Consider the following 576716-nt stretch of genomic DNA (forward strand, 5'->3'; position numbering starts at 1 on the left):
TCTGTCCTCATGGACCCTGGTTTATTAACTCTCTGTCCTTCTCGGACGGCTGCAACTAAAATTTTGGCCTGCTTCTTTTGACTTTCCTCATCTCTGCGTACATACACCTTCTGAGCCTCTCTCAACAACTCGTCCAACCTTTTGTCCTGCCAGTCTTCTAACTTCTCCAATTTCTTTCTTATGTCCACCCACGATTTAGCCACAAACTGTGTTTTCAGCAGGGTTTGACCCACGGCTGTATCAGGGTCAATTCCAGAATACAACTGCAAATTTTTCCTTAATCTTTCTAACCAGTCAGTTGGAGTTTCATCCTTTTTCTGATACTCATTGAAGGCCTTATTTATATTTTGACCTCTGGGAACCGCTTCTCGTATCCCCTGAATTATTATGTCTCTTAAATCACTCATATTTTGTCTATCTCCTGCAACTTGATGGTTCCAATTTGGTCTCTGTAGGGGCCATTTCACATCCCCCTGGGGCCCATGTTGATGTCTTTGGTCTCAGTATTTCATCCCTGATCTCCTAATCATATCCCTTTCCTCAGATGTGAAGAGTATCCTTAAGATAGCCTGAATTTCATCCCAAGTGTAAACACTAGGGCCTAAAAATTGATCTAGTCTTTCGGAGACCCCTAGAGGGTCCTCGAGTAAACCTCCCATTTCCTTCTTAAATTCTCGGACATCCCCAGAATTTAAGGGTACCGATACAAATCCCACTCCACCCTGTTTTCCCCCCATGGCAACTTCTCTTAGGGGCAATAAGTGTGTCGTTTCTTGGTCTCTCCGAGTCCTACTCCGAGTTTTCATCCCCTCTGTTTCTACTGGAGCAGAAGGGGTTGGGTGAGTGGGTAATTGTGGATATATTCGGAGTGGGGATGGAGGGGGTGATGGAGTCGGGGATGGTGGGGGATTTGGAGCTGGGACATACGGGGGTGGGGAGGGTTGGTTATTTGGGTCCCACTGTTCACATGGGGGCCCCTTCGTTTTTTTCTTTTCGATTAAAGTAAAAATATAACTTCTAGCCGAGGATATTATCCAGAGGCTGGCATATTCACTTTCTTCTAAACTAAAAGGTTCTTTTTGGTTCACATATACATTCAGAGCTTGACATACCCAATCCTCAAGTGACCCAAAAACTGGCCAACACAATTTATCAGCCCTTATCTGTTTCCCCCCCCATATTTCCATACAATAATGTATCATCTTTTCCTTATTTTTTTCTTTACAAGATGGCCAATCATTCCAATATTTAATCATTGATCCCAAGGGACTATCTACCGGTATATCAGGTAAATGGCTCTCCTCCTTTTTGAGGGTACTTCTCCATGAGTCCCCTCCCGGGCCAGAAACTTTACTCTTTTTCTGTCCCATCGTCCTGAGGTGCCTTCTTTCTCTCAATACCTTTCGTTTCCCTCCTTCGGTGGCCAAGTCCCTCGCGGGAGATTGGAACCGCACCTAGAAGAGGTCCGCACTCGCTTCGCAGAGTTTTCTGCGTCTCACACACTCTCACACTCAAGGAATCCCGTCCCCAACCAGCGGTTTATACTTACGTATCTCTGCCGTCTGGATCTTCGTGCACGATTTTACAGGGTGTTAGGAGAGCTCATTTTTTCTTTCCTTGCTTGCTACGCTCAGGTAATTTAGGTCCGTGAAGGTCAGAGCGAGTCTGGAGCGGGACCTGCCAATCCAGGACCATCCAAAGATGGGGGCGCCCTCCCGAGTTGGGGTCACACACCAGCTTAACTCTGATCATGTCGGGGTCACCAAAATTGTTATAAACTAACAGAGCCAATTCTATATAAAATTGATATATTTATTGAGAATAGCAAGCAAGCAGCGCTGGGCGGCCGGGGAGTCCACGCTCCACCAACGGCTCGCGCTTTCTGTTATAGTTACATTCCCTTTATACAGTTCATGCACCCCTTTCTTGTAAATTTCGGTCTTGTCTTGCTTCTTCTTTCTTCACAGGTTTGTAGATTCGGTCAATCTTCTCAAAAAGGCAAGTGTCTGTGGAATGTCTTTTGTTGTGGAGGAATGCAGTCGTGGTAGAGTTAATCCCCTTATCTGGTCCATGGTCTTTTCCCCCCTTATCTAGTCAATCACGATGTGTGTCTTCCCCCCTTCCCGACTGGTATGTAAGCTTTATTGTCTTCTTTTTAATTCAACACGAATTACACAATGTCAGGGAACAATTTGGTTCCCTGTCTATTACATATGCATTACCAGAAAACATAGGAACCATCTGGAACAATGAGTCACATCTTCCACAGATAACTCACTGCTCTGCAAGATGTGTGAGCAATGATCCAAAAAGTATAGCGCTCTGCATACCACAAAACTTCCCTTGGATTACATTAAAAATATAGATCTTTAGTACAAACCCCTCAAAGCCTCAAAAATGACAGCATAGTATAGGAGATATGAAGAGCATTGTATGTGTATCAGATGAATATATTAAGGGGAATTTATTAGATAGAAATCTTCAGATAATCCTGGAAAGCCATTTTGTCCAGTATTCTGAGATGGAGATTAGCTAGGTATCAGATTTCCATCACCAGTAATCAATAAGAATTTTGCTTTCACTGGGATTCTGATTCTTTCCTTTTCCCCATTAGGTATCCTATCATCCTCTTGTATAAGATCATTTTTAGACATGATATTCATATAGAGTATTCCAACACTTTTCATCCTTCAAGAGAAAGCTCTCTGGTGATGGATCTTATCCTTGTAGGTTTTTTTACTTACTTTTAATAACATACTGAGGTGCTTTTTTTATTTTATTTTGAGGTAACCTTTTCCTACCAGATTTTTCCTGTTGCTTATAATGCTGGCTATTGTTGTAGTCATATGTTTGAGCTACAGCCTAGCCTTGGTGATACTGCTCAATTTAGGGTTAAACATGATGCATTGTCCTTTAAGGAGGACCAGTACTCCATAGCTTCACTATGCAAGCCTGATTACTTTGTATAAACTATGCATGCTTTGCTAAGGACTATGTCCTTGAAGAGGGAACTAAAGACTGACAAAAGGAAACATCCTGCCCCAGAAGGTGCCAAAGGCCAAATGACTGCCAAAGAAGCATGAACTAAGGGAAAGGTAAAGGTGGCAGGTGGAGATGGCAACCTCCAACTCAATTCAAGGCTGGAAGAACTTGGCCCCACACACTTGCAAGCGGCATGTGTACTAATTTACATAGCAAGTGAGGCTAATTTAAATATAACTGGCCAGTGGTAGATGAGATGGTGACTACTAACCAATGAATGTAAATTTAGGCGGGTTTTTACTAATCATGTGACAGAATAAATACATTGCAGTTCATTGATATGGTGTGCCAGCTTTGTGGAGTTACCACCTGGCACCCATCTCTGCGCAGACATGAAATAAACAAATATCTCAGCTCTGTGTGTAAGATTGGCTTATTGCATTCCGGGTACTGAACCCCACTTGTGGGACAACATTGTGGTTGATATAGGGTAATCACAGGCCTTTTTCCCATTCCAAATATTGGGTTCGTCAAGATTCTTCTGGTAAACATCACAAACTAATCTTCATAAAAGCCCAAATTTCCATACAATCTTGAAAGGTAAATATAAATTCAAAATTATTTTTTTCTGTATCAGACTGTTTCCTGAACTGTTTTCCTCACATTGATGAGATGAATGTAAAAGAATCTATCACATCTCTTTTCATAAGTAAATGGTGTGTTCTAACCTTTAAATTAATTCTTTTTTTTCATTGTGATTATGTAGATTACAATGAGAAAGCTGTTTGAAGAGGCTTACAAAAGATCTTTTAGCTTCCTCTTGATTTTTAATATTTTTTTGAAATTTATTACTGAACTGCTTTCCAGATGAAGGTTTTCAGCTTTGAACTTTTAAGCACCGTTAGAACAATTTACAGTTCTATTCATTTTCTGTGTGCTTCAGATAAGAGCCCTGGAGAAGGGACATATTCAATTCCCTCAGCAGGGCATCAGTAAATGATAATAGCCTCTCCTAATCTCAAGATCTCAGAACTATTCTCTTCTGGTACTTTTAACACAGTACAATACAACACAATTTTCAGAGTCCTCATATATCACTTCCAGCTGACCTCTCACCCAGGATGCATAGCAACCTTCAAGTAGCAAGATAATTTCTATTACAATCTGTCTCTTTCTCTTTTTTCTTTTTTCCCCTTCTTTTTATTAAATTGCACACTTTAGTTGTTATTCAGCAGAACATCTCTATAAAGAAAACTGTTTTCACAGCATGTTATATTTTTTTGGTTTCCTTGACATGCTCTCTGAAAATTAACATACACACATATATAAAACTTGTGTGTAAGTAAGAGTATGAAAGTATATAGTATATGTGTAACGTAGAATCCCGGCAGTCATTTTGAAAATTCTATTTGTAACAGACTACAAATGTTATTGTATATTATGGTACACCAGATTATAGCAAAATAAACATAAATTTACAGTTATTTTTTCATGATATTTTATTTTTACTTGCTAAAGACACTATAAGCAATATCAATAATATTTTACTAAGTTATTTCTAAATTTTTAAAAATGAAATTGCCATTTATGACACTTTTGAATCTTTCATTCTTAGCAAAACAGCATGTACCCTTCACATCTATCCATAGTAAAGTTGTCTATAAAAGAGTCAGGTACATTTTGACATAGTAGATCATTCTTGAAGAAAGAGTAACATTCAGTAGTGTGCTGGGTTGACCCTGGCTGGATGCCAGGTGCTCACCAAAGCCACTCTATCACTCCCCCTCCTCAGGTGGACAGGGGAGATAAAATATAATGAAAGGCTCATGGGTCAAGATAAGGTAAGTTTAATAAAACAACAGCAAAGGTTGCATGCGAAAGCAAAGGAAAACAAAAGGTTTTCTCTACTTCCCATCAGCAGGTGATGTCTGGCCACTTCCCGGAAAGCAAGGTTTCAGTACACGTAGCAGTTGCTCCAGAAGACAAATGTAAAATAATGAATGCCCCCACCTTTCATCTCCCTTTATTTAGCTTTTATTGCTGAGCAGACGTCATATGGTATGGAATATCCATTTGGTCAGTTTGGGTCAGCTGTCCTGTCCCCTCCCAAGATCTTGCCCACCCCCAGCCTGCTGGTGAGGGGGGGGGGGGGGGAATGTTGGAGAGACAGCCTTGATGCTGTGCAAGCACTGCTCAGCAGTAGCCAAAACACTGGTGTGCTATCAACACCTTTCTAGCTACCAATACAGAGCACAGCACTACGAGGGCTGCTATGGAGAAAATTAACTCCATGTCAGCCAGACCCAATACAATCTCCGCCCCTTATTCCATAACATTTGCATCATGCTTAGGTCCCACATAATTTAATACACACATATATATCTTCTAGCCAATCCATTGTATTTAATTCTTATTACTGAAATCCCTTCTTACCAAAACTTAAAACTTAAACTACATACTTAAACTATCTTTATACCAAACATACCAAGTGTCGTGGTTTCAGCCCGGCCGGTAACAAAGGACCACGCAGCCGCTCGCTCACTCCTCCGCCCCCTTCCGGTGGGATGGGGAGGAGACGGAGGAGAGAAAAGGAAAAGAAACTGGAACCTCGAGGGTTGAGATAAAGGCAGTTTACTGGGACAAACACAAAAGAGATTACAACAACAACAACGGCACTAATGAAAAAAAGTATACAAAAAGAGTGATGCACAGTGCAACTGCTCACCACCCGGGACCCGACGCTCCGCCACTTCCCCCACCGAAAAAACAGAGAGCACCCCCCGGCCCGCTCCCCATTTATATACTGGGCAGGATGTCACATGGTATGGAATAGCTCCTTGGCTAGTTCAGGTCAGCTGCCCCGGCTATGCCCCCACCTCCCAGGTTCCTGTAAAAATTAACTCTATCCCAGCTGAACCCAGGACATTATCCACCCCTTATTCTATACCATCTACATCATGCCCAGATCTTACTTTTTTTTATTTTTTTCCAATCAACCACTACAACTTTCCTTGTCTTATATATAAGTATATGGACTCCACCCCCTGACCTCGCACACACACACACGGTGTTCCTTTAGCCTATGGGCTATCCCTCTAATGTGTCCATCAATTTTGGGGCTCTATCTGTTGTAACAGTTCTTCAGGATAAGAGAGAGATGGTGTGAGATGTTGGGTTGTTGTACGCTGCCTCTGGAACTTGTGGCTAGTACATTTGGTGCAACTCATGCCCCTGGTCTGCAGGTCAAAGATGTTGATCTTGAGGAAATTGGTGGGTGCCAGTTCAAGTTCTATCGCTGTTGTACTTGGCTCAGTTTCAAAAGTCCATCCTGTAGTCATTTGGATAATTCTCACAATAATACCCTTGATATGGCATATAGACACTATAGATACAATGACATGCATTGGCAGGTTATTTAGCAGTTAAATATCATACAGCCCAATTCACTGGCTATTCTCTCCCAAAATCAAATCTCCCTGAGGTACACATCGAACCTCCCCATCCTTCTGCATCACCCACCAGGTGTACCCAGGTCCTTGAGCAAAAACAACCCCTTGAATGGGTTTGCTTCTGCTTGAGGGAGGACTAACCCAGACTGTCTTTCCTAACATACTCCTCATGCGCACTACAGGGACTTTATCCCCTTCTACAGTATGTGGATCTCTTGGTTGGGCGGGGCCAGCCCGATTGGCGGATCCTCTAGTATTAACTAACCAGGTGGCTTTTGTTAAATGTGTATCCCAATGCTTGAAAGTTCCACCCCCCATCGCTCTCAATGTAGTTTTCAGCAGTCCATTGTACCGTTCAATTTTTCCGGAGGCTGGTGCGTGATAAGGGATGTGATACACCCACTCAATGCCATGTTCTTTGGCCCAGGTGTCTACGAGGTTGTTTCGGAAGTGAGTCCCGTTGTCCGACTCGATTCTTTCTGGGGTGCCGTGTTGCCATAAAATTTTCTCTTCAAGGCCCAGGATAGTGTTCTGGGCAGTGGCATGGGACACAGGGTATGTTTCCAGCCACCCAGTGGTTGCTTCCACCATTGTAAGCACATGGCACTTGCCTTGGCGTGTTCGTGGGAGTGTGATATAGTCAATCTGCCAGGCCTCCCACTGTTTATATTTCAGCCATCGTCCTCCATGCGACAGGGGATTTTGCCGCTTGGCTTGCTTAATTGCAGCACATGTTTCACATTCATGGATGACCTGTGAGATAGTGTCCATGGTCAAGTCCACCCCTCGATCTCGAGCCCATCTATATGTTGCATCTCTTCCCTGATGGCCTGAGGTATCGTGGGCCCACTGAGCCATAAATAGCTCACCTCTACGTTGCCAGTCCAGGTCCACCTGAGACACTTCAATCTTGGCGGCCTGATCTGCCTGGTGGTTGTTTTGATGTTCTTCAGTGGCTCGACTCTTGGGTACATGAGCATCTACGTGACGTACTTTTACCACTAGCTTCTCTATCCGAACAGCGATATCTTGCCACAGTGCGGCAGCCCAGATGGGTTTACCTCTGCGCTGCCAGTTGCCCTTCTTCCATTGCTGTAGCCACCCCCATAGGGCATTTGCCACCATCCACGAGTCAGTATAGAGATAGAGCACTGGCCACTTTTCTCTTTCAGCAATGTCTAACGCTAGCTGGATGGCTTTCACTTCTGCAAACTGACTCGATTCACCTTCTCCTTCAGCAGTTTCTGCGACTAGTCGTGTAGGACTCCATACAGCAGCCTTCCACCTTCGATGTTTTCCCACAATGCGACAGGACCCATCAGTGAACAGGGCATATTGCCTCTCATTTTCTGGCAGTTTATTATACAGCGGGGCTTCTTCGGCCCGTGTCACCTCTTTCTCTGGCGACATTCCAAAATCTTTGCCTTCTGGCCAGTCCGTGATCACTTCTAACATTCCTGGGCGACCGGGGTTTCCTATGCGAGCTCGCTGTGTGATCAGTGCGATCCACTTACTCCACGTGGCGTCAGTCGCGTGATGCGTAGAGGAAACTTTCCCTTTGAACATCCAGCCCAGCACTGGCAGTCGAGGTGCTAAGAAGAGCTGTGTTTCAGTACCAACCACTTCTGAGGCGGCTCGAACTCCTTCATATGCTGCCAAGATCTCTTTTTCAGTTGGAGTATAGCGAGCCTCGGATCCTCGATATCCCCGACTCCAAAACCCCAGAGGTCGGCCACGGGTCTCCCCAGGTGCTTTCTGCCAAAGGCTCCAGGTAGGGCCATTCTCCCCAGCTGCAGTGTAGAGCATATTTTTAATATCTTGTCCTGTCCGGACTGGCCCAAGAGCTACTGCGTGAACAATCTCCTGCTTAATCTGTTCAAAGGCTTGTCGTTGCTCAGGCCCCCATTTAAAATCGTTCTTCTTCCGAGTAACTTGGTAGAGAGGGCTTACAATTTGACTGTAATTTGGAATATGCATTCTCCAAAAACCCACAACACCTAAGAAAGCCTGTGTTTCCTTTTTATTAGTCGGTGAGGACATAGCTGCTATTTTGTTGATGACGTCCACAGGGATCTGACGACGCCCATCTTGCCATTTTACTCCTAAGAACTGGATCTCCTGCGCAGGTCCCTTGACCTTACTTTCTTTTATGGCAAAACCAGCCTTCAAAAGGATTTGGATTATTTTCTTCCCTTTCTCAAAAACTTCTTCTGCCGTGTTGCCCCATACGATGATGTCATCAATATATTGCAGGTGCTCTGGAGCTTCACCTTTTTCTAGTGCAGCCTGGATCAGTCCATGACAAATGGTGGGGCTGTGTTTCCACCCCTGGGGCAGTCGATTCCAGGTGTACTGGACGCCCCTCCAAGTGAAAGCAAACTGAGGCCTGCACTCCGCTGCCAAGGGAATGGAGAAAAATGCATTAGCAATGTCAATTGTGACATACCACTTAGCTGCCTTTGATTCCAGTTCATATTGAAGCTCTAACATATCTGGCACAGCAGCGCTTAGCGGTGGCGTGACTTCATTCAGCCCACGATAATCTACTGTTAGTCGCCATTCCCCATTGGATTTCTGCACGGGCCATATGGGACTATTAAAGGGTGAGTGAGTCTTGCTGATCACTCCTTGGCTCTCCAGTTGGCAAATCAGCTTATGGATTGGGATCAGGGAGTCTCGGTTGGTGCGATATTGTCGCCGGTGCACCGTCGTGGTAGCAATTGGCACCTGTTGTTCTTCAACCTTCAGCAACCCCACAACCGAAGGGTCTTGGGAGAGACCCGGCAGGGTAGACAGCTGTTCAATCTCCTCCGTCTCCAATGCAGCTATACCAAAGGCCCAACGGTACCCTTTTGGGTCCTTGAAATACCCCCTCCTGAGATAATCTATACCAAGGATGCACGGGGCCTCTGGGCCAGTCGCAATGGGGTGTTTATGCCACTCATTCCCGGTTAGTCTCATTTCAGCTTCCAATACGGTTAGTTCTTGGGATCCCCCTGTCACACCAGAGATACAGATGGGTTCTGCCCCTTTATAACTAGATGGCATTAGGGTACATTGTGCACCAGTGTCCACTAGAGCCTTATATTCCTGTGGGTCTGATGTGCCAGGCCATCGAATCCACACTGTCCAGTAGACTCGGTTGTCCCTCTCCTCCACCTGGCTGGAGGCAGGGCCCCTCTAATCCTGGTTAGAACATCCGTTACTCACTTTCTGCACACGTAAATCGGAAGTCCCTTCAAGGGGATCAGAAATGAGATCAGCCCATCTACTGCGTCTGGGGGACTGCTCACGGGAAACTGGAGCAGCAGTTTTCCAAGAATTCTCTTTTCTGGTTGCTTTTTCTCGCAACTCCTGTACCCGTGCATCCAAGACTGAAGTGGGTTTTCCATCCCACTTCCTCATGTCCTCTCCATGGTCACGCAGGTAAAACCACAGGTTAGCCCGTCGAGTGTACTTTCTCTCTCCTCTCTCTTGGGCAGAGGAACGCTTACTCCCAATAACTGCGATGCGGGCCTGTACAGGTGAGGAGGAGGACAGATCCACTTTGAATTGCTGGAACTCTCGGGACAACTCCTCCACAGCTGAGACACAGGCCCGTAGGGAGGAAGAGAGACTCCCTTCGTATTGCCGGAGTTGGACAGCCAATTCATCCACCGTTTGTCCATAGCCTTCTCTCCAGGACATTACTGCCAATGAGTTGGCATAGGTTGGTGGTGCACTTCGTAGAAACTTCCGCCACATGGGTTGTGTGCATTGGACTTCATCTGGATCTGTGGGTGACTGCGCATTTTCTGGATCATTGTAAATCACCTCCAGCACGGCTAATTCTCTCAGGTACTGAATACCTCTCTCCATGGTGGTCCACTTGCCTTGGTGACATGTAACTTCATCCCTGAAGGGGTATCTTTCCTTTACACCTAACAAAAGTCGCCTCCAGAGGCTGAGGACTTGTGTTTTTCTCCCAATCGCCTTGTCGATGCCCCCTTCCCTAGACAGAGATCCCAGCTGCTTGGCTTCCTTACCCTCTAATTCCACACTACTAGCCCCGCTATCCCAGCATCGGAGCAGCCAGGTAACAATGTGCTCACCTGGGTGGCGGCTAAAATCTTTTCGCATGTCACGCAACTCACTCATGGATAGAGATCGGGTAATTATTTCAGGTTCTGCCTCTACCTCCTGTTCTCGCGATGACCCTGGTTCATCTTCATCTCTCGCTAAGCGAACTGATTTCTTTGTGTGTTTCTTTTTCTGTACAGGGGCGACTGATACTGGCACAGGCTGGTTCTCTGGTTCAGCTGCAGTGTCTGTCACCGGGGTAGGGGTAGTCATGGTACCTGTTGTCGTGGTAGGGGCAGCCATGGTGCTTGTTGTCGGGGTAGGGGCAGCCACGGTGTCTGTTGTCAGGGTTTGGGTAGCCACGGTACATGTTGTCCTGTTTTGCATCTTTTCCCCCTTTTCCCCCCGAGGGTGCTGCATAATATCAAGCAGTGTTTGGTAGATATTGGCCAGAGCCCAGCACAGTGCAGCGAGTTGTATGTCTTTGGAATAGCCACAGCATTTTTCTTTCAAATATTCTGTCACTTCATAAGGATTCTGTAGTTGTTCGGGAGTGAACTTCCAAGTCACTGGCGGTGAGAAGTTCTCTAGATACTTGCCCATATGCTCCCACATGCCGTGCCACCCATGAGTATCCAGCTTTGGGGGAGATCTCTGAGTGGTACTCTTAAAGAGCGTTTTTGTAGCCCTAAACAAGACCTGAAACATATTCAGGAGGCATAGCACTAACAGCACACTGGCTTGCGCATCCCAAGGATATTCAAAATTCTCAAAAGCTGTTGTAATTAGTCGGAAGGAGAAGAGGGAGGTGAACGGACGGGGGGAGGTATCCCCCCCTAATTTCCCCATGGATTGGGTGTAATTACCAATAAAATCCGACAGAAGGCGCCCAAAGTATGGAAATGATATCACTGCCTCATACAGATACCAGCTTAACCTCATGACCAGTGATGTAATCATTTCATAAGTCGACATTGCCCAGTACAGCAAAATGATAATCCCAATCACTCTCCCAGAGATGAGATACGCAACTACAGGCAATACATAGAGCATATAAGAGCTTACAAAACGCCACCATGTAAACAAATGAAACAACATTGTGACTAACATCTATATATCTAAGAAATGCGTTTGGCAAATTTGTTTCAACACGCTCTGGCCAGATCTGTCGTTATCTCAACCCTTCTGCCCCACGTTGGGCGCCAAAAAGGACTGTCGTGGTTTCAGCCCAGCCGGTAACAAAGGACCACGCAGCCGCTCGCTCACTCCTCCGCCCCCCTCCGGTGGGATGGGGAGGAGACGGAGGAGAGAAAAGGAAAAGAAACTGGAACCTCGAGGGTTGAGATAAAGGCAGTTTACTGGGACAAACACAAAAGAGATTACAACAACAACAACGGCACTAATGAAAAAAAGTATACAAAAAGAGTGATGCACAGTGCAACTGCTCACCACCCGGGACCCGACGCTCCGCCACTTCCCCCACCGAAAAAACAGAGAGCACCTCCCGGCCCGCTCCCCATTTATATACTGGGCAGGATGTCACATGGTATGGAATAGCTCCTTGGCTAGTTCAGGTCAGCTGCCCCGGCTATGCCCCCACCTCCCAGGTTCCTGTAAAAATTAACTCTATCCCAGCTGAACCCAGGACACCAAGTTATACATTCTCATTAACTACTATCCCCTGTCCTTTAACAGATAGATATTACTCTCCCATTCCATGGCCTTCTTCCACTGCTCCAGACGTTCACAAACAGGCTATGACTTGGGCCCCATCTGTCAAGATGGGTGGTCAGGACAGTAGAATCAGCATGTTTGATTTTTGGGCACCAACACCGGCCTGGTTTGGGTCATCATTGCACTCGTCTGCATCCTTGCGAAACTCACTCTTCATCGGTTCAAGTCATTCCTGCTACATTACTTCCTACAACATACAACTCACATCACAGATTATTTTTCGAAGGGTTGAGATAACGACAGATCTGGCCAGAGCATGTTGAAACAAATTTGTCAAATGCATTTCTTACATTAGTTAAATAGCTGCTAGTCACAATGTTGGTTCATTTGTTCACATGGTGGCATTGTATAAGTTCCTATATGCTCTATGTACTGCCTGCGGTTACATTTATCACCTCTGGGAGAGGGATCAGGATAATCATTTTGCTATACAGCTGTCTACCCTGCCTGGTCTCTCCCAAGACCCTTCGGCTGTGGGGTTGCTGAAGGTTGAAGAACAACAGGTGCCAATTGCTACCACAACAGTGCACCGGCAGCAATATCGCACCAACTGAGACTCCCTGATCCCCATCCATAAGCTGATTTGCCAATTGGAGAGCCAAGGAGTGATCAGCAAGACTCACTCACCCTTTAATAGTCCCATATGGCCAGTGCAGAAATCCAATGGGGAATGAAGACTAACAGTAGATTATCGTGGGCTGAATGAAGTCACGCCACCGCTGAGCGCTGCTGTGCCAGATATGTTAGAGCTTCAATATGAACTGGAATCAAAGGCAGCTAAGTGGTATGCCACAATTGACATTGCTAATGCATTTTTCTCCATTCCTTTGGCAGCGGAGTGCAGGCCTCGGTTTGCTTTCACTTGGAGGGGCGTCCAGTACACCTGGAATCGACTGCCCCAGGGGTGGAAACACAGCCCCACCATTTGCCATGGACTGATCCAGGCTGCACTAGAAAAAGGTGAAGCTCCAGAGCACCTGCAATATATTGATGACATCATCGCATGGGGCAACAGGGCAGAAGAAGTTTTTGAGAAAGGGAAGAAAATAATGCAAATCCTTTTGAAGGCTGGTTTTGCCATAAAAGAAAGTAAGGTCAAGGGACCTGCGCAGGAGATCCAGTTCTTAGGAATAAAATGGCAAGATGGACATCATCAGATCCCAATACACGTGATCAACAAAATAGCAGCTATGTCTCCACTGACTAATAAAAAGGAAACACAGGCTTTCTTAGGTGGTGTGGGCTTTTGGAGAATGCATATTCCAAATTACAGTCTGATTGTAAGCCCTCTCCATCAAGTTACTTGGAAGAAGAATGATTTTAAATGGGGGCCTGAACAACGACAAGCCTTTGAACAAATTATGCGGGAGATTGTTCATGCAAGTAGCTCTTGGGCCAGTCCGGAGAGGACAAGATATTAAAAATGTGCTCTATACTGCAGCTGGGGAGAATGGCCCTACCTGGAGCCTTTGGCAGAAAGCACCTGGGGAGACCCGAGGCCAAACTCTGGGATTTTGGAATCGGGGATATCAAGGATCCGAGGCTCGCTATACTCCAACTGAAAAAGAGATCTTGGCAGCATATGAAGGAGTTTGAGCCACCTCAGAAGTGGTTGGTACTGAAACACAGCTCCTCTTAGCACCCCGACTGCCAGTGCTGGGCTGGATGTTCAAAGGGAAAGTCTCCTCTACACATCACGCGACTGACGTCACGTGGAGTAAGTGGGCCGCACTTATCACACAACGAGCTTGCATAGGAAACCCCAGTCGCCCATGAATTGTGGAAGTGATCATGGACTGGCCAGAAGGCAAAGATTTTGGAATGTCGCCAGAGGAGGAGGTGACACGGGCTGAAGAGGCCCCGCTGTATAATAAACTGCCAGAAAATGAGAGGCAATATGCCCTGTTCACTGATGGGTCCTGTCGCATTGTGGGAAAACATCGGAGGTGGAAGGCTGCTGTATGGAGTCCTACACGACTAGTCGCAGAAACTGCTGAAGGAGAAGGTGAATCGAGTCAGTTTGCAGAGGTGAAAGCCATCCAGCTAGCGTTAGACATTGCTGAAAGATAAAAGTGGCCAGTGCTCTATCTCTATACTGACTCATGGATGGTGGCAAATGCCCTATGGGGGTGGCTACAGCAGTGGAAGAAGGGCAATTGGCAGCGCAGAGGTAAACCCATCTGGGCTGCCGCACTGTGGCAAGATATTGCTGTTCAGATAGAGAAGCTAATTGGAAAAGAACGTCACGTAGATGCTCATGTACCCAAGAGTCGGGCCACTGAAGAACATCAAAACAACCAGCAGGCAGATCAGGCCGCCAAGATTGAAGTGTCTCAGGTGGACCTGGACTGGCAACGTAGGGGTGAGCTATTTATGGCTCAGTGGGACCACGATACCTCAGGCCATCAGGGAAGAGATGCAACATATAGATGGGCTCGAGATCGAGGGGTGGACTTGACCATGGACACTATCGCGCAGGTCATCCATGAATGTGAAACATGTGCTGCAATTAAGCAAGCCAAGCAGCAAAAACCCCTGTCGCATGGAGGGCGATGGCTGAAATATAAACAGTGGGAGGCCTGGCAGACTATATCACACTACCACAAACCCGCCAAGGCAAGTGCCATGTGCTTACAATGGTGGAAGCAACCACTGGATGGCTGGAAACATACCCTGTGTCCCATGCCACTGCCCAGAACACTATCCTGAGTCTTAAAGAGAAAATTTTATGGCAACACGGCATCCCAGAAAGAATCGAGTCGGACAATGGGACTCACTTCTGAAACAACCTCATAGACACCTGGGCCAAAGAACATGGCATTGAGTGGGTATATCACATCCCTTATCACGCACCAGCCTCTGGAAAAATCGAACGGTACAATGGACTGCTGAAAACTACATTGAGAGCAATGGGGGGGGTGGAACTTTCAAGCATTGGGATACACATTTAACAAAAGCCACCTGGTTAGTTAATACTAGAGGATCTGCCAATTGGGCTGGCCCCACCCAACCAAGACTTCCACATACTGTAGAACGAGATAGAGTCCCTGTAGTGCGCATGAGGAGCATGTTAGGAAAGACAGTCTGGGTTAGTCCTCCCTCAAGCAGAGGCAAACCCATTCAAGGGGTTGTTTTTACTCAGGGACCTGGGTACACCTGGTGGGTGATGCAGAAGGATGGGGAAGTTCGATGTGTACCTCAGGGAGATTTGATTTTGGGAGAGAATAGCCAGTGAATTGGACTGTATGATATTTAACTGCTAAATAACTTGCCAATGCATGTCATTGTATCTATAGTGTCTATATGCCATATCAAGGGTATTACTGTAAGAATTACCCAAATGACTGCAGGATGGACTTTTGAAACTGAGCCAAGTACAACAGCGATAGCACTTGAACTGGCGCCCAGCGATTTCCTCAAGATCAACATCTTTGACCTGCAGACCAATGGTGTGGATTGCACCAAATGTACCAGCTGCAAGCTCCAGAGGCAGCATGCAACAACCTAACACCACACACCATCTCTCTCTTATCCTGAAGAACTGTTACAACAGAGGGAGCCCCAGAGTCATGGACTAAATAAAATTGATGGACACATTAGAGGGATAGCCCATCGACTAAGGGCATACTATTTGTGTGTGTGTGTGGTAGGAGGTTGTCCATATACTTATATATAAGACAAGGAAAGTGGTAGTGGTTGATTGGAAAATGTAGGATCTGGGCATGATGTAGATGGTATAGAATAAGGGGTGGATAATGTCCTGGGTTCAGCTGGGATAGAGTTAATTTTTACAGGAACCTGGGAGGTGGGGGGCATAGCCGGGGCAGCTGACCTGAACTAGCCAAGGAGCTATTCCATACCATGTGACATCATGCTCAGTATATAAATGGGGAGCGGGCTGGGGGCAGTGGTCTCAACTTTCGGTGGGGGAAGTGGCGGAGCGTTGGGTTCCGGGTGGTGAGCAGTTGCACTGTGCATCACTCTTTTTGTATACTCTTTCATTAGTACCGTTGTTGTTGTTGTAACATTTTTGTGTGTGTGTGTGTGTGTTGTCCCTTTAAACTGCCCTTATCTCAACCCTCGAGGTTCCAGGTTTTGGGTTTTTTTCCTTTCTCTCCTCCGTCTCCTCCCTATCCCACCAGAGGGGGGTGGGAGGAGTGAGCGAGCGGCTGCGTGGTCCTTTGTTACCGGCTGGGCTGAAACCACGACAATAGTAAAAAAACAGTCTTTCAGATCAATAATCAAAATGTTTCAATCTACAGGTTTCATTACCGGGGAGGGCAATCCAGGTTGTAAGGCTCCCATATCATGCATTACTGCATAGATCGCACGTAGATCATGCAACAAACGCCATTTCCCATTTTTCTTTGGGATGGTAAAAAATGGGGTATTCCATGGGCTAGTAGAGGGAACTATATGTCCTGCCTCTAGCTGCTCTTGTACTAACTCTTGGATCTTGGGACAGCTTTTCTGCATTGAGCGGCCATTGGTCAACCCATACTGGTGTTTCAGTTTTCCACCTCAGTTTTAGTACTGGCTGTCCTTCAATGGCCGCAATTAAAAACCCTGAGTTGTCAGCCTTGCACCCAGTTGACTCAAGATATCCCGCCCAATCAATGCGATGGGAACGTTCAAAACATATGGTCGTGTTTTCACCTCAGAGCCATCAGAAAAACAGAAATTTAAATGGTCTTTGCTCACACTAGTGGATTGCATCCCACCAATTCCATAAATCCCTTCAGTGGTGTGTATTAGCTGCCATTCATTAGGCCATTTACTTCTGGGAATTACGGTAACATCTGCTCCCGTATCAATGATCATTTTTAAAACAATGGTTTCGTTTTTTGGTCCCATAATTCTCACTGTCTCCTCTGGTTTTGACTTTTGAATATTTAAGGCCAATAGCACTGCAGCTGAACCAAAGGATCCAAAACCTGTATCTCCTCACAGAGTTCACCAGATTTTGGTACTCAGGATTCAAACGGAACTAACTGCATTATGTGTGCACCTTTCGCAATATTCATGGGTGGCGTTATTGTTTGGACCATGATCATGATCACACCAGTGTAATCAGCATCAATTACTCCTGGTAAGACAAAAATCCCCTCTTGAGATGTTGACGATCGCCCCAACAATATCGCACATAATCCATGACCAAGAGGTCCTTTCATGTTTGATGGAATGCAACGCACCTTTGTGTCCAACAAAGTTACTTCTACTGCAGTTGCCACGTCCACTCTGGCACTTCCTGCTGTGGCGGAGGGGATGCTGTCCAGACACCCTGTATTTGTGTCGTTAGCGCGCGGAGATCTCACGCTCAGTTGGAAGTTTCCCAAAACTCTGCCAGTGCCATGATACTTCGATTTACATTCTTTAGCCATGTGGCCTCTTTTCCTACATCGATCACATGGTGTTTCACCAGACACTTTACCATAAACTTTACATTGCACCTTAAAATGCCCTGGCTTTCCACAATTAAAACATTTATTTTCTCCTGGCCTTTCCCTGCTTTTGTTTTGTAGCAGAGGTTGCACTGCTGCAGCAAATGCAGAAGCAAAAAGAGCAGTTTTCCCTTGTTTACCCATACGGTCGCAAGCTTCTAACATCTCACTAACAGTAACGCCTCGAGGTAACATGCACAATACTCGCTTTGTTTTCGCATTTGCATTTTCAAATGCCAACTGATCAAGCAACTTAACCTTCATGTTACTATCAAGATCTGCGTGAGATTGCAATGTGGTATGCAGTCTGTCTATAAACTGAGCAAACGGTTCAGATTCTCCCTGTTGAATATTAACATAGGAAGGAGAAACTTTTCCTTGCTCGGGTATGCTTTGGAAAGCTTTAAACGCCAATTCCTGTGATTGCATTAAAACTTGAATATCAAATTGAGCTTGCCAAGTGGCATTTGAAAATGGTCCAGAGCCCATCAGCGTTTGAGCAGTACATTGTGATAAGGGATCATTTTGTTGACGTCCCCTATTTTCTGCCTCTGCATCATCGCAGAGTTCCTGCCACCTATGGAAAAAAATATAACCGTTGTGACGGCGACAACAAGGTTTTAGCAAGCATTCATGAATCATGTGGAGTTAAAGTTGACCCAAAAAATATATGAGACAAAACTGCCTGCGTAAAAGGAGATTTTAAACCATACTGAGCAATTGCAACCTTTGCTTCTTTTATGATTTTCCAATCAAATGGAACCCATTGATTAGGTCCACCCCCAGCCCCAGCAATAACCAGAAACACTGTGGGAGCTGTTATGATTTCTCCCTCAATTAAGGCATCGCGAATAATTCCCCACCATCTATTCCGGGGGTCTGTTGTTTCTGGAAAGTTGGGGATCGGTTCCCTGGGAGGTGGAGAAGGCAGAGGTATAGGTGCAGGACAAGGAGGGGGCAGAGGTAAAAAAGGGTTTGAAGGAGGAGGAGGAGGAAGGGGGGGGGGGAAGAGGAGGAGGGGGTGCATCAAAGGATACGGCTGGCGGTTTTTCTCGCTTCACAGCAGCCTCCAACTGTGCCAGCTTTTCTATTACTGACTGCAACTGCTGCAAAGTGAGCTCCAGCCCCTCTTCATGCTCTTCAGGTGACCCAGGCATAGATGGAGGCAATGGAGGGTATATGCTAGATATAATTTGTTCATGTTGAACAGTGGTATCTGGGGGCTGTTTTCTCGCAGGTGGATTTTTACTCGCTTCCTGATTCTGTAGGGTTTCCTTTAAGTGTATGGTTAGGGAGGCTTGGGAACTGTCAGATGGCTGATTAATATCAGCAGTTCCAGGGAGTGGAGCAGAAGTCAAGGGCACAGGAGCAGGCGTACAAGCTCCAGGGAAGCCAAAAGTCTCTCTCGCTGCATTATGTTTTTCTCCCCGCTTTTCCCTTTTGCTTGTGGTTGGAGAGAGAGCAGCAAAAGCAGATACAGCCGCTTTATGATCTGCTTTCATTTCTTGCAGAGTTGTCTTAATTTCCATAAAGTTGCAAGACCTTTAGCTTCTTTAGACCCATCACTAATTTCATCCCATAGGGAGGTTCCGATAGCTTCCCAGGTACTAAGCTCAAAAGCTGTACCCACACTAATTAAAAGGTTTCTGTCCTTGCTCCATTGTAGAAGCCACTTTAAACAAGCTTTATCATATTTTTTGCCTCTCTCTGAGAGTATATGTTGGAGTAGCTTAACTACCGCTTCTTCTTCTTTGGAAAGCATAGACCCCATCTCCTCCCCCGACCGCTCACTTCCTTTACGGGCAAGTCCTCACCTCTATGGGTGAAAAGACGACAGCGCTGTCTTATCTGCCTCTATGGGCACACCAGCCGGGGCAGCCGGTCTTTCGGTCAGGATCCTCCCGTCTTCCTCTTATCCTGCCGTTTGTTCTCCAAATGTAGCACAGAATTTTGGGGTCCCTGTTCGGGTGCCAATTGCGGGAGCATAATCATGGACTCAATGACAGACCAATATGATCATAGTTGAAGACCCTTTACTAGAGCATCAGACATCATTTTATACATTGGTTACATCTGTACATGCGTTTAGCTATTTTACTATTGGTTACACACATTATTCACGCGCTGTCCACGCGCCTAGTTACACTTAATGATTGGTTATATCAACACTGTACATGCGCATAGACATAGGACAAGTATTGGTTATACTAACTAAAACATGTGAAACTTGTATCAGTCCAATTAGTCAAGATAAACTGCTGAATTGAGGTTCTTTGTGCCAAGTTCCCTTTATCGTGGAATGTGCACCTATGTTCTTCTAATTGGCATCTTTCTTTTTTTGTCTTCTTGTTTATTCTGTTCAAGGCCTTCTAAAGGCATCTGGAATGCTCTTGTGACCATTAGCTAAATATGTGTCCACACCTTGGCATGTTCGTGGCAGTGGTCTGATGAAGTCAATTTTACAGGCCTCACCATATCAAAAACCCAGCCACCGCCCTCTGTTCTAGGGAGACTTTACTCTGGTGGCTCACTTGATTGCAGCACATGTTTCACATTCATGAGTGACCTGTGTGATGGCCTCCATGGTCAGGTCCACCCCTTGATCATGAGTCCATCTATATGTTGCATCTCTCCCTAGATGTCCCAATGTTTCATGGGCCCACTAAGCTATGAATAGCTCACCCTTACACTCCCAGTCCAGGTCCACCTGAGCTACTTCTATTTTGGCAGCCTTGTCTACCTGTTCATTGTTTTGATGTTCTTCAGTTGGCATGGCTTTTGGGCATGTGGGCATCTATGTGACGTACCTTTAGAGCCATGTGTTCTACCCAGGCAGCAATGTCCTGCCACAATGCAGCTGCCCAGATGGGTTTACCCCTGCGCTGCCAATTGGTCTTCTTTCACTGCTGTAGCCACCCCCATAGGGCATTAGCCACCATCCAGGAGTCAGTACAGAGGTAGAGTACCGGCCACTTTTCTCATTCAGCAATGTCTAGGGCTAGTTGGATGGCTTTCACTTCTGCAAAATGACTTGACCCACCTTCTCCTTCAGTGGCCTCAATGACTTGTCGTGTGGGACTCCACACAGCAGCTTTCCACTTCTGATGGTTTCCTACCACACGTCAGGATCCATCAGTAAACAAAGCATAACGCCTTTCGTCTTCTGATAACTCATTATATGGTGGTGCCTCTTGGGCACAAGCCACCTCCTCAGGCGATGCTCCAAAATGTCTACCTTCTGGCCAGTCCATGATCTCTTCCAGGATTCCTCGGCTGTTGGGTTTCCACAGTCGAGCTCGTTGTGTGGTCAACACTACCCACTTACTCCATGTAGCGCTGGTTGCATGATGTGTAGAGGGGATGTTTCCTTTGACCATCCAGTGTCAATCGTGGTGCCAGGAGGAGATATGCTTCTGTACCAACAACTTCTGAAGTGGCTTGAACCCCCTCATATGCTGCTAGTATCTCTTTTTCAGTCGGGGTGTAGTGGGCTTCTGATCCTTGGTACCCTGGGCTCCAAAACCCTAATGGTCGACCTCGGGTTTCTCCTGGTGTTTTCCGCCAGAGGCTCCAGGTGAGACCATGCTCCCCAGCTGCAGTGTAGAGTATATTTTCTACATCTGGTCCTGTCCAGACAGGCCCAAGAGCTACTGCACGAGCTATTTCCTGTCTGATATGCTCAAAGGCTTGTTGTTGTTCAGGGCCGCATTCAAAATAGTTCTTCTTTCGGGTCACTCGCTAGAGAGGGCTCACAAGCTGACTATAACCTGGAATATGCATTCTCCAGAACCCCACAAGGCCTAGGAAAGCTCGTGTTTCCTTCTTGTTAGCTGGTGGAGACATAGCTGCTATCTTGTTGACTACATCCATAGGGACATGATGACGTCCATCCGTCCATTTTATTCCCAAGAACTGAATCTCCTGTGTAGGTCCCTTGACCTTGCTTTTCTTTATGGCAAAACCAACTTTCAGAAGAAACAGAATTACTCTTTTTCCCTTCTCAAACACTTCTGCCTCGTTGCCCCACACGATGATGTCATCTATGTATTGTAAATGTTCAGGGGCATCACCCTGTTCCAGTGCTGGTTGGATTAGTCTGTGACAAATGGTAGGGCTGTGCTTCCACCCCTGGGGCAGCCAATTCCAGGTGTATTGGACACCCCTCTATCTGAAAGCAAACTGTGGCCTGCACTCTGCTGCCAAAGGAATGAAGAAAAATGCATTGGCAATGTCAATTGTAGCATACCACGTGGCTGTCTTTGATGCCAGTTCATATTGGGGCTCTAAAACATATCTGGTACAGCAGCACTCAGTGGTGGCATCACTTCGTTCAGGTCACAATGGTCTACTGTTAACCTCCACCCTCCCTCAGACTTTTGCACTGACCATATGGGACTATTAAAAGGTGAATGAGTCTTGCTGATCACTCCTTGGCTCTCCAATCGATGAATCAACTTGTGGATGGGACTCAGGGAGTCTCGCTTTGTGCAATATTGCTGCTGGTGCACCATCCTGGTAGCAATTGGCACCTGCTGTTCTTCAACTCACAGCAATCCCACAACAAAGGGATCTTCTGAGAGGCCAGGCAGGGTAGATAGCTGTTTGATCTTCTCTGTGTTCATGGTGGCTACACCAAAAGCCCATCGGTACCCCTTTGGGACCTTGAAGTACCCTCTCCTGAGGTAGTCTATGCCAAGGATACAAAGGGCCTCTGGGCCGGTCACAATGGGGCTCTTTTCCCACTTGTCCTCTGTTAAGATCACCTCAGCCTCCAATATGGACAATTCTTGGCATCCCCCTGTCACTCCAGAGATCCAGATGGGTTCTGTGCCCCTGTGCCCTGATGGCACCAGCACACACTGTGCACCAGTGTCTACCAAAGCCTTATACTTCTGTGGGTCTGGTGTGCCAGGCCATTGAATCCACACAGTCCAGTATATCTGGTCATCCCTTTCCTCCTCCTGACCAAAGGCAGGGACACTCTATTCCTGTTCCTGGTAGGAGTATTCACTGTCTGACCCTTGCAGTACCAGACCAGAAGTGCCCTCACCAGAATCAAGGGAGGTGATTTTAGTTCTTCTATACCTGGAAGATTGCTGAGTGCCGCCTTGTGTCTCTACAGCAACTGTGCTGACAGCCTTCTTGGGTGGCACCTTCTTAACAGCTGCCTTCCCTGTCAGTTCACGTACCCAGGCATCGACAAGGCAATTGGAAAAGGGACACAAGCCTTCAGCCTCTGGAGGCGAGTCCCGTCAAGCGTGAAGGAAAGGTACCCCTTCAAGGAAGATACTATATGTCAATCAGGCAAGTGGACCACCATGGAGAGAGGTATACAGTACCTGAGGGAATTAGCCATATTAGAGGTGATTTACTAAAACATGGACAACGCACAATTACCCAAAGATCCAGATGAAGTCCAATGCACACGACCCATGTGGCAGAAGTTTGTACAGAGCTGTCCCGATCCAATGTCGGGGAAGGTTTCGATATGATCCCAAGAGCAAGATTAAGACACAAACGAGGTCAAATGCCGTATACCCAAAAGAGCTTTTATTATCAAAAGTATCAAAAGTAGAAAATAGAAAAGTATCAAAAGTAGAAAATAGTAGTGATAGGATAGAATGGAAGAAAAGGCAGAAATCAAGTAAGCAGTCGGGATAGAGTTGCAAGGATAGTCACCACCATGGATCCAGCAGCATCCCGTTGGTCCTCAGTCTTCAATTCTTCAGTGGTGGGTGCACACCACAGCTTGTCTCCACGGTGTTTTATAGGGCATATTTCAATGAGGTATGCACATACGTATTGTTCATGCACTGTTCACACACTGCAGGTTTCGTCTATCATGCGAGCTTCGCGTGATCAACACCAGAAACAAGTATCTTATCTTAAAGACTACAGTTACCATGAGAATGGTAGCCTCCACATTCTTACATGCTTGTCAGCTTCAGCCTGTTTCCTCTCCTGAATGCCTCAGTGGCCTAGTAATTGTCCTTATGGATGGAGGAATGATCTGCTTAGACAGGCCAATTCAGAGACAAAGGGCTCTAGATAAGCAGTCCACAATTCTTGAGAAGAATGGTTTGAGAAGTGTCTCACACCTAACAATCTTTGAGACAAAAAACTCAAGATAACAATTCAGTCTCTCACAGGAGCACACCATTGTCCTATGCCAGCTCTCTGGCAATAATGACCTGGAAAGACAAAGAGGCACCAATGGTGGATGAAGTGGCTCACCAACTCTGGCAATATGAAGAAAATCTCTCTTCCTCCTTACAAGCCTGCATTTTGGCTGTGGAGAAGCTGTCCCAGGATTTTCATCAATTCAAAGAGGATATGTACAACTCCCCACCTGTATGGCCCAATGTCTCAATTATTAGGAATGAGCATTCCTCCGCCCAAGAGAGAGAATATAGAAGGTACACACCACGAGGTGCCCTGTGGTTTTACCTGTGTGACCACGGAGAGGACATGAGGAAATGGGATGGAAAACCTAACTCAACACTAGAGGCATGGGTACATGAGTTGCAAGGAAAAACCACCACAAAAGGGGATCCTTCCAGGAAAAATGCCACTCCAGTTTCCAAACAGAGTAGAAGGGCTGATCTTATTTCTGACCCTCTTGAAGGGACTTCTAAGTCCATTTTACAAGAAGTGGGTAATGGAGACTCTGACCAGAATTAGAGGGTCCCTACCTCCAGCCAGGTGGAGGAAAGGGATAATGGGGTCTATTGGACTGTGTGGATTCGATGGCCTGGCTTGTTAGATCCACAGGAGTACAAGGCTTTAGTAGACACCGGTGCACAATATACCCTAATGCCACCAAGTTATAAAGGGGCAGAACCCATTTGTATTTCTGGTGTGACAGGGCGATCTCAAGAGTTAACTGTATTGGAAGCTGAAGTAAGCCTAACTGGGAACAAATGGCAGAAACACCCCATTGTGACTGGTCCAGAGGCTCAGTGCATCCTTGGCACAGACTACCTCAGGAGAGGGTATTTTAAGGACCCAAAGGGGTATCAGTGGGCTTTTGGCATAGCTGCCTTGGAGACGGAGGGAATTAAACAACTGTCTACCCTGCCTGGTCTCTCTCAGGACCTTTCAGCTCTGAGGTTGCTGAGTGTTGAAGAACAACAAGTGCTAATTGCTACCACAACAGTGCACCAGTGGCAATATCACACCAACCGAGACTCCCTGATTCCCATCCACAAGTTGATTTGTCGAATGGAGAGCCAAGGAGTGGTCAGCAAGACTCGCTCACCCTTTAATAGTCCCATATGGCCAGTGCGGAAATCTAATGGGGAGTGGAGACTAACAGTAGACTATCGTGGGCTGAATGAAGTCACGCCGCCCATGAGCGCTGCCGTTTCAGATATGCTAGAACTTCAATACGAACTGGAATCAAAGGCAGCCAAGCGGTATGCCACAATTGACATTGCTAATGCATTTTTCTCCATTCCTTTGGCAGCGGAGTGCAGGCCACAGTTTGCTTTCACTTGGAGGGGCGTCCAGTTTGTGGACACATATTTAGCTAATGGTCCCAAGAGCATTCCAGATGCCTTTAGAAGACCTTGAACAGAATAAACAAGAAGACAAAAAAAGAAAGATGCCAATTAGAAGAACACAGGTGCGCATTCCACGATAAAGGGAACTTGGCACAAAGAACCTCAATTCGGCAGTTTATCTCAACCAATTAGACTGAGACAAGCTTCGCATATTTAAATTGATATAACCAATTATATCTTATGCTTATGTGCGTGTACAGAGTTGATATAACCAATCATATTTTATACTTGTGCACGTATACAGTGACTTTGTAGTATATGTGACTATAAATATGCGTGTTTTAGCAATAAAGGCTCATCTGTCGTCTGCTTTCAACTTTACAGGCGTCTGTCTACTTCAATCTCCTCAAATGGTGACGCCGATGTGATTGCGGGCCAAGAAAACGCTGGAATTGCTGGAAGTGAGTCCGGAGGAGACTCTAGCCGAACGATCGTCTAGCCAGCCGGACTGAGCGGACAACCTTCTCCCAGGAGATCAATCACCCTGCTCGTTTGGAAGTAAGGTGAGTGGCTAGAAGGATTAAGATGGGTGCCCAAATGTCTGTGGAAGAAGGGGCAATTGTATGAATGCTTTCGCATATCCTCTCCATGAGAGGGATTAAGTATGATTTAAATACTTTACGTATCATGCTGAAGTGGCTTAAGGACCACGGTGCCCCCACTTCGAATGTAGAAGTCTTTGAGGTTAAAAATTGGGAAGAAATGTGAAAAGTAATTTGGGACTTTGTATCGCGTGGGGACGTGAAGGCTCAGAAAATCTCCGCTACATGGAGATCAGTGCTGGAAACGTTGAAAGCCCTTAAGGCAGAAAAAGAGGTGGCTGCTGCTGCAAAAATTTCAATTGAAGAAGCCCCGGAAAAAAAGAAAAGTGTGTGTGGCGAGGTGGTAAATAATTCGGACAGTGATGAGGAATTAAACACCGAGGGAGATGTCATTAATGGAGGCAACGATCAACCTTTAAGTAATCTGCCTCTCGAGCAGGGACCTATCCCCTCTGCACCTCCCTATGAGCCAGATACATCCCCAGGAGAAGCTATAAAATACAATGGAAGGACATAAATGATAAAATGTTAACTGAAGGTCTAAATCCTGTGGCTTTTCCAGTTACAGTCAGGCAGGATGCCCTAAACGTGTGGCAACCTTTCAACTGGGATTTAATAAAAGAAGTACGGAAAACAGTAATGGCTAATGGACTGTCTGCTCTGTTTAGTCAGGCATTATTGGAGAATATATTTTCCGGTCAAATTTTAATGGGCTTTGACTGTACACAATTGGCTACAATGATTTTAACCCCGACTCAGCGTCTATTATGGAAGGTGAAATGGGCAGAATTATGTGATTTAGCGGCACTAAGAAATTTCGACCGCCCAGAAGGAGATCCGCGGTATATGATCACTGCTGCACAAATGATGGGGACTGGTGACTTTGCAGATGTTAATAGGCAAGCAAGGCTACCGGTGGAAGCATTACAAGAATCAGCTTCCTTAGCTCTGAAGGCAATGGTAACCTTGCCTGAAGCTGGAAAGCAAGAACAATCATTTACAAGTATAAGGCAGGGTAATACAGAACCTTATATGTCCTTTATTGATCGTCTGCGAGATGCTATTGAAAAGCAAATAGATAATGCTGATGCCAAAGAAGCATTGATAATAAAACTGGCCATGGAAAATGCAAATGCAGACTGTAAAAAAATACTACAATTGATGCCAGGAAGAGTGACGCTAGTAGATATGATAGAGGCCTGTAACAAATTTGGGTCTTTGGAGCATAAAACTACATTAATGGCCAATGCTTTTGCTGTAGCCATGCTGAAACCAGGACAGATACAAAAATGTTAAGAAATGCTATAAATGTGGACAACCGGGACATTTGTAATTTCAGTGTAAAGAGGGGTGAAACAAAGTGGAAGTTGGGCCTAAAATATGCCCTCGTTGTCATAAAGGGAGATATTATGCTGTCCTGGTTTCAGCTGGGATAAGAGTTAACTGTCTTCCTAGTAGCTGGTACAGTGCTGTGTTTTGAGTTCAGCATGTGAAGAATGTTGATAACACTGATGTTTTCAGTTGTTGCTCAGTAGTGTTTAGACTAAAGTCAAGGATTTTTCAGCTTCTCATGCCCAGCCAGCGAGAAAGCTGGAGGGGCACAGGACAGAGCCAGGGCAGCTGACCCAAACTGGCCAACAGGGTATTCCATACCATGTGACGTCCCATCTAGTTTAGGAACTGGGAAGTGGGGGGCAGGGAATCACCGCTCGGGGACTAGCTGGGTGTCGGTCGGCGGGTGGTGAGCAATTGCCCTGCACATCATTTGTACATTCCAATCCTTTTATTACTACTGTTGTCATTTTATTAGTGTTATCATTATCATTATTAGTTTCTTCTTTTCTGTTCTATTAAACTGTTCTTATCTCAACCTGCGGGTTTTACTTTTTTTTCCCGATTTTCTCCCCCATCCAGTGGGATGGGGGGGAGTGAGCGAGCGGCTGCATGGTGCTTAGTTGCTGGCTGGGCTTAAACCACGACATATGCTAACCAATGTAGATCTCTTTTCACAAAAAAGGGTGTAGCTCTGCCACCTCGAGGTACCCCATCGCCGGGAAACTACAAGAAGAGTGTGAGGAGCGGTGCGATGACCCTAACAGCTCTGAAAGGATGCCAGAACGGTGCCAAGAAGGATGTCTGGCAGAATTGCCAGCTCGAACACCTGGAAGTGCTGGAGTGGATGTCTCAACAATAGAAACCATTCTACTATGGAACTCTCAGTTACACAGTGTGCCAGTAAACGCACAACGACCATTAGGTAATGGGCTTAGTGCCCTGTTGTTGGGACGGTCTAGTATAACATTACAAGGAATTTTTGTGCTTCCCAGGGTCATTGATGCGGACTACACAGGTTGCATTTATGCTATGCTTTGGACACCGTCTCCACCAGTATCAATACAGGAAGGAAGCAGAATTGCACAGCTAGTCCCTTTTAAAGCAAATGTACCATGTAAGGTTAATCAACAGCGTGGCAATGCAGGGTTTGGATCTACAGGATTAGAAGCTCAAATTATGTGGTCAATGGAGATCAATAAAACAAAACCTAGTACATCAGTAGAGTTACAAAATGCAAAGAACAGGCCAGAAAAAATAAAATTACAAGCATTAGTGGATACTGGAGTGGATGTAATGGTTCTGTCATGGGAGGACTGGCCTGTCACTTGGGAGCTTTCTGAGATGGATTCAAAACTGTTTGGTGTGGGAGGATTATCAAAAACTCAACAAAGCAAATATATGATTCAATTGATTTGTCAAAATTCAGTTTCTTATATCAAACCTTATGTAACCAATATCCCTATGAACCTGATAGATAGGGATGCATTAAGTCAAATGGGATGTGTGCTTAGTACAGGAGACAATTTTGTGGCGCGGCCATTGACGGGCGACCATGCCTAAAGCTGAAATGGAAAACAGAGGAACCGGTTTGGGTAGATCAATGGCCACTGACTGAATCTAAGGTCACCATCTTGAAACAGTTAGTACAGGAGCAATTGGAACAAGGGCACTTGGTGAATACCACGAGCCCTTGGAATACACCAGTTTTTGTCATTCCAAAAAAATCTGGGAAATGGAGACTGTTGCATGATTTAAGGAAAATAAATGAAGTAATGGAAAATATGGGAGCCCTTCAATTAGGGTTACCCACGCCTACTATGATTCCACAAGTGTGATGGGTTGACCCTGGCTGAACACCAGGTGCCCACCAAAGCCGTTCTATCACTCCCCCATCCTCAGCTGGATAGGGGAGAGAAAATATAACAAAAGGCTTGCGGGTCAAGATAAGGACAGGAGAGATCATTCACTATTACCGTCACGGGCAAAACAGACTCAGTTTGCAAAATTAACTCAATTTATTACAAATCAACCAGAGCAAGGTAATGAGAAATAAAATGAAATCTCAGAACACCTTCCCACCACCCCTCCCTTCTTCCCGGGCACAACTACCCTCCCGGATTTCACCACCAAGCCCCCCCAGCGGCACAGGGGGACAGGGATGGGGTTTATGGTCATCACACGTTATTTTCTGCCACTTCACCTCCTCAGGACGAGGGCTGATCACACTCTTCCCCTGCTCCAGCGTGGGGTCCCACCCACGGGAGACAGTCCTCCACAAACTCCTCCAACGTGGGCCATTCCCACGGGCCGCAGTTCTTCACGAACTGCTCCAGCATGGGTCCATTCCACGGTGTGCAGTCCTTCAGGAGCACACTGCTCCAGCGCGGGTCCCCCACGGGGTCACAAGTCCTGCCAGAAAGCCTGCTCCGTGGGCTCCTCTCTCCACAGATCCGCAGGTCCTGCCAGGAGCCTGCTCCAGCGCGGGGTTCCCACGGGGTCACAGCCTCCTTCGGGAACCCACCTGCTCCGGCGTGGGGTCCTCCACGGGCTACGGGTGGATATCTGCTCCACCGTGGACCTCCCTGGACTGCAGGGGGACAGCCTGCCTCACCAGGGTCTTCACCACGGGCTGCAGGGGAATCTTCGCTCCGGCGCCTGGAGCATCTCCTCCCCCTCCTTCTTCACTGACCTTGGTGTCCGCAGGCTTGTTTCTCTTACATGTTCTCACTCCTCACTCCGGCGGCAGTTTCTCCCCGTCCCAACTTTTTTTTCCTTCTTAAAAATGTTATCACAGAGGCGTTACCACTGTCACTGATTGGCTCGGCCTTGGCCAGCGGCGGGTCCGTCTTAGAGCCGGCTAGTATGGGCTCGCTCTCTCTCGAACACAGGGGAAGCTTGCAGCAGCTTCTTACAGAAGCCACCCCTGTAAACCCCCCCCCCCCCCCCGCTACCAAAACCTTGCCAAACAAAACCAATACATTAAGGATGGAACATATTGATTATTGATTTAAAGGAATGTTTCTTTACAATATATTTAGACCTGAAAGATGCAGAAAAATTTGCCTTTTCTATCCCCACCATAAACAAACAGGAACCCATGGAATGTTATCATTGGGTAGTTCTGCCACAAGGAATGAAAAATTCTCCAACCATATGCCAGTCCTATGTATCCCAAGCTCTAAAAGGGTTTAGACAACAAAATTCAGACTTGATTATTTATCACTATATGGATGATATCTTGATAGCAGGGAAAAGAGAGTTATCCGAAAAGCTCAAAGAATTGACTACACAATTGTCTGATTTTGGTTTAAAAATAGCACCAGAAAAAGTACAAAAAATGCAACCATGGAAATATTTAGGCTGGAAGATTCTAGAAAAAACTATAGTTCCACAAAAACTGGAAATTACAGACAAGATTGAAACATTGAATGATGTGCAAAAATTACTGGGGACAATCAATTGGGTTCGAACACTGTTGGGAATAGATAATGAGCTTCTGACCCCTTTATTTGAAATGTTACAAGGTGACACTACCTTAACGGCACCTCGACAATTGACCCCTCAAGGTAAACAAGCATTGCAACAGATAGCAGGTATGATATCCCAGAGTCAGGCTTTTAGGATTAAAGAAAATCTTGACATTAATCTTAGCATTTTAAACCGAGAAAAACAACCCCTCGGGATCATATATCAATGGGAGGGGAGTCACAAAGACTTGTCAATAATAGAATGGATCTTTTTAGCTCACCAGGCCCGAAAAGCCATATTTTCTCGAATTGAAATGATTTCAGAATTAATTATAAAGGGGAGATGTCAGATTATTGAGATTTGTGGACAAGAACCACACACAATTGTTGTTCCTTTGACTCAAGGATATTTACAATGGTGTCTACAGAATAGCCTAACTTTACAAATTGCTTTTGCAGATTTCAAAGGAAGGATAGATATTCACCTTCCTGCACACAAAATGTTTACCTTGCTACATAATATACAACTAGAAGAAAAAGAATTGTGTGCAGAGTTACCTACTGATGGTCCTACAATATTTACGGATGGCAGTGGAAAAACAGGAAAGGCAGTAGTAGTTTGGAAAGAAGGTCAGGTATGGAAAAATCACATTGTCACATGTGAAGTCTCCCCCCAAGTGGTGGAACTTCAAGCTGTAATAGAAGTATTTAAAAAGTGGCAGGATGTTGAGGTCAATATTATTGCTGATTCTTTATATGTGGTAGGTGTAGTACAACGCTTGAGACGGGCTTATTTGAAAGAAATTGATAACGTCACACTGTTTGAAAAATTTAAGATGTTGCTATTTCTCTTAAACCAACGGACAAAGTGTTATTATATAATGCATGTGCGAAGTCACACCAGTTTGCCTGGATGGATCACAGAAGGGAATAAATGAGCTGATTTACTAGCTAATCCTGTATGGACTGGGCCACCCCCCAATAAACTTCTACAGGCACGTGGAGCTCATAGTTTTTTCCACCAACCAGCAAAAGTATTAGCCAAACAGTTTCAAATTTCTATAGCAGATGCCAAAGCCATCATTCAATCCTGTGCCGAGTGCCAGAAATTATCTGGGCACGGAGATGGCGCTGTAAATCCTAGGGGTCTGCAATCCTTGCAATTGTGGCAGACTGATGTGACTCATGTACCAGTTTTTGGAAAATTGTGTTATGTTCATGTTTCTGTTGATACGTATTCCTTGATGATATGGGCCACAGCACTTGCGGGCGAAACAAGTCGACATCTACAAACACACTTACGACAAGCATTTGCAGTAATGGGTGTCCCAGCCCAGATAAAAACAGATAATAGACCATGTTTTATAGCACAAGGGACTCAGGAATTATTTCAGCAATGGGGAGTTACTCATATTACCGGCATTCCTCATTCTCCCACAGGTCAAGCTATAATCGAATGTACTCATAAAGTATTAAAAGATTTTTTGGAAAAACAAAAACCGGGGGAATTGGGGGAACCTCCTTCAAATAGACTCATGAAAGCAATATATGTGATGAATTTTTTGACTCTGCGTGGAGAGTCAGTTGTTCCCCCTGTAGTTCGGCATTTTCAAACAATGAATAGTAGGATTCAAAATATTGATAATGGGTGGAAAGTCTGGGTTAAAAATATTGAGCGTCAGCAATGGGAGGGACCTTTTAAAGTAATAACATGGGGCCGAGGTTATGCTTGTGTCATTACAGAAAATGGGCCAAAGTGGATTCCAACTAAATGGATGAAACCTTATGCTGAGATTGATATGGAACATGCTGACTGTAGTAAGCAGCATGACAGTGAAACCGGTGAATGATCCACATTGTTTAACGCCGTGGGACAGTAAGAATGTTTGGGTGACACTGGCTAAAGCTATTAATCAAACCTCTTTTTGTGTGTCATTGGCATTAACTGAACAGTCTTTTATTCTTATATATTTTATTAGGTATAATGTTGCTTTTGCCGTGTTTAATTAACTGTGTTCATAGTTTGGGCAATACAGCAGGTGTTAATTGTCGAAAAACAAAAAAGGGGGAATTGTGGACACATATTTATCTAACAGTTGCAAGAGCATTCCAGAAGCCTTTAGAAGACCTTGAACAGAATAAACAAGAAGACAAAAAAAAGAAAGATGCCAATTAGAAAAGCACAGGTGTACATTCCACGATAAAGGGAACTTGGCACAAACAACCTCAATTCGGCAGTTTATCTTGACCAAATAGACTGAGACAAATTTCGCAAGTTTTATTTGGTATAAACAATTATGTCCTATGTTTATGCATGTGTACAGTGTTGATATAACCAATCATATTCTATGCTTCTGCGCGTGTACAGTGACTTTGCAGAATATGTGACTGTAAGTATGTCTGTGTTTTAGCAATAAAGGGTCGTCTGTCGTCTGATTTCAACTTTACAGGCGTCCGTCTACTTCAATCTCCTCATAGTACACCTGGAATCGACTGCCCCAGGGGTGGAAACACAGCCCCACCATTTGCCATGGACTGATCCAGGCTCAGTTAGAAAAAGGTGAAGCTCCAGAACACCTGCAATACATTGATGACATCATCGTATGGGGCAACAGGGCAGAAGAAGTCTTTGAGAAAGGGAAGAAAATAATCCAAATCCTTCTGAAAGCTGGTTTTGCCATAAAAGAAAGTAAGGTCAAGGGACCTGCGCAGGAGATCCAGTTCTTAGGAGTAAAATGGCAAGATGGACATCATCAGATTCTAATGGATGTGATCAACAAAATAGCAGCTATGTCTCCACTGACTAATAAAAAGGAAACACAGGCTTTCTTAGGTGGTGTGGGCTTTTGGAGAATGCATATTCCAAATTACAGTCTGACTGTAAGCCCTCTCTATCAAGTGACCCGGAAGAAGAATGATTTTAAATGGGGGCCTGAACAACGACAAGCCTTTGAACAAATTATGCGGAAGATTGTTCATGCAGTAACCTTGAACCAGTCCAGGGAGGACAAGATGTTAAAAATGTGATCTACACTGCAGCTGGGGAGAATGGCCCTACCTGGAGCCTTTGGAAGAAAACACCTGGGGAGACCCGAGGCCGACCTCTGGGGTTTTGGAGTTGGGGATATCGAGGATCCGAGGCTCGCTATACTCCAACTGAAAAAGAGATCTTGGCAGCATATGAAGGAGTTTGAGCCACCTGAGAAGTGGCTGGTACTGAAACACAGCTCCTCTTAGCACCCCGACTGCCAGCGCTGGGCTGGATGTTCAAAGGGAGGGTCTCCTCTACACATTACGCGACTGATGCCACGTGGAGTAAGTGGGCCACACTGATCACACAACGAGCTTGCATAGGAAACCCCAGTCGCCCATGAATTGTGGAAGTGATCATGGACTGGCCAGAAGGCAAAGATTTTGGAATGTCGCCAGAGGAGGAGGTGACACATGCTGAAGAGGCCCCGCTGTATAATAAATTGCCAGAAAATGAGAGGCAATATGCCCTGTTCACTGATGGGTCCTGTCGCATTGTGGGAAAACATCGGAGGTGGAAGGCTGCTGTATGGAGTCCTACACGACTAGTCGCAGAAACTGCTGAAGGAGAAGGTGAATCGAGTCAGTTTGCAGAGGTGAAAGCCATCCAGCTAGCGTTAGACATTGCTGAAAGAAAAAAGTGGCCAGTGCTCTATCTCTATACTGACTCATGGATGGTGGCAAATGCCCTATGGGGGTGGCTACAGCAATGGAAGAAGGGCAATTGGCAGCGCAGAGGTAAACCCATCTGGGCTGCTGCACTGTGGCAAGATATTGCTGTTCAGATAGAGAATCTGGTTGTAAAAATACGTCACGTAGATGCTCATGTACCCAAGAGTCGGGCCACTGAAGAACATCAAAACAACCAGCAGGCAGATCAAGCTGCCAAGATTGAAGTGTCTCAGGTGGACCTGGACTGGCAACATAGGGGTGAGCTACTTATGGCTCGGAGGGCCCATGATACCTCAGGCCATCAGGGAAGAGATGCAACATATAGATGGGCTCGAGATCGAGGGGTGGACTTGACCATGGACACTATCGCACAGGTCATCCATGAATGTGAAACGTGCTGCAATTAAGCAAGCCAAGTGGTTGAAGCCCCTGTGGTATTGAGGGCGATGGCTGAAATATAAATATGGGGAAGCCTGGCAGATTGACTATGTCACACTACCACAAACCCACCAAGGCAAGTGCCATGTGCTTACAATGGTGGAAGCAACCACTGGATGGCTGGAAACATCCCGTGTCCCATGCCAATGCCCAGAACACTATCCTGGGCCTTGAAAAGCAGGTCTTGTGGTGACATGGCACCCCAGAAAGAATCGAGTCAGACTTCCGAAACAACCTCGTAGACACCTGGGCCAAAGAACATGGCACTGACTGGGCATATCACATCCCCTATCATGCACCGACTTCCGGAAAAATTGAACGATACAATGGACTGCTGAAAACTACATTGAGAGCAATGAGGGGGTGGAACTTTCAACCATTGGGATACACATTTAACAAAAGCCACCTGGTTAATTAATACTAGAGGATCTGCCAATTGGGCTGGCCCCACCCAACCAAGACTTCCACATGCTGTAGAACGAGATAGAGTCCCTGTAGCGTGCATGAAGAGCATGTTAGGGAAGACAGTCTGGGTTAGTCCTGCCCCGGGCAGAGACAAACACATCCAAGGGATTGCTTTTGCTCAAGGACCTGGGTATACTTGGTGGGTGATGTAGAAGGATGGGGAAGTCCAATGTGTACCTCAGGGAGATTTGATTTTGGGAGAGAATAGCCAGTGAATTAGGCTGTATGATGTTAAACTGCTAAATAACTTGCCAATGCATGTCATTTTATCTATAGTGTCTATATGCCATATCAAGGGTATTACTGTAAGAATTACCCAAATGACTGCAGGATGGACTTTTAAAACTGAGCCAAGTGCAACAGTGATAGAACTTGAACTGGCACCCAGTGATTTCCTCAAGATCAACATCTTTGACCTGCAGACCAATGGTGTGGATTGCACCAAATGTACCAGCTGCAAGCTCCAGAGGCAGCATGCAACAACCTAACACCACACACCATCTCTCCTATCCTGAAGGACTGTTACAACAGAGGGAGCCCCAGAGTCATGGTCTAAATAAAATTGATGGACACATTAGAGGGATAGCCCATCGACTAAGGGCATACTATTTGTGTGTGTGTGTGGTAGGAGGTTGTCCATATACTTATATATAAGACAAGGAAAGTGGTAGTGGTTGATTGGAAAATGTAGGATCTGGGCATGATGTAGATGGTATAGAATAAGGGGTGGATAATGTCCTGGGTTCAGCTGGGATAGAGTTAATTTTTACAGGAACCTGGGAGGTGGGGGGCATAGCTGGGGCAGCTGACCTGAACTAGCCAAGGAGCTATTCCATACCATGTGACATCATGCTCAGTATATAAATGGGGAACAGGCCAGGGGGATTCTCTAGACTTTTGGTGGGGGAAGTGGCGGAGCGTCGGGTTCCGGGTGGTGAGCAGTTGCACTGTGCATCACTCATTTTGTATATTCTTTTATTAGTACCGTTGTTGTTGTAACTTCTGTTTTTGTGTTGTCCCAGTAAACTGCCCTTATCTCAGCCGTCGAGGTTCCGGTGGTTTGGTTTTTTTCTCCCCTCTGATTCTCCTCCCCATCCCACCGGAGAGGGGCGGGAGGAGTGAGCAAGCAGCTGTGTGGTCCTTTGTTACTGGCTGTGCTGAAACCACAACAACACAGCAGTTGTCCATCAACATGTTCAAAACTTTACATATACCCCTCTCTTTCTTTGGCATCTAATCCAATACAGCCCATTTTTTTATAGTTATTTTACCAATACATTATAACTGATTGTTTGAGAGTCCCCAAATTTGTTAGATGTAGCCTTGGCTAAGGTTGATAGCTGTAAATTCAGTTCTGGAGTACTCTGTTGGTATTTTCTTGGGTATCATACATAGTCACCTCTATGGAATTTCAGGGCATGATGCAGTACTGTTCCAACTCCACCACGTGATCTCATGGGCTAGTTGGAGGGTATAGTTGCATATGGTGACCAACTACAAACAACATGAGTATAACCTCTTCCCCCATATAATCTGAAACTCCAGCTATAATTGTTGCATTGTTCCCATGTGAGCTCAAGGACTCACGATACTGATGTCTGTCATTTTTGCCACAACATTATCATCTAGATCTTCACCATCCACGCCTGCCACTGTCATCACTGCCAGTAGAAGCAATGGAATGGCTCATTTCTTCATTGTCCTAAAAGAAAGCACAAACTAGGCCTCAGTCTTAAAACTGGGTCACAGGGTTAGAAGTCCAGGATTATCCACTGGGCACTGATGTGGTGAGTCTTTCTGCTCCCATGAGATGGTCTCAGAGGACTAATGTAATCAACCTGCCACATGCTCCAAAGAGCTTTACCTTGTCTGATATGCTGGGCTGGAGCTTGGTTTGGGTGATTAGCCTTAAGCCTTATTCAGCATTGCGGGCAAGCTGTGAGGATTGCTTCACAGGTTTTCATAGACACTGGCCAACCCCGAGATCAATATTCATAATAGAGATCTGCTTTCCCTGAGCGGCCTCGTTTGATATGCAACCATTCTGCTAGTCTATGCCAATCTTCCTTCTCACTGGTGACCATCCTGATTTGGGCCAGGTGGTCCACCTGTTGATTCCATTTCACAGCTGGCGTTCCATCCCAAGCATGTCCCTTCACCCATCCCACCTTTAAAGGTCGGGATCTCCCTATTGCCAGGAGACGTTGCCAGTCCTCTGTCCTCTACACTTTCGCATGACCTACTTTCCATTTACTAGATTCCCACTGACATATCCACTCTGTAGCACCCTTAAAGGTTGCGTAAGAGTCAGCATAGACGATGGTAGTGTAGGGTTTGGCATCTGGAAGATCTCGCGATGTTACGGAAAGACGGAGGGTTAGTCACAGCCCTATGACGTATCTGTAACCCTGCCTACCCTTATATAAAAGGAATCAACTGCACAATAAAAGGCGGAAGTTGGCGCTCACACTCTGTTATCTGTCTCTTTCCCTGGTCTGGGTCGACCAGCGATCTAATCGCGGCACCTTGATATGTAGCGAACGCTACATAGTGGTGACCCTGACGTGATCGGTCGCACAGGCGACGATGGAACTTGCGCAGGTGATTAAGGTATTGAAGGTGTTAGCTAATGAGGTGGGTGCCCGCGGAACGATTAGGAAGGGCCCCACGGGCAAATGCATCCAATGGATGTTGCGCCGGGGAGGTATTGGTTCTCCTAGAGAAGTTTTAAACCCACCAAAATGGGGAGAGATTCGGGAGTCTTTGCTCCAATCTGCGGTGAGCGCAGAGCTGCAGAACGATTACAAACTTGGGGAAAAGTGGAGAGGGTGGTTACGGAAGGACAGAAAGCTGGGGCGTGCTGGTTGGCAGCGCGAGCTGCTTTGTTTGCGGATGAGGCACCGCCTCAGGAACAGCGGGAGACGGTGCCCCCGGGGATAGTAAGTCAGACTCAGACGGAGTCGGCGGTCGTGGACGCGGGAGGTGCAGCGGAGACGGAGGTTTTTCCTATTGAAACGGCACCAGCGGGGCCGGATATGCCCACCCCTCGGAAGTTTCCCTGGGAAGAATTATGGCAGGTGGTTTGGAAGGGCTTAGAGGAATGCCTCTTGGACTGGGTTCCAGGCAGGGATGTTAAGGGACATTTATACTGTAAGTTGAGAGAGTGGGAGGAACGGCCACCCGCGGAGGGAACAATTAGGAGGCTGCGGGGGTTGGAGACGGTGGCAGAGGAGGAAACACCCCCCTGTGAGGGAAATCAGGCGCCCTTGCTGGGAGAGTGGATTGAGCCTCCTGGGATTGAGCCTCCTGTGCCTGCTGAGCCTAAGTCTACTGCACCTTTGCCGGAACGGGTTAAACCCTCGTCTGGGTCCTTACGGAAGTGGTGCGAGGTGCCAGCGCAGGGCAATTCCGATTGTTCTGAGGAGGAGAAGGGGGATGGTGCAATACGGAGGCCATCGAAACCTACACCACAGATTTGGACAGAGGAGGGACCGAACATTTTGCAGAGAGTACAGGGTCTGTTGTGGAGGCTTGAGGGGGTCATACAGAATGCGGAGTGTGCAGTGCCGCTAAGGCCCCCCACACAGGGGGCCGGGGATGGCCAGGAAGGGGGCACCCAAGAGGGCACTGTAGACATTCGTCTGATCACCCCGTGGGACTCGGCACAGGGTCCACCATACCCTGGGCCACAGAGCACTGACACCAATATGAGGATGCTGCAAATGGCGTTTATTCAACTGCGTCACGCCCTTACATACTGTCTGTCGGTCATCCCGCCTCCTTTAACCCTTCTCTTTCCGTACATCGCGAGATCTTCCGAGCGCCAATCCCTACAAGTCCCCCCTCACTATGGCGGATGACCGACGGTACAAACTGGCGTTACAGCTATAAGCGATCCCACCACCTCATGGTAATTCGTGTACTGGTGGGTACCCGCACTCTGTATAAAGAGTTTCCGCACGCAAACAGTCAGTGCTGGTATCCCACAACAAACCATAATAACCACCACCAAAAGGATTCCAAATAGGGTCAACGTTTTTCAGTCAATCAAAGACAGGAGCCATTGCCAGGTCGACGAGAGGAGATTGTCAAGCCACTGTCACCTGCCTCCTGTAATTGATTGGCTTTGTCTAAAAGCATATCATAGTCCCCTGCTTATGGGGTACACACAGCGGTTGCTGTAAAGTGGATCTGCGGTGTTCAAAACATCGGTCACACCATTTTGATGTTCGGCTGGTGCGTCTCCAGAGTTGTTGTCCACAGCGGTCATACTTGACAAGCACCCACGGGTCACAGCGACCACAGTGCAGGTACTCAGATGATCTTCTGAACGGCATCCTGCAAAATAACTCACAACAAATCGTTATTGACTGAGGTCTGGTTTCAACCACCGTGACGGCACCCAGCGCACACGTGAGTCTGGGTGCTCTGATGATTGTACTGCAGCATACCCTCTTCCCTGTGTCACCAAGCGCCTCCCACCTTCCCACTTTCCTGTTTCTGGGTCTTTCTTGTTGGGTCTCAACTAGTGCTGCTTGTAATCTGTTTGTCCAAGCTTCTTTCTAAATCAAGAAAAAGGTGTGAGTCAAAATCATACTGCAAAACTGTCGCGAATCCCAGGGAGTCAGTGAACCTGAAAAAACCACATCTAACAGAGAGCCTGTCATGGGATGTCCTAAGCCGTAATCATCCACGGTCTTCTTCACTTGTTGCAAAAGCTTGCTATCTAACGGAGACCACTCCACCCCTACACCACCTGGACCAGCTCGGACTGGGCAAACTAAAGGGGGTCCTTCAAAGCGTATGCCGTCCATAACGCATTCCCTTGCTACAATTTTCCAGTCTGGCAACGTGACCTTCGGTGAATCGGGAACTCCTTTCTGTTCCCCAGCTGCTTGTAGCAGCTGCCGCTGTTGCTTCACCTGCTCCTGCATCTCCTCTACTACTCGCTGCAACATCTGCAGCGGATCTGTAGCTGGGTCGGGCGCAGGTATTAAAGGCATAGGCGTTGCCTTTTCACTGGCTGCTGCCGACTGCGCCTTACAGCCGGAGATAGCCTTTTGTTTTATCGCTGCGTGCGGCGGACGACAGTGGTTTCCGCCCACCAGTTGCCACGCCTCCTCTAACCGTTGAGCCGACCCCTCGATTGAGTCCGGACCACTCTCTTCCTCTTCCGCTACGCGCGTAAGAGGGAGTGTCCTGACTTTCCTTCCTCCTTCCTTTGGCCGTGCTCCGCCTCTCCCGACCTCCGGAGAGACATCCGGGGAGAAAGCGGATGTCGGCGCCATCTTAGGGTGCGCTTGTGGCGCGGTTCGCAAAACACGTCCCGGCACCCAATCCTCCGGATCATACAGGGGAACCGCTCCCTCCTCTACCTGCTCCTTTTCTGATCCCTTCATCACAGCCCTCTCCGCCTCCTCTAGTCTCTGCCTCTCCTTCTCCCGTCTCCTTTGCTCAGCCACGGGTTCCTCTGCCTCCTGAATTAACTGTCGCTCTTTCTCCCGCTCCTCCTCTCTCGCCCGTTCACGCTCCCGTTCAAACTCCTCCCAAGGGTATCCCGGTGGTTCGGCCGGTGCCGACGGCTGCACTGGGAGCACCAGAGGCGTCTGCTCCGCTACCTCCGTCAGCCCTTCTGTCCGCGCCTCCCCATCCGCCTGCACGCCCCGCTCCGCCTGCGCGTGCATCAATCTCTTTGCTTCCTTCCATGTTAAGCCCTCCTCCCGCACTTTCCTGAAAATCGCCCTAATCCGCCCCCACGTCTTTAACTCCGGACCATGCTGCGTCGCCATAGCCCGTTCCGCTAAAGCCGCGGTGCATTTCGGCCAGCACTCAGGACAATATGTCCCCCGGGCGCTCTATCGCTTCCTCTTTCAGGAGCCGCTCTAGGCAAGCTTTCGCTTCTTTTTGTCCCATAGGGATTTTTACCTCTCTAGAGCACGAGTCCAACACCTTCAGGACTCCTTCCATGCCTGGCCAGGCCTTCGATTACGCCCCGCGTAATCCGCCGATGTCCAATCACGTCGGGGTCACCACTTGTAGACATTCGTCTGATCACCCCGTGGGACTCGGCACAGGGTCCACCATACCCTGGGCCACAGAGCACTGACACCAATATGAGGATGCTGCAAATGGCGTTTATTCAACTGCGTCACGCCCTTACATACTGTCGGTCATCCCGCCTCCTTTAACCCTTCTCTTTCCGTACATCGCGAGATCTTCCGAGCGCCAATCCCTACAGGCACAGACTGGTGACTGATTGCCAAAGAATGTTGCCTTTCAGGGGTGCAGTTTCAGCCGGTCGTTCTTCCTATTCGGGCGGCGGCGCGGGGAGGGTATGAGTGGACACCTTTTGATGTAAAGACCGTTCGGGAACTCGCGAGTACTGTGCAGGCACATGGAGTGAATTCCGCGAAGGCACTCACTTTGTTTGAATGTCTGCTTTCAACGCCTGTTGTGCCCTTTGATGTGATGCAGCTGATGAGAGGGGTACTGCCCCCATCATCGCTGTTGTTGTTTAAGGAAGAATGGCGAGCTCGGGGCCTTAAGGTCGTGACTGATGCTCAGGATCCTGGTCACCACCTAGTGGGAGTGACCATAGAACGACTCATGGGGGAGGGGCAGTTTGCGACACCTCAGGCGCAGGCACAGGCGCAGGCACAGGGCATGCGCGGACATGACTTTGCGGCAGTCACGACTACCGCCTTGGCTGCATTTAAACGTGTCGCAGCTATGGACAGAGCAGATCCCCCTTGGGTGAAGATCCGCCAGGTGATTGCCGAGAGGTTAACAGCCTTTTTAGATCGTCTTCAGGTTGCCGTACAGGCTGCAGACCTTCCGGAGACGGCTAAGGAAGCGGTTGTGGTTGAGTGTGCTAAGGCTCAAGCCAACCCACAGACCGCAGCGCTTCTCTCTCATTTGCCAGCGGGCTCATCGCTGGGCGAAATGATACGTCACGTACTGGAAAGGGAGCAACAACAAGAATCGCGTCCAATGGCGGCGCCTTTGAAGCAAGTTTTGCAAGGGGGTACAGGCGCCTGTCACCGATGTGGGGGTAGGGGCCATCTAGCGAGGAATTGCGCAACCAGACCCAGAGAGTCAGCTCAGGAGGTGGGGGCGGGCAACCTCCGTTGTTGGAGATGTGGTAAGCCCGGACACAGAGCTCAAGACTGCCGTGTACCCGGGGCCCAGCGGGGGGCTCCGTGGTATGCAAAACAATGAGAACCGATGTCGGGAAACGAGGTGGGGGGAGGGATGGGGTCCGGGCTCTCCCCTTTAAATTTTGTACAGGACCCAGCGACAGCAACTCAGGATCAACTGGTGCTTCCGTGGAACTGACCGCCGAGAAGGAGGAACAGGTTCAGGGCAATGTAACAACTGTTCCAGCAGTTCCTCCTGTTGCCCAAATAGCATTGACCATGGAAGATTGTGAGCGGTTTGCCCTCTCTATCCCAGAAAGGAACCATCAAGCGCCCATGCAACGGTATCAGTGGAAAATGCTCCCCCAAGGCATGAAAAATTCGCCAACTCTCTGTCAGACCGCTGTGTCTGCTTTACAGGGTGCATTAGCAGAGTTTACGGGGACAATAGCGAGACATGAGGTCCATCCCTGTGGGGAGATCTTGCATGCCTTACCCATTCTTCCAGCACAGCAGGTGGCGAAACACCCTAATAACGAGTGCACAATTTTTACTGACGCATCCTCCAAGACCAGCAAAGCCGTTTGTGTTTGGAAAGAAGATGGGGCATGTCACCAGGTAGACTATACTGAACCAAGTCGCTCAGTACAGTTTTTGGGGGCCACGGCAGTGACCATGGCATTGTTACGTTGGCCGACAGAGCCCTTAAATGTGGTCATGGATTCACTGTATGTATATAAGCTTTTGGTTGCAGGGGAATGGGCACTAGCTTCTACAGAGATAGCCAGTATGCTGCTGAACGCCTTACAGTTACGTAGTGCACCCGTTTTCCCTATTCATGTTACCAGTCACTCTGGTCTCCCTGGACCATTAGCTGAAGGGAACAGCCACGCTGACCAGGCAGCACAAGCATTGTTGGCTGTTGTTAGTGATGATAACATTATGCCAGCAAGGGCACGCGTGATAACGTTACACCGCCTTTTGCATTGCGGTCCACGAGGCCTGGTGACACTAACGGGTATTTCTCATGCTGAAGCCAAAGAAATTGTCGCAGCTTGCCCTCATTGTGCCCAAGGTCCCCTTTGGGAAGCTGGGGTCAACCCTCGTGGTTTGCGGCCAAATCAGATCTGGCAAACATATATTACAGAATATGCTCCTTTTAAGCCACAGCACCATTTACATGTTACAGTAGACATTTATAGTAGATGTATTTTTGCTACACTGCACACTAAATGGAATAGTTTGGCAGTTTGGCGTGTTTCCATAGCTCAACTAGGTATTCTGCAACAGACTAAGACAGGCAATGGTGCAGTTTATACTAAGGAAAAGGTGGAACAATTTTGTGCAACCTGGGGTATTAACCTTATACATGGCATCCCTAATAATAGCAACAGCCAGGCCATTGTAGAACGAGCACATCGACCCTTAAAGACCTTGCTCGATCGGCTTAGGGAGAGGGAGCAGGAGGAGCCCTCCTGGTTACAGGATAATGTACCTGTTCTCCGTATACAGCATCATCTGTTAACTGCATTAACTTCATTAAATCAGACAGTTCGAAGGGACCTGGAGCAGACGATGGCGCAGCGACATTTTACGAGCATGGAAGAGAAAGGTCCCTAACCATTGGTCCGCATGCGTGACTTTCAGACACACCAATGGGAAGGGCCATTTGAGCTGCATTGTCTCGGGCGAGGGTATGCCTGTGTACAGATGCCTGAAGGGCTACTGAAATGGGTCCATAGTCGTATGGTTCGTCCTGCCCTAACCTCGTAGTGTTTGAGTGTTTTTCTTTATAGATCGCTGTCATCCTATCCTGGCTTGTGACACCTTGGGTATCCGCTACAATCTCTGGCAGTGGATGCAGGACCAGTCGGGGAGACCGATGCGTGTCCGGACGACATCCCTCTCGGAGCCCATCAATGCGTGCCTTTAAGGGATCTGGCTGTCAGGGACGGAGTTGCAGAGTTGCTTACAGCCGGGAATCTGGATGCCCCAGACAATAAGCCTTGGCTTTCCATTCACCATTTGTGTGGATTACATTTATGTGTGTTTAAGATATAGTGTTTAAACTTAGTTGTAGAAATATGCTTATGTTTATAGTACTTTACACAGTTAGTTCTTTGTGTGAAGCTGTTTATAACAATAGAAACTAGTTAGTCATAGGGAGGGGGAGATGTAGGGTTTGGCGTCTGGAAAATCTCGCTATGTTACGGAAAGACGGAGGGTTAGTCACAGCCCTATGACGTATCCGTAACCCTGCCTACCCTTATATAAAAGGAATCAACTGCGCAATAAAAGGCGGAAGTTGGCGCTCACACTGTGTGTGTTATCTGTCTCTTTCCCTGGTCCGGGTCGACCAGTGATCTAATCGCGGCACCTTGATATGTAGCGAACGCTACAGGTAGCACCATTCTCTATGGCCAGTAATAAAGCCCGTAGTTCTCCTATTTGTGCACTACCTTCACCCTCTTCCTCAACTGTCTTCCCAGTACCAATCTCCAATGCCACTGCTTTATATTGCCATTTTGATCCCACTCGACAGGCAGATGCATCAGTGAACCACACTCCCTGCACATCTGAGCCTGCCACAAATTCAGGTGCCTCCTCAGTCGGAGAAGGTTTATATGGTTGACCCAACAAGGTTGGGTCAGGGTTTACAGATTCCTGTAGTTTGAAAACCTTAGTCGGACCCTCCTTTAGTGGGAGCAATTGGCTTATCCCTTCTAGGTATGCATACCATTTCCTAATGTGGCCTTTTGGGCTACACCCTCTGGAGGAGGTGACACACTGAGGACTGAATTTAAGAGAGGGAAAGGACCCTGTACTATAACATCCTGTGAGGTATGCAGCTTTTCAGCCTCTTTAACTGCTCTAGTGAGGGAAAGAATCCCTTTCTCCCAATCTGAATATCATCGCTCAGTCTCTTTAAATGCAGTGGAAGAGAATAATAACGGTCTAGCTGGTCCCTGTGGCCCCTTTTGAAACATGCCACAGTACGAGGCATGTTCAGCAAATCCCCATTCCACCATTAATGGATCTTGTGGGTGCAACAGGCCTAGTGTCTGATAAGCCTTAAGCTCATCTTTCAGAGTGTTAAGGGCTTCCGTATGTTGCAAAGTCCAATCCCATTTCCTATTCTTTCGGAGCAAGTCATAGAGAGGGCAGGCAATCACTGAAAACCCTGGTATATGTTTTTTCCAGTAGCCCAAAGTACCTAACATCTGTTGTAATTCAGTTTTATTGCCCGGAGTCTGTCCCTTTTCAATAGCTGATAGAGTGTCGTCAGGTACCACAACTGCTCCAGCTATCCACCATGCCCCCAGGAATTTAATTTCTTGTCCAGGACCTTGACATTTAGAAAATGGACTGTCTAGCCCATTCTTGACTAACAGATTCCAGATGGCCTCAGCCACTTGCCCTACCTGTTCCATGTTATCCCCACCGACTAGAATATCATCTATATATTTGTTACCAATATTTGATAGAAATTAGAATTTTACATAAGTTAGGTTTGGTTAAAAGGGAAAAGACTGTAGAATATAGGAGTTTGAAGCTCGCAATAGTTATAGAAACCTAGGAACATACAAAATGTGCTGTAAGCAATCATAAAAAGAATAAGTATTGTCTTAGATCGGTTAACCATAGAAATTTAGATAGATTTGTTAGATTGTAGTGTTTTGTTTTAATGAACAAAGAGAGAGATCGTTATGGACCTTAGCTTTGTGGTTTAGAAACCCTACTTTGATCAAAAGACCAGTTAGTGGAATAGGTAAGATTAACCAATGAATGTTATAGTATAAGAATATCGATAAGGTGATGTAACTGGGGGCCAATCACTAGAAACGTTAAATTTAAGAATTAACATAGAATGTACTTTTATGTAAATCTAATACATGATGGCAAAATCGTACTGCGCAGAATCGTATAAGAGAGGTCAACTATCGGACAAAGTGAGGATGACTATGGAAGACCACCAGAGGGCTTATGAAGACCACCAGAGACTTCACTACGCCTGCGTAAAAGGACATTTACATATGCTAATGATCTTTCGGACAATTGATGATTATGCATGATATTTCCCAGGAATCTAGTGAATATGTATGACAAGTGTATATTTAACCTGCATGATTAAATCAGACAGGTGCACACATTAGGTGGAGTGATCCCCTGTGTGCCCAGCGCTGCAATAAAGGAGTGCCTGCTTCTTAACTTCTCATTGCTGTTAAGGAGTTTTATTCCGGTTTTCGGTAACATATTGATATATGTGAATGCCTGATGGTACTTCCACAGCATCAAGGAGCTTGGCTAAAGCCTTGTGAGCAATAGTGGGGGAATGTGTATATAAGGCTCCTTATCAGCAGACCATTGGCAGGTATTCACCATGCAGGTTGGGCAGCCTGAAACCCAAACCGCAGCTCCTAGTTTTTAGCCCTTCCAGTTCCTCTCGCAGTGCCGCGAAAGGGTCCTGTTTCTCTTCCCGAGGGGGCAGGGTTGCTGCCGCTTCCCTTTGGTCTCCAGCTTTCCCCTCCAGCAATTCCACTCCCGGATGTTGTCAGTGGACTGGACTGCCCGTGCAGCACGGCTCGGGTTGCCCCCACTGCCAGTGCCTTCTGCCAGAGATCGTCCCTTCCGGGATCGTAGTTCCGACCCGACGGCCCCAGAGTTCGAGACCGCTCAGGGCGGGGTTTACAACCGGCGGTAGGCGGACCTTCCTGCTGCCCTCCGTTAACTCCGACAGTCCCTTTACCCGGATAGTAACAGATTCTCCTCTCTCCTTGGGGTTCACACCCCCAGCCCAGTGAGCTACTCGGGACGTTATCGACTGATCACCTGACGGTCCAGCACTCAGAAACACTCCCGGTCCCCAGTAACCTCTCGCTTCATCATCACTCAACAGTATCCGATCCTCCCCCGTTAGAGAAACTCTCCACAAATACTCAGTTTCGGTTTCACCCGGCTTGCGCGAAAACTTAGCTTGTAACTCGCTGAGTTCCGGTCCCGACCAAGGGGTTGTGCAAATGGTGTTTTGGGGGCTCCAACCGTGCGGATCCGTGTGCCTTTCTGTTTTAATAAGGGGTTGTACGTCCCTTTCCTCCAATTCCACCTTCAGACAACCTATTTCCCCTTGCCTTTTAGCAGAATCACTCTTTCGGTTCTGTGCTTGAATCAAGCAGGCGCCCAGGAGGGCACACACACTGCCTTTGCCATCTCGAGTACTTCCGCGGCACAGTTATACTGTCTCCACGACCACTGCTGGGTTGGACCACTTCTCCTTCACCCATTCCAGACCTGGGGGAGAAGGGCTGCAGCTGTGCCTCTGTAATAATTCCTCTATTAACACCATCCTGCCAACTACGCCAATTTAAAATGTTATAGATGCACGCATAACCAAATCCAACAGGTGCTAAAACTCAGATTTATTCTTCAGCAAAAGTTAGTTAGAAGTCCAGTAACATTTTATGAAACCACAGGCTCAATGATGTAAAGAGAATTAATACTACACGGCTGACTTAAGAATCCCCAAGATTTAAAGCGATGGCTCAAAACACATGTATCACTCACCTAAAACCTGAGGGCTCTCTCTCTCGAGGAGTTACCTCGAGCGGTGACCCCAACCCAAGGGGGACTCCCCGACTGCAGACCCGCTGCTCCAAGGAGGACTGCCAACATGTCCTCTGGTGGGACCTCGTTTATACCCCTGTCAAATCTGACCTGTGGTCATTTAATCCCTATTGGCCAAGAAGGTCACCTCAGTGTACCTGGCGCATCTCGATTGGCCAGTTCAAATTTCAACCTGCGGCCTCTAGGGTTTAGGGGTTTTTTTCCTTCCCCTTCTCCCTTCCTGGAGAAATTTCATTTCCTGCTGGCAGGATGGCGAAGGGGGGGGGGGGGGGGGGGGAAGTGTACTGCCACAAACTATATCTATCTCACCCCACTAAATTCAATTATTTTCCCCTTACAGTTTCTCTTTTAAATAACTGGTCAATGTCAGCCTTATGATTGATTTCTTTAATGATTTTGTATGTAAGACTTTCATGTCAGCAGCAGGAAAAAAAACTGGGACAGAACCAATCTGTATATGTAGCACTAGCACTTGATATTAATATTCAGATTAGTGGAACAGATAGGGTCAGCTTCCCTTTTTCTGATGGAGTTAATTCTGAGAGTGGTAGCTCTTGTTCCTGGCATACTATAATCATTTGTTGTTCCTTTTAAAATACACTTCCATTCAGACATATTTGTCTGCATTTTATTGGTAAAGTGAGCACAAAGAGGAATTAAGATGTACTTGGTTTACTCATCTCTTCAATTCCACAGAGGTTAGCCAAACTGAGCAGCTATACAGCTCAAGTCCAGCCTCAGCAAGTCAGAAGGTGAGGAAAGACGCATTGTGTCTGAACATTTTCAGGTGCAGTTGTGATCTCTTGTAAAAAGCTTCCAATACAAATATACAGGCAGCTCAAATACGTTGGCAATCCAAAAGGTGCTTTACTCATAGACAATCTGTCAATTCTGTTCTTTTACAATCATAGAATCATTTAGGTTGGAAAAGACCTTTAAGATCATCAACTCCAACCATTAACCTAAAACTGCCAAGTCCACCACATCTACACATCTTTTAAATACCTCCAGGGATGGTGACTCAACCACTTCCCCAGGCAGTCTGTTCCAATGCTTGATAACCCTTTCGGTGAAGAAATTTTTCCTAATATCCAATCTAAACCTCCCCTGACACAACTTGAGGCTTCCAGCGGCGGGTCCATCTTAGAGCTGGCTGGCATTAACTCTGTCGGACATAGGGGAAGCTTCTAGCAGCTTCTCACAGAAGCCACCCCTGTAACCCCCCTGCTACCAAAACCTTGCCCCACAAACCCAATACAAGCTCTTAAAAAGTGACCAGCATTCATGGACCCCAATACCTTCAAAAGCAGATTTCCAGAGGACCTTAGTAACTAGCTCCTTCAGCAGCCCGAAGTCTGCTCTCCCCACCTCGCAACAACTTCACCAACTGACACCCACCTCGCAAGAACCTCCTTTTAGGTAGTTGTAGAGAGTGATGTCTCCCCTCAACCTCCTTTCCTCCAGACTAAACAACCCCAGTTTCCTCAGCCACTCCTCATAAGACTTGTTGCCATGGATGGAGCGATTTAGATCACTTAAAGAATCACTGTCAAAGATAGTAGAAAAAGTGATTTTTTTAATGTGAATTTGTAGAAGTGCAGCTTAATAAAGTTTGATGGCAAGGTTCACTCTGTTACTTAATATATGGGAGAAACATACAAAGGAAAATTGAGTTAGTATCGATTCAGAGACTGCAGATGGAAAAGGGTAAGGGACACCCTCCCGTTGTGTCACGAGGTTCAGAGTGGACTCCCTTGCTTTCTAAACTTCTGATGGAGCTTAGGTGCAGCTAGATCCAAACTTAGTCTCAGACTTGGACAACGGTTTATGCCTAATAGAAGGGATACAAAGGGTAAGGAAAATCTCCCATTACATTACTATGCCAATTTGTCAGGGAATGAGTGATTATGGATGCTATATGACTTTGAGGTAGCAGCAATTAACACTATTACGGTAAATCACAAGATTAGGTTATATGATTTTTAACAATACTTAATCATCAGCCAATTATCAGTGTGATTTAATGAAGTTTGCTATCAGCACTACAAAGTTTCTTAAATCAAATCACACACACAAACAAGCACACACACGCAGAGATATAGAGGTTAACCTATAATAGAGATTTTTCTCTCTTGGCCAATTAAAGTATATTATTGGTACCAAATGATCTTAAAAAAAACCTCATGAAATCTAATTACTCACTATTGTCCTTCATCAGCATTTGTCAGCAGATGATCCTTGACCCCTTCTTCATTGGCATCTATCGGCAGAAGATCTTGGAAATCCTCACAAAACTACCCTTAAAAATCCTTGCAAAATCTACCCTGAGAGGCATCCCAACTCAGGGGGAGATACTGGGTCACAGCCTGCTGCGTTCCCAGAGAGCTCAAAAGGTCTCAGGATCACTATTTATAGGGTTGCGAGATGATTGACTTTGGTCAATGTATTACCATTCTGGCCATAATTCTTGTTAGGTAATTATAGCACTGGCCAAGGTGGGCCATGATCCAAGCAGCAGGAGTTTCAGGTACAGTTAGGGAGTGCCTAATCATCCTAACCCACTGTACCGTAGCCAGGATAAGAAAGTACCAGATTGTGCCAACTCACTGCACAAGAACACAACATTGGCTGGTCCTGACATCGCAATGTGGCCCAAGGGGGAGCTGCACCACCACACTTGTTCTCTAGACCCTTCACCAGCTTCATTGCCCTTCTTTGGACACACTCAAGCACCTCAATGTCTTTCTTGTAGTGAGGGACCCAAGACTGAACACAGTATTCAAGGTGCGGCCTCACCAGTGCCAAGTACAAAGGGATGATCACTTCCTTAGCCCTGCTGGCCACGCTATTTCTGATACAAGCCAGTATGCTATTGGCCTTCTTGGCCACCTGAGCACACTGTCAGCTCATATTCAGCCAGCTGTTGACCAACACCCCCAGGTCTTTTTCTGTCGGGCAGCTTTCCAATGACTCTTCCCTAAACCTGTAGCGTTGCATGGGGTTGTTGTGACCCAAGTGCAGGACCCGGCACTTGGCCTTGTTGAACCTCATACAATTGGCCTTGGCCCATCGATCCAGCCTGTCCAGATGCCTCTGAAGAGCCTTTCTACCCTCAAGCAGATCAACACCCCCACCCAACTTGGTGTCCTCTGCAAAATTCCTGAGGGTGAACTCGATCCCCTCATCCAGATCATTGATAAAGATATCAAACAGAACTGGCCCCAATACTGAGCCCTGGGGAACACCACTTGTGACCGGCCACCAACTGGATTTAACTCCATTCACCACAACTCTTTGGGCCCAGCCATCCAGCCAGTTTTTACCCAGTGAAGAGTATGCCTGTCCAAGCCATGAGCAGCCAGTTTCTCCAAGCAAATGCTGTGGGAAACAGTGTCAAAGGCTTTACTAAAGTCCAGGTAAACAACATCCACAGCCTTTCCCTCATCCACTAAGCAGGTCACCTTGTCATAGAAGGAGATCAGGTTGGTCAAGCAGGACCTGCCTTTCATGAACCCATGCTGACTGGGCCTGATCATCTGGCTGTCCCGTACGTGCCACGTGATGGCACTCAAGATGATCTGTTCCATAACCTTCCCCAGCAACGAGGTCAGACTGACAGGCTTGTAGTTCCCTGGATTCTCCTTCCGGCCCTTCTTGCAGATCAGCGTCACATTTGCTAACTTCCAGTCAACTGGGACCTCCCTGGTTAGCCAGGACTGCTGATAAATGATTGAAAGTGGCTTGGTGAGCACTTCTGCTAGCTCCCTCAGTACCCTTGTGTGGATCCCATCCGGCCCCATCGACTTGTGTGTGTCTAAGCAGTGTAGCAGGTCGCTAACCATTTCCCCTTGGATTATGGGGGCTTCATTCTGCTCCCCATCCCTGTCTTTGAGCTCAGGGGGCTGGGTACCCCAAGAACAACTGGTCTTTCTATTCAAAACTGAGGCAAAGAAGGCATTAAGTACCTCAGCCGTTTCCTCATCCTTTGTCACTATGTTTCTCCCTGCATCCAATAAAGGATGGAGATTCTCCTTAGCCCTCCTTCTGTTGTGAATGCATTTATAGAAACATTTCTGTTGTCTTTTACTGCAGTAGACAGATTAAGTTCTAGTTGGGCTTTGGCCCTTCTAATTTTCTCCCTGCATAACCGCACAACATCTTTGTAGTCCTCTTGAGTTGCCTGCCCCTTCTTCTATGATGATATTGTGGTTTGGGAAACCTTCCTCTTAAAACCCCAACAACTAATTGGAAGATACTTTATCTTCCATCAAATCCCTCAATAAGGCCTCAAGCTCCTGACAAATTTCCAGCTATAAAGATTTTGTGGCTGTTTCCCATCCCTGTATTCCTTTTAATGCTCCTTCCTTCCTAATCTTCAGACTCAGAAGAAAACCAAAAGAAACGAGTACATACCATACAACTCTGACAGCAGGGCCAATTCCCCAACAAATTGATTTGTTTGGTACTAGCTACCCTTATTCTGTGTCTTCAGACAGAAAGCCTTTCAGGGCACAGTCTGTCTCTTTTCTGTGTTTAAAGGACACAGAAGGCCCAACCCTTGCTGGGAACGCTGAACAATATTTGGATTCTAACAGATGCTTTGATCTCCCTCCATTATCAGGCCATCCCTACAAGACATCAGGCTCAGACTGCTGAGGATCTTCTACATTTGTCATCAGACATTAAATCTATATACAAATGAATGTACATTTCTTCCTTTAAAAAGACTCCTTGTCCTCCTTCTCTCTGTATGTCGGCTTAAGCACAATGAATCCATCCCTTACATTATCTGAATCTGTGCTCACAATTTACTGCACACAGGCCCCTGTCGTTGCATGCAGCCTAATATGAGCTGGCCTGATAGTCAGAAACCAAACCTCTCAATACTGTCATGGTTTAACCCCAGCCAGCAACTAAGCACCACATAGCCTCTCGCTCACTTCTCCCCTACCCAGATGTATGGGGGAGAGAATCAGGAAAAAAAGTAAAACTCGTGGGTTGAGTTTTACTCATTGCAGCTTTGGGCTGCAGTTCCTGTTTGTTCACAAAGGAGAACCTGACTATTCCTTCATTTACCATCTTTTTAAAAAACAAAATCTATGACATTAAAACTTTCTATTATTATCATAGCAAACACAGACATTATCTTGTCTATGACCAAAAAAACCCATCAGCACTTGGCATTTACAGACATTGTAGTTTCAGCCCAAATGATAAAAACCTGTACTAGTTAAGGATATTAAATAATGAATTAATAGATTTATACATATAATCAACCGTTTACAGCTTTCTGAAAGATATACTGAATTTGCTTTATGCATGATAACAAAGTTGGTTTTGAAATGAAATTCATCCAAAAGGTATTTCAAAAATTACATAAATGACATTTGAGAACTCTTAAGACTAAGTCTTTGACATGAAAGCATTTAGTATTGTAGTCAAGGACTGATGCACAAATAAATAATGAATAAACAATGGAAAAACAGTTCTGTGTGTGTCAGTAAACACAATATATGCTTAAAAATGCTCCTTTGCTTCCCTGTCAATATTTGCATATCCTATGCCAGTTAATTTCATAATATGGGTGAGACCATCAAAGACCTCACCTCTTCCAAAGGGTCCTCTTCCATCAACTCTGCTCACCTTTCTACTCCCAGCTGCAGTCTCCTGTCTTATTCTTACCTGGCTCTGATGCTTGTCTGATGCTTTTGTGAGTTGTTTCAAGTTACAAAGTAACAAGGAGTTTTGAAATAGGAAAGTTCCTAAACAATTCATAGATGATTGTGTAGCCAGGTTATATTCCAGTAATCTCACTTGTTGGTCAAGGATTCATTCAAAAGTCACATATAGCTCCTAATACAAAACTGCAGACTTTGCAGGCTCATAAAAGGCAAATATAGATGTCAGAAAAGTGTTCTATGAACTGTTCTTAGCAAGTAATGCCATCAAATGGCCACCTACAGAATATTCATGAGGGTAATGGTCTTTTTTAAAGATCTTTTCTTAAGAAATATCCAAAGCAATTGGTGGATATCTTAACATGTTATCTCAGATTGAAGAATATATTCTGAACAAGATAAAAATCAGCTACTATACACAAGTTTCACAGGATCCTCCACAGTGACACCTTCTGAAAACATCTAGCTTTCAACACAGCCAAAGATACTGACTTATGCTAATGCCAACTAAAATCATAAGCTTGTATCTACAAGGGATCTTAACATTACAGTGTAGGAAGATGTTGATTCATCTATACTAGGAAGGATGGAGAGTTTCTGCTACTCCTATGATGATTAAAAATTACGTCAAAAACTTCTAACTCTCATAGTTAATTTATCATCTGGTAAAAGTCACTAGAATAATTTCTCTCATTTTACATTTAAAAAGGAAAAGTTCATACCATGTAAGGTTTGAATAATATACATTCAAATAGTTTAAATAGTTTCAATAGTTAGCCCCCTGGTTGGATATCTCATGTCTTCTTGTTCAGAAACTTGTCAGAATAGTGGCATATATGGATAACTTAGTTTGAATTTTCAGACAGAGCATGATTATTCAGACAGAATTACACCTATGTGGTTGGTTCATACAACATTTTCCACCTAAAGAACAAAAGTTGCATCATATATAGAATATCATTGCCAATATTCCACAGTAAGTTGAGATTTCATCTTACTATTTGATTTTAATCAGCTTATGCAGCAATTTTATACTAGTTTTCTTTTTTAGTAGTTACTCTAAACTAATTATTTTATTAAACTCAAACTGCTTCAGCCTGCTACAAGTTTAAGGTTTAAATCTGAAAAAAACAAAACATGAAAAACCACGTAGTTCACTATGACTTTAATAGCACATTCACAGTTCTATTTCACAAAATAACAACCAAAACAAAACCCATTTTCCCATGTTGGGCTCCTTTTGTGGCAATAAGATTTACTTACATATATTATGAGACCTAAAACCTATTTGTATTGGGTCTGACTGAAATGGAGTTAATTTTCCCCATAGCAACCCTGTCATGGTTTTGGCTGGGATAGAGTTAATTTTCTTTCTAGTAGCTGGTATAGTGTTGTTTTGGATTTAATATGAGAAGAATGTTGATAACACACTGATGTTTTCAGTTGTTGCTAAGTAGTGTTTAGACTAAAGTCAAGGATTTTTCAGCTTCTCATGCCCAGTCAGCAAGAAGGCTGGAGGGGCACAAGAAGCTGGGAGGCGACACAGCCAGGACAGCTGACCCAAACTGGCCAAAGGGGTATTCCATACCATGTGATGTCATGCTCAACATATAAAGCGGGGGGAAGAAGAAGGAAGGGGGGGACATGCAAAAGGAACTAGGCCTTAAGCCTTATTGTTTTAAGACTATTCATATTAGACATATAACTAATGATTAGAAATTGGTTTAGATATGATTAATAGAATGCAGATGCTTATAAAACAATATCTATGAGCTGCTTAATTGTTCTATGAGACTCCCTCTTCATGGCTGGCTTAAAATCCAGTCAAGCTGAATCAACAGAGGAAGGATCATACATCTTAGACCTAAAACATGGGAGTAAGTGATTAACTTTAGAACAAGATAAATTAATGAAATAACCTGAGTAGTTTCTTTAGAAATTCATAGGTACCTTTGAAGTGTAAGAAGATAAGTGATGATGGTGACGGGAGACCTTCTGCCTATGACCACCAATCTCAGAAGAACCAAGACATGAGAATGGAGAATGGATGAGATAAGATGATGAATGATAACGATATGAGAACAGAAAATCGACTGGAAAATTACAGCGACTTTGGATTGGGACAATGGGTGGCAAAAGGGTATAAAAGGTTTGGAAACTTTTGGAAGTGCGCCATTCACTGTGGTGGTGTCCCAGCTCTGAGTTGTTAATAAAGCAAACCTAGAGAAACTCATGACTGAAAATCCTTTAACAGGACATTTGGAGTTATGGCATTTTGTCTTCCCAAGTAACCATTACATGTGTGTAGGGTTCAATTATATGGAACTTAGTTATTGGGCCTGAAAGCTCATGGTCGCAAGAGCATTCCAGATGCCTTTAGAAGGCCTTGAACAGAATAAACAAGAAGACAGAAAAAGAAAGATCCCAATTAGAAAAACACAGGTGCGCATTCCACGGTAAAGGGAACTTGGCACAAACAACCTCAATTCGGCAGCTTATCTTGACCAATTAGACTGAGACAAGTTTTGCATGCTCTAGTTAACATAGCCAATTATGTCCTGTGTTTATGCGCATGTACAGAGTATAAACAACTATATCTTATGTTTATACGCATGTACAGTGTCAATATAACCAATCACATTTTATGCTTGTGCGCGTGGACACTAAATGCTTGCATGCAGCAGCCAATCAAAGCTTCTTAGGAACTTGGAGAATTGTATAAGAATAATCAGCTAGGCTCAATAAACTGGCGACTTTGATCATCATATTGGTGTCCTGTCGTCCGTCCCCACATGGAATTTCTCTACACACGTGATGGAACCCTTCTTTCCTGGAGATGGCTGAACACCTGCCTGCCAATGGGAAGTAGTGAATGAATTCCTTGTTTTGTTTTGCTTGCGCACACGGCTTTTACTTTACCTATTAAACTGTCTTTATCTCAACCCATGAGTTTTCTCAGTTTTACCCTTCTGATTCTCTGCCCTATTCTATCGGCAGGGAGTGAGCGAGTAGCTGTGTGGTGCTTAGTTGCCAGCTGGGGTTAAAACATGACAAGCCCTCATAGTTCTGTACTCTGTATTGGTAGCTAGAAAGGTGTTGATAACACACCAGTGTTTTGGCTACTGCTGAGCAGTGCTGGCACAGCATCAAGGCTGTGTCTCCAACATTTTCCCCCCCTCACCGGCAGGCTGGGGGTGGGCAAGATCTTGGGAGGGGACATAGCCAGGACAGCTGACCCAAACTGACTAAAGCGATATTCCATACCATATGACGTCCGCTCAGCAATAAAAGCTAAGTAAAGGGAGGAGGAAGTGGGGGCATTTGTTATTTACATTTGTCTTCCAGAGCAACCACTAGGTGTACTGAAGCCCTGCTTCCCAGGAAGTGGCCAGACATCACCTGCTGATGGGAAATAGAGAATAAAATCTTTTGCTTTCCTTTGCTTTCACATGCAACCTTTGCTTTTGCTTTATTAAACTGTCTTTATCTCAACCCACAAGCCTTTTCTTACATTTTCTCTCCCCTGTCCAGTTGAGGAGGGGGTGTGATAGAGCGGCTTAGTGGGCACCTTGTACCCAGCCAGGGTCAACCTACCACAGTCCTTTTTGGCACCCAACGTGGGGCATGACAACGGCAGTTTGCATTAGGCGTGCCATGGCAATAGTAGTTATTAAGTGGCAAGCTCCTATGTGGGTCATGGAGTTTGTTGGCTGCACTGCTTATCTCTTTATTTTGCTGAGCTTGAGAACATGCTAATACAAACAATGGCTATGTGCTTTGCCCTGGCACTGATGGCCTTGCTGCACTGGGGGGAGCTATCTTGTGGAGGAGATGAGGGAATACATCTCCTTCTCCCTACCTGGAATTGATGTGGATGGTTTTATTATGCAGGCTCCAGAGGTCCTTGTTAACCCTTATGTGAGCTGTTCCATACTAATAATACTGTTGGCATATTATGGGTTTTGTGGAATCTGGTCTCATCCTGGTATGAGAGAAGACAACTTTTGGGTGAGGCAATACTGAAATATGCCCTAAGGTGGCCGGTCCCTGCATGGCAGGGTATGTGGAAGGATTTGGGCAGGTTCCTAGGATGGTTATCACCTCCTATAACCTGGGACTTTACAACCAAACAGGCAAGCAACCCTGGCAAACTTATGCGCCACCTGATAGAGGGGTGCCTTGCCTATCCCAATGAAAACCAGCAGCTTCTCGCACTGTACTGGGGCCTGGCCTGTGCCTATCTGTCATGGTTTAATCGCAGCCAGCAACTAAGCACCACGCAGCTGCTCACTCACTCCCCCCGCACCCAGTGGGATGGGGGACAAAATCGGGAAAAGAAGCAAAACACGTGGGTTGAGATAAGAACGGTTTAATAGAACAGAAAAGAAGAAACTAATAATGATAATGATAACACTAATAAAATGACAACAGTAGTAATAAAAGGATTGGAATGTACAAATGATGCACAGCGCAATTGCACACCACCCGCCGACCAACACCCAGCTAGTCCCCAAGCGGCAATTCCCTGCCCCCACTTCCCAGTTCCTATACTAGATGGGACGTCACATGGTATGGAATACACCGTTAGCCACTTTGGGTCAGGTGCCCTGGCTGTGTCCTGTGCCAACTTCTTGTGCCCCTCCAGCTTTCTCGCTGGCTGGGCATGAGAAGCTGAAAAATCCTTGACTTTAGTCTAAACACTACTGAGCAACAACTGAAAACATCAGTGTTATCAACATTCTTTGCATACTGAACTCAAAACATAGCACTGTACCAGCTACTAGGAAGACAGTTAACTCTGTCCCAGCTGAAACCAGGACACCCCCCCTCATCGGCAGGCTGGGGGTGGGCAAGATCTTGGGAGGGGACAGGACAGCTGACCCAAACTGACCAAAGCAATATTCCATACCATATGACGTCTGCTCAGCAATAAAAGCTAAGTAAAGGGAGATGGAAGGGGGGGCATTTGTTATTTATGTTTGTCTTCTGAAGCAACCACTAGGTGTACTGAAGCCCTGCTTCCCAGGAAGTGGCCAGACATCACCTGTTGATGGGAAATAGAGAATAAAATCTTTTGTTTTCCTTTGCTTTCACATGCAACCTTTGCTTTTGCTTTATCAAACTGTCCTTATCTCAACCCACAAGCCTTTTCTTATATTTTCTCTCCCCTGTCCAGTTGAGGAGGGGAAGTGATAGAGTGGCTTTGGTGGGCACCTGGCATCCAGCCAGGGTCAACCCACCACAAGAGTGTCTAAATTAGCAAACCTTCTTTCTATCTGTAAGCTACCTTTTACTCATTTTACAGATGGGGAAAATATAGTGAAAGGAGGAGAAAGGACTTGGGGTTGATTATTTCTTAGCATTTTTTTATGTTCTCTAGCATAGGTGGCTTGATTTATTTTATGTCACAATGACCGTTTTTGCTGTGTAAATGGAAGAACAAGTTTTATCTTTGTGAATAACCTATCACAAATAGTATTTACACTGAAGGAAGAATTACAGAAATTAGGCATTCCCCTTTTAAAATTATGACTTCAGTAAACAGAGTAACAGGGAGTGTGCACTTACAATGCTGGTAAGCTAACTTTGGTGCTAAATTGAGTAAAGTTACATGTACAGATAGGGTCATGAATGGGTGGGACTGAAATAGATTTCCAGAGAGCTTAGCTCCCTTCTTGTTTCCTTGTAAACTGTATTTATCTGAGTTACACTGCAAACATTTTGGGGATCTCTGGACAGAAGTTAAATCCCATGATATGTGGTCTAACTAAAATAAAAAATTTGAATTTTTGTTAAATAAAGATGGTTCGCTTGAATTGCAGCCATTTAAACAAAATAATCAAAAAACACCCAGATACAGAAGGGACTAGATATGTGGCATTTTTAGCATCTACAGCTATTGTAACCCAGAACTTAATGGACTTTTTTGAATTAATCTTCTTGAGTTGTTCCCCTTGAGTAAAGACACCCCTACAGAATTTCAGAGTTCTAGTATTGAGGTACAGGCTTTTAAATAGGAGAAACTGTGTTTTAATAGCTTTTAAACTGTAACATTCATGTCTATAAGAAGCTTAGCTTATTCTGAAATAGAAAGTAGTTATAATAGAAATAAGCATAAAACTTAGTACCCAATAGGACCCTAATATATTTAGATTTAATCTCTGAAGTCTTAATTTTATTTCTTTCTCATTTGTTCAGCAATTACATAAAGTTCTATTACTAGTATTCTATTTAGATGACCAGTATCTAATATAATTCTTTTTACTTAGACAGACAGAGTCAGTGTTTATGTTTCTGGGATTTCTTCTCTATTTCTTACTCTCCCATGTGTGGATGAATGCATTATTCCCATTGAAAGCTACCAGTGTTGGTTGGGTAAACTAGAGAGTAAATTTTCTGTTGTAAAATTCTCTTACTCAATGAGAATCTTTTTATGTCTTTCTATGAGATATGGGCCAACCCCAACCATATACAGCACTTGGGGCATATTTTGACCTAAGCTGCATGCATATGGGTCTCAATAACATAAATAGGAGCCAGATGCTTTCCTGTTAAAGCATTTCAGATCACTTTCAAATGCTCTATTAAACTTACCACATTCATAGGCTTGGCTTTATTGCTGGGAGATGAGAAAGATCATCCTTTAGTAAATGACTGATAAGAACTAGAACTTCAAAAGTAGGTTTATAGATTCAGAAAAATATACTTTCTGTTCTTTTGTATGACTCCTTAAACTAAACAGCTTTTCATGAAAAGCCCCTTCACTCAATCTGTTCAGCAGTAAAATGCCAAAGTCAAAATGAAAAAGAATTGACTCCTGCTAAAGCAGATGGGCTGCATATTTCAAGTCTATTGTACCTTTTGCTGACCACCATAGAACAAATTTAAAAGCTCTTTGAGAGCAATGAAACAGGCAGTATAGGAGAGTTCTGGGGCAGGAATCATACTCAGAAGCGCTATGTTCTGATTCTGAATATTGCACAGAACTCCTGCGCATTTTTTGAGATATCATATAGCTCAACACTTTCAAAAATGCCCACCAATTTATAGATCATTTGAGGGCGCCGGTTTTTTTATTTTCAAAAGGACTGAGCATCTACAGTTACCACTCAAACAAAGCAATGTGATAGAGGCTCAGCATCATGTTCTCACTATAAATATTTCAAGTGAATTTTCTGAAAAATGAGCCATTCACAGCTATTTGGGACAGTTTTGAAAATACAGTCTTTCTGTGCCTTATTCTTTAACAAAATAAAATTGAAAAGTCTTCCTCACCTCAGCTCACAAATCTTTGAAAAGCATTTAGTTCTACTCCAACGGGAAGTGCCACATAAATGTGGATTACTCTAGATTATAAAGACAGAAATCTCTTCCACATAATGTAGACACATGAATTATTATCAAGTAAAACAAACACTAGTTGAGTTACCTCTAAAGTTTTCAGAGTGAAAGTAAGGAACACAGAACAGGAAAAGTGACAACATTGTCAAAATATAAATATGTATACCTGCAGCCAGAGTGACAGTCTAACCTTTTCTCACAAATCTGTAGAACAGGCTGACAAAGGGTACAATTCTTGTCATATGATATACAGGTATGATTTATGGATATGGTGTTTAAAATTAAGCACTCATATAATAAATATATCTTTCAGTCTTAGCAGGTTGAATCACTGTATCCCTGTTCCAGGCTTTTTTACTCATTTCTATTTACACACAATACATGTTAAATACATGGGAAAGAATCATAGATTGGTGTTTTTAATACAGCTTAATTCAGCTCTAGATACCAACAAAAAATGACTGTACACAAACTAGAGCTGTGCCAAGCCTCTGTCACATGACAGTATCAAATTTCTAAAGACGAATAATCAAGAATCTTGAAAACAGAAAGTTCAGTAAAATTTCAGTACTCTGTTTATGTTTGTCAGAGTTTATAAATAATGATGGATTAATTCTTCTTGCTTTCAAAGTGGAGTAGCAGCAAGAATGATTAATAACTTTCTTTCAAGCCTAACACTGATTTTCTGATAACACACTTTAAAGTGTCACCTTGCAGCTGCTCAACCCTTTCTCATTGGAGAAAATGCTGTAGGTGTTACACAGACTAACCAAATCCTCTGTCAGTCTGTAATCTAAACATGTCTCAAATTATTCCGATAGGTTCAATAGTTGTATGCCATAGCTTGAAAAAAGTGTTGCTGCTGTTGCTACCATGTTAGCATTTCAGCTCATAGTAGTTTCTCTGTGCTAGATATTATCTTACATGCTGTCTCAGTAATGTTATAGCACAATAGCTGCTGGTACCACTCAAATGAAGTATGAAATCAAGCCCTTGCCCTCATCTGAATAGTGAAAATATTTACAGCACTATTCTTAAAAGTAGGGTTATTACCTTTGTGTCTTTGCCAAGGTTAAAAGAAAAAAGAAAAGAAAATCTGTTGAAGTAACCCTACAATTTTATCCCACTATTCGCTGAGCTGCTGCATGGTATGAAACAACTACCGTGTGCCTCTCAAAGGAGCGGGGGGCTGAGCAGGGAGGACTGCATTTCACAGTGGGTGAGTTGATTCAAGTAAATTACAGAGATTACAATGCATTTGGGGAGGATTTCAGTTCTGGGAGTTAAAAAGCAGAGCATACTTGAGCTTACATATTCCCCAGAGAATTTAAAACCTACTGCTTATCACATATTAAAACCCATCCAATTTTTACAGATTTCAAACCAAGTTTAATGTTTTTAAGAATTTTATTAAAATATCCTTCTAAAGTATTTTGTAACAAATTTCTAATTTTACAAGTGGCATTTGCAAACAGGATTTAACTTTTATGATGTAAGTCTGAGAGATAATTTGGTTTCAGTATTTTTTCTTGACATTAAATTTTATGTTTATGTTTTCATTTTGTTCATTCTTTTACTCCAAGCACTTGTCGGGGTTTCAGCCCAGCCGGTAACAAAGGACCACGCAGCCGCTCGCTCACTCCTCCGCCCCCCTCCGGTGGGATGGGGAGGAGACGGAGGAGAGAAAAAGAAAAAGAAACTGGAACCTCGAGGGTTGAGATAAAGGCAGTTTACTGGGACAAACACAAAGAAATTACAACAACAACAACAACGGTACTAATGAAAGAGTATACAAAAAGAGTGATGCACAGTGCAACTGCTCACCACCCGGAACCCGACGCTCCGCCACTTCCCCCACCGAAAGCCGAAACCACCACCACCCCCCCCCCGGTCCGGCATGATGTCACATGGTATGGAATAGCTCCTTGGCTAGTTCAGGTCAGCTGCCCCGGCTATGCCCCCACCTCCCAGGTTCCTGTAAAAATTAACTCTATCCCAGCAGAACCCAGGACATTACCCACCCCTTATTCTATACCATCTACATCATGCCCAGATCCTACATTTTCCAATCAACCACTACCACTTTCCTTGTCTTATATATAAGTATATGGACTCCCCCCCCACCCCGCACACACACATGCAAATGGTGTTCCTTTAGCCTATGGCCTATCCCTCTAATGTGTCCATCGATTTTGGGGCTCCATCTGTTGTAACAGTTCTTCAGGATAAGAGAGATGGTGTGAGATGTTGGGTTGTATGCTGCCTCTGGAACTTGTGGCTAGTACATTTGGTGCAACTCATGCCCTTGGTCTGTAGGTCGAAGATGTTGATCTTGAGGAAATTGCTGGGTGCCAGTTCAAGTTCTATCACTGTTGTACTTGGCTCAGTTTCAAAAGTCCATCCTGCAGTCATTTGGGTAATTCTTACAGTAATGTTATAAGTTGCGACGAAAATTTGTACACCATCCCGTGGATAATCCAATCAAGGTTTATTGAAGCAAGCAATCAAGCAGGCAAAACAGCGCTGGGTGGCCGGGGAGTCTCCGCTCCACCAACGGCACACACCTGATGCGGTAACGTGTCTCATAGTTAAACAGTTAAGTGTTACATATGTATGGGATTTCCCGGTACGCCTATACATATTCATGACCTATTCCTGCTTCGCATTAAAATTAATTCCAAGAGGTATTTCAATTAGTTCCAAGAGGTATTACAATTAATTCCAAGAGGTATTACAATTAGTTCCAAGGGGTATTTCAATTAGTTCCAAGAGGACACTCCCTCAAGTTTATCTATCCAAGCCACGGAATCAGCCTTGGCCAGTTTCTAGGACCAGTTCCTTATTTTCTCAGAAAACTGCTCTTGAGGAGTTATATGATAAGGTAATCAAGACAGGCACATCCTGCTTACTTAGCTCAATATCTAGTTTTTGCACCGGTTACTGCAGTTATTACGGTTAAAACCAGCTTAATTACTAAGTTTGTAGAGATCAATATATTTTAACAATCAACAGGTTTGATTAACAAATTGGTCATGCAAAGTTTATTACAGTAATTCCCCCTTTTTGTTTTTATTATTTTGTTCATCAAACCGGACAAGAGTTTCTCGAGCTAGGGAGAGAAGGGTAGTTTCTTTAACAATTTCGTCTTCTTCTAGGTGCTTATAGTGTCTTCTTATCAACATTAGTTGTACAGCTTCTAATCGATTTCTTATCAATTCAATAATTTTATTCAATATACAAGGTCCAAAAGTTAATATCAACATTAATACAGCTATTGGTCCTATTATGGCTGACAGCAAAGTAGTTAACCAAGGGGATTTAGTAAACCGGGACTCATACCAGTTCTGTTGGGCTTCTCTTTCTCTTCTCCGGTTTTCTAATCCCTCTCGTAATTTTGTCATGGTATCTCTAACTATTCCTGTGTGATCAGCATAAAAGCAACATTCCTCTCCTAGGGCTGCACAGAGCCCTCCTTGCTGTAGGAATAGGAGATCCGTTCCTCTCTGGTTTTGTAGCACTACTTCTGATGGTGAGGTTAAAGATTTTTCTAATGCTGTTATTGATTGTTCTATTCTTTCTAAATCCTCATCTACAGCAGCCCTTAAAGAACTAAATCCTTGTTTCTGTTGGATGAGTGAGGCAATTCCCATCCCTGCTCCTATTGTCCCAATACCTAGCAGTGTGGCTATTGTAATTGCAGTTATGGGTTCTCTTTTTACTCTTTTTTGTGTTTCAATATCCCAATAATCATAAATTACACTTTCTTGGTGATATAATATTCTCGGGATAATAGTGACTTGTATACAATATTCTTGAGAGGCATCAAACACACTTAGAGATACACACGGAGTAAGTCCCGTTCTTGAACATATCCATCGAGCTCCTTCCTGGGGAATAATCCACTTTTTGACAGTTTTTTTGATGTTGGTATTAATGGAGCCACACAGTGTTTGTTTTGCCTTAGGTACTGTACCTATACAAGCCCCTATTCCAGTCACATGTTGCATGGTTATTCTCTCCAAGAGCATTGGGAGGGGACAGTCTTTGTACTTAACTTATATGTGTTGTTGACCCCAATTGCCTCATAAAAAGGTGGATTTACATCATAACAAAGCCAACAACTCCCTGTTAAATTTGGTTTGGTATCATTTAAAGTTCCATAAGTCGCTAACAGTACCTCCCACAGAGGGTTTGACTGGCTCTTCTCCTTTTTAATCTTTTTAGTAGAATTATCTATTTCCATACCTGTGTTATTAATTGGAGGTGAAGTTTTAGGTCTTTTAATTGAAGGCAAAGGTTTAGGTCTTTTAATTACTGAATTGGGGCCCACAGCTTGTGTCTGTCCTATTTCTTCCTTCTTAATAAAGATAAGACCTCCCCTATCAATACCAGGTTCCCAATATCTTGCTCCCCAGGTTTTTCCTGTTAACCAAGCAGGATCTTTTGGGTTGGTTACATTAATAAAAATATATGGGCAATTTCCACTCCATGGTCCTGTTTGGCTTCCATCCCAACCATGTGAAGCAGGTGTACATCCATGAGGTCCCCATCCTACGGATAGGAATTTATCTGGACCTCCCCCAGGAGTCCAATCAGAAGCTATAGTTTCGCAACCCCAATAAGAACAATAGTAAGAGTTGGGATAGTTGCAATACCCCTTTCCAGGGTTAGAACTAGGACAAAAATAAAAGCCTGAGTTATGTAGACATGGGTCTCTGGGTACGAGTCGACATAAAGATTGATTAAAACTTGGGGCCCCGGTGGCAATTACTTGCTCTAATATCATTTGATCCTCCCACCTATAGAGTGTCCATTTATAAGGTTGGTGGGGGTTCCCTTTACCTTGGGTTATCCCTATCAGCATTAGTAACAGTCTTATCATCCAAATGCTCAATCTTAAGTTCAAGAAAAGTGGTGTACCCCTACCCTTGCAACAGGTATTCCGAGGGTGTTGATAATCATTTTGGTTTTTGTTTTTATCCCTGGTGAGAGATGGGAGACTTCGGGGAAGCTCTGAGGACATTTTGTTTGGGAGTAATAAGTCAAGAGGCTCCGTGAGCCTTCTCTGGAGGTGGTTCATCAACCTTAATCCCCACAGCAGTATGTCCCTGCCTTCTTCTCTGCCTACTCTGTTGCTTAGAGCAGCGAGGTGTACCATCTTCTCGGCAGCAGTCGTATTCTTCAGGGGAACCTCCTTTATATTTGATTTGCTTTGACTTATATGTGTCCCAGGTTTTATCCTTTACTTCCCAAGCTCACCACCCCACTCTGACCACTGTTCGTCTGCAAGATAGTTGCACTATTTCAGCCTTCGTTGAACACGGCTCGTTTGCATAAAGACAACACCTCTCAGGGTTTATGCCTTTAGAAAAAATATCCCACCACTCTTTGGAGTCCTTTATAATTTTCCCGGTTGATATTTCCACACGTAATATTTGCTCAGTTAACTCCAGTTTGTAATTATAACATTTGTAGCAAATACCACTAGGGGAATACCCATAGGAGCAATGTGTCCACCACTTTTCTCTACAGAGTTTACACCTGTAACATACAAAGGGGATAACATATACAGTGAGGATCTTTACAAAAGATAGTCTCACTCATCCACTTTTCTTCGGAACTTAACTTTCAAGCTGTCAGGGTCTCTGGTCGCCTCCCAGTGAGAACTCTGAATTGGTTCTTTGAGTCTGCTTGCATGAGTCCATCCTCTTTCGGCAGTCCGGACTGCAGTATCTGTAGTAAGCAGAACAATAAACGGTCCCTCCCAACAGGGAGTTAGAGATGATTCTTTCCAGGTTTTGATCAATACCTTGTCTCCAGGCATAATTTTGTGTATTGCAATATCTAATGGTGGCCTCTGTACTGTCAGTCCCTTCTTTATTAGTTCTTGCCGTCTCTTCATGAGTTCAATGATATACTCCTGTAAGAATTTTTCTTCTATCTTTGGGTGTTCAATTGGCATTTCTAGGTCATAGGGCATCCCATATAACATTTCAAAAGGAGAGATCCCAGTGTCTGCTCTGGGTTGCGTCCTTACATTTAATAGTGCTAATGGTAAGCATTTTATCCAGTTCATTTTAGTTTCAATGATTAATTTAGTCAAATGTTTTTTAATTTCGCCATTCATTCTTTCTACTTTTCCTGAACTCTGTGGATGCCATGGGGTATGATATTCCCATTTAGTCCCTAAAGGATCCAAGGCTTCCTTGATAACCTTGGAGGTAAAATGGGGTCCCTGATTGGAATCAATTACTGCTATGTTTCCATATCATGGTACGATGTTTTCCAGTAGTACCTTAACTATGGTTTTTGCAGTGGCTTGGGCCACCGGAAAGGCTTCCACAAAGTGGGTTAAATGGTCCACTAGTACTAGGAGATATTTGTATCTGCCTACTTTGGGAAGTTCGGTGAAATCGATTTGTATTCTTTCAAATGGTCTTTTAGCCAGTTCACGCCCTCCTAGTACTCTTTCCCTGAGTTGGTGTTTATTTATCTTTTGGCACGTTAGGCATTCCCCAACGATTTTTTTGGCTATATTGTATATTCCTATACACATATATTTAGTTCCGAATTGGTCTACTAATGCCTGTATTCCCCAATGAGTTTGCCTGTGAAACTCTCTCATTATTCTCCATGCCGCCCCCTTTGGAATTACCTCTCTTCCATCAGGGAGAAAACATTTCCCTTCTTTTTCAATAACTCCTGCTTGTTTAAGTTTCTCCTTTTCTTGAGTGGTAAAACTCATGATACTATTGGCTTTTATTTGAGTCTGTGTTGGTTCTCCTTCCCTTACGACTAGTAAGGTGGCTTTCTTTGCTTCTTCATCAGCCAAATTATTTCCCTTTATTTGTTTATTGATACCCCTCTGATGGCCTTTTACATGTACTACTGCAATTTGTTTAGGTCCTCTTAGAGCTTTTAGAGTTTGTTTTATCAAGGCCTCATGTACTAGGCCTTTTCCTTGAGAGTTCACTAACCCTCGTTCTTCCCAAATTTTGCCAAATGTATGAACTACCCCGAATGCATATTTGGAATCTGTAAATACTGCCCCTTGTTCATTTTTTAATAACTGTAAAGCTCTTAGTACTGCATATAATTCACAAGCTTGGGCTGACCATGTTGCATCGAGGGGGCCGGATTCTTTTACCTCTAGGGTAGTCCCATCTATTATTGCATACCCTGACCTTCGCTTCCCATTTACCATTCGTGATGACCCGTCTACAAATAATTTTAACCCATTCGGTAATTCCTCTTCTTCTAAATCTTCTCTAATTTTGGTTTGGTGTTCTATTAATTGTATGCAATCATGAATTAAGTTTTTGCTTGGTTCCCCGTATAAAAACTGAGCTGGATTTTGCAAGCTAGTTGTTTCAAGTTCCAACTTGGGGGAATGTATTAGGATACTCTTGTATTTCAACAGCCTGGCGTCAGTGATCCATTTGTCTGCCTTCTGCTGTAATACACCCCGTATGTTATGAGGCGTATATACTTTCAATTTTCCTCTGAGAGTTACTTTTCCAGCTTCCTCAACTAAAAGGGCCGTGGCTACTATAGCTTGTAGGCAAGTAGGCCATCCCCTACTAACTGGATCTAATAATTTGGAAAAATAGCCTACGGGTTTCTTTCTTCTGGCCCATTCTTGGGTTAATACCCCAAAGGCTGTTCCTCCTTCTGAATTCACAAACAAATAAAACGGTCGTTTAATATTGGGTAAACTTAACACCGGAGCATTTACAAGGTCAGCTTTGAGGCTTTCTAGACTCTGTTCATCCTTCTGAGTCCATTTTATTAATCCTACTCCTACTAATTTCTGATACAAAAACTTTACTTTGTTGCTGTAATTTTCAATCCATTGTCTACAGTACCCTAAAAGTCCTAACAACTGCCTTATCTGTCTCTTGCTTGTTGGCACCTGGAGGGATAAGATACCATTCACTTGTTCAGGATCTAATCTCTTAGTTCCCTTACTCAGCCAGTGTCCTAAGTATTTTACTTCCTCTTCAGTAAACTGTAATTTAGACTTTGAAACCTTTAACCCTTTTAGCCTTAAAAAGTTCAATAATCTAATGCTCTCAGTTCTAACAGTCTCTTGATCTTCCCCAGCTAACAACAGATCATCTACATACTGCACTAAAGTTACCTCTGGGGTTGATTCAAAAGTTTCTAATACTTGTTCCAGAGCTTGCCCAAACAAATTTGGTGATTCTGTAAATCCTTGTGGAAGTACAGTCCACCTTAATTGTTGTTTCCGGTGGGTTTCTGGATCTTCCCATTCAAAGGCAAAATAATTTCTACATTCTTCCTTCAAGGGGCAAGCCCAGAAGGCATCCTTCAAGTCTATAACACTGTACCACTTCAATTCCGGGGAAAGTTGGCTCAGCAACGTATACGGATTGGCTACTACTGGAAACCTGGTAACAGTTCTTTTATTTACTTCCCTTAAATCTTGAACTAAGCGATAGGAGCCATCTGACTTCTTTATGGGCAGGATGGGGGTATTGTGTGGTGACATGCAGGGTTCTAATAATCCCTGCTGTAACAGCCTTTCGATTACTGGCTGTAATCCATGTCTACCTTCTTGTGACATGGGATATTGTTTGACTCTAATTGGAATTTCTGGGTTTTTAATAGTGACTTCAAATGGAGCAATATCTAATCGTCCTACTGACTCCAGAGTGTACCACACTTTGGGGTTAATTTTAGCTTCATCTTCCGTTGTCAAAACACACAATTTTACCGCTATTTCTTTCTTTTTATTTCCAAATTAATTCCCAATTCAATCATTAAATCTCTTCCTAGTAAATTATATTCTGCTTCAGGTACCAACAAAAAGGATCCTATTCCAATTCGAGATGGAGCTTCTATTTTTACTCCCTTTATTAGTGGTACCTGAAACGGTTCCCCTTTTGCTCCTATTACTTGTAATTTCTCCGAGGACAGTGTGCATCCTTGGGGTACTAACTGGACAGTAGATCTCTCTGCCCCAGAGTCCACAAGGAACTCTACTTCTTGATGTTGGGGACCTAATTTCAATTTTATCAAGGGCTCTGTTTTCTTAGAGGTCCCCAGCAAATAGAGCCCCTGACCCCCCTAATCTTCTTTAAACATCTGTTCATCCTGCATATGCTTTCTGCAATTCCTCCTTATGTGTCCTTTCCTTTGACAGTAAAAACACTCAATCTGTTTCGAATCCTTTAGGTCACCTCTGTTTCTCTGAGGTCTTTCTTTTGGCCCTGGGGCTATTCCTTTCTGTCCTTCTCGGACAGCTGCCACCAAAATCCTTGCCTGCTTTTTCTGAGTCTCCTCCTCCCTTCTCACATACACTTTTTGAGCTTCTCTCAACAGCTCATCTAATCCTCGCTCCTGCCAGTCTTCCAATTTTTCTAGTTTCTTTCTAATGTCCACCAATGATTTTGCCACAAACTGAGTTTTTAACAGGGCTTGCCCCACTGGAGTGGCAGGATCCAGCCTGGAATAGAGCTGCAGATTCTTTCTCAATCTCTCTAACCATTCAGTGGGGGTCTCATCTTTCTTCTGGTGTTCACTAAATGCTTTGTTAATATTCTGTCCTCGAGGAACAGATCCCTTAATGCCTTGAACAATTATAACCCGCAGATCTGTCATATGAGTTCTATGTTCTGCATTCTGGTTATCCCAGTTTGGCCGCTGTAGTGGCCATTTAATATCTGCACCTGGACTGTGTTGGTGCTGCTGATCCCAAACTCTCATTCCTGCTCTTCGAATCATTTCCCTTTCCTCTATTGTGAATAGTATACTTAAAATGGCCTGCAACTCTTCCCAGGTATATATATTAGGACCCAAAAACTGGTCCAACCTTTCGGATACTCCCAAGGGGTCCTCTAAAAGGTTCCCCATCTCCTTCTTGAATTCCCTTACATCTCCGGAATTTAAAGGTACTGACACAAATCCCATGCCAGGCTGTGGACCCCCTACAGCTATTTGTCTCAAGGGGTATAATTTTTCTTCTGACTGCTTTTTCCTTCTGGTCTGACTCCTCGTTATTCTCCTGTTCTCTTCAGGGGAACTTGGAGGGTCTAAGTCTGGGTCTGGGGCGGTCGGGGAAGAGGAGGAAGGGGGGGTTGGGTCAAGTGCGAGTGTAGGAGGAACATAAGGGGGAGGAGGTGTGGGAAGTTCTTCGGGGCTTTTAGTGTGGTTTTTTATGGTTCTTTTCACTTAGAGCAAATACATGGATTCGGATATCTAATTTTATCCATAAATTAGCATATTCACTCTCTTCTAAACTCAAGGGTTCCTTAGAATTTACATATATGTTTAAGGCTTGACATATCCAATCCTCAAATGTCCCAAAAACAGGCCAAAACACCTGATCTCTTCTAATTTGTTTACCACCACACACCTGTATGCAATAATATATAATTTTCTCTCTGCTTTTGCCCTGTCTGGGCGCCCAGTCATCCCAATGGGCAATCATTACCCCTAAAGGACTATCTGGTGGTATCATAGGGAGACTGACCTAAGGATTCCCTATGGAGTCATCCCTCTTCCCAGGCGAACTACACCCCAGGGAACCCACCATGGAGTCAGAAGGCTTGCTTTTCTTCTGCCCCATCTTCCGAAGTGCCTCTCTCACACACAAACACACTCGCGCCCCTCGTTCGTGGCTCACGCCCTCGCGGGCAATGAGAACCGCACTACAAGAGGGTCCGCACTTACTTCGCTCCTCTCGGGAGCGTCTCATGTATGCGCACTTCAGGAAACCCACCCCGACCGAACGGGAAACGCTTTCAATACTCACTTAACCTGGAGTCTTTGTCCGGATCTACGTGCACGAAAATTATGGGGTACTGCAGTGTTCTTTTGCCTGCTTGGCAAATTTAGGGTTCGGAGGTAAGGGTCTTAGAAAGGATATTGTCCACTCCGGGGCCATCCAAAGATGGGGCGCCTCCCCAGACTTTAGATTCCAAACCAATTAACCTTATCTGAGTCATGGCACCAAATTGTTATAAGTTGCAATGAAAATTTGTACACCATCCCGTGGATAATCCAATCAAGGTTTATTGAAGCAAGCAATCAAGCAGGCAAAACAGCGCTGGGTGGCCGGGGAGTCTCCGCTCCACCAACGGCACACACCTGATGCGGTAACGTGTCTCATAGTTAAACAGTTAAGTGTTACATATGTATGGGATTTCCCGGTACACCTATACATATTCATGACCTATTCCTGCTTCGCATTAAAATTAATTCCAAGAGGTATTTCAATTAGTTCCAAGAGGTATTACAATTAATTCCAAGAGGTATTACAATTAGTTCCAAGAGGACACTCCCTCAAGTTTATCTATCCAAGCCACGGAATCAGCCTTGGCCGGTTTCTGGGACCAGTTCCTTATTTTCTCAGAAAACTGCTCTTGAGGAGTTATATGATAAGGTAATCAAGACTCGCACATCCTGCCTACTTAGCTCAATATCTAGATTCTACAATTGTTGCTGTGCTTATTGTCTAATAAGTTAGTGTGGTTAAAAGTTTGTAGAGATCAATATATTTTAACAATCAACAGGTTTGATTAACAAATTGGTCATTCAAAGTTTATTACAGTAATACCCTTGATATGGCATATAGACACTATAGATACAATGACATGCATTAGCAAGTTATTTAGCAGTTAAACATCATACAGCCCAATTCACTGGCTATTCTCTCCCAAAATCAAATCTCCCTGAGGTACACATCGAACCTCCCCATCCTTCTGCATCACCCACCAGGTGTACCCAGGTCCTTGAGCAAAAACAACCCCTTGAATGGGTTTGCCTCTGCTTGAGGGAGGACTAACCCAGACTGTCTTTCCTAACATACTCCTCATGCGCACTACAGGGACTTTATCCCCTTCTACAGTGTGTGGAAATCTTGGTTGGGCGGGGCCAGCCCGATTGGCGGATCCTCTAGTATTAACCAGGTGGCTTTTGTTAATGTGTATCCCAATGTTTGAAAGTTCCACCCCCCATCGCTGTCAATGTAGTTTTCAGCAATCCATTGTATCGTTCGATTTTTCTGGAGGCTGGTGCGTGATAAGGGATGTGATATACCCACTCAATGCCATGTTCTTTGGCCCAGGTGTCTATGAGGTTGTTTCGGAAGTGAGTCCCGTTGTCCGACTCGATTCTTTCTGGGGTGCCGTGTTGCCATAAAATTTTCTCTTCAAGGCCCAGGATAGTGTTCTGGGCAGTGGCATGGGACACAGGGTATGTTTCCAGCCATCCAGTGGTTGCTTCCACCATTGTAAGCACATGGCACTTGCCTTGGCGTGTTCGTGGGAGTGTGATATAGTCAATCTGCCAGGCCTCCCACTGTTTATATTTCAGCCATCGCCCTCCATGTGACAGGGGTTTTGCTGCTTGGCTTGCTTAATTGCAGCACATGTTTCACATTCATGGATGACCTGTGCAATAGTGTCCATGGTCAAGTCCACCCCTCGATCTCGAGCCCACCTATATGTTGCATCTCTTCCCTGATGGCCTGAGGTATCATGGGCCCACAGAGCCATAAATAGCTCACCCCTCTACGTTGCCAGTCCAGGTCCACCTGAGATACTTCAAACTTGGCGGCCTGATCTGCCTGCTGGTTGTTTTGATGTTCTTCAGTGGCCCGACTCTTGGGTACATGAGCATCTACGTGACGTACTTTTACCACTAGCTTCTCTATCTGAACAGCGATATCTTGCCACAGTGCGGCAGCCCAGATGGGTTTACCTCTGCGCTGCCAATTGCCCTTCTTCCATTGCTGTAGCCACCCCCACAGGGCATTTGCCACCATCCATGGGTCAGTATAGAGATAGAGCACTGGCAACTTTTATCTTTCAGCAATGTCTAACGCTAGCTGGATGGCTTTCACCTCTGCAAACTGACTCGATTCACCTTCTCCTTCAGCAGTTTCTGCGACTAGTCGTGTAGGACTCCATACAGCAGCCTTCCACCTCCGATGCTTTCCCACAATGCGACAGGACCCATCAGTAAACAGGGCATATTGCCTCTCATTTTCTGGCATTTTATTATACAGCGGGGCTTCTTCAGCATGTGTCACCTCCTCCTCTGGTGACATTCCAAAATCTTTGCCTTCTGGCCAGTCCATTATCACTTCTAACATTCCTGGGCAACTGGGGTTTCCTATGCGAGCTCGTTGTGTGATCAGTGTGGCCCACTTACTCCACGTGGCATCAGTCGCGTGATGTGTAGAGGAAACTTTCCCTTTGAACATCCAGCCCAGCACTGGCAGTCAGGGTGCTAAGAGGAGCTGTGTTTCAGTACCAACCACTTCTGAGGCGGCTCGAACTCCTTCATATGCTGCCAAGATCTCTTTTTCAGTTGGAGTATAGCGAGCCTCGGATCCTCGAAACCAAAACCCCAGGAGTCGGCCTCGGGTCTCCCCAGGTGCTTCCTGCCAGAGGGTCCAGGTAGGGCCATTCTCCCCAGCTTCAGTGTAGAGCACATTCTTAATATCTTGTCCTGTCCGGACAGGCCCAAGGGCTACTTGCATGAACAATCTCCCGCTTAATTTGTTCAAAGGCTTGTCATTGTTCAGGGCCCCATTTAAAAATATTCTTCTTCTGAGTAACTTGGTAGAGAGGGCTTACAATCAGACTGTAATTTGGAGTATGCATTCTCCAAAAACCCACAACACCTAAGAAAGCCTGTGTTTCCTTTTTATTAGTCGGTGAGGACATAGCTGCTATTTTGTTGATCATGTCCGCAGGGATCTGACAATGCCCATCTTGCCATTTTACTCCTAAGAACTGGATCTCCTGCGCAGGTCCCTTGACCTTACTTTCTTTTATGGCAAAACCAGCCTTCAAAAGGATTTGGATTATTTTCTTCCCTTCTTCTGCCGTGTTGCCCCATACGATGATGTCATCAATATATTGCAGGTGCTCTGGAGCTTCACCTTTTTCTAGTGCAGCCTGGATCAGTCCATGACAAATGGTGGGGCTGTGTTTCCACCCCTGGGGCAGTCGATTGCAGGTGTACTGGACGCCCCTCCAAGTGAAAGCAAACTGAGGCCTGCACTCCGCTGCCAAAGGAATGGAGAAAAATGCATTAGCAATGTCAATTGTGACATACCACTTAGCTGCCTTTGATTCCAGTTCATATTGAAGCTCTAACATATCTGGCACAGCAGCGCTCAGTGGTGGCGTGACTTCATTCAGCCCACGATAATCTACTGTTAGTCGCCATTCCCCATCAGATTTCCGCACGGGCCATATGGGACTATTAAAGGGTGAGTGAGTCTTGCTGATCACTCCTTGGCTCTCCAATTGGCAAATCAGCTTATGGATGGGGATCAGGGAGTCTCGGTTGGTGCGATATTGTCGCTGGTGCACCGTCGTGGTAGCAATTGGCACCTGTTGTTCTTCAACCTTCAGCAACCCCACAACCGAAGGGTCTTGGGAGAGACCAGGCAGGGTAGACAGCTGTTCAATCTCCTCTGTCTCGCCTCTGGGCCAGTCGCAATGGGGTGTTTATGCCACTCATTCCCAGTTAGACTCATTTCAGCTTCCAATACAGTCAGCTCTTGGGATCCCCCTGTCACACCAGAGATACAAATGGGTTCTGCCCCTTTATAACTAGATGGCATTAGGGTACATTGTGCACCAGTGTCCACTAGAGCCTTATATTCCTGTGGGTCTGATGTGCCAGGCCATCGAATCCACACTGTCCAGTAGACTCGGTTGTCCCTCTCCTCCCCCTGGCTGGAGGCAGGGCCCCTCTAATCCTGGTTAGAATATCCCTTACTCACTTTCTGCACAGTGAATCAGAAGTCCCTTCAAGGGGATCAGAAATGAGATCAGCCCATCTACTGCGTTTTGGGTAATGCTCACGGGAAACTGGAGCAGCAGTTTTCCAAGAAGAATCCTCTTTTCTGGTTGCTTTTTCTCACAACTCCTGTACCCGTGCATCCAAGACTGAGGTAGGTTTTCCATCCCACTTCCTCATGTCCTCTCCATGGTCACGCAGATAAAACCACAGGTTAGCCCGTCGTGTGTACTTTCTCCCTCCTCTCTCTTGGGCAGAGGAACGTTTACTCCCAATAACTGTGATGCGGGCCTGTACAGGTGAGGAGGAGGACAGATGCACTTTGAATTGCTGGAACTCTCGGGACAACTCCTCTACAACTGAGACACAGGCCCGTAGGGAGGAAGAGAGACTTCCTTCGTATTGCCGGAATTGGACAGCCAATTCATCCACCATTTGTCCATAGCCTTCTTTGTAGGACATTACTGCCAATGAGTTGGCATAGGTTGGTGGTGCACTTCCTAGAAACTTCCGCCACATGGGTTGTGTGCATTGGACTTCATCTGGATCTGTGGGTGACTGCGCATTTTCTGGATCATTATAAATCACCTCCAGCACGGCTAATTCCCTCAGGCACTGGATACCTCTCTCCATGGTGGTCCACTTGCCTTGGTGACATGTAACATCATCCCTGAAGGGGTATCTTTCCTTTACACCTAACAGAAGTCGCCTCCAGAGGCTGAGGACTTGTGTTTTTCTCCCAATCGCCTTGTCGATGCCCCCTTCCCTAGACAGACATCCCAACTGCTTGGCTTCCTTACCCTCTAATTCCACACTACTAGCCCCACTATCCCAGCATCGGAGCAGCCAAGTAACAATGTGCTCACTTGGGTGGCGGCTAAAATCTTTTCGCATGTCACGCAACTCACTCATGGATAGGGATCAGGTAACTATTTCAGGTTCTGCCTCTTCCTCCTGTTCTCACGATGACCCTGGATCATCTTCATCCCTCAATAAGCGAACTGATTTCTTTGTGTGTTTCTTTTTCTGTACAGGGGCGACTGATACTGGCACAGGTTGGTTCTCTGGTTTAGCTGCAGTATCTGTCACCGGGGTAGGGGCAGCCACGGTACCTGTTGTCATGGTAGGGGTAGACACGGTGCCTGTTGTCAGGGTTGGTGTAGCCACGGGGCCTGTTGTCCTGTTTTCCATCTTTTCCCCCTTTTCCCCCTGAGGGTGCTGCATAGTATCAAGCAGTGTTTGGTAGATACTGGCCAGGGCCCAGCACAGTGTAGCGAGTTGTGTGTCTCTGGAATAGCCACAGCATTTTTCTTTCAAATATTCTGTCACTTCATAAGGGTTCTGTAGTTGTTCGGGAGTGAACTTCCAAGCCACTGGAGGTGAGAAGTTCTCTAGATACCTGCCCACATGCCATGCCACCCATGAGTATCCAGCTTTGGGGGAGATCTCCGGGTGGTCCTCTTAAAGAGCCTTTTTGTAGCCCTAAAGAAGACCTGAAACATATTCAGGAGGCATAGCACTAACAGCACACTGGCTTGTGCATCCCAAGGATATTCAAAATTCTCAAAAGCTTTTGTAATTAGTCAGAAGGAGAAAAGGGAGGTGAACGGATGGGGGGAAGTATCCCCCCCCAACTTCCCCATGGATTGGGTGTAATTACCAATAAAATCTGACAGAAGTTGCCCAAAGTATGGAAATGATATCACTGCCTCATACAGATACCAGCTTAACCTCATGACCAGTGATGTAATCATTTCATAAGTCGACATTGCCCAGTACAGCAAAATGATAATCCCAATCACTCTCCCAGAGATGAGATACGCAACTACAGGCAATACATAGAGCATATAAGAGCTTACAAAACGCCACCATGTAAACAAATGAAACAACATTGTGACTAACATCTATTTATCTAATATAAGAAATGCGTTTGGCAAATTTGTTTCAACACGCTCTGGCGAGATCTGTCGTTATCTCAAACCTTCGTGCCCCACGTTGGGTGCCAAAAAGAACTGTCGTGATTCCAGTCTAGCCAGTAACAAAGGACCACGCAGCCGCTTGCTCACTCCTGCCTCCCCCCTCGGGTGGGATGGGGAGGAGACGGAGGAGAGAAAAGAAAAAAACCTGGAACCTCGAGGGTTGAGATAAAGGCAGTTTACTGGGACAACACAAAGAAAATTACAAGAACAGCAACGGTACTAATGAAAGAATATACCAAAAAAGTGATGCACAGTGCAACTGCTCACCACCCGGGACCCGACGCTCCGCCACTTCCCCCACCGAAAGTCGAAAGCCCCCCCGCCCGCTCCCCATTTATATACTGAGCATGATGTCACATGGTATGGAATAGCTCCTTGGCTAGTTCAGGTCAGCTGCCCCGGCTATGCCCCCACCTCCCAGGTTCCTGTAAAAATTAACTCTATCCCAGCTGAACCCAGGACAGCACTTTAAATTGCTTCATTGCTTTTAGGAGCATCACAGGCTATTCCATGGCTGACAACATGAAGATTTTTAAGACCATATTTCACAGCATGGAAACACAACTATTTGATATTCTGATACCAGGACTCAAGCTTGCTTGGCAAGGTTGAGTCCAGAGCAACCCAAATAACTACTCACACATAACCAAGAGTTGTATATATGGCTGCCATAGTTCTCGCTACATTTTTCTGACCTTGCAGTCCCATAACATTAGAAATGATACTGTCATCACTGTTGCGGAGGATCCACATGGGAAATCACGCACAGACCAATGTGATCAAGTGAAGTCCATTTGCTACAACTTTTAGCACAGTTATATACCTTATGCGCTTGTGCACGCGCCTTGTACAATACTCTAATTGGTCCAATACCCCGGTTCACGTGACACTATCTTATCCTCTATTGGCTGTGCAAGCTTCTTCACGAGGTGTCCAGCAGTTCCTTATCTCATTCTTCAGCATCCAGGAGTTGCTTGTCAGGCTCTTCTTATCTTCCTTTTTCCCAGCGTACAAGGGCACAGCATCCTTTTCTGCTCCAGCACTTTGTAAACTTATGCTTCATTCCCACCTAATGGCTGGATTGCTCACTTGCCCTCGCCCAGCCAAGAAATCCTCAACACATCATGGGTAACCACACATTTGGTAAATGCAGAGAAATACAAAAACTCCATCAACTTTGCCTGGACACTATTTTGAAGAGGAAAAATTAAGCCAGGCCCTGGAAGAGTAGGCATGCAGTCTTATACTCTGTAGAGTGGATCTTGTTTTTGAGTTTTGTGCCAACTCCTGTATTTTTTATAGATCAAGATGACCCTCAGTTTTTACTGAAAAACAATGGTCTTGTTCTTGAAGCACAGGATAGAAATGAGAGGTTGCGTGTCTGTCTCCAGCTTTGCAAGAGGTGCCAATTGTGACCCAGGATACGTCACGTACACTCTGTAAACCTGAGGTTTCTTTTACCTACAAAAATGGGCTAATAAAACACATCTCTTTCTAGATGTGTAAAATGCTCTGAGCTCCAGGGATACAAGCTAGCTATTATTATTTCATGTTGTCTTTCAGCAAGACAGATCCCAAAATATCTGGCAAGCCATGTAGTTTAAATTCACTTCCTCCAAGTGGAAATTACTTCTTAGAATATATGGACTAGACTATACCAGAATAACATCCAGATCTGCGATCAGACATGCTGGACTCCTTGTTCCCTGCCAGCCCTCAGCTCTATCCCACAACCACCAGGACAAGATATACTTTAAACTACAAACTGAAGCCATGTGGTGACTTCTGGTAGATAAGACAGATTTTACAAAATGGAATTTGTTGGGATAATTGGGACTGTTTTTGCAAGAAATGCTAAGAGGGGAGATTCTCAAATGCCTGAGGCTTCATTTTGCAATGACACAGATACGTCTGTGATTCAATTATTGCAACTTTTGAAAATGCTTTCTTACACCATCATCCCAATTATAGTACATCTTCTAAAGCTTTCTTAAGAAAATAATGATAAGCTTAATCCATTAACATAAATTAAATACCACAAGGTAATTTTCTGTGAGAAAATCTGAAGGTTCTGAGCATAAATCTAATTGCTAAAATAAACAGTTGTGAAGTAAAATAAATAGTTTATTTAAAAAAAATAACTGTACTTCATGAAAGTGGGTGTTTAGAGTCCCAATTGCTGTTTTATTTTATATTAGCAATTCGTCATGGTTTAACTGCAGCCAGCAACTAAGCACCATGCAGCTGCTCACTCACTCCCCCCCACCCAGTGGGATGGGGGAGAAAATCGGGAAAAGAAGTAAAACTCGTGGGTTGAGATAAGAACGGTTTACTAGAACAGAAAAGAAGAAACTAATAATGATAATGATAACACTAATAAAATGACAACAGTAGTAATAAAAGGATTGGAATATACAAATGATGCGCAGGGCAATTGCACACCACCCGCCGACCGACACCCAGCTAGTCCCCGAGCGGCAATTCCCTGCCCCCCACTTCCCAGTTCCTAAACTAGATGGGACGTCACATGGTATGGAATACCCCGCTGGCCAGTTTGGGTCAGGTGCCCTGGCTGTGTCCTGTGCCAACTTCTTGTGCCCCTCCAGCTTTCTCGCTGGCTGGGCATGAGAAGCTGAATAATCCTTGACTATAGTCTAAACAATACTGAGCAACAACTGAAAACATCAGTGTTATCAACATTCTTCACATACTGAACTCAAAACATAGCACTGTACCCCTAATAGTCTTACTGCTAACCTTAACTTTTAGACCATGCATTTTTAATAAATTGATCGCTATTGTTAAAAGGCGCTTAGAAGCTGCACATTTAATGCTGCTATGAAAGCAATATGAACAAATCGGGGACAGAGGAATTACTCCTATCCTTGGGCGGGCAAAAGAAGTATTGGATCAATTTAATGAACAAAATCAGGATAAAATAGGAAAGGGGGGATTGTAATGAACGAGTTAACTTTGTTCATGAAATCGGGAAGGGGGAAGAGACATATTGAGATTTAGCAGATACCTTGTGTAAGTAACAAGGCCTGCTTAAATGATGCGTAAAAGTCAGGGGAAGAGGGCAATGGCTATAACTTACTAGCTAAGGAGGGAAAAGAACAACGGCTATAACTTACTAGATAAGGAAGGAAAAGAACAACAGCTATAATTTACCAGATAAGGGGATTAACTCTACCAAAACTGTACTTCTCCACATCAAAAGACATTCTACATCAAAAGACACTCATCCTTGAGAAGATCGACCGAATCTGCCTAGTAACAGACCTGCACGAATGAAGAAAGAAGAAACAGGACAAGGCGGAGACTTGCAAGAAAGGGGTACATGAAATGTATATAAGGAATGTAACTATAACCTAAAGTTGTGAGCTTTTGGCGGAGCACTGTCTCCCCGGCCGCCCAGCGCTGTTTTGCTCTCTTATCTCTTGCTAATAAATTCGATCTTTTTATTCACTACAAATTGGCTCCTCCAATTTGTCACGAGCGTCTATAACATTTTAGACTGCACTCAAGCTGACAGGTATGTTAGCTGCCGCCCACTCAGGCGAAATGTGGAAAAAAGTACATTTATTGTCCTTGACTGATAGCTAAAACGGAGTGAGACATCATCCAAATACAAAACCTGGGGAATGATTTGGCCTCGTCTGTGAACAAGGCCACTCTGGTTTCCCCAATTAGGAAAGAGAAGTGTGAAATGTGTTCATCTGATTCGTGTCAATATAAACAATGCTAGGGCCGCATAATAAAATGTGACCCTCGCTGTATATGTAATCTTTAACCATTTTGTTGGTCCTCGTATAACCGCAGGCCAGGAGGAGACAGATGATATGTATATAGTTCTTTTTTGCCAGCCCAAAACCGGTTTTGTTGTTAACTGCACAGTGTTAAACAAGAGATCCTAGGGGAGAACTGAGGCATTTAAATGTATATTTAGCCTCAGAGATTGCAGTACTTAGGGTCTTGATGGGCCATTTGTTGTATGCATTTGTTGAGGGGGAGGTGTCTGTTGTGAACTTGTTTGGGTTCTGGTGATCGCAGCTGGTATTGTGCAAGGTGTCGGCTGTTACACAGGATGTCTGCTGTCTGGCCCGAGCAGTGGGGATCCTGGTCAGAGATACATTGTATAGAAGACCCTCAGCCAATGACGAGAGTTCAAGAAGTTTCTAGGAGAACTACTGCACCCACACAACCAGGAGGTGGAGAGTCTTTTGGAAGGACACGCCTAGTATGAATATGTAACTAATGTTAGATTATAAAAGAAGCTGGGTTGTTTTTCACAGCACGCGTCTTGGTAGAGCAGAAGCTCCTGGCATGCCCAGCGCTGTTTGCTTGCCTTTATTAATTTAATAAATTGTTAACTTTGATTGGAATCCTGTTTGAGACTAAATTCATTTATCACAAGTTTGGCAGAAATTTTTGAAGCATAAGTTCTGCTAACATATAATACTGACTCCAGCTTCCCTTGCTGTTTCTCAGTGATGCTGAGTTCTGCAATGTGAGCTATTTATTGGGCAGATGAAGGATGATGACTGAGTGCCCTTTTAGTATCCAAAGGCTAAATTGTTTGTAGATCACTAGCTGAGATTTTGGATACTTGCTGTGTCTTTGTGAGAGACTGAAAGAGTTAATGTCTCAAATACTGTGGAGGGGCAAGTTCTGCCTAACTATGAACTCTACGTAACAATGAACCCTGCATAGCAAGGAACCACAGGTGAAAAGCAGCCGATCAGCAATGGGACATCAGCAACAGAATGGGGAGGGTGTGCTGGACGCTGGGCAGCTCAGTGTTCTGATATGCTGTTCTGATATGCTGAGCAGGGCAGCTCACCATGCATGGCCAAAGATCAAACAATGGTCACATCTGCAGGGAAGGGGAAGTTACTCCCCAAACGACCCCCAAGCCCACCGACCCATTTCCCAAAGGTTCTGAAAGCACAAACTGCTCATGACACCTAATTAGCCTAATGAGTTCGAGTGCCCGCCCAAAGGAGGGGCAAGGGGATTATAAAAGGGCACAAACTGAAGCCCCACATGTGCGCCCACTGGAACTGGACCCCTCGGCTGACTGGACCAATGCTGGACCCAGGACTGGTGAAATCTTTCTCTTTTCTCTTCCTTTTTCTCTCTCTGTCTCACTCTCTCTCTTTCCTTTTTCATAATCCCTACACCTCATCCCTTTAAGACATAAAACCATTGACCAAGTCTGGGACTAGGAGTGGATCCAGCCACCCCTAAGCTCCTCTCTGAGAGGGAGTCTAGAAAGCAAGGGGGTCCACTCTGAACCTCGTGACTCAACGGGAGGGCTTTCCTTCTTCCCTGAATTGATGTATATGGTTACCATGGGTTACACAGTTTACTGAGGTAGTTTCATGCCAATTCCTGTTGAGAGAAACCATGCCAACTACTGTCAACACCTTCCAAGTTCAGTTTGCTTCTGCCATGAATAAAATGTTTAACTGATCATTTGGTGTTGTTTCACCTTAATTTAGTCTGAGAGAATTCTGAATTCACCATGACCCCTCCCTGGTCTGTCCAGCCTGGGTCGTGACAGTCTTGTACAAGTATCTATGAAAGGGAAGGTGAGGACGAAGGTGTGTAAATGTATTAAAAGTATCTAAAGAGCAGAGGGATAGTGGAAACATACACATACTGTGATACAAGCAAGCAGGCAGTGTGATAGCTGGAAAGTCAGTTTTGGAATTGTGAGAAAAAAATTGCTTGATGTAGTTTGATCTTACCACGCTCAAAAAAATGAAACTTATAAATTCTGTTTAAAAAACAAACAAACAACCCCCCCCCCCAGTAACACTGGGAGAAGTGTTGACGTGCGGAAAACAGACTCCACAATCAGTGAGATTATAAAGTAGGTATGTTCATTCAGCGCTGGGCAGCACCGGGGGTAGTCCCACCAAAGTCATGCGCGCCTGACTCGGCAGTTCGCTTTAAATTTATACAGTCAAGTGTTACATATACATAGAGTTTCGCAATATGCCTATACATAGGCATGACCTATCCCTGCTTCATATTCAAATTAGCTCCAGGAAGTCATTTCCATAGTCTCCTCTCAACTGCGCTTGCGCAGTGCCTCCTTATGGTGGTCGTCTGGTGGTCATGAAGATGAAGGCTGTATGTCTTCTTCGCAGTGAACTCTTAACCTTCTGTCCCTGCACAGACTCAGTCGCTCTTTGGCATTTATCCAAATCACAAGGCCGGTCTTGGCTGGTTCTTGGGGTCGACTGCTGCTCCTTATTAGGGACTATCTCCTGTCCCAGCCAGCCTCAACAATGCAAACGTTAAGCATCACTTCTCATCCCCTTGGGCCATGTCTACCTCTATTGAAATTTCTTTAACTTCATTATAACCTAGATAATTATTAAACAATTCCTATCTACATCCATATATCTACTATATCTACTAAGGTTCCTTTGGTTCCCCGTCTCAGTCCCCCCTTTTCTAGAAAATAGTAAGTTCTTCTACTATATCCAACTCTAGTATTTTTAATGCATTGTTTCCTTATCTAGCATTCTCTCAAAATATTTGTTGGACTCGAGTTTTCGTCGCAACTGATTCTTTTTCCATTCACTGTAAGAGTCTCCTGTACTCTTAAAGCACCAAAAGCCACATTGAACCACTATGCAAAGGACCACAAACAAGGGAATGATGATTATTACAGTGACAAACAATTGTTTCAACCATGCCAAATTTGGCAACCAGGAGGTTAATTTTTCCCATATCTCAGTGAATCCCCATGAAATGTCATCTTGTGACATTAAATGTAAAAGTTGGGTTTGTTTCCAAATTTGAGAGAGATCTGTTTCTATTCATCTCTTTTGGTTAACATAGGTGCAGCAGCATTCATTAATTACAGTTGCACAGGTCCCCTTGCTGAGCAAAGAGCATATCTAGACCTAGTCGATTCTGGAGCACCATTTTTCCTAGGGAAGTGGTTTCTTCCTGGAGGGTCTTTATAGCATTGATTGTGGCATTATTAATAATTTCCATAGTGGCAGAAAGATTTACCAGAGCTTTCTCTAACTCACTAACTCCCAATGATGGAATGAGCCATCGTACAAAACTATGAAAGCTAGTTGGTCTTTCCGCTAGGGGATTGCTGGTGTGGTTTTGCCTTATTACTACTTTCATATAAGTCCGTAAAAAGTTTTGGGAATCATGGTCAGTCAAATTTTTAATGATAATGGTATTAGGGGCTATGGTTCCTACGGGACATTGGCCAGTCCAACCTAGAGGCAGCACTTTATATCCTGTCTGTCCACAAATACAATACCATCCTAATCCTACTGGAGTAGGCCATCCCCTGGGTCTAGTAGAATTATGCCCCCTGGTTCTTGCAACCCGGGTTTGATTGGAGTTCTACATGTTTGCGCCACCATACTTAATATATTCAGTACAATTGGGGTAACTCTCAACAAACAACTTGACTGATCCACATTTAGGGTCCGTGTTATTACCTCCAGAATTCTTAGTTGTATTCTTTAGATGGCACCTTTGAACACACGGAACCCTTTGGGTTTCGTTCCACAATTCGCTCAAATCTGTTTGCCATTGAAGGTTCTCAGGGGGTATTTCAGGGTACTTTGTGAGGGACATGTTATTAAAAGCTGCTGCTATCACAGAGGTGTTAGAAAAGACTGTAGCAATTACAGGGTAGCCCCGTCCGAGACCCTTAGGAAAATGTGAACATATCCAGCAATCAGTTTGATTTACTATTTTTGCAATACTCTCGTGGAGTTGAACAAACATGTTCCCATCCCATGTTACGCTCCTTGTCCCCATGGTTGCCCATATTACCACATAAAAACTAAGTGTCCATCGGGTTTTGTGGTGACTTTCCATGGAGTTTTGGGTGTCTTTTTCACTCTGGTGTGATGAATCCAAGCGGTCTGTTCCATGATTCTGATTGCAGTAAAGGAAGTGAGTAGTAATTGGAATGGTCCTTCCCACTGTGGCTCCAGGGTTTTTTCTGTAAGAGACTTTACATATACATAATCCCCAGCTTGTATATTATGTACAGGTCCATCTAAACTTCTCCCTCGAGTCCCAGCCACATGCTTCCTGATTTATTGAACTGCTTACTCAATGCTACCATGTAAGAGGTCACAATTTCGTCCCCAGCTTGCACAGACACCCCTTTCTGCATTTCATAGTGACGTGCGGAAAACAGACTCCACAATCGGTGAGATTGTAAAGTAGGTATGTTCATTCAGTGCTGGGCGGCATGGGGGGTAGTCCCACCAAAGTCATGCACGCCCGACTCGGCAGTTCACCTCAAGTTTATACAGTCAGGTATTACATATTTACAATATGCCTATACATATGCATGACCTATCCCCGCTCCATATTAAAATTAGCTCCGAGGGGTCATTTCCATAGTTCCCTCCCAACTGCGCCTGCGCAGGGCCTCTTTATGGTGGTCGCAGAGATGAAGATAGCTGAGTCCTCTTCGTCACCGCTAGTAACCTCTTTCCTTGTGCAGGCTCAGTGATTTCTTGGTATTCACCCAAGCCCCAAGACCAGTCTTAGCTGGCTCTTGGGGCCTGCTCCTGCTTCTTATCAAGGACTGTCTTTACCTCATTGGCTGGTTCTTGGCACTAGCTCTTCTTATCAAGGACTGTCTCTACCTCAGCTAATTTCAACAATGTAAGCACTAAACATCATCTTTCACCCCCCTTTATTATGTCTACTGAGATTCTTTGACTCCCCTTGTCTCAATAGGGTTGTCCATACAACATTTCAAAGGGGCTCAGTCCTTCCCTTGCCCTTGGTCTTGTTCGTATACGCAGAAGGGCTAAAGGGAGAGGCTGAGGCCATGTCAGATTTGCTTCTTGTCCCAGTTTCACAATTTGCTGTTTGGTTAAGTGGTTCATTTTTTCCACTTGACCACTCGACTGCGGGTGATATGGAGTATGAAGCTGCCAATCTATACCCAAATGGCGGCTAATTTGTTGTACTATTCTTGAGACAAAATGTGGTCCTCTGTCAGAGGACATGGTTGCTGGAACCCCCAAACGTGGTATTATTTCTTGCACTAGAATTTTAGTTACCTCCCGAGCTTTAGCTGTTCTTGTTGGGAATGCTTCTGGCCAACCTGAAAAGGTATCAGTTAATAACAATAGATATCGATACCACCCTTTTCTTGGAAGTTCTGTGAAATCAATTTGCCATTGCTGTCCAGGCCCATTGCCTTTTCCAATCTGGCCCATTTCCAGCTTGGGGGTATTCTTAGGATTAGTCTGGAGGCAAAGATCACACTGTTGTGTCACCTGTCTCACCGTGGTGTATAAATTTCTAGCCACAATTTCTCTTATCAAATGTTTATACAGAGCCTCTGTCCCCAATGTCTTTTCCTATGCTCCTCCCTTATCAAATGCCATAATAAGCAAGAGGGAACGATTAGCTTTCCCTGCGGGGTATGAGCCCACCCCTCTTCATTATATGACCCTTCTAAATCTGTAATGAGCTTCTGATCTTCCCTGGTATATACTGGATTCCCTTTTAGGGAGATTTGTCTATCAGGAATTAAGGCCCCTTCTGTTTTTACCTTTGTTTTGGCCACTTGTTTTGCCTCTCTGTCCGCCAGCTCATTCCCTTTTTCCAAATCTGAGCTCACTTTCTGGTGTGTCTTACTATGCATAATTGCTACTTTCTTAGGGAGCTGGACAGCTTCCAGTAACTTCAGAATTTCTTCTGCGTGTTTGATGTTTTTCCCCTGGGAATTCAATAGTCCTCTCTCCTTCCAAATTGCTCCATGTGCGTGTACAACTCCAAAGGCATATTTTGACTCTGTATAATTGTTCACAACTTTGCCCTGGGCCAATTCCAGGGCGCGCGTTAGAGCAATTATTTCTGCCTTCTGTGCGGAGGTGTTCATGGGCAAAGCCCCTGATTCTATTACCTCTTGGCTGGTGGTGACGGCGTATCCCGCATGTCGATTACCGTTCAGGACGTAACTGCTTCCGTCTGTGAACCAAGTTTCCCCATTTTCCATGGGGCTGTCTTTCAGGTCTGGGCGACTGGCGTATGTTGCTTCGATGGTTTCCAAACAGTCATGATGTACTGGTTCTCCTGTGTTCCCGCTGAGAAAAGAAGCTGGGTTGACAATGTTAGTGACTACAATCTCCACGTCATCCTGCTCTAGCAATATAGCTTGAAATCTCAGGAATCTTTGTGGAGAGAGCCAATGTCCACCCTTTGCTTCCAGTACTGCTGATACTGTGTGAGACACCAGAACAGTCATTTTCTGGCCCAGAGTAAACTTTCGGGCTTCCTGTATATTCAGTATCACAGCAGCAACCGCCCGCAGGCATCCAGGCCAACCTTTTGCAGTCGTGTCTAACTGCTTGGAGAGGTAGGCAACTGCCCGTCAATATGGACCCAGGTTTTGTGCTAATATTCCCAGGGCAATGCCCTGCTTCTCGTGGGAGTAAAGAAGAAACGGCCTACTCACATCTGGGAGTCCTAAGGCTGGGGCTGTCATCTAAGCCTTTTTCAGTAGCTCAAAGGCTCGTTCAGTCTCCTTATTCCACTCAAGGTGTTTCTGCTCAGTGGCTGTCAGCGCATACAGTGGTTTAACAAGCAATCCATAATTATAGATCCACAATCGGCACCACCCCATCATTCCCAGAAAAGTCTGCAACTCTTTTACTGTCTGAGGTCTCTGACTGGCATATTGCCGCTTTACGGGCCTGTCCCAAAGTTCTTTGTCCCGCACTAATTTCATAGCCCAAATAATTCACTTTATGCTGCATTACTTGGGCTTTCTTCTTGGATACCTGGTACCCCTGGAGTCCCAGGAAATACAACAGAATCACCGTCCATGTCATACAATCTTTCTCTGGTTTGGTGGCGATCAGGATATCATCCACATACTGCAACAGCTTTCTCTCCTCAGACGGGGCTTCCCAGGATTTTAAGTCTTTGGCAAGCTGATTGCCAAAAATGGTAGGACTATTCTTAAATCCTTGTGGCAACACCGTCCAAGTGAGCTGGGTCTTTCGACCACTCTTGGAGTTTTTCCATTCAAATGCAACTATTTTTTGGCTGGCCTTGTGGAGAGGGACAAAAGAAAGCATCCTTCAAATCTAAAACAGTAAACCAAGTCAATTCAGGTGTTAATACGGTCAACAGGGTATATGGGTTTGCCACTACCGGATGAAGATCTTCAGTTATCTTATTCACTGCCCATAAGTCTTGGACCACCTGATATGACCCATCAGGCTTCCAAACAGGTAATATATAGGGGTATTGAATTCAGACTCACACTCTTTTAATAATCCCAACTGCAAAAATTTTTTCTATCACCGGCCGGATTCCTTCTCTGTCTTCCTTCTTTAGGGGATATTGTTTAATTCTTACTGGCTTTTGGCCTTCCTTGATCCTAACTTCAACAGGTGGAGCACTTTTCGCTCTTCCAGGTGCATCGGTAGCCCATACCCCTGGGTACACTTGGTTTAAGATGTCCTTGTTAATGCTTCCTTCTAGGGGGAGACTGGTTAAGGTTAGGCTCAATATTTGAATATATTGCTGATCTTTTACCTCCAGAGTAATTTCTCCCTTTTCAAATACAATTTTTGCTCCCAATTGTTCCAACAAGTCCCTTCCCAAAAGTGCCTTTGGGGAGTTGGGCATATATAAAAATTTATGAATGCCCCACTGTTTTCCTAATTTATATTTTAAAGGTTTACAAAAATATGCCTTTTCACTTTGGCCAGTCGCTCCTTTTACTATGACATAATCATCTCCCAGGGGCATCAAAGCTTGGTTCAGAACCGAGTATGTTGCCCCCGTATCTACCAAGAATTCTATTTCTTGTTGTGTTTTCCCTAGCTTAATTATAACCAGTGGGTCCGCTAGGGTAGATTCCCCAGGTTCCCGTCAGTCTCCCTTCCCATGGGCTACCGTTCTTCCTGTTTGAGCCCTCTGATCCTCCTTCTTGCTCCTTGGGCATTCCTTTTTCCAATGACCAAATTTCTTACACAAAGCGCATTGATCCTTGCCCAGTCAGGGCAAGTCTCGTCTAGGCCCTCTTCCTCTTTCTTCCTGCATAACAGCCATTAATTTCCTTTGCCCCTGCCTATATCCTTCTTCTCTGTTACTAAATACTCTCCGTGCTTCATCCAATAATATTTCTAAATTCCTACCCTCTGTAGGGCATAATTTTTGAAGTTTGCGTCTTATATCCCCTGTAGATTGACCCAAAAACAGAGAGACCAATTGTTGTAGTCCTACCTCTGACCCAGGATCCAGCGGTGTGCTGTGGCGCATTACATCCCTCAGTCGATCCAGGAATTCGGATGGAGACTCGGAAGCACTCTGTTTAACTACATATAAAGCTAATCATTTTATAGTTTTGGGGATTGCCCTCTCCATTCCTTTTGTAATCCAATCCTGATACCCCTGCAATCTTTCCATATGTGCAGATCTATTAACATCCCACTTTGGGTCTTGGAGAGGGAAATATTCCTTAATGTCCCCTCCTGTAATCTTATAATGATCTTCAGCTAGGTTCCCTGCTGTTTTTAAAATCAGCTGTTTCTCTGTCTCGGTCATATATTCCAATAATAACTGTATATCCTTCCAATCAGGGTTATGCTGTTTTACAGTAAATTGGAAATGCTTAGTTACACTTAGCAGATCACTCCTATAATCTTTTGCAACCTTTTTCCATTCCCCTAGGTCAGCAGTAGAAAAGGGTACTTTGATTAACATCGTCCCACCATTCGGCCTCACCGCCTCTCGGAGAGGTGCTTGTAAAGCTGTTGAGGTAGTTTTCTTCCTAGTACGGGAAGATACAGGACTGCTCAGGGAGGGTCAGAGTTCTATCCGAGTCTGCATCCTGTTCCTGTGGTCAAGGGGGAGGCTTAAACAAATCAGTTAGATCTTGTTCTGGCGCCTGATGAATTTTATTTGTCTTTGTACATCTTTGTCCAATACTACATGCTGAACAACACCGCCTCAGTTTACCTCTAAGCTTCTTGCTGTTCTCTCACTCAACTGCGAGCACTATGGAGTCCTGTGGGGATACCATTCCACAGTCCCTTTGCCTCTCCCTATGGTTTCGGAGGGTGAAAAACATGTCTGCATATGAAACCTCATCCCATTTTCCTTCTCTCCTGAAAAACAACATTAGTTGTAATAGAGTATTATAATCTAGTGACCCATTAAGTGGCCACTTAGCATCACTTTCTAACTTATACAACGGCCACCATTGATTGCAATACTTAATAAGGTTCTTTTTATTTTCCGTACCTCCGGTCCCAACAATATCTTTCCAGTGGGCAATTACACAACCCAGAGGACTCTTCCTCAATATTCCCCCTTGATTGTTTCCCTTTTTATAACTTCTCCTTTTAATAAGCTTCTATGCAAATCATTTCTTACACTTTATAGTCTTCTCCCAGTTTTCCTCCCACACGTCCCGAATTTCTGGAAATAAATTTTCCTTTCCACACACCAATTTCACTATTTCGGCTACCTTTCCAACCACAAACAATCTCAACTGTGTACGTAGCCCGTCCCCTCTTATCCGAGGGAGTCCAAAACCCACACTCAGGGCATTCAATATCCCCCCCCCCCCCCCCAATCTATTTGCAACTCTGTTTACACCACACACATTCCAGGACATATGAGGGCATGCACTCATTTCCTGGATGTAAAAGACACCATTCAAATACCCACATTTATGCGATGCACCATACAGGGACTTTCTTATACCAACACCACAAAATGATTAAGATAATCAAACTCAAACTTACAATTACAGCGCTAACATATAAATTCAAGTTCCAAATCATCAGTGAGTCACACTTCGTTTGTCTCCGGCCATAACCCTTGTGGAGTTACGAAACTGTGGATCAGAACTCCATACACACTCCGCAGCTGAGCTGCATCTCTTTTACTCAAATATTCAATCCACAGTTTTAGACATTTACCCATTAACAAGCATATATACACATATAAATCTCAACATAACGTTTCCACATACTCACACAAAATCTTTAACATTAAAATTCCAAACATTCACATCATACAATCATCGCTCCAGTTGACAACCTTTCAGCAGCTGCAAAAATGTACCAAGCGCAATTGCGAGGGGGTCCGCTTACCCCAAAAATGTACCAAGCACAATTGCTAGGGGGTGCGCTTACCCTTTGTGATGAGTTAACCCTGGCTGAACACCAGGTGCCCACCAAAGCCATTCTATCACTCCCCCATCCTCAGCTGGATAGGGGAGAGAAAATATAACAAAAGGCTCGCGGGTCGAGATAAGGACAGGAGAGATCATTCACTATTACCGTCACGGGCAAAACAGACTCAATTTTGCAAAATTAACTCAATTTATTACAAATCAACCAGAGCAAGGTAATGAGAAGTAAAATGAAAATCTCAGAACACCTTCCCACCACCCCTCCCTTCTTCCCGGGCACAACTACCCTCCCGGATTTCACCACCAAGCCCCCCCAGCGGCACAGGGGGACAGGGATGGGGTTTATGGTCATCACACGTTATTTTCTGCCGCTTCACCTCCTCAGGACGAGGGCTGATCACACTCTTCCCCTGCTCCAGCGTGGGGTCCCACCCACGGGAGACAGTTCTCCACGAACTCCTCCAACGTGGGCCATTCCCACGGGCTGCAGTTCTTCACGAACTGCTCCAGCATGGGTCCATTCCACGGTGTGCAGTCCTTCAGGAGCACACTGCTCCAGCGCGGGTCCCCCACGGGGTCACAAGTCCTGCCAGAAAGCCTGCTCCGTGGGCTCCTCTCTCCACAGATCCGCAGGTCCTGCCAGGAGCCTGCTCCAGCGCGGGGTTCCCACGGGGTCACAGCCTCCTTCGGGAACCCACCTGCTCCGGCGTGGGGTCCTCCACGGGCTACAGGTGGATATCTGCTCCACCGTGGACCTCCCTGGACTGCAGGGGGACAGCCTGCCTCACCAGGGTCTTCACCACGGGCTGCAGGGGAATCTTCGCTCCGGCGCCTGGAGCATCTCCTCCCCCTCCTTCTTCACTGACCTTGGTGTCCGCAGGCTTGTTTCTCTTACATGTTCTCACTCCTCACTCCGGCGGCAGTTTCTCTCCGTCCCAACTTTTTTTCCTTCTTAAAAATGTTATCACAGAGGCGTTACCACTATCACTGATTGGCTCGGCCTTGGCCGGCGGCGGGTCCGTCTCAGAGCCGGCTAATATGGGCTCGCTCTCTCTCAAACACAGGGGAAGCTTCCAGCAGTTTCTTACGGAAGCCACCCCTGTAACCCCCCCCCCCCCCCGCTACCAAAACCTTGCCAAACAAAACCAATACACCCTTCTCCTGCCTCTTATACACCAGTCATCGACAGGTCCGTCCTGGCTCCCGATACTGGGATGCAGCAGTCACCCTGGATTTGTTCGATCTACCCCCAAGATCGCTGGCGGCCGCTGTATCGGTCAGCAAATCCCCCCTTGTTACCATACAGGGTACCCTCCTTCCATACGGGGAATATGCTGCACGCCAGACGTCTCTGCGCAATTTACCTGCTGCCCTGGCCCATACTTTTACAGGCTCCCTTTGTGAAACATACCGTTTGGTCTGTGGCTTCAGGAGGTTGTTTTCTGCTCCGGCGGTGAGAGGCTGGCAGCGGAGTCTCCTCTGAGGAAAGTGCTCGGGGCTGGCTCGCCAAACTGACGTGCGGAAACAGACTCCACAATCGGTGAGATCGTAAAGTAGGTATGTTCATTCAGCGCTGGGCAGCACCGGGGATAGTCCCACCAAAGTCGTGGGCCCCTGACTCGGCAGTTCGCTTTAAATTTATACAGTCAAGTGTTACATATACATAGAGTTTCGCAATATGCCTATACATAGGCATGACCTATCCCTGCTTCATATTCAAATTAGCTCCAGGAAGTCATTTCCATAGTCTCCTCTCAACTGCGCTTGCGCAGTGCCTCCTTATGGTGGTCGTCTGGTGGTCATGAAGATGAAGGCTGTATGTCTTCTTCGCAGTGAACTCTTAACCTTCTGTCCCTGCGCAGACTCAGTCGCTCCTTGGCATTTATCCAAATCACAAGGCCGGTCTTGGCTGGTTCTTGGGGTCGACTGCTGCTCCTTATCAGGGACTATCTCCTGCCCCAGCGAGCCTCAACAATGCAAACATTAAACATCACTTCTCATCCCCTTGGGCCATGTCTACCTCTACTGAAATTTCTTTATCTTCACTATAAGCTAGATAATTATTAAACAGTTCCTATCTACATCCATATATCTACTATATCTACTAAGGTTCCTTTGGCTCCCCGTCTCAGTAAGACTTGTGGTCTAAAGGAATAGTGTTTGTATTCATTCACCAAAACAGGGGGAAAATTCTAAATAATATAACATGAACTTCAATTGTACTTCTTAAATTTGTAAATGCATACTAGAGCTACCTTTACAAGCACATTGAAATGAAGAAGAAAAGGCAGTACAATCCCTCACAAAAAGTCTGAACACTGCATTACGCAGATCACTGCATGATAAAAGTACTACTGGTGTAAATTGAGATTGTCTGAGGCAGTATATACTGTTAATAACAGATGGGGTGAAAATGGAAACACAAAAGTTAAGGTGTTCTGTCCTACTGGAGATTTAATCTCCAAGAAACCACATGAAATTGGCAAATTCCCCACAGAATTGCATTCTGGCCAACCTGTAATGGTCAAGTTACCTCAAATTGGAGTTGTAACCCTGATACTGACCAACCTGAGGGGGTTGTATGCATTGGAAGCAAAAGATAGTTCTGATTGCATACATTGATAAGTAGTAGATGGGTTATATCAGATTTCTAACCAATTTATTGTCGAGCGCGTATACGTTCGAGCAGCTCTCTTCTCTTTAAATTATAGGACTGTTCCAGTAGAAGAAGGATAAGGGACAACCGGGAAGACACGGGATGGAGACTTCACAGATGTCGATCCAAAGTGTGAACTGTACCTTAGAGGAATTGACAAGCTACACAGACCTGGAGCATGGATCAGGAGTTTTGATCTTTTGATTTTCGTATGTTTGTTTTGGTAGGGAAAATTGTTTGTAAATCTAAGTTTTAATAGTGCTATACTATGGCTGTAATTGTAAGGTTTTTTGTAATAATTGTTGTTAGTACTATAATAACCATAGGCATCAGTAGACAATCTAGGATATGGAATAGACCACCTCGGGCTTTTGAGCAACACATTGATGGTTCCCCAATTGTGAATCATACTGAACAAGACAGTGTGATCTATAAGATGATACAAGGTTTTGCTTGCATGCTTGATTTTTCTCATGTGACTGTTTGCCTTTACCACATACCCCCACTCAGGGGATCCCCATAACAGCTCTCCCCATGGATATGGGTAAGAATTTAGATTGGCTCTGGAATCAAAATAAGTCTATCATTTGGGGTGAATTTGAATGGAAGTGGCCATTTAACAATACATTAAATTGAACTTCTGTTTGGAGCCTAAATTATTCCTATGCCCCACTTTGTCGGGACAATAAGACTTTAGGATGTAGGGGCAAACAGCCCCAATCCTCCCAACAGCCATGTTCCAAACACCCTTGGGCAGATACACGGTATGGGAATGAGCCATATTGGGGGAAACGCTTAGTCCTGAGGTATGTGGAACCGGTAAACACCCAGTGGTGCTCTGAGTTTCCTTCAACATCCGGTAATTCATGTATGTGGTTCAATGTGATGGAAGGACCACCTGCTAATTGTTTATGGTCTCAAGCCCATGAGGAGAGAAAAGATGACAGGAAGGAGTGTTATCCCTGGTGGTCTTGACAAAGGTTCTCAACACAACCCAATGTGAAAAAACTACCCCTGTGGAATTGTACAAATATTATAAATTGTACCAGTGGTGGGGATCTAGAAAATGGTTTTGGTTAATTCCTTCATTGCAGCATTTAATCAGTGCTGCCTGCTTGTGTCAAAATTACACCAGGCCATATCCCCCAGCAATGGGATGTAATACTAGCATAAGCTATAAAGACTTAAAATATTCTGAGAAATCCTCCTGTCGCATTCCTCGAACCATGGGTAATTGTGACGACTCACCTATATATGCTCAGATGGGACTATTACAGATATGTTAAGACCTATACATCTTGGTCTGCGGTGTACTTTGGGAGTATCATCATTATGTCCTTCTAAGTACTCTGAGAAATTTATCTCTCAAGGACTGTGCCATCCCTGCACCAAACGAAGTACAGACAACACCGATTGGACTGTATCCCAGAAATTAGCGGTATGGGCCGAAGGATTCTTTGGGCTAGGAATAGGTCACCTTAAAACTAGAATTTTGCTGTCCAATTTAACTGCACAAGTAGAAGCTTTGGCAGACCTCACTAAAGACAATTTTGAATTGCTCAATACACAAGTACAAACTGCCTCGAAAGTTGCACTTCAAAATCGACTTGCACTGGATATGATATTACTCAAAGAACAAGGGGTGTGTGGATACTTGAAAGCAAACCATGAACAAGAAGAATGTTGCGTCACAATTCCTAATGTGTTACTACCTCTTCGGGAAAACCTCCAGAAGATGAAGATAGTCAAAGTTACTCATGAACTGCAGGACCAAATGAAGGACACCTGGTTGGGAAATATTTTTGGTAGGATAGGATTGGTATTTTCTGGATGGATTGTTAACTTGTTACAAACACTGATTGTTATTATAATTTCTATTATTATAGTATGCATTGCCATTAGTTGTGTAAAAAGAATGATTGTAAAATCTATCTCTGAGGTAAGGGCTCACCCAGAAACTGAGGAATACCTAACTCTACTAAAACACACAGATGAAACTTATACCAATACACCGGTCAATGATGACATGCATGTGGTTGAATTACAACTCAGGTCACGGGGTGGATTGTCTGGCTCATAGTTCAGAAACGAGTTTCACCATGTCTAGTGCACACAGGTGACTCACGGGGGTGGGGTGGGGGTGTGTGTGGGGGGGGGTGGGGGGGGTGTTACAAAAGTGACCCAGCCTTGGATTGCCTTGAGGCCCTGTCTCTGTCTCTCTGCAGAGAGGACTCACGGGGAGCTGTGCAGACAGCTTAGCCCTGGGTTGTCTGATAAACCCTAAACTAAACAGGGCAGTGGCTGCACCATTCAAAGAACCAAAACCTGAACTGAGCCTTGAAATCCCTTAACAAATAGTACGCCCTGAGTCTCAATCCAACCACTATTCAGTTGCCTGAGGAAGCAAGGTAAAAAAAAAGCTGGAGGGTTTCAGCTTCAGTTTCAAAGGACAACCTTGTGTATTCAAACAATCACAGACCAACAAAGGAAAGATAAGGGGAAACTCCACTCAGATATACATAATCCATTTACGCATATATCATAATCCACTCAGACATAGTCATACACACCATTCCACAAGTCAGGGGATAAAAACTCTAAGATTCAGGTTGGAAATGGGGGAGTCACTTCTCCAACTATACAGTTGGCTTGCGAAGGAAACCCTTCCCCCCCATTGATTGGGACGCCAGGTCGAGGTAGCTTCCCTGGGATTGAGACCCCTTACCTGGAGGGGTAAGTGAATATTGTTTATGCTTTAAGTTTGTAAACGGGTGTGTGCTTGTGGTTGTCTGTGAATCACTTGTGGTTGTAATAGTGTGCTACTCTTGCCTTAAAAAATTGTAATAGTGCATTCCTCCATTGTCTCTGTGAAACCTGCAATAGTGGCGTGTTAAGTCTGTAAGTGAAGTTCAAATAAATCATTTGCTTGAACCTTGCAGTTAAGTCCTTTTCCATTACACTAGTACAATATAAAGATAATGATTTCAGATTTTCATATAACATTTCATCATGCAGTTTATAGAATGAACATCAACTCAATATGAGTAAGCTCATTTCTGAAGACGAAAGAGGAAAACCAAAAATAGTTAATCATATATGCATCTCTAATTAACTCTCAGGATATATATGAACACATTTGAAGAACTTTAGGCAAAATAAATTACAAAATGTAAGAGGGTAAAAAGGCTTGCTTTAATAAAAAAAACAAGGTTTGATTTTTTCTTATGAAGCTTTTCAATATTCTTTAAATGGGACACAATGTGTGCCGATGAAAACTGTATTTTTACTTCTTTAAGGATATAAGTCAAGCAGAATGCAGTATTTCCTTGTGATTTCTTCTCCAAAGTCAGAATTTTTTGTATGTTTGATAACTTATGATAAATAACAAGTGTCTCCAACTTAACAATTATGATTTTTCTGTTTTCTCATGTCTTGGGAAATATTTTGAATAAAAAAAAAGTTTTAAAATTAAAGGTGGCATTTGGATGTATTTGCTGGCATTCTGTAGTAAGCCTGCTGTGAATTAATCATCATCTGTTCCAGAGTTACATCTTTCCTTAGGAATGATCACCAAAGCCTGTTACTGCCTACTGTAATTTGTAAGTCCATTTTCTATCATTGATTTATAAAGCTTATGTGTCACAGCTAGCCTTAGAAAGGAAAATGGTGGCTGATACGCACTGCTTCAGTTGGGACATCTCTGCTGAAGCTTACCTCAGAGTTTTTACAATAACTTGCAACTCTAAGGAACAGTAGTATGAAGTCGTTGTTATTACTGTATACTTTACTATGCAGTGTGTGAGTTACTCATTCCTTTTTATGATGATCAAATATTTTTAGGTGAAGATATAAAGAAAAAGTAAAGTTTGGTTACTATGTGTTTCAGCCAGTTCCTACCTTGATTTGTTTTGCTGCTGAGTGAACTCTTCATCTTTGTAGAATATACAGGTCATTTAGCTGAAGCCACACAGAGCTCAGAAACTGTTTCACAGGAAATTTTTAATTTGACCCGAATGTATTGCAACTTGTTTTTACATCTACCCTTATGCCATGGTTTCAGCTGGGATAAAGTTAATTTCCTTCCTAGTAGCTGGTACAGTGCTGTATTTTGGATTTAGTATGAGAATAACGTTGATAACACACTGATGTTTCAGTTGTTGCTAAGTAGCGCTTATCCCAAGTTAAGGATTTTTTTCAGTTTCCCATGCTCTGCCAGCGAGGAGGTGCACAAGAAGCTGGGAGGGAGCATAGCCAGGACAGCTGACCCGAACTAGCCAAAAGGATATTCCATACCATAGAACGTCATGCTCAGTATATAAACTGGGGAGAGTTGGCTAGGAGGGGCAGATCGCTACTCGGGCATTGGTCAGCAGGTGGTGAGCAATTGCATTGTGTATCGCTTGTCTTTTCTTGGGTTTTATTTCTCTCTCTCTTCGGTATCTTCCTTTTCATTACTATTATTATTATTATTATATTTTATTTTAGTTATTAAACCTTTCTTATCTCAACCCACGAGTTTTACTTTTTTTCGATTCTCCTCCCCCTCCCACTGGAGGAGTGAGCAAGCAGCTGCGTGGTGCCTAGTTGCTGACTGGGGTTAAACCAGAACACCTTAAAAAAGTTAATTTGGAAAAAATGTTCTGAACAGAGATTTTCAAAACCAAAATTCACTCTGTAACATTAAAGACAGCTGAAATAAACTGACCAACTTGTCAAATTCATTCTGCAAATTGCCAGAAATCAGGCCAAGAATACCAGACCTTCCAAACACCTTTCTAATGGAAAAGGGAACTATAGCTATTATCACACTTCACAGCAGCTGGTATCCTTAGAATACTGATTTGAGACAGGATTCACAGGTTTCAAAGCTACTTTGCCACAGAGCTTTCATCCTTTAGCACAAGCCTTCCACCTGGGCTATGGGGAGGTATGGAGCACAGGCCCAACCATTACTACTGTTGCAAAACTAGAGAGAATCTATTATTCTGCAAAAATATAGAGAAGCAAAGTCTACAGCTAGATGGTATCCTCATGATAAAAACCCCTTTTGGTCATAGAAGCAGCATGGACTTTGATAGCTAAAGCAATAACCCAGGATGTGAAGTAACATCAAGTGGATAAAGCTCTAAGTATGTGTTTGAGAGGGAGATATCATTCCTCTGTGGAATTATGTTTATAGGGATTGGTGATTCCCTGTTACATAATAATGCCTAATATGTTAAAAGGAACTATAAATCTCATTTATTTTGAGATTTTAAAAAATTTAGTGGAATGGTGAGAAATGTTTTATACTTCGCTCCGGCGCCTGGAGCATCTCCTCCCCCTCCTTCTTCACTGACCTTGGTGTCCGCAGGCTTGTTTCTCTTACATGTTCTCACTCCTCACTCCGGCGGCAGTTTCTCTCCGTCCCAACTTTTTTTCCTTCTTAAAAAATGTTATCACAGAGGCGTTACCACTATCACTGATTGGCTCGGCCTTGGCCGGCGGCGGGTCCGTCTTAGAGCCAGCTAGTATGGGCTCGCTCTCTCTCGAACACAGGGGAAGCTTCCAGCAGCTTCTTACAGAAGCCACCCCTGTAACCCCCCCCCCGCTACCAAAACCTTGCCAAACAAAACCAATACATTCCACCCCTCGCCTCTGTGCATCACATTTTTAAGAACTATCATTAAAATCCACATTCATCACACAAAGTCTTCACTCACATCACAAAAATAATTCCCCACACCAAAATCAAAATAATATCATCACAAAACTGACAAAAGTGGACAATTTACACACACAATCCACCCCTCATCCCTTCACCACAATTACAACAATAAAGATTCCCCACTTATCAAGCAGCTCTTAACTCTCTAGCTGCGTTCAGTCCATGTTTTGCCCGTTACCTCTCTCAGTCACTATCCTTATCTCAAATTCCTCACATTGCCCGCATTCTCCACCAAAAAAGACTGTGATGGGTTAACCCTGGCTGAACACCAGGTGCCCACCAAAGCCGTTCTATCACTCCCCCATCCTCAGCTGGATAGGGGAGAGAAAATATAACAAAAGGCTCGCGGGTCGAGATAAGGACAGGAGAGATCATTCACTATTACCGTCACGGGCAAAACAGACTCAATTTGCAAAATTAACTCAATTTATTACAAATCAACCAGAGCATGGTAATGAGAAGTAAAATGAAATCTCAGAACACCTTCCCACCACCCCTCCGTTCTTCCCGGGCACAACTACCCTCCCGGATTTCACCACCAAGCCCCCCCAGCGGCACAGGGGGACAGGGATGGGGTTTATGGTCATCACACATTATTTTCTGCCGCTTCACCTCCTCAGGACGAGGGCTGATCACACTCTTCCCCTGCTCCAGCGTGGGGTCCCACCCACGGGAGACAGTCCTCCACGAACTCCTCCAACGTGGGCCATTCCCACGGGCTGCAGTTCTTCACGAACTGCTCCAGCATGGGTCCATTCCACGGTGTGCAGTCCTTCAGGAGCACACTGCTCCAGCGCGGGTCCCCCACGGGGTCACAAGTCCTGCCAGAAAGCCTGCTCCGTGGGCTCCTCTCTCCACAGATCCGCAGGTCCTGCCAGGAACCTGCTCCAGCGCGGGGTTCCCACGGGGTCACAGCCTCCTTCGGGAACCCACCTGCTCCGGCGTGGGGTCCTCCACGGGCTACAGGTGGATATCTGCTCCACCGTGGACCTCCCTGGACTGCAGGGGGACAGCCTGCCTCACCAGGGTCTTCACCACGGGCTGCAGGGGAATCTTCGCTCCGGCGCCTGGAGCATCTCCTCCCCCTCCTTCTTCACTGACCTTGGTGTCCGCAGGCTTGTTTCTCTTACATGTTCTCACTCCTCACTCCGGCGGCAGTTTCTCTCCGTCCCAACTTTTTTTCCTTCTTAAAAAATGTTATCACAGAGGCGTTACCACTATCACTGATTGGCTCGGCCTTGGCCGGCGGCGGGTCCGTCTTAGAGCCAGCTAGTATGGGCTCGCTCTCTCTCGAACACAGGGGAAGCTTCCAGCAGCTTCTTACAGAAGCCACCCCTGTAACCCCCCCCCCCGCTACCAAAACCTTGCCAAACAAAACCAATACAAGCTAGATGGTATCCTCATGATAAAAACCCCTTTTGGTCATAGAAGCAGCATGGACTTTGATAGCTAAAGCAATAACCCAGGATGTGAAGTAACATCAAGTGGATAAAGCTCTAAGTATGTGTTTGAGAGGGAGATATCATTCCTCTGTGGAATTATGTTTATAGGGATTGGTGATTCCCTGTTACATAATAATGCCTAATATGTTAAAAGGAACTATAAATCTCATTTATTTTGAGATTTTAAAAAATTTAGTGGAATGGTGAGAAATGTTTTATACTATCTTTGTGTCAGTAGCAAATTATGAAGTCTTGCTGAACATATCAAAGTTATAAGCCAAGCCAAGCAGAAATGCCCAAACCAGTCTTAAAGGAAGAACTGTCTCCTTGGAGCAAGGCAGGCATAGACTTGATTGAAAGGCTCTTCAAAGGATCATGCACAGATTTTAAACAATCATTCTTAAGAAGAAATTAGAGTAGCAAAATAGCAGAACCATTTTTGCTAGATACCCCATATCCTGTATCTAACAAAAAGCTCCTGGACTTGCATTTAAACAACCTGTACTAATTTCAATCCACATGACTTTCAGTTCAATTTAAGCAGATGTATTAAAGCTACTGATGGCTACTGAAAACAACTTTAAAATGATAAATAAACTACTCCTTAATGATGAAGAGTCAGACCCTTATCCATCCTTAGCATTGTTAAATCAAGGACAGCACTGATAAAATCTGGTTTGTCACCTTTCAGTTTAAATGAAGGCTAAGAAATAGAAAGTTTACTATGATCAAAGCAGGGTTCAAAAGGAGAAGTATGCAAAATCCCAACACAATATGAGATCATGAGGCTACCATCGCTGAATGAACAAAAGATCATGCTTCTGGGGCAGAAATTAAAATGGTCACAAAGAGTGGTGTTCCTTGTGTGGTCTCACATGTCCCTGATGTGACTTGTCATCCCAGATGACATACATCTATATGTGAAGAAGAGGAAAGTAAGACACAGGGTACCTATAATTTGGCCTGGAAGAAATTAAAATTATGCAACAATCACACCTAAGGCAGGCAGGCAGGACATAACCAGACCAAATGAGCTCTCCGCTGCAATGAAATTTCAAAGGAAATTGGCCAGATAACTATCTAACTTGAAAAGGTGTAAATCTTCTGCTTGGATTTAGTTCTGTTAATAGAAGGAGATAGGGGACCATATTTCCATTCTCTAATAGAATTCATAGTAAACTTGGTTAGCCACATGGTAAGGAATATATTGCCATAATGAAGAAGTAAAGCAGCAGGTAAAGGGGAGGTTCTAAGCGCTGGTACCGCATGGCTCATGCAAGTCCTTCCCCTTGGATGTGCTGCATCATGTGATGCCACACTACATGCTTTTGCAAACAGAACTATCCAGGCACAGCAAGGTTTCTGCTGAGAGACAGCAATGCCACCATCAGATTTCTTAAGAAAACTGTGTACCTGTGGCTCATCAAGAGTTTAGTAAACATTTTCTAAAATAACACATTAAGCCTTCTGCTTCCACTAATGAGATTTCATCCCTTCTTCAGGTCACTTACAATTCAGTTATGTCAAGAAAAATAAGGCGGAAATGTAGCAAGAAGTAAGAAATCTGTTTTAATGATGAATGCTACTGCTTAATGACAAAAACTTTTCTAAATTGATGAAAACAGAGGTCAGGAGACATCATTGGATTTCACATCCTATTTCTGATGTCAAAAGAAGAGATTGGAATTTATTCTGAAAAGTAACATTGTTGATATAATCAGTTATATTTACCTAAAATTGACACTTTCAATGTTTCAGAAATTGAGACAAGAAACAAAGAATTTGTTAGGAGTTGCTGGTATTTGGAAGCTTTAGTCACATTGTACCTTTCGCCCTGAATGTGAGGCCTTCGATCCTTTACAATATCTTCTTCTGAACTGATAAGATTTTTTAAAAACAGCTCTTATTATAATAAATGTAACTAAGATCATGGCAAATATTTTTAAGGAAAGATGCAATTAGCAATCAGAAAAAAAAGTCCCTCTCAGAAACAAATTTTTAAATTAATTCTAAAAAAGCAGGTCTTAACAGATGTGCAGTGACATATTCTAGTTTAAGCTGTCCTTTTTATCAAAAGGCCAGAGTCAGACAGGATATCCGGAGTTAGGGCATAGTAGATGTACTATGCTACTTGTGGTAATGAGAAAAAGTAATATCCACTGGGTACACTTGGAGATGGCAAATATGACTACTTTGGATTAGGATTTTTGGAATCTTTTAGAGACTTAAAATAAGATATTACAAAAATGCCTTAAAAAGATGACACCTGAGACTCATTGTTTTTAAAGGATAAAAGCATCTGATTTACCTGAAACAATTACAAAAGGTGCTTAAATACCTTAGAATCGCACCCTGTTCTCACTGTAGTGATTGTTCAAGGTTTGTATCAGTAGCATTTATAGTCTTCATTTCTGATCTGATCACACATCCTCAAATCAAACATGTTTGTAGGGTTTAGGGATTAATCCGTGCGGGGCCCGGACGACGGAACACCAATGTGATGATTAAAGTCGCCAGTTTATTGAGCTTAGCTAATCATTTTTATACAATTCTCTAAGTTGTTGAGAGACTTTGATTGGCTACTACATGCAAGCACTTGGTGTCCACACGCACAAGCATAAGCAGTGATTGGTTACATCGGTACTGTCCACGCGCACAAGCATAAGCGGTGATTGGTTACATCGGTACTGTCCACGCGCACAAACATAAGACATAATTGGTTGTGCTAATTAGAGCATACAAGACTTGTCTTAGTCCAATTGGTCAAGATAAGCCCCTGAATTGAGGTTGTTTGTGCCAAGTTCCCTTTATCGTGGAATGCGCACCTGTGTTTTCCTAATTGGGATCTTTCTTCTTCTATCTTCTTATTTATTCTGTTCAAGGCCTTCTAAAGGCGCCTGGAACAGACTTGTGACCATGAGCTATTTTCAGGCCCAATAACTAAGTTCCATATAACTGAACCCTACATCTCCCCCTCTCTCACTTTTTTTTTTTTTTTTTTTTTTTTTTTGATAGCATATTGCTGTCTTGTTCCGCAAACTTAGCCCAGCAATCAGTAGGTGTCAGTTTTATGTGGGTGTCCCTACGGAGGCAACTATGGTTTTGCTGCACACCAGCCTGATGCTCTTCGGAAAATCCCGGTATTTATACATTTTCAGAGGAATGGATTTTAGCACACGTGGCCAGCGGGTGCCAAAATCCACCTCAATTGAAAACCTATGACGCATGCACTCGCTGGCCAGGCGCACTGCACAAGTCATAGTTATCTTATCAATTCGTTCATGGGCTTTGTGATGCGGCCGTAATGCACTGAGAATTTTAATCTGTTATGTTAGCTAAGATGACCTACGCATTAGTTTTTGGCTGAGGTGGAATTCGTATTGCCGCACCATCTATGATGCTTCAGGTGATGATGGTCGCATAAATCAAACGGAAGTCCATCAGGGGCTTGCACCTGTGAAAACATAAGCATAATCTCGCCCCGAGGTTATTAATGAAAAATGGACCTTCCCATCGCCCTATTTCTAGATTCTTAACTAAGTCTATGACCTTATTTCTAATTTCAGTAATTTTTTTTTTTTTTTTTTTTTTTTTTTTTTATGAACGACTACATATCAGGTATCTGAAAACTACTTCCACACTCGGCTTCTGTGAGTAATGTTTCGCTGCGGACTGATTAACATTAAACTATATATATATATTTACTTATTCTCTACAGCACTTATTCTAAACTGCTTAGCCTCTATACAATTAGTTATAGGTTAGTAGGTTAGTTGATTATGATTAGTTGAATGTCTGTTACAGTGGTTAAAAAAAAATTTTTTTTTTTTTTTTTTTTTTAAGATTTACTCTCTTTTCTACCCACTCGCACTAAAATACATATTCAAAAACGATATCATACTCCATGTTTTTTACATGCATTCTTAATCTCCACATTGACTGCCGGTCTCCGTTGTGATTTGTCTAGTCGGTCTATCTAGGGCTTCAGAACCTGCTGACGTCTCCGCTGCCTCTTGCTCTTCTGAGTTGTCTGTGGCATCTGGTCGCTCAATCCACGGCTTGACCCATTTCGCCGGTATCCAATGGGGTTGTTCGTTACCTGTGGAAACACAAGCATACCCTCTTCCCCATGTAAATAATTTGCAAGGTCCTTGCCACTGCTGTAAAACCGGATCGAATACTGAAACTTGCGGCTGATTTTTATCAACTGAACCCTACACATGTTCTAAGCCTTTCTGTAAAAGAAAGGCAGTCAGATACTATCATCTTTTTGGTAATCCAATACATGCTGTGACCATAATAATCTCTCACATATTACTCACTTTGCATGCTTTATTGTTTACTACATAATTGGCCGGCTTGGTGGATGAGGGGAGAGCAGTGGGTGTTTGTTTAAATTTCAGTAAGGCTTTTGACACTGTCTCCCAAAACATCTTTATAGACTGTTAAAGAGTTTTCAAACGTGGGTTTCTCTAGGTTTGCTTTATTAACAACTCAAGAGTTGGGCCACCACTGCAGTGAATGGCGAAGGATAACTCAAAAATGCCTGCTATATATACAATTTTACAAAACATTATGCAACTGATGTCTTGTCAAAAGAAGTTCTTGGTATTCTTGGTGTTTTTCCACGAACTCTCAGTTCTCTATTCTCCAGTGGTTTCAAAAGTCCAATACATTTTCCTGTCCCAACTGATTCTTATTGTCTCGTCTCAGTTCTTCTGAAGTTAGTGGTCATAGGCAGAAGGTCTCCAGTCACCACAGTCACTTATCTTCTTATACATCAAAGATCACCTTTGAATTTCTGAGAATCACTCAGATTGTTTTATTAATTCATCTTACTCTAAAGTTAATCACTTATCTATTCTTATGTCTTAGGTCTAAGATGTATGATCCTTTTTCTGTTGATTCAGCTTGACTGGGTTTTAAGCCAGCCATGGTGAGGGCTACACAAGGGACAAATAAGCAGCTTATGCATATTGTTTTATAAGCACCTGCATTCTATTAATCACATCTAAAACAATCTCTAATCAATAGTTATATGTCTGATATGAATAGTCTTAGAAACAATGAGGCTTAAGGCCTAGTTCCCTTTACACAGACAAACTGATGAAGTGGAGACAAGACAAGTGGACAGAGAGACGGACTGAAAACTGTCTGAACTGCCAGGCTCAAAGGGATGTCATCAGTGACACAAAGTCCAGCTGAAAGCAAGTCACTTGACCCTAGGGATCAGTACTGGGATTAATACTGGAGTGAGTACACTGAAGGGCCACAAAGACAATTAAGGGATTGGAGTGTCTGAATACAAGGAGAGGCCAAGAGAGCTGGGACCGTTCAGCCTGGAGAAGAGAAAGCTCAAGGGGATCTTGTCAACATGTAATAAATACCTGAGGCGGGGGGGGGGGGGCAGGAGAGACTAAAGAAGATGGAGCTGGACAAGAGGCAACAGGAAGAAATTGAAATACAGGAAATACCATTTAAACAGAAGAAAAAACTTTTTTTACTGTGTTACGGATGCACGACTAACCAAATCCAACAGGTGTTAAAGCTCAGACTTATTCTTCAGCAAAAGTTAGTTAGAAGTCCGGTAACATTTTATAAAACCACAGGCTCAATGATGTAAAGAGAATTAATACTACACGGCTGACTTAAGAATCCCCAAGATTTAAAGAGATGGCTCAAAACACACGTATCGCTCACCTAAAAGCTGAGGGCTCTCTCCCTCGAGGAGTTACCTCGGGTGGTGCCCCAACCCAAAGAGGAGTCCCCAACTGCAGACCCGCTGCTCCAAGGAGGACTGCCAACGTGTCCTCTGGCGGGACCCCGTTTATACCCCTGTCGAATCTGACCTGTGGTCATTTAATTCTATTGGCTAGGAGGGTCACCTCAGTGTACCTGGTGCATCTCGATTGGCTAGTTCAAATTTCAACCTGCAGCCTCCAGGGTTTCCTTCCCCTTCTCCCTTCCTGGAGAAGTTTTGTTTCCTGCTGGCAGGATGGGGGGGTGGGGGGGAATGTACTGCCACATACTGTGAGGGTGATTGAATACCAAAACAGGTTGCCCAGAGAAGTTGTGGAGTTTCCATTCTTGGCAATATTCAAAACCTGAATGGACAGAGTCCTGGGCGGCCTGCTCTAGCTGACTCTGCTCTGAGCAGGGAGGTTGGACTAGACAATTTTTAGAGGTTCCTTCCTCACCTATTCAATGATTCTATGATTTAATTCAGGTCATAAATTCCTCTAAACAGGCATCTTACTGTCTTGTAGTATTAATAAAGTATAATGTGACAAACTACAGAAAATTCCAGTGACTGATTCAATTACATTCTGAACTGATCTAGAAGCCTTCTGTCATTTCCCTAGTGGGACACTTGGAAAAGGAGAGTCTTCTACTTTCTCTGATATGCTTTTTTCAAAAGCTGAAGAATTATTACCACCTGCAAAACATTAACTGAATAAACAACACCCAATAATTTAAAACATCTGCTTTTTGTGAGCAAATCTGAAAAAACAAGCTAAAAGCTTTCTAATAAAAATGCTGTATATGAGCATAATCTTGAAACAGTCTGACAAGTTGCCCAATTCTTTAATGGCTGGTGCCTTTTAAAACTACTCCCTGTTGTGCAGCTGTTTGCTGAAGTTCCTAAAGTCTGTTTTGCCTTGTCAGCATTATTCTCCTTGCTCACAGTTCAAAGACATGCCATGCAGAGCACAGCATTTTTTACATTAATAATTATCACTGCTTCATTATTTTATCTTGCCCTGAATGTCAGACATTTCTCAGAAAATGTATCACAGAAACACATGGGCCTGCCTTTCTCTCATTGATAGTCTGCATGCCTAACATGGCACATTTCCTTTTTGACATGTTGGGTATTTGGTGGTATGGAAAAAGCAGCTTCTAGCATTCATAAAATCACTTCCCTTATCATCTAGAAAAGTCAGGACCAGTGCAGCCTTCTCCCATAAGCAATTACCATCTGCAAGCAGAGCTATAGACTGGAGCAATACAACTACCTGAAGGGGGGTTGTAATGAGGTGGGTGCTAGTCTCTTCTGTCAGGTGGCTGGAGATAGGACGAGAGGAAATGGCCTCAAGTTGAGGCAAGGGAGATTTAGGTTAGATATTAGGGAAATTTTTTTTACTGAGAGGGTTGTCAAACATGGGAATAGGCTGACCAGGGAAGTGGTTGAGTCACCATCCCTGGAAGTATTCAAAAAGTGCATAGACGGGGTACTTCAGGACATGGTTTAGTGGGCATGGATGATGGTTGGACTCGATGATCTTGAAGGTCTTTTCCAACCTAAATGATTCTATGATTCTAATGAACAATCATTTTGCCCCTTTATTGAGATGCAACAAGAGAAGAGGTTGAAAAGACCATTCATTCCTTCCACTCTAGCCCCTAGTAGGTGACAAGTTCAGCACACCTGAATTACTATGTAACCTCAGTCTTACACTGAGGCTATGCTTGATTGCCACCATTTTTTTTTTTCTGAAAAGCAGACATCCCTATTCACTTGCATAGCAGAACTCTTAAAGCTTTATTATATTTCTATTAGGGCATTTCTGCTTTTGACAGATGACATGTTGTCTTGCTCATATGCATGAAGAAGAAAACTTTTTTCAACTTATTTTGGCCCTGATACAATCTTCTGGGCAGTTTTTCACTGATATCTGCTTCTTCTCTAGAAAATATGAGCTATTGTCTTCTTTCCCCATCTCTAAGACTCTTTAGGGCCCACAGCCCTATCTACTATTTCCCATTTTTACTGCGATATTGACTTCAGTATTCCATCAACTACTTTCTCCTGAAATATCCTTGACAATTGTAAGCAACGCTCTAAACCAGTGTTCACTAGACTGCCTACAAAACCATGATACTTCAGTTTGTGGTTTGTTTATCATGCTAACCAACAGTATCTCAATGTTCCCTTGTACTTGTCTGATGGTAACTATCTAATGTCACTTGTTCTATATTGTTAGATTTTTGTCAATCATCTTTTGGGGAATGAATTTGTGCAATGCCTAGCACAGTGGACTCCTGGTCCACAAGTGAGGCTTATTGGCATTAAAGTAATGCTATTATTACTTTCTAAGATAATGTAATTAGGTAATAATAGTTATAATTATTAATGTCAATACATTTCCTTAAGATATTTATCTTAGAATCATAGAATCATTTAGGTTGGAAAAGACCTTCAAGATCATCGAGTCCAACCATCATCCATGCCCACTAAACCATGTCCTGAAGTACCCTGTCCACTCAGTTTTTTAATATCTCCAGGGATGGTGACTCAACCACTTCCCTGGGCAGCCCATTCCAATGTTTGACAACCCTCTCAGTAAAAAAAATTTCCCTAATATCTAACCTAAATCTCCCTTGCCTCAACTTGAGGCCATTTCCTCTCGTCCTATCTCCAGCCACCTGACAGAAGAGACCAGCACCCACCTCACTACAACCCCCTTTCAGGTAGTTGTAGAGAGCGATAAGGTCTCCCCTCAGCCTCCTCTTTTCTAGACTAAACAACCCCACTTCCCTCAGCCGCTCCTCATAAGACTTGTGCTCCAGGCCCCTCACCAACTTGGTTGCCCTCTGCTGAACACGCTCCAGCAACTCAATGTCTTTCCTGTAGTGAGGGGCTCAAAACTGAACACAGTACTCAAGGTGCAGCCTCACCAGTGCTGAGTACAGGGGGACAATCACCTCCCTGTTCCTGCTGGCCACACTATTTCTGATACAGGCTAGGATGCGATTGGACTTCTGGGCCACCTGGGCACACTGCTGGCTCATATTCAGCTGACTGTCAAACAGCACCTCCAGGTCTTTCTCTGCCAGGCAGCTTTCCAGCCACTCTTCCTCAAGCCTGTAGACCTGCATGGGGTTGCCTTGACCGAAGTGAAGGACCCGGCGCTTGGCCTTATTGAACTTCATACGATTGGCCTCAGCCCATCGATCCAGCCTGTCCAGATCTCTTTGTAGAGCCTCTCTACCCTCAAGCAGATCGACCCTGCCTCCCAACTTGGTGTCGTTTGCAAACTTGCTGAGGGTGCACTCAATCCCCTCATCCAAATCATCAATAAAGATATTAAACAGAACAGGGCCCAACACCGAGCCCTGGGGAACACCACTTGTGACCGCCGCCAACTGGATTTCACCCCATTCACCACAACCCTCTGGGCTCAGCCATCCAGCCAGTTTTTCACCCAGTGAAGAGTGCACTTATCCAGGCCACGAGATGCCAGTTTCTCAAGGAGTATGCCATGAGAGACAGTGTCAAAGGCCTTGCTGAAGTCCAGGTAGATAACATCCACAGCCTTTCCCTCATCCACTAGGCAGGTCACCTGGTCATAGAAGGCGATCAGGTTGGTCAAGCAGGACCTGCCTTTCGTAAACCCATGCTGACTGGGCCTGATCCCCTTCTTATCCTGGACTTGCCATGTGAGTGCTCTCAAGACAAACCGTTCCATAATCTTCCCTGGTACTGAGGTCAGGCTGACAGGCTTGTAGTTCCCTGGATCCTCCCTCTGACCCTTCTTATAAATGGGAGTCACGTTGGCAAGCCTCCAGTCCTATGGGACCTCCCCTGTTGACCAGGAACGCTGATAGATGATGGAGAGTGGCTTGGCAAGGACCTCTGCCAATTCCCTCAGTACTCTTGGATGGATCCCATTGGGTCCCATAGATTTCTGAGTGTCCAGATGGCATAGCACGTCCCTAACTAATTCCTCCTGGATTAAGGGGTGTATGTTATGCTCTTCATCCTTACCTTCCAGCTCAAGGGGTGGAGTACCCTGAGGATAACTGGACTCACCATTAAAGACTGAGGCAAAGAAGGTATTAAGTACCTCGGCCTTTTCCTCATCTCTGGTTGCTACGTTCCCTTCTGTATCCATTAAGGGAAAGATATGCTCCTTGGGATTCTTTTTACTGTTAACATATTTGTAAAAACATTTTTTGTTGTCCCTTACGATAGTGGCCAGATTTAGTTCTAGCTGAGCTTTTGCCTTTCTAATTTTCTCTCTGTATGATCTAACAAGATCCCTATACTCCTCCCAAGTTGCCTGCCCTTTCCTCCAGAGATGATAAACTGTCCTTTTTTTCTTGAGTCCTAGCAAAAGCTCCCCATTCAGCCAGGCCGGTCATTTTCCTTGGCGGTTCGACTTGCAGCACATGGGAATAACCTGGTCCTGAGCCATTAAGATTTCCTTCTTAAAGAATGTCCATCCCTCCTGGACCCCTTTGCCCTTCAGGACCATCTCCCAAGGGACTCTCTCAACCAGTGCCTTGAAGAGGCCAAAGTTAGCCCTCCGGAAGTCCAGAATGGTGGTTTTGCTGACCCCCTTCCTTGCCTCACCAAGAATCGAGAATTCTATCATTTCATGGTCGGTAAGCCCAAGACAGCCTCCGACCATCACACCTCCCACCAGTCCTTCCCTGTTCGTTAACAGCAGGTCTAGCAAGGCTCCTCCCCTGGTTGGCTCACCCACCAGCTGTGTCAAGAAGTTATCTTCCACACACTCCAGGAACCTCCTAGACTGCTTACTCACTGCTGTGTTGTATTTCCAGCAGATGTCTGGAAAGTTAAAGTCCCCCACGAGGACAAGGGTACATGATTCCGAGACTACTGCCAGCTGCTTGTAGAATGATTCATCCGTCTCTTCAACCTGGTCGGGCAGTCTATAACAGACTCCCAGGACAATATCTGCCTTATTGGCTTTCCCTCTCATCCTCACCCATAAGCACTCCACCTTGTCATCACAGTCGTGTAGCTCTGTACAGTCAAAACATTCCCTAACATAGAGAGCCACCCCACCACCTCTTCTACCTCGCCTATCCCTTCTGAAGAGCTTGTAGCCATCCATTGCAGCACTCCAGTCATGTCAGTCATCCCACCATGTTTCCATGATGGCGACTAAGTCATATCTATCCTGCTGCACAATGGCTTCCAGCTCCTCCTGTTTATTGCCCGTGCTGCATGCGTTGGCATAGATACATTTGAGCTGGGTTATCGAATCCACCCCTGACATCGGCATGCTGCCCCCAGGCTCATCTCTGGTGCACCTAGTTTTATCCCTTACCCCCTTCAAACCTAGTTTAAAGCCCTTTCTATGAGCCCCACCATCTCATGAGCGAGGATTCTCTTACCCCTTTGAGATAGCTGGATACCATCTGTCACTAGCAAGCCCGGTGCTGTGTAAACCTCCCCATGATCAAAAAACCCAAAATTCCACCGATGGCACCAGCCTCTGAGCCATGTATTAACCAGGTGTGTTTTCCTGTTCCTTTCAGTGTATTTCCCTGCCACTGAAGGGATTGAGGAAAACACTACCTGTGCTCCCGATCTTTCTACTAATTGTCCCAGTGCCCTGAAATCCCTTTTGATTGCCTTTGGATTCCTCTCTGCAATCTCATCACTGCCAACCTGCACAACCAGCAATGGGTAATAATCAGAGGTCCAAACCAGACCAGGGAGTTTCCTGGTAATGTCTTTTACCTGGGCCCCAGGGAGGCAGCAGACTTCCCTGTGGGATGGGTCAGGTCTGCATATTAGGCCCTCTGTCCCCCTCAAAAGGGAGTCGCCTACAACAATTACCCTCCTTTTTCTTTTTTCAGAGGATGTGAGGATGTGTAGGGCTGCCCGACTGGGCCTAGGCACCTCCCTAGATAAGCCTTCATCTACACCCTGATCTTCACAGGCCTGGTCCTCAAGTTCCAGAGCCCCATACCTGTTGTGTAGGGGCAACTGGGAAGGTGAGGGAGACAGGGAGGGGATTCTCCTGCCTCCCCAAGCAGGGACCTGTATCCATTCCCCTCCATCTCTTAGGTCCCCTCCTGCCTGGCTGCAGGAGGGCAGGGGATCCTCCGCTTCTTGCGGAGCCTCCATCTGCTGCCTCTGCCTCAGGGATGGTAGGATGTGGGTCCACCAATCTATCTCCCTCTCACACTCCCTGATACTCCTCAACCTTTCCGCTTCCTCCTTCAGCTCTGCCACCAGGCTGAGCAGATCATCCACCTGGTCACACCTCACACAAGAGGTGTCCCCACTGCCCTCCGTCATTTGTGATAGACTCAGGCATTCCCTGCAGCCAGAGACCTAGACAGCTGCATGTTTACATGGGACCTCTATCTGGGTTGTAATGAACGGGTTAACTTTGTTCATGAAATCGCACATGGGGGTAGAGACATTCTCCACAATTACCCCTAAAAGTCTTACTGCTAATCTTGACCTTTGGTCCGTGTATTTTAGATAAAAGTTGTAGCCCTTGTTCAAAGCAGAATAGAATCAATTCGGCTAATGGTGTTAAAACATATTCTTCCAGCTTAAAGGTGGGTTCACCATCCCACTTCCTCATGTCCTCCCCTTGGTCACGCAGGAAGAACCAGAGTGTACCACGTGGCATACGCCTTGGGCTCCCTTTCCCTCTGACTGGGGCAGGGGAGAACTGATTTCTTGGAGCATCCCTAACAGCCAAGGCACTGTCCTGTAGGGATGAGGAGACACAGAGATTTTCCTCAAAGTTTTGGAGCCAAGACGACACTTTCTCCACAGTTGGTGTTTCCATATCTGGACAATACATTGCTGCCAAGCTGTTAGAATACGACGCTGGGGCACCTTGAATCACCTTTCGCCACATGGCCCGTGTGCACAGGACATCCTCTGGGTCTTTGGAAACTTCCTCGTCATCTAGATCACTGTAGATGACTTCCACCACTGCTAACTCTCTCAGGTACTGAATGCCTTCATCTGCAGTAGTCCACTTTTCTGATGAATTTACAAGATCTTCCTTGAATGGATATCTTGCCTTCACACTTGAGAGGAGCCGGCTCCAGAGACTGCAAATTGCTGCCTCTTTCCCAATTCCTCTTTCAATTCCCTGGTTTCTAGCGAGGGATCCCAGCTGTTGCGCTTCCTTGCCTTCCAGTAGCTGACTATCAGCCCCGTTATCCCAGCATCGGAGCAGCCAGGCAGCAATCCGCTCACCTGGCTGGCGGCTGTAATCTTTCCGCAAGTCCCGAAGTTCTGAGGACGTCAGGGACCGGGTAGTTTCTGCTTCTTGTTTAAGTTCCCTCACTCCTTCCTCCAATTTCCTTATCGAAGGACCAGCTTCTAAATCAAGCCTTTCCTCTTCTTCTTCTTCCCTCACTAATCGATGGTATGGACCCGTTGATCTCCTTGTCCACTGTTTCCGTTTCACTACTGGGGCAATTACTGTAGTTGTTGTTTGGGTCCCTATCTCGAGCATCGTGTCCTTAGATGCAGTCTGGGTCCCTGCCTCAACCATGGTCCTCTGAGAGTATTGAACTGTGGCTCGGTAGGCATAGGCCAGGCCCCAGTACAGTGCGAGAAGCTGCTGGTTTTCATTGGGATAGGCAAGGCACCCTTCTATCAGGTGACGTGTCAGTTTGCCAGGGTTACTTGCCTGTTCGGATGTAAAATCCCAGATTATGGGAGGTGATAACCGTCCTAGGAATCTGCCCAAATCCTTCCATATACCCTGCCACCCAGGGACTGGTCGCTTGAGGGCACATTTCAATATTGCCTCACCTAAAACTTGCCTCCTCTTATACCAGGAAGAGACCAGGTTCCACAATACCCATAATATGCCACCAGTATTAATTATTAGTATTGAACAGCTCACGTAAGGGTGAACAAGGACCTCGGGAGCCTGCATAATAAAACCATTCACATCAATGCCTGGTAGGGAGAGGGAGATGTGTTCCCTCATCTCCTCCACAAGATAGCTCCCACAACACAGCAAAGCCATCACTGCCAGGACAAAGCACATAGACACTATTTGTATTAGCACGTTCCCACGTTCCTTCATTCTCCACACAAGATAGCTCCCACAGCACAACAAAGCCATCAGTGCCAGGACAAAGCACACAGCCATTATTTGCATTAACATGTTCCCAAACTCAGCAAGCTAGAGATAAGCAAGCAGCTAACAAGCTCTGTGACCTGCACAGGAGCTTGCCACTTAATAACTAGCTATAGAACGCTTAATGCAAAACTGCCGTTGTCGTGCCCTACATTGGGCGCCAAAAAGGACTGTGGTGGGTTGACCCTGGCTGGATGCCAGGTGCCCACCAAAGCCGCTCTATCACTCCCCCTCCTCAGCTGGACGGGGGAGAGAAAAATATAACGAAAGGCTCGTGGGTCAAGATAAGGGCAGTTTAATAAAATGATAGCAAAGGTTGCGCGCGAAAGCAAAGAAAAAACAAATGATGTTACTCTCTACTTCCCATCAGCAGGCGATGTCTGGCCACTTCCTGGGAAGCAGGGCTCCAGTACGCGTAGTGCTTGCTCCGGAAGACAAAAATGCCCCCCCCCCCCTCCGTCTCCCTTCACTTAGCTTTTATATCTGAGCTGACGTCATATGGTATGGAATATCTGTTTGGTTAGTTTAGGTCAGCTGTCCTGGTTATGTCCCGTCCCAAGATCTTGCCCTGCCCCAGCCTGCCATTGAGGGGAGGGCAAAAATGTTGGAGAGACAGCCTTGATGCTGTGCCAGCACTGCTCAGCAGTAGCCAAAACACTGGTGTGTTATCAACACCTTTCTAGCTACAGAGCTGCAGAGCACAGTGCTATGAGGGCTGCTATAGGGAGTACTAACTCCATCTCAGCCAGACCCAATACACAGAATCAACAACCCCTGGTAACACAAAAAGTCCTGACAATGTTATAGATGATCTTCCTAACAACAGCGCTTGTGTTTTGGGGGGCAATGTTCCCAAAATATTTGTCGACAGCAAGTGAACTGAACAGTCAAGTAAGGTTACTGTGTGGGCGGTTGCCAGGTCCAATCCGGCACTCCCGGCTGTTGCTGGACGGAGACTTGAGGCACTGCTGCTTCCCTCCGTGGGGGTTGAGACGTCAGCTGCGGTATTTGTGTCTGCACGCGTCGCTGCCCCATGCTCCGTGATTGGTTTCCCTGTATCGGTTTTCCCTGGAAATCATACTTAGACCAACATTGATTAGCATAATGATGCCCTTTTCGGCATCTAGGGCAAACCCCAGGGGCTTGGTGTCTGGCTCCCGTATTTATAGACAGGCAGTTCTTTTTTAAATGCCCTGGTTTACCACAGCCGTAGCAATTCCCCAAATGTGACGGACCGCGCATGGCTGCAAAGGCAGCAGCCATGACCTCAAATTTATGATCCACAGTACCAATTCTATTACAAGCCTCTACCATTTCAACCAATGTAGGGTTCGGATTCGGGAGAGACTTTAACAACTTTTTACAATCCACATTAGCATTCTCGACAGCTAATTATAACAACAAAATTTCCCGTGCCTCCGTATTATCTATTTGGCGCTCCAAAGCTTGTTTCAGTCTATCGATAAATTGCATATAGGGCTCTCGGGGTTCCTGGGTACTAGTAGTAGTAAAAGCCTTTTGCGGCTTCTGTGAGTCGGGAACCTTAAAAAAGGCCTTTTTTGTTTCTTCACGAGTTGCCTTAAGGGCTTCCCGTGGAATTTGAGCCTGATCCACAGGATTGGTGTGTTGACCTGTACCTGTGAGGTGTTCTATAGTCAGCGCGGCTATAGCCGCATTGCCGTGACCTATGAAAGTTAAGAGGAGTGTTTGGAGTCCCCCCCTCCAATGTGTCTCCCACAAAGTATATTGTGTTGGTGTCAATAACAATTGCGCTAAGGATTTTAAATCATGCAGAGTCATAACATAGGTATCAAAAACAGAGGATAATAAGCTTGCAAAATACGGGGAGGAAAGTCCATGTTCAGTGACAGTACGGCGCAACTCCTTAATCACTGGAAAAGATAGAGCTTCCCACTGCGCCCCCCAACCTTGATAAATCACGGGGGCTACTATCGTTTTAGCAATTTCCAGCTGTCCTTCCTTTAAGGCTTGGCGCCTTATGTTAGCCCACACGTCATGTGGGTCAGGGGGGTAGAGGTCTGTCTCCTTTTCAGGGTCCACTGGTCCCGGATCAAAGGGATCCTCTTCTGGGGGGCACCCCGTGGCACACACCTCTAGCAGCGCAATGGATTTTTGACCCTCCAATGATAACGGAGGTATCGCAGGAGAGTCTTCCTTTTTCTCTGCTTTGTCTTTGTGACTTTTTTCCTGGGCTTTTAAAGTCTCAAAAATACCTCTCCACCACGGAAGCATGCGCTGTGCTTCTACATTCCCCGATGTGGCAGAGTCCCACAACTTCACCCCCACATCATCTCAAAGTTCCTGCGTAAAAATAGTAGATGCAGTTACAGTGGGTATTTTCACTTGTACCCATTTAAGCATCACTTTAAGATCATGCCCAGAAATATTCTTTCCATGCTTTTGAAGAAGAGCTTTCATAAGCTCATATACGTCTCTCTCAGGGGAAGATGCTTGATTCCCCATGTTTCCCACAGCTCACTTCTCTACCCTGGAGGGATTTCAGGCCGGCCAGCTCCTGCTTCCTTTGAGCAGCTCATTCAACGTTCTGTGGGACTCGCAGCATGCCACGCAGATAGGTGGTTCCTGAACCCTGGAATCACATCGGGGTCACCAATTTGTCGCGATTGAGAGACGGGACACAGCTTGATGCAAGCAAAATGTCGATTTTATTATGATTCTTCACATACATTTATACTAGTTCAAGCTAGTGTGTTCTAAGCTGATTGGTTTAAATTCTACATTAGGCATTCACAGATACATTAAGCATTCACAGATTGGCTAATGCTAAAGGTATTTTTCTAAACACTTACTTCTTCTATCTACAGCAATCTATCTTGAGCAAGGACAACAGTTCCTCCTTTACAGGGTGGTTGTTTTACAGCCTCACCAGCCCACAAGGGCAATATTTCTTCTTTTTCAAGGTAATTGTTTTACAGCCTCACCAGCCCACAATCCTTGTATAAACATAGAGACAGCACTCTCCGTCTCTTTAAAGTTCTTATCTTACCCTTCCCAGGGCCTATGGCCAACAAGTTCCAGCACACCGCCCTCTATCAATTTAGCAGTGCTGGAGGTTTTCTGAGACCAACCAAATCCTGTCCAACACTAAACAAGATCGGATACTATACTGACCCGTTTAGTGACTGGTTAGAATCATTGGGGTTTGGGCCTTGGATACGGCAAATATTAAAGTGGTTGATTTTCTTGGTGGCTCCTATATTCATACTCTTAGCTATTATCCCATGTATGATTCGATGCTCGTGAATGATGATGACTAGATCTGTTAATGCTCTCTAAAAAAAGTAGAGAATCTCTCTCCACAAGAAAAGTTAGCTAAAGCCAAAATTAGAGGTAAGGTCATGGTCTTAGTTAAGAATCTAGAAACAGGGCAATGGGAAGGTCCATTTTCATTAATAACCTGGGGGCGAGATTATGCTTGTGTTTCCACAGATACAGGCCCACAATGGACTCCCATTCGATTTGTACGACCATCATCATCTGGAACATCTTAGATGGTGCGGCAATATGAATACCACCTCAGCCAAAAACTAACGTGTAGGTCACCTCAGCTAACATAACAGGTCAAGATTCTCTGTGCATTGCAACCGCATCACAAAGCCCATGAACCAATAGACAGGATGGCTATGACTCGTGCAGCACGCCTGGCCAGCGAGCACATGCATCATAGCTTGCAACTGAGGCGGATTTTGGCACCCACTGGCCACGTGTGCTAAAACCCGTTCCTCTGCAAATGTATAAATACCGGGATTTTCCGAAGAGCATCAGGCTGGTGTACGGTAAGGCCATCATTGCCTCCGTGGGGACGCCCACGTAAAGCTGGCACCTACTGATTGCTGGGCTGAGTTTGCAGAGCAAGACAGCACAAGAATGTACAAGATGGTCCATCCTTGTATGTTGCAATGTGTTTAAAAATTAATTGATCAAGTAAGGCTGTGTTAATTGACAAGAAAACAAAAAAGGGGGAGATGTAGGGTTCAATTATATGGAACTTAGTTACTGGACCTGAAAGTAGCTCATGGTTGCAAGAGCATTCCAGACGCCTTTAGAAGGCCTTAAACAGAATAAACAAGAAGACAGAAAAAGAAAGATCCCAATTAGAAAAACAGAGGTGCGCATTCCACAATAAAGGGAACTTGGCACAAACAACCTCAATTCGGCAGCTTATCTTGACCGATTAGACTGAGACAAGTTTTGCATGCTTTAGTTAACATAGCCAATTATGTCCTGTGTTTATGCACGTGTACAGAGTGAGTATAACTAACTGTATCTTATCTTTATACGCATGTACAGTGTCGATATAACCAATCATATTTTATGCTTGTGCGCGTGGACACCAAATGCTTGCATGCAGCAGCCAATCAAAGCTTCTAAGCAACTTAGAGAATTGTATAAGAATGGTCAGCTAGGCTCAATAAACTGGTGACTTTAATCACCATATTGGTGTCCTGTCATCCGGGTCCCACATGGAATAACCCTACACCCCAGCCCCGGAAGGATGAGGAGAAAATATAAAGGCAGGCTCGTGGGTCAAGACAAGGACTGGGAGGGATCACTCACCACTTATGGTCACGGGCAAAAGACAGGCTCAACTTGGAGAAGAAACAAAATCAATTTAATTTACTACCAATCAAATAAAACAAGGATACTGGGAAGTAAAACCAAACCTTAGAACAACTTCCCCCCAGCCATCCCTTCTTCCTGCCTCAACTCCACTCCCGGTTCTTTCCACCTCCTCCCCCCGGCGGTGCAGGGGAACAGAGAATGGGAGCTGGGGTCAGTTCCTCACACATTGTCTCACCTGCTTCTTCCTCCTCAGGGGGAGTACTCCTCACTCGTCCCCTGCTCCAGTGTGGGGTACCTCCCGCAGGAGACATACCTTCATGAACTTTTCCAATGTGGGTCCTTTTCGCGGGCTGCAGTTCCTCACAAACTTCTCCAGCGTGGGTCCCTTACACAAGGTGCAGTCCTTCAGTCACATGCTGCTGCAGCGCAGGCTTTCCCATGGAGTCACAGCCATTTGGGGGGGCCTCCACTCCCCCGCTCCCCTCCGTGGGCTGGGGGGGACAGCCTGCCATCTCACCACGGGCTGCGGGGGCATCCCCCGCTCCTCCTCCTTCACTGACCTCAGTATCCGCAGAGGGGTTCCTCTCATTCCAATCCCCCGACTCACTGGGGGTTCCCCTTCTGAAATGTGTTCTCCCAGAGGTGCTACCACCATCGCTGATGGGCTCAGCCTGGGCCAGAATCCGAAATAGTGAGATTGGTGTGTGGAAGGGAAAATTTAGTTCCAGAAATTTGAGACATGTTGGAGGAAAATTGAGAGAAGACTATAAAGAAGTATAAGAAACAATTTGCATGGAAGCTTATTAAAAGGAGAAGCCAGAATCAAGCTTAAGAATCATTAGGAGAAGTTATAAAATGGGAAACAATCAAGGGGGAATATTGAGGAAGAGTCCTCTGGGTTGTGTAATTGCCCACTGGAAAGATATTGTTGGGACCGGAGGTACGGAAAATAAAAAGAACCTTATTAAGTATTGCAATCAATGGTGGCCGTTGTATAAGTTAGAAAGTGATGCTAAGTGGCCACTTAATGGGTCACTAGATTATAATACTCTATTACAACTAATGCTGGTTTTAAGGAGAGAAGGAAAATGGGATGAGGTTTCGTATGCAGACTTATTTTTCACCTTCCGAAATCATCCGGAGAGTCAAAGGGACTGTGGAATGGTATCCCCACAGGACCCCATGGTGCTTGCACTTGAGCGAGAGAACAACAAGGAGCTTAGAGGTAAACTGAGGCGGTGTTGTTCAGCATGTAGTATTGGACAAAGATGTACAAAGACAAATAAAATTCATCAGGTACCAGAACAAGATCTAACTGATTTGTTTAAGCCTCCCCCTTGACCACAGGAACAGGATGCAGACTCGGATAGAACTCTGACCCTCCCTGAGCAGTCCTGTATCTTCCCGTACTAGGAAGAAAACTACCTCAACAGCTTTACAAGCACCTCTCCGAGAGGTGGTGAGGCCGGATGGTGGGATGATGTTAATCAAAGTACCCTTTTCTACTGCTGACCTAGGGGAATGGAAAAAGGTTGCAAAAGATTATAGGAGAGATCCGATAACTGTAGCTAAGCATTTCCAATTTATTGTAAACCAGCATAACCCTGATTGGAAGGATATACAGTTATTATTGGAATATATGACTGAGACAGAGAAACAGCTGATTTTAAAAACAGCAGGGAACCTAGCTGAAGATCATTATAAGATTACAGGAGGGGACATTAAGGAATATTTCCCTCTCCAAGACCCAAAGTGGGATGTTAATAGATCTGCACATATGGAAAGATTGCAGGGGTATCAGAAGTGGATTAAAAAAGAATGGAGATAGCGATCCCCAAAACTATAAATTGGTCAGCTTTATATGCAGTTAAACAGAGTCCTTCCGAGTCTCCATCTGAATTCCTGGTTCGACTGAGGGATGTGATGCACCCCAGCACACTGCTGGATCCTGGGTCAGAGGTAGGAGTGCAACAATTAGTTTCCCTGGTTTGGGGTCAATCTACAGGGGATATAAGGCGCAAAATTCAAAAATTACGCCCTACAGAGGGTAGGAATTTAGAAATATTATTGGATGAAGCATGGAGAGTATTTAGTAACAGAGAAGAAGGATATAGGCAGGGGCAAAGGAAATTAATGGCTGTTATGCAGGAAGAAAGAGGAAGAGGTCCTAGACGAGACTTGCCCTGACTGGGCAAGGATCAACGTGCTTTGTGTAGGAAATTCGGTCATTGGAAAAAGGAATGCCCAAGGAACAAGGAGGATCAGAGGGTTCAAACAGGAAGAACGGTAGCCCATGTGAAGGAAGATTGACGGGAACCTGGGGAATCTACCCTAGCGGATCCACTGGTTATAATTAAGCTAGGGAAAACACAAGAAGAGGTAGAATTTTTGGTAGATACGGGGGTGACATACTCGGTTCTGAACCAAGCTTTGATGCCCCTGGGAGATGATTATGTCATAGTAAAAGGAGCGACTGGCCAAAGTGAAAAGGCATATTTTTGTAAACCTTTAAAATATAAATTAGGAAAACAGTGGGGCATTCATAAATTTTTATATATGCCCAACTCCCCAAAGGCACTTTTGGGAAGGGATTTGTTGGAACAATTGGGAGCAAAAATTGTATTTGAAAAGGGAGAAATTACTCTGGAGGTAAAAGATCAGCAATATATTCAAATATTGAGCCTAACCTTAACCAGTCTCCCCCCAGAAGGAAGCATTAACAAGGACATGTTAAACCAAGTGTACCCGGGTGTATGGGCTACCGATGCACCTGGAAGAGCGAAAAGTGCTCCACCTGTTGAAGTTAGGATCATGGAAGGCCAAAAGCCAGTAAGAATTAAACAATATCCCCTAAAGAAGGAAGACAGAGAAGGAATCCAGCCGGTGATAGAAAGAATTTTGCAGTTGCAATTATTAAAAGAGTGTGAGTCTGAATTCAATACCCCTATATTACCTGTTCGGAAGCCCGATGGGTCATATGGGGTGGTCCAAGACTTACAGGCAGTTGTCGCGTCCCAAAGTTGGAGCGACTCAGGTTCGTGGATTTCCTTTGTCAGAATTAAGGTGAAACGACACCAGGGGAGTTCAAACAACAACCAACATTTATTCAACCTAGCTAACTTTGTCCAAGTACACATGAATTTTTTAATGTGAACCTTGCAACATGCCATTAAGCCGCTTTTTGAGAAGAGGAGGGAAGTATAGAAAAAGAAATGGAAGAAGTTACATGAAATGTATCAGAAGGAGAGCCCTCCCATTGAGTCACGAGGTTCAGAGCAGACCCCCTTGCTTTCTGGACTCCTTCTCAAAGAGGAGCTCAGGGGAGGCTAGATCCACTCCTAGTCTCAGACTTGATCAACGGTTTATGTTTCAAAGGATGAGGTGTAGGGACTGTGGAAAAAAGAAAAGGAAAAGAGGGAGAGAGAGAATGAGAGAAAGAAAGAGAGAAAAGAAGGGTTTCACCAGTCCTGGGTCCAGCATTGGTCCAGCCAGCGTAAAGATCCAGTTCCAGAGGGCGCGCGCTGAGGACTCGTTCTCCCTTCTTTTATAGTGTGTTCGATGGTCTTGACATGTGCAGTCCCATTCCCAGGGTTCTCTGGAATCGGTCAGTGAGCTTTTTTGGGGGGGGGGGGTGTTCATTGCAAAGTTGCCTCTCTTTTCCTGCTGGCATGACCGCTTAAGATAGAAGCACAGTCCCATCCTCCATGGGGCCTCCTCCTCCAGGTGCTGCTGTGCTCCTTCTCCTGGTCACTTAAGATAAGGACTTGCAGCTTTGGAGAAGCGCAGTCCCACCCTCCGTGGGGCCCTCTCCTCTGGCCACATTGTCCTGTTCACAAAACTCCAGCATTATTACAGAGGCCGTGTTCTTCAACAAAGTTCTTCAACGAATGTTTGAGACATTGACTATAATTTGTCAGACCATCACAGCGGTGAATAAGAAAACTGAAGATCTTTACCCGGTAGTGGCGAACCCATATACCCTGTTAACCGTATTAACACCTGAATTGACATGGTTTACTGTTTTAGATTTGAAGGATGCTTTCTTTTACCTCCATCTCCATGAAGCCAGCCAAAAATTATTTGCATTTGAATGGGAAAACCCCAAGAGTGGATGAAAGACCCAGCTCACTTGGACGGTGTTGCCACAAGGATTTAAGAATAGTCCTACCATTTTTAGCAATCAGCTTGCGAAAGACTTGGAATCCTGGGAAACCCCGTCTGAGGAGGGGAAGCTGTTGCAGTATGTGGATGATATCCTGATCGCCACCAAACCAGAGAAAGATTGTATGACATGGACGGTGAGTCTGTTGAATTTCCTGGGACTCCAGGGGTACCAGGTATCCAAGAAGAAAGCCCAAGTAATGCAGCATAAAGTGAATTATTTGGGCTATGAAATTAGTGCAGGACAAAGAACTCTGGGACAGGCCCGTAAAGAGGCAAAATGTCAAACTCGGAGACCTCAGACAGTAAAAGAGTTATAGACTTTCCTGGGAATGACGGGGTGGTGCCGATTGTGGATCTATAATTATGGATTGCTTGTTAAACCACTGTATGCGCTGACAGCCACTGAGCAGAAACACCTTGAGTGGAATAAGGAGACCGAACGAGCCTTTGAGCTACTGAAAAAGGCTTTGATGTCAGCCCCGGCCTTAGGACTCCCAGATGTGAGTAAGCCTTTTCTTCTTTACTCCCATGAGAAGCAGGGCATTGCCCTGGGAATATTAGCACAAAAACCTGGGTCCATATCAACGGGAAGTTGCCTACCTCTCCAAGCAGTTAGACACAACTGCAAAAGGTTGGCCTGGATGACTGCGGGCGGTTGCAGCTGTGATACTGTATATACAGGAAGCCTGAAATTTACTCTGGGCCAGAAGATGACTGTTTTGGTGTCTCACACAGTATCAGCAGTACTGGAAGCAAAAGGTGGACATTGGCTCTCTCCACAAAGATTCCTGAGATATCAAGCTATATTTGTAGAGCAGGATGATGTGGAGATTGTAGTCACTAACATTGTCAACCCAGCTTCTTTTCTCAGTGGGAACAGAGGAGAACCGGTACATCATGACTGTTTGGAAACCATCGAAGCAACATACACCAGTCGCCCAGACCTGAAAGACAGCCCCATGGAAAACGGGGAAACTTGGTTCACAGACGGAAGCAGTTACGTCCTAAATGGTAATTGACATGCAGGATATGCCATCACCACCAGCCATGAGTCCATTCCAAGTACTACTCACCTCCTTACTGCAATCAGAATCAAGGAACAGAACGCTTGGATTCATCACATCAGAGTGAAAAAGACACCCAAAACTCCATGGAAAGTCACCACAAAACCTGATGGACATTTATTTTTTACGCGGTAATATGGGGAGTTGTGGGATCTCTGTGTAAGGCGTGGCATGAAATCCTGTTTGTCAGATATAAGCAGGAGCTAGCAAAGGATATTAATGTATCAAGCTATTGGATGTGTACCTTAATACCCAGACAAGGAGAAACCTTCCCATTTATTGGTGTCCCCCTCAGAACAAACAGCACTAAAACAGTATTGAATAGAACTGCCAACTATACTTGTTTATATGGAAATGGTTCCAGAACTATAGTGAAGTATAAACTTGATCTGGATAGCAGAGAACCACATGATAATGATTGATACAATTGGTCTTGGAGATTAAAAGACATGGAAAGAGGCAGAGGGGGAGACCCCGTAATGATGCGCCCCCATTATGCCAACACTTCCAGTTTTCTTGGGACACTGAATGGAACTTGCTTTCGATGTAATGAATCACACTCTACAGGGATAGCTAATACAGGATGGGGAAATCTAACAGGGAGTTATCTTCCTCCTCCTCGGGAGCCGTCCAATTGTAATCTCCCTGACGGATGTTGGTACCTTTGTGCAAACGGGAAGGCACATAAGAGTTTACCTATCAATTGGTGGGGAGAATGCACAGAGGGAATAATAATCCCACAAACACTCCCTATCTTATGAAAATTACAGGGAATATTCTGATCCCCATGGCACCACACGAAGACTAAAAGAACATCTAACCCTCTTATAGAATGAGGCACCACATTCCACAGTGTGGTACGATGGCTTTTCCCAATGCTTGGAGTATCTGAATTGGAACAAGCAATAGTCAGTGTATCAGCGGTGGTTGAGATTTTAGCAAATACTACTGCTGACACTCTAGGAAAATTACAAGCGGAAATTGATTCCTTGGCAAAGATAATGATACAAAATCACCTTGCATTAGATATGTTAACCACAAAGGAAGGGGGTGTGTGCGTACTTATAAATCAAAGCTGTTGTGCTTATTTAAATGAAAGAAAGCAAGTAGAGACAGATATTGGAAAGATTTGGGAAATTTCTAAGGAGTTATATCTTATCACTATGGATGACACATCATGGGGATTTTCTGAGATATGGGAAAAACTAACTTCCTGGTTGACAAATTTAACATGGCTAAAACAACTGTTTGTGACAGCAATAGTAATAATTTTTCTGCTCATAATCCTTTGTACAACAATTCGATGCAGCTTATGGTGTTTCCAAAGCACAGGGGATTCCTACAGTGAATGGAAAAAGAATCAGTTGCGACAAAAACTTGAGTCCAACAAATATTTTGAGAGAATGCTAGATAGGGAAACAATGCATTAGAAATACTAGAGTTGGATATAGTAAAAGAATTTACTATTTTCTAGAAAAGGGGGGACTGAAACGGGGAGCAAAAGGAACCTTAGTAGATATAGTAGATATATGGATGTAGATAGGAACTGTTTAATAATTATCTAGGTTATAGTGAAGTTAAAGAAATTTCAATAGAGGTAGACATGGCCCAAGGGGATGAGAAGTGATGCTTAACGTTTGCATTGTTGAGGCTGGCTGGGGCAGGAGATAGTCCCTGATAAGGAGCAGCAGTCGACCCCAGAAACCAGCCAAGACCGGCCTTGTGACTTCTTGGAACTAATTTTAATATGAAGCGGGGATAGATCATGCCTATGTATAGGCACATTGCGAAACTCCATGTATATGTAACACTTGACTGTATAAATTTGAAGCGAACTGCTGAGTCAGGCGCGCACAACTTTGGTGGGACTACCCCCCCATGCTTCCTGGCGCTGAATAAACATACCTACTTTACAATCTCACTGATTTTGGATTCTGTTTTCCGCACGTCAGTATTAGATATAGTAAAAGAATTTACTATTTTCTAGAAAAGGGGGGACTGAGAGAAGGGGAGTCAAAAGAATCTCAGTAGATATAGTAGATATAGGGGATGAAAGATGATGTTTGATGCTTACATTGTTGAAATTAGCTGAGGCAGAGACAGTTCCTGATAAGAAGCAGGAGCAGGCCCCAAGAACCAGCCAAGACTGGCCTTACGGCTTGGCTGAATACCAAGAAACCACTGAGCCTGTGCAAGAAAAGAGGTTACTAGCGGTGATGAAGAGGAGTCATGTACCTTCATCTCTGCAACCACCAGACGACCACTATAAAGAGGCACTGCACAAGCACAATTGAGAGGAGACTGGAAATGACCTCTCGGAGCTAATTTTAATATGAAGCGGGACAGGCTATGCATATGTATAGGCATATTGCAAAACCTGATGTATATGTAACACTTGATTGTATAAATTCAAGGCAAACTGCCCTTAAGGCGGGCACAACTTTGGTGGGATGACCCCTGTGTTGCCCAGCGCTGAATGAACATACCTACTTTACAATTTCACTGATTGTGGAGTTTGTTTCCGCATGTCAAATCTTACTGGATTCCAGAGTAGTAATGATGTACTTAAGAAAAGATGTACTTGAGAAGTGATGTACTTAAGGAGTGATTAACTTAAGTAGGCCACAAAGATCTTGTGAAATAATATATCCTTTGTATATACAAGGCATGCCTTGCTAATGACTGGGCCCCTGAAGGAGAACTAAAAGACTGATAAGAAGGGAACATCCTACCCCAGGAGGCACTGACCAAAAGTTGAAAAATTGCTAATAGGCATGAATTCAGCAAAGATCTTTGATAACTGGAGGAAAGGTAAAGACGGCAGGGGGAGATCAGACCACTGACTCAATTCAAGACTAAAAGACTTACCCCACCCCCAACTCTCCTTGAGCATGCGCTGTAGAAGAAAAGAACACTGTACCTTTAATTCGAAGCGAGGAAACTTTAACCCAATAAAAACTGTACTAGATAAGCGACTCCCAGTAATAGCTTTGGGGAAGAACTTTGGAAATCGAATATGTATGACTGAACTGTATAAATTGCTTGCCCGTTAAGGTATGACGGGTGCTAGCTTTGTGGATTACCACCTAGCCCCCATCTCTGCACAGACATGAATTGGAATAAAATAACTCTGCTCTGTGTGTATATTGGCATTTCGCGCACCGGGTAAACGACCCCACTTGTGGGACAACAGTAAGACGTACCAACTCTGCTAGTAGTCATTCTCTATGGGCTTTTTATCAATATGCAAAATTAAAAAAAAAATTCTGATAAATGGGGTATTTCTGAAGTCAGCAACTGATTTTTGTAATAGACTGTGTTGCCGAAAAACTCGGAATAAAGAACTTATCGACACCAATTTAGTGTAGATAAGCAGACACTTCTTTATTGACAGCCGGGTGCGCGGGTGAGTCCTCTCACGAACCACGCACACCAAACTCCAAAATCATACACCTTATATTGAACTTACTCATTCATATTCATTAGATTTCCAAGAAGTCATTAGCCTACATTAGCATATGTTAATGTCCTTTACACATGCCCATTGAAGGTCTCTGGTGGTCCTCTGGAGTCCTCTGGTGGTCTTTCATAGTCTTCCTCACTTGTCCGCTTCTTGACCTCCTTCAGGTGATTCTGCGCAGTCTGGTCCTTGGTAAATAACTAACTACATGTCGTGGTTTAACTCCAGCCAGCAACTAAGTACCACGCAGCTGCTCACTCACTTCCCCCATCCAGTGGGATGGGGGAGGAAATCGGGAAAAAAGGTAAAACTTCTGGGTTGAGATAAGAACGGTTTAATAGAGCAGAAAAGAAGAAACTATAATGATAATGATAACACTAATAAAATGACAACAATAGTAATGAAAGGATTGGAATGTACAAATGATGCACAGGGCAGTAGCTCACCACCCGCTGACCGACACCCCGCCAGTCCCCGAGCAGTGATTCCCTGCCCCCCCCCAGTTCCCAGTTCCTAAACTAGATGGGACGTCACATGGTATGGAATACGCCGTTGGCCAGTTTGGGTCAGGTGCCTTGGTTGTGTCCTGTGCCAACTTCTTGTACCCTGGCTGGCCATGAGAAGCTGAAAAATCCTTGACTATAGTCTAAACACTACTGAGCAACAACTGAAAACATCAGTGTTATCAACATTCTTCGCATGCTGAACTCAAAACATAGCACTGTACCAGCTACTAGGAAGACAGTTAGCTCTATCCCAGCTGAAACCAGGACACTATATCAGTTTCCATTAATTTGAAATTCTGACATCTTCTCCATTCTTCTAGTTTGCTATAGTATACTCCCACTGACAAACACTATATCACTAGTTTGCTATAATATACTCCTGCTGACAAACACTATATCACTAGTTTGCTATAATATACTCCTACTGACAAACACTATGTCAAAATCATCTTAAATCTCAAGCTTGTCATCTAAGTTCTAAATGTTCCTACTAAATGATTTTGACCAATTCCTCCGGCCTTGGTAACAGGTTATACAGAGAGTTTCACAGCAGCTGTCGGTTGTTAATTAAATGTGCAAAATGCAATAAAAATACCTTTGCTAAACTATTTCTTACCATTTCATATTCTTAATAAACATGACTTATCCTAACTACTATCAAATCAATAATAAATCAAAGCTACTAACCAATCAATAACAAATCAATAACATAATCAATAACCAATCAGTAACATTTTCCCCCCTTTGAAAGTGTTGAAAATTATTTCAATACTTTCACATTAACTGCATAATATTTCTCTACTACTATTTTGAAGGTCAATATTTGTTTCAACATATTGTGGTGGTGGACTATATTCTGGTGGAATAGTTGGAACCTCTCTCATGATCATGCGATTGACTGCAATTCTATTAGTAAACTGTCTCTTTAGACAAACATATGTCAGCATGATCATCAAAAAGACAATTAGTAACAGAAACAAAGTTTTAATTATAGATTTTAACCATGAACTCAGATTCCACCCTAACCCGCTAAAAATTTTTCCCAGCCAATCTTCTGACATATCCTCTCGAATGGTCTCGGTTTCTTCTTCAACTTTACTCAATAGCTCCAAATCATGTTCTATGTCTTGAGTAACATTAGGAATATGAATACAACAATGGTCCAATCTATCCTTGAGGTATCCACACACTCCATGTTCTTTAAGTAAGAGTAGGTCTAAGGCCATTCTATTTTGAAGAGTCATCCTGGAAGTTGCTTGCAGCTGAATATTTAATTCCTTAAACCCTTTCTTTGTAATGTTTGCCAATTTTTCTACCTGACCTGTTAAATGATAAAGCCATTCTCTATTTCTATATGAAGCTATTGGGTTCAAAAGGGATTCAAGAGCCCAGCCAATTTTTATTCCTGTTGATGGTTCGTTCCATATCTCGTCATCTGTCTCAGATCTCTTAGTCCGTTTTAGCCTTAAATTCTCCAAGGGCCCTTTAAATGGTGATTTCTTCCAAATCGGACACAATGTTGGCATGCCTAAAATAATTTGTTTTACCGTACCATCTAATGATAACTGAGTAGTCCAGGTTCCATCACTTAATGCCCAAACCAAATGTCCTGGACTCTGAATGGTAGTTTTTCTACAACTGAAAAAGGTTCCTCTTTTAGGTATGAATGTTTCAGTTAATTTGAGATCATTTTTAAGTCCCCTACACAAGCAGCCATATTTCAAGGCCGCAGCTAAAGAGGGAATTCTTTCTATTGCTCGGTCTGTAGTACTACAATCGTAAATTTTCTCACATTTCCACCAAGGTACTATTTTCTCTTTTATTCCCAATGTGCTCTTTCTGTCATTTACAGATGGCCAGACTGTAAAAACTGATCCGTCCCAAACAATACACCAAGAAGTTTTGGCCATATATTGAAATTGAGACATTATGGCCATAGACCATATTGAATCCCAACTAACTGCGCTTTCTGGGATAGTCTGATTAGTCTCATTACATTTCCATTCCATAATGCTCCGACTCCCGTTAGTTTTGACTTGTACATCATACGAGCACCAACCCCTAGGACTACCCACAGCAAACATATCTCCTATAGGGGAGGCCGGTGTGAATTGATGATTCAATAATTTCCGACAATCTTCTTCTCTGCCCATCCATTTCCATTGTTTTCTGATGACCTTTACCTGCTCGGACCATTGTGTCACTGGCACTTGTTTACAATGAGTGGTTCTGTTTTTATGTTCCAGGGTGGTTAAATTCATAGTTAGAATTCCCCAAGGGATAGATTCCCCTACTGCTCTTGGTATTGGTAAACAAGCAGTGATCTGAGTAACATTTTGTAAGTGGGCAAATCCTTTAATCAATCCTAACATCAAATTTTCCTCAGCCGATTTTTTTGGAATGCCAATCAATTGTTCTGTTTCTACTTGTCTTTTGTTCCTATTCATCAGTTCCGTCCAGGTTCCCTCCAACATCATCTGCCAAACCAATATAAAAAGAACAATCACAAACTGATATGAAAAATTAGACATGTTTCAGAGTCAGTTTCAAAGTCTTTGGGTCACGGGTAATAATTTTCCATGAAGCGGGTGCCTTTTTCACTCGAGTGTAGTGTATCCAAGCGTCTGATTCGGCAATCTTAATCGCCGTGAAGGTGGTTAACAGTACCTGGAAGGGTCCTTTCCAGCGTTCTTGCAAGGGTTCAGAAGCCCATGTTTTCACGTAGACATAGTCTCCTGGTTGGAAGTCATGGACCGGAACTTCCAAGGATAATGGTCTATTCCACACCACAATCCTCCGAATTACAGCCAAAGTTTTTCCTAGGGAAAGCAAATAGTTATACACATCTTGTTTTCCTTTTACATACATGTTTGGGTTTGGTTCTGGGGACTCATAAGGTTTCCCATACAACAATTCATAAGGACTGACTGAGGTTCCACTCTTTGGCTGTACTCTAATTCGTAATAATGCCAATGGAAGTGCTTGAGGCCATTTTAAATTAGTCTCCTGACAAATTTTACTTATTTGCCTTTTTAAGGTTTGGTTCATTCTTTCTACTTTCCCACTGGATTGTGGTCTCCATGGGGTATGCAAATCCCATGTGATACCCAGAATTTTACTAACATTTTGAATTACCCCTGCAACAAAGTGTGGACCTCTGTCAGAAGAAATTCCAATAGGAACTCCAAACCTTGGAATTATTTCTCATAGTAACCACTTTACTACTTCCTTTGCTTGTGTGGAATGACAGGGAAGAGCTTCTGGCCATCCTGTGAAAGTATCAACCCCCACCAGGATGTACCGATACCCATTTTGTCTAGGTAGTTCTGAAAAATCTACTTGCCAATAATCTCCAGGCTCTGTACCAGATTTTATTCGACCCATTTGAACCTTTTTCCTGATCACTGGATTATTTTTTAAACATACTTCACATTTCGCAGTTATCATTTTTACCATTCCTAACATTTTGAGCGATACTACTTGTTTTTGTAAAGAGGCTACTAAGGCTTCTGCTCCCCAGTGACATTCCTGATGTTTCGTTTGAATTATTTCTCTCATCAGAATGGGTGGAAGTACCACCTGTCCTTTAGGTGTTACCCACCATCCAGCTTGGTTTTTCTTAGCATTTAATAATGGGCCTAACTTGTCATCCTCCTCTGAATATCTTGGTTCCTCCCTAGGAAGGGTTACTGTTTTGGAGGGAATTAGTGCCATTTGTAATGCTCGTTCCTTTGCTACCTTTCTTGCCGCTCTATCGGCAAAATTATTTCCAGCAATTTCCTTTGTGTTTCCAATTTGGTGTGCTTTACAGTGCATGATTGCTACCTGATCTGGTTTTTGAACTGCCTGTAATAATTGTAAAATTTCATCTTGATGTTTGATATTTGATCCCTGAGAGGACAACAATCCTCTTTCTTTCCACAATGCTCCATGGACATGTACCACCCCAAAGGCATACTTTGAGTCTGTCCAGATATTTACTTTCTTCTTTTCACTTAGTTCCAAAGCTCGAATCAAAGCAATAAGTTCTGCTTTCTGAGCTGAGGTATTACTTGCCAATGCTTTTGCTTCTATAACTGTGGTGTCTGTTGTTACCGCATATCCAGCGTATTGGATTCCTTGTTCCACGAAGCTGCTACCATCAGTATACAATTCCCAGTCCGGTCGCTCCAATGGTACATCCTTCAAGTCTTCACGACTGGAATAAACGTACTCAATAGCAGCCAAGCAATCATGTTCCAATTGTCCTTCTTCCTGTATAGAACTTAAGAACACTGCTGGATTTACCAGGTTAGTTGTTTTAAAAATTACATCATCTTGTTGAGTTAGTATTACCTGGTATTTCATCATTCTGCTCGGAGATAGCCAGTGTCCCCCCTTTTGTTCTAGAACAGTTTTCACCATGTGTGGGACATAGACTGTTATGGTGTTTCCCAAGGTTAATTTCTGAGTTTCTTTTATGACCATTACTGTTGCAGCCACTGCTTGAAGGCAATTTGGCCACCATTTACTCACTGTGTCCAACTGTTTGGAGAAGTATCCAACTGGTCGTTTCCAGCTTCCCATCTTCTGGGTTAACACACCAAGTGCCAAGCGTTGTCTTTCATGGACGAACAGCTGAAAATCCTTAGTTAAATCAGGAAGGCCTAAAGCAGGTGCAGACATTAAAGCACGTTTTAACTCCGTAAAGGCCCTTCGCCATTTTGGACCCCACACAAAAGGAGAGTTCTTTTGGGCTTCATACAACAGTTTAGCTATTAGACCGTAGTTCATGATCCAAAGATGGCACCACCCCTCCATTCCCAAGAATGCTCAGGTATACTACAAATGGTCTCTTTGCGATCTTTTCCCAATTGTCGCTGACCTTTTGAGATCTCAAAGCCCAGATATATCACAGTCTGACATGCTATTTGGGCTTTCTTCCTGGATACCTTGTACCCACTTAGTCCTAGAAAATTTAAGAGATCAATGGTTACCTGTATGCAGGTAAATCTTTCTTCTGTAGCAATCAGGATGTCATCCACATATTGTAAAAGTAAATGTTCAGGCCTTGGTTTGTCCTGTTTCCAGATTTCAAGCTCTTTTGCCAGCTGATTTCCAAAAATTGTCGGGCTATTTTTAAATCCTTGGGGTAATCTTGTCCATGTCAATTGCATCTTTCGTCCAGTTTGTGGATTTTCCCATTCAAAAGCAAACAGCTTCCTGCTTTCTTTCTCCAAGGGTATGCAAAAGAAAGCATCTTTCAAATCAAGCACTGTAAACCACTGATGAGTCTCCTTTAACGCTGTTAGCAATGTATAAGGATTTGCTACCACAGGATATATGTCCTTGACTATCCGATTCACTGCTCTCAAATCTTGCACCAACCTATATTCACCTGAGGGTTTTTTGACTGGTAAAATAGGAGTATTATATTCTGATTCACATTCCTCCAAAATTTTATACTCTAAAAATTTGTCAATCAATTTTTTCAGCTCCTGCCTAACTTCTGGTTTAATTGGATATTGTTTAATTTTTACCGTTCCTGCACATTCCTTTAAATCTATTTTTACAGGTGCTGCTAATTTTGATTTACCAGGAATATCTGTTTCCCACACTGTAGGAATTACTGCAGAGTCCACCTCCGGTGGAATTTCCTGCTCCTCCACCTGCTCTTGTATCATCAGGATTTCTCCTGTTTTTGACTCAGGTACTTTCAAAAAGAGTTCTCCTTCCTCAAAAACAATCTGTGCATTTAATTTGGATAACAAATCCCTTCCTAACAAGGGTATCGGGCATTCTGGTACATACAAAAATTCATGTGTAATTATTTTATTTCCAAATTTCAAATCTAGAGGTTGCAGGAATGGCCTATTTTCCTCTTTCCCTGTTGCTCCTACTATGCTTACTGTTTTTGCTCCAATTTTTCCTTTACAAGTATTTAATACCAAGAATGTCGCTCCTGTATCCACTAGAAATTTAACTTCTTTTTCTCCCAGCTTAATTATAACCAGAGGCTCAGCTGGGTTCCCCTCCGGTCCCCTTCATTCATCCAAAACCATCATTCTGGCTACCTCCTTCCGAATATTTCCTCCTGAACATTGCTCATTTTTAGGACAATCTCTTTTCCAATGTCCTTCCTCCCTACACAAAGCACACTGATTCACTCCTAAGGGGGTGTTAAAACTTCGATTGCTAAAATTCCTAAATCCTTCCCGTCCACTGACACCTCGTCCTCTTCCTCTACCTCGTCCTCTGTCTGCCGTTCCTGTCATTACGGCCAGTAATCTATTTTCTCTGGTTCTCCTTTCCTCTTTTTCCCTGTTATTATATACTTTCCATGCTGCCTCCAGCATTTTATTCAAACTCCTTGAATCCTCTCCCTCCAGCTTCTGAAGTTTCTTTCTTATGTCCGGTGCCGACTGTCCCATGAAAATCAAAGCCAACTGTACCTGGGCTGCCTCTTTATCTACTCTTAAATCAGTATATTTTCTGGCAGCTTCCTTCAGCCTCTCCAGGAACGCTGAGGGAGATTCATTCTTATCTTGTCTCACTTCATATATTTTAGACCAATTCAGAGATTTAGGCATAGCATGTTTAACTTCATATAAAATCCATTTCTGATACTGACTCAGCCTTTCTCTATGTTCCACGTTATTTGGATCCCACTGCGGATCCCCAGACGGAAAATTCTGCTCTAATGTTCCACCTGTTGTCCCACTCAGTACAGCCACTTCTGCCTGTGCTTTGCCAGTCTTTAGTACCATCTGCTTTTCTGTATCATCTAACAAATTATCCAAGATCACCTGTAAATCACTCCAGTCCGGATTTTGCGTTCTGATTATAGTATCCACCACTCTACCTACTCTCTCAGGATCTTCTCTGTATACTCCAGCTGCCTGCTTCCAAGCCATCAAGTCCATAACCGAAAAGGGCACTTTTACATATACCAGCCCGTCATTCCCAACTCCCTGCCGCAAGGGAGCTATTGTCTGTGCCTGCTGTCGGGTCCTCCAAGAAATGGGAGTATGAATTACAACTTCAGATGGTCCTTCCCCCACATCCTCTATTCCACTGCTTTGTGGTTCTTCTATCTGTTCCCTATGCTCTTGATCCCAATTCCTCCCTCTACTAGGGGGGGATATATCCAACTCTGGCCCTTCATTTTCTCTGGGGACAGTTATTTCCTTTAAACACTCTTTTCCAGTATCACACGTCAAACAACATTTCTTCTCTTTCTTATTATCAGACGTTATAACCATCACCAAATTGTCTCTATTAATTAGCTTACATTCTTCCTGCCAGTCCCGTCTCTGTCTTAGATAAAAAAATAAATCCACATATGGTATTTCACTCCATTTCTCTTCCCTTCTACAAAACAACATTAACTGCAGAATGGTATTATAATTCAGTGTCCCATTCATGGGCCACCTTTCCTGATCCTCTAATGTATACAGAGGCCACCAATGATTACAATATTCAATCATTTGATTTTTCCGCAAATCATCCTGAAAATCTCTCCAATGTGCTAATAAACATCCTAACGCAGAAGTTTTTGGTATCTTTCCATCAGTGGACAGATTTCCCATACTCTTACTCTTAAATAATTTGGCCAATGCCATTATGTTTATACCCTATACCAAGTAGCTATTATATATATCAAATATCAAAAATCAATAATCAATTATCAAATGTCCAATACCAAACTAAATATCAAATGCCAAATATCAAATACAAAATTTCAAATACCAAATGTATACATCAAATACCAGATATCAAACAAATACAAATTACAATTGTTGCCAGGTAATGGAGTCCACCTGCTCGACTAGGGCACGGACAAAGCCGACTTCCCTAGGCAAGAGTCATAACCAATATCCCCTGGCAAATTATTAACCAACAAAATGTATTCACACTTTATAACTTCCAGCCTCAGTCAGAGCTGTACCATACAATATATAATTACTCAAACCCGACACTTCATTCTTCCAAACTCCACACTCGGTTCGTGCACGTCTCACACTTACAGCACTCACACTCACACCTTTCCACAAAAATACACATATATTCTTAAAGATTCCTTAAAATTGGGACTCAAACCCAAAGTTTCCAAAATGCTTTTGAAGCTGGGACTCTAACCCAGAATCCTCAAAAGTTGTGGGACTCTAACCCACTCCCAAATTGTCCAACCCTGCAATAGCTTTCGCTTATGTCTTACGGGCAGACACCTAGGCTTCCACTTCCTTCAGGATCCTTTAGTCCAACCCTGCGCAGCTTTCGCCGCGTCTGACAGGCAGACGATACGGTGGGACTCTAACCCACCGGTGGGACTCTAACCCACTTTAGTGGGACTCTAACCCACTATCCCTAATATTTCAAAGAAAAGAAGTGTCTTACCAAAATCCAGGGGACGTTGCAAAGAGCCTTATGGATTGGGGATCGATGGGTATCCCCGAGAAATCCTCGGTGCCGGCTGGAACCGATCAGGTCCCCGACTCCTCCGGTCTCTCTCAGCGAGGTCCCATCTGGGTCGCCAGAAACTGTTGCCGAAAAACTCGGAATAAAGAACTTATCGACACCAATTTAGTGTAGATAAGCAGACACTTCTTTATTGACGGCCGGGTGCGCGGGTGAGTCCTCTCACGAACCACGCACACCAAACTCCAAACATACACCTTATATTGAACTTACTCATTCATATTCATTAGATTTCCAAGAAGTCATTAGCCTACATTAGCATATGTTAATGTCCTTTACACATGCCCATTGAAGGTCTCTGGTGGTCCTCTGGAGTCCTCTGGTGGTCTTTCATAGTCTTCATCACTTGTCAGCTTCTTGACCTCCTTCAGGTGATTCTGCGCAGTCTGGTCCTTGGTAAATAACTAACTATATCAGTTTCCATTAATTTGAAATTCTGACATCTTCTCCATTCTTCTAGTTTGCTATAGTATACTCCCACTGACAAACACTATATCACTAGTTTGCTATAATATACTCCTGCTGACAAACACTATATCACTAGTTTGCTATAATATACTCCTACTGACAAACACTATGTCAAAATCATCTTAAATCTCAAGCTTGTCATCTAAGTTCTAAATGTTCCTACTAAATGATTTTGACCAATTCCTCCGGCCTTGGTAACAGGTTATACAGAGAGTTTCACAGCAGCTGTCGGTTGTTAATTAAATGTGCAAAATGCAATAAAAATACCTTTGCTAAACTATTTCTTACCATTTCATATTCTTAATAAACATGACTTATCCTAACTACTATCAAATCAATAATAAATCAAAGCTACTAACCAATCAATAACAAATCAATAACATAATCAATAACCAATCAGTAACAACTGTACAGGTAAGATTTTCAAGTATTTTCCCAGCATTCAGACTTAATTATCCAGTAGAGACAATGAAGAAGCAAATAGCAGACCTCACACGTGGACTAAGGTTGACTTCTCGTTGTAGTACACAATAAGTACATAAGAGGAAACCAAATAGAAGTGTTGTTATCCCACGTCTCCTGAGAATATATAATGAGAAACTACCCTGTTGAAAGCAGCAATATCTGCTGCTACAACAGGTGATGGCAACCTTATTTTGCTGGTTGTCTTAAACGTCTTGCGAAGTGATCACAAATCAACACGAAACTGCATGCATTATGAACAGGATTTCCTATCCTCCTCCTCATCCCTACATATTTTGTCACGTGTGTTTTTAATAATTCATATGGTCAAAGTCATGGTCAGTTGCTGCTACGTTACCAGATGCATCCCTTTGCTCTCTTCAAAGTTGGGTCACTTATTTCAAATCCCAAGACATACCTTTCATTCCTAACCTTGCTGTGTGAAGCAAAAGGTGATGGAGGAGCGAATAGGCTGCTAACAGAAGGTGAAGATCAGCAACAGCTTTCAGGGCTGACACCTTCCTTGTGGGAGAAATAGCCAGACGTTTGCAATTTCGGAAACAGGCTCTGCCAAGGACGGGGAGCTGTTCGGTCTCTGGCAAAGCATGGATCTGCAGCGCGCTTGTGCCGGTGAATGGGCTGCAAAGGGAAAGTGAAGACTAGCACAGCTTTCAGGGCTGGCACCTTGCTTGTGCAAGAACTAGGTGGACGTTTGCAATGTCGGAAACAGGCTCTGCTGAGAACGACATCGATGAGATGTTCTGTCTCTGTGAAAGCACAGATCCCCATTGCTGTTGTGCTGGTGAATACACTGCAAAGGGCAGGTGAAGACCAGCAACAGCTTTCAGGCCTGGCACCTTCCATGTGGGAGATCTAGCCAGATGTTTGCAATTTCGGAAACAGGCTGTGCAGTCAAGAAAAATTGATGAGATGTTCCATCTCTGGGAAAGCACAGATCCCCAGTGCTATTGTGCCTGAGAATAGGCTGCAAAGGGCAGGTGAAGGCCAGCAATAGCTTTCAGGATGGCACCTTCCTTGTCTGAGAAGTCGCCAGATGTTTGCAATTTCGAAAAAAAGGCTCTGCTGAGAACAACACTGATGAGATGTTCCGTCTCTGGGAAAGCTCAGATCTCTCTGTTTTCCCTCTGTCCCCTCTTTTCCCTATTTTTCCCTATTTTGTCTCACCTGTTGCTTTTCCCTCTTCCCCCACCTGTGTCTTTTCCCTCTTTTTACTTTCCTACTGTTTTTTCTGCAGTTCGCTTGCTTCTCTCTTTTTCCTCACATATATCTTTTTCCTCTTTTCCCTCCATGTCTTTCTCTGCTTTCCCCTTGCATGTCTCTTTCCCCTTCTCTCTCTTTTTCCTCTATTTCCTTTTTCCTCTTTTTTCCTTGTGTCTCTTCCCTCTCCTGTCTCTTTTCACGCCTTTCCTTGTTTTCCCTTGCCTCTCTCTTTTCCCTAGTGTGTCTCTTTCTCCTCGCCTGTCTCTTTACCTTTGCCTGTGTCTTTTCCCTCTTTTCCCTGTCTGTCTCTTTTTCCTCCATTTCCTTGTATGTTTCTTCCCCCTCCTGTCTCTTTTTGTTTTTACCTCTTTCCCCTTGCCTCACTTTTCCCCTGCCTCTGTCTTTTCCCCTCCCTGTCTCATTTCCCTCTTTCCCGTGTTTTCCCTCACTTGTCTCTTTTAACTCTTTTCCCTTGCATGTCTCTTTTTTCCACTTTTCACTCCTTTTCCTTGTGTATCTCTTTTGCCTGGCATGTCTCTTTTCCTTAATGTGTCTCTTTTCCCTCACCCGTCTCTTTCCCCTCTTTTTCCCTATTTTCCCTTGCCTCTTTTCCCTATTTCCCCTTGCCTCTTTTCCCTATTTCCCCTCTTTTCCCTTGTGTGTGTTTTTCCACTTTTTCCTCGCATGTCTCTTTTCCTTCGCCTGTGTCTTTTCCCTCTTTTCACTCTTTTCCCTTCTCTGTCTCTTTTTCCTTGCGTGTCTCTTTCCCCGCTTTTCCCTCACCTCTTTTACATATTTTCCAACTTTTCCCTCACCTTTCTCTTTTCCCTATTTTCCCTTGCCTCTTTTACCTCATTTCCCTCACCTGTCTCTCTTTCCTCCCCTTGTTACAGAGGCACGCACAACCAAATCCAACAGGTGTTAAAGCTCAGATTTATTATTCAGTAAAAAGTTAGTTAGAACTCCAGTAACATTTTTTAAACCACACACTCAGTGATGTAAAGGGAATTAGTACTACACGGCCAACTTAAGAATTCTTAAGATTTAAAAGTGATGACTCAAAATGCGCATATCGCTCACCTAAAAGATGAGGGCTCTCTCCCTTGAGGATTTACCTAGGGTGGTGCCCCGACCCAGGGGGCAGTCCCCGACTGCAGAACAGCTGCTCCGAGGAGGACTGATTCAAAATGTCCTCTGGCAGGACCCTGTTTATACCCTTGTCAAATCTGACCTGTGGTCATTTAATCCCTATCAGCCAAGAAGGTCACCTCTGTGTACCTGGCATGTCTCGATTAGCCAGTTCAAATTTCAACCTGCGGCCTCTAGGGTTTAGGGTTTTTTTCTCTTCTTCCTGCCTGGAGACGTTTTGTTTCCTGCTGGGGGGGAATGTACTGCCACACAATCCACCCTGTGACCACAGTCATGATTCGACTGGTTTCTTTGGAGGGGTGGTACAGTCACCTCTTGCCTCCAAAGTTAAAAGGGAGCGCAGTCTAATGAATTCGACGCTCATTGTGGGTCATCATTTCATTCTGGTCTAGAATTAAAATAGAATATGTGACACAGGAATATCCAGCGCATGAACAGGTTTAAGGGAGTATACTTAACCATTAGTACAGGCGTCACTACCAAGCATTTCATAGAACTCATTGCAATACAGATTACAGTAATCATAATTACAAGCATCATTAAAGATTAAAGAAGGCTGGTCACCCACTCCATGAAAGAAAATCCAAACATATCAAAACCTTTTCCCGAGTCAGTTAGTCCCTGGTGCAGAAGCAATTGCCTCTAGGTCTCTTGCCATTTTCTTTTTTTGATTTAATACTGAAAATACATTGACACATTTAGAGTGAACACAGCAGTCATCCATCAACAGGTTCAAACTTCACATGCACCCTTCTCTTTCCCAGTTTTGATAGTCATTTTACAGGTATGTTATAACTGATTGTTCAAGAATCCCCAAATTATCAGATGTAACATTGGCTAAGGTTGATAGTTGTAAACTCATTTCTGGAGTGCTCTGTCAGTGTTTCCTTGGGTACCCCTATGAAATTTCAGGGCATGATGTAGTACTGTTCCAACTCCACCATGTGATCTCATGGGCTAGTTGCAGGGTATAATCACATCTGGTGACCAACTACAAACAACATGCGTATAACTTCCTCCCCCATACAATCTGAAACTCCAACTATAATTGTTACATTGCTCCCATGTGAGCTCAAGGGCTCGCGATATATTGATGTCCATCATTTTTGCCACAACGTTATTATCCAGATCTTCACCATTCACAACTGCCACCATTATCATTGCCAGTAGAAGCACTGGAATGGCTCGTTTCTTCATTGTCCTGTAAGAAAGCACAAACTAGGACTCGGTCTTAAACCGGGTCACACGGTTAGAAGTCCAGGATTATCCACCAGGCACTGATGAGGTGAGTCTTTCCGCTCCCATCTAAGGCTTCCCAGGCATACAAGCCTCTGGGTTTTGCTAAGGTCATAGGAACAATACCAATGGAGGGCAGTTTCACCATGACAGGTTGGCCCACGTATGTCCCCAGTGGGAACTGGAGTCTCTGATCATCTGGTATAGAGTCATTGTACCTTAATGGTCCCGTAGGACAAAATGCTCGAATTTTTGGACTTCCATAATTTCCCCATAGGTTATTAACAGTAAAACTGCCTGTGGTAATCATGTGTCCCAGTTGTGGCATGAGACATCAGCATGTTTTTTAATCAAGCCATTGGTTCGCTCAACTATACCATTGGCTTGGGGGTAATATGGGGTGTGAAACACTCATTTGATGCCTTCCCCTCGCGCCCAGTCCTGTACCACTGTGGCTGTGAAATGCGACCCATTATCACTTTGAATACATTCAGGAATAGATATAATACCAAACCATTCTCGCAAAACCTGGACTGTCTGGTCTCCAATAGCTGTGCCAACAGCCATTGCCATAGACAATCCTGATACTACCTCCACCAAAATATATTTCCTCCCATGAGATGGTCTCAGAGGACTAATGTAATCAACCTGCCACATGCTCCAAAGAGCCTTGCCTTGTCTGATATGCTGGGCTGTATTGGTTTTGTGTGGCAAGGTTTTGGTAGGGGGAGGGGGGGGGGGGTGGTTACAGGGGTGGCTTCTGTAAGAAGCTGCTGCAAGCTTCCCCTGTGTTCGAGAGAGAGAAAGCCCATACCAGCCAGCTCTAAGACAAACCCACCGCTGGCCAAGGCCGAGCCAATCAGTGATAGTGGTAACGCCTCTGTGATAACATTTTTAAGAAGGAAAAAAAGTTGGGACAGCGAGAAACAGCTGCCAGAGTGAGGAGTGAGAACATGTAAGAGAAACAAGCCTGCGGACACCAAGGTCAGTGAAGAAGGAGGGGGAGGAGATGCTCCAGGCGCCGGAGCAGAGATTTCCCTGCAGCCCGTGGTGAAGACCCTGGTGAGGCAGGCTGTCCCCCTGCAGTCCAGGGAGGTCCACGGTGGAGCAGATCTCCACCTGCAGCCCATGGAGGACCCCATGCCGGAGCAGGTGGGTTCCCAAAGGAGGCTGTGACCCCGTGGGAAACCCGCGCTGGAGTAGGCTCCTGGCAGGACCTGCGGATCTGTGGAAAGAGGAGCCCATGGAGCAGGTTTTCTGACAGGACTTGTGACCCTGTGGGGGACTCACGCTGGAGCAGTGTGCTCCTGAAGGACTGCACACCATGGAATGGACCCATGCTGGAGCAGTTCGTGAAGAACTGCAGCCCGTGGGAATGGCCCACGTTGGAGGAGTTCGTGGAGGACTGTCTCCCGTGGGTGGGACAGTTGTGCCCGGGAAGAAGGGAGGGGTGGTGGGAAGGTGTTCTGAGATTTCGTTTTATTTCTCATTGCCTTACTCTGGTTGATTTGTAATAAATTGAGTTAATTTTCCCCAAACTGAGTCTGTTTTGCCCATGACGGTAATTGGTGAATGATCTCTCCTGTCCTTATCTCGACCCGCAAGCTTTTTGTTATATTTTTCTCTCCCCTGTCCAGCTGAGGAGGGGGAGTGATAGAACAGGTTTGGTGGGCACCTGGCATCCAGCCAGGGTTAACCCATCATACATAGACACTGGCCAACCCCGAGATCAACATTCATAATAGAGATCTGCTTTCCCTGAGTGGCCTCGTTTGATATGCAACCATTCTGCTAGTCTATCCCAATCTTCCTTCTCACTGGTGACCATCCTGATTTGGGCCAGGTGGTCCACCTATTGATTTCATTTCACAGCTGGGGTTTCATCCCGAGCATGTCCCTTCACCCATCCCACCTTTAAAGGTCGGGATCTCCCTATTGCCAGGAGACGTTGCCAGTCCTTGTCCTCCACCCTTTCGCATGACCTACTTCCCACTTATTAGATTCCCACTGACATATCCACCCTTAAAGGTTGCGTAAGAGTCAGCATAGACGATGGTAGCACCGTTCTCTGTGGCCAGTAATAAAGCCCGTAATTCTCTTACTTGTGCACTACCTTCACCCTCTTCCTCAACTGTCTTCCCAGTACCAATCTCCAACGCCACTGCTTTATATTGCCATTTTGATCCCACTCGATGGGCAGATGCATCAGTGAACCACACTCCCTGCACATCTGAGCCTGCCACAAATTCAGGTGCCTCCTCAGTCGGAGAAGGTTTATATGGTTGACCCAACAAGGCTGGGTCAGGGTTTACAGATTGCTGTAGTTTGAAAACCTTAGTCAGACCTTCCTTTAGTGGGAGCAATTGGCTTATCCCTTCTAGGTATGCATACCATTTCCTAACTGTGGCCTTTTGGGCTACTCCCTCCAGAGGAGGTGACCCATTGAGGATTGAATTTGAGAGGGAAAGGACCCTGTGCTATAACATCTTGTGATGTGTGCAGCTTTTCAGCCTCCTTAACTGCTCTAGTGAGGGAAAGGACCCCCTTTTCCCAATCTGAATATTGTAGCTCAGTCTCCTTAAATGAAGTGGAAGAGATTAATAAAGGCCTAGCTGGTCCTTGTGGTCCCTTTTGAAACATGCCACAGTACGAGGCATGTGCGGCAAATCCCCATTCCATCCTTAATGGATCTTGTGGGTGCAACAGGCCTAGTGTCTGATAAGCCTTAAGCTCATCTTTCAGAGTGTTAAGGGCTTCCGTATGTTGCAAAGTCCAATCCCATTTCCTATTCTTTCGAAGCAAGTCATAGAGAGGGCAGGCAATCACTGAAAACCCTGGTATATGTTTTTTCCAGTAGCCCAAAGTACCTAACATCTGTTGTAATTCAGTTTTATTGCCCGGAGTCTGTCCCTTTTCAATAGCTGATAGAGTGTCGTCGGGTACCGCAACTGCTCCAGCTATCCACCATGCCCCCAGGAACTTAATTTCTTGTCCGGGAACTTGACATTTAGAAGATGGAACGTCTAGCATGGGCTAGCATTGACTAGCAGATTCCAGATGGCCTCAGCCACTTGCCCTACCTGTTCCATGTTATCCCCATGTCGTGGTTTCAGCCCGGCCGGTAACAAAGGACCACGCAGCCGCTCGCTCACTCCTCCGCCCCCCTCCGGTGGGATGGGAAGGAGACGGAGGAGAGAAAAGAAAAAGAAACTGGAACCTCGAGGGTTGAGATAAAGGCAGTTTACTGGGACAAACACAAAGAGATTACAACAACAACAACAACGGCACTAATGAAAAAAAAAGTATACAAAAAGAGTGATGCACAGTGCAACAGCTCACCACCCGGGACCCAACGCTCCGCCACTTCCCCCACCGAAAACAGAGACCACCCCCCGGCCCGCTCCCCATTTATATACTGGGCAGGATGTCACATGGTATGGAATAGCTCCTTGGCTAGTTCAGGTCAGCTGCCCCGGCTATGCCCCCACCTCCCAGGTTCCTGTAAAAATTAACTCTATCCCAGCTGAACCCAGGACACCCCACTGACTAGGATATCATCTATATAGTGATATATGTGAACACCTGATGGCAATTCCACAGCATCAAGGAGCTTGGCCTAAAGCATTGTGAGCAATAGTGGGGGAACACCTATATCCCTGGGGAAGTTGATTAAAGGTGTATTGTGTCCTCTCCCAAGTGAAGGCAAACTGGTGTTTGTCCTCTTCCATTAGGGAAACCATAAAAAACATATCCTTGACATCTAAAGCAGCCATCCATGGGTGGGCCACAGCCTGTATTGCTGTTACTATTGAGGTAATACTTGGGACGGCAGAAGTCAATGGTGGGGTATTACTGGTCAATCTCCTATAATCAATTGTTAGTCGCCACCTCTGTATTGGGTCTGGCTGAGATGGAGTTAACACTCCCCATAGCAGCCCTCATAGTGCTGTGCTCTGTATTGGTAGCTAGAAAGGTGTTGATAGCACACCACTGTTTTGGCTACTGCTGAGCAGTGCTGGCACAGCATCAAGGCTGTCTCTCCAACATTTTCGCCCCCCTCAATGGCAGGCTGGGGCAGGGCAAGATCTTGGGAGGGGACATAACCAGGACAGCTGACCTAAACTAACCAAAAAGATATTCCATACCATATGGCATCAGCTCAGATATAAAAGCTAAGTAAAGGGAGACAGAAGGGGGGCATTTTCGTCTTCCAGAGCAACCACTACGAGTACTGAAGCCCTGCTTCCCGAGAAGTGGCTAGACATCGCCTGCTGATGGGAAGTAGAGAATAACATCATATGTTTTTCCTCCCATCTGGTTTACGAACTGGCCAAACAGGAGAATTATAAGGGGAATGTGTGCAACATGATCTGTCTCTTCTCAAGGTTGTTAATTACTTCCAAAATGCCCCATTTGGCAGTGGCTGGCAGCAGGTATTGAGAGACAGGGGTTAATTTGATTGCGGTAGTGCAGGAGCAACCTGCAAGGTTCTCACATGAATAGCCTCTGCCTCCCTGCCCCCGAAACTCCACACCCTACCATTGGGTAGGTCCCATTGTCTGCCTGCCAGCACATCAAATCCCAGTATATTTCCCTCATAGGGGCTTAAAGCCACTTCCACAGCTGTCATTCTCTTTTCCCCAGGTAGCCAGAGTTGAGTTCAAGCTATGGGACATTTTTCTGCTGCTCCTGTCACTCCTCTAATGTTTATAGCCTTTCTCAATGGTTTAATGCCTACTTCATTAGCTTGTCGTTTAGAACACTAATTTGGGCTCCTGTATCAATTAAGAATTCTAAACTTATCCATCTTGGACCCACAGGAATGTGTATATAAGGCTCTTTATCAGCAGACCATTGGCAGGTATTAATCATGCAGATTGGGCGGCCTGAACCCCAAACCGCAGCTCCTAGTTTTTAGCCCTTCCAGTTCCTCTCGCAGTGCCGCGAAAGGGTCCCGTTTCTCTTCCCGAGGGGGCGGGGTTGCTGGCGCTTCCCTTTGGTCTCTAGCTTTCCCCTCCAGCAATTCCACTCCTGGATGTCGTCAGCGGACTGCCCGTGCAGCACGGCTCGCTCGGGGTGCCCCCAGTGCCGGTGCCTTCTGTCAGAGATCGTCCCTTCCGGGATCATAGTTCCGACCCGACGGCCCCCAAGTTCGAGACCGCTCGGGGCGGGGTTTACAACCGGCTGGGCGGACCTTCCTGCTGCCCTGCGTGCCACTGCTCGGCTCCGCCCATCCCATCTCGCGCCCGTGAACTACTATGCTGTACAGTACTTCCGCCCAAGTCATCACTTGCGCTGCCGGGTTCTGGGGGTTCTGCTGATTGTGCTCAATGACCCCCGAATGCTTCCTCTGAGGGACTGGACGTGTATCTTTAAAGCATCCGGCAACCCTCTAACAAGGGGTCTGAGGTGGCGGGGATCGACCGGTGCAGTCATCGGTACCCCTTGCTGCCCTCTATCGTACAATTTGTTACAAGCATTCATTATATTGGTTTAATAGTTGCTGGTCACAATGTCGATTTATGTGTTCTTAGAGTTGTGGCACTCGTTTTTAGAATTCAGTTATGTATCACCTCACTTGCTGTATGTAGTCCCTGTGCTGCTGCTTATCATCCGTGGGAGGTGGGTTAAGGTTTTCGCTTTGTTGTATTGTGTAATACTGGCTTATGGTATGATAAAATTATTGTTCGTGGGACTAATCCGGTATTTGCACTCAGCATTGTCGTCACCTCTATACTTCGGGAGCCATCTGTGGGAAACTATTAATAATTACACCCTTTACCTTTCCTTCTCAGAGACCCAATCTATGGGCGAGACACCTTTCTTCCCCTTTCCCTTCTCCTTCAGTCCCGTTACCATGGTGTTTGAGAATTTTGAAAAATTTGAATACCCTTGGTATGTTGAGACCAGCATGGTCCTATTGCTAGGAATTAGCATGCTCCTGAATGTGGTTCAGCTCTCGTTTAAGGTTAAACAAATATTTAAGAAGATCACCCAGAGATCTGCCCTGAGGCTGGATAATTATGAGTGGCAGGGTGTGTGGGGTAGTATGGGCAAGTACCCAGAACAGTGGGCACCTCTGGTGTTTTGGAAATTCACCCCTGAACAAGTGGAGAATCCAGAAGAACTAGTAAAATATTTGGAAAAAGTATACTGTCACACTGGCAACTCTAGAGAGACACAAATCACTGCAATGTGCTGGGGCCTGGCCCATGCCTATCAAGCCCTGTTCAACACTATTCAGCTCTAGTAGACACCAGTGCACAGTATACTCTAATGCCACCAAGCTATAAAGGAGCAGAACCCATCTGTATTTCTGGTGTGACAGGGGGATCCCAAGAGTTAACTGTATTGGATCCTGAAGTAAGCCTAACTGGGAGCAAATGGCAGAAACACCCCCCTGTGACTGGTCCAGAGTCTCCATGTATCCTTGGCATAGACTACCTCAGGAGAGGGTATTTTAAGGACCCAAAGGGCTATCAATGGGCTTTTGGTATAGCTGTGAGATGGGTTAACCCTGGCTGAACACCAGGTGCCCACCAAAGCCGTTCTATCACTCCCCATCCTCAGCTGGATAGGGGAGAGAAAATATAACAAAAGGCTCGCGGGTCGAGATAAGGACAGGAGAGATCATTCACTATTACCGTCACGAGCAAAACAGACTCAATTTGCAAAATTAACTCAATTTATTACAAATCAACCAGAGCAAGGTAATGAGAAGTAAAATGAAATCTCAGAACACCTTCCCACCACCCCTCCGTTCTTCCCGGGCACAACTACCCTCCCGGATTTCACCACCAAGCCCCCCCAGCGGCACAGGGGGACAGGGATGGGGTTTATGGTCATCACACGTTATTTTCTGTCGCTTCACCTCCTCAGGACGAGGGCTGATCACACTCTTCCCCTGCTCCAGCGTGGGGTCCCACCCACGGGAGACAGTCCTCCACGAACTCCTCCAACGTGGGCCATTCCCACGGGCTGCAGTTCTTCACGAACTGCTCCAGCATGGGTCCATTCCACGGTGTGCAGTCCTTCAGGAGCACACTGCTCCAGCGCGGGTCCCCCACGGGGTCACAAGTCCTGCCAGAAAACCTGCTCCGTGGGCTCCTCTCTCCACAGATCCGCAGGTCCTGCCAGGAGCCTACTCCAGCGCGGCGTTCCCACGGGGTCACAGCCTCCTTCGGGAACCCACCTGCTCCGGCGTGGGGTCCTCCACGGGCTACAGGTGGATATCTGCTCCACCGTGGACCTCCCTGGACTGCAGGGGGACAGCCTGCCTCACCAGGGTCTTCACCACGGGCTGCAGGGGAATCTCCGCTCCGGCGCCTGGAGCATCTCCTCCCCCTCCTTCTTCACTGACCTTGGTGTCCGCAGGCTTGTTTCTCTTACATGTTCTCACTCCTCACTCCGGCGGCAGTTTCTCTCCGTCCCCACTTTTTTTTCCTTCTTAAAAATGTTATCACAGAGGCGTTACCACTATCACTGATTGGCTCGGCCTTGGCCGGCGGCGGGTCCGTCTCAGAGCTGGCTAATATGGGCTCGCTCTCTCTCTCGAACACAGGGGAAGCTTCCAGCAGTTTCTTACGGAAGCCACCCCTGTAACCCCCCCCCCCCCCCCCCCCCCGCTACCAAAACCTTGCCAAACAAAACCAATACAGGTATAGCTGCCTTGGAGATGGAGGGAATTAAACAGCTGTCTCTACCCTGCCTGTCTCTTTCAAGACCCTTCGGTTGTGGGGTTGCTGAGGGTTGAAAAACAACAAGTGCCAATTGCTACCACAACGGTGCACTGGCAGCAATATCGCACCAACCAAGACTCTCTGATTCCCATCCACAAGTTGATTCGCCAACTGGAGACCCAAGGAGTGATCAGCAAAACTCGCTCACCCTTTAGTAGTCCCATTTCGCCAGTGCGAAAGTCTAATGGGGAGTGGAGACTAGCAGTTGACTATCATAGCCTGAATTAAATCACGCTGCTGCTCAGTGCTGCCATTCCAGATATGCTCGAACTTCAATATGAACTAGAGTCAAAGGCAGCCAAGTGGTATGCCACAATTCACATTGCTAATGCATTTTTCTCAATCCTTCTGGCAGCAGAGTGCCACCACGATTTCCTTTTACTTGGAGGTGTGTCCAGTACACCTGGAACCGACTGCCCCAGGGGTGGAAACACAGCCCCACCATTTGCCATGGACTAATCCAGACTGCACTGGAGAAGGTTGAAGCTCTGGAACACCTGCAATACATCGATGACATAATCGTATGGGTCAGCACAGCAGAAGAAGTCTTTGAGAAAGGGAAGAAAATAATCCAAAACCTTCTGAAAGCCAGTTTTGCCATAAAAGAAAGGTCAAGGGACCTGCACAGGTGTCGTGGTTTCAGCCCAGCCGGTAACAAAGGACCACGCAGCTGCTCGCTCACTCCTCTGCCCCCCTCCGGTGGGATGGGGAGGAGACGGAGGAGAGAAAAGAAAAAAAGAAACTGGAACCTCGAGGGTTGAGATAAAGGCAGTTTACTGGGACAAACACAAAGAAATTACAAGAACAACAACAACGGCACTAATGAAAAAGTATACAAAAAGAGTGATGCACAGTGCAACTGCTCACCACCCGGGACCTGACGCTCCGCCACTTCCCCCACCGAAAAACAGGGACCACCCCCTGGCTCGCTCCCCATTTATATACTGAGCATGATGTCACATGGTATGGAATAGCTCCTTGGCTAGTCCAGGTCAGCTGCCCCGGCTATGCCCCCACCTCCCAGGTTCCTGTAAAACTTAACTCTATCCCAGCTGAACCCAGGACATTATCCACCCCTTATTCTATACCATCTACATCATGGCCAGATCCTACATTCTTTCAATCAACCACTACTACTTTCCTTGTCTCATATATAAGTATATGGACTCCCCGACCGCCCCGACCTCGCACACACACACACATGGTGTTCCTTTAGGCTATGGGCTATCCCTCTAATGTGTCCATCGATTTTGGGGCTCCCTCTGTTGTAACAGTTCTTCAGGATAAGAGAGAGATGGTGTGAGATGTTGGGTCGTTGTATGTTGTCTATGGAACTTGTGGCTAGTACATTTGGTGCAACTCATGCCCTTGGTCTGCAGGTCGAAGATGTTGATCTTGAGGAAATTGCTGGGTGCCAGTTCAAGTTCTATCGCTGTTGTACTTGGCTCAGTTTCAAAAGTCCATCCTGTAGTCATTTGGATAATTCTCACAATAATACCCTTGATATGGCATATAGACACTATAGATACAATGACATGCATTGGCAGGTTATTTAGCATATTTAAATATCATACAGCCCAATTCACTGGCTATTCTCTCCCAAAATCAAATCTCCCTGAGGTACACATCGAACTTCCCCATTCTTCTGCATCACCCACCAGGTGTACCCAGGTCCTTGAGCAAAAACAACCCCTTGAATGGGTTTGCCTCTGCTTGAGGGAGGACTAACCCAGACTGTCTTTCCTAACATACTCCTCATGCGCACTACAGGGACTTTATCCCCTTCTACAGTATGTGGAACTCTTGGTTGGGCGGGGCCAGCCCGATTGGCAGATCCTCTAGTATTAACTAACCAGGTGGCTTTTGTTAAATGTGTATCCCAATGCTTGAAAGTTCCACCCCCCATTGCTCTCAATGTAGTTTTCAGCAGTCCATTGTATCGTTCAATTTTTCCAGAGGCCGGTGCATGATAAGGGATGCGATATACCCACTCAATGCCATGTTCTTTGGCCCAGGGGTCTACGAGGTTGTTTCGGAAGTGAGTCCCATTGTCCGACTCGATTCTTTCTGGGGTGCCATGTTGCCATAAAATTTTCTCTTCAAGGCCCAGGATAGTGTTCTGGGCAGTGGCATGGGACACAGGGTATGTTTCCAGCCATCCAGTGGTTGCTTCCACCATTGTAAGCACATGGCACTTGCCTTGGCGTGTTCGTGGGAGTGTGATATAGTCAATCTGCCAGGCCTCCCACTGTTTATATTTCAGCCATTGCCCTCCATGCGACAGGGGGTTTTGCTGCTTGGCTTGCTTAATTGCAGCACATGTTTCACATTCATGGATGACCTGCGCGATAGCGTCCATGGTCAAGTCCATCCCTCGATCTCGAGCCCACCTATATGTTGCATCTCTTCCCTGATGGCCTGAGGTATCGTGGGCCCACTGAGCCATAAATAGCTCACCCCTCTACGTTGCCAGTCCAGGTCCACCTGAGCCACTTCAATCTTGGCGGCCAGATCCGCCTGCTGGTTGTTTTGATGTTCTTCAGTGGCTCGACTCTTGGGTACATGAGCGTCTACGTGACGTACTTTTACCACTAGCTTCTCTATCCGAACAGCGATATCTTGCCACAGTGCGGCAGCCCAGTGTCGGAGCGGCGGAGGAATGCACGTAAGTCGACCCAATATGAGTGATAGAAGTGATTCAACTTTATTTGCGCAGCTAGCTCATATTTATACAGTTTGCGATAATTATGCCTACTAGTCCTAATATGATTGGTACATTGCTAATGTTTTATTCATTACTAAAACACACCCACTTGTGGCTGGCAGCTATGCGTGTTCAGTAACTTTCTCATGAGAACTTCTTCAAAAGTTACTTGTGAAGTTATGCCAAGGTCACACTGTTTTTACCTTTCTCCCGATAACGGCAAGACCAGCTGTTGTTTTTCTCCTGCTATCAGTAAGGCCAGCTATTCTCGGCCAAGGCCTAATCTTGTTGCTCAAACTGACATTCTTTCACACAGAACTCTGCTCGCACAACTTTTCCACAGGCTCATGTCCCTTTTCAGCAAGCCAGCTCCCAACAGCCCAGATGGGTTTACCTCTGCGCTGCCAGTTGCTCTGCTTCCATTGCTGTAGCCACCCCCACAAGGCATTTGCCACCATCCATGAGTCAGTATAGAGATAGAGCACTGGACACTTCTCTCTTTCAGCAATGTTTAATGCTAACTGGATGACTTTCACTTCTGCAAACTGACTCGATTCACCTTCCCCTTCAGCAGTTTCTGCGACTTGTCGTGTAGGACTCCATACAGCAGCCTTCCACATCCGATGCTTTCCCACAATGCGACAGGATCCATCAGTGAACAGGGCATATTGCCTCTCATTTTCTGACAGTTTATTATACAGCGGGGGCTCTTCAGCATGCGTCACCTCCTCCTCTGGAGACATTCCAAAATCTTTGCCTTCTGGCCAGTCCATGATCACTTCTAACATTCCTGGGCGACTGGGGTTTCCTATGCGAGCCCGCTGTGTGATCAGTGCAATTCACTTACTCCACATGGCATCAGTCGCATGATGTGTAGAGGAAACTTTCCCTTTCAACATCCAGCCCAGCACTGGCAGTCGGGGTGCTAAGAGGAGCTGTGTCTCAGTACCAACCACTTCTGAGGCGGCTCAAACTCCTTCATATGCTGCCAAGATCTCTTTTTCAGTTGGAGTATAGCGAGCCTCGAATCCTCTGTATCCCCGACTCCAAAACCCCAGGGGTCGGCCTCAGGTCTCCCCAGGTGCTTTCTGCCAGAGGCTCCAGGTAGGGCCATTCTCCACAGCTGCAATATAAAGCACATTTTTACCACCTTGTCCTGACCAGACAAGCCCAAGGGCTACTGCATGAACAATCTCCCATTTAATTTGTTCAAAGGCTTGTCGTTGTTCAGGGCCCCATTTAAAATCATTCTTCTTCCGGGTCACTTGATGGAGAGGGCTTACAATTTGACTGTAATTTGGAATATGCATTCTCCGAAAACCCACAACACCTAAGAAGGCCTGTGTTTCCTTTTTATTAGTCAGTGGGGACATAGCTGCTATTTTGTTGATCACATCCATTGGGATCTCACGAAGTACATCTTGCCATTTTATTACTAAAAACTGAATTTCCTGTTGTCCTGGGTTCAGCTGGGATAGAGTTAAGTTTTACAGGAACCTGGGAGGTGGGGGCATAGCCGGGGCAGCTGACCTGAACTAGACAAGGAGCTATTCCATACCATGTGACATCATGCTCAGTATATAAATGGGGAGGGGGCCAGGGGGTGGTCTCTGTTTTCCGGTGGGGGAACTGGCGGAGCATCGGGTCCCGGGTGGTGAGCAGTTGCACTGTGCATCACTCTTTTTGTATATTCTTTCATTAGTGCCGTTGTTGTTGTTGTAATTTCTTTGTGTTGTCCCAGTAAACTGCCTTTATCTCAGCCCTCGAGGTTCCAGTTTCTTTTTCTTTTCTCTCCTCCGTCTCCTCCCCATCCCACCGGAGGGGGGCAGAGGAGTGAGCGAGCGGCTGCGTGGTCCTTTGTTACCGGCCTGGCTGAAACCACGACAGTCCTTTTTGGCGCCCAAAGTGGGGCATGAAGGGTTGAGATAATGACAGATCTGGCCACAGCGTGTTGAAACAAATTTGTCAAACGCATTTCTTAGATAAATAGATGTTAGTCACAATGTTGTTTCATTTGTTTACATGGTAGCGTTTTGTAAGCTCTTATCTGCTCTATGTATTGCCTGTAGTTGTGTATCTCATCTCTGGGAGAGTGATTGGGATTATCATTTTGCTGTACTGGGCAATGTCGACTTGTGAAATGATTACATCACTGGTCATGAGGTTAAGCTGGTATCTGTATGAGGCAGTGATATCATTTCCATACTTTGGGCACCTTCTGTTGGATTTTATTGGTAATTACACCCCATCCATGGGGAAGTTAGGGGGGATACTTCCCCCCTGTCCGTTCGCCTCCCTTTTCTGCTTCCGACTAAGTACAACAGCTTTCGAGAATTTTGAATATCCTTGGGATGCGCAAGCCAGTGTGCTGTTAGTGCTATGCCTCCTGACTATGTTTCAGGTCTTCTTTAGGGCTACAAAAAGGCTCTTTAAGAGTACCACCCAGAGATCTGCCCCGAAGCTGGATATTCATGGGTGGCTCGGCATGTGGGATCATATGGGCAGGTATCTAGAGAACTTCTCACCTCCAGTGGCTTGGAAGTTCACTCCCAAACAACTACAGAACCCTCATGAAGTGGTAGTGTATTGGGTCTGGCTGAGATGGAGTTAATACTCCCCATAGCAGCCCTCATAGCACTGTGCTCTGCATCGGTAGCTAGAAAGGTGTTGATAGCACACCACTGTTTTGGCTACTGCTGAGCAGTGCTGGCACAGCATCAAGGCTGTCTCTCCAACATTTTTGCCCTCCCCTCAATGGCAGGCTGTGGCAGCGCAAGATCTTGGGAGGGGACATAACCAGGACAGCTGACCTAAACTAACCAAACAGATGTTCCATACCATATGACGTCAGCTCAGGTATAAAAGCTAAGTAAAGGGAGACGGAAGGGGGGCATTTTGTCTTCCGGAGCAACCACTACACGTACTGAAGCCCTGCTTCCCGAGAAGTGGCTAGACATCACCTGCTGATGGGAAGTAGAGAATAACATCATTTGGTTTTCCTTGCTTTCGCGTGCAACCTTTGCTATCACTCTATTAAACTGTCCTTATCTTGACCCACAAACCTTTTGTTATATTTTCTCTCCCCCGTCCAGCTGAGGTGGGGGGGCAGTGATAGAGCTGCTTTGGTGGGCACCTGGCATCCAACCAGGGTCAACCCACCACACCCAGCTTCGTTGGAACCAGAGGATCAGCTAGGGAAACTTTAATAGATTCCTCCAGTCCCGTTCAGTCCAACCCAATCTTGGTCATGACCCTAACGGCTTCCCCTGTTCCTCTTTCCTGGCTATTTGAAAGGCATGGACATTCCTTTCTCCAATGGCCCTCCTGCTTACAATATGCGCACTGATTAGATCCTAAAGGGGTATCGCACCAATTCCCCCTTAAATTTCCACAGCTGCCTCCTCAGCCCCTAAATCCACTTGGTGAATTTCCTCCACCTCTTCCTCTACCTCTCCTTTGTCTTTCTGCCAAAGTGGCTAACAAGGAAGCCTGTAGCTTTGTGGGGGGTTTTGTTGTTTTTCTTTTTAACCAGATATATTCCATTTTGATGTTTAGAATCCACCAAACCACACTTATTTCTAATCTCCCAGTCATTTCTTAAGGTGAAAAACAAATCCACATATGGAAGTTCATCCCATTTTTCTGTCCTTTGACAAAATAACATCAATTGCAAAATGGTATTATATTTTAAAGATCCTTTTTCAGGCCACTTCTCGCTATCTTCCAAATGATATTGTGGCCACCACTGATTACAATATCTTTTCAATTTATCTTTTGTCATGGGATCCCCACCAAATTTATTCCAATGTTTTAGGATGCATCCTAGAGGAGAACAAAGGGGTGTCTCCTGGGAAGCAGTAGCGCCCATTTCGGTACCAAAAAAGAATTTCCTAACCCGGCATTTCATACACTAACCAAAACGAGGGACATGTCCCTATGTTTCCCAACATGTATGCAAAATGAGGGACGTCTCCCTTTACCCAAAACAACGCATACACTCACTAACCAAACGAGAAACGTCTTCCTTTGTACCAACATGTAGAAACAAGATTATGCTAACCCAAAATGAAACAAACGTTACCAAATGCTACTTGCTTCCCTGAGAGATCTTGCCCCTACCCCCCTTTTCTCATATTCAAAAAATACCACTTTTCAGTAGCATTTACACCCGTGCCCTCGTGCCAACAATAGAAAATACCCAGACCATGAGGACTATGAGGAAAATGAACCATCCGTACATTCTTGTGCCATCTTGCTCCACGAACTCAGCCCAGCAATCAGTAGGTGCCAGCTTTCCGTGGGCGTCCCCACGGAGGCAACGATGGCCTCACCGTACACCAGCCCGATGCTCTTCGGAAAATCCCGGTATTTATACATTTGCAGAGGAATGGGTTTTAGCACACGTGGCCAGTGGGTGCCAAAAGTCCGCCTCGGTTGCAATCTATGACGCATGTGCTCGCTGGCCAGGTGCGCTGCACGAGTCATAGCCATCTTGTCTATTGGTTCGTGGGCTTTACGATACAGTTGCGATGCACAGAGAATCTTGACCTGTTATGTTAGCCAAGGTGACCCATACATTAGTTTTCGGCTGAGGTAGTATTCATATTGCCACATCATCTATGATGCTCCAGATGATGATGGTCGTGCAAATCGAACAGGAGTCCGTCATGGGCCTGTATCTGTGGAAACACAATCAACCTCGTTCCCAGGTTATTAATGGAAATAGACCTTACCCCTGATTTTGGCTTTAACTAACTTTTACATTTACCCCACACTGTCTTCCCGTAATCACACCATGTTTAATGAAATTATGCTTAACACACTTTTTACCTAAAGCAAGTTCTATATACAATAAGGCACACTGTTCTAAGTCCTCTACAAGCGATACTCTATTAGTCGAAATCTGTCAGATCAGTGGCTCCAGCACCTGCCGGTGCCGTGCCAGTTGCCATTGGGACAATTCCGGGTCCAGCATCAGTGCGAAGCCATGGCTTGACCCACTTAGCCGGGATCTCCCAGTAAGTTTTACTTCTGCTGATCCACACCATTTCCCGGATTCTGGGTCCTTATACATTACCATGATTCTTGTACTTTGTTGCGTCCTTTCTGCCTGTAAAAGAACATGATGCACTACCATTGGTGGGTCTTTGTGATCACCTGTCAATCTAAGATAATTTAGCACAAATAAGGCTTTGGCCAATCGTTCCTCTGGGAGTAAGCCCTGGGTTCCCCCTTTTTGTTTTTGCAGCATGTTCTTTTAGGGTTTGGTTGGCCCATTCGACAATAGCCTGTCCTGTGGGAAGATGTGGAATACCGGTACCATGGTGAATTCCCCACAAATTACAAAATCGAGCAAATCGTGTAGAACCATAGGCTGGGCCGTTGTCCATCTTAATTTCTTTAGGCACACCCAGCACTGCAAAAGAAGCGTGAAGATGTCATTCAATATGTAAGGCCTTTTCTCCAGTTTGTGCCGTGGCCCACATGGCAGCAGGATAGGTATCAATACACACATGCACAGAACGCTTTGCACCAAACCACGTGACATGGGTGACATCCATTTGCCACAACTGCAATGGCAAAAGACCTCGTCGGTTAACCTCACAGCCCAAGCCCAGCCCTTCCTTTTGACAATCAGGGCATGCTTTAACGATACCTTGGGCATCAGTAAGTGGTAAGTCAAATTGCTTTGCTAACATCCTAGCGGGTTGGTGCAAGAACGCATGTGATTGCCGTGCTTTGTTGAAAACGATTCCCTGGAGGAGGCTTCCATGGCGCTGCAACCAATTGGTCAGCTCTGTCATTTCCCGTTTCTCATCTGCACAGTGTTCTCATACCCAATAGTTCTACCAGAGGGATCATATTGCCATTAGTGATACCGCAAAGATTCCGCACCCACTGGATATCTCCCACAAGCTTCTGGACATCATGTAACGTTGAAATTTCTCATGCTATTTGAACCTTCTGAGGTTTAACATTGCTAGCATTTATGTGCCACCCCAAATACTTCCAAGGTGCTGCCTTTTGCACCTTTTCAGGAATGATTATTACTCCGCGATGGCTTAAGATGTCCTGCAATTGAGTTAAAATCTCATCCTGTGGCAAGTTACTGAGGAAACTGCTTTCTTACAGGCTCTGATGCCCAGGCCACATACACCTGACGCATCATGGGGGAATTGTGCATTCATTGCGGTAACACGACCCAATGGTATCTCTTATAGCACTCTGCCTTGTTAATCGATGGTACCGAAAAGGTGAACCGTTCAGCGCCATCTGGGTGCAATCTTTTAGATTTATAATTAACAAATTCCATTCTTCTGGAAGCATAACTGGAGACGGCAAACCTGGCTGCAGGGCTCCCATACTGTCCATCACCGCATTCACAGCTCTGAGATCATGTAACAGTCTCCATTTCCCACTTTTCTTGGGAATGGTAAATATTGATGTATTCCATGGACTAGTAGAAGGGACAACATGTCCCGCTCTCAATTGGTCCTCAACTAACCCTTGTATTTTTAGCAGCCTTTCAGAATTTAGCAGCTACTGATCAATCCAAACAGGGTCATCTGTTTTCCAGCTAATTTTCAGGATTGGCTACCCCTCAGTGACCGCTCCTAAAAAGGATGGGTCACTAACATTGCCTTCATTTGGCTCAATAAATCACGGCCTACGAGGCCAAACAATTCAGTTGGGGTAGTCATGACATACGGACATGTCGTAATGTGTTCACCATCGGGGAACACAAATGTAATCGGTAGCTGACTTACTAAGGTGGCTTGTGTGCCCCCTATCCCTGCAATACCAAAATTTGGATTGATCAATGGCCATGATGGAGGCGAAATGCATCGTGAAATAATCGTAACATCAGCTCCTGTATTGATTGTCATCGGTTTCTTGACGACAACTCCATCGGGCCCTTCCAATTGCACTACCTTTTCTGGTTTACCTCTTGTTGTGTCCATGGCAAAGTATACCTGTGGTTTCCCTGTGGAGCCGAATCCACCATCTCCACGTTGTACTTCACCTGGGTTCGGAACACACGACCTGAATGGAACTAATTGTGCTATTCTGGTACCTTTAGGAATAGAAACAGGAGGGATTAAAACATGAATCATAATTTTCACAGTCCCACAATAATCTGCATCAATAAGCCCTGGGAGCACCAGAATTCCTTCTAGAGCTGTTGAAGATTGCCCCATTTAAAATGCACTAAGTCCAAACCCCAATGGTCCCTTTATGTTGACTGCGGTTTCCACATCCACTCCGGAGCTTCCTGCGGTGGCGGATCTGGTGGTTGCGAGGCTGCCTGAGGGCTGGCAGCTCAAGCCCCTTGCATTCGTGTCGTCGCGCGAGGGGCCTTCGCGGTCGGTGTAAAGTTTCTCTTCTTCCTGTATTCTTGGTGGTATAGTTATCTTTCTTACACTTGTTGCAGCACTTACTGTTAGCAGTAACTGTACATTTGCTCCTAATGTGTCCATGTTTGCCACAGTTAGAACACTTGACCAAGGGTGTCTTACTGGCCTTGTGTTTCTTTGTAGCTCCTTGTAGAGCTGTGGCAGCATAGGCTACTTTCTGTGAGTCCACTGATCGATCCGTGTATTCTATCATATCAACGACGTCTGCATTTTTCGGCAAATTACACAATGCTTTGCGTGTCTTTTCAGTAGCATTTTCAAAAGCGAGTATTTTGAACATGTTTTCTTTCATGCCCTCGTTCATGTCAGGGTGGTCATAAATTGTATTCTCCTGTTTCACCTGGGTAAAAGCATGGCTGTACATATTGTCTGGTACGGTAAGAAAAGCTTGATACGCCAAGATCTGTGATAGATGATGAACCTCAGTGATACATTGTAACTGAGCGTTCCCTGATGCGAAGGGTCCAGTACCCATCGGCATCTGCGTGGTTACTCCCCATAGGGGATCTGTTTGTTGTCATGATGTTGCTTGTTCCCTATCACAGAACGTCTCCCACTGCTGGAAAAACACTAACATTTGGGCGGGTGTCAAAATCAACTGTGCTAGCTGTTTAATATCTTGAGGTATCAGCGTATCAGCAGAAAAAATGAATTGCAGTATTTGGTGAGTTAATGCAGATTTGATTCCGTACTGACTCACAGCATTCCTTAATTTCTCAATGACCTTCCAGTCAAACACCTCCCATTTTTTCTGTCCATTTGATGCAATGACTGGGAATGCTTGGAGCATAGTCCCTTCTATAATGGCATATTTTATTACACCCCTCCAATGTCTCTGCCTTTCTTCTGCAGCAGCTATTACAAGCGGCTATTACAAGCGGCTCCGCATCTATCGTGGGTGCGGTTGGTTTCCCCGTCTCTTTTTCACATTTCCTTTAACAATTCTAACATTGTCTCTTTTTGTTCTATTATTAGAGTAGCCAAGTCCTTGTTTGCATTATTTGAATCAGGGTATATGCTAGGTATAATTTGTTCATGTTGAACGGTGGTATCTGGGGGCTGTTTTTTCGTAGGCAGATATTTACTCACTCCCTGATTCTGTAGAGTTTCCTTTAATCGTACTGTTAGGGAGGCTTGGGAACTGCCAGATGGCTGATTAATATCGGCAGTCCCAGGGGGTGGAGCAGAAGTCAAGGGCACAAGAGCAGGCGAACAAGCTCCAAAAAGTCTCTGTCGCTGCATTATGTTTTTCTCCCCGCTTTTCCCTTTCGCTTGCGGTTGGAGAGAGAGAGCAGCAAAAGCAGACGCAGCCGCTTTACGATCTGCTTTCATTTTTTACAGAGTTGTCTTAATCAATTTCCATAAAGTTGCAAGACCTTTAACTTCTTTAGACCCGTCACTAATTTCATCCCATAGGGAGGTTCCGATAGCATTCCAGGTACTAAGCTCAAAAGCTGTACCCACGCTAATTGAAAGGTTTCTGTCCTTGCTTCATTAGTGTTTTAGCTGATTTATCATCATCAATTACCATATCCCATAATACGTCTCCTAATCTATGCCATTCACTCTCCTTAAATAATAAATCCGGATTCTTAAAGCATCCCTTAACACGACCTAAAGCAACTAATCCCAAAACTTGCTTAACGCAATTTACCCCCCGCTTTTCTAAAAAGCACTGTAATAATTTTAGGGCTACCTCTTGATCCATTGCCGGCCGGCTTCTCTATACTCCTTGGTGCTACCTTGATTAAGGCACCTCGGTTAAAAAGTCTTTGCAGCCTTTTTCCAGTAGCCCTCACTGACGGCGAACCCCTTTTGGACAGTCCAGGCACGAGAGTTAACACACCAACCAAGACGATCAGCATTCGGTTAATCTTTTGCCCCCCGGTCGCTGCTACCAGTGCTTCTCAGTGTCCGTCGCTCCAATTCCCCTTTCTTCGGTCCCCGTTCTTCGGTCCCTGTTCGGGCGCCATTTGTTGGAGCGGCAGAGGAATGCACATAAGTCGACCCAATATGAGTGATAGAAGTGATTCAACTTTATTTGCATGGATAGCTCATATTTATACAGTTTGCGATAATTATGCCTACTAGTCCTAATATGATTGGTACATTGCTAATGTTTATTCATTACTAAAACACACCCACTTGTGGTTTGCAACTATGCGTGTTCCGTAACTTTCTCATGGGAACTTCTTCAAAAGTTACTTATGAAGTTATGCCAAGGTCACACTGTTTTTTATTTTTCTCCTGATAACGGCAAGACCAGCTGCTGTTTTTCTCCTGCTACCAGTAAAGCCAGCTATTTTCGGCCAAGGCCTAATCTTGCTGCTCAAACTGACATTCTTTCACACAGAACTCTGCTCGCACAACTTTTCCATAGACCCATGTCCTTTTTCATCAAGCCAATTCCCAACAGCTATCATGCATTGTCGAGGACACCAAAAAGGAAACACAGATCCAGAAATTGGAAATCGACTAGCAGATTATGAGGCTAGGCAGGTGGCGGAAGAAGTGGAAGCAGAAACATTATCCTTAATACCAGACGGTAAAATCCAAACTGTAAGTACAAATCAGAAACCAAATTATTCAAAGGAAGACCTAAAATTAATTTAAGATCTGGATGGTAGAGTCAGATGGATGGGTTCATTTAGCAGATAATTGTATAGTAATACCATCCAATTTAATATGGACAACAGTTTTAACTGAACATAATAAGACGCATTGGGGAGCGGATGCCCTGTACAAAACCTTAAATCAGAAATTAATAGGACGCAATCGGTATACAATGGTGAAACAAATATCTCAACAGTGTGAAATTTGTTTACGTAATAACCCTAATGTGGCGAATAAAGTTAGGGATAATTGGCAAAGGAAATTATCCAGGACAACAGTGGCAAATTGATTTTTCGGAGCTCCCAAGAGAAGGGGGGTACTGATACTTGTTAGTCATGACTGACACATTTTCAGGCTGGCCAGAGGCTTTCCCCTGCCGAACAAACAAAGCAAGAGAAGTAACTAAGATATTGTTGAATGAAATTATTCCTCGTTTCGGAATTCCAGCAACAATATCTTCTGATCGAGGTTCTCATTTTTGTGCCAAATAGTACAGCAGGTGAGCAAAACTTTGAAGATAGACTGACAGTTACATACCCCATATAGACCTCAAGCAAGTGGGCAAGTTGAAAAGATGAATCACTTAATTAAACAACAAATAGCAAAAATTGGTCAAGAGACTAATCTAACTTGGCCCCAATCTCTTTCCCTGGCATTGCTTAGAATGAGAGTGAAACCAAAAACAAAGGAGAATTTAAGTCCCTTTGAAATATTGTATGGGAGACCATATAAATTTCAATTTACAGGAGAAAATTTAATGCAACTGGGTGCTGGGTATTTGTGTGACTACATGGTATCCCTCCAGAAGCAGTTGGAAAATATAAATAAACAAGTTTTAGGAACCAGGGCTAGAGGATTAGATCAACCAATCCATTCCTTTAAACCGGGTGATTATGTATATGTAAAGATTTTTTCAGGACAACCTCTGGAGAAGAAATGGGACAGACCCTATCAAGTGTTGCTGACGACCTTCACTGCCATTAAGATCAAGGAACAGCCGGCCTGGATCCACTATTCAAGAGTAAAGAGAGCACCTGAGAGGCCATGGACGGTCATCCCTACAGGACCCACAGGTCTGTGATTCTCCAGATCATGATGGTAACAGAGTTATTACTCGGTTCAAATGAAGCTCGATGGAACTTGAACTCACATTTTTCCTTGACACAAAATGTTTCCCAAATCCTGAACAGAACTGACTGTTGGATATTGTCGTGGTTTCAGCCCAGCCGGTAACAAAGGACAACGCGGCCGCTCGCTCACTCCTCCGCCCCCCTCTGGTGGGATGGGGAGGAGACGGAGGAGAGAAAAAGAAACTGGAACCTCGAGGGCTGAGATAAAGGCAGTTTACTGGGACAAACACAAAGAGATTACAACAACAACAACGGCACTAATGAAAAAGTATACAAAAAGAGTGATGCACAGTGCAACTGCTCACCACCCGGGACCCGACGCTCCGTCACTTCCCCCACCGAAAACCGAGACCACCCCCCCGGCCGGCTCCCCATTTATCTACTGAGCATGATGTCACATGGTATGGAATAGCTCCTTGGCTAGTCCAGGTCAGCTGCCCCGGCTATGCCCCCACCTCCCAGGTTCCTGTAAAAATTAACTCTATCCCAGCTGAACCCAGGACAGATATGTACTCACATGCCAGAACATGGTGGAAAAGGGATCTCGCTAATTGGTATTCCAATACCAAGTAATCACTCCTGGGCCACTCTTTGGGAAAGTAGCACATGGTATACTGACAATGACGAAGTCTGGAAGTTAGAAATAACTAGTCCTGAGGCCCAGGAGCCTTATTGTACGTGTGTACAGAGATGTAATCCACCTAAAGGACTTCGAAAAATTGACTGTGTTAATGGGACGTACGTAGGGAATCATAGAGTTTGTAACAAAACTATAGATATTGGAACTTCAACTTCTGTTAATACTACAGCATGGCCAGTGCCAGCAGGAAAAGGATGGTACTGGCTATGCAATGACACTGCCCGGAAAGTTTTACCAAAGAATTGGATGGGAACGTGTACTTTGGGAGCCGTGGTTCCGAATATGACTATACACAGTTCTCCACCAAAAGGATGAGTGAGAACACACTTTCAAAAGATTAGACGAGATGTTGAGAATCCTTTAGTAAGGAGGCCTACTGCCTTTCATAGTTTTGTCCGATGGTTTCTTCCATGGTTGGGAGTCAGTGAGTTAGAAAAAGCCATAGTTGATGTTGTTGATGTGTGCTACATTAAGAGTGAAATCGCAAATATAAAGGCTCGGGACCATAAGTGCCATGCCATGGCATTTTTCATTTATTTAATGGGTTTTTTTAGTCAGCATAGCTCTAGATGACCACTGTTAGCATTACTGAGAATTTACACATTGTAAAAGCTTAGATACTTAACTGTAGGCCTGGGGAGGCACATAAACATAGTGATTTATAGCATGGGGTATTATACTGCAGGGTTACAGTGTTTTAGCATTTTATATTTACAGAGAAACCAATGTAATATTCAGTCTCTAATATGGCCTGTCTATTGAGCAGTAGTAGAGGGTTTAAAAAAACATCCAGCATCACAATATAGGACAATAATGAACAATGAGGTAAAACTGGTGAACACAAAAGGTAAGTGAATTTGTCCTATAGTCAAATAACAAAGGATAACACCTGGCTGTATGTCACCATTTAAATGGTCAGGATATGACCATTTTCATAGAGCCTAGATAAAGTCTATGGCTAAATAATCACCTTGGTTGCCAGCAGCATAGTGTGTGATGCCAGAGAAAGAATTAGACAAATGTGACAAATCTGTTTCATGAAAGGAGTGCTTCCATACGTGTGTTCCTGAAAACAAATTCTTCTCAGTAAACACATTTCTAAAGTGTATCTAATAACACAGACTCAAAAGCTAGGTAGGTAATCCAGAAAGAGAGACTTGTGGGTGCCAAGTCATGACACATTACTGAGTCAGCTGTAACACCAAAAAGAGTATAGTTATGGTAGGAAGTACATTAGCACCAAAGAGCAAAGTTAATACATACCTATTTTTTCTGGTACTCAGAGTAGATAATTTTTTTCTTGCGTACTTTAATGTAGTATGGACACGGAGATATATTTTTCTACACTTCTTTTTATACTTAAGGTCAGACTACAGTGCAGTAGCTAGAGAGCACTGAAAATTATTACAATGTTTCAGATACAAGATATACAGCCACTCAACCTGGAACAGGAGATTGCAGTGACCACAATATTCCAGAGTTTTTTCACTCTATTAACTACCAAATAGAATAACAACAACCACAAGATATCCATAAATCCCCTAAAAACCTAAGCCTTTGGGGTACTTTGGCAACCTTAAAAGCTACCTTTATGGTGCAACGGCATCTGCACTTGAACAGAGTCCTCTTGAAAGCAGAGAGCACAGGGGGATCTTGTCAGTGTGAATCAACCCCAGTTACTGCTACAAAAATTGTAAAATAATGAAGCACTTCATCAAAGCACTCTACTTAAAAAAGGCACTTGTCTCAGAGCTTTTGACTCTGTGTCACAGTCTCTTGAGTTTCCTTTTTCTCTCTCAATGGCATTATTTTCTTGAAGAACCGTGTGTCTACTGCCTGAATGATGTTAACAGTGTTCTACTACTGTGTTGATAGGATCTGTATGAAAGTAGGCAATAAAACTTGGGATGGCTTACATCAGTCACTTCTGAGCACTGTTTACAGAAGACTGTCACTAAGACAAATCACTCCATGGCTATAGGGAGAAATAATCTTATCCCCATACCTATTTTTTTTCTACAGTGGAAGTACCAGTGTAGGGATTGGCGCTCGGAAGATCTCGCGATGTACGGAAAGAGAAGGGTTAAAGGAGGCGGGATGACCGACAGACAGTATGTAAGGGCGTGACGCAGTTGAATAAACGCCATTTGCAGCATCCTCATATTGGTGTCAGTGCTCTGTGGCCCAGGGTATGGTGGACCCTGTGCCGAGTCCCACGGGGTGATCAGACGAATGTCTACAAGTGGTGACCCCGACGTGATTGGACATCGGCGGATTACGCGGGGCGTAATCGAAGGCCTGGCCAGGCATGGAAGGAGTCCTGAAGGTGTTGGACTCGTGCTCTAGAGAGGTAAAAATCCCTATGGGACAAAAAGAAGCGAAAGCTTGCCTAGAGCGGCTCCTGAAAGAGGAAGCGATAGAGCGCCCGGGGGACATATTGTCCTGAGTGCTGGCCGAAATGCACCGCGGCTTTAGCGGAACGGGCTATGGCGACGCAGCATGGTCCGGAGTTAAAGACGTGGGGGCGGATTAGGGCGATTTTCAGGAAAGTGCGGGAGGAGGGCTTAACATGGAAGGAAGCAAAGAGATTGATGCACGCGCAGGCGGATCGGGGCGTGCAGGCGGATGGGGAGGCGCGGACAGAAGGGCTGACAGAGGTAGCGGAGCAGACGCCTCTGGTGCTCCCAGTGCAGCCGTCGGCACCGGCCGAACCACCGGGATACCCTTGGGAGGAGTTTGAACGGGAGCGTGAACGGGCGAGAGAGGAGGAGCGGGAGAAAGAGCGACAGTTAATTCAGGAGGCAGAGGAACCCGTGGCTGAGCAAAGGAGACGGGAGAAGGAGAGGCAGAGACTAGAGGAGGCGGAGAGGGCTGTGATGAAGGGATCAGAAAAGGAGCAGGTAGAGGAGGGAGCGGTTCCCCTGTATGATCCGGAGGATTGGGTGCCGGGACGTGTTTTGCGAACCGCGCCACAAGCGCACCCTAAGATGGCGCCGACATCCGCTTTCTCCCCGGATGTCTCTCCGGAGGTCGGGAGAGGCGGAGCACGGCCAAAGGAAGGAGGAAGGAAAGTCAGGACACTCCCTCTTACGCGCGTAGCGGAAGAGGAAGAGAGTGGGCCGGACTCAATCGAGGGGTCGGCTCAACGGTTAGAGGAGGCGTGGCAACTGGTGGGCGGAAACCGCTGTCCGCCGCACGCAGCGATAAAACAAAAGGCTATCTCCGGCTGTAAGGTGCAGTCGGCAGCAGCCAGTGAAAAGGCAACGCCTATGCCTTTAATACCTGCGCCCGACCCAGCTACAGATCCGCTGCAGATGTTGCAGCGAGTAGTAGAGGAGATGCAGGAGCAGGTGAAGCAACAGCGGCAGCTGCTACAAGCAGCTGGGGAACAGAAAGGAGTTCCCGATTCACCGAAGGTCACGTTGCCAGACTGGAAAATTGTAGCAAAGGAATGTGTTATGGACGGCATACGCTTTGAAGGACCCCCTTTAGTTTGCCCAGTCCGAGCTGGTCCAGGTGGTGTAGGGGTGGAGTGGTCTCCGTTAGATAGCAAGCTTTTGCAACAAGTGAAGAAGACCGTGGATGATTACGGCTTAGGACATCCCATGACAGACTCTCTTTTAGATGTGGTTTTTTCAGGTTCACTGACTCCCTGGGATTCGCGACAGTTTTGCAGTATGATTTTGACTCACACCTTTTTCTTGATTTAGAAAGAAGCTTGGACAAACAGATTACAAGCAGCACTAGTTGAGGCCCAACAAGAAAGACCCAGAAACAGGAAAGTGGGAAGGAGGGTGGCGCTTGGTGACACAGGGAAGAGGGTATGCTGCAGTACAATCATCAGAGCACCCAGACTCACGTGTGCGCTGGGTGCCGGTACGGTGGTTGAAACCAGACCTCAGTCAATAACGATTTGTTGTGAGTTATTTTGCAGGATGCCGTTCAAAAGATCGTCTGAGTACCTGCACTGTGGTCGTTGTGACCTTTGGGTGCTTGTCAAGTATGACCGCTGTGGACAACAACTCTGGAGACGCACCAGCCGAACATCAAAATGGTGTGACCGATGTTTTGAACACCGCAGATCCACTTTACAGCAACCGCTGTGTGTACCCCATAAGCAGGGGACTATGATATGCTTTTAGACAAAGCCAATCAATTACAGGAGGCAGGTGACAGTGGCTTGACAATCTCCTCTCGTCGACCTGGCAATGGCTCCTGTCTTTGATTGACTGAAAAACGTTGACCCTATTTGGAATCCTTTTGGTGGTGGTTATTATGGTTTGTTGTGGGATACCAGCACTGACTGTTTGCGTGCGGAAACTCTTTATACAGAGTGCGGGTACCCACCAGTACACGAATTACCATGAGGTGGTGGGATCACTTATAGCTGTAACGCCAGTTTGTACCGTCGGTCATCCGCCATAGTGAGGGGGGACTTGTAGGGATTGGCGCTCGGAAGATCTCGCGATGTACGGAAAGAGAAGGGTTAAAGGAGGCGGGATGACCGACAGACAGTATGTAAGGGCGTGACGCAGTTGAATAAACGCCATTTGCAGCATCCTCATATTGGTGTCAGTGCTCTGTGGCCCAGGGTATGGTGGACCCTGTGCCGAGTCCCACGGGGTGATCAGACGAATGTCTACATACCAGTTTGATTAATAAAACTGAAAACAATCTGCAGTGCTAGAAACTGTCATTCATAGCACCCAATCTCAGAGACCCCTTCACAGTGTTTTCTAGCACAAAGCCTTCCCCGGGTGTTATAGATGCATGACTGACCAAACCCAATAGGTGTTAAGACTCAGATTTATTCTTCAGTAAAAAGTTAGTTAGAAGTCCAGTAACATTTTATAAACCACAGGCTCAGTGATGTAAAGAAAATTAATACTACACAGCTGACTCAAGAATCCCCAAGATTTAAAGTGATAGCTCCAAAATGCGCGTATCACTCACCTAAAAGCTGAGGGCTCTCTCCCTCGAGGAGTTACATCGGGCAGTAACCCTAACCCAAGGGGGTGCTCTGGCGGGACCCCATTTATACCCCTGTCGAATCTGACCTGTGGTCATTTAATCCCTATTGGCCAAGAAGGTCACCTCAGTGTACCTGGTACGTTTCGATTGGCTAGTTAAAATTTCAACCTGCAGCCTCTAGGGTTTAGGTGTTGGATTTTTTCCTTCCCCTTCTCCCTGCCTGGAGAAGTTTTGTTTCCTGCTGGCGGGATAGGGCTGGGGGGGGTAGAGGGGGGAAGTGTACAAGTGTACTGCCACACTCCTAATAGCTGCAATGCGGGCCTGTACAGGTGGGGAGAAGGACATATCCACTTTGAATTGCTGGAACTCCCGAGACAATTCCTCTACAGCCGAGACACAGGCCTGTAGGGAGGAAGAGAGACTTCCTTCATATTGACGGAGTTGGACAGCCAGTTCGTCCACAGCCTTCTTTCCAGGACATTACTGCCAATGAGTTGGCATAGGTTGGCGGTGCACTTCATAGAAACTTCCACCACATGGGTTGTGTGTGTTGGACTTCACCTGGATCTGTGGGTGACTGCGCATTTTCCAGGCCATTATAAATCACCTCCAGCATGGCTAATTCCCTCAGGTACTGGATATCTCTCTCCATGGTGGTCCACTTGCCTTGGTGACATGTAACATCATCCTTGAAGGAATATCTTTCCTTCACACCTGACAGAAGTCGCCTCCAGAGGCTGAGGACTTGTGTTTTTCTCCCAATCGCCTTGTCAAGGCCACCTTCCCTAGACAGGGATCCCAGCTGCTTGGCTTCCCTACCCTCTAATTCCAAACTACTGGCCCCATTATCCCAGCATCGGAGCAGCCAGGTAACAATGTGCTCACCTGGGTGGCGGCCAAAATCTTTTTGCATGTGGCACAACTCACTCAGGGATAGAGATCGGGTAATTATTTCAGGTTCTGCCTCTTCCTCCTGTTCTCATGATGACCCTGGTTCACTTTCATCCCTCACTAAGCGAACTGATTTCTCTGTGTGTTTCTTCTTCTGTATAGGGGCGACTGATACTGGCACAGGTTGGTTCTCTGGTTCAGCTGCGGTGCCTGTCGCCGGGGTTGGGGTAGCCACAGTGCCTGTCGCTCTGTTTTCCTTCTCTTCCCCCTGAGGGTGCTGCCTAATATCAAGCAGTGTTTGGTAGATACTGGCCAGGGCCCAGCACAGTGTGGTAATTTGTGCGTCTCTGGAATAGCCACAGCATTTTCCTTTCAAATATTCTACCACTTCATGAGGGTTCTGTAGTTGTTCCGGAGTGAAGCTCCAAACCATTGGAGGTGAGATGTTGTCTAGATACCTGCCCATATCCTCCCACATGCTGTGCCACCCATGAATATGCAGCCTTGGGGCAGATCTCTGGGTGGTATTCTTAAGAAACTTTTTTGTAGCCCTAAACAAGACCTGAAACACATTCAGGAGACATAGCACTAACAGCATGCTCGCTTGTGCATGCCAAGGATATTCAAAATTCTCAAAAGCTGTTGTAATTAGCCAGAAGGAGAAGAGGGAGGTGAACAAGGGGGGGGGGGGGGGGGGGGGGGAAGTATCCCCCTTGACTTCCCCATGGATTGGGTGCGATTACCAGTAAATTCCGATAGAAGGTGCCTGAAGTACGGAAATAATATCACTGCCGCATACAGATATCAGCTTAACTTCATGACCAGTGATGTAATCATTTCATAAGTCGACATTACCCAGTCTAGCAAAATGATAATCCTGACCCCTCTCCCAGAGGTGATAAACATCACCACAGGGAATACATAGAGCATATAAGAACTTACACAACGCCACCACGTCAACAAATGAACCAACATTGTGACTAGCAACTATTTAACCAATAAAAGAAATGCATATAACAAATTTGTTTTAACACGCTCTGGCCAGATCCATTGTTATCTCAACCCTTCGGGCCCCACGTTGGGCACCAAAAAGGACTGTCGTGGTTTCAGCCCAGCCAGTAACAAAGGACCACGCAGCCGCTCACTCACTCCTCCAGCCCCCTCCGGTGGGATGGGGAGGAGAATCAGAAAGGAGACAAGAAAAAACAGAACCTCGTGGGTTGAGATAAGGACAATTTACTGGGACAACACAAAAAGAGAAGTTACAACAACAACAACGGTACTAATAAAAGAATATACAAAGCGAGTGATGCACAGTGCAACTGCTCACCACCTAGAACCCAACGCTCCGCCACTTCCCCCACCGAAAGCCGAGAGCTCCCCCCAGCTCACTCCCCAGTTATATACTGAGCATGATGTTACATGGTATGGAATCGCTCCTTGGCTAGTTAAGGTCAGCTGTCCTGGCTGTGCCCCCTCCCAGGTTCCTGTGAAAATTAACTCTATCCCAGCTGAACCCAGGACATTAGACCAGAAGAAAAACCACAGAAATCCCTAAATCTAAAAACTATTACAAAATACCAGTTCAAGCTAAGGGCAACACAGATAAGCTACCATGTAACAAATAGATTTGCAGAGTTTCAAATTAATTTCAGGTATTGACTTACATGTAACTGGGCTGGAGAACACTAGCAAGCAATGACAAGCATGCTTCAGACTGCGGAATTTACTTTCTTAGCAGCAGAGTAAATGCACTCAAATGGTCAGCTCATTTCAGAATGCAAGCCGTATGTAGGTTGCCACTGTTAGCCAGCTAATTTAAAGCTTGTTCAAACATATGTATCTGAAATTGCAATCAAAGAAATTAGCAGGCAACTAATGAGTAGGCAGAACCCACATCTCACTGTTTTCTCAGGCATTGTTCAGATGTTTCTAGTTTTCAACTTAAGTGCTTTCCCCCCTCCCTTTGTTCTAATTCTGAAAGCCAAGATTTATAAAATTATTTTTATTTTTTTTATACACACCATACTACTAACAGTGCTTGCAAACAAAATTTCATCCATCACATCCAGGTTTACCATTTACTTCAATAAATTTATCTAAGTCACAGTCATCTATTTTGAGCTTGGAATCCTGCTTCATACACCAGCAGTTGTCTTTTGCTACCTTCGTCTTTTAAAATCCAAAGAAAAATCCTATCTGTTTTCCAGAAACACCATTGTGAAATACCTGTGGTCACTAATGGAAGCTTCCACGTAAGTGCTTTACATGGTCTTAGCAAAATGGCACCATATCATCACTTTTCTGAGTAATTACGAGTCATAACGTTTTCAAATAAAGGCTGATTCAAATGAAATTACATTTAAAACAATACAGCTATGATGAACTACATTGTTCTCAAAATCTCCACTCAATTTCATCTCATTTATAAAGTACAAAACCAAACAACCGGACATGATAGCACAGCATGCAAACTTATTAACAATGAAGGCAATGAACTTCCAGTGGAAGATGTACACATTTAATGGATGATGCACACAGTCCTGGCAGAGCAAGCAGGAACTTCATTACTGTGCTATGCTACTGGTTTAAAAATGAGCTACCCTCTGCAGAGATAGGCATTTTGCAGAATAATAGTTCTCTAGTGGTTGCTTTTTAGAAGAGGGGAACTGTAGAACACCTAATACAAATAGATACAACTTAACTACTTCACAGATCTGCACAGTATTTACAAAGCAAAACCAGAAAATACAGCATTTGTAAGAAAATATGACTTGGGGTGGGGAGGAAATGTATGTGTTTGGTGGATTTTTTTTTTCTTTGTTTGCCGTTTTTTTTAAAAAAAAAGCCCACAATTTTTTTAAGGGAACCATTAATTCACATACAATATAACAATGTGCTGCATATGGACTTACACATGTGATAAGTTAGCTACTAAGGCTGCCATCCTTAACTACTAATTTTTAAAGGTGTGTTTCTTAGCTAACTGTACACAATCCTTTACATATTCTGTAACTGCTATATAATAGAACTATGCAATTTCAGGATAACGAAACTCAGGAAATTGAACTAATCTCAGCTGAAACATGATACACTGCAAGAATTCTAATTTCTCCCAAATGAGAAACTTAGCTTTTCAAAGATATTATAAATAATACATGTATATTTTCACTTGTATCCACATTTCAAATCAAAGCAGCTGCCTGAATAAGACCAGATCAACTAAAAGCACATAACAGCAGAAACTTCCCTCTAAAATACTTAATTTTATTAGTGAAATGGTACCAAAGATAACAAGTATACAAAGAATCTCTTTGCTCTATGCTACTTACACATCATAAATAAGACAGCTGTTGTTGCAAGACACAGTCCTTCACAGTCTTTCTATAAGCATACAGATCTGTCATTCTTTTATCAGAATAAGCTGTTTACCAGTCAACAGCATGTGGCTTAAACATCACAAAAATGACTGTCTATACTTTACATGGTAAAGCATTTTCTATAGTCTTAAATGTACACAGTGGCAAGAACATAAAATCCTATAAAAAAAAAAAAAAAAGAGTGATTAAGCACCTTCACAATCAATTAGGGTTTCATTACCTTAGGAATTTGGCAAACTTTTCATTCCCTGTAATATGCTTTTCTTTTTTTTTGTAAGAATTAACTATGCAAAGGAAAAGAAAAACAAATAGCTAATATGCTGTTAAGTTTTTTTTAACTGAAAGAAATAACTCTTCCCATGAGGTAAGGCAATTAAGTCATTTGATTGTATGAAGTTGTATTAAAAAATATTCTACTTGATTTTAGGTATAAATTTTAAAGGTATGACTCTTCAATGATGAAACTGATTTAATCAGTTCAGAGAGCACAAGCCATATTTTACCTTGACAAAAATATTTGCTTTATCATTCTCTTCTTGCGTGCTTTCTCTTTAAAGAATGAAAAAAAGAATCTCTATCATACAACTTGTGTGTAAATTAGAACTTTTTTTCCCCAAATTATTTATCCCCTCAGCTTTGCATACGATTCCTTTTATAACACCCAACAGGTATCAGACATGATGATGGAGAGGTAACAATTAAGGCCATTCAAATGTAGATTACATGTCTAAAGGGCTGTCTTTGATGCAGGTGATCAGAAAATGCTTTGTATTCAGCTACTACTTTTGTACAGCAGTGGTCCCCAAAATGCATCTTTTCACCTATAAATCTCTTCTAAAAATAAAAAATAAAAGTAAAAATGGAGCTTTAGTATTTTAACAAGTGAATCAAACAACTGTTCTGACAAATCACTTGCATTCTTGTCTACAGTATCGTGGTGGCAAAATAGCAATAGAGATCATGTAAGATTTAGCTGAAAATGAGTAATAATAGCACATATACATTTCTAGAAAATACCACATTATTTTAAGAAGGCACTAAAGCTTCTGCTTGTGCTCCCATTTTTTTTTAACAAATAAGGAAAAAAAATATTTTCATAATGGCACCTGTACTATTTGCAGCTGAACAGACACTGCAGTACAGCTCAAAACAAAGCTGTAAGTTCTAATAATATCATACAGATGTGCTCACTTCTGGAAGGACAAAAATAAACAACAAAACAAAATAACCCCAAAATAGCCCAGTAAGCCAACGTATTATCTATAACATGGCAATGTTCCTTTTAGGAACAGAAAAGTAGCATGCGTTGTTCAAATACTTTAAAAGAAATATTAATTTTAGGGATATTAGTAAGAAATTGTTTTAAATATAACCCAAAAAAATCTCAAGCAGTGAGCAAATGAAAAGCAAACTAGTCAGTGGGCATTTAATGCAAGAACTGTAAAATTGTGGTTATGTTTAAAAACCCTTTTTCTATATTTTCATTTACAACAAAAGAAAGTGTGTATATTTATGCACCGTTTCTAAGCACATCAAACAATACATATTGAAGTTTTTGTGGATTTTTTTAACCCACAAAGTAAAATAATACAAAATTAATCAACAAGCAGTATTTTAAACAACCTTCAATGCATATCTTCAGCTTTTTTTGGATAGTACAGGTTTACATCTTTCAGTTTCTACTTATTTGTAACAGCTTATGGCAAAACTTAACATAAATCATTATACAAATAAGGACAGCCATCATGGAAATGCATGGATTTTCAGAGATGAATAGTTCTGATGGCATCTGCCTTTTCATGGTATAACTACTGGTCCATGCTCTTCTCCTGCTTTACAGCAAGAAATCGACGAAGCTATCACAAGAACTGGAAGAGCCACTAGTACTATCACCATGTTCAGGTTGATTGCTTTGACATTTTCTTCCTCATTCTGGGAAATAAAAAGCTTTGGATTTCATTCCTCAGTTGAGTCAGAAGTCTATTCTTTGCTTTAAACCTCTTCCATTTTAATTGAGAGGTTTTCATCATTTGGTTGACAGTTCCCATTCTGTTGTAGTTTGACTTCATCTGTCCTTTTTGTATCTCTATTGCCTACTTCCTTGTCAGTTTCTGAATTCAGATCCTCTTCAGCGTGATCTTTGTCCTACCAAAGATAAAATTATTTTACAAAAAAACCCATACTCTTAGCATTACAAGATATGACTTTGAACCAACTCTTGGTATTTTGACTGCCTAAATTTTTACATGCCTATCTTGTCTCAGCAATTTTCAGAACAGAGGTGTCACTTCTTTTTTCTGAAAAAAAAAAAAAAAAGCTGTCTTTTCAATTGGCTTAATGTAGGCACTCATAACAACCCATCACCCAGAAATCACTGCCATAAAGTCATCTGACTATCATCGATATTCAGGTAAAATAGAACAAGCAGCATCACGGGACCCATGAGAAACAGCTCCAGAAATTAAGACCTCACCATACTTTTTAAATAAAGCAGGATTACAATTTTTCTTTCATAAAATTTATCAGTTACCTGAAAAAAAAAATAAGAGAGTTCTTGGGTAAAACAATTACTTAAGCATGTGGACGGTCACCTAAATCAGCTGTTTTGTAACAGTTTAATAATTCTGAGTACCACAAACCACTCTTTAAAGGCATGCCGCTTTTCAAATTCTAAGATTAAACAATTTGAAGATGTTTCTTTTTTAATCACACCACCTTCTATTTTGCAAGGGAAAAATGCCATACTACTCTTCCTCAAAACTTCAACTTTACTCCTGCAGAGTCCAATATGCAGCCCAGGACCAAAGCAACCAGGTAGAAACTGAACTGCAGAGTGAAAGTTTATGAAAAATATCTTTTCAGCTTGAGAGCCTGTGCTGGTTTTGGCTGGGATAGAGTTAATTTTCTTTATAGTAGCTAGTATGGGGCTATATTTTGGATTTGTGCTGGAAACAGTGTTGATAATACAGGGATGTTTTCCTTATTGCCGAGCAGTGCTTACACAGAGCCAAGGCCTTTTCTGCTTCTCACCCACCCCATCAGCGAGTAGGCTGGGGGTACACAAGAAGTTGGGAGGCAACACAGCTAGGACAGCTGACCCCAACTGACCAAAGGGATATTCCAGACCATATGACATCTTCCTCCAGCTTTCTATGCTGAGCATGAAGAAGGAAGGGGGGGACACAAGTTCGGAGTGATGGCATTTTATCTTCCCAATGTCATGGTTTAACCCCAGCCAGCAATCAAGCACCACGCAACTGCTCACTCACTTCCTTCCCCCCCATCCAGTGGGATGGGGGAGAGAATTGGGGGGGGAAGAAGAGTAAAACTTATGGGTTGAGATAAAGACAGTTTAACAGGACAGAAAGGAAGAAAATAATAATAACAAAAGAATTGGAATATACAAAACAAGTGATGCACAATGCAGTTGCTCACCACTCACTGACTGATGCCCAGTTAGTTCCCCAGCAGCAATCCGCCCCCTAGGCCAACTCCCCCCAGTTTATATACTAGGCATGATGTCACATGGTATGGAATACCCCTTTGGCCACTTTGGGTCAGCTGCCTTGGCTGTGTCCCCTCCCAACTTCTTGTGCCCCTCCAGCCTCCTTGCTGGCTGGGCATGAGAAGCTGAAAAATCCTTGACTTAGTCTAAACATTACTTAGCAACAACTGAAAACATCAGTGTGTTATCAACATTCTTCTCATACTGAATCCAAGACATAACACTATACCAGCTACTAGAAAGAAAAGTAACTCTATCCCAGCCAAAACCAGGACACTCTGACTGGCAAAACCTAAACACAAGTGGCAATAATTTGATAAGGAAAACAGAGGGAAAAGAAGGGTGAGGAAAAGAAAGAAAAAGGGAGGGAATTCCAATAATCATTCTACTTGCAGCACTCCATTCTGCTTATCACTTGGTCACACAGCTTACCTTCAAAGTAGTGGTGCTTTTATCAGATTTCTCCTTTCCCTCTTTTTCTTTACTACTTTTTTTCTTGGAGGTGGAGTGTTCCCTTTCTCTTTTTTCATTATTTGTATCCTTTTCTCTTTTTTTTTCTTTCTTGTTTCTGTATAAGAAAATTTTTACTCAAATCAGAATTTGATCCATCAGCAACAAATGTACTACCAATGCATACATTGAGTGTACTGTACATTAAATTGCACAGTACAGTAACTAAGAATGTTGGTATCCTGGTTTGCTTTCCTTAAAGGTTCAGTCACCTTCAAACCACTTAACTGCAAACTAAATTCTTATCTGGGGGGTTTCAAAAACAAACAAAAAAACCCCACCACAACAAAAAAAACCCAAACAAACCCCACAAAAATACACACAAAACCATAACAAAAACCCCTTCAGAAAGACAAGGGAAGAGAGCTAAAGAATGCATGTGTTCAGTATACATGGTATTTGTACTTGCAAAGAGAAAACCAAATTAATCTGTATCCAATGAAGGGCTTTTATTGATTTAAAGCAAATTTGCATCACTAACATTTAAAACTCTCCAGCTGAAAGCATATCAAAGATCAAATCCATGAAGGGGGTTTTTTTTGGTGGGTTTTTTTTTTTTTAAATTAGAACTGAATCATACTGACCAATTGAAATTACCTGAGATGACCAGTGAAAAGGCAGTAAATCAATGAAAATACTTCCTAAATTGTTTTCAATATATGTATCTGCATCCACCTTCAAGTGTTCTGTTTATTGAAAAACAAACCTTTTCCTTAGAAAAGAAAATTATTATTGAAGAGCTTCTTGCATAACAACAACAACAACAAAAAAAATCCGGAAGAAACACAAATTAAGTTAGCTCCTTTCATAACACTGATCTCTATATCACATTTCAATTTAACAAAAATACTGTAACTTTTTCCTCCTTTACTGCTCATGAACTTTTATGTTTACATCAAACTGACCTTCTTGGAGAAGGAGTTCGTGAAGACTTTCTTTTTGTTGTTTTAGGAGACTTAGAGGGACTTCTACTCTTCCTTTTACGCCTTTCTCTGGAGGACCGAGAAATTCAAGATCACCAAAGAAAAATAATAAACTCAGGAACTGCATAAAACCAGAAAGCTCTTAAAATGATCTGACACAACTGAAGTTTAATTCCTGAATACATGAGCTAGCATTCCTATTGGTTTAGAAGCAGTGTAAAATGAAGCTCAAGCTGTTGTCAAAATCAAAATGAATAATATCTATTGTTTTCCTGGCACACCATGCTCAGCAAACCTACATATCATTCTATAATGCACTGAAGAGCTCTTGGTATTTTACAAAACAGCTGTTTTACACAGATGTATGGAATTTGCTGAAGTTGCTGTTATGGAGTCTGATCTCAAATAGAACAGAACATTAAATAACACTGCAAACATATTGAGGCACACGTTAAAAAAATTAAAAATCGAGCAGGTAAAGCTTCATTCAATGTAAACATAGAACCTATCTCTGTCAAAGTAAGATGACTCTTTCCTATCACCTCTTCATAGAGCAGTAAAAGCAGACAAGAAGAACCATCAAAGGAAAACAGAGAAGTTAAAAACTAATTGACTGGGCACTTTAAGATACTGCACAAAAGCTACATTTATGCATACCAGCTTTTGCAATTCACACCTAATTTCTTTAATATTTAGAAAGGCCAAGAAAGCAACAGTTATTAGATAAATTAAAAAAGGATATATTAAGATATACCTAGTATCACTATTTGGATTCATACTCTGACAATATCATCTAGCCTGACCTCCTGAAGCTGCACAGGACAAAAGTTCATAACTATTTTGTTCAGCAAACTCTTAAGTTTGATTCAGTCTTTGGTAAACAAAAATATAAAGTGGCCTCAAAATCATGGAAAAACCCCCACAACCATTGATCAGCTGTTCACTGGTTAACATGCACCTCATTTTGAGCATCCTCACATTTATCATCACCTTTTACAAAAGAGGATATTGGAAATGAATATATTATTCTGACAGTGCTCCCACTGGGTCTACATTGAGTACATGGCCCACTTTATTTTGCTTTCCTGCATACATATCTGTGAGCAACCAATTAAGTGCCTGTGAGAGACTGATTCATCTTGAGCCATTTGTCTCAAAGACTGTTTGTGGTGAGTGACTGAACTGTGAACTATTTATCTCGAGCCATTTGTCTCGAGGATGGCTTGTTTAAGCAGGACACTCCTCTGGCCGATAAGGACGATTACCAGTCCATTGAGGAGAGGGGCTGGAGCCTCCTGAAGCATGCAGGAATACGGGGAGACTACCATTGTCATGGAAAATGTAGTCCTTGAGATAAAATACTGGGGTGTTGATAAAGGTCCTGTGATAGACGAAACCTGCAGTGCCTGAACAGTAGGTATGTGCATGTATCGGCCCTATAAAAAACTCTGGAGACAAGCTGTGGTGTGCATCCACCACCAAAGAATTGAAGACTGAGGACCAACGGGATGCCACTGGATCCATGGTGGTGACTATCCTTGCAACTCTATCCCAACTGCTTGCTTGATTTCTGCCTTTTTTCTTCCATTCTATCCTATTGCTATTATTTTCTACTTTTGATAATAAAAGCTTTTTTGGGTATACAGCATTTGACCTCGTTTGTGTCTTAATCTCGCTCTTGGGATCATATCAAAACCTTCCCCGACACTGGATAGGGACAGTGCCCTAGTAATTGTGTTCAAACTAGAAACTGTTTATTCATGAAATCCAATTTTCAGTTTCTGCTTTTCATATTTCAAGTTGAAGAACTACAGCTGTGTCTGACGGCATTACTACCTCTGTTACATTTGTCTATACAAAGATTTTTGTGTGCCTATTTTTATTAACACTCTTAAGCAACACTAATACAGGAAAATTTAAGAAAAAGAGGTTTGAAAACTTTGATAGTGATCCCATGTCTCTAAATCATACACAGAACTAACATTCTTGTCTCAAAGGAAAAATCCCACAGGCTAATGACTGGAGGCAACTTTTTGTTGATTTAAATAAAGTTCACTAGGAATGGCTCCAAGATTTGCCTTAGATCAACACCAGGTCTAGCATCGCTAGAATCTTTTAATTTTGAGACGGAAGCTTTGGGGCAGAGACATTTCTCAACACCTGTCTCCAACTAGCAGCTCTTGGAAGAATGGTGGCAATGTGAACTAACTTCCTAGGAAGAGAGCGAGCTTTCAGCCTCTTCATATTCTGTTTGCCCCTAATTAAAGCACAAATTTTGTTTCTTACCCTGATGGAATCTGAGCCTTGCTAATGCCAGCAGAAATTGCCAGTGGAATATATGGGGTCCCTCTGCCTTCTTTAGGTAAAAAAAAAAAGGGGGCAAAAAATAAAGAAAAAATCCCAGAGAAACAATATTTAATGGGTAAGACTGACTGGACTTGATATTACCACCTTCAGGTTGGGCCATTACAGGGTTATGAAGGAAGATACCACTTCGGCCATCAAGAAGTCTTCTCTTTGGACAAAGTCCCTACCTATCTCCTTTGCTAGCCTGTAGATGCCTCTTAGAAAAGGAGCCCAATTCTCCTCTTCCTCTAGTCTGTGTCTCTTCCTTCAGCTAAGAATGAAAAATAGCCACCTCATTTCTAGTACTTGGCATGCTGTTTGTCAGTAAAGCCAAGTGAGCTGCCACCTAGTTCTTAGAAGGTCTTGTATGTTCTATTCCACCTCTTCTCCAAAAAGACAACTAGAAGACTATTTGTCCGATATTTTACACTCTTCAGAAAAAGGATCTGCATCTTCAAAAATGGTCCCAACTCAATGCTACAGTGTAAATCCAGACAAATGAAATGCCAGGTTGTTGGATAATCTTCTCCTGAATGGTTTGTAACCATTTCCACTAGGCAAAGTCAATCACCAAAGTAAACAGACACCCCTAAATACAAGCTAATCAGGACTTGGTAGCCCAACCTATTGACAAATACTTTTCAGAATAACAGAATTACTGAGGTTGGAAGAGCCCTCTGGAGACCACCTAGTCCAGACCCCCACTCTCCCAAAACAGGATCACCTAGAGCAGGTTACTCAGGGCCACATCCAGTCAGGTTTTTAATATCTCCGAGGATGGAGACTCCACAATCTCTCTGGGCAACTGGTTACAGTTTGCCCAAAACCCACAAAACTTAAACAGTAGAAAAAAACTTTTATTTCTCATAGTTCAATATATGCCCATTGCCTCTTGCCCTGTCACTGGCCATCACGGAGAGGAGTCGGGCTCCACCTTCTTCACACTCTACCATCAGGTATTCAATACACACTGGTAAGATACCCCCTCAGCCTTCTCCAAGCTAAAGAATCCCAGCCCCCTCAGCATCTCCTTGTATGATGGATACATATAAAAACCAATGTATTTCTCTCATCCTCTATCTTCAAAAAAAACATTGTCCCTGTTTAATGGCATCTGTATGAAAAATTAATTTCATATAAAAGTAGGACTTTGTACTGTGAGACCATTAGAAGAGATAGACTAAATTTCACTAGAATTCTCTGCCCAAGTACATGACATTTGAGCCTTCCATGATGCTTTCTTAAATAGCGGGATGTTTAAAGGGGAACATAACTGTTGCAAACTAGAGTATGAATTTTTTGTAAAATCCAGCTAACTACACTTGCTATTTGACATTAGGAATTGGGTCTTCCACCAAGGCTCTTGCATAAAAGTTACACATTACTGTATTGGGTTTGCATGGCAAGGTTTTGGTAGCAGGGGGGCTACAAGGGTGGCTTCTCTGAGAAGCTGCTAGAAGCTTCCCCTATGTCCAACAGAGCCAGTGCCAGCCAACTCCAAGACGGACCCACTGCTGGCCAAGGCCGAGCCAATCAGCAACAGTGGTAGCGCCTCTGTGATAACATATTTAAGAGGGGGGAATAACTACTGTGCAACAACAACCAGAAGAGAGGAGTAGGAATATGTGAGAGAAACAACCCTGTAGACACCAAGGTCAGTGAAGAAGGAGGGGGAGGACGTGCTCCAGGTGCCAGAGCAGAGATTCCCCTGCAGCCTTTGGGGAAAACCATGGTGAGGCAGGCTGTCCCCCTGCAGCCCACAGAGGTCCATGGTGGAGCAGATATCCACCTACAGCCCATGGAGGACCCCACGCCAGAGCAGGTGGATGCCCAAAGGAGGCTGTGACCCCGTGGAAAGTCCGCGCTGGAGCAGGCTCCTGGCAGGACTTGTGGACCTGTGGAGAGAGTAGCCTGCACTGGAGCAGGTTTTCTGGCAGGACTTGTGACCTCGTGGGGGACCCACGCTGGAGCAGTCCATTCCTGAAGGACTGCACGCCATGGAAGGGACCCATGCTGGAGCAGTTTGTGAAGAACTGCAGCCCGTGGGAAGGACCCATGCTGGAGAAGCTCATGGAGGACTGTCTCTCATGGGAGGGACCCCACACTAGAGCAGGGGAAGAGAGTGAGGAGGAAGGAGCGGCAGAGATAACATATGATGAACTGACCACAACCCCCATTCCCCATCCCCTTGCGTCACTCAGGGGGAGGAGGTAGAGAAAAACCAGGAGTGAAGTTGAGCCTAGGAAGAAGGGAGGGGTGGGGGGGAAGGTGTTTTAAGGTTTGGTTTTATTTCTCATTAACCTACTCTGGTTTGACTGGCAATAAATTTAATTCATTTCCCCCAGTTGAGTCTGTTTTGCCTGTGACAGTAATTGGTGAGTGATCTCCCTGTCCTTATCTCGACCCATGAGCCCTTTGTTATATTTTCTCTCCCCTGTCAAGCTGAGGAGGGGAGTGACAGAGCAGCTTTGGTGGGCACCTGGCGTCCAGCCAGGGTCAACCCAGCACAATTACTTATCTAATTCAATACTCCTGAGGCATACAGGCAGAAAACGTTTTCAACACTGACAGAACTCTCTCTACACTGTGCAGGTATTCAACCCATGAAATAAATGTTAACAATGCATTAAAATAGGAAGCTGCAGATGCTTAAAGAAGCCACAGTATTTTGCCCATAAACCTCCAAAACAACATGGACATTTCATATAAGCCAAACAGAATGTTTAGAAACCATTACAGCCTTTTCTGCATTCGATGAACCATGAACTCCTGAATTTTGAGGGCTCTGGAAATTTTGCTTTTGTCCAGGGAAGTGATTATAACTTTTCCCAATTCATCCAGCATTTCATTCTCTCAAGGTAACAGATAAAGTTTGGTATCTAAATTTGACACGCGATATTATTGAACTCCATAATTGCTGAGGCATTCAGAAAGGACTTTTTGCTGTACTGAATTTATCCAGACTTCCACCCAGTTTACCCTCCCTCAGAGGCAAAAACAACAGCTAGATTAACCTTGACTGCTTTGCTGTTTACTATCAGCATGATTAAGGAATGTTAAATTTTACTTGTATCTGGCCATCTAACCAGCTAAACAAGGTATCCTTATCTTCCAACTGAGATACATTCACTGTCTGAATGGCTAGCCAGCCAAGCAACATGCTTGTTTCCTGCTGTTCACCTATCCAGCCAAGAAAATTCATTGCTTGCCATCCTTAAGGTGACCATGTAGCAAATACTACCACCCAACTGTTCGTAAACCCAACAAATTGCTCTACAGACCAACACTGTACAGTATGTAACCAAGGAACTATGCAACAGCAACTCAAACTTTCATCAGGACAAAGATGATGTTTGATGTCCCTCTATCATAACTTTTGGATGGCTCCAACACAGAGAAATGGCAGAAGAACCATCTACTTACTGTCCTCAAGGACTATACTATATAGTTATGTGAAAAGCAAGCACCAGCTACCCAACAAGAAACTATTTTCTATCAAGCATCATACAGAGCCCTTAGTAATAGATTTTACTTCATAGGGAAATCTACAAAACAGAAAGAATAAAATTGAATTAGTAAGCGATATGGTGATATTGATACATAAAAATTAAGATGCACATTTTTCATGGTGTGTCACTGTACTGACAAGCCCAAAAAAGCATGAAAAAATACTAAACAAACCTGCTGGAGCTACGAGATCTTCTTGAAGAGCTATAGCTTCTTGGGGGTGTTCTGGATCTCTTATCTTTCTTCTTTTTATCATCTATCTCTTTTTCTCTTTCTCGATCCTTCTCCTTATCCTCATAAATTTCCTTTTCTTTTTCTCTGTCCTTAATCTTCTCTCTGTCCTTCTCTCCCTCTTTCTCAACATCATCTTTTTCCTTGTTCTGGCCTACCTCTTCCCTGTCTTTTTCCTTCTCCTTGTCTTTGTTCTTTTCCCTGTCCCCATCTCTATCCCTATCCTTGTCTCCAAATCTCTCTCGATCTTTGTTTTGCTCTTTCTCTCTCCCCTGGCCCTTCTCCCTGTTTCTCTCTTTACCTCGCTCTCTTTCCCTTTCTTTCTCTCTATCCCGGTCTCTCTCCTTCTCTTTGTCTCGGTCTCTCTCTTTCTCCTTTCCTTTTTCCTTGAACTTTTCTTTGTCTCTTTTCTTGTCCCTGTGAAAAGCAAAACACAAATCCATTAATTCATTTTTAAACTTTCAATAAAAATTACAACTAACTCCTTAGCATACATTAATTGTTCAAGAGAAAATATGTGTTTCTGTTGAAAAATAGTAAGTATTAAAAATTTTAATTTTCCACCCCTCCCTGTTCACAATAAGGGAGAGGCTATATAGCTAAGAAAAATTTGGAAACCAAATTGGGAAAGGGAGGGCCAAAAATCAAAACAAAATGCAACCTGCAAAGTGATTGTCATGGTTTAACCCCAGCCAACAACTAAGCAACACGTATCCGCTCACTCAACTCCCCCTCCAACCAGTGGGATGGGGGAGGGAATTGGAGAAAAAAAAAGTAAAACTCAAGGGTTGAGATAAAAACAGTTTAATAGAACAGAATAATAATAATAACAACACTTATCGTGGTTTCAGCCCAGCCGATAACAAAGGACCACGCAGCCGCTCGCTCACTCCTCCGCCCCCCTTCGGTGGGATGGGGAGCAAATGGAGGAGAGAAAAGAAAAAGAAACTGGAACCTAGAAGGTTGAGATAAAGGCAGTTTACTGGGACAAACACAAAGAAATTACAAGAACAACAACAACGGCACTAATGGAAAAGGATACAAAAACAGTGATGCACAGTGCAACTGCTCACCACCCGGGACCCAACGCTCCGCCAGTTCCCCCACCGGAAAACAGAGACCACCCCCTGGCCCGCTCCCCATTTATATACTGAGCATGATGTCACATGGTATGGAATAGCTCCTTGGCTACTCCAGGTCAGCTGCCCCGGCTATGCCCCCACCTCCCAGGTTCCTGTAAAAATTAACTCTATCCCAGCAGAACCCAGGACATTACCCACCCCTTATTCTATACCATCTACATCATGCCCAGATCCTACATTTTCCAATCAACCACTACCACTTTCCTTGTCTTATATATAAGTATATGGACTCCCCCCACAACTCGCACACACACACACATACATAGTGTTCCTTTAGCCTATGGGCTATCCCTCTAATGTGTCCATCGATTTTGGGGCTCCATCTGTTGTAACAGTTCTTCAGGATAAGAGAGAGATGGTGTGAGATGTTGGGTTGTTGTACGCTGCCTCTGGAACTTGTGGCTAGTACATTTGGTGCAACTCATGCCCTTGGTCTGCAGGTCGAAGATGTTGATCTTGAGGAAATTGCTGATGCCAGTTCAAGTTCTATCGCTGTTGTACTTGGCTCAGTTTCAAAAGTCCACCCTGTAGTCATTTGGATAATTCTCACAATAATACCCTTGATATGGCATATAGACACTATAAGATACAATGACATGCATTGGCAGGTTATTTAGCATATTTAAATATCATACAGCCCAATTCACTGGCTATTCTCTCCCAAAATCAAATCTCCCTGAGGTACACATTGAACTTCCCCATCCTTCTGCATCACCCACCAGGTGTACCCAGGTCCTTGAGCAAAAACAACCCCTTGAATGGGTTTGCCTCTGCTTGAGGGAGGACTAACCCAGACTGTCTTTCCTAACATACTCCTCATGCGCACTACAGGGACTTTATCCCCTTCTACAGTATGTGGAACTCTTGGTTGGGCGGGGCCAGCCCGATTGGCGGATCCTCTAGTATTAACTAACCAGGTGGCTTTTGTTAAATGTGTATCCCAATGCTTGAAAGTTCCACCCCCCATTGCTCTCAATGTAGTTTTCAGCAGTCCATTGTATCGTTCAATTTTTCCAGAGGCCGGTGCATGATAAGGGATGCGATATACCCACTCAATGCCATGTTCTTTGGCCCAGGGGTCTACGAGGTTGTTTCGGAAGTGAGTCCCATTGTCCGACTCGATTCTTTCTGGGGTGCCGTGTTGCCATAAAATTTTCTCTTCAAGGCCCAGGATAGTGTTCTGGGCAGTGGCATGGGACACAGGGTATGTTTCCAGCCATCCAGTGGTTGCTTCCACCATTGTAAGCACATGGCACTTGCCTTGGCGTGTTCGTGGGAGTGTGATATAGTCAATCTGCCAGGCCTCCCACTGTTTATATTTCAGCCATTGCCCTCCATGCGACAGGGGGTTTTGCCGCTTGGCTTGCTTAATTGCAGCACGTTTCACATTCATGGATGACCTGCGCGATAGTGTCCATGGTCAAGTCCATCCCTCGATCTCGAGCCCACCTATATGTTGCATCTCTTCCCTGATGGCCTGAGGTATCGTGGGCCCACTGAGCCATAAATAGCTCACCCCTCTACGTTGCCAGTCCAGGTCCACCTGAGACACTTCAATCTTGGCAGCTTTATCTGCCTGCTGGTTGTTTTGATGTTCTTCAGTGGCTCGACTCTTGGGTACATGAGCGTCTACGTGACGTACTTTTACCACTAGCTTCTCTATCCGAACAGCGATATCTTGCCACAGTGCGGCAGCCCAGATGGGTTTACCTCTGCGCTGCCAGTTGCCCTTCTTCCATTGCTGTAGCCACCCCCACAGGGCATATGCCACCATCCATGAGTCAGTATAGAGATAGAGCACAGGCCACTTTTCTCTTTCAGCAATGTCTAACGCTAGCTGGATGACTTTCACCTCTGCAAACTGACTCAATTCACCTTCCCCTTCAGCAGTTTCTGCAACGTGTCGTGTAGGACTCCATACAGCAGCCTTCCACCTCCGATATTTTTCCACAATGCAACAGGACCCATCAGTGAACAGGGCATATTGACTCTTATTTTCTGACAGTTTATTATACAGTGAGGCCTCTTCAGCATGTGTCACCTCCTCCTCTGGCAACATTCCAAAATCTTTGTCTTCTGGCCAGTCCCTGATCACTTCTAACATTCCTGGGAGACTGGGGTTTCCTATGCGAGCCCGCTGCGCGATCAGTGCAATCCACTTACTCCACATGGCATCAGTCGCATGATGTGTAGAGGAAACTTTCCCTTTCAACATCCAGCCCAGCACTGGCAGTCGGGGTGCTAAGAGGAGCTGTGTCTCAGTACCAACCACTTCTGAGGCGGCTCAAACTCCTTCATATGCTGCCAAGATCTCTTTTTCTATTGGAGTATAGCGAGCCTCGGATCCTCGATATCCCCAACTCCAAAACCCCAGAGGTTGGCCTCGGGTCTCCCCAGGTGCTTTCTGCCAAAGGCTCCAGGTAGGGCCATTCTCCCCAGCCGCAGTGTAGAGCACATTTTTAACATCTTGTCCTCTCCGGACTGGCCCAAGGGCTACTGCATGAACAATTTCCCGCTTAATTTGTTCAAAGGCTTGTCATTGCCCAGGCCCCCATTTAAATTCGTTCTTCTTCCGAGTAACTTGGTAGAGAGGACTTACAATTTGACTGTAATTTGGAATATGCATTCTCCAAAAGCCCACAACACCTAAGAAAGCCTGTGTTTCCTTTTTATTAGTCAGTGGAGACATAGCTGCTATTTTGTTGATGACGTCCGCAGGGATCTGACGAGGCCTGTCTTGCCATTTTACTCCTAAGAACTGGATCTCCTGCGCAGGTCCCTTGACCTTACTTTCTTTTATGGCAAAACCAGCCTTCAAAAGGATTTGGATTATTTTCTTCCCTTTCTCAAAATCTTCTTCTGCCGTGTTGCCCCATACGATGATGTCATCAATATACTGCAGGTGCTCTGGAGCTTCACCTTTTTCTAGTGCAGCCTGGATCAGTCCATGACAAATGGTGGGGCTGTGTTTCCACCCCTGGGGCAGTCGATTCCAGGTGTACTGGACGCCGCCCCAAGTGAAAGCACACTGAGGCCTGCACTCTGCTGCCAAAGGAATGGAGAAAAATGCATTAGCAATGTCAATTGTGGCATACCACTTAGCTGCCTTTGATTCCAGTTCATATTGAAGCTCTAACATATCTGGCACAGCAGCGCTCAGCGGTGGTGTGACTTCATTCAGCCCACGATAATCTACTGTTAGTCGCCATTCCCCATTAGATTTCCGCACTGGCCATATGGGACTATTAAAGGGTGAGTGAGTCTTGCTGATCACTCCTTGGCTCTGCAACCGGCAAATCAGCTTATGGATGGGAATCAGGGAGTCTCGGTTGGTGCAATATTGCCGCCGGTGCACCGTCGTGGTAGCAATTGGCACCTGTTGTTCTTCAACCTTCAGCAACCCCACAAACGGAGAGTCTTGGGAGAGACCAGGCAGGGTAGACAGCTGTTCAATCTCCTCCGTCTCCAATGCAGCTATACCAAAGGCCCAACGGTACCCTTTTGGGTCCTTGAAATACTCCCTCCTGAGATAATCTATACCAAGGATGCACGGGGCCTCCGGGCCAGTCACAATGGGGTGTTTATGCCACTCATTCCCAGTTAGACTCATTTCAGCTTCCAAGACGGTTAGCTCTTGGGATCCCCCTGTCACACCAGAGATACAGATGGGTTCTGCCCCTTTATAACTTGATGGCATTAGGGTACATTGTGCACCAGTGTCTACTAGAGCCTTATATTCCTGTGGGTCTGATGTGCCAGGCCATCGAATCCACACTGTCCAGTAGACTCGGTTGTCCCTCTCCTCCACCTGGCTGGAGGCAGGGCCCCTCTAATCCTGGTTAGAATATCCGTTACTCACTTTCTTCACACGTGAATCAGAAGTCCCTTCAAGGGGATCAGAAATGAGATCAGCCCATCTACTGCGCCTGGGGGACTGCTCACGGGAAACTGGGGCAGCAGTTTTCCAAGAAGAATCCTCTTTTCTGGTTGCTTTTTCTCGCAACTCCTGTACCCGTGCATCCAAGACTGAGGTAGGTTTTCCATCCCACTTCCTCACGTCCTCTCCATGGTCACGCAGATAAAACCACAGGTTAGGCCGTCGTGTATACTTTCTCTCTCCTCTCTCTTGGGCAGAGCAACGCTTACTCCCAATAACTGAGATGCGGGCCTGTACAGGTGAGGAGGACGACAGATCCAGTTTGAATTGCTGGAACTCTCGGGACAATTCCTCTACAGCTGAGACACAGGCCCGTAGGGAGGAAGAGAGACTTCCTTCGTATTGCCGGAGTTGGATAGCCAATTCATCCACAGTTTGTCCATAGCCTTCTCTCTAGGACATTACTGCCAATGAGTTGGCATATGTTGGTGGTGCACTTTGTAGAAACTTCCGCCACATGGGTGCATTGGACTTCATCTGGATCTGTGGGTGACTGCGCATTTTCTGGATCATTATAAATCTCCTCCAGCACGGCTAATTCTCTCAGGTACTGGATACCTCTCTCCATGGTGGTCCACTTGCCTTGGTGACATGTAACTTCATCCCTGAAGGGGTATCTTTCCTTTACACCTAACAGAAGTCGCCTCCAGAGGCTGAGGACTTGTGTTTTTCTCCCAATTGCCTTGTCAAGGCCACCTTCCCTAGACAGGGATCCCAGCTGCTTGGCTTCCTTACCCTCTAATTCCACACTACTAGCCCCACTATCCCAGAATCGGAGCAGCCAGGTAACAATGTGCTCACTTGGGTGGCGGCTAAAATCTTTTCGCATGTCATGCAACACAGTCAGGGATAGAGATCGGGTAATTATTTCAGGTTCTGCCTCTTCCTCCTGTTCTCGCAATGACCCTGGTTCATCTTCATCTCTCACTAAGCGAACTGATTTCTTTGTGTGTTTCTTTTTCTGTACAGGGGCGACTGATACTGGCACAGGTTGGTTCTCTGGTTTAGCTGAAGTGTCTGTCATCGGGGTAGGAGCAGCCACGGTACCTGTTATCATGGTAGGGGCAGCCACGGTGCCTGTTGTCCTGTTTTCCATCTTTTCCCCCTTTTCCCCCTGAGGGTGCTGCATAATATCAAGCAGTGTTTGGTAGATACTGGCCAGGGCCCAGCACAGTGCAGCGAGTTGTACGTCTTTGGAATAGCCACAGCATTTGTCTTTCAAATATTCTACCACTTCATGAGGGTTCTGTAGTTGTTCGGGAGTGAACTTCCAAGCCACTGGAGGTGAGAAGTTATCTAGATACCTGCCCATATCCTCCCACATGCTGTTCCATCCATGAGTATCCAGCTTTGGGGCAGATCTCTGAGTGGTCCTCTTGAAGAGCCTTTTTGTAGCCCTAAACAAGACCTGAAACATAGTCAGGAGGCATAGCACTAACAGCACACTGGCTTGCGCATCCCAAGGATATTCAAAATTCTCAAAAGCTGTTGTAATTAGTCGGAAGGACAAAAGGGAGGTGAACGGACGGGGGGAGGTATCCCCCCCTAATTTCCCCATGGATGGGGTGTAATTACCAATAAAATCCGACAGAAGGTGCCCAAAGTATGGAAATTATATCACTGCCTCATACAGATACCAGCTTAACCTCATGACCAGTGAGGTAATCATTTCACAAGTCGACATTACCCAGTACAGCAAAATGATAATCCCAATCACTCTCCCAGAGATGAGATACGCAACTACAGGCAATACATAGAGCATATAAGATATTACAAAACGCCACCATGTAAACAAATGAAACAACATTGTGACTAACATCTATTTATCTAAGAAATGCGTTTGACAAATTTGTTTCAACACGGTCTGGCCAGATCTGTCGTTATCTCAACCCTTCTGCCCCACGTTGGGTGCCAAAAAGGACTGTCGTGGTTTCAGCCAGGCCGGTAACAAAGGACCACGCAGCCGCTCGCTCACTCCTCCCGCCCCCCTCCGGTGGGATGGGGAGGAGACGGAGGAGAGAAAAGAAAAAAACCTGGAACCTCGAGGGTTGAGATAAAGGCAGTTTACTGGGACAAACACAAAGAAAAATTACAACAACAAGAACGGTACTAATGAAAGAGTATACAAAAAGAGTGATGCACAGTGCAACTGCTCACCACCCGGGACTCGACGCTCCACTTGCCCCACCGGAAAACAGAGACCACCCCCCGGCCCGCTCCCCATTTATATACTGGGCAGGATGTCACATGGTATGGAATAGCTCCTTGTCTAGTTCAGGTCAGCTGCCCCGGCTATGCCCCCACCTCCCAGGTTCCTGTAAAAATTAACTCTATCCCAGCTGAACCCAGGACACTAATAAAATGACAATAGTAATAATAAAAGGATTGGAATATGCAATTGTTGCACAATGCAATTGCTCACCACCTGCCGACTGATGTCCAGTTAGTCCCCAACCGGCCCTCCCACTCCCACCCCCACTCCCCCCAGTTTATATACTAGACATGACATCACATGGTATGGAATACCCCTTTGGCCACTTTGGGTCAGCTGCCCTGGCTGTGTCCCCTCCCAGCTTCTTGTGCCCCTCCAGCCTTCTTGCTGGCTGGGCATCAGAAGCTGAAAAATCCTTGACTTTAGACTAAACATTACTTAGCAACAACTGAAAACAGTATGTTATCAACATTCTTCTCATACCAAACTCAAAAACATAGTACTATACCAACTACTAGGTAGACAGTTAACTCTATCCCAGCTGAAACCAGGACAGGAATATTATTACACTTTGAAAGAATATCTCTTTTCACCTCACAGGTACGTTACTATACATACATAAGTTTTCTACATTTTGTCAGGAGTGAGAAACTCTACAATTCGTAAATCCATTCTTTAATAAAGTGTGTCTGCGTAAAATGGAATGTATATTAAGCACCCCCACGTGAATAATGACAGTTGACTGGACAGAAGTCTCTATTTTCCAACCTAAACGATTCTATGAGTCTATAGTGTTCTCTGACAAACATCCTGGAACTGCTTGGAAGTCCAACATCAATTAATACACAGAAACAAACAAAAAAACAGGGAAAAAATTTCACCAAATTCCCTCAAAAGGCAAATGTAAGGTCAAAATTCAACCAAGACAATTCAGTCATCTGTAATGTCATTAGGAATTTGAAAATTATTGAAAAATTGGTAAGACGGTAAAAACAGAAGCAAGGTAACAGAACAAATCAGCTTCTTCGGGATAGGCAGAATGATAGATGTTCATAAGAACAGTGAGGAAAATTCTAATGGATGTTCTAGTAGTCAAGCCAAATAAAAATTTATTAGATCATAGTTTTGCCTGGAAAATTACATTTTGGTGAAGTATTATTTGGAAGTGTGAGACTCTGATCCATCTTTCCTTTCTAGCAAAGGGAAGAGAGATGTACAACTCCTAGCCCTGCCTCTAGGACATATGAAAACAAACAATTGTTCAGAGGGAGAAACAGGAGAAAGCACATCAGAAGCAGTTGATCATCATGCCCTTTCATGTCCAAGAGAACCAGACTGACAGAAGTTGCTGTGTCTATTGATACTGGTACCTATTCTAGGATTTTTAAAGATTCTCAAAGAGACTCCTTCAGACATTAAAGGCCCTGCACACAGCCCCCACCTTTCTTCGTTGGAACAAATGTTTGGCTAGTAATAAATAGTAGGCTTGTTTCATGGTCTGTGATCTGAAGTCTTTGGTTCCCATCAGGTTTTGGCAAATACCTCTTTAGATGTCTCGCATCATAAAGATGAAACAGCACACAATGCCTGCAATAGCAAGGAGTCTCACAGTGACCCAAGAAGCACCTTCCAGTTATTTATCACAGAGATTTCATTGGACTTGCCCCTTCTAGTGAGCAGATATCTCAAGAAGCTCCAGACAACAGCAACAGAGTCGAAAGGATCCGTCAATGAAGCCCAGCTACGTAGCCTACTCCTAACTGTTCCCACTGAGGTCCACAGATCTGCAGTTCTCTTTCCTACAAAAATTGTCCCCTCAGAAAACAAGAGACAACTGCACAACTGTTGTGGTTTAACCCCAGCCAGCAACTAAGCACCACGCAGCTGTTCATTCACTTCCCCCCACCCAGTGAGATGGGGGAGAGAATCAGAAGGAAAGAACAGAAAGGAAGAAAATAATAATGATAATAATAAATTGACAATTATAATAATAAAAGGATTGGAATATACAAAACAAGTGATGCACAATGCAATCGCTCACCACTCACCAACCGATGCCCAGTTAGCTCCCCAGCAGCTATCCACCCCCAGTTTATATACTAGACATGACATGACATGGTATGGAATACCCCTTTGGCCACTTTGGGTCAGCTGCCCTGGCTGTGTCCCCTCCCAACTTCTTGTGCCCCTCCAGCCTTCTTGCTGGCTGGGCATCAGAAGCTGAAAAATCCTTGACTTTAGACTAAACATTACTTAGCAACAACTGAAAACGTCAGTGTCAGTGTATTATCAACATTCTTCACATACTGAATCCAAAACACAACACTATATCAGCTACTAGAAAGAAAATTAACTCTATCCCAGCTGAAACCAGGACAACCACCTAAGTATGAAGCTCCCTTTAAATGAGTCAGGGGAACTGCAGAGATGAAACAGAAAGAAAAGTACCAAGGCTTCTATTCATGAAGCTACCTTCATAGGCACTTTTGTTTTGTGAATATTCACTATTTCATCCTCAGAAAATTACATTATCATTCAAGGAATTACCTTGCTGAAATTTCACAGTTCAATAATTAGACAATCAGACTTAAAAATTAATAGACTAGGTAAAATACAGATGTATTAGATCCTGAAATGTAAATATGCCATATAACAGTCATATGCATTCGTGCCTACAGCAGTGTATGGCCAATATGAAGTAGCCAAAGGCAAAAATAAAAGCTCATGCACAAAAACTTTATACATGTTCTCAGAATGCAAGATCAAGTTCAGCCTGAATCCAATCTATATCTGTTGAGAAAGCTGAAGTAGCATCATCCACTTTTTTGTGCGTTGCACAGGCTACACGGAACATACCTAATCTGTTGGTTAAAGTCTGACAATTAAAATTACCTATTTTTTAATCAGCTTGCATGTTGGTATAAATGTAGAGTAGACTTTGGTATCAAAGTTTAAGTACCTCAGTGTTGTGGTTTAGCCACCATAGGCACCATACGAGTTACTGTGAAGAAAATTAATCCCGGCCAAAACCAGTACACTCAACATAAAAGTTTACTTTCTATTCTTTTGTCCCACAAAAAAAGCCTAGGGACAGGCTAAAGCATTTAGAAATTCCATCCTCTGCCATCACCTAAAAGTTCTGTTAGATTTTTCCCAAAAACTTTGTACTGTGTGCTACAAAGAACAGTATCATTTCTTAGGAACAAAACTCACCGAGAATGAGAGCGACTTCTTGATTTCTGCCTTTCCCTAGATCTAGACCGTTTTTTCAGGGGACTTCTGGATCTGCGTCTGTCCTTGTGTCTTGAGAGCGATCTGTTGCCAGATCTATTTCTATATGAACAACGCCAGAAGAAAAACAATTTAATATTGAAACTTCATAAAAATTAGGTCAACCAAGAAGAGAGAAAACCCACATAAATCTTGCCTCACTATATAAAAGTATATAGTTATACTTCAGTAATATACTGCCTCCAACATTTTTGTAAATATGGATACTTTAAGCTTCACCAGGTGCACATGCTCTCCTTTGAAACAATGCACCATTTAAGTAATACTCATGTTTCATAATAACTTCCATGAATATTCTGGAAAATATAAATTCATATCATATTAGGATAGCTGTCCTTAGTGAATCTAGTGCATAAAATCTACTATAGACAAATTCTAGCAGCTTGTAAAAATAATTAGTTACATATTTCTTCTTTCCCAGGCCCAGTCACTTATTGCAGTCTTGGTCAATGAAGAAAGATGGCTTTAACTGGCCTCTTTGTTCTCCAGCCTTAAAATTTAATTGAACTTAAAAAAGAAAAATAAATAATAAAAATAAGAACCACCTCACTACCTGTAGTTCAGCATTTAGTCAAGTTATCTTTTCAGTTGAAAGGATATGTTAGCAGAGATTTGAATTATAAGAGTTCTCAAGAAAAGGAACGAGCATTTACTACGATAAATAAGGAATGCAAATAACATGCAGATACTCAAATAGAAATCCAATTGAAGTCTTCTTATAAACATATATAGTATAGTCTCAGATTTGATGAGGAAAACAAGACTTCTAAAAATTATTATACTATTTCTTCCCCAAAATATTCCCTATATTTGGAAGAACATATTCCCTAGGAAAACAAAAATAAAAAGCTGAATTTGAACATTAAGTTTCAAAAGAACACATCATCGGATACTTTGCCTGAGAGGTTAAGGTATGACGAAGTTAAACTTACCAAAGACAGAAATTCATGTATATTACTCAATAAATCCTGAAGAACAGGGGGATACAAAAAATACCAGCTCCACCTGTCTTCTGCAGCTCAAGACACACAGAGACCAAGAGGAGAGGAGAGGCAATCATTTTTGCCTACAGCTTTGCTCCACGTATCAGTGTAGAAATACAAACTAATTACAGGGAAAATGAATTACAATTTAGTCCAAATAAGACCTTGAATAAGTTATATATCAGAGATGAGAGTGATTTAGGGGTTTTATAAAACAGTAAAACTCAAAAGTGCTAAGGACAGTTTATTCTTGGGGATGAAGTTGCCTCAGATCAGACTGGCCTTTTTTCAGCATGTTCTCAAAATTAATAGTAACAGTGGTGAAGTCATTAAAAACAAAAAATATAACTATCAACTACTGTTTAAAGCACAGGTTTTCTGCAAGTAAAAAAAAAAGCAAATTTATCTTCTAAAAATCAATTTGGTTTGTGTCAGTACAAAATAGCACTGAGATTACTGCAGTGTTACACAAAACAAAGACAGTTTTTCAGTTATGTCCCGAGTTAGGGAAACAGAAGAGAAGGAAGCAATAAGGAAATGAACAAATGATTCTTTTTGCATTAAAAAGGTACCCAATGTTTTGATGTCATTAGATAACATGTACCGTGTAACACTATTACAAAACTGAAGCCTGCACTTAGATCACAGTTGTTTGGTAGTATAACTGATGTGGTGTATCCCTCTGGCCAGCTTTTCTGTACGTAAAAAAATTCTAGTTGCCCCATTGAAAGACAATGGATAAAAGAACACAATAGTGCTATCACTGCAATGCTGACAACACTCACCTTTTAAAAGCATAAGCTATCAAATACATTGGGGGGGTTGGATGTTTTTGGGGTTTTTTTTAATACTTAATGGAGCCAAATATCTTTAGATTGATTATGTAAATGATCAGAATACATTCCTGACATTGAACCATTTCAGGAAGCATTTGTAAGTCTCACATAGCAAGACTGTCTCGTTCTTGGAAAAAAATCTTAATGGGTAAACTTTAAGGGTGACCTAGTAATTTTTATTTCCTCCTGTATTTCAAAGCCCGATTCAGAACTGAACAAATTAGCAAAACAAGCGAACTGAAGAATGAAAAACTGCCCCAAAGCCTTTTTCTTCTGGCTTTTAAAAAAATATAGCTTTACATTTACAGTACAGTAAATAAAAATACTGCATTTGTTAGCTAGATGTTTAGAAGTTCAGGACAGCAGGAACTTTCTAATAGCAAAACCAGCCAGCCTACCTGTTCAGGGAGTTAACAGTAAACTAAATGTTCCATCCACAAAACATAACTATTTCTTTTTAAAATACAGAGGTCACAAAATGAAATTATGCCACACGGCACAAAATGTACCATGAATCCATAGAAATAGTTATGCTACATGGCACAAAAAGTACCATCTAGTGTGTTTTACTTGAAAGTAATCCTGAAAACATTTAGCATTTAGAGGGAAAGAGTATCTGTTCAGAGACAAAGTTCCTAGTTGCTCTGATCTGGTCAGTGTAAGTTACTAATCTTCTCTACGGGGATACTTGTCTCATAACTCAGTAAGAAATCTCAGTAACCACCACCACTCAAAAAAAAAAAACCCAACAACCCAGTATGATCTCTTAGTCCAAAATAAAAAACATACCTACCTGTGTTTTGAGTGTGATCTTTTCCTTCTAGATCGGGATTTTGAGCTAGATCTGGACTCTGAACGAGAACGGGAACGAGATCTACCACCTTTTCTTTCGCTGCTCTTTCCAGACTCTGAGAAGAAAAACCCACTTTGTTAACTGGGATCTTTAAATGTTCTGAGCTTACACTGCAATCTGGCACAAATGGAATGTACCACACATATAGTGCAAGGGGCCTACACTTCACACATCTTCTTTTGCAAATATCCTTCAGAAACATCCCAGGAAGTCATTGCATATACTTGTTGAACATCCCAGGAAGTCATTGCATATACTTGTTGAGTGCAGCCATCCTGCAGCAGTACACATAAAGCAGATAATTATAAACAGCTAGCTCTCTTAGGAATGGGATTTATGTTGCTGCCACAATGCACAAGATTACAACATATTCTCCTCTGGTATATTATTTAATATAACTACTTTTTTTTTTTTTAATAACCTCAGAAGAACAGAGTAAATTTAGAGGGCATAATTTTGAAAACAACCATAAAAAGTAAATAATAATTAGTACTTTTTATACTTTTAGATATTCCAACCACTGTACAAATATTGAAGTCCGATTCCTCAAACGCTGTTTTGGGGGAGGAAGGGATAGAGAGAAGGGGGTGAAAAGTTTGATCCAAAGGCCAGGAAGTCAACAGAAAGCTTACCAGTGACCTCAGCAGAACTCCCCCCCCCCCCCCCCCCCAAACCCTCAAGACCCTCCACTATCTAACCTATGTAAGTCAATGTCTGGGTTTCTTAGTAAGAAGAATGACAAAATTTTGTTGATGATAAGAAAAAGGAAGATTTCAACTGCAAGTTTAACAAGTTGAGAATTTTTTATGCTGTGGTTTTATCAGTTTAAGCCAGCATAAATCAGCACTGAAATGTCTGTCTAACCACTCAACCCACCAACACCTTTCTCCTTGACCTGGCATTTCAGTGTTAACAGGGATCAGGGAACCAATCAGGATTAAAAAAAAAGTCCATCACAATATGTTAAGTTTTATCCCAGATTCATTCTCTGATCCCATTTGCTATGAGGATGCACATAGTCTTGAGCCAGCATGAAAAAGAGCATAGCACAGCGACAAAATTAACCTGCTGAAGGAAAGCATAATATTGCTGCTTTCAGCAGCATGCTAGCTCCCTCTGATCATGAAACTATGGCATTAATGAGTGCTAGAGGAGAACAAAACAAAATATAAAGCCTTTTTTTTTTAAGTTTGTAAGCACTTTGAACTTTAAAAGCACCAACATTAAATATTAATTTAGTATTGACTTTGTATTTTTGAAAACATTCAGTGAGCATGTATCTGAAAATAAGATATGATGAAATAAAAAGTCAGCTTCATTCCACTGCTTTGTTGCAAGAAAATTATTTTGATTATTTTCTTTTGTTTTCCCACACACATGTTGTTCACCTTTGAGTACCCTTTTCCTGTGTTTGAAAGTATTCTTAAAAGCACATGCAAGGTACACACAGAACATGTCTGTTAGGTAATGAACATAATATACATACCTGGCTCAATAGCAGCAGATATGAAAGACTGGGCTTCCCTTACTCTCTTCATCACTTCTTCCAGTTCCTTGGCAGCAGCTTGTGGTGTCATTTCAGGAGGCTTCACTATTGCATTATTGGAGTGATTTATTCTAATTAAGGAAAAGTAAAATCTTTAACTCTCAGACTCTTGAAAAGGGAAAATGAAAAACAAATAAGAAAAGAGAAACAACTCAACTTCCACATGTGACTAAAAACTTCAAAGTTCAGCAAAACTACAGATTTTTCCTAAAACTCATTTAAGTATCTGAAATGTCTGTCTTTTATTGCTTTCAAATCTTACCACTCTTAAATAAATGCAGCACAATATTTCTGCGTTAAAATATTTTCTAGTAGAAGTCTAGAAATCTGTTTCTCTATTTCAGATCAAATCCCTACATTAAGGCCTACTAATTACATACACATCATAAAGCTTTATTAGTATCAAGGACTTTGCAGATTCTCTCACTGTTATGGCTTTCACTAACTCAAGATTAGATGTTGAAAGATTTTACTCGATGCCATCCATATTCTTCTTGGAGAAAGTTATGCCCAACCTTGAAATTGGAGTTCATAAAAGTGTTCCAGTTTACTAACAATAGGTCTTTATATTGAAAAAATATTTATCACAGCAGTTTCCTGCACATCAGTCATAAATGTATAAAGATACTAAGAAATCTCTCATTCAATATTCATATGGATAATTAATTTCTTACTTCAGTGGTCTGTCTCCAAACATAACTCCATTAAAGGCAAGAGCTCGAGGTACAGAATTTTGGTCTGCAAATTCCACAAAAGCAAATCGTGTTGGTTGCGTCTCATCACCTGCCATTCGCACAAATTTGACTTCTCCAACTTGCTTAAAGAAGTCAAGCAGCTGATCTGCTGTTGTAGTCTAGAAAGAGTCAAAGAGCTCAGCTGAAGTAAAAATATATAATGAAAACCACTTATCCAACATATCAGGTAATCTAAGAGCTACATATTTTGGAAAGACATCTCATCATTATTACACAGGTGACATGAATTTGGTAATGTTACACTTTAAGAGAGAAAGGTATTTTTTTCTTTCATTAATCTAAAGAATATACTACAATTTAAAATAGTACAACCACAAGCCCTGAAGTCCTACATCTAGGTTAAAAAAGCACTTGCTCAGCATTTTGCACTTTTCAGGCAACTCATTTGAAATAACTGATGAGGAATTTCCTTATACACCTATGTCCAAGCAACTGATTGTGAATTTTGATTAAAAAAAAATAAATCCAAACAGTATTACAAGACTTTGCTTTTATCTGTTTTTCTACTAGCTTCCAGCTTGTTTTATTTTATTGTGATCAACAGCACTCTAGTAGCTACTTTGGCAGTCAAAAAAACCCCAAAATCAAAGAATATTACCATCAGTCAAAAGCAAATTGTTTTTCAATTAATTCAATCAATTCCTGAAGAAACAAATTTCTGACAGACCTAACTTTCCTGTCAGAGAAACTCAAAGGTATTTATGCTAATTTTGCAACTTCCACTAGGACAAATCATTCCTTCTTACTGTACTTAAGTAACTGCACAGTGTTGTGGAGGACAGTTATCATGATCTCACAACTTCTAGGCACTGTTCAGCTAACACAACCCAGCTGGACATTTAATCAACATACACAATCATAAGAATGTTTCACTGTGATTTCACTGGTACCCTGCTAGAATGAATTCCACAGTCCTGTCTGATCCAATTGGCAAAGGAACATTACGAATTTGAAATATCACTAGTAACCAAAAAGAGTATTGTTTTGTTTTGTTTAAATTCCTGTTGGCATCAGCTACCGAAAACTCTTAAAATGTAAGATTATAATTCGTAAATTACAATTCTACACTTTTCATTAGTATTGCCAATAAAAAAAAAAAAGCTACCTGTGAATTCAAGTTTCCAACATAGACTGTTCTTCTGATTTCATCAATTTTGGATGGGTCCACATTCCCCATAATTGGTGGCTGTGGTATTTCTCCCAGTGCCGTAACGTTAGGGTCCAATGCTGCTGCTGGCATAGCGCCCAAAGTGCCAAGTGAAACACCAAGCTGGAAAACACAAAAACAGAATATGCTTTGCAACCAAGCACTGCTGGGAGATACTTTGTTAATACTTGCCTACCTTGTGCATTTCTGTAAAAATAAATCTTATTAATATTGGCAAGACTTTAAAATGTAAGGTCCCAGCTGAGTACTGTATTGGGTTTATGTGGCAAGGTTTTGGTAGCAGAGGAGGGGGCTACAGAGGCAGCTTCTGTGAAAAGATGCCATAAGCTGCCCCCATGTCCAATAGAGCCAGTGCCAGCTGGCTCTAAGACGGACCCACCACTGGCCAAAGCTGAGCCAGTGACGGTGGTAGCACCTCTGTGATAACATATTTAAGAAGGGGGGGGGGGGGGGAAGACGGGCAACATCAGCCAGAGGAAAGAGTGAGACTATGAGAAACAACCCTGCAGAAACCAAGGTCAGTGAAGAAGGAGGGGGAGGACGTGCTCCAGGTGCCAGAGCAGAGATTCCCCTGCAGCCTTTGGGGAAAACCATGGTGAGGCAGGCTGTCCCCCTGCAGCCCATGGAGGTCCACGGTGGAACAGATCTCCACCTGCAGCCTATGGAGGACCCCATGCTGGAGCAGGTGGATGTGCCCTGAAGGAGGCTGTGATCCCATGGAGAGCCCACACTGGAGCAGGCTCCTGACAGGACCTGTGGCTCCTTGGGGGACCCATGCTGGAGCAGTCCAATCCTGAAGGACTGCACCCTGTGGAAAGGACCCATGCTGGTGGAGTTAATGGAGGACTGTCTCCCATGGGAGTGACCCCACGCTGGAGCAGGGAGAGTGCAAAGAAGAAGGAGCAGCAGAGACAATGTGTGATGAACTGACCACAACCCCCATTCCCCATCCCCCTGCACTGCTCAGGGGGAGGAGGTAGAGAAAGTTGGGAGTGAAGTTGTGCCCAGGAAGAAGGGAGGGGTGGAGGGAAGGTGTTTTAAGATTTGTTCTTATTTCTCATTATCCTACTCCATTATTAATTGGCAATAAATTAAATTAATTAACCAAAATCAAGTCTATTTTGCCCATGACGGTAACTGCTGATTGATCTCACTGTCCTTATATTGACCCATGAGCCTTTCATCATATTTTTCACTCCCCTATCCAGTTGAGGAGAGGGAGTGATAGAGCGGCTTGGTGGGCACCAGATGGCCAGCCAAGGTCAACCCACCACAAGTACTTTTTTAAAAGAATAAAAATCTGCCCATAAATAACCTTCTATAGTTAAGATTTTCTGTGTGCTATCAGTTACTATCTTATCAAAAAGGTCTGGCCAGGGATGCAGTATATCAATCAGAAAACATATAGGCTTGAATTTCTAATGCTTACAGTCAATCAAATTGAGTAAGATGCCTTCAAAAACTGCTAATATTCTTATTTTTTTGCCACAACAAGTATTATAAGTAGATAAAGAATTGTCGAGGCCTTGCCCAGAAAGGGAAGAAGGGAATTTGCAGTGCCCAGGGCCAATTTGTTCCATAACAAACATCTGTCCATCAAATGGACAGAAAAGGTACTTTTTGGACAAACATATCAAGTTAGTTAACATTAATTACAGTTGAAACACGAAGGATATTAAGTCTAAGATCTTTCCCTACAAACACAGTCACTTCCTAGAGAAGGAGGATAATACAACACTCATTTTTAGAATTCGGAACTGAAATATCTCCTTGGGAACATGTCTGGGTGTCAGCTGGGACAGAGTTAATTGTCTTCCTAGTAGCTGGTACAGATATATGTCAGATATAACACCTTCCTTAAAGGGGTACCTTTCCTTCACACTTGACAGGAGTCGCCTCCAGAGGCTGATGGCTTGTGTCCCTTTTCCCATTGCCTTGTCAATGCCACCTTCCCTGGAAAGCAATCCCAGCTGCATGGCTTCCCTACCTTCTAATTCCAAGCTATTAGCCCCATTGTCCCAGCATCAGAGGAGCCAGGTGATAATATGCTCACCTATATGGTGGCCGAAATCCTTTTGCATATCTCGCAGCTCACTCAAGGATAGGGACCGGGTTATTACCTCTGGTTCTGCCTCTTCCTCCCGTTCCCGTGATGACCCGGGCTCATCTTCATCCTTTGCTAAGCAAACTGATTTTTTTTGTATATTTCTTCTTCTATATGGGGGCAACTGATACTGGTACAGGTTGGTCCGCTGGTTCAGTTGCAGTATCGCTCGACAGGTTTTGGGTAACCGCAGTGTCTGTCGCCGGGGCTGGAGGGGCCACGGTGCCTGTTGCCAGGGTTTGGGTAGCTGCAGTGCTCGTCGCTGGGGCTGGAGGGGCTGCACTGACCATTGCTGAGGTTTGGGTAGGCACAGAGCTCGTCGTCTTGTTATTGGATCCAGAGACCTTCTCTTCCCCTTGAGAGTACTGAATAGTGTTGAACAGGGCTCGATAGGCATGGGCCGGGCCACAGCATGTTGCAGTGATTTGTATATCTCTAGAGTTGCCAGGGTGACAGCATACCTTTTCCAAATATTTTACTGGTTCTTCCAGATTCTGCACTTGTTCAGGGGTGAATTTCCAAAACACCGGAGGTGCCCACTGTTCTGGGTACTTGCCCATACTACCCCACACACCCTGCCACTCATAATTATCCAGCCTCGGGGCAGATCTCTGGGTGATCTTCTTAAATAGTTGTTTAACCTTAAACGAGAGCTGAACCACATTCAGGAGCATGCTAATTCCTAGCAATAGGACCATGCTGGTCTCAACATACCAAGGGTATTCAAATTTTTCAAAATTCTCAAACACCATTGTAACTGGACTGAAGGAGAAAGGAGAGGGGAAGAAAGGTACCCCACCCATAGACTGGCTTTCCAAGGAGGAAAGGTAAAGGGTGTAATTATTAATAGTTTCCCACAGATGGCTCCCGAAGTATAGAGGTGACGACAACGCTGAGTGCAAATACCGGATTAATCCCACAGCCGATGACTTTATCATACCATAAACCAGTGTTACACAATACATCAAAGCGAAAACCTTAATCCACCGCCCATGGATGATAAGCAGCAGCACAGGGACTACATACAGCAAGCGAGGTGATACATAACAGAACTCTAAAAACGAGTGCCACAACTCTAAGAACACATAAATCAACGTAGTGACCAGCGACTATTAGGCCAATATAATGAATGCTTGTAACAAATTTGTTTTAATAAGCTCTGGTCAGGTTTGTCGTTATCTCAACCCTTTGGGCCCCACGTTTGGTGCCAAAATGGACTGTCATGGTTTAATCCCAGCCAGCAACTAAGCACCACGCAGCTGCTCACTCACTCCACCCCCCACCCAGTGGGATGGGGGGGGGGGGGGGGAATCGTGAAAAGAAGTAAAACTCGTGGGTTGAGATAAGAACAGTTTAATAGAACAGAAAAGAAGAAACTAATAATGATAACACTAATAAAATGACAACAGTAATATTAAAAGATTAGAATGTAAAAATGATGCACGATGCAATTGCTCACCACCTGCCGTTCGACACCCAGTTAGTCCCCGAGCAGCGATCCCCCCAGCCCCACTCGCCCCAGTTTATATACTAGATGTGATGTCACATGGTATGGAATACCCTGTTGGCCACTTTGGGTCAGCTGCCCTGGCTGTGTCCTGTGCCAACTTCTTGTGCCCCTCCAGCCTTCTCGCTGGCTGGGCATGAGAAGCTGAAAAATCCTTGAGTTTAGACTAAACGTTACTTAGCAACAACTGAAAACATCAGTGTTATCAACATTCTTCTCATACTGAACTCAAAACATAGCACTGTACCAGTTACTAGGAAGAATCTATCCCGGCTGAAACCAGGACAGAATGTTATAAAAAAAGTCACTTAAAAATCAGTACTAAATTGGTCTGCTGAGTTCCTGGTTTGAATTTTCTTTTCTCTACCCAAAAATGCAACTGCCTTTCCAGCAAACAAAGTTTCTAAGAAGTGTTAGAAATTCTCAACAAATCACCAGTTTTTGTTTTTTTTTTTTTTATGGAACAACAGAAAACTACTCTATCTTTACTTGAAATCATCCATTTATTATTGAACAGAGGGTTATACAGCTTGACTTCCTCTTTGATATTCTAAAATTTACAGATAATTTATTAAAGAGATATATATATAAACAAATTGAACTTACTTTAGAAGGCTAGTTTAGAAACAAATGTCTTTAAACACTGCTATCACACCAGTTCTGTTTAATATCTTTACTTTTATCAATGATCTGGATGAGGGGATGGAATGCACCCTCAGGAAGTTTGCAGATGATACCAAGCTGGGCGGGAGTGTTGATCTGCTTGAGGGTAGAAAGGTTCTACAAAGGGATCTGGACAGACTGGATTGATGGGATGAGGCCAACTGTATGAGGTTCAACAAGGCCAAGTGCCAGGTCCTGCACTTGGGTCACAACAACCACATACAATGCTACAGGCTTGGGGAAGAGTGGCTGGAAAGCTGCCTGGCAGAAAAAGACCTGGGGGTGTTGGTCAACAGCGGGCTGAATATGAGCCAGCAGTGTACCCAGGTGGCCAAGGCGGCCAATAGCATCCTGGCTTGTATCAGAAATAGTGCGGCCAGCAGGAGCAGGGAGGTGATTGTTCCCCTGTACTCAGCATTGGTGAGGCCGCACCTTGAGTACTGTGTTCAGTTTTGGGCCCCTCACTACAGGAAAGACATTGAGGTGCTGAAGTGCATCCAAAGAAGAGCAACGAAGCTGGTGAAGGGTCTAGAGAACAAGTCTTATGAGGAGCAGCTGAGGGAACTGGGGTTGTTTAGTCTGAAGAAAAGGAGGCTGAGGGGAGACCTTCTTGCTCTCTACAACTACCTGAAAGGAGGCTGTAGTGAGGTGGGTGTCAGGTCTCTTTTCCCAAGTACCAAGTGATAGGACAAGAGGAAATGGCATCAAGTTGCGGCAGGGGAGGCTTAGATTGGATATTAGGAAAAATTTCTTCATGGAAGGGAGTCAGGCATTGGAACAGGCTGCCCAGGGAAGCGATTGAGTCACCATCCCCGGAAGTATTTAAAAGACGTGTAGATGTGGCGCTTATGGACATGGTTTAGTGGTAGACTGGGTAGCATTAGGTTAATTGTTGGACTTGATGATCTTAAGGGTCTTTTCCAACCTAAATAATTCTATGATTATTTATGCTTCATTAGCAGCAATTATGCAGTGGAACCATGAGTAAGCACTTTTTTAAAAAAATGAAATCACTAAACTATATACTTCACATATCAATGAGGGCAGTATCACCCATTTTAAGGCAAAAAAAGCCAACACTTGTGAACTAAAAATTATTTTCAAAGTCATGCAACATCTCTTATGCGATGACAGTTATGAACTGTAAACAGAATTAGCCTAAACCTCTTAACTGGTGACTTTGGTCCCACTGTTTCATTATATATAAGTTTCATTATATATTATATATACACTCTAAAACAGCTGCTGGAGCACAAGCTTCAAAAAGGATGCTGACCCTTGTGCAGGTTTTTGAAATAGTGCAGAAGAAATAAAACTTGGTTAAAGCAATGTTTTTATGGAAGGAAGGAAAGAAGGAAGACACTAATTACATTCATTTCTTTTAGGACGCTGATCAGTATCAGCTAAGAATATAAGAGTGGGAATAATGTTTCTGGTAACAGAGACAGATGAGGAATCATTTAAGGACAGATAGGTTTGGGAATCTGCAGGACACCCTTAACACAACTCAAAAAACCAGGATGTTACCAGTAACATCAATACGCACACTGCTGCAATATGCTTGGAAGACTGAGGACTTTCATCTTCAAATAACATGGGGTTAGTGACATTAAGCCCAATTTTTTTTTAAGTAGGATTTACTATTTCCAGAATTCTCCCTGAATAGGGCACAGCAACCTGCTGATGTCAAGAAAGGCTTACAGAGGCAAAAGGGAACTGAGCAGAAGCAGCAGCAGCTAGTTCCTATGCTTTTTGCAGTGAAAACATTGTTAGGCTGTGAGACACTGAATTGTTATCTCTAGCTGTTTGTCTCAAAGATTGTTATGTGTGAGAGACTGGACTATCATCTCAAGCCATTCCTCTCAAGGATTGTTTGCTGTGACTGGCCACTTAACCCAGAGATGGCTTGTTTAAGCAGGGCACTCCTTTGCCCAAAAGGATGATTATCAGGCCATTGAGGCATCCAGGGGAGGAGACAGGCCGGAGCCAGTGAAGAATGTGGAGACTACCATTCTCATGGAAACTGTAGTCTTTGAGATAATGTACTGGTTTCTGGTGTTGATCACGGGAAGGTCCTGTGAGACGAAACCTGCAGCACATGAACAGTGCACCAACAGTACATATGTGCATGCATCATCGGACTATGCCCTATAAAAAAACATGGAGACAAGCCATGGTGTGCACCCACCACTGAAGAATTGAAGACTGAGGACCAACGGGATGCCACTGGATCCATGGTGGCGACTATCCTTGCAACTCTATCCCAACTGCTTGCTTGATTTCTGTCTTTTTCTTCCATTCTATCCTATTGCTACCATTTTCTACTTTTGATAATAAAAGCTGTTTTGGGTATATGGCATTTGACCTTGTTTGTGTCTTAATTTCGCTCTTGGGATCATATCGAAACCTTCCCCGACATTGGATTGGGACATAGGCTAAGTCAAAAACCCTCTCACAGAGATATCAAGTAAAAGCCCCCTAATGCAGCATTTCAATATTCTGAAAAACTGTTTCAATTTAACTATTATGTTTTAACAAATTTTTAGGAGATGGATCGCATTGCCACTGGATCAAATTAATGGGTCTAGGGAAGGGACAACAATTAAAATGGACACAACCAAAACTAGAATTTACCCACTATTCTGCAAAACAAGAATCTGAAAGAAACAGCCAGGAAAGGTAGTACATGGACATCTTGTGATCTACCCTCAAAAGAGGCACCACAGCTAAATCCTCATTAATTTAGCATTAAGAGAACAGCATCCATGGATCAGATGGTAGCCTTTCTGTGTACAGAGAACAAGAACTAAGTATGGAGGAAAACCAGAACTCAAACAGGGACTGAATTTTACTTACTGTAGTCAAAGGGGTTGGTGTAGGTATAGGAAGCAACCCTGCACCAGGCATCAGGCTTGTCATAGTAGGAGCAGGTGCCAATAGAGAAAGGGCTTTGGCTTCATCTGGGATTTTACCTGAAGAAGCAAATGAAAGCGTTAGAGTTGGAACACTACACAGATGTTATTCTTTCTATGATTTTACAATTACCCTTGCATTTAAATAAGTAATAAATAAGAATGAATCTATCTACCAGATCCTTACAAACAAATACGAACTTAAGTATTTCCTTTTAGCCTGCCTCTACTAGGAAAAACAGAAGTGAGCAAAACTTCAAAGACTAGCAATCTCATTAATGGATTATTATTTTAAACACTGAATAATGTACACAATTATTTAACACTTTGAGCTATGGGTCACCTGTACTGGAAACTTAACGTTCATGAACCAAACGATATCAAGCATGGACGCTTTCCCAGGGCGGTGTTTTCACGGTGATCGAAAGTTGTTTTACACATGACAACCGTTCGTGTTGGCTGCATCACTAATAGCACACAGAACATCAGATACAGAAAAGAAGAACATTTTTTAAAGTTTAATCCCCAGAAATGGCAAATAACCAAATCAGTTAAAACAAAACAAAACAAAAAAAACAACCAAACAAACAAACAAAAAAAAAAAAACCAAGCCACAAAGTATGTGCTAACTGAAATTTGTGTGCTTTTTCCCCCTCTGGTGTTACCTACTTTTGAGGTAAAAATAAATAAAATAAAAACTAATGTGACTCCACACAAGACATACTACAAGTGAAATTGGAAGTGGAGGAGGGGAGAGCAGAAAAATTCAGATTTGTACTGTCTTACATTCTAGGTCACCTCAGTTTATCTGAAACTTTGATAAATTAGCTTTAAGTTTACTGAGATTGAAGAAAATCATAACTGATCAGATAAGCAAGCTATATTTTCCTAAAATATATATTTCCTACTATTTCAACCATATTATATTCCCCAGCATGCTAAAAGTTTAAGTAATATCTAATATGAACTAAACACAGGTTTCATTCAAAGTTAGTTACAATTAGATTGCTAAATGACACCCCTCCCAAAAAAACCCTTCAAAAATCAAAATACAAATACAATTAAATGTATTTATTAAATTTGAAATGCAAAGGGATTTAAACTGGTACAAACATTAAACACTGAACTGAAAAACTACAGAAATGAAGTTCTAATTATACTAGGTATCTATGATGTATTCAAAATTACTGGCGTAACTGTATATATGCTATCCAACTGAGCCCTTTGGTATTACCCCATGTACTTTATTCAAGTAAGTGCTTTTATTTAAACATTGTTTTAAAAGTCAAGGTATATATACAAATAATGTGCCAGAGGCTTTTACTGCTTTGGTTCAATCTGTATATGTTTTAACTATAAAAACATTAACTTCAGGATTTAAAAATTAATATATAAATATTATCAAAAAGCAAAATACAAGTTTCAACACACCGTGCAATTTTAGCTATACGAGATCCAATAAACCCCACAGAAATCATACTACTTTAAAAAAATAAAAAGAAGATAAGTGTTGCAAACCTGTTCTACAGATCTGCAGCAAGGACTAGGTTACAGTTGGATAAGACCAAAGAAACAAAAAAATCTAAATTAAAATTAATTTATATGTAGCATGGGTGGAATAGAAAAGATAAAATAACAGTACTCTTTTTTTTTTTCATGCCTCCTATTTAGATTTATTTTATTTATGTTAAATTTTGAGGCACCTTGCTCCTTAACATGCAACAAACCACTTGATTTTGCTATCTAAAGGAGAAAAATAGGAAAATTATTAGCACTTAAGAATTAACTGTGCAATTATGTCTTCCAGGGCTTTTATAAAAACATGCATGAATCTGAGTCGTCATCACAATGTTCAGCACTCTTTACAGGTCTCATTTTGAAGTCAGGCATGCAATGAGAGATGTACCTGATTTGCCTGACTGTTCATGAGAATCAGGTACCTTGCCTCACATCCTGCCTACTATGTAGCTAACTAACAGGCTTCCAAATATACAGTACCAGCAACTGTGCATGCAAATTAGGCATACAATTATATACCAGTTCTTCTGAAAATCAAAATACTTGTGTTTCCAAATGATTGATGAATCAGACCTTATCCTGAACAGCCAGCATCTTGCTATTAACTGGATACTCATACAGGTTTCTACAGGATCAGACATGGCTCAAGTAAATCCAATGGCAGAAATGGCTCCTAAAGTGGTACATCTGCATTCTAACTTAGATCCTTGGTCAGTAATGTACATAAGCATATGCCTAACTTAAGTATGCACTTACATACAGCCAATTCAATATACACTTAACCAGAAAAACTTAAGAGATGCTTAAGGCATTTAGCCCTTTTAAATAGGAACTGAGTTATGCACAGAACTAAACAGACAGGGAGTCAAGTTCAGAAAGGTAGTTAAATACAATTCTAAACTTTAAGCAGATGGGTCATCTTACTGAAATAATTGGAATTATTCATTTGCTCAAACGTTGCTTAAGGAATCAACTGAACACTTTCAGTTAACTACTATAACAGTTCAAAAAATGAATAACATACTTTGGTCCCTCAACAACATAATGTTTTATTTTAAATACAAAATCTAGTTAGTCAGTTACATGCCACAAACAAAGATCTGCTCATTTATTTTATTCAAGAATGAGGAAGGGTCTATCTCTACAGACAGAACCCTGAAAATTTGCCTGTATTTTCAGAGATACTGCCTTTTCAAAAGATCCCCCTCTAGTTTTTAAGATTGGGTCAAACTTTTTAACAATTCTATAGAAAATAAACGGTTGTGGGTGGAAAAACCCCACGCCACCACCAAAACTTGAAATATCTTACAAATTTACTTCCCTGTTCTTCAGACAGTTCTGAAAAACAAATTAATATGTGAGGCCAAATAACCTCATGAGTTACAGCCTTTAAGTTTCTTTAAGTTTTGGAGTGTTATCTTCCTGAATTTATTTATAAAAGGAATACGAGCCCACAACGATACGACAAAACATGTGGGTAATGACATAACAAATTAGGACACTTTAGTTTAAGAATAACTGTTTTGGTTTTTAAACTCATGGTTATTTAAAATCTGAATGGAAATGAGGTAAAGATATTTATTTTCTAATAAGGGAAACAGACAAAATAAATATACCACCATGTACACCACATCCTTAGAAATATTTCTTAGAAGCTTATGAGTGTTCAGTAAATTGCAGATTCTATGATCATTCATTTCTTTCTTCACTTTGCAAAGGAATCTGCAAGCAAATGTAGAGTAGCTATGCATTGCCTAGCTATACCTTATGCTTCTTCAGAAATGTACAGTTGTCCTAAATATGTTATGATTCTTTTTTGTATCAAAGTGCTTAAGAGTCCATACCAGAATCCATTTTGCTAGATGCTGAACAGAAGTATCTGTGTTAAGCAAGTACTAATCACAGTATTTTTATCCCCTTCCATGTGCTCAGCAGAAATTAGTTTCCTACTCTTTGTACTGAAACTACATGGTTAATCCTCCCCCCAAAACTGCTTCAGCAATAAGTACGTACGTTTCTTTTAAAAATACTTCCTGTTCACATCTACTCGAAACATAATTAAAGGAATTGCTATTTACCTACTATATTAAATCAACAGAAAACACACACTGTCCTGGTTTTGGCTGGGATAGAGTTAATTGTCTTCCTAGTAGCTGGTACAGTGCTATGTTTTGAGTTCAGTATGAGAAGAATGTTGAAAACTGATGTTTTCAGTTGTTGCTAAGTAATGTTTAGTCTGAAGTCCAGGATTTTTCAGCTTCTCATGCCCAGCCAGTGAGAAAGCTGGAGGGGCACAAGAAGTTGGGAGGGGACACAACCAGGGCACCTGACCCAAACTGGCCAATGGGGTATTCCATACCATGTGACATCACATCTAGTATATAAACTGGGGGAGTGGGGCTGGGGGGATTGCTGCTCCGGGACTAACTGGGCATCCGTCAGCAGGTGGTGAGCAATTGCATTGTGCATCACTTGTATATTCCAATCCTTTTATTGTTACTATTGTCATTTTATTAGTGTTATCATTATTAGTTTCTTCCTTTCTGTTCTATTAAACTGTTCTTATCTCAACCCACGAGTTTTACTTCTTTTCCCACTGGGTGGGGGGTGGAGTGAGTGAGCAGCTGCGTGGTGCTTAGTTGCTGACTGAGGTTAAACCACAACACACAGTTACAAATAAAATAATTTCTGTGTGATCCAGTTCACAAGTCTTATTGGATTTAGCAGCAGAGATTAAAGAGATTACAACTACTGGTAATTACCTCGACTGGCACAGCTAAATCCAACAGAGATCACTAAGCAAAGCTCTTCCCAGCTGCAGTTCACAGCCTGGTGCATTACCAGAGTGAAACCAATTGGTCCCGATGCAGCTGGCTGGGAAGAGCAATGCCTGAGGACTAGACACACCACCTGGTCCAGCACTTCTGTTTTGGGGCTTCCATTTCACAAGACACAAGAACGAACAGCATTTAGGGATGAGAACCTTCTCAATCACACCAGCATGAACTGCCAGGGCTTCTGAGATTGCGAGATAACAGTTTTGGGGTTTGGTTTGTTGTTGGGTTTTTTTTAAACAAACAAACAAAAAAAACCCTCCTCTTGAAATAATCGCCACTGGAGCATGTAAAAGTGCAATACACACATACATACATACACACAGAGAACTTTTCAATCTTCCCGCAAATAACAGGGTTAAAAGACAACATGCCTCACATAACACATTCCAACCAAAACCTCAGGCTGCATTTGTACTTATGAGTGGTAAACAGTTTTTTTCTAAAACTTACAAAAACAAAAGGATGAAATCTTACTGCCACTGACCTCACTGGAGCAAGGTTTCATCAGAATCAAACAAATATTTCATGACATTCCATATTCATGAAAGTTCAATATCAGAAATAATTATTTTAAACTCTTCATATTAGATATAAATAGAAAGCCTTCTTTTAAACAGACCATGCAACCTAAAATAAAACTACTCCGCTGAGAAGAAAAATAGCAGAGAAAGATCATGATTTTACTTTGTAAAGTTAATTTCTCCAGAAAGTAAGTTTCAACTGTCCTCCAAGATAAGCTCATAAAGCATAACATATGAAAGAATGCATCTTAAAACCGATATATTTTTCACTATTCCAGTCTGATACAATGTGCTCATCTGTTGAATTTAGATGCTTAAATGTATTCCAAACCAAATTTATCCATGACTCACAGCATAAAACTTAGCTAATCATATTCTAAATTCTGTGTATACCATCCACAAGCAGCTTCAGGTCAACTTCAAAATGAAACACTGTGAACCCTTTACAAAACATCATTTTTCCAGAACTGAATTACCAGTTCACAAGTACAAGGGAAAGAGATTTAACAGAACAAAACAAAAAAGGGAAAAAATAAAATAAAAATAAAAGAAGCAAAAGGAAAGAAAGCAAAATAAAATAAAAACAGAGACAGGGCGTCCATCTTCAGCAGGCCAGACTTCGATCTCATTTCCCCCATGAAGGTTTCACTTGGCAGCAGGTTTAGTGGCATGGCAAACAATGCCTAACTCAGGCAAGTGTAACAGGTCTGCCTTGGCCAGTCTAGTCATCTAATAATGCACAAATATCACACAGAGAAAACATACAAAACCAAATTAATAGTCAAAATCCATCTACTAGACAATGTGGACATAAAATTTAGAATGATTAGGGTGGCATCTTTTTTTATCTTTCAACCTTTGCATTCTCAAAGTATAACATTTAAAGAAAAACCTACTGATACAAACAGAAGAAAGTCATATTTTAACAACTCAATGTTAGTTCATTTATATTTTTGTTAAATTGTTTATTAAATGTCACAAAATTAACATTGTTTTCATTGTGTAGCAATTCCCTCCTCATACTCCTTTGATTTACACTCCAAACTTCAGATTTTATTCTGGTTTTTAAAACCAAGTTTTCAGAGTTCCATTTTACCCCTCCTCTATGTTCGAATCAGCACATTAAACATTTTATTACTGGCACTGTTAGCCATGGATATAATTTAACCTTACAGTAGGACAGAGCCATTGCTACTTTTAAAGCCCGTGATAAACTCCACTGACTCCGTTAACAATGACACATAGTGAATAAAAATATGTTGCACTGGTCTCCAAAGCCATGCTTATTCCACAGAATAAATTCCTCAGAAAGTTAAACCTATATGAGTTCACATCTTTACAAATTAAAATTAGTGATTCTGTTAGAAAGTTACATGGAAACAGCATTCTGACTTAAAAAAACATAATAAAAATTGACCTCACAACCCAATCATTTGTTCACCTGATTATGCATAAATCTCTGTGGGGTCCAGAATGATCTGGAACAGTGACAATTTTTCTGCAATACATTTTCTCAGAAATGCCTAATAAGTCAGCTACAAACAGGGTTGGAACAAGATTTCTCAGAACTTTGATTTTATTCTCCTTCCACTCATTGTCTACCATCAAGAGACACAGAAAAATGTAGCTTTACCTGCCTGTTGCCATATCACGTCAGGCAGTGATCTCATCACAAGAAAAACACCAGGAAGTGTTGTTCATTCATTAGGCGGCAATCTTTCCTCTCTGGCAGTACTGAACCAGTGTTAAGGTCTTTTCAATGAAACGTAAAACTAAGATCCTGAAGAATTTGTAGTCAATTATTTAAGGGCAATTTTTCAATAATAAGGACTCTGGTCTGATACATGTTGCCTACCCAAAGCCTCTACAAAAGCTTCAAGTGGATACAGCAATTTCCTCTTTGTGGTTTAAGAACAAGTTCCAAAAAATAAAACAAAAAAGCCCCCAAAACAAAGCATGAAAGCAACTAAAAATCTAGGCTTTACAAAGACTTGTTAATATGCCCATATTAACAAGGCTACAAGAATAGACAATATATTGTAGGTCATTTTAGAGTCTATGAAATTTTGGAGACTTGTTAAGAGTTTGCTAGGAACACCCCAGACCATTATTACAGCAGCACTAATCTCATACCATCCAGATCATGTGGCAAACATGCCAAAAAAAATGGTACTCTGGGATCGCTGTTAACAAACTCCAAGTAGTTAACAGTATTTTTTGAACCAAAACCTGACTCTTGCAGTTAGAAATTTCCTGTTAATGGGAGATACTTCTGGACTTGCTACAGCTTATGGATCAATCATTCTAAATATTGTTGTTCATGGCTAAACAGCTGCCATGTTCAAAGTGAAGTTAACTTCACTCCACTAGCTGGAATGTTTCCACTCCAGAGAGGCAAAAAGTCCAGCTCCAAATGGGCAGATGCTCAATTCCCACAATGATCCCAATGAAGTCAATGGGGCTCTGCCTAACTCCAGCAATCTGCCTACAGTAGAGCCATACTTCATAGAACTGCATTCAGATCTGGGATAGTATACTAACAATAAGAACTACCTTGTATTCGATACATCTGTAAAAGCATGACCTCAAAGTTAGTTAAAGGAACACTTGTAAATTTAGTATTCACCAAGCATTTTATTTTATTAAGAGTTATAAAAATATTTTACACTAGAAGCATTCTGTACAGCTGACTGCATTTTTAAAGAGATATCTAAAATCAAAAAGGAGTACCAGTATGCATAAGAAAACCTTTTCATTGTACACAAAGTAATATTTTCCATAGGAACAAGAAAGGAAAACTGATTTTTTTTTTTTAATTATTAAACTAGCAGGTAAACATTTATATTCAAACAGTAATTATCACCACAAATGCAAAATATTTTAGATGAATCTAAAATGGTTAAATGCATATATTACATGTCTACAAGACAAAATTGGGATTCAGTCAAAAAAAACAAAAAGAAAAATAATTAGTATCTTAAAAAAACACCAAAAAAACCCCCACCACAAGGGCAATACGTTAAGATCCAAACTGCAGTGTTATCAATGCCAGCAAATTGCCTAATCTTTTCAGTGCTCTATTGACTTCAGCGAGAACTTTGTGTGGGAATAAGCTTGCCAACACAAACCATATTGAAAGAAATTATTTTACCTTCTTTTCCCCAAAAATATGTAATAACTACAGAAAATTGAATTATCTTAATTTAAATAAACTAATTTTTTCTAATGCTGAATTTCAATTAAATCTATATAATTGGGTTCCTTCGTTCAATTTTCAATTTTGTTTCAAGACTTTTTTAAAAAGCAATAAAATAAAATAAAAGCAGAGCACCACCTCCTTACATAAAAAGCTTAAAACAATTAGCAGACAGGACAAAGACCAACATTACAGAAGAACGTCCAAAATACCAACCTTCTGCGCAGGGCACAACTATCAAAGCTCTGTCAATAAAAACCGTGTTAGTTAGATGCTGGGCCACACCAACACTTGATGCTTCACGAAACTTAATATAACATACTTTGGAGGAAAAAGCAAGAGGTGCGTTGCTGCAAGATAAAAGGAAAAAAAAACAATTAGCCATATTAAATAATTGTATGCATATATTTTCAACTATTATTTCTTAATATAAAAAAAAAAAAAGTTTTAGACTTCCTGGAAAAGTTACCCAAAAGACAAGAGTATAGACATTTACTAATTTGCCTACTTACTATGTCACTAAAAAAAAGCCCCTCCTCCTTTTTAATGGAAACTTACAGAAGCCAGAATCCCAAATTAACAAGGCTGATTTTCTTTACAAATTTTGCTAAACAACAATCACCAGTACATTCCAAATTACTATTGCAAGTAGCACATTTACTCGACACATTTGTTGAGTAAATAATTTGTAGTTTATCTTTTATCCTCCAAATAATCCTTGTTTAAGAAAGTCAAACAATAAGCCCGGTCATTTTTCAGTAGGTCCTTCAGATATTAGCCCATATTAACCAATACTCTTTCTTCGGCCTTCACAAATGTTTTATTAATTCATATTAAGATAAAAGCAGTTCTTGAGAGTTCTTTCAAATGTTAAGTCTTAGTTCACTAACGTAACAAAAATCCTTTTTATCATCTGCCTTAGTTTGGCATAGTGTAGTACAGGATAACACTGGAAGAGGTAGGAGGAATTCACTATTAGGCTAGAATAAGGAAGAAAATTAAAAATATGTATGTTGGGTAATTTCCTTTTCCATTTGAAAGTACACCAACAGAGACGTCAGAAAGCACAATACGTAAACTTTGTAATCTTGATCAAAAACAAAGACGTTTGCTTTGAAAAAATGTATTCCCTAGTCAAGGTTTATACTCTTTATACAAGTAGTTCATTCCCTCATATGAAGTAAGTACAGGCAAAACCTTCAAAGACAGAATACAATAGGATATTGCTGGAACATCAGCAAGTTCCATTTGAAAAAAAACACCAAAACATCTGTCTTCTAGCAAAGTAGTAAATCATGGAAAATACACTGCATGAACTGTTTAAATCCTGACCCTCCCTCAACTGAAACACTTGTCAACTTTCTGGAAGTAGCAGAAGCAATTCAAGTTTAGCCCAATCTATCTTGTAGTCCCTCAAATTCCAAGCAGGTACTCCCAAAGTTGTATGGAATTAATTAGGCTTTAGTATTTAAATACTAAACTCAGAAGTTTTAGACACATTATTTCATCATATTAATTGCATAAATGAACCAGGAACTTAGTCCGAGGCAGGCAGATTGGTACATTTCTGGTTACCAGAAATGTACCATCTAGGTAAAATATCTAGAGAGACGGCCAACTTCAGAATGGCAGTCAGAAACATTTAGGAAGAAAACATTAGGAAGAAAATTCTGTGAAAACAAAAACACTGAGGAAGCAAAAATAAACAGGGAGGAGGAGAAACATAAATATGAAAGTCAACCTTATACAATTTAGAAAAACATTGCAAGATGACTATATTTCTTCTGTCCATTTAGTTTGTCTGTAGTGGACAATGTTTTCACAGTTTCAAGCTTTCATGTTCAGGAAGGAAATAAACATATAAAATGGCTTTTGATCCATCTGTAAGGTCTTGGTTCAGAACACTTTCCATCAGAGCTGACAAAGAGCTAGGACTTCCTCAGCACTCAGCAGAAATGTTTGCATACAACTTGTAATCTTACATATTCTGAAGAGCCAGACTGCTCACTGCAAAGATTTGTTTGTTTGTTTGTTTTAATGGCCACAGGTTTTTTTTGTTTGGTTTGGGGGGGTAGAAGGGGGTCTGTGCACGTGGGTTTGGGGGGAGGGTGTTTTGGGTTTTTTGCCTCCACTAAAGATTCTGTGGTCCAGACTTCTAACATCTCTTGGCTTTTTCCTTTTTTGTTTTCATTGCCAACTCAAAAACATAATTCCGTTCCAGTCTCCATAAATAATCCTTATAAACTTCAACATCTATAGAGCCAGCTATGATGAGTGTATTTTTTATAATATTTCCCCCCCCTGTATTTCCTGGATTTCAATCACAAAAGCTGTCTGGAAAGTATGTTAAAAAATATTAACATCAGAACACTGCTGCAACAAGGCTCTAAAAAGAAGTCTTGGCACAAAGTGTTTTCTGAAGGTTAAGCTAATAATGCAATTCACTGGAGAAGTGATGAAGAGGAGAAATTCTCTTATAAGGAGACCACTTCTGCTGAAAACACATCAATCCTGCATCTACATCGAGGGAGATGATTAAGATACAAAAGATCTAAAATTCTGAAAGGTTTCACAGTGATCAAGTCCTCTCCTTTTACAAAGTGGGCCTCAAACTTCCCCAGTAGGCTTTGTAAGAAGTCTCTTAAAACAGAAAAGTCCTATTCTGTTTTAATTCCTTTTGTTCCATTTTTTCTGCCAATCTTTTCTGAGGCTGAATTGAGGTAGAGTCATAATCTTCTTCCTAGGGTTACAATGCACCAATGCAAAATAGCAAGTCCTACATCTCTGATTTAAGGTTACTATAATGCAGTTTCTTTACGAAAGTAAGACAACTCAAAAAGGAAATAAAGATCTGAATAGTATTCACATGTTTTCCTTTGTAGGGTGACAGTAACATCCATCTCCCAACAGAACAACCAACCAAAAACATAAGAATGATCTATTCAGAAAGCTACAGTGAAAAAAAAAAAATCAAATAAAAGGCTACAAACATCCCTTCTAAGGGTCCAAATTTTCTCAGGGTGGTGGTGGAGACAACAGAAATTAATAACCTATCAAAATAAGATGTTCTGGAATAACTGTGCAGATCACATTTAAATAAGACTCTGTGTGTTTTATCTCAAAAGCCTTATCTATACTGCAGTCACTGCAGGATATAACAATGTCTAAGAAACACTATCCTCCAAGACCACTCCAGAACATCTGGAAGCAAACAGTATTATAGCAGGGCTTTCAACACCTAATGCAGACAGTTTGTGCCTCCCTGCTTTCAAACAATTCATTCTGCAAAAATTCAATTGTTGCTCAATAAAGCTTTTCAATATTTCACTGTTCAAAAATCCTCTTACAGCCACATTTGAAGGCTTATTGCTACAAATGTAATTTTGAAGGCTTCTCTGAAACACAGACTTCAACTGGGTGACAAGCATAATGCAAAAGCATGACTGGGACTAAGAATCTGATTACAGATGTCACTGGTCTCCTAGTGTGCCAAAAAAAATTTCTAAGCTGTATGAGTAGTTGGCATACTGGAGTACATACCCAAGGCAAAAGACCTGTCACACCCTGCAAACCAGCTTCAGATTTCAACTGTACTGCAAACTGAAAGTGATCTATAAAGACTGGTCTCAGTCTTGTCCAGAACTGTGAGAAAAAGCCATACTTCATCTTCACGCAAAAGTCTATTTAAACAGCTAACAGAAAGGTACCAAATTAATACTTTCTTGGACAATGCATTTTGTAAGTTTAAGTAACTTTAGGCTGATTTAAAAAAAAAAAATACTACCAAACAAAAAACCAAACCAAAACAAAAAAAAAAAACAAACCACACAGCAAAGAGACAAAAGTTTCAGAAAATACTCTACAAAGCGGGGAACACAGCATACCCTCTCATGCTCCTGGCATCACCATGCAAGCATGGTTTCTCAGAGATCTTTTGCACACAGGTGCTTGCAGGATGCCTCCCTCCTACCTCCTTAATGGCCTCTGTGTATTCCCACTTGAGAAAACTCAATAAGCACCGAGAAAGTTTTGCAAATGGCAAACAGGGGAGCACTTGTTAAACAATAACAGCAATTCTCCATTCTCAACATGGGAATTCAGATCTCTAGCCAAATCAGGGACATACACAGGTATTCGAAACTTCAGGTTTTCCTCAGACTGATGGCAAAATATTACTGAAGCTGACAGCAAAGCCCCACTAAAACCACCCTCTTCTACACAGAAGTAGCAAATCCACACCGAGACCCTGACGTAGTAACAACTCTTAGTACATAAACTAATTCTCTTACACAGGCTGTGACTGTAATATTTTCTGTTCTTGTTGACTGTTTCACCCTATATATCCATAATTTTCCAAGTAATTTTCATATACACCTTTAACTTTTCTTTATGATATTTAAGTTTTAGCTTCAGGAAGAAACTAGATCTCATTTAGTAAAATTAGAAACCTGTAATTCAGTCATTCTATTTTCCTCAAGATGTAAGCAAAAGGGAAAATACTATACGTACAAGTAAATTAAAAAACCCAACAACATAGAAATCCTATTTTCTGAAAGGATTTTGCAATCATCCCTTACTTTCATTTCTGAGCAGTTGGTAAAAAAAAAAAAAAAAGAATGCTTGGCAATAGTAATGAAATGAATATAAGGGGTCTTTGAGCACTGAAAGCCACCTACAGCAGTCTTTGAGAGACAAGTCTTACAAGGAAAGGGTTAAAAATCTCATGAAGTCAAAGTTTCTTGGGTAAGTTTTTGACACCAATTTTAAACCAATACAGCAAACAGTTACAGCATGATAAAACAAACTCAGCTAGTCTCTTTAAGGTCTGATAATCAAATACAAATTACTTCAGAGTACAATGAATGGATAAAAAAAAAAACCACCAACCACACCTCTTTTCCCACCTCCACATAACTTATACCTGTTTACTGATGTTACTCATCAAATAGGTGCTTTCAAGTTTTTAGATTAAAGTTTCAATGGAAAGCCTTCCAGAGAGCAGAACAGTATATAGTTACACAATCAAGTCAAATTTAAAGTTTTCTTGTAAGAAAATAGGTAAATACAAACAGCCACTAGTAACAAGCATCTCTGACCCACTGAAAGATGATTCATGTTAATGGTTTTGCAATAAAAAAGAAATATTGCTTTCAGTGCCAACGAGTGACAAGTAGCTAAAATCAGGATGATAACCATATGGAAACAACTTCTTCAGTGCCAAGAGTTTCCAATGCTCTCAACACTGAATCAGAAAGTGGACTACTCACAGTTCACACAGGTCTCTCTGGAAAATAACAATAATAACAAAGTAGCATTTACTGCCATCTGCATAAAGTGTGAAAGCCTCTAATACACGGGATAGACACTTCCTCATAGAGAGCTAGGCTTTCAGGAACATGACAGGTATGAAATCCATCCTTCTTAAAGGGATGTCTGATTAGCAGTGACTGAAGAAACTGCTGAATGAAGATAAAACATGAAGTGACAAACTACCAAAGTACATAGTGTGATTTAACTCAACATTCATAAAAGTCCACCCAATCAATTCAGTATACAAAATAAAGGACCCTAACAGAAACTGCTACTTTAAAACCACAGTCTTAAGATATTAATTGCTGGGAAAGCTACCGGGTTCAGGAAGCTCGTTAGGAATACTGAAGAATCATCTTAAAGAACCTGCATTTTATTTAATGCATTAAAAAAAACTGAGGTGGTTTCTCTCTCTTCCCCTCCACATTTTGCATGCTTACAAGAACTTTAAGTGAACTAATCTAACATTAATATGCTTTCTATTTAATGTAATCTGTAAGTAATTATATTCAACAATTGAGACTTCCTGTTAGTTTTTTAAAGAAATTCTGCTGCACCCTATAAAACCAATGGACATGTTAATAACAGGAAACTGGAGAAATGTAGAAAATAGATAAAAAGGAACTCTTCTCTCTCATAATGCTAGTTCAGACAACCATAGCATAGCCCTTTACTTTGTTCTACAATCATTGAAGAGCCTATAGGTGCCAGATACATCATCCTCACTCCCCAGTAAGTCATAAACTACCTCTTTTTTTTTTTTTTTCCTCCATTCAAGTCAGCAGTAGGGTGCTGCACAATGAATTATAGTGGAACAGTGTTATCAAAGGAATTTCCTATAAGGTTGAAATGATCACCTGATCAAATTCACCACTTCTACAAACCTCTTGGATTGCTCCAACAGAGCAAAATATCAGAGAATTAGGAAGAAAGAAAAAAAATCCAAAGCTAACATAACATGTAATGCTGCATCTTCCAAGACCGGGAAAAAATATTTCAAAAAGAAATTAAATTATCAAGAGCAATGCTCCAAAATGGTCCATGTCCTTGACCAAGTTAATTCACAAATACCAGAATGAGATTTATTTCCTTTCAATAAAATAGGTAGTTTTGTTATTAAAAAAATTGAGTATTTAATACAATCAGATTTTATGGATTAGACTTCAGCAGATTAAGGGAAAAAGTAGAGGGCTGACAAACATGACTGACGTGGAAAAGGTGAAGGATAATTTATACAAATATTACAGTAAATCTCTTAACTTGAATACCCTTTTTTTTTTAATACAAGATGATACATACAGAAGAGAACACAACTTCACTCTGCTCTGCAAACTCATGCTTGACTACGTAAAAACATTTTGTGTGTACACTGAGTATTTGCAATACAGAATTAGAGAGAAAACGGGTTACAATTCTCTACACAATGCAACATGTAACTTTATTTCACCACATCGCTTTATCTATTAAAAAGTTAGGATAATACTCTTTTAATATTACACTACATATTATTCTTGAAACAAGAACTGATGGCTTTATTTTTTTAACTATGTGCTTCTGTACAAAGGCTAGCAAATGGGGTCCCAATCTCAGTGAAAACTTTTACTTAAGTAACACAAATATTCTGGAATGACTGAAAGCTACCATGTCACCTTCTTCTCATTCCTCAGCATGAAATAAATTTAAAAGACCATATTTTGAGAGACTGAAAGAGTTAATGTCTCAAACATTGTGGTGGGGCAAGTTCTGCTTAAAGACAAACCCTGCACAGCAAGGAACCAAGGTGAAAAGCCCATCAGCTCAGACATCAGCAACAGGAGGGGGAGGGTGTGCTGGAGGGTGCCCAGCTCCCTGTTCTGATAAGCTGTTCTGATACAAAGATCAAACAATGGCAGTGTCCGCAGGGAAGGAAAAGTTACTCCCCAAACAACCCCCAAGCCTAAAGGCTCACAAACTGCTCAGTAGCCGGGGCAAGGATGATAAAAGGACACAAACTGAAGCCCCAGGTGTGCAAGCCTACCAGAACTGGATGCCTCGGCTGACTGGACCAACGCTGGACCCAGGACCGGTGAAATCTTTCTCTCTTCTCTCTTTCCTTTTCCACAATCCCTACACCTCATCCCTTTAAGACATAAAGCCGTTGACCAAGTCTGGGACTAAGAGTGGATCCAGCCTCTCTGAGGAGGAGTCTAGAAAGCAAGGGGGTCTGCTCTGAACCTCGTGACTCAACGGGAGGGATCTCCTTCTTCCCTGAATCGATGTATATGGTTACACAGTTTACAGAATTGGTCTTATGCCAATTCCTGTTGTGAGAAACCCTGCCACCTACTACCACGCCTCCCCAGTTCAGTTTGCTTCTGTCATAAATAAAATCTTTAACTGATCGTTTGGTGTTGTTTCACCTTAATTTAGCCCGAGGTAATTTCAAATTAGACATGACTCACTGGTCTGTCCAGTCTGGGTCGTGACACATATTAATATTTGTCATTCAGTAGTCAATATCCATGAGACCTGCAATTCACTCATTCAATTTACCGAATTATGTTTTTCAGCTAGAAACTGGACTGAAAAGTAAGTTTCCCACTGTTCCACGAAGGTAACAAAATTCATGCTCTAGAATACATCAAGTTTGGATTGCTTATAGAAACGTTATTAAAGCTAAGACTGGGATGACATGAATTTTTGTCTGATGTTGACTAATGTAAAAAGCAAACTTCCTTTTTAATTAATAGAAAGAATTTATTTTTTAAAAAAAATCTAAGCCTTAAATTGTTAAATACCTAAGGAAAAAATAGGAGCAGAAAATAATTTTAACAAATTACAGACATCTGTTGTAGCATCTTTTTTTCTTGGGATACCTTTGCTACCCGTGCACTTGTTAATGAAACACTGAACTTATCATAATATTATTAAAATATATTTTCAGAGAGTCAGTAGGAAGCATTTTTTTTACTGTTTCACAAGAAGGGCATTAAACGCTTAATTTTTTTCCAAGGTAATAATTTGAAAGTCAGGTCAAACATCCAAAACTATTTGGCAAGGAAAAGCATATTTCTAAAAGTTATACATAAAAATTGTAAATAAAACCAAGAGTAAAATAAGCAATCACAATCCCACATCCTATCTCTGAAAACTACATTAATAATTTAGAACTGATGTTTACTGCATTATAACCTTGACATTTCCAAGTCAAACCATGCTATGGTACTGGATTTTAATATTTTATGCGTATACACAGACTAGCAAAATTTTATACATAGACACAAACAGTATTTGCATAGTAAATGTCAAGAAAATATCTATTTTCCTTATATAACTTGGTGAAAAATAAGAGCAACAGCTATAACAAAAAATATATTAAGTCAGGAGAAAACAAGTGTACTAAGTGTATTGTGGAACAAGTCCAAAGTAAAAACCTAGAAAACTGTACAAAAATCACCATAAATCTATTAAAGAGTATTTAAAGTCTGGTAAGGCTGTTTTATCTTTACACGAATGGATGCCTACTACATATGCTTTATATACATATTAAATCACATTTAATTTTTCTGAATGGCCCTCATTCAAACCCAGCCAAGTATAATCTAGTAACAGATAAAAATGGACAAATACCAACCTTTTTGCTATTTAGTTTAAAAAAAAAAATGAAATTTTATTCCTCTGTCGTCTTTGTATTAAAATTGAAGTATGGATGTGAATGACTCCCCCCTGCCCCTTTCTGCTATTCCCATTTAATTTTCACAAGGAAAAGATAAATAGTTTGAAAGGTCATGTCTGTCATTCACTTCCTAATACAACAGATACGTTAAGAAAAAATTATTTATTTTCCTCCCCTGTTTTGTTGGCCACCATCTGCTTGGAAAAAATACTAAGGTTCGCAAAATAACAATATTATCTACCATTTAAGCAGATCCCTCGCATGCAGCTGACATAATGAGGACAGCTACAATTTAGAGAAACGTGTATTAACTTTCATTTACTGCAAATGTCTTATCAGGGGCATTTCTGAGCACAGGGCAGGTACCGTTCCTCTGTTAACGGCTATACTGGCTTCTATTCGAGCGGCCCTTTCTCGAAGGAGAAGAGCCCTTCGAACAAAAAGAGTTGGTCCCGCCGGCACGCATCGCCCGGGCGGCGCGGCCTGGCAGCCAGCCGGGCGGGGGTCGGGCCTGGGGCACTCCCGCCCGACCCCCCTCCACTTGGGATGAGTCCGAGCATAGAGAAAGGTGGGCCACAGAAAAGAGGTTTTCAGGAAAAGGGGGGAAACGAGACCTGCGCCGGGGAAGCGCTTCGGGGCAGCCTGGGAGCACGCTTCTCGCCAGGCCTTAGGCTGCGACTCAGTACCGGCAGCCACCACCACGAGAACACAAAACCCGCCGCGTTTCTACAGGCCGCTCCGGAGATGCCGCAGCTGCTTTCCTCCTCCGGACTGGGGCCGCCATCTTAGGTCCGGGCGAAGCCCCTTTCCCTTAACGCTTCTGCCCCATACAAAGGGGTGGGACCACGCGACCCCCGTGCGGGAGACTCTGGTGCCCACACTCAAAATAGCACATAGGGCCTTCTGCCTCTTCCCTTCCCTCCATCCTCTCGACCCCTCTAGGCCTCTTCCTCATCCCAAGTCTTTATCACTCCAAAGGCTGGCGTAGATCCTACTTACTCCGGGGGATAGAGGCGCAGCTCCTCGATATCTCCTAGGAAGCCGAAGAGAGTCTGCATCTGCTCACTGGTCACTGCCGAGGACAGGTTAGTGACCTGGATGACAGACGTGGGGCCCAAGGGGAAACCGAGCGGTACCCCGATCCCTCCGCTGTTCATCATGGCGGAGCCTGCAAGAATACTCCGCTTGCGGCGGTGCCACACACGGCCGGAGAGGCGGGCCTGACTACAGAGAGCGCGCGGCGCCTGCCAGAACGTCCTAGCATACGGGCGCTCTAGCGGCGAACTCGACTGCTCCCTAGAGATGTTTCTGGGCGGGCAAACCGTTCATCTCGGACCGGCTGGGGCTCGCGGGGGAGCGGGCACCCTCGCTCCGCGCAGACGAGACTCCGAGCTCGGCCACAAGGGCCCCCCTGTAAGAGGGGAAAAGAAGAAAAAAAAAAAACCAACAAAAATCTCTTCCCTCCTGTTTCCCAAGGAGCCAGCCAGGCCGCCGTTACCAGGGCGGGACCAGCTCCACCGGCCTCCCTTCATGCACACGCTGCCAGGGGACCGGACCGCAGATCCCGCGAGGGGGGGACGGGACGCGCAGGAAGGAGCAGCCCCGGCTCCTGCATAGCGGAGGAAGCAAGCACGACGGCCTAGACGCCGCACGCAGCGGCCTGTTGGTGTGACTGAGGCGGTTAGATAGCTCTATCACACGTGGGGAAGGTACAGCTGTAAGCGCGTCCCTGCACAAACGGGGCTTGAGTACCTTGTTAACTAGTTTCGTTGTCCTTTAGCAAAGCAAAAGGCTTCTTATTTTAAAACCGGAATACCAAAGAGTCTAGGTACAAAACCCCACCTTTAATAGGTCAGGTTTAGCTCTATTAATCGATTTGGCATGAAATCCACTGAATGCTCTGCCAGCAAATTAAAATATGCCCACAAGAAATGGAAGGAAAAATAGATTTCCCATTTAAATGTTCTTTGGTAGCCAAGCTCAATAAGAGGCAGTTTAATTACCTAGGGAATAAACCCTTGAAAACTTACTCTACATTTAAACAGGAAGGGTTGTAATGGAATAGGTTGTTAATGGTTTTGTTATAACTTGACTAGCAATCTATACCAATTAAACTGATTTTATCTGGAGTTACAGTTTAAGTTCTCTTTAAAAGTTAAATTGACTGGAGAAAATGAGACTGAGCACTATGCATGTGGGTGATCAGTATTAAGGATCTAACTGCAGTCTTGCTTAGGTGGTAAAGAACTGTGTATTTTGGCACTAAAAGACTTAAGGTTTCAAACATGAATATTTTAGCTTTTAAGACCTTCCATACCCCAAACCTGAACTGAGAAGGAACTGAAGTATTTTTTAAGCTATCTATATGGGCTGAAAAAGATTGCAAATTTGTGATACTTCCCTGAGCAAGTAGGTCAGTTGTTATAGAATCTCTATAGGTAAGCCTGGGTAGTGCTTCCTTTATTGATGCTCAATATGTAACAGGAATTTAAGTAATTCCAAGCAATTGTCAGAGATTTATTTTATTTAAAAATGCCTACGCATATGTTTCAGGTAGTACTTATTTCAAAATGCTAATCAGTGCAACTCATATTCTTTTTCTAAATGGAATTCAGATTCCAAAAATACAAGATTTAAGATCCAAGTTAAATACTTTCTTTCATCCATCCTGATAGCTTCTTAATTAGCTTAAGCTTAGAGAAGTTTAACTGGAGAATTCAAGATTTTTTGTTGTATATTATGCAAAATTAAACCCTGGTATGATTATTCTATCTATAGGAACATTGCATAAAGATTTCCTGTGTTTTGACTAGTACATTTCATCCAAAGATGGTTAGCAGATGTGTAGAAGCTATTACTGCTTTGAACATTCGTGTCCTTTCTTGCATCTCTCAGTGGAGGGTACCAGAAAATTCACAAATAATAGAAAAATTTTGTGCTGTCAGAACTGACTGGGATACCTCACCTCAGGTAAAGCCTTTAATAGTAAATATGAAATTCTGAGCTACTGGTCTCCTTCCCAAAACCAAAACAGAAGCAAAACACTGTTTAAATTTTATATTTGTCAGTCCCTACCACAGGACAAAATTAGCTTGGAAAATAATATGAAAAAAAAATACTTTGGATTTCAGAAGAATAGCAAGAAATAAAAACAGAAACAATGCCGAAAGCCTTGGTTCACACAGGCTGCCATTAAAATGCCTGAAGCAAACAATGAATGTTTTAGCCAAACTGTTCAAAATTTAAGTGTTTAAGAGTCATTCCCTCTCCTATAATAAAAAACAGCTATCGAGGAAAAAAGTTAAATAAAATGGGTAGACATGCAGGAGGGGAATCAATGTACAAGCAGTGCCCTAACATCTCTATAATCAACAGTTAATGGACATGCCTTAACATCTTCTTACAGGATGCTGTAGGCCAAGAGAAAACTTTTGCTGTGATCTAAAAGTGCAGGATTCATACATGTAGGGGCTTCTTTTCAGTTTTGCCCACCTGTTTTTATACTTTTAGTAACTGGATTGTTGCATTGAGATTAAGTAAATAAATTCTTTCATTTTACCTTCACCTTAATCGTACAAGCAATAATTTCAGGTTGACTAGCAAAGACCAAGGTATTCCATGCCTGCAGTGCAGAAATCCTCAAACTTCTCCCAGCTGGGGATTCCAACATAAATCTCCTGAAAATCCAAACAATAGATTTTGACTGAGCTCCAGTCCTGGAACTCTAACCATGATTTCAGAAAGCCCTTTGCAATTGCAGAGTTATCCAGAATTGACAGGGTGCTCGAGAGAACAGCTTTACAGGCATTGCATAAAATTCTCAAAAATATGCATTAACACCTTTCCTGGAAGAGGAAAGTTATTACTTACTAATTCCTATTTTTAATGTGTAAAAAACCAGGTGCAAACTATGCTTTGAACTGCTTTATCAGCAACCATTGTGTAGTCAAAACACATATTCCCTTTCTTCTTTCCCTTTCCTTCAAAGTTGCTCCAGAAATTAGACTGAGTAGGACTTTGCAATTTATAGGGTTCCCCTGGTGAGCACAGTTTTCAGATACTGTGAAGGCAAATGATAAACTGTCCATGCATAAACAATATGACTGTTCATGAGGACAAATAAGCAATCCTTTCTGAAAACAAAAAAGTGGTTTGGTTTGGTTTGGTTTTTTACAGGTACAGGGCAAATCTCAGAATATGGAGCATTTGCTTGCCCTTACAACAATATACTTTTTTTGTTTCATTTATGTTGTAGTTTAACCCCAGCCAACAACCAAGCACCACGCAGCCGCTCACTCACTCCCCCCACACCCACCCAGTGGGATGGGGGAGAGAATTGGGAAAAAAAAAAAAGTAAAACTCATGGGTTGAGATAGGAACAGCTTAATAGGACAGAGAAGAAGAAACTAATAATGATAATGTTAACACTAATAAAATGACAATAGTAATAATAAAAGGATTGGAATATACAAGTGATGCACAATGCAATTGCTCGCCACCTGCTGACTGACCGATGCCCAGTTAGTCCCGGAGTGCCAATCCCCCCACCCCTGCTCCCCCCCAGTTTATATACTAGGCATGATGTCACATGGTATGGAATAAATACCCTGTTGGCCAGTTTGGGTCAGCTGCCCTGGCTGTGTCCCCTCCCAACTTCTTGTGCCCCTCTGCAGAAGTCAATTATATGGAACTTAGTGACTGGGCCTGAAAGTAGTTCACGGTCACAAGAGCATTCCAGACGCCTTTGGAAGGCCTTGAACAGAAGGAACAAGAAGACAATAAAAAGAAAGATCCCAATTAGAAAAACACAGGTGCGCATTCCACGATAAAGGGAACTTGGCACAAACAACCTCAATTCAGCAGTTTATCTTGACCAGTTAGACTGAGACAAGTTTCACATGTTTTAGTTAATATAGCCAATTATGTCCTATGTTTATGCACGTGTACGGAGTTAGTATAACCAACTATATCTTATGTTTATACGCGTGTACAGTGTCGATATAACCAATCACATTTTATGCTTGTGCGCGTGGACACTAAATGCTTGCATGCAGCAGCCAATCAAAGCTTCTTAGGAACTTGGAAAATTGTATAAGAATAATCAGCTAGGCTCAATAAACTGGCGACTTTGATCATCATATTGGTGTCCTGTCGTCCGTCCCCGCATGGAATTTCGCAACACCCCTCCAGCCTTCTTGCTGGCTGGGCACGAGAAGCTGAAAAATCCTTGACTTTAGACTAAACATTACTTAGCAACAACTGAAAACATCAGTGTTATCAACATTCTTCACATACTGAACTCAAAACTTATCACTATACCAGCTACTAGGAAGACAATTAACTCTATCCCAGCTCAAACCAGGACAATATCCACCTCTTATTCTATACCATTTACATCATGCTCAGATCCCATCCTTTCAGTTACATCCCAATCAATCATCACCTTTTCTGTCCTTTGAGATAGAGAGAGATAAACCCACAGAGATATCATTCCCTTAGTTTATAGGCCATGTTTATAAAATGTTTGTTGAGTTCATTTAGTCCATGACTCTGGGCTCCATCTGTCATACCAGTATTTCTGGGCAGGACGGATGGTGCAAAGTCCTCTCAGTCAGCAGAGCAGGATCGGGCTTCAGCGTGCTACGGCGAGCGGGTGACATTGGGCACAGCAGGAGGATGGTGTGCACTGTTGGATTGTTGCATGCTAAAGTCAGTTCTGGTCTCATCACTACTGTGCTTTGCTCAGTTTTATCAGTCCATTCTTGCTTGATTTAAGTGATTCTTACTGTAGTACTATGGATATAGCATAAAACAATTATAGTAATGATAACATACAGTAGCAGGGTTATATAGCAACTAATATCATACAGTTTAATTCTGGCTATTCTCACCTAAAATCAGATCCCCTTGAGGCACACATCGGAATTCCCCATTTTCCTGGGTTCAGCTGGGATAGAGTTAATTTTTACAGGAACCTGGGAGGGGGGGCACAGCCAGGACAGCTGACCTTAACTAGCCAAGGAGCTATTCCATACCATGTGACATCATGCTCAGTATATAAATAGGGAGCGGGCTGGGGAGGTGCTTTCTGTGGGAGAGCATTGGGTTCTAGGTGGTGAGCAGTTGCACTGTGCATCACTCGTTTTGTATATTCTTTTATTAGTACCGTTGTTGTTGTTGTAACTTCTCTTTTTGTGTTGTCCCAGTAAATTGTCCTTATCTCAACCCACGAGGTTCTGTTTTTTCTTGTCTCCTTTCTGATTCTCCTCCCCATCCCACCGGAGGGGGCTGGAGGAGTGAGTGAGCGGCTGCGTGGTCCTTTGTTACTGGCTGGGCTGAAACCACGACAGTCCTTTTTGGTGCCCAACGTGGGGCCCGAAGGGTTGAGATAACAATGGATCTGGCCAGAGCGTGTTAAAACAAATTTGTTATATGCATTTCTTTTATTGGTTAAATAGTTGCTAGTCACAATGTTGGTTCATTTGTTGACGTGGTGGCGTTGTGTAAGTTCTTATATGCTCTATGTATTCCCTGTGGTGATGTTTATCACCTCTGGGAGAGGGGTCAGGATTATCATTTTGCTAGACTGGGTAATGTCGACTTATGAAATGATTACATCACTGGTCATGAAGTTAAGCTGATATCTGTATGCGGCAGTGATATTATTTCCGTACTTCAGGCACCTTCTATCGGAATTTACTGGTAATCGCACCCAATCCATGGGGAAGTCAAGGGGGATACTTCCCCCCCACACACACTTGTTCACCTCCCTTTTCTCCTTCTGGCTAATTACAACAGCTTTTGAGAATTTTGAATATCCTTGGCATGCACAAGCGAGCATGCTGTTAGTGCTATGTCTCCTGAATGTGTTTCAGGTCTTGTTTAGGGCTACAAAAAAGTTTCTTAAGAATACCACCCAGAGATCTGCCCCAAGGCTGCATATTCATGGGTGGCACAGCATGTGGGAGGATATGGGCAGGTATCTAGACAACATCTCACCTCCAATGGTTTGGAGCTTCACTCCGGAACAACTACAGAACCCTCATGAAGTGGTAGAATATTTGAAAGGAAAATGCTGTGGCTATTCCAGAGACGCACAAATTACCACACTGTGCTGGGCCCTGGCCAGTATCTACCAAACACTGCTTGATATTAGGCAGCACCCTCAGGGGGAAGAGAAGGAAAACAGAGCGACAGGCACTGTGGCTACCCCAACCCCGGCGACAGGCACTGCAGCTGAACCAGAGAACCAACCTGTGCCAGTATCAGTCGCCCCTATACAGAAGAAGAAACACACAGAGAAATCAGTTCGCTTAGTGAGGGATGAAAGTGAACCAGGGTCATCATGAGAACAGGAGGAAGAGGCAGAACCTGAAATAATTACCCGATCTCTATCCCTGAGTGAGTTGTGCCACATGCAAAAAGATTTTGGCCGCCACCCAGGTGAGCACATTGTTACCTGGCTGCTCCGATGCTGGGATAATGGGGCCAGTAGTTTGGAATTAGAGGGTAGGGAAGCCAAGCAGCTGGGATCCCTGTCTAGGGAAGGTGGCCTTGACAAGGCGATTGGGAGAAAAACACAAGTCCTCAGCCTCTGGAGGCGACTTCTGTCAGGTGTGAAGGAAAGATATTCCTTCAAGGATGATGTTACATGTCACCAAGGCAAGTGGACCACCATGGAGAGAGATATCCAGTACCTGAGGGAATTAGCCATGCTGGAGGTGATTTATAATGGCCTGGAAAATGCGCAGTCACCCACAGATCCAGGTGAAGTCCAACACACACAACCCATGTGGTGGAAGTTTCTATGAAGTGCACCGCCAACCTATGCCAACTCATTGGCAGTAATGTCCTGGAAAGAAGGCTGTGGACGAACTGGCTGTCCAACTCCGTCAATATGAAGGAAGTCTCTCTTCCTCCCTACAGGCCTGTGTCTCGGCTGTAGAGGAATTGTCTCGGGAGTTCCAGCAATTCAAAGTGGATATGTCCTTCTCCCCACCTGTACAGGCCCGCATTGCAGCTATTAGGAGTGTGGCAGTACACTTGTACACTTCCCCCCTCTACCCCCCCCAGCCCTATCCCGCCAGCAGGAAACAAAACTTCTCCAGGCAGGGAGAAGGGGAAGGAAAAAATCCAACACCTAAACCCTAGAGGCTGCAGGTTGAAATTTTAACTAGCCAATCGAAACGTACCAGGTACACTGAGGTGACCTTCTTGGCCAATAGGGACTAAATGACCACAGGTCAGATTCGACAGGGGTATAAATGGGGTCCCGCCGGAGGACATGTTGGCAGTCCTCCTTGGAGCAGCGGGTCTGCAGTCGGGGACTCCCCCTTCAGTCAGGGTTACTGCCCGAGGTAACTCCTCGAGGGAGAGAGCCCTCAGCTTTTAGGTGAGTGATACGCACGTTTTGGAGCCATCACTTTAACTCTTGGGGATTCTTGAGTCAGCTGTGTAGTATTAATTCTCTTTACATCACTGAGCCTGTGGTTTATAAAATGTTACCGGACTTCTAACTAACTTTTTACTGAAGAATAAATCTGAGTTTTAACACCTGTTGGATTTGCTTATGCGTGCATCCATAACAAGGAGTGAACGTTCCTCTGCTCAAGAGAGAGGAGATAGAAAGTACACAGGACAGGCTAACCTGTGGTTTTACCTGCGTGACCATGGAGAGGACATGAGGAAGTGGGATGGAGAACCTACCTCAAACCTAGATGCACGGGTACGTGAGTTGCAAGAAAAAGCAATCAGAAAAGAGGATTCCTCCTGGAAAAATGCCGCTCCAGTTTCCTGCGAGCAGTCCCTCAGACAGGTTAGAAGGGCTAATCTCATTTCTGATCCTCTTGAAGGGAATTCTGAGCCAATTTTATGAGAAGTGAGTACTGGATACTCTGACCAGAATTAGAGGGGCCCTGCCTCCAGCCAGGTGGAGGAAAGGGATAACCGGGTCTATTGGACTGTGTGGATTCAATGGCCTGGCACATTAGACCCACAGGAATATAAGGCTCTAGTGGACACCGGTGCACAATGTACCATAATGCCATCAAGTCATAAAGGGGCAGAACCCATTTGTATTTCTGGTGTGACAGGGGGATCCCAAGAGTTAACTGTATTGGAAGCTGAACTAAGCCTAACTGGGAATGAATGGCAGAAACACCCCATTGTGACTGGTCCAGAGGCCCCGTGCATCCTTGGCATAGACTATCTCAGGAGGGAGTATTTTAAGGACCCAAAGGGGTACTGTTGGGCTTTTGATATAGCTGCCTTGGAGATGGAGGGAATTAAACAGCTGTCTACCCTGCCTGGTCTCTCAAGACCTTTCGGTTGTGGGGTTGCTGAAGGTTGAAGAACAACAGGTGCCAATTGCTACCACAACAGTGCACACCGATGGCAATATCACACCAACTGATACTCCCTGATTCACATCCATGAGCTGATTTGCCGATTGGAGAGCCAAGGAGTGATCAGCAAGACTCGCTCACCCTTTAATAGTCCCATATGGCCAGTGCGGAAATCTAATGGGGAGTGGAGACTAACAGTTGACTATTGTGGGTGTCCTGGTTTCAGCTGGGATAGAGTTAACTGTCTTCCTAGTAGCTGGTACAGTGCTATGTTTTGAGTTCAGTATGCGAAGAATGTTGATAACACTGATGTTTTCAGTTGTTGCTCAGTAGTGTTTAGACTATAGTCAAGGATTTTTCAGCTTCTCATGGCCAGCCAGGGCACAAGAAGTTGGCACAGGACACAACCAGGGCACCTGACCCAAACTGGCCAATGGTGTATTCCATACCATGTGACGTCCCATCTAATATAGGACCTGGGAAGTGGGGGCAGGGAATTGGCGCTCGGGGACTGGCGGGGTGTCGGTTGGCGGGTGGCGAGCAATTGCTGGGATGTGATATATCCACTCAATGCCATGTTCTTTGGCCCAGGTGTCTATGAGGTTGTTTCAGGAAATGAGACTCGATTCTTTCTGGGGTGCCATGTCACCATAAAACTTGCCTTTCAAGGCCCAGGAGAGTGTTCCGGGCAGTGGCATGGGGCACAGGATATGTTTCCAGCCATCCAGTGGTTGATTCAACCACTGTAAGCATATAGCACTTGCCTTGGCAGGTTTGTGGGAGTGTGATATAGTCAATCTGCCAGGCCTTCCCATATTTATATTTCAGACATTGCCCTCCAAACCACAAGGGCTTTAACAGCTTGGCTTCCTTATTTGCAGCACATGTTTCACATTCATGGATAACCTGTGCAACAATGTCCATGGTCAAGTCCACCCCTCGATCACGAGCCCACCTATATGTTGCATCTCTTCCCTGTTGGCCTGAGGTATCATGGGCCTACCAAGCTATAAATAGCTCAACCTTATGTTGCCAGTCCAGATCTACCTGAGACACTTCAATCTTGGTGGCCTGATCCACCTGCTGGTTGTTTTGATGTTCTTCAGTGGCCCAACTCTTGGGTATGTAAGCATCTACATGACGTACTTATACAACCAGATTCTCTAGCCAAACAGCAATATCTTGCCACAGTGCAGCAGCCCAAATGGGTTTACCTCTGCGCTGCCAGTTGCTCTGCTTCCATTGCTGTAACCACCCCCGCAGGGCATTTGCCACCATCCATGAGTCAGTATAGAGATAGGGCACTGGCCACTTTTCGCTTTCAGCAATGTCTAATGCCTGCTGGATGGCTTTCACTTCTTCAAATTGACTTGATTCAGCGTCTCTTTCAGTGGTTTCTGCAACTTGTCATATAGGGCTCCATATAGCAGCCTTCCATCTCCAATGCTTTCCCACAACGCGACAGGACCCATCAGTGAACAGGGCATATTGTCTCTCATCTTCTGGCAGTTTATTATACAGTGAGGCCTCTTCAGCACACGCCACATCCTCCTCTGGCGACATTCCAAAATCTTTGCCTTCTGGCCAGTCCATGATCACTTCCAAAATTCCTGGGTGACTGGGGTTTCCTATGCGAGCTCGTTGTGTGATCAGTGCAATACACTTACTCCACGTGGCATCAGTCGCATGATGTGTAGAGGAGACTTTCCCTTTGAACGTCCAGCCCAGCACTGGCAGTCGGGGTGCTAAGAGGAGCTGTGCTTCAGTACCAACTACTTCTGAGGCAGCTCGAATTCCTTCATATGCTGCCAATATCTCTTTTTCAGTTGGAGTATAGCGAGCCTTGGATCCTCTGTATCCCCGACTCCAAAACCCCAGGGGTCGGCCTCAGGTCTCCCCAGGTGCTTTCTGCCAGAGGCTCCAGGTTGGGCCATTCTCCCCAGCTGCAGTATAGAGCACATTTTTAACATCTTGTCCTGCCCAGATAGACCCAAGGGCTACTGCATGAACAATCTCCCATTTAATTTGTTCAAAGGCTTGTCGTTGTTCAGGGCCCAGTTTGAAATCGTTCTTCTTCCGGGTCACATGATAGAGAGGGCTTACAATCAAACTGTAATTTGGCATATGTATTTTCCAAAAACCCACAACACCTAAGATGGCCTGTTTCCTTTTTATTAGTCGGTGAAGACATAGCTGCTATTTTGTTGATCACGTCCGCAGGGATCTGACGACGTCCATCTTGCCATTTTACTCCTAAGAACTGGATCTCCTGCGCAGGTCCCTTGACCTTACTTTCTTTTATGGCAAAACCAGCTTTCAGAAGGATTTAGATTATTTTCTTCCCTTTCTCAAATACTTCTTCTGCTGTGTTGCCCCATACGATGATGTCATCAACGTACTGCAGGTGTTCCGGAGCTTCACTTGTTTCCAGTGCAGTCTGGATCAGTCCATGGCAAATGGTGGGGCTGTGTTTCCACCCCTGGGGCAGTCGGTTCCAGGTGTACTGGACACACCTCCAAGTAAAAGCAAACTGTGGCCGGCACTCCGCTGACAGAGGAATTGAGAAAAATGCATTAGCAATGTCAATTGTGGCATATCACTTGGCTGCCTTTGATTCCAGTTCGTATTGAAGTACTTGCATATCTGGAACGGCAGCACTGAGCAGTGGCGTGACTTCATCCAGGCCATGATAGTCAACTGTTAGTCTCCACTCCCCATTAGATTTCTGCACTGGCCATATGGGACTATTAAAGGGTGAGCGAGTCTTGCTGGTCACTCCTTGGGTCTCCAGGTGGTGAATCAACTTGTGGATGGGAATCAGGGAGTCTCGGTTGGTGCGATATTGCCACTGGTGCACTGTTGTTGTAGCAATTGGCACCTGTTGTTCTTCAACCTTCAGCAACCCCACAACCGAAGGGTCTGAGAGAGACCAGGCAGGGTAGACAGCTGTTTAATTCCCTCCATCTCCAAGGCAGCTATATCAAAAGCTCAACAGTACCCCTTTGGGTCCTTAAAATACTCCCTCCTGAGATAGTCTATGCCAAGGATGCACGGGGCCTCTGGACCAGTCACAATGGGGTGTTTCTGCCATTCATTCCCAGTTAGGCTTAGTTCAGCTTCCAATACAGTTAACTCTTGGGATCCCCCTGTCACACCAGAAATACAAATGGGTTCTGCCCCTTTATGACTTGATGGCATTATGGTACATTGTGCACCGGTGTCCACTAGAGCCTTATATTCCTGTGGGTCTAATGTGCCAGGCCATTGAATCCACACAGTCCAATAGACCCGGTTATCCCTTTCCTCCACCTGGCTGGAGGCAGGGCCCCTCTAATTCTGGTCAGAGTATCCAGTACTCACTTCTCATAAAATTGGCTCAGAAGTCCCTTCAAGAGGATCAGAAATGAGATTAGCCCTTCTAACCTGTCTGAGGGACTGCTCGCAGGAAACTGGAGCGGCATTTTTCCAGGAGGAATCACGTACCCATGCATTTAGGACCGAGGTAGGTTTTCCATCCCATTTCCTCATGTCCTCTCCCTGATCACATAGGTAAAACCACAGGGCACCTCGCGGTGTGTACCTTCTATATTCTCTCTCTTGGGCAGAAGAACGCTCACTCCTAATAGCTGAGACATTGGTCCTTACAGGTGGGGAGTAGGACATATCCTCTTTGAATTGATGAAAATCCTGGGACAGCTTCTCCACAGCCAAAATGCAGGCTTGTAGGGAGGAGGAGAGATTTTCTTCGTATTGACGGAGTTGGCGAGCCACTTCATCTAATGTCAGTGCCTCTTCGTCTTTCCAGGTCATTATCGCCAGTGAGTTGGCATAGGACGATGGTGCGCTCCGTACAAACTTCCGCCACATGGGTTGTGTGCTTTGGACTTCGTCTGGATCTTTGGGTAATTGTGGGTTGTCCGGGTCATGATGAATCGTCTCTAGCACAGCAAATTCTCTCAGATATTGGATACCTCTTTCCATGGTGGTCCACTTGTTTGATTGATATATAACATCTTCCTTAAAGGGGTACCTTTCCTTCACACTTGACAGGAGTCGCCTCCAGAGGCTGATGGCTTGTGTCCCTTTTCCCATTGCCTTGTCAATGCCACCTTCCCTGGAAAGCAATCCCAGCTGCATGGCTTCCCTACCTTCTAATTCCAAGCTATTAGCCCCATTGTCCCAGCATCAGAGGAGCCAGGTGATAATATGCTCACCTATATGGTGGCCGAAATCCTTTTGCATATCTCGCAGCTCACTCAAGGATAGGGACCGGGTTATTACCTCTGGTTCTGCCTCTTCCTCCCGTTCCCGTGATGACCCGGGCTCATCTTCATCCTTTGCTAAGCAAACTGATTTTTTTTGTATATTTCTTCTTCTATATGGGGGCAACTGATACTGGTACAGGTTGGTCCGCTGGTTCAGTTGCAGTATCGCTCGACAGGTTTTGGGTAACCGCAGTGTCTGTCGCCGGGGCTGGAGGGGCCACGGTGCCTGTTGCCAGGGTTTGGGTAGCTGCAGTGCTCGTCGCTGGGGCTGGAGGGGCTGCACTGACCATTGCTGAGGTTTGGGTAGGCACAGAGCTCGTCGTCTTGTTATTGGATCCAGAGACCTTCTCTTCCCCTTGAGAGTACTGAATAGTGTTGAACAGGGCTCGATAGGCATGGGCCGGGCCACAGCATGTTGCAGTGATTTGTATATCTCTAGAGTTGCCAGGGTGACAGCATACCTTTTCCAAATATTTTACTGGTTCTTCCAGATTCTGCACTTGTTCAGGGGTGAATTTCCAAAACACCGGAGGTGCCCACTGTTCTGGGTACTTGCCCATACTACCCCACACACCCTGCCACTCATAATTATCCAGCCTCGGGGCAGATCTCTGGGTGATCTTCTTAAATAGTTGTTTAACCTTAAACGAGAGCTGAACCACATTCAGGAGCATGCTAATTCCTAGCAATAGGACCATGCTGGTCTCAACATACCAAGGGTATTCAAATTTTTCAAAATTCTCAAACACCATTGTAACTGGACTGAAGGAGAAAGGAGAGGGGAAGAAAGGTACCCCACCCATAGACTGGCTTTCCAAGGAGGAAAGGTAAAGGGTGTAATTATTAATAGTTTCCCACAGATGGCTCCCGAAGTATAGAGGTGACGACAACGCTGAGTGCAAATACCGGATTAATCCCACAGCCGATGACTTTATCATACCATAAACCAGTGTTACACAATACATCAAAGCGAAAACCTTAATCCACCGCCCATGGATGATAAGCAGCAGCACAGGGACTACATACAGCAAGCAAGGTGATACATAACAGAACTCTAAAAACGAGTGCCACAACTCTAAGAACACATAAATCAACGTAGTGACCAGCGACTATTAGGCCAATATAATGAATGCTTGTAACAAATTTGTTTTAATAAGCTCTGGTCAGGTTTGTTGTTATCTCAACCCTTTGGGCCCCACGTTTGGTGCCAAAATGGACTGTCATGGTTTAACCCCAGCCAGCAACTAAGCACCATGCAGCCGCTCACTCACTCCCCCCACACCCCAGTGGGATGGGGGAGAAAATCGTGAAAAGAAGTAAAACTCGTGGGTTGAGATAAGAACGGTGTAATAGAACAGAAAAGAAAAAACTAATAATGATAATGTTAACACTAATAAAATGACAATAGCAATAATAAAAGGAGTGGAATGTACAAATGATTCACAATGCAATTGCTCACCACCTGCCGTTCGACACCCAGTTAGTCCCCGAGCAGCGATCCCCGCAGGCCCACTCACCCCAGTTTATATACTAGATGTGATGTCACATGGTATGGAATACCCCATTGGCCATTTTGGGTCAGCTGCCCTGGTTGTGTCCCCTCCCAACTTCTTGTGCCCTTCCAGCTTTCTCGCTGGCTGGGCATGAGAAGCTGAAAAATCCTGGACTTAGTCTAAACATTACTTAGCAACAACTGAAAACATCAGTGTTATCAACATTCTTCTCATACTGAACTCAAAACATAGCACTGTACCAGCTACTGGGAAGACAATTAACTCCGTCACAGCCAAAACCAGGACAGATGGTGAATTTATATGTTTAACTTAATATTTCAGTATTTCAGAGTGATTAAAATGACATGTATCAATCTGGTGAAGAGATCCAAATAAAATAAAATAAAATAAATAAAAATAAAGCCTTTTCTTCTGAATGTTCTTTCACAAGCAATACTAGAGTGCCACTTTGTACAGCTTTTGCTACATAAGTTTGTTTACATACACAGTAACATTATATCATTTGCCTTATAACACAACCAGAATTCCAATATTTTGCATAGGTGGGGGATGCAGAACACAGGAATCAAATGTGTCTTTTACAACACAAATATTCGTTCTCTCGTGAATTAATCAAGAGTCATAATATTCAAATGCCAGTCTCCTACTCACAGTAGACTGCCTGTTCAAGCCAACTTCTGATAATAATTTTATCAGTTTTTGCCTAGACATGTGCCCCAGGTCAGGATATTTTTCTGCCTCTCATAATCAGTCAGGAATTTTAATCAATGTATAAATTCATGCAGAGATGCTTGCCAAATTCTGCATGTGGCCAAAACCTCAGTTCTGATAGTATGAACTGTTTCTCATCAACGTAGGTGATTAACATGAAATCTGAAGATAATAGTATATGTTTTCCCTACATCTACAGTTTTTTCAGCACTTTTTTTTTAATAAAACTGCACATGGAAGTATGACTTTTGAAATAGCTAATGCAATTCAGATTCACATCTCAGTTCAACTTGAACTAACTTTCAAATACAGACAAACCAAATAATGTTAACTTTATAGTGTTTCAGAGACAGTAGACTTCATTCTAAACTCTTACAAATCCACAGTTCTTCCCAAATGCTAGAAATTGCTTTCATATCCTTTCCATCATCATACCTTTCAGATTTATCAGGTAGCTGCTCTCTTTTTAGTATATGCCTTACTATAATTTTTTTTCTAAGGAGACTGTTGTGTAGTAGAGGAAAACATCTTACAGAACACAAACTCCTAATTCTGTGAAGTAATCCCTAATCCACCACAGCTGTAACCTCAAAAATTAAATAAAATCATTTAACAAGACTTATTTTTCACAAAGTATGAAACCAATTTCATATCCCTATCCAGCAAAATTCTAGAAAGATTTTTTCCAGCATAAAATTTCTCTAGTAGTGTTGTGTGTGTGTGACGGTCTGACAAATTCAATGTCTCAAACATCCGCTAAAAGAGCTTTGGTGGACAAAACAACCTCTGTAAAAATGCTGGAGTTTTGTGAACAGGATAATGTGGACAGAGGAGAGGGCCCCACGGAGGGTGGGAACGCACTTCTCCAAAGCCCCAATTCCTTATCTTCAGTGGCCAGGAGAAGGAACACAATTTATGCCTTCCTGGAGGAAGAAGGCCCCATGGAAGTTGGGACTGTGCTTCTATCTTAAGTGGTCATGCCAGCAGGAAAAGAGAGGCAACTCCACAATGAACACCCCTCCCCAAAGCTCACTAACCGATTCCAGTGAACCCCGGGTGTGGGAACTGCGCATGTTGAGATCATCAACTAACACACTATAAAAGAGGAGAGAACGAATCCTCAGCGCGCGCCCTCCGGAACTGGATCTCTACGCTGGCTGGACCAACGCTGGACCCAGGACTGGTGAAACCCCTCTCTTCTCTCTTTCTTTCTTTCTTTCTCTCACTCTCTCTCTCTCTCTTTTCCTTCTCTCTTTTCCACAGTCCCTCATCCTTTGAAACATAAACCGTTGACCAAGTCTGAGACTAAGAGTGGACTTAGCCGCCCCTGAGCTCCTCTTTGAGAAGGAGTCCAGAAAGCAAGGGGGTCTGCTCTGAACCTCGTGACTCAACGGGAGGGCTCTCCTTCTGGTACATTTCATGTTCCTTTTTCCATTTCATTTTCCTGTACTTCCCTCCTCTTCTCAAATAGCGGCTTAGTGACATGTTGCAAGGTTCATACTAACAAATTCATGTGTACTTGGACAAAGTTAGCTAGGTTGAATAAATGTTGGTTGTTGTTTGAACTCCCCTGGTGTCGTTTCACCTTAATTCTGACAAAGGAAATCCACGAACCTGAGTCGCTCCAACTTTGGGACGCGACATCTTAATTGGCGTCACGGACAGGATTCCCCTTGTTGGAAGGGAGTTTTTAATGGGATACCGGACCTCCACTCGGAGAACGAGCGGGGAGGATCTGGGAAAGATCTCTCAACACTAAGTCGGGAGAGATCTGAGCAGTGGCAGACATAGAGGCCCGGGAAATATCTGTGTCTGACTGTTCCCCAGTTTTTAGAGAGGCTAACTGCCTATACAGGATTTCCCTTGTTGGAAGGGAGATTCTAACGGGATACCGGACCTCCACCCGGAGAGCGGGCGGGGAGGATCTGGGAAGGATCTCTCAACAATAAGTCGGGAGAGATCCGAGCAGTGGCAGGCATGGTGACCCGGGAAATATCTGTGTCTGACTGTTCCCCTGTTTTAGAGAAGCTAATTGTATATAAAGCCCACCCTTCCCCACAAGGAGTAGCCTGGGCACGAAACCACTGGCATGATCCAAAAGCCATTGTAGGAAGAATTGAGAAGCTTGCAAAAGAAGGCAGGTTTCGCCCGGGAAAAGGGAAGGCTGTAGTGTGTGCAGTGTTAGGGGCCGCACTCGCAGCAGCTCAGGAAGACAGACAGGAAACAATGAGAGCTGAGCAGGCAGATAAGGAGAAGATTCAGTCCCTGCAGGATTTAGTTAAAGTCCTGCAAGAGCAGTTAACTGCTGAGCGTAATACAACGCAGCGGCTTCATGCTGCCTTGTCTGATGCGTTAGATCGGGAAAGAATTTTACGAGCCGAGGCAGATGAACGATCTGACTCGGACTTAGACCTACAAGGTCTAGAGGTAGTTCAAGTGAAACAGCAAAAATCTTTATACCCAAATCAAGAGTTAGAATGTACCAGAAAAGTTTTTTACCCTGAGGATGAAGAGATAGCAATGAGGCCATTAATTAAAACAGAAACCATAGACAATGGCCAAATTGGCGGAGCACCACACGTGACCATTAAGACGATACCATATTCTGCCACTGAATTATCTAAAATTCAGGAAAAGTATATCCGACTAGCAAAGGAGACTGAAACAGAATATGTGTGGAGGGTGTCATTAACTGGTGGTGACCGGATTTTATTGTCAGAAGATGAAGCCCAAGGATATTGGGGACCTGGAGTGTTCCTAACTACTGATGATCCTAGGGAACCATGGTCTCTGACGCAGCGGGCAGCTTACTGGGCAGGGGGAATAGACCAAATGGAACGGGGAGAACCAACACGGATAGATACCCCTTCTATAAATCAGTTAACCGAGAGCTTACAGAAAACTGCTTGTCTCCAGTTAATGCATGATAGGCGATTAGTGCCACAACAGCCCTCTCCGATGTTGTTAAATGCCAATCCCGATAGAATGACTCCTCTAATCCGAGGTTTACCAGAGTCTTTGAAATTATACGCTGTCCAGCTGCAGGATAGATTACGCGATGCTATAGCACCTAGAGGAGGCAGGCGGAATGCAGGAGGTGCCCTGACCTGGGGAGAAGTGGCACAGGAATTGATTAACTATGGCCGGAGAATGGGTCTCACAAGGGAAGAAAGCAGGGCTAAGCCTGCTATCCGCCGAATAGAAGGCCCTGGCCGACCTCCCCCATCTAAGACTGTAAACACCAAAAAGCCATATGGGGGTCAGCGAAACTTGTTGTGGGCAGAAGGGATAGAAAAGGGAATTCCCCGGGATGTGATGGACGGCTTGCCCACCTCTGTCCTAGAAAAGTTGGTCCTAGGGTGGAAAGACAAGAACAAGGAGCCTCCCCATACTGAGTTAAACATTCGAGACTATAAGGGGGCGAATCCCACTCCCCAAACACCCACTGCTCCAGAGGAAGGTATGACTGTCCGCAGGACGGGAAACTAGACACGCCATCCCCAGTAAGTGAGCCGGGGGACGGCCAGTGGGTTTATTTAAGGAGGCTCACTGAAAATAAGACAGGAGACCTGTTGATTACTTTTCCCCTTGGTCCCTTTAAGACCCCAGTAACTTTTTTAGTTGATACGGGTGCTCAGATGTCAGCACTCCAGGCGGATGTTGCTAACCGCAATGGAATAATTGCAGATAAGAAGCAGATATGGGTCACAGACGTTTTCGGAAGCTCCCAACCACAGCCGACAGCTAAAGTTAAATGCTGGCTGCCAGGGGATTCATCCCCTGTTGAGGTTACTATGATACTAGGTCCTCTACCCACCAATATTCTAGGACTTGACCTCTTAAAGGGCCGGTCGTGGGTAGACTCTAAGGGAAGAGAATGGAAATTCGGGTGTCCCGCAATCTCTGTGAGGCTTTTGCAGTCTGCACCAACTCTTCCCCCTTCAAAGATAGTTAATGTCAAACCTTATGCTTTGCCTTTGGGAGCAAGGGAAGGGATCACTTCAGTGATAACTGAGTTACGGGAACAGGGGATAGTTATTCCTACGCACTCACCCTATAATTCCCCAGTATGGCCAGTCCGCAAGCCAAATGGGAAGTGGCGGTTGACAGTTGACTATCGACGCCTGAATGCCAATACTGGCCCATTAACAGCTGCAGTCCCCAATATAGCAGAATTAATTGCAACCATACAAGAACAAGGTCACCAGATTTTAGCAACCATTGATGTGAAAGACATGTTCTTTATGGTTCCCTTGCAAGAAGCAGATAGGGATCGCTTTGCCTTTACCTGGGAAGGTGTACAATATACATTTACACGGCTTCCCCAAGGCTATTGCCACTCACCAACCATTGCTCACTATGCATTAGCCCAGGAACTAAATCAGATCACTCCCAAAGATGGAGTAAAAGTATACCAATATATTGATGATGTGCTAATTGGAGGACCAGACACCACTGCGGTGGGGCAAACCCAGAGAGAAATCATTAATCACTTAGAGAATTTAGGGCTCCAAATTCCTGCAGAAAAGGTACAACTCCCATCACCTGAAGTAAAATTTTTAGGTATCTGGTGGAAAGGAGGGACTGTGTGTATACCTCCCGAAACCTTGTCCACCCTTGAACAAGTGAAAATGCCTGAAAATAAGAAAGAATTACAGCATGCCCTAGGCTTGCTAGTGTTTTGGAGGAAACACATCCCCAACTTTTCTATCATAGCTCGCCCTTTATATGATTTAACCCGTAAAAGGACTGCTTGGGATTGGACATCTGTCCATGAAGAGGCCCTGAAATTATTAATTTTCGAAGCAGGGATTTACCAGGCCCTAGGACCGATACATCCAACAGACCCACTCCACATAGAATGGGGTTTTGCAATTCATGGGTTATCTATACATATGTGGCAGCGTGGACCTGAAGGTCCTACTCGTCCTATAGGATTTTTTTTCGCGTAGCTTTAAGGATGCGGAAAAACGGTATTCAGTTTGGGAGAAAGGACTCTTTGTGGTTAACTTAGCCTTACAAGAAGCTGAGAGAATTATACGACAACAGCCCATCATCTTGCGAGGACCCTTTAAGATCCTGAAACCAATATTGGCTGGAACTCCTCCCCCCGCAGGAGTAGCTCAACGAGAAACAGTAAGGAAGTGGTATGCCCACTACTGTCACACTAGACAGGTAGAGGAGGGAACACCCAAAACGCTCCAAATACAGGATCCCCCTTCTGATCACCCAGATACAGAACCCCCTCCATCGTATATCAAAGTGGCTCCTGATTTCAAACCCCATTTAAAAAACGTATGGTTCACTGATGCTTCCGCAAAAAGGGATGGAAGGACGTGGAAGTATCGAGCAGTAGCATTACATATTGATTCAGGGGAGCATGTGATAACTGAGGGAGAGGGTAGTGCCCAAGTAGGGGAGTTAGTTGCTGTGTGGAGCGTAATCGTTAAGGAAGCTGAGACAACAGAACCAGTATACATTTATACTGACTCCTATGCAGTGTTTAAAGGATGCACTGAATGGTTACCATTTTGGGAGCAAAACCAATGGGAAGTAAACCAAGTGCCAGTATGGCAACGAGACAAATGGGAAGAAATACTGAATATCGCCAAGCAGAGATCTTTCTTAGTAGGCTGGGTTGCTGCACACCAGGCAGGGGATAACCCAGCTCACCTTCTAAATAACCAGGTAGATTCCTTAACACGTCTAGCCAGTCTTGCTGTCGATGGTGAAGCGGAAAAATGGGAACACCTTTTGGAGTGGCTGCATGTGAAGCGTGGCCATTCAGGGAGTAAAGACCTGTACAAAGAGGCTATTAGCAGAGGATGGGCTGTTACACGAGAATTATGTAACACTGTTATTTCTGCATGTGGTCAATGTCGAGTTCGCTTGGAAAAATATAACCCTTTAAAAGAGCAACCCCTACATTTAAGGACAAACAAAGGTTTATGGCAAACATGGCAAATTGACTATATTGGCCCCTTTAGGCTATCAGAGGGAAAACGATATGTGTTAGTAGGAGTAGAGGTGGTATCAGGACTAACACAAGCCGAAGCTGTATCCAGAGCAACAGGAGAAAATACAGTAAAAAGTCTTAAAGTATGGTTTAGCTGCTTACCCAAGCCTCAATCAATTCAGTCTCATAATGGGAGCCATTTCACTGCTGGAGTGGTGCAAGAATGGGCTAAGGATGAGGAAATCCAGTGGGTTTTCCACACCCCTTACTACCCTCAAGCTAATGGTATTGTGGAAAGAACAAACAGACTTCTAAAACGAGCTCTGAGGCCCCATGACCCAGGGTGGGCCTCGCGAGTACCAGAAGCAGTATACCGAATTAATAGCCGGTGGGGGGCAAATGGCTGCCCCCGACTCCTAGCATTCTGTCCCACACCTCCTTCTATTGTTCCAGGGACGAAAGGTGGCAAAGACCCTGCACACTTGCTCCACTATGCTGGACAGCCAGTATTAGTGGAACTACCCACTGTGGGGCAAGTGCCCCTAACCCTAAAGATACCCCTTAACCTCTATTCCTGGGTGGCCACAGATGCTCATGGGAAAGAGCATCGTATCAATACCCGATGGATTGTCCCTTCTTTCTAAGTGGACTTTCATGTTCTGAATTAAAGATGCTCTGATGTTAAATGGCTGATAAGAATATGGGGTTTTTTTCTACATCCCACTAGCTGGATTCTAACAAACATATCAGTTAAGATGCACAATATAAAACTAACCCTCTGTTATAGTACTAAAACCATAGCTGCTTGATTGCTTGCTTATGTTTTTGTTACTCTGACTAGTAATGCTGTGTTGACTTCTCAGAATTCCTGAGTTGGGGGGAGAACACAGAAAGCTTGACAACAGACCGCGTTGGAGTTCTTGCAACGGCCCCTACGCCACGTGAGAGCAAGAGGTCGCTATAAACTTATTAGCTTTTTTACACACAATAAGCACATTCTGCTGATCTACGGATGCTTTAATCAGAGCAACTCCAGTCAAGAGAGCTTGAAGTTTAAGGAATAAGTAACACATCCTACACATAACCTGCATGAGGTTGTTTTACAGAAGCTGCATGAGTGCCTTGGAGAGTGCACCTCAGCCTCTCGGATGGATCCCAATCACTAGCAGCACTGCTTAACATCTCCTCCAATCCTATCCCTCTAATGATTGTTTATTTTTGTATATATTTTGCAGGTTATCAGAAACCCACGGCAGGACTTATGTTTTCACTTGATGAGTGGGCCATTATCTGTATTGTTTGTTTGATTTTGATTGTGATATTCTTATGGTATAACAGGGAAAGATGGTTTGGAACTCCTTCCTCCTTACCTTCCTCAGCTTTGGTGCATCTGGACAAGGAGAAAGGACCTCCAATTTAGCTTGGGAAGTGATACAAGGATTCATACACATTTGGAATAAAACGGATCAGGGGATCTGTATTCAGATTCCTACTTCTGCCGAGCAGGGGATTAGATTCGGTTTGATACCCATGAAGCTCAATATTGGAAAACATAATAAGACCAATGGCATTATAGGGTTAGTAGATGCTCCTTTTGAGTATCAATATCGAAGTGATTATACCTCCTCTGGTAGATGGTGGCGAGATGAAACAGCCTTCTATGAGATCCCTCGGGACACGGGGTGGCCCGACTTAATAAACAAAACTTGTAAACGATGGAGATTGGAGGTCAGTCGCGAAATTGGTGTTAGTCATAGCCCACCATGTCCTCCAGGATTCGAGGAAGCCTATTCCAGACGATTCCCACCTTCTCCATCCTGGTGGAAAATAACAGGCTGCCCTTCCTATCACAATATATCTTGTAATCTAGTGCCCTTTTAGCCTGCTTCCCCGGAAATCACCCCTTTTGAATTACAATATAACGTAAAATGAGATTCAGCTTGGTGTGTTCACATACCTGACAGGAAGGGACAATATCCTTCAATGAATAACGCCCACACTGCTTGGGGATGGTCAGTGAAGCACATGTTAAAAAACCAACCTCTTCACTTATTAAAGAAAGAATTTGTAGGCATACCCAACCCCAATGATGCCCATTTGCTAAACTGTACCCACATTATAGATTGTACCACAGGTGCTGGCAATCCCATTGAAACATGGATCAGTTTGGAAGTTAGAACCTTAATTTGAGATATGTGCACCTGTTGGGGATATCCTAATTTTGGATACCGAAACCGGGATAACCAATGTAATCAGATCACCAATAATGTTAATACCTGGCTAAAATGTGGAATTCCCATTAACCACTTCCCAAGACATAAGGTAGGGGAGAATAATCAAATACCTCGGGGAGACGCAGCTACTTGTCAAAATGCTTTGTATGCTGCCCCTGAAGGAACTGTCTGGGGGTGCTCAGATGGGAAAATGTACTCACACTTAAATGTTATCGAACAGGCTGGATTGCGGTGTGGTTTGGGAATTCCTACTATGTGTCCCAGGCGAATCTTCGAATATACCACACCACCTATTCACAGGAAGAAACGAGAACTTGATGATCCAAGTAGCACCCAGAAATGGATTCAAAGCATTTTAAAACCCGATTATTATACCTGGGGACAGAAGGTATCATTAGAGCTAGAGGCATTCTTTGCACCCTCTGGGTATATTGTTCGGCACCAATGGGTGCTAGAAAACCTAACTTGGCAAGTACATGTATTAAGTAATTGGACTTGATATGCCTTTGGGGAACTAAATCTCCAAGTGCAACAGGTATCAAAAATGACATTACAGAATCGTTTAGCCTTAGACATGTTATTGTTAAAAGAACAAGGTGTGTGTGGTATGTTGAATTTGACTGAATCTGAATATTGTATTACCATTCATAATGCCACGACTTCCATTGAAGAAGCCCAGGCAAAGATGAAGGAGATTGCCGACCAGACGAAAGAACTCTTCCATGCAATGCAACCCGCTGACTGGTTTGATGGCTGGAATCCAAACTCATGGCTACATTCCATTTTGGGATCCTTGGGACTGATGGGATGGGGAAAATGGCTTGTAAATATTGGACTTATAATATTAATTGGATTTATATGTTTAATAACAGGCCTTGCCATAGTCAGATGTATGATTAGCCGCTTACTATCCTCAGCTGTGTCTCTCTCTTCTCCTACTGTCCGCTATATCAAGATCACCACAGACGAAGATGATATAAATGAGAATCAAAGTCCAGCGAATGTTTGAGCCACGGGGTGGTGTGACGGTCTGACAAATTCAATGTCTCAAACATCCGCTAAAAGAGCTTTGGTGGACAAAACAACCTCTGTAAAAATGCTGGAGTTTTGTGAACAGGATAATGTGGACAGAGGAGAGGGCCCCACGGAGGGTGGGAACGCACTTCTCCAAAGCCCCAATTCCTTATCTTCAGTGGCCAGGAGAAGGAACACAATTTATGCCTTCCTGGAGGAAGAAGGCCCCATGGAAGTTGGGACTGTGCTTCTATCTTAAGTGGTCATGCCAGCAGGAAAAGAGAGGCAACTCCACAATGAACACCCCTCCCCAAAGCTCACTAACCGATTCCAGTGAACCCCGGGTGTGGGAACTGCGCATGTTGAGATCATCAACTAACACACTATAAAAGAGGAGAGAACGAATCCTCAGCGCGCGCCCTCCGGAACTGGATCTCTACGCTGGCTGGACCAACGCTGGACCCAGGACTGGTGAAACCCCTCTCTTCTCTCTTTCTTTCTTTCTTTCTCTCACTCTCTCTCTCTCTCTTTTCCTTCTCTCTTTTCCACAGTCCCTCATCCTTTGAAACATAAACCGTTGACCAAGTCTGAGACTAAGAGTGGACTTAGCCGCCCCTGAGCTCCTCTTTGAGAAGGAGTCCAGAAAGCAAGGGGGTCTGCTCTGAACCTCGTGACTCAACGGGAGGGCTCTCCTTCTGGTACATTTCATGTTCCTTTTTCCATTTCATTTTCCTGTACTTCCCTCCTCTTCTCAAATAGCGGCTTAGTGACATGTTGCAAGGTTCATACTAACAAATTCATGTGTACTTGGACAAAGTTAGCTAGGTTGAATAAATGTTGGTTGTTGTTTGAACTCCCCTGGTGTCGTTTCACCTTAATTCTGACAAAGGAAATCCACGAACCTGAGTCGCTCCAACTTTGGGACGCGACAGTGTGTGTTTGTGGTTTTTTTCTCCAGATGAAAACCGAGTTTGAAATCTTAAAATCCCACCTACATTGAGATTAACAGATGAACACTGCATAACCAGTAGTGACAGCTGAAACCTTTTCAAACTTCCTGCCTTTGGATGGCAGTCAACTATATAAACTGGCATGGTAAACTGAAACAGCTGTGAGATTTCTGCATCTGTTTTTTATCTGGTTTATGGCAAACACATGAAAAAAGTTAGGATTGTTGTATTTAGCATAGCAGTATCAGTTATAAGAATCACTTTAGCAGCTATATGAGTGTGTTTTATAATGAAGTTTCCCTTCTCCCCATAAAATTGTTTAAATCAAAGATGGAGAAGCATGTCTTAGTTTTCAGTTCTTTTTGAACTTACTCCAAAATAAGATGAGGGACTTAGCTGACAACCAATAGCATCTAGATAGTACTTTTATCTCTGGATCTCCAAGTGCATAATAACAAAAGAAAATGAGTGCCACCATTTACAGACTGGGAAAATGCACCCAAGCAGGTAAAAGATAGATCTGAGAACAGATTCTGCATCCATTTATCATTTCAGGGCAGCATTTCTTCAGCTTGATAATATCACCTGGAACTGGAAAATCACAACAGTAGTGAGTTTTTGGTTTGGGGATATTATTTTGAAGGAAGATAATCCAGGTATTGTTGCAGCTAAAGTGGCTGCTTTACTTTGCTCTTGCATGCTGAATTTAAAAGAATATTTCTTTTGCCTTAAATTGGAAAAATAATATCAGCATTGCTCATATCAGTCAACCAAATTCTTTTTTGCGGGAGCATAATCATGGACTCAATGACAGATCAATATGATCATAGTTGAAGACCCTTTACTAGAGCATCAGACATCATTTTATACATTGGTTACATCCGTACATGCGTTTAGCTATTTTACTATTGGTTACACGCATTATTCACGCACTGTCCATGCGCCTAGTTACACTTAATGATTGGTTATATCAACACTGTACACATGCATAAACATAGGACATAATTGGTTATATCAACTAAAACATGCGACACTTGTCTCAGTCTAATTGGTCAAGATAAACTGCCGAATTGAGGTTGTTTGTGCCAAGTTCCCTTTATCATGGAATGCGCACCTGTGTTCTTCTAATTGGCATCTTTCTTTTTTTGTCTTCTTGTTTATTCTGTTCAAGGCCTTCCAAAGGTGTCTGGAATGCTCTTGTGACCATTAGCTAAATATGTGTCCACACTTTTTATCTGAGGCATAGAAAAAATATGAATAATGGTAGATTGCACACTTTAAAAAAAAAAAATCTGATCATGCATGTCCTGCTGTGTTTCAAGATGAGGAGGTGTGGGCACAATCACACTTTGCCAGTAGTTCTAGTTCCCAGCCTCCTTCATGGCATCAGAATATAGACTTCCACTGACAATAAAAGGATTAGAACCTTTATAATTGTGAAGTTAGAAAATATACCAGAATATAACTCAGTGTGAATAAACATTAACATTTTAGTTATAACTTTTATTTGAAAGTGGTATAAAATAGGAAGACAATTAACTCTATCCCAGCTGAAACCAGGACAAATATACATTATTGCAAAACAAATTAAGTAAGTACTAATGCTGAAAATTCTTTTTGGTATCTTAAGATGTTTTGGTATCTTAAGATGCCTTAAAATATAAGCACATCATAATATAATAGAATAGAACACACTATAATAGAATAATTACAATTTCCAATTAAAAAGCCACCACATGTCACTTACTGCAGTCAGTCCCATTATTCAAATCACCAAGTGTATTTTCATAGCTTTTTTAATTAAAATGCAGTAGAAACAAAATTTTTTGGAGGTTTTACAGCATGGTTTCTAATCCTTGCATGCATCAACTCCAACCTCATTAGTCTTTTCACATTACAGTTAGCAAATGAGAAAATTTTACATGGTTATTTCCTTTTTCCCAGGACTTAATGTTATGTCAGCTAACCAGCTGTTAAAATCTATTTCAATATTTATTAAAAAAAACAAACCCTCACTTTTTCAGTAGAGGAGCCATGGTTTTCAAACGAAGAATGGCAGAAACATTCTCAGCAAAAATACCTTCTCCATATTCAAAACCAGTTGTTGATTATTCTATTGTGAGTGGAAGTTATTAGAGACAAAAATCAATCAAATATGCCAAACTGTTATGATATTAGGAGCCTTGGCACAATACTTTTGAATCATATATTTTGCCAGTGCATACTTACAATTCAGTAGAAAGCTTTTTCCCCCTTATTGTTGGTTTGTTGTTTTTTTCCCCAGAGTTTCTTTCACAAATTATCAACATCAGCAACTGAATGAGAAGTTCTCTGTAGAGCATCTGGTTCATCTGCTACCAGTTTCTCTGTTGAGACAGTCCTTAAAAAGTTTATCCAAATCGGTATTTTCACACATCTGGCAAACAAGAGCGAATATTCCATCACAGTTTTTTCATTAATTTGGACGATACTGAAACATAAATAGTTCAGCAATTTGCAATGTCCAACCATGCCTCATGAAATGTATGCAGTGCAGAGCCATACTCCCCTTTGTGTTATGCAGCTGCAAAAATAGATATTGCAGATTACTGTAATTGGAAATGTAATTCCTGATGCTCAGAAGTTCAGGCCATGCAGAAAAGCTACATAATTTCAGTAATATGACCTTTAATGTGGAACTGTTCTTGGCCATCTTGGGACCCTTGCCAGCCGAGTCACATACTTGTTCTCTTGCATCTTCTTACATCTCTAAAACTTTTAATCAGGTATTCATATAAATGTGAGTGGCTGAAAGTGTCCTCACTCAGCCATTAAGAGACACAAGCTACATGTGAACTGAATCTTTCACAGATCAGTAATATTTATCCATAGCTACTTAATAGATTTTTCCCTTAAATGGGATAATTGCAACCTACTTTTGAAATGCACAAAATCTTATGCAGAGTATTTCTGATGTAGTCTAAAATATGTAGGTTGTAATGCTTATTTCATGTTTTCTCCTCTTTTAGGCCAAATAGCTGCTTCTTTTTCTATACTTAATTCTTATCCTTAATACAAAGCAATATTTCAAATTACAATATGGAAATACAAGTCACGTTCTTGCAGACATCAGGAAAAGCAAACGCAAGAAGGTAGAGAGCCAGAAATCAGGGAGTGCAACAGAGAAGAGGGACTGGACTGCAAGGAGTGGTGATGCTATACTTGAAATAAGGCTCTTAGTGGTAGAAGAGGGGGAACTCCTGGGAACCCTCTGAGAAACTTGAGGGTACCTGCTGCTGCCAGGTAAGAACAAGGCAAGGGGAGCCACAGGGCTGTAGGCCTGGGGAAGCTCTGGCAGCTTTTAGCAAGCATGGTCAGTGCCCTTGATGCAGGGTGCCTGGAGACTTTGTTGCAATTGCCCCTGCTTTGGGAGGGTGAAGCTCCCACCTTTTTAGCTGGTGCTAGGGAGAGGCCTGTTTCAGAGCTTGGTGGATCAGAGGGAGTGTCAGGCCTCTCCCAGACCGTTCCTGCAGTAGGTGCACTGCTGTTGGAGAGCTGTGCTGCCAAGTGGAGTTATAGAAGTCAGTCGGCTGCACAGCATCAGAGAGAAACAGGATCTCCTCAGAGACCCTACAACTTCAAGAGCCCTGGACGCCCACCACAGTGCAGTCCTGGGCAGAGCCTGTCACTAGCAGAACCACAAGTGGACAATCTATGGAAGGCAACAGCTGGAAGCTGGTATCTTCCAACACCACAAATACTGCTCTTGCTCCACCTGTGGTTTATTGCCCTTAAAGCTGAGGAAGACCTAGGGTGCTTTCAAGCAAAGCATCTGGACAGACTGACCTGAGCCATATCAGACACCTGGAGGAAGCAGTGAGTGATGTAGTGGGTGACTCCCAGCTGTGGGGCACAGAGGCACCCACCTGCCAACCTGGCCTGCTGGCTAGAGAAGCTTGGTGTTTGCCAGGGGCCCGGATCCAGAATGTTGTGGAGAGACTGCCAAAGTTTGTCCAACCCTCTGACTATGACCCCTTGCTGTTCTTCCATGTGGGCACCAGAAATACCTCCAGGGCAACCAGGAGAGGATCTAACCCCTCCCAGTCTCTGGGGGGAATGGTCAGGGGCATGAGGTCCCAGGTGCTCTTCTCCTCAATCTTGCTAGAGAGGGGAAAGGGCATGAGGAGGAGGGGACTGATACTGACCGCCAACAATTGGTCAGCAACATGGTTTTGGTTTCTATCACCATGGGACCCTCTTTGAGGATCAATGTCTGCTTGGAGAAATGAGATCCACCTCACTAAGCACTGGTGGGGATGTAGCAACTCTTAATATTCACATAATTAAGTAATCATATCATCTCTATGTCACAGGCGAATTATTAAGAGAAGTCATCATTGTGGGGTTAACTAAAAGGGTTTTATTAATGGTTAAATGATGATCAAATGGTAATTAATCGATGATTGAATGAAAATCAAATGGTGATTAAGCAATAATTGAATGGTAATTAAACAGTGATTTGACGATGATTTAAATGATGATTTAGATGGTGATTAGACAATGATTTAGACAATGGTCAAACACTCTACTTACTACACTTCAAATAATTAAGCTATAGCTGGATATGTCACTAGCATACAATATACTTTTAGGCCTAATGAAAAATGTTGCTTACCTTGTTATCGATATCAGATACCAGGTAAGGAGTATCAACCTCGAGGAGGAGCCTTGAGAGGTGAGAGGCTCAAGGGGAGATCACCACCATGCAGTCTGCTGCTGTACAGGAGAGCTCAATGGGGGCTACAGATATTTATAGCATGAAGTGATTGACTCGTAGTCAACCCCCCCTTTGGTGTACATGCAGGTGTGCAGCTGTAGCAGTTTTAGTTTTGTCTAGTCCTAGATCAGGCTGGTACTGTTAGCTCCTGATAAGACATGGCCTAGACTCCTTGGCTCCTGAGACGATATGGCCTAGCACAGTGCTGGGCTGGATGTTCAAAGGGAAAGTTTCCTCTACACATCACGCGACTGACGCCACGTGGAGTAAGTGGATTGCACTGATCACGCAGCGGGCTCGCATAGGAAACCCTAGTCATCCAGGAATGTTAGAAGTGATCACGGACTGGCCAGAAGGCAAAGATTTTGGAATGTCACCAGAGGAGGAGGTGACGCATGCTGAAGAGCCCCCGCTGTATAATAAACTGCCAGAAAATGAGAGTCAATATGCCCAGTTCACTGATGGGTCCTGTTGCATTGTGGGAAAACATTGGAGGTGGAAGGCTGCTGTATGGAGTCCTACACGACTAGTCACAGAAACTGCTGAAGGAGAAGTTGAATCGAGTCAGTTTGCAGAGGTGAAAGCCATCCAGCTAGCGTTAGACATTGCTGAAAGAGAAAAGTGGCCAGTGCTCTATCTCTGTACTGACTCATGGATGGTGGCAAATGCCCTATGGGGGTGGCTACAGCAATGGAAGAAGGGCAACTGGCAGCGCAGAGGTAAACCCATCTGGGCTGCCACACTGTGGCAAGATATCGCTGTTCGGATAGAGAAGCTAGTGGTAAAAGTACGTCACGTAGATGCTCATGTACCCAAGAGTCGAGCCACTGAAGAGCATCAAAACAACCAGCAGGCAGATCAGGCTGCCAAGTTTGAAGTGTCTCAGGTGGACCTGGACTAGCAACGTAGGGGTGAGCTATTTATGGCTCAGTGGGCCCACGATACCTCAGGCCATCAGGGAAGAGATGCAACATATAGATGGGCTTAAGATCGAGGGGTGGACCTGACCATGGACACTATCGCACAGGTCATCCATGAATGTGAAACGTGCTGCAATTAAGCAAGCCAAGCGGCAAAAACCCCTGTCGCATGGAGGGCGATGGCTGAAATATAAACAGTGGGAGGCCTGGCAGATTGACTATATCACACTCCCATGAACACGCCAAGGCAAGTGCCATGTGCTTACAATGGTGGAAGCAACCACTGGGTGGCTGGAAACATACCCTGTGTCCCATGCCACTGCCCAGAACACTATCCTGGGCCTTGAAGAGAAAATTTTATGGCAACACGGCACCCCAGAAAGAATCGAGTCGGACAACGGGACTCACTTCCGAAACAACCTCGTAGACACCTGGGCCAAAGAACATGGCATTGAGTGGGTGTATCACATCCCTTATCACGCACCGGCCTCCGGAAAAATTGAACGATACAATGGACTGCTGAAAACTACATTGAGAGCGATGGGGGGTGGAACTTTCAAGCATTGGGATACACATTTAACAAAAGCCACTTGGTTAGTTAATACTAGAGGATCCGCCAATCGGGCTGGCCCTGCCCAACCAAGAGTTCCACATACTGTAGAAGGGGATAAAGTCCCTGTAGTGCGCATGAGGAGTATGTTAGGAAAGACAGTCTGAGTTAGTCCTCCCTCAAGCAGAGGCAAACACATTCAAGGGGTTGTTTTTGCTCAAGGACGTGGGTACACCTGGTGGGTGATGCAGAAGGATGGGGAAGTTCGATGTGTACCTCAGGGAGATTTGATTTTGGGAGAGAATAGCCAGTGAATTGGGCTGTATGATATTTAAATATGCTAAATAACCTGCCAATGCATGTCATTGTATCTATAGTGTCTATATGCCATATCAAGGGTATTATTGTGAGAATTATCCAAATGACTACAGGATGGACTTTTGAAACTGAGCCAAGTACAACAGCGATGGAACTTGAACTGGCACCCAGCAATTTCCTCAAGATCAACATCTTCGACCTGCAGACCAAGGGCATGAGCTGCACCAAATGTACTAGCCACAAGTTCCAGAGGCAGCATACAACAACCCAACATCTCACACCATCTCTCTCTTATCCTGAAGAACTGTTACAAAAGATGGAGCCCCAAAATCGATGGACACATTAGAGGGATAGCCCATAGGCTAAAGGAACACTATGTATGTGTGTGTGTGTGCAAGGTGGGGGGGGGGAGTCCATATACTTATATATAAGACAAGGAAAGTGGTAGTGGTTGATTGGAAAATGTAAGATCTGGGCATGATGTAGATGGTATAGAATAAGGGGTGGATAATGTCCTAGGTTCAGCTGGGGTAGAGTTAATTTTTAGAGGATCCTGGGAGGTGGGGGCATAGCCGGGGCAGCTGACCTGGAGTAGCCAAGGAGCTATTCCATACCATGTGACATCATGCTCAGTATATAAATGGGGAGCGGGCCAGGGGGTGTTCTCTGTTTTCGGTGGGGGAAGTGGCGGAGCGTTGGGTCCCGGGTGGTGAGCTGTTGCACTGTGCATCACTCTTTTTGTATACTTTTTTTCCATTAGTGCCGTTGTTGTTGTTGTAATCTCTTTGTGTTTGTCCCAGTAAACTGCCTTTATCTCAACCCTCTAGGTTCCAGTTTCTTTTTCTTTTCTCTCCTCCGTCTCCTCCCCATCCCACCGGAGGGGGGCAGAGGAGTGAGCGAGCGGCTGCGTGGTCCTTTGTTACCGGCTGGGCTGAAACCACGACATTAGTGAAACAGTAACATTTAGCATTTCAGAAAAACTGTCAGTTCAAGTATAAAATTATAAATTCTTAAAGAACTTTCACTGTTATATGGGCAAAACAAGAACTACCTAAACGACCTCTGCTGTGATAAGTATGCATTGATGCTTTAGTGGAACAGCACATTAGGTTCATTCACTCTTGACAAATGTGAACATACTCTTAAGCTTTCTCAACTAGAGTGAGAATATACAAGATGTCACTTAAAATACAATTCTGTGGAACAAGTAAAGACAAACCCAGTTTTTCCAAAAAAATCACCTCCTATGGCATGAGATAAGGTTTTCTTTTTGGATGTTTACTTTCAAACCCAAGTTGTAAGGCAGAACTTGACGTTCATTTGGCATTAGCCAATCATTCGAGTAGCTCTTCACTTTCTTTACCGCATAACCCTTGTATCTCTCATTAGAGCACTCCCAAAATGCTCTTAATGTTAACCCTGCTTCTTGACTTAACAACCCCTCTATGCTATTGAAACTTATTAATTTGCATCAGACAAAGACTACTCATCTCTTCAGGAGAGCAGCTACTGGCTGCCCTAGCTGATTTCATTGCAAGATCGGGTTATTCACAAAGGTATTTATTCTGAATAACCTGGGCTTGCAATGTAATCAGCTAGAGCAGACCCTTGGGCATGGAGATGTACAGAGCCATAAACACAAATAAGCCTTTACTAACGGATATTGATAGAGGACTAAGGTCTACAGAAACTATAGAAGAATAAAATCATGTTATGGAGAATTTCCTATAAGTTAAAGAAGTCAATTGCACACAGCTTTAAGGAGCATTAGTTTATTATCTATTCTCCGTGTGTTACCTCAGAAACAGTCTAATTATATACAAAAATTTGTAATGTTGAATAAACACTGATCAATAAAAACATTTCATAGCTGTTGACAAGGTAATATTTCTAAACAAAACCAAAATAATCATAAAGGTTTGATTCTGTGTGTTGCTTATTGCTGTGTTTGTGTTCATAGAATGCTTTCAAGTATATACACATTTTTTTTAACTCCAGTCCAAAAAAGAAACTCAAAAATATTTACATAATAAATATGTGGGATACTTCATCTTTTCATTACATCAGTTGAACTGATTCTTTAATGACCTATTAAGAATAGAAAAAATTAACAGAGTTTGCATCAACTCATTGCCATGCTGAGTAACTTAGGCTGCTGATGGATTTTATTCTACTCAAAATGTAGTTTAAGATGCATTCAAAATGAAAAGTGCCAACATTATCTTTCCTCCTGCTGAATCCTGGCTGGACTAGTTCAGGAGAGATCTTTCTCCCACTCTCTGCAAAATCATCTAGTCTGACATCTGTTTACACACAGGCACTGAAGGAACAAACACATTTCAGTCCACTGAAAACTCCAATGTTTACCAAATAATCCATGTTTTATTAGATAGTTAACGTGCTAATTTGCTGAAGACAAGCTTTGGCCAAGTATTTATATTTTTTAAGTACATCTTAATAGCAAGAGGATGTCTAAGGAAAACATTGGCCCAATACTTGTTGAAGATGGTCACTTGACAAATAGGAATGAAGAAAAAGTGGAGGCATTCAATGCGTTTTTTTGCCTCAGTCTTTAATAATACTGATAGACCTTGGGCTGCCTGATCCTCTGAGTCAGACGACCACAAGTGTGGAAACAGTGACTTGCCATTTGTGGACACCGAAATTGTAGGGGACCAGCTGTATCAGCTGAATGTTCACAAGTCCATGGGGCCTGATGGGATTCATCCCAGAGTACTGAAGGAGCTAGTGGATGTTATGGCAAGACCCCTCTTGATTATCTATCAAAGGTCTTGGGAGTCTGGGGAAGTCCCTGCTGACTGGAAGCCAGTCAATGTTATTCCAATCTACAAGAAGGGCGTGAGGGAAGACCCAGGGAACTACAGACCTGTTAGTCTAACCTCAGTACCTGGAAAAAATATGGAGAAGATTATACTGGGTACTATTGAAAGGCATTTAAAGAACCTGAACAATCATCAGGCACAGTCAACATGGGTCCACAAAGGGAAAACCCTGTTTAACTACTTTGATACCCTTCTATGATAAGGTCACCTGCCTAGTGGGTAAAAGGAAGGCAGTGGCTGTAGTTTTTCTGGATTTTAGTAAGGCTTTTGATACTGTCCCTCACAGCATCCTTCTGGACAAGTTGTCCAACTGTGGGATGAGCAGGTTCATGGTGTGGTGGGTGAAGAACTTGCTGAAGGGCAGGGCTCAAAGGGTTGTAGTGAATGGGGCTACATCTGGCTGGCGACCATTCACCAGCAGTGTTCCTCAGGGCTCAATTGTAGGGCCAGTTCTGTTCAATATATTTATCAATGATCTGGATGCAGGAGTTGAATGCACCATTAGCAAGTTTGCTGATGATACCAAACTGGGAGGTACTGTTGACTCTCTTGAGGGACAAGAGGCCTTGCAGAGGGATCTAGGTAGATTGGAACATTGGGCTATGATTAATGAGATGAAATTTAACATGTCCAAATGCCAGATTCTGCACCTGGGATGGAGTAATGCTGGGCACAAGTATAAATTGGGAGAGGAGTGGCTGGAGAGCAGCCCTGCAAGAAAGGGATCTGGGGGTTCTGGTTGACAGCAGGCTCAACATGAGTCAGCAGTGTGCCCTGGCAGCCAAGAGGGCAAACCACATCCTGGGGTGCATCAAACACAGTATAACCAGCTGGTCAAAAGAGGTGATTATCCTGCTGTATTCAGCATTAGTGCAGCCTCACCTTGAGTACTGCGTGCAGTTTTGGGCCCCACAATTTAAGAAGGATGTTAAAGTCCTTGAATGCATCTAGAGGAGGGCAACAAAGCTGGTGAAAGGGCTGGAAGGAATGTCCTATGAGTAGTGGCTGAGGACTCAGGGTTTGTCTAGTTTGGAGAAAAGGAGGCTGAGGGGTGACCTCATTGCTCTCTACAGCTTCCTGAGGAGGAGAAGTGGAGAGGGAGGTGCTGATCTCTTCTCCTGGTATCCAGTGACAAGACACATGGGAATAGTTCAAAGCTGTGTCAGGGGAGGTTTAGACTGGACATTAGGAAGCATTTCTTTACTGAGAGGATGGTCAAACACTGGAACAGGCTTCCTAGAGAGGTGGTTGATGCCCCATGCCTGTCAGTGTTTAAGAGGCATTTGGACAATGCCCTTAATAACATGCTTTAAATTTTGGTCAGCCCTGAAGTGGTCAGGCAGTTGGACTAGATGATTGTTGTGGGTCCCTTCCAACTATTCTATTTCCACAAGAAGTACTAAACTTCTTGCTATAAATCTCTACTCCTACAGTTCTATCAGAGCCAAACAGTTTTTGGTAGAATTTTCTTGTGATACGTAAATCTGAAAATTAAGTTTAAAACTTCTGTTACCATTAAAGCAAAATACAATACAGTGTAATTTCTCAGTGATATATTTAAATGTACTGCAAAATATATACAAAGTCAGTCCAAGATCAGTAAAGAATCAGTTCTGCTTTTTGGACTTTTCCCCTTCCCAAAGATACAGGTTATGTAGAAGACCAATTTAATTTAGGACTTGTCTGTATGCATTCCCTTTAAAAGGCAGTGTGAACATTGTGCATTTTCAAATAAGAAAATAGAAACTATACAACAACAAAACACATCTTAGAAGGGGAACACTGAAGCCTGCCATTATATAGCTATGTTTCTCATTCTTTTCTTTGAATATTAACAGCACACAGAAAATAAGTGAATTTTATCAAAATACAGCACATTTCTGGTAATATATATATAAAAAAATCATTTCCTATGTAAATATTACCAAAAATAAACTAAAAATAATTAAAATATACAAAGTTGCTAAAGGGTTTCAATTAAAATTATTAGAACTATACACAGTACAATAAGCAATAGTTAACATCTTTGAAAGAAGTGCAATAATATTGCAGTTCACTTATTTAAGTACTGCCTGTTTATTACCACTAGCTATGTATAATTCCTCTCTCTTCCAGCTCATTGTTCCAAAACTACAGGAGGCTGGTGTTTTTGCTAGCTTTATTAAAAGCATTAACTTTTGTACACATGGGTTGAAAAAAGCAACTTATACCCGTTTCAAACTACCAAATTATATGTAATTAAAAATGAACTGCAATAACTGAATATTGCTCCAATGACAGTCTAATCATTAGCCCTGATTAAAAACAGTTATTGGTCTTCTATGGCACTTTTCCCTGGTCCATAACAACTGCATATTAATTATCACAGCAGATTATGCAGTCTCTATTCAATTACAAAGGAGAAAGAGAAAAATAATGTTTCTGGTAAACAAAATTAATAAAAGCATAATTGAATATTTTATACAGTAATAAGGAACAAAGGCAGCCTGTGGTAAATCACTATTACATTAATATAGTTAGAAACCCTTTAATGACTCTGAAGTGTCTAGTTCACATTTAATGTTACCTGTAGGAACAGCCCTTTAGGAAACATCATTATGAACTGGTGGGTTGTAAGTACACCCTCCCTTTGCTCTCCATCTCACCACAGTGATTCTCTATCACTGTTCAAAATTTCACAAGCTTGCTTTGGTTACCTAGCTCCATATGTATGGTTTCCTTTTTGATTAACAAGGCAATGTAAAGGCCAAACAAAATCGAGATGACTTTCATAACCTTTCCTGCATCATTTACTTTGTGTTTAAATATATGTTACAGGCAACAACCTTAAAAATGGCCATTTCAGTTTCTTTTTTAAAATCTATAAGGTTAAAATGGAGTACTTTTTATAAAGATAAGTATCACCATTTGCACAAAATTGGGGATTTCCATGACGGAGCAAAACCTCTGGGCACATTTTCACAGTACAGTTGAAAAAATTCTGTATGCAAGAAAACCCAACTAAACATGAATCACATGTGGTAAATGAATATTCAATGACTACATTAAGAACAAATCCTGTAGAATACCACAAATTTGTAGTTACAGTCTTCCTAAAAAAAACACCGTAAGCCTTTGTTGCATTTTCTATTGGTAGACATACACTCCAGAACTAAACACTTTTTCTTCTTTCTTGATTCCAGATTTAGATAGCAGATAGTTGTTTCACCTGACCTTTATTCTGTCCAACCAGCACCACCTTCCATCTACCTGTTCATCTATACAATGTGCACATAGCAAAGCCAACATTTCATATCTTCTGTCCATAGCTACAGAAGTGTTTTCAGCATAACACATTAATATCTGGTGAATAAAAATAAAGGCAATAAACAGCTACAGGGCAGACAGTCCTGCCATCTGTCCATTGGCTACAACGAAGGCTTCGCAAAGCCTTGCACCAAGTTTAGTAATGTGTATGAATTTTCCGAAAATAAACCAACCACCTGTACAAAAAAAATCAACACAGGTTTGTTCTTGGAGGAGTGATTCTTAGATTTCTATAATGCTTAAAAACAAGTTTATTCACCATATGAATTTCCAAAATTATTTCTTGAATGTTCTATACCGTGTTTTTTCCCCCTTTAACCACAAGTTCAGGATTTAATTTCCTGTACAAATTTTGATCATAATTCTTTTCAAGTTCCTTTTGTGTATAAAAATAGGCAAAATATTCAGTTTCCCATAAGTCTTTCAATGAATACTGCTGGCTTTTCCCCTCAATCCACAGTATTTATGAAGAAACTTCTCGTACAATGATGAGTTCCACTGCATTCTGAAAAGTCTTTAGCAAAGATACTGCTTGTCCATGATCAATATTGATGAAGCTGTATCCATTAGCCTAAAAAGAAAAATTTAAAATTGAAAACGACAGTCTCATATTTCATGTTAAAGTTTGAACTAAGTTTAAAATAATAAAATTTTATATGAATGCAGACAATAAAACACTGCAGATTTGCAGATCACATTGTTGATGTGAGTTGAACATGTACCTGTATGCTACAAGAAATTAAACTACTGTGTTAGCCTTGGAAGAATTTTGCCCCAAAGGTATTGAATATATTTGCAAATAACCAAAAGAGAAAGCTGAACTTTAAGCCATTAACATCAGACATTGAATTCATCAGCCTCAATACAGCCATGCCAAAAAAAAGAAAATGCAGTACAAATGATACATCCCAGTTTAAATACTAGAAATGGCATTTGTGATAAATTAAAACTATTGAAGCCTTTAACAAAAAAACATTCATGGCATTGGGAACCATTTTAATAGGACTTTACTCCCCTTTTCTAGCACTCCAAATTCTTCCCATGTTTTGGGTGTTCTCCTCTATGTTTCTCTGTATCCTCAAAAATCTAGTACCTTTAATTCCTTATGAAGTATGTATCTAGGGGAACTCTCACCTTTCACGTGAGGGGCTGATTTCAGAAGGAGAGCATGTTATCATTCAGCAATTAAATCCAGACAATTTAATCAGGCAATCTGGTAGGAACTGATCCAACTTACCACAAGGTCTGCTACTATAGCTTGGGAGTTGAGACAGTAGTAATAGTAGAACAGAGCTTAGAATACTTGTTGCTAACACTAAGACCATTATATTGTGACACACTAACTCTACACCCCCACCAGTTCTTTGTGGAACACAGTTCAGACTGGATGTAATGAAAATTCCCATCCCCCTGCCATGTCTAGCAGTGGACCAGGTTGCTCTGAGAGGTTGCGCAGTCTTTGTCCTTGGAAGTTTTCTAAGACCTTCCTGGATAAATCCCTGAGTAACCTGTTCCGACCTACTAGCTGACCCTGCTTTGAGCAGGAGATTGGGCATGAGACCTCCTGAGGTCACCCCCAGCTTGAATTTTCCTATGACTCTAAGCAACAACGTCATTCTTGGGACAGGTTTGGCTTGGCAAATACAAGCAAGCCTAAGTGGCCTACAAAAGACAGGGAAAACATGGCTACGGTTCAACTTCTCAGGGTGTATTACTGCAAATTCATATTCTGTTTGGGTGGTAAAATCTTGCGGAATGACAGATTTGTCCAGTTTAAACTGTTACTGCTTCCAGTTGTGCATCTCACCTTTCTCCATGAGCTACAGCCCCTTATATGGCAACAGAGAGAACTGGTCATGTGGTCTGTGCCTTAGCTGCGCTGTTTTGGAGTTGCAGTTGCTTATCCCATCACCAAACAGTTGCTGTTGCTACCAGCTGAATCCTTTGTTATAAAGGCAGTGATTTTTAAATCTGTCTAGGGTTGCAGAGAAAGTTTTACATATAGACTGTTCAGAAAGCAAAAGTGGCAATAACCCTTCCAAATCATCATTTGTACAGAATGTCCTAGTCCTAACCTAATATGCAACAATATCTTAAGACTTACATGCAATTATCTAGTCACTAGTCATGTAGTCATTTTTATTAGACATATGTATCAGACACACATTATAATATGCATGTCTAATGCACGTTTTACAGAGAATGTTGCAAAATCAAGAATAGCAAAGTCATTTTGGGAGAGATGATGTTCAGTCAAAAACCACAGATGTTGTCTAAGCAGCAACAAGACAGTAGGGCTGTTGTTACATTGTCACTGGGATTATCATGAGTATAAAGAACATGCTGTTACACAAAAAAATATTGTTAGTTATGAGAAACAAAACAGCCTGTAATTGTCTAAGCATGCAAATGCAACTTCTTCAGCTCTTTTTCAAACTATAAATTCCTTATTAAACAAAAAGCAAAACCCAAGAAGAGTGCCAGCATGACAAAAGGAAACTTCATTATAAATTTCACAAAGACAAATGAAATTCCATAAATACAGGAATAAACCATTAAAACTAAGGTTACCCTTTCATACACATTCCACTCAATAAATATATAACAAATATGCTGCCAGTATTTTCAAAGGTTTAACATGCTTCTTGTTCCTGTATGGAGTGTTGGAGGGTTTCCCTCCTTCCTTAAAGTTGTCTACATCAGTAAGAGTGTCCTGGTTTTGGCTAGATAGAGTTAACTGTCTTCCTAGTAGCTGGTACAGTGCTATGTTTTGAGTTCAGTATGTGAAGAATGTTGATAACAGTGATCTTTTCAGTTGTTGCTAAGTAATGTTTAGACTAAAGTCAAGGATTTTTCAGCTTCTCATGCCCAGCCAGCAAGAAGGCTGGAGGGGCACAAGAAGTTGGTACAGGACACAGCCAGGGGAGCTGACCCAAACTGGCCAACAGTGTATTCCATACCATGTGACATCACATCTAGTATATAAACTGGGGGGAGTGGGGGTGGGGGGATCGCTGCTCAGGGACTAGCTGGGTGTCAATCGGCGGGTGGTAAGCAATTGCCCTGCACGTCATTTGTACATTCCAATCCTTTTATTATTGCTGTTGTCATTTTATTAGTGTTATCATTATCATTATTAGTTTCTTCATTTTATATTCTATTAAACCGTTCTTATCTCAACCCACAGGTTTTATTTCTTTTCCCGATTTTCTCCCCCATCCCACTGGGTGGGGGGGAAGTGAGTGAGCGGCTGCGTGGTGCTTAGTTGCTAGCTGGGGTTAAACCACAACAAAGAGAAATAGGACTTAAAGCCAGCTTTCTCTAGCCCCAATGAGGAAGAACAAGTACAGAACTATTTGCCATGCTCAAAACCAAGCTATCTTTTAGTTGGAACAACTTGATCTTTGTTTTTTTTTTTTTCTGTGTGCTTGTTGTCTTTTTCTTTCATTGGAAGAATTATGCTCTGTGTGCAGTTTGGCTTTGTTTTAGAAAGTTCACATGAGGCTGTGGTTTAATTGAAATAACAGTGGGGTTTTGGGTTTTTTTTGTGGGTGTTTTTTGGGGTTTTTTTTTAGAAAACAGAAATGCAGCAGAGTTGACTCTATAAGCATTCTCAAACTAGTAATGTGGTGAATAATTAATAATTTTTAACAAGCTCTGCAACTTTTAGGGTGGCTACAGCACTGTTCAAATGTCCTGTTAGCCTGTTTCCCCAAGAAAGTAAGGCTTATATAATCCCTTTGTCCATTTCCTTGACCCCTTCCTGTGGGGAGAGATTTGAAGGAATCAGACAGGATGGCGGGTACTGCTCCGTTGTTAGAAAGAGATGTGCTGGAACTTGTAGGCTATAAACCTTGGGAGGCCTGATAAGGGGAATAGAGAGGCGCCGAGGTGGTGGAGAATTACTGACCTATGAGTCATGTTCGATAAGGTGCTGGAACTTAGAGTCTTTTGCAAAAATAGCTTAGTTGCTGACAGTCCAATTGTTAAAGTTAAGTAGCTACCAATTAGCGTGCTGATAAGAACTTTGAAGCATAATAATCAATCAGTTAAAAAAATGTGTCTTCCAATTTTCTATATAAACGAGTGTTATATGCAATAAAATGGACCCTCTGCTTGCATCAAGCTGTGTCCCGTCTCTCAATCGCGGCAAATTGGTGACCCTGACGTGATTCCAGGGTCCAGGAACCGCCTATCTGTGTGGCATGCTGCGAGTCCCACAGAACGTTGAATGAGCTGCTGAAAGGAAGCAGGAGCCGGCCGGCCTGAAATCCCTCCGGAGTAGAGAGGTGAGCTGTGGGAAACATGGGGAATCAAGCGTCTTCCCTGGAAAGAGATGTATATGAGCTTATGAAAGCTCTTCTTCAAAAGCATGGGAAAGTTATCTCCGGGCATGATCTTAAAGCCATGCTTAAATGGGTACAAATGAAGATATCTGCTGTAACTGCTTCTAGTATCTTTATGCGGGAACTTTGGGATGATGTGGGGGTGAAGTTGTGGGAATCTGCCACATCGGGGGATGTAGAAGCACAGCGTATGCTTCTGTGGTGGAGGATCATTTTTCAAACCCTAAAAGCTCAAGAGGAGAGTGATAATGGCGACGTAAAGACTAAAGGGAATACCCCCATGGTCCCTTCTCTGCCTTCGGAAAATCAAAGCTGCCGAGGATCCCCAGAGGCCGGCGCCACAAATTATCCTCCGGAGGAGGACCCCTTTGATCCAGGGCCGGTAAACCCCGAAAAGGAGACAGACCTATATCCCCCTGACCCACACGACGTGTGGGCTAATATAAGACACCAAGCCTTAAAGGAAGGGGATCTCGAGATTGCCAAAATGATAGTTGCCCCTGTAATTTATCAAGGCCGGGGGGCACAATGGGAAGCCTTATCCTTTCCCGTAATTAAGGAACTGCACTGTACTGTCACGGAGCACAGGCTTTCCTCTCCTTATTTCGTGAGCCTGTTATCTTCTGGTTTTGATACTTATGTTATGACTCCTCATGATTTAAAGTCTCTAGAAAAATTACTGTTAACTCCGATTCAGCTTATGCTGTGGGAGTCACATTGGAGGGGGGGGCTCCAGGCACTTCTTCTCACGTTTATGGGTAATGCTAATCAAGTTGTGGCTGCATTAACCATAGAACATCTTACCGGCACCGGTCAGCACACTGATCCGATAGCCCAGGCACGGGATATCCCTCGGGAGGCTCTTGAAGCGGTCCGTGAAGAAGCAAAAAAGGCTTTTTTTAAGGTCCCTGACACGCAAAAGCCACAGAAAGCTTTTACAACTATTACTCAAGGACCCTGAGAGCCCTATATGCAATTTATTGATAGATTAAAACAGGCTCTGGAGCGTCAGATAGACAATGCAGAAGCGCGAGAAATTTTGTTGTTGAAACTGGCTGTAGAAAATGCTAATGTGGATTGTAAAAAGCTCCTGAAATCCTTCCCTAAACCAAATCCTACACTGATTGAAATGGTGGAAGCTTGTAATAGAATTGGCACTGTGGATCATAAATTTGAGGCCATGGCTGCTGCCTTTGCAGCCATGCGCGGTCCGTCACATTTGGGGAATTGCTACGGCTGTGGTAAACCAGGGCATTTAAAAAAGAACTGCCTGTCTATGAATACGGAAGCCAGGCACCAAGCCCCTGGGGTTTGCCCTAGATGCCGAAAAGGGCGTCATTATGCTAATCAATGTCGGTCTAAGTATGATTTTCAGGGTCAACTGATACAGGGAAACTGGTCGCAGAGCGTGGGGCAGCGACGCGCGCAGACACAAGTACTGCAGCCAACATCTCAACCCCCACAGAGTGAAGCAGCAGTGCCTCAAGTCTCCGTCCAGCAACAGCCGGGAGTGCCGGACTGGACCTGGCAACCGCCCACACAGTAACGTTACTTGACTGTTCAGTTCACTTGCTGTCGACAAATATTTCGGGACCCTTGCCCCCCAAAACACAAGCGCTGTTGTTAGGAAGATCATCTACCACATTGTCGGGGCTTTTTGTGTTACCAGGGGTCATTGATTCTGATAGTACTGATGAAATTAAAATTATGGCTTGGACTCCGTTTCCTCCCTGCATGATACCTAAAAGTAGTCGTGTAGCACAATTAATATTGATTCCTGCGGGGATGAACTCCCCCATTCCTAGTTAATCTCAAAGGTGGGGAGGGTTTGGGTCTACAGGGGACCCACAAATTCTATGGGTGCAATCTATTTCTCAGAACCGACCTGTATGTCAATGTACCCTTATCCGCAGAGGGCAACAAGTAGTACTAAATGGAATTTTTGATATTGGAGCCGATGTCACAGTAATATCTCTGGCTAAGTGGCCTCCACAATGGCCTCTGGCTAATGCTTCCCAAGCATTGGCTGGAATTGGAGGAACTGGTAACAGCCGCCAAAGTGTGGAATTAATCCAAATCCAAGGTCCAGAGGGGCATATAGCCTCTGTTAAACCTTTTGTGTTACCCGTCCCTATGATTCTATGGGGGCGTGATGTGCTGTCCCAGTGGGGAATGTCCATTCGGACACATTTTTAGAAGGGGTCATTGAAGCGCACGACACCCTTAAATTGACATGGAAGACCAATACCCCTATTTGGGTAGATCAATGGCTCCTACCACTGGAAAAGCTTCGCACCCTCCAAGAATTAGTTATAGAACAGTTAACAAAAGGGCATATTGTGCCTTCTACCAGTCCTTGGAACTCACCTATCTTTGTTATTAAAAAACATACCGGCAAGTGGCGCTTGTTCCACGACCTCAGAAAAATTAATGACGCTATGGAAGACATGGGAGCCCTCCAACCAGGACTCCCGTCCCCAACTATGATTCCTTGAAATTGGTATTTGACTGTTATCGATCTCAAAGATTGCTTTTTTAATATCCCACTACACTCTGAGGATGCTCCTAAATTTGCCTTTTCAGTTCCAAGCGTCAATATGCAAGCTCCGTTGCAAAGGTACCAGTGGGTTGTGCTGCCACAAGGAATGAAGAATAGTCCTACAATTCGTCAATGGTATGTAGCTAAAGTACTGAGTCCGGTTAGGATTGCAATGCCTAGTGTCTGGTTATATCATTATATGGATGACATCTTGGTGGCCGCACAACATCACCAGGTCATGGAGGAAGCTGTAGCCCTTGTCATGGCTGCCGTCAACTCGGCAGGCCTCTGTATTGTGCTGGAAAAAATTCAAAAAATACCACCATGGAAGTACTTAGGTTGGCACATCAGGGCTCAAACTATAGTTCCTCAACCCTTACAGATACAGACAAACATTAGAAACTTGCATGATGTACAGAAATTATTGGGAACAATCAATTGGGTCCGACCGCTGTTGGGAATTTCTAATGCAGACTTAAGTCCTTTATTTGAACTGCTTAAAGGGGATACTGACTTACGTTCCCCCCGCAGTCTTAGCTCTGAGGCTGTTGACTCTTTGCAAAGGGTTGCCACAGCGATTGCCAACAGGCAAGCTCACCAGTGGGCCCCTGAATTACCCTTTTATCTCATCATTTTAAACCCCGCTCGACAGCCTCATGCACTGATTTTTCAATGGGATCCTCAGAAGTCAGACCCACTGTTAATTATTGAATGGATTTTTTTGCCAAATCAATCTACAAAAAACATTTTGACACAGCATGAGATGCTTGCTTCTTTGATAATTAAAGCCCGACAACGCTTACTAACATTATCAGGAATAGACTTTACTTGTATCTGCCTACCTGTGACAAACATGTATTTACAATGGCTTTATCAGCAGTCAGACGTTTTTAGTATGGCATTGGCAGACTATATGGGTCAACTCACATCCCACCCACCTCCGCATAAGCTGCTTAACGCCAATGTTCACTTGATATCCAGGCCAAAAAAAAGTGACCAGCCATTGCAAGTCCTTACTGTATTTATAGATGGGTCTGGGAAATCACACAAATCAGTCATCTTGTGGTGGGACGACCACCACGGATGATGGGACTCAGACATAGAGACCGTTCCTGGTTCTCCCCAGATAGTGGAACTGACTGCAGTTGTTCGGGTTTTTCGGAGGTGGTCCACACCCCTTAACCTTATCACTGATTCAGCTTATGTTGCAGGGATTGTTGAGCGAGCTGAAGCATCTGTATTACGTAATATCTCACATTCCGAACTGTTTGTTTTATTACAAGAACTTATCTTTCTTTTGGATTCTCACCCTCACCCCTATTTTGTTATGCATGTCAGATCGCATACTTCTTTGCCTGGTTTTATTGCAGAAGGGAACCGATGAGCAGATTTGCTGACGCTACCAGTACAAGTATTGCCGGATCGCATAGCACAAGCTAAACTCAGCCATTCCTTTTTTCACCAGAATGCTGGAGGTCTCAAATGACAGTTTGGGCTTACTTCCCAACAAGCGTCTGATATTATCGCCGTGTGTCCTGACTGCCAAAGGCATTCTTTCCCATCGATAGCAGGAGGGGTTAATCCTAGAGGTCTACAAAGCTTACAACAATGGCAAACAGACGTTACACATTATCCGGAATTTGGTAAATTGAAATATATTCATTCTTCTATTGACACCTTTTCAGGCGCTTTGTTTTCTTCTTGCCACACAGGAGAGAAGGCGCGTGACGTCCGTAAACATTTAACACATGACTTTGCCACCTTGGGCATACCCTCACAAATAAAAATGGACAATGGCCCTGCATATGTCTCAACAGCAACGAAAGCCTTTCTTGACTCCTGGGGTGTGACTCACATTACTGGCATCCCTCATTCCCCTACAAGTCAATCTCTAATTGAACGTTCTCACCAGTCTTTGAAGTGCCTACTACAACAACAAAAAGGGGGAATAGGGACTGCCACCCCTGAGGAACGATTACAAAAAGCTTTGTATGTTTTTAACTTCTTGGATTGTTCTTTGCTAGATAATAATCCTCCGATAGTTCGACATTTGAATGCGAATACTTCACTCGAGACACGAGTTAAAGCCCCAGTGTTGGTTCTCGACCCAGAAACAGGTAAAATAATGGGACCATATCCCCTTGTCACGTGGGGAAGAGGTTATGCTTGTGTCTCCACAGAGAAAGGCCCGAGGTGGATTCCAGCAAAGAACGTGCGTCCATTCCGTGAATCCCTGCCTCGAGCGCCCGACAAGCCCGGCAGGGACTCTGCTCAACCCCCAGATCGCCCTCCTGAACAACCAATCCCTGACCTTCTTGAGGCTACGGAGTACACCTACGGAAATTCATAGACTGGGGATTGTTAAATGAGCCAAAGCAAAGAAATCTTTAAAATAATATCTATTTTTTCTAGCACTAATGACAATAGCGCAAGGCTATTCATCTCTCTCATTTCCCCCTGCACTCCCTAAGGTCAATGTATGGGTCACGCTAGCAAATATAACTGGACAAGACACTTTGTGTCTTGCCACCGCCTCACCTAATAACCCCTTTTCTACATGCCTCGTAGGTCTGCCGCTAGATAAGTGGCCAATACCTGAAAGTGTAAAACATGCTTTTCCAGCTCTGTCACAAAATTTGATGAACGAGTGGGATGCATGGGTCTCCTTTCTCCCACAGGCTACTCTGGAACCACAAGAAATTGAGCTTCTTGGATCAGTAAAAATGGATTTTTGTGTTAAGTTTAACTATACAGGAAAAAATCGGTCTAAAGCATGGGATGTCTTTCCTGCCCATCCAATTTTTAAAAATGCTAGTGCTTGGTGTAATTATACAGCAACAAACCTGTCTAAATCTAGCAATACTCCCCTTTTGTTACCGTTGGGGATATTCTTTATTTGTGGAGATAGAGCATGGCCCATTATCCCTTCTCATATAAAGGGAGGTCCATGTAGCCTCGGACGCCTCTCTGTCCTAACTCCTAATACATCTATGATTTTACAACATCATTTATCCCACAGGGCAAAGCGCAGCATCCATGCATATACCCCCGACTGTGACGATAATACAGAATTTTGGTCTTTGAGTCAGCGCTTTGTTGCTTCTTTTTTGTTACCAGGAGCCACCGCTGGAAAAGCATTAGCAACATTAGATAAGCTTGGCTGCTGGCTTGCTAAACAGATGAATGCCACTAGCAATGCATTGTCTGGCCTTTTGTTAGATGTGGATAGTGTTCACCATGCTACATTACAAAATAGAGCTGCTATAGATTTCTTGCTTTTAGCACAAGGTCACGGCTGTGAAGATTTTGAAGGTATGTGTTGTATGAATCTCTCCGACCACTCAGAATCGATTCATGCTAGTATTCAACAACTTAAAAAAGGAGTCTCTAAACTCCGACAAGATGATAGTTGGGATTGGTTAGACAAACTTTTTGGAGGATGGGGGCTATCAGGGTGGTTAAGAAGCTTAGTACAGACTATTGTTTATGCTTTAGCCGTCTTTATTCTCTTATTGCTTTTTTTACCCTGCATGTTACAATGTTTGCAACGACTGATAGAGCGCTCCATGAAAAAGATTCTTTTTGTGCAACAGGAAGGGGGAGATGTGGGGAGAGATTTGAAGGAATCAGACAGGATGGCGGGTACTGCTCCGTTGTTAGAAAGAGATGTGCTGGAACTTGTAGGCTATAAACCTTGGGAGGCCTGATAAGGGGAATAGAGAGGCGCCGAGGTGGTGGAGAATTACTGACCTATGAGTCATGTTCGATAAGGTGCTGGAACTTAGAGTCTTTTGCAAAAATAGCTTAGTTGCTGACAGTCCAATTGTTAAAGTTAAGTAGCTACCAATTAGCGCGCTGATAAGAACTTTGAAGCATAATAATCAATCAGTTAAAAAAATGTGTCTTCCAATTTTCTATATAAACGAGTGTTATATGCAATAAAACGGACCCTCTGCTTGCATCAAGCTGTGTCCTGTCTCTCAATCACGGCAGTTCAAATGTCCTGTTAGCCTGTTTCCCCAAGAAAGTAAGGCTTATATAATCCCTTTGTCCATTTCCTTGACCCCTTCCCAAATAATTTCTGAGACCATCAGACAAATTTCAAACAAATCGGATACAGTAGAAGTCTGAAAGGTACTGACTTCCTACAGAAAAGAACTGCACAGCTGCAGCCCAGAAGCCATGGCTCCTGAAGCAATCTACTTGGCTTGCCTGCAGATGGGGCAGCTAGGAGGTACATGCTGTGACCAGACAGTTATCAGTCAGCAAAGAGGAAGCTTCTGCCAGTGCTTGCACATGTCCAGCCTGTCAGATGGGGGAGAGTCAGCAAAGACTGGCAAGAACTGCAGGATGGAGGGGAATGTAAGAGCTGCAACTGCTGGTGTTCAGACAATGGATTATTCAGAAAACTACATGTAAATAACCACAAGTTAAATAACTGAATGATAGTAAAGCCTAATGAAAATGCTCACATTCCATCTTGAATGCCAACATTAGGCCTCTTTTTTGTCTTTAAAAGTGTGAAAAATGTCCAGAATATGAAAAATGATCCAACTGATTAATGCTTCATCCTGTATCACCTATCCTAATGTTAGGTGGAAGAAAACGAAAAGCATCATCCTAGAATATAAGAATGCTTCTGGAAAAGATACTGGCAATCTATATAAAAATTAAATATTCTGCTCTTAGAAAAGGTGCAAACTAAAAATGAACTGGTATATTACACAGGCTAGTTAATTAGATGACTACAGTACCTGAATTATTTTATCTCCAGGCTGCAACAACTTAGACGCTGGTCCTTCTGGTTGCACTCTGGTTACAAATATACCCTTGAAAAACAGAAGTGGAAGACTTTTTTAACAACTTATTTCATAAATATTGTGGTAGCATGAAACAGATGCAATTCAAAACATCTCAGTTTTCCATCCCAAGTAGAAGAGAATGCGATATTATTCTACAGATCTACTGGCTTGTGTGACTGCCTTCCTTTTCTGATGTTAAATCCAGGAGAATTGCCTTTAAAAGAATATTGAAGGGCAAATTCTGATCTGCCTTTGTTTAATTTGGCAGATGTACATGTCAAGATGAATTATCAACCACCAGAAATAAGGCTGTAGGCTAAATCATGTTCTCTTTTAAGAGGCTTCCTAATTGTAAACTCCATAATTCACTATCTCAAATCTGTTGACTCATATCTAGAACAGTGCAAGAAACAGTCAGTCAGAATAATCTTCTGTGTTTTCATGTGACCACAGTGGTTGCCTATCACCTTGATTTTACATAATAATTTGTCCTCAATTTTCTCACATCAAGCCCTGGAATTTAGTGGCTTGGGTTTGGGGGATATACATATTTCTTTAATTTGGTAAAAACTAGAAAAAAAAATTAATCAGAATGATGTTAAGATGCATTAGTATAAAATACTCACATCATCTTCAGGTCTGAATGGATTTCCTCTACCATCAACTCCTCCTGATATACTAAATCCAAGTTCTGGATCCTTGTCAATTCTGACTCGAATCTAAATAGTTACAACCGAAGTTAGAACTGGCTGAAAAATTGCATCCAAAACTTTTAAAAAGAAAAAACCCTCAAAACCCCCCCATTTATCACAATTCAAGAGAGTATTATATCTCATAATATTAATTCAGAACAAGATTCCAATACAACAGCATCTTGTATCATTGTACACAAGTTTTACTCCAATATTGCTGATTATAATCACAGTAGTCCATGTAGGCTTTAAATTCAGAGATATTTAGATATTGTGTAAATGAATTTAATGCGCCCAGCATATGAAAGAACTTGTTCTTCCTATTTCTTTGCTACTTCTAGCTGAATTTTAATAATCAAACCTAGTTCCTACTTTCACATTAAGTTCTACATAGCCAACACTGTCTCCCTTTTCTCTTGCCAGAAGAGTTGACTAGAAAACTTATTTTACACAAAAAGTGGATGTTCTCATTCTAGCACATAGCTCTTGGTATTTTCTCAAAAAACATAACAATACAGAGGAAACATCCTATGTCCAAGAACAGAAAGTTGCCATTAAATTGTAGAATTTCTTACCCACATCTGTTTATCATAAATAATTATCAGGCATGCATCAGATGCTTACACTTTTTTTTATCCTGGTTTTTGTTTAGGGCTGTACACTTCTACATTTGCAGGTTTTTGAACCATTCTGGATAGCAATGAATAGATGCAAAGTACTCTAAGTTGTACTGCTACTTTGTATTTTTTTCAGTTACTACATCAAAAATTAGTTGATGATCAATAAATGTAGTCAAGAAATAAATTTCTATCTCAGTATAAAGATGCAAGCATAAGTTTCTGGTACATTCTGTTAAGAAACTACCACATTTCTCTTTAAAAATGTTCACATTAAAAGGAAAGAGAGCTCAAAACTAGAAGGAATATGTGATTTCAGTAGAACTGCACTGAGATAACATTGTCTTCTGCTGGAGATAAATTCCTATATGATTTCTGTCACCATCTACAGAGAAACAGTAATAAACAAAAACAATATAACAATTCATTGCCACTGACAGACAGATGTTATATATTCAAGTTAGATTTTATCCTTACCTCTTGCTTTGCCAATTTGTGGCTTTGTCTGGGGGAACACTGAGACTGGGTACAGGGAGGTTGGTGGGCAACTTTCAACATCAGATAGTCAATTAATTGTTCTCTAGATGGATGTCTTGCTACTGACGATTGAGGAGGGAGATGATGGACTTGGCTGTAGTTTGCCTGAGGTCTTTGAGGCTGGCACATTTGTCCATTTGTCAAAGGTATCTGAATAAAACATACTCAATGTCATACATTTTATAAGCAGCAATCCTCAGTTCCTCCTTTATTATTTCAATATTTCTCATGCTTGACTGCTTTTACTTCTAGGAATATTACTAAAACTACTCTTCTGGATCATGTACAGTTGCACTCAATTTTCATTATATTCATCAGCTCTGACCTCCTGAGAAAAAAAATCTGAAAACCAAAAACTTACTTTGAGTGCTAATCTACTAGAACAGACCAGACAAGGTCTTTGCTTTTAGCACTTGCTTCACTGAGTTATCTCAATCATTATTTTCTGGCAGTGCCACTGACAGTATTGACACTTGGTTGATATCATTATTAATTTCATTAGTATGAAATTACTTAAGTTATAAAAAGAAAATTGATTGCTGCATCATAATAACTTACAAGCATCCATTTAGTTTCATTGTAGTAAGTCCTGCCCATATAGATGGTCCTTAGAGATGAATACAGAATGTCTCCTACAAATTCTAGTTTATCATCAGAATTTCATCACAACAGATTTCAAGTTTGTTCTTTAAAAGGTTTAATCAGCTTCAATTTGCTTTTCGGAAATCATCTGCCATATTCCAATTTCTACTTGCAATTATGTCTTTTGATGCAAATTTCTTCTTCCAAAGTCCCTGCTGAAGAAAAATGAAAACTATCCCCCTTCATATAGGTAACTATTTTGTCTTCCAAAAAGAGGATGCTGTTTCAGTTGCGCCACCTTCAATACCTGGGTGAAAGTCAAATCCTGTTTTACATTTTAAAGAAGCCCCACAGTTCCAACAGCATATGTTTCTACAAATAATAATAAATATATCCTATCCATGGTGTCATGTAGATAATCACCTGCACAGCCATTTTCTTCATGCTGTCCAGAGGAATATCTTTGAGAATAAGCATGGCAGATGAGTAATTCTGTCCTAAAATGAATACCTCATCCTGGCATTGGTCTCCTGGAGGAGGAGCCTGGGGATGCTTTAAACAGAATGAAGCAGTAAAGAAGAATGTCTTCATATTATTCAAATTAAAAAATTCTCATAAGAAGCCCAGAATAAAAAATTTTAAGGGCTTTATCGTTCTTTATCTTTTTTGACTAGCTAGTACATTGTTTATGTAGAAAAATCGTACTAGCCAATACACCACACCCATAAAATATTGCTGGATATTTACAAAAACTAGCAACTGCAGAGGTGTCTTTGATCACCAACACATTGATAAGAAAAGTCAACAAATGCTAAAGACTGTCTATTCAAGGATTCACATGGTTAAAAGAAGTCTTCTGTTGACTTTATCCTGCTCACTATGGATACCATAACATCACTCAGGATGCTCAGAGTTAAGGAGTCATTTCCTCATGTTTTCTTACAAACTAAAATATTAATTTCTTTGAATGCCTAAAGTATCTTACAGTACAGTTTACATCATTGGAATTTGTTTGGGGGAGGAAAAAGCAAAATAAAATAACCTAGGTTAAATTTAGAATGGTAATCTTTTGTTCACATATGTACAATGAAACCAGACAGTTTTACATATGTTCAATCATCTATAAAAGCCAATTAGAAAACTCAACTTCATGACATTAAATTGAAAAGCCTTGCAATAAGGTTAAAGCATATGAAGTGAAGGCAAAGTATTTGATTTAATGCCTAAAAAAAAAATCCAGCACATAAATTATATCCTTTTTATTGAAAGCATTGTCCATATATAAAAGGTTAACTCTATCAATTTAAGGACAGCTCTCTCAGTTTATTCTTTCTCCTTCTATATATTGCAATAGCCTCCTGTAGGTACTCACTCAAACAATGTGCACACCAGAACCTCTTCTGTCTGCAACAATCAAGGCAACACTACCCTGGCTGCCATGCAGAACCCTAGAGCTGCCATAGTGAAAGCTGCTAACTGCAGCATAATTGGAATTAAAGGACCTAGACAACATGCTCTGAATAAAGAGGGGACAGATTTAACAGAGATTAGTGCAGCATGCATAAACCACAAGACATGTTATACATAGACTATACAAACATATTCCATTGTCATGCAAGATAAAAAACATGCAAGAACAGTGCCACTGTGATGTATAAAACAACTCAGTGACCCCTATTTACTTTTATTTACTGTAAATCAGCATGCAATCAGCAATTTGCATGCAGAATTACATGTAAATAAAGTAATTCAAACATTTGTGTATCTGGAAAAACAACAAAGGTGCACAGCTTGTCAAAATATCTAGGTTCTCATTAAATTCACAATATATAAAATATGTTGTAGGAAGAGAAGCTGGCAGTCAAGATACACACCTGTGGAAAACCATCTAATTACCAGTTATTATTTTGTCTCATTTTCCCCCCCCCTATTACTGGTATAGTACAAATAAAAATTTACACAGAGATTTGACTGTTTGACTGGGTTTTCTTGCTATTGCAATGCTGTCAACATCCACAATGCATTCTGATAACACTTCATTCAGGAATGTGAACAAGCCTCATTTAAAGAAAAAGAGGCTGGTAAGAAACCTTAGAGTCCATCCCTGTGCCACTGTAGGCAATCAAACAGGTAACATGAACTCAAGGACAGAAGTGATAGTGGTTTGGTTTTGAGCTTCATTACCTTGCAAACCTGACCTCTGCAATATTGGCAAGGGTAATAGAAAGAAAGCAGTAGACGTTACCATCTTGCCACCATGGACTTTTGTAGCTATAAGAACAAAACAAAATAAAAAGACTGCACAAAAGAAGAAAAGGAAAATCCCCCATGTGCCACCTGAGAAATGAAACAAACCTATCTTAAAAAAGTGACAAAGACCCATGAAAAAATATGATCCTAGTAAAAGATATACCACAGAGCATCAAACCCCAGCAAATCCAAAGTTGTGGGTATTTTTTAAAGTTTCTTATTTTTCCAAGTAAAAAAAAGTTCAAAATATATAGCATTTGACTGAGATACTGCAACAACTCTTACATGAATAAATAAATTTTGGTGTTTGTCTGTTGACTACACATACTAATCTGATTTTGAAAATAGTCACTAATTCTCAGGCAGACATTTGCTCTTTCATACTAGCTTTATCTTGTGAAACTAAAACTAGTTTAATAATCAAAGTCATATGCCTCTGCATATTCATACTCCCCAGATAATCTGGTAGCACAGTCATTTGAAACTCCCTTGGAAAATAGTATTTACTGACAATACTTGGCTTTTCTTGGCCAAGGCTCTTGGATAATCTCACTCAGTGGCACAATGAGCTTTCTTCATGCTGCTCTTCTACACCTATCTTGTTCTCTAGTCAGTGTATTTTTCAAGCTTCCAGACAAAACTCCAGAAGCTTTTCCCCTCTTGGGAGGGGAAAATTGTACTCGGCGTTCAAGTCTCTCTTTACTAAATATTCTATCTGAGCCTACTGCTCCTCTAAGTTTCAGTCCAAACACGCAGATGAAACTGCTAAAGCCAGTTTTCCTTAGCTCCTTAGTGTCTCAAAGCATCTTCTTACAACTCTTCTCAAAATATTCTATATAATTAGCCAGGTGGCCTTTTCCCCACTTGTACAAGCAACCCCCTGAAGTCTCCTTACAGGAAGTTCCTCTCAGAGGCTCCTATATCTCTACATCTTCTGTAAATGGCAAAAAGACAAATAAAAATAGGAGGAATGCATGGTGAGACTAGAAAGTTATCTTCTGAAAGTGTCTCTAGCAGACCGTCTTACTATAAAGATCCCTAGATCCATTAGATTCACTCTTCTCTTAGAAGGACCCAAAGAGATGGTCAATAAATAGTGACAATCTAAGGTAGATCTGCAATAGGAGGTAGAACTTTCCTACAATTTGTAGAGGCACAAACTTGTCCATCAGGAATTAAGACTTCAGTTAACGGAGTTTAGTGAGCTTCAAGGTGATTACATAGCCTGAGAGGAGTTTTATTCAAGAGTTTATAAAATCTCCTTTCTTGGTAGAGACTTTTTCCAAAGTACAAAACCTGATTGTGCAATTGATGTAGGAAAGACATGAAAAGTACTGCAAACACCATTTTTCTCCTTCTCTACATTGGGCACAGTGTCTCAACACTAAATTAGAAGGAACCCACAAGTACAAACTGTACAGAACAAATACTATTTTAAATTATATGGAGTTGTAAGAAAGCTTTAGTTTAACACAAGAAGATATTCCCAGAGACAAATCTAGGAAGTATTCTTCCTCTACCTATTTTTAGGGAAGAGAGAAACTGAGGCATTTGGAGAGTGAATGGTATCCCTCTTAATTTTGCTTCTCAACATAAGCACGATGAAGGTTGTACATTTCCTAGGAAGATTTCTGAAGAATGCTGCATCAGAGAAGAGACTTCCAGAAATATGAATATGCAGATGCCACAAAAAATCCCCTGATTTTAATTCCAATTTATTAAAAGTAAATTAAATATGAAATAAATGTACGATCTAAACTTCAGATTAAATATGAATGTTAATTCCAAGTACCAACTGCATTCTCTACCTGAGTTGCTACAGTGTCTTAGGGCATAATGGCCTGCAAAATAATAATTCAGATATTAGAGGCTTGAGAAATCTCATTTCAGCTACTCTAAACTAATATACACTAACCAATATACATGCCATGTTCCATTATATTTTTGTGAAAGCTAAGTTTACTAAAAAGCTACAATATATCAAGAAAAAAACGGCTATGTATAAAGTAAAAAAGTATTTGGCGTATAAATCAGGATTTGTAGTCAAAATCAGCCTCTAAAGGAATCAGTTTAGATGCAGGCAGGTAGCAGCATAGTTTTGGGGTTTATTTACATTCTTTCTGAATGCTAAGAATCAGAACGTATTCTCTATTTTGCAGCTTACAAGAGAATTAACATTTTCAGATTTCAAAAGGGTGTTTTTCAGGAACTGAAGTACCTTAACACATTTACTTAGGTGCAAGACAATAGTGGAATTTACCTAGAAGAATTTCTATTGGATAATACTGTCGTAATTTTAAGACTGTCTGGAGTCTCTCATGGCAATCCATTAAATTTTGATATAGAAAAGAACTAATAAAATTCAAATATCTGCAGGGAACAAGACTCTACATTTTACTTATCTTAGAATAGCCTTAACTGGTAACTTAACTTCTAAGCTTAAGTATTAGCCTTTTTAAAAATTTATTTATTTTACAGTACTTGGAATCATTTGCCAGCTAAAGGGACATGAATAATCCTTTGAGGCTATATTAAATGTCTAGAAATACCTTCACTTCTCATTCCCACCTTGACTATCTAAAATTCTTTAGTTAAATTTGATTAGAAAAAGTTTGCTCAAAGTATTCTGGAACACTTGAAATGCTTAACATTGATGCTTAAAGCCTTTCTGAATAAAAGCACACAATCTAAAAAAACCTTTTTTTGAAATATTGTAGAATTCTAGTAAGATACCAGTTTATCCCAAAGAAGAGGAACTTAAACATTATGAAACTATTCTCCTTCAGTCACGAGGGAGAAGAAAAAAAAAAAAAAATTAGGTTTCTGATCCTGACCAAAAAAAAAAGTATCTTCAGTAAGTAACAGCATTCCTATTGAAGAGTTGCATGTGGAGAATTACATATAATTTAAACTCTACTGTCATAAAATGTTTGCAGGGTCAAAACTTTTGTTGTTTACATTCAAAATGCACAAGAATTTTATTCCTTTTGAAGTATGATGTATTGATTTCTTACCTCCACAAAATATCATTATAATACATTGACGGTTCAGTAGTCCATTAAAAATGGAGAAACAAAATAAAACTCAAATAAAAATTTTAAACTGACAGCTACTGAATGGATAGCATTCCTATAATTTATCAGTGTCAAAATATTCTTCAGGCTATGATCTTACAAACACTTAAGCACTTAATTTTATGTGTGCACAGACCCACTGAAGTTACTTCCCTTGACATATTTAAACAAGCTTAACTTGGAAAGAATCTGAGGCCATACCAATTGAAATATTTTTCGAAATTAGGTATGTAGAGGAAAAAAAAATCAGGAAAAAAATTCAAACTTTGATTAAAACTGCAATTCTATATCAGTACTGAAACACTTGGACTTTTTTTTTTTCTAAATAAGGCACCATACACTGGCAACTTTGAGAATAAAACCACCTATTTTAATTTCTGAAATGGAAAGTAGGAATCTAACTTTATGACCTCTTCTTTGAAAGCTCTGCAATTCTAGATAAATAGTAGATAAAGTAGATAAAAAAGAGAGCACTTAATTCCAGATGAAATTAGAACTGAAAGCAAACACACACCTGATGAACTCCCAAGAGATCCACAATGACAAAAAAAGAAAAAATATATATGTAAGGAAAGGAGAGAATCAGGCCCAGCAACTGTTTCTGCCTACTCAGCGCATAGAAATATAATGGATATTTGCAGATAACCATTGCAGATATTTATTATTGCAGTTTATGGATGAGAAATTCCTCTACCACACAATAAAATGCGTGTGACTAGTGTTTTACACAGGCAGTATTAGCTTAAATTCCTAAATGAAAACTTTCAACAAGACTACTATAGAACACTACTGTGACATATCAGGTAGTAAAATTGGCAAGTCACACTCCAAAAGAAAATATGTTGAAAAATATTACTGTTCTTAAAAACTCACCTGTACACTAAATTTATAAGGTTGGGGGGCAGAATTGATTGCATACTTTCTAACAGCTTACATATATAACCACTAGAGAGCAGCTTGACATTTAAAGAAGCCCTTTTCTCTATCCCACAGTAAAATCTGCTTTGTAAGCAAACAGTTTCTCATGAATATATGCAAAATTTCTATTTACAAATAGTCTCATCAACTGTTTTCACCTTCCTTCAACCAGATGGATAATTTTAGTTGATCGGAGTATGCCCCCTTACATCTTGTCAAAGGTTACAAATGCCAGTTACTTGGCTGGAATCCATTGTTAATAATTTTTGCTGGACTTAAAACTATCCTGTATCTCTCCTCATGCAAATTAAACTCTTGAAAGGTTTTTTTCCACCTGTATCAGGTAAAAAGGGCTAATAAAAACTTAAGAACTAGCTTCTCCAATTTTGGCCAATAAGCAGACACTGTTACTAAATTTTATAAAAACAAAAAGAAACAAGTACTTCAGGAGTTTCACAAAAAAAAAAAAAAAAAAAAACAACAAAACCAACCCCCCAAAACCCACTACATGCTCTTTCCTAAGAAGCACAGCATAGAAATAAACATGATTAAATTCAATAACAGACTCTGAAGAGTCACAGCAAAGGTAATACTATTAACCTACACTGTTGTGTATAACTACAGGCAAGAAGATATGAATTAAATATTCATCATAAGGCTTAATTTGGTATACCTGTTTTTGTCAGTGTTGTATCTTATGCTTTAAAAGAAAAAGAAATGCTATTTTAAATCCATGAAAGCTTTGTCAAAACATTTTCCAATAAATGCTTGTTCCATAAATAAGTTCTGTAATTACTGAATTTTTTTTCAGACTTCAAAACATTTCAGAAGTCTGGTTTATAGATTAACACCCCCCCCCCCCCAAGCTAATTTTTAGTTACAAACAAAAATATCTGAAACCATTATTTTAAAAGAACAAAGAAATATCCAGTGAATCCCTAGATTTTCAATATTATCATATTTGCCAGCTGCCATATAGGATCATATCTACATTTTTCACAATTCAGATTTTTTTTAAAAAAATCAGTCATATCACAGAGAATATAAAGTAGACAATTACATACACATTCACTTTTAAATCCATAAAAAAGTGTCAGATTGCTAAATTGTGAGAGACTGAAAGAGTTAATGTCTCAAACATCGTGGTGGGGCAAGTTCTGCATAGCAAGGAACCACAGGTGAAAAGAAGCCTATCCACACAGGACATCAGCAACAGCACAGGACAGGGAGGGCATGCTGGAGGGTGCACAGCTCCATGTTCTGATATATTGAGCAGGGCAGCTCACCATGTATGGCCAAAGATCAAACAATGGTCATGTCTGCAGGGAAGGAGAAGTTACTCCCCAAACGACCCCCAAGCCCACCGACCCATTTTCCAAAGGTTCTGAAAGCACAAACTGCTCGTGACACCTAATTAGCCTAATGAGTTTGAGTGCCCGCCCAAAGGAGGGGCATGGAGATGATAAAAGGACACAAACTGAAGCCCCATGTGTGCCCTCTGGGACTGGACTCCTAGGCTGGCTGGACCAATGCTGGACCGGTGAAATCTTTCTCTCTTCTCTTTCTCTTTCCTTTTTCATAATCCCTACACCTCATCCCTTTAAGACATAAACTGTTGACCAAGTCTGGGACTAGGAGTGGATCCAGCCACCCCTAGGCTCTTCTCTGAGAGGGAGTCTAGAAAGCAAGGGGGTCCACTCTGAACCTCATGACTCAACGGGAGGGCTCTCCTTATTCTCTGAATTTATGTGTATGGTTACCACGGGTTACATGGTTCCCTATGCCAATTCCTGTTGAGAGAAGCCACGCCAACTACTGTTACACCTTCCAAGTTCAGTTTGCTTCTGCCATGAATAAAACGTTCAACTGATCGCTTGGTGTTGTTTCACCTTAATTTAGCCTGAGAGAATTCCGAACTCAACACGACCCCTCCCTGGTCTGTCCAGCATGGGTTGTGACATAAGTAAAAGCTACTTTAAAACTCTTCAAGGCCAGAACAAAAGAAATACACACATACAAAACAGACTTCTAAAGATCTGTTAAATTAGATGCATAGCTAAGAACTTAACAACAGCTATTCCATATCATTCTAGTAGGAAACAAAAATTAAAGTTTACACATAAAGTGTAATAGAAAGTATGGACAGATATAAAAGGAATCAAGTCAGGCAATCAATTTCACTTTAGTCAAGGTGACTACACTGCTCTAGTACCTGAACAGATCTCACTGGTATTTTAAACATCATTCCTAACATATCAAATGTAGATGATATAGGAAGGAGCTATAAACAAATTGCATTAGCATTATGCTGAAGTTTTGTTTCCCTCTCCATTCAATTATTGCTGGGATTTTTACTTCTCTATTGTTTCATGTAAGATTTGATATGTGCATCCAGGAGAAAAGAAGATCAAGGAATGCACTATTAGGGTTGGAACATGGTAAGGTTTGTGATTGCCTCGTAGGACAAAGGTTCCCCACACTACAGCACAGTACTGTGAAAGTCTTAAAATATTTTATATTGTACCTGACTCAAAATGGATCAGAAGAACTGGTGTGGCTGCTGCAAAGGCCTCTTTAAAAACAAACCCCATCCCTTTTTATCAACAGAAGTTATGCAACTTCAAACAAACAAAACCAAACCCATCCCTCTAAATACTTGGATTTCCAAAGAAAAATCATAGTTAAAAGTAATTTTTTCAACCATCTTCAATTAAATTTCTTTAGCTATCAAGGGCAACAAGAAAAGCTTCTACAGGTATGTTGGTGATAAAAGGAAGACTAGGGAAAATGAGGGCCCTCTCTGGAAGGAAATGGGAGACCCGGTTTCCCAGGACATGGAGAAGGCTGAGGTACTAAACTTTTTTGCCTTGGTCTTCATGGGCAAGTGCTCCAGCCACACAGCCCAAGTCGCAGAAGGCAAAGGCAGGGGCTGGGAGAATGAAGAACTGCCCACCATAGGAGAAGATCAGGTTCGAGACCATCTAAGGAACCTGAAGGTGCACAAGTCCATGGGACCTGATAAGATGCATCCACGGGTCCTGAAGGAACTGGCGGATGAAGTGGCTAAGCCACTATCCATCATATTTGATAAGCTGTGGCAGTCCGAGGAGTTACCACTGACTGGAAAAGGGGAAACATAACCCCCATTTTTAAAAAGGGAAAAAAGCAAGACCTGAGGAACTACAGGTCAGTCAGTCTCACCTCTGTACCTGGCAAGATTTTGGTGCAGATCCTCCTGGAAACTATGCTAGGGCACATGGAAAATAAGGAGGTGAATGGTGACAGCCAATGTAGCTTCACTAAGGGCAAATCATGCCTGACAAATTTGGTGGCCTTCTACAACAGGGTTGCAGTGTTGGTGGATAAGGGAAGAGCAACAGATGTCATCTACCTGGACTTGTGCAAAGCATTTGACACTGTCCTGCACGACATCCTTGTCTCTAAATTGGAGACGTGGATTTGATGGAGGGACCACTTGGTGGATAAGGAATTGGCTGGATGGTTGCACTCAAAGAGTTGTGGTCAATGGCTCAATGTCCAAGTGGAGACCAGTGACGAATGACATTCCTCAGGGGTCGATATTGGGACTGGCGCTGTTTAGTATCTTTGTCAGCGACATGGGTGGTGGGATTGAGTGCATCCTCAGCAAGTTTGCCGATGACACCAAGCTGTGTGGTGTGGTCGACACACTGGAGGGAAGGAATGCCATCCAGAGGGACCTTGACAGGCTAGAGAGGTCGGCCTGTGCAAACCTCATGAAGTTCAACAAGGCCAAGTACAAGGTCCTGCACATGGGTTGGGGCAATCCCAAGCACAAATACAGGCTGGGCGATAAGTGGTTTGAGAGCAGCCCTGCAGAGAAGGACTTGGGGGTGTTGGTTGACAAGAAGCTCAACATGACCCGACAATGTGCGTTTGCAGCCCAGAAAGCCAACTGTATCCTGGGCTGCATCAAAAGAAGCGTAACCAGCAGGTTGAGGGAGGTGATTCTGCCCCTTTACTCTGCTCTCGTGAGACCCCACCTGGAGTACTGTGTTCAGCTCTGGGGCCCCCAACATAAGAAAGACATGGACCTGTTGGAATGAGTCCAGAGGAGAACCACAAAGATGATCAGAGGGCTGGAGCACCTCTCCTATGAAGATAGGCTGAGAGAGTTGGGGTTGTTCAGCCTGGAGAAGAGAAGGCTCCGGGGAGACCTTATAGCAGCCTTCCAGTACCTAAAGGGGGCCTACAAGAAAGCTGGAGAAGGACTTTTTACAAGGGCATGTAGTGATAGGACAAGGGGGAATGGCTTTAAACTGAAAGAGGGTAGATTTAGATTAGATGTAAGGAAGAAGTTCTTTACTGTGAGGGTGGTGAGGCACTGGAAGAGGTTGCCCAGAGAGGTTGTGGATGCCCCCTCCCTGGAAGTGTTCAAGGCCAGGTTAGATGGGGCTTTGAGCAACCTGGTCTAGTGGAAGGTGTTCCTGCCCATGGCAGGGGGGTTGGAACTAGATGATCTTTAAGGTCCCTTCCAACCCAAACCAGTCTACGATTCATGATTCTATATCACAGTATTTAGCATAATAATCACAAACCAAACTATGTTCTTTCAAAAGAAAAAGAAAATCCATCTAGCTGTCATAATCAAAATGTATTTTGGCTGCTTTACTTCCCCTCCAAGGAAACAGGATCAGGTAATGACATTCTGCCCAACATTTAGTGATGATATTTTAAATTGGTTTAGCTGGACAGCATAGATTACACTCTTCCAGTCTCAAATTCTTTGAAGATATGTAATTGTTCAGCTCTACATATCAGCTCAAATTCTTGATAGCATTTACAGTACATAAAGAATCCTTTTAATCATCTCTAGTTATATCAAAACCTCCTGTGATTTCCTGAAATGAACAAGATTTTAAAGTGTTCTCATCTCACAGCAATAAATATTCATTCAACAATCTGTCAAATATCCAACTTCAAAAGACAACTGGCTTGGAGGCAAATATATGTTAATTATGGCTTTTGAATTCTTCAGCAACTGAAGCTGTAGACCTATACTTCCAAATAGATTTTACTGATTTTCTTTTCCCTGTTCTTAAAGTGAAGAAAGAGGGAAAAAAGGCAAAACAGAAAGATCAAGAAGTGTAAGGGAATATTTTAGTATAATATGAATGCAATGCTACAACAACAATAAAAATTGCCTGGCCTAAAAGAGCTGGCCTCGCAGTCCAGCAGGTCAATATGACATTATTTAATGTATTCTAAAGCAATTGGACTAAGCTGGCAAGTATGATGTAAAAACAACAAGCTTGATTTTTTTTTTTCTTTGGGGTAAAAGTTCATTTACAGTCTACTATTTGACTGTTTCTCACATATTCAGCACAAATATGTTTATCCTTTTTAAGGCAGTATCAGAAGTACATTTATACTGGTAATTAAAAGCAGTTCAAAACACAGATTATTTAACTTATTCCATATTCAGATAACAGAAAGGTAGAGAAGTTTAAAAATTATTATTTTTACCTTTTCTAGCTTTTTAGCCTCAATATGTCGTAGCACCTGTTCCCTCCAGTCATGAGGGACTTCACTTTTTCCTGGAGGGTCTAATAAAGAGTGGTCAGAGTTAACCCTTGGGTTTGATATCTTTGAAGGGCTAGTCCATGAGTAATTAAAGTCACTAACTGACATAGTTCTTTCTGGTATTTCATTCACCGATGGCTGAGCACTCTGTGGTCGGGGTACATGTGGACCATCAATGCTATATGTCCTGGCAGAAAGAGGTCTCTGTTGCCCAAACATTACTGGTGGAGCTCTGCCCACTGAATGCAAGTCTCTGTATGTTAAATAGTCCCCTTCAGGAACCCGGGCCCACCTTGAAGGTCCAGTATCCCCAACATTTATAGAAGCTGTAGAGGATACATGGTTCTGCCTTTGAAGAGTGTGTCTGGTTGCTCCTGGGAGCAGTCTATCACTTGGTGGAATAGCCCACACATCTATGTGTCTCCTAGCCATCTGTTGTTGAGTGTCATACACAGTGCTGGCTTGGACATTGTTATGATTGGATAAATTCATATTGGCAGAATTCTTTACATAGCTGGGGATTTCTGTGCTATCAGACTTAAGCAGACGTGAAGGAGGCAAGCTGCCTTGTTCTACTTGAGTGTTTTGTTTCTGTGGCCGCAAGATGTCTTTTGTTGTTGCACTGCTGCTGTACTGAATATTATACTGGGGAGTGCAGAACATCTGTGCACCACTTGTCACTGATCCTCTCACTACATTAGCACCTTCAGGATTGTGATTTGAGTCAAACTTGAACACAGTTTTTGTAGAAGATACTACACCAGATGACAACGACGGCCCAGGAAAAACCTGCAAAGGCTGATCGTGCAGAAGAATAGTGGATTTACTTCGGACTATGTTTTTTCCATCTGCACTACCAGATGCTGATTTTACCACTGAGTTTGACTGTTGAGATCCATTCTCATTGACAATATTGTAGATTTTCAGACCAGTGTCCATACTGGTGATGCTGTGAGATTTCATCACAGGACCACTTCTCTGTGGGGACAAATCTTCAGTGCTCCTTGAAACAGACAGCTTAGCAGAAGAATCACCATCAACTGTAGTGCTTCTTATTAGTTTGTCTTTATTGGGAGACTGTACTGCTTCCTTGGGATGTCCATTTACTTTATTTATAGGATATTTATTTCCATTTTCCAAGTACTTGCTTTCTTCTTTCATATTGTTATTCAAAAAGCCCTTTACTGAAACTATTTTCTGTGTTTGTGACCTTTCTACAGGAACTGGCACTGCCTCTTCACTAACCAGTTTATTGATATTCATGTTTATTTGGTCTGATTTGTGAGACTCTTCCATAGGAGTGCTTAGATCAACACCTTTTCTTATCAGACTTAATTTGTATTCAGACAAATTTGTAACCTTCTCTTGCACATTTATTTTTTCTTCTACTGTAATGCTCAATTCACCTCCATTTTCCAAAAGATTATTCAAATTTTCATCTTCTCGCCTGGAAAAGAAGATGTCGCTCAAAAGAAATTCCAAAAGCAACCAACATATTCCTTTAAGAACTGTTTTAGAAAAATTAATTATTAACATGCAACAGAGCCATACTGTACACACAATACAGGACAAAGACCAATATACAACCAAATTTATGATTTTCTATCTTACCATTACAAAAATATATTATACAGAGGGCCCATTTTGGCAACTTTTGTTTGTGTCATCAATTACATGATCATATTCTGATTTCAGAAGTTTAATTAAATTCAACAGGAATTATTAAAGACAGTTTAAAAGCATCAAAAATTACAAAGTGACAATAACTCAATTTTTTTTATCAAATACTTGCAAGTTCCATGACAATTTTGGACAAGTGTCTTGTTTCTATTGGCAAATTAAAAAAAAATAAAAAATAAAAGGCACCTTTTAACCAGAACCACAAAAAGAGAAACAACCTGTAAGTCCATTCTTTATAAGTTTCTAAATGCTTTTTATAATTTAGTAATCAAATTTATCTTCAAGATTATGCAAATAAAAACACAGAGCTTTTAAAATGGTGTATTGAAAGTATTTTGCAGGGATAACAAATTATTAAGGATGAAATTATTATTCCGTATTAATAGAACAGATGGGAACCACATCTTATATACTAAAATTGGCCTCTGAATTTTATTGTCCTCCTGTTTTTTTGTTGATTTTGGGGTGTTTTTTGTTTGGTTTTTTTTAAAGAGAACTATTCCATTATTTAACATTATTTTAAAACATTAAAATTTAAAGTATTTCATGAATGATAAAGGAATCATTAATGAATTAAAGGAATGGACATGTAATATGAAAGATTAACATTTTTCTATTATATTTGCTCAGTGGTATACAGCATTTTACAAACCTGATCTTGGGTAAAACAGCAGCACGTATTTCTTTGTCTGGAGAACAGAGAGAAATATCTTGGCTACTATCAGTATTTAAGGAAACAGAATCTGACATTCGAGAAGGAGAGGAACAGTTGCTGTTATTTTGATTGCTATTGTGGGTAGCTTCATCTGATAAGGAATCAGCATCTTTTGAATCATCTGAAATAAAAATTTGCCAATTTAGTTAAATAGCTATTAAACAGATGTCTGTAATGTGTGTATGTTACAGTGTTTAGAAATTATATCTTGGTCTTCAGTAATACTTATTACTGGAAACTAACATATAAGCTAACACCTTTGCAAACTTTGTATAACCTTACAAAAGACTGTTGGCAATAGTTCCTATTTTTTAAATATTTGTCTCAATGTAAACAGCCCTCACTTGTTAATGAAATTTAACTTGTTGCTTTATTCCAAGTTTCCTTGGCATAAGCTAGTGCGATACATTATGTAATATTTCCCAAAAATATAAAATCATATTTCTTTTTTTGCAATTATTCCAAAGTTTTGAATTACATGAGTCTATTGGCCCTTATGAATAAGAAGTACACTGCTTCACATGCAGGATTTTGAAAGTGTACAAAGTTCCTGGTTTTGAACATTCTGTCATTGTTAAATAGCTATTTATTAGACCAAACAGTCTGTTAAGATCTAGACCACTGGATGAGCTCTATATGGTTTTATAAATGTAAAAAACAGGAAAAACGTTCTTTTGCAGGGTTGGAACCAACGGATTCCCATGCTTTGCAGATCACTTAGGACAACATTTTCAGAGTCATTTACACCTGTGCACATTGATTCTTGCATAATGCATGCATACTTACATCCTACATTCATATAAAAATCATTTATCTGTGGGACTTCAAGCCAGCCATGACTTTGACATGGGCAAACATAAGTGTACAAACACATACATTTAAATTTTTACTTCAAGACACAGATACAAGTGCCAAAAGCATAAATTTTGTGAAACTAATTTCTATCTCCAGAGACAAGAAAGAAGTTTTGATTTAGTACTTTAGCCAGGCATAAAAACCCAAATACGGCATTGATAAACATCAGTCTTTTCACCTGTAAGTGATCCTCAGCAGACTCTTCTTGCTACCTTCATGTGGTTTCCCTTCATCCTCACTAAATCTTACCCTTTTACATGTAATGGCCAGAAAAGCCTTTTGTCCTGGAATGTACTGGACTAGGATAGCATATGAAGCAAAATACAATTTGCTCTTCAACTGTTAAATTTTGTTTTCTCTGAATCCTAGGTCATTCCTTACTATTAAGGAAATGGTTACCCAGACTGAAATTATCTTTCAGAGAATATTAAACTTAGTTAACAAAAACAATGTTCTGAAGTTTCTTGTGAGAGGAAAGAAGAAAAAATAAGAGTAAAGTGACTCTGGAGAAGGAGTTGCCACAAAAATAGTTTATTCTTAAACCTTAGGAAGAGAGCACAGCTTCTCTGAGAAATTTAAACAAGTGATATTGCTGCCAAAAGCAGCAATAGTCCACAAAATTGGGGGGGTGGGGGGAATATGGAATATTTCCAAGGTAAATACCACTTTCTGCAATCCTTTTCTTAAACATATCAAAAGTGTGTTCAAGCTAATGGTCCTCCAAAACACAAGCATCTCCTTTCCCCTCTGCTTTTAAACTAATGACAAGAATCAAGAAAATTAGGATGTGAACACAACTTTCTCTACCACACACTCAAGTGTAAGATAATGCAGAAATTTTTTTCTGCTTTCATTACTTAACTAGAGAATTAATCATCTATCTTAAAACACAAAAATCTACTTTTACATAATTCGATTGGAAAAAAATTAGCTATTTTGAGTCATGAAATTATCAGTATTGCACACCACTTCTATTTTTTTTTATGGTATCTAACCTCTTTTTTTATTGCTAAGAGCTACCACTTTTGGTTGATTTATGGACGTTTCTATCAGCGGTGGTCGCATTTCTGCCATTTTCATCTCTTCATCAGAGGAGAGTTCTTCTGATTCCTGCTAAAGGAAAATCAGCTTTATTATGCTGTGCATTTTTAAAAAGTGCTTAAAAGGTTAAGTAAATGCTATCTAAACTGTCACCCACTGAACAATAAAGGGGAAAAAGATAAACAAGCAACATAACATAGCAACTGTGTAATGCATTTGTAGTGCAAGTCAACTGAATTTAGTAATATTTGCCACTGAATTATCTTTAAGAAGCAGCATAGGCAGACTTGCATTGTCACTGATGAACAGTCAAACCGGTACTAACTTCAACTGCAAGAACCTACTCAGAGCAAGCAGATGCAGACTCTTTTCCACCACTGGAGAGAACCTCCAGTTGAGTTCAAGTCAGAAAGTTATCACTGAACCAGTGAACGCTCCAGACTGACTAGCTGGGTATTGGTTTTGCAGAAAAGAGCTCAAACTGAAACAGCTACAGAGTAGCATTACCAAGACAATCTTAGGAATGGAGAGCTATGCTGTGAGAAAAGACTGAATGACCTTGGCTTGCCTAGTCTAGCAAAAAAAAGAGCAAGCGTAGCTTGGGTTGATACCTTTAAGTTTACATTGGGGGTAAATTCCAAAAGGAACAGAAGTTATTTATCTTCAAGAACAATGATGGCAGAGGAATAAAGTGATGCTGAATACATTTCAGCTAGAAATCACTAGTTCCTAACTATAAGATGGAGCTCAGTGCGCTTATGAAAGAGATAAACTGACAAAGCTGCTGCAAGAGCAGCCATGCGACTGATTCAGTATCCTACTGCCAGGTCTATATCCCTATCATCTTCAAAACCCAATTGTTTTAAGTAATATTTTGAAGGGAAAAAGCCTTCTTTCCCTAAAGTAGAAACTTATTACTAGTAAGCATGCTTCCTCTTTCAAATGCTAGAAAAATCTATGTCACAGATTGCAAAAATAGTCTGTCAATGTTCACTTTTTCTTACAAGTTTCAGAACATTTAATGTGTAGAACCTACTGGAGTACCACCTTTCCCATGATACTAACTACCTGGCCAGTTCTTTGGACTGAAGGAAGGACAACCCTGACTGAGATGTAGCAAACAATGTATGATAGTCTTCATTAAAAAAATCCATCTGTTTCTCTGCAGTTGGAACAAACCACCTCTTCACTGCCTCTACAACATTGCCTTTCCCCTTGGATGTAACATACAAGTGTAATCGATGTTGAAATTAATAAAAAACCCACAAACTTATATGCATGCAAAGTTTAAATATCTAGATTCAACTGCAACAGAGTTACCAGCAGGTTACTACATGGAAGTAAGGAATTCAGTATCCCTGATCGACTATGCACTGCTGCCTCATTTACTTACTGGCATACAGCCAGCTTCAAAGAATTGCTGTCACTATCATTAGACAACTAATATGATTTTCTGAAATTATGTGTTTAAACTAAAGAAAAATGTCAAAACCAATATTTTCAGAAAGGATGTAGAAGCAGGAACATGCTAGTGGGGAAAGAGCCAGCAACAGCCACAACTGCTTATCACAAAGCCTCTTCATCAAAAGCACAATATACACGTTCCACTGCTTACACAACACAGGCAAAAATAATCTGCTCATGAAATTATGAAAAAAGCATTTTACAGATTGTGATTGGCAACTGATGAAGTGACAAGTTCCAAAATTTTTCATAAGTCTGAAATACATTCTAAATAAAAAACGAATACATGGTGTTTGTCACAGAGATGTACAAAGAATTCAGAAGTTAAAAATCTCTGACTCTTTATAAGGAGTAGATACAATTTCAGTCATATTCATGACAGTTCACTAATACATACAGAGGAATACATTTTTTTAAACCCATCTTTTACTTTTCAGTCCAAATGAATGGGCACAGTCACTTAGATATACAAATTTCTGATTGCTCCCACTAATCAGATATACTGACATTTCAGTGACAATTATAATCAATTATTTACTGAACAACTGACAATCAAGCAAAAACTGGAAAATCCTAAGTACGAGACTTTTCACAGTTTGATACTTAGGTCAACTTTTAATTGAGTTTGCTTTATTTTTCTTTAAATGTATACATCTTTCATTATGAACTTTTTATTAGCTATTTTACCTTTTACTTAATATAGTCTGAAGTGAGGAAAATATTGCATTACAAACCATCTGTACTTACAGCACTTATGCATGGCAATTTTCTATTATCAACATAAATTTTCATCTCTCAGCGTAACAAATTCAGTACAACACCAGCACAATTCTTTGACTGCTATGATGTTCATTGCAATGCCATACCTTGAGCGTGTCTTCATGGTTGACAATTGGTTTTGTGTTCTGCAAGGTTTTAACAAGTGCAGTCATCTGTGAATTTGCGGTTCTGTGCTCAGCTTCTGGTTCAGTAGGCTTCTGCACAGAGCTTCCTGCTGAATATTGCTTTCTCTCATCTGCTTTGTTCTTTATTGAAGCAATCTCTGAAGTCTACAGGATTAAGAAAATTAGCAGAAAAAACATCCTGAAAGGTTTTCAGTAACATATGATAGTTAAGAGTTAACATTATATTTTTTGGGAAACTATGGAATGGAAAATCTGAGCTTTGAAATGATAAAGTATGAAATGCACCAGGTAGAGAGAAATCTCTGCAGATTACTGAGGTACAGTCCCTACCCTTTGCCAATCAGTTTGACTTTCCTCCTTATTGGGGTCAATTTGTACCATTAAATTTCCAGTTAAATAAAAAATGGCCAAGAATATCTACAATGAGACATGTCAGCACCAAACAGTAGTCCTATCATGCTACATCAACCTGTTAGCGACTCCTGTGCCAACTTGCTACAATTGCCTTCCCAACTTATCGTGCAAAACCTTCAGTCACAAGGGCAGCGGCAAGATTCTTAATTATCCTGGTTTTCATTGTGAAGTCTGGCGGATAAAGGAGAATCAGAGAATGACAAAAATGCCATCCTCCAGAAAACGAAGAAGCCAGCTTCTTAACACATCTATACTTTGTATTTGCCTGAGAATCAAGTCACTTTCCTTGTTCTTAGTGTCAGAGGAAAATTGCTACTACAAAACAGACATTTATTACAGACTTCTTTAGATGGTAAAGTAGTAAGTCCTGTTTGTTCTTTGACATTTTTTCCTGCTAAAGCATTAGTGTTGAGAAAAAAAGAGAATGAAAAGGAATCAGTGACACTCTAGATCTTTGGAAGTTCTTGCAAAGTCAGAAGAGAATATTATATCTAACCTTTACCCCCACATCTTTTACAGAAACTGTCTGGCCTTCTTGTTTTGAGTCCTTGGCAATATCTTCAGTAGATTCTTCATCCTTTAGCCTATGTACAATTGTCTGGACTGTTTTAACCATATTCTTCAGTTCATCAGGATACGGAGTTGGATATCTCTTCAGGTTGCCTTCCTGTGTAACAAAAAGCAATAATGTTCTGAATTTAATTAAATGCTATAATTAAAACATCAGTTTTAAAACAGACAATGAATTAGGACAACGCTCAGCAGAGCAATCCAGGATCTCCATTTTGCTGTTCGAGTCTACCTGGATTAACTCAGACTTAAGTTTATAAAACCCAGCGAGATTACAAATCACTTTTTTTTTAATTTGTCCATTGATTGCAAGCAGGAAGAATTATTACAACTGTAATTTACTTAAAGAAAAATCAGGATTAGTCATTGTTTCCCCACTATTCTTCCCCACAGCACCATTGGTCCAGTAGTCTCCTAGTTATGCCTTACATCAGCTGAGACTTTTCCCCTTGTGCTCCACTTTAAATGATTGGGGCAGGGCAGGAAGTGTTTCATCCTGTTAGATAGTCTTAAACTAACAACTGAAGACTTGATTTCTTCAGCAGAGCAAAATCCACAGCCAGAGTAAGGAAAAGGATGGGATCCGGGGGTAGGGGGAGAAGAGGGAGTGAAGCCCCAAGTATTAAAAAATAAATTCAATACTAACCCGAGGTGGTGCCTCTCTCTCATCTTTGTCTTCATCACACTCAAATGCCACCTGAGCACGCTGTTTTCTCTGTTCCTCCCACAAAGATGGATTGAAACTTTCATTATCAGATATGAACATAACTAAATAATAATAATAAAAAAGACTCTTGTAAGAATAGGATACATTACGCAAAATAAAAATCCTCTTTTTCTTTCTTGGATGGGACTGGTGTGTTTTTGTATGTATTCTTAAAAGATAAGAGACTAGCAGCACCATAAATTGATGACTAGCTGTGCTGCTACTGCTTTACGAACTTGTCTGTATTTTCATAACAGTAAAATCCCTATCCGTAAAGTAAAAAAAATTTCATACACATAGCTGTACACTAGTCTGAACACTCGCAGTTGCAAATTTTCAGCAGAACTCCGCTGCAAAGTATTTTTATTCATATATATATGTATACATATGAAAATATGTGTTTTATATATAAAAAAGTAAATGATACTTATATAGATTTATATAGCCTGATTTCAGTGAGGTGGTCTCATTAAGCACGTATAAGAGCTGATTTCACTTAATGAAAACTAAAAAAAAAAAGAAGAATAAAAATGACTTACTGAGAAAAACCTGCATTATTACTAATCCTGAAAAAACCAAAAGCACCTAAAACTTAAGGTAAACACATGATTTTGCAGAAGTTACATAAATGATAGGAACTTTACAAAGTATTACTTGCTTAATTTTACAAGAGAAAAAAAAAATCTTTTGGTTACCCACTGTCTCTTATTCTAGCATGTCTCCATGCCCTGTGTTACATTAGCCAGGTTCTACTTTAGCATGCCAAATAGTCTAATAAATCTGTTACCACTACCCCAGCAAACCTATATACTTCACTACCAATGCCAAGACTGTTCATATTAACTATATCTGAAATAGAAAAATGCTTAATTATAGGGCTCACCAAGTGCATTGGAATATTTATTACACTGCGTTTATTGGGTAAACTTACAGTTTTAACACATCTGAAAAATATTCTAATAGACTTCACTATCGCTGAAACAGTTCTTGGCACAAAAAAAGAACTTTCTAAAGAATTTTAGGAATTTTAAAAAGGTTATCTATTAAACTTTAAACCTTCTGTTTGGAATGACTGCCTCAGAGGGAGGTATTCTGTCAACTTAAGCCAAACAAGCATCCCTTTCTTAATCTACAGAAAGAAGCCTCACCACTAGGGTAAAATAAAGTTCAAATGGAGAGAATGCTTTCAGGAACTATCTTCGGCTTCACTGACAATCTCCAAATGATTTTATAATTTTCACATTCTATCAGAGGTATTGCACATGCGTTATCTGCATTACAAGGTGCTAAAAGTGATGTACAATTTACTGTTTTTGCAGATATTTTTGATTACTCAGTGTACTAGACATTTGTGCCATGTAACAGAAAAAGTTGCCACTTGTCAATTTTCAATTATTCCCATTGAAACCTGCCTTCCCATTTCTGTTAAAGAAGCACAAGCTTTTTCCTTTTGCCTGTGGGGGAAGGGAAGTGGAGAAATATAGAGACTTTAATCTCTTTCCCTAACTCCTGATGGGGTTACTCATGGAATGTTACTCATTTTCCTAAATATTTCATAAGCGTGCAGAAATAACTTTCTGGCGAGGTCTTAAATGTTCTGGGCCTAACCTTTTATAAAACAGTTTGAACTAAATGTGAGCAAAACGTGTTTTTTCTGGACTAATTTTTTTTTTCTTCTTTTAAAATAAAATACAGAATGCTATGTACTTTTCAAAAAATACGTACTCAGTAACAGATGAAACACTTTGCCTAACATTTTGTTAAAACAGTTAGTCTGAAGCAGACACCTGGCAAGGAGAATTTCAACCCAAACCATTAAGCTCTGCTGGAATGAGACAGGGTGCCACACTGGGAAGTGGCAACCATCAAAGAACATGATCCCACCAGTCCATTCCTCACCTCACTCCCCATACATGCACACTTCCAACTGGAACAGTTTCACATAGAATTTACTAATATGTGGATCACATTTTTAAGTTACTGTTCTCATTCTTCAGGTGTAACTCTTCATCACTTACAAGTTTACTTCAAACTTGTATCTAAGTATTATCTAGTGAAAATCATGTTAGCTGGACTGTCTTCCCATTATTATTTTCAAAAGTGAGCATTCTGACAGGGTATTTCAGAAATTCTTACCATCCTCAGTCCTTGGTTGCTGGGGGAACATGTAATTAGTAAGCACTGTTTTCTGTGTGTCAGGGTCAGCTTCTTTTTGAAGAGAGATAAGTGGTTTAGACTAAAGAAGCAAATGAAAGAAAGATATGTTATGAGAATATATGTGTGTAAAAAGTAAATATGATCTACATATCACAGAGCATGCCTGTCCCATTACTTTGCAGATTACTCTGCCTTGTATTAAACCATTTATCCTCTGAATAATTTTCACAAAATTAAGTTATTAACATGTCTGTCTTTGATGACTGGCTTTGAGAACTGAAACTCAGTAACAGCTTTAAGACAAGAGCAAACACTGGATATTCTAAGAGTAACCCAGTTTCTTGCTAGGACTTATTACTGTCCCAAAGGAGGCTGATCCGGAATACACAGATATATTTAGCCATTTAAAGCTGTGGACAATCATATATAGAGAAAAATTTTGTACTCAATTTTTTATATTGATACCAGATTGAATATCCCCTACCCCTTACAAAAAAGGGCAGGGGATTCTTGAAATTACTGTATTGGTAAAAGTGCTTTCATTATACTACACCTGAGGCTAGTGGATTTCTGGCAGCCCTGTACACCTTAATGCCGTTCAGGAAATCAGCATAGTACAGAGGGCTTCAATACACAGGAAAAATACAAGCCACAAGTGCATGAGTTGCTTCTCAATAGCTTGAAACTTGGATAGTCACAGAGTTCAAAGATGGGACAAAAAACCCAGCAGAAAAAAAGGCATGCTAAGTTTCCTCAATGGTATATCTGTGGAAGAAACAGTGTACTACATATTCAAGTACTAGCTTATCAAGCACTACCTTTCCTGTGTAAACAAGCCAAAATTAAGAAAAAACAAAAACCAAAAAACCAACATCTGTTAAATTGCATTTCCTAATGGCACAGAACTTTGCCAGAAATATGAAAGTCTCCAAAGTCAGGTAGGCTCAGCGTTGTTTGTCTTAGGAGAACCGACACAGTAATAATGTCAAGGAAGTATTGATTTATATACATGGTACCATGTCTCATTATTTAACAGATGGCTCTGTACTTGTCAATTCCATTAGGAATAAAGTCAACATCATTAATTTTTAAAACTTAACCTGATTCTCTGATAGCCACATAGCTGTAAGCTGCTGCAGTTTTGTAAAGGTAAATGGCAAATTCTTCAGTCTGTAAATCACAACAAGAAGAGTTTATGTAAGTACACTTATCAAGACTGTTAAGAAACAATGCTGCATTTAGCCTGTAAAATGCTTAAAAAAAGACATTTACAGATATAGTTAAATGAATAAACTATTGACAGTTGAAAGGCAAGTTTTTATTTTAGATTCAAAGCTATACCCAGAATTAAAAAAAAAAAACCACAAAAAAACCCAACACAACCCCCCCCATATTTCTGCCCAGTTTAGCAAGCAGATTAAAAAAAATGAGACAATGTAACTTGTATTTAACTCAGTTCAATGACGTGAATACAATTTTGAAGACAATCACTGGCATTGTGTGTAAATCAACTATCCAACTTAAAATCAAGGATATTTTCATACTTTAATCTGAATCCTCAGCAATTTTATCTTTCAATACACATGCTCTCCAATTAAGAAAAAAGTGCTACACCTGATACAAAGTGCTGTTTTTCCCCAAGAAACATGTATGGGAATGGGGCTGCCCTGGTAAATGAAAGCTGTGGCATTAATGGATAAATCAGGCTATAGATGGAGTTCAGAGAAGCTGGATTGGCAGAACAGGATGGAGAGCTCAGACTTATCTCTCTCAATACATTAAAATTCTACAAATTGGCAATTCCCCAAAAAGAAATGTTTTGTCAGTTTTTAACGACCCCTTCTCCAGCACACTCAAGTGTTTTACAATATACTCTGATACTGTTTTGTGTCCTCCACATGCAATACAGGAAGCTATTAATTTTTAAGTAAGAATCAAAGTTTTATGAAAATAACCAAACTAATTCCCTAGAAAAATACATGCTAACAATCATCAATGCATGTGCTTAAGTCATTAAACTAAAAACAGCTTAATACAATGGAATTACAAGATCCAGAATACAACAATAATACATTAAATACATGCGTCTCAGCTTCTAAGCTGTGGATGACATAAGGAAAGATAGCATAATATATTCATAACAATACCTCTACTTACATGTGGGGGATAGACATCAGTTACAATAAACTATATACAATGCTATTGCATTTTATACAACTTCTATTTGAATTAATGTATTCACAAACCTATTGTCACTCAGATTGATCACTTTTAATTTCTGCATATCACCCATTTCTTCAGGGAGAAATTCAAGCTTATTAGAATGCAGAAACAATACTGTTAAATGCTTCCAGTTTCCAATCTGAAAAAAAAAAACAACCCAAAGAATTAATTCATCTTCACAACTCTAAATACACAAATTTTTACTGTTTTAAAACAATTAGTATTACAGCTATTTTTGGTTGTAAAATACAATTAGATTTATTCTTACATATTAAACCTTCTTTTAGTTTCAATACACTAGCAACAAATTTCTACTTCTTGCTTAAAAAAAATTCAGAATTTCATTATTTGAAAGTTTGTATATTTGTATACACCTGCCTTTAAAAACATACACACAGAAAATCTACTCAAGAATTATTAACTTATCCAAAAGTTGTATAGACTATATAGTTATCGTGGTTTAACCCCAGCCAGCAACTAAGCACCATGCAGCCACTCACTCACTTCCCCCCACCCAGTGGTATGGGGGAGAAAATCGGGAAAAAAAAGTAAAACTCGTGGGTTGAGATAAGAACAGTTTAATAGAACAGAAAGGAAGAAACTAATAATGATAATAATAACACTAATAAAATGACAATAATAATAATAAAAGGATTGGAATATACAAAACAAGAGATGCACGGTGCAGTTGCTCACCACTTGCCGACTGATGCCCAGTTAGTTCCCAAGCAGCGATCCCCCCAGGCCAACTCCCCCCAGTTTACATACTAGACATGACATCACATGGTATGGAATACCCCGTTGGCCATTTTGGGTCAGCTGCCCTGGCTGTGTCCCCTCCCAACTTCTTGTGCCCCTCCAGCTTTCTCACTGGCTGGGCATGAGAAGCTGAAAAATCCTTGACTTTAGACTAAACATTACTTAGCAACAACTGAAAACATCAAGTGTGTTATCAACATTCTTCTCATACTGAATCCAAGACATAACACTATAGCAGCTACTAGAAAGAAAATTAACTCTATCCCAGCTGAAAACAGGACAATAGTTTAAGATACATAAAAAATTTATTTTTATAACTAAATACATACCTCTGATGGCAGCTGTGTTAAAAAGTTATGATCTGCAGCAAATGTCCTTATGTTAGAGAGTTGCCCAACAGACGAAGGCAGTGTTTCAATCTCATTGAAACTACAGTCCAGTTCTTCTACTGATAGTAACCTGAAGGAAAAAAAAAAAAAAAAAAGAAAAAAAAATAATTACTCCTCTATACAGGTTAATTCATCCAATATTAATTGAATACTTTAAGTTTAAATGAAGTTAATACCACTATCAATTACAAATCTCAAATTAAATTCAAAGTAAAACCCTGAAACCCAAGGGAATTCAAATCCAAGAGAATTCCTTTACTAATTGCCTAAATTGTGTTTGGGTTTTGCTTTTTTTTTGTTTGTTGGTTGGTGGGTTGCTTTTTGTTTTTTAAAATCTCCTTTACACTGTCCTCATAAGAGAGCTTTCCATAAAAACAGGGGGGTCAACAACATCAAATCTTTGTGTACTACATGAAAATGTGCTAGTGCAAGGCACTGAAAACATTCAGAGTGGGACAGATCATAGCCAAACAGGAGATGAGTGCAGTTTCTGAACAAGAAAAGAATTTAAAGAGAGACAATGAACCTAAGACTTTGGCAGTGAAGAAGTATTTTGTAAATTCTGACAACAAAACATAACCTACATTAATTACAGGAGAACAGAAATTGGAACAAATACCCTTAATTTGTATAGCAGTTCATTCTGAACCAATTATTTTTGCTGTCATTTATGAGTTTTAAATTAAATTGCTGAACACCAAATTATACATTAAAAAATCCTGCTGTTTAACAGATGAAAAAATTCTCCTTATAATATAAAAAAGATAAATGTGTGTGTTCAGATTCACTTTTTACAAGCTTTTTGATACTGGTTCAATCATTTGCAATATTTACCACAGCTACGTTACTGCCAAAAAAACCCACTTTCAGACAACTGACTGCCTTTTTAAACATCTTGTTTTTTTCACATTCAAGTTTTCTTTTATAAATTGGTAGCTGCATTAATGAGTGAGGAACATAGGTCTTTTGATAGTAAATAATACATAAAGAACATATACGCTGTGAACTAAAGTAAGATATGAAAGCACTTGCTTTCAATTTTAAGACATTAATATATAGAAAAAATTAAATCAAGTAAGTGTAAAAACATTCAAAAGAGGAGCCACTGTGTCCTGATTTCAGCTGGGATAGAGTTAACTGTCTTCCTAGTAGCTGGTACAGTGCTATGTTTTGAGTTCAGCATGCAAAGAATGTTGATAACACTGATGTTTTCAGTTGTTGCTAAGTAGCATTTAGACTAAAGTCAAGGATTTTTCAGCTTCTCATGCCCAGCCAGTGAGAAAGCTGGAGGGGCACAAGAAGTTGGCACAGGACACAACCAAGGCACCTGACCCAAACTGGCCAGCGGGGTATTCCATACCATGTGACATCCCATTTAGTATAGGAACTGGGGAGTGGGGGCAGGGAATTGCCGCTCGGGGACTGGCTGGGTGTCGGTCAGCAGGTGGTGAGCAATTGCCCTGCGCATCATTTGTACATTCCAGTCCTTTCATTACTACTGTTGTAATTTTATTAGTGTTATCATTATCATTATTAGTTTCTTCTTTTCTGTTCTGTTAAACCATTCTTATCTTAACCCATGGGTTTTGCTTCTTTTCCCAATTTTCTCCCCCATCCCACTGGGGTGTGGGGGGAGTGAGTGAGCGGCTGCGTGGTGCTTAGTTGCTGGCTGGGGTTAAACCACGACACACTGTTACAGAAAAGCGTGCAGAAAGACAATGCAACCTTTATTCAGGTGAAATACCTACCCTCCTATGGAGTCTGGCAAAAAAATTAATTGGTTTTCATCAATTTTAAGTGTTGTTACCTTCTTCAGGGAACCTGTAGTAAAATGAACAAGTAAATCAAAAAGGACATCTGAGTTCATTAAATTCAGTTTTAATTTTAAATTAAGAGGAAAAAATCCTATGGGCAAGCAACTACATCTTCTGCATTCCCTGGTATGCCTATGGTGCTATATATCTACTAAGGAAATAAGCAGACAAGCTTACAGAACTTGTTTGCCAGCTTACCATGGGCCAGCCATGGGGGGGGGGATCTTTTTACTCTGTCAACAGTCAACAGTTTCTCATCCATTTACAAACTACTGTATAAAGACAAGAATGCTCCAAAACAAATATAAATGTTATTATTCAGCTACACATTGCAGCTTTATCCAAACCAGGAACTTTACATCAATTGAAACTTAGATCTAAAATGCCATTTGTCTATTTTCAAGTGTTCTGTGTCTAAACAATAAGCTTTTGAGAACATGAATTAATTGAAAATACAAACCAATAGACTCTGGCAGTTGCTGAAGTGAATTACTGGATAACAGTAGGTCTTGTAGGCTTTCACAACCTGAAATACCTTCTTCAACTACTTCAATATTGTTTTTAGAAACATCCAAGTAGGTCAGTTGTTTCAAAGTTCCTATGAACTAAACCCAAGAGAAAATAATGCATTCTAGGAAGTGCAAATTCAAAACAAAAAAAGCCAGCAGATTTGACAACAAACTGTCTCTCAAGTGTAATGCCACAGGAAAAGAGAAAGCCTATTTATAGTGCTGAAATACAATTTTATGCAAAATATCCAAACTTTATAATGAAATATTTTGTGCAGATACACACAGTTGATGTTTTTACACACACATCACGGTTATTCTGCAGGTGTCTCTAAAGTCAGTCTGCTGTAAATTCAACTGTTTGATCAGTTATTGTGAATCAAGTGACTGAAGCTTTAGAACAGACTTCAGAGAGATGTACACAGTGTAACTAACATAAGGACATAATTAAGGCTCCAGTAAAGCCTTTTAATGCTTATTTTTGCCTTTTGTGTAAAACTGCATCCTACTTAACCTCAAAACCAACAATGAATCCCTAATTGTACTAAACTGAAAAAAAACCCAAGCCAAAATATAAGCTTGTATTACATTTCCATATGAACCAAGAATAAGCTTAAAGATTTGCACACATTACTAAAATCTTCACAGGGAAGATGCAATCACTTTAACAAATACAGTTTTACTGTAGAGTAGAAAGGTTTAATACATCCACTCTTCTTCAAAGAAGAATTAGCTGAAGTGAGGAAAGACAGTAGAGAAGACTACTGATCAGGCAAGAAACCCTCACATCAGAAGACTGCTAGTGATTTTAAGTCTGAAAACAGACCATCTGCTTCCCAAATTTCAAATACTAGTTTACTTGATCATAAACACAGATTCACAAGTGCTGCAATAATAGGTCATCCTGGACCTCATGTAATTCTAAGAGATGTCAGGAAAACCTGGTTTTAGTCAACAGAACATTTTCTCAGGAACTCTGTGTATACATGGCAAAAATTTTTTTACAGTCATTGCTTGTTTTACAGCCGTGACCAGTAAAAATTCACACAACATATTTATCCTGTAAATTCCTGCTTGCTGTCTAACACAAAATAATTCCTTTTTGGAAGGACCAGTCAACCCTAAATTTCATCTAGGATGTGATGTAGGATTTTTACTCCTTTCCTAAACTGGAACATAATTTTTAGATGAGAGGATTATAACTTTAAATGAAAGAAAAGCTGTGTACCCAACTCTCATGATCAGTTACAATTTCTAAGTAGACTAGTCAAGCATTTAAATGGCATTTAGCCTTTTGGCTTTAAGTAACATTAAAATTATACAGCAACTTTAACATATATGATAGCTGACAAAGCAAATACCACCATAAATTAAAATACTAAATGTTTAACACAGTAAAAGGAATTACCCCTGGAATAAGTGTTAGTCTATTACCATCCATCCAAAATTCCTTTAACCCACTCAGTTGTTCAAGTACTTCAGGCTGTAAAGGAAACAGTTTTTTAAAAACTTCATACAAAAATAGTGAAAGGCAACTTTAAGTAATGTCTTATAGCTGTTATATACACAGTTTCATCGGGTCATCAAATAAAACCCAGAAAATTCACTTTTTAAAATGTAAATACATACTAAATATACAATAATCTTTTAATAACTTGATTACAGCACTACATAATCCTTACAGAAAGTGTTAATTTTTTTATACAGAAAGTATTATTTTTTAACTGTGTGACAGTGTGCTCCCCTCCCCTCAACCGGACCTTTATTTCCCATAACCCTACTCAAGTGATAACCACCAGTGGCAGTCATAATGGATGCGTCTGATCGTGATGGCTGCATCCAGCTCAAAGTGGATTCGGGGGAGACAGATAACAACACAATAGCCAAGGGCTAGTTGAGTATGTGCCAACCAAAATACAGCTGGTATGCAAATATGACTGTAAGTCAATCATCTTACTCCATAAATAGTGGACAGCCCAGGGTCCATTGAGCTCTCCTGCACAGCAGTGGGCTGCACGCCAGGATCTCCCCTTGAGTAGGGATGTCTCTCAAGGTTACTCCTCGAGGTTGAGAGAATCCTTATCATGTCAGATACTCGGTAAGTGAATTGGGAATAAGCATGCTGAAACTTTGAAATCTTAGCGAAGTGATGTAAAGGATTGATTGCGCATCTATAATCCTTTAGACATAAACCATTGACCAAGTCTGGGACTAAGTCTGGATCCAGCCGCACCTAAACTCCCCTCTGAGAAGGAGTTTAGAATGCAAGGGGCTCCTTTCTGAACCTCATGACTCAATGGGAGGGTCTCCCTGACAGTTTTGTCTGACCCTGTCCTTTATGCAGTAAATATCAAGTGTACCTTGCCATCAAATCTTGTTAAACCACTGTCACATTTACCACTGAACTTTGTTAACTCACTGTCTTATATCAATAAAATATATCGCTACTTCTCTCTTGCAAGTGAAGTGCATGACTCCATCCACGACAAACTGGAGCACACAATAAATAAATCTTATGTGTATAATTCCCCCTCTCACAGAGGTCTAAAAACCCTTAAATTCTATCAACTCAGAAGAGCTGTTTTTCAAAAATCACAGAGTTTTTGTGTTTTTTGGGAAATGAGAAACAAGTTTTAATTTTCTAGCAGCAAACAAAGGGTGCATCTGCCTGATACAAGCAAACCACTCCATCCATAAAGTGAAGTGCAGGATATGTTCCACTACAACTTAATGTTAGAAATATCTTATGTATCAGGGAAAGACCACGTCTTGGTAAACATCCATGTTGCATATGCTTTCCTATTTAAACTTCCCTCCTGAGAAAGTAATACAAAACAGGTGCTACCACACCTTAACAACTACAGCCAAGTTCAGTTAAATGCAGAACTCAATTTTGTTATATTGTAAATATACAGTATTCCTGCATAAATTGCAGCCCTGGCTCCCAATAATTAATTCCAAGAGAAAATCTTAACTGAAGACTTCCTTTTAGACATATCTTTACCCCAAAACAAGTTCAAACCTTTCTGTGCTTTTACCAAAAGATCATAATGAAATAAGTTACCAGTAGTTGACTCTTCTAGATAAAAGGCTGGTAGAGATGAAACAATCTGCCAAAAATATACCCAAAAAGGTAATTTTACAGCCTATACTTAGTTCCTGGCTGTTATGGCTTAATGTGGGCCTGAGCATGTTAGTTTAAGGCTCCCACATTAATATCTACAGTGTAATGAGAATATGGCAGTAACAGTAACAGCAGTAACAGTAACAGCTAGAAGTGTAATACTAAAGAACAATTCCTTAAATACACTTCCCTATCTGCCAAGCCATACAGCTAGGCAAGTGTTCAGCTCTGCATGATCTGTGGCTAATGAAGTACCCTACTGGTGGCACACAAGAGGCTTGACTTTGTTATACAGCAGGCCAGTATGTTCCACTATACTTCTATTTCAATCCCCTTATACAGGAAACTACTTGTAGAAGCAGAGGGATGTTATGTGATTGTAAATGGAAGATGTATTTGTCTGACCTAATGAACAGGAAACAAGCTGATCCATGTTGAAGGAAAAATCTGAGCACCTCAACTGTAAATACTATTTTGAATAATATTCAAACTTATAATTAATATAGTTTCCTTTGGATCTAAATAGTTTGTACACACTGATAAAAGTAGGTTATGCACAGCTTATACAGAACTTGCAACATTAAATACATGATGACCAATAAGTGTTTAGAATATTATAAGTCAAATGATTATATTTGTAATTCAAACACATATTACCATTAACTTTTTACCAGTAATGTAGCTATACCACAGTTTTATTTTCAAATTGATGAAGAACACATACTCATATTCATAAGAATATGCACATAATTTTTATAACAAGTACTATAAAGTAGCATAAAGTATACATAATATTTGCTCAGTAGCAAAACTCTTAAAGCTGATTTTTACATTTTCATATTGATTAAAAATAGATTAAAAGATACAGAGATTTATAAAAGATACAACACCCTGTTACTTAGGCAAAACTTACCACTTCTGTGAATTCATTACTTCCTAAGTCCAGTCTCTCCAGCTGAGTCAGTCTGGACATGGTTCTGCACAGGAAGGAGATTAATAAGGAATTAGATTTAAGAAAATACCAGTTACATCCAATCTTCCTGTATTAATAAAAAGATATTATTTTAATCAGTATTAAGTAGTGATGCTGTTCTGTTACTGGACTGATATCTAAATAAGGCCAAATTTTCACACACTATTCAACTAGGCACACATTAATGATCATGCTGACTGTGACTGTCACACAGAGTACACTGCAACTCATCTACAGATTAGTTTACAAAAAACTAAAGACCACTAATCATCCTTATGATAAAGAGTAAGTCTGAAGTTACTCTTCTGTTGAATGACTTTCACCTACAGTCCTTTGAATGCTTTTCACCTCTAGTCATAATGAGCTTTCTCAGTAGCCAAAGGCTGGTTAACTACATGTTTTCCTCCCAAAGAAAGACCACTGCCTAATGATTAGATAAAACAGAAAAGACCACTGTTGAATTGCAGTAACCACGAACACCTTTCTCCCTCTCCAGGCTGCTTACAAAGTTGCTTCCATATGATATGGTCTGGAATCCTAATTATTATTCCTCAAGTCCTACAACAAATCGGATTACTAAATTGGATTTCATGACACATCAATACTCTTCAAGCCAATTTAGGGCAAAGATTAAATGAATGACTGAAAAAAAGTGAAAATCCATTCTTTCAAGCTGTGTTTTGGCAGAATTCTTCCTCCATTTAATTTTACTTTGGGGACCCAAGAGAGAATATCTACCACTGCACATGGTTGTCTACATGATCAGTCAACAGCAGTACTACCTAAAAATATTTTCAAAGGGGCTGTGAATCCCTCCTATGACATTATTTTCAGTATTTATTTAATAATAGTTTTCAGTAGAACAATTAAAATATCAAAAACATTCAAATATAAACCATAAGTGAGTACATACTATAAAATTCTGGAAAAACTAAAAAAGAGCTAACTGGGAGAGTCTTTTATATAATCAGAATATAAGTATGAACACTAATATCTTTAAAAAACATCTGCATGAGCACAAGATGCTCTATGCAGATATTCAAGGTTCCAGTTGTTCTTCAAAGACCTTACACTAAGTATTACTGCTATTCTGCATACACAGTTCAAAAATTACATTCTACTGAAAAATGCCTTATTTATTGAAAGTAAGTTTAAGTGATTAATATTATTCATGAAATAATCTCCAAAAAGGATTACACTCAACATTTATCTATAGACTTGATATTCATTACATTATAGTAATCATGCTAGGGACAAACTAGGAATTTAGCATAAATAAGTAAATACGTGATCAAGATTAAAGCAGAAGCCATTTTCATTGCACTGCACACACAAGTATACGCAGGCTCAGGGGAAAGCCTTTAACTCACATTCCCACTGTCTCAAAGAAGAAAAAGAAATAATAATAAAAAAACCCACAACAAAACATGAGAAGGCTACCTCCAGAAGAATCCGAGAAACATTTTCCATCATTTCTTGATGCTCATACACAGGATGAAAAATAAGCTGACTGCTAAAATTCATTTTCTAAATTCTAACTTAAAGTCCCTCCGAAATACTGCATAAGCTGAATTTCTCAAAGCTTTATGAGACTGTACCAATACCAATTTTAATGCCATATGCTGTCAATGAATTTTCCCCAATGCGTCTCCCTGAAGCACAATTGAAGATTCACTTAAAGGATCTAGCATATCATTCTGCAGCTTTCAAAACCCTGTGGGCAACACCATAATCTATTTTTACTGATGGCTTCAATTTAAAAAGGTTTTCCATTTCTTCTGTTTTCAAGATATGCTAGCTAGACTGTGGGCTACTTGAGAGAGCATTCCAAAACTCCACTAACAATCTAAATTTCTGCCTCAAAAAGCAGATTAAGGGAGATCACAGCTATGTGGGATTGAATTTTACAAATTAGTTTAAATACAGACTGTCCTGGTTTCGGCTGGAATAGAGTTAATTTTCTTTCTAGTAGCTGGTATAGTGTTGTGTTTTGGATTCAGTATGAGAAGAATGTTGATGACACACTTGATGTTTTCAGTTGTTGCTAAGTAATGTTTAGTCTAAAGTCAAGGATTTTTCAGTTTCTGATGCCCAGCCAGCAAGAAGGCTGGGGGGGCACAAGAAGTTGGCACAGGACACAGCCAGGGCAGCTGACCCAAAATGACCAATGGGGTATTCTATACCATGTGATGTCATGTCTATTATGTAAACTGGGGGGAGTTGGCCTGGGGGGATTGCTGCTCGGGGACTAACTGGGCATTGGTCAGCAAGTGGTGAGCAACTGCACCGTGCATCACTTGTTTTGTATATTCCAATTCTTTTATTATTATTGTTGTCATTTTATTAGTGTTATTATCATTATTAGTTTCTTCCTTTCTGTTGTATTAAACTGTTCTTATCTCAACCCACGACTTTTACTTTTTTTCCCCCGATTCCCTCCCCCGTCCCACTGGGTGGGGGGGAAGTGAGTGAGTGGCTGCGTGGTGCTTAGTTGCTGGCTGGGGTTAAACCATGACAGTCCTTTTTGGCACCCAACATGGGGCACGAAGGGTTGAGATAACAGACGTGACCAGAAATTGTTTAAACAAGTTTGTTACAAGCATTCATTATATTGGTTTAATAGTAGCTGATCACAATGTCGATTTATGTGTTCTTGGAGTTGTGGCACTCGTTTTTAGAGTTCTGCTATGTATCACCTCACTTGCTGTATGTAGTCCCTGTGCTGCTGCTTATCACCTGTGGGAGGTGGATTTAGGTTTTCGCTTTGATGTATTGTGTAATACTAGCTTATGGTATGACAAATTTATCAGTTGTGGGACTAATCCAGTGTTTGCACTCAGCATTCTCATCACCTCTATACTTTGGGAGCCATCTGTGGGAAAATATTAATAATTACACCCTTTACCTTTCCTCCTCAGAGAGCCAATCTATGGACGAGACTCCTTTCTTCCCCTTTCCCTTCTCCTCCAGTCTAGTTACAATGGCGTTTGAGAATTTTGAAAAATTTGAATACCCTTGTGCATTGGTTTTGTTTGGCAAGGTTTTGGTAGCGGGGGGGGGGGGGGGGGGGGTTACAGGGGTGGCTTCTGTAAGAAGCTGCTGGAAGCTTCCCCTGTGTTCGAGAGAGAGCGAGCCCATACTAGCTGGCTCTAAGACGGACCCGCCGCTGGCCAAGGCCGAGCCAATCAGTGATAGTGGTAACGCCTCTGTGATAACATTTTTAAGAAGGAAAAAAAGTTGGGACGGGGAGAAACTGCCGCCGGAGTGAGGAGTGAGAACATGTAAGAGAAACAAGCCTGCGGACACCAAGGTCAGTGAAGAAGGAGGGGGAGGAGATGCTCCAGGCGCCGGAGCGAAGATTCCCCTGCAGCCCGTGGTGAAGACCCTGGTGAGGCAGGCTGTCCCCCTGCAGTCCAGGGAGGTCCACGGTGGAGCAGATATCCACCTGTAGCCCGTGGAGGACCCCACGCCGGAGCAGGTGGGTTCCCGAAGGAGGCTGTGACCCCGTGGGAACCCCGCGCTGGAGCAGGCTCCTGGCAGGACCTGCGGATCTGTGGAGAGAGGAGCCCACGGAGCAGGTTTTCTGGCAGGACTTGTGACCCCGTGGGGGACCCGCGCTGGAGCAGTGTGCTCCTGAAGGACTGCACACCGTGGAATGGACCCATGCTGGAGCAGTTCGTGAAGAACTGCAGCCCGTGGGAATGGCCCACGTTGGAGGAGTTCGTGGAGGACTGTCTCCCGTGGGTGGGACCCCACGCTGGAGCAGGGGAAGAGTGTGATCAGCCCTCGTCCTGAGGAGGTGAAGCGGCAGAAAATAACGTGTGATGACCATAAACCCCATCCCTGTCCCCCTGTGCCGCTGGGGGGGCTTGGTGGTGAAATCCGGGAGTGTAGTTGTGCCCGTGAAGAACGGAGGGGTGGTGGGAAGGTGTTCTGAGATTTCATTTTACTTCTCATTACCTTGCTCTGGTTGATTTGTAATAAATTGAGTTAATTTTGCAAATTGAGTCTGTTTTGCCCGTGACGGTAATAGTGAATGATCTCTCCTGTCCTTATCTCGACCCGCGAGCCTTTTGTTATATTTTCTCTCCCCTATCCAGCTGAGGATGGGGGAGTGATAGAATGGCTTTGGTGGGCACCTGGTGTTCAGCCAGGGTCAACCCATCACACCTTGGGATGTTGAGACCACCATGGTTCTATTGCTAGGACCTAGCGTGTTCCTGAATGTGGTTCAGGTCTTGTTTAGGGTTAAACAACTATTTAAGAAGATCACCCAGAAATCTGCCCTGAGGCTGGATAATTATGAGTGGCAGGGTGTGTGGGATGGGATGGGCAAATGCCTAGGGCGGTGGGCACCTCCAATATTTTGGCACTTCACCCTTGAACAAGTGCAGAATCCCGAAAAACTAGTAGAACAAGTGGAAAAAGTATGGTATCACCTGGACAACTCCAGGGAGACACAAATCACTGCAGCATGCTGGGGCCTGGCCCATGTCTATCGAGCAATGTTCAAAAATACTCAGTACCCTCAAGGTCTCTGGATCTCACAACAAAGCAACAGTCACTGCGGCCATTCCAACCACCGTGACAGGCACTGTGGCCCCTCCGACCCCCACAACAACCGCTGTGGTTACTCCAGCACATGCAACAGACACTGCAATTACTCCAACCCTGGAGACAGGCACTGCAGCTGAACCAGCGAATCAACCCTCACCAGTATCAGTTGCCCCTATACACAAGAAGAAATATACAAAAAAATCAGTTTGCTTAGCAAAGGATGAAGATGAACCAGGGTCATCGTGGGAACAGGAGGAAGAGGCAGAACCAGAGGTAATCACCCAATCCTTATCCCCGAGTGAGCTGCAGGATATGTGAAAATATTTCAGCCATCATCCAGGTGAGCATATTATCACCTGGCTGCTCCGATGCTGGGACAATGGGGCTAATAGCTTGGAATTAGAAGGTAGGGAAGCCAAGCAGCTGGGATCACTTGCCAAGGAAGGTGGCATTGACAAGGCAATTGGAAAAGGGACACAAGCCCTCAGCCTCTGGAGGCAACTCCTGTCAAGCGTGAAGGAAAGGTACCCCTTCAAGGAAGATGTTACACATCAACCAGGCAAGTGGACCACCATGGAGAAAGATATCCAGTACCTGAGGTAATTAGAATCATAGAATCACAGAATTGTTTAGGTTGGAAAAGACCTTTAAGATCATCGAGTCCAACTATCAACCATGCCCACTAAACCATGTCCTGAAGTACCTTCTCTATGCACTTTCTGAATACCTCCAGGGATGGTGACACCACCACTTCCCTGGGCAGCCTGTTCCAATGCCCGATAACCCTTTCAGTAAAGAATTTTTTCCTAATATCCAATCTAAACCTCCCCTACCACAACTTGAGACCATTTCTTCTTGTCCCGTCACTTGGTACTTGGGAAAAGAGACCCGACACCCACCTCACTACAACCTCCTTTCAGGTAGTTGTAGAGAGCTATAAGGTCTCCCCTCAGCCTCCTTTTCTCCAGACTAAACAACCCCAGTTCGCTCAGCCGCTCCTCATAAGACTTGTGCTCTCCAAGCCCTTCACCAGCTTGGTTGCCCTTCTCTGGACACGATCCAGTACCTCAATGTCTTTCCTGTAGTGAGGGGCCCAAAACTGAACACAGTACTCGAGGTGCAGCCTCACCAGTGATGAGTCCAGGGGAACAATCACTTCCCTGTTCCTGCTGGCCACACTATTTTTGATACAAGACAGGATGCTGTTGGCCTTCTTGGACACCTGGGCACACTGCTCGCTCATTGTGATGGGTTGACACTGGCTGGATGCCAGGTGCCCACCAAAGCCACTCTACCACTCCCCCATCCTCAGCTGGAGAGGGGAGAGAAAAATATAACAAAAAGCTTGCGGGTCGAGATAAGGACAGGAGAGATCATTCACTAATTACCGTCACGGGCAAAACAGATCCAGTTTGGGGAAAATTAGTTCAATTTATTACAAATCAGCCAGAATAAGATAATGACAAATAAACCCAAATCTCAGAACACCTTCCCTCCACCCCTCCCTTCTTTCTGGGCACAACTTCACTCCCGGATTTCTTCACCAAGCCCCCCAGTGGCACAAGGGGGACGGGGATGGGGTTTACAGTCATCACATGTTATTTTCTGCCACTAATCCTCCTCAGGAGGAGGGCTCATCACACTCTTCCCCTGCTCCAGCGTGGGGTCCCACCCACGGGAGACAGTCCTCCATGAAGTTCTCCAATGTGGGCCATTCCCACGGGCTGCAGTTCTTCACGAACTGCTACAGCATGGGACGCTTCCACGGTGTGCAGTCCTTCAGGAGCACACTGCTCCAGCGTGGGTCCCCCACAGGGTCACAAGTCCTTCCAGAAAACCTGCTCCGTGGGCTCGTCTCTCCACAGATCCGCAGGTCCTGCCAGGAGCCTGCTCCAGCGCGGGTTTCCCACGGGGTCACAGACTCCTTCGGGAACCCACCTGCTCCGGCGTGGGGATCTGCTCCAACGTGGACCTCCATGGGCTGCAGGGCGACAGCCTGCCTCACCAGGGTCTTCACCATGGGCTGCAGGGGAATCTTTGCTCCGGCGCCTGGAGCACCTCCTCCCCCTCCTTCTTCACTGACCTTGGTGTCTGCAGGTTTGTTTCTCTTACATGTTCTCACTCCTCTCTCCAGTGGCTGTTTTCCGTCTGTCCTAACTTTTTTTTCCTTCTTAAAAATGTTATCACAGAGGCGTTACCACTATTGCTGTTTGGCTGGGCCTTGGCCGGCAGCGGCTCCATCTTAGAGCCGGCTGGTATGGGCTCGCTCTCTCTTGAACACAGGGGAAACTTCCAGCAGCTTCTTACAGAAGCCACCCCTGTAACACCCTCCCCCCCCCCCCCCCCGCTACCAAAACCTTGCCACACAAAACCAATACACTCATATTCAGCCAGCTGTCAACTAGCACCCCCAGGTCTTTTTCTGCCTGGCAGCTTTCCAGCCACTCTTCCCCAAGCCTGTAGCGCTGCATGGGGTTGCTGTGACCCAAGTGTAGGACCCAGAACTTAGCCTTGTTGAACATCATACAATTGGCCTCGGCCCAATGATCCAGCCTGTCCAGATCCCTCTGTAGAGCCTCAAGCAGATCAACCCTCTCTCCTAGCTTGGTGTCATCTGCAAACTTGGTGAGGGTGCACTCAAACCCCTCGTCCAGATCACTGATAAAGATATTAAACAGAACTGGCCCCAATACTGAGCCCTGGGGAACACCACTTGTGACCGGCCGCCAACTGGATTTCACCCCATTCACCACAACCCTCTGGGCTCGTCCATCCAGCCATTTTTTTACCCAGCAAAGAGTACACTTGTCTAAGCCATGAGCCGCCAGCTTCTCAAGGAGTATGCCATGAGAGACAGTGTCAAAGGCCTTGCTGAAGTCCAGGTAGATAACATCCACAGCCTTTCCCTCATCCACTAGGCAGGTCACCTGGTCATAGAAGGAGATCAGGTCGGTCAAGCAGGACCTGCCTTTCATGTACCCATGCTGGCTAGGCCTGATGCCCTGGTTGTCCTGCACATGCCATGTGAGTGCACTCAAGATGAACTGCTCCATGAACTTCCCTGGTACCGAGGTCAGGATGACAGGCCTGTAGTTCCCCGGATCCTCCCTCTGACCCTTCTTGTAAATAGGCGTCACATTGGCAAACCTCCAGCCCTCTGGGACCTCCCTTGTTGACCAGGATTGCTGATACATTAGCCGTGCTAGAGATGATTTATTATGACCTGGACAACCCACAATTACCCAAAGATCCAGACGAAGTCCCATGCACACGACCCATGTGGCGGAAGTTTGTACGAAGCGCACCATCATCCTATGCCAACACACTGGCGATACTGACCTGGAAAGATGAAGAGGCACCGATGGTGGATGAAGTGGCTCGCCAACTCTGGCAAATGAAGAAACTCTTTCATTCTCCCTACAAGCCTATATTTCGGCTGTGGAAAAACTGTCCAAAAAAAATGATACAACTGATCGAAAAGTCGTACTCCCCACCTGTACAAACCAGTATCTCAGTTGTTAGGAGTGAGTGTTCCTCTGCTCGAGAGAGAGAACATAGAAGGCAATACACCGCAGGGTACCCTGTGGTTTTACCTCTGTGACCAGGGAGAGGACATGAGGAAATGGGATGGAAAACCTACATCAGTCCTAGATGCACGGGTACATGAGTTGCAAGGAAAAACCACCACAAAAGGGGATTCTACGAGGAAAAATGCCGCTCCAGTTTCCAAACAGAGTAGAAGGCCTGATCTTATTTCTGATCCTCTTGAAGGGACTTCTGAGCCAATTTTACAAGTGAGTAATGGATATTCTGACCATAATTAGAGGGGCCCTGCCTCCAGCCAGGTGGAGGAAAGGGATAACCGGGTCTATTGGACTGTGTGGATTCGATGGCCTGGCATGTTAGACCCACAGGAAAATAAGGCTCTAGTAGACACCGGTGCACAGTGTACTCTAATGCCATCAAGCTATAAAGGGGCAGAACCCATTTGTATTTCTGGTGTGACAGGGGGATTCCAAGAGTTAACTGTATTGGAAGCTGAAGTAAGCCTAACTGGGAACAAATGGCAGAAACACCCCATTGTGACTGGTCCAGAGGCTCCGTGCATCCTTGGCATAGACTATCTCAGGAGAGGGTATTTAAGGACCCAAAGGGGTAGTGTTGCGCTTTTGATATAGCTGCCTTGGAGATGGAGGGAATTAAACAGCTGTCTACCCTGCCTGGTCTCTCTCAAGACCCTTTGGTTGTGGGGTTGCTGAGGGTTGAAGAACAACAGGTGCCAATTGCTACCACAACGGTGCACCAGCGGCAATATCGCACCAACCGAGACTCCCTGATTCCCATCCACAAGTTGATTCGCCAACTGGAGACCCAAGGAGTGATCAGCAAAACTCACTCACCCTTTAATAGTCCCATTTGGCCAGTGCGAAAGTCTAATGGGGAGTGGAGACTAACAGTTGACTATCGCGGCCTGAATGAAGTTACGCCACTGCTGAGTGCTGCCGGTCCAGATATGCTAGAACTTCAATACGAACTAGAGTCAAAGGCAGCCAAGTGGTATGCCACAATTGACATTGCTAATGCGTTTTTCTCAATCCCTCTGGCAGCAGAGTGCCAGCCACAATTTGCTTTTACTTGGAGGGGTGACCAGTAAACCTGGAACCGACTGCCCCAGGGGTGGAAACACAGCCCCACCATTTGCCATGGACTGATCCAGGCTGCACTGGAAACAAGTGAAGCTCTGGAACACCTGCAATACATTGATGATATCATCGTATGGGGAAACATAGCAAAAGAAGTTTTTGAGAAAGGGAAGAAAATAATCCGAATCCTTCTGAAAGCCGGTTTTGCCATAAAAGAAAGTAAGGTCAAGGGACCTGCACAGGAGATCCAGTTCTTAGGAATAAAATGGCAAGATGGACGTTGTCAGATCCCAATGGATCTGATAAACAAAATAGCAGCTATGTCTCCACCAACTAATAAAAAGGAAACACAGGCTTTTTTAGGTGTCGTGGGCTTCTGGAGAATGCATATTCCAAATTACAGTCTGATTGTAAGCACTCTGTATCAAGTGACCCGGAAGAAGTACGATTTCAAACGGGGCCCTGAAAAACGACAAGCCTTTGAACAAATTAAATGGGAGATTGTTCATGCAGTAGCTCTTGGGCCAGTCTGGGCAGGACAAGATGTTAAAAATGTGCTCTATACTGCAGCTGGGGAGAATGGTGCTACCTGGAGCCTCTGGCAGAAAGCACCTGGGGAGACCCGAGGCCGACCCCTGGGGTTTTGGAGTCGGGGATACAGAGGATCCGAGGCTCGCTATACTCCAACTGAAAAAGAGATATTGGCAGCATATGAAGGAGTTCGAGCTGCCTCAGAAGTGGTTGGTACTGAAACACAGCTCTTCTTAGCACCCCGACTGCCAGTGCTGGGCTGGATGTTCAAAGGGAAAGTCTCCTCTACACATCACGCGACTGACGCCATGTGGAGTAAGAGGGTAGCACTGATCACACAACGGGCTCGCATAGGAAACCCCAGTCGCCCAGGAATGTTAGAAGTGATCAAGGACTAGCCAGAAGGCAAAGATTTTGGAATGTTGCCAGAGGAAGAGGTGACACGGGCTGAAGAGGCCCCGCTGTATAATAAACTGCCAGAAAATGAGAGGCAATATGCCCTGTTCACTGATGGGTCCTGTCGCATTGTGGGAAAACATCGGAGGTGGAAGGCTGCTGTATGGAGTCCTATACAAGAAGTTGCAGAAACTGCTGAAGGAGAAGGTGAATCGAGTCAGTTTGCAGAGGTGAAAGCCATCCAGCTAGTGTTAGACATTGCTGAAAGAGAGAAGTGGCCAGTGCTCTATCTCTATACTGACTCATGGATGGTGGCAAATGCCCTGTGGGGGTGGCTACAGCAATGGAAGAAGGGCAACTGGCAGCGCAGAGGTAAACCCATCTGGGCTGCCGCACTGTGGCAAGATATTGCTGCTCGGCTAGAGAATCTGGTTGTAAAAGTACGTCATGTAGATGCTCACGTACCCAAGAGTAGGGAAACTGAAGAACATCAAAATAACCAACAGGTGGATCAGGCTGCCAAGATTGAAGTGTCTCAGGTGGATCTGGACTGGCAACATAAATGTGAGCTATTTATGGCTCTCTTGGCCCATGACACCTCAGGCCATCAGGGAAGAGATGCAACATATAGGTGAGCTTGTGATCGAGGGGTGGACTTGACCATGGACACTATAGCACAAGTTATCCATGAATGTGAACCATGCACTGCAATTAAGCAAGCCAAGCGGTTAAAGCCCCTGTGGTATGGGGAGGCCTGGCAGATTGACTATATCACACTCCCACAAATCCGCAATGGAAGCTCCATGTGCTTACAATGGTGGAAGCAACCACTGGATGGCTGGAAACATACCCTGTGTCCCATACCACTGCCCAGAACACTATCCTGGGCCTTGAAAAGAAAGTCTTTTGGTGACACGGCACCCCAGAAAGAATTGAGTCAGATAACGGGACTCACTTCTGAAACAACCTCATAGACACCTGGGCCAAAGAGCATGGCATTGAGTGGGTATATCACATCCTCTATCATGCACCATCCTCCAGAAAAATTGAATGATAAAATGGACTGCTGAAAACTACACTGAGAGTAATGGGGGGTAGGACTTTCAAACATTGGGATTACACATTTAGCAAAAGCCACCTGGTTAGTCAACACCAGAGGATCTGCCAATCGGGGTGGCCCTGCCCAGTCAGAATTATTACATACTGTAGAAGGGGATAAAGTCCCTGTAGTGCACATAAAAAATATGTTAGGGAAGACAGTCTTGGTTACTCCTGCCTCAGGCAAATGCAAACCCATTCATGGGATTGCTTTTGCTCAAGGACCTGGGTGCACTTGGTGGGTGATGGGCAAGTCTGATCTGTGCCTCAAGGGGATTTGATTTTAGGTGAGAATAGCCAATGAACTAAACTGTATGATGTTAGTTGCTATATAACCCTGCTACTGTATGTTATCATTACTATAATTGTTATATGCTATATTCATAGTATTACAGTAAGAATCACTTAGATCAAGCAAGAGTGATAAAACTGAGCAAAGCGCAGTAGTGATGGGACCAGAACTGCCTTCAGCATGCAATAATCCAACAGTGCACACCATCCTCCTGGTGCGCCCAATGTCACCCGCTCGCCACACTGCACTGAAGCCTGATCCTGCTCTGCAGACAGAGCGGACTTCACACCATCCCTCTTGCCCAGAAAGACTGGCATGACAGACGGAGCCCAACATCATGGACTAAATGAACTCAACGGATATTTGATAGGGATGGCCCATAGACTAAGGGAATGATCTCTCTGTGTGTATATATAAATATATATATCTCAAAAGATGGAAAAGGTGATGATGATTGACCAGCATGTAACTGAAAGTATGGGACCTGAGCATGACGTAAATGGTATAGAATAAGGGGTGGATACTGTCCTGGTTTCAGCTGGGATAGAGTTAACTGTCTTCCTAGTAGCTGGTACAGTGCTATGTTTTGAGTTCAGTGTGCGAAGAATGTTGATAACACTGATGTTTTCAGTTGTTGCTAAGTAATGTTTAGACTAAGTCAAGGATTTTTCAGCTTCTCATGCCCAGCCAGCAAGAAGGCTGGAGGGGCACAAGAAGTTGGGAGGGGACACAGCCAGGGCAGCTGACCCAAAATGGCCAAAGGGGTATTCCATACCATGTGATGTCATGTCTAGTATATAAACTGGGAGGAGTTGGCCGGGGGGGTGGATCGCTGCTCGGGAACTAACTGGGCATCGGTCGGCGAGTGGTGAGCAATTGCATTGTGCATCACTTGTATATTCCAATCCTTTTATTATTATTATTACTGCCATTTTATTAGTGTTATCATTATTAGTTTCTTCTTTTCTGTTCTATTAAACTGTTCTTATCTCAACCCATGAGTTTTACCTTTTTTCTTCTGATTCTCTCCCCCATCCCACTGGGTGGGGGGAAGTGAGGGAGCGGCTGCGTGGTGCTTAGTTGCTGGTTGGGGTTAAACCACGACAACTATAAATGAGTATTTTGGGGAAAAAAACCCAGGCTTATTTTAACATTTTAATAGTCCTTTCATATCAACTGTTTTTAGGCAGTGCCTTGATTTTTATTTGAAATAAGTTTTCAGCTTAAAAATAAATATAAATTTTAAAAATTAATGATAAAACAGGTAACTGACAAAATTTTGAAAGTTCAATCTGATTTAAGTGAGTTTTGATGAGGCCGAATTGAAACATTTGGCTGGGGCTTCTTACTGCAGTTTGAGATAAAAGGATTTTTTTGTTTCAGTTCAGCATGAACTCTTCTGTTTTTATTTTAATGTTTTGGTAGGAAGACAAAAAAAAATAAATATCAGTGTCCCAAACCAATAAACTCCAATGTCTGAGTGATTTCCCCCCCCTTCCTCCTGTACACCATTCAACTCTGAGGCCAAACTGTTTACACAGCTAACACCAGATTCACAGAATCTAAGCAATAATTCTCACCCCTCCCTGCTGCCAAATTACACCAGATACACAAATTCTGCTCCAAACAAACCCAAGATCTAGGTGATCCCTCCCCTTCCCATTCTGCTAGTGCTACATCCTCAGTGGCTTTAAGGCAGCCCAAAGTTGCCATTCTTCCCTCAGTCTTCACTCTTATTTACAAAAGCAACCCCAAAACCCAACAAATTTTTACAATTTTTCCACCAAGGGCCCTGGACTTACCATTTGGAACCAGAACAAATATCTGCAAATCCCTCTCAAGTATCTGCAGCAAAATTAGTGTTATGTAACTTTGACAGTATAACAAAGCTACTTTACTGATTTTATGCTTTTTTTTTTGGCCAAAATGTCTCTAATCTAGCAAACATAGCCACTCAACTGTAACACACACACACAATGTGTTTGCAAGACCAGGGCCTCAGTTATTTTCCTCCCCTTCCCCACTGCCTGCATAATTTATAGCATTTTCAGCTATTTTATGACAATGTTTCCTACAACTAATATCTCTTTTGCTTTTCCATATTGTTTATAGAACAACTATATCTTCAGACAAAATGCAAGCAAAGCTTCTCATACACCGAAAACATTAAAGTAACAGGAAAATTCAGTGCTAAAGGAAGAGGAATACAGGACTGGAAACAAAAAATTATCAGATCACTGAGTTACACCTATTTCTCTCTCTGCCACAGCATTATGTTATCCCTTTCATAAACTGAAAAATCTGTTTCATAATTCATATTATTGAACTTTCTGTCAAATCAATCCAATGCTAAAAGAACAGGTAGTCTAAATTATGCCTCAGATTCTGATGTTGTATATAGTCAGCTTCACTAAGGGTAACAATACCTCTTACTTCAAGTAGCATGGAATTTAAGAGGTATGAGTGATAGGCAAGATAGGGCCCTGAATCATCGTAATTATATCTTCAAATAACTTGCTCCTTTCTAAAAAGGTTACTCTATTGACAATTAGACGACAGAAGCTTTAAAAAAAACAACAAAATTTTTTATATTTGCATTAGACCATTTTCCCAACTTTCAGCTACCTATCAGATAAATGCCTCTAAAATAGTCTCTGCATATTTTTGCTTTCCTTTCATTAGAAATATTTTTATTGAGCTGGATTTTATTACAATACTGCCAGTTTTGCAGTCTCTGGCTGTGGCTAAGCTCCAAGCAAAAGGATGCATTTAGCACAAAGCAAGGCTGATTTAGTGTGTTGGCATTAATTACCCATTTATGCTTTAGTGTTAAAAATTATGTGCATGTTTAATTCAGCAAGAGGGGTAGCTAATTTTGTAGAAGTTTATCCAAATACATCTTTCATTACAAATACGAAAAGTAGCAGCTAGAAGTATGAAAATATTAAAAAGGAGAGAACGACAGGGAAAATATTTGTATTCTAAAGCAAAAATATTTGTACATACTGCTACATCTTATTAGCTTAAAAAAACCACCACCTTTGGATTTTCTACACTGTTTAAAGCTGTAAATCACGTTCCTTTTAAAACACATACTCAGGTTTGGGAAACTGTAAGTTCAAATTTCCCATTGGCTTCGGTTCTGACATAATAGTTAAAGGCAGGCCACATATGCCTTTGCTGGCCAGGTCAACTGCTGCACGGTTGTATTATCCTGAAAGGCAGGTTCACCTCTTGCATACTATGGACACCACAATAAATTTTTCTCTCCAGTGTACATCATACATAAACAATACATTTTTCCAGCGCCTCACTATAGCAAAATGCATATTAATGTGTTTAAATTAATAAATAAAAAAAGTAGTCTCTAAAGCTTTAATCTCCCCTAACTGAACCACAGGAGTACCAGAAGAGAATAATAAAGGTGGCAGCTCAGCATGTGCTGTATGTAGATCGTTATGGAGGTGCTGCAGAGGACATCATCATGACAGCTGCTGTTCAGTTTTTCAGCAAGGATGAAACCTTGAAAACACTGAAGTCAACAAAAAAATTCCCAGCAACTTCAACAGAAGTGTTTGGCTTAAATACATTACAGCATTTGTTTAAGTGTTTCTTATCACTACAAGAGATCTCCGTAAACTACTTTTTTAAAAATATCGCATGTAATTCATACTATTAGTGTTAATTATGGCAATTGATGTCAGAGTAATTTTATAAACAAAATCTATATTAGCTATAATTTTTAATTATACTGTTCCTCAGTTGCGAGTAACTTAATTTACAGAGCTACTACCCCAAATTACGTGTCCTCCAATTCTTTCTACTGAAAATTAGCAATAGCAGAAAGAGCAAAGAAGGATAGAGGGTATATCACATGAATGAGTAGAATGTTTCACACTTGGAAGACTTAAATTCACACTTTCTGATGCTATAAATTTAATTCCGGATGTGAATTTTGGCATTTTTATACACCACAGTATGGTATCTAGGCACATGAAAAGGGAATTCCAATGGAACATACCCCTTGTTCATATCTTAGGCACACAGTTAGCTAGAGTCACTAGAAAAGCTGGCTGTTGTACTTAAAGGGCTGGCAACTCACACTTCAGCCTACTGCATGCAAGTCTCTGCTAGTATATGAGCTAGACAGAATGAATATTCAATTGTTAGCACCTCCTCTTCACCAAAACATCTGAAACCAGTACCTCTCTCTTTACCAGTGCCTGTTGCCAGAGGAAGACCACCTTTCATTGCACACCACAACATATTTAGGACTCTACAGATAGTTATTCACATCCCATCTTTGGGATCTCTGTTTCTCTTTTCATTGACCTTTTATACCTCTGTTAACCCACTTAGACCTCCAGGGTCCAAGTCAGAAAATTGAAAGCATTGCTCTAGCTCATAGAAACAGGAGGAACTGCAACACCGTCAACCTGGGTTTGTCTGATGAAGCGAGTAAGAGTTGCAAGGCAGGGTTTAGAAAGGTGCTAGATTTTAAGAGATAAGTACAATTGCATTTACTGTTAAAACAAATACGATAACAATTTCCATAACTATTTTACAATTACAGAAAAAACGGCTGACTAATATGTTCCATTATGTTAAACAAGCCTGTTGCATTATAGAATACATACTGCATAACAGACTCTGTGCGACACAGTAAGGAGTTTTTAATTTCTTCAGCAGTGAAGTATATTAAATGAAAAAAAATTTGTTCACATCATGTGAATCACATTCCCTCAGTCATTCTAAGCAAGCATCTCAAACTCCACATTTGATTTAGAGATAACGCCTAAGTTTCAGGCACTCAGCCATCAGAATGGTACCCGGACAGGCATTTGGGCACCAATACAATGCTGTGTGCAAAAAGCATCAGACACCTCAGAAAGATAATCCTGAAGTGCCCACATGCTGACTTAAAAGCTTGACAGGTGGATCGGAAATCCAGAGCTGGAGAGGGACAGAAAAAATTCAAAAATCTCTGAATAGGCAAATCTCTGAATAGGCAAATCTCTGAATAGGAAGATCAGTGAGTCTGTAGATAAATATAATTTCAGCAGTATGAAGGGAAAGTTCCTTGTGAGAACTTAGTCCAGTTACTTAGCTACACATTTTAAGCTGTGATTGATATGTTATGTTATTAGTATAACTACAGAAAGAACCCTCCGAAGTATTTTAAATAAATTTCATACATACTTACTTTGGTAATATTTTTAACTGGTTTTCTCTAAGTTCCAATATCTGGAGTTTAGTTAATCTGTAACAGAAAGGCATAACAAATTATCACAATATACTGTATTTTATGACAAAAGCAATCTCAGAACTTATTTATGTTGCTAAACTTCAAAAAATATCTACAAGTTTGAAATATTTTTTTGTGTAAGAACACAAGTATGTTTTGTGCAGAAACCTGCATGTCATTTTTAATTAATTTATTCATTGGGGCTTGGTTTTGGTAAAGCAGCAAACTGGATCTTGCCTGCTTTTCTGCATCTGCTTGAACAGTTTTCCTTCATCCCATAGGTTTTAAAGAACTTCATTGGATTCATTATCAGTATATGTTATCATCATATACAGAAGTAGACAGGAAGTAAAAGAAGAAAGGCAGGATCAGTCCGCACAAATTAAGATGCTGAATGTCTAATACAGGCAATGTATCAAACCATTTGTTTTGGGTTTGTGTGGTGGGGTTTTGGTAGCGGGGGAGGGGGCTACAGGGGTGGCTCCTGTGAGAAGCTGCTAGAAGCTTCCCCAGTTCCAAGCCAGACCTGCCTCTGGCCAAGGCCGACCCAATCAGTGATAGTGGTAGTGCCTCTGGGATAACATATTTAAGAGAGGAAACCTGCAGCAGAGAGGGGAGTGGAATGTGAGAGAAACACCTATGCAGACACCAAGGTCAGTGAAGGAGGGGGAGGATGTGCGCCAGAGGAGGTGATTCCCCTGCAGCCCATGGAGGTTAACAGTGGAGTAGATGCCCACCTGCAGCCTGTGGAGGACCCGATGCTGGAGCAGGGGAAGAGTGTGAGGAGTCCTCCCCCTGAAGAGGATGGAGCAGCAGAGACAACGTGTGACAAACTGACTGCAACCCCCGTTCCCTGTCCCCCTGCGCCACTCAGGGGGAGGAGGTAGAGAAAATCAGGAGTGGAGTTGAGCCCGGGAAGGAGGGAGGGGGAAGGTGTTTTAAGATTTGGTTTTACTTCTCATCCTGTTTTTATTTGATTGGTAACAAATTAAATTGATTTTGGTTTTTTTCCCCAAGTTGAGTCTGGTTTTTCCCCCTGACCATAACTGGTGAGTGATCCCTCCCTGTCCTTGTCTCCACCCACAAGCTTTTCATTATATTTTCTCCTCCCCATCCCACCAGGGGGGAGGAGTGAGTGAGCAGCCTCATGGTGCTTGTTGCCGGCTGGGCTTAATCCACGACAATACACCAACCGTGGAGAGTCTTCTTGGCTCCAAAACTTTGAGGAAAATCTCTGTGTCTCCTCATCCCTACAGGACAGTGCCTTGGCTGTCAGGGGCACCCCAAGAAATCAGTCGTCTCCTGCCCCAGTCAGAGGGAAAGGGAGCCCCAGGTGCATGCCGCGTGGTACACTCTGGTTCTTCCTGTGTGACCAGGGCGAGGACATAAGGAAGTGGGATGGTGAACCCACCTTTAAGCTGGAAGCCTGTGTACGTGAACTGAGAGGGAAGACAGCTGTTAAGAAGGGGTCACCCAAGAATGCTGTCAGCTTAGTTGCTGTAGAGACACAAGAAGGCAATCAGCGAACTCCCAAGCATAGGAAGGACTGAAAGCACCTCCCTTGATCCTGGTGAGGGGACTTCTGGTCTGGCACCGCAAGGGTCGGACAGTGAATATTCTGATGAGGAACAGCAATAGAGGGTCCCTGCCTTTGGCCAGGAGGAGGAAAGGGATGACCGGATATACTGGACTGTGTGGAGTCGATGGCCTGGCACATCAGACCCACAGAAGTATAAGGCTTTGGTAGACACTGGTGCACAGTGTATGCTGGTGCCATCAGGGTACAGGGGCACAGAACCCATCTGGATCTCTGGAGTGACAGGGGGATGCCAAGAATTGCCGGTATTGGAGGCTGAGGTGAGCTTAACAGGGGACAAGTGGGAAAAGCACCCCATTGTGACCGGCCCAGAGGCCCCTTGTATCCTTGGCATAGACTACCTCAAGAGAGGGTACTTCAAGGACCCAAAGGGGTACTGATGGGCTTTTGGTGTAGCCACCATGAACACAGAGAAGATCAAACCGCTATCTCCCTTTCCTGGCCTCTTGGAAGATGCCTTCGTTGTGGGATTGCTGCGAGTTCCAATTACTACCAGGACGGTGCACCAGCAGGAATATCGCACAAACTGAGACTCCCTGGCTCCCATCCATGAGCTGATTCATCAACTGGAGAGCCAAGGAGTCATCAGCAAGACTCACTCACCTTTTAATAGTCCCATATGGCCAGTGCAAAAGTCTGATGGAGGGTGGACGTTAACAGTAGATTATCATGGCCTGAACAAAGTTACACCACCACCGAGTGCTGCCATGCCGGATATGCTAGAACTTCAGTACAAACTGGAATCAAAGACAGCCAAGTGGTACGCCACAATTGACATTGCCAATGCATTTTTCTCAATCCCTTTGGCAGCAGAGTGCAGGCCACAGTTTGCTTTCACGTGGAGGGGTGTCCTGGTTTCAGCTGGGATAGAGTTAACTGTCTTTCTAGTAGCTAGTATAGTACTATGTTTTGAGTTCAGCATGTGAAGAATGTTGATAACACTGATGTTTTCAGTTGTTGCTCAGTAGTGTTTAGATTAAAGTCAAGGATTTTTCAGCTTCTCATGCCCAGCCAGGGCACAAGAAGTTGGCACAGGACACAACCAGGGCACCTGACCCAAACTGGCCAACGATGTATTCCATACCATGTGATGTCCCATCTAGTTTAGGAACTGGGAAGTGGGGGGGCAGGGAATCGCCGCTCGGGGACTAGCTGGGTGTCAGTCGGCAGGTGGTGAGCAATTGCCCTGCGCATCATTTGTACATTCTAATCCTTTTATTACTACTGTTGTCATTTTATTAGTGTTATCATTATCATTATTAGTTTCTTCTTTTCTGCTCTATTAAACCGTTCTTATCTCAACCCAGGAGTTTTACTTTATTTTTCCCGATTTCCTCCCCCATCCCAGTGGATGGGGGGGAGTGAGTGTGCGGCTTCGTGGTGCTTAGTTGCTGGCTGGGGTTAAACCACGACAAGGGGCATCCAGTACACCTGGAATCGGCTGCCCCAGGGGTGGAAGCACAGCCCTACCATTTGTCATGGAGTAATCCAAACTGCACTGGAACAGGGCAACGCCCCTGAACATTTACAATACATCGATGACATCATCGTGTGGGGCAACAAGGCAGAAGAAGTGTTTGAGAAGGGAAAAAGAGTAATTCAGATTCTTTCGAAAGCTGGTTTCACCATAAAAAGAAGCAAGGTCAAGGGACTTGCACAGGAGATTCAGTTCTTGGGAATAAAATGGCAGTATGGAGGCCGTCATGTGCCTATGGATGTGATCAACAAGATAGCAGCTATGTCTCCACCAGCTTTCCCAGGCTTTGTGGGGTTCTGGAGACTGCATATTCCAGGTTATAGTCAGCTTGTGAGCCCTCTCTATCAAGTAACCTGAAAAAAGAACTATTTTGAGTGGGGCCCTGAACAACAACAAGCCTTTGAACATATCAGACAGGAAATAGCTCGTGCAGTAGCTCTTGGGCCTGTCTGGACAGGACCAGATGTACAAAATGTACTCTACACTGCAGCTGGGGAGCATGGTCTCACCTGGAGCCTCTGGCGGAAAACACCAGGAGAAACCCAAGGTTGACCATTAGGGTTTTGGAGCCGGGGGTACCGAGGATCAGAAGCCCACTACACCCCAACTGAAAAAGAGATACTAGCAGCATATGAGGGGGTTCGAGCCGCTTCAGAAGTTGTTGGTACAGAAGCATATCTCCTCTTGGCACCACGATTGCCCGTGCTACACTGGATGTTCAAAGGAAACATTCCCCTCTACACATCATGCAACCAGCACTACATGGAGTAAGTGGGTAGTGTTAATCATGGAATGAGCTCAACTGTGGAAACCCAACAGCCGAGGAATCCTGGAAGAGATCATGGACTGGCCAGAAGGCAGAGATTTTGGAACATTGCCTGAGGAGGTAGCTCGTGCCCAAGAGGCACCACCATATAATGAGTTATCAGAAGACGAAAGGCGTTATGCTTTGTTTACTGATGGATCCTGTCGTGTGGTAGGGAACCATCAGAAGTGGAAAGCTGCTGTGTGGAGTCCCACACAACAAGTTGTTGAAGCCACTGAAGGGAAAGGTGAGTTGAGTCAATTTGCAGAAGTGAAAGCCATCCAACTGGCTCTAGACATTGCTGAACGAGAAAAGTGGCCAGTGCTCTATCTCTATACTGACTCCTGGATGGTGGCTAATGCCCTATAGGGGTGGCTACAGCAGTGGAAGAAGACCAATTGGCAACACAGGGGTAAACCCATCTGGGCAGCTGCATTGTGGCAGGACATTGCTGCCTGGGTAGAACACATGGTTCTAAAGGTACGTCATGTAGATGCCCACATGCCCAAAAGTCATGGCACTGAAGAACATCAAAACAATGAACAGGTAGACAAGGCTGCCAAAATTGAAGTAGCTCAGGTGGACCTGGACTGGGAGCGTAAGGGTGAGCTATTTGTAGCTCTATGGGCCCACAAAACATTGGGATATCTAGGGAGAGATGCAACATATAGATGGACTCGTGATCGAGGGGTGGACCTGACCATGGAGACCGTCACACAGGTCACTCATGAATGTGAAATGTGCTGCAATCAAGCAAGCCACCAGAGTAAAGTCTCCCTGGAATAGAGGGCAGTAGCTGGGTTCTTCATTTTAGCACTATTATCCTTTCACTTTTGCTCCCAAGATTTAATCCTTTTTAAAGAGGTAGGGGCTTAGTATTTGTTGCTTAAGCTATTACATGGAACAATTTTGCTTAGTCAGCACACCATAAATATGCTGTCTCTCAAAGATTCCTGACAACAAGGCACTTGAGAATTATAGATGTGCATGAAGGAATCTGTGCATCCAGGAGAGGAGGAGTGGAATTACAAATATTATTTCTTCCACTCCAATTACTAAATGATAACCAAGTCATATTTCAGGAATACTAGTCTCCCATACTTATCAGACTTGTGTTGTAGAAGCAGCAAGTATGTAAAAGAGTTTTATTTCTTGGGTCTTTATAAGCATTCTGTCTGTCCTTCAAAAGTCCAGTTTAAAAAATGGTGATAAAGATTTGGGGTTTTTTTGTAACTAATATGTGGCATAAATGGATTGGTTATGTACACTTCTTCCCCTCCTCCAGTTCACACTTTGCTTAAGAAGCAGCAGAAACTGCTCTGCGTAAATTTAAAACTAAATATAGATACTAAGTTTCGAATTCAACTTACCTGCCAAAGTTGGCTGGCAAAAACTCAAGAAAAGCGTCATTCAGGTACAGCTGCGTTAGGTTTAACAGTTGGGAAAATCCATCTGGAAGCCTATATAGAAATAAAATAATGTAGTTCCTTTGTTTCAATTATATTCAGGGCATTAAGTCATATTTTCTTAAACAACAGTACAATATTGAAGTCCTACATATTGGTAACATTAAAATCAAGGTGGTACCAGAATTTCTACAAAATTGCACTAGATACCTGTTCAATATAAAAATAATTTTGAAACTAATCTTAAGTATTGAGAATAATATCTACAGGCAATAAAACCTACAAGCAACAAATGTAGTGTTGCTATATATTTGTGGTCTCATGACACCTAACGTGGAGGAGGCATTCATTAGAGAAGATTAAATCCTATGCAACACCTTTTTTCCCCCAGAAGAGTTACCTTGCGCAAAGTTTATATCTCTGGCAGTGCTACTTCCAGGAAATTAATTTTGTCACCATAGAAGGTGACAGGGAAATCTACTCATACAAGCTGAGTTTGAAAAAAGAGTGGTACAGGCTTTAGAGTAAAATTAATTATTGATATTAAGAAACAAAACTCTGTATATTTCTCTAACTTCACAGAGAAGTGATGGACTTAAAGCTGAGTAAGCCATATGGTATAACACAGGATTGCTTACATAGCCTATTAACTTGGGCAAAATATTTTACTGACATAGCTATACTGTATCGCAGTGCAATGAGGTTAATGTAGATACTTCTCAGGTAACTCTGTTCCTTGCCTCTAAAGGTTGGCTCATGAAATGCTGTCTGGGGCGCGTTTGAGACTCAGCAGTGTTTCCATAAAATACAAAACATGACAAAAATTATAAACTTACTTTGAAATTGGATTTACACTGGCCTCAACAACTGCCAAGACTTTACAATTTTTTATATTTTCTGGAAATTCCTGTATGCCTGCAAGATACAGGGAGAAGTAGGGAAACATTCATTTAGCAACCAGTGCACTAGTTCTCTAATATTTCATTTTAGATACAGTTTTCATAAAAAAAACCCCACTCTTAGGCAATATCAATTCTTTTACTATTTATTCCTAAAGCATTTCACACTGCCATTTAGCAGGCAGCTCAAACAGCATTATAGACACACAGTGCACTAACAATTCCCACTGCTCATTACCAAATATTAAAGTACTTGTACTTTGTAATGTACTTAAGGTCAGGCCCTCAGTCTCTATTTTTTTTTTTTTAAAAGGCACTCATACACATGGTAGAACAAAGTTTCCAACAGGATTTGTTTGTCAAATGCATGGCTTGTATAACATCTAGGTTAAATGGTAAGGTTTCAAATCCTAAAGTAGGTTTACAGCATTCATGGTTCTGAACAGATCTCCCAAAATGTGACATATGCTTGGTGTTAGCTTCAAATTATTTGTAGAGAATAAAAAAAAATGCTGCAGACACATTTATGTCTGAAAATTAAAACAATAAGGAACCTCCTCATCTTCTAAGGTTATCTCCAAAAATGCCAGAAAAAATGCCAGAGTGAACTTGCAACCCACTTATCTGCCAAAATTTGTATTTGTCAGAAGCTGACAAAATAGACCTTGAAAACAGAAGACAGGTATCCACCACATCAGTAAGAAAACATTCTGCTGCCCAAGACTTTCACCTCAATCTTTACTATACGATAAAACCATGGTTATCACATCTACATTTGCTTTTGCAATGTATCACTACATTGTTCTTATACCTTGGGACAGGTGTTTTGTTTTAAATAAACTCATCTTAAGTATAACAAACATTCATACTGCAATCTTTCCACTTGGATTAAGAATACACTTTTTTTCAAGAAAAACCCATATGCTAGTAAAACAAAGTTAGTTTAAAACAACTGGTGTTTAGGTAACAAATCTTAGCTATTTGTCTTTCAATTACTGCCTGCAATTGTGCCTGCTTCTAGAGTCCTTTATCATGTGTGTGGAGAGGGCAACCTGAACCCAGGGAACAAGACCGCTAAAAAGGAACTATACTCTGTGCATACTCTCTTTTAGTCTAGTGAAAGAGTGAAATTTCATGCTGCTCCAAGCAATGTTAACTCTCTCTCTGCAGCTGGACTGTAAGAAAGACAAGGGCAGTGTGTCTTCTAATTCAGATTAGCAGGTGGAACTTGGTTTTGTCTCTCCATGTATGTGTTCTGAGAATCCAAAAGCAGAAAAAAACGTGGTGACGCATCAACTGCTAAGTAATGTTTTTACTTACATAAGAAATTACACAATTTCTGATGCTAGCTTAGAGTTTGGTTCTTTCTACGTTTGTGCAGTAACAAGACTCAACTTGTATATTGTGACGAGTGGTGACAATACCACCTGACAGGAAATGTAGCCACAGAATACATACTTTCACATTAAGTCAATTGGTGATGTTGAGGGGGAAAGTCACTATGCTGACTTTTCTATAAATTCAACTTGAGTAGAAACTCCAATTCTGCCAAAGTAACCTTTTAGGTCTTTCTTGACAGGAACCTGTTTGTCATACCAAATGGCTGAAACTCTTACTTGTGATTCATACCAGGTGTTGTACTCTGTTATTGAGAGGTGAAAGGCAAGAAAAGCACACTAAGCCACACAGTTAATCTAGGTGTTTAAATATCTCTAAGTATCATGGATCCTTTTGGGAAATAGCTTGTTGAACTCAAGGACAATAAAACACAGAAGTGGAGGGGACCAGGAGGAATTGAATCATCAATGGTAATATAGGCCAAGATTTCTGATACTTCTGGTTTACTACCATGTGTGTGCATGTATATGCACATATGTGTAAATAAATATATAGATTTATATATAAGACTTTAGCCATGTAAATTTTACTGGGGCTTTGAGTGGGGTCAAAGCAGGAGGAGAAGGCAGGGGTTACTGATTCAATTCACTATCACTCTCACAGGTCAGAATCAAAACTAAAAAGATAATACTTATAATATAATAAAGCTTAATTTCTAGAAAGCAGCAGTGATATTTTTCAAGTCCATAGGTAGGTTTAAAGAAAGATTAGAAAAGTACCATAGAAAGACTAAAAATATACCTTACCTATTGCTGTCATATAACCTTTGTATTAAGACAAACACATTTCCAAGAAATTTAAATATGTATTATTTTAATTCCGATTGTAGCAAAAAGCCTCTTTCACTAAACAAGAATATCCAAACATGCAGATGGAAAGCATCTAACATGACGCAGAATCCTGAACCATGGCAGATGCAGAAAAATCTAGCACATAAGAGGCCTGTATAGATGAAGCTATGGACATTTTGTATGAAGTAGTCTTCCATTGTCCAAAAAGTATGTCAAGACACTTTTATTGCTGATGCTATAACTTTAACTTCTTAAAATAAGTGTCTACAATAATCAGAGTAAACTGCTGCTAAACTCTTCCTTCGAGTCAGAGCTGTGTTTCAGACTCACTCTGTGCCATTAGTTTTGCTGTTTGAATCACACTGAGAGATTCTCTAAGCTTAGTTGTTCTGAAAGATGGTCATACTACTGGGCCTTGGCTTGGTCCTTGGATGAAAGATTGCTCTGGTCCAACACATTAAAAATCATGTTTTTAATATTAATATTAGTTTCCACAGAAGACTTAAGTCTGTGATAATTTTGTGGTTTAACCCCAGCCAGCAACTAAGCACCACACAGCTGCTCACTCACTTCCCCCCCACCCAGTGGGATGGGGGAAAGAATCGGGAAAAAAAAGTAAAACTTGTGGGTTGAGATAAGAACAGTTTAATAGAACAGAAAGGAAGAAATTAATAATTATAATAATAAATAATAAAATGACAACAATAATAATAAAAGGATTGTGTTACTGAAATGTTACTGATTGGTTATTGATTATGTTATTGATTTGTTATTGACTAGTTAGTAGCTTTGATTTGTTATTGATTTGGTAGTAGTTAGAATAAATCATGTTTAATAAGAATATAAAATGGTAAGAAGTAGTTTAGCAAAGGTATCTCTATTGTATTTGCACAACCGACAGCTGCTGTGAAACCTTTTGTATAACCCGGTACCAAGGCCGGAGGAATTGGCCAAAATCATTTAACAGGAACATTTAGAACTTAGTTAATAAGTAATAGGAGCATATAGAACTTAGGTAACAAGCTTGAGATTTAAGATGATTTTGATATAGTGTTTGTCAGTAGGAGTATATTATAACAACCTAGAAGAATGGAGAAGATGTCAGGATTCTAAATTAATGGGAACTAATAAGAGTCGAATGAAGCAACTTGTAGTTATTTGCCAAGAAATAGTTAGTTACCTGCCAAAGACCAAACTGCGCAGAATCACCTGAAGGAGGTCAAGAAGCGGACAAGTGAAGAAGACTATGAAAGACCACCAGAGGACTCTAGAAGACCACCAGAGACCTTCAATGCACATGCGTAAAGAACATTAACATATGCTAATAACTTCCCAGAAATCTAATGAATATGCATAACATTTCTCGGAAATCTAATGAATATGAATGAATAAGTTCAATATAAGGTGTATGATTTTGGTGTTCGGTGTGTGTGGTCTTTTGAGAGGACTCACCCACGCACCCGGCTGTTAATAAAGAAGTGTCTGCTTATCTACACTAAATTGGTGTTGATAAGTTCTTTATTCCGAGTTTTTCGGCAACAATTGGAATATACAAAACAAGTGATGCACGGTGCAGTTGCTCACCACTCGCAGACCGATGCCCAGTTAGTCTCTGAGCAGCGATCCCCCCAGGCCAACTCCCCCCAGTTTACATACTAGACATGACATCACATTGTATGGAATACCCCGTTGGCCATTTTGGGTCAGCTGCCCTGGCTGTGTCCCCTCCAGCCTTCTTGCTGGCTGGGCATGAGAAGCTGAAAAATCCTTGACTTAGCCTAAACACTACTTACACTTGTAATGAACAGGTTAACTTTGTTCATGAAATCGCACATGGGGGTAGGGACATTCTCCGCTTAGTATCCGGTTAAGATAAATGAACTCAGTATGGAAAAAAAAAAATGAAAAAAAAATAATCTCCATCAACCATACAAATAAACTCTGTCAAGATGGAAGATTCCACAATTACCCCTAATAGTCTTACTGCTAATCTTAACCTTTGGTCCATGTATTTTAGATAAAGTTGTAGCCCTTGTTCAAAGCAGAATAGAATCAATCTGGTTAATGGTGTTAAAACAACAATATGATAATTTACTTACATACCAATCGGGAAGGGGGAAGACACACATTGTGATTGAACTAATGCCTTGCGTTAAAAAAAAAAAAAAAAAAGCAAGGCTTGCTTAAATGTTGCATAAAAGTCACCAGGAAAAAAAACCCCAACAAATATAACTTACTAGATAAGGAGGGAAAAGACAACAGCTATAATTTACCAGATAAGGGGATTAACTCTACCAGGACTGCACTTCTCCACAACAAAAGACATTCTACATCAAAAAGACACTTCCCCTTGAGAAGACTGACCAAATCCGCCCAATAACAAACCTACACGAGTAAAGAAAAAAGAAACAAGACAAGGTGAAGATTGACAAGAAAGGGGTGCATAAACTGTATAAAAGGAATGTAACTATAACAGAAAGTGGTGAGCTTTTGGCGGAGCACTGCCTCCCCGGCTGCCCAGCGCTGTTTTGCTCTCTTATTGCTTGCTAATAAATTCAATCTTTTATTTAATACAAATTGGCTCCTCCAATTTGTCACGAGCGTCTATAACACACTGATGTTTTCAGTTGTTGCTATCATCATTCTTCTCATCCTAAATCCAAAACATAGCACTATACCAGCTACTAGAAAGAAAATTTACTCTATCCCAGCCGAAACCAGGACAGATAACTAACTAGAAAACAAAACACACAGCACGTCTACTAGAAAGAAGAATGTCAATGTAAACTTACTCTCAAAAGAACAACCAAAGAAAATATTAGCTATCCAAATACAGACATGTTAAATCAGCATGCTTTTGTATATAATCAGAGGACTCTGCTGTAGTCTCTTCTTTGACTATGCCTTGGGAAGAGGCAGCAAGTTTTAACAACAAATTAACAGAAATGCAACTGATGAGAAAGATAACAATGAAGGAGCTCATTAATTTAATTTTGCTTGTTCTTAGAGTCAGGATTGTTACAGTATACACAGTCTTTCTTTACCAACCTCACTCAACACTTCAGTACGGATAAGTGGCAGCCATCATTCAAAAGAGCAGTAAATTGGGAATGACAGCATGAAATACACCTAATGTTTGTAGTACAGATTCAGAAGATAGAAAAGAAAATTAGGAGACAGCTCCTCTCTACCAGATGATAGGAAGTTGCATTTACTAACTGGCTATACAACAAGCTTCAGACACTCGCTTTTCCTCAGCTATATCCCTCCTGTATGCTAGAAACATGCAGATACTGTTGGATTAGTATTCTTTCAGTTCTCTCAACGAGAATGCAAATTCAAAAAGCAAGTAAGAAAGAGAGAAGGCAGAGAGACACTGGAGAAAGATGAGAGAAGGACAAATGGCTGTAAAGAGCACTTTATAAGAGGAGCTATTGTTCTTTCCCTGCTTTCCATCTATCCTTAGTGTCCTGAATCTTCTTCCCCTGTTAAGAAAGCTCAGCAAAACTCGAGGATCTCTGTGACCACATCTTTCCATACTCCTTTTGTAAGACTGTGCTAATCACTCCATTTGGTAGCCACCCCCACCCCACACCCTCCCATGAGCATCTGATCAAATGAACACTGTAAACTGAGATCCACATTCCTTTCTAAACCCCATTTTCCTTCAGGGTCGCTAATAATCAAGGATTATAGAAGAGGAATACAGTGCTAGAGATTATTTGGGATTTATCTAGTCTGTTGCAGCCTTATCCCACTTTCCTTGAGAAGCGTCATGTGGACAGGTTCTTCATCTTGCTGTTACCTACTTTACATGATAACAACCATCACCCCCAACCCATTTCAGTGCTGTAGCTGATTTGCAGATCACGCTGACTGTTTTACAAAAAAACCACAAACCATCAAACCTGTGGACTATGACCATTTGCAGAGCACAACAGGAGAAAATGCGATTTGCTGGTAATCTTTAATTCTAACCACCAGATCCACAAACTGAACTGAGAACAAAGTTCTTTTTGTAGTGTAGTTTCCCACAGAAATGAGATTTGCATATGTGAGAGACTGAAAGAGTTAATGTCTCAAACATTGTGGTGGGACAAATTCTGCATAACAAAGAACCCTACCTAGCAAGGAACCACAGGTGAAAAGAAGCCGATCAGCACAGGACAGGGAGGGCATGCCGGAGGGTGCACAGCTCCCTGTTCTGATATGCTGAGCAGGGCAGCTCACCTTGCATGGCCAAAGATCAAACAACGGTCATGTCTGCAGGGAAGAAGTCACTCCCCCACCGACCCATTTCCTGAAGGTTCTGAAAGTGATGTACTTAAGCCAACTTAAAAAGGACACAAAGGTCTTGTGAAACAAGATACCATTTGTATTAACAATGCATGCCTTGCTAACAACTGTGTCCCTAAGAACTAAAAGACTGATAAGAAGGGAATATCCTTGCGGACACATATTTAGCTAAGGGTCACAAGAGCACTCCAGACGCCTTTAGAAGGCCTTGAACAGAATAAACAAGAAGACAAAAAAAGAAAGATCCCAATTAGAACAACACAGGTGTGCATTCCATGATAAAGGGAACTTGGCACAAAGAACCTCAATTTCACAATTTATCTTGACCAATTAGACTGAGACAAGTTTTGCATGTTTTAGTTGATATAATCAATTATGTCCTATGTTTATGCAGGTGTACAGTGTCGATATAACTAATCATACTTCATGCTTGTGCGTGTGGACACTATATGCTTGCATGCAGCAACCAATCAAAGCTTTTAAGGAACTTAGAGAATTGTATAAGAATGATCAGCTAGGCTCAATAAACTGGCGACTTTGATCATCATACTGGTGTCCTGTCGTCCGTCCCCGCATGGAATTTCTCTACATCTGGTGACCCCGATGTGATCCGGTAAGGAACAAGAGGGGAACGCTAACAACTGAAAAGGTGGAGGAGATTGCCGCGGATGCTGGTGGGCTTATAAGAAAGCTTACGTGATAAAAGGCGGCATGGGTATCGCAGCATCTGTGAAGGAAAAGGCAGCCGTAAAGACATTTATGAGGCTGGTTGAAAAAACAGAGACGGATATTAAAAAGGACTCGCCTGTAAAGGAGGTGAGCGGTCGGGGGAGGAGATGGGGTCTACGCTTTCCAAAGAAGAAGAAGCGATAGTTAAGCTCCTCCAACATATACTCTCAGAGAGAGGCAAAAAATATGATAAAGCTTGTTTAAAGCGGCTTCTACAATGGAGCAAGGACAGAAACCTTTTAATTAGTGTGGATACAGCTTTTGAGCTTAGTACCTGGGAAGCTATCAGAACCTCCCTATGGGATGAAAATAGTGACGGGTTTAAAGAAGCTAAAGGTCTTGCAACTTTATGGAAATTGATTAAGACAACTCTGCAAGAAATGAAAGCAGATTGTAAAGCGGCTGCATGTGCTTTTGCTGCTCTCTCTCCAGCTGCAAGCGAAGGGGAAACGCGGGGAGAAAAACATAATGCAGCGAGAGAGACTTTGTGGAGCTTGTCCGCCTGCTCTTGTGCCCTTGACTTCTGCTCCACTCCCTGGGACTGCCGATATTAATCAGCCATCTGACAGTTCCCAAGCCTCCCTAACCGTACGCTTAAAGGAAACCCTACAGAATCAGGAAACGAGTAAAAATCCGCCTACGAGAAAACAGCCCCCAGATACCACCGTTCAACATGAACAAATTATACCTAGCATATACCCTCCATTGCCTCTGTCTACACCTGGGTCACCTCAAGAGCATGAAGAGGGGCCAGAGCTCACTTTGCAGCAGTTGCAGTCAGTAATAGAAAAGCTGGCACAGTTGGAGGCTGCTGCGAAGCGAGAAAAAAATGCTAGCCCTGTGGTCAGAAGACTTAGCCATTCAAAATGCAAATGCAAAATGCAGACAAATCATTGCATCACTTCCACGAACAGCTACATTAGTAGATATCATCGAGGCTTGTAATCGCTTACCTATAATAATACAAGAACAAGAGAAAGCAAAAATACATGCTGAAGCTCATGCTGCAGCACTCACTGTAGCATTACAACTGATGGTGCGACAGGGAAAAGGAGACCCCGGTCCACACAAAGGCCCTTTAACATGTTATCAGTGTGGTCAACCAGAGCATTTGAAACGTACATGACGTACAAAAACTTGTCGGAGACCTACAGTGGATTCGACCTTATTGTGGTATTACAAATACAGACTTACAGCTGCTGCTGGATTTATTGCAGGGCAGCGATAGCTTAACTTCTACAAGACAACTAAGTACACCAGGGCGGCAAGCCTTGGCAGCAATTGGACAAAAAAATCACATCATCCATGTCTGGCAGATACGCTCCTGATTTACCCATAAATTTGAAACCTTATGCTGAGATTGATATGGAACACACTGACTGTAGTAAACAGCATGACAGTGACACCGGTGATTGATCCACATTGTTTAACGCCGTGGGACAGCAAGAATGTTTGGGTGTCAAGAGCTAAAGCTATTAATCAAACCTCTTCTTGTGTGTCATTGGCATTACCTGAACAGTCTTTTATTCTTATGTATTTTATTAGGTATAATGTTGCTTCTACTGTGTTTAATTAATTGTGTTCATAGATCTTTGCAAAGGGCAATACAGCAGGTGTTAATTGATGAAACACAAAAAGAGGGAGTAGGGAATCTCTCTCCACAAGAAAAGTTAGCTAAAGCCAAAATTAGAGGTAAGGTCATGGTTTTAGTTAAGAATCTAGAAACAGGGCAATGGGAAGGTCCATTTTCATTAATAACCTGGGGGCGAGGTTATGGTTGTGTTTCCACAGATACAGGCCCACAATGGACTCCTGCTCGATTTGTACAACCATCATCATCTGGAACAAGCTAGATGGTGCGGCAATATGAATACCACCTCAGCCAAAAACTAATGTGTAGGTCACCTTGGCCAACATAACAGGTCAAGAATCTCTTTGCATTGCAACCGCATCACAAAGCCCATGAACCAATAGACAGGATGGCTATGGCTCGTGCAGCGCACCTGGCCAGCGAGTGCATGCGTCATAGGCTCCCCATGTTGCAACTGAGGCGGATTTTGGCACCCGCTGGCCACGTGTGCTGAAATCCATTCCTCTGCAAATGTATAAATACCGGGATTTTCCGAAGAGCATCAGGCTGGTGTATGGCAAGGCCATCGTTGCCTCCGTGGGGACACCTACGTAAAGCTGGCACCTACCAATTGCCGGGCTGAGTTCGCGGAGCAAGATGGCACAAGAATGCACAGATGGTTCATCTTCCTCACAGTCCTCAGATGGATGTAGTCATGGATACCGCCTCAAACTAAAGAAAACATCTGGATGACCCTGGCTGACTGTCCTGGTTTCAGCTGGGATAGAGTTAACTGTCTTCCTAGTAGCTGGTACAGTGCTGTTTTGAGTTCAGTATGCAAAGAATGTTGATAACACTGATGTTTTCAGTTGTTGCTCAGTAGTGTTTAGACTATAGTCAAGGATTTTTCAGCTTCTCATGCCCAGCCAGGGCACAATAAGTTGGCACAGGACGCAGCCAGGGCACCTGACCCAAAGTGGACAACGGTGTATTCCATACCATGTGATGTCCCATCTAGTTTAGGAACGGGGAAGTGTGGAGGGGGAATCGCCGCTCGGGGACTAGCTGGGTGTCGGTCGGTGGGTGGTGAGCAATTGCCCTGCGCATCATTTGTACATTCTAATCCTTTTATTACTACTGTTGTCATTTTATTAGTGTTATCATTATTAGTTTCTTCTTTTCTGTTCTATTAAACCGTTCTTATCTCAACCCAGGAGTTTTACTTCTTTTTTCCCGATTTTCTCCCCCATCCCACTGGATGGGGGGGAGCGAGTAAGCGGCTGCGTGGTGCTTAGTTGCTGGCTGGGGTTAAACCACGACACTGACGTGACCGGACAAGATTGCTTATACCTCAATACAGCAAAACCAAGCAATCCCTTTTCCACAGGTTTAATAGGGGGTTTCACTGACATCAACAAAGTTTAAGAAGTTATTGATGGAGACCCCTGTGCAGCAGGTCATGGACTCAACGGATGGGAATGCCTGGTTTCCACGGATCGGGCATTCACCCTCTTTGCACCCCAGGAATCAGAAATTTTGGGGTCCCTGAATACAGATTGGTGTAGTATTATCTGATTTACTGTTAGATGTAGATAGTATTAGACACAGAACTTTACAAAACAGAGTTGCTCTTAAATCATTAGTTAAGAAAGTTTTGATTTATCTTGTAGTGGGTTTTTTTTGTATTTTGTGTGCCTTGTATGTTGCAATGTGTTTAAAAATTAATTGACAGATCAAGTAAGGCTGTGTTAATTGACGAAAAACAAAAAAGGGGGAATTGTGGACACATATTTAGCTAATGGTCACGAGAGCATTCCAGACGCCTTTAGAAGGCCTTGAACAGAATAAACAAGAAGACAAAAAAAGAAAGATGCCAATTAGAACAACACAGGTGTGCATTCCACGATAAAGGGAACTTGGCACAAAGAACCTCAATTTGGCAGTTTATCTTGACCAATTAGACTGAGACAAGTTTCGCATGTTTTAGTTAGTATAACCAATTACGTCCTATGTTTATGCACGTGTACAGTGTTGATATAACCAATCATATTTTATGCTTGTGCGCGTGGACACTATATGCTTGCATGCAGCAACCAATCAAAGCTTTTAAGGAACTTAGAGAATTGTATAAGAATGATCAGCTATGCTCAATAAACTGGTGACTTTGATCATCATATTGGTGTCCTGTCGTCTGTTCCCGCATGGAATTTCTCTACATATCCTACCCCAGGAGGCACCGAAAGTTGAATAATTGCTAATAGGCATGAAGTCAGCAAAGATCTTCGGGAACTGGGGGAAAGGTAAAGGCGGCAGGAGGAGATCACGACCACCGACTCAATTCAAGACCAAAAAGACTTACCCCGCCCCTCTCCTTGAGCATGCGCTGTAGAATAACACTACCTTTAATTCGAAGTGGGGAAAACTTTAGCCCAATAGAAACTGTGGTAGATAAGCAACTACCAATAACAGTTTTGGAGAAGAACTTTGGAAATTAAATATGTATAACTGAACTGTATAAATTGCTTGCCCATTTAGGTATGAGGTGTGCTAGCTTTGTGAATTACCACCTAGCCCCCATCTTTGCACAAACATGAATTGGAATAAAATACCTCTGCTCTGTGTGTATATTGGTGTTTCACACACTGGGTAAACAACCCCACTTATGGGACAACAAAAGCACAAACTGGGCATGACACCTAATTAGCCTAATGAGTTCGAGTGCCCGCCCAAAGGAGGGGCAAGGAGATGATAAAAGGGCACAAACTGAAGCCCTATGCATGCCCTCTGGGACTGGACTCCTAGGCTGGCTGGACCAACGCTGGACCCAGGACTGGTGAAATCTTTCTCTTCTCTTCTCTTTTCTTCTTTCTCTTTCCTTTTCCATAATCCCTACACCTCATCCCTTTAAGACATAAACCATTGACCAAGTCTGGGACTAGGAGTGGATGTAGACACCCCTAGGCTCCTCTCTGAGAAGGAGTCTAGAAAGCAAGGGGGTCCACTCTGAACCTCGTGACTCAGTGGGAGGGCTCTCCTTATTCCCTGAATTGATGTATATGGTTACCACAGGTTACACGGGTTCCTGAGGTAGTTCCATGCCAATTCCTATTGTGAGAAACCATGCCACCTACTGTTACACGGCTCCCTGGTCTGTCCAGCCGGGGGTCATGACAGTGTAATAGCACTTAGTATTTACTTGTTTGTTTCTTCCTCCCTGTTTTCCCAAATTTCAGATACTTTTAAACTCACTGGCCAGTTTCTACCAAAACCAATACCTTTATTAAAAAAAAAAGGGGGGGGGGGTGGAGATACGACACAACAGCTGAAAGACTGTTAAGGAAAATTTGGCAGTAAGGTAAGGAAGAGGAATCCAAAATTCTTGTCGGGACTGAGCCCAAAGCAGAAAGCATTCATCATTCAGAACTCGGCAAAAACTCACCACCTAACCAGCCTAACCTACAGAGTGGTGTTTAATCAGGATCCCAGACCAGCTGTAGCACATGCCCAAAGAGGATACCAAAAAGGTCATATAAGGATTTGGGGTCAATGGCCATAAGTCTGAAGGTAATCAACCTCAGTTCTGGATCGCATAGCACAGCTGAAGTAAGGAATTTCACCTGATCTTTAACTCCCCCAGATTTTTCACTCAGAAATACTGGCAATTCTGGATTTACAGAAAATTGTGCGAGTTGCATCCGCTGCTGACAGAAGCCTTCACTACAATGGATCCCAGAGCTGACACCCCAGTACACTGCTGTTTCAGCCCTACTGCAGATGGGGGCTTGCTCTACTGTTCATATTCTAGTCATGTAGTCATATTATTTTTCCACAATCAAATGTTAAAAGTAGTATGCCCAAACTTCAGTTATTCAAACCATTAGTGCTAAACAGCAGTGGCAGTGCCTCCAAATCAAGTTCCACCTCTTCTCACACAGAAACGTTTTAAACCAGCTTGCCAAAAAAAAGTATTAGCTCAATTCCTAAAAAGTACAGAGAAAGAAAATCACTAACAAATGAGACTTGTGGAAACCATATGGGTGATGTCCCTAAAAGAAAGGGTTTGCAGATGGATGTCAGTTTGTGGGGAATGTGAGGAAAAAAAATAATCTCTTTAAACAACAGGCAGGGAGTGCCACACCAAAAAGCCCTCTTGCTGCAAGACAAATGAAACTACAGCCCGCTGTGCACCCTTCCCGCTCTGTACCCTTAACAAGTATAGAGGGGACAGAAGCAAACATACAAGCTCAGTTTGCATGAATACAAAAGCAACCTTAATTACGTACATTCCTCCCTCAGCTAATCTATTCATCCTGGTATCAACTTCTGGGCAAGCAGCTATTGGGACCTGCCTGAAAGCAGCACCACCATAAAAAGAGCAGCTTTTATCTGTTCTTCCACTCAAGAGCTACAACTGTCCTTCCAGCCAATATGGATCAAATATGGCAATCAAAATATTTTCAGAGCTCAAGAATACATGCCACAACTCTCCCAAAGATCATGTAAACATGTTTGTAAAAGCTGAAAGTTTAAACTGAAAACTTACAGTATCAGTCACAGTCTGTATTCTTATACATTTATATAATTTGCTTTAACTTAGGATTTCTGCATACCTTCTGAATTAAAAGCATAATTTTTTCATTATTGAAAGCAAGCAGTGTGTTCGAGCCCAATCAATTCACTGCACAATGCTGACTCATCAATCCTTCTTTTTGAACACTCATTACTCTTTCCAAAATTCTTAAAGGATTCCCTGCCACAGCTAGTTTCAGATCAACCAGGATCTCAGGTTTCCAGAAGATGCCTGACCAGTCTGTTAGGGCAGCAGTAACACCTTCCTGCTCAGAGCTGGAGTCACAGCTCGGCACAAGGTTGGCCTCCGTGTACAAGGTGGTACTCAGTACACTAGCTTAGGAGCCCCTGGCTTATTTAGTGAAAACCTATCTTAAATCAATCATTTCAAGAGGAAGGAGCAACTATTACATATGTACTTATGTCTGGTTCTGCAAACAGATATCCCAAAGCTTTTTGAAACTTGCTATATGTCACATCAGTTGCTCCTCTTGCACTCTCATAAGGAAGATGGTGACAACTGCTGGAGCACTAAAACTAGTAAAATCCCTTGCAACTTGGTTTTCCTTGTATATCAGTGTCCTTGGTTCGGCTGGGATAGAGTTAATTTTCACAAGAAGTTGGGAAGGGGCACAGCCAGGATAGTTGACCCGAACTAGCCAAGGGGATATTTGATACCATTTGACATCATGGCTCAGTATATAAACGGGGGGGAGGGATCCCAGCTTGGGAATGGGCTGGGCATTGGGTTCTGGGGGTTGAACAATTGCATTGTGTATCACTAGCTTCATATGTTCTCTTATTATTATTTCTTCTCTCCTTGTATTGTCCTATTAAACTGTCCTTATCTCAACCCACGAATTTTTACCTTTTCCTTCCGATTCTCCTCCCCACCCCACGGGTGGGGGGTGGGGAAGGAGTGAGCGAGCAGCTGCATGGTACTTAGTTGCCAGCTGGGCCTAAACCACAGCAATGAGTGTTACAGAAGCCGTGGTTTCTGTCTGTCTCTTACTAAAGGCAAAAATATATAAGCTCGGAGACATGTAGAAGAAACCTACCTTTCTCAAGAAGTACAACTCAAATAACAAATCTGTCGTAGTGTTGGAGATATGCGAGAAAGAAAACAAAGGATGCTACTTAACACCTGTGAGGAGTTAAGGAGGCCCGACCCTGAGAGAAGGAAGTACCCAGATAAACACAAGGGAAACTCTACTACTGATAAAGTCAAAGAGCTACTTGAACTTTGAATGAACTATCCTAATTAACATAGTAAAAACATCGCCCTCGGGTAGGGAAAGCCCCCTACCAACAGAAGCCCCTTCCTCACAGAACATGTGCAGTAAAAAAGGAGGATGCCGTGACTTTAAGTGGAGACGAGGCTCACGAGAACCAATGGGAGCAAGGGTGACTGAGCGAAACTGTAAAAGTACTGAAATCCATTGCACGGGGTGTATAAATGTTCTCCGTGTGTTAACCGAGGTGTGCCAGCTTTGTGGAGTTACCACCTGGCACCCATCTCTGCACAGACATGAAATAAACAAATAGCTCTGTGTGTTATCGGCTCTTTGCACACTGGGTGAAGAACCCCATTTTGGAACAATAGGTTTAACTTATTATTAAACTTGTTATAGATTTAATAAAACACATATTTTAATACATTTACATAGCTTTTCATTCTCTACTCCCTCCACTTTGTTTACACAGAAAAGTTCCCTTATTAAAAACATTTGCTTTTATCAAGGAAAACAATAATCTAAAAAAAAAATAATAATCTTACAACATGTTTACAAAATTCTGAAAACAAACTCCATTGGATTTCCTGATTTTTATTTGAAGCATCTTTGCTTGACAAGTATCTACTTATAGCTTAGTAAGCAGATTCGCCTCTCCATCTTCACTTTACAAAGTCCTCTTCTCCAATTCTACATGTTCTGAAAGTTTTAAAGTTTCCTTTCCCATTTGCCTTCTCTTTAACTATGGTCACTTGCAGGTTTGTAAGCTATGACTACGGTGGGGGCTGCTTTGTTAAGTTTACACAATGAAAAATGGAAGTTGAATCTTTATTTGGAGGGTTCTTTGGAGGTTTTTTTGGAAGGGAAAAGAGATAACATTTGTACAGTCCATGTAATGATTAATGCAAAAATGTCAGTCGAGCTACAAATCTGACAGGAGCAAGTTAAACAGTATTTTCATTTTTTTTAAAAAAAAGAAAGAAAAAAAGGGAAATACTTCCATAGGGAGATTTTTAAGCTTTATCTAATGTGATTTAAAGAAAAATGTACTCTTATTGGTTGTGATAACTATTACAATATATTTAAATTTACAATAAGATACAGTATTGGCAATTTATTTGGTGTGTATTTTGTTAATGAGGCAGATACTTAACTACATACATTTATATAGTAATAAAATGTTTACTCACAATTAAGACAAAAGGCTCTTCTGCAAAATAAGCGTCCGCATGTGGAAAAATCAACAGCATTAAGATGCAAACTGCTTTTTTATAGCATTTCTCATTTAAAAAAAATAAAGATTCTATGCTCACATGTATGCCATATTTACAAAGTTGGCTCTCAAAAATAAGCTTTTCATCTTCATGTTGCTTTGAACCCATTAGAAGTCTGAGTCAAGTTTAGTATTTCTATAATTTTTGTTTTGAGAGCACTTGTGAAATTAAAAATTTTAAATTTTTAATCTGAAAGCTAAAAACTCATGCCAATTCTGTGAAGTTCAGACAGTAATGAATCCTATTTTATCTTCTATGTTAGCCTCCTGATCTGTTTAAATGGATAATGCCTCCTCATCACTTTCTCCAACAATAATAACTTGCACTGCTAAATTATCAGAGCTGATGCAGGGCAGAGAAACCAAGAGGATAGTCATAGGGGTTTAGTGTTGGTTTTGTGGGGTTTTGGTTTGGGTTTTTTATTCCTTGTATACACATGTACTGCCACAACTAGGATACCCCAGCAAGCCCACAAGAGTCTTCCAAGTGTTCATCCTCAAACTGTTTGGAAGAGCTTTATTTTTTTAGAGTAAGGTATCTCTAGGTCTGCTCTAGCTTTGTTCCTTACACAATGTAAAAGAGTTTGAGTAGCAAGACAGGTTCATAAATACCTTTTATGCATGTGGGTGTGGGGGGAAGAAAGGATAGCTAATAATGCTGCTTCTTGAAGACATGCCTGACACACTAATTTTTGTAAACCTAAACATGCAAGGGCAGGGTAAAACTGCAAAATGTGGAACACTAGGAAGGTTGCGGGCAGCAGTTTTGTTTATAATGCTGTCTTGGATGATTGCCAAGATTCAGGTTGTTCTCAACTATGTCTAATTCATGGCTGGAGTGTTTTCAAGTCCCCAGAGTAACCTGAAACTAAAGTGTAACAAGCACTTAAAGCTATCTTGCTTTCCCCCCCCCCATCGTCTACCACCCTGGGATGCAAATTCGGTGTTGTCTGTCCAGTCACTTTTGGTTGATACACAATGACCTTCACTCAGAGCACATCCCTTTACAAAAAATAAAGGTACATTCTGCCTTTACATGCAAATGCACATCTAAAAACTCATAATTACTTCTACAATGTCTTTTCTGTGTTACAGAAATTTCTTTAAGTCCAGGAATAGATTTGTATTAAACTTATTTCAGAATTTCAAATATGTACACTCAAATTCCCCATTCAAGACCTTAACTGCATTGAAATTCCATTCTGTTCACATCCTCTCTTATACACAGAGATAATTTTATTCTGTAGAGACAGGTCCTATTCAGTATCTTTCATAAGACAGACAAATATATTTAAGAAAAAAATACTATAAGCACTTTATACTATAAACACTTGAATAAAGAACTTTAATAGAATAGCTGCCTACATTTAGGATAAATTTATGACCTCTGTATGATGATGCATTATATTGCAAAGCTACAGACTCAGGAGTCAGCAGAAGATCAATTATCATGGATGATACAAAACAAAGTGTCTACTGCCTGCCTGCCCACCCCCTGCCCCCCACATAAGGGAAGAAATAGCAAATTTACAGCAAGTTATTTCTGTATTCAGGATCTTCCTCTCTTCTCCGTGTGGAAAATAAAACTTGGATCTGTCTCCCTATTAATTATGAATAATTCTCAATTAATTGACAAACGATACTCCTAAATGCACCAGATGGGCAACATAAGACTAGATATTCTCCTGAATTCTTGTTCTCCAACTCCCCAAATTCTGGCACACAGTGTACTAAAGCTAAGTTTGCCAAATCAGCAGATGATTTTAAAACACTGAAGAAAACATATCTGATCTGAATTTGCATCTGTTAACAAAATACTTAAAAATTACTTAAATTTTATAGGCAGATATGCTTGGGGGGGGGGGAGTGTGTGTTTGTTTTCTTGGTTTTAGTTTGTGTATTTTTCCATTAAGATTCCCTGCAATACAGACTGACAAACTGACGTTTAAATTTGCTGTAACATTGCAGTGAAAGAGAACCACTCTAATATCTATTAGACTATTAAAGATATCTTTATTTCTAAAACACCATGTTTCTTTTGGTCTTAACTAGTTATTTTCTAATCTTGCTATTTAATCCTCCAAAGGCCTGAATAATATAGAACTTAAAAATTCAATCTTTTTCTTTCACTACCTGTGAGCAAGGAAAAATGGACTGTCTCATCACTTCCCACTATGCTAGCTCCACAGACACAAGTCCATTTCCCAGGCTTCTAGGGAAGCCTGATTTCCCTGGCAGTCACCTCATCGTATGCTTCAGCCTTTCAAATAACTTGGTTCTAGTAACCTGTAAAGCTAACTCTTCTGTCCATTTATAAACATCATCATACACTGTACATGCATGCTTTCCCCTTCTTCAAAGAGGAGGTAAAAACATTTCCATGACAGTCCTCCACATTGTCCTAGATGCAGACTAAGGCTGGCATCCCAGAACCACGAGGAAATGACTGTTCCCCTAAAGGTTAATAAACCCTGAAAGAGACAAATTCAGTGATGAAGACAGTTGTTGTAGGGTTTCTTGGTGTTTGTTTGGGTTTTTTTGTGGGTTTTTTCCTGTACAACTGCCGATATATAAATAACTTTGCCATAAAGGATTAAAAAAAAAAAACCCTGAAATTTTCCTTTAGCTTCATAAATAAAACACTTGTTTTTCTACGTAGGCCTTAAATTATGTTGCAACTTCTCTTTAGGATGCAACACAGTAGGACTGGGAGAAAAGGGCATCTCTTCATGCTTTATACAATGCAAGACGTAATTTCTGGGATAGGAATGCAGTTTATTTATTGTACCATTTGTTCAAGAATCACTTCATCTTTGTGATGAGGACAGTATCAAGCTTCAGGTAAAAGCTCCAAAGCTGAAGCGTATCTGGAAAGAAGTAATGGAACACCTTTGATATTAAGGGCTCACAATAGTCCTGGGAATCAAGTCAAAATGCCATAAAAGGACAACTCCCTAGTTCCAAAAAACTACAGAATTTATTGCCTTTAGTCTTCGCAAGAGGCAGAGTTAAAACTAACTCTATTCCATGCTTGCCACACACATGGCAGCAGTTTGATATTTTAGGCTACATCTATGCCATGACCTCTTCAGCAGCCATGAATAACATTCCCAACCAAACAGTTGTACAAAGACCTCTGTATGCTCCAGAACATACAACTGTTACAGGCTTGTACTCTGTAATTCAGCACATGCCTCAAAACATCCATTGCTTCATGCAAAGACTAGATATATTGACAGAGGAGTCAAATGAAGACTACTGAATAAAAACTCCACCGTCTGGCTCAAGAAGGCCCAATAACAAAAGGTGCTGGACACTGGGAGCATACAGGGAAACATGTATGTCTCATGGCTTTTCTGTACTTTACTAAATCTTCCCTAGGATTCTGCTTTTGGCCACTGTTGGAAACAAGACGCTAGACTAGGTGAATCTTTGTTCTGATTAAATATGATTAAATATTATTAATTATCTACATTTGCACATCTGCCATGCCTCTATTATACAGTTTTATATATTGTATATGTTAGACATTTAAATCTGAAATTAAAAAGGCAAGACATTTTATGAGCTATTAAAACATTGCTTTCTTAGACTAAAACCTTTTATGTAAAGCACCTGCTATCTTGAAGAATTTCTGTAATTTTGATTTTTCATCTAAATGTCAAAACAAATATTATGCATATCTGTGTGTAGTTCTACTTGGGAAGCTGGATGCTCTCCTGTGCAACAGGTCTCCCCTCTATCCTGTGTGAGCTAGCTGCAGAGTCAGACTCTGCAATTAATGAGGTAACCTGACTACATTTTAAAATTGAAGCTTCATTCATTTTTCTATCAGCTCTTTAGAAAATGAAATACTTCTCTTTGGTCAATATATTTCATTATGCCTGTACCATAAACAGCTCAACTATCTTATATGAAAACCCTATCATATTTCATGTGTACTGGTATTTGAAAATTAAAGTCTAACTATCCTTCTAAAATACAACCTTTATAACTACATGCATATTTGATCTAAAAGCATCTGCACTCCATGCTTCAGCTCCATCTACATCAGAATAAAAACACTTATGGTATATTAATATATTACAAAAAAAAATACAGGAACTATCACCTTCATTTGCCACAACTGCAGGAATCTGAAAAACACACTATATTTTAGAATTTGGCATCTCTCATCATCCTTTACTAAGATTGGTGAATAATCCCCTGCAATTTTTTTTTTTAAATAAATTAAGAGAAAGCAACCCCTGTGCTTCCCACAAAGTCCACTGCTTTCACACTGTATTATTTCAATATCTAACAAAGAAAAAGGAAGAATCAGAGATGTTTAATCAGTTTTACTAGTCTTGGAAAACTAGCAAAAAAACTTGTATTTGGCTCTATTATAGAGGAACATCACAATAATCATGGACAGTAAGAAACTGAGCTGTAAATTCTTACCAAGAGAAAAAGGAGACACGAGGGAAGAGAATAGGCTTGCAGTTATCAAGAAGAAAAAAAAAGTAAATGTTCTGTGGTTGCAACAGTAGATAGCTAAACAGAAAAGGCACTTAAGCCAACAAACTGAAGTCTCAAATATTACCAAATGTATTAGGAGCCAGAATAAACAACGCTATTTCTTACCTTGTCCAACAGGGACAAACAGGGACCCTGGTTTGTTTGTTTGTTTTTTTTTTTAAATTTTACAGAGCTTTCAGAAATGGTGGGAGACAAGATGTCCCAAGTAAATAAGCATGTGATCTCAGGATTATTTTTGATGTGCAACACTAGACAGAGAAGCTATCCAAAGCATGATAAGATTGAGAACAGGCACATGATAATAGTCTAAAGTTTGTGATCTATCATTTCTTTGAAAAGTGTTAAAAACAAAACAACCCCTAGAAAACAGTTTCACAGTTTACTGAGATAGCGTATCATTCAGCTATTGCCTCCTTAAATTCTTTGTATGCCTCAGAGGAACAAGTGCTCTTCCAGCAGCTTTCTGAAGGCTTAGCTAAAGGTTATGCAATTTTGGACGGACAACTAACTCTCTAGCTGGTAAGTGACCAGCTGCCTATTTATGTACATAAGCTAAGGAATTTGCCAGCACTAGAACTCAAAACCCCTTTTGCTGCTTTCAAGTCTTCTGCATCGTGAACTTGTGTTGGAAACAGTTAATCCTTTTAACAGTTCAGTCTAGGACAAAAAGATGATCCTTTCTCTGTTGTGTGTCACTATGAAAGTTTAAGACCAGTGTTCTTCAAGACAGACTATTAATCCACTTGTACCAGGAACAGAGCAGTGACAATAAGGTCAATTTATCACACGAAATGCTGTGTTCATTAGGCAGAAATAATAAAGTAACAGTTTAAGTATAGATCAGGCCACAATGGACAATAAAGGAGAATGCCAACACCTCAACAACCGGAATACTTTCTTAATAAAGCAGAACTTAGTTTTGTGGAGTCATAATTAGCTAGCTGTCCAAATAAAACAATGAATTTGATATGATAAAATCTTTGGCATATTTAAATAATCCTTATTTTCAAATAAGATTTCAAGGAGAGGTCCTCTAACTTCACTTTGAATTAGTAAGACAAGACTATTATATGCTCATCAATTAGCATGACTGAATTTCCTCCCTCCCCCCCAAATAAGCCACACAAACAAGTCTAATGACAATATAAATTATTTCAATTTCCTCACAGTTGCATGCATCTTCTAACTTGCCAAAATATCACCCTTAATAGACCCCATGCATACAATACTTGGCTGACAATGTTTCATAACTTATAAAAGGCTGACTTACACAGAATAAGATTTTTAACAAGTCAGACAAGTGAACCAGTTATTGTCCATAGTCACTACTTCTCCCCATACAACAGAGGTTACCATCTGGCAGCACAGCAGCCAAGTCCTACTACAATTTTCAGACAGCTCATTAAAATAAACTGAAAAAAATTCTTTTATGAAACCAAATAGAACAGAGAATCCAGCAAAATTTTACAAATTCTTCTGCAAAGTCTCTTCAGTATAGTGAAACATGAGAAAGCCACTAAAAGTAATAAATTTGAGCATATTGCATTTTTTAAATAATATAGAAATATTTTCACCTCAAAGTACAAACCAATTTGATAGAGATAATTAAAAACAAATAGATCATAAAAAGCATCCTTTATGTTAAGCAGTGATTTAGAGTAGTAATTTAAAATTTACTAGCTATATAGCTTCTAGAAATTATACTTTCACTAGTATCTTTGTACAGTCAATGGTGATTTGCCTTTTAGCTACCCCAATATAAGAAGTGACTTACCATTCTTGCTGACATCCAGTTCCTTGAGATTAATGAGATTTGCAATGGATGCTGGCAATGTGGTTAGATCATTGTCTGGCAAACTCAGCTTGTGCAGAGACTGACAGTTAAAAAGTTGCTGTTGAAACAAAGAAAAAAGTGAATGAAACTTTCTCTTAGTTTCCTCTATATAGCTTTTATTTTTAAACCCTTTAAACTTCTGACCTTATAGCTTGAAGGCCAGACTATTTAAAGTCTTTGGCTATGAAAACTTTATTTATTTAACTAGTTTTATTCAAAATTGACTAAGTTTACGATGCTTAGGAAAGCAAAAAACTGCAAATGGTCACAACAAGCCAGCAGCTATGCTTAACACTTCCTACAAATTCCTTCCAGTATCTCAGAAATTGTGACCTGTAGGAACACATAGTCCTGCAAACATCGCAAAATATTTTCTATCATAAACATGCCATGCCCAGAAGTAATTAGTTTCTTCAAAAAAGAAAAAAATCAAAACAAAACAAAACAAAACAAAAAAACAAAATGAAAAAGATACATTTTAAAAAGTCAAATAGTTCTGGAACACAGAATTTTATCTTCTCTAAAAGTTTAAATTTTATTCCATTATATCTTACAAGAAGTTTTGGGGGTTTTCCCCTTCCTTGCTTCTTAGCTCAAGTACACCAAAATCCAACAAAACTATGATGAAAACTAGTGAAAGTTTGATCTAAGGATATACAAACTATATAATCTCTTCTGTATATATATGTATTATAATTTGTATCAAATATTAACTCAGAGCCAGATCTCTTCCTATATGCAAGGTATGTTGAGATTCTTACCCAAAGCTTTACAAATTGACAAAATGGGGCAAGTAATATTACTGGAACAAAAGAAAAAAAAAAATCCTCAAATGATCCTCAAAGCTTACAGATAGCACAAAGTAAATATCTGTAAGAAAGTGGATGAAAAGTTTCATCTGAACAATTTATGATTAAATATTCTTTTCCCAAGAATTTTGGATAAGATCATTCATAAATACCTGGGCTTAGTGTTCTTTTCTTACGGAATTCTGAGAAAAGATCAGACAAAGCCAGGAAGTCTTCTATGACTAAAAAAAAAAATTTATCCCAATCAATGTCCTAGCAATGGGTTTAGTTCAACTGAAATTTCTTGGGTCTTTCTCAATTACGAGGCCATTATTTCAACCACAAATCACTGAACAAGCCCAATTCATTTAATGTTTGCATATACCACCCCAGAATAAAGCAGACAAACTAGCAAGATGGACAGCTCAAGGAATGAGCTTTAACTTGCCTACTGATGTTTCCATTTTCTCAGAAATGTGCACCTGTTAGAACTACTTGATATCATTAAGGCTTTGAACAGTTAAAATTACCTTAGGATATTTTATGGGAATAAGAACTTTGATGAACTCATTTGTTTTGGAGCCATTCCTTTATTTTAATACTTCAAGCAAGAATATATACTTAAAACTCATCCCTGAAAACAATAATCTGGAATCATTAGAAATTTCCCTGATTAGTCAGGTGAAAACAAATGCAGCACAAGGAATTGCAAGACCCCTAAAGGAAAAGGGGGGGGAAGGGGAGTTTAATAGGGTGCTGACTTCGTAGTTGTTCCTTTTGTTGTTTTTTAATGTTTGCATATTCAGTGATTAAGTAGATCATCATTACTGGTAGTAAACACGAGAAATCATATAATTAAGCTCTATTTTACTACAGAATCCCCATTTCTTCCTAACAGTAAAGTGAGCAGGAAAACTGAAACTGCTGCATTTTGAGCTTCTCAGCTCAAATGCACACTGTGGCACTCGGGATAAACGGGGTACCTTTTCAGATGTGATTTCACACACAAGATGAAAGCATTTCAAATGCCCAGTCACTTTTGAAACTGAGACAACACCAGCTTTTCAGGTAAAGTGAAGTCCTTCTCTACCACCATCTTTCTCCCCATCACAATTTGTTCATGCTGCACTCTCGGCCAGTCAACTTCATTGAGGAGCTATACTGTAAGAACCAATTTTTGAAGTACATTGGGGTTCTGAAAAGATTGGAGGCAATTAAAAAAAACCCAAACAACAAAACAAAACACCACCCACCCCCCCCCACCCCACCCCACCCCCCAAAAAAATAATACCAACCACATACACTGACAGGCCATTTCAGCGATCAGGTTGACAAGACAGCCCAAAACCAGTTGTGTTGTGGCATACAAAGGGCGGCAAATTGCATGAGAGGAATAAGGACACCAGGGTGTCCTGGTTTCAGCTGGGATAGAGTTAATTTTCTTTCTAGTAGCTGATATAGTGTTGTGTTTTGGATTTAGTATGAGAAGAATGTTGATAACACACTGATGTTTTCAGTTGTTGCTAAGTAACGTTTAGTCTAAAGTCAAGGATTTTTCAGCTTCTCATGCCCAGCCAGCAAGAAGGCTGGAGGGGCACAAGAAGATGGGAGGGGACACAGCCAGAGCAGCTGACCCAAACTGGCCAAAGGGATATTCCATACCATGTGATATCATGTCCAGTATACAACCTGGGGGGAGTTGGCCACGGGGGGTGGATCGCTGCTTGGGAACTAACTGGGCATCTGTCAGCAAGTGGTAATTGCATTGTGCATCACTTGTTTTGTATATTCCAATTCTTTTATTATTGCTATTGTCATTTTGTTATTGTTATTATCATTATTATTTTCTTCCTTTCTGTTCTATTAAACTGTTCTTATCTCAACCCAGGAGTTTTACTTTTTTTTTCCTGATTCTCTCCCCCATCCCACTGGGTGGGGGGAAATCGAGCAAGTGGCTGCGTGGTGCTTAGTTGCTGGCTGGGGTTAAACCACAACAGAGGGGCAAAGAGTAAAGGAGAAGAGTGGGAATTTCTTAATCGGGCTTCAGAAAGCTGGAGACAGCCTAAGAATTACTGTACCCTTCATCTGGAAGGATGGCTTAACTAGAAGCTTTTTTCACAGTTGAAAGACTAAGTAATCTTGGGTTAGGGAAAAGGCATACATAGCTTGAAACTCTGGCTCAGAATCATAGAATCGTTTAGGTTGGAAAAGACCTTTAAGATCATCGAGTCCAATCGTCAACCCAACACCACCATGCCCACTAAACCATGTCCTGAAGTGCCTTGTCTATGCGCTTTTTTAATACCTCCAGGGATGGTGACACCACCACTTCCCTGGGCAGCTTGTTCCAATGCCTGACAACCCTTTCAGTAAAGAAATTTTTCCTAATATCCAATCTAAACCTCCCCGGCATAACTTGAGGCCATTTCCTCTCGTCCTATCACTTGTTACTTGATAGAAGAGACCAGCACCCACCTCACTACAACCCCCCTTCAGGTAGTTGTAGAGAGCAATAAGGTCTCCCCTCAGCCTCCTTTTCTCCAGACTAAACAACCCCAGTTCCCTCAGCTGCTTCTCATAAGACTTGTGCTCCAGGCCCTTCACCAACTTGGTTGCCCTTCTCTGGACACGCTCCAGCACCTCAATGTATTTCCTGTAGTGAGGGGCCCAAAACTGAACACAGTACTCGAGGTGCAGCCTCACCAGTGCCGAGTACAGGGGAACAATCACCTCCCTGCTCCTGCTGGCCACACTATTTCTGATACAGGCCAGGATGCCGTTGGCCTTCTTGGCCAGTTGGGCACACTGCTGGCTCATATTCAGCCGGCTGTCAACTATCACCCCCAGGTCTTTTTCTGCCGGGCAGCATTCCAGCCACTCTTCTCCAAGCCTGTAGCGTTGCATGGGGTTGTTGCGACCGAAGTGCAGGATCATCAGCTAGGATCATTTCAAATGTTACAGGCTTTCCCTTACAGACCTTCTATGGATAGTTTTAAGAATTACATTTCTATCAAATGACTAAATAAAACATTTTTACTATGTCTTTACTACTCCCTAATCTCTCTTCTTGTTTCCTTTACAGTATTTGAATTTACATGTGGTGGGGGTTTTTTTCCTTATGAAAACTGAAAAGGTAGCAAAAAATAATGACCAAAATGACTTAAAAGCTGAAAAGAATGCTTAGCTTCTCAAAAATAAGCCTATAAGGATGATTTATTACAATGTACAAGTACATTAAGATGAAGCAACTGTAGGGTATCACAGGTCCCTGGCGTCCAGCAAAGAAAAGCAAAAAGGAATAAAACGCAAAAGTTCAAGCAATCTTTCTAATTGTGCGGATAATTTAATCTTAGACTAGACCAAGGCAAGTGGTAGACTGCCCATCTTTCAGTTTACTCACATATCAAAACTGGATTTCATATAGGAACTGATTAATGACATCAAACGGAATGTAACAGAAAAGGAAGACAAAGCAGACTAACAGCCTCTTCTGGTCTAGAGCGCCAACATGCATTCATTTGATCACTACAGTACAGTCTTTCTTCTCTTCCTCTTAAGATTACTAAAAGGAATTTTTTAGAGAATTATCAGTTTGGAAGATGTTTGCTTAGTTCTTATGATTTGGGAAATAAATTAGAAATTTAATGCAAGAAGAGTTCAGAAGATTTATTGTTTTGGCTAAGAAAGGTATTTTATTTTGTTTTTTAAGCATTCAATTTTATTCTTCTTTAATAAAGAATGAGAGACAGGAATGAAGTTCTGAAATCATCTGAAAAAAATCTCAAAGGCTGATACAAAGTCTTTAGAAGCAAGCTACTAAAACCTAAAGTGTCTAAGTCTAGAGTAAAGAAATATCTGCTTGGGAAGAGACAAGAATAAAATAGTGGAAGTTCTACACTGTAACAGACTTTGACAAAATGTCTAGTTTTAACTAATATGTTATTAGCTTTATTCAAAGTACAAATATGGATTTTCATTGATGGCTTCTCGGGAGCATTTAAGGGTGGAGTTTCAAAAGCAATCAGCTGGTTTAAGTCAGCTTTACTGGAATCCAGGGCTTCTGATAAAGCAATTTCAGGATAGTAACTTGACAGTTATTTCCTTATTAGTTTCATTTATCTTTCAAAAAATCCAAACCAGCAAAACCTGAAGTGGTTATAGGAAACTTTCAAAAAATCTAAAAAAGCATTCTACAGTTGTCCTGCATGACAGTGAAGATTTGCACACAACTGTGACAAAAGAATTTTAAATATTAAGTCTTTAATCTAACTATTAAGTCTTTAATTCCATCAAGGTAGGACCTATTAATGGAAAAAAGTCTACTGTAATGATCACTTTGTATTTCCCAAAAGTCTCACTGGCACAAGTTTTCATTCTTTTGTCTAGTATACTGTTAATTCAGTGTGCAGTTTGTCCTCAGATTTCAGAACAAACAACAAATATTAATTTCTAGAATAAAGATGTAATCAAAGTGGCATTCCAGCTCTCTAGTTTTTGAACTTCAGTAATCAGAAAATCTCTTCAGTCACGTACCAAAGAAGAAAGCAGGACTTCAAGTGAATAGATACTTTGGACTGTAGTTGTCTTTTGTGGGCACAAAGATCTGAACAAGACATTAATCTTGCTTCTTCTAATCTTTATATGTTATCAGAGATTCAAAATAATGCAGCAATTTGTTGAATACAGTTAGTCAATTTGAGCAGACACTTTCACAGAAATAAATTAGTCTGCCTCTTGCTAGGTACCTCTCTTGGGCTAAATCAGTTGTTTAAGCAGTTTCATCCCAATTCAGTACAGCAAACTAGTTAAGTTGGAACATATAAACATTCCTTTTACCAGGGTTGCTTCTTTTGGGGCCAACATTTACTTGAAATTATTTGGCAAACTGCAGCCTAAAAGCTGAACCATGAAGCTAGATACTATCAGCTTCTACAATGCTGATGAAGTAACAGAGTTAATAAACATAACTAAAAGGAAAACCACCCAACATACCTTTGGAAGTTCTTCGATTTGATTAGCATCTAAATAGAGCTCTTCCAAGGTCTTTTCAAAAGTAAAAATCTCCTTAGGCACCTGTTCCAGGCTGCAGTGAGAGTAATCAAGCATAGTGACCGCTTCCTCCTCTCCTCGCAGACAGCTGCATGGCACCAGCCGCACAAACAAATTCCGCTTTGTTGTCATTTTCAGGCACTATAAAACAGAAATAGGTCGATTTAAAAACTAACAAGACAACTTCAGAAATACTTGTGGGCAGCTTCTCAAACTTCCCCTGGCTGCTAAATACTTAAAAAAAAAAGAAGTGTATATACACCTGCATATATATATGTGTGTGTGTATACACATATATGAGAGAGAGGAGAAAGAGAGAATTTATTTATTTTCTTTTAAACACAGCAGATCGGTAGTGGTATTAAGTGTGGTTAAAACACCTACTGACCCCAGAGGATGAATTAAAAATTTAGCCTGTAAACTGGTCACCCAACACAGCCCTACATTGCAAAGAAGCAGAAAATTTTGAAGCAGCAGTTCTGAAGCGTCAATTGTGTTTTTACAACATAGCTTATCCTTACCTTTACAAAGGTTATTGGGATGGTATTTTTTGCTTAATATAACAAAATCCACCCTCTACAGAGCATTAAAATTTAGCTATAGGAAATCTAAATATTTTTTTTCTGATGAATAGGATTAAATTCATGTACCTTAATTTCAAATCCCTCATTTAAAGACAGAATACAACACAAAGAACCAGCACAGTTTCTACCAACTCTTCTATCTACAGTTTAAAAGGAAAGGTTTCCAAATGCACAGATAAAAAAGTTCCTTCAATTTTTGCAATTATTAAACGTCACCTTACTATAGAAATGTATCTTCCTCTAAACTCAATCATTGCTACAACAGTCCCCTCTATTCTCCATGGCTTTTATAATATTCCTCCTCAGCAGGAGAAAGCAAATCTAAATGGTGCAAACCAGCTAGCTGGTTACTGACCACATACACCAGCCACATTCTGCCTCCTTTCTCCTCAGCAAGAGCACAAGTTTAGGTCTCTTTCCTCTAATTCGAAACCAATTTTCACAAAATTCAGAAACAATCATCTTGAAAATGTTACCTCAAGTTTTAAGTTGGGCTGAAATCAAATGACAGGCTCAATTTTTCAGGAAGGACCAACACATGCAGACGGACAACATGATCATGTAAGCTTCATTTCCTCGGGAAACTGGTCTAAAAATACATACTTCTTAAAAAAAGCACTGAATATTTATTTTCTTAGTCCAAATTAAAATATGCTTTTTTTTTAAAACTCTTTTTTTTTAATTGCAGAAATTATATTTCAACTTCTGGATTGGCAACAGGAAACTTTCTTCTCCAAGTGCAAAAAAAATCTTTCAGTCACATTTAGCAGACTCCATTTCAACATACACAAAGTCTGTTAGGAATACAGGGAGAAAATAAAATACTGTGGCCACTGTGCTATATGAAGTCACAGGCTGTGAGACCTCTCTTCTTACTAAAACATGAAAAAAGGTCACACACTTGGATTTTCATCTATGAGCAGCTAGCTTGCCAAGTACTTCACAATATGTTTAATTTATACGACAACAGGTTGAGGGGCTGCTGTACTTATGTTTTCACTAAACAGAAGTACATCTTACCACTCGGGCTCTATACAGTCAGATTCTACATCCATCAAAAGGATGGAAGAAAACTCTTTATTAGATGGTGGGATGTCAACACTTCCTTTTTTAACAATGCATTAATGTTGCTAGGATTTTATTACAGTGTTGATTATGTATCAAAACACTTAACAGTTTCCATAAAACTCCATCTCTGTTATTTAAATAAAAAGCAATCTAAAAATAAGAATATTTAAGTGTATTGCAATGCAAAGCATTTAGAGACTGCAATTTCCACGCTGGGGATTTCCACAAAATGGGCAAATCAACAAAAGAGACACCATAACCTCCTCTTGGTTCTTCCACAGGAAGAGGCTCCAGCATGGCATCCTCCAGCCACCTACAGCCAGATGCCAAAGATACTACTGAAGCTGATGTACTCGCTGAGTCAGAGCTATCCACACCTTCTCCAAGCCTCAGAGGCCCCATGTGAAGACACAAGAGGAATTCCACTGCCAACATTTACAAATGAAAAAGCCTTTAACAAAAAGAAATATTGTCTCATTTTGTTCTATAATTTCAGCAATCTGCAGAGCCGTGGAAAAACACACCACTTCAAAAAGAAGCACCAACAGCAGTCTCTTCAAACAGAATATAAACAGAAGAATGTATGCCTTGGAAAAAACAAGGACTGGAAGCAGAGATTGTACATGTGAGTTGATGTGTTAGTTTTTGGCTAGGATAGAGTTAATTCTCAGGGATGTTTTCCTTATTGCTGAGCAATGCTTACATAGTCAAGGCCTTGTCTACTTCTCACCCCACCCCACCAGTGAGCAGGCTGAGGGTGCACGAGAAGTTGGGAGGGGACACAGCTGGGACAGCTGACCCCAACTGACCAAAGGGATATTCCAGACCATTTGACATCATGCTCAGCATATAAAGCTGGGGGAAGAAGGAGGAAGTGGGGGGGGGACATGTTCGGAGTGATGGCATTTATCTTCCTAAGTAACCATTATGCATGATGGAGCCCTGCTTTCCTGGAGATGGCTGAACACCTGCCTGCCGATGGGAAGTAATGAATTAATTCCTTGTTTTGCTTTGCTTTAGATGCCACTTTTGCTTTACCTATTAAACTGTCTTTATCTCAACCCACAAGTTTTCTCACTTTTATCCTTCTGATTCTCTCCCCCATCAAACTGTGGGGGGAGTGAGCGAGCGGCTGTGTGGTGCTTAGTTGCTGGCTGGGCTTAAAGCACAACAATGGTTCATATAAATATAGAAATAAGATACTCTTTTTCATTCAAATCCCTCAAAAATAGCATACATTACACTGGTAAAACTGTTTGCCCCTTCTTTTACAGTGGCTGTTGTTTTCATACCTACTCTTACTTGTTCAGGTCTCAAAAGTTTCTGAAGCAACAAAACTTAAGGCCTAACAATGCAAAACACACATATTTAGTTTTCCTAACTTATTCTTTTATTCTGTAAGAGAGATCTTGAGATTTTGGGTTGGGGAGGAAGGGTTTGTAAAAAGATCACATGCATCCACAGCACTGGAAATATGGATTAATAAACAAATGCCTGTAAAACATCACAATGTTAGGTTATATCTCCAGTCAGTTATCATGTCAGTTAAAGTAGCTAAACTCACAGCTAACGTCCCAAGCCAAAATAGTCAAACTCATATTTAAGTATCAAATAAACAACCCTCTCCAAAAAGCCTACCCACCCAAAACCATTGATTTGACCAACTTGAGTATAGATCTAATTATAATGTTTCAAAAAACAGAATGAACCAAGAGACCTGCATTAAAGTAAATGTAGGAAACTACGCAATGTGATTTGGTTCAAATTTGTCTTGTTTGTTCATATTTTACTTTTAAACATATATGAAGAATTGTTTAGCATTGGTGTTCTACAATAGAGATGACTGCCAATACTAGGAAAGAGGTGCGGCAGGATAGGCACAAGTATTCTACGCCACCACTCTTCTACAATATCTATATATATCTATATAGTTAGACACACACCCCCTTATCTGTCTATCTTGTGATCAGTTGCCCAAGCAGAAAAACTGTAATGAAGGTGAAGGAAAGGAAGAATGTACTACAGAAGAGAGTCCACTGTTATAACTACCAAAGACAGGAAAATGTGATGTTGCACATGTGCTTTTCTTATATTGCTCAAAATAAGAACTTCTTCATGGATAATTGGGGTCAATACAGAGAAGGTGAAAGGGAACACAAAGTATAGCATTGTTTCCCTTCCCACAAAACAGGGAAGTCTAGCAAGCAGAAAAATCTTAGTTTCATAATATACCACAACATCAGACCATCTGAAGGCACCAAATCAATGTAAGATTGCTTTGTGATCTACAACACTTTGATGGCTTATTTTTCTCCACCACTAAACAACTCTAAATTTTTAAAGAGGTAGATCTACTAAAGAACTCAGAGGGGGGGGGAAGAACCCACAAACCAAACCCCCTTGTTCCTTAAACCATTAAAGCCTTGACACAAGTTTACCTCAGGTTCAGTGTTTGCAGCCAGAGGAAAAATTAGGGTCTTGATACAGTTGGGTTTTTTACTTCATGAAGAAGTAGGAAGGGAAAAACATCACTCTCTAATCAGCAGCTTTTCTTTGTAATCATTAAAGGCTCAAAAGTTTGAAGGCATAAGGGAGAATTAGTTGTGTTCTGTTTGTAAAGACTTAATCTACCACCCCCAAAAAATCAGTGTTAAAAAAAATACCTAGTTGAAATAGATATGTCTGCTAATTATAAAATATCAGATTTGTGATCATATTTTTTTGCTCCATGAATCACTTCTAGCATTTATTTCACACCTTCTCTTTCAAGCTTATTTGAGGATCACACCTAAGCATTGGAGATGCTATACTATCTGTAGTAAACTCAAAAATAGGTGGTTTAAACTACACAGATGTGTATTTTAGTGAAGTATAGTCTTCACCCATTCATATACATTAACTGTGACAGTAATAGGTAGGAAACAAATTCCACAATAACTACACAAAATGGGACAAAGAAAGATGTTATCTTCTTTACCTGTCTATATCCTGAAGGTAGCGATGACTATGCAAACATGTTTTCCTCCAGGGGTTCAATGGTGGTGAAGACTAATTATTCTGTGAAGTCTCACATTTGTGAGAAAAGTTAAGCATTTTTCTGATATAAGTATGGTGGCATATGTAAGTATGGTATAATGATGGTGCTTAACCAGTATGATCAAAACCAGAGGGAGATAAGAGATCACAACTGAAAGATGTTTTGCTATGAAACTGCACACAATTTATTTCATATAAACTATGTCAAAGCCTCATCTTATTTTTTCTGCTTTATATCTATATATCTAGATAGACAGATATCAGTTCATATATTCTACGCTGTTTGAGACAGTGAATGACTTAGAGCACTTTAAAGTTTCAGAAGTAATAAGCAAGGCCAAACTGATCAAGGGATATTACAGCACTTCGTGTTCAAGGCAGCCAAAACATCAAATAAAAAAAAATAATTAAAAAAAACTTCTTTTGAAATTGAGGGTTCTCTACTTCCAGAAACGTTTCCCCTTCCTCAACTGATCAGCAGCAGACAAAGCATCTACTACCAGCCTCTGACCTAATTATAGCTATCAGCCCTCCTCTGTTACAAACAGTGGTTGACACTTGCTAAAAAACAGTGAAGTAACAACTGGAGAATACCACATAATTAATACAATATCCAGACAAAATTATTGGAGAACCTAGGGCAAAGCAAGTATCAGATCTACACTGTAACAACAGTGGACTGTATCTATAAGTGTTGAAACCTCTCCACTGAATAAAATAAAAATCACTGGAACAAGAAAAGCAAATCATCAGTTTGAAAGACCATAAAAGATCAATGAAAGAAAGCAAGATCAACAGCAAGCTTGGATACACACTAAATATTAATCCAGAAGAGAGAGCATCATCCAGTGAAATATCACTCTTTCCTGGAACTCTTTGATGATTCGCAGCGTGGGCGTTGCCAGGGGCAAACGCGGGAGATTTGAACGCGGCGTAACGGTCGGCAGCATTAAGTCAGAGACAAGGCCGGCAGCGGTAAACCAGAAGCTAAGCGCTAGATTGAGGCGGACAGGGAGGTTCCTGAGGCCCAGGAGCGCCAGGGAAGAGCGGAGGGACCCGGCCAGAGCCGGCGGCTCTCGCGAGAGAGGCTGACGCAGTGTGGGCCTTGCCAGGGACGACCGCGGGAGATTTCAACGGCCCTGAGGAGCATGGTGGACAGGATGGGCAAACAGGGTGTGGTACGGCAATTTGCCCGGCAGTTCGTGCAGGTAGGGCACAGCCCCCCCTCTTCCCAGCTCGAGAAGGCTACTCAAGTGGGGGTGTCAGCCCAGAGGGAGACCCCGCTATGGTTGCCACTCGGGTGAAAGCCATTGTTAGGAAAAATATGGCAACGCAGGCAGAGGTCCCATGTAAACATGCAGCTGTCTAGGTCTCTGGCTGCAGGGAGTGCCTGAGTCTATCACTGATGACAGAGGGCAGCGGGGACACCTCTTGTGTGAGGTGTGACCAAGTGAATAATCTGCTCAGCCTGGTATTAGAGCTGAAGGAGGAAGTGGAAAGGTTGAGGAGTATCAGGGAGTGTGAGAGGGAGATAGATTGGTGGGCCCACACCCTACCATCCCTGAGGCAGAGGCAGCAGATGGAGGCTCTGCAAGAAGCAGAGGATCCCCTGCCCTCCTGCAGCCAGGCAGGAGGGGACCTAAGAGATGGAGGGGAATGGATACAGGTCCCTGCTCAGGGAGGCAGGAGAATCCCCTCCTGGTCTCCCTCACCTTCCCAGTTGCCCCTACACAACAGGTATGGGGCTCTGGAACTTGAAGACCAGACCTGTGAAGATCAGGGTGTAGATGAAGGCCTATCTAGGGAGGTGCCTAGGCCCAGTCAGGCAGGTCCACGCATCCTCACATCCTCTGAAAAAAGAAAAAGGAGGGTAATTGTTGTAGGCGACTCCCTTTTGAGGGGGACAGAGGGCCCAATATGCAGACCTGACCCATCCCACAGGGAAGTCTACTGCCTCCCTGGGGCCCAGGTAAAAGACATTACCAGGAAACTCCCTGGTCTGGTTCGGACCTCTGATTATTACCCATTGCTGGTTGTGCAGGCTGGCAGTGATGAGATTGCAGAGAGGAATCCAAAGGCAATCAAAAGGGATTTCAGGGCGCTGGGACGATTAGTAGAAAGATCGGGAGCACAGGTAGTGTTTTCCTCAATCCCTTCAGTGGCAGGGAAATACACTGAAAGGAACAGGAAAACACACCTGGTTAATACATGGCTCAGAGGCTGGTGCCATCGGTGGAATTTTGGGTTTTTTGATCATGGGGAGGTTTACACAGCACCGGGCTTGCTAGTGACAGATGGTATCCAGCTATCTCAAAGGGGTAAGAGAATCCTCGCTCATGAGATGGTGGGGCTCATAGAAAGGGCTTTAAACTAGGTTTGAAGGGGGTAAGGGATAAAACTAGGTGCACCAGAGATGAGCCTGGGGGCAGCATGCCGATGTCAGGGGTGGATTCGATAACCCAGCTCAAATGTATCTATGCCAATGCACGCAGCACGGGCAATAAACAGGAGGAGCTGGAAGCCATTGTGCAGCAGGATAGATATGACTTAGTCGCCATCACGGAAACACGGTGGGATGACTCCCATGACTGGAGTGCTGCAATGGATGGCTACAAGCTCTTCAGAAGGGATAGGCGAGGTAGAAGAGGTGGTGGGATGGCTCTCTATGTTAGGGAATGTTTTAACTGTACAGAGCTACACGACTGTGATGACAAGGTGGAGTGCTTATGGGTGAGGATGAGAGGGAAAGCCAATAAGGCAGATATTGTGCTGGGAGTCTGTTATAGACCACCCAACCAAGTTGAAGAGACGGATGAATCATTCTACAAGCAGCTGGCAGTAGTCTCGGAATCGTGTGCCCTTGTCCTTGTGGGGGACTTCAACTTTCCAGACATCTGCTGGAAATACAACACAGCAGAGAGTAAGCAGTCTAGGAGGTTCCTGGAGTGTGTGGAAGATAACTTCTTGACACAGCTGGTGGGTGAGCCAACCAGGGGAGGAGCCTTGCTAGATCTGTTGTTTACGAACAGGGAAGGACTGGTGGGAGGTGTGATGGTTGAAGGCTGTCTTGGGCTTAGCGACCACGAAATGATAGAATTCTCGATTCTTGATGAGGCAAAGAAGGTGGTCAGCAAAACCACCACTATGGACTTCCAGAGGGCTAACTTTGGCCTCTTCAAGGCACTGGTTGAGAGAGTCCCTTGGGAGATGGTCCTGAAGGGCAAAGGGGTCCAGGAGGGATGGACATTCTTTAAGAAGGAAATCTTAATGGCTCAGGACCAGGTTATTCCCATGTGCTGCAAGTCGAACCGCCAAGGAAAATGACCGGCCTGGCTGAATGGGGAGCTTTTGCTAGGACTCAAGAAAAAAAGGACAGTTTATCATCTCTGGAGGAAAGGGCAGGCAACTTGGGAGGAGTATAGGGATCTTGTTAGATCATACAGAGAGAAAATTAGAAAGGCAAAAGCTCAGCTAGAACTAAATCTGGCCACTATCGTAAGGGACAACAAAAAATGTTTTTACAAATATGTTAACAGTAAAAAGAATCCCAAGGAGCATATCTTTCCCTTAATGGATACAGAAGGGAACGTAGCAACCAGAGATGAGGAAAAGGCCGAGGTACTTAATACCTTCTTTGCCTCAGTCTTTAATGGTGAGTCCAGTTATCCTCAGGGTACTCCACCCCTTGAGCTGGAAGGTAAGGATGAAGAGCATAACATACACCCCTTAATCCAGGAGGAATTAGTTAGGGACGTGCTATGCCATCTGGACACTCAGAAATCTATGGGACCCAATGGGATCCATCCAAGAGTACTGAGGGAATTGGCAGAGGTCCTTGCCAAGCCACTCTCCATCATCTATCAGCGTTCCTGGTCAACAGGGGAGGTCCCATAGGACTGGAGGCTTGCCAACGTGACTCCCATTTATAAGAAGGGTCAGAGGGAGGATCCAGGGAACTACAAGCCTGTCAGCCTGACCTCAGTACCAGGGAAGATTATGGAACGGTTTGTCTTGAGAGCACTCACAAGGCAAGTCCGGGATAAGAAGGGGATCAGGCCCAGTCAGCATGGGTTTACGAAAGGCAGGTCCTGCTTGACCAACCTGATCGCCTTCTATGACCAGGTGACCTGCCTAGTGGATGAGGGAAAGGCTGTGGATGTTATCTACCTGGACTTCAGCAAGGCCTTTGACACTGTCTCTCATGGCATACTCCTTGAGAAACTGGTGTCTCGTGGCCTGGATAAGTGCACACTTCACTGGGTGAAAAACTGACTGGATGGCTGAGCCCAGAGGGTTGTGGTGAATGGGGTGAAATGCAGTTGGCGGCGAGTCACAAGTGGTGTTCCCCAGGGCTCGGTGTTGGGCCCTGTTCTGTTTAATATCTTTATTGATGATTTGGATGAGGGGATCGAGTGTACCCTCAGCAAGTTTGCAGACAACACCAAGTTGGGAGGCAGGGTTGATCTGCTTGAGGGTAGAGAGGCTCTACAAAGAGATCTGGACAGGCTGGATCAATGGGCTGAGGCCAATCGTATGAAGTTCAATAAGGCCAAGTGCCAGGTCCTGCACTTGGGTCACAGCAACCCCATGCAACCCCATAGGCTTGGGGAAGAGTGGCTGGAAAGCTGCCTGGCAGAGAAGACCTGGGGGTGCTGGTTGACAGCCAGCTGAATATGAGCCAGCAGTGTGCCCAGGTGGCCCAGAAGGCCAATCACATCCTAGCCTGTATCAGAAATACTGTGGCCAGCAGGAACAGGGAGGTGGTTGTTCCCCTGTACTCGGCACTGGTGAGGCTGCACCTCGAGTACTGTGTTCAGTTTTGGGCCCCTCACTACAGGAAAGACATTGAGGTGCTGGAGTGTGTTCAGAGGAGGGCAACCAAGTTGGTGAGGGGCCTGGAGCACAAGTCTTATGAGAAGCAGCTGAGGGAACTGGGGCTGTTTAGAGAAGAGGAGGCTGAGGGGAGACCTTATTGCTCTCTACAACTACCTGAAGGGGGGTTGTAGTGAGGTGGGTGTTGGTCTCTTCTGTCAGGTGGCTGGAGATAGGACAAGAGGAAATGGCCTCAAGTTGAGGCAAGGGAGATTTAGGTTAGATATTAGGAAAAATTTTTTTACTGAAAGGGTTGTCAAACATTGGAATGGGCTGCCCAGGGAAGTGGTTGAGTCACCATCCCTGGAGATATTCAAAAACTGAGTGGACAGGGTACTTCAGGACATGGCTTAGTGGGCACGGATGATGGTTGGACTCTATGATCTTGAAGGTCTTTTCCAACCTAAATGATTCTATGATTCTATTCTATGATTCTCTGCACACTCCCATCATCCAAGTACCTGGCAGCCTAACAGCACTCACATATCTGCTGGAACCCCACAGGACATTTTTGTTTAACCACATGTCTAGCTATATTTTGATGAGCATTAAAAACCCCAAAACAACCCCCCACACGCACCCCTCCAAGCATCGCATTTCTTTGAAAATTCTGAACTCACGCTTGTTACAAGTAGAATCTAAATTCACAGTAATTTTCTTCCTAATCTCTGTTAATTTGCTCTAAATGTAATGGCTTCACTGTACCATTAGTCCCTTAAAATTCCTGTCTGATGCTAACAGGATGGGACCACTCATGCTCTAAGCTGGTAAAAGCACTTTCAAAAGGGTGTTTACCAGTTATATCAGCAGCAGAGCTGAAAATGAATCCAGCTATGAGATGTTTATAGAGAAAGGCAAGAACAATTAGGCACAAAAATATCTGGTCAGGTTCTTTTTAGCCCACTCCACTATCTACAAACAAGTTCAGAATTATGGAGCTGAGTATGTGTAAACACAGGAAAGGCAAAGATGGGGGGGCACATAACCTAACATACACAAAGAGGTTTATTTGGCCAACTGACAGAAGACCCAACATATTCCTGTTGAAACAGAGAATTATGAAGAAAGAAATTGTTGTCTATTAAGAATCTTATTTAATCCACTAAAAAAACCCAAAATAATTGATTACTACTTCTACATTAAAAAATTAATAAGAAATGAAGCTTCCTGTACTGGAAATAAAAAAAAGAACCAGTCTGTCTTTAGAGATGTTAAAGGTTTTTCCTCTTCCTAAAGCAGCAACATGCACCACAGAAGTTACCCAGGTACAGGCTATTTGGCTTGCTGTTAAAAGAGGCTATATTGTGAAAACTCCCAGCACAATTTAAATGAATCTCTTCCAGCTAACAACAGCACTAGTCCTCGTGAATTTGGGGAAACTGTAAGCATCTTAATGCTTTAAGGAACACAAAACATCCTCGGCTCTTACAGGAAAGAACACAGTTCTTACAAATTCTTCACAGATATCTTGTTCTCTTTAGGAGAGGAAAGTATGACTCAAACCCGACAGCCCCTGACAAGGAGCTGAAACATGAAAAGACAGCGTAGTGTGAAGAGACTGCCTCTTTGTAAGTGGCATTGGCATTCTCTGGTTGTGGTGTCAAAACCTCATTTGGTGAAAATGCCAAGTTAAGGTATTTTCACCTCCTCCTCCCTCCCATCCAAGCTATTTCTTTCTGTCTCTTCTAGAATTTTTTTTTTTTTTTTTTTTTTTGCAAAATTGGATTGGTTATGTCACTCATTTCACTGAATGAGACTGGTAAACACTCAGATCAGTACAAAACAATGAATCACAGTGCTGTACTCTGGGGGAGAGAACAAGCAGTAGGAAATAAGTTGGTTTTTTTAAACCGTTTCACCATTTTAATGAGAAGCTATAGTCTGAGTCTCCCCACTCCTGATATGAAAACAATGCCTCATGCAGACAGGGAACACCAAAAACTACAATGTACTTGCTCACATACAGCATTCAGAGCAAATGAATAAAAGGCATTACTCATGAAACAACAATGGGGAATGGTAACAACAACAGGAGGAACATGTTAGTAAATACAGTAAATAACCAATTATTAAATGCAAAAATATGAAGGATGCTTACTACATTTTTTTTTAGAAAATAAAGGGAACAGAGAGGGCAGAGATCGGTTTTGCTTTTACTGATTCAACAGCCACTAAGATACAAGCAAAACCAGTGATACTCTACTCCTAGCTTGCTGAAATACAAAAGCTGGTAATGAAACTCAAAGTTTCTCTTGGAGTTAAGTACTTTCCAAGTTTGCAATGTCGCTCTCTATATATTTTTTTAAAAAAACCAAACACCCACCCACAAACAAAAAACACCCACCCACCGCCAAGGGCCAGGGCAGCAAGATAATTTCAGGTAACTCCCAGGAGACCAATGCCAGGTGTTAATTCCAGAGACATTTACTGAAATCATCTGCTTCTTGTATTCTATAAAGTAAATTCTAATCAGATTTCTATTTACTATTTCTATTTGTTTTGGTTTAAAATATTCAGAAATCCTTCATACAATTAAGATCTGTAGCTCTTGATCAAACTATTTTATAATACCTCTTTACTTATTTATAATGGTGTTGATGGTATCAATAACATTTTCTTGGTTTACCAACAGCATTTCCTGCTTTATTGAAACTAGAGACTATCTAACCAGATATTTGTTGCAACAGTTATTTTCCAGCTTAAAAATGTATCTAAACTGACTATGCTAAAACAAACCTGAAGAGTTATTATGACAAGTAAAACCCACCATAAGCAAGCAAAAAACCCCCTCTTGGCAAATACCTGCACAATAAGATATCCTAAACAGCCTTTAACTGAAATGCAGTAATATTCAATAGTCTGTTATATTCCTAAATGTTGAGGAATGGTTAATGGAACAGGGTCACAAGTCTGTGTAGGTGCTGTGCAAGCAAGAAGATTTCTGCTGAGACAAGACGGCGACGAAAGTAAGGAACTTGGTGAAGAGAAGTTGTGGTTAAAGAAATGTAAAAATAAGTAGCTGATGACCGCGAGTACGTGCAGTATGTGAGTGTAACCTTTTTATCATGTAACCAATAAGAGAATGGCTAGTAGGCATATGTTACAGAAATCATATAAAAGAACCCTGTTAGAAATAAAGATTGAAGACGCTTGCAGGATCTCATATTGAGTGTTCTGTGTCTTCCCTGCTCGAAACTCTCCGCAAAGTGGCGCCCGAACAGGGACTGCAGGGACCAACAGGGACCCACAAGGACTCAGGAACACCAGAGACCAACAGAGACTTACACCTTCCCTGTGGAAACCAGCGGAGAGGAGCAGATCGACGGAAAAGTCCTGCCGTGCAGCCAGCAGGGGACGAAAGCTTGTTTGTGCGGGCACAGAGAAGCCGCGTCTGGAGATTCTAAGAATTCTTCGCCGTCCGTCCGCTACCTCCTCTTCGGAAGTGCTGCATTGAAAACGCTGGCCAGCGTACGTCAAAGGAGAAAGGAAATATGGAAAAAGAGGTAGCTTTACAATTATTACAAAGAATTTTAGAAAAGAAAGGAGCCAATTGTGTTAAACAGTTGGCAGGGCTGGTAGCACTAGGCACAGCCAAAGGATTCTTTGGGGATCCCGGGCAATTGTTTTCTGTAGATGAATGGAGAAAATATGGAGATATGTTATGGGATGCTATTATAGATGAAAAGAAGGAAAGTAAGGAATATAAGAAATTATTGAAACCATGGAGAGAAACCATAAATGCTTTAAAGAGATATCATTGTGAAAAGAAAGTAGCTGCTGTGGCAACAAAAACCCTAAAGGAAGAAATGCCCAGCAAGGGGGTAACAGATAGAGAACCTGGGAAAATTACAATGGATTATAGATATGATGCAATTCCTAATACCTGTGCATCAGTTACGGTGAAGGGGCCAGTGAGATCACCGTCTCCTACTCCTCCGGAACCTGCTGCACCTTTGTTAAGTGATGAGGAGGCTGCAGAGGAGGAGGAGGAGGAGGAGGAGATGGAGTTTCCTGATCCTCCACCCATGACACAGTTAGAAAAGTTATCTATATCTTCTAGTGGGAAAGCGGCTGCCAAAAAACAGCTATCAAGAATAGACTGGAGCTCATTAGCTACTCATGCTGCAGCTGAAGGAAATTTTGAAGTAGTTGCTGCTGCCACTGGTATGCAGGCTTTGCCGGTTATTTTTACACCTGTACCAGGAGGTCAGCAAGCTGCCTATCATGCTTTAGACTGGAAACTGTTAATGCAGTTACGAGCAACAGTCAATGAATCAGGGGTACAAAGTGAACCAGTCCAACAATTGTTAAATTACATTTGGAATACACATGTATTAACACCAGAAGATGTTAAAGGGGTATTTCGTATGGCATTAACCCCCTCACAGTTATTGTTGTGGCATGCACACTGGCAAAGGTTGTGTGACATCTCGGCTCAGACAGCACGGGCACACGGGGACCCGTTGGCTGACGTTACAGTGGATCAATTGATGGGCACAGGAGCCTTTGCACATGTGACAATGCAGATGGAAATGGGTCCCGAGAAATGTCTGGAGTCCATGCGTTTGGCTCGGGAAGCCCTGTCAAACGTAAGGGAAGCTCCAGCCACTCCATCATATATGTCAATCAAACAGGGAACCCAGGAGCCCTTTGCAGCCTTTGTGGATAGGCTCACAGCAGCCTTGAATAAGGCAAATATGCCTCCGGCTCTAAAAGCTGCACTGTTGCGACAATGTGCCTTGGAAAACTGTAACGCTGCCACCAGAGCTGTATTGGTTACCTTGCCAGCTGATGCGCCAATTGAACTAATGTTAGACCGTATGAGCAAAGTCCCTGTAGGTCCACAGGCAATGTTAGTGGAATCATTAGAGAAACTAGGGGAAAAGTTAATTGAAGGTCAGCAACAACAACAGCAAGCCTTTGCAGCCGCCCTTGCACCTTTAAAACCATTAGGGGGCAATAGAGGCTTTAGTGATAGTAGGGGTGGAAAGTTTAAGTGTTACAGATGTGGGAAGCTGGGTCATAAGAGACAACAGTGTAGGGAGCCAGGAGTTTGGTGCCAGAACTGCCGGCAAGACACCCACAGTACCACTGCGTGCCGTCGATCGGGAAACGGGACGTCGAGCGCGAGGGGTCGCAGCGCGAGGACACCAATCGCGGCTCCAGCATCATTGAGGGACCACCCTACACCAGCTCCAGAGCCACATCTCAACTCATCTCAGCAGGACAACTATCCCCAGCAACACATGGCAGCCTCGGATTGGACTTGGCAACAGCAGTAGATGTTGCACTTATTGACACTAAACCACAAAGGATTGCTACAGGAGTATGCGGACCAATAATTATAAATGGCGAAAGACAAGGGGCATTGCTGTTGGGACGTTCATCAAGTGGAATAAAAGGAATATTTGTGCTACCTGGAGTAATAGACAGTGACTTTGAAGGTGAAATCTATATTGTAGCACAAACTTTGTTTCCTCCAATTGTTATACCGAAAGGAAGCAAGATAGCACAGTTGGTGCCATTGTTACAATTAACTAAGGGAATGACAACTGGAAATCAACAAACTAGAGGTGACAGAGGATTCGGCTCGACAGGAGGATTAGTGATGTTATCCATGCCTCTCACAGAAAGACCAATAACAACAGTCACTCTGGAAAATAAAGGGGAGAGAGTTATTTTACAAGCTTTGTTGGACACTGGAGCTGATATTTCTATCATTAGCAGACATTCTTGGCCAAAATCATGGCCAACAAGGACTGTTGCTGGAGGCGTGGAAGGAGTTGGAGGAACAGTTAGTATTCAACAAAGTCAGGATAGGATTGTAGTTTATCTGGATGGAAGAAAAACCAATGCCACAATTACTGTAATGCCCTTGCCTCATGGAGTTTCAGCCCTGATTGGGCGAGATATTCTTCTCCAGTTAGGAGTAAGATTGACAACTGAGTCACCTTTTTAGGAGCAGTCACTGATTGGACTTTCCCGATTCCTTTAGTTTGGACAAATGATGAACCTGTCTGGATCAAACAGTGGCCGCTAAGGAAGTCTGGAGCAAGCAGAAATGTTAGTAGATGAACAGTTAGCATTGGGACATATTAAACCTTCACAAGATTGACCTTCGACAGAATATGTGGATTACTTGGGCTAACAAGACAGGACAGGATTCATTTTGTCTATCATTAGCTACCCCGTCTGATCCATTTCATACGTGTTTAATTGGGGTCCCTTTAAAAAAAACATGAAAGGATTTGAGCCTTGAACGACAACCAAAATTTATGATGATCTAAATCAAGCAAAGACTGATTTCTGTACCATTTGGTCTAGATTAACCAGATACAATTGGTGTGACATATTAAATATCTCCATAAATCCTTTAGGAGCCCAGACACATAGCATTATTAAAAAATTGAATGTTACTGGTATAGAACCTCAGGAACTTGATATTTTGGGGTCTATACCTGGAGAATATTGTTTAACTTTCGGAAATTATCAAGGTAAAGATTTGGTTAAAATCAAAAACTTTAAACCTGAAAAGCCGAGAAAAGATAGTGTCTGGATTACCCCTAAATCTTTTTGGTATTATAACATTACTAGTTATTGTAATAGTTGGAACTGACCCATAACCGGGTATGACAAAGTGAAAAAGACAAAAATGTTACCACCAGGGATATTTCTTATTTGTAGGGATCGTGCTTGGCCAGCCATACCTGCAAAAGCACAAGGGGGACCATGTTATCTTGGCAAATTAACGTTGTTTGCCCCCAGCATTCATCAATTGTTAGATATGAGTATTATAAGTCACAAATCTAAACGTGTCAGACGTGATATATATCAATTGGGACCTGAATGTAAAGATAATGTGGAATTGTGGGAACGTCCGACTGTTATTTTAGCATCTCTTTTTACACCTCAAGTTGCCTCTGCCAAAACACTAACCCAATTAAAGCAGCTAGCTTGTTGGACAGGAAAACAAATTAATATTACCTCTAAAATAATAGATGAACTCATTACTGATGTTGATAGTATACGGCATACCTTGTTGCAAAATCGAGCTGCCATTGATTTTTTGTTGTTAGCACAGGGACACGGTTGTGAAGAGTTTGAAGGAATGTGTTGTATGAATCTTTCTGATCACTCTGAATCTATTCATAAGAAACTTTCTCAATTGCAAGATAACATGAAAAAGCTTATTGTAGTTGCAAATCCTGTTGATGACTGGTTTGAGAAATGGGGAATTACCGGTTGGTTAAAAACCTTGATGAAGGAAGGCATTCGGTTTTTTGTTATTGTTATTATTGTATTTGTTATCATTTGTTGTGCTTTTTCTTGTATGAAGAAGGGTTTAGAATCGGTTGTAAAACAGGTTTGCATTGTTCAACAAAAAGAAAAAGGGGGAATTGTTGAGGAATGGTTAATGGAACAGGGTCACAAGTCTGTGTAGGTGCTGTGCAAGCAAGAAGATTTCTGCTGAGACAAGACGGCGACGAAAGTAAGGAACTTGGTGAAGAGAAGTTGTGGTTAAAGAAATGTAAAAATAAGTAGCTGATGACCGCGAGTACGTGCAGTATGTGAGTGAGTGTAACCTTTTTATCATGTAACCAATAAGAGAATGGCTAGTAGGCATATGTTACAGAAATCATATAAAAGAACCCTGTTAGAAATAAAGATTGAAGACGCTTACAGGATCTCATATTGAGTGTTCTGTGTCTTCCCTGCTTGAAACTCTCCGCACCTAAACTAAGGCATCAGTAAGGCACAGGTATACAGTACAGATCCATAATTTAAGGCAAGATCCATTACAGAAACACCTTTAACAAAAAAGAGGACAAGGAAAATTATAGCTTAAGTTTACAGTAAAAAATAAATTAGAATATGTTCAGTTACCCAAACAATTGTATTTTTTACTTTTAAAATATTTATATTGACTGTTTATATTAACACTACATAATGAACTCCCTCCCCTCCATCACTACATAACCGCAGCCCAGGTAGTTGCATCTTAGTTCTCTCACATTTCCTTTTGCTCTGTTTTTAAGGCAGCTCTAGAACCTAACTTCCATCTGGACAGCCAAACTATTCAAGCAAGTGCTACTATAACATTTCATCTGAAGAATGATCTCTAGTTATATACCATTAACAATGCCGCTAAGATTAGTATTAGATCTGAGCTTCATTTCTGATGTTCAACTTGACTGCATATTCTTTGGGTATTTGTAGTGTTACTAAGAAAACATTAGGAAGAATAAATTGATTTTTAAAACCACTGTGCTTGAGTCTCACTTGTTTCTCCTCCCCAAGTCAAAAAAAGCTATATGTATTCAAGGATATCTACTATGACAATATGAACTTTAAAGGAAATTACAGAAGCCCCTCAAACCTTCGTGGAATATCCAAAAACCTGAGTTTTTTTAAAAAGCCATGACATTGATGTTTCAGTATTTCAACACTGATGTTTTCAAAAGGCTACAGAATTCCTTTACATTATGGAACTGACGTGTTTGGGGTTTTGTGTTTGTCACTTTTGACTTAATACCTAGCCAGGAATATGAAATATTTATCCCAATAGGATACTGAAGTGAACTCCATCCCCCACTAGCCACCATATCCCACTTTTTTATTTAAAACATGCAGTACAAAATCACAGCTATTGTACAGCTAGTAATCACAGCTAGCTGTACCAAGCTACTTCAGAACGGCTTTGCTTTCAGAATTCACTAGTTTCTACATTAAATAACTCCATTTTCTTTCATTGTTGCTGTGAAAAAGATCCATGGAAACAAACAAGTTCCTGACTTTCTAGACAAAGAAAACAATGAAAATTAAATATACAGAGCAACCAGACTAAGAGATGGTAAGCCTCTAGAAGAGGTATAAAACCATATTAAACCGCTTATACTTCTGGTTTAGACCTTTGAGGGATTATGTCTGGATCTACTGTACTGTGCTGTGTATCACAAACTGTCAACATCTATTCAAGCAGAAAGAAAGAGATACTGTCTTAATTCCTTCAGTTATAACAACACAGTCAAAAAGAGATGAACCAGCATAGGGGAAGGGAAGAGGCAATGCTAGTCATTTGTCTATAGGAAGCCACAAACCTCACGGAGCAGTAAGCAGAGCTGAGGCAGTGTGGCAACAGCACAGTTTCTTAGCTCAGCAGAGAATGCCAAAGCACACAAAGCCTAAAATCTTGCAGACTACACAAAAGGCTGGAAAAAAAGCAAGCATGTGCACATGCTTCTATCTCCTTAAGTTCTGCACTGTTTGTAGCAATGCCAGATAAAATATGCAGAAGATTTTGTATGTTTTAAACTGGTATTTTATAGTAAGTCTCAAAATTACAGTCACTGAAGTATCAATCTTTATTAGCATTTCCACAATCTGAACAGCACTATTAATAAAATCAGAGTAGATGGAAGCTGCTGTCATATATTGTTAGGGGTTTTTTTGGCAGGGGACACACAAGAACTCCACAGAAATTCATAAAGAAGTTCTGAAGACAAAATATTCTATTGGGCATTCTCTATATTCATGAGAAATACTTGCCTCTAGAAATCCTTACAATGAGGCGAAAGCAACTTAGTGCCATCTGCACTGGCATCATTTAATAAAGAAAAAGGCTGATTCTGAACATGTGTTGCTTTTCCACAGAGCTCTGAACAGAAAACTGAACTTTATTTGGCTTCTTAATACTTTTGATATTCTTAAATATGCTCTCTAGCTAAGTAATGTTAATACACCAATAGAGAAATGACGTGATATGATGTTCGCCTGGGCTTTAGATCAGCAAACCAGAAAGAAGAACAGTAAGAGGCCCAACAAGCATTCAAAGCATTTTTTTCAAGCATCTTTTATTCAAGTTTTTTGAAAACATGCTTATACTGCTTTTTAAAATAATTTTTTTTTAGTTCTTAGGAAAGATAAAATACTAAAGCTCCACAAGTCAAAACATTTAATAATAGATATTAAGCTTTAAAATAGACACTTATTTTCCTGCAACTTAGTTTCCCATATATTCCCCTTTCTATATATGCACACAATTACATGTAAATACATATCATTCACTTGGCTCTTCAACAGATATTTATAACTAAAAAAGTTGCCTTCAGAAGAAAATGAGAGATGATGCAGAATAAAAGTCAAGTACTTTGGAGGTGATTATTACAACACATGAATAAAGAAAAGTGTAATGAACGGGTTAACTTTGTTCATGAAATCGGTAAGGGAAAAGCGACATATTGAGAGTTAGCAGATGCCTTGTGTAAATAACAAAACTTTCTTAATTGGTGCGTAAAGGTCACGGGAAGAGGGCAACGGCTATAACTTACTAGCTAAGGAGGGAAAAGAACAACTATAATTTACCAGATAACGGGATGGGCTCCACCAAGACTGCATTTTTCTATATCAAAGGACATTCTATATCAAAAAGATACTCGTCCTTGAGAAGATAGACCGAATCTGCCTAGTGACAGACCTGCACGAATGAAGAAAGAAGAAGCAGGACAAGGCGGAGACTTGCAAGAAAGAGGTGCATGGAATGTATATAAGGAATGTAACTATAACCTAAAGTTGTGTGCTTGTGGCGGAGCACTGCCTCCCCGGCCGCCCAGCGCTGTTTTGCTCTTTTATCGCTTGCTAATAAATTCGACTTCTTTTTCACTACAAATTGGTTCCTCCAATTTGTCACGAGCGTCTATAACAAATTTGGTGCCGTGACTCGGATCCAGGTTCTTTGGTGTGGACCCTCGCAAGCGGGGAGGCACCCTATCCTTGGATAGCCCCGTCTTGAGGAGGTGCCCCCGCCATACCCTGGACCCGCGAACCCCTTTAAATTACGATAACTGAGCAAAAGAACCTGCAGGACCCCTTAAATTTTGTGCACGAAGACCAAGCGAAGACCCTAGGAGTGGGTGAGTATAAGCCGTGAACCGTTTGGTTGGGGTGGTTATCCCGAGGTGCGACTGTGTGAGAGGTCTCTCTGAGATCACGCGAGTGCGGACCCTCCAGTAGTGCAGTTCTCGTAGCCCGCGAGGGAGCGAGTCACGACCGAGGGGAAGTGAGTGTGTGTGTGGATAAGGGCACCTCGGAAGATGGGACAGAGGAAAAGCAAGCCCTCTGGATCCATGGGGATGGGGATGAAAGATAAGTTACTGGACATACCCCCTGATAGTCCCTTAGGCCTGATGATAAGATATTGGGACAGTTCACCAAAGAGAACAGATAAGTCTAAGGAAAAGATGATTAATTATTGTATTGAGATTTGGGGTGGGAAACCTCTCAATAATCCTCATGTACTCTGGCCCGTGTTCGGGTCCTCCGAGGACTGGGTGTGTCAACAATTAAATATATGGGTAAATAATAAAAGACCACCAGTCAGCCCGGAGGAGAGCGAATATGCCGCCCTATGGATTCCCCAATCCTGGGAGCCGTCATTCCTCTTTGCCTTAAGGGAAAACAGACCAGATAAACCTCGAAAAGATGATGAGGACCCCCTTTGGCCCCCTCCCTATGCCCCTCATGCCCTTCCGATCCAGGACCCACCCCAAGGCCAGGAAATAGCCCAGGCCCGGGAAGGGATAGATTCGGAACCTGATTCCCCGACCCCGGCACCCCCTCCCAGAAGGTCTGTACGTAATAAAATAAGGCGAGGAAGGGAGGGATTGTTTCCTCTTCGGGAAATGTTAGTGCCTGGTGGGGACGGACAGGGGGGGCTGGGAACGGGGTATGTGGCAGTTCCCCTTAATACAGGGGATGTAAGAGAATTTAAGAAGGAAATGGGGGGTCTGTTAGATGATCCCCTGGGGGTAGCCGAGAGGCTGGATCAATTCTTGGGACCGAATTTGTACACGTGGGATGAATTACAATCTATCCTGGGCATATTATTCACCGTAGAGGAAAGAGAAATGATTAGAGGGGCTGGGATGAGAGTGTGGGACCAGCAACATCAGGCTGGTCCGGCAGCGGATCAAAAATGGCCCCTAAATCGGCCAAATTGGAATAATCAAGATCCGGCTCATAGAAATAATATGTCAGACTTGAGAATAATTATAATTCAGGGGATACGGGAATCCGTTCCCAGAGGGCAGAATATTAATAAAGCCTTTCGTGAACAGCAGAAAAAAGATGAGACCCCCAACAGAATGGCTTGAAAGGTTAAGGAGAAGTTTCCAGTTATATTCTGGGGTAGATCCTGCTACTCCTGTAGGACAAGCGTTGTTGAAAACTCAGTTTGTGGCCAAGTCGTGGGGAGATATTAGGAAGAAGTTGGAAAAAATTGAGGACTGGCAGGAACGGGGGTTGGATGAATTACTTAGGGAAGCTCAGGAGGTGTATGTGAGGCAAGAAGAGGAAACGGAAAAGCGGCAGACTAGGCTGCTGGTTGCAGCGGTAAGAGAAGGACAGAAAGGTGTGATAATGAGACCCGGTAGATCTGGTAGGGGAGATAAGGCCGTGGAATGTTTGTATTGCAGGAAAAGAGGACACATGAAGAGAGAATGTAGAAAAAGGATTCAGGATGAAAAAGCGTTCCGGGAGGATTAGCGGGGTCAGGGGCTCTATTTGCTGAGGACCCCTGGTAAGAAAGAGCCCTTAATAACTTTAAAAGTGGGTCCTCAGCGCCAGGAGGTGATCTTTCTTGTAGATACCGGGGCCGAAAGGTCTACTGTGCAATCATTACCTCCGGGATGTAAACTATCCGGAGATGAAGTTAATGTAATTGGGGCAAAAGGGGAACCTTTTAGGGTCCCTGTTATAAAAGATGTGGCGATGGAATCAAGTTGCAGATATGGAATCGGAACGCTGTTGTTGGTACCTGAAGCGGAATATAACCTATTAGGTAGGGATTTAATCGTAGAAATGGGGATTCGGGTGGATGTGGAGAAGGAAGAGTTAAAAATCAGGCTTTGTCCCCTTACAGAGGAGGACGAGAAGCAAATTAACCCCGAAGTATGGTATACTCCCGAAACAGTTGGAAAACTGGATATTGAACCGTTTGAGGTGGTTATTAAGAACCCTGAGATTCCAGTAAGAGTTAAACAATATCCTTTATCTAATGAAGGGAGAAGGGGACTAAAACCTGAGATTGAGAGACTATTGGGAAAGGGGGTACTCGAACCCTGCATGTCCCCTTTTAATACCCCGATTTTACCAGTAAAAAAATCCGATGGTGGCTATCGGCTGGTGCATGACCTAAGAGAAATCAATAAACGGACTGTCAGCCGGTTCCCGGTAGTGGCAAACCCACACACCCTGCTGAGTCAACTGGGGCCCGAGAACCAATGGTATAGTGTAATAGATCTTAAGGATGCATTCTGGTCATGCCCTCTAAAGGAGGAAAGTAGAGATTATTTTGCCTTTGAGTGGGAAGACCCAGACACTCATAGGAAACAGCAGTTAAGGTGGACTGTACTTCCCCAAGGGTTCACGGAATCCCCAAACTTATTTGGACAAGCCCTAGAACGAATTCTACGGGAATACCGGTTGCAAGATGGGGTTGTGCTAGTACAGTATGTAGATGACTTATTGTTGGCAGGAGAGAATCGGGAGACAGTCAGAAAAGAAAGCATACGATTGTTAAATTTCTTGAGCCTTCAAGGCCTCAAGATATCACGGTCAAAACTACAGTTTGTGGAAGAGGAGGTAAAATATTTAGGACACTGGATAAGCAAGGGGACTAAGAAGTTGGACCCTGAACGAGTAAATGGGATTTTATCACTGAAAGCCCCGAGGAGTAAACGACACATTAGACAACTGTTGGGGCTATTTGGGTATTGTAGGCACTGGATAGAGAACTTTAGTGCAAAAGTGCGATTTTTGTATCAAAAGCTAACTGTGGATGGACTGCTTAAATGGACTCAGGAGGATGAAGAACGATTAGAGAGTCTCAAGGCTGATCTAGTTAATGCCCCTGTCTTGAGTCTGCCTGATGTGAAGAGACCCTTTTATTTATTTGTGGCCACCGAGGAGGGGACAGCATACGGGGTTTTGACTCAGGAGTGGGCAGGAAAAAAGAAACCCGTAGGATACATTTCCAAATTATTAGATCCCGTCAGTAGAGGGTGGCCAACCTGTTTACAGGCAGTCGCTGCTGTAGCCCTGATAGTGGAAGAAGCGAATAAGATAACGTTTGGAAGTGAATTAAGGGTGTTCTCCCCCCATAATATTCGAGGAGTTCTACAACAAAAAGCTGAAAAATGGATCACTGATGCTAGGCTTTTAAAATATGAGGGGATCCTAATCCATTCCCCTAAATTGGAAATCGGAACAACGAGCTTGCAGAACCCGGCACAATTTTTGTATGGGGGTCCTGAGGAGGAGTTAACACATAATTGCCTCCAAACCATTGAAGAACAAATGAAAATTAGGCCAGATCTGGAAGAGGTAGAATTGGAAAAGGGAGAAAAGTTATTCGCTGATGGGTCATCTCAAGTAATAGCAGGGAAAAGGAAGTCAGGATATGCAATTGTGGATGGAGAGAGCCTAGAAGTAAAAGAATCCGGACCCCTCAGTCCTAGTTGGTCGGCGCAGGCATGTGAGTTATATGCAGTACTTAGAGCATTGGAACTTTTAAAGGACAAAGAAGGGACCGTGTACACGGATTCAAAATATGCGTATGGAGTGGTACACACTTTCGGAAAAATTTGGGAAGAGCGGGGACTTATTAACTCTCAAGGAAAGGGTTTGGTCCACGAGGAACTAATTGTCAAAACTCTACAAGCAATAAGAGGGCCCAAGCGAATAGCTGTGGTACATGTTAGGGGACACCAAAGCGGAATGACCCCTGAAATTCGAGGGAATAATCTCGCTGACCAAGAGGCCAAGGCGGCAGCACTACTTGCTGTGACTATCACCCCGCCAGCGGGTGAAACGCCGGCAAAAACCCTAAGCCCACAGTTTAGTAAACCCGAAATGGATAAATTGAGGGGAATGGGAGTAGTGGAAAAAGAGGGTAAGTGGGAACTACCCGATGGGAGACAGGTGTTACCAAAAGCACTAACATGGAAAATAATGAGAGGTATGCACTCAAAGACTCATTGGGGTGTCCAAGCGCTGGTCGATCAGTTTGCAATAAAGTACATGTGTATTGGGGTTTATAATGTAGCCAAGGGAATCGTACAAGGGTGCCTAACGTGTCAGAGGATCAATAAACAGCATCTTAGAGAAAAAGTACAAGGGGGACGGGAATTAGCACACCGACCATTTGCCAAAATACAGATTGATTTTACTGATCTCCCTAAAGTAGGGCGATATAAACATTTACTTGTATTGGTAGACCACCTCACTCATTATGTCGAGGCGTTCCCTACTGCTAGGGCAACTGCCAATACGGTGGTAAAAGTACTTTTAGAACATATCATACCACGATATGGAAATATTGAAACTATTGATTCAGATAGAGGCCCACATTTCGTTTCCAAAGTAGTAAAAGAAGCTTTAGCCCCCTTTGGAACTAAATGGGAGTTCCATACCCCCTGGCACCCCCAAAGCTCCGGGAAAGTGGAACGAATGAATGGAGAAATAAAGAAACAATTAACTAAGTTAATGATAGAAACCAAAATGTCATGGGTAAAATGTTTGCCAATTGCTTTATTAAATATTCGGACTCAGCCCCGAGCGGATACTGGAATTTCCCCATTTGAAATATTATATGGCATGCCCTATGATATGGAATGCCCAGTTAATTACCCTACTTTAGATGAAGACAGTATTAACCCTTATATTGTTCAGCTGATGAAAAGAAGAGAGCGATTGCGAAGGAAGGGAATGGTGGTACAGAGGCCACCCCTAGATATATATATGCATTCAGTGAAGCCAGGTGATATGGTATTAATCAGAGTCTGGAGAGAATCCTCTCTCACTCCTAGGTGGGAGGGGCCCTTTCTTGTTTTACTTACCACAGAAACTGCTGTCCGGACTGCAGAACGAGGATGAACTCACGCAAGCAGAATCAAAGGACCAATTCAGAGCTCTCACTGGAAGGCAACCAGAGACCCTGATGGTTTGAAGATTAAGTTCCGAAGAAAAGTGGATGAGTGAGACTATCTTTTGTAAAAATCCTCACTGTATATGTCATCCCTTTGTATGCTACAGGTGTAAACTCTGTAAAGGAAAGTGGCGGACACATTGCTCCTATAGGTATTCCGGTATTCCTCTAGTGGTATTTGCCACAAAAATTATACTTGCAAACAGGTAAACATTACGTGTGGGTGTATCAACCGGGAAAAATTATAAAGGACTCTAAAGAGTGGTGAGGATATTTTTGCTAAAGGCATAAACCCTGAGAGGTGTTGTCTTTATGTAAACGGGACACGTACAACAAAGGCTGAAATAGTGCAGATGAACAGTGGCCAGAGTGGGGTGGGGAGCTCAAGGATAAAAAAATTGGGACGCATATAAGTCAGAGCAAACCGAATATAAAGGAGGTTCCCCTGAAGAATACGACTGCTGCCGAGAAGATGGTACACCTCGCTGCTCTAAGCAACAGAGTAGGCAGAGAAGAAGGCAGAGACGTACTGTTGTGGGGATCAAGGTTGATGAACCACCTCCAAAGGAGGCTCACGGAGCCTCCTGACTTATTACTCCCAAACAAAATATCCTCAGAGCTTCCCCGAAGTCTCCCATCTCTCACCAGGGATAAAGATAAAAATCAAAATGATTGTCAACATCCTCGGAATACCTGTCACAAGGGTAAGGGTACACCACTTTTCTCAAACTTAAGATTAAGCACTTGGATGATAAGACTGTCCCTAATGCTAATAGGGATAACCCAAGGGAATGGGAACCCCCACCAACCTTATAAATGGACGCTCTATAGGTGGGAGGATCAAATGATGCTACAACAAGTAATTGCTACCGGGGCCCCAAGTTTTAATCAATCTCTGTGTCGACTCGTACCTAGGGACCCATGTCTACATAACTTAGGCTTTTATTTTTGCCCCAGTTCTAACCCTGGAAAGGGGTATTGCAACCATCCCAACTCTTACTATTGTTCTTATTGGGGTTGCGAGACTATAGCTTCTGACTGGACCCCTGGGGGAGGTCCAGATAAATTCCTATCCGTAGGATGGGGACCTCATGGATGTACACCTGCTTCGCATGGCTGGGATGGAAGCCAAACAGGACCATGGAGTGGAAATTGCCCATATATTTATATTAATGTAACCAACCCAACAGATCCTGCTTGGCTAACAGGGAGAACATGGGGAATCAGACTTTGGGAACCAGGCGCAGACTCAGGGGGAATAATTACAATAAGGAAGGAGCTGGCGCCAAATGAACCCTCTGGTGTGGGACCAAATCCGGTCATAGCAGAGGAAGAGGATAGCAACAGTATTGTACATACTGTTACAATCCTTCCTAGCATAGGCGTCGCTGAAAATAATATCCCGGGAATATCAACAAGAATCAACCCATTGTGGGATATGCTCCAAGCCAGCTATCAGGTACTGAATGCCACCTACCCCAATATAACTGAGCATTGTTGGTTATGTTATGACATTCGACCGCCCTTTTATGAAGCTATTGGGGTGGACAGTAGATTTAAAAAGGCCAACGGAGCAAATCCAGTTCAATGTATGTGGAATAAGGAATCTGGACGTAAGCAAGGGATAACAATGTCCCAAGTATCAGGAAAAGGAAGATGTATAGGAAATGTCCCAAAAGACAAACGACACCTGTGTAACACAACTCGTAAATCAAGAGGACTAAAAGCTGAGTGGTTAATTCCTGCAAATAATACTAAGTGGATTTGTTCCCAAACTGGGGTTACACCTTGTATATCCCTAAAGGTCTTTGATTGGACAACTGAGTATTGTATACAAGTAGCTGTGATACCTAGGCTTATTTACCATACCGAAGATTTTGTGTATGACTATCAAACTACTCAGGCCCATCACATACAAAAACGTGAGCCCTTTACAGCCCTCACGGTGGCAACCCTCATGGCAATCGGAGCTGCTGGAGCTGGTACAGGAATAACTTCCCTCGTACAACAGAATCAAAAATTTCAATCCCTAAGGGTAGCAGTCGACGAGGATTTGACTAGGATAGAAGAAGCCATGACAGCCCTAGAACAGTCTGTTAGGTCTTTATCGGAAGTGGTATTACAAAACAGACGGGGTTTAGACTTAATGTTCATGCAGCAGGGGGGGTTATGTACAGCCCTACGAGAGGAGTGTTGTGTATATGTTGACCATACTGGAGTAGTGAGAGATACAATGGCCAAGCTACGGGAGGGGTTAGAAAAACGGAAAAAGGACTGGGAAGTACAACAGAGCTGGTATGAGTCCATGTTTAATTATTCACCCTGGTTGACCACCCTATTATCAACTATTGCAGGACCTCTTATTTTGTTGATCTTATTCTTGACTTTTGGGCCATGCATTTTTAATAAGTTGATCGCTATTGTTAAAGGGCGCTTGGAAGCTGCACATTTAATGCTGCTACGAAAGCAATATGAACAAATCGGGGATGGAAGAATTACTCCTATCCTTGGGCGGGCAAAAGAAGCATTGGAGCGATTTAATGAACAAAATCAGGATCAAATAGAAAAGGGGGGATTGTAATGAACGGGTTAACTTTGTTCATGAAATCGGTAAGGGAAAAGAGACATATTGAGAGTTAGCAGATGCCTTGTGTAAATAACAAAACTTTCTTAATTGGTGCGTAAAGGTCACGGGAAGAGGGCAACGGCTATAACTTACTAGCTAAGGAGGGAAAAGAACAACTATAATTTACCAGATAACGGGATGGGCTCCACCAAGACTGCATTTTTCTATATCAAAGGACATTCTATATCAAAAAGATACTCGTCCTTGAGAAGATAGACCGAATCTGCCTAGTGACAGACCTGCACGAATGAAGAAAGAAGAAGCAGGACAAGGCGGAGACTTGCAAGAAAGAGATACATGGAATGTATATAAGGAATGTAACTATAACCTAAAGTTGCGTGCTTGTGGCGGAGCACTGCCTCCCCGGCCGCCCAGCGCTGTTTTGCTCTTTTATCGCTTGCTAATAAATTCGACTTCTTTTTCACTACAAATTGGTTCCTCCAATTTGTCACGAGCGTCTATAACAAAAAGTATTTATATTTTAACATATTGTGCAGCTGGTTCAGAGGAAATAAAAATAATGTACTTACCACTGTGTTATTTGTTTCTCCCTGCTGCTTCTTCCCTGAGCTTTCAAAGCCAACATTCTGTTTAAGACAAAGGTACAAAAATTTTAGTCAACCCTATCCCTACTAGATAAGAATAAACTGATATTTTATTGTATTAGATATTTATTTTGCTTTCAGAGTTCTGGGTTTGGGGGGGGGGGGGGTTGTGTTTTTTTTACTTCATCACACCCACATGTTATGTATCATCTTTTATTAGACACTGAAATACTTTAGGGAAGGACATATTTTATTCGCACAATACTTAAGAAATATGGCACCATGTCTTATAGGGACCATGGGAGTGTATAAAATGCTGGTGACACCCAACACTCACACTTCTGTAAGCAAGGAGTGATTGGCTAAATATTGCATTAAGCAGATGCTGACTCACTAACACAGATAGCCTGTTAACTTAGTATGAGGAAGATAGACATCATATAGATACTAAAGTGAATATGACTACCAAGCATGAGAAAGAGCAGCATAGGAAATAAGAACCTTTGGCAAAGATTTTGGGCACAATATTTAACTGTATACTGAATTTTCCAATAGGAAGTTGTGAAACTTAATAGTCCCAGGATGAGTCATTCATCTGAATGACCCAAAGATTTTCACAGAGTGTGCACTCCTGTCCTAAAATATGAATGACCTGAGATTCAAGTCCTCTTGGACAACATTTAAGTGTAGGTTTCCAACATCCCAGATGAATAACCTATTACTTACACCCCATTAATTAGAACTATAAAGGTGGTCTATTCCCCTCCATTTAAAACCTACTCAGGTATACTCTGGATATATCTCCTGTATCAGGCAGACTGTCATTTATGCCACAGCTTATGGACAAAATTGGATCCTAGAGCTGTTTCACCTTATTAAAATACAGGTTGTGGATACATGCTACAGCAGAAACCTAGCCAAAGACAGAATTCAAACTGCAAATTTTACAGACTCTGAATGCTCATGGCACTCTAAATGCATGAATTTGTCCTGTGCCTGTGGCCTTTTATTGCTACTGGCTAGTCCAGGAGATTCTGCACCAGTTTGAGCTGCTAACCATCTGAGGCTTTATATTTGAATTTATCAAATTCAGCATAAAATATACAGGACTCAATTTTTAGAACCAATAACCACCTAGTAGTTGTCTGAAATTAGGTTAGAAAATAGGTATTAGGAACTTGATGAATCTTTTACATTTCCCATATTTCAGAAACACAATTTTATAGCATAATAGAGATTTCAAATGAAAATTGTTTAAAAAAAATAGCAACTGTTTGTTGTTAGTTTCTGCAATAATTGTATACTTAATTATAGATCTCACTCTACCAGCCAAGTCACTGTTAGGGTATGTAAATTCCCAAGTTCTCTTTCCTTCTAAGGCAGAGGTGAGCAGTGCTGATTGAGCAACACTGAAATCTATTTTGAGATGTCATTTTCCCCCCATACATGTACAGGCATAACTTTCCAATTAACAATTGCTATTATGAACCTTTTACTTCCTTCTGCATTTATTTTGTTCCTCACTGCTTTACAAAGTTGAATGAGGAGACATCACTGACCAGTTTTTATTACAGATACAACTAGCAATCTGAGAATTTACTTGCAAAATTGCTAAACATTCATAGCTAAAAATGAAGATAACCTCTACTGTGTTCTGAACATACAAAACTATACAAAAAAAATATTAGGGTGTTATTGCTTGTTTGGGTGGGTTTAAAGAAAAAAGTCAGATTTTTTTTTAAGCTTCAACTGTCAATTATTGTACACATCAATTCACTGTATATTATTAACTCACCCCATATGCCCATTATGAAGATCAATTCTTGAATGGCAGTGTTCTCTATAAACAATAACAAAGGAAGAAACCAGGAGGAATAATAAACTTCTACATTCAAAACAGGAATTAGATAGAGGAGGAACAAAGCAGTGAGATGAATTTTTATAAACGCACTGATTTGAAGTAGGGATATACTCTCAAGGCAAGTGTCCTGTATTAAAACTTTTTACTAAGTGGTGAACAACTGAACAGGTATCTTAGTGGAAGCTGAAATTTCTTGTTTGAACCGATATTAAATTCATAACTAACAGCAACAGCTACTGATTGTGACTAACCATATACAACATCATAGCAAAATGTATTTTTACTCTATTACACTTCAAACAGGCATGTGCCATCTGCCACTGAGGTATGCTCCATTCCTCTGTGACATTATCACATTACTCTTGAAAAGACTAATGCTGCTGCTTAATCTCATGGTTTGAGCCAATTAATAAACACTAAGCCTTAGCTTGCTGTCAAATCTCTTCACTACCTGCCTGAGAATCAATGATGATGAAGAGAGCAGATTGTCACTTTTTACCATATAATTTAAAGCTACCCAAACCCCTATTGCAAAGCTAATGTACATTCTGCAAATACTGTTCTAGAAGCGATTTCTTTAATGGATTGAATGGAGCTATACAATCCCCTTGGATTTTTACTACATAACAGGATTACAATCCTCTTCTAACACACAAAAACAGTCCAGTACCACAAACCATCTGAACTAAAGAAGCAAACAGTTCATTACGGTAATAAAGATTTCTATCATTTGAAACCGCAAAGCTGCAAGGTAATTAATCCCCAGCTCACAAAAACATTTAAGGAAATTAACATGCTGAATTCAAATTATTGGAAAATGGTCCTAGGTTTTTTTCTGTAAAAAAACAACCCAAAAAACCATCATCACCACCACCACCACCCCCACCCCCCCCCCAAAAAAAAAACCACTCCCACACCACACAACACTAAACCAACTCTGCAGACTGAACTTGGAAGTAATCAATGCAGAGATAGCTTTTGAATCTGAAAAAAACCCAATAACACAATTGTTATTTAAAACCCTGGATAGAAAATGGCAGTGTCCAGAAAAGAACAGGATACAGGTTTGCTGTGTTCCCTCTGATAATGAGGTTCTAGTGAGGGCTGTTTTGCCTGAATTCTTAATGTTTTTTATTAAACTTGATCTAAACTAACACAGCGTAAGTGTAACATGCAGAAACTGCTGTTTGTGCATAGTCTGCAAATCACCAGTAGGTTTCTCCTCATTCCCAATTTCTCATTCTTTGAAGGGTCATCTTGAAGAAATATACCACCTGGAGGAACGTGCCCTTCACATATTAACAGAAGTGCTACCAAAGCGCATGCCCTGAAATGCATTTTTTATATTCATGCATCTTCCAAAACCCTTTTTACAGCAGTTGCCCATTCCAGTTCACAGTATCTTCCAGTAATTAGATCTGATAGACAAACAATGGGGGGTTTTTTGTTTTATACATACAGCTCTATTCTCAACTCCATACAATGCTACAGACTTGGGGAAGAGTGGCTGGAAAGCTATCTGGCAGAAAAGGACATGGGGGTGTTGGTCAACAGCCAGCTGAATATGAGCCAGCAGTGTACCCAGGTGGCCAAGGCGGCCAATAGCATCCTGGCTTGTATCAGAAATAGTGTGGCCAGCAAAACTAGGGAAGTGATTGTCCCCCTGCACTCTGCACTGGTGAGACTGCACCTCGAATACTGTGTTCAGTTTTGGGCCCCTGTTGTGGTTTAACCCCAGCCAGCAACTAAGCACCACGCAGCTACTCACTCACTTCCCCCCACCCAGTGGGACAGGGAAGAAAATCGGGAAAAAAAGGTAAAACTCATGGGTTGAGATAAGAACAGTTTAATAGAACAGAAAAGAAGAAACTAATAATGATAATAACACTAATAAAATTACAGTAATAATAATAAAAGTATTGGAATATACAAAACGAATGATGCACAGTGCAGTTGCTCACCACTCGCTGACCAATGCCCAGTTAGTCCCTGAGCAGCGATCCCCCCAGGCATCTCCCCCCAGTTTATATACTAGACATGACATCACATGGTATGGAATACCCCTTTGGGTCAGCTGCCCTGGCTGTGTCCCCTCCCAACTTCTTGTGCCCCTCCAGCCTTCTTGCTGGCTGGGCATGAGAAGCTGAAAAATCCTTGACTTAGTCTGAACATTACTTAGCAACAACTGAAAACATCAGTGTTATCAACATTCTTCTCATACCTAACTCAAAAACATAGCACTATACCAGCTACTAGGAAGACAATTAACTCTATCCCAGCTGAAACCAGGATAGCCCTTCACTACAAGACATTGAGGTGCTGGAGCACGTCCAAAGAAGAGCAGCAAAGCTGGTGAAGGGTCTAGAGAACAAGTCTTATGAGGAGCAGCTGAGGGAACTGGGGTTGTTTAGTCTGGAGAAAAGGAGGCTGAGGGGAGACCTTATCACTCTCTACAACTACCTGAAGGGGGGTTGTAGTGAGGTGGGTGTCAGTCTCTTCTCCCAAGTAACAAGTGATAGGACAAGAGGAAATGGCCTCAAGTTGCTCCAGGGGAGGTTTAGATTGGATATTAGGAAAAATTTCTTCACCAAAAGGGTTGTGAAGCATTGGAACAGGCTGCCCAGGGAAGTGGTTGAGTCACCATTGTAATGAACGAGTTAACTTTGTTCATGAAATCAGGAAGGGAGAAGAGACATATTGAGAATTAGCAGATGCCTTGTGTAAATAACAAAGCTTGCTTAATTGGTGCGTAAAAGTCACGGGAAGACGACAACAGTATAGCTAGCTAAGGAGGGAAAAGAACAACAGCTATAATCTACCAGATAAGGGGATGGACTCTACCAAGACCGTACTTTTTCACATCAAAAGACATTCTACATCAAAAGACACTCGTCCTTGAGAAGATAAACCGAATCTGCTTAGTGACAGACCTGCATGAATGAAGAAAGAAGCAGCAGAACAAGGTGGAGACTTGCAAGAAAGAGGTGCATGAACTGTATATAAGGAATGTAACTATAACAAAGTTGCGTGCTTGTGGCGGAGCACTGCCTCCCCGGCCGCTCAGCGCTGTTTTGCTCTCTTATCGCTTGCTAATAAATTCGACCTTTTTTTATTCACTACAAATTGGCTCCTCCAATTTGTCACAAGCGTCTATAACAAATTTGGTGCCGTGACTCGGATCCAGGTTCTTTGGTGCGGGCCTTCGCAAGCGGAGAGGCGCCCTATCCCCGGATAGCCCTGTCTTGAGGAGGTGCTGCCACCACACCCTGGACCCGCGAACCCCTTTAAATTACGATAACTGAACAAAAGAACCTGCAGGACCCCTTAAATTTTGTGCGCGAAGACCCTAGGAGCGGGTGAGTATATAAGTTGTGAGCCGTTTGGTTGGGGTGGTTATCCCGAGGTGCGACTGTGTGAGAGGTCTCTCTGAGATCACACCAGTGCGGACCCTCCAGTAGTGCAGTTCTCGTAGCCCGCGAGGGAGCGAGTCACGACCGAGGGGAAGTGAGTGTGTGTGTGGATAAGGGCACCTCGGAAGATGGGACAGAGGAAAAGCAAGCCCTCTGGATCCATGGGGATGGGGAAGAAAGATAAGTTACCAGGCATACCCCCTGATAGTCCCTTAGGCCTGATAAGATATTGGGACAGTTCACCAAAGAGAAAAGATAAGTCTAAGGAAAAAATGATTAATTATTGTATTGAGATTTGGGGTGGGAAACCTCTCAGCAATCCTCATGTACTCTGGCCCGTGTTTGGGTCTTCTGAGGATTGGGTATGTCAAGCTCTGAATGTATATGTGAATCAAAAAGAATCTTTTAGTTTAGAAGAAAGTGAATATGCCAGCCTCTGGATAATATCCTCGGCTAGAAATTATATTTTTGCCTTAACCGAAAAGAAAAAGACAAAGGGACCCCCACGCGAACAGTGGGACCCGACTAACCAACCCTCCCCACCCCCGTATGTCCCAGCTCCGAATCCCCCACCATCCCCAAATCCATCACCCCCTCCATCCCCACCCCGTATATATCCTCAATTACCCACTCACCCGACCCCTTCTGCCCCGGTAAAAACAGAGGGGATGAAAAATCGAAGGAGGACTCGGAGAGACCAGGAAGCGACACATTTTTTGCCCCTAAGAGAAGTTGCCATGGGGGGAAATCAGGGTGGAGTAGGATTTGTATTGGTACCCATAAATTCTGGGGATGTCCGAGAATTTAAGAAGGAAATGGGAAGTTTACTCAAGGACCCTCTAAGGGTCTCCGAAAGACTAGATCAATTTTCAGACCCTAGTGTTTACACCTGGGATGAAATTCAGGCTATCTTAAGAATACTCTTCACATCTGAAGAAAGGGATATGATTAGAAGATCACAGATGAGACACTGGGACCAAAGACATCAACATAGGCCCCAGGGAGATGTGAAATAGCCCCTACAGAAACCAAGTTGGAACCGTCAGGTTGCGGGAGATAGAGTGTGAGTGATTTGAGAGACATGGTGATTTAAGGAGTGCGGGAAACGGTTCCCGGAGGTCAGGATGTAAATAGAGCCTTCGGTGAGTGTCAGAGGGGATATGAAGCTCTGACTGACTAGTTGGAAAGATTGGAGAGAGGTTTGCAGTTGTGTTCTGGAGTTAGCCCTGGTGCAGCTGTGGGTCAAGCCCTGCTGAGGACACGGTTTGTGGCTGGATCGTAAGTGGACATAAGAGAGAAATTAGACAAGTTAAAAGACTGGCAAAACAAAGGGTTAAATGAGTTGTTGAGAGACTCAGGGGGTGTATGTACGTGGAGATGAGGAAAGCCGATTGGACTGGAAAGTAGAGAAGCAGGAGTTGAATGCTATTGTTGTGAGAAGAGAGGGCACTTGAAGCAGAGTTGTGGAAGTAAACAGTAGGATGAACAGATGTTTGGAGGTGAATGGGGGAGTCAGGGGCTCTGCTTATTGGGGACTGGAACATCTACGGAGCCCCGAGTAGAATTGAAGTTGAGTCCCCAAAGGGACGGAGTGGAGTTTTTGGTGGATGCAGGGGCCGAGGGATCCACCGTTCAGGGGCTGCCCTCCGGCTACACCCTTGCTGGGAACACCGTGAATATTGTGGGTGCAAAAGGAAAACCTTTTGAGGTCCTTGGTGATTTACTCTGGCTCCCTGGGGCGGAATACGGTTTGTTAAGAAGGGATTTGTTTTTGAAATTGGACTTGAGCGTTCGGGGTCAGGGAGAGGAATCCGGCTCCGTGCAGTCGCGGCGGAGCCGGCGCTGCAGTGGCAGTGGACAACGTCCTTTGTTGCAGTAACAGCGGCAGCAGCGGCGGCGGCAGCCCCGCACCCCGGCAACGGCCGCCGCCTCTCCTCGCGCCGCGGGGCTGTAATGAAAGTCAACTCTGTAAACAGCCAAAGAGAGTGGGGCTTTCTGTGCGACTGCTGTATCGCTATCGATGAAAACAATTAAGATGGACTGTGCTACCACAAGGGTTCACAGAGTCACCAAATCTATTTGGACAAACTTTAGAGAAAATTTTACAAGATTTCATTTCTACCCAGAGAAGTAAAGTTATTACAATATGTGGATGATCTATTAATAGCAGGAGAAACTAAAGAAGGAACCCAAGAAACGACTATGAAATTGTAAAACCCCCACAAACTAAAAAGGAAATTCGACAAATATTGGGATTACTAAAATATTGTAAACCATGGCTTAAAAACTACAGTGAAAAAAAAAACCAACTTTTTTTTGTGTGTGTGTGAATAGTCCTTGCTCAAGACTGGCAAGGAATTAAGAAACCCGTGAGGTATTGTTCTAAGTTACTTGATCCAGTGAATAGAGAATAGCCTACTTGTCTCCAAGCTTTAGTCACTACGGCATTATTAATAGAAAAAGTTAGAAAGATTACCTTTAGTACCCCTTTAAAGGTGTATACTCCACATAATGTCAGAAGTGTTTACAACAGAAAGTGGAAAATGGCTAACAGATAGCTGGATCCTAAAATATGAAGCAATATTAATTGACTCCCCTAATTTAAAACTGAGAGTAACCTCGGCTCAGAGTCCAGCACATTTTGTTTGGAAAACCATCAGAGAAATTGCAACATAACTGCTTAGAGGTAATTGAGACCCAGACTAAAGTGAGACAATAATTAATAAGGACCTAAAACCTGTAAAATCAGGACCTCTAAGCCCATCATAGTCAGCTCAGGCTTGTGAGCTGTATGCCCTATAAAGGGCCCTAGAATTAATTTAAAAAAAAAAAAAAAAAGGGACTATATTTACAGAGTACAAAAATACATCTGGAGTAGTTCACACTTTTGGAAAAACTTGGAAAGAAAAAGGTTTAATTAATACTCAAGGGAAGAATCTTATACATCAGGAATTAATAGGAAAAATTTTAAGAACATTAAGAAAACCAGAAGGGATAACAATAGTACACGAGAGAACATCAAGAGAAATTAGATTACCGAATCAGAGGAAATAATTTGTCAAATAAAGAGACCCAGGAAACAGCCCTGAGGACTCAGATCACCAAAAGTAACACAGTAATTTTCTTTATGTTCCTATATAATAGTTCTAAGAGTAAAATATGTTGCTCTGCTGTAAAACTTCTGTGACAAGGAATTGTGTTTTGCCTCTGAATATTTAAAGTTGCCAATAAACTATTCTTGTTGGCAGGTTAATAAGAATATAAACACTATACAGTCCTGTGTTAATACCTAATTGTGTTTATAGACAAAATTAAAAGACTTTACTAAACTATCTGAAAAGTAATACTCATTTCAAGTTGTTAAAAATGTATAACTATTTTAAACTAGTTACCTGCTTCTTACTTGATTTGGAAAAGGACTATAAGCGATTAAGGTAAAAACCAATTCATATGGCTGTTATAGGTTGTCTCACAAGTATTTATAACAGCATCTTTTTTCAAATACTGTGATAGTTGTTGTAATACATATTTTGAAAATATTTCATTAAATTTATTAACTTAAGACAAATGAAAAATTATATATACACAAAGCTACTTAACTTGTCAATAATGAATGTGAGACAGTATCTATTAAAGAGTTACTTATGGAATATGACATATAGAATGCTAATATGCAGAGATATACTGAACCCTAGTAAACATTCATAACATTTTAAAAATCAATCGACAGCCACATGAAAGAGGAAAACGGCTTATAGACCTTTTGAGAGAATACAAGTTGATTTCACTGAATTACCAAAGTATTCTGGTTTCAGCTGGGATAGAGTTAACTGTCTTCCTAGTAGCTGATACAGTGCTGTGTTTTGAGTTCAATATGCAAAGAATGTTAATGGCACTGATGTTTTCAGTTGTTGCTCGGTGGTGTTTGGACTACGGTGGTGTTTAGACTGTAGTGGGGGATTTTTCAGCTTCTCATACCCAGCCGGCAAGAGGGCTGGAGGAGCGCGGGGGGGTGACGCAGGACCCGGCCGGGGCGGGTGGCCCGGACTGGCCGACGAGGTGTTCTGTGCCATGTAACGTCCCATCTAGTATAGGAACTGGGAAGCGGGGGGGAATCGCTGCTCAAGGACTGGCTAGGTGTCGGTCAGCGGATGGTGAGCAATTGCCCTGCGCATCATTTGTGCATTCCAATCCTTTTATTACTACTGTTATCATTTTATTGGTGTTATCATTATCATTATTTGTTTCTTCTTTTCTGTTCTATTAAACCGTTCTTATCTCAACCCATGAGTTTTACTTCTTTTTCCCGATTTTCTCCCCCATCCCACTGGATGGAGGGGGAGTGAGTGAGCAGCTGCATAATGCTTAATTACTGGCTGGGGTTAAACCACGACAGTCCATTTTGACACACAACGTGAGGTGCGAAGGGTTGAGATAACAACAAACCTGACCAGAGCTTGTTGAAACAAATTTGTTACCAATCCAACACCCCAAGGTTAAAGATGCATCTATCCATGCCTACATAACTACCTTAACAAAAGTCATGAGAAACAACTGCCAGAAAGGAATAATAGAACAAACACTCCCCTTAGGATTTCCTGTTCATAAAATTAAGCTTAGGAACCATGTGCCGATAAAAACGTTTAAAAAAAAAAAACAACAACAAACAAACAAAAAACCAAAAACCACAAAAGAACAAAAAAACAAACAACAACAACAACAAAAAAAAACACAACAAAAAACAAACCATCTCTAAACCCCCGCTGGGAAAGTCCGTTTCTTGTTCTTTTGACTACAGATACAGCCATCCGGACGACGGAAAAGGAGATAGACCCATGCTACTCAGGTTAAAAGACTGATCCACACTTCTCATTGGAAAGTAACTAACAACTCAGAGGACTTGAAAGTTACTTTAAAGAAAAAGAACCGATAAGTAAACCTGTGATCATCAACTGTATAAATCTAGATTATAATTGGTATCCATTTGTATAATATAAGTATATAGTGTGTCAGGGAAAGTGGTGGAGCCATTGCCGTTACGGGTATTCCCCCAGAGGAGTTTGTCAGGAGTGACACGATCGGGAAAGACAATTGACTGAGAAAGCCTTACGCCTAGGGGTTTTAATAGGAAAAATTGAAAAAGATTCCACTGAGTGGTGGAAAATATTTGTAAAAGGAATACATTTGGAACGATATCGTTATCATTCAACAAACCTTACCCTAACATAACAATAACAACTGACATAAATTGTAAAAAACGGTTGTGAGAGTGAGTTACTACTTGTGAGAAGTAAAAAGATAAAAATTGAAGCACTTACAAAATAAAACAAGCCAAACAACCTAACAAGTGCTCCCCTGAAGAATACATTTGCTGCTGAGAAGATGGTACACCCCGTTGCTCGAAGCAACCGAGTAGATGGAGAAGGCAGAAATGTACTGCTGTGGAGACTGTTGATGACGAGCTGCCTTAAAATATAAAGCTACAGACCCATATAGTAAGCGCTACCAAGTTGAAAACACCCTAACGTTTCCCACTGACCCAACCTCACTCCACAATGACCTAAAGGATTTAAAAATTAAAGACATAAACAGGCAAGCATCTTGGGGTATAAAAGAGACACCTTACGATGATATATTAAGTTGGGAAAATAATACCCACGATGGTCCATGGATACCACCACTGTTCCCTAGACGTTAGGATCAAGCTCTAATGTCTTTGCTTTATGTAATTTTAGGCCTTAGAAATGTAAAATTATTCGTTTTGGTATGGACGGGCTCGGTACAAGGGAAAAATCTCTATCAGCCATACGAATGGACTCAGTCAAGATGGGAAGATTCCACAATTACCCCTAATAGTCTTACTGTGAACCTTAACTTTTAAACCATGCATTTTTAATAAATTGATCGCTATTGTTAAAAGGCGCTTAGAAACTGCACATTTAATGCTGCTATAAAAGCAATATGTACAAATCAGGGACGAAAGAATTACTCCTATCCTCGGGCGGGCAAAAGACGTATTGGATCGATTTAATGAACAAAATCAGGATCAAATAGAAAAGGGGGGATTGTAATGAACGAGTTAACTTTGTTCATGAAATCGGGAAGGGAGAAGAGACATATTGAGAATTAGCAGATGCCTTGTGTAAATAACAAAGCTTGCTTAATTGGTGCGTAAAAGTCACGGGAAGAGGACAACGGCTATAACTTACTAGCTAAGGAGGGAAAAGAACAACAGCTATAATCTACCAGATAAGGGGATGGACTCTACCAAGACTGTACTTTTTCACATCAAAAGACATTCTACATCAAAAGACACTCGTCCTTGAGAAGATAAACCGAATCTGCTTAGTGACAGACCTGCATGAATGAAGAAAGAAGCAGCAGAACAAGGCGGAGACTTGCAAGAAAGAGGTGCATGAACTGTATATAAGGAATGTAACTATAACAAAGTTGCGAGCTTGTGGCGGAGCACTGCCTCCCCGGCCGCTCAGCGCTGTTTTGCTCTCTTATCGCTTGCTAATAAATTCGACCTTTTTTTTATTCACTACAAATTGGCTCCTCCAATTTGTCACAAGCGTCTATAACAACCATCCCTGGAGGTATTTAAAAGATGTGTAGATGTGGTGCTTAGGGACATGGTTTAGTGGTGGACTTGGCAGTGTTAGATTAACAGTTGGACTCGATCTTAAAGGTCCTTTCCAACCTAAATGATTCTTAGATTCTTTTGTACGAGTCAATTCTGAGTGAAGGAGGAATCAGGATGTGTACTCTAAAAGCAACCTGATACTTGTTTAATCTCAAATCAGTTCTTCTGGATCTTCCAGAACTTCTGCAACATGCCAATATAAGATCCGGCCAAAAAAAATAAGTCTGTATTTAAAGCTTTCATAGCAATAAAGCAAATCACCTGTTTACCTGATTATTGAATTTCAACTTCTTAGCGAGAAAAACAGATATTTAACTGCATTAGATGACATCTCTACACAATATTCTGTCTAGCAATAAGACACTGCAACTGGAAAAAAAACCAACACCTTTTCCAACAGGTTGGGGTGAAAAAAAGCACTAAAAAAGTTTTTCTAGTAGGGAAAAATCTCAGTAGTAAAGATCAGTAGTGAGATTAATGGACTAATTCCAATCTAGATACCAGCTTTCATTTTGATACCATTAAGGGTTCAGAACTGAGACAGACTGATAAGGTCATGGATAAAATCATTCAACACAGCTTTAATTCATGTGCTCCAACACTAAGCACATAGTCCAGTTTTCCCATAAAACTAAACAGATCTAGAAAAGAATATATTTTAAGTTAATGGTAGTCTGGTGTTCACACCAACAAGAGACTGCTGAGAATAAATGCTAACAGCATGATCTATAAAAACAGAGACCAGAACAAGCAGTAGCAGTTAGGTATCAGTAGCACTATTAGCACTCCAGTTAAAAAGAAACATTCTCAACAGCTTCAACTAGACCTGGCAGGCTAGTATCTAAACCAAAAATAGCAAAGACTAAAAGAGCTTAACCAATTTATTTAACACCCACTAGTTTAAGACTAATGAGTCTTAAATCTTGCTAGATGTAAAAATGCCTGGGTAATCACTCCCTACAGAAACCACATCTCTATCTCCACTCAATTAGTTATTGTTTGCTTTATTTAAATGCACATTTAAAGAAAACTACAGCTGACATGCTTCAAAAGGAGGGAAATTTAAAAGAGAAGCCTTTACTCTCAGTCAAAATTTTCTCTGAGAGAGGTATGGAAACAAAAAAGGGAAGTAAGGAAAGCCATATAAAAAAGGGAAAATAAAAAACTTGGTTGGTTTACTAACATGCCTTCTATGAGTCCAAGGTTTCTCAGACAACTAATACTACTCTAGAGGTGATCCTTCCAATGATAGTGTCCTCAATACAGGCAAGAGCCCGAAAGAGTAATCTCTCTTGCTTCCTCATCCATTCCATCACAATTTCTTGTGCTGGTGGTTAACCTATTCCTTTCCACTTCTGCTTGTTCCTCTTTTTCAGTATGTTCTTTCCCACCCCAAGTTTATTCCCTTGCCTTTCTAACACTGCAGTATCCCTTCCATCTCACAGGAAAGCTCTGGATGATGAGCAGCTCTGGGGATTGCCTACTTAAATTCAGTGCATATAAAACCAGAACATGATTTTCCAACCTAAATGATTCTATGATCTCAACCACTACCACCAACTGTTCTTATTGCAAGCTTTGATTACTTCTGTGGAAATCACTAGTGTTATGCTGACCCACAACTCTCCTCACTTGTTTCTCCCTTAAGTTCCTGTAGTCACACTTCTCCCCTGCCCCAAACACCCAAACCAAAACCTTAATCACACAAACTTGCTCCACTTAGTGTAAAAATAATTTCTAGGACTGTGGTGGGTTGACCCTGGCTGAACGCCAAGTGCCCACTAAAGCCACTCTATCACTCCCCCTCCTCAGCTGGATAGGGGAAAGAAAATATAAAGAAAAGCTCATGGGTTGAGATAAGGACAGGGAGAGATCACTCACCAATTACCCTCACAGGCAAAACAGACTTGACTTGGGGAAAAATTAATTTAATTTATTGCCAATCAAATCAGAGTAGGGCAGAGTAGGGCAATGAGAAACAAAACCAAATCTTAAAACACCTTCCCCTCCAGAGCTCAATTTCACTCCTGATTTTCTCTACCTCCACCCCCCAAGCAGCACAGGGGGACAGGGAATGGGAGTTGGGGTCAGTTCATCACACATTGTCTCTGCCACTCCTTCCTCCTCAGGGGGAGGACTCCTCACTCTTCCCCTGCTCCACTGTGGGGTCCTGCCCACAGGAGACAGTCCTCCACAAACTTCTCCAATGCGAGTCCTTCCCACAGGCTGCAGTCCTTCACTAACTGCTCCAGTGTGGGTCCTTTCCACAGGGTCACAAGTCCTGCCAGCAAACCTGCTCTGGCATGGACGGGTCCACAAGTCCTGCCAGGAGCCTGCTCTAGCACAGGCTTCCCATGGGGTCACAGCCTCCTTTGGGCATCTACCTGCTCTGGCATGGGGTCCTCCATGGGCTGCAGGTGGATATCTGCTCCACCGTGGACCTCCGTGGGCTGCAGGGGGACAGCCTGCCTTACCGTGGTCTTCACCACAGGCTGCAGGGGAATCTCTGCTCTGGCACCTGGAGCACCTCCTCCCCCCCTCCTACTTCACTGACCTTGGCATCTGCAGGGTTGTTTCTCTCACATATTCTCACTCCTTTCTTCTGGCTGCAGCTGCTGTTGCACAGTAACTTTTTCCCTTTCTTAAATACGTTATCACAGAGGTGCTACCACTGTCGCTGACTGGCTTGGCCTTGGCCAGCAGCAGGTCTGTCTATCCATCTAGATCATTTTAACCTGTCCTGGAGGACATACAATCTGTTGTCTATCCCACACTTGCGTTGAGTCATGATAGGTAATTCCTGTTTGTTTACTAAAACTCCTTTGGGTTACATCATCACAAAGGGTGATCATGCTGTTTGGGAAAAATTGGGTTTACTCATCTTGCTTTAAAACACATTATTATGCATATGTTGATACAAGTGTAATGTGTGTAATGCATTTTAAAACCAGCACAATTATGCTGGTACAAGCGTTTAGGCTTTCTAACTAGAACATTTAAAGTGGAGATATTTATCTTGTCTGTTTCTTCACTGTCCCAAATATTAGAAGCAAAAATACAAATAAAGTTTAATAAGGACATAAAATTCAAGAGAAGAAATATAGTGTATCTTGACTGTCTTTCCATAACAGGGAAATGAACAAACTGTGGGAATCAGCCCAAAATTCTACCTTGATATGTGCTGCAAGCAATGACAGAAGGCAGTAGTCAAGCAATTTCCTTGACATCTGAAAGAAGGTTGCTTCCCCCCCTTGCTCAGATTAGTTCAAATCACAGCTGTAGAAACTACCTTTCTGCTTTCAGTGAGTTTTTCCTCTGGATTAGAGGGGAGGTGTTTCAGCTCCTAAATAAATGTGAATACATTTATAACTGTGAATAGAGATACATAATAAGCCTGGAATACTTTTTATTTGAAATCTGTATTTTAGAAAAAAAGGTAGGGAAGGAATGAAGGACCATCACCAGCCGTATAAGCATCTAGACTGAGAGAATGGCTTGAGTTCTAAATAGCCTGGTAGTAGCAAAAAGACCACAAAAGACTGCTTCATCTAGCTAAGGACGAGAGGTGGATCAAGCAGTTTCATATCCTCAAATAGCAACAGTAACATGCGAAAGATGAGCAGTTCTCCTTTCACACTAGTTCAAGGGGGAGAGGAAGTGAGCATAGGAAGAAAACATTTCACATTATATAACCAGGGAAAAAATGAATCCTCTAACCTAAAAACAGATGGAAAAAAATTAATTATGGGATTCTAGTGAGTAATCAAGAAATTTTAAAAATGAGCTACTTGTCTGTTGAACAAGCCTACAAAGGAGTCAGATTAAGTTTGATCATCAAGTCCTGGATTTTCTCAATTATGAAAGTCTCCTATTTTGCCAAATAACTGAAACATATCTGTTAAGCATATTAAAAAAAAGGGTTGGTTTATTTTATCTCATTCTCAAGCATCTTAGTGGCCCTAACATTAGCTTCCAATATATTTTGGGTGGATTTCCTACATCCTTCACTTTCTGCAGTCTTTAGCTTCTAACCCATAACTCATTGCTGTAGCTTTTTTTCCTTCATTTAACTAACAGATGGACACTTTTCACTACTACTACATTACCCCATTTTAGATTTGATGTTTTACTAGATGCTCAGAAAACATCCTTAACTGATTTCCCTTTAAAACTGTAGTAGAAAATAAATTTCTATACAGATGATTTGGCTGAATGGGTTCCAAGTGGTCTTTTTAAAAAGGAACAAATAAATGCACTGCTGATTAAATTTATTTTTATTATGTACAATCAAAATCAAAGTCATTTATACTTTATCAAACACAAAGAGGTTTTAAATATGCAATTGGTTACTTGGCACCTTTCAATGTCAGGTGTTACTCCAAATCCTTCTACAATGACTTCAAGAATATTGCATCCATCATGTTTTTTTAATTAACATTAGCAGTATGAGACTTCATGTGTGCAGCCAAGCATACGTGGCCCCATGCCACAGTCACAAGACACCTTCACACCAGGGTGGTAAATTTCCCAAATTTTAGAATTGTGAAGCTAAATGCCTTCTGTTCTTCCGTCCCCCACCCCCTAAATTATGTTGCACCTTTAATCCCTCCAAGAATGAAAGTGGTCCTACATTGCCCATCTGAGATTAAAAAGTAAAAAATAATAATGGCACCCCACATTATCAGTGGCAGACATTTCTAATTGCATCATTCTACCAGTGATAATACATAACATCTGAACTTGTTTACTAATCACACTGCCCATCACTTGTCAGTTCTCCATTCACACTAGCCTCGGGGTCTAATTTGAAAACAGAGCATCCCACATGCAAGCACTGTTGACCTACACATTTCAAATCAAGAGATCCTTCCAGACAATGAAAAATATAAAGCCACCAGAAATCCCTAGGAACTAAAGAAACTAGGTACAAAAGTCTCAAGAGCGAGTACTCTGGAAGGTAGCTTTCAGGAAAAACAAAACAAAAAAAGACTGGATGCCCTGAGCAATGAAGGACTGAGCAGCTCTCCACTCCTCCTTTTCCCATTTCAGTTCTTACCGTGGTTAGTTATTTCCCACCACTACAGCAATTACAAACTATTTTACAGATAGGTATAAAATTCCCAGTCTACTGTCCAAAGTCTAGAAGTCAACCTGCATATGGCAAAAAAGCAGGAAAGATAGCGGATGGCATGCTTTATATCTGCCCCAAAAGAGACATAACTGGGTAAGTATTCCAGTTTTTAACTGCACTTTGGACTTTTATGGAAGGATTATTGAGGAACAAATCAGTGAACAACAACAAAATTTAAGTTTACTGTGATCAAGTGTAATCTTCCAACCCAGCAACTGGAACTCAAAAAGCAAGTGAATTCCCATTGTGCTTAATCCAAACTAGAGACCGCTAAAGAAAGAGCAAGCCCTGCTTTCCCCTACTCACACCTACCTTTCGTTAAATCTAGGGTTTGCATAAACAAACCATGAGTGCAATCAGTAACTGACCCAAAAAGACTAACCCTACAAGATATTGGGGGAAACTTTTTTCTATTTAGATCAGCTTGCTAATCAACTAACTGACTTTCAGTACTAAGTCTTTACAAATGAAGCAAAGGACCCGCACAGGAAGAGAACAGGAAGCATATTGACTACTGTTGAAGGAGATTCAGGAGACTGTAAGACTATATATTCAGTCACAGTCTTTCTAAATTAAGACTCCTTTAAATTAAAGGTGATAACTTTATTATTGATATTTTTCTCTTAGTATCAAAAAGATGTATCAAAAAACATATGCAAGCATAGTTTAATGCTCACAACAGCACATTCAGGTAGCAAAATTCATTCACGTGGGTCACATTTTATAATTTAGTCTGCCTTGGGTTCATAGTTTTGATGATGTTTTTTTTTTCCTGAAAGAATCAACCAGTGAAGACAAGAAGTTTGGGGAGGGGGGGAACAATTAAAAAAAAAAGTAACCATGCCAAATATCTCAGTTCTGCAGGTACTCCAGGCAACCAAGAAGCAGCAAAGACACTCAGGTCAGTAAATAGTTATGGTCCAGACAGTGATTATTTCAGCAGTTCATGTTCTACATCAAGTTCAGAACAGAAAGAAATATTTACAGGATGTGGTCTTCTTACCTGGAAGACACTCTTGCTCAGCAAGTGCTGTACATATTTTTGCAACAAGAAGTCAATTACTTGCCTACAAAGCAATGCTTTACATTTATAAAAGGCTTGAGGGAATGGGACTACAGTATACAAAACAGACCAGCATCCCCAACATGGTGAGTTTAAATATTTTTTTACACTTTTTTTTTTAACAAAAAAACCCAAAAACCTTAAATTCCAAACTGACCAGTACAAGAAGGTGTCTTGTCAAGAAGTGCTCATGGTAAAGTTTTAATTGTTCAGTGGGGCCTAATTGTAATATTAAAGTTTAAAATATTTTGTAGAAAAACATTCAGTGAATATCAACCTGTAATTGAAACCCTGAATACTGAATAGATTTGTAAAAAGAAAAAAATTGAGACCTGAAATATAAAACAGGAACACTGCTGAGACAAGACACTTATCTAGATGCATCTTTCACCTGTCCCAGAGCTCTTAAAAAGTAACTGAAGATTCACAAGATGCACCTCAAACTTCCTATAGCATCAGAAGCTGCTGTTTTATAGCAGATGATGCCCATTACTTAAGAGCAGGATGCACCCTATTTCCAATCTTAAAAAGAAAGACGATTTCTCCCATATGAAGTCCATGTAATAATAAAACAGTTCCTGTTAACCTTTAGGTGTTTGGACATAAAGCAAGTCTAATAATTGGCATGGATGAAACCAGTCTCTCTGCAGTGCACACAAGCTTCTAATCCAAATTCCTCTTCTACTGTCCCTCCTACTAATTGATTAATTAAGAGCCACCCACATCATGCACCTGAAAAAACCACACCTAACAGTAAATCCTGATAGGAAGAAATAGAAACAGCTTTTTTTTTTAAAAAAAAAAATAAGCTTCCATGATGCTGTCTTCTGGCCTGTTCCCAAGTCAACATTATTAAGGTCTTAGAGCCTAAGGAGAAGGGACACATTCAGGAAGAAACCACAAGAAAGGATGAAACAAAGCATAACAGCCAATATGCTTTTAAAAGTCACATCAATTATATGTCATGCTTAATTAAATCACACAGGGTAGAATTAAGTTGCAAAGTACCTTAAAAAAAAGAAGTATTGAGACAACTGTTTAACAGAGAGGTAATAAAAGAGATACTGGGTAAATCCAAGAAGTTGGTTCTACAATGCTATCAACAGCACAGAAAGATGTTAGCAGAAAATCTGGAATGAACTCTAAAGAGGCGGGGGGGGGGGGGGGGGGGGGGGGGGACGGGCACCAAAAACACCCCCCCCACCCCCCCAAAAAAACCCTCCAAAACCCCCCAAAAACAAACCACAAAAAACCAAAAACCTCAGTAGACTCCATAGCCTTACTTGTCTATTAAAACCAGAAATGGCAAGGGCTTTGATGAGAGTGTAAGTTGGTCAGTGAGAAGAGACAACATATTATAACTGCTGCAAATAAACTGCAGTTTGCCTCCTTTTACAGGTTCTGAACAGCAAAAATGAACCTTGTATTGAGATTAGGTTTTGTGGAACTGCATTAACACTATGATAGTAACAAGTCCAACCTGAACACGGATCTGTGAACTACTTTCCAAGTTCATTTGAAAATGAATTCCTGTCACTAGTGAGGACAAAGACTGAACTGAGAATAAGTTTTTAACTTTTGGTATTTCACGCTGAAAATGTCAGAAAACCAGGATAGAGGTATCTGTTATTTCTCTAGAGTCTAAGTACCTCTAAGGTGGGGGGAGGAGGGGGACACCCATAGATACTTGCTACAGTGCAATGGAAGTACATTTCAGAAACACAAAAGTACAGAAGGAAAAACAGATCTGATAGAACATTTCTTCATGCTACTATTTCTGGTACTTCCTACAATTCAATATCTACAGAACAGAGCTGTAGCCACTGATACCTGGGAGATGAGTAGAAACACTGGGATGAATCATGCTTGAGCAGATCAGGCCTCCATTTGGCTAGCAGGACCACTATTTGTTCATGAAATGCAAAATTTGGTGACTAGAATGAAGACAGATGCCACACTTCACAGAAGAATTAAGGCTGAGAAGGAGGATAGCTCCTTTATTCCTGAAGACTTTTTCTATAAATTCTCCCATAACTATTCCAAAGAAGGCTGAGACCAGACAAACTAACATATACCACAATTGGGGAAGACAGGTAGACTGCCAAAACAAATATGAAAGCACATGAGAACCCAGTTGATGTGGACCTAGACACAAACAAGCAACTCCAGAAGTTGTTTTGGACCATACGCCTCATCTCTCAGCAGATGAACACATCCTTAGTTTCAGGGAGCATGAAGGGTAGAATTTAAAACAGAAAAAGAAACACCAGCATCTCCTCTTTCAATCCAGGAGACAGGAACACATAAAGATTCCACTCTTTCACATCTGAGCTCTTAATATCACCAAAAACAACCCACAAAAAAAACATAGAAATGCTAATAATTGCAGCCTCTACTACAGCCAGGCTTCAGATTTGTTTTTAGTTTCTCATTACTCTACTGATTTGATTAGCCATAAATTAATTTTTCCACAAGTCGAGTCTGTTTTGCCTGTGATGGTAATTGCTGAGTGATCTCTCCCCGTCTTTATCTCAACCCACAAGCCTTTCATCATATTTTCTCTCCCCTGTCCAGCTGAGGAGGGAAGTGATAGAGCAGCTTGGTGGGCACCTGGCATCCAGCCAGGGTCAACCCACCACACTAATTTATTATTAAATGTTTAGTTTAAATAAATCTATGCCTTCCACAGCTAGGAAAACAAAACACTTGCCCTCATTCCCTGCTCTTTTGGGGACCTATCACTTCTTACACAAGACAGAACACCACTAAGGACCTTATGTAAGATAATTCACTGAAGTTGATTTTTACCTGTATGTCTAATCATAGCGATGCAAGAGAAAAAGTGAGGAAAAAAAGATTCAGAAAGAACAAGAAAAATTGCTTTAAATATAAACAAGCCCAGAGGAATGAAGTGTATAAAAGAGCTATAAAATAAAGGCTTTCAAATTATTTTGGATAAGAAAAATCTATGCAAAATATTAGTTAGAAACTGATCTGATGGAAACATGTATTTTTCTGTCAATGCAATTTTTAATATCTTTGCCTTCCAACTAGGAGGAAGGAAAGTGACTACCACCACCTTTGCAAACAAAGAAGTAACATGCAAGAAAACACACTCCGCCCTAAGCTTGTTTCTTCTTTCCCACTTCCTGTCTTGAGAACTTGCTGGAATTTACAGTTTGGGCAGAAACAACATCCTTCACTGCTCATTTTTAACAACCCTGCTTTTCTATCTGCTGTATCAAGCAATTACATACAAATCTCTTAGGGATGCAAAGAAACACATAAGCTAACAGCCTTAAAAAAGCCCAACACAAAAAAATCCAAAATCAAACAAAAAACAAACACACATAACACCACTACCCCACCCCACCCCCCCCCCCCAAAAAAAAAAAACCTCAAACCCCAAAACAAACAAAACAAACCCCCACACCTGTCATGGTTTAACCCCAGCCAGTAACAAAGCACCACACAGCTGCTCCCTCCCTCACTCCTCCCCCCCTCCTGGCCCCAGTGGAGAAAATACAAAGAAAAGCTCGTGGGTTGAGACAAGGACTGGGAAGGATCACCCCCCACTTATGGTCATGGGCAAAACACAGGCTCAACTTGGGGAAGAAACAAAATCAAGTTAATTTACTACAAATCAAATCAAAACCAAGGATACTGAGAAGTAAAACCAAACCTTAGAACACCTTCCCCCCACCCCTCCCTCCTTCCCAGCTCAACTCCACTCCCAGTTTTCTCTACCTTCTCCCCCCCCCCCCCCAAGCAGCACAGGGGAATGGGGGTTGGGGTCAGTTCATCACACATTGTCTCTGCTGCTCCTTCCTCCTCAGGGGCAGGACTCATCACTCTTCCCCTGCTCCAGCATGGGGTCCCTCCCACAGGACACAGTCCTTCACAAACTTCTCCAACATGGGTCCTTCCCACGGGCTGCAGTTCTTCAGGCACAGACTGCTCCAGTGTGGGCTTTCCCGTGGAGTCATAACCATCTTCGGGGGCATTCACCTGCTCTGGCATGGGGTCCTCCACAGGCCTCAGGTGGGCATCTGTTCCACTGTTCACCTCCATGGACTGCAGGGGGACAGCCTGCTGTCTCACCACAGGCTACAGGCGCATCCCCTCCTCCAGTGCACCTCCTCCCCCTCCTCCTTAGTATCGGAATAGGTGTTTTTCTTACATTCCAGTCTCCTCCTCTACAGTAGGTTCCCCTGAAATACATTATCCCAGAGGTGCTACCACCGTCACTGATTGGGTCGGCCTTGGTCGGAGGCGGGTCCATCTTGGGAGCCAGGGGAGCTTCTAGCAGCTTCTCACAGGAGCCACCCCTGTAGCCCCCTCCCCTGCTACCAAAACCCCGCCACATAAACCCAAACCCCCACTAAAATCCTGTATGCTGTGCACAGGCCTAGATAACAAAGGAGGAAAACATAACACTCTTTTTCCTATACAGTATCCCTATTGATAGCCTCCAATTTCAGTCTATGGCATATTTTAATCAAAAGAAAAAAAAAGGGGGTATGAGGAAACAAACAGTAGTGAAAATGCTGAAAGTATAAGTCAGTAATTGGTATTTAATACTATCCTCAGTAATTAATACAAGAAGTCCTTTTTAACCCCTTAATTCAGGAAAGAAAACAGAATTGAAAAACATAACTACCACATTCTGTTTCATGAGTGTGATATTTTTATTCACTTGACATATGTCGTTTCCTGAATGGATTTAATGTATTTTGGCATTCTAGAACAAAACTGCTCTCAATGTGTTTGGCATTTCATGTACAATGCAGCCAGGAAACTACTCCTTAGACTATGCAGCCATCTGCAGCAGATACCAAAGGTTTTTAAACAAGCAAGCTGCACTGCTGTAAATATGCAGCATTTCAATACACAAGAAAGGTTCTCATCTATTAACTAGACTTTCCATCTAATTGCCTTCAGAAGATTCCTAGTTACTCAATTATTTTGTTTTCTAAATTGCATGGTCCATATATTAAAACAAAACAGCCCCTAATGCCCTGCTTTACATGCACTCCCCCCAAAAAAGTAATTGCCAGAATTCCTAGTTAAAAATAAAATCATCAAACAACAGAGGTCAAAAGAACATAGAGGGCCTAAAAAAAAGCAAGCAGAGGTTGGGTACATGGGAGGAGAACAACGAACCACAACCCTCTAGCTAATAACAAAATGGATAAACTGCCCAGAAAAACTGCTGCACCAAATCTAAACAGGTTACACAATTCAGTATGGCGAGAGGAACACAAGTGGAAACACATTCATAGACCGGAGTTTAAAAAAAGAGGAGTGCACATCGATGTGTGTATTCATTCCCCATTTGGGAATTGTTAGATTTCAAAAAAAAATATATATATCCTACCAAAAAAACCACAAGTAAAGATGCATCCTGACACTTACAATACACTACATAGTGCCCTAATAAAAGTTACTACTTACATAAACAGCATACACAACTGGACTTCCATTTTACTTTAGAATACTTCCCCCTTAAAGAAGACTTCTGTCTGTCTTATAAGTGTTACCCACCTCAACAAGCTAGTTTGTTTTTTGCTTTTGCATTTGTTTAGTATAAAATGCAGTACTACAAACAGTAAGCTTTTATTTACAATACAGCTTTTAAAAGAGTTTTCCTTTTCACTTTCCTTTTCCTTTCACTTTTTTCACTGCTACAATAAGGAGTAGCCACTATTTTTGTAAAGAGCCAAAGTTCAAAAAAAAAAAAAATCAGTATTTTCCAGATTAAGCATCATCTCCCTCTAGTTTATACAATAATTATGACACATATTAGCTCAATATTATTCTCAGCAGTTTTAAGTCACCATCCTGGCCAAATAAAGGAATCCCTGAACTGTACCTTTGTCTATTTTATCTTCTGCATTCATTTTACAACTGATACATAATTCCAGATCCATCCCAATTAGTAGCTCACAATTGTGATGCACAAGAATTAATCTTCTTCACCTGAACTGTGGTTCTAACTACAAGACTCTTCACATCTCCCATGTGTCTAAGCACCATTATTCTTGTCCTCCATTTACTCAGCTTTGGTCTCACAATGTGCATTTGATTTTTGCTAACTTATTATCTCCTTTTACTCCCAACATTGTAATGAAGCATTTAAGATAATATTTTTTGCACTAAATTATTTTTCTCTTCACTTAGTGTTGTGTTTCTCTATGCCAATAGATGATGATTAAAGAGAGATGTTATGTTATTTTTATTTTACTACATCAGATGTTTTGGAGATCAGATAAGCAACTCTTACAACAAAATTAACAGAAGGATATTCTTGAATGGTTTCCAAAGTATTTTTGCCTCTTCATATAGCTTACTGCTTACAATTAAAAAAATAAGAATTACTTGGAATTTAGACAATTATATTGAAGCACAGTTTCTCTTAAAGCACTGTTATCAACATAGATAATAATTCACTATCTATAGTCAAAAACAGTTTTTCACCTGACAGGAGGTTTAAGTAGAACCAAGATTCTTCCTTCCCATCACAGTGCAAGTTATAGCCTCAAAACTGAATTCAAAGTTGATTTAATAACTTGGCTTAAAGTGTTACTTAACTTCAGACATCCTGTGCTTTCTAGCAGGAAATGCTATTAACGTCAGCCTCTTTCTCAGAATAGGGAAACTGAACTGAATAGCACAATGTAGGAATTTCAGAAAATTTCATAAATGTGATTTAAAATAATTTTAGTTGTCCAGTGGTACTTCCCTTCAGACTTAAAAGATTAAAAAAAAGTTAATACAAGTTTGGGGAAAATGAGTAACATTCTGATTTTGGGTGAAAGTTATTCCTCTATAGATATTTCATACTCTGAAGCTGAAATTTAAAACATTGTCAAGATTTAACACAAATAGAATGATGGGTGATCTATGAATCTAAAATGAGCAAATATATACTTGAATTCAGTGGAAACATGCAGGGACTCACTCCATCTGGGACAGACGAAAGATGGGGAGCACCGTTTTTAAAAGTTTAAGGAACAACTTGTTGGTTCTTGACAAGTTGTTTTATGTAGAGGGAAGAAAAGTAAAAAAAAAGAGGACAAGAAAAAAAGTAGTGATTAAAGATTTATTTCTCTCCCATCCCATAACACTTCCTTTTAACCTGCTCCATCAGCAGGGCCATAATCTTTCCCTTGAAGTGTCACAGACTGCTGCAAAACCAATTCAGTAACACTAATGTCATGAAAGACTACAGGACATTTGAAATCTTGACAATACCTCTCCCACAGATTTCTCACAGGAAAATACCACAGAAAACTTTGCTCCACTGCTTTTCTCTAGCAAGAACAGCATTTCAAAAAGCACACAGGAATACCATGATCCTCAGCACTTCTGCTTTGCTTCAGTAAAGCAAGACAAAATAAATGCTCCTTGAAAAATAGAGGAGCTCACCCAGATAAATACAAATGGAAGAGTAAATTATTTTCATTTAAGTCTATTAAAATCTATTTTAAATCTATCTTGCTTTTCTAGTATTTGTATTATTTACTTTTTTTATTTATTTAGATGAAACTTCTGGTACTGGACCCAAAACATTAAAGTCTAGATTAAGAATAACACACAGGAAGTACAGGGCTTTCTAATAGCCACAGAAAGCTCCCTCCCCCACAAAACATCATTCAGAAAAAAGTATCCTAAAAGACAAGACAAATAAGATGCACTATAGTTAAACAATAGTATAGTAAAATTATCAAGCTCCGATAGTTTTGCCTATATTAACATTTCTGATCTTATCCATCAGAAGCAGAGCCAGATGGCTTGCCAAATTTAGAGTTCCAATTGATTTCCCCTTCCTGTCACATTCCCAGAAAGGATGGAAACTCACAGGTTTAACCATCTTTTTCTCCTCTTCCTACTTAGAGTCCTTAATTTTTACCTTGTTTTTAATAGTTTTCCAACACCCATCTGTGAACCAACAAAAGTGACCTTAAAGTAAAATTCTAGGTTTGTTCCAAATATTATTTTCTAGCATTCTTCACTCAATTTCCTCTGACTGTAATTCCTCCCCAAAAAGAGATCTACTAAAGAATTCATGAACATTCTGCATTACTTCCAATAAATCATCTGGTATAAGTTTACTAAAGCATAACTGAAATAAATTGTATAGAGGCTAGATAGCTATGAATCAGAAAAATGTGAACTTTTGAATTTTCTTCCTCAGTGATGAACTTTACTGCCAACCTAAAAAAAATAAATATATATATATATATAAAGCACCTCAGAATTTAAATGACCTGCAGCTCCAGGGTTAACACCACATATGATTATGTGACCAGAAGTAACCCAAAATGACTATGTTCTCCTAAAAGGAGCTAACTACCAAGCTGACATTCCAGGTTGCCACAGATTAATTTGCCACAGCAAGCAAGTGTACCAGCAGCAGGCTATCAGTGCACATGAACAGCTGTCTGCACATCCATCTTCTCCTTCAAGTACACCTACCAAAGTGGAAACTAAGTAAATTCAACACCTGCATGTAATACTCTGTAGCATAAGCATGGAAAGCAAGTATTTAAAGAGCATTTAAGTCATAAAAGACTTAGACTGCCATACTTTTCAGTCTACTTTTACTGAAAATACAGGCCTCAACCTTGTAAATGCTTCTACAGCCAAGCTTTTTAACTACAAGCATGCATAAGCACATACAGATTATTAAGCATAGCATTTCCCCAGAGGAAAAATTTACATTAGTATCATTATTTAAATATAAAAGTTCTCTGATATCCAGTTTCAAATATAAACCTCCATCCTATCTTCAGGGTTAACTGTAAGTAAAGACAGAAGACCTGCAGTAATTTGATCAAATTGCTGACAATTGGGTTCATCTTCTAAACTACCATTTCTCCCCTCAAGGAGATTAATTCCAGGATGACTACAGTCACATGTGGGGGAAAAAAGCAGCAGTTCTCAAAAGTTTCTTTACAGCCTACCAGAAGTCTTCCAGAAAAGCCTGGAAACACTTTCCACCATCCAAACACTTAAAATGACATCCATAGTAATTTTGGATGACTGAACCTGTGACTGACATTCACAGGCATCTGTCATTGCATTTCAGACATTTGTTTAGATGTACTGATACAGCTCAAAGCATCTATGCCCTCTCCTCTCCTTTTTAAGAGGCTTTGGAAGTTTCAGAAGATATGTACTGAAAAACTCCAAGGACAAGGAGGGCAAGGAAGGCTGAAGAAGTAATTTCTGCAACTGTACTAAACTTAGACCCCATATTAGGGGACAGAGGACTATGGAAGAACATGAAACTTTTCTTCCAGAACTGTCTGGGAAGACAGAGCCACCCGCACCACCCCCACCGGTGCTACAGGAACTTCCCATGCTAACTAGAGCTGAAACCTGATGAGAAGGTTCCAAAGGCAGCAGTAAAACTCAAAGCACAGTACTTCAGACACCAATATAGATACTCTTTTTCAACCATCCTTCTGCAGCTACCTTTAAAAAACTAACAGACCTTCAAATACTTTTAATTCAGTTATTAACATTGGAGCTTTCCCCACCAAGGAGAATAAACCCCAGGCCACTTCAGAGGGAGATACCATCCATTCCAAATTAAAAGTTGCATTAGAAATGTTATATTTCAAGTATTTATAACTTTTAGTAAGACTTCAAACCACTTCAGAGCTCCTTTACTCTTATAGCTAGCCCCAGACAACTGACACAAGAAGTAGCCACTGAGCACCAAGAGCTCACAGGAAGACAACTACACCCCAAGCATCTACTTCAGAAGTGCAATTTTAAGTTCAAGAGAACACAAAGCTCAACACTTTTAAAACAAGTATTTCCTTCCTAGCTGTTCCTAGAAAGGAAATTCTACTCAAACAGCTGCAGTCTCCTCCACCAGAAGCATGTGATAATCCAGGATAGTCAGACGATTCACTACCTGGACCATGTTTATGTATCTCTGCTCATTCCACCCCAGCCAACTTCATGACAGGGTCTACAAGACATTAAGCACAGCACTGTACATGTTGAGCTATACAAACTTGGAGAATTCAGTGTGCTTAGAAGACTTTTGTGTTTGGAAAGGGAGCTCATGTACCCAGTGAATTCTGAACTGGTCACTCTGAGGATACTGATTTGCAGTTTCTTCCAGTTATTCTCACAATGTGCATCTAAAGAGAATCAGAAAGAATGTTTGCTTTTAACAGTTGTTTTACTTTGCATATATAACATAGCTTTATGCTTGCAGAATTCAATTATACAAAAGCATGAAACAAAAGTTTGAGAAACCATAGTACTATTTACAAGATTCAAGGGTATATAATATTGGATATTTTAAAATTGAGAAACTATGAAAAAAGTTGTGCATTTTGGAATCACTTACCATCTTTCTGGTAGCTTTGCTCTTACAGGGACAGAAGTTGTCCTTACTATCATAAGTAATCTTTAGGGTCTAGACTGTGCCTAATCATTGGACAGATACAGAACAGAGGAAGGCACAAAGCATTCCCCTGCCGCCTTTAATCAACAAAGTTACGTAAAAGACTTGTTACCTAACGTTTTCTTGGCCATGCCAAAAAATGGGACAGAAGAGTATGGCCATCCCATTCATTAACTACTGAAGTAGATTAAGAGGGGAGGAGAGTACACAATATCTTATCTAACAAGATTCAGCCTTTGAACGCAAGAAGCTCCAGAGGCTTGGTTACCTTCTGATATTATTACAACTTCCAGGACAGCCACAGCAGCCAGGACAGTTCATATTGTCCTCAGACTCTGCTTAATCATCACCCCTTGTTCCTATGTATAATGATCACTTAGTATCAAGCATCTACAAATTAGTTCTGGATACAGAAAGAACTAATCTACTTTTCAACTTAAACTACCCTAGGGAAGCTAGTCACAACGCTTCTCCAACATAAGTACACTTCAGTTTGGTTTCATTTAGACCAAGTGAAGATGTTTGCTTACCGTTATTTCTCAATCATGAAAAGTCACAATGTATTTTTAAAGGTGGAAGGTGCAATTTAGTGTTGAAATATCATGCTCCTGTATCACCTTCAGGGGAAGTACAGGTAGGACTAAAGAAAGAGTAATAAGCCAAATGCCTGTATTGAAGTTTAAGCATCATAGAAACAAGTATCTTAAGAAGAACTGGTAACTAATGAGGAAGAGCAGCAGAAAAAGCAAATTTATCCCAATTACTATACAATAAAAATACTACCAATTCCAATATAACAATATTTGCTTTTTCCATTTTTCTTACACAGGCAGAAGATGAGATTTGTAAATCTCTCCTAAATCAGCATTCTCATTCTCAAAACTTAATATTTATAAAGTTTTACTCACAATACATGAACACTGTATTCTTAATTAGAAATTAAGGCAATATATTTCAGTAATCTTTTTACAACAAAAAAATCCTTCAAAAAACCCCCACACCCATCTTGTCATTAGAACAGTCAAGTTTCTGTATCACCTGTCCCCTTATAATCTTAAACTCAGTAGAATTGCTTAACAATTAATTATTACTGAAGTATCTTAGGCAGTGTTATTTAGGCCCACTAATTTTTATTGATATTTACTCAGCAGGAGATAGTGTGCCAGCTGTGCTGATACAGCAGGCTCTGCATGCCACCTTCACAGTTGGAAACTGCAGTGGCACACTGCAGCTGCTCCCCAAGAGATGAAAAGTACTATAAGAATTATGGTAAATCCATGTTTGAAGCTTTGACAAGCTCCCACCCTGCCAAAAAAAGTATTTCTTGTCCAGAACTGGACCAGAGTCTGCCATGCAAGTAGCCACAGAACTGTTTACAAGTTACCCACAACACTAAAGTTCCTAACACTAAGTTCCAAAAACACTAAGCTAGCAATTTAATGTTACCACAAATATTGCACTTTTTAAATGTGAAAAACTTATTATTTATTGACTATTTACTACATAAACTGATAAACATGTTACCCTTCATGTTTTCATTCTGATGTGAAAAATGTCTGACACTGTTTTACTTAAAAGTTAACAAAGGTAAAATAGGGATGTTTCTAAACCCTCATTTTCTAGATAATTCACACAACTACCTATATCAGCTGTCACCATCAACATCTGCACGCTCACATAGGGATACAACCTACTGTTTTTGAATCCATAAGAGTAGCTTTTCCGTCAACTCAACTAGTTTCTTGTTCAGAAAAGGTTAGATTTGTAATTTCCTCTATGCAGAGTAAATGACAGACGCTTCTTTAGCAAATCAAGTTATTCCATAGGGAGAATCTACTGAAAAGATGACATAACAAACATTTGATCTTTACATAACATTTTCCCTAGGAGATTTTCCTTTTTACTTGGGAGCAGGAAGGACAAAAACAAAATGAGAAAACAAAATGGACAGCCAATGATTTATTACACTCCAACAGGAAAACTCAGTTGAATTTGATTCCATCCCCTTCTATTTCTAGAACTGTATTGGGTCTGCGTGTGTCATTTTCAGCTGGGATAGACTTAATTGTCTTCCTAGTAGCTAGTACAGTGCTATGTTTTTGAGTTAGGTGTGAGAAGAATGTTAATAACACTGATGCTTTCAGTTGTTGCTAAGTAATGTTTAGTCTCAAGTCAAGGATTTTTTCAGCTTCTCATGCCCAGCCAGTGAGAGAGCTGGAGGGGCACAAGAAGTTGGCACAGGACACAGCCAGGGCAGCTGACCCAAAGTGGCCAACAGGGTATTCCATACCATGTGACATCACATCTAGTATATGAACTAGGGGGAGTGGGGGGATCACCACTCAGGGACTAACTGGGCATTGGTCAGCAGGTGGTGAGCAATTGCACTGTACATCATTTCCATATTCCAATCCTTTTATTATTACTACTGTCATTTTATTAGCGTTAACATTATCATTATTAGTTTCTTCTTTTCTGTTCTATTAAACCGTTCTTATCTCAACCCACGAGTTTTGCTTCTTTTCCCAATTTTGTCCCCCATCCCACTAGGTCAGGGGGAAGTGAGTGAGCAGCTGCGTGGTGCTTAGTTGCTGGCTGGGGTTAAACCACAACAGCGTGGCAAAATTTTGGTAGCAGGGGGAGCTACAGGGGTGGCTTCTGTGAGAAGCTGCTAGAAGCTTCCCCCATGTCTGACAGACCCAATGCTAGCTGGCTCCAAGACAGACCTGCTGCTGGCCAAGGCCAAGCCAATCAGCAACAGTGGTAGCGCCTCTGTGATAACATATTTAAGAAGGGGAAAGAGTTACCGCGCAACAGAAACTGCAGCTGGAAGAGAGGAGTAGGAATATGTGAGAGAAACAACCCTGCAGACACCAAGGTCAGCGAAGGAGGGGGAGGAGGTGCTCCAGGTGCTGGAGCAGAAATTCCCCTGCAGTCTGTGGTGAAGACCATGGTAAGGCAGGCTGTCCCCCTGCAGCCCACAGAGGTCCACAGTGGAGCAGATATCCACCTGCAGCCCATGGAGGACCCCATGCCAGAGCAGGTGGATGCGACCCCATAAGAAGCCTGTGCTGGAGCAGGCTCCTGGCAGGACCTGTGGACCCATGGAGAGAGAGGAGCCCACATTGGAACAGGTTTTCTGGCAGGACTTGTGACCTTGTGTGGGACCCACGCTGGAGCACTGCACTCCATGGAAGAGACCCATGCTGGAGCAGTTCATGAAGAACTGTAGCCCATGGGAAAGACTCACATTGGAGAAGTTTGTGGAGAACTGTGTCCCGTGGGAGTCCTCCTCCTGAAGAGGAAGGAGCAGCAGACGCAATGTGTGATGAACTGACCACAACCCCCATTCCCCATCCCCCATCTGCCCGTGCCATTGGGGGGGGGGGGGGGGGGGAAGGTAGAAAATTCATGAATGAAGCTGTGCCCAAGAAGAAGGGAGGGGTGGAGGGAAAGTGTTTTAAGATTTTATTTTATTTCTCATTATCCTACTCTTGATTGGATTGGTAATGAATTAAATTAGTTTTCCCCAAGTCAAGTCTGTTTTGCCCATGATGGTAATTGGTGAGTGATCTCTCCCTGTCCTTATCTCAACCCACAAGCTTTTCTTTATATTTTCTCTCCCCTGTCCAGCTAAGGAGGAGTGATAGAGCAGCTTTGGTGGGCACCTGGCATCCAGGCAGGGTCAACCCACCACAAGAACCTACGCTAACATGCTACCTTTAACATATGTTACATATGTGCAAGCCTTCCCGTAGCTTTCATGTTCCAAGCATGGTGCTCTGTGCCTAGGACCACAAATTCCACTGAGGACAAATCACAACACTGTTTTCTTACACCACCAGCTTAATACCCTAGGCAACTTTCAATCAATAACACTTTCTCCATGGAGTCCCCTAATCAATTCTATATGAATGTGATGTGCAAACGGATACCCTATTGAGCACTACATTTCTACCAAACACTATCCACTGGGCAGCTTATTCATGACAAATCTATTCATATTTATACTAGTATGATAATCATATTCCATAGTATGCCATATGCTGTAGCTTCTAGCTCTTTGAGCGTGAGCATACCTACTTAAAATTACCAATGTTTACATGAGTTTAATTTAATTCATGAGCAAGGAACATCCAGATCAAAAGAATGTTTCCCCAAGCAATCGACACATACCTATGAAAGTGTTATTTCAAACAACATGAGCTACCATATGTATACTTAAATTGGGTCTGGCTGAGATGGAGTTAGTACTCCCTATAGCAGCCCTCATAGCACTGTGCTCTGCAGCTCTGTAGCTAGAAAGGTGTTGATAACACACCAGTGTTTTGGCTACTGCTGAGCAGTGCTGGCACAGCATCAAGGCTGTCTCTCCAACATTTTTGCCCTCCCCTCAATGGCAGGCTGGGGCAGGGCAAGATCTTGGGACGGGACATAACCAGGACAGCTGACCTAAACTAACCAAACAGATATTCCATACCATATGACGTCAGCTCAGATATAAAAGCTAAGTGAAGGGAGACGGAGGGGGGGGCATTTTTGTCTTCCGGAGCAAGCACTACGCGTACTGGAGCCCTGCTTCCCAGGAAGTGGCCAGACATCGCCTGCTGATGGGAAGTAGAGAGTAACATCATTTGTTTTTTTCTTTGCTTTCGCGCGCAACCTTTGCTATCATTTTATTAAACTGCCCTTATATTTTTCTCTCCCCCGTTCCAGCTGAGGAGGGGGAGTGATAGAGCGGCTTTGGTGGGCACCTGGCATCCAGCCAGGGTCAACCCACCACAGTCCTTTTTGGCGCCCAACGTGGGGCACGACAACGGCAGTTTTGCATTAAGCGTTCTATAGCTAGTTATTAAGTGGCAAGCTCCTGTGCAGGTCACAGAGCTTGTTAGCTGCTTGCTTATCTCTAGCTTGCTGAGTTTGGGAACATGTTAATGCAAATAATGGCTGTGTGCTTTGTCCTGGCACTGATGGCTTTGTTGTGCTGTGGGAGCTATCTTGTGTGGAGAATGAAGGAACGTGGGAACGTGCTAATACAAATAGTGTCTATGTGCTTTGTCCTGGCAGTGATGGCTTTGCTGTGTTGTGGGAGCTATCTTGTGGAGGAGATGAGGGAACACATCTCCCTCTCCCTACCAGGCATTGATGTGAATGGTTTTATTATGCAGGCTCCCGAGGTCCTTGTTCACCCTTACGTGAGCTGTTCAATACTAATAATTAATACTGGTGGCATATTATGGGTATTGTGGAACCTGGTCTCTTCCTGGTATAAGAGGAGGCAAGTTTTAGGTGAGGCAATATTGAAATGTGCCCTCAAGCGACCAGTCCCTGGGTGGCAGGGTATATGGAAGGATTTGGGCAGATTCCTAGGACGGTTATCACCTCCCATAATCTGGGATTTTACATCCGAACAGGCAAGTAACCCTGGCAAACTGACACGTCACCTGATAGAAGGGTGCCTTGCCTATCCCAATGAAAACCAGCAGCTTCTCGCACTGTACTGGGGCCTGGCCTATGCCTACCGAGCCACAGTTCAATACTCTCAGAGGACCATGGTTGAGGCAGGGACCCAGACTGCATCTAAGGACACGATGCTCGAGATAGGGACCTAAACAACAACTACAGTAATTGCCCCAGTAGTGAAACGGAAACAGTGGACAAGGAGATCAATGGGTCCATACCATCGATTAGTGAGGGAAGAAGAAGAAGAGGAAAGGCTTGATTTAGAAGCTGGTCCTTCGATAAGGAAATTGGAGGAAGGAGTGAGGGAACTTAAACAAGAAGCAGAAACTACCCGGTCCCTGACGTCCTCAGAACTTCGGGACTTGCGGAAAGATTACAGCCGCCAGCCAGGTGAGCGGATTGCTGCCTAGCTGCTCCGATGCTGGGATAACGGGGCTGATAGTCAGCTACTGGAAGGCAAGGAAGCGCAACAGCTGGGATCCCTCGCTAGAAACCGGGGAATTGAAAGAGGAATTGGGAAAGAGGCAGCAATTTGCAGTCTCTGGAGCCGGCTCCTCTCAAGTGTGAAGGCAAGATATCCATTCAAGGAAGATCTTGTAAATTCATCAGAAAAGTGGACTACTGCAGATGAAGGCATTCAGTACCTGAGAGAGTTAGCAGTGGTGGAAGTCATCTACAGTGATCTAGATGACGAGGAAGTTTCCAAAGACCCAGAGGATGTCCTGTGCACACGAGCCATGTGGCGAAAGGTGATTCAAGGTGCCCAGCGTCGTATTCTAACAGCTTGGCAGCAGAGTGCAGGCCACAGTTTGCTTTCACATGGAGAGGTGTCCAATACACCTGGAATCGGCTGCCCCAGGGGTGGAAGCACAGCCCTACCATTTGTCACGGATTAATCCAAATGGCACTGGAACAAGGCGATGCCCCTGAACATTTACAATACATAGATGACATCATCGTATGGGGCAACAAGGCAGAAGAAGTGTTTGAGAAGGGAAAAAGAATAATTCAGATTCTTCTGAAAGCTGGTTTCGCCATAAAGAAAAGTAAGGTCAAGGGACCTGCACAGGAGATTCAGTTCTTGGGAATAAAATGGCAGGATGGTCGCCGTCATGTCCCTATGGATGTGGTTAACAAGATAGCAACTATGTCTCCACCAGCTAACAAGAAAGAAACACAAGCTTTCCTAGGCCTTGTGGGATTCTGGAGAATGCATATTCCAGGTAATAGTCAGCTTGTGAGCCCTCTCTATCGAGTAACGCGGAAAAAGAACTATTTTGAATGGGGCCCTGAACAACAACAAGCCTTTGAGCATATCAGACAGGAAATAGCTCGTGCAGTAGCTCTTGGGCCCGTCCGAACAGGACCAGATGTACAAAATGTACTCTACACTGCAGCTGGGGAACATGGTCTCACCTGGAGCCTGTGGCAGAAAACACCAGGAGAAACCCGAGGTCGACCATTAGGGTTTTGGAGTCGGGGGTACCGAGGATCAGAAACTCACTATACCCCGACTGAAAAAGAGATATTAGCAGCATATGAGGGGGTTCGAGCCGCTTCAGAAGTTGTTGGTACAGAAACATATCTCCTCTTGGCACCACGATTGCCCGTGCTACACTGGATGTTCAAAGGAAACATCCCCTCTACACATCATGCAACCAGCGCTACATGGAGTAAGTGGATAGCATTGATCACGCAACGGGCTCGACTGGGGAAATCTAACCGCCCAGGAATTCTGGAAGAGATCATGGAATGGCCAGAAGGCAGAGATTTTGGAGCATCACCTGAGGAGGTGACTCGTGCCCAAGAGGCACCACCATATAATGAGTTACCAGAAGACGAAAGGTGTTATGCTTTGTTTACTGATGGATCCTGTCGTGTGGTAGGGAACCATCGGAAGTGGAAAGCTGCTGTGTGGAGTCCCACACGACAAGTCATTGAGGCCACTGAAGGAGAAGGCGAGTCAAGTCAGTTTGCAGAAGTGAAAGCCATCCAACTGGCTCTAGACATTGCTGAACGAGAAAAGTGGCCGGTACTCTACCTCTATACCGACTCCTGGATGGTGGCTAATGCCCTATGGGGGTGGCTACAGCAGTGGAAGAAGGCCAATTGGCAACGCAAGGGTAAACCCATCTGGGCAGCAGCATTGTGGCAGGACATTGCTGCCCGTGTAGAACACATGACTCTAAAGGTACGTCATGTAGATGCTCACGTGCCCAAAAGCCGTGCCACTGAAGAACATCGAAATAATGAACAGGTAGACAAGGCTGCCAAAATAGATATAGCTCAGGTGGACCTGGACTGGGAGCGTAAGGGTGAGCTACTTGTAGCTCGATGGGCCCATGAGACATCGGGACATCTAGGGAGAGATGCAACATATAGGTGGGCTCGTGATCGAGGGGTGGACCTGACCATGGAGGCCATCACACAGGTCACTCATGAATGTGAAACATGTGCTGCAATCAAAAAAGCCACCAGAGTAGTCTCCCTGGAACAGAGGGCGGTGGTTGGGCTTTCAATATGGCGAGGCCTGGCAAATTGACTACATTGGACCACTGCCACGAACACGCCAAGGCAAGTGCTACGTACTCACCATGGTGGAAGCAACTACTGGTTGGCTAGAAACATATCCTGTAAACCATGCCACTGCCCGAAACACCATCTTAGGCCTCGAAAGGCAAATTTTATGGCGACACGGTACCCCAGAAAGAATTGAATCAGACAATGGGACTCATTTCCAAAATAACCTTATAAGCTCCTGGGCAAAGAAACATGGCATTGAGTGGGTATACCACATACCCTATCACCCTCAGGCATCTGGAAAAATTGAGAGATATAATGGACTGTTGAAGAGTATGTTGAGAGCACTAGGCAATGGGACATGGAAGCATTGGGATGCAAATTTAGCAGAAGCCACTTGGCTAGTTAACTCTAGAGGATCTGCTAACCGTCCTGGTCCTGCCCAAACAAAACCCCTACATACTGTGGGAGGAGATAAGGTCCCCGTGGTGCACATGGGGAAGTGGCTGGGGAAGGCAGTGTGGATTGCACCTCCCATGGGAAAAGGCAAACCCATTCGTGGGATTGTCTTTGCTCAGGGACCTGGGTGTACTTGGTGGGTAATGCGGAAGGATGGGGAGACCCAGTGTGTGCCTCAAGGACATTTAACTTTGGGGGAAAAATAATCTGTGATGTGAGTTGTATGTTGCAGGAAGTAATGTAGCAGGAATGACCTGAACTGCAGAGGAGTGAACTTCGCAAGGAACCAGACCAGTGCATCGGTGACCCAAACCAAGCCGACGTTGGTGCCCAACGATTGAACGTACTGCTTCTCCTGTCCTGACCACTTATCTTGATGGATGGGGCCCAAGTCATAACCTGTGTGTGAACATCTGAAGGAGTGGAAGAAGCCCCTGGAATATCTATCTCTTAAAGGACAAGGGATAGTAATTAATAAGAATGTATAAATCTGTACGTTGGGTATAAAAGTGGTTTAAGTATGTAGTTGCAGTTGTAAGTGTTGGTAAGAAAGGATTTCAGTAATGAGAATTAAATACAATAGTATGGTTAGAAGATATCTGTATTAAATTATGTGGGACCTGAGCAGGACGCAAATGGTATGGAATAAGGGGTGGAGATTGTATTAGGTCTGGCTGAGATGGAGTTAGTACTCCCTATAGCAGCCCTCATAGCACTGTGCTCTGCAGCTCTGTAGCTAGAAAGGTGTTGATAACACACCAGTGTTTTGGCTACTGCTGAGCAGTGCTGGCACAGCATCAAGGCTGTCTCTCCCAACATTTTTGCCCTCCCCTCAATGGCAGGCTGGGGCAGGGCAAGATCTTGGGACGGGACATAACCAGGACAGCTGACCTAAACTAACCAAACAGATATTCCATACCATATGACGTCAGCTCAGATATAAAAGCTAAGTGAAGGGAGACGGAGGGGGGGGCATTTTTGTCTTCCGGAGCAAGCACTACGCGTACTGGAGCCCTGCTTCCCAGGAAGTGGCCAGACATCGCCTGCTGATGGGAAGTAGAGAGTAACATCATTTGTTTTTTCTTTGCTTTCGCGCGCAACCTTTGCTATCATTTTATTAAACTGCCCTTATCTTGACCCACGAGCCTTTCGTTATATTTTTCTCTCCCCCGTTCCAGCTGAGGAGGGGGAGTGATAGAGCGGCTTTGGTGGGCACCTGGCATCCAGCCAGGGTCAACCCACCACAATAATATGAATATCAATGTCAGCCTGATTTTTAGTTGAGACTGCTGATCTCAAGAAAGAATACACTCCTTCATAACTCCTAAACTATATTAATGACATGAATGTTATTCTATGATATAACCATTAGCTGTAAAAGCAGTACTGAATTATACTTTCATCATTAAAAATGGCCTTATCCATAGCTACCATGGTTACAAAACACTGATGTAAAAAGTTGTGGCTCCACTACAAGGATCTATTCTTCTACACATTGAAAAATATCAAGTGCATCATGAGAAACACAAAAGGTCTGAAAAGAAACAAAAAATTGCATCCATTAAGAACATAGTGATTTACAACTAAATTTGTCATGCATTGCTACAATTCCCCCCCCCAAGAACCTCAAGTCATTAGGACTGAAACACTGCTTTGGAAAGTGATCATTCTTTGTAAGAAGATTACTCTATTTAGACTTCATTGCTTTTTTGCCAAGCATCAGCCATATAAGGAAACCAAAGTTCACTGCCATTTATTTTGTTCAGCCCTTTCAGATGCCTACTAAGAATGACCTTTATTGCTGCCTGGAAAGGTAAGTCTATAAATTGTAAGCTAAATAATTTACTTGTTATCAGCCACAGAAGACACTTTAGGTCAGTTAAATGTTAACATTTTTCCTCACACTATATCAAACAGATGGAGCTGGATTAATAACTTTTTCCTCATACACTATGTTACTTGATGCTGTTAAAGAACTACATATGTAGGAGTGTTAAAAATTTTTGCATAGAAATTACTTTGTCCAAGCCTCACAAATACCAATACATCTCAGACACTTGAGAGACTGAAGCACACACATCCTATCTGACCAACATGCTTCTTTTCAGTTTGTCAAACAGGAACAAAAATTGAAATAAGCTAGCACAGAGCTATGGCTTCTGGCTCATTTTGAATGTTCACAATATGAGAAATTCCTTGCCTTCACAAAAGAACTAACCAATAATTGCCTCTGAGGCACGTGAAATAAGTCTGTGGTGAGCAATACTGCTTTCACTACACGCAACTAGTTAGTTGGCATAACATAACAAGCACCAGCAGTACAAAACCTTACACCAAAACTTCGCATTTAGTTTCCCCTCCAATGGCTTCAAACAGAACTCCTTTAATAAAAATGATAAAGGAGAAAGTGGTCACCAAAACCAAACAAGGCTACCTTAACTCAGAGGTTCAACTACATATACTTTTAATAAGTCAGACCACTAGCTAGCTTTTTTTTTTTTAAACGGAGATTTTTAAGGTAAACTTGTACAAGGATCAAAATGCAATACAGACCTCTCCTATACAAGCTGAAGAAAAATACGCAGTCCAACTCATCATCTTGAGGACAGAGAGGGGGCAGAGGGAAAGAAGAGGCGGTGGCAGCAGTCGAAGGGAAAAACTGCAACATTTACAGAGGACTACGAGGGCACATTTTTATAAATAAATTTAACAACTATTTTGAAGACGACCGGCTAGACACTGACCGATATTCCAGAAAACAAGATGAAAGAAAAAAAAGAAACGGCAGATACAGGGAGCACCAAGCCTCAAGATCTTTCGATTAAATAAAAAAAAAAAAAAATACCTCCTTTAGAACTTTCTTATTTCCTGAGAACTTAATTCTACTTGCAGGGTTAGCAATCGTTTCGAAGGGAAGGAGCTGAAGAAGCACAGTCACAGAGTCGAGCAGTTTCAGTTCAATACAAACAAAGAAACTTCTGCGCCCGAGGAGCTTAAAAACTCTCGATCTCCCCAGATTCTTTCTTCAACCTCCACGATTACGTCCATACAAACGGCATTTCGGCCAAGAGGGGGAGAAACACAAGGGACAGCTAAACTACGCAAGGCAGAAAACAGGAATATAAAGGCCAAAAACAGGATATCAAAATGAAGCGTGAACTCCTTCCTTTTTCCCCCACCCCCTTCAGCAGAAGGATTTTTCGGTGGTTGTTGCTGCTGCTCCCCAAATCTTTCCCATTTAATCTACCTTGTCTGTCGGGCGTCTAAACCAGATCCAGCAGGCAGGAGTTTCTTTCGACCCCAATATTAAATCCAGTCGAGTTTTCTTCTCGTTAAGGGGGAAGGGGGGGGGGAATACGCAACAGCTTTGAACGAGGACAGGGGCGTTTGCAGAGCGTGCGACGTGCGTGTGCACTGGGAGAGGACGTCAGCGGAGCCGGGCTCCTCCCGACCCCTGCCACCAGCGGCGCCGGAGCCTGCCCCGCGACCGCCCGACAGAAACGATGCGCGGCGGCGAGACCGCAGTACCCCCCACCACCCCTCGCCTGCCTGCCTCCCCAGCGCGCTCAGCGCCACCACTCCGCCCCCAACCCCTCACCCCGAGCCGCGCTGCCCGAGAGCGGCGGCCGCCGCCAGCGCGAGAGGAACGGAAGAGCCTCCTACCTCACCTGCCCGCCCGCCGCTGGCCTCTCTCCCCGCCTCCTTTCGCGCACTTCCCCCTTCTCCCTCCGATTCAGCCTCCCACCACCCTCCCCGGCCTCAGCGGGGACCCAGAGAGGTGGCAGAGCTATGAAGTAGAGAGGAATACCCTAAGGGAGACGGAACAGGGACGGTAAGAAGACGCCGCGCACCGCTGCCCAGGCTGGGGTAGATATCGCAGCGGCGGGAGGAGGCGGGACGGGAGCGGGCAGACGCGACGCTCACGCCCCCACTGGTCGCGGACGAAAGGAGGAAGAGGATAAGCAAATACGAACGTCACCAACAAACCCCACTAACACACCCTCTCCCGCGCTAATGTAGGGCTGAGCCGCGACGCAGGCAATCCCGAGCCAGGGGCGTCGTGAGGGACGGGCCACCGCAGCCAATGGCGCTCAGCGGGGGGCGGGAGCGCGAGCGCGCTGTGGAGGAATGGGGCGAGGTGGAGGCTGAGGGCGTTGGCGCGGGGGTCAGGGGCCGGGGGGCAAAGGGCAGGGACGGGGCGGGGGCGCGGTTGTGAGGGCGGGGGGGGGGGCCGGGCGGGGGGGAGAGCGAGCTAATAGGGAGAGGTGGGAGTGGCGGGAGTAGCGCGCTGTAGAGGGGATGTGTCCTGAGGCTGTGCAAGGGGCCTTGCTGCCTTTGCCTGACGTGCGGGCCGGGGACTGGGATGGGGCCGGGCCGCAACGCAACGGGTGCCTGCAGGCGTCCTTCCTGGTCCAGTAACCACACGGGACTGAGGAACCCCTGCTCTAGGGTACAGGTGTTGCTGGTTTCCCTCCGCGTTTTTGGCATAGTTTGTCTTCTGCATGTCTTGCGTTCATGGCCATCCCAGCAGCTGCCACTCCATTGCGGCTCACTCTCCCTAACTTTCAGTTACCAGGAATTGGGAGAACAAACGCATCTGGGAAAAAAAGCTAACAACCTCCACTCAAACCAGATGTTTGAATATGTTATATTAAACTTTGATGCAAACAACAGTTAAAGTAAAGCCACATAAATGCTCACACTGTTTCATGTAAACCCCACAATACAGTTGTATTTTTTTCCTCAAATATTTCAACCTCCTTGGTACATTATGTTATTTGTTATAGACGCTCGTGACAAATTGGAGGAACCAATTTGTAGTGAAAAAGAAGTCGAATTTATTAGCAAGCGATAAAAGAGCAAAACAGCGCTGGGCGGCCGGGGAGGCAGTGCTCCGCCACAAGCACGCAACTTTAGGTTATAGTTACATTCCTTATATACATTCCATGTATCTCTTTCTTGCAAGTCTCCGCCTTGTCCTGCTTCTTCTTTCTTCATTCGTGCAGGTCTGTCACTAGGCAGATTCGGTCTATCTTCTCAAGGACGAGTATCTTTTTGATATAGAATGTCCTTTGATATAGAAAAATGCAGTCTTGGTGGAGCCCATCCCGTTATCTGGTAAATTATAGTTGTTCTTTTCCCTCCTTAGCTAGTAAGTTATAGCCGTTGCCCTCTTCCCGTGACCTTTACGCACCAATTAAGAAAGTTTTGTTATTTACACAAGGCATCTGCTAACTCTCAATATGTCTCTTTTCCCTTACCGATTTCATGAACAAAGTTAACCCGTTCATTACAATCCCCCCTTTTCTATTTGATCCTGATTTTGTTCATTAAATCGCTCCAATGCTTCTTTTGCCCGCCCAAGGATAGGAGTAATTCTTCCATCCCCGATTTGTTCATATTGCTTTCGTAGCAGCATTAAATGTGCAGCTTCCAAGCGCCCTTTAACAATAGCGATCAACTTATTAAAAATGCATGGCCCAAAAGTCAAGAATAAGATCAACAAAATAAGAGGTCCTGCAATAGTTGATAATAGGGTGGTCAACCAGGGTGAATAATTAAACATGGACTCATACCAGCTCTGTTGTACTTCCCAGTCCTTTTTCCGTTTTTCTAACCCCTCCCGTAGCTTGGCCATTGTATCTCTCACTACTCCAGTATGGTCAACATATACACAACACTCCTCTCGTAGGGCTGTACATAACCCCCCCTGCTGCATGAACATTAAGTCTAAACCCCGTCTGTTTTGTAATACCACTTCCGATAAAGACCTAACAGACTGTTCTAGGGCTGTCATGGCTTCTTCTATCCTAGTCAAATCCTCGTCGACTGCTACCCTTAGGGATTGAAATTTTTGATTCTGTTGTACGAGGGAAGTTATTCCTGTACCAGCTCCAGCAGCTCCGATTGCCATGAGGGTTGCCACCGTGAGGGCTGTAAAGGGCTCACGTTTTTGTATGTGATGGGCCTGAGTAGTTTGATAGTCATACACAAAATCTTCGGTATGGTAAATAAGCCTAGGTATCACAGCTACTTGTATACAATACTCAGTTGTCCAATCAAAGACCTTTAGGGATATACAAGGTGTAACCCCAGTTTGGGAACAAATCCACTTAGTATTATTTGCAGGAATTAACCACTCAGCTTTTAGTCCTCTTGATTTACGAGTTGTGTTACACAGGTGTCGTTTGTCTTTTGGGACATTTCCTATACATCTTCCTTTTCCTGATACTTGGGACATTGTTATCCCTTGCTTACGTCCAGATTCCTTATTCCACATACATTGAACTGGATTTGCTCCGTTGGCCTTTTTAAATCTACTGTCCACCCCAATAGCTTCATAAAAGGGCGGTCGAATGTCATAACATAACCAACAATGCTCAGTTATATTGGGGTAGGTGGCATTCAGTACCTGATAGCTGGCTTGGAGCATATCCCACAATGGGTTGATTCTTGTTGATATTCCCGGGATATTATTTTCAGCGACGCCTATGCTAGGAAGGATTGTAACAGTATGTACAATACTGTTGCTATCCTCTTCCTCTGCTATGACCGGATTTGGTCCCACACCAGAGGGTTCATTTGGCGCCAGCTCCTTCCTTATTGTAATTATTCCCCCTGAGTCTGCGCCTGGTTCCCAAAGTCTGATTCCCCATGTTCTCCCTGTTAGCCAAGCAGGATCTGTTGGGTTGGTTACATTAATATAAATATATGGGCAATTTCCACTCCATGGTCCTGTTTGGCTTCCATCCCAGCCATGCGAAGCAGGTGTACATCCATGAGGTCCCCATCCTACGGATAGGAATTTATCTGGACCTCCCCCAGGGGTCCAGTCAGAAGCTATAGTCTCGCAACCCCAATAAGAACAATAGTAAGAGTTGGGATGGTTGCAATACCCCTTTCCAGGGTTAGAACTGGGGCAAAAATAAAAGCCTAAGTTATGTAGACATGGGTCCCTAGGTACGAGTCGACACAGAGATTGATTAAAACTTGGGGCCCCGGTAGCAATTACTTGTTGTAGCATCATTTGATCCTCCCACCTATAGAGCGTCCATTTATAAGGTTGGTGGGGGTTCCCATTCCCTTGGGTTATCCCTATTAGCATTAGGGACAGTCTTATCATCCAAGTGCTTAATCTTAAGTTTGAGAAAAGTGGTGTACCCTTACCCTTGTGACAGGTATTCCGAGGATGTTGACAATCATTTTGATTTTTATCTTTATCCCTGGTGAGAGATGGGAGACTTCGGGGAAGCTCTGAGGATATTTTGTTTGGGAGTAATAAGTCAGGAGGCTCCGTGAGCCTCCTTTGGAGGTGGTTCATCAACCTTGATCCCCACAACAGTACGTCTCTGCCTTCTTCTCTGCCTACTCTGTTGCTTAGAGCAGCGAGGTGTACCATCTTCTCGGCAGCAGTCGTATTCTTCAGGGGAACCTCCTTTATATTCGGTTTGCTCTGACTTATATGCGTCCCAATTTTTTTATCCTTGAGCTCCCCACCCCACTCTGGCCACTGTTCATCTGCACTATTTCAGCCTTTGTTGTACGTGTCCCGTTTACATAAAGACAACACCTCTCAGGGTTTATGCCTTTAGCAAAAATATCCTCACCACTCTTTAGAGTCCTTTATAATTTTTCCCGGTTGATACACCCACACGTAATGTTTACCTGTTTGCAAGTATAATTTTTGTGGCAAATACCACTAGAGGAATACCGGAATACCTATAGGAGCAATGTGTCCGCCACTTTCCTTTACAGAGTTTACACCTGTAGCATACAAAGGGATGACATATACAGTGAGGATTTTTACAAAAGATAGTCTCACTCATCCACTTTTCTTCGGAACTTAATCTTCAAACCATCAGGGTCTCTGGTTGCCTTCCAGTGAGAGCTCTGAATTGGTCCTTTGATTCTGCTTGCGTGAGTTCATCCTCGTTCTGCAGTCCGGACAGCAGTTTCTGTGGTAAGTAAAACAAGAAAGGGCCCCTCCCACCTAGGAGTGAGAGAGGATTCTCTCCAGACTCTGATTAATACCATATCACCTGGCTTCACTGAATGCATATATATATCTAGGGGTGGCCTCTGTACCACCATTCCCTTCCTTCGCAATCGCTCTCTTCTTTTCATCAGCTGAACAATATAATGGTTAATACTGTCTTCATCTAAAGTAGGGTAATTAACTGGGCATTCCATATCATAGGGCATGCCATATAATATTTCAAATGGGGAAATTCCAGTATCCGCTCGGGGCTGAGTCCGAATATTTAATAAAGCAATTGGCAAACATTTTACCCATGACATTTTGGTTTCTATCATTAACTTAGTTAATTGTTTCTTTATTTCTCCATTCATTCGTTCCACTTTCCCGGAGCTTTGGGGGTGCCAGGGGGTATGGAACTCCCATTTAGTTCCAAAGGGGGCTAAAGCTTCTTTTACTACTTTGGAAACGAAATGTGGGCCTCTATCTGAATCAATAGTTTCAATATTTCCATATCGTGGTATGATATGTTCTAAAAGTACTTTTACCACCGTATTGGCAGTTGCCCTAGCAGTAGGGAACGCCTCGACATAATGAGTGAGGTGGTCTACCAATACAAGTAAATGTTTATATCGCCCTACTTTAGGGAGATCAGTAAAATCAATCTGTATTTTGGCAAATGGTCGGTGTGCTAATTCCCGTCCCCCTTGTACTTTTTCTCTAAGATGCTGTTTATTGATCCTCTGACACGTTAGGCACCCTTGTACGATTCCCTTGGCTACATTATAAACCCCAATACACATGTACTTTATTGCAAACTGATCGACCAGCGCTTGGACACCCCAATGAGTCTTTGAGTGCATACCTCTCATTATTTTCCATGTTAGTGCTTTTGGTAACACCTGTCTCCCATCGGGTAGTTCCCACTTACCCTCTTTTTCCACTACTCCCATTCCCCTCAATTTATCCATTTCGGGTTTACTAAACTGTGGGCTTAGGGTTTTTGCCGGCGTTTCACCCGCTGGCGGGGTGATAGTCACAGCAAGTAGTGCTGCCGCCTTGGCCTCTTGGTCAGCGAGATTATTCCCTCGAATTTCAGGGGTCATTCCGCTTTGGTGTCCCCTAACATGTACCACAGCTATTCGCTTGGGCCCTCTTATTGCTTGTAGAGTTTTGACAATTAGTTCCTCGTGGACCAAACCCTTTCCTTGAGAGTTAATAAGTCCCCGCTCTTCCCAAATTTTTCCGAAAGTGTGTACCACTCCATACGCATATTTTGAATCCGTGTACACGGTCCCTTCTTTGTCCTTTAAAAGTTCCAATGCTCTAAGTACTGCATATAACTCACATGCCTGCGCCGACCAACTAGGACTGAGGGGTCCGGATTCTTTTACTTCTAGGCTCTCTCCATCCACAATTGCATATCCTGACTTCCTTTTCCCTGCTATTACTTGAGATGACCCATCAGCGAATAACTTTTCTCCCTTTTCCAATTCTACCTCTTCCAGATCTGGCCTAATTTTCATTTGTTCTTCAATGGTTTGGAGGCAATTATGTGTTAACTCCTCCTCAGGACCCCCATACAAAAATTGTGCCGGGTTCTGCAAGCTCGTTGTTCCGATTTCCAATTTAGGGGAATGGATTAGGATCCCCTCATATTTTAAAAGCCTAGCATCAGTGATCCATTTTTCAGCTTTTTGTTGTAGAACTCCTCGAATATTATGGGGGGAGAACACCCTTAATTCACTTCCAAACGTTATCTTATTCGCTTCTTCCACTATCAGGGCTACAGCAGCGACTGCCTGTAAACAGGTTGGCCACCCTCTACTGACGGGATCTAATAATTTGGAAATGTATCCTACGGGTTTCTTTTTTCCTGCCCACTCCTGAGTCAAAACCCCGTATGCTGTCCCCTCCTCGGTGGCCACAAATAAATAAAAGGGTCTCTTCACATCAGGCAGACTCAAGACAGGGGCATTAACTAGATCAGCCTTGAGACTCTCTAATCGTTCTTCATCCTCCTGAGTCCATTTAAGCAGTCCATCCACAGTTAGCTTTTGATACAAAAATCGCACTTTTGCACTAAAGTTCTCTATCCAGTGCCTACAATACCCAAATAGCCCCAACAGTTGTCTAATGTGTCGTTTACTCCTCGGGGCTTTCAGTGATAAAATCCCATTTACTCGTTCAGGGTCCAACTTCTTAGTCCCCTTGCTTATCCAGTGTCCTAAATATTTTACCTCCTCTTCCACAAACTGTAGTTTTGACCGTGATATCTTGAGGCCTTGAAGGCTCAAGAAATTTAACAATCGTATGCTTTCTTTTCTGACTGTCTCCCGATTCTCTCCTGCCAACAATAAGTCATCTACATACTGTACTAGCACAACCCCATCTTGCAACCGGTATTCCCGTAGAATTCGTTCTAGGGCTTGTCCAAATAAGTTTGGGGATTCCGTGAACCCTTGGGGAAGTACAGTCCACCTTAACTGCTGTTTCCTATGAGTGTCTGGGTCTTCCCACTCAAAGGCAAAATAATCTCTACTTTCCTCCTTTAGAGGGCATGACCAGAATGCATCCTTAAGATCTATTACACTATACCATTGGTTCTCGGGCCCCAGTTGACTCAGCAGGGTGTGTGGGTTTGCCACTACCGGGAACCGGCTGACAGTCCGTTTATTGATTTCTCTTAGGTCATGCACCAGCCGATAGCCACCATCGGATTTTTTTACTGGTAAAATCGGGGTATTAAAAGGGGACATGCAGGGTTCGAGTACCCCCTTTCCCAATAGTCTCTCAATCTCAGGTTTTAGTCCCCTTCTCCCTTCATTAGATAAAGGATATTGTTTAACTCTTACTGGAATCTCAGGGTTCTTAATAACCACCTCAAACGGTTCAATATCCAGTTTTCCAACTGTTTCGGGAGTATACCATACTTCGGGGTTAATTTGCTTCTCGTCCTCCTCTGTAAGGGGACAAAGCCTGATTTTTAACTCTTCCTTCTCCACATCCACCCGAATCCCCATTTCTACGATTAAATCCCTACCTAATAGGTTATATTCCGCTTCAGGTACCAACAACAGCGTTCCGATTCCATATCTGCAACTTGATTCCATCGCCACATCTTTTATAACAGGGACCCTAAAAGGTTCCCCTTTTGCCCCAATTACATTAACTTCATCTCCGGATAGTTTACATCCCGGAGGTAATGATTGCACAGTAGACCTTTCGGCCCCGGTATCTACAAGAAAGATCACCTCCTGGCGCTGAGGACCCACTTTTAAAGTTATTAAGGGCTCTTTCTTACCAGGGGTCCTCAGCAAATAGAGCCCCTGACCCCGCTAATCCTCCCGGAACGCTTTTTCATCCTGAATCCTTTTTCTACATTCTCTCTCTTCATGTGTCCTCTTTTCCTGCAATACAAACATTCCACGGCCTTATCTCCCCTACCAGATCTACCGGGTCTCATTATCACACCTTTCTGTCCTTCTCTTACCGCTGCAACCAGCAGCCTAGTCTGCCGCTTTTCCGTTTCCTCTTCTTGCCTCACATACACCTCCTGAGCTTCCCTAAGTAATTCATCCAACCCCCGTTCCTGCCAGTCCTCAATTTTTTCCAACTTCTTCCTAATATCTCCCCACGACTTGGCCACAAACTGAGTTTTCAACAACGCTTGTCCTACAGGAGTAGCAGGATCTACCCCAGAATATAACTGGAAACTTCTCCTTAACCTTTCAAGCCATTCTGTTGGGGGTCTCATCTTTTTTCTGCTGTTCACGAAAGGCTTTATTAATATTCTGCCCTCTGGGAACGGATTCCCGTATCCCCTGAATTATAATTATTCTCAAGTCTGACATATTATTTCTATGAGCCGGATCTTGATTATTCCAATTTGGCCGATTTAGGGGCCATTTTTGATCCGCTGCCGGACCAGCCTGATGTTGCTGGTCCCACACTCTCATCCCAGCCCCTCTAATCATTTCTCTTTCCTCTACGGTGAATAATATGCCCAGGATAGATTGTAATTCATCCCACGTGTACAAATTCGGTCCCAAGAATTGATCCAGCCTCTCGGCTACCCCCAGGGGATCATCTAACAGACCCCCCATTTCCTTCTTAAATTCTCTTACATCCCCTGTATTAAGGGGAACTGCCACATACCCCGTTCCCAGCCCCCCCTGTCCGTCCCCACCAGGCACTAACATTTCCCGAAGAGGAAACAATCCCTCCCTTCCTCGCCTTATTTTATTACGTACAGACCTTCTGGGAGGGGGTGCCGGGGTCGGGGAATCAGGTTCCGAATCTATCCCTTCCCGGGCCTGGGCTATTTCCTGGCCTTGGGGTGGGTCCTGGATCGGAAGGGCATGAGGGGCATAGGGAGGGGGCCAAAGGGGGTCCTCATCATCTTTTCGAGGTTTATCTGGTCTGTTTTCCCTTAAGGCAAAGAGGAATGACGGCTCCCAGGATTGGGGAATCCATAGGGCGGCATATTCGCTCTCCTCCGGGCTGACTGGTGGTCTTTTATTATTTACCCATATATTTAATTGTTGACACACCCAGTCCTCGGAGGACCCGAACACGGGCCAGAGTACATGAGGATTATTGAGAGGTTTCCCACCCCAAATCTCAATACAATAATTAATCATCTTTTCCTTAGACTTATCTGTTCTCTTTGGTGAACTGTCCCAATATCTTATCATCAGGCCTAAGGGACTATCAGGGGGTATGTCCAGTAACTTATCTTTCATCCCCATCCCCATGGATCCAGAGGGCTTGCTTTTCCTCTGTCCCATCTTCCGAGGTGCCCTTATCCACACACACACTCACTTCCCCTCGGTCGTGACTCGCTCCCTCGCGGGCTACGAGAACTGCACTACTGGAGGGTCCGCACTCGCGTGATCTCAGAGAGACCTCTCACACAGTCGCACCTCGGGATAACCACCCCAACCAAACGGTTCACGGCTTATACTCACCCACTCCTAGGGTCTTCGCTTGGTCTTCGTGCACAAAATTTAAGGGGTCCTGCAGGTTCTTTTGCTCAGTTATCGTAATTTAAAGGGGTTCGCGGGTCCAGGGTATGGCGGGGGCACCTCCTCAAGACGGGGCTATCCAAGGATAGGGTGCCTCCCCGCTTGCGAGGGTCCACACCAAAGAACCTGGATCCGAGTCACGGCACCAAATTTGTTATAGACGCTCGTGACAAATTGGAGGAACCAATTTGTAGTGAAAAAGAAGTCGAATTTATTAGCAAGCGATAAAAGAGCAAAACAGCGCTGGGCGGCCGGGGAGGCAGTGCTCCGCCACAAGCACGCAACTTTAGGTTATAGTTACATTCCTTATATACATTCCATGCACCTCTTTCTTGCAAGTCTCCGCCTTGTCCTGCTTCTTCTTTCTTCATTCGTGCAGGTCTGTCACTAGGCAGATTCGGTCTATCTTCTCAAGGACGAGTATCTTTTTGATATAGAATGTCCTTTGATATAGAAAAATGCAGTCTTGGTGGAGCCCATCCCGTTATCTGGTAAATTATAGTTGTTCTTTTCCCTCCTTAGCTAGTAAGTTATAGCCGTTGCCCTCTTCCCGTGACCTTTACGCACCAATTAAGAAAGTTTTGTTATTTACACAAGGCATCTGCTAACTCTCAATATGTCTCTTTTCCCTTACCGATTTCATGAACAAAGTTAACCCGTTCATTACATTATTGAAAATGCTGTTAACTGTAACATAGTAATGTACAAATATGTTTGAAAAGCAGCCAATGGGTTTATTGTAGGTCACATGACTTCAATATTCATGTTTGTTAGATCTCAACAGTATGTTGATGGAAATGTTTTTCTGTTTAATTTCCTTGTTTGTTTGAAATAGGTATTTGATAACCAAATGTGTATGCAATATGCCGTTTTAACAGTCCTGGAGCCTGAAGTTCTGCTCAGCCACAAAACAGCGCACAAAGCTGACAGCAGGGTGGATTTGCACATGCTGCTCACCTTCTGCTCCTTAATTGTGGTCTGCAGAGACCATGTCTAAAGACAGAGGTAGTGTCATTTTCATGCCCATTTAATCCCTGGCTTCTCTACTGGGACTGTCAGCAACTAAGCTGGTATCATGTTTTATTATGATAATCTGTTTACTGAGAAACGGACAAAATGCTAAAAAATGCCATTTTATATGAGCCACTGAACACCAACAGAAAATGGTATGTCAGGTTAGTATCGACCTGTCCCTGATTTTAGCATACAACTAGAAGTGAAAAGTCCTTTAAACCTTCACCAGTCCCTGTAAGTAACTCCAATTGATATTTCCTGTTCAGGATCATTAGTTGCTTTGTTAAGTTTCTTATGAGGCTGTCCTGGTTTCAGCTGGGATAGAGTTAACTGTCTTCCTAGTAGCTTGTACAGTGCTATGTTTTGAGTTCAGTATGCAAAGAATGTTGATAACACTGATGTTTTCAGTTGTTGCTCAGTAGTATTTAGACTATAGTCAAGGATTTTCCAGCTTCTCATGCCCAGGCAGGGCACAAGAAGTTGGCACAGGACACAGCCAGGGCACCTGACCCAAAGTGGACAACGGTGTATTCCATACCATGTGACGTCCCATCTAGTATAGGAACTGGGAAGTGGGGGGCAGGGAATCGCGGCTTCGGGAATGGCGGGATGTCGGTCGGTGGGTGGTGAGCAATTGCCCTGTGCATCATTTGTACATTCCAATCCTTTCATTATTGCTGTTGTAATTTTATTAGTGTTATCATTATCATTATTAATTTATTCTTTTCTGTTCTATTAAACTGTTCTTATCTCAACACAGGAGTTTTACTTCTTTTTTCCCAATTTTCTCCCCCATCCCACTGGATGGGGGGGAGTGAGTGAGCAGCTGCGTGGTGCTTAGTTGCTGGCTGGGGTTAAACCACGACAGAGGCTTTGTATGAAGATGGTTTAATCTTAAGCAACAAAACATACAGGTCATCACATTTATAGAAGTCCACTATGTTTAACAATACTGTTATTTATTTAAAACTTCTTGTCTGTATATGGGCATTGTATGTTTGAGTATCCCATTTGTATCCAGATATAGAAAATAAGCATGCATTTCTACTAGGGTAATAATATTTGTTTATTGTTTCTTTACTTTTCTACAAATCCTCATCTTTACAGAGCATACAGTCCTCTTTGGGGACTACATCTATGCCTAAATTTAAATAATTAAACTAAATTAAATATAACCATCAGAGTTTGTAAAAAATAAAATTATATACATATATATATTTCCCAAAACATTAAATCACCTCCATTTTTTCTTGTTCAGATAAGCCATTTTCTTCAAATGACTCACCTTTGGACTAAGGCCAAGTATGAGAACTTCAGCCCCTCAAGTTAAAAGCACTGGCAACAGATTTAGAATTTCTCACTATAGTGCACTACACTGGTGCTATAATAAAATTCCTAATATTTTATCTCATGAGAACAGTTGATCATTCCTGTCTAATACACAATAATGTATCTTTATCATAATTAATATGAATGCCTCTCTGTAACTGATGTCTTCCATCATGAACTTTTCAAGGCATCTTCATAATTAATATGAATGCCTCTCTGTAACTGATGTCCTCCATTATGAACTCTTCAAGGCATCTGTTTTATGCATGAATTATCATAACTTTTAAAATGTGAAAATGTTTACTGCAAATTGCTAAATACATTTATTAATGCAGCAGGGAAATCGATGGGTGTGTGTAGGGTTCAATTATATGGAACTTAGTTACCAGGCCTGAAAGTAGCTCATGATCGCAAGAGTATTCCAGACGCCTTTAGAAGGCCTTGAACAGAATAAGCAAGAAGATAGAAAAAGAAAGAGCCCAGTTAGAAAAACACAGGTGCACATTCCACGATAAAGGGAACTTGGCACAAACCACCTCAATTCAGGGGCTTATCTCGACCAATTGGACTGAGACAAGTTTCGCATGCTCTAGCTAACATAGCAAATTATATCCTGTGTGTATGCATGTGTACAGAGTGAGTATAACTAACTGTATCTTATGTTTATACGCGTGGACAGTATCGATGTAACCAATCACAGTTTATGCTTGTGTGCGTGGACACCAAATGCTTGCATGCAGCAGCCAATCAAAGATTCTAAGCAACTTAGAGAATTGTATAAGAATGCTCAGCTAGGCTCAATAAACTGGCAACTTTAATCATCATATTGGTGTTCTATTGTCCGGGCCCCGCATGGAATAACCCTAAACCCTACAGGTGTGGGAAATTTATAGCAACTGTTTGTTAAAGAATTTTCAAACGTGGGTTTCTCTAGGTTTGCTTTATTAACAACTCAGAGTTGGGCCACCACCGCAGTGAATGGCCCAACTCTGAGTTGTTAATAAAGCAAACCTAGAGAAACCCACGTTTGAAAATTCTTTAACAGAATTGGCAACCCAGATGGGACTCTAGGACACAAGAGAGAAAGAGAGCAATGGGATATTTTTCTGGACAAACTCATTGCCAATACTCAATTGCCAGCTAATCAGGTGAGTTCACCAAAGAGACTTGGGCACAGGTAATTCCAGATAAAAATTATCCTGGGAAACTCTTGTGTTTAAACTTGCAAAAAAACTTAATTAAGAAAGATGGGGTTAGCACCCAGCATTGAAAGGGGGACGCCCCTTGCTGAGGTTTTAGAAAATTGGAAAAAGATACCCTTGGCACAGACATTGCAAAAAAAGAAATCGATAATATTGTGCCAAGAGGAATGGCCGTTCCTGACGAAAAATAGAGGAGGAGGGCCAATGGATGAGTGGCCTCCTAAGGGAACATTTAAACCCCATAAGCAAAAATTTCTGGGAATGATTTTGGAAGACTCCGGAAGTCAAGATATTGATTATTGGTATATTTGGTATAATTGGGCACAACAAAGGAGAAAAACTCCCTTGTTGAAAATGAGGAAAAGTTTACTTCCCTCGGCCCCTGAGGCTGAGGAAACTGAGCTTTTCTCAAAAGGTGCTAGCATGTATCCAATGCATTTGGACTACATCCCAAACCCGAGAGCAGGACCGGGTGCACCTGCTGAAGTTCCTGCAGTAACTGCAATAATGAGGCATGAACCTTGGAAGCAAGGTGATTTAGTAGCCTGGCAATCAAAGATGCCTTGGCTGCGTGATGATGCTGAAAAATGTGCTCAATTGTTATCGGGAATTGTCACCCCCAATTGGAATGATATGAGGACTCTGCTGCAAGAATTATTTCAGGCAGAGGAAAGAGAAAAGATTTTCCAAAAGGATAGAGAAATTGCTCAGAGAGGCCAGGTGTTAAACCCATGGCCTGAACAAGATCCACAATGGAATCTTGCAACCACAGGAGCTAGGGCTCACCGAGCTGCCATTCAACAATTAATAGAAGCAGTTTGCCAAGCTGGTGTGAGAGTAACTAATTGGAAAAAGGTTTTAGAATGTAGGCAGAGACCTGATGAATATCCAAGTGATTACTGGGGACGATTGAAAGCAACTTTGTTGAAATATGGGGGCATGACCTGTGACAATTTCCAGGAGCCTTTAGCTATCAGTGTTTTTGTAGATCAATCTGCTCCAGACATAAGTAAATATTTTAAGAAACATATGCCAGGCTGGCAGGGTGAGACATTAGCTAAAATTCTAAGTATTGCTGCCTTTGTTTTTGACAGGAGATCTGAAGAAAAACAAAAACAGGAAGAAGAGAAATTAAAAATCAAAAGAAAGCAAGAGCGGAAAGAGAATAGAGAGAAATTGGACTGTTAGCTGCAGCAATTACTCAGAATTTTAACCCATGAATGGGAGGTCGGGGATTTTCTCTGGGAAGATTTAGGGGAAGAGGGGCGCAAGGTAGAGCACCCCCTGTTTCCCAATATGCTAACTCTTTAGAGTGTTTTTATTGTGGAAATTTAGGACATATGCAAAGAGAGTGCCCACTGAGACCTGTTGCAACCCGAGGAGGATTCCTACCTGCTGGACCACCACGACCTCATTTGCAGTAAAGAATGGTATTCCTCTTCTCTGGGAACTAAAAAAGAACAATGGGACCTGTCGGAATCAAGGTAGATGAGCACGGTCAGATTTCTGCAAAGGTAAATGGTGTTCTTGTTACTTTCCTAGTAGATACAGTGTCCTGGTTTCAGCTGGGATAGAGTTAACTGTCTTCCTAGTAGCTGGTACAGTGCTATGTTTTGAGTTCAGTATGCAAAGAATGTTGATAACACTGATGTTGTCAGTTGTTGCTCAGTAGTGTTTAGACTATAGTCAAGGATTTTTCAGCTTCTCATGCCCAGCCAGCGAGAAAGCTGGAGGGGCACAAGAAGTTGGCACAGGACACAGCCAGGGCACCTGACCCAAACTGGCTAACGGTGTATTCCATACCATGTGACGTCCCATCTAGTATAGGAACTGGGAAGTGGGGGCGGGGAATCGCCACTCGGGGACGGGTGGTGAGCAATTGCCCTGCGCATCATTTGTACATTCCAATCCTTTTATTATTGCTGTTGTCATTTTATTAGTGTTATCATTATCATTATTAGTTTCTTCTTTTCTGTTCTATTAAACTGTTCTTATCTCAACCCTCGAGTTTTACTTCTTTTTTTCCTGATTTTCTCCCCCATCCCACTGGATGGGGGGGAGTGAGTGAGCAGCTGCGTGGTGCTTAGTTGCTGGCTGGGGTTAAACCACGACATATGGGAGCAACATTGTCTCTGTTAAACTTCGAAGTCCCCCAGATGTCAAATGAAACTGTGATGGTACGGGGAGTGGTAGGGGAAGAGATAAAATATTTGTCTACTCCTCTGCCAGTAGTTTTGAATGGAAAATTAGTCTGGGGAAGATTTGTAATTCCTCCAGACTCTCCCATTTCCCTGCTGGGATGAAACCTTTTGCAGAAATTTCGGACATTTATCTCTTTGGTGCCTACAGGAATCCAATTAATTGTAATGGGTTCTGAAGGAATTGAATTTAAAGAACAAAAACATAGTGATTCAAAAATACCACCTGAATTACCTGGAGTTCCCAGAGAACTTTGGAGTACATCAGGAGATGAAGTAGGATTATTGAAATCTGCTGAACCAGTTGTGATAAAAACAAAAGGAGGGACTCCTCCTTCAATTCGGCAATATCCGATTATAAATGAAGCCATTCCCAGCACTGAAAAACAAATTCTGCATTTTTTGGAAAAGGGGATCTTGAGACAGTGTCGTAGTCCCTATAATACCCTGTCGTGGTTTAACCCCAGCCAGCAACTAAGTACCATGCAGCCACTCACTCACTTCCCCCATCCAGTGGGATGGGGAAGGAAATCGGGAAAAAAAAAAAGTAAAACTTCTGGGTTGAGATAAGAACGGTTTAATAGAACAGAAAAGAAGAAACTATAATGATAATGATAACACTAATAAAATGACAACAGTAGTAATAAAAGGATTGGAATGTACAAATGATGCGCAGGGCAATAGCTCATCACCCGCCGACCGACACCCCGCCAGTCCCCGAGCAGCGATTCCCTGCCCCCCCCCACTTCCCAGTTCCTAAACTAGATGGGACGTCACATGGTATGGAATAAACCATTGGCCAGTTTGGGTCAGGTGCCTTGGTTGTGTCCTGTGCCAACTTCTTGTGCCCTGGCTGGGCATGAGAAGCTGAAAAATCCTTGACTATAGTCTAAACACTACTGAGCAACAACTGAAAACATCAGTGTTATCAACATTCTTTGCATGCTGAACTCAAAACATAGCACTGTACCAGCTACTAGGAAGACAGTTAGCTCTATCCCAGCTGAAACCAGGACATACCCCAATTTTGCCAGTAAGTAAACATAGGACAGATAAGGATGGAGATCCTGAATATAGATTTGTTCAAGATTTACGAGCAGTAAATAAGCATGTAATTGCCCCACACCCTGTGGTGCCAGATCCTAGTCTGATTTTAACCCAGATTCCAGTCTGGGCTCAGTATTTCACAGTGCTTGACCTTACTGGAGCTTTCTTTAGTATTACAATTGCTGAAGAAAGCCAACCAATTTTTGCTTTCACTTGGCAAGGGAAGCAACTTACTTGGACTAGGTTACCGCAAGGCTTTACTAGTTCACCAGCGATTTTTTCTCAGATTCTGAAGAATGATTTACAAGACTTAGTCTTTCCAAGTAAATCTGTCCTGGTGCTTTGACCATCAAATGTGGAGAATATCATATTCACCTTCAAGAACCAACATGGGGAATTGGGACATGGTGCTTTGACTATCAAATGTGGAGAATTTATGGTAAGGGAGACTGTTGGGAAGTGGCTTGCTGAAAAAGGACATGGGCCTGTGGAAAAGTTGTGCGAGCAGAGTTCTGTGTGAAAGAATGTCAGTTTGAGCAACAAGACTAGGCCTTGGCTGAAAATAGCTGGCTTTACTGATATCAGGAGAAAAACAACAGATGGTCTCGCTGTTATCAGGAGAAAGACAGGGACGGTGTGACCTTGGCATAACTTCACAAGTAACTTTTGAAGAAGTTCTCATGAGAAAGTTACGGAACACACGTAGCTGCCAACCACAAGTGGGTGTGTTTTAGTAATGAATAAACATTAGTAATGTACCAATCATATTAGGACTAGTAGGCATAATTATCGCAAACTGTATAAATATGAGCTATCCGTGCAAATAAAGTTGAATCACTTCTATCACTCATATTGGGTCGACTTATGTGCATTCCTCTGCCGTGCCAACAAATGGCGCCCGAACAGGGACCGAAGAAAGGGGAATTGGAGCGACGGACACTGAGAAGCACCGGTAGCAGCGACCGGGGGGCAAAAGATTAACCGAACGCTGATCGTCTTGGTTGGTGTGTTAACTCTCGTGCCTGGACTGTCCAAAAGGGGTTCGCCGTCAGTGAGGGCTACTGGAAAAAGGCTGCAAAGACTTTTTAACCGAGGTGCCTTAATCAAGGTAGCACCCAGGAGTATCAAGAAGCCGGCCGGCAATGGATCAAGAGGTAGCCCTAAAATTATTACAGTGCTTTTTAGAAAAGCGGGGGGTAAATTGCGTTAAGCAAGTTTTGGGATTAGTTGCTTTAGGTTGTGTTAAGGGATGCTTTAAGAATCCGGATTTATTATCTGAGGAGAGTGAATGGCATAGATTAGGAGACGTATTATGGGATATGGTAATTGATGATGATAAATCAGCTAAAAAACTAATGAAGCAAGGACAGAAACCTTTCAATTAGTGTGGGTACAGCTTTTGAGCTTAGTACCTGGAAAGCTATCGGAACCTCCCTATGGGATGAAATCAGTGACGGGCCTAAATAAGTTAAAGATCTTGCAACTTTATGGAAATTGATTAAGACAACTCTGTAAGAAATGAAAGCAGATCGTAAAGCGTCTGCGTCTGCTTTTGCTGCTCTCTCTCTCCAACCGCAAGCGAAAGGGAAAAGCGGGGAGAAAAACATAATGCAGCGACAGAGACTTTTTGGAGCTTGTTCGCCTACTCTTGTGCCCTTGACTTCTGCTCCACTCCCTGGGACTGCCGATATTAATCAGCCATCCGACAGTTCCCAAGCCTCCCTAACCGTACGATTAAAGGAAACCCTACAGAATCAGGGAGTGAGTAAAAATCTGCCTACGAAAAACCAGCCCTCAGATACCACCGTTCAACATGAACAAATTATACCTAGCGTATACCCTGATTAGAATAATGCAAACAAGGACTTGGCTACTCTAATAATAGAACAAAAAGAGACAATGTTAGAATTGTTAAAGGAAATGCGGAAAAGAGACGGGGAAACCAACCGCACCTGTGATAGATGCGGAGTCGCTTGTAATAGCTGCTGCAGAAGAAAGGCAAAGACATTGGATTAAGCAAGCCTGGATTGCTCAAAAAGAAAAAGAGGGAGAAAGATTTAAACAGAGACCTACAGTGGATTCGACCTTGTTTTGGTATTACAAATACAGACTTACAGCCGCTTCTGGATTTATTGAGGGGCAGCGATAGCTTAACTTCTACAAGACAACTAAGTGCACCGGGATGGCAAGCCTTGACAGCAATTGGACAAAAAATCACATCATCCATGTCTGGCAGATACGTTCCTGATTTACCCATAAATTTGAAACCTTATGCTGAGATTGATATGGAACACACTGACTGTAGTAAGCAGCATGACAGTGAAACCAGTGATTGATCCACATCGGTTAACGCCATGGGACAGTAAGAATGTTTGGGTGTCACTAGCTAAAGCTATTAATCAAATCTCTTTTTGTGTGTCATTGGCATTACCTGAACAGTCTTTTATTCTTATGTATTTTATTCTTACGTATAATGTTGTTTTTTCTGTGCTTAATTAATTGTGTTCACAGATCTTTGCAAAGGGCAATACAGCAGGTGTTAAAATTTTACCTCAATCTATACACAAACAAATAGATTGGCTGGAGAAACATACACAAAGATCCAGCAAGAAACTAGTTGGTTTGATGGGGTGTTAGAGTCAATATTTGGCGGGATAACACCATGGCTAATGTCATTGATTAAGGAAGCCTTACGATGGTTGGGTATATTGATATTAATCTGTGTAATAGTTAAAATTGCTTATGGGTGCACGATAAAAGGAGTCTCAAAGCTGACACACCAAGCTCTACTCACACAAAAAGAAAAAGGGGGAATTGTTGGGAAGTGGCTTGCTGAAAAAGGACATGGGCCTGTGGAAAAGTTGTGCGAGCAGAGTTCTGTGTGAAAGAATGTCAGTTTGAGCAACAAGACTAGGCCTTGGCTGAAAATAGCTGGCTTTACTGATATTGGGAGAAAAACAACAGCTGGTCTCGCTGTTATCAGGAGAAAGACAGGGACGGTGTGACCTTGGCATAACTTCACAAGTAACTTTTGAAGAAGTTCTCATGAGAAAGTTACGGAACACACGTAGCTGCCAACCACAAGTGGGTGTGTTTTAGTAATGAATAAACATTAGCAATGTACCAATCATATTAGGACTAGTAGGCATAATTATCGCAAACTGTATAAATATGAGCTATCCGTGCAAATAAAGTTGAATCACTTCTATCACTCATATTGGGTCGACTTATGTGCATTCCTCCGCCGTGCCAACAGGAGACTGGTGCTGCCATCGATTCTATTTATCAAGCAATCATTTTACTTTTAAATTCAGGATTGTAATAATCAAATGGAGAGTTAATCTTGAGAGGAATTTCTGGCACCATCACATGGATTATCCCCATTCGTATCATAACATGCCATCTCTGAATGTGTCAAAATAATTTGTACAGAAACCTAGGGATGTTCACCAAGTAGAAAATGCCTGGACCAACAATATGCATGTGTCACTGATGAAATCTTTTACTGACCATCTAAATTTAAGTGAATGTTGGAATTGTGTTGCTCTACCAAAAACAGTGAACCAAGGACTTCAATTAGTAGGAATCCCTATTCCTAGAAATGCAAATTAGAAAAAAATACTGGTTTAACGCTACTTTCTCCGAATCTTATGAACAACAAATTTGGGAAATTAAAGTATCAAACTCAGGAGACTATTCACAAGTCCATTGTGTACAAAGGTGTTATCCCCCAAGTGTTGATAACCAATGTTTATGCAAAAATCACTCATTTGTAGGAAATTGGACTCAATGCCAAAACATGACTTCTATTAACTCAGGATTGCGTTTAAATTGGCGAGCACCTGAGGACTTAGGTATTTTTTGGTTATGTGGGAACAAAGCTTACAAAGCTTTGCCTCCAAATTGGGGAGTAATTTGTACCCTAGGAGTAATGTCTACAGATTTGGAAATTCACCCAAAACCTGTCTCAAGTGCAACATGGCATAGAACCTTTTAAACTCGAATTTGAAGAGCTCTAAATCCCTTGACTGAAAGACCAACAGGTTTTCATTCATTTTTTAGATGGCTGATTCCGGCTCTGGGAATAAGTGAATTGGAAAAAGCAGCCTTAAATGTCTCTGGAGAAATTGAAAAATTAGCAAATTCAACTGCACATGGACTTTCCACTCTCCAGAAAGAGGTAACTGAACTTTCAGAAATGACTATCCAAAACTGAATGGCCTTAGACATGATTCTGGCTTCACAAGGTGGAGTTTGTACTGTCTTAAATACTAGCTGCTGTATGTATACTGATTGATCAGGAGAACTAATGACAGATGTCCAGAAAATTTGGGAGGTTAGTGCCACGATGCAACAAATTCAAAGAGATGACACATCCTGGGGATTTTCTGACACCTTTTCTTGGTTAACATCTTGGTTTCCAAATTTGGCTACTTGGGTGAAAAAGTTAATTGTAATAATACTTGTTGTTATAATCATGGTAGTATGTGTGATTGTTTTGTTTCAATGCTGTGTAAGTTGTTGCTCTAGGATAATACAGAAGATAGAAAGGGAAATGTGCAGTTATCAATAGGATCGCAGGAGTGCGATGAAAAAAGGAGGGAATTGTAAAAGGAACTAGGCCTTAAGCCTTATTATTTTAAGACTATTCATATTAGACATATAACTAATGATTAGAAATTGTTTTAGATATGATTAATAGAATGCAGGTGTGTGGCGGGTTGACCCTGGCTAGACGCCAGGTGTCCACCAAAGCCACTCTACCACTCCCCCTCCTCAGCTGGACAGGGAAGATAAAAATATAACAAAGAGCTTGCAGGTCGAGATAAGGACAGGAGAGATCACTCACCAATTACCGTCAGGGGCAAAACAGACTCAGCTTGGGGAAAATCAACTCAATTTATTACAAATCAACCAGAGTAAGGTAATGACAAATAAAACCAAAACTCAGAACACCTTCCCTCCACCCCTCCCTTCTTCCCGGGCACAACTTCACTCCTGGATTCTCTACCAAGCCCCCCCCCCAGCGGCACAGGGGGATGGGGATGGGGTTTACGGTCATTTCATCACATGTTATTTTCTGCCGCTAATCCTCCTCAGGGGGAGGGCTCCTCACACTGTTCCCCTGCTCCAGTGTGGGGTCCCACCCACGGGAGACAGTCCTTCATGAAGTTCTCCAAAGTGGGTCCTTCCCACGGGCTGCAGTTCTTCACGAACTGCTCCAGCATGGGTCCATTCCACGGTGTGCAGTCCTTCAGGAGCACACTGCTCCAGCGCGGGTCCCCCACGGGGTCACAAGTCCTGCCAGAAAGCCTGCTCCGTGGGCTCCTCTCTCCACAGATCCGCAGGTCCTGCCAGGAACCTGCTCCAGCGCGGGGTTCCCACGGGGTCACAGACTCCTTCGGGAACCCACCTGCTCTGGTGTGGGGTCCTCCACGGGCTGCAGGTGGATATCTGCTCCACCGTGGACCTCCATGGACTGCAGGGGGACAGCCTGCCTCACCATAGTCTTCCCCACGGGCTGCAGTGGAATCTCCGCTCCGGCGCCTGGAGCATCTCCTCCCCCTCCTTCTTCACTGACCTTGGTGTCTGCAGGTTTGTTTCTCTTACATGTTCTCACTCCTCGCTCCAGCGGCTGTTTTCTGTCTGTCCTAACTTTTTTTTCCTTCTTAAAAATGTTATCACAGAGGCGTTACCACTATTGCTGTTTGGCTGGGCCTTAGCCGGCAGCGGGTCCATCTTAAGGCCGGCTGGTATGGGCTCGCTCTCTCTCGAACACAGGGGAAACTTCCAGCAGCTTCTTACAGAAGCCACCCCTGTAACCCCCCCCGCTACCAAAACCTTGCCACACAAAGACAATACAAGGTGCTTATAGAACAATATGTATGAGCTGCTTAATTGTCCTATGTGTCTCCCCCTCCATGGCTGGCTTAAAACCCAGCCAAGCTGAATCAACAGAGGAAGGATCATACATCTTAGTTCTAAGACATGGGAGTAAGTGATTAACATTAAACTGTTGGGAAGTGGCTTGCTGAAAAAGGACATGGGCCTGTGGAAAAGTTGTGCGAGCAGAGTTCTGTGTGAAAGAATGTCAGTTTGAGCAACAAGACTAGGCCTTGGCCGAAAATAGCTGGCTTTAGTGATATCAGGAGAAAAACAACAGCTGGTCTCGCTGTTATCAGGAGAAAGACAGGGACGGTGTGACCTTGGCATAACTTCACAAGTAACTTTTGAAGAAGTTCTCATGAGAAAGTTACTGAACACGCGTAGCTGCCAACCACAAGTGGGTGTGTTTTAGTAATGAATAAACATTAGCAATGTACCAATCATATTAGGACTAGTAGGCATAATTATCGCAAACTGTATAAATATGAGCTATCCGTGCAAATAAAGTTGAATCACTTCTATCACTCATATTGGGTCGACTTATGTGCATTCCTCCGCCGCTCCAACAAATGGCGCCCGAACGGGGACCGAAGAAAGGGGAATTGGAGCGACGGACACTGAGAAGCACCGGTAGCAGCGACCAGGGGGCAAAAGATTAACCGAACGCTGATCGTCTTGGTTGGTGTGTTAACTCTCGTGCCTGTACCGTCCAAAAGGGGTTCGCCGTCAGTGAGGGCTACTGGAAAAAGGCTGCAAAGACTTTTTAACCGAGGTGCCTTAATCAAGGTAGCACCCAGGAGTATCAAGAAGCCGGCCGGCAATGGATCAAGAGGTAGCCCTAAAATTATTACAGTGCTTTTTAGAAAAGCGGGGGGTAAATTGCGTTAAGCAAGTTTTGGGATTAGTTGTTTTAGGTTGTGTTAAGGGATGCTTTAAGAATCCGGATTTATTATTTAAGGAGAGTGAATGGCATAGATTAGGAGACGTATTATGGGATATGGTAATTGATGATGATAAATCAGCTAAAAAACTAATGAAGCAAGGACAGAAACCTTTCAGTTAGTGTGGGTACAGCTTTTGAGCTTAGTACCTGGAATGCTATCGGAACCTCCCTATGGGATGAAATTAGTGACGGGTCTAAAGAAGTTAAAGATCTTGTAACTTTATGGAAATTGATTAAGACAACTCTGTAAGAAATGAAAGCAGATCGTAAAGCGTCTGCGTCTGCTTTTGCTGCTCTCTCTCTCCAACCGCAAGCGAAAGGGAAAAGCGGGGAGAAAAACATAATGCAGCGAGAGAGACTTTTTGGAGCTTGTTCGCCTACTCTCGTGCCCTTGACTTCTGCTCCACTCCCTGGGACTGCCGATATTAATCAGCCATCCGACAGTTCCCAAGCCTCCCTAACCGTACGATTAAAGGAAACCCTACAGAATCAGGGAGTGAGTAAAAATCTGCCTACGAAAAACCAGCCCTCAGATACCACCGTTCAACATGAACAAATTATACCTAGCATACACCCTGATTCGAATAATGCAAACAAGGACTTGGCTACTCTAATAATAGAACAAAAAGAGACAATGTTAGAATTGTTAAAGGAAATGGGGAAAAGAGACGGGGAAACCAACCGCACCTGTGATAGACGCGGAGCCGCCTCTAATAGCCGCTGCAGAAGAAAGGCAGAGACATTGGAGGGGTGTAATAACAGATGCCATTATAGAAGGGACTATGCTCTAAGCATTCCCAGTTATTGCATCAAATGGACAGAAAAAATGGGAGGTGTTTGACTGGAAGGTCATTGAGAAATTAAGGAATGCTGTGAGTCAGTACGGAATCAAATCTGCGTTAACTCACTAAATACTGCAATTCATTTTTTCTGCTGATACGCTGATACCTCAAGATATTAAACAGCTAGCACAGTTGATTTTGACACCCGCCCGAATGTTAGTGTTTTTCTGGCAGTGGGAGAAGCTCTGTGATAGGGAACAAGCAACATCACGACAACAAACAGATCCCCTATGGGGAGTAACCACGCAGATGCCGATGGGTACTGGACCCTTCGCATCAGGGAACGCTCAGTTACAATGTATCACTGAGGTTCATCATCTATCACAGATCTTGGCGTATCAAGCTTTTCTTACTGTACCAGACAATATGTACAGCCATGCTTTTACCCAGGTGAAACAGGAGAATACAATTTATGACCACCCTGACATGAACGAGGGCATGAAAGAAAACATGTTCAAAATACTCGCTTTTGAAACTACTACTGAAAAGACACGCAAAGCATTGTGTAATTTGCCGAAAAATGCAGACGTCGTTGATATGATAGAATACACGGATCGATCAGTGGACTCACAGAAAGTAGCGTATGCTGCCACAGCTCTCCAAGGAGCTACAAAGAAACACAAGGCCAGTAAGACACCCTTGGTCAAGTGTTCTAACTGTGGCAAACGTGGACACATTAGGAGCAAATGTACAGTTACTGCTAACAGTAAGTGCTGCAACAAGTGTAAGAAAGATAACCATACCACCAAGAATACAGGAAGAAGGGAAACTTTACACCGACTGCGAAGGCCCCTCGCGCGACGACACGAATGCAAGGGGCTTGAGCTGCCAGCCCTCAGGCAGCCTCGCAACCACCAGATCCGCCACCGCAGGAAGCTCCAGAGTGGATGTGGAAACCGCAGTCAACATAAAGGGACCATTGGGGTTTGGACTTAGTGCATTTTTAATGGGGCAATCTTCAACAGCTCTAGAAGGAATTCTGGTGCTCCCAGGGCTTATTGATGCAGATTATTGTGGGACTGTGAAAATTATGATTCATGTTTTAATCCCTCCTGTTTCTATTCCTAAAGGTACCAGAATAGCACAATTAGTTCCATTCAGGTCGTGTGTTCCGAACCCAGGTGAAGTACAACGTGGAGATGGTGGATTCGGCTCCACAGGGAAACCGCAGGTATACTTTGCCATGGACACAACAAGAGGTAAACCAGAAAAGGTAGTGCAATTGGAAGGGCCCGATGGAGTTGTTGTCAAGAAACCGATGACAATCAATACAGGTGCTGATGTTATGATTATTTCACAATGCATTTGGCCTCCATCATGGCCATCGATCAATCCAAACTTTGGTATTGCAGGGATAGGGGGCACACAAGCCACCTTAGTAAGTCAGCTACCAATTACATTTGTGTTCCCTGATGGTGAACACATTGCGACGTGTCCGTATGTCATGACTACCCCAACTGAATTGTTTGGCCTCGTAGGCCGTGATTTATTGAGCCAAATGAAGGCAATGTTAGTGACGCATCCTTTTTAGGAGCGGTCACTGAGGGGTAGCCGATTCTGAAAATTAACTGGAAAACAGATGAACCTGTTTGGATTGATCAGTAGCTGCTAAATTCTGAAAGGCTACTAAAAATGCAAGGGTTAGTTGAGGACCAGTTGAGAGCGGGACAAGTTGTTCCTTCTACTAGTCCATGGAATACATCAATATTTACCATTCCCAAGAAAAGTGGGAAGCGGAGACTGTTACATGATCTCAGAGCTGTGAATGTGGTGATGCACAGTATGGGAGCCCTGCAGCCAGGTTTGCCATCTCCAGTTATGCTTCCAGAAGAATGGGATTTGTTAATTATAAATCTAAAAGATTGCACCCAGATGGCGCTGAACGGTTCGCCTTTTCGGTACCATCGATTAACAAGGCAGAACCCTATAAGAGATACCATTGGGTCGTGTTACCGCAATGAATGCGCAATTCCCCCACGATGCGTCAGGTGTATGTGGCCTGGGCATCAGAGCCTGTAAGAAAGCAGTTACCTCAGTAACTTGCAACAGGATGAGATTTTAACTCAATTGCAGGACATCTTAAGCCATCGCGGAGTAATAATCACTCCTGAAAAGGTGCAAAAGGCAGCACCTTGGAAGTATTTGGGGTGGCACATAAATGCTAGCAATGTTAAACCTCAGAAGGTTCAAATAACATGAGAAATTTCAATGTTACATGATGTCCAGAAGCTTGTGGGAGATATCCAGTGGGTGCGGAATCTTTGCGGTATCACTAATGGCAATATGACCCCTCTGGTAGAACTCTTGGGTATGAGAACACTGTGCAGATGAGAAACGGGAAATGACAGAGTTGACCAATTGGTTGCAGCGCCACGGGAGCCTCCTCCAGGGAATCGTTTTCAACAAAGCACGGCAATCATATGCGTTCTTGCACCAACCCGCTAGGATGTTAACAAAGCAATTTGACTTACCACTTACTGATGCCCAAGATATCGTTAAAGCATGCCCTGATTGTCAAAAGGAAGGGCTGGGCTTGGGCCGTGGGGTTAACCGATGAGGTCTTTTGCCATTGCAGTTGTGGCAAATGGATGTCACCCATGTCACGTGGTTTGGTGCAAAGCGTTCTGTGCACGTGTGTATTGATACCTGTCCTGCTGCCATGTGGGCCACGGCACGAACTGGATAAAAGGCCTTACATATTGAATGACATCTTCACGCTTCTTTTGCAGTACTGGGTGTGCCTAAAGAAATTAAGACGGACAACGGCCCAGCCTACGGTTCTACACGATTTGCTCGATTTTGTAATTTTTGGGGAATTCATCATGGTACCGGTATTCCACATCTTCCCACAGGACAGGCTATTATCGAATGGGCCAACCAAACCCTAAAAGAACATGCTGCAAAAACAAAAAGGGGGAACCCAGGGCTTACTCCCAGAGGAACGATTGGCCAAAGACTTATTTGTGCTAAATTATCTTAGATTGACAGGTGATCACAAAGACCCACCAATGGTAGTGCATCATGTTCTTTTACAGGCAGAAAGGACGCAACAAAGTACAGGAATCATGGTAATGTATAAGGACCCAGAATCCGGGAAATGGTGCGGATCAGCAGAAGTAAAACTTACTGGGAGATCCCAGCTAAGTGGGTCAAGCCATGGCTTCGCACTGATGCTGGACCCGGAATTGTCCCAATGGCGACTGGCACGGCACTGGCGGGTGCTGAAGCCACTGATCCGACAGATTCTAACTAATAGAGTATTACTAGCGGACACTGAGTCCTTCAGAGAGGTTTTTAGAACAGCGTGCCTTATTGTATATAGAACTTGCTTTAGGTAAAAAGTGTGTTAAGCATAATTTGATTAAACATAGTGTGATTACGGGAAGACAGTGTGGGGTAAATGTAAAAGTTAGTTAAAGCCAAAATTAGGGGTAAGGTCTATTTCCATTAATAACCTGGGAACGAGGTTGATTGTGTTTCCACAGATACAGGCCCATGACGGACTCCTGTTCGATTTGCACAACCATCATCATCTGGAGCATCATAGATGATGTGGCAATATGAATACCACCTCACCCAAAAACTAATGTATAGGTCACCTTGGCTAACATAACAGGTCAAGATTCTCTGCGCATCGCAACTGTATCGTAAAGCCCACGAACCAATAGACAAGATGGCTATGACTCGTGCAGCGCGCCTGGCCAGCGAGCGCATGCGTCATAGATTGCAACCGAGGCGGACTTTTGGCACCCGCTGGCCACGTGTGCTAAAACCCGTTCCTCTGCAAATGTATAAATACCGGGATTTTCCAAAGAGCATCGGGCTGGTGTACAGTGAGGCCGTCGTTGCCTCTGTGGGGACGCCCACGGAAAGCTGGCACCTACTGATTGCTGGGCTGAGTTCGTGGAGCAAGATGGCACAAGAATGTATGGATGGTTCATTTTCCTCATAGTCCTCATGGTCTGGGTCATTAGGGGTAACAGGTTGGCTCAAAGAATTATGGGCATTATTGTAGTTACTGTGATTGTAGCTATTGTAATAGTTTTACCTTGTTCAGCTTATTAAGGAAAATGGCATCCCAAGTTATTAAGTAAGCCTGGATTGCTCAAAAACAAAAAGAGGGAGAAAGATTTAAACAGAGACCTACAGCGGATTCGACCTTGTTGTGGTATTACAAATACAGACTTACAGCCGCTGCTGGATTTATTGCGGGGCAGCGATAGCTTAACTTCTACAAGACAACTAAGTGCACCGGGACGGCAAGCCTTGACAGCAATTGGACAAAAAATCACATCCTCCATGTCTGGCAGATACGTTCCTGATTTACCCATAAATTTGAAACCTTATGCCGAGATTGATATGGAACACACTGACTGTAGTAAGCAGCATGACAGTGACACCGGTGATTGATCCACATCGGTTAACGCCATGGGACAGTAAGAATGTTTGGGTGTCACTAGCTAAAGCTATTAATCAAACCTCTTTTTGTGTGCTTATGTATTTTATTAGGTATAATGTTGTTTTTTCTGTGCTTAATTAATTGTGTTCACAGATCTTTGCAAAGGGCAATACAGCAGGTGTTAAAATTTTACCTCAATCTATACACAAACAAATAGATTGGCTGGAGAAACATACACAAAGATCCAGCAAGAAACTAGTTGGTTTGATGGGGTGTTAGAGTCAATATTTGGCGGGATAACACCATGGCTAATGTCATTGATTAAGGAAGCCTTACGATGGTTGGGTATATTGATATTAATCTGTGTAATAGTTAAAATTGCTTATGGGTGCACGATAAAAGGAGTCTCAAAGCTGACACACCAAGCTCTACTCGCACAAAAAGAAAAAGGGGGAATTGTTGGGAAGTGGCTTGCTGAAAAAGGACATGGGCCTGTGGAAAAGTTGTGCGAGCAGAGTTCTGTGTGAAAGAATGTCAGTTTGAGCAACAAGACTAGGCCTTGGCTGAAAATAGCTGGCTTTACTGATATTGGGAGAAAAACAACAGCTGGTCTCGCTGTTATCAGGAGAAAGACAGGGACGGTGTGACCTTGGCATAACTTCACAAGTAACTTTTGAAGAAGTTCTCATGAGAAAGTTACTGAACACGCGTAGCTGCCAACCACAAGTGGGTGTGTTTTAGTAATGAATAAACATTAGCAATGTACCAATCATATTAGGACTAGTAGGCATAATTATCGCAAACTGTATAAATATGAGCTATCCGTGCAAATAAAGTTGAATCACTTCTATCACTCATATTGGGTCGACTTATGTGCATTCCTCCGCCGCTCCAACATTGAACCAAGATAAATTAATAGAATAACCTGAGTGATTTTTAGAAATTCAAAGGTATCTTTGAAGTGTAAGAAGATAAGTGATTGTGGTGACTGAAGACCTTCTGCCTATGACCACTAACTTCAGAAGAACTGCAACACGAGAATGGATGAGATAAGATGATGAATGATAACAATATGAGAACAGAGATTGGCTGGAAAATTACAAAGACTTTGGACTGGGACAATGGGTGGTAAAAAGGTATATAAGATTTGGAAACTTTTGGAAGTATGCCATTCATTGCGGTGGTGGCCCAACTCTGAGTTGTTAATAAAGCAAACCTAGAGAAACCCATGACTGAAAATCCTTTAACACTGTTGCTCTCATGGTGAATCTACCATGGTTATAACATTAGTTTCAGTGTAAGATACTATTTCACTTAGGTTTTAGCCATCAAAAATAAAAGCCTATCCAAAGTCTGCTGAAACTATAGCTAGCTAGACCACAGCTCCTGAAGACATTTTACATAGACAAGATAAAAATGTTGCCTCAAGCCTTCAAAAGACTGATTAACAACTAAGAAGGAGGTGATAACTTAAAGATAAAAAACTAAAACATGAGAAGTGTGGTATGCTTGCTGTTCAAGGACTGTTTAGATTATGTGTACTCAAGGTAAAGCTTATCTAGTTTAAGACTCTGCTTATGATAGAGGATGCTTAAGGAGTGTTTGGATAATAGTCAAGGCACCAGAAAATGGACATTTCAGAGTCCTAATTAAGGACATACATCCTCCTTCAGCATTGAGAAACAGGGGTTGGCAAGAGAAACAAAGACCCTGGTGTCCTCAGATGACACATGACCATAAAAGGACAAAAGGAGTAGGGGTATTCTTCCCCAAACAACCACCAAAGACCACCAGAGACCCCCACGCAGGCATAGAAGACATGATTGCTCAAGAGAACAACACGTCATGCTTGCTCAGCATAATGAATATGCAACAGTTAGGTGGAACATATGTATTAGACAGGTGTGATGTTTTAACTGTAGTGTATAAGTATGGACTGAAAACCTCAGTAGGTGTGCTCAATTTATGGAAATGTTCCACCTTGCACCATGCGCAGAATAAAGCAATGTCTCTTCTCTAAACATACTTTGTGTGTTTCGGGAGTTACTTTCTGATCAGGTAATACAAATATATATACAAATTAAGAAAATACCAGGCATTATCCCAGGGATTTAAAAGTGCTATAAATAGAAAGACAGTATTTAGATTACAGCTTCAACAGAGTCCCCAGCAACATTAATTCCCAGAGTTGGTATCCCAGTTACCATATAATTACAGATTAAATGCACAAAGTACAAAATATAGTTACATAATGAGTCTTTCAAGTGAGACTATGCAAGTGATCCCACTGAAAGTTTAAACAAATTCTTTACAAATGATTTCCAAGTAGACACCAAGCCCAACCTTCTCTCATTCAAATCTCTGTTTTTACATTTGAACAGCAACATTAGTAAATACTGCAACAACATGCAGCTAAAGTGAAAGAACAGTTGGTGAGACAGCCACTTCTATGTTTCTCCCTTTCAAGAGTTCAATAGTCTGAACAATGTATACATAGTTTGTCAGAGTAACAAGGTTTTATTGCTACTTTTCCCTATTCTTACTACTGTTGTTCCTTATGTTCGTGTGTTTCCACTTCTCCAAGAGCTAGATTGAAAGGCCTCCAGGCTTCTTCTCATTAAGTGCGCAGGTAGTGACTTGAACAGTGGATGTTAAGGTAATTTGAATTGGTACTTGTGGACATCATTGCAATATAAATATTAAATAATAATTTCTGGAAGTAATAACTGCCTGAAAGACATAATGAGACAATAAGTAATCTTTTCTCTAACAAGTGTATATTGAAGTTTGGTTGTTTATTTTGGATACTCCAGAATTTAAATTTGCCCATGGTCCATTCAAAATGTCTTATTGTAACATTTTCTGAATTGATCTGACTCATAACTGGATTAAACCACATTTATGCTTTGAAATCAACAAAAAAAAGAGGTATAATTCAGTGGCAATTAAGGCCTAGAAGTATACTGTTATGACTTCCTAAACACATAATGCCTATCTACTATATTTAAAGAGAAGCTAAGTAAAAAATTTCTGTTCAATTTAACTTTGATACAATCCCAAATTTACCCTGATTAAATATTGCCTTATGCCATACAAAGAGGTTTTCTCTATATTTGGTTGCATTATTTTTCAAATAGTAAAATCAAATAGAGCAATGAACATAAACATATTGTGTGACTAAGTTTTGGGGTATTATGCAAATACTGATAGAAAACCTTTGTAACAACACAACCTATTTTGTATATGTTTGTGCTGGTTTTGGTGGAGATAGAGTTAATTTTCTTCATAGTAGCTAGTATGGGGATATGTTTTGGATTTGTGCTGGAAAACAGTGTTGATAATGCAGAGATGTTTTTGTTACTGTTGAGCAGTGCTTACCCAGAGTCAAGGCCTTTTCTGCTTCTCACACTGCCCCACCAGCAAGTAGGCTGGGGGTGCACAAGAAGTTGGGAGGGGACACAGCTGGGACAGATGACCCAAACTGACCAAAGGGATATTCCATACCATATGACATCATGCTCAGTATATAAAGCTGGGGGAAGAGGAAGGAAGGGGGGATGTTTGGAGTGATGGTGTTTGTCTTCCCGAGTAACTGTTACACATGATGGAGCCCTGCTTTCCTGGAGATGGCTGAACACCTGCCTGCCGATGGGAAGTAATGAATTAATTCCTTGTTTTGCTTTGCTTGTGCATATGGCTTCTGCTTTACCTATTAAACTATCTCAGTCCACGAGTTTTCTCACTTTTACTCTTCAGATTCTCTCCCCATCCCACTGTGAGGGAGGTGAGTGAGCAGCTTCGTGGTGCTTAGTTGCCGGCTGGGGTTAAACCACGACAACTGTGTTCCAGAAATGGTTAGGAATGTTTTAGAGCTATTTTTAAACATTTTATTGTGACTTTTTTTTTTTATTTATCTAACTTGATTACCATGGGTGAGCTCCTGAATTCTGACCGAGGAACACATGGCACAGTGTTTCACATGGAGGAGAAAAGACAAAAAGGTGATGTTAAGGCACCTTTACTCTTCCCTGATTTGGACTGCTTTACTCCTGGACAGCATCCTTAACACTGACTTTAAGCTATGCTGCAGCCTCTTAGCCTAAGAGTCTGTTTTGACAGCTGATGCCCCCACATAAATCTTGCACTGGTCAAAACAAATGGAAAGGAATGAAAACTGCAGCCATGCCATGTGAGGATATGGACATCTGTGGTTCATAATCATCAATCCTTTGCTCACAAACTCCTGCAGAGCTGCTTCTGGCCACACTACAGACAAAGAGTTAAATGTGAAGTTATCAGAAAAAGCCAACTATGAAGTTGCCTAAAATAAGCTATTTGCTCAGTATTTTGCCTATGCTCTCATGATGGTGTCCTGGTTTCAGCTGGGACAGAGCTGATTGTCTTCCTAGTAGCTGGTACAGTGCTATGTTTTGAGTTCAGTATGAGAAGAATGTTGATAACACATGTTTTCAGTTGTTGCTAAGTAATGTTTAGACTATAGTCAAGGATTTTTCAGCTTCTCGTGCCCAGCCAGCAAGAAGGCTGGAGGGGCACAAGAAGTTGGCACAGGACACAGCCAGGGCAGCTGACCCAAAGTGGCCAAACGGGTATTCCATACCATGTGACGTCATGCCTAGTATATAAACTGGGGGGAGTGGGGGTGGGGGGATCGCTGCTCAGGGACTAACTGGGTGTCGATCAGCGGGTGGTGAACAATTGCACTGTGCATCATTTGTACATTCCAATGCTTTCATTATTGCTGTTGTCATTTTATTAGTGTTATCATTATCATTATTAGTTTCTTCTTTTCTGTTCTATTAAACTGTTCTTATCTCAACCCACGAGTTTTACTTCTTTTCCCGATTTTCTCCCCCATCCCACTGGGTGGGGGGGTGGAGTGAGTGAGCGAGCAGCTGTGTGGTGTTTAGTTGCTGGCTGGGGTTAAACCACGACAGATGGTTTTGAACTGCCTTTGGTAAGGTTCTTGGATCTAAAAAGTGTAATAAGGAATGCTGCTGAGGATATTTGTGTCCAAAAAGCAATCCTAAAAGAATACTGTATCAACTTCTAATCAGACCTGGAATAGCTTTTCTACAGGAAATTCATTATGCTAGCTCTATAGTAGCTCTGTACTGGTTATATTGCTCTTCCAAGGTGTGACAGGTTCACTCCTGTTTGAACTAGCTATACTTTGGTTCATGCAGTTGCTCAACGAGTAGGCCTAACTGAAGTTAACCCTATTGTGCAAGGCTATGCCACATTCAGCGAGAACCCAGCACCAAACCACAAAGCCAGTTTGGGCTGGAGTCTGGGCTAATAAGTGTCAGAAACCGCATGAACACAGCAGAAAACTTGACTACGAGCCAACCACTTTACGCTATAAATATCTGCAGCCACCAGGGTCTGTTGAGTTCTCCTGCACAGCTGTGGGCTGCATGGCAGTGATCTCCCCTTGAGTAGGGATGCTCTCTCAAGGTTAGTCCTCAAGGCTGAGAGATCCCTTACTCAGCATCTGATGTCTACAGTGAGGTAAGAGACATTTTTTACACATCAAACTATAGCTTAATTATTAAACGTCTAGTAAGTAGTAGAGTGCTTGACCATTTAATCATTGTTTACTAAAACCTTTTGGTTAACCCCACAACGAGGACTTGTCTCAATAATTCTCCTGTGACACAAGGTCAGTAATTAGTGCTGTATCCTGTAAGAAAACTATCACGCTTCTCTCTCCACTGGTAGGAAAGAAGAATTTCTGTGGCAAGTTTGTTGAAAATTAATGATGGTAGATTTTAAGCTGATGAAAACCCATGAGAATGAGTTCTGGAGTAACAAGTTGGTGAATAGGTGATGTGTAAATAGACACTGCAAATGTTATCACAAATATTGTTCCAGAATTATTCTATATAGGCACATTTATGATAATGATACCCATCATGCTAAGCATTAAATAAATCTAGATTTCTCTAACTGTAGGATGAATTGCATTTATTTTACATTTTATGGCTTCCTCATCTCATTCTGACTATTAATTTTTCTTACAAGGGGCTAACGCTGACAATCCAAATCTCTTATTAGTTTTTAGCAACACTGTTGTATATATGTGCACACTTAACAAATTCCTTACTTTTTCCTTGTCATCTTCTTTTCTGTGAATAATCTCAGTCACATAAAAACCAGGACTAACAATATGTGAATTCCTGGCTTCAGTGTTGGCTCAATGATATTTAAGGTTGAATTTCTTATGGACTGTCATGTTTGGAACCACAGGTTAAATCCCTTTGAAGCAAGGAGATCCAGACAGTCCAGTGAGATGAACTATCCTGTCTCTAGGCCTGTTAGACTAATAGATTGTACTTTAAGTAAGTAAAGAGTTTTTGATTTATAGAAAAGCTACCATGAAACATTTTTAGGAGAGTTCAAAAAACAATCCTTTTGATTGCCCTCCATCTGTAAAATAGGGTTCACGATAAAAGATAACTTTAGTTTGGGGAAAATAATGACTTTTTTCAGAATCAGTTAAAACAGTTGTAGATTTTTTTCATCATATAAGAAATTCAATTTTAAGTGTAATTAAAGGAGAATCAGTTTGTCTTCCCCATTTCTCTTCTTTATGAAGTCTTCAGTTCACTTTCTTCAGTTATTTTTTCCCTTTCTTCTCCCCACCTGACAAATATAAATGACATATAGTTCTAAGTGTTAAGAAATGTTCTGCTTTTTTTAGTATTTTTTCCCTTCTTCTTTGAACAAACAAAATATAAAAGATTGCCCTTGTATGACTAGCATAACTGAAAACCATTTTTAATTTTCCTGTGGGAAGAATGGTTTCAGAGTGGCTTTAAAAAATTTAAAATAGACATTTTCAGTTATATCTGTCCTAAGTTCTAAGACATGAGAGTTGCAAACAATGAAACTAAAGTATATTTTTAATGTTTTAATTCACAGGTTTTATCTACTAGTTTCCTCCATCAAAAGGGTATTTTCATACACACCTTACATGGCAGATATGAGTAATATGCTAAATCAGTAAGGAAACATTGACTTTCCAGGCCACAAAGGTGAAAAAGATGTGTTATTTCCATGCCTGCAATCAAGCAAAAGCTCTCAACAGAGAAAGTGGCTTTACCAAGTGCTTCTGAGAAGAGCGCTTTAGCCTAGAGCTGTAATTACTCTTTATTATGATTTCTATAAAGAAAATATTTTAAATAATTTCTTTGTTGAACTAAAGTTGAGAAAATTCATAGATTCTGATTAGCCATGCTATTAGCAACATAGCAGAGTTTACAATTGAGCATCATGACAGCATCAACTCAACACATTTTTCATGAACATGTTTCAAAGTGTTGTGATTAGACAGCGTACATTCAGATTAAACAGACACACAACTGTGGCAAGAAAGCCCCCCTTTGAATTTGCACAGAAAAGATTTAAGCAAGAAAAAATTAGCCTTGTTCTTTACTGTTGGTAAGACAAATCCACTTAAACCTAAATGCAGGTGGCACAGAAACCTATCAATTAATGGAAAAACATTCAGTGTAAAATACAGTTGCTGTTATAAGGCCCTTATGCCAATGCTTGCCAACCTTTGTATAGTGGTCTGTCTTTATCTGAAGTTAAAATGTATTGTATTATTCCCTCTTCCTCCTATACCCATTTCATTTTCTGTAAAAATAGGAGAGAAGTGTTTCAATTAAAAGTTTCTCTCACTTATGTGCACTTTGAGAGTGCAGTTATGATGCTGTGGCTATTATACTGTGTGATACAAGTGAGACAAGGTTTGTAGAAGAGGTGCTATCTTTAATTAGACCAACTGATAGAACTGGAGAAAACAAACAAACTTTTGGACTTGACTGACATCCGTTAATCAGATCTGACAAGAAACAAAATCCAAACTAAATACAAGTAGGACATGATTGTTCTTAGTATAACAAAATTATTTTAATCAATTAAACCACTGGAGAGCAAACAGTTGCTAACATGAATGTACAGGGATGAATCGGCAAGAAAACTGTAAGCTTTAAAAACAATGTCACTAGTGAGTCCACACTTTGTTTATTCACCATTAAGAATTTAGTTACCAGGATTATTTTAAAAATATGACTTGTAGGTCCCCTGTGAGGATCTGGACTGTGCAAGAGATGGAATATTTTCTTTATGACAAAAATATTCTCCTATCCTTTTCTGTGTTTTGTCCTTAATCAGCTATTGTCATGGTTTAATCCAGCCGGTAACAAAGCACCACGCAGCTGCTCACTTGCTCCTCCCCCCTCCCCCGGCCCCGATGGGATGAGGAGAAAATATAAAGAAAAGCTCCTGGGTCGAGACAAGGACAGGGAGGGATCACTCACCGCTTATGGTCACGGGCAAAACACAGGCTCAACTTGCGGAAAAACCAAAATCAAGTTAATTTACTACAAATCAAATCAAAACAAGGATACCGAGAAGTAAAATAAAACCTTAGAACACCTTCGAGGCTGAGGGGAGACCTTATCGCACTCTACAACTACCTGAAAGGAGGTTGTAGTGAGGTGGGTACTGGTCTCTTCTATCAAGTAACAAGTGATAGGACTAGAGGAAATGGCCTCAAGTTGCACCAGGGGAGGTTTAGATTGGATATTAGGAAAAATTTCTTCACCGAAAGGGTTGTCAGGCATTGGAAAAGGCTGCCCAGGGAAGTGGTGGAGTCACCATCCCTGGAGGTATTCAAAAAGTGCATAGACAAGGAACTTCAGGACATGGTTTAGTGGGCATGGTTGACGGTTGGACTTGATGATCTTAAAGGTCTTTTCCAACCTAAATGATTCTATGATTCTATGATTCCCCCCACCCCTCCCGCCTTCCCAGCTCAACTCCACTCCCAGTTTTCTCTACCTTCTCCCCCCGGCGGCACAGGGGGACAGGGAATGGGGGTTGGGGTCAGTTCATCACACCTTGTCTCTGCCGCTCCTTCCTTCTCAGGGGGAGGACTCCTCACTCTTCCCCTGCTCCACTGTGGGGTCCCTCCCACAGGAGACAGTCCTCCACGAACTTCTCCAATGTGAGTCCTTCCCATGGGCTGCAGTCCTTCACGAACTTCTCTGGCATGGGTCCTTTCCGCGGGCTGATCTTCAGTCACAGACTGCTCCAGCGCGGGCTTTCCCATGGAGTCACAACCATCTTTGGGGGCATCCAACTGCTCTGGCATGGGGTCCTCCACGGGCCTCAGGTGGGCATCTGCTCCACTGTTCACCTCCATGGGCTGCAGGGGGACAGCCTGCTGTCTCACCACGGGCTGCAGGGTCATCCCCTCCTCCGGCGCCCCTCCTCCCCCTCCTTCTTCACTGACCTTGGTGTCCGCATAGGTGTTTCTCTCACATTCCAATCTCCTCCCCTATACTAGGTTCCCCTTCTTAAATATGTTATCCCAGAGGCACTACAACCATCACTGATTGGGTCGGCCTTGGTCAGAGGTGGGTCTGGCTTGGAGCCAGGGAAGCTTCTAGCAGCTTCTCACAGGAGCCACCCCTGAAGCCCCTCCCCCAATATCAAAACCCCTGCCACACAAACCCAAAGCAGTTATCTGTGTGAGTTGATGAATAATGGTTGATTAGTTTCATGCATGCAATTCTCATGAGGGTATGTATGTGATACGTTTAGTACAATATATCACCTTTTTAAAAAGTGTATGAACAAGACCCATGGAAATTAATAGTTCTTTGGGGCACTGACAACAATTATGTTAAATACAGTGGTATTCATGAATTTTGCATTTGCTGTGCCAGCAAGGTTTGTTTCTGATGGGTGTTTGTTAGTACAGGGGAAATTTGCTTTTGGATTGTGAGTTTAATACTGGAAGCATTGTTTGAAAAGAGAGGTGGAAAAGGGTTCAAGGAAGAACTCTTCAAGGATGTGTTTTAGTAGATGCTGTAATCATTTAACAATTTTCTGTACGCATACCAGCATTGAATAGTGTGTAATTGACAGGAACATAATGTGAGTGAGGGTTTCCTTTCTGCATTGTTATATTCATAGATGGTATTCAGGTGGCTAATTCAAATACACAACCTGATTCTTGCAGGGCAGTTCTAGAGGCTTTTTTCTAGTGTGTTTTGCATGGTGGCTGATTTTGTGAAGAGTGTGTTGATTTGTGGTTTCCTATACAGGTGTCCTGGTTTCAGCTGGGATAGAGTTAATTGTCTTCCTAGTAGCTGGTATAGTGCTATGTTTTTGAGTTAGGTATGAGAAGAATGTTGATAACACTGATGTTTTCAGTTGTTGCTAAGTAATGTTTAGACTAAGTCAAGGATTTTTCAGCTTCTCATGCCCAGCCAGCAAGAAGGCTGGAGGGGCACAAGAAGTTGGGAGGGGACACAGCCAGGGCAGCTGACCCAAAGTGGCCAACGGGGTATTCCATACCATGTGACGTCATGTCTAGTATATAATCTGGGGGGAGATAGCCAGGAGGTGTGGATCGCTGCTTGGGCATCGGTCAGCAGGTGGTGAGCAATTGCATTGTGTATCACTTGTCTTTTTCTTGTTTGTTTTTTTTGTTTGATTGTTTTAAATTTTATTATATTCATTTTCATTAAAATTATTATAATTTATTATTATTATTGTTAGCATTACATTTTATTTTACTTTAGTTATTAAATCTTTCTTATCTCAACCCACAAGTTTTACTTTTTTTCCTGATTCTCCTTCCAATCCCACAGGGAGGGGGGGAGGAGTAAGCGAGCGTGGTGCCTAGTTGCTGGCTGGGCTTAAACCACAACAACAGGATAATTTGTATTGTCACTTTTTGTCAGTCATGTTATCTAGAAAGATGATGTTCATATTATAGTACGGGAAGGGCAGTAAATATTGAATTAGCAATGGAAATCAGTGGAGAAGTTCAGGTGATAAAGATGCGTATCTTTTAGATACAGAGTAGGTTTGGTGGCACAGTTCTCTCAAACACCTTTCCATGAGTAGTTCATGAACAGGCTGGCATACTGGTATGAGGGAGATACTTTAAAACATTTTCAAACATTGGTTGCCCCATCCTACTGATTTGCACAGTATCTGATTTATGAGTAGCAGCCACCTCCATCTGCTAACCACTGATTTAGGTGTATCAGCATTTTATTAAAGGAGAGAAAAAATTGTATTCTTTTTCAGTTCTTTCTCTACCTTTGTCGTGGTTTAACCCCAGACAGCAACTAAGCACCACGCAGCCGCTCACTCACTCCCCCCAATCCAGTGGGATGGGGGAGAAAATCGGGAAAAAGAAGTAAAACTTGTGGGTTGAGATAAGAACGGTTTAATAGAACAGAAAAGAAGAAACTAATAATGATAATGATAACACTAATAAAATGACAACAGTAGTAATAAAAGGATTGGAATGTACAAATGATGCGCAGGGCAATTGCTCACTACCCGCTGACTGGCACCCTGCCAGTCCCCGAGCGGCGATTCCCTGCCCCCCCCCCCCCCCCCCCTTCCCAGTTCCTATACTAGATGGGACACCACATGGTATGGAATACACTGTTGTCCACTTTGGGTCAGGTGCCCTGGTTGTGTCCTGTGCCAACTTCTTGTGCCCTGCCTGGGCATGAGAAGCTGAAAAATCCTTGACTTTAGTCTAAACACTACTGAGCAACAACTGAGAACATCAGTGTTATCAACATTCTTCGCATACTGAACTCAAAACATAGCACTGTACCAGCTACTAGGAAGACAGTTAACTCTATCCCAGCTGAAACCAGGACAACCTTCAACAAAAGACACCTTGAATTAATCCACTGTACAAGCAAGAGGCCTTTGGGAGAGAAATCCTCAAAGATGTGAATATACATAAATTATTTCTTAAGACATTCATATGTTCAATGACACTGTCCTTGTCAGACTGTTCAGCATTTTAAATCTGCATAGACATTTTCTCATGCTAACTCTGAAGAAATAGGAAATTGCCAGGGTATAGTTGCATTCTCTTCCATGACATATCTATATTTACTATATGAGCTAATTTGCCCGCAGTTCATCTGTGTATTTATATTTCAATACAACTATTAATAAATAGAGTTCTGGATATATATACACACATCAATCTGCTAAAGCCTAAATCTGAAATAAGATATATGATACATATATGTATATACATCATATATGACAATGTGGCATATATATATGCACAAATATTTAAGTGATGAGCATTCATCCTTACAGTGTAAAACCCCTATAACATAAGTTTAATTACTCTGTAATTTTAAGGCAAACAATTGTCAATAAAAATGTATGGACATGAAAGCTATGTGAATTACATGTAACTTTGGGAAAAAATGAATGGTGTCCCAGAAAGTTAGGCAATTTAACAAGCGTGCTGCTGCCGCGGAGATTTAAAATATAAGGATCTGCTTTTTCAAATGCAGAGGTATTATTTCTCACATGAGTAAGCTTGTTACCTTTACTGGGATTGTTAACAGAAATAGAGTTGTATACCTGACTAGATCTGTTACCTAAGGGCTTCTTTACATGGAGTCAGAAAAGTACACTAAATCTACATACATTGAAACACCTTAATTTCATGTGATACAGTTTTAGTACATACTAGCTGTTGAGATAATTGTAGGGATTGGCGCTCGGAAGATCTCGCGATGTACGGAAAGAGAAGGGTTAAAGGAGGCGGGATGACCGACAAGACAGTATATAAGGGCGTGACGCAGTTGAATAAACGCCATTTGCAGCATCCTCATATTGGTGTCAGTGCTCTGTGGCCCAGGGTATGGTGGACCCTGTGCCGAGTCCCACGGGGTGATCAGACGAATGTCTACAAGTGGTGACCCTGACGTGATTGGACATCGGCGGATTACGCGGGGCGTAATCGAAGGCCTGGCCAGGCATGGAAGGAGTCCTGAAGGTGTTGGACTCGTGCTCTAGAGAGGTAAAAATCCCTATGGGACAAAAAGAAGCGAAAGCTTGCCTAGAGCGGCTCCTGAAAGAGGAAGCGATAGAGCGCCCGGGGGACATATTGTCTCCTGAGTGCTGGCCGAAATGCACCGCGGCTTTAGCGGAACGGGCTATGGCGACGCAGCATGGTCCGGAGTTAAAGACGTGGGGGCGGATTAGGGCGATTTTCAGGAAAGTGCGGGAGGAGGGCTTAACATGGAAGGAAGCAAAGAGATTGATGCACGCGCAGGCGGAGCGGGGCGTGCAGGCGGATGGGGAGGCGCGGACAGAAGGGCTGACGGAGGTAGCGGAGCAGACGCCTCTGGTGCTCCCAGTGCAGCCGTCGGCACCGGCCGAACCACCGGGATACCCTTGGGAGGAGTTTGAACGGGAGCGTGAACGGGCGAGAGAGGAGGAGCGGGAGAAAGAGCGACAGTTAATTCAGGAGGCAGAGGAACCCGTGGCCGAGCAAAGGAGACGGGAGAAGGAGAGGCAGAGACTAGAGGAGGCGGAGAGGGCGGTGATGAAGGGATCGGAAAAGGAGCAGGCAGAGGAGGGAGCGGTTCCCCTGTATGATCCGGAGGATTGGGTGCCGGGACGTGTTTTGCGAACCGCGCCACAAGCTCACCCTAAGATGGCGCCGACATCCGCTTTCTCCCCGGATGTCTCTCCGGAGGTCGGGAGAGGCGGAGCACGGCCAAAGGAAGGAGGAAGGAAAGTCAGGACACCCCCTCTTACGCGCGTAGCGGAAGAGGAAGAGAGTGGTCCGGACTCAATTGAGGGGTCGGCTCAACGGTTAGAGGAGGCGTGGCAGCTGGTGGGCGGACACCGCTGTCGTCCGCCGCACGCAGCGGTAAAACAAAAGGCTATCTCCGACTGTAAGGCGCAGTCGGCAGCAGCCAGTGAAAAGGCAACGCGTATGCCTTTAATACCTGCGCCCGACCCAGCTACAGATCCGCTGCAGATGTTGCAGCGAGTAGTAGAGGAGATACAGGAGCAGGTGAAGCAACAGCGGCAGCTGCTACAAGCAGCTGGGGAACAGAAAGGAGTTCCCGATTCACCGAAGATCACGTTGCCAGACTGGAAAATTGTAGCAAAGGAATGTGTTATGGACGGCATACGTTTTGAAGGACCCCCTTTAGTTTGCCCAGTCCGAGCTGGTCCAGGTGGTGTAGGGGTGGAGTGGTCTCCGTTAGATAGCAAGCTTTTGCAACAAGTGAAGAAGACCGTGGATGATTACGGCTTAGGACATCCCATGACAGGCTCTCTGTTAGATGTGGGTTTTTTTTCAGGTTCACTGACTCCCTGGGATTCGCGACAGTTTTGCAGTATGATTTTGACTCCCATTTTTTTTTGATTTAGAAAGAAGCTTGGACAAACAGATTACAAGCAGCACTAGTTGAGGCCCAACAAGAAAGACCCAGAAACAGGAAAGTGGGAAGGTGGGAGGCGCTTGGTGACACAGGGAAGAGGGTATGCTGCAGTACAATCATCAGAGCACCCAGACTCACGTGTGCGCTGGGTGCCGGCACGGTGGTTGAAACCAGGCCTCTGTCAATAACGATTTGTTGTGAGTTATTTTGCAGGATGCCGTTCAGAAGATCATCTGAGTACCTGCACTGTGGTCGCTGTGACCCGTGGGTGCTTGTCAAGTATGACCGCTGTGGACAACAACTCTGGTGACGCACCAGCCGAACATCAAAATGGTGTGACTGATGTTTTGAACACCGCAGATCCACTTTACAGCAACCGCTGTGTGTACCCCATAAGCAGGGGACTATGATATGCTTTTAGACAAAGCCAATCAATTACAGGAGGCAGGTGACAGTGGCTTGACAATCTCCTCTTGTCGACCTGGCAATGGCTCCTGTCTTTGATTGACTGAAAAACGTTGACCCTATTTGGAATCCTTTTGGTGGTGGTTATTATGGTTTGTTGTGGGATACCAGCACTGACTGTTTGCGTGCGGAAACTCTTTATACAGAGTGCGGGTACCCACCAGTACACGAATTACCATGAGGTGGTGGGATCACTTATAGCTGTAACGCCAGTTTGTACCGTCGGTCATCCGCCATAGTGAGGGGGGACTTGTAGGGATTGGCGCTCGGAAGATCTCGCGATGTACGGAAAGAGAAGGGTTAAAGGAGGCGGGATGACCGACAAGACAGTATATAAGGGCGTGACGCAGTTGAATAAACGCCATTTGCAGCATCCTCATATTGGTGTCAGTGCTCTGTGGCCCAGGGTATGGTGGACCCTGTGCCGAGTCCCACGGGGTGATCAGACGAATGTCTACAGATAATGTAAAGCCTATATACCTATTTGAAGATTATGAAATGAGACACATGTAACATTTTACTAAGCTACTGCCTTCCTGCCCTTCCCAAGCTGAGAATATCCTGGAGGGGTTAGGAAGGTAAGAAAGCCCCTATTTGCTGCTGAATTCTGCTTCCTCATTACAACATTGGAGACTCATGGCACAGCACTGCAAGCTCTTTTCATCTCCTTGTCCCACAGAAATCAGATACAGAGCTTCAGAGAGCACTTATGAACCATCTGTACCCTCGTGACAAACACACCCCTCATACAGTGCAACATGGAAGGAGCTCAGACCTTGTTGAAATGAGGACCACATCCATCTTTGGCTGCCATAGACAACTTGACATACTTGTCCTGCTGATCTATCGCCATGCCAAATAAAACACAATAATCCACTGCAGGAAAACAAAAAGTAGATATCCAGCAAGTCTCCTTTCACCTGTATATGTTAGGAAAAGCTTGACTGGATTTTGTCATGGAAAGACATATCGAAGTCAATTCGCTGTAGACAGTGTTGATGCTAGTATACACAGTGAGGACTCTGAAGCTGACACACACTGTTGTGGAGAAGGCTCACATGAAAGCCAGGACCACTTTGCCCAAGTGCCTAATCAAGAGCCTGAGTGTCGGCTGGATACATCCAAGTGTACCAGGACAGATGTTCAATTTGCCCATCTTATGGACTACTCAGGCTGGCAATCTTGAAAAAGGAGCATCACCCATTAAATCTTGTTTTGCCTGGTTAATATGCCGTTAATGTGAAAAGTTGCACAAGACATAGCTTTCTTCTGGTTCTCAGGTGAGAGAGTATGACTTTCAATGTTGCTGTGGGAATTTTAAATTTCTCTGGTCCTAACAACCAGCTGCACCGCTGCAGATCTCTCTTATTTCCCTAACTGCTCATTTCATTTGCCTCCATTTGTACATTCCAGGCAGTGACCGTGCCAGAAGTTTCAAGAGCTAGTTAAAAATAATGATATCTCAGCAAATATAATAGTATACTCACTCTCAGATGTTCAGTGGAAAACACTCCTTTCTTTCCCTTGCTCTCCTCCTCCACCACATGTGTTTTCTCTTTTCTCGCCTCCCCCTCAACTGCTTGAGCTTAGAAGGGAGAACTCCTGAAAAATCTCAGTATTGCAGCAAACAAGTTAAAGATGTCTTCCATCATGTCAACAATAATAAAAGAGGCACAAACCGCTGTTAGCTACTTAAATTTTGAAAAACCAAGCTTCACTGGAAACTTGGAGCATTTCTTTAGGGAATAAAAATTGAATTTTAAATGCCCAAACTATTATTTTACAGCTGTCTTGTCCCTCATCCCAACATGGAAAGCTATGCCTTCCCAGCCATATGTGATTACACTTCCAGAGGAGATTAGACTGCTTCTGTTCCACCATGTATTGGAAACATCCTCATTGTCACTCACTATTCAATATGGAAAGCATTTTACTTTTGATGGATTACAATCATCAACATGATGCTATAAAAAATTAGTAAGGACAGTTGAGGTATTTTAAGGATGGAAGACTGTTGGACATACTAATTTCAGAAAGCAAATTATTAGGCCTGCTAAACAATTACCAAATGTACAGGTATATGGACAGTAAGAATGAAGAGATTAACCTGAAACAAAGCAAAGACTGCATTTTTATTTTGTGCACTGCTCCATGATTTTTATTTTTCTTACTTTTTACATGCAATGCTCTTAACTTCATGACCTTTTTTTCATCACCTTTCCTTCTCCTTTTCTTTCATCTAAGTCTTACCACCCTTTCTGCCACAACACCTTCCCCCCCAACATGCAAACCATTCTTTTCCTATGAATTCTTTCTTCCTATAATGATTGCATGAAGAAGGAAATCACCTGGAGCGCAATGCTGCATTCTGTCTCCTATTTATGGGACTGGTGGGATGACTCACACAACTGCACTGCTGCAATGGGGTAGCCCTGTATGTTAGGGAGTGTTTTGACTATCTAGAGCTTGATGATGGTGATGAAAGGGTCGAGTGTTTATGGGTAAGAATCAGGGGAAAGGCCAATAAAGCAGATATCATGGTGCGAGTCTGTTATAGACCACTCAACCAGGACAAAGAGACAGATGAAATATTCTATAAGTAGCTGGGAGAAGTCTCATGATTGCTAGCCCTTGTTCTCCTGGGGGACTTCAACTTACCAGATGTCTGCTGGAGATACAATACAGTGGAGAGGAAACAGTCTAGGAGGTTCCTGGAGGGTATGGAAGATAACTTCCTGACACAGCTGGTGAGTGACCCAGCTAGGGAAGGCACCCTGCTGGACCTGTTGTTTGCAAACAGACAAGGACTTGTGGGTGATGTGATGGTTGGAGGCCATCTTGGGCACAGCAATCATGAAATGATAGAGTTTTCAATTCTTGGAGAAGTAAGAAGGGTGGTTAGCAGAACTGCTACCTTGGACTTCTGGACGGCAGACTTTGGCCTATTTAGGGGCCTGGTTGACAGAGTCCCTTGGGAGGCAGTCCTGAAGGGCAAAGGAGTCCAGGAAGGCTGGATATTCTTCAAGGAGGAAATCTTAAAGGCACAGGAGCAGGCTGTCCCTATGTGCTGAAAGACGAGCCAGCAAGGAAGAAGACTGGTCTGGCTGAACAGAGAGCTTTGGCTGGAACTCCAGAAAAAAAACAGAGAGTTTATGACCTTTGGAAGGAGGGGCAGACAACTCAGGAGGACTACAAAGATGTTGTGCGGTTATGCAGGGAGAAAATTGGAAGGGCCAAAGCCCAACTAGAACTTAATCTGGCTACTGCAGTAAAAGAGAATAAAAAATGTTTCTATAAATACATTTATAACAAAAGGAGAGTGAAGGACAATCTCCATCTTTTATTGAATGTGAGGGGAAACATAGATTAGCGACCTGCTACACCTCTTAGACACACACAAGTCTATGGGGCTGGATGGGATCCACCTAAGGGTACTGAGGGAGCTGGCAGAAGTGCTCACCAAGCCACTTTCAATCATTTATCAGCAGTCCTGGCTAACCGGGGAGGTTTCAGTTGACTGGAGGTTAGCAAATGTGATGCTCATCTACCTGGACAACCAGGTGATCAGGGCCAGTCAGTGTGGGTTTATGAAAGGCAGGTCCTGCTTGACTAACCTGATCTCCTTTTATGACAAGATGACCCACTTAGTGGATGAGGGAAAGGCTGTGGATGTTGTTTACCTGGGCTTCAGTAAAGCCTTTGACAGTTTCCCACAGCATTCTCCTTCAGAAACTGGCTGCTCTTGGCTTGGACAGGTGTATTCCTCACTAGGTAAAAAACTGGATGGATGGACAAGCCCAGAGGATTGTGGTGAATGGAATTAAATCCAGTTGGCGGCTGGTCACAAGTGGTGTTCCCCAGGGCTCAGTACAGGGGCCAGTTCTGTTTAATATCTTTATCAATGACCTGGATAAGGGGATCGAGTGTACCCTCAGTAAGTTTGCAAATGACACCAAGCTGGGAGGGAGGGTTGATCTGCTTGAGAGTAGAAAGGCTCTGCAGAGGGATTTGAACAGTCTGGATCGATGGGCTGAGGCTAATTGTATGAAGTTCAACAAGGCTAAGTGCTGGGTCCTGCATTTGGGTCACAACAACCCCATACAATGCTACAGGCTTGGGGAAGAGTGGCTGGAAAGCCTCCCAGTGGAAAAGGACTTGGGGGTGCTGGTTGACAGCTGGCTGAATATGAGGCAGCAGTGTGCCCAGGTGGCCAAGAAGGCCAACGGCATCCTGGCCTGTATCAGAAATAGTGTGGCCAGCAGGAGCAGGGAGGTGATTGTTCCCCTGTACTCAGCACTGGTGAGGCTGCACCTTGAGTACTGTGTTCAGTTTTGGGCCCCTCACTACAGGAAAGACATTGAGGTGCTGGAGCGTGTCCAGAGAAGGGCAACCAAGTTGGTGAGGGGCCTGGAGGACAAGTCTTATGAGGAGCAGCTGAGTGAACTGGGGTTGTTTAGTCTGGAGAAAAGGAGGCTGAGGGGAGACCTTATCACTCTCTACAACTACCTGAAAGGGGGTTGTAGCGAGGTGGGTGTTGGTCTCTTCTATCAAGTAACAAGTGATAGAACAAGAGGAAATGGCCTCAAGTTGTGCCAAGGGAGGTTTAGATTGGATATTAGGAAAAATTTCTTCACCAAAAGGGTTGTCAAGCATTGGAACAGGCTGCCCAGGGAAGTGGCTGAGTCACCATCCCTGGAGGTATTTAAAAGATGTGTAGATGTGGCACTTAGGGACATGGTTTAGTGGTGGACTTAGCAGTGTTAGGTTAACGGACTCGATGATCTTAAAGGTCTTTTCCAACCTAAATGATTCTATGATTCTATGATAAATACTGATGGGAGCGCAGATCCAGTCCTACAAACATGTTCAAGATAGATAGTTTTTCCACAGCTCATATTCTTAACATACAAGTTTCAAGCAAACTCATCTACAATTAGGTATTTTTTTCTCTCCTCCGTCCTCAAGGCCTTGATATGTAGTCCTGGCAGCTCCTGGGCACAGCCACCATTATACTCAGAAATCGGTGGCTAGAGCTGAGATGAAGCACTCTGAGACCAGGTCAGGCCAACTGTGATGGTCTGACAAATTCAATGTCTCAAACATCCGTTAAAGAGCTTTGCTGGAGAAAACGGCCTCTGTAAAAATGCTGGAGTTTTGTGAACAGGACAATGTGGCCAGAGGAGAGGGCCCCATGGAGGGTGGGAACACACTTCTCCAAAGCCCCAATTCCAATTCCTTATCTTAAGTGACCAGGAGAAGGAACACAATTTATGCCTTCCTGGAGGAAGAAGGCCCCATGGAAGTTGGGACTGTGCTTCTATCTTAAGTGGTCATGCCAGCAGGAAAAGAGAGGCAACTCCACAATGAACACCCCCCCCCCCCCCCCAAAAAAAAAAACACCTCACTGACCGATTCCAGTGAACCCCAGGTGTGGGAACTGCGCATGTTGAGATCATCAACTAACACACTATAAAAGAGGAGAGAACGAGTCCTCAGTGCGTGCCCTCCGGAACTGGATCTCTACGCTGGCTGGACCAACGCTGGACCCAGGACTGGTGAAACCCTTCTCTCTTCTCTTCTCTTCTCTTCTCTTCTCTTCTCTTCTCTTCTCTTCTCTTCTCTTCTCTTCTCTTCTCTTCTCTTCTCTCTCTTTCTTTCTCTCATTCTCTCTCTCCCTCTTTTCCTTCTCTCTTTTCCACAGTCCCTACACCTCATCCTTTTAAACATAAACCATTGACCAAGTCTGAGACTAGGAGTGGATCTAGCTGCCCCTGAGCTCCTCTTTGAGAAGGAGTCCAGAAAGCAAGGGGGTCTGCTCTGAACCTCGTGACTCAACCGGAGGGCTCTCCTTCTGATACATTTCATGTTCCTTTTTCCATTTAATTTTTCTGTACTTCCCTCCTCTTCTCAAACAGTGGCTTAATGACATGTTGCAAGGTTCATATTAACAAGTTCATGTGTACTTGGACAAAGTTAGCTAGGTTGAATAAATGTTGGTTGTTGTTTGAACTCCCCTGGTGTCATTTCACCTTAATTCTGACAAAGGAAATCCACGAACCTGAGTCACTCCAACTTTGGGACGCAACACCAACAGAGCCTTTTAAGGAGACACTGGAGGGACACACAGATAAAACTCCTTCCATGGCATGTACTGAATTTAAATCTGATGTGACTGAACCTTTCATAGTCTCCACCACATGCCAAGTGCACATCCAGCCATATGACAGGGGACAATTGCTTTTGGTCCCACAAAGCGTACACAAAATAGTGACATGGCAGGATGTTTCCCACACACATGCACACCAGGTGACCAAGAGGGTACGCTGTCATATCATGTTAACAGATACCCATCCACCACATTCTGGGGCAAGGAGGGGAGCAGTCTAGGCACTTGCTCGCCCTGACAGCTCTGTCACCACACTGAAGTGCTGCTGTGGTTTGAGCGAAGTATATGGGAAGGAGCTGGATGAAGGCCAGATCCTATGGGCTTCCCCACACCACTCAAACACATGCATGTGCTGCAACTTACTCTATTACACTAGCAATAACTTGGTCTCTGAGGGGCCACTCTGTTGCTCTATCCTCAGCAGCAGACCCTAAAAAATACAGAGACTGCAGGTGGCAATATTGTAAGGAAGAAAGGAATGGGTCTGTTGGGAAAGGTGGTGAAGGAGAAGGAATAGGGGAGGACTACCTCTGCTGCAAGAGAAGCTAGGGAAAGTTTGTGGCTGGATTTTTGTGGGAGATCAGCTAAAGTCTCAATTGGGTTCTGGATTTCTTTGCCAAAGATATACTTTAAACATAAGGTTTGTCTGTGACTTTCTTTCCCTGAGACAATTCATTATTTTGGCCCACCTTCATCTAGTACTGCTTGCACGTAAATCAATCCTTCATATAGACAGGTCATAAACATCAGGAAAGAGTTTATAATAGAAATTCTGAGACCAATCTAAGTGCCCAATGCCAGGAACTGCTCTGCGGCACTGCATGCACCCAGCCCTTTGTAAGAAACCTGGCCCATTAAAACTCTTGTTTATGGAAGATCCACCTGTTCTGGCTCTCAGTGGCATCTAGGACATAAGCAGAGCTGTTGATCAGGACAAACTACTGCTTCTAATGCCATTAAGCAGAAGATTTCAGCATGGCAGCATTGTGTATTTAAGTACCGGGACATCTGCTCTTTCATGGAACAAGTTATTTTAATTAGGAAAGTATTCATAATGTCATGGGAGCTATTAAAAATAAAAGACATGTGAATAGTATAACTTTCAAATAGCCTCACAACTGACATGTGACTGTATCTGTATGATCAAGGTAGTATTTCCAAACAGAGGCACTTTTACACTTTACCATCAGAGGTGGCTTTTTAACTAAGTATACATACAGTATAAAATCTAAATGTTTTACAGTTCCAGGCAATTTAATGTAACTTAGTTTTTGGGTGGCCTGCTGTTAACAAAATCTGTCTCAGTCTTGTTTTCAGAGAGAAAGGATAATCTTGTTAATTTGCTGATCTAGGATTTAGAAGCTCTGAACTCTGCATCCCGGTCTGACATGGACCATTCGTAGCAGGAACACCATAATCCCTCTATCTTTGGATCGTATGCAACCTGGGACAGGGAACCTCCCTTATTTAGTATTTGCAGCATGGCAGCACTCGGTACACCTATGTAATACAAATAATAGATACTGTAGTGTGAGAGGAACCTATTGAAGTTGTTGAACTCTTCTTGGTCATGTGCCAATATCTGCTGAAACACTGCAGGAAACATGACTGACAGAAACGGCTTGGTTACCCAGCAAAGGGTTAGGCTGCAGCAGCAAGCTAAGTCCAGCCATTGCTTCTGTCAGTGGGGCTGTCTGGTGGCTGCTGTGATGCGACTAGCAGAATGTGACTGGCCTTGGGGGACAGAAATAGTCATACCTTCAGCTTCTTGGATCTGATGAATGAGTCCTCCAGAACTGCTAGCCGACACCAGAGCTGCCCCCCTCCTTGCTGCTGAAGGACGCAGGCAAACCACAAACTGCTTACACCTAGCAGGGAAACAAGAAGAGATAAATCAAATGAAAAGGCAGTTCAGCTTGATAAACTGGATAAGTTTCCACACTTGCAGGCTCATGGCATCTAAACATGATGATAATAGCTTACTGTCAGAACGGCAAAAAAATTATCATACATGTTTTATTTAGCCATTCAGAACTCTCAGGGCTGACACAGCCCTTTTGCGGACTTTGGCATGCCACCTGCCTTACAAAAGCCTGCAGCGCTGCACTTCATTGCTCAGGGGTGGTGAAGGACACAATATAGTTGTGTTTTGCTATTTTCTTCCCTGTAAGTCAGTCTCAGGCCTATGAGAAACAAATATTTTGCCAATTTAGCCTGCCAATAAGAACAGGTGGTTGCACAGCTTCCTCCAAAAGGTACAAAAAGCCACACAGCCAAGGAGGCAAGAAGGGAATAAATAAAATTCTGTGGGGACAAACTCAAGGACAGAAGCAGCTCAGGTGAATGGTTTTGTTGTCAGCACAATACAGCTCCAGGGCCTCATTACTGAAATTACAAATGAAGGCAAATCCAAACATGGGAACCACATTTCAGTGGGATACAAGCTTCAGCGTGGGCAGAGCAAGCTCTCTTTCATTTGTGTTCAGTCTTAATAGCATTTATTGGTTTGTTTCTGCAAAGTGAACTTAAACATGAGTGCCAATATAAGGAAATGGTTCTCCAAAGTGCCAATCTGAGGCATTTGCATTATGTGCTAAGAATAGGTCCTACTTTCTCCCATCCCCCGCCCCGTAAGCTTTTACTCTTCACTAAAGCACATCCGTATTTGCTTTTCACACAATTTTCTCTCCACTCCCTCCTGCTTTACCACTATCTACCTTCAGTCTCCTCTACTTCTACTTTCAGATACAGAGACTTAGAATTAAGTCAGTCAAAATATTAAATATTCTGCACATAAATTTTAAGTGTCAGGTGAACCAGATCAACCATCCATTTCTCTGACCCAACAGTCTGCATGCTTGTTTTGTTAGATTCCCCATCTCCAGATGGTAGTTGTTTGCCCACTTTGCAGAATACAACTGAAGATTAGCACAGTATATTATTGTATATTCAGATCAGCTTTTCTTTCAGTTTTCCAGTTTCAGATCATTGTTTTCTCTGTGTAACCCAATTAGGGTAAACATCTTTAACTCTGCTATTTCTTTATGTAGACGTTTGTAAATATGCTATCCCTGGTTTACCCTGGATGCTGGGTCCAAAAGTTCTGCTAAATTTCTCTGTGAGGGAATTTTGGATGACAGCTATCTCTCTTCCAGGATGTAAATAACATTTAGTCTACTTGTTTTCCAACTGCAGAGAACTCTGAGTTTTTGGGAAATGGGGCATCAGGCTCTGTAGCTGGTCTGCTCCGATGCAGAGGAGCCTTTTTGTCTTTGCAGCTGTGATTTATAAAGAATCAGTTTTCCCATGTTTCTCTTCCCAGAAGATTTCTTTAAAGCATTATGACCAAGACAAGTGAGACACCTCCTCTGCTTTAGTCCAACTCCTACAGAGCTGGAACATTTGTCAGACAGATGTGTCCCACCTGACAAAGCAATCTGTAGCTAATGTGCAACCACACAGAAAACACGGGAGTAACACGATGGCCCTTTAACCCCAGGTGTAAGGACATTAGTAAAATAAGAAGAAGCTGAATGAGAACAAGACGATGGCACAAGATGTCTTAGCCTCATACCATTGTCTCCATGTACACACACTATTGAAGTTTGATACTCAATAATATGGTTTGTTTTAGTAAGTGGAAGGATCCAAGAAAAGCAGGCAGGCTCTACAGCATAAACATCCCAAGAACAGAGTACATCTTTCCCTTGCCCAATACAGGGACTAGTTGTGGTTAATAACCATGTAACTTGTCAGTAAAATAACAGGAGCACTGTATGAAGGTTATTATCAACAATATTTTTCTCCTTCTTCTGCCCCCAAGTTTGCTAGCCACCAAAACCTCTTTTTTCTTTCTTTTCTAGAAAAGTTAAGCCCATCACTTTGAGTTTTATCCTGTGCTAGTATATTAAGAGTTTTGCTGGGTAGAGGACAGTATAGCTTAGTTGTGAGGTATCTCTTAGCATGGAACAGCCCAATGAACTTAAATTGATCTTTCTTTGCTTGAAATTAGGGAAGATAAAGCATTCCCAAGTATTAACTGTCACTTATTTTAGATATGTAGAATTAGAAAACTGATCCTGTGTCATAAAAGCAATGCCAAGATTAAAAGGAAAGAAATAAAACAAATGCAAATATTTAAGGTCTTACATTCTAACATAAGTAATTAAAGTGCCCTGATCTTCAAAACTGATGATTATCCAGTTCCTCCTTAAATTCTAAGACACCTTATATTATTTAGCTATGATTTATCTACTGTTCTTATTTATTTCTTTTAAATAAACAGGATAGGTATAATCTTACTGTAGATAGCAGACTTGCTCAAGAGTGAAATTTAATATTAATTGCAGAATTGAATAAACTTTAATTAAACAAAAAGAAATGTATTAGTTAACAAAAAAAACTTTTAAAAATGTATCAGTGCTAATCAGAGAAAAAATATTTCTAGATGTTTGTTAATATTTCTAGAAACATGGGAAAGGAAGCAATGCTACATAATCCTTATGATTTTTATTTCATTATGGTGTCATATTTTTAATATGCCCTATAGAGGCACCTGTCTGTAAAGCCAAACATTTTGCTCTCCCTGTTGGAGTGCTCTTGTTGGAGCTTGTTTTGAGCTCTGAAACTCACCCAGGCAGAAAATAGGATACCTTATGATTTTCTCTTGCTCATGACTCCACTAAGATCACTTCAGAACTTTCACTCCAGAGCATGGCAATGTCACACGTGGCTTTGCTGGTCATGTGAATAACCAGCCACAACAGTCTAGAATCGTTTCTGCTTCATAAAGAAAACATGAACGATTCATGTTTACAACATGTGGGGAAAAAAACCAGTTACATGCTAAAAGCTTAAATATCTAAGAAGTTGCTGCAGCTGACAGCAGCCTAAGTAAGTTTAACACTGACTGTAGGTCAATGACATAAACCATGCCAAATAGAGTCTGTTTACAATTTCAGACATGCTCGAAGCACTGGTGGGAATTTCTTTTTTGAAATTTGCCTAGCAGACAAGGCCCAAGAGTCAGGAAGTGGCAGAGCTGTCCTTAGCCCAGGAGGCTGCAGAAAAAAAATAGTTGCTGAGTCAGACAGAATTTCCCCTGAGGACTCTGGCTGCAGTCCAGCCTTTAGAAGACGTGCCAGTTCACCTAAGGGTAAAATCAAAGCTTTAAAAAAGCCTATACAGCTTACAAAGAGGGAATCTCATTATTAGGATAGCTTTTTGATATTTTAAGATAGATCTGTGGCAAAGAAAACCCTGGAGTCTTGGAAAATCTGTACCCGCAATTTGTATAATATCTTTCTGAACTCAGCCACCACTGATATAGCCAAGAGCTCTGAGCTGCTTGGCTGAATGCTGCTGTACCTGCTCCTGTTACCATGGAAATGGACATTGGCAAAAATAGGATAAAAGCTTTAAAGTAATTACCGATATAATTAGCACTTTCAACTTTTTGGAGATGGGGTCCCCCCAAAAACCCCAAATAGCAAAACTGTCCAATTCAGACTCATCAATACAGCAATTAGTGTCTAAAGAGGCATCAGTTAACATGATCAGTGTGGGAATAACACAAGAAAGGAAGGCGTTGTTGGAAACAGTGGATTCCTGTGACAACTTTTGCTTATTACTAATAAGAAACTCTTCTCCTTTGCTATGAGTCACTGTTCCAGTTTCACCCTTAATTAATTCAGAGTCAAGAGAAAGGGCACTAACATGAAGAGAAGCTCCCAGTTGAAGGAACTGAAGGGGTGGAGGGGAAATAATTCATTATAGCAACAAATCTCGAGATAAGAGAGGAAGAAACATTAACAGACATGCTGTACAGCAGCCATACTGGGAAATCTAAGTACCAGTGTTTTTCTTATTACACTGCAATTGTCTGAATGAAACACATCAGACAATGAAATGCTCATCAGAGCAGTGCTACCCAGCCATTACACACACCACCAATCTTTCATCCAGGCAGGAAGTGCATCAGTTGTGATCTGCATCATTTTCTACAACATTTCAAAAGCCATCAAAGGTCTCTTGCCTTTCCCAGCAACATCCCTTTTACCTACAGAGAAGACAGAAGGGAATTTTAGTTTCTGATATATAATTTCATGCTGCTTCACTAAAAACACAATAGCCTGCTAGCATTCAGGTTGGATGCGGAACTCGCCTTCAGTGACCAGTGAAGCGACTGTTTGCATAATTATTACTGCTTCTAACAACATTAACATTTGGCTGGATACAGCCTGAAATGTTTTTGCTATGGTTATTTAGCAGAAAGAAAATGCACTTTCAGAAGAAACTGATGAATGTTCTGAAGAAAGTTAGGGCAAGATAGTAGGGATACTTTTGTAGTAGAATTCTTGCTTTGCTAGTGGATTTTGACAATCTCTAAATACATACTGTAATTTTTTAAAAAAGATACTAATTTTCTTTGTTCATCTCATACTATTCTTTCAGAGTCTCATGAGACTGTGGGCTGCCTATGGGCAGGGCTGGGTAACAGAGCCAAGCTCCAGGTAGAGCCATCCAAAATGATGCTGTGTGCCTAGGGATGTCTTTTGTGCAAGTCCTACTTGTTAGTGCATCCATCCATCCTCGCCTGTTCCCTTTGGAGTGTCTTGTTACTTAAGTGTTGTCATACAGCCTAGTCACTGCACAGCAGAGCAAATAAAGCTTCTTTGTACCTCTTGCCTCCATCAAAAGGTAACAAGATTCAACAGTACTAGGTGGTCTTTCACTTTGTTAGCTAAATACTGTTTTTTGCTTTAAGCTATGTATTGTTGTACAGCTGTTTCTTATACATCTGGATTTTCAGGATCCTTTAAGATGACAAGTAGTTTTCTCTTACTTATTCAGTGCAGGAATTTTTCTTAAAGACACTGAAATCCAAAATTGTTGTTATTCTTCATAGAAATACTGTTGAGACAAAAGATTATATCATTCAGATGCATTTGTCATAGTCTCTTTCCCTGCCTACCGCTGTTAAGTGTTTTCAAATGAATGTGAGGATTAGGCTAAGTTCTTCCATTAAGGGCAAAACATCTCTGTGGGTAGAACACTGCTTTCACCATGATGACATAGACCTAACTGGCTAGACAGCTTCCTTCCAATAGCAAGCCCTTGAGATATATGCACACGTGAGACATTTTATCATGGCTCATTTCAGAGAAGATTGAGGGGTTTTTCCCACAGAGAAAGCTATGTAGGGGCAAGAGTGGTGAAGATCATCCAGGCAGAGTGCTGGAGGGAACTGTCATGCCATGTGACTCTGGCAGGAAGTACTGTGGCTTCTGAGGACCATGTTTTGTTCCGACACTCAGTTTGGACAATGACACTATCTGCTCAAAATACTCTGAGAAGCTTCCAAGGTTCCTGAGCTCCCTAGCTGCTACCCTGAGCACTCCTGAATGGCTCTCATTCCCAAGAAAAACAAGACAGCCAAAGCTCTTGGTAACAGGATTACTTTCTTCAAAGTCTACTGCCAAATTTCTTCACTAACTAGCTTAAAAATGTTAAACACATACAGAAAACCCACTGATGATTGCATTAACCAAGTAACTGTCTTTTAGCAATGAGGGTCACAGCTGATACAGCCATGGTGTGTTTTGTAGGCCAGCAGAGCTACACCAGACTGAGTTCCAAGGCAAGCACTCAAAGAGTTAGGAGGTGCTATAATTAAGGTACATAAGGTTGGGAGGTGCATAATTACATTCAACCATAATTACACCCACTGGTGACTGTGCTTTATGATATAGTCTTCAATTACATGACCACCTCCTTTCTTCTTTTCCCTATGGGATATTCAGCTGTGTCAGGGCTGTCTCCATGGCACAGCACTGCAGAATTGCCCAAGTTGCCATTAAACATGCTCTTTAGGACACTGGGAAGTGCAGTAGCATTTGCATTGCACTGTGTCCAGGACAATCAGCAGTCATATGAAGTTAGGCTCAAGATAGAAATATATGAGGCATGAGAAGTTTGAACTCACAACTTAAAATGTTCTCATGCAGATTTGCAAAAATGTATAGATTTGCATGTCTGGTTTGCATATTATTAAAGCCTGTATTTATAAATCTCTGCTGATATGCAACATCTTTATGAGCTGCTTTCTTAAATATAGGATAAGAAGCTACTTATCAGGACTGAACTTTTTGCATGCAAAAGGCCTTATCCAGCCTCTATTTCTGTGGTAAAATTCTTATTGACTAAAATGGGAGCAGGATCATGCCTCTGGTACCTGCTGTTCCCCCCGACTCCCAACAAAGCATTGTTCAGTTCAGCCAAACCAACAGAAAAAACTCTGCAAGAGTAATTTCTCAATTCATAGCATGAATATATGCACATAGCATGACAGACTGAAAGGCTATTATTATTACACTGAAAAAGTGAGCTGGTTTTTCAGACATACCTGGCAAATCTTTGTGCACATGCTGAAGAGCAGAATGGAGCACTCATCTTTTACAGACACTCACATGTCAGCATCATGAAGAAATATTTACATTGTAAGCAGCTAGTAGTAATCTTTCATAATTGCTGCTTATTAACACCTCTATACTTTTGAAGCATGGTAGAATCATAGTTTCAGTGATACTTCTGAAATAACTAATGCAATGGCAATACAGAAAATTAGCTATTCATAATCTTAGGCTTCCCTGATTCTCTCCCCCATCTCGGGGGGGGAGGGAGTGAGTGAGCGGCTGCGGGGTGCTTAGTTGCTGGCTGGGGTTAAACCATGACAACTATATACCATATAACACACACTCTCTAAAGAACAGGAAAATAATTAAATTATCATCATTAACATCTGTACTGTCTTAAATCTAACTTTTAAATGTTATCACCATATATTTTTGTTTATAATTACTGCATTTACAATTATCTACCTTGATCTGAGACTGCTGGTTTATGCAGAGAAAAGTCACCCTCATGTGGAAATCTGCCTAGCAGCTGTAAAAAGAAATACTGCATTTTGCTTCTTAATAACGCTTTCATTGTTTAGATTTGCAGATTCATTTTTGGAAAGTATCACTTAGTAGGGGTTTTTTTCTTCAACAACATTTTAGTTCATTGGAGCTCTCATTAAAGTGTGAAAGGGAAAAACCTTTGATAAGGTAGGATCATAAGAATTTAAACACGTTTAAAAAGAAAGCAAAATAGATCCAAATCCAGTCAGAATGTAATGGAAGTTAATCTAGGCAAAATTCACAGGTTTTATGATAATCTTGCATCCATCAGTTTCCTTAGCTTTCCTTTATAGCTGTTTTGAATACCATTCAAGAGGTAACTCTTTTATGTGATTTTCATGTATCACATTTTCATGTCCCAGCAGAACTGGGGTCTAAAACTGTAACTGACTATGAGAATTAGGATTTACTTAATTATGTGCTCTGGTAAGACTACACAGTTAATATGTCTTGGCTACAGTCTTTTATGTTTCTTCACATCCATATCTAGTGTGGTTCAAAAATAAGTCCTGTCAAATTTTCCATTTGAGAAACCAATCAAGTTCCTTTTTTTTCCCTCCAGTTTAAATGCTTTAAAAGAAAAACACAGACATAGTTTCAACTGAACATTCACAGTTGGGTTTTTTTCCTCTGAAACAGATAGATTTGACCCAAAGTGAATGCTTTCAGTTTTCTTTTGCTAGAAAAAGAGGAATAAGTCTTTTGAGTTGACAAGGCACATTTTCTTACTTTGCAGTTGAACAAACAAATAAAAATACCAACCATGTTTACAGCTATGGTTCAAATGTCTAAAATATATTAGCTAGCAACCAAAATTAATTTTTTTTTCATATACATGTTGTAATAGCAAAACCAAAGTAAGGTATGATATCTAAAGACATAAAAAGGGCACTTGGATTAGCAGTTTTATTTGGGTGGTGTATAATTGGCTTGTGAGACTAATTTAAATTCATCTTGTAGAAAAACTGCAAAATAATTCCTTGATTACTTTCACACTCCCACAGCTGAAATAATTAAATTTATGAAGCTTTTTTTGTAGCAGTTCTGCATTCCACACTGGAAAGGAATAGGAAAATCTTGTATTGACTTTTACCATGCCCACCGGGGACATCTTCTTCCTTTCCTTCCTTATATGTATCTCAAAATACTTCACAAACCAACTGAAACCATTATAATTGCTCAAGTATACCTTTTTAGTGCCAGTGTTGATATAATTTGGAAAAGACCTGATTTGTGATCATTAACAAAAAAGAGTTGTGGGAGAAATGCCAAGGTCACAGATTTTGGCTGGTTTTCCTCAACGAAGGGAAGAAAATGATAGCTCAAATGGTACAGTTTTTTCTTTTTAGTTATACTGTATAAGTTTTTAAATGATACAAGAATTTAACATGCATCAGAATGAAATCTAAAAGTATTACGCAAGTATCTCTGCTGTAAAGCTGTCTGGGGCAGATTCTCAGTCTTGAAATTTGTCAGGAAGCTAGACTGAAACCAAACCATGATTAAATCAAACACACTTCATCTCCATCAAAAACATTTGTGAGCCATCAATACAATAAAAGAATACAGAATAAAAAAGAATCTGTTTCTTTTATTTCTGGTAGTGGCCTTTTTTTCCTCTCCAGTTTTAAAATTCATTAACAAGACATAGTTTAAGTGCATCTATTAAAAGAGAAACAAGGCATCAACTCCCCATGCTGATTAGTATTATTTCATAAAAATTCAAAGAAATTACCATCCAAATTTCTCAGCTTCTACACCTCTCAGATTTTTTCCCATGTTCGATGTTGTAGTCTTATGCAATTTAAAAATCACATTTTACTTATACAATTGAATAAATCATCAAAAATTGACCCAATTTCCCTAGAATTATACATAGTTAAGATGTGAAATACACTGACATTTCCAGCTCATTCCATACTTACATGCCATTACAAAGGAACCATAACATTACTGAACACATAGTCCCTTACTCAGTAGGAAAGTTCTCTGGCTTGGTTTATGCTCCAAGAGATTCTGAAGCAGATCCATCCCATCCAAAGATCCTCCAGGTTTCAAAATGAAGTTTCTGTATTTCATCCCAGCCTGATAAAAGGTAAAGCAGAATATGTTAGTATTTCTTATCTTACAAATTTCCTCTTTTCTGTATTTTATGTGTATTTAAAAATCTATGCATGATTAAACATCTTCTCTCCTTCCAGATTTTCTTAATACCAAATCAGAATATACCACAAGTATAATTTAGATCTGTTGGAAGAACTCAAGACAGCAAAGGTTTAACCTATTGTCTAAGAAATCCTTTTTCTTGTGGTTTTACACTGTTTTGGAAGTTACAATCACAATTTGTCTGGAAGACATTCTATAACGGATAACAAACATGCAATTTCCATACAGTCTTCAGTGATGGATTATCCTCGTGACTGACTGGCAGAAAAAGGGAACCTAACATCCATTCACTCTTAATTGATGATTTCTCTTTCTTTAATCTCTGTTTGGAGAACAGAGATGATTGATAGTTCAGAGATAGATATAGCACTGAGCAATAACATGGCACATTGTATTGGGTCTGGCTGAGATGGAGTTAGTACTCCCTATAGCAGCCCTCATAGCACTGTGCTCTGCAGCTCTGTAGCTAGAAAGGTGTTGATAACACACCAGTGTTTTGGCTACTGCTGAGCAGTGCTGGCACAGCATCAAGGCTGTCTCTCCAACATTTTTGCCCTCCCCTCAATGGCAGGCTGGGGCAGGGCAAGATCTTGGGACGGGACATAACCAGGACAGCTGACCTAAACTAACCAAACAGATATTCCATACCATATGACGTCAGCTCAGATATAAAAGCTAAGTGAAGGGAGACGGAGGGGGGGGCATTTTTGTCTTCCGGAGCAAGCACTACGCGTACTGGAGCCCTGCTTCCCAGGAAGTGGCCAGACATCGCCTGCTGATGGGAAGTAGAGAGTAACATCATTTGTTTTTGCTTTGCTTTCGCGCACGACCTTTGCTATCATTTTATTAAACTGCCCTTATCTTGACCCACGAGCCTTTTGTTATATTTTTCTCTCCCCCGTTCCAGCTGAGGAGGGGGAGTGATAGAGCGGCTTTGGTGGGCACCTGGCATCCAGCCAGGGTCAACCCACCACACACATATACACATATTATATGCATAGTAGTATATATAATATATACAAACACATCTAACTCTCCTATTAAAGTGTCTTAAGGTAATGGAGACTTAATTCAGGCTTTGTTTTCAGGAAGAAACATTATTACTTTAGAAGGAATGGATTCCTTTAAAAAGAATCAACCAAACTTCTGAGACAATAGTCAGTAATGAGGACTTTCTTCACAAGAGATCATATTTTAAAGAACATATCTGGAGAATTTTGGGCTTCTGAGACATAACAATCATGATTATTTTGCATGCAGATGTCCTAGATATTTTTGATATTGAGGAAAACAATGTTCTTCCTTTTAGTCACTGTATATACACAGATATACTTCCCACACACGTCAAAGCTATGAGATTACAGAACTACACCACTTCCTGATAGCTGTACTGCAAAAACAAGCAAAGGTCTTTTTAGCTAATGGACTTCCATGACAATTCAGACAATGCAATTGGTAATGCAATTAACAGCTTGAAAAAACTAAAATGGAATAATAATAATAATAAAAAATAATTAGTGAAGCATTGCTTATATTTCTCTATTTGTGTCACTTTCCTGAATATTAGCAGCAAATGAAGAAATCGTTCCTTTTAGTTTGAAAGTGTTATTTGAGTAGACTTGAGTCTTCGTTGATGTCTGTCCAGAGTCAGTACATTGCTTAGTTCTAGGGAGACTAGAATTGAGGAATGTGACAACTAATGAAGTTAGAGTTAAGTGTTTGCTGAAGAATTTTTATAGATACAGTCTCTGAAACTAGTTTCTATAACTGTTGCTCAAAACAGGAAGAGAGGTTTTATTCTAACAGGAAGAGGTAAGCCAAATTTCTAAAAGCCCTAATCATGATAGCATAACTGTTTTCCTTTCCTGCTGTTCTGAACAGTAGTCTAAATCTAGATATAATGAAATATGAGTAACTACAAAATTCATACTGGTGTCTAGTATTTGTTTATAAAAGATTGTTTGTCCCATCCTGTGGAACTCTATTACACTTACATGGAAAGCAAATAAGAAAAACAAGTTGAAAGAGAACCCATTTGAGAAAATAGCATTGCTCTGAGGATGGAGGGCAAATCTCCACAGAATTACCCCTGGAGTTATATCAGCATCCAAGCAAAGTGTGTGTCCACACACATGTGCAAGAATGCGAGGCACACACACACAAAAATAATCACTTTTCTTCCTCACTTCTTAGCTTGGATAGCAAGGTTCACATTAAAAGAGGCACTAGTTGCCTTTTAGCCGAAACATAGCAAATATCCACATATCCACTTGCTCCTAGTATAATTAAATTATTCTCAAAGCCTCTTATGCACAAATTCTGCTGGATGCAGAAGAGGCTGAAGAATTACACAAGGGAAAAAAAGCCCAGTAAATCTAGAACCTGTTAATGATTTGAACTTCAAAAGCCACTTGGGAAAAAAACTAAAGAGGAAAAAATTGCGAGTTATGCTGTGCTGTGAAAGAGGAAGCTCAAAATAAATTCAGTTTTCTAAATAATAACTGCATAAAAATACCACACACTTGAGGTATTATTAATGGAAACAGAGCACTATTATCATACAGCTTTCACAGCAGAATATGCATCTGGTCTTGCAATGGAGGAGTATGGTTTTTCAGTCTAAAATCAAAGAGGAAGGCATTAGTCAATGCGACACAATGTCTTAAGTGTCATAAAATAATATTAAATATATGACCCTATGTAAGAATTGTATTAAAATCCAAGTGCTCTTGGAAATTTTAAGATGGTTTTCTAAAGTAATTAAGTTACTTATACAACTATTTTTTGTTGTTGTTGATCTGAATTTGACAGGTACAGAAAAAGTACTTGAGATGTTACACCTATAGATCATGACTGTAATAAATATGGTTTCAGAGACAAAGTGCAACAAAAGTCTTCAGTAAGAAGTATTCATCACCTACCTTTGGATTCATTATAACTTCTTGCTTAAAGCAGTTATAAAAAATGTCCATGGAAAACACTTCACTACACAGGTATCTATAGTACTGACCATCATAACCACCTGCCAAATGTCCAAAAGTAGCTAGCATGTTTGTTCCTTAAAAAGTAGATTAACATTAATTTATTTAAATCAAATGCAGTTATTCCTTTGATGTATACAGTACTTCAACTTTAAGAAGAAATTAATAAAGAATTTGCATCAAGTACTTTGAAACTTCTAACATAAAGGGTCTGAGTACACCTCTAAAACTATCGGCCATATTCTGTTGACTACAAGGGAAACTCAATTTCCCATTTTAGGCTAGTTGCACATCCAACACGGATGTGACAGAACATCTAATGTGGTATTCACATCTAGTCACTCTAAAATGTAGCCTCCAAAAGGTTAAGTTTTATATTTACCTTAATCTTCCTTCAGAAGAGATCATTAAGATCACCCCAAGTTTTAAAGTAATTATTTCAGTTTCATAAAGTAGAATATTTTACAAACAACAATTCTTTTTTTTTTTTTTTTTATGTCAAGCATTATTGGGAAAGAAAGGCATGTTTAATCAAGGCACTTGGGCATGCTGTAGAAAAGTTTCAGACTGACATGCCTGGGGTCACAGGAATTCCTAGACGCTCCATACAGTATTTGGCATATTTACCTGCTGGGTCAACAGATGCTTTTGTATGGAGTGCCTGGTCAACCTTAATCAAAACTATCTGATGGAGGGTTCAAAGGCCTAATTGGATAAGAGCATTAAAATAACTAGCATCAAAGTAGATGGAGTTTCTTTAGCACTTTCATTGAAAGATCTCAACATGCATCCTAAATTATTAGAATTTGAATTATGGAAAAAACTTGGAGTTATGTAATTTCCATCTGAATTGCTTCAGTGTATTGGGTTTGCGCAGCAAGGTTTTGGTAGCAAGGGGGCTACAGGGGTGGCTTCTGTGAGAAGCTGCTGGAAGCTTCCCCCCATGTCCGATAGAGCCAATGCCAGCCGGCTCTAAGACAGAACCACCACTGACCGAGGCCAAGCCAATCAGGGACAGTGGTAGTGCCTCTGTGATAACATATTTAAGAAGGGGGAAAAAAAGTTGCAGTGGGCACAGAAATGGCAGCTGGAAGAGAGGAGTGAGAACATGTAAGAGAAACAGCCCTGTAGACACCAAGGTCAGTGAAGGAGGGGGAGGAGGTGCTCCAGGTGCCAGAGCAGACATTCCCCTGCAGTCAGTGGTGAAGACCATGGTAAGGCAGGCTGTCCCCGTGCAGCCCAGGGAGGACCCCATGGTGGAGCAGATATCCACCTGCAGCCTGTGGAGGACCCCACGCCAGAGCAGATATCCACCTGCAGCCTGTGGAGGACCCCACACCAGAGCAGGTGGGTTCCCGAAGGAGGCTGTGACCCTGTGGGAAGCCCGCGCCGGAGCAGGCTTCTGATAGGACCTGTGGACTTGTGGAGAGAGGACCCCACGCTGGAACAGGTTTTCTGGCAGGACTTGTGACCTTCATGAAGAACTGCAGCCAGTGGGAAGGGCCCATGTTGGAGAAGTTCGTGGAGGACTGTCTCCCGTGGGAGGGACCCCACGCTGGAGCAGGGGAAGAGTGTGAGGAGCCCTCCCCCTGAGGAGGCTGAAGTGGCAGAAAATAACGTGTGATGAAATGACCGTAAACCCCATTCCCTGTCCCCCTGTACCGCTGGGGGTGGTGGTGGTAGAGAATCCAGGAGTGAAGTTGTGCCCGGGAAGAAAGGAGGGGTGGTGGGAAGGTGTTCTGAGATTTGGTTTTATTTCTCATTACCCTACTCTGGTTGATTTGTAATAAAGTGAGTTAATTTTCCCCAAGCTGAGTCTGTTTTGCCTGTGACAGTAATTGGTGAGTGATCTCTCCTGTCCTTATCTCGACCCACAAGCCCTTTGTTACATTTTTTTCTCTCCCCTGTCCATCTGAGGAGGGGGAGTGATAGAACGGCTTTGGTGGGCACCTGGCATCCAGCCAGGGTCAACCCACCACAACATCCATTCCCCAATGGAGGATGGAACCTAAGAATATCTACAGTTCTTAGAGAGGGCATTTTGGAAACTGAGAATTCTTTTTTTCTTTTAGCATTTGAAATGTTTTATTAGAATTGTGCTGAGAAGGGAAGAATAAAAAAATTGGGTTTGCAAGAGGAGGTAGAGTTATTACAAGTTTAGAGTGAGACCAAATAATTTCTGTTGGTATTTGAACATCTGTCTTTCAAAAGTGACTGTTTCTTTTAGAAATATTTTGGGTTTGTAATATATTTTTATGAAGATTTTTAACTGCATTAAACTTTTCTTCAAAATTAGTATCTGTGGGGCTTTTTAAACATGAAGTGACTGATACTAAAGTAAAATAAAATAAAAAGCTCTAATCTGCTTGGCTTTCAGAAGGAAGATTCTTCTATCAGTGATTGAGTATCACATTTGGAGACCTTTCATGGCTAAAGCTGCTTGGATTCATTTATTTCAGGCCATGTATTACTGTCTTAAAAAATTGTGCTCTAGGTTAACCATATGCCTTTTGAATGAAGACAGTTAAGACAAAGCTTAATAGGATAAGTTGGTCAAGTAAAATCTTTGAATCCGTGCAGTAGACTGTAATACAATAAACAATTTTATAAATGTATAATTGGAGCTTATTTTTTACTTTGGGGTATGTCATGGTTTAAGCCCAGCCAGCAACTAAGCACCAAAGCCGCTCTATCACACCCCCTTCTCAACTGGACAGGGGAAAGAAAATATAACAAAGGGCTCATAAGTCAAGATAAGGACAGGGAGAGATCACTCAACCAATTACTGTCACAGGAAAATTAACTTAATTTATTGCCAATCAAACGAGAGTAGGGTAATGAGAAATAAAACCAAATCTCAAAACACCTTCCCCCTCACCCCTCCCTTCTTCCCAGCACAACTTCACTCCCGAATTCTCTACCTACCCGCCCCCCAGCAGCACAGGGGTACACAGAATGGGGGTTGCAGTCAGTTCATCACACGTTGTCTCTGCCACTCTTTCCTCTTCAGGTGCAGGACTCATCACACTCTTCCCCTGCTCCAGCATGGGGTCCCTACCATGGGACACAGTCCTCCACAAAGTTCTCCAACGTGGGTCCTTCCCACAGGCTGCAGTTCTTCACGAACTGCTCCAGCATGGGTCCTTTCCACGGCGTGCAGTCCTTCAGGAGCACGCTGCTCCAGCATGGGTCCCCCACGGGGTCACAAGTCCTGCCAGAAAACCTGTTCCAGTGTGGGGTCCTCCACGGGCTGCAGGTGGATATCTGCTCCACCGTGGACGTCCCTGGACTGCAGGGGGACAGCCTGCCTCACCAGGGTCTTCACCACAGGCTGCAGGGGAATCTCTGCTCCGGCGCCTGGAGTATCTCCTCCCCCTCCTTCTTCACTGACCTTGGTGTCTGCGGGGTTGTTTCTCTTACATGTTCTCTCTCCTCTCTCCGGCTGCCATTTTCTGTCCCAGCAACTTTTTTCCTTCTGAAAAATGTTATCACAGAGATGTTACCACTATCGCTGATTGGCTTGGCCTTGGCCGGTGGCGAGTCCGTCTTAGAGCCAGCTGGTATGGGATCTCTCGGACGCAGGGGAAGCTTCCAGCAGCTTCTCACTGAAGCCACCCCTGTAACCCCCCCCCGCTACCAAAACCTTGCCACACAAAGCCAATCCATTCCACCCCTCACCTCTGTGCATCACATTTTTAAGAACTATCATTAAAATCTACATTCATCACACAAAATCTTCACTCACAACAACAACAAAGAATTCCCCACACCGAAATCAAAATAATATCATCACAAAACCGACAAAAAGTGGACAATTTAGACACAATCCACCCCTCGTCCCTTCACCAGAATTACAACAATGAAAATTCCCCACTCATCATGCAGCTCTTAACTCTCTAGCTTCGTTCAGTCCATGTTTTGCCTGTTACCTCTCTCAGTTATTATCCTTATCTCTAATTCCTCACATTGCCCGCATTCTTGGTGGCAGCGGTGGGATTGCCATTGACGGGGAGTGAGGTGGGGGAGGTGGGGGGGGGGTGCAAAAATATTGGAGAGACAGTCTTGATGCTGTGCCAGCACTGCTCAGCAGTAGCTGAAACACTGGTGTGTTATCAACACTTTTCTAGCTACTGATGCAGAGCACAGCACTACGAGGGCTGCTATGGGGAGTATTAACTCCATCTCAGCCAGACCCAATACAGATGCCCACAGGAGGACTGGCTTTTGAACTTACTTTCTAGCAGGCTTACCAAAAAAAAAAAAAAAAAAAAAAAGCGCATTTATAATACAGGACACACACTGACAGCTGTGTCGCATGCATATATCTCCCTCTCATGTCTTCAGAAGAGCAGCAGAAAAACATTTGCCTTCATTTACATTTGTAGGTTACTCAAATCCATGGTTGTAACAGGCTGGCCCTTTTTACTGTACTTGCTGAAGAGCAGCTATGAAGAAAAGCTAGGAAGGATCACCTGGGAAGAAATGGTGATAGAAGTGGCTAGAGCAAAAGGCAGGAGGAGTGCAAGAGTTTGTTGGCCTCCAGATATCCTCATTTACACATACATAACTGCACCACACTAACAAAAAAATATTAAGGCATTTGGTTCAGGTACTTGAATAGCTCTCGTTCCCTAACACCATAAACAGATCCCCTACCTGCCCTGATATCTCACTTTCCAGCAGACCACAGTACATTAGAAGGAATATCAGTCTCTAAAAGCTGACCTTTACCAGCTGTTCACAGATTCCCACCTAGTCAGATCCCTGCATACCCTTTAAATGTCAAGTTTTAACATGCTTAAACAAATTATCATATGAAACAAGATAATGCTTTGTACCCACAAATCCCAGAGGGCAGGATGTTCTTATGTGAGACTGGCAAGTTATTTGCAGGTGTGTATATTAGTCCATTAAATGATTTACATAAAATACAACAACAGTAAGCATGGTAGCTATGCGCACAGAAACCACCTCTGCAGTTAGACACACAACTGGAAAGCAGGCCTCCCTGACCTGTGTGCAATTTTACATTAAATAGAGAAGTACATAAGCATTACAGTTGTTGGCTGGGCTGCCCAGAAGGGGCTCTGCAACACCCAGGTACATCCTCATTGGTTACCAAAATTTTGCAGTCAATTTGTACCAATGCTGAATGTGTCTCATTTATAAACACCTTTTAGGTAGTTGAAAAGAAAGAACAGGTTTTATTTCTCAATTTCTGAGCTCAGAAACAACTGTCTTAGGGTGAAGATGACCAAATCATCATGGTATGGAATAGCTCCTTGGCTAGTCCAGGTTGTTATAGACGCTTGTGACAAATTGGAGGAGCCAATTTGTAGTGAATAAAAAAAGGTCGAATTTATTAGCAAGCGATAAAAGAGCAAAACAGCGCTGGGCAGCCGGGGAGGCAGTGCTCCGCCAAAAGCTCGCAACTTTCTGTTATAGTTACATTCCTTTTATACAGTTTATGCACCCCTCCCTTGTCAATCTTCACCTTGTCTTGTTTCTCTCTTTTTTTTCCTTTGTTCGTGTAGGTTCATTATTGGGCGGATTCGGTCCATCTTCTCAAGGGGAAGTGTCTTTTTGATGTAGAATGTCTTTTGTTGTGGAGATGTGTAGTCCTGGTAGAGTTAATCCCCTTATCTAGTAAATTATAGCTGTTGTCTTTCTCTTCCTTATCTAGTAAGTTATATTTGTTATTTTTCCTCGTGACTTTTACGCAACATTTAAGCAAGCCCTGCTTTTCTTGTTTGGTTTTTTTTTTTACACAAAGCATTCGTTTAATCACAATGTGTGTCTTCCCCCTTCCCGATTAGTATGTAAGTAAATTATCATATTGTTGTTTTAACACCATTAGCCGAATTGATTCTATTCTGCTTTGAACAAGGGCTACAACTTTTATCTAAAATACACGGACCAAAGGTCAAGATTAGCAGTAAGACTTTTAGGGGTAATTGTGGAGAATGTCTCTACCCCCATGTGCGATTTCATGAACAAAGTTAACCCGTTCATTACACAGGTCAGCTGCCCCGGCTATGCCCCCACCTCCCAGGTTCCTGTAAAAATTAACTCTATCCCAGCTGAACCCAGGACAGAGAGAAACACCTATGCAGATACCAAGGTCAGTGAAGAAGGAGGGGGAGGATGTGCGCCAGAGGAGGGGATGCCCCTGCAGCCCATTGTGAGATGGCAGGCTGTCCCCCTGCAGCCCATGGAGGTGAACCGTGGAGCAGATGCCCACTTGCAGGCCGTGGAGGACCCCATGCCGGAGCAGTCGGATGACGCCAAAGATGGCTGTGACTCCATGGGAAAGCCCATGCTGCAGCAGTCTGTGACTGATGATCAGTCTGTGGAAAGGACCCATGCCAGAGAAGTTCGTGAAGGACTGCAGCCCGTGGGAAGGACTCACTGTGGAGAAGTTTGTGAAGGACTGTCTTCCGTGGGAGAGACCCCACAGTGGAGCAGGGGAAGAGTGAGGAGTCCTCCCCTTGAGGAGGAAGGAGCAGCAGAGACAGTGTGTGGCGAACTGACCCCAACCCCCATCCCCCATCCCCCTGCGCTGCCGGGGGGAGGAGGTAGAGAAAAAACAGGAGTGGAGTTGTGCCCAGGAAGGTGGGAGGGGTGGGGGAAGGTGTTCTAAGGTTTGGTTTTACATCTCATTATCCTTGTTTTGATTTGATTTGTAGTAAATTAAATTGATTTTGTTTCTTCCCCAATTTGAGCCTGTGTTTTGCCCGTGACCATAATTGGTGAGTGATCCCTCCCATTCCTTGTCTCAACCCACGAGCTTTTCTTTATATTTTCTCCTCATCCCACCCGGTCCGGGGGGGGAGGAGTGAGCGAGTGGCTTTGTGGTGCTTTGTCACCGGCTGGGCTGAAACCACAACATCTACTCCAATTTGATTGGTAATAAAGTCATTTTCCCCCAAGTCAATTCTGTTTTGCCCATGATGGTAACTGGCGGGTGATCTCTCCCTGTCCTTATCTTTACCCACAAGCCTTTCATTATATTTTCTCTCCGCTGTCTAGCTGAGGAGCAGGAGTGATAGAGTGGCTTTGGTGGGCACCTGGCAGCCAGCCAAGGTCAACCCACCGCACTCTTTTAGTAACAAATCTTCCCTCCCCTCTGACAAGTTGGCTGACTGCTTCTTCCTGGAAGTAGGTCAGCTTCCAGACTGAACGCCTCTGAGTGTATAAAAGTCTGAGTCACTGCCTTTCAATTACAACCATTTATGATCTGACAAGCTGCAATGAAGAGTTACCAATAACCTGCTATAAAAGCAAACTGAACATAATACAACTCACAAATTGCGAATTAAAATTTTGAGAGACTGGGATATGTTAGGAAAATCTCATTCCCTAGCTATTGTACTAATTAGTCTTTATAGTATGAAATTGCATGAACTTTCTGAAAAAGAAAAAGAAAATATATATTACATTGTATACTGCATAGTCATGGTTAAGTAAGCGTGACTAAAGGACCCCAGCTCATTGCAAGGAGGACAGCCCTGTGATGGGTTGACCCTGGCTCAACACCAGGTGCCCACCAAAGCCGTTCTATCACTCCCCCATCCTCAGCTGGACAGGGGAGAGAAAATATAACAAAAGGCTCGCGGGTCGAGATAAGGACAGGAGAGATCATTCACTATTACCGTCACGGGCAAAACAGACTCAATTTGCAAAACATACTCAATTTATTACAAATCAACCAGAGCAAGGTAATGAGAAGTAAAATGAAATCTCAGAACACCTTCCCACCACCCCTCCGTTCTTCACGGGCACAACTACACTCCCGGATTTCACCACCAAGCCCCCCCAGCGGCACAGGGGGACAGGGATGGGGTTTATGGTCATCACACGTTATTTTCTGCCGCTTCACCTCCTCAGGACGAGGGCTGATCACACTCTTCCCCTGCTCCAGCGTGGGGTCCCACCCACGGGAGACAGTCCTCCACGAACTCCTCCAACGTGGGCCATTCCCACGGGCTGCAGTTCTTCACGAACTGCTCCAGCATGGGTCCATTCCACGGTGTGCAGTCCTTCAGGAGCACACTGCTCCAGCGCGGGTCCCCCACGGGGTCACAAGTCCTGCCAGAAAGCCTGCTCCGTGGGCTCCTCTCTCCACAGATCCGCAGGTCCTGCCAGGAACCTGCTCCAGCGCGGGGTTCCCACGGGGTCACAGCCTCCTTCGGGAACCCACCTGCTCCGGCGTGGGGTCCTCCACGGGCTACAGGTGGATATCTGCTCCACCGTGGACCTCCCTGGACTGCAGGGGGACAGCCTGCCTCACCAGGGTCTTCACCACGGGCTGCAGGGGAATCTTTGCTCCAGCGCCTGGAGCATCTCCTCCCCCTCCTTCTTCACTGACCTTGGTGTCCACAGGCTTGTTTCTCTTACATGTTCTCACTCCTCACTCCGGCGGCAGTTTCTCCCCGTCCCAACTTTTTTCCTTCTTAAAAATGTTATCACAGAGGCGTTACCACTATCGCTGATTGGCTCGGCCTTGGCCGGCGGCGGGTCCGTCTCAGAGCCGGCTAATATGGGCTCGCTCTCTCTCGAACACAGGGGAAGCTTCCAGCAGTTTCTTACAGAAGCCACCCCTGTAACCCCCCCCCCCCCCGCTACCAAAACCTTGCCAAACAAAACCAATACAAGCCCTCACCCTGAAGAATAAAGGATACCCCTCTGGACTACTGAAATAACGCCAGCATCCTAGCCCCTCTAACACCTCTGTGAAACCCTCCCATTATCTGGCATCGTAGATAAGTAACTGTAGCAAGACCAACTCCAGGGATGTCTAGATCAAGAAAGAAGCAGATGGATGATGACGCCATAGAATTACAGTTGCTTTGCAAAACGGTTGTGTGTGTGTGTGTTAAGTAGTGATTGGACAAATCATGTTGTACCTGAATGCTTGAAAGGTATAAGAACCAAACGTAAAACCACATTTGGGGTGCCCCAATTTGAATGGGAGATCTCATGAGCAGGAATAAAAGAATTACTCTTGTAATTTTATACTTTGTGTCGTAGCCTCTCTCCTTGGTTGGCACGGGCCAGTTGAGAAATTTTCATGACAGATAACACTACTAGGTGCTGTCTGTTTTACTGTTCTGACATTGCTGCAGAGTAAGAGATCTATTTAAATTTAACCACAACCGCATTAGTTACTCCAAAAGACTTGTCTTTCTCTTGATAACTCCCTATTTGTGGCCCACACATTGATCTCCTCGGCTCCCAGAGCAGATGAATAAACTGCTCTTCATCCGGAGTTAAGAAATCTCAACAACCTCCTGTACATACAAGGACTGATTCCAAAGTTATGCTTAAAAGAGCAGTTTGTGCTGGACTGACAGCTTCCTATGTGTTTTTAATAAAGACAGTAAGTATTCAAACCTACTCAAATTTATTATCCTGGCATGTTTCCATCATGTTCAGTGGGAATAACTTTCCTTTACAGAAAACTCACATAAATTGCATGTTTTTAAACTGACCTGCAGTTTTTCTTTTCTTCCTTTATCTTGGTACAACAAACAGCTTTGTCCTTAGACTACCATGATTTCTTCTCAACAATATCACAAAGAAATTTAAAGTACATGAGGCTAACAAGCTGTACACACATATATGATATATATGCAGTTAAGTCACTGGTTTTGATGCCTCGAACAAAGGCAGGAGAAGGAAAATTTTACTGTATCGCTGCACTAATGAACTTTTGCTTGCTTGAATAACTTCAAAATTTTGGTATGTACTAATTAGATAAGAAAAACCTTGAGCTTTGTCAATGGTATGCGCTAAAGGCGCCAACAGACAGGAGGCCTCGGGCCTGATGTGCCTTGGGCCCTGATGATAAGCTTTGAGTTCTGCTGAGTTTTTGTAATTAAAACTTGCCAAGGCCAGCTAACTAGGAGAAAGAGATGACCCACACTGCGCGCGACCAAAGGGTGGACGCTATGTAAATGATAATATGAATATGTGTCGTGGTTTAACCCCAGCTGGCAACTAAGCACCATGCAGCCGCTCACTCACTCCCCCCGCACCCAGTGGGATGGGGGAGAAAATCGGGGAAAAGAAGCAAAACCCGCAGGTTGAGATAAGAACGGTTTAATAGAACAGAAAAGAAGAAACTAATAATGATAATGATAACACTAATAAAATGACAACAGCAATAATGAAAGGATTGGAATGTACAAATGATGTGCAGGACAATTGCTCACCACCCGCCGACCGACACCCAGCTAGTCCCCCGAGCAGCGATTCCCCACCCCCCACTTCCCAGTTCCTATACTAGATGTGATGTCACATGGTATGGAATACCCTGTTGGCCACTTTGGGTCAGGTGCCCTGGCTGTGTCCTGTGCCAACTTCTTGTGCCCCTCCAGCTTTCTTGCTGGCTGGACATGAGAAGCTGAAAAATCCTTGACTTCAGTCTAAACACTACTGAGCAACAACTGAAAACATCAGTGTTATCAACATTCTTCACATACTGAACTCAAAACATAGCACTGTACCAGCTACTAGGAAGACAATTAACTCTATCCCAGCTGAAACTAGGACAGAATAAAATAAATTTTGCTTGCTGTAGGTAACGGTGTGCACGATAGGTGGAGCGATCCCCCATGCACCCAGCACTGCAGTAAAGAATGCCTGCTTTCTAAAACTCCAAAATCGAGTCTTAGAGAGTGTCTTTGACCGGCTTTTTCGGTAACAATTTGGCAACCCATATGTGACCCTGCCTTTGAACATCGACAGCTCCGTGGGATCTCTGGAACTCTAGCCGGCACCAAGGACTTATCGGGGATAACCTCTCATTCCTGGACCCAAAGATTTCAAGGCAAGTCCCCTGGAAAGGTGAGAAGGCATTCTTTCTTTTCCCTTGGGGTTAGAGTCCCCAAACTGTCTGCCTGGTCAGACAACACGTAAAGCCCACAGAGGTTGGACTAGGCACCTGCGGGGGTTAGAGTCCCCTGACTACGGGGTTAGAGTCCCTGATTCTAGAGTATCTACCGGGTTAGAGTTCCCAGCCGGTTGGACGGGTAATACTGCTGTGGTTGTGAATGATATAATTGTGCTTGGTTTTTGGAATTTGGTTATTGGAAATATTGTTTTGTTTGCTTGGATCATATAGTTGTTCTGTTACTCATACTTAATATGGGTGGGGAATCGTCTAAGGGAGGTATTTTGAAAAAGTCACCTTTGGGATGTATTTTGGGACGTTGGAAGCAGATTGCCGGACCCCCGGGTGGGGTCCCGACAAGGGAAAATTTGATTAAGTATTGTAATCAATGGTGGCCACTGTATAAATTGGATGATGGAGTAAGTGGCCTACGAATGGTATGTTAAATTATAACACCTTATTACAGTTAATGTGATTCTTGAGGAGAGAAGGAAAGTGGGATGAAGTGTTGTATGCGGATATGTTCTTTAAGGAGACATCCAGAGTGGCAAAAGGAATATTTGAGTGTTGCTGTGTTTGTATACGATGAGCACGAGGAAAAGCAGAAAACTGAGCAGTAAAAAAAAAGAAAAAGAGGAGCAAAGCAACAAGTGGCTTATGAATGGTATGTTAAATTATAACACCTTATTACAATTAATGTTATTCTTTAGGAGAGAAGGAAAGTGTTGTATGCGGATATTTTCTTTACTTTGAGGAGACATCCAGAGTGGCAAAAGGAATGCGGTATAAATCTTGCACCTAGTGATCCCGTCGTTTAAAAAAAATCAAAACTGGGACTATAACAATGTAGGGGACTCAGCTGTTTGTCAGACAGAGCTCTGAAATTTAATAGAAGCCATTAGGGCATGTGGAGAGCTAGGGGTAAATTGGTAAATTGGACTAAAAGTGCAAGAATGCAGGCAGAGACCTGACGAGCATCCCAGTGATTTTTGGAGGCTCAGACAAGCTCTGCTAACAAAATTTTAACGATGCACTCACAATTAGTGTCTTTGTGGGTCAAACGGCCCCTGATTTAGAGAAATAATTTGAGTGTTGCTGTGTTTGTATACGATGAGCACAAAGAAAAGCAGAAAACTGAGCAGAAACAAAAAAAAAAAGAAAAAGACAGAAAAAGAGGAGCAAAGCAACAAGAGGCTGATTTACTGGCAGCCGCTTTTGCAAGGAATTTACAAGTGAGATAAGGAATCATCATTATATTTATACCTTCCACATGATGCAAAAATATATAAGCAAGTCTAGCTGCTTGTTCTGAAGTTTTATTGAACATAATTTGTTTAACTCTAGATTTAAAATATGGAATTCTATGTCTCTGTTCTTTATTCTGCAGTCCTAGTCTCTGGGATTGAAGCGAAAGCTTGATGGAAATTTACTAGCCAAAACTTTTTAACAAGCAGCAGCAATGAACTATGTAACAGTGATATTGTGAAACATATATGTAAGCATATGGTAATCTTTTAATGGCATTTATCTTTGTCCTGGGTTCAGCTGGGATAGAGTTAATTTTTACAGGAACCTGGGAGGTGGGGGCATAGCCGGGGCAGCTGACCTGAACTAGCCAAGGAGCTATTCCATACCATGTGACATCCTGCCCAGTATATAAATGGGGAGCGGGCCGGGGGGTGGTCTCTGTTTTTCGGTGGGGGAAGTGGCGGAGCGTCGGGTCCCGGGTGGTGAGCAGTTGCACTGTGCATCACTCTTTTTGTATACTTTTTCATTAGTGCCGTTGTTGTTGTTGTAATCTCTTTGTGTTTGTCCCAGTAAACTGCCTTTATCTCAACCCTCGAGGTTCCAGTTTCTTTTTCTTTTTTTTTCTCCTCCGTCTCCTCCCCATCCCACCGGAGGGGGGCGGAGGAGTGAGCGAGCGTCTGCGTGGTCCTTTGTTACCGGCCGGGCTGAAACCACGACAGTCCTTTTCTGGCGCCCAACGTGGGGCACGAAGGGTTGAGATAACGACAGATCTGGCCAGAGCGTGTTGAAACAAATTTGCCAAACGCATTTCTTAGATAAATAGATGTTAGTCACAATGTTGTTTCATTTGTTTACATGGTGGCGTTTTGTAAGCTCTTATATGCTATCTGTATTGCCTGTAGTTGCGTATCTCATCTCTGGGAGAGTGATTGGGATTATCATTTTGCTGTACTGGGCAATGTCGACTTATGAAATGATTACATCACTGGTCATGAGGTTAAGCTGGTATCTGTATGAGGCAGTGATAATATTTCCATACTTTGGGCGCCTTCTGTCGGATTTTATTGGTAATTACACCCCATCCATGGGGAAATTAGGGGGGGATACCTCCCCCCGTCCGTTCACCTCCCTTTTGTCCTTCCGACTAATTACAACAGCTTTTGAGAATTTTGAATATCCTTGGGATGCGCAAGCCAGTGTGCTGTTAGTGCTATGCCTCCTGACTATGTTTCAGGTCTTCTTTAGGGCTACAAAAAGGCTCTTTAAGAGTACCACTCAGAGATCTCCCCCAAAGCTGGATACTCATGGGTGGCACGGCATGTGGGAGGATATGGGCAGGTATCTAGAGAACTTCTCACCGCCAGTGACTTGGAAGTTCACTCCCGAACAACTACAGAACCCTTATGAAGTGACAGAATATTTGAAAGAAAAATGCTGTGGCTATTCCAAAGACGTACAACTCGCTGCACTGTGCTGGGCCCTGGCCAGTATCTACCAAACACTGCTTGATATTATGCAGCACCCTCGGGGGGAAAAGGGGGAAAAGATGGAAAACAGGACAACATGCACCGTGGCTACCCAAACCCTGACAACAGACACCGTGGCTGTCCCTACCACGACAACAGGTACCATGACTACCCCTACCCCGGTGACAGACACTACAGCTAAACCAGAGAACCAGCCTGTGCCAGTATCAGTTGCCCCTGTACAGAAAAAGAAACACACAAAGAAATCAGTTCGCTTAGCGAGAGATGAAGATGAACCAGGGTCATCGCGAGAACAGGAAGTAGAGGCAGAACCTGAAATAATTACCCGATCTCTATCCATGAGTGAGTTGCGTGACATGCGAAAAGATTTTAGCCGCCACCCAGGTGAGCACATTGTTACCTGGCTGCTCCGATGCTGGGATAGCGGGGCTAGTAGTGTGGAATTAGAGGGTAAGGAAGCCAAGCAGTTGGGATCTCTGTCTAGGGAAGGGGGCATCGACAAGGCGATTGGGAGAAAAACACAAGTCCTCAGCCTCTGGAGGCGACTTCTGTTAGGTGTAAAGGAAAGATACCCCTTCAGGGATGAAGTTACATGTCACCAAGGCAAGTGGACCACCATGGAGAGAGGTATCCAGTACCTGAGAGAATTAGCCGTGCTGGAGGTGATTTACAATGATCCAGAAAATGCGCAGTCACCCACAGATCCAGATGAAGTCCAATGCACACAACCCATGTGGCGGAAGTTTCTACGAAGTGCACCACCAACCTATGCCAACTCATTGGCAGTAATGTCCTGGAAAAAAGGCTATGGACAAACGGTGGATGAATTGGGTGTCCAACTCCGGCAATACGAAGGGAGTCTCTCTTCCTCCCTACGGGCCTGTGTCTCAGCTGTAGAGGAGTTGTCCCAAGAGTTCCAGCAATTCAAAGTGGATCTGTCCTCCTCCTCACCTGTACAGGCCCGCATCGCAGTTATTGGGAGTAAGCGTTCCTCTGCCCAAGAGAGAGGAGAGAGAAAGTACACACGGCGGGCTAACCTGTGGTTTTACCTGCGTGACCATGGAGAGGACATGAGGAAGTGGGATGGAAAACCCACTTCAGTCTTGGATGCACGGGTACAGGAGTTGCGAGAAAAAGCAACCAGAAAAGAGAATTCTTCTTGGAAAACTGCTGCTCCAGTTTCCCGTGAGCAGTCTCCCAGACGCAGTAGATGGGCTGATCTCATTTCTGATCCCTTTGAAGGGACTTCTGATTCACGTGTGCAGAAAGTGAGTAAGGGATATTCTAACCAGGATTAGAGGGGCCCTGCCTCCAGCCAGGTGGAGGAGAGGGACAACCGAGTCTACTGGACAGTGTGGATTCGATGGCCTGGCACATCAGACCCACAGGAATATAAGGCTCTAGTGGACACTGGTGCACAATGTACCCTAATGCCATCTAGTTAGAAAGGGGCAGAACCCATCTGTATCTCTGGTGTGACAGGGGGATCCCAAGAGCTAACCGTATTGGAAGCTGAAATGAGTCTAACCGGGAATGAGTGGCATAAACACCCCATTGCAACTGGCCCAGAGGCCCCGTGCATCCTTGGTATAGATTATCTCAGGAGGGGGTATTTCAAGGACCCAAAAGGGTACCGTTGGGCCTTTGGTATAGCTGGATTGGAGACGGAGGAGATTGAACAGCTGTCTACCCTGCCGGGTCTCTCCCAAGACCCTTCGGTTGTGGGGTTGCTGAAGGTTGAAGAACAACAGGTGCCAATTGCTACCACGACGGTGCACCGGCGACAATATCGCACCAACCGAGACTCCCTGATCCCCATCCATAAGCTGATTTGCCAATTGGAGAGCCAAGGAGTGATCAGCAAGACTCACTCACCCTTTAATAGTCCCATATGGCCCGTGCAGAAATCCAATGGGGAATGGCGACTAACGGTAGATTATCGTGGGCTGAATGAATTCACGCCACCGCTGAGCGCTGCTGTGCCAGATATGTTAGAGCTTCAATATGAACTGGAATCAAAGGCAGCTAAGTGGTATGCCACAATTGACATTGCTAATGCATTTTTCTCCATTCCTTTGGCAGCGGAGTGCAGGCCTCAGTTTGCTTTCACTTGGAGGGGCGTCCAGTACACCTGGAATCGACTGCCCCAGGGGTGGAAACACAGCCCCACCATTTGTCATGGACTGATGCAGGCTGCACTAGAAAAAGGTGAAGCTCCAGAGCACCTGCAATATATTGATGACATCATCGTATGGGGCAACACGGCAGAAGAAGTTTTTGAGAAAGGGAAGAAAACAATCCAAATCCTTTTGAAGGCTGGTTTTGCCATAAAAGAAAGTAAGGTCAAGGGACCTGCGCAGGAGATCCAGTTCTTAGGAGTAAAATGGCAAGATGGGCGTCGTCAGATCCCTGTGGACGTCATCAACAAAATAGCAGCTATGCCCTCACCGACTAATAAAAAGGAAACACAGGCTTTCTTAGGTGTTGTGGGTTTTTGGAGAATGCATATTCCAAATTACAGTCAAATTGTAAGCCCTCTCTACCAAGTTACTTGGAAGAAGAACGATTTTAAATGGGGGCCTGAGCAACAACAAGCCTTTGAACAGTTTAAACGGAACATTGTTCATGCAGTAGCTCTTGGGCCAGTCCGGACAGGACAAGATATTAAAAATATGCTCTACACTGCAGCTGGGGAGAATGGCCCTACCTGGAGCCTTTGGCAGAAAGCACCTGGGGAGATCCGTGGCCGACCTCTGGGGTTTTGGAGTCGGGGATATCGAGGATCCGAGGCTCGCTATACTCCAACTGAAAAAGAGATCTTGGCAGCATATGAAGGAGTTCGAGCCGCCTCAGAAGTGGTTGGTACTGAAACACAGCTCTTCTTAGCACCTCAACTGCCAGTGCTGGTCTGGATGTTCAAAGGGAAAGTTTCCTCTACGCATCACGCGACTGACGCCACGTGGAGTAAGTGGATCGTGGTGATCACACAGCGAGCTCGCATAGGAAACCCCAGTCGCCCAGGAATGTTAGAAGTGATCACGGACTGGCCAGAAGGCAAAGATTTTGGAATGTCGCCAGAGAAAGAGGTGACACGGGCCGAAGAAGCCCCGCTGTATAATAAACTGCCAGAAAATGAGAGGCAATATGCCCTGTTCACTGATGGGTCCTGTCGCATTGTGGGAAAACATCGAAGGTGGAAGGCTGCTGTATGGAGTCCTACACGACTAGTCGCAGAAACTGCTGAAGGAGAAGGTGAATCGAGTCAGTTTGCAGAGGTGAAAGCCATCCAGCTAGCGTTAGACATTGCTGAAAGAGAAAAGTAGCCAGTGCTCTATCTCTATACTGACTCATGGATGGTGGCAAATGCCCTATGGGGGTGGCTACAGCAATGGAAGAAGGGCAATTGGCAGCGCAGAGGTAAACCCATCTGGGCTGCCACACTGTGGCAAGATATCGCTGTTCGGATAGAGAAGCTAGTGGTAAAAGTATGTCACGTAGATGCTCATGTACCCAAGAGTCGAGCCACTGAAGAACATCAAAACAACCAGCAGGCAGATCAGGCCGCCAAGATTGAAGTGTCTCAGGTGGACCTGGACTGGCAACGTAGGGGTGAGCTATTTATGGATCAGTGGGCCCACGATACCTCAGGCCATCAGGGAAGAGATGCAACATATAGATGGGCTCGAGATCGAGGGGTGGACTTGACCATGGACACTATCGCACAGGTCATCCATGAATGTGAAACATGTCCTGCAATTAAGCAAGCCAAGCGGCAAAAACCCCTGTCGCATGGAGGGCGATGGCTGAAATATAAACAGTGGGAGGCCTGGCAGATTGACTATATCACACTCCCACAAACACGCCAAGGCAAGTGCCATGTGCTTACAATGGTGGAAGCAACCACTGGGTGGCTGGAAACATACCCTGTGTCCCATGCCACTGCCCAGAACACTATCCTGGGCCTTGAAGAGAAAATTTTATGGCAACACGGCACCCCAGAAAGAATCGAGTCGGACAACGGGACTCACTTCCGAAACAACCTCGTAGACACCTGGGCCAAAGAACATGGCATTGAGTGGGTGTATCACATCCCTTATCCCGCACCAGCCTCCGGAAAAATTGAACGGTACAATGGACTGCTGAAAACTACATTGAGAGCGATGGGGGGTGGAACTTTCAAGCATTGGGATACACATTTAACAAAAGCCACCTGGTTAGTTAATACTAGAGGATCCGCCAATCGGGCTGGCCCCGCCCAACCAAGAGTTCCACATACTGTAGAAGGGGATAAAGTCCCTGTAGTGCGCATGAGGAGTATGTTAGGAAAGACAGTCTGGGTTAGTCGTCCCTCAAGCAGAAGCAAACCCATTCAAGGGGTTGTTTTTGCTCAAGGACCTGGGTACACCTGGTGGGTGATGCAGAAGGATGGGGAGGTTCGATGTGTACCTCAGGGAGATTTGATTTTGGGAGAGAATAGCCAGTGAATTGGGCTGTATGATATTTAACTGCTAAATAACCTGCCAATGCATGTCATTGTATCTATAGTGTCTATATGCCATATCAAGGGTATTATTGTGAGAATTATCCAAATGACTACAGGATGGACTTTTGAAACTGAGCCAAGTACAACAGCGATAGAACTTGAACTGGCATCAGCAATTTCCTCAAGATCAACATCTTCGACCTGCAGACCAAGGGCATGAGTTGCACCAAATGTACTAGCCACAAGTTCCAGAGGCAGCGTACAACAACCCAACATCTCACACCATCTCTCTCTGATCCTGAAGAACTGTTACAACAGATAGAGCCCCAAAATCGATGGACACATTAGAGGGATAGCCCATAGGCTAAAGGAACACCCTGTGTGTGTGTGCGAGGTCAGGGGGTGGAGTCCATATACTTATATATATGACAAGGAAAGTTGTAGTGGTTGATTGGAAAAAAAAATGTAAGATCTGGGCATGATGTAGATGGTATAGAATAAGGGGTGGATAATGTCCTGGGTTCAGCTGGGATAGAGTTAATTTTTACAGGAACCTGGGAGGTGGGGGGCATAGCCGGGGCAGCTGACCTGAACTAGCCAAGGAGCTATTCCATACCATGTGACATCCTGCCCAGTATATAAATGGGAAGCGGGCCGGGGGGTGGGCTCTGTTTTCGGTGGGGGAAGTGGCGGAGCGTCGGGTCCCGGGTGGTGAGCAGTTGCACTGTGCATCACTCTTTTTGTATACTTTTTTTTTTCATTAGTGCCGTTGTTGTTGTTGTAATCTCTTTGTGTTTGTCCCAGTAAACTGCCTTTATCTCAACCCTCGAGGTTCCAGTTTCTTTTTCTTTTTTTTTCTCCTCCGTCTCCTCCCCATCCCACCGGAGGGGGGCGGAGGAGTGAGCGAGCGTCTGCGTGGTCCTTTGTTACCGGCCGGGCTGAAACCACGACAATCTTCGGGAACAGAATGCAAGGACACTATGAGATAAAGAGGCATAGGATGCCTCAAGACTGCAGAACCGACTGAATCTAGCTCTGTGGTTTTGTCAGCAAGAACACAGGAGTAAAAGCTATAGTTCACCAAGGGGACATGGTGATGAAGAGGAGTGGATGAAATAAACGACCACCAGATGTATCTGAAGCCCACCCAAAGACTGTAATGTGCATATGGGAATGGGTGGTTACCTATGATAATGAGTTCTCAGGCAAATCATGAATATGTTCATCACTTCTATGAATATGTATGTATAACTTGCATATAAGCTGTATAACTGACCTGGTGTGGTGCGCATATTAGGAGCAATCCCCTGTGTGCCCAGCACTGCAATAAAGAATACCTACTTAATAGTCATCCTGACTATTGAGTCCTGATTTCAGCTTTTCACGGCATCTTTTTGGTGACCCAGATGGGACCCACTCTGCTCGGCTGCAGGACCCGCTGAGAACAGGACTCCCTAGGGTACCCTCAGGATTTCCCGGAGGGACTCCTCGTCTCAATCGGATCACTGCGGGAGCAGACAAGGACCATCTAAGGAGTAAAGGTGTTCTTTAAATTTTCTGAGTTTCTGTTCTGGAGACCGGTCGTTAGGGGGTACTCATAAGTCATAGGAGACGTCCTACGTGGAGCACCGTATACCAGGCTACTAGTGCCTGAGGGTATACATCTGGTATCTGGTACAGAGCTTATATAATTTGTATAAGTTTTTGTACTTCTGGTTTTGTGCGCTCGCTGTGAGTGGTGTACTCTGGTATTTAGTACGTTGGTACAGGCACAGGTTAAGCTACATACTTCTGCAATAATGTACTCTGTGGCAGTATTGATTTATTGGTACTGAACTTGGACATACTTGTAAGGAATTGTTTACTGAAAATTGATTTGGATTTGACGCTGGTGTATGAATAAGCTGAGTTAGCTCTGGTGTGACTGGTGAGTGACTGGGAAACGGCACAGCTGCGAAGTGAGTGTGGGAAATCTGGAGAACTGTGTATTTCACTGTGGAAATGAATGTGAACCACTTTTTCTCGTAAATTGTTTTATTTGTGATCAAAACCTATGGGTAGTATTTGGATGGGATATTCAGTGTGAGAATTGTGGAACATGGTCAAAGTGGAAAAATAAAGAGAGACAGGTTGAGGTTATTAAAGTAATCTGTGGAAAAATAAATGAGGTACAGAATCAATAAAGTAGAATGGGGGGACAACAAAGTGGTGGAATTGCAAAGAAAAGCCCCCTAGGATGTATCCTAGCACATTGGAGAGATATAGGGGGACCACCAGGTGGGAATGTGAATTAAAAAAATGCTAATTAAATACTGTAATCAATGGTGGCCTTTATAAAGCTGGAGGAGGATAAAAAGTGGCCCTTTAATGGATCTTTGAATTATAATACTATATTGCAGTTAATGTTATTTTTGCAGAAAGAAGAAAAATGGGATGAGGTTATATATGCCAATATGTTCCTTACCTTATGAAATCACCCGGACTGGCAGAGAGATTGTGGGATCAATGTACCACCACAAGACCCCCTGGTTTTATCCTTAGAAAAAGAACATAAAGGTGAAAGAAAGAGACAGGAGAAAATGAAGAGATGCCGCTCAGCGTGTAGCATCAGACAAAGGTGTTTGAAGCTGACAAACCCCAGGAAGGAAGTAGAGGAGGTAGAAGAGCAGCTCGAGGATCTGGGATTACCCCCTCCATTACAAAATCTGCCTCCCTTACCCCTGTCCAAAACAGATAGCAACAGTGAGGAGGAAGGAGCAACAAGCAATTTTACTCCAATTACAGCACGAACCCGGAGTAAAACCCAGAGGGCTCCGTTACTCCTAGCCCCACTGAGAGAAGTAATGGGGACGGGAGGCCCAGCTAGGGTAAAAGTTCCCTTTTCCACTGCTGATCTGGATGCCTGGAAAGAGGTAGCTAAGGGATATCGAGATGACCCCATTAAAGTGGCAAAGTGATTTGAATTAATAGTAAGAAATCAGGATCCCAATTGGTCAGATGTAGATTTAATTTTAGGAGAAATGACAGAAACAGAAAAACAAATGGTATTAAAAACCGCCTGAACCCACATACAGGCCCAGATCACCGGAGGAACTTTACAGGGGAATGTAGATGACCACATCCCCCTGACTGACCCACACTGGGATCCCAATGATGCTCGAGATTACAGAATGCTAAAAAGATATCTAGATTGGATTAAGTTGGGACTAGAGAATGCGATTCCAAAGGCTGTAAACTGGTCTGCATTATATGCTGTCAAACAGGGGCCAAAAGAAACCCCTGCTGAATTTCTAGATCAAATAAGAAATGCCATGAGAAGATACACTACCCTAGATCCTTCTTCAGACGTGGGACAGCAACAGCTTGTCTCTTTGTTTCTGGGACACTCATCTACAGATATAAGGAGAAAGTTACAGAAGTTAAAAGGGCCTGATATAAGGGACTTAAAGAAGTTGCTTGAAGAGTTTTTAGAAATCAAGAGGATACAGGTAAACAAAAATTAACAAAAGTAATGGTGACAGCGACGGTGGCAGCTTTGAAACAGAAAGGAATGGTAAATGGAGGATTTAGAGGACGTGGGAGAGGAAGGCCCTTTGGGAATAGAAGAGGGATAGAAGGGGTATTGGGAAGAAACCAGTGTGTGTATTGTCGGGAGGAAGGACATTGGAAAAATGAATGCCCAAAACATAAGGGAGTACAACAGGCTGTGATAGCGGAAGTGGAGGCCGACTGACGGGGACCTGGGGCATCTACCCTAGCGGATCCACTGGTTAAAATTAAGCTAGGGAAATCAGGGAAAGAAGTAGAATTTTTGGTGGATATGGGAGCCTCTTTCTCTGTTTTAAATCAAGAATTGATACCTGTAAGTAAAGACTTTGTAAATGTAAAAGGAGCTACTGGCCAACAGGAAAAAGCATTCTTTTTAAAACCCCTCAAATTCAAGTTAGGGAAGCAAATTGGGATACACTGATTTTTGTATTTGCCAAATTCTCCCAAACCACTATTGGGTCAGGACTTATTAGAACAATTAGGAGTGGTGATAACTTTTAAACATGGGACTATGGAATTAAAAGTAAAGGAAAATCAATTAATTGAGGTTTTGAGTTTAGCCCTAATGTATCCTGGGAAGTCTGCCGCAATGACCCCCGAAACTGAAGAAATTATTAATCAGGTATATCCAGGAGTATGGGCCGCAGGGACTCCTGGGAGGGTGAAAAATGCCATTCCTATAGTCATAGAGCTCAAGGAAGGAACCAGTCCGGTACAACAAAAGCAATATCCTTTGAAACTAGAATACCGAAAAGGGATAGAAAGCCCAATTAATAATTTTTTACAGCATGGACTGTTAGCGGAATGTGAATCAGAATATAATACCCCCATATTACCAGTAAAGAAACCGGATGGAACTTATAGGGTAGTACAGGATTTAAGAGGAGTGAATAAAATCGTTAAAAGATTTACACCCTGTGGTAGCCAACCCTTATACTTTATACTTTACTTACTAAATTACAAAGTAATCAGGTATGGTTTACAGTATTAGACTTAAAAGATGCATTCTTCTGTTTGCCTTTGGCCAAAGAAAGTCAAAATTTGTTTGCATTTGAATGGGAAAGTCCTACTACTGGTAGGAAAACCCAACTTACCTGGACAGTGTTACCCCAAGGTTTTAAGAACAGTCCAACAATTTCTGGAAACCAATTAGCACGGGAGCTTGAAACATGGGACCCTCCCTCCAGAGATGGAACCCTTTTGCAATATGTGGATGACTTATTAATAGCAACTGAAACGAAACCTGATTGTATACAATGGACTGTAAGTTTGTTGAATTTTTTGGGATTAAATGGATATCGAGTTTCTCAACAGAAGGCTCAGATAGTGCAGAAACAGGTAACCTACCTCAGGTATGAGCTATCTGGAGGACGACGAGAATTAGGAACAGACCGAAAAGAAGCCATCTGGAGAACTCCTCTCCCTCAGATGATAAAAGAACTCAGGACATTCTTGGGAATGATAGGTTGGTGCCGATTATGGATTTATAATTATGGAGTAATAGCAAAGCCTTTATATGAACTTTTAAAAAACAATCCTACTCAATTGACTTGGTCCCAAGAGGCTCAAAATGCATTCGAAACACTTAAAAAGGAACTAATGAGAGCCCCAGCTTTGGGCCTACCTGATGTTACTAAACCATTCTGGCTGTTTTCTCATGAGAAGCAAGGCATAGCTCTAGGAGTCTTAGCCCAACAGCTAGGACCTTACAGAAGAGCTGTGGCCTATTTTTCTAAACAGCTCGACGAAGTAAGTAAAGGATGGCCAGGACGCTTACGAGCCGTGGCAGCCGTAGTGCTAAACACCCAAGAGGCTTGGAAATTTGCTTTGGGCCAAAAGATCACAGTACTGGTCTCACATACAGTATCAGCAGTACTGGAACAGAAGGGAAATCATTGGCTTTCCCTGTCCCGATTTTTACAATACCAGGCCATTCTGGTTGAACCAGACGATGGTAATATTGAAGTGACTAATGTTATAAACCCAGCTTCTTTCCTCAGTGGGGTGACATCTGAACCGTTGACACATGATTGCTTAGAAACCATAGAAACTGTGTACTCTAGCAGACCAGATTTGAAAGAAGAACCCCTGGAGGATGCACAGGACTCCTGGTTCACGGATGGAAGCAGCTTTGTCCGACAAGGTATCCGAAAGGCCGGGTACGCGGTGACAACAGCAAGTAAGGTAATTGAGTCCCAATCGTTACCTGCTGGAACATCTGCTCAAAAGGCTGAGATTATTGCCCTGATTAGGGCCCTGAAGTTAGCAAAAGGAAAGAAGATAAATATATGGACACATTCCAAATATGCCTTTGGAATTGTCCATGCTCATGGAGCAATTTGGAAGGAATGAGGACTGCTAACTGCACAAGGAAAACAGATCAAACATGCTGAGGAAATACTTCATCTACTAAAGGCAATTCAGTTGCCAACCAAAGTCGCCATCATGCACTGTCGCTGACACCTGAAAGGTAACGCTGACCAGGAAAAAGGTAATAGATTGGCTGACTATGAGGCTAAACAGGCAGCAGAAAAAATGCAAAACATTTTAACATTAATTCTTGTAGGGTTCAATTATATGGAACTTAGTTACTGGGCCTGAAAGTAGCTCATGGTCGCAAGAGCATTCCAGACGCCTTTAGAAGGCCTTGAACAGAATAAACAAGAAGACAGAAAAAGAAAGATCCCAATTAGAAAAACACAGGTGCGCATTCCACGATAAAGGGAACTTGGCACAAACAACCTCAATTCGGCAGCTTATCTTGACCAATTAGACTGAGACAAGTTTTGCATGCTCTAGTTAACATAGCCAATTATGTCCTGTGTTTATGCACGTGTACAGAGTGAGTATAACTAACTGTATCTTATCTTTATACGCGTGTACAGTGTCGATATAACCAATCATATTTTATGCTTGTGCACGTGGACACCAAATGCTTGCATGCAGCAGCCAATCAAAGCTTCTAAGCAACTTAGAGAATTGTATAAGAATGGTCAGCTAGGCTCAATAAACTGGTGACTTTAATCACCATATTGGTGTCCTGTCGTCCGGGTCCCTCATGGAATAACCTTACACCCTACATCTGGTGACCCCGATGTGATCCAGTAAGGAACAAGAGGGGAACGCTAACTGAAAAGGCAGGGGAAATTGACGCAGATGCTGGTGGGCTTAGAAGAAAGCGCCAGGCTGCTCGACAGAGGCAGGAAATCGTAAGCTTACGTGATAAAAGGCGGCATGGGTTTCGCAGCATCTGCGAGGGAAAAGGCAGCCGTAAAGACATTTATGAAGCTGGTTGAAAGAACAGAGATGGATATTAAAAAGGACTCGCTCGTAAAGGAGGTGAGCAGTCGGGGGAGGAGATGAGGTCTACGCTTTCCAAAGAAGAAGAAGCGGTAGTTAAGCTCCCCCAACATATACTCTCGGAGAGAGGCAAAAAATATGATAAAGCTTGTTTAAAGCGGCTTCTACAATGGAGCAAGGACAGAAACCTCTTAATTAGTGTGGGTACAGCTTTTGAGCTTAGCACCTGGAAAGCTATCGGAACCTCCCTATGGGATGAAATTAGTGACGGGTCTAAAGAAGTTAAAGGTCTTGCAACTTTATGGAAATTAATTAAGATAACTCTGCAAGAAATGAAAGCAGATCGTAAAGCGGCTGCGGCTGCTTTCGCTGGTCTCTCTCTCCAACCGCAAACGAAGGGGAAAAGCAGGGAGAAAAACATAATGCAGCGAGAGAGACTTTGTGGAGCTTGTCCGCTTGCTCCTGTGCCCTTGACTTCTGCTCCACTCCCTGGGACTGCCGATATTAATCAGCCATCTGACAGTTCCCAAGCCTCCCTAACCGTACGCTTAAAGGAAACCCTACAGAATCAGGGAGCAAGTAAAAATCCGCCTACGAGAAAACGGCCCCCAGATACCACCATTCAACATGAACAAATTATACCTAGCATATACCCTGATTCAAATAATGCAAACGAGGATTTGGCTACTATAATACAAGAACAAGAGAACGCTAAAATACATGCTGAAGCTCATGCTGCAGCGCTCGCGGTAGCATTACGACCGATGCTGCAACAGGGAAAAGGAGACCGCAGCCCACACAAAGACCCCTTAACGTGTTATCGGTGTGGTCAACTGGGGCATTTGAAACGTACGTGCCCTCAACGCATAGCAACGCAGCCTCAATCTATGCCAGCACTAACTAATGGCAGTCAGTCAAACTTTCCTGGGGTCTGTGACAAGTGCGACAAGTTCGGACACAAAGCCGGCGACTGTCGATCAAGGTTTAAAAAAGACGGAACGCCGTTAACACTATATCTGGGTTTGCAAGTTGCGGAAGCCTCTGTTTGTCCACAAAAGCTGTCACTACACAAAGACATAGGAAATATACATGATGTACAAAAACTTGTCGGGGACCTACAGTGGATTCGGCCTTGTTGTGGTATTACAAATACAGACTTACAGCCGCTGCTGGATTTATTGCGGGGCGGCGATAGCTTAACTTCTGCAATACAACTAAGTGCATCGGGGCAGCAAGCCTTGACAGCAATTGAGCAGAAAAATCACATCATTCATGTCTGGCAGATACGTCCCTGATTTGTCCATAAATTTATATGTATATAACTCAGATAAGGAAGTTGCGGGAATTTGGGGTCAGTGGGATGAGCGACGGGAACAAAACCCATTGATAATAATAGAATGGATATGCTTGCCTGCTAGCATGTCAAAAACGGTAGTCACTAGAATTGAAGCTCTGGGAATGTGCATTCAAAAAGCAGGGGCAAGGGCGACACAAATTTCAGGGAAGCAAATGGACAGAATTATTTTGCCTATGTCGCTTGATATTGTGAATAATGCCATGATGAAAAATGACTGCCTTGCAGTTGCTCTGATGGGTTTTAAGGGGGAAGTGGATAATCACTACCCCCCTCACCCATTGTTTAAAACAATGTTAACAATGGAACCACGCTCTATTTGCAGTGAAAGCCCACTGGAGGCAATTACCGTTTTTACTGATACTAGCAGCAGAACAGGTAAAGCGGGATTTGTATATATCTTCAGGGTGGATCCTGGAAATCCGAAGTCGTTCTGTCAGAGGGGTCAGTACAGGTGCTTGAGCAATTAGCCGTATGCGCTGTTTTCAAAAAATGGGATAAAACACCTGTCAACATTGTTTCGGATTCTCAATATGTCGTTGGGATAGTCAAATGTATGCATAGATGCATAGATCCTTGCTAAAAACTGTAAGTAATAAGCAGCTGTTTGTGGCACTTTTGAAATTATGGACGTTTTTAGAAAGACGAACAGACTTATTTTTTATCGATCATATTCGTAGCCATACAACGTTGCCGGGATTTATTGTGGAAGGTAACACGCGCGCGGATCGACTGGTAGTAGCCAATGCAAACATCTGTTTTAATACACCCAAACCTGACTTGTTTGGACAAGCACTGCTATCCCATAAGTTTTATCATGAGTCAGCAAAAGTGCTGAGTAAGCAACTTAGAGAATTGTATAAGAATGATCAGCTAGGCTCAATAAACTGGCGACTTTAATCACCATATTGGTGTCCTGTCGTCCGGGTCCCACATGGAATAACCCTACACCCTACAAATTCTGGATAACAGAGGTAAGAATTGGGATGAACAGGAAAGTATTGAATATTCTAGAACCGATATAAAGATCTAATAAAAGAAATGGGAGGACAAATTCCCTCCAAAGGATGGGCCCACCTGAGTGATGGCAGAATTATAGTTCCTGCTAAACAGGTATGGGGAATTGTCAAAGAGGAGCACAATAGGACACATTGGGGGGCAGAGTCCCTGTATAAATATTTAAATCAGAAATTAATAGGGAAAAATTTATATACTACAGTCCGACAGGTGACTCAGGAATGTGAAGTATCTTTGAGAAATAATCCCAACACAGGTAACGGAGTGCAATTGGGAAACATTGGGAAAGGAAACATACCAGGGGACCACTGGCAAATTGATTTTTTCTGAACTTCCAAGAAAAGGGGAATACAGATACTTACTGGTACTTATAGACACCTTTTCTGGATGGCCAGAAGCATTTCCTTGTAGAACAAACAAAGCAAGAGACGTAACTAAGGTATTATTAAATGAGAGAATACCTTGATTTAGAGTACCTATGGTCATCTCTTCAGATAGGGGTACTCATTTTTGTGTGCAAGTAGTGCAACAGGTCAGCAAACTATTGGGAATTGATTGGCAGTTACATACACCCTACAGGCCACAAGCCAGTGGGCAGGTGGAAAAAATGAATCATATGATAAACCAACAGATAGCCAAAATACGTCAAGAAGCAAACCTATATTGGTATCAGGCACTACCTATTGCACTGCTTAGGATACGTGTGAAACCTAGAGCCAAGGAAAATCTGAGCCCTTTTGAAATATTGGATGGGGGACCATACCAGGCTAAATATCAAAGGGAGGATTTGAGTCAATTGGGAAATTCTTATTTACAGAATTATGTTATCTCTTTGGGAAAACAATTAGAGAAAATTAATAAGAATGTTTTGGGAACCAGAGCTAAGGGGTTGGATCACCTGATTCACCCATTCAGCCCTGGAGATTGGGTTTATATTAAGAATTTTTCAGGTGATCCACTAGAGGAGAAGTGGAATGGACCCAAAGTAGCCAACGGGGTATTCCATACCATGTGACATCATGTCTAGTATATAAAATGGAAGGAGTGGGGGCGGGGGGATGGCCTCTCGGGGACTAACTGGGCATCGATTGGCGGGTGGTGAACAATTGCACTGTGCATCATTTGTACATTCCAATCCTTTTATCATTACTGCTGTCACTTTATTAGTGTTATCATTATCATTATTAGTTTCTTCTTTTTATATTCTATTAAACCATTCTTATCTCAACCCACAAGTTTTACTTCTTTTCCTGATTCTCTCCCCCATCCCACTGGGTGGGGGGGAAGCGAGTGAGCAGCTGCATGGTGCTTAGTTGCTGGCTGGGGTTAAACCACGACATTTGGGAAGGGATACAATTCACTTTTACATGTGTCCCCCAGGGATATCGGCACTCACCGACAATTGCTCATTATGCATTGGCTCAAGAGCTTGCCAAAATCACTCCTGCAGAAGGGGTTAAAGTATACCAGTATATTGATGATGTATTAATTGGCGGCCCTGATACCATGGTAGTGGGACAGATCCAAATGGAGATAATCGCTCACCCAGAAAAATTAGGACTTCAAATTCCAAATGAAAAGATACAACTCCCATCTTCCGAAGTGAAGTTCTTGAGTATCTGGTGGAGGGGTGGGACAGTGTGCATTCCCCCGAAACCTTGACCACCCTTGAACTAGTGAAAATGCCTGCAAATAAGAAAGAACTCCATCACGCCTTAGGCCTGCTGGTGTTTTGGAGGAAACACGTCCCCGACTTCTCTATCGTAGCCTGACCCCTGTACGATCTAACATGCAAAAGGGTCTTTTGGGATTGGACCCCAGTCCATGAAGAAGCCTTAAAATTGCTAATTTTCAAAGCTGGGGTGCACCAGGCCTTGGAGACCCACTCTGCACTGAATGGGGTTTTGCGATCCATGGGCTATCAATACATATGTGGCAGCATGGACCCGAAGGCACGACTCGGCCTATCGGATTCTATTCACGTAGCTTTAAAGATGAAGAGAAATGATACTTAATTTGGGAAAAGGGCCTCTTTGTGGTCAAACTAGCTTTGCAAGAGGCGGAAAAAATTTATACAGCAACAACCAATTATCCTGAGAGGGCCCTTTAAGGTTTTAAAACCGATATTGACGGGAACCCCACCCCCTGTAGGAGTTGCACAGTGAGAAACCATAAGGAAATGGTATGCACAGCTAGATCATTATTGTCACACATGCCAAATAGAAGAGGGAGCACCTAAAACACTCCAGGTACAAGAACTGCCTTACGCCCAATTAACTCAAGAACTTCCTCCCTTGTATATAAAACCTGCCCTTCCATTCACATCTCATCTAAAAAATGTGTGGTTCACTGACGCATCTTCTAAAAGAGAGGGGAAGATCTGGAAGTACTGAGTGGTAGCCCTGCGTGTTGACTCAACACGACTCCCTGGTCTGTCCAGCCCAGGTCAGGACTGGGGCTGAGTTGGTAAATTTGGTTGTTCAATTTCAATCCTAAACTGAAGAATGAGAGTTGAAGTCTGTCCACAAACACATTATGTGTGTTGAATGAGATACAGTAAAAATATACTAACATTCCTGCTTAAAAGGACAGGTATGTATGTTGTGTCTTCCCTTGGTGTAGTTTACAATGATGTGTAAAGTCGATGTCATACATCTAGTGTGATTTTCAATTCAGCATCCTATGGAAATGGTATCTCCCTTAGTTCCTTTCAAAGATGGAATTTGTTGATTTTCATTTTTGTCTTTAATCATCCATTCCTGCCTGCAAAAGGTGATGTTATTGTGTAGTGTTGTCACAGATAAATTTAGATTGGGCATAGGTGTGTCAAAAAGTTTGCATGCATCAGGCCATGGCCACCCCGTTGTACACAAGCTCCATAAGTCGCGTTTGCTTATCATAAAATCAAACAATTGATACCTTGAACAAAGGCATGAGAAGGAAAAAACTTTACCGTATCGCTGTAGTGACGAACTTTTGCTTGCTTGAATAACTTCGAAATTTTGGTATGTACTAATTAGATAAGAAAAACCTTGAGTTTTGTCAATGGTATGTGCTAAAGTTACCAGCAGACAAGAGGCCTCAGGCCTTATGTGCGTCAACAGACAAGAAGCCTTGGGCCCTGATGATAAGCTTTGAGTTCTGCTGAGTTTTTGTAATTAAAAACTTGCCAAAGCCAGCTAACTAGGAAAAAGAGATGACCCACGCTGCACATGACCAAAGGGTGGACACTATGTAAATCATAATATGAATATGCATATGACTAGAACGATATAAATTTTGCTTGCTGTAGGTAACAGTGTGCACGATAGGTGGAGCAATCCCCCGTGCACCCAGTGCTGCAATAGAGAATGCCTGCTTTCTAAAACTCCAAAATCAAGTCTTAGAGTTTCTTTGACTGGCTTTTTCAGTAACAATTTGGTGACCCATATGTGACCCTGCCTTTGAACATCGACAGCTCCATGGGATCTCTGGACCTCCAGCCGGCACTGAGGATTTCTCGGGGAGAAACTCTGATCCCTGGACCCAAAGATTTCAAGGCTGTGGGGGTTAGAGTCCCCCTGATTGGGGTTAGAGTCCCCAACTTAAGGGTTAGAGTCTCTACTGGGGTTAGAGTCCCCAACTCAAGCCTACGGTGTTAGAGTCCCCGGCTGGTAATTGTGGGCTTAGAGTCCCCCAACCAGTAATACTGTTGTGGTTGTGAATGTTATAATTGTGCCTGGCTATCAGAACTTGGTTATTGGAAATACAGATTTGTTTTGTTTGCTTGGATCATATAGTTCTTCTGTTACTCATATTTATTATGGGTGGGGATCATCTAAAGGAGGTATTTTGAAAAAGTCACCTTTGGCATGTATTTTGGGACATCGGAAGCAGATTGCTGGACCCCCGGGTGGGGTCCCGACGAGGGAAAATTTGATTAAGTATTGTAATCAATGGTGGCCACTGTATAAATTGGATGATGGAGTAAGTGGCCTACGAATGGTATGTTAAATTATAACACCTTATTACAGTTAATGTGATTCTTGAGGAGAGAAGGAAAGTGGGATGAAGTGTTGTATGCGGATATGTTCTTTAAGGAGACATCCAGAGTGGCAAAAGGAATATTTGAGTGTTGCTGTGTTTGTATACGATGAGCACGAGGAAAAGCAGAAAACTGAGCAGTAAAAAAAAAAGAAAAAGAGGAGCAAAGCAACAAGAGGCTGATTTACTGGCAGCTGCTTTTGCAAGGAATTTACAAGATAAGGATTAGGAAGAAAGATGATCAGGTACAGGGTCTGAACTAAGACCTGGAAAAAGGGTTAAGGAAGAGGAATGATAAAAGAAACAGGAATCAAGTGTGTTTGTGGCTGTGCTGAGAGAAACATTTGAAGTAAGCAGTGAGAGAGGACTGAGAGGGACCGGAGGAACCTCTCCCCCAGCGGAACCTCTGGTTAAAGCAAAGCAGGGAGATGAGGAAATAGAATTTTTTGTCAACACTGGGGCTACAAATTTGGTCTTAAATACACTAGAAGGAAATTTAAATAACAAAAGCATAAATGTCATTGGTGCAACAGGGACTCATGAGACCTGGCCACTTTTCAAATCCCTGAAATTTAAACTTGGAAAACAATAGGTTACTCACCAGTTTTTATATTTGCCAAATTCTCCAAAAACTTTACTGGGTAGAGATTTACTTGCAAAGGTAGAAGCTGAAATCAGATTCAGGGATGGGGAAGTTGAAATTTTAATCCCAGGATCTAAATATGGCGAAGCCATAGCCTTGTTGTTACAGGATACAAATCCCAAAAGGGACAAGATACCTCGAGAAATAGAAGATGCAGTGATTCCCATTGTTTGGGCAGAAGTTCCAGGAAGGTCTAAGAGAGCGGAACCAGTAAGAATTGATCTAAAACCAGGATCGTCACCGGTAAGAATTAAACAATACCCTTTAAAATTAGAAGCAAGAACTGGCTTGTTACTAATAGTTCAAAAATTCTTGAAATATAAGTTGCTAATAGAATGTGAGTCAAAATAAAATACATCTATCTTACCAGTAAAGAAAGCTAATGGAAAAGATTACCGTTTAGTCCAGGATCTTGGAGCAATAAATCAGATAGTACAAGATATACATCCAGTAGTTGCAAACCTGTATACATTACTAACTACCCTCACCAGTGAACAAAGCTGGCTTACGGTTTTAGATCTGAAAGATGCCTTTTTCTGCATCCCTTTGGACTCTAAAAGTCAGGAGATTTTTGCTTTTGAGTGGGAAAATCCTGAAACAGGGGGAAAGACACAATATACTTGGACAGTTCTACCACAAGGCTTCAAGAATAGCCCAACTATTTTTGGAAATCAGCTGGCAAAGGAATTAGAGATTTGGAGAAAAGAAAATGGACAAGGAACTGTATTACAATATGTAGATGGCATCTTAATTGCAACAGAAACTCGGGGAATTACTGTGTATGTACCACATATGGTAGCCATGGGTTTAGAACAAAAAGGGGGGCATTAGTTGTCCCCCAGCCGTATGCTGAAATACCAAATGGTACTACTAGGACAAGATGACATCAATCTCAAGACCACTTCAGTTGTAAATCCAGCAGTATTCCTCTCCACTGATCGAGTGGAGAGTTCACCAGAACATGATTGCTTACAAACAGTAGAGGAAATATATGCTAGCCATCCAGATCTTAAAGATGTTCCGTTGGAAAATCCAGACTGGGAGTTATATACTGACAGCAGCAGTTTTGTTTGCAATGGGAAGAGACTGTCAGGATACGCTGTGACGACCTTAGATGGCATAGTAGAGGCACGAGCCTTATCTCCCAGAACATCAGCCCAAAAGGCAGAACTAATAGCCTTAACTCAAGCATTGGAACTGAGCGAAGGGAAAAAGGTTAATATTTGGACAGACTCTTAAGTATGCTTTTGGAGTTGTACATGGCCATGGAGCCATCTGGAAAGAGAGAGGACTACTATCAGCACAAGGAACTGAAATCAAGCATGCTGCAAAAACCCAAGAACTATTAGAGAGTATTCAAAAACCAACGGCGGCAGCAATAATGCATTGCAAAGCCCACCAAACAGGAAAAGCCCCACCAGAAATAGGTTATCAATTGGCAGATAAAGCTGCCAAAGAGGCTGCAGAAACAGGCATCATGGCATTATTACCAGAAAAAGAAATAACTTTACCAGAAACACCACCTAAATATGATAGTAAAGATGTTAAATTAATAAAAGCCTTACAGGCAAAGGAACAAACAGATGGGTGGGCTGTTACACCCACAGGACAAACTGTGATCCCACCCTCATTAATGAGAGATATTGCTAAACAAGAACATAATAAAGTACATTGGGGAACTGATCTATCCGATCACTCAGAATCCATTTTCAGTAGTATTCAACAATTAAAGAAGGGAGTCAGGAAACTGACAGAAAGCGATGAATTAGATTGGCTGACTAAGATGTTCGAGGGTTGGGGATTGTCTGGATGGTTGATATCTCTGCTCAGGACTGTGGGGGTAGTGATCTTGGTTGTGATAACTGTGCTCCTAATGTAGCCCTGTCTTTTCAGCCTTCTGCAAAGGGACCTGCAGAGGGCAGCCGGGACAATATTTTTAGCACAAATACAAAAAAGGGGAATTGTCAGGGAGTGCAACGGGTCTGCAGAATGCCTGACGGTGCAAGAGCAGGGTGACCTTGAGCAGCTTGTAGTGTATCCTTGAAAGTCTGGAAAGTCCCGAGAAGAGCGGTGCAAAACAAGACAATGATAAGAGGAACCGTCCTGACGACTCACCAATCATGAACTGTTAGTTACTAACTAAACCAATCATATATGAACACATACTCTGAAGAAGGGGATAAAAAGGTGTGTTAGAACAATAAAGTAGCCATTTTGCATGATCTAATACTTGTCGTGTCTGTCTCTACTGTGACATGTTACACCCACAGGACAAACCGTGATCCCACCCTCATTAATGAGAGATATTGCTAAACAAGAACATAATAAAGTACATTGGGGAACTGAAAATTTAGTAAAACACCTTCAAAAGATAGTTATAAGCCGAGCAATGACAGAAATTATCCGGTCCATCATAGGAAAATGTGAAATTTGTTGTAAAAATAACCCAAATACCAGTAATAAATTCATTTTGGGGGTTACAAAAGGAGGAAATTCCCCAGGAGACTATCAGCAAATTGATTTTACTGAATTACCTAGAAAAGGGGGATATAGATACATCCTTGTTCTAGTTGATACTTTTACTGGATGGCCAGAAGCTTTTCCCTGTCGCACCAACAAAGCTAGAGAAGTAACAAAAATCTTGTTAAAAGAAATTATCCCGAGGTTCGGTGTTCCTTTAGGAATGCCCTCAGAGGACCACATTTTGTTGCTGAAGTTATAAAACAACTGAGTAAAAACTTAGCCATAACATGGGATCTCCATACTCCTTATAGGCCACAGTCAAGTGGAAAGGTAGAAAGAATGAACTATACACTTAAATTGCAGATTGGGAAAATATGTCAGGAAACATCAATGACTAGTATCCAAGCGCTACCTTTAGCACTGTTAAGAATCAGAATACAACCTCATGGTAAAAACAGTTTGAGCCCTTACTTTATGGAAGGCCTTACCAGGCCCCACATATACCAGGAACAATCCACATTAAAGGGGAAATGGACTTGAATAATTACTTAATGTCCTTGGGAAAGACTTTACAGGAATTGCGGAAGTACGTGGCAACAAGCAGGCCCTTGGAACTGGATACACCAGCCCATCCATTTCAACCTGGTGACTGGGTCTACATCAAGTCGTGGAATTCAGAGCCGCTGACTGAGAAGTGGAAGGGACCATTCCAGATACTCCTGACTACTTATACAGCTGTCAAGGTCCAGGGGAAAGGCCTGTGGATTCATTATTCCAGGATTAAGAGGGCTCCAACCTCATGGACAGTTGAACAAGAGTCTCCCCTTAAACCGAAATTGAAAAAGTTATGACTGATTTTTATGTTTTGTTTGTAACAATTATGGTAGCAATGAGTCAAGTGTGCCAGGTATCATCTTGGGATCGGAACCTCCACTTAATCTTAACACAGAACATAACTCGAATACTCCGCAAAAGTGATTGTTGGATTTGTACCCAAATGCTAAGCTCCGGACACAGCCGAGAACTACCCTTGATAGGAGTGCCACTGCCAATAAATGTATCATTATTTAACAATCCACAATATGGTAAGGGACATCCAGACAATGCATGGTGGCCAAGCCTCTCTGGAAAAAGACAAGAAGGAAAATTACAAGTTACCATGATAAAAGATAATCTAAATTCCACTGTATGCTTATATCGGCCAGGTAATGACTCTCTGAGTACCCACACCCTTACGTCTGGAGATGATGGGTGTGATTGATAATTACATTGCTAGACAAAATGACAAAACTTTTGTAGGATGTTTCCCAGGATGTAACAGGACCAGATCATATTGGAGGCCCGCACTAAGTCATATAGACACATCAAATCACTTTGGCCTCCAAGTCCCAGAAGGAAGCGGTTGGTATTGGTTATGCGGAACACATGCTCGAAAAGTCCCAATTGCAAGGAGCATGCACATTAGGAGCTGTAGTCCCCAATATAACAATAACTGACAAATTACATCTCAAACAAACCAGGAGGGTTCATAATCCCCTTATAGATCATTCCACAGGATTCCATAGTTTTGCCGGATGGTTCATCCCTTGGCTTGGAGTTAGTGAATTGGAAAAGGCAATAGTAAATGTATCAGCTGTAATTAATAGAGGACATTGAAAACAGAACCACTGATGCCATACAGTTTCTTTGTTTCTTTGACCGGCTTTTTCGGTAACACAATAATTCCACACCATGTTTACCCCAGAAGCAGTGTGCAAGTATAGGTTGTGTGAAAGTGAAATTGTACCAGCAGTCTGGTTCTGAGATGTTATGGCAAGATTTTTGATTGTTTTTTGGTTTAGAAAAAATAGTGTAGTATATTTTGATTTCTGTGGGGTTTTTGTGGGTAGACACATTGATTGCCCGACACCCTTTTCTTATTTCCTCTCCTGGTGAGGCCTGAAGTGATAGTATTTGTTGAATGTTGTTATTATTGTGAGATATCCTAAATCCTTTTATGTCTAATATCTCCCATTTCCATGTATCTCCAAGGTAGCAAGGTTCAGGTTTGCCTTATTTTCTGGTGTCACTCCAATGTTTCCAGATAATTTAGTAGCGCATGGTTCCAAAAGTCTCGTGTCTGGACCAAAGCAACTATACTTATCCCAATTAAGAGAAAAATTGAGATTAATCTGGGGATAAACCACCATAGTTGTTGTTGCCATCGATACAGATCCATTTTCTCCTGAAAAAGAAAAGAAAGAAAAGTTTTGGTGGGGAAGGCCAAACGGGTTACCCCTTTATGAAGTAGGTTACATCTACCTAGCACTGATTCTATGTTTTGCACCACTGTTATCAGTAGCTTCCCAAGCAAGTGGGCCACAAAGTACATGTCTTTCACATCTAATGTCGCCATCCATGCGTGTGCAGCTGCTTGCACAGCAGCTGTTAAGTTTGCAATGCTTGGTATAGCAGCTGTTAACAGGGCTATATTGGCATTCAAGCGATGATAATCAATTGCTAAATGCCACCTCCCATCCAGTTTACGGACTGGCCAGACGGGTGAATTATATAAGGAATGAGTTCTAGAGATAATTTGTCTTTTCTCTAAATCTTTTATTACTTCTGAAATCCCATTTCGTGCCGCAGCAGAAATCAGGTATTGTGGCACATTAGTGATCTTTGAATCAGGAAGTGCAGGGGCCGTGCGGAGTACATGCACTGTAGCCTCCTCTTTTTGGTCAGGGTTGGGGTTTGAACCAAATGACCACACACTACCATCCGGCAGGTGCCAGGTTCGGCCATTCAAAACATCAAAACCTAAAATATTTTCATTGTGATTCTTGATAGCAATGCAAGTAGATAACATACGCTTCTCGCCCGGGAGCCATAAATTCACTTTTGCAGTTTGGCACAGAACACTGGCTCCGTTTACTCCAGTGATTTTAACTCTTTGCCCTCCAGGTCATACACCCAGCTTCTCAGCATCACGTTGTGTTAAGATTGAAATTTGTGCTCCTGTATCTATTAGGAATTTCACTAATTGTTTTCAGGGACCAATTGGAATCAAAATGTATGGGCCATTGTTATCAATCCATCAATAAGATTGTACCTGCCGGACCGACAGACCCAATCGTCGTCCAGGCGTTAATAGTTTTTTTGTTTCCGAATCTTTGGGAGGGGTAGGTGCCTGAGTATTTGGAATATTTCCTTTCTGACTGTCATCAATATATTTTTGCAATGTATGAATTAGACTCTGAATATCACTGGTACTCTGTCTTTGGATTGCAATTCTAGGGATACCTAGTAACAATGCTTGATTGTATAATTCTCTCCACTTCTGAGTTTTGGATTGATGATCAGTGGGTTCCTGTACTGGGGGCTTATCTTGGGGTGCTTGTTTAAGTTGCCTAACATTACGACTTGTCTTTTTGGTTTCATTTGATAGATCATCCCATCCCATTTCTCACCCATGATTTATAATGTTGTGTATTAATGTAGCCCAGGTAGGGAGATTTCTTTGCACTAGGGCCTCTTCCTCATCGTCAGTGGCTTCTCTTATGGCCAAAAGGGCATTAAAATCTGCATCTCTCCTGATTTCATCTCTTTTTGCAATGAGGTAGGGTTTAAGCATAGCAGGGGCTCCCTTGATTAAAGGCTTTAGCATGTCAGGATCCACAATTGCTGATATGGGAACATTAAGAGGGCCGCGTTCATGCATGGCCTGGATACAGGCAGCTTTTGTAATAGCTGTAGAGAGCTCATTCAAGGATTTAATAGGTATTAATAGCGGCTCTCCTCTCTCTAAAACATCTATTCCACCAGCCCAGTATGCCACTCTACTTGTTATTGAGCGGGGATCGTCTGGGGGTGCGGGTCCAGCATTTAAAAAGACACCAGGGCCCCAAAATCCATCGGCTTCATCTCCGTTAAGTAAAATTCTATCTCCCCCAGTTAGACACACTTGCCATAGGTATTCAGTTTCAGTTTCACCTGGCTTATGGCCATAGCGTTCTTGTAAATTGGCCATTTGAATTGGATCAAATGGGGTTGTTTTTCAGGTACGATCCCCTGCTCCACCCCAAGGTCCAGTGGTTTCTTCTGTTTTTATGATGGGCCTAGCCTCATATTCAGGGGGGTTTAAAAGTAATGGAGGATCTGGAGGATCATTTTGTTTTACATAGTCATCATCAGGGTTGCCCCATATGTTTCCATCCTATTCTTCAGGGGATACAATTAGTTTTCTAATTTGTACAATGTCAGGGGGGTGGGGAGCTTGCATAAGCATCATTTCAACCTTTTCCTCTAACTTTTGTTTTTTCCCTTTTTCTTCCTTTAACCGTTTCTGCAGCTGCTCAATTTTCAAGGATAGTAGTAATTCTGTTGTTTTTCTACCTTCCATTTCTTCCTTTAGGTCCTTTTCTCTTTTAGTCCTAAACTGATAGCCTGCTTCTAAGCAGGTGCCTAACATTTTGCAAATGATTCCCTTTCCTTTTCCATCCTTTATATTGCCTCTGGCTGACTTTAGTTGTTCTTCCACAGATTTCCAATTATGCCAATTATCACAAACCCATTCATCAGAAAATTTGGGATTCGGACTAATTCCATGTTTCTGTAAGTAATCAGTGATACTATTTGCCATCCTGCTGACTATGCCAATTTTTTGCGGGGGGAATTTAAAAATGAGAGAGGGGTTCGGATTGCTTAAAGAATCACCTCCAATTGTATTAGCAATAGAAAAATGATTTAATAGAAATTGGTATAAAAGTGTGACTTCACAGAATTTGTTGACAAGGTTCACTCTATTACTTAGTACATGGATAGAATGCACAGAGGAAAATTAAATCAGAATCAAACTAAACTTTTACAAAAGCTTCTTTGCTACCAGGCAATAAAGCAAAGAGAAGCACTCTATACCTCTGCTATTGAAACCAGGTGTAAGGAAGACCCTCCCATTGAGTCATGAGGTTCAGAGAAGACCCCCTTGCTTTCTAAACTCCTGTTGGAGTCTAGTTGCGGCTGGATCAACTCCAAGTCCCAGACTTGGTCAACAATATATATCTAAATGGATTATGAGTGTAATAGCATCCTAAAATTAATTCACAGTTGAATAAAGATCACAACAGTAATTTAAGTATAAGTTTGAAAGTAATAACTTATATCTTATAATATACTTGCTATAACATACTTAATATACTTGCTATATCTTACTTGCTATAGACTATTCAGGTTAGTACACACACGTGCATAAAGACACTAAGAGAAATACATATAAGAGAGTAAAAGAGAATAAAAGAGAGTAAAAGAGAGGGAAAAAGAGGTGTACCTGTGTTGTGGTTTCAGCCCAGCCGGTAACAAAGGACCACGCAGACGCTCGCTCACTCCTCCGCCCCCCTCCGGTGGGATGGGGAGGAGACGGAGGAGAGAAAAGAAAAAGAAACTGGAACCTCGAGGGTTGAGATAAAGGCAGTTTACTGAGACAAACACAAAGAAATTACAACAACAACAACAACGGCACTAATGAAAAAGTATACAAAAAGAGTGATGCACAGTGCAACTGCTCACCACCCGGGACCCGACGCTCTGCCACTTCCCCCACTGAAAAAACAGAGCCCACCCCCTGGCCCGCTCCCCATTTATATACTGAGCATGATGTCACATGGTATGGAATAGCTCCTTTGCTAGTTCAGGTCAGCTGCCCCGGCTATGCCCCCACCTCCCAGGTTCCTGTAAAAATTATCTCTATCCCAGCTGAACCCAGGACAATGTTATAAATTAATTTTTTCCCAAACAGAATTCCAAACAAAGTTAACAATTTATTAAATGAATAAAGGCAAGCAAACAGCGCTGGGTACGCCGGGAGCTTCTGCTCTACCAAGACGCACGCCTTTCTCTTATAGTTACATTCATTTTATACAGTTCATGCACCCCTTTCTTGTAAATCTCTGCCTTGTCTTACTTCTTTCTTCACTAGTGCAGGTTTGTTACTGGGCAGATTAGGTCAATCTTCTCAAGGGAGAGTGTCTTTTGATGTAGAATGTCTTTTGATGTGGAGAAGTGCAGTCCTGGCAGAGTTAATCCCCTTATCTGGTAAATTATAGCTGTTGTCTTTTCCCTCCTTATCTAGTAAGTTATTGTTGTTGTCTTTTTCCCTCCTTATCTAGTAAGTTATAGCCCTTGCCCTTTTCCGGTGACCTTTGCAACATTTAAGCAAGCCTTGCTATTTTCACAAAGCATTTTTTCAATCACAATGTGTCCCTTCCCCCTTCCCGACTGGTATGTAAGCCTTATTGTCTTCTTTTAATTCAACAGGAATTACAGAATGTCAGGGAACAATTTGGTTCCCTGTTAATTACATGAACATACCCCCTTTTCAAAGCACCGATAAAAGGATAATAAAAATAAATGAATGTGAGTTACACAGATTAAATGATACCTTCTGTCTATATTAGCTGAGTGTGAGTGTGTATCCCTGTAAATCAATATGAGATAACATTCGTCCTGCTCATGCTGCACTCATTTTTATGGAGGTGGAGAATACTAAAGGCATCTAGTAGAGTCAATATAAGCTGTGTGAGCCTTTCCATCACTTCCAAATCAGGATGGGAGTTCAGAATTACCAAATAAATTCAATATTCTGAGTGCTAGTAACTGTAACTTTGAATTATTCCTCTGAAGATTCTGAAACGCTATTCAAGGACTAAGTTTTATTTTATCCCGGAGATGCATATTCTTTAAAAATCTAATAAGACTTGCACATTATTCGGGACTTAAAAGAGGAACTATACAGGCAAAGAAGTAAGATAAACACAGACTCTCTGAATGCCTGTATTGGATTTGTGTGGTGGGGTTTTGGTAGCAGGGGAGGGGCCTAGAGGGGTGGCTTCTGTGAGAAGCTGCTAGAAGCTTCCCCGGTTCCAAGATGCCAGAGCAGTTCGATGCCCCCGAAGATGGCCGTGACTCCATGGGAAAGCCCGCGCTGGAGCAGTCTGTGACTGAAGATCGGTCCGTGGAAAGGACCCATGCCAGAGAAGTTCATGAAGGACTGCAGTCCATGGGAAGGACTCATTGTAGAGAAGTTTGTGAAGGACTGTGTCCCGTGGGTGGGACCCCACGCCGGAGCAGGGGAAGAGTGTGATGAGTCCTCCCCCTGAGGAGGAAGGAGCGGCAGAGACAAGGTGTGATGAACTGACCTAAACCCCCATTCCCCATCCCCCTGTGCTGCTCGGAGGGGAGGAGGTAGAGAAAATCGGGAGTGGAGTTGAGCCAGGAAGAAGGGAGGGGTGGGGGGGAAGGTGTTTTTAAGATTTGGTTTTACTTCTCGTTATCCTGTTTTGATTTGACCAGTAACAAATTAAATTGATTTTTGGGTTTTTTTCCCCAAGTCGAGTCTGTTTTGCCCATGATGGTAATTGGTGAGTGATCCCTCCCAGTCCTTGTGTTGATATTTTCTCTTCCTCATCCCACCAGAGGGGAGGAGTGAGCAAGTGGCCTCATGGTGCTTTGTTGCCGGCTGGGCTTAACCCTGGCTCAACACCAGGTGCCCACCAAAGCCGTTCTATCACTCCCCCATCCTCAGCTGGATAGGGGAGAGAAAATATAACAAAAGGCTCGCGGGTCGAGATAAGGACAGGAGAGATCATTCACTATTACCGTCACGGGCAAAACAGACTCAATTTGCAAAATTAACTCAATTTATTACAAATCAACCAGAGCAAGGTAATGAGAAGTAAAATGAAATCTCAGAACACCTTCCCACCACCCCTCATTCTTCCTGGTGTGAGAAACTATGGACTAGGGTATTGTTTATTAAGATTTATGTTAAGCTCAATGTAAAGGTCAGGAAATCGCTCATGCAAACAGCTACCAGACATCGCCTGTGTAAGATAAGATAAGATAACCACAATCGTTTACCATTGTACAAGATAACCGCCAGGTATCCAAGAACCGACAGAAACAGGACAGACAACCCCATATAAGGACATATGAGTAAGGGATTAACTATGAGACAAAGGAGAAAGACTTCTTACTTCTGCCTCAAAGAGGCAGACAACGACCCCCTAACAACAACTGAAACATACGCAGAGTATCTCCACTACTTCACGAACACGGAAGTAAAGGTGTATAAAAAGGGACTGTTTGAACTACTCAGTACGGCAGTTGGTGGAGCGCAGACTCCCCTGCCGTCCAGCGCTGAATTTGCTCATATTCTACTTGCTATAATCAATAAAATTTTAATTGGATTATGATCCCTTGTGGTCTCAATTTATGACAATCTTGGTGCCGTGACTCGGATAAGGAACGGTGGGCTTCTGTCCTCCGGGGAGGCGCCCCGCGGCAATCCGCGGCCCCGTGACCGACAGCCTACCTCAACCTTACCGACGAACCTAAATTCTAGAATAGTGAGCAAAGGAGAAACCGGTAAAATCCCATAAAAATTCTGTGCACGGGAGTCCGGACGAAGACGCAGGACGCGTAAGTATATTGCGAATTTGTTCGCGGGTTTGCCGTTCGGGCGGGATTGGGTTTCCTGGATTATAACAAATGAGAGGTTCGATATACTGAACCAAGCGAGTGTGGACTCTTAAGTACTGCGTTTCCCATCTCCCGCGAGGGACTGGGCCAGGAACAAGGGGAGCGAGTGAGTGTGTGTGTGTGGATAATCCAGAAGATGGGGGCGAAGGGCAGCAAGCCTTCGACTCCCATGGGAAGGGTACCCACTGTACCTAAGAATACCCCTCTGGCATATATCTTAGACAATTGGAGATATTTCCCTGGAACCCTAAGGAAAGATAAGCAGAAAATGATAGAATATTGTACTAAGATATGGGGAGGGAAGAAGATTTCTAAAAATGTCTTTTGGCCAGTCTATGGGTCAGAAGAGGATTGGGTAAAACAACAATTAAACCTCTGGGTTAATAATAAAAAAACCCCTTAACCCGGAGGAAAGTCAGTATGCGGAAGTGTGGCTAGAAAGACCGGGAGCTAGACTTTACCCACTGAATGAAGTAAAAACTAAACAAAAGAAAAAGAAGGAGGAGTTAGACGAAACCCTTCTAACCCCCCCCTTACATTCCTCCTCCTGCTCCCGCAGCCCCTCCAGAGGTCCCCAGAGCGCCCACTCCCCCACCAGAGTCGGAACAAGGGTCCCCCCCTCCTCCTAGACGCGTGACTAGAAGTCAAAAAGAGGCAGCTCAGATGTATCCTCTGCGGGAAATGCCCATGGGGGGACCTCAACCTGTGATTGGATATATTTCTGTACCCCTAAGCTCGGTTGATCTACGAGATTTTAAAAGAACCGAGATGAGAAACTTAATTGAGGACCCACTAGGAGTGGCAGAAAGATTAGATCAATTTTTGGGACCAAACCTTTATACTTGGGATGAGATGCAATCTATCCTTGGTCAATTATTTACTACCGAGGAAAGAGATATGATTAGATGAACAGGAATGAGACTGTGGGATGCTCAGCATGCCCAGGGACCCCATGGCCACTCCAAAGACCTAATTGGGATAATCAGGATCCGGTGCATAGAACTCATATGCAGGACCTGAGAACTATAGTAATTCAGGGGATTAGAGAAGCAGTACCCCGTGGCCAGAATATCAATAAAGCATTTAATGAAATGCAAAAGAAAGATGAGAGCCCTACTGAGTGGCTAGAACGACTGAGGAAAGCCCTTCAGCTATACTCTGGGGTAAATCCAGACGACCCTTTAGGGCAAGCACTCCTCAAAACTCAGTTTGTGGCAAAATCATGGGAAGATATCAGAAAGAAAATTGAAAAGTTAGAAGACTGGCAGAATAGAGGGTTGGACGAATTATTGAGGGAAGCTCAGAAAGTCTACGTAAGGCGGGAAGAAGAGAGCAGCAAGCGACAAGTAAAAATGATAGTAACAGCGGTCAGAGAGGATCGCAAAGGGCGGACTGGTGAACACAGATCTGCTGGAACGAGACAAGAGAACGTAGTAGTAAAGAAGGAACAGAGATGTTTTTACTGTGGAAAGAAGGGACATATAAAGAAGAATTGCAGAGAAAGGATCAGGGATGAGGAAATATTAAAAACGGAATAGGAAAGTCAGGGGCTCTATATCTTAAGGGACCGGAGTCATCATGAGCCCTTGATAAAATTAAAAATAGGTCCCCATAAACAAGAATTCACCTTTTTAGTAGACACTGGGGCTGAGAAATCGACTATTAGACAAATACCTGAGGGATGTAAAGTTTCCCCTGAAAAAGTACAAGTAATTGGAGCAAAAGGGGAACCCTTTAAAGTAAGCAAAATCAAAAATGTAGTGTTCGAAACTGAAAATAAATTTGGAATGGGTGAACTCTTGCTCGTCCCTGAAGCAGAATTTAATCTGTTAGGACGGGATTTAATTGTCAAATTACAATTAGAAATTAAAGTAAAAATCAAGAGCTAACAGTGTCTGCTTATCCTTTAACCGTGGACGATCAAAAACAAATTAACCCTGATGTCTGGTACTCTCCGGACACAATAAGTAAACTGGAAATCCCACCAATTAAAATTCAAATCTCTGAACCCCACATACCTGTGAGGGTGAGGCAATATCCCATATTCCTAGAAGGACGGAGAGGATTAAAACCAGAAATTGATCGACTGTTAACACAAGCAATCTTAGAGCCTTGTATGTCACCCTTTAACACCCCCATTTTGCCTGTAAGGAAGCCAAATGGGAAATATCGGCTTGTACATGATTTAAGGGAAATAAACAAAAGAACTATCACCCGGTTCCCTGTAGTAGCAAATCCATACACACTGCTAAGCAAGCTAGGACCCCATAACTCCTGGTATAGTGTGATTGATTTAAAGGATGCCTTTTGGGCCTGTCCACTGACAGAAGAATGCCGTGATTATTTTGCATTGGAATGGGAAGGCATAGAGACAAGCCGTAGACAGCGATTGAGATAGACCGTGCTCCCCCAAGGGTTCACTGAATCCCCTAATCTGTTTGGACAAGCCCTGGAAGAGCTCTTAAAAGAATACCAAGTACAAACAGGAAACGTACTGTTACAGTATGTAGATGATCTGCTCATAGCAGGGAATAATAAGGAGGATGTAAGAAAAAAAAAAAACATTCGACTCCTAAACTTTCTTACACAAAAGGGACTACGGGTATCACAAGAAAAGTTACAATTTGTGGAAGAAAAAGTGAAATATTTGGGACATTATTTGTTTAACGACAAAAAAAATATTGGATCCAGAGCGCATTAAAGAAATTCTAGAATTACCTATACCTATCACTAAGAAGCAAATTCGGCAGGCATTAGGGCTATTTGGGTATTGTAGACAATGGATAGAGAACTACAGCTTTAAAGTTAAATTTTTATATGAACAACTGTCTAAAGACAAAATACCCAAGTGGACCCCTCAGGATCAAGAGCAGTTTGCCAGTCTCAAAAGGGAGCTAAGTCAAGCACCGGTTTTAAGCCTCCCAGATTTAAAGCGGCCATTCCATTTATTCGTTAACATACGTGAAGGAACAGCATTCGGAGTATTAACTCAGGAATGAGCCAGACAAAAGAAACCGGTGGCATACTTATCAAAGCTGTTGGATAACACATTATGTTGAAGCTTTTCCTACCTCCAAGGCAACTGCTAACCAGGTTACTAAAGTATTACTTGAACATATTATACCTCAATATGGAGTACCTGATGTAATCGACTCGGACAGAGGAACACACTTTGTGTCAAAAATTGTTAAAGATCTAACAGAAAGCTTGGGTATTAAGTAAGAATACCATACGCCATGGCACCCACAAAGTTCGGGAAAAGTTGAAAGGATGAATGGAGAAATCAAAACTATTTTGACTAAATTAATGATAGAAACCAAATTATCATGGATTAAGTACCTACCCATGGCACTATTAGTTCTCAGAACCAGACCCCGAGCAGATGTAGGAATATCAGCGTTTGAAATGGTGTATGGGATGCCCTATAGAATTGAAAGTCCACAAGCAAATGTTTTGATTCGAGATCGTATAATTAATGAATATGTTTCACAATTAGCAGAACATCGTAACAAGCTTTGAGAACATGAACTGATTGTGCAACGACCTCCGTTGGACTTAAAAATTCACAATTTTAAACCTGGGGACTGGATATTGGTTAAAACGTGGAAAGAAGAAACCCTAAAACCCAATTGGGAGGGACCTTATCTTGTTTTGCTTACAACAGAAACAGCTGTCCGGACTGCTGAACGTGGATGGACTCATGCCAGTCGCATTAAAGGCCCAGTGACAAGACCCCACTGGAAAGTAATCAATACTCCAGGTGACACCAAGATAACCCTGAAAAGATAACGTAATGATAGAGACTTTATTTGATTATTTTACCGCATTACTTTTTAGTATATATTGCTGTTTATATTTGCTATAATTACTTCTTCTTTTATCTATTATATATGAAAGCATACAAAGTGTGCTAAAGGAAATTACTAAACTTATGCAACCACACAATATTGAATACAGAGGATACACAAGTGTAAATAATTTGAGCACTCTAGATGTACGAATTAAGTGTAATAATTTGAACTACAATTGTTATCCATTTGCTTGTTTCAGGTGTAAGGTATGCCAGAATAAATGGTGGACACACTGTGAATATGGATACCCTCCAATAGGAGTTTACACACAGTGTTAGAAAATCCAAAGAACTCTCACTGAATGGAAACTAAAACAATTAAAGACTATACAAGAAATTATTCGAAAATCCCATGAATGGTGGAAAATTTTTACCAAAAGAATAAACCTACAATATTATTGTTACCATTCCAACGAACCAGTCCCCTTTATAGCTGAAATCTTGGCTATAAAGTGCAGAAGGGAAATACTAACTGTGTCTTGCTTTGTCCCATTAGTTAAAGCTACAAGGTGGAAAGCCTATGTAAACAGGCAGAAAGCCCCAAACAGCTGTTCTCCTGAAGAATTCCCTTGCTGCCGAGAAGATGGTACACCCCGTGGCTCGAAGCAACCGAGTCGACGGGCGAGGCAGAGGAGGAACAAACTGTGGAGAAAAGAACCAGAACAATGGGACGCAAAAGCAGCAATGGTTGAACTTCCCCAGGACTGGTAAAAATAAACTTAAATTGACAAAATTGACAGACACCCTTTTTCCTAGTATACCATTAGTTTGGTTATTAATAATAACCCAAGCAAATGGAAACCCTCATGAACCTATGGCCTGGAAATTATATAATTTACCAGAATCAAAATTAATTCAAACTCAGATCGGTCCAGGAAAGTGGAACTTCTCTGTGCTATCACACCTCTGAGGAGGTGCTACGCCACTTTGAAGGAGACCTGAATAGACAAAAACGAAAGCCAATTACAGTGGTAACCCTAGCTACACTGCTGATAGCGGGCGGAGTTGGAACAGGTACAGGCATAGCCTCCCTAGTAAAAGGTCAGGAATTACAAAGTTTGCAGATGGCTGTAGATGAGGATTTAACAAAAATAGAACAATCTATCCAAAATTTAGAGGATTACACCTATTGTTCTTAAAAGAAGGAGGGTTATGTGTAGCTCTCAATGAAGAATGTTGTTCTTTTGCTGACCATACGGGAGTAGTCCAGAACACTATGTCTGAACTCCGGAAAAGATTAGATCAACGTAAAAAGAATCGTGAAGCGGGCAGGTCATGGTATGAAAACTGATTTAATGTTTCACCTTAGCTAACCACTTTGTTGTCTGTTTTAGCAAGACCGCTTACTATGTTGATTCTAGGACTTATATTTGGGCCTTGTATATTACGCTATATTTTACATTTTATTAAAAAACGGTTTGACATAGCTAAATTGCTTATTTTAACTACGAGATCTGAGATAAAAGATAAAAGTGTATCTATTAATGAAGATGAAAGTTGTTGTGAATGCGTTATGCCACGTGAAAACTATGCCTATTGTAATTGTGAAGTATTACCTTGTGAGTGTTATGATAAATGTTGGGATTGTGAAAAAAGGTTTGCTTACAGTACCGAAAATGAAAGTAGCGTCTAATAAACAATAATAGGATAAAAAGAAAAAGGGGGGATTGTGAGAAACTATGGACTAGGGTATTGTTTATTAAGATTTATGTTAAGCTCAATGTAAAGGTCAGGAAATCGCTCATGCAAACAGCTACCAGACATCGCCTGTGTAAGATAAGATAAGATAACCACAATCGTTTACCATTGTACAAGATAACCGCCAGGTATCCAAGAACCGACAGAAACAGGACAGACAACCCCATATAAGGACATATGAGTAAGGGATTAACTATGAGACAAAGGAGAAAGACTTCTTACTTCTGCCTCAAAGAGGCAGACAACGACCCCCTAACAACAACTGAAACATACGCAGAGTATCTCCACTACTTCACGAACACGGAAGTAAAGGTGTATAAAAAGGGACTGTTTGAACTACTCAGTACGGCAGTTGGTGGAGCGCAGACTCCCCTGCCGTCCAGCGCTGAATTTGCTCATATTCTACTTGCTATAATCAATAAAATTTTAATTGGATTATGATCCCTTGTGGTCTCAATTTATGACACCGGTCACAACTACCCTCCCGGATTTCACCACCAAGCCCCCCCAGCGGCACAGGGGGACAGGGATGGGGTTTATGGTCATCACACGTTATTTTCTGCCGCTTCACCTCCTCAGGACGAGGGCTGATCACACTCTTCCCCTGCTCCAGCGTGGGGTCCCACCCACGGGAGACAGTCCTCCACGAACTCCTCCAACGTGGGCCATTCCCACGGGCTGCAGTTCTTCACAAACTGCTCCAGCATGGGTCCATTCCACGGTGTGCAGTCCTTCAGGAGCACACTGCTCCAGCGCGGGTCCCCCACGGGGTCACAAGTCCTGCCAGAAAACCTGCTCCGTGGGCTCCTCTCTCCACAGATCCGCAGGTCCTGCCAGGAGCCTACTCCAGCGCGGCGTTCCCACGGGGTCACAGCCTCCTTCGGGAACCCACCTGCTCCGGCGTGGGGTCCTCCACGGGCTACAGGTGGATATCTGCTCCACCGTGGACCTCCCTGGACTGCAGGGGGACAGCCTGCCTCACCAGGGTCTTCACCACGGGCTGCAGGGGAATCTCCGCTCCGGCGCCTGGAGCATCTCCTCCCCCTCCTTCTTCACTGACCTTGGTGTCCGCAGGCTTGTTTCTCTTACATGTTCTCACTCCTCACTCCGGCGGCAGTTTCTCCCCGTCCCAACTTTTTTTTCCTTCTTAAAAATGTTATCACAGAGGCGTTACCACTATCACTGATTGGCTCGGCCTTGGCCGGCGGCGGGTCCGTCTCAGAGCCGGCTAATATGGGCTCGCTCTCTCTCGAACACAGGGGAAGCTTCCAGCAGTTTCTTACAGAAGCCACCCCTGTAACCCCCCCCCCCCCCGCTACCAAAACCTTGCCAAACAAAACCAATACACTGGGCTTAAACCGCAACAATGCCGTACGAGCAAAGACATTTTGTGGATAACCAAATGGCATCTGCATGGTTGAATATCACACATGATGAATGTTACAGATTCTTTTGTCCCTTTCAAATTACTGGTAGACAGGGCAAAGGGCTTAGAAGTTATGCACAGCCCTGGTGGAACTCTCTTGCCTTGTTCCCGATTTATTTTGCCCTTTTAATCCTGCTTCCAAGTTCATCATTCTTCCTTTATTTCACATAGGATATTTTTTTAATCACATGAATCTCCTTGGCTAATATGGTTGGTTATGTCTAAAGAACATGTTATAAACTAACAGAGCCAATTCTATATAAAATTGATATATTTATTGAGAATAGCAAGCAAGCAGCGCTGGGTGGCCGGGGAGTCCGCGCTCCACCAACGGCTTGCGCTTTCTGTTATAGTTACATTCCTTTTATACAGTTCATGCACCCCTTTCTTGTAAATTTCCGTCTTGTCTTGCTTCTTCTTTCTTCACAGGTTTGTAGATTCGGTCAATCTTCTCAAAAAGGCGAGTGTCTGTGGAATGTCTTTTGTTGTGGAGGAATGCAGTCGTGGTAGAGTTAATCCCCTTATCTGGTCCATGGTCTTTTCCTCCCTTATCTAGTCAATCACGATGTGTCCCTTCCCCCTTCCCGACTGGTATGTAAGCTTTATTGTCTTCTTTTTAATTCAACAGGAATTACACAATGTCAGGGAACAATTTGGTTCCCTGTCGATTACAGTCCCCCGTTTTCCTTTTTGGTACCAGCATTAATTCGTGTTTCCAATCTAATAAGAGTCCTTTTAATTGGAGTCATTTCTGATTCTGATTCAATTTCTCTTACTTCATCTAAGTTATTACATTGTTGTCTCAATACCATTAACCGGATTGATTCTATCCTACTTTGAACAAGGGTTATAACTGTATTTAAAATACATGGACCAAAAGTTAAGGTTAGTAATAATATCAAGGTTGAAATTAGGGTGGTCATCCAGGGTGATTGGTTAAACCATGATTCAAACCATCCTTGTTGGGCTTCTCTTTTTCGCTTCCTTTGGGCAATTCCTTCTCGCACTTTGGCCAGGGAGTCCCGAACTACCCCAGTGTGGTCTGCATAAAAACAGCATTCTTCTCCTAGAGCGGCGCACAACCCTCCTTGTTGAAAAAATAATAAATCTAACCCTCTTCTATTTTGTAAAACTACTTCAGACAGGGAGGTAAGGGATTTTTCTAAATATGAAATTGACTTTTCAATTCGTTCTAGGTCCTCATCCACTGCTGCCCTTAAAGAGGTTAACCCTTGATTTTGGTGTATAATGGAAGTTATCCCTGTTGCCGCCCCGGTTACTCCTAAGCCAATAAGAGTGGCTATAGTAATGGCTGTTATGGGTTCTCTCTTCCTGATTCTATGTTTTCTACCTTCCCAATAGGTATACAGATTACTTTCCTGATAGTAAAGTATTCTCGGGATAACTGTAACTTGGATACAGTATTCTCTTTTTTTTGTTGAAAACGTTTAGGGACAGACATGGAGTGAGGCCTGTTTTGGAGCAAATCCACCATCCTCCTTCACCTGGTATGACCCACTTATCATCTGTCATGTTGTTTATATTCTCTATCCATGAGCTACAAAGCCTTTTTTTCTTTTCACGGGGGATTTTCCCTAAACATACTCCTTTTCCCCTTATTTGTTTTAAAGTAATGCCAATTCTTCTTTCTTCCCACCGGCACTGTAGGGGGTTGGTTTGGTTCGTGAGGTTATAAGTGGTGTTTATTCCTATGGCTTCATGGAAAGGAGGTTTAGCGTCATTGCATAACCAACAAGCAACAGTAGTATTAGGGTTCGTATGGTTGAGGGCTTGATAAGATGCTTGGACTAACTTCCATAATGGTTCAATATAACTGTCTGTGGTAATGATATCCCCTAAGGTAGGTTCTGGAGCTAAGGTGGGTAAGTTGGATACAGTTCCATTAGGCTCTTTCTTTGGTTTTGATTCGGTTCTTTTTATAACTCTATTGGGGCCTATGGCTTGAGAATTCAGAATTTCTTTTTTTTTTAATAAGAATTAGCCCTCCTCTGTCTGTGCTAGGCCAAGGTTCCCAATACCTGACTCCCCAAGTTTTTCCCAGTAACTACCCGGGGTCTTCTGGTAATATGACATTTAGGACTAAATATCTACAATTACTGTAACCAACTGATCCTCCATAACTAACTGATCCTCCACTCCAGTCATACTTAGGTGGTTTACAGGTGTGCAGTCCCCATTCTACTTTCAAAAATTTGTCTTTTGTGGGGGGAGTCCAAGCGTTTGTAATAGTAACACAGTCCCAGTAAGCACAGTAATATTGGTTAGGCGTATTGCAATACCCCTTCCCTGGATTAGAACTAGGACAAAAATAAAAGGGTCTTAGGTCCAAGCATGGACTTACGGGAGCTAGAGTGCAAAGTGAGGCGGTAAAACTGGGGGACCCTGCAGTAATTTTCTTTTGGATCATTGCGGAATCTCCCCATCTTGACAGAGTCCATTCGTATGGCTGGTGGAGATTTTTCCCTTGTACTGACCCCATCCATATCAAAACTAATAATTTTACAGTTTTAGGGTCTAAAATTGTATAAAGCAAAAGCACTAGAGCTTGATTCCAACATTTAGGGAACAGTGGTGGTATCCATGGACCATTGTGGGTATTATTTTCCCAACTTAATATATCATCGTAAGGTGTCTCTTTTATACTCCAAGATCTTTGCCTTTTTGTGTCCTTAATTTTTAAATCCTTTAGGTCATTGTGGAGTGAGGTTGGGTCAGTGGGAAACGTTAGGGTGTTTTCAACTTGGTAGCGCTTACTATTTTGGTCTGTAGCTTCATATTTAAAGCAGCTTGTCATTAACAGTCCCCACAGTAGTACATTTCTGCCTCCTCCGTCTACTCGGTTGTTTCGAGCAACGGGGGGTATCATCTTCTCGGCAGCAAATGTATTCTTCAGGGGAGCACTTGTTAGGCTGTTTGGCCTGTCTTATTTTGTAAGCGCTCCAAATTTTTATTTTTTTTTTTCTTCCCACAAGTAGCAACTCACTCCCACAACCGTTTTCTACAATTTATGTCAGTTATTATTGTTACATTAGGTCAAAGTTTGACAAATATTTCTTACCACTCAGTGGAATCCTTCTCAATTTTTCCCTAAGGAAACCCTTAGGCGTAAGGCCTTGTTAGTCAGTTGTTTTTCCTGATCGTGACACTCCTGACAAAACCCCTCTGGGGGAATACCCGTAATGGCAATGATTCCACCACTTTCCCTGACACACTATACACTTATAACATACAAATGGTTAGCAATTATAATATAGATTTACACAGTTGATGGTCACAGGTTTACTCATTTGTTCTTTCTTTTTAAAGTAACCTTCAAGTCCTCTGAGTTGTTGGCCACTTCCCAATGAGAAGTGTGGATCGGTCCCTTAACCCGAGTAGCATGGGTCCATCCCTTTTCCGCCATCCGGATGGCTGTATCTGTAGTTAAAAGAACAAGAAACGGACCTTCCCAGCGGGGGTTTAGAGATGTTTCTTTCCACGTTTTTATCAGCACGTGGTCCCCAGGCTCAATTTTATGAATAGGAAATCCCAAGGGGACTGTTTGCTCCATTATTCCTTTCTGGCGGTTGTTTCTTATGACTTTTGCTAAGGTAGTTATGTAGGTATGGATAGAAGCATCTTTAACCTTGGGGTGTTGGATTGGTATTCCATGGGAATAAGGCATCCCATATAACATCTCATAGGGAGATAATTTTGTATTAGTCTGGGACCTTGTCCTGATGTTTAATAAAGCTAATGGTAAACATTTAACCCATGACATTTTGGTCTCTACCATTAGCTTCGTTAATTGTGCCTTAATAAGCCCATTCATCCTTTCTACTCTTCCTGAACTTTGTGGATGCCATGGGATATGGAATTCCCATTTAATTCCTAGAGCCTCTATTGTTTTCTTTAATATTTTGGATGTGAAATGCGTTCTCTGGTCCGAATCGATAGCTATAACCATACCAAATCTGGGAATAACTTCTTCTAGCAAATGTTTAACTACAGTTTTAGTAGTAGCTTTCACGGTGGGATAGGCTTCCACCCAGTGGGTAAGCTGATCTACTATTACCAAAAGATATCGATATCTTCCTACCTTAGGTAACTCTGTAAAATCTACTTGGATCCTCTCAAAAGGTCTGCAGGCCAATTTTCTCTCTCCAAGGGATTTCGTTCTAAAGTTAGACCTGTTCACCTTTTGACAAGTTAAACACCCTTGGACCTCTTGTTTTGTCAGATCATATATGCCTATGCACCCATAGTATTTTAAAAATTGATCAGCTAGGGCTTGGGTTCCCCAATGGGTGGTCTGATGTAGTCTGGAAATTATATGTTTAGCATAAGCTTTTGGTAACATTTCTCGTCCGTCCGGGAGGATCCATTTATCATCCGTCTGGACAATCTCTAAGGCCTGAAATTTTTGTATTTCTTCTTCAGTAAAGACTTTTTCCTTCTGCTCAGTTAAGGTTTTAATGGGCATTGCTTCTATTTCTTGGGCGGTTGAGGTTGCCTTCTTTGCTTCATAGTCGGCCCGGTTATTTCCTCTGGTATAAAAATCCCGTCCCTTTTGGTGTCCTTTTACATGCACTACTGCTACCCGTTCTGGTTCTCTGATTGTAATAAGAATTTTCCTTATTAATTCTTCGTGGATTAAACCCTTACCCTGGGTATTGATAAGTCCTCGCTCTTCCCAAATTTTCCCAAAAGTATGTATTACCCCAAAAGCGTATTTTGAATCTGTAAATATGGTCCCTACTTTTCTTTTTAGCCTCTGTAAAGCCTTTAATAATGTGTATAATTCACAGGCTTGTGCTGACCAGCTAGGGCTAAGGGGGTCAGACTCCAGTACTGTTTCTTTTTCTCCATCTATTATTGCATATCCTGATTTCCTTTTCCCTTCCTCCATCCGTGAGGAGCCATCAACAAACCATTTTTCTCCTTCAATTAATTCCTCTTCCTCTAAATCCTCCCGGATTTTGGTTTGATATTCTATCAAGCTGATACAATCATGTATGAGTAAATCACCTACGTGCCCATACAAAAACTGGGCTGGGTTTTGTGCTGAGGTAGTTTTTAGTTGTAAATTGGGAGAATGAAGTAAGATTGCTTCATATTTTAGCAATCTACTATCAGTTAGCCACTTTTCTGCTTTTTGATGCAAAATTCCCCTAACGTTATGGGGAGCATACACTTCTAATTTTCCCCCGAAGGTTACCTTAGTTGCTTCTTCTACCATTAAAGCCACAGCTACTATAGCTTGTAAACACGTAGGCCACCCTCTACTCACAGGGTCTAAAAGTTTAGAAAAGTATCCTATCGGTTTTTTCTGTCCTGCCCAATCCTGTGCTAGTATTCCGTATGCCGTGTGATTATCTGTTTCTACAAATAAATACAACTGTTTCTTTAAATTCAGTAAGCTTAAAACCGGAGCCGTTATCAAATCCTCTTTTACTTTATTCAACTGTTCTTTATCTTTACTTGTCCACCAAATTTTATCACAAGTTAATTTTTCATATAAAAATTTTACTTTACTACTATAATTTTCAATCCATTGTCTACAATAGCCCCAAAGTCCTAACAGTTGTCGAACCTGTCTCTTAGTTTTTGGAGGTGGTAATCTTAAAATTCCTTCCACCCGATCAGGATCAAGTTTTTTGGTTCCCTGGCTTAGCCAGTGGCCTAAGTATTTTACCTCTGATTCAGCAAACCGAAGTTTTGATTTAGAAACCTTAAGCCCGACGTTCCCCAAAAAGTTCAGTAACTGTATGGTGCTTTCTCTAACTTCTTTTTCATTAGTTCCTGCCACTAATAAATCATCCACATATTGTAAAAGCTTAATCCCTGGGGGTAGGGTAAATTGCTCTAATATGGTTTCTAAGGCTTGCCCGAACAGGTTAGGTGACTCCGTAAACCCCTGGGGCAACACTGTCCATCTTAACTGCTGTTTCCTACCTGTATCAGGGTCCTCCCATTCAAAGGCAAAATAGTCTCTACTGCTTTCATCAAGGGGGCAGGCCCAAAAGGCATCCTTTAAATCCACCACACTATACCAAGTGTAATCTGAGGAGATCTGATTCAATAGTGTGTATGGATTAGCGACTACTGGGAAGCGGGTGACCGTACGGCTATTTACAGCTCGTAGGTCCTGAACTAGCCGGAATGACCCGTCAGGTTTTTTGACAGGTAATATGGGGGTATTATGGGGTGACATACAGGGTTCTAAAGTTCTCTTATGTATTAAACTTTGTATTATGGGTTTTAAACCTTTTCTTCCTTCTATGGACAACGAGTATTGCTTCGCTCGTATTGGTCTCTCTGGGTTTTGGATAGCTACCTTTATCGGCGGAATATCTAATTTTCCTATACTGTCTTGGTTATACCATACATCAGGATTGATCTCTGCTTCATCAGTGGGATTTAAAGGGTACAACTTTACCACGAGATTATCATTCTCCACCAATAAATTAATCCCTAAACTAACAATTAAATCCCTTCCCAAAAGATTATATTCCGCTTCAGGCACCATCAGAAATTTACCCACGCAAAATTTTTGAGGAGCCTCTATTTCAATAGCTTGAGTTTCATATACCTTAAACGGTTCTCCCTTTGCACCTATAATATTTATGGTGTTTTTAGTAAGGGTGCAACCGGAGGGTAGTTTCTGAATGGTGGATCTCTCGGCTCCTGTATCTACTAAGAATTCTACCTCCTCTTTTTGGGGACCTAATTTCAATTTTACTTGGGGCTCCGTAGATGTTTTAGTTCCCAATAAGTAGAGCCCCTGACCCCCCTATTCATTTTTAAACATCTGCTCATCCTGTTGGTTTTTTTTTTACAGTTCCGCTTTAAGCGCCCTCTCTTCCCACAATAATAGCATTCAATTCCTGCTTCTTTATTTTCTGGTCTAATTGGCTTTCTTTCTTTGCTGGGTCCTTTGTTGTCTGTCCTCATGGACCCTGGTTTATTAACTCTCTGTCCTTCTCGGATGGCTGCAACTAAAATTTTGGCCTGCTTCTTTTGACTTTCCTCATCTCTGCGTACATACACCTTCTGAGCCTCTCTCAACAACTCGTCCAACCTTTTGTCCTGCCAGTCTTCTAACTTCTCCAATTTCTTTCTTATGTCCACCCACGATTTAGCCACAAACTGTGTTTTCAGCAGGGTTTGACCCACGGCTGTATCAGGGTCAATTCCAGAATACAACTGCAAATTTTTCCTTAATCTTTCTAACCAGTCAGTTGGAGTTTCATCCTTTTTCTGATACTCATTGAAGGCCTTATTTATATTTTGACCTCTGGGAACCGCTTCTCGTATCCCCTGAATTATTATGTCTCTTAAATCACTCATATTTTGTCTATCTCCTGCAACTTGATGGTTCCAATTTGGTCTCTGTAGGGGCCATTTCACATCCCCCTGGGGCCCATGTTGATGTCTTTGGTCTCAGTATTTCATCCCTGATCTCCTAATCATATCCCTTTCCTCAGATGTGAAGAGTATCCTTAAGATAGCCTGAATTTCATCCCAAGTGTAAACACTAGGGCCTAAAAATTGATCTAGTCTTTCGGAGACCCCTAGAGGGTCCTCGAGTAAACCTCCCATTTCCTTCTTAAATTCTCGGACATCCCCAGAATTTAAGGGTACCGATACAAATCCCACTCCACCCTGTTTTCCCCCCATGGCAACTTCTCTTAGGGGCAATAAGTGTGTCGTTTCTTGGTCTCTCCGAGTCCTACTCCGAGTTTTCATCCCCTCTGTTTCTACTGGGGCAGAAGGGGTCGGGTGAGTGGGTAATTGTGGATATATTCGGAGTGGGGATGGAGGGGGTGATGGAGTCGGGGATGGTGGGGGATTTGGAGCTGGGACATACGGGGGTGGGGAGGGTTGGTTATTCGGGTCCCACTGTTCACATGGGGGCCCCTTCGTTTTTTTCTTTTCGATTAAAGTAAAAATATAACTTCTAGCCGAGGATATTATCCAGAGGCTGGCATATTCACTTTCTTCTAAACTAAAAGGTTCTTTTTGGTTCACATATACATTCAGAGCTTGACATACCCAATCCTCAAGTGACCCAAAAACTGGCCAACACAATTTATCAGCCCTTATCTGTTTCCCCCCCCATATTTCCATACAATAATGTATCATCTTTTCCTTATTTTTTTTCTTTACAAGATGGCCAATCATTCCAATATTTAATCATTGATCCCAAGGGACTATCTACCGGTATATCAGGTAAATGGCTCTCCTCCTTTTTGAGGGTACTTCTCCGTGAGTCCCCTCCCGGGCCAGAAACTTCACCCTTTTTCTGTCCCACCTTTTTGAGGGTACTTCTCTGTGAGTCCCCTCCCAGGCCAGAAACTTCACCCTTTTTCTGTCCCATCGTCCTGAGGTGCCTTCTTTCTCTCAATACCTTTCGTTTCCCTCCTTCGGTGGCCAAGTCCCTCACAGGAGATTGGAACCGCACCTAGAAGAGGTCCGCACTCGCTTCGCAGAGTTTTCTGCGTCTCACACACTCGCACACTCAAGGAATCCCGTCCCCAACCAGCGGTTTATACTTACGTATCTCTGCCGTCTGGATCTTCGTGCACGATTTTACAGGGTGTTAGGAGAGCTCATTTTTTCTTTCCTTGCTTGCTACGCTCAGGTAATTTAGGTCCGTGAAGGTCAGAGCGATTCTGGAGCGGGACCTGCCAATCCAGGACCATCCAAAGATGGGGGCGCCCTCCCGAGTTGGGGTCACACACCAGCTTAACTCTGATCATGTCGGGGTCACCAAAATTGTTATAAACTAACAGAGCCAATTCTATATAAAATTGATATATTTATTGAGAATAGCAAGCAAGCAGCGCTGGGCGGCCGGGGAGTCCACGCTCCACCAACGGCTCGCGCTTTCTGTTATAGTTACATTCCCTTTATACAGTTCATGCACCCCTTTCTTGTAAATTTCAGTCTCGTCTTGCTTCTTCTTTCTTCACAGGTTTGTAGATTCGGTCAATCTTCTCAAAAAGGCAAGTGTCTGTGGAATGTCTTTTGTTGTGGAGGAATGCAGTCGTGGTAGAGTTAATCCCCTTATCTGGTCCATGGTCTTTTCCTCCCTTATCTAGTCAATCACGATGTGTCCCTTCCCCCTTCCCGACTGGTATGTAAGCTTTATTGTCTTCTTTTTAATTCAACAGGAATTACACAATGTCAGGGAACAATTTGGTTCCCTGTCTATTACATACCTATCTAACTGAAATATAAGTGACCCTTGTACAAGAAAGCTGGCAGCAGCTGATGCTATGTTAAGGCTGCGACACAGAGCTGTATGAAATCAGTAGCTGTAAAACTGCAGATGCCCAGGCTGCCTGACTCTCTGGATTACCCAGTTAAGAACTATATCAACTGACTGCAAGATCAGACTTCTTACTTGAATGAGGAATAGTCAACCCGCATTGGCTCATGTGAACTTAGTGCAGCAATGGGTGCTGTTACGAGAAGTTGTGAACCCAGCACTTTTTTTTGGATGTGCTTGTGCCATGCTCTGTGCTGCCAGGAGTAAGGCAGCTACCTGTAGGTAAACCAGCTGGATTAGCTAATGGGGTGTCTACCTTTTTCACATACATAGTGTTGTCCCAAAAGTGGGGTCGTTTACCTGCTGTGAGAGATGCCAATATACACACAGAGCAAAGGTATTTTTATTCCAATTCATGTTTGTGCAAAGATGGGGGCTAGGTGGTAGTCCACAAAGCTAGCACACCTCATACCTAAACGGGCAAGCAATTTATACACTTTAGTTTTACATATTTAGTTTCCAAAGTTCTTCCCCAAAACTATTATTGGTAGTTGCTTATCTACCACAGTTTCTATTGGGCTAAAGTTTTCCCCGTTTGGAATTAAAGGTACAGTGTTCTTTAATTCTACAGCGCATGCTCAAGGAGGGAGGGGGTAAATCTTTTTTTGGTCTTGAATTGAGTCGGTGGTCGTGATCTCCCCCTGCCACCTTTACCTTTCTCCCAGTTACCGAAGATCTTTGCTGACTTCATGCCTATTAGCAATTATTCAATTTTCTGGCCTCCTGGGGTAGGATGTTCCCTTCTTATCAGTCTTTTAGTTCTTCTTCAGGGGCACAGTTGTTAGCAAGGCATGCATTGTTTATACAAAGGGTATCCTGTTTCACAAGACCTTTGTGGCCTTTTTAAGGTGGCTTAAGTACATCAATAGCAGTCACTTCTCAGTTCTCATAGGTAGTTCATGTCTCCCTTCAACTGGGAAAGTGCATCAAGTAAGAAATTCTATTTAATTACATAATCTGCTAAAACAACAAATCAGTACATTAATGAACTTGAAGCCTAAATTTATTCTCGGCTGGTCCCATTCTTAGTGAGGTAAATGTTTACGTAGGTGTCCGAATCAGGGCAACCTGTAATAAATAGTCACCTGGTTTCTTAATAGCAACATGCTAAAATAAGGAAAGTAAGCCACAGAAAGAATCCTCCTGATACAGACCTGTCTCAAGCAGAAGCAAGTGGGGTGCCTTGTCCCTGGGCAACTAGTGCATTAGATGGTTACCAAATATCATTGCAATGTTTGTGAAACTCAAATGTTTCTGTGCATGTATCCTTATTTGCGTTTTCTATTTGAGGAGGATGGTAATTAAGTGAAGAAAGGCACAACATTTTAATAAATAGTTTTTCATAAAATTACTGTTCACTTATTCTACTTTCTTAGCTGTAAATGCTAATAAGACAATAAGACTAATGCTCTAATAATGAATATGAGAGCAATTTAATCTAGTATTCCTACTGTGTGGTATAAAATTGAGTTCTTGCTATGTGCGGTACTTCAGATGCATATAGAACTGATTGGATTTATAGATATTAAATTCAGATTTAGCTGAAATTTCTCAAATGAGAATTTAGCTAACCTTTCCTAAGTGGAAAAAATATAAGTGGCCTGACGCTTTGTCTAACTATGCCCACCAAATAGAGTTCCCATTTAGATATGCCTGAAATACATATAGGTCAAACTTAGAATAGCAGAAATGACTGAAAATGAAATAACTCTCTTAAGATGGGCAAAACATTAAACAGAAAAAATCCAGCAGCACTGCTTGGGTAGTAGTCCTTTAGTAGTTCTGCTAATAAGTTATCCATTTGACTGTAGCCAAATATCCTTTCATTTCACTGTCTCTACTCTCTTTTTTTTTTTGTTGTTTTCTTTTTCAACCTACCCAAGTTCAAGTTATCATATTGAACAAATACAGTAAATAAAACTCTAGGAGTCTCTGGAGTTCTCTTTCTCACAAGTTGACAACTACAATAGACTTTGTTTCTCTGAAGACAAAAAGCAACTGGTCTGCTTTTGTGGAAGCAAGTATTATCTCCAGAAAACTCTTCTTAAATGTACATAGGCCTTTCTCTCTGTCCCCAAAATGTACAATGGCTGAATTTTACAAAAAAGATAACTTCTTTCCAAATTCTGACTAGAGATAGCCTGTCACCCACCTGACCACAGGCATCTGGACATGTCTGTGGTGTGTGCTGCGGGCTGGGAGAGTGCATGCTGCTACCCCACTGCACCTGAAACCTGCCCCCCCCCTCCAGCTGGACTGGGTCAGAGTGGTAGAGTTAGGTGGCTTGGGCTCAGCAGGGACATTTAGGCACTTTTAAAGTTCATGAAAAATATCTGCTTGCAAAGCAGGAAGGCTCCTGCAGTTAAGCAGTGGGTCAAGGGGAGTGTTTGAACTCCATCTTTCTCAGGCACCAGCATTAGGTAGCTCCTTCCCCTGAAGTCAAGGGTAGGGAAGGTAGGTGTCTAGTTAAGCTCTTTTTCAAGAAGTAGCTGCCTGAGAAGTGATGGTAATAGTTACCTGGGAAACGTGGGCTTAGTTCTCCCTTGAGGCTTATGCCAATGTAGACTTGCCTTTCCCACTTTTCCAGAAGCATCTTTGCTACCAGGCAATAAAGCAGTCAAAGAGAAGCACTCTCTACCTCTGCTACTGAAACCAGGTCTCTGCTCATCCTGGGATGCTTATTCATGTTTCCAGGCAGACAAGCAAAGACAGATCTTGCCTGTGGCCTAACATCTGGGGCACTTAGCTGGGAGGAGTTATGAGTTGGCCCTTTTAGACTGCTCATGCAATTCACATTTGGTACATAGTGCTTAAAAAGAAATTTAGCTATTTAGTTACATTGTTTAATTATTTAGAGCAGAAATTATTTAATCCAGGAAACATTCATTGCCTCTAGCCATGATATCAGAGTGGGTCTACAGTAGGATAGGATACCTTGCTCTTAGACAGGGGTGCTTCTATACCTGTATCATGTTCTAAATTTTTGTGCTATAAATAAAACCTAGGTTACAGATAATTTTAAGTTCATTCTGGGTTAGGCAGCTACTGAAGTCTGGACTTCCTGGATTGTTTTCCTTGTTTTTAATGATCCCAAATTCTGCCTAGGCCCTATCTGGTGCCACAATTGATCATTTCAATGTGCATTAAGGAGGAATTTAAGAGAGTGAGTGATTGGGATCACTTACCTACCATTCAAGCTGCCTGGGCATGAGCTCCCCTTACAATAAGGGGAGAGAAATGGTCATTAAGTCTGCAATAGGAAAACAAAAATTCTGATAATTATAGCTCTTCCAACTATTGTATTATATATCCTGTGGTGCTTTGGAGGTTTTGTTGTTGCAGGAAGGTAATGTAGCAAACTTTTTACAACTGAGGCTGTTCTTGTTTCTAGGGCTGTATGTGTACAGCCCAGAAAGCTGAGCTCCCGGCTAGCTCTTGAGAAGCTGTGAGGGAGGAACAGGGTCCTAAACGGCGTGATGGTACTCTTGAGCCACTGCAGTCTTCACACTGCAGGCTGTGACACTGGAGTGGCAGAGGGATCGATCGTGAGGTGAGTCCTTCAGCCTTTTTCTAATTTAGCCTTTTTGGATCACATTTAACAGTGATAGAATATAATGTGATATAATGCACTTATATGATGTAATACACTGAAATTCTCATATAGCCTAGGGTGTGATATGTGTAGGGAAATACAGATGCCTTTGGTTGCTTTCCTGTTGTGGTGGGTTGACCCTGGCTGGATGCCAGGTGCCCACCAAAGCCGCTCTATCACTCCCCCTCCTCAGCTGGAACGGGGGAGAGAAAAAATATAACAAAAGGCTCATGGGTCAAGATAAGGGCAGTTTAATAAAATGATAGCAAAGGTTGCGCGCAAAAGCAAAGAAAAAACAAATGATGTTACTCTCTACTTCCCATCAGCAGGCGATGTCTGGCCACTTCCTGGGAAGCAGGGCTCCAGTACGCGTAGTGCTTGCTCCGGAAGACAAAAATGCCCCCCCCTCCGTCTCCCTTCACTTAGCTTTTATATCTGAGCTGACGTCATATGGTATGGAATATCTGTTTGGTTAGTTTAGGTCAGCTGTCCTGGTTATGTCCCGTCCCAAGATCTTGCCCTGCCCCAGCCTGCCATTGAGGGGAGGGCAAAAATGTTGGAGAGACAGCCTTGATGCTGTGCCAGCACTGCTCAGCAGTAGCCAAAACACTGGTGTGTTATCAACACCTTTCTAGCTACAGAGCTGCAGAGCACAGTGCTATGAGGGCTGCTATAGGGAGTACTAACTCCATCTCAGCCAGACCCAATACAATCTCCACCCCTTATTCCATACCATTTGCGTCCTGCTCAGGTCCCACATAATTTAATACAGATATCTTCTAACCATACTATTGTATTTAATTCTCATTACTGAAATCCTTTCTTACCAACACTTACAACTGAAACTACATACTTAAACAACTTTTATACCCAACATACAGATTTATACATTCTTATTAATTACTATCCGTGGTCCTTTAAGAGATAGATATTCCAGGGGCTTCTTCCACTCCTTCAGATGTTCACACACAGGTTATGACTTGGGCCCCATCCATCAAGATGAGTGGTCAGGACAGGAGAAGCAGTACGTTCAATCGTTGGGCACCAACGTCGGCTTGGTTTGGGTCACCGATGCACTGGTCTGGTTCCTTGCGAAGTTCACTCCTCTGCAGTTCAGGTCATTCCTGCTACATTACTTCCTGCAACATACAACTCACATCACAGATTATTTTTCCCCCAAAGTTAAATGTCCTTGAGGCACACACTGGGTCTCCCCATCCTTCCGCATTACCCACCAAGTACACCCAGGTCCCTGAGCAAAGACAATCCCACGAATGGGTTTGCTTTTTCCCATGGGAGGTGCAATCCACACTGCCTTCCCCAGCCACTTCCCCATGTGCACCACGGGGACCTTATCTCCTCCCACAGTATGTAGGGGTTTTGTTTGGGCAGGACCAGGACGGTTAGCAGATCCTCTAGAGTTAACTAGCCAAGTGGCTTCTGCTAAATTTGCATCCCAATGCTTCCATGTCCCATTGCCTAGCGCTCTCAACATACTCTTCAACAGTCCATTATATCTCTCAATTTTTCCAGATGCCTGAGGGTGATAGGGTATGTGGTACACCCACTCAATGCCATGTTTCTTTGCCCAGGAGCTTATAAGGTTATTTTGGAAATGAGTCCCATTGTCTGATTCAATTCTTTCTGGGGTACCGTGTCGCCATAAAATTTGCCTTTCGAGGCCTAAGATGGTGTTTCGGGCAGTGGCATGGTTTACAGGATATGTTTCTAGCCAACCAGTAGTTGCTTCCACCATGGTGAGTACGTAGCACTTGCCTTGGCGTGTTCGTGGCAGTGGTCCAATGTAGTCAATTTGCCAGGCCTCGCCATATTGAAAGCCCAACCACCGCCCTCTGTTCCAGGGAGACTTTACTCTGGTGGCTCTTTTGATTGCAGCACATGTTTCACATTCATGAGTGACCTGTGTGATGGCCTCCATGGTCAGGTCCACCCCTCGATCACGAGCCCACCTATATGTTGCATCTCTCCCTAGATGTCCCGATGTCTCATGGGCCCATCGAGCTACAAATAGCTCACCCTTACGCTCCCAGTCCAGGTCCACCTGAGCTATATCTATTTTGGCAGCCTTGTCTACCTGTTCATTATTTCGATGTTCTTCAGTGGCACGGCTTTTGGGCACGTGAGCATCTACATGATGTACCTTTAGAGTCATGTGTTCTACACGGGCAGCAATGTCCTGCCACAATGCTGCTGCCCAGATGGGTTTACCCTTGCGTTGCCAATTGGTCTTCTTCCACTGCTGTAGCCACCCCCATAGGGCATTAGTTACCATCCAGGAGTCAGTACAGAGGTAGAGTACTGGCCACTTTTCTCGTTCAGCAATGTCTAGAGCTAGTTGGATGGCTTTCACTTCTGCAAACTGACTTGACTCGCCTTCTCCTTCAGTGGCCTCAATGACTTGTCGTGTGGGACTCCACACAGCAGCTTTCCACTTCCGATGGTTCCCTACCACACGACAGGATCCATCAGTAAACAAAGCATAACACCTTTCGTCTTCTGGTAACTCATTATATGGTGGTGCCTCTTGGGCACGAGTCACCTCCTCAGGTGATGCTCCAAAATCTCTGCCTTCTGGCCATTCCATGATCTCTTCCAGAATTCCTGGGCGGTTAGATTTCCCCAGTCGAGCCCGTTGCGTGATCAATGCTATCCACTTACTCCATGTAGCGCTGGTTGCATGATGTGTAGAGGGGATGTTTCCTTTGAACATCCAGTGTAGCACGGGCAATCGTGGTGCCAAGAGGAGATATGTTTCTGTACCAACAACTTCTGAAGCGGCTCGAACCCCCTCATATGCTGCTAATATCTCTTTTTCAGTCGGGGTATAGTGAGCTTCTGATCCTCGGTACCCCCGACTCCAAAACCCTAATGGTCGACCTCGGGTTTCTCCTGGTGTTTTCTGCCACAGGCTCCAGGTGAGACCATGTTCCCCAGCTGCAGTGTAGAGTACATTTTGTACATCTGGTCCTGTTCGGACGGGCCCAAGAGCTACTGCACGAGCTATTTCCTGTCTGATATGCTCAAAGGCTTGTTGTTGTTCAGGGCCCCATTCAAAATAGTTCTTTTTCCGCGTTACTCGATAGAGAGGGCTCACAAGCTGACTATAACCTGGAATATGCATTCTCCAGAACCCCACAAGGCCTAGGAAAGCTTGTGTTTCTTTCTTGTTAGCTGGTGGAGACATAGTTGCTATCTTGTTAACCACATCCATAGGGACATGACGGCGACCATCCTGCCATTTTATTCCCAAGAACTGAATCTCCTGTGCAGGTCCCTTGACCTTACTTTTCTTTATGGCGAAACCAGCTTTCAGAAGAATCTGAATTATTCTTTTTCCCTTCTCAAACACTTCTTCTGCCTTGTTGCCCCACACGATGATGTCATCTATGTATTGTAAATGTTCAGGGGCATCGCCTTGTTCCAGTGCCATTTGGATTAATCCGTGACAAATGGTAGGGCTGTGCTTCCACCCCTGGGGCAGCCGATTCCAGGTGTATTGGACACCTCTCCATGTGAAAGCAAACTGTGGCCTGCACTCTGCTGCCAAAGGAATGGAGAAAAATGCATTGGCAATATCAATTGTAGCATACCATGTGGCTGCCTTTGATGCCAGTTCATATTGAAGCTCTAACATGTCTGGTACAGCAGCACTCAATGGCGGTGTCACTTCATTCAGGCCGCGATAATCTACTGTTAACCTCCATCCTCCATCAGACTTCTGCACTGGCCATATAGGACTATTAAAAGGTGAATGAGTCTTGCTGATGACTCCTTGGCTCTCTAGGTGATGAATCAGCTCATGGATGGGAGCCAGGGAGTCTCGGTTTGTCCGGTATTGCCGACGGTGCACTGTCTTGGTAGCGATAGGCACCTGCTGTTCTTCAACTTGCAGCAATCCCACAGTAAAGGGATCTTCCGAGAGGCCAGGCAGGGTAGATAGCTGTTTGATCTTCTCTGCATTTACAGTGGCTACAGCAAAAGCCCACCGGCACCCCTTTGGGTCCTTGAAGTACCCTCTCTTGAGGTAGTCTATGCCAAGGATACAAGGGGCCTCTGGACCGGTCACAATGGGGTGCTTTTCCCACTTGTCCCCTGTCAAGCTCACTTCAGCCTCCAGTATAGTCAATTCTTGGCATCCCCCTGTCACTCCAGAGATCCAGATGGATTCTGTGCCCCTGTATCCTGATGGCATCAGTGTACACTGTGCACCAGTGTCTACCAAAGCCTTATACTTCTGTGGGTCTGATGTGCCAGGCCATCGAATCCACACAGTCCAGTATATCCGATCATCCCTTTCCTTCTCCTGGCCGAAGGCAGGGACCCTCTATTGCTGTTCCTCATCAGAATATTCACTGTCCGATCCTTGCCGTACCAGACCAGAAGTCCCCTCACCAGAATCAAGGGAGGTGGTTTCAGTTCTTCTATGCCTGGAGGATCGCTGAGTGCCTTCTTGGGCCTCTACAGCAACTACGCTGACAGCCTTCTTCTTGGGTGACCCCTTCTTAACAGCTGTCTTCCCTCTCAGTTCACGTACGCGGGCTTCCAGCTTAAAGGTGGGTTCACCATCCCACTTCCTCATGTCCTCCCCTTGGTCACGCAGGAAGAACCAGAGTGTACCACGTGGCATACGCCTTGGGCTCCCTTTCCCTCTGACCGGGGCAGGGGAGGACTGATGTCTTGGAGCATCCCTAACAGCCAAGGCACTGTCCTGTAGGGATGAGGAGACACAGAGATTTTCCTCAAAGTTTTGGAGCCAAGACGACACTTTCTCCACAGTTGGTGTTTCCATATCTGGACAATACATTGCTGCCAAGCTGTTAGAATACGACGCTGGGGCACCTTGAATCACCTTTCGCCACATGGCCCGTGTGCACAGGACATCCTCTGGGTCTTTGGAAACTTCCTCGTCATCTAGATCACTGTAGATGACTTCCACCACTGCTAACTCTCTCAGGTACTGAATGCCTTCATCTGCAGTAGTCCACTTTTCTGATGAATTTACAAGATCTTCCTTGAATGGATATCTTGCCTTCACACTTGAGAGGAGCCGGCTCCAGAGACTGCAAATTGCTGCCTCTTTCCCAATTCCTCTTTCAATTCCCCGGTTTCTAGCGAGGGATCCCAGCTGTTGCGCTTCCTTGCCTTCCAGTAGCTGACTATCAGCCCCGTTATCCCAGCATCGGAGCAGCCAGGCAGCAATCCGCTCACCTGGCTGGCGGCTGTAATCTTTCCGCAAGTCCCGAAGTTCTGAGGACGTCAGGGACCGGGTAGTTTCTGCTTCTTGTTTAAGTTCCCTCACTCCTTCCTCCAATTTCCTTATCGAAGGACCAGCTTCTAAATCAAGCCTTTCCTCTTCTTCTTCTTCCCTCACTAATCGATGGTATGGCCCCGTTGATCTCCTTGTCCACTGTTTCCATTTCACTACTGGGGCAATTACTGTAGTTGTTGTTTGGGTCCCTATCTCGAGCATCGTGTCCTTAGATGCAGTCTGGGTCCCTGCCTCAACCATGGTCCTCTGAGAGTATTGAACTGTGGCTCGGTAGGCATAGGCCAGGCCCCAGTACAGTGCGAGAAGCTGCTGGTTTTCATTGGGATAGGCAAGGCACCCTTCTATCAGGTGACGTGTCAGTTTGCCAGGGTTACTTGCCTGTTCGGATGTAAAATCCCAGATTATGGGAGGTGATAACCGTCCTAGGAATCTGCCCAAATCCTTCCATATACCCTGCCACCCAGGGACTGGTCGCTTGAGGGCACATTTCAATATTGCCTCACCTAAAACTTGCCTCCTCTTATACCAGGAAGAGACCAGGTTCCACAATACCCATAATATGCCACCAGTATTAATGATTAGTATTGAACAGCTCACGTAAGGGTGAACAAGGACCTCGGGAGCCTGCATAATAAAACCATTCACATCAATGCCTGGTAGGGAGAGGGAGATGTGTTCCCTCATCTCCTCCACAAGATAGCTCCCACAACACAGCAAAGCCATCACTGCCAGGACAAAGCACATAGACACTATTTGTATTAGCACGTTCCCACGTTCCTTCATTCTCCACACAAGATAGCTCCCACAGCACAGAAAAGCCATCAGTGCCAGGACAAAGCACACAGCCATTATTTGCATTAACATGTTCCCAAACTCAGCAAGCTAGAGATAAGCAAGCAGCTAACAAGCTCTGTGACCTGCACAGGAGCTTGCCACTTAATAACTAGCTATAGAACGCTTAATGCAAAACTGCCGTTGTCGTGCCCCACGTTGGGCGCCAAAAAGGACTGTGGTGGGTTGACCCTGGCTGGATGCCAGGTGCCCACCAAAGCCGCTCTATAACTCCCCCTCCTCAGCTGGACGGGGGAGAGAAAAAATATAACAAAAGGCTCATGGGTCAAGATCAGGGCAGTTTAATAAAATGATAGCAAAGGTTGCGCGCAAAAGCAAAGAAAAAACAAATGATGTTACTCTCTACTTCCCATCATCAGGCGATGTCTGGCCACTTCCTGGGAAGCAGGGCTCCAGTACGCGTAGTGCTTGCTCCGGAAGACAAAAATGCCCCCCCCCCCCCCATCTCCCTTCACTTAGCTTTTATATCTGAGCTGACGTCATATGGTATGGAATATCTGTTTGGTTAGTTTAGGTCAGCTGTCCTGGTTATGTCCCGTCCCAAGATCTTGCCCTGCCCCAGCCTGCCATTGAGGGGAGGGCAAAAATGTTGGAGAGACAGCCTTGATGCTGTGCCAGCACTGCTCAGCAGTAGCCAAAACACTGGTGTGTTATCAACACCTTTCTAGCTACAGAGCTGCAGAGCACAGTGCTATGAGGGCTGCTATAGGGAGTACTAACTCCATCTCAGCCAGACCCAATACACCTGTCTTCTTGGTATGTGTGCAAACATGCATTTTCATCTGTGTACAAACATGCTTTCATAGCAGCTGAGATGAACAAATGCAGCAAATGAGGTACAGAGACAGCAGTCGCATAGGTTTCTGTGTGATGACATGCATTTCCTCTCTTACAGTTGTAACGTGGCTCATGCTTCTCTAACTATATTTGGAAATATTGCTGGCTTAAAAAAAAGGGTCAGCAAGTGATAATGTGGGCACAAGGGAAGAGAATTTCCTGAAGTGAAATGCGACATGAAAAGTCAGGTTTTATCATAGGGAAGCACATGAAGGTTTTTTTTATGATCATTACCTGTGAAATTGTTACTGAAAAAGCCAGTCAAAGAAACTCTCTAAGACTCAGTTTTGGAGTTTTAAAAAGCAGGCATTCTTTATTGCAGCACTGAGTGCACGGGGGATTGCTCCACCTATCGTGCACACCGTTACCTACAGCAAGCAAAATTTATTTTATTCCAGTCATACTGTCGTGGTTTAACCCCAGCCAGCAACTAAGCACCACGCAGCCGCTCACTCACTCCCCCCCATCCAGTGGGATGGGGGAGGAAATCGGGGGAAAAAAAGGTAAAAGTCCTGGGTTGAGATAAGAACAGTTTAATAGAACAGAAAAGAAGAAACTAATAATGATAATGATAACACTAATAAAATGACAACAGTAGTAATAAAAGGATTGGAATCTACAAATGATGCACAAGGAAATGGGAGGTTTACTCGAGGACCCTCTAGGGGTCTCCGAAAGACTAGATCAATTTTTAGGCCCTAGTGTTTACACTTGGGATGAAATTCAGGCTATCTTAAGGATACTCTTCACATCTGAGGAAAGGGATATGATTAGGAGATCAGGGATGAAATACTGAGACCAAAGACATCAACATGGGCCCCAGGGGGATGTGAAATGGCCCCTACAGAGACCAAATTGGAACCATCAAGTTGCAGGAGATAGACAAAATATGAGTGATTTAAGAGACATAATAATTCAGGGGATACGAGAAGCGGTTCCCAGAGGTCAAAATATAAATAAGGCCTTCAATGAGTATCAGAAAAAGGATGAAACTCCAACTGACTGGTTAGAAAGATTAAGGAAAAATTTGCAGTTGTATTCTGGAATTGACCCTGATACAGCCGTGGGTCAAACCCTGCTGAAAACACAGTTTGTGGCTAAATCGTGGGTGGACATAAGAAAGAAATTGGAGAAGTTAGAAGACTGGCAGGACAAAAGGTTGGACGAGTTGTTGAGAGAGGCTCAGAAGGTGTATGTACGCAGAGATGAGGAAAGTCAAAAGAAGCAGGCCAAAATTTTAGTTGCAGCCATCCGAGAAGGACAGAGAGTTAATAAACCAGGGTCCATGAGGACAGACAACAAAGGACCCAGCAAAGAAAGAAAGCCAATTAGACCAGAAAATAAAGAAGCAGGAATTGAATGCTATTATTGTGGGAAGAGAGGGCGCTTAAAGCGGAACTGTAAAAAAAAAACCAACAGGATGAGCAGATGTTTAAAAATGAATAGGGGGGTCAGGGGCTCTACTTATTGGGAACTAAAACATCTACGGAGCCCCAAGTAAAATTGAAATTAGGTCCCCAAAAAGAGGAGGTAGAATTCTTAGTAGATACAGGAGCCGAGAGATCCACCATTCAGAAACTACCCTCCGGTTGCACCCTTACTAAAAACACCATAAATATTATAGGTGCAAAGGGAGAACCGTTTAAGGTATATGAAACTCAAGCTATTGAAATAGAGGCTCCTCAAAAATTTTGCGTGGGTAAATTTCTGATGGTGCCTGAAGCGGAATATAATCTTTTGGGAAGGGATTTAATTGTTAGTTTAGGGATTAATTTATTGGTGGAGAATGATAATCTCGTGGTAAAGTTGTACCCTTTAAATCCCACTGATGAAGCAGAGATCAATCCTGATGTATGGTATAACCAAGACAGTATAGGAAAATTAGATATTCCGCCGATAAAGGTAGCTATCCAAAACCCAGAGAGACCAATACGAGCGAAGCAATACTCGTTGTCCATAGAAGGAAGAAAAGGTTTAAAACCCATAATACAAAGTTTAATACATAAGAGAACTTTAGAACCCTGTATGTCACCCCATAATACCCCCATATTACCTGTCAAAAAACCTGACGGGTCATTCCGGCTAGTTCAGGACCTACGAGCTGTAAATAGCCGTACGGTCACCCGCTTCCCAGTAGTCGCTAATCCATACACACTATTGAATCAGATCTCCTCAGATTACACTTGGTATAGTGTGGTGGATTTAAAGGATGCCTTTTGGGCCTGCCCCCTTGATGAAAGCAGTAGAGACTATTTTGCCTTTGAATGGGAGGACCCTGATACAGGTAGGAAACAGCAGTTAAGATGGACAGTGTTGCCCCAGGGGTTTACGGAGTCACCTAACCTGTTCGGGCAAGCCTTAGAAACCATATTAGAGCAATTTACCCTACCCCCAGGGATTAAGCTTTTACAATATGTGGATGATTTATTAGTGGCAGGAACTAATGAAAAAGAAGTTAGAGAAAGCACCATACAGTTACTGAACTTTTTGGGGAACGTCGGGCTTAAGGTTTCTAAATCAAAACTTCGGTTTGCTGAATCAGAGGTAAAATACTTAGGCCACTGGCTAAGCCAGGGAACCAAAAAACTTGATCCTGATCGGGTGGAAGGAATTTTAAGATTACCACCTCCAAAAACTAAGAGACAGGTTCGACAACTGTTAGGACTTTGGGGCTATTGTAGACAATGGATTGAAAATTATAGTAGTAAAGTAAAATTTTTATATGAAAAATTAACTTGTGATAAAATTTGGTGGACAAGTAAAGATAAAGAACAGTTGAATAAAGTAAAAGAGGATTTGATAACGGCTCCGGTTTTAAGCTTACTGAATTTAAAGAAACAGTTGTATTTATTTGTAGAAACAGATAATCACACGGCATACGGAATACTAGCACAGGATTGGGCAGGACAGAAAAAACCGATAGGATACTTTTCTAAACTTTTAGACCCTGTGAGTAGAGGGTGGCCTACGTGTTTACAAGCTATAGTAGCTGTGGCTTTAATGGTAGAAGAAGCAACTAAGGTAACCTTCGGGGGAAAATTAGAAGTGTATGCTCCCCATAACGTTAGGGGAATTTTGCATCAAAAAGCAGAAAAGTGGCTAACTGATAGTAGATTGCTAAAATATGAAGCAATCTTACTTCATTCTCCCAATTTACAACTAAAAACTACCTCAGCACAAAACCCAGCCCAGTTTTTGTATGGGCACGTAGGTGATTTACTCATACATGATTGTATCAGCTTGATAGAATATCAAACCAAAATCCGGGAGGATTTAGAGGAAGAGGAATTAATTGAAGGAGAAAAATGGTTTGTTGATGGCTCCTCACGGATGGAGGAAGGGAAAAGGAAATCAGGATATGCAATAATAGATGGAGAAAAAGAAACAGTACTGGAGTCTGACCCCCTTAGCCCTAGCTGGTCAGCACAAGCCTGTGAATTATACACATTATTAAAGGCTTTACAGAGGCTAAAAAGAAAAGTAGGGACCATATTTACAGATTCAAAATACGCTTTTGGGGTAATACATACTTTTGGGAAAATTTGGGAAGAGCGAGGACTTATCAATACCCAGGGTAAGGGTTTAATCCACGAAGAATTAATAAGGAAAATTCTTATTACAATCAGAGAACCAGAACGGGTAGCAGTAGTGCATGTAAAAGGACACCAAAAGGGACGGGATTTTTATACCAGAGGAAATAACCGGGCCGACTATGAAGCAAAGAAGGCAACCTCAACCGCCCAAGAAATAGAAGCAATGCCCATTAAAACCTTAACTGAGCAGAAGGAAAAAGTCTTTACTGAAGAAGAAATACAAAAATTTCAGGCCTTAGAGATTGTCCAGACGGATGATAAATGGATCCTCCCGGACGGACGAGAAATGTTACCAAAAGCTTATGCTAAACATATAATTTCCAGACTACATCAGACCACCCATTGGGGAACCCAAGCCCTAGCTGATCAATTTTTAAAATACTATGGGTGCATAGGCATATATGATCTGACAAAACAAGAGGTCCAAGGGTGTTTAACTTGTCAAAAGGTGAACAGGTCTAACTTTAGAACGAAATCCCTTGGAGAGAGAAAATTGGCCTGCAGACCTTTTGAGAGGATCCAAGTAGATTTTACAGAGTTACCTAAGGTAGGAAGATATCGATATCTTTTGGTAATAGTAGATCAGCTTACCCACTGGGTGGAAGCCTATCCCACCGTGAAAGCTACTACTAAAACTGTAGTTAAACATTTGCTAGAAGAAGTTATTCCCAGATTTGGTATGGTTATAGCTATCGATTCGGACCAGAGAACGCATTTCACATCCAAAATATTAAAGAAAACAATAGAGGCTCTAGGAATTAAATGGGAATTCCATATCCCATGGCATCCACAAAGTTCAGGAAGAGTAGAAAGGATGAATGGGCTTATTAAGGCACAATTAACGAAGCTAATGGTAGAGACCAAAATGTCATGGGTTAAATGTTTACCATTAGCTTTATTAAACATCAGGACAAGGTCCCAGACTAATACAAAATTATCTCCCTATGAGATGTTATATGGGATGCCTTATTCCCATGGAATACCAATCCAACACCCCAAGGTTAAAGATGCTTCTATCCATACCTACATAACTACCTTAGCAAAAGTCATAAGAAACAACCGCCAGAAAGGAATAATGGAGCAAACAGTCCCCTTGGGATTTCCTATTCATAAAATTGAGCCTGGGGACCACGTGCTGATAAAAACGTGGAAAGAAACATCTCTAAACCCCCGCTGGGAAGGTCCGTTTCTTGTTCTTTTAACTACAGATACAGCCATCCGGATGGCGGAAAAGGGATGGACCCATGCTACTCGGGTTAAGGGACCGATCCACACTTCTCATTGGGAAGTGGCCAACAACTCAGAGGACTTGAAGGTTACTTTAAAAAGAAAGAACAAATGAGTAAACCTGTGACCATCAACTGTGTAAATCTATATTATAATTGCTAACCATTTGTATGTTATAAGTGTATAGTGTGTCAGGGAAAGTGGTGGAATCATTGCCATTACGGGTATTCCCCCAGAGGGGTTTTGTCAGGAGTGTCACGATCAGGAAAAACAACTGACTAACAAGGCCTTACGCCTAAGGGTTTCCTTAGGGAAAAATTGAGAAGGATTCCACTGAGTGGTAAGAAATATTTGTCAAACTTTGACCTAATGTAACAATAATAACTGACATAAATTGTAGAAAACGGTTGTGGGAGTGAGTTGCTACTTGTGGGAAGAAAAAAAAAAATAAAAATTTGGAGCGCTTACAAAATAAGACAGGCCAAACAGCCTAACAAGTGCTCCCCTGAAGAATACATTTGCTGCCGAGAAGATGATACCCCCCGTTGCTCGAAACAACCGAGTAGACGGAGGAGGCAGAAATGTACTACTGTGGGGACTGTTAATGACAAGCTGCTTTAAATATGAAGCTACAGACCAAAATAGTAAGCGCTACCAAGTTGAAAACACCCTAACGTTTCCCACTGACCCAACCTCACTCCACAATGACCTAAAGGATTTAAAAATTAAGGACACAAAAAGGCAAAGATCTTGGAGTATAAAAGAGACACCTTACGATGATATATTAAGTTGGGAAAATAATACCCACAATGGTCCATGGATACCACCACTGTTCCCTAAATGTTGGAATCAAGCTCTAGTGCTTTTGCTTTATACAATTTTAGACCCTAAAACTGTAAAATTATTAGTTTTGATATGGATGGGGTCAGTACAAGGGAAAAATCTCCACCAGCCATACGAATGGACTCTGTCAAGATGGGGAGATTCCGCAATGATCCAAAAGAAAATTACTGCAGGGTCCCCCAGTTTTACCGCCTCACTTTGCACTCTAGCTCCCGTAAGTCCATGCTTGGACCTAAGACCCTTTTATTTTTGTCCTAGTTCTAATCCAGGGAAGGGGTATTGCAATACGCCTAACCAATATTACTGTGCTTACTGGGACTGTGTTACTATTACAAACGCTTGGACTCCCCCCACAAAAGACAAATTTTTGAAAGTAGAATGGGGACTGCACACCTGTAAACCACCTAAGTATGACTGGAGTGGAGGATCAGTTAGTTATGGAGGATCAGTTGGTTACAGTAATTGTAGATATTTAGTCCTAAATGTCATATTACCAGAAGACCCCGGGTAGTTACTGGGAAAAACTTGGGGAGTCAGGTATTGGGAACCTTGGCCTAGCACAGACAGAGGAGGGCTAATTCTTATTAAAAAAAAAAGAAATTCTGAATTCTCAAGCCATAGGCCCCAATAGAGTTATAAAAAGAACCGAATCAAAACCAAAGAAAGAGCCTAATGGAACTGTATCCAACTTACCCACCTTAGCTCCAGAACCTACCTTAGGGGATATCATTACCACAGACAGTTATATTGAACCATTATGGAAGTTAGTCCAAGCATCTTATCAAGCCCTCAACCATACGAACCCTAATACTACTGTTGCTTGTTGGTTATGCAATGACGCTAAACCTCCTTTCCATGAAGCCATAGGAATAAACACCACTTATAACCTCACGAACCAAACCAACCCCCTACAGTGCCGGTGGGAAGAAAGAAGAATTGGCATTACTTTAAAACAAATAAGGGGAAAAGGAGTATGTTTAGGGAAAATCCCCCGTGAAAAGAAAAAAAGGCTTTGTAGCTCATGGATAGAGAATATAAACAACATGACAGATGATAAGTGGGTCATACCAGGTGAAGGAGGATGGTGGATTTGCTCCAAAACAGGCCTCACTCCATGTCTGTCCCTAAACGTTTTCAACAAAAAAAAGAGAATACTGTATCCAAGTTACAGTTATCCCGAGAATACTTTACTATCAGGAAAGTAATCTGTATACCTATTGGGAAGGTAGAAAACATAGAATCAGGAAGAGAGAACCCATAACAGCCATTACTATAGCCACTCTTATTGGCTTAGGAGTAACCGGGGCGGCAACAGGGATAACTTCCATTATACACCAAAATCAAGGGTTAACCTCTTTAAGGGCAGCAGTGGATGAGGACCTAGAACGAATTGAAAAGTCAATTTCATATTTAGAAAAATCCCTTACCTCCCTGTCTGAAGTAGTTTTACAAAATAGAAGAGGGTTAGATTTATTATTTTTTCAACAAGGAGGGTTGTGCGCCGCTCTAGGAGAAGAATGCTGTTTTTATGCAGACCACACTGGGGTAGTTCGGGACTCCCTGGCCAAAGTGCGAGAAGGAATTGCCCAAAGGAAGCGAAAAAGAGAAGCCCAACAAGGATGGTTTGAATCATGGTTTAACCAATCACCCTGGATGACCACCCTAATTTCAACCTTGATATTATTACTAACCTTAACTTTTGGTCCATGTATTTTAAATACAGTTATAACCCTTGTTCAAAGTAGGATAGAATCAATCCGGTTAATGGTATTGAGACAACAATGTAATAACTTAGATGAAGTAAGAGAAATTGAATCAGAATCAGAAATGACTCCAATTAAAAGGACTCTTATTAGATTGGAAACACGAATTAATGCTGGTACCAAAAAGGAAAACGGGGGACTGTAATCGACAGGGAACCAAATTGTTCCCTGACATTGTGTAATTCCTGTTGAATTAAAAAGAAGACAATAAAGCTTACATACCAGTCGGGAAGGGGGAAGGGACACATCGTGATTGACTAGATAAGGGAGGAAAAGACCATGGACCAGATAAGGGGATTAACTCTACCACGACTGCATTCCTCCACAACAAAAGACATTCCACAGACACTCGCCTTTTTGAGAAGATTGACCGAATCTACAAACCTGTGAAGAAAGAAGAAGCAAGACAAGACGGAAATTTACAAGAAAGGGGTGCATGAACTGTATAAAAGGAATGTAACTATAACAGAAAGCGCAAGCCGTTGGTGGAGCGCGGACTCCCCGGCCACCCAGCGCTGCTTGCTTGCTATTCTCAATAAATATATCAATTTTATATAGAATTGGCTCTGTTAGTTTATAACATGTTCTTTAGACATAACCAACCATATTAGCCAAGGAGATTCATGTGATTAAAAAAATATCCTATGTGAAATAAAGGAAGAATGATGAACTTGGAAGCAGGATTAAAAGGGCAAAATAAATCGGGAACAAGGCAAGAGAGTTCCACCAGGGCTGTGCATAACTTCTAAGCCCTTTGCCCTGTCTACCAGTAATTTGAAAGGGACAAAAGAATCTGTAACATTCATCATGTGTGATATTCAACCATGCAGATGCCATTTGGTTATCCACAAAATGTCTTTGCTCGTACGGCATTGTTGCGGTTTAAGCCCAGTGTATTGGTTTTGTTTGGCAAGGTTTTGGTAGCGGGGGGGGGGGGGGTTACAGGGGTGGCTTCTGTAAGAAACTGCTGGAAGCTTCCCCTGTGTTCGAGAGAGAGCGAGCCCATATTAGCCGGCTCTGAGACGGACCCGCCGCCGGCCAAGGCCGAGCCAATCAGTGATAGTGGTAACGCCTCTGTGATAACATTTTTAAGAAGGAAAAAAAAGTTGGGACGGGGAGAAACTGCCGCCGGAGTGAGGAGTGAGAACATGTAAGAGAAACAAGCCTGCGGACACCAAGGTCAGTGAAGAAGGAGGGGGAGGAGATGCTCCAGGCGCCGGAGCGGAGATTCCCCTGCAGCCCGTGGTGAAGACCCTGGTGAGGCAGGCTGTCCCCCTGCAGTCCAGGGAGGTCCACGGTGGAGCAGATATCCACCTGTAGCCCGTGGAGGACCCCACGCCGGAGCAGGTGGGTTCCCGAAGGAGGCTGTGACCCCGTGGGAACGCCGCGCTGGAGTAGGCTCCTGGCAGGACCTGCGGATCTGTGGAGAGAGGAGCCCACGGAGCAGGTTTTCTGGCAGGACTTGTGACCCCGTGGGGGACCCGCGCTGGAGCAGTGTGCTCCTGAAGGACTGCACACCGTGGAATGGACCCATGCTGGAGCAGTTTGTGAAGAACTGCAGCCCGTGGGAATGGCCCACGTTGGAGGAGTTCGTGGAGGACTGTCTCCCGTGGGTGGGACCCCACGCTGGAGCAGGGGAAGAGTGTGATCAGCCCTCGTCCTGAGGAGGTGAAGCGGCAGAAAATAACGTGTGATGACCATAAACCCCATCCCTGTCCCCCTGTGCCGCTGGGGGGGCTTGGTGGTGAAATCCGGGAGGGTAGTTGTGACCGGTGTCATAAATTGAGACCACAAGGGATCATAATCCAATTAAAATTTTATTGATTATAGCAAGTAGAATATGAGCAAATTCAGCGCTGGACGGCAGGGGAGTCTGCGCTCCACCAACTGCCGTACTGAGTAGTTCAAACAGTCCCTTTTTATACACCTTTACTTCCGTGTTCGTGAAGTAGTGGAGATACTCTGCGTATGTTTCAGTTGTTGTTAGGGGGTCGTTGTCTGCCTCTTTGAGGCAGAAGTAAGAAGTCTTTCTCCTTTGTCTCATAGTTAATCCCTTACTCATATGTCCTTATATGGGGTTGTCTGTCCTGTTTCTGTCGGTTCTTGGATACCTGGCGGTTATCTTGTACAATGGTAAACGATTGTGGTTATCTTATCTTATCTTACACAGGCGATGTCTGGTAGCTGTTTGCATGAGCGATTTCCTGACCTTTACATTGAGCTTAACATAAATCTTAATAAACAATACCCTAGTCCATAGTTTCTCACAATCCCCCCTTTTTCTTTTTATCCTATTATTGTTTATTAGACGCTACTTTCATTTTCGGTACTGTAAGCAAACCTTTTTTCACAATCCCAACATTTATCATAACACTCACAAGGTAATACTTCACAATTACAATAGGCATAGTTTTCACGTGGCATAACGCATTCACAACAACTTTCATCTTCATTAATAGATACACTTTTATCTTTTATCTCAGATCTCGTAGTTAAAATAAGCAATTTAGCTATGTCAAACCGTTTTTTAATAAAATGTAAAATATAGCGTAATATACAAGGCCCAAATATAAGTCCTAGAATCAACATAGTAAGCGGTCTTGCTAAAACAGACAACAAAGTGGTTAGCTAAGGTGAAACATTAAATCAGTTTTCATACCATGACCTGCCCGCTTCACGATTCTTTTTACGTTGATCTAATCTTTTCCGGAGTTCAGACATAGTGTTCTGGACTACTCCCGTATGGTCAGCAAAAGAACAACATTCTTCATTGAGAGCTACACATAACCCTCCTTCTTTTAAGAACAATAGGTGTAATCCTCTAAATTTTGGATAGATTGTTCTATTTTTGTTAAATCCTCATCTACAGCCATCTGCAAACTTTGTAATTCCTGACCTTTTACTAGGGAGGCTATGCCTGTACCTGTTCCAACTCCGCCCGCTATCAGCAGTGTAGCTAGGGTTACCACTGTAATTGGCTTTCGTTTTTGTCTATTCAGGTCTCCTTCAAAGTGGCGTAGCACCTCCTCAGAGGTGTGATAGCACAGAGAAGTTCCACTTTCCTGGACCGATCTGAGTTTGAATTAATTTTGATTCTGGTAAATTATATAATTTCCAGGCCATAGGTTCATGAGGGTTTCCATTTGCTTGGGTTATTATTAATAACCAAACTAATGGTATACTAGGAAAAAGGGTGTCTGTCAATTTTGTCAATTTAAGTTTATTTTTACCAGTCCTGGGGAAGTTCAACCATTGCTGCTTTTGCGTCCCATTGTTCTGGTTCTTTTCTCCACAGTTTGTTCCTCCTCTGCCTCGCCCGTCGACTCGGTTGCTTCGAGCCACGGGGTGTACCATCTTCTCGGCAGCAAGGGAATTCTTCAGGAGAACAGCTGTTTGGGGCTTTCTGCCTGTTTACATAGGCTTTCCACCTTGTAGCTTTAACTAATGGGACAAAGCAAGACACAGTTAGTATTTCCCTTCTGCACTTTATAGCCAAGATTTCAGCTATAAAGGGGACTGGTTCGTTGGAATGGTAACAATAATATTGTAGGTTTATTCTTTTGGTAAAAATTTTCCACCATTCATGGGATTTTCGAATAATTTCTTGTATAGTCTTTAATTGTTTTAGTTTCCATTCAGTGAGAGTTCTTTGGATTTTCTAACACTGTGTGTAAACTCCTATTGGAGGGTATCCATATTCACAGTGTGTCCACCATTTATTCTGGCATACCTTACACCTGAAACAAGCAAATGGATAACAATTGTAGTTCAAATTATTACACTTAATTCGTACATCTAGAGTGCTCAAATTATTTACACTTGTGTATCCTCTGTATTCAATATTGTGTGGTTGCATAAGTTTAGTAATTTCCTTTAGCACACTTTGTATGCTTTCATATATAATAGATAAAAGAAGAAGTAATTATAGCAAATATAAACAGCAATATATACTAAAAAGTAATGCGGTAAAATAATCAAATAAAGTCTCTATCATTACGTTATCTTTTCAGGGTTATCTTGGTGTCACCTGGAGTATTGATTACTTTCCAGTGGGGTCTTGTCACTGGGCCTTTAATGCGACTGGCATGAGTCCATCCACGTTCAGCAGTCCGGACAGCTGTTTCTGTTGTAAGCAAAACAAGATAAGGTCCCTCCCAATTGGGTTTTAGGGTTTCTTCTTTCCACGTTTTAACCAATATCCAGTCCCCAGGTTTAAAATTGTGAATTTTTAAGTCCAACGGAGGTCGTTGCACAATCAGTTCATGTTCTCAAAGCTTGTTACGATGTTCTGCTAATTGTGAAACATATTCATTAATTATACGATCTCGAATCAAAACATTTGCTTGTGGACTTTCAATTCTATAGGGCATCCCATACACCATTTCAAACGCTGATATTCCTACATCTGCTCGGGGTCTGGTTCTGAGAACTAATAGTGCCATGGGTAGGTACTTAATCCATGATAATTTGGTTTCTATCATTAATTTAGTCAAAATAGTTTTGATTTCTCCATTCATCCTTTCAACTTTTCCCGAACTTTGTGGGTGCCATGGCGTATGGTATTCTTACTTAATACCCAAGCTTTCTGTTAGATCTTTAACAATTTTTGACACAAAGTGTGTTCCTCTGTCCGAGTCGATTACATCAGGTACTCCATATTGAGGTATAATATGTTCAAGTAATACTTTAGTAACCTGGTTAGCAGTTGCCTTGGAGGTAGGAAAAGCTTCAACATAATGTGTTATCCAACAGCTTTGATAAGTATGCCACCGGTTTCTTTTGTCTGGCTCATTCCTGAGTTAATACTCCGAATGCTGTTCCTTCACGTATGTTAACGAATAAATGGAATGGCCGCTTTAAATCTGGGAGGCTTAAAACCGGTGCTTGACTTAGCTCCCTTTTGAGACTGGCAAACTGCTCTTGATCCTGAGGGGTCCACTTGGGTATTTTGTCTTTAGACAGTTGTTCATATAAAAATTTAACTTTAAAGCTGTAGTTCTCTATCCATTGTCTACAATACCCAAATAGCCCTAATGCCTGCCGAATTTGCTTCTTAGTGATAGGTATAGGTAATTCTAGAATTTCTTTAATGCGCTCTGGATCCAATATTTTTTTTGTCGTTAAACAAATAATGTCCCAAATATTTCACTT

At 42.6% G+C, this 576716-nt stretch overlaps 5 protein-coding genes and 1 long non-coding RNA gene across 26 annotated transcripts; 1 reads left to right on the forward strand and 5 right to left on the reverse strand.

Annotated features, from left to right (window-relative positions):
- Positions 1-6239: 6239 nt before the first annotated feature.
- LOC126035366 (uncharacterized protein K02A2.6-like) lies at positions 6240-152597 on the reverse strand. Its single transcript, XM_049793903.1, has 2 exons — positions 151633-152597; positions 6240-6364 (listed from the first exon to the last, which is right to left on the reverse strand). The coding sequence occupies exon 1, from the start codon at positions 152558-152560 to the stop codon at positions 151697-151699; it is 864 nt and encodes a 287-aa protein (XP_049649860.1). The 5' UTR covers positions 152561-152597; the 3' UTR covers positions 6240-6364; positions 151633-151696.
- On the reverse strand, positions 39088-40198 carry LOC126035369 (uncharacterized). The gene is made up of 2 exons (XM_049793905.1): positions 39823-40198; positions 39088-39738 (listed from the first exon to the last, which is right to left on the reverse strand). The coding sequence occupies exons 1-2, from the start codon at positions 40177-40179 to the stop codon at positions 39307-39309; spliced, it is 789 nt and encodes a 262-aa protein (XP_049649862.1). The 5' UTR covers positions 40180-40198; the 3' UTR covers positions 39088-39306.
- Positions 105588-240436, reverse strand: LOC126035258 (splicing regulatory glutamine/lysine-rich protein 1-like). 11 transcript variants are annotated; one of them, XM_049793618.1, is made up of 13 exons: positions 226826-227066; positions 217078-217211; positions 208734-208849; positions 201541-201705; positions 200355-200533; positions 199621-199751; positions 198075-198189; positions 195385-195504; positions 184824-185297; positions 178779-178865; positions 177796-177931; positions 176109-176155; positions 175916-176003 (listed from the first exon to the last, which is right to left on the reverse strand). In XM_049793618.1, exons 1-12 carry the CDS (start codon positions 226984-226986, stop codon positions 176129-176131), a joined length of 1845 nt encoding a protein of 614 aa, XP_049649575.1. In that variant the 5' UTR covers positions 226987-227066; the 3' UTR covers positions 175916-176003; positions 176109-176128. The 11 variants fall into 11 exon arrangements, 10 of the variants coding, with proteins under 10 accessions (XP_049649572.1, XP_049649574.1, XP_049649571.1 ...); XM_049793615.1 differs by lacking the exons at positions 175916-176003; positions 176109-176155 and adding an exon at positions 105588-105799 and having other exon boundaries at positions 226826-227069; XM_049793617.1 differs by lacking the exons at positions 175916-176003; positions 176109-176155 and adding an exon at positions 171916-172321.
- Positions 153386-162175, reverse strand: LOC126035415 (uncharacterized). Its single transcript, XR_007504914.1, has 3 exons — positions 161930-162175; positions 157057-159893; positions 153386-153941 (listed from the first exon to the last, which is right to left on the reverse strand). It is a non-coding gene; the product is annotated as an uncharacterized LOC126035415 (long non-coding RNA).
- Positions 166767-474391, forward strand: LOC126035315 (translation initiation factor IF-2-like). Its single transcript, XM_049793797.1, has 2 exons — positions 166767-167516; positions 472722-474391. The coding sequence occupies exons 1-2, from the start codon at positions 167103-167105 to the stop codon at positions 473529-473531; spliced, it is 1224 nt and encodes a 407-aa protein (XP_049649754.1). The 5' UTR covers positions 166767-167102; the 3' UTR covers positions 473532-474391.
- Positions 260149-431393, reverse strand: LOC126035239 (erbin-like). Of its 11 annotated transcripts, XM_049793510.1 has the most exons (28): positions 431221-431244; positions 430660-430737; positions 392226-392270; positions 390416-390472; positions 361661-361858; positions 355821-355938; positions 333608-333686; positions 332736-332825; positions 327445-327501; positions 310665-310728; positions 308036-308110; positions 306579-306723; positions 306053-306125; positions 304245-304374; positions 303180-303295; positions 302034-302103; positions 300913-301012; positions 298717-298838; positions 297997-298167; positions 297048-297230; positions 294672-294789; positions 292759-292942; positions 290370-291873; positions 279046-279174; positions 277981-278190; positions 276821-276913; positions 276147-276221; positions 260149-265078 (listed from the first exon to the last, which is right to left on the reverse strand). In XM_049793510.1, exons 5-28 carry the CDS (start codon positions 361847-361849, stop codon positions 264971-264973), a joined length of 4203 nt encoding a protein of 1400 aa, XP_049649467.1. In that variant the 5' UTR covers positions 361850-361858; positions 390416-390472; positions 392226-392270; positions 430660-430737; positions 431221-431244; the 3' UTR covers positions 260149-264970. The 11 variants fall into 11 exon arrangements, with proteins under 11 accessions (XP_049649467.1, XP_049649470.1, XP_049649465.1 ...); XM_049793513.1 differs by lacking the exon at positions 392226-392270 and having other exon boundaries at positions 431221-431393; XM_049793508.1 differs by lacking the exons at positions 430660-430737; positions 431221-431244 and adding an exon at positions 431264-431350.
- Positions 474392-576716: the final 102325 nt, after the last annotated feature.

Source organism: Accipiter gentilis, chromosome W, assembly GCF_929443795.1.
Source record: "Accipiter gentilis chromosome W, bAccGen1.1, whole genome shotgun sequence".
NCBI classification, from domain to species: Eukaryota; Metazoa; Chordata; class Aves; order Accipitriformes; family Accipitridae; genus Astur; species Astur gentilis.

Excerpts from the sequence above, each read along its gene's own strand:
- LOC126035369 (XM_049793905.1), bottom strand. The coding sequence starts at position 40,179 with ATGCCTTTAATACCTGCGCCCGACCCAGCTACAGATCCGCTGCAGATG. Across the intron at positions 39,739-39,822 it reads TGACAGGCTCTCTGTTAGAT|AAAGAAGCTTGGACAAACAG; the intron begins GTGGTTTTTTCA and ends TTCTTGATTTAG.
- LOC126035366 (XM_049793903.1), bottom strand. The coding sequence starts at position 152,560 with ATGGCTCAGTGGGCCCACGATACCTCAGGCCATCAGGGAAGAGATGCA.
- LOC126035315 (XM_049793797.1), top strand. The coding sequence starts at position 167,103 with ATGGCGACGCAGCATGGTCCGGAGTTAAAGACGTGGGGGCGGATTAGG. Across the intron at positions 167,517-472,721 it reads AGGGATCAGAAAAGGAGCAG|GCAGAGGAGGGAGCGGTTCC; the intron begins GTAGAGGAGGGA and ends GAAAAGGAGCAG.
- LOC126035258 (XM_049793610.1), bottom strand. The coding sequence starts at position 226,986 with ATGATGAACAGCGGAGGGATCGGGGTACCGCTCGGTTTCCCCTTGGGC. Across the intron at positions 208,850-217,077 it reads AGTTGTGCCCTGCGCAGAAG|GTAAAATCCCAGATGAAGCC; the intron begins GTTGGTATTTTG and ends TTGCTTCTTCAG. Across the intron at positions 191,357-195,384 it reads AGAAGTCGCTCTCATTCTCG|GGCTACAAAAAGGCTCTTCA; the intron begins GTGAGTTTTGTT and ends GGTCTTGTTTAG.
- LOC126035239 (XM_049793514.1), bottom strand. The coding sequence starts at position 361,849 with ATGACAACAAAGCGGAATTTGTTTGTGCGGCTGGTGCCATGCAGCTGT. Across the intron at positions 306,126-306,578 it reads GCAACTGCCAGAGTCTATTG|GTTCCCTGAAGAAGGTAACA; the intron begins GTTTGTATTTTC and ends ATTTTACTACAG. Across the intron at positions 292,943-294,671 it reads TCTTAGCAATAAAAAAAGAG|ATGATTCAAAAGATGCTGAT; the intron begins GTTAGATACCAT and ends TTTTTATTTCAG.